This window comes from Phyllobates terribilis, unplaced genomic scaffold (genome assembly GCF_046119375.1).
Source record: "Phyllobates terribilis strain yellow unplaced genomic scaffold, ASM4611937v1 Scaffold_4__5_contigs__length_816908805, whole genome shotgun sequence".
Taxonomy (NCBI): Eukaryota; Metazoa; Chordata; class Amphibia; order Anura; family Dendrobatidae; genus Phyllobates; species Phyllobates terribilis.
Window position 1 is genome coordinate 605,740,307 of NW_027362764.1, and position 576,716 is coordinate 606,317,022.

Sequence of the window (576,716 nt, forward strand, 5' to 3'; positions counted from 1 at the left end):
AGAGTCGGTTTTATTGGGTTGGAATGCGGAGTTCCATAGAGAGGTGGTGCCGGGATTGTGGACCCTGTAGCCTCAGAAGAAAAGACTACAGCAGCCAGAAAGCACCCTTGCAGTCCATCAAGACCACCCAGCCCCTGGAGATCGTTTCCCTGGATCACGTCAAGCTGTCACCCAGCAGGTCAGGATACTCCTATGCCCTGACCATGGTGGATCACTACTCCCGGTTCCTGGTGGTAGCCCCCGTCAAGGATCTGACGGTAGAAACTGCAGCAAGGACGTTTCAAGCATACTTCCGCAGGCCCCATGGATACCCGGATAAGGTGCTGACGGATCAAGGCCCTGCCTTTGAAGCCGAGCTGTTCAAAGAGTTTTGCCATCTGGACGGGTGTAAGAAGATTCGGACTACACCGTACCACCCTCAAACCAATGGTTTATGTGAAAAGATGAACAATATCGTCATAGACCTACTGAAGACCTTACCTCTCGAAGAAAGGAATCAGTGGCCAGACAAACTACCTGACCTGGTAGATCGGTACAATCACATACCTGTGAGTGCCACCAATTGTCCAGCGTACCTCATGAGAGCAAGACCCAGAAAGTTGCCCATGGACCTGGAGCTTGGAGTGGTAGAGCCAGAAGCAGATATGTCCACTGAAGACTGGGATGCGACTCGACAGGAGCAGTACAAGAGAGTACAGGCCTGTGTCGAAGACAGTCTAAATAGGATGAGAGATAAGCAGGAAGCACAGTACAACAAGAGTGCACCAGCAGAACCCTTAGCACCTGGAGAAGTTGTGCTGAAGCGAAAGAGAAGAAGCCACAAGCTTGATGACCAGTGGGAAAGAGAGCCTTATACTGTGTAGGTTTCCAGGTTCGACAATAGAAAAACCTGTCTAATCAGTAAATATGGAGGTAAGACAGTAGCAACAGTCTCAAGAGACCATTTGAAGTTGTGCCCAGGTCTGTTGAAGCCACAGGAAGAAGTACCTCTTATAGTGACTGAAGAACCCAAAGAAGATGTACTCCATACTGTCTTAGGAGATTTCCCGGCAGATTGGCCTCAACTGGATGGAGCTGTAATAATACCTGTGATGCACTTCTACCAACAGCCAGAAGACTCTCCACTGCAAGTAGGACCTGTAAGTGCCCCAGAAGAGCCTGCTCAGGAAGAATCCCCGGAAGAAGGATCACCAGTAGAAGCAGAGCCAGTAACCAGTGGACTTGCCAGTCCCATAGAGAGGTTAAGACAGTTCTACAATTTACCCACACGTAGATCTGATAGGGTAGCAGACAGTGCAAACACGGACATCAACAACACCTCAGTACTACGTAGGTCAACACGCAGTACAAAAGGCCATGTCCCTGCCAGATATAAGGAATGAGTTAGAAATACCTGCAGTGTAAATAGTTACCCAGTTGTGCATTGCTTACTGTCATTGTTTATTATATAAACTGAAATTTATATGTGCATTTAGTTACCCGTAAGGGTATAAAGACTTGTAGGCTGAGGACTGTGAGCAGCCCAAAAACTGTCCTGTAAATAGTTGCACTCCCTGGAGTGCCCCTTAAGTGACCACTGAACAAAAACCCATTTGGCGTGGCCGAAGACGTGGTCCAGCAACTGGATCACCTATGCCCTGCAGCCACGCCCTGGGCCTACGTTGAGGGTTTTCGGACGGGTCCCTCATGCTGCTCATCTTCACCAGTGAGATGGACACCAGTTAATGGATCTCACTGAGACTTTAAGGAAATGTATTAATGTTATTATACTTGTTATAGTTGTTACCTGTTTTGAAAAAAAATGCTTCAGTCCAGGAGTACTGACTTGTACTAGGGGGGGAATGTGGCGCCCTGCTACGCCTAGGTGCCAGAGAACCCAGTAGGGTGCATGGATGGACTTCTCCACAAGAGGCCCTCACACATTCACACACCTCTACCCTACCACCTCAGACCACCAGAGGGAGCCCGTTAGGGATATATATAGGGAGGGTGGAGCCAGGCAGCTCATTTAGTAGACAGACTGAGAGAGAGTCTGAGAGTGTGCTGGCACTTAGACCAGTGAAGAGGCAGCACGCTGGCTGCTGTGCTTAGGCGAGCCAAGGCCTACAGCACGAGTGAGGAGTGAGGGCCCCGAGTGTGGCCGATGGCAAAGAGGAAAAGAGAGAGGAGTTGAGGGGGGGCAGAGGAGAGTACCAGGCTCACCCCGAAATATACACCGGACACCGGGTCCGCGCCTACCGGGTCCCTTCATACCCAGTAGGGATCACCGGACACCTGGAGGACTAAAAGTCCCAGGTCGACCAACGCTGACTACAGTACCAGGGCTAGGAGTCACGGAGGCCCCAGCGTCCAAGGAGAGTGATCTCCAAGAGAAAGCCCTACCACCAGGTCAGCAGGTGCAAGAGAGAGAGACAGTAATTAAGCCAGGCCTAGCTCCAGGCAGGTCAGAAGCTTAGCAAGTGGAAGCAACGGATCAGGAGGCCCTATACCCGCTCACTGGGGAGAGTCCAGAAGTGCACCCTGCCTACCGAGTACCCTGAACCATACCTGCACCTACACCAGTAAAGGTACCGAAGTGAACCCCCGTGTGAGTGTCCTTCATTTCTTCCTGAACCGTCCTGGCCGTCTCTCCCCTGCACCACCATCCATTACCCCCACGCGGCCCTGAGGCACGCTCCACCTGTGGGGAGCCATTCCATCATAAGCTGCCCTACCATCTGCCTCAGAGGACTGCTCCGCAGCGGCGGCTCCCTTTAGCCGCATTCCACAGGTGGCGTCACGAATACTTCACAAATCCTCTGTAAATAACCCCCCCTTTTTGGTGACCGCCCTGGGCCACGGACCGTGCCAGCCACCGTGATATCCCCCACTGGCATCCATAGGCCCGGCTGCCGAGTACCCCATGGCCTTGGGGGCGCGTCAACCTTCTGGCATCACGAACAGGATTCCGTGCCCTTTGCCACCGGGTACTGTGCGCCTTAAAAGAACACTCACTGTGGTGAAGGTTTCCCGCCATTCCCATAGTTTCCCGCCATTATCCGCCATTTTCCTGTCACCGCGCGGGAAGAAGAGGGGCGTAACCGCGGGAACCCGAGAGGCGTAACCGCTGGAAGCGCGCGTAGCCTAGGACACGCCCCGCCCCTGACGTCGAACCAGGAAGCGTCAGGTCCTGGAAGGAGTCCAGAGGACGCTCTGACGTCAGACACAAGCGACGCAAGCCTGAAAGAAGACCGTCGCCCGCGGAGCTGTGGCCGACCTGATAAGAAGTGAAGAAGGTAGGCTGCGGTTTACTAGGGGGGTGCAACCATGGCCGACGACAAGCAAGCCGCCGGAGCACCGGTTAATGCTCCTGATGCCCAACCTACGCCTGGCGCTGCACAGGCCGGAGAGGCCGCTCCACAAGCAGGGGTCGTGACCCCGTTGATACCCATGGCCCTGCCGTATATCCCTGGAGCGAAATGGCTTCCCCAGTATAATGGCAAACCAGACACCCTGTCTGGATTCAAGAGAAAAATATGCGGTGTACTGGACATGTATTCTATGACTGGCAAGCAGAGAGCCGCTGTTGTGTTAGGACAATTGACTGGTGCCGCAGAGCGGGAAGTTGAAACCTGGCCAGCCGCAGACCAGGAATCAGTATCCATCATCTTTAAAAGACTGCAAACTGTGTTTGAAAACCGCACTGAGACGGATCTCCGGATGAGGTTCTACCACTGTGTCCAGAAACCTGAGGACAGTATACGGGACTACGCCTGGCGCTTACAGGAGGCCCTGAAACAGGTTAGCCAGCCAGCATACAAGAAGAAAATAAAATGCTGACGGAACAGTTCATCCGGGGGTTGAGGTCCCAGGAGGGGAACAGAACTGTACGGTGGTGGGCCTTAGATCATCCAGATGCCACCTTTGACACCCTTAAGAACATGGCTATAAAGGGTCTGCAGCCCTTGGAAACAACAGATACTGCTATCCAGCGTTACCAGGGTGGGGCCACCCCAATGCCCGCAGCACCCACTGCTCCTTCATTAACGGCTGAAACAAAAATGCAAACAGTGCCTCCTAGCAAGCTGGACAGCCTACGTTCTGAAGTGCGCCAGTTAAGTAAAACCCTGGCCACTGTCCCGAGCACCCTGCAGCTACAGACGGAGCCTAAGCCAGAAGGAAGGATCCTACTGGCCGACAGCCCTGAGGATGTCCCCTGGATAAGGAGAAGAAGGAGGACAACGCCACCCCGTAGGAGGACAATGCCACCAAGGAGGAGGACAACGCCACCCCGTGGGAGGACCAACGACCAACGTCGCCCTCCAGGAGACTTCATCTGCTACCACTGCCACAAGGCAGGCCACACAGTGCGGAACTGTCCTTTAAACGAGCAAACCCTGGGGCCGAGGGCCGACACCCAGGAGTAAATCAACCAGGCCCATCAAGCTGGTACCACCGGTTCGTAGGAGGAAGGCCTTTCCTGTCCATCGTGCTGGATGGCATAGCTACACCTGCGTTACTGGACACTGGCTCACAGGTAACCATCATACCTGATGTCCTCTACAAAAGGTACTGGTCCGTAGATGAACTCCAGCTGCCAGCCCCGAACCTCTCTGTGTACGCCTCTAACGGCCTTCCTCTTAACCTAGTAGGGGTTAAGGACGTGAAGGTGGGGAGAGCGGAACTAAAGGACCAAGGACTGATTGTAGTGGAGTCTAACCCTGGTGATACAGACTAGTATATGATACTTGGTACAAATATTGTTGGTAACTGTTTGGGAGAAGTGTTGTTTTTGCTCCAACAGATTGCTGACACTGCCAAACCAGGGCAGAGGAAGGTGCCCCAGAGAGAAATACGAGCCCTCCTGTACCAGCAACAGGTAAAGCTAACAGGTGGTGAGATCGGTAATGTACGGGTGACAGACCCGATACCCATTGTGATTCCCCCGATGAGTGAAATGCTGATTTGATGTAGGGCAGCAATAGGTCTCAAGGGACAGAACTACCAGGCGGTAGTGGAGCCCATTAGCTCAGAGCACAGACATACACTCTTAACTGCCAGAGGGTTGGTTGATGTACGCAGTGGGAGGGTACCCGTACGACTCCTAAATTGTGGGGAGGACGAAGTTAAATTACCAAGATAAGCCACTGTTGCCAGGTTGTATACTGTGAATGATGATGCTATACACACAGTAGAGTCCTTAACCTCATGAGACACAGTGGAGGGTAATGACTCAGAAACCCAGGTGGGGGATTGGTGTTAACAGCTCCATGTTGGGACTGATGCCACTCCTGTCCATCAAAAACAAGGTGTACACAGGGTGGTCCAGGAATACGAACAGGTATTCAGCAAACACCCACTTGATTTTGGGAGGATTAAAGGGGTACAACACCATATACCCACAGGTGACCATCCACCCATCAAAGAACGTTGCAGGCCCATACCACCAGCACACTACCAGAAAGCCAAGGAAATGTTGCATGATATGAAGAGAGCAGGGGTAATAAGAGATAGCTGTAGCCCCTGGGCAGCTCCCCTGGTCCTGGTCAGGAAAAAGGATGGAAGCATGAGGATGTGTGTAGATTACAGACAGGTAAATCGCATAACACATAAAGATGAATACCCTTTGCCCCGTATAGAGGAATCCCTGGCAGCACTAAAGTCTGCAAATTACTTCTCTACCCCTGACCTCACTAGTGGGTACTGGCAAGTAGCAGTTGCTGAGGAGGATCGGGAGAAGACAGCCTTCACTACCCCGATGGGACTCTGCGAGTTCAACAGTATGCCGTTCGGACTCAGCAATGCCCCTGGAACGTTCCAGAGATTGATGGAGTGCTGTTTGGGACACCGTAACTTCGAGACCGTGCTGCTATACCTGGATGACGTGATAGTGTACTCCAAGACGTATGAGGACCATTTGAAGCACCTGGCGGAGGTATTTGAAGCATTGTCCCGGTATGGGATGAAATTGAAACCTTCCAAGTGCCACCTGCTCAAACAGAAGGTTCAGTACCTGGGGCACACCGTCAGTCCAGAAGGAGTAGCACCAGACCCGGAGAAGGTCACAGCCATCCAGAAATGGCCAGAACCGAAGAATCTCAAAGAGGTACGTCAGTTCCTGGGGCTGGTTGGGTACTACCGGAGATTTGTAAAGGACTACACCAAGAAGGCAGCGCCTTTGCAGGATCTCCTGGTAGGACAGTCCAACAAAGGCAAACCCCCCTCTCCCCTCCAGTGGGGTAAAGAACAGGCTGAGTCCTTTGCAGTGATGAAAGAGATCCTGACTGGCGAAGAGATCCTGGCCTACCCTGCCTACAGCCAACCTTTCCTGCTGTACACTGATGCCAGCAACGAGGGACTAGGAGCTGTGTTGAGTCAGAAGCAGTATGGCAAAGAGAAGGTGATCGCCTATGCCAGCAGGAAGCTTCGTCCTACCGAGAGGAATCCAGAAAACTATAGCTCCTTCAAGTTGGAGTTCCTGGCCTTGGTCTGGGCCATCACTAAACAATTCAAGCACTACCTGTCCTCCACTAAGTTCACGGCCTATACTGACAACAACCCCTTGACGCTTCTAGAGACAGCCAAGTTGGGAGCCATGGAACAGTGTTGGATGGCCCGACTGTCAAACTACCAGTTCACCATCAAATACCGGGCAGTCCACAAGAATGCCAATGCCGATGCTCTATCCAGAATGCCTCACCAGTCGGACACTGAAGAAGAAGTGGATGACCTGGAGGAGATTGAGCTACCTGTCTTCCACAGAAATGGGATGGTACACAAGCAGCGCACCTCCAGGAGGTATCGTGGTAAGACACTAAACCCTTTACCTCATCACAGTTGGAAGGAGACCCAGGACAGTGACTCGGTTGTCAGCCGTATCAAAGAACTGATAACCCAGGAAGGTTCCTCCCTGGAGAAGGACGCTCCTCCACAAGCCAAGCAACTGTGGAATGAGAGAAGCCGGCTGTTCATCTATAGAGAGAAGCTGTGCCGGAGGTTTGTTAACCCTAGGACCCATGAGATGGTATGGCAGATCGTAGTGCCCAGGGCAGACATCCAGATGGTGTTGGAGGCCTACCAAGATCAAGCAGGGCACTTTGGCTGGAAGAAGCTGGAAACCCTCCTGAAGAGTCGGTTTTATTGGGTTGGAATGCGGAGTTCCATAGAGAGGTGGTGCCGGGATTGTGGACCCTGTAGCCTCAGAAGAAAAGACTACAGCAGCCAGAAAGCACCCTTGCAGTCCATCAAGACCACCCAGCCCCTGGAGATCGTTTCCCTGGATCACGTCAAGCTGTCACCCAGCAGGTCAGGATACTCCTATGCCCTGACCATGGTGGATCACTACTCCCGGTTCCTGGTGGTAGCCCCCGTCAAGGATCTGACGGTAGAAACTGCAGCAAGGACATTTCAAGCATACTTCCGCAGGCCCCATGGATACCCGGATAAGGTGCTGACGGATCAAGGCCCTGCCTTTGAAGCCGAGCTGTTCAAAGAGTTTTGCCATCTGGACGGGTGTAAGAAGATTCGGACTACACCGTACCACCCTCAAACCAATGGTTTATGTGAAAAGATGAACAATATCGTCATAGACCTGCTGAAGACCTTACCTCTCGAAGAAAGGAATCAGTGGCCAGACAAACTACCTGACCTGGTAGATCGGTACAATCACATACCTGTGAGTGCCACCAATTGTCCAGCGTACCTCATGAGAGCAAGACCCAGAAAGTTGCCCATGGACCTAGAGCTTGGAGTGGTAGAGCCAGAAGCAGATATGTCCACTGAAGACTGGGATGCGACTCGACAGGAGCAGTACAAGAGAGTACAGGCCTGTGTCGAAGACAGTCTAAATAGGATGAGAGATAAGCAGGAAGCACAGTACAACAAGAGTGCACCAGCAGAACCCTTAGCACCTGGAGAAGTTGTGCTGAAGCGAAAGAGAAGAAGCCACAAGCTTGATGACCAGTGGGAAAGAGAGCCTTATACTGTGTAGGTTTCCAGGTTCGACAATAGAAAAACCTGTCTAATCAGTAAATATGGAGGTAAGACAGTAGCAACAGTCTCAAGAGACCATTTGAAGTTGTGCCCAGGTCTGTTGAAGCCACAGGAAGAAGTACCTCTTATAGTGACTGAAGAACCCAAAGAAGATGTACTCCATACTGTCTTAGGAGATTTCCCGGCAGATTGGCCTCAACTGGATGGAGCTGTAATAATACCTGTGATGCACTTCTACCAACAGCCAGAAGACTCTCCACTGCAAGTAGGACCTGTAAGTGCCCCAGAAGAGCCTGCTCAGGAAGAATCCCCGGAAGAAGGATCACCAGTAGAAGCAGAGCCAGTAACCAGTGGACTTGCCAGTCCCATAGAGAGGTTAAGACAGTTCTACAATTTACCCACACGTAGATCTGATAGGGTAGCAGACAGTGCAAACACGGACATCAACAACACCTCAGTACTACGTAGGTCAACACGCAGTACAAAAGGCCATGTCCCTGCCAGATATAAGGAATGAGTTAGAAATACCTGCAGTGTAAATAGTTACCCAGTTGTGCATTGCTTACTGTCATTGTTTATTATATAAACTGAAATTTATATGTGCATTTAGTTACCCGTAAGGGTATAAAGACTTGTAGGCTGAGGACTGTGAGCAGCCCAAAAACTGTCCTGTAAATAGTTGCACTCCCTGGAGTGCCCCTTAAGTGACCACTGAACAAAAACCCATTTGGCGTGGCCGAAGACGTGGTCCAGCAACTGGATCACCTATGCCCTGCAGCCACGCCCTGGGCCTACGTTGAGGGTTTTCGGACGGGTCCCTCATGCTGCTCATCTTCACCAGTGAGATGGACACCAGTTAATGGATCTCACTGAGACTTTAAGGAAATGTATTAATGTTATTATACTTGTTATAGTTGTTACCTGTTTTGAAAAAAAATGCTTCAGTCCAGGAGTACTGACTTGTACTAGGGGGGGAATGTGGCGCCCTGCTACGCCTAGGTGCCAGAGAACCCAGTAGGGTGCATGGATGGACTTCTCCACAAGAGGCCCTCACACATTCACACACCTCTACCCTACCACCTCAGACCACCAGAGGGAGCCCGTTAGGGATATATATAGGGAGGGTGGAGCCAGGCAGCTCATTTAGTAGACAGGCAGCTCCCTTCATACCCAGTAGGGATCACCGGACACCTGGAGGACTAAAAGTCCCAGGTCGACCAACGCTGACTACAGTACCAGGGCTAGGAGTCACGGAGGCCCCAGCGTCCAAGGAGAGTGATCTCCAAGAGAAAGCCCTACCACCAGGTCAGCAGGTGCAAGAGAGAGAGACAGTAATTAAGCCAGGCCTAGCTCCAGGCAGGTCAGAAGCTTAGCAAGTGGAAGCAACGGATCAGGAGGCCCTATACCCGCTCACTGGGGAGAGTCCAGAAGTGCACCCTGCCTACCGAGTACCCTGAACCATACCTGCACCTACACCAGTAAAGGTACCGAAGTGAACCCCCGTGTGAGTGTCCTTCATTTCTTCCTGAACCGTCCTGGCCGTCTCTCCCCTGCACCACCATCCATTACCCCCACGCGGCCCTGAGGCCCGCTCCACCTGTGGGGAGCCATTCCATCATAAGCTGCCCTACCATCTGCCTCAGAGGACTGCTCCGCAGCGGCGGCTCCCTTTAGCCGCATTCCACAGGTGGCGTCACGATCAGAGGACTGCTCCGCAGCGGCGGCTCCCTTTAGCCGCATTCCACAGGTGGCGTCACGAATACTTCACAAATCCTCTGTAAATAACCCCCCCTTTTTGGTGACCGCCCTGGGCCACGGACCGTGCCAGCCACCGTGATATCCCCCACTGGCATCCATAGGCCCGGCTGCCGAGTACCCCATGGCCCTGGGGGCGCGTCATGTGCATCCCCCCTACTCTGGAACTCTCTACCCCAACATATCAGACTCTCGCCTACCGTGGAAACCTTCAAAAGGAACCTGAAGACCAACCTCTTCCGACAAGCATACAACCTACAGTAACCATCGCTCCACCATACCGCTGCACGACCAGCCCTACCCTCCCCCATCCCTGTAGATTGTGAGCCCTCGCGGGCAGGGTCCTCGCTCCTCCTGTACCAGTCACTAACTCGTTTTTTGTTCCAAGATTATTGTAATTATTTGTGCTGTGTATACCCCTTTCACATGTAAAGCGCCATGGAATAAATGGCGCTATAATAATAACGAATAATAATAATAATAATAATAATAATAATAGTGTACCTGCAGCATCAGCACCAAAACTCCACCCGAAGGTAAAATACAAAGTCAGTGACTGGGGCCATAACATACAGCTGTGAAACCTGCAGTGGCTCCGTGGCACGCCACATATTTTCAGATTACCCACTGTGGCAGAATAATGTGGACTTCATCAGTGTAATGAGGAGTCAAATCTGCTACTAATTCCAGAACCAAACCCATTATCTGCATATCCTGAGGGTGGATCCTGGTGCAGATCTGCAGAACACAATGGCAGCGTCTGCTCATCCTAAGGTGGCTGAAAATATTATTTCACACTAATTATGTACATTAAAATAACTTTTCAGTAACAGGTATTAAAATAAATAGACTTTACCAACTGCACAAATCAGGTAAAAGTACTTGGAGAATGCGGGCATCGATCCCGCTACCTCTCGCATGCTAAGCGAGCGCTCTACCATTTGAGCTAATTCCCCGCTCTGCTGTCTCAGTCCCCGCAATGCCTTATAGTCCGCCCCCTGCCAGTACTGTCAGCACAGAGAAGCCCCACCGCACATATAGCATCACTCTGCATCACCGGACACCGCTCACAGTGGGGCAGCCCCGCCCGTCACCGCTCTGCTGCCCGCACTGGAGCGCTCTGCACAGAATCCTGAGGACGGAAATGACGCCGCCCGGTAGAGGGCGTAGAGCGTGCTGACATCAGCAGCGTGGGCTCCGGTGCTCGGCGGCACAGAAGATGGCGGTGAGCGCAGGTAGGTGGAGGATACAGGCTGGGGACGGGGAAAATGCTGAAGAACTTTTCATGCTTGTCTGTCGTGTCCATTGTGGTTCCAGCTGGAGCGGCGCCGCTCTCCCGCTGCGTGTCCGCGGCTGCTGCTCCCGGGGGCTTCATCATTCATTGCGGAGCTCCGCCATGTCCGCCTCCCCTCCACCCGAGACCCGTGCCCTGCCCGCAGATCTCTATACAGCACTACATACATCTATATACACAGATCTATATACTGCTATATATACACAGATCTATATACTGCTATATATACACAGATCTGTATACTGCTGTATATCCACACACAGATCTGTATACTGCTGTATATCCACACACAGATCTGTATACTGCTGTATATCCACACACAGATCTGTATACTGCTGTATATCCACACACAGATCTGTATACTGCTGTATATCCACACACAGATCTGTATACTGCTATATATACACAGATCTATATACTGCTATATATACACAGATCTGTATACTGCTGTATATCCACACACAGATCTGTATGCTGCTGTATATCCACACACAGATCTGTATATCCACACACAGATCTGTATACCGCTGTGTATATCCACACACAGATCTGTATACCGCTGTGTATATCCACACACAGATCTGTATACCGCTGTGTATATCCACACACAGATCTGTATCCCGCTGTGTATATCCACACACAGATCTGTATCCCGCTGTGTATACCCACACACAGATCTGTATCCCGCTGTGTATACCCGCACACAGATCTGTATCCCGCTGTGTATACCCGCACACAGATCTGTATCCCGCTGTGTATACCCACACACAGATCTGTATCCCGCTGTGTATACCCACACACAGATCTGTATCCCGCTGTGTATACCCACACACAGATCTGTATCCCGCTGTGTATACCCACACACAGATCTGTATCCCGCTGTGTATACCCACACACAGATCTGTGTACCGCTGTGTATACCCACACACAGATCTGTGTACCGCTGTGTATACCCACACACAGATCTGTGTACCGCTGTGTATACCCACACACAGATCTGTGTACCGCTGTGTATACCCACACACAGATCTGTGTACCGCTGTGTATACCCACACACAGATCTGTGTACCGCTGTGTATACCCACACACAGATCTGTGTACCGCTGTGTATACCCACACACAGATCTGTGTACCGCTGTGTATACCCACACACAGATCTGTGTATACCCACACACAGATCTGTGTACCGCTGTGTATACCCACACACAGATCTGTGTATACCCACACACAGATCTGTGTATACCCACACACAGATCTGTGTATACCCACACACAGATCTGTGTATACCCACACACAGATCTGTGTATACCCACACACAGATCTGTGTATACCCACACACAGATCTGTGTATACCCACACACAGATCTGTGTATACCCACACACAGATCTGTGTATACCCACACACAGATCTGTGTATACCCACACACAGATCTGTGTATACCCACACACAGATCTGTGTATACCCACACACAGATCTGTGTATACCCACACACAGATCTGTGTATACCCACACACAGATCTGTGTATACCCACACACAGATCTGTGTATACCCACACACAGATCTGTGTATACCCACACACAGATCTGTGTATACCCACACACAGATCTGTGTATACCCACACACAGATCTGTGTATACCCACACACAGATCTGTGTACCGCTGTGTATACCCACACACAGAGCTGTGTGTACCCACACACAGAGCTGTGTGTGTACCGCTATATACAGTACAGACCAAAAGTTTGGACACACCTCATTTAAAGATTTTTCTGTATTTTTATGACGATGAAAATTGTACATTCACACTGAAGGCATCAAAACTATGAATTAACACATGTGGAATTATATACTTAACAAAAAAGTGTGAAACAACTGAAAATGTGTCTTATATTCTAGGTTCTTCAAAGTAGCCACCTTTTGCTTTGATGACTGCTTTGCCAGGTTTAATAAGTGGGATTTCTTGCCTTATAAATGGGGTTGGGACCATCAGTTGTGTTGTGCAGAAGTCTGGTGGATACACAGCTGATAGTCCTACTGCATAGACTGTTAGAATTTGTATTATGGCAAGAAAAAAGCAGCTAAGTAAAGAAAAACGAGTGGCCATCATTACTTTAAGAAATGAAGGTCAGTCAGTCCGAAAAATTGGGCAAACTTTGAAAGTGTCCCCAAGTGCAGTTGCAAAAACCATCAAGCGCTACAAAGAAACTGGCTCACATGAGGACCGCCCAAGAAAAGGAAGACCAAGAGTCACCTCTGCTTCTGAGGATAAGTTTATCCGAGTCACCAGCCTCAGAAATCGCAGGTTAACAGCAGCTCAGATTAGAGGCCAGGTCAATGCCACACAGAGTTCTAGCAGCAGACACATCTCTTCAACAACTGTTAAGAGGAGACTTTGTGCAGCAGGCCTTCATGGTAAAATAGCTGCTAGGAAACCACTGCTAAGGACAGGCAACAAGCAGAAGAGACTTGTTTGGGCTAAAGAACACAAGGAATGGACATTAGACCAGTGGAAATCTGTGCTTTGGTCTGAAGAGTCCAAATTTGAGATCTTTGGTTCCAACCACCGTGTCTTTGTGCGACGCAGAAAAGGTGAACGGATGGAGTCTACATGCCTGGTTCCCACCATGAAGCATGGAGGAGGAGGTGTGATGGTGTGGGGGTGCTTTGCTTGTGACACTGGTGGGGATTTATAATAATAAATAATAATTTATTCCAAATTGAAGGCATACTGAACCAGCATGGCTACCAGAGCATCTTGCAGCGGCATGCTATTCCATCTGGTTTTGCGTTTAGTTGGACCATCATTTATTTTTCAACAGGACAATGACCCCAAACACACCTCCAGGCTGTGTAAAGGCTATTTGACCAAGAAGAGTGATGGGGTGCTAAGCCAGATGACCTGGCCTCCAGAGTCACCAGACCTGAACCCAATCGAGATAGTTTTTGGTGAGCTGGACCGCAGAGTGAATGCAAAAGGGCCAACAAGTTCTAAGCATCTCTGGGAACTCTTTCAAGATTGTTGGAAGACCATTTCCGGTGACTACCTCTTGAAGCTCATCAAGAGAATGCCAAGAGTGTGCAAAGCAGTCATCAAAGCAAAAGGTGGCTACTTTGAAGAACCTAGAATATAAGACATATTTTCAGTTGTTTCACACTTTTTTGTTAAGTATATAATTCCACATGTGTTAATTCATAGTTTTGATGCCTTCAGTGTGAATGTACAATTTTCATAGTCATGAAAATACAGAAAAATCTTTAAATGAGAAGGTGTCCAAACCTTTGGTCTGTACTGTAGCTAATACTTCTAGATATTTTAGGCCATTGATATTGCCTTCCACCTTGAAAATGTTTTGCACACCCCCATACTGAATGTAACCCCAGACCATGATCTTTCCACCACCAAATTTAACTGTTTTCTGGGTGTATTTTGGATCCATATGGGCTCCAGTAGGTTTCCTGCAGTATTTGTGGCGGCTGTGGAGTAATTTTACTGAAGATTCATTAGAGAAATCCACCTTCTGCCACTTTTCCAGCGTCCATCTGTTTATCAGGCTGTGGGACTTTGCAAATGCCACACGTTTTTTTATTTGCCTTTTGTTTAGTGCTGGCTTCTGGGCACTGATTCGACCATGGAGGCCATTTCGAGACCGAATCCTACAAACTGTTCTAGTTGACACAGGGACTTGAGGTTACCAGGCCTGTTGGAGCTCTGCTGCAGTGGAAGAGGGGCTTGCTTTGGATTTTCTAACCAACAAACGTTCCTCCTGAGCAGTTGTCTTGCGGGGTCTGCTGGACCTGGGCATGTCAAACACATCTCCAGTCTCTTCAAATCTTTTTTTAATTGTTTATACTTGACGCTGAGACACCATTAAAGGTGCCAGCCCCCTCTGCAGTGGATCTGGTCTTCAGTCTCTTGATAATCAAGGCTTTGGTCGCAGGGTGGATTTTTGGCATGTTTTCAGAGCTCAAGTTGCAGTTCAAGTGAAGGTCTTGGGTGCTGGGTTTCGTTTTATACACTCCCACTAATTAACCGATCATTTACTGAGCACTGAGGATGTAAACTAGGATTGGGTGCTTTATATGACCAGGTGACAAAACTTTTGTCTTGCCAAAATCTGACTATTCTGTGTTCATTAAATAATCAATATTTCAGCATTGATGCCAATTTATTTTCTTAACCTAAACCAAAATTGGGAGGGTTTCAGCTTTCAAAAGAGTAATTTATAAAACCAATGTATGTATTTATCGTCAGGTTATAAGCTTTTATTTACATAACATGGATAAGCGACATAACTTCTGTCAGTGAGTGTAGTGCATGAGCATTACCAGCATAGGAGACCCACTCCTAATAATGGGAACAATTTTTTTAATGAGGACCTCCTCTACGTCTCTTTAAAGGGGAATTGGAGTGCGTCCACATTTTTGAAAGCCCTTACAGTCACTGCATATGCAATAACAGTATAGGAGACCCACTCCTTTATTATGGAAACATCTTTTTTCGGAGGCCCTCTACGTCTCTTCAAAGGGGTATTGGAGTGTGTCCTAATTTTTGGCAGCCCTTGCAGTCACTAATAACAGTATTGGAGACCCACTCCTTAATAATGGGAAAAACAAAGCATAGCCGACTAATGGCCCTCTTACAATAGTGAGGGTCAGCTGCTGACCCTCTAACAATAGTAGGGCTGCCTGATGGCCTTGTAAAAATAGGCTTTGTGACTTTCAGAGTCCCTCCTTCGTAAATGAAACAGGATGTGTCTGTTCATGTCTCACACACCACATGGCCAGTTAAGGTTGTAAAATGTTAAAATGACATTTCCCAGTGAATGCATTTGTCTTGGTTGAAAGCAGTGCAAAAGTGCAAAAACGCTATGTGTGAAGGACCATTTTTTTTTGGGTCATTTATTTTGCCTTATATACAAACCATTACCCTGGAAAGAATGTTCCTTAACATTTTTTTCCAGGAAAATCCATTTTGGCTTCGTTTTTGTATGTTTTATTGTGAGTCCGTAAAAGTGTTGTAATACTCTGACAGCATTGTTCACAGCAGTGACCTGGGAGTCAGAGTTGCTTCCAGGGGTCTTCCCCATGCTGTACCCATATCATTTGAGCACTGTTCTCATCGATTTGGCCAATTTTTAGGCCCCCTCCAGACCTCCGGGTGGGGCCTGCCGGAAAAATGCTCGAGTTTCCCATTGACTTATATTGGGCTCGTTGCTCAGGTCGAGCACGCGAGCATGACAATTTGCTTGACCCGAGCAACGAGCACCTGAGCATTTTAATGCTCGCTCATCACTAGTCAGGACTGAAAAGAATCAGATTCCAGATTTCATTTGTTTCAGGAATGAAGAGAAAGTTCCTGCTCTGATTTTCTTATTAGACTTTGTAGACATTTAGCTATTAGGGCTAAACCTTATTTTACAAATTGCACAATTTTGAACCCATTTGCATTTGGTCTGTGATGGCTTTCATGTTGCCGCTGCATCCTGCAGTTACTGCTGGACCATAATAATCATGTTTTTACATCATGTGTTCGTCCTGTTCTTCCTTTATATTTTGTGCTCTTCATTAGTTCCCATTGAATAATCCAGTAGCGCAGTTCAGTCTCAGCATCCAGTTCATGAATAAAATTGCGTATCTGCAAGAAGCTAGTCATACTCTGAGGCTGAGGCCATGTTGGTGCTGTCACTGTGACCTGCTCTGGTGAGACTCGGGTGTTTTTGACTCTTGCCATTAAGGTTTAAAAGGGTTGTCTACTACTCAGACCACCCCTTCTCAATCACCATTTCCCCCCGCCATTGGTAAATAATAATAGCCATACTCGCATCCGGTGTAGGGGCCATTCCAGCCGTATCGGCACTACCTCTCCCGGGGATCACGTGACAATTTTGTCACACAATCCCTGCACCCAATCAGCGTTTGCTTCATTTTTCCTACCAGCGTTTTACAGTTCCAGCAAAATACCATACGTATACCAACCAATATACCAGGATGAGGGACATATATACCAGTATACAGGGCGTATAGTTTTCATATATATATTTTTTTATTCAGGGTGGGTCCAAATCTTGCATTGGGGCCCATCAGACTCTAGTTACGCCACTGATGGTAAGGTCTTGTTCACATACAGCGTTTTTGATGCATTTTTTTCCTCTGCACATTATTCCATGCAGAAAAACTCAGTTTTTTACAGTAATAGCAAAATAAATGAGTAATAAAACCTCACTGATAAAGTACAATATTTATTTCTTTTTTTGACCGGTGGTTAATTTTTTAAAAATAGCGAATCATGTCAATTCTTTCAGTGTTTTTAGTGCATTTTTTCTATTGAGCTAACATGCACCAAAAACCGCGTGTAATTTCCATGGTGTTTTTTTTTTACCATAGCTTCGTTTTTTTGTGCAGAAAAACATGCATCAAAACAGCTGTATGTGAACATGCCCTTTTAGTTTTGTGTTCTATCAAAAGAGCAGAAAGCTGAAAATTGTGGAGTGGCGGATCCGTCACATGGTAGAAAGCAAAGACCCATGCCGGACATCATTGACATATATGGGTATCTTGTTGTGTTTGTCATTTTGTCGTGAAGGATATTGCGGCATACAGTATGTTCTCATTCCACTACTACCCACCACCACAGCTTTTCGCAGGCTTTACCTGCAAACAGTGCACACCTCAGTGACTTTTTGTCCCTGTAAATAAGGCCTCCCCATCCTGTAGCTTACGAGCCACACGTGGCTCGGGGGTCCATGATGTGTGGCTCACGTCTGTCTGTCAGCTTCTTCTATTAGCACTAAGGAACGGCTATGAAGAGCAGGTCTCCAGATGGTGACTTTTGTGAGAAGCTCCACACAGAAAAGCAGATCTGGATGCTCATATACTGGCGGTGGGGGATAAATATGGTAATCTTGAGATAGGATGACACCGCCAGTTGGTGGGGTGCATGAAGCTGGGTGCGCCAGTGTGGGCTGAGTACTTGACGTAAGAATATGGAATGGATGTGAAAGCATAAGCCCTAGATGTCTGTATACTGCCTGTGACTGAGGAGGACACAAGATCTGAGTGCTTTCTGATGGAAGCTTTGGCTTTCATTATTCCAGTAATGGCTCGCAACTTCTCTGAGAGCTGAATGTGGCTCGCGAGGTAAGAAAGGTTGGGGAACAATGAGCAGTGCGTGTCAGCAGGGAAGTGGAATTATTCAGGTACATCCCAAGGTTTTTCACGCATTTTGGCAACAAAATGAACCACTGCGTATAGAAAATGCTTATGATGCCTGACCTCATAGTCTTTTTTGTATTACAGTGACAGTTCCTCGTAATTTCCGACTACTGGAAGAACTTGAAGAAGGGCAAAAAGGTGTTGGAGATGGAACAGTTAGTTGGGGCCTTGAAAATGATGACGATATGACTCTTGCTAGATGGACTGGGATGATAATCGGGCCTCCGCGGGTGAGTTGCTTGCCGATTTCTGTAGCAGTATATACATCACAAAATGTGTCAAGGATGGGTATGACATTTTACTGCATATTAACCTTACTTTCAAAAAACCTATTATTTACCACACTCAATAAACATGACATACGCAGATTTGGTTGGAAAAATTTATGGCCACGGCCTTTATTTAAAATTCTTATACTTAAAAAAACATAACTTTAATAAAATTATTATAATACCGCAGCTTAGCCATAAGCTCGAGCCCGTTTACCTTACCAACCTGGTGTCCATTCAGTCTCCTGAACGACTAACCCCAAACGGCCATCGTGACTAAAAAGACACGCATGGCCCCGCCCCACCAAGGGCCAACTCAACCATTGCTTGTAAATTTAGGTTGAATATGTCAAGACCTACGTCAGATAGGTGAACACAATCAACCTGAAAAAGGCCTGGCAAACCTCCTTCCAAATCCACGTGTCTAAATGAAATCCCACCAATTAGTGGCATGAATTTACTCAAAGACCTGTTTAACCTTTTACGTATTTTCTCACAAAACTTCAGCTCCGCTGACCTTACCCACAAAAGCCTGGAAATAACCTCAGAAAATATAATCTTAACATTATAAAATGACTTTTTTAACTCTAACATACTCTTCTTCATCTGGAATAACAGGTCAATAGTGCCCGACTTTCCAATGTCGTTTCCTCCTAGGTGTACGATAATGATGTCAGGGGCCGGAGCTCGAATACCCATTAGGGTCACTTGATCCAAAAGACCGTCCCATCTTTGTCCACTAATTCCAAACCAAAAAATTCTCACTTTATCCGAAGACCATGATAAATTTGGCCAGTAGCAGCGCTGTTGTGCCCTCCATTCAGCCCATCGGATAAATGAATGGCCCAAACTCCACACTGTGACACCTAGAAAACTACAACAGAAAAAACAATAGTGTTAATTATCTCCTAATGTACAATTTATAACATTTCGAATCCCACCTTCCCAATCTCTTAATGACTTCCTCACTCAATCCCAATCTGGCGGCCTCTGTCGCAGCACCAATCCTAAAGGAATGAGTAGAAAAATATCTATCTCCCAACTGCATCACCGACAAACACTTTTTAAGAATACTCCTAAACTGGAATTGCGTCAGAGGCTCACCAGACCGATGAAGCAGGAACTTCTCTCCATTTGCCGGGCGAATATCCATGTAGCTCTTCACCCTGCAGACGGGACAGATGGCTGCATCAGAAAAACATTTTAAATGAATACCACAACCTTTACCGGACTGATCTGTCTTTGACCTAGCTATAAAAAGCATTAATGATTTTCTTTCCAACTTCACGTGCTGCCATGACAATCCTTCTGTGCCCGTCTTACTTCTGGGTAACAGCTTACCTATACGAAGAGCTCCAAAAAACATTAAAACTGCTGCTGTGGAAAATAAAATAGCCTCAAATTCATTATAACAACAAGTAAATGCCACTTCACACAGATTTCTTAGCATAGTTGGGGAAATCGGGCACCTTCCATCACGAACAAAACGCTTCCTCTTGTACCCCTTCAATACCTGCTTAATTAAAAAATAATAATTAATTGGACCCTGACCCAGAATTGAAAGAAAGAAAGAAAGAAAGAAAGAAATACCGGATACATTTTTCCCTATTGTTGAATATGCAAGCCCTTTATCAATACATGTCAACACAAAAGTTACAGCAGCCTGCTCCAAACACCTGTCAGCTCTTAACCTGCCACTCGCACAGAATTCTGACCACAGCTCCCAAGCCACCAGGTAACCCTTCCAGGTTGAACCCGCTAGTGACCTTTGCAACAATTCCATTATTAGGCCCAGACTATTCCCCACAAATATCCTGGACAATCCTCTCCTATCCGTTGAGCGCGGGGTGCGAGCCTGAAGAAATCTGAGAACTGTAAATGAGAAAGTGATTCAGCAACTGCACTATATTTATTATCAACTTCTACCGCCTTCAGCCAAATGTTCCTTTTGAGACACAACAGAACTAAATGCCTGAGCAGTCTAACTACTAATTTACATTTACTTGACAAGCAATTCACAGCAAGAACTACTCCTTTCCTACTGGAATGAATGAGAATATTCCTATTAGCCAACTGCTCTACCCAAATCGCTATTGACACCAAAATGGGAAAAACTTCTAACAAAATTATATTATTTAAAGCGCCATTTTTTAACCAGGCAGGGTGCCATTTCTCTGCACACCACTTACCACCCAGATAGACACCAAAAACTAAGGAAGAATTTACATCCATATACCACTCCAATTCAACCTCAGCAACAAAGGCAGACCGCCAGATTGATAGGCCATTAAAATACTGCAAAAAATCTAACCAGACTTCTAAATCTTCCTTGACCTCCTTGGTTATGCGCACATGAAACTGCGGGTTCCCAACTCTTGCAATGTGCGCGGACAAGCGTCTACTGAAAACTCTACCCATAGGCATAACTCTAGACGCAAAGGCTAGCAAACCCAACACAGACTCCACTTCTTTGACCATTGCTTTCTTCTTACTGAATAATGCTAGCAATGCATTCCTACATTTGTCAATCTTAACTAAAGGTAATCGACACTCGCCCTTAACTGTATCTACTACAATACCTAAATATTCAATACAACTAACCGGATGAATAGTTTTCCCTCTAGCTAGCGGGATACCAAACTCCACACAAATTGATTGAAAGATAGCTAACAGCTCACTACAAACATCAGAATCAGCTGGGCCTACAAAAAGAAAATCGTCCAAGTAGTGCGCTATACCGCCCTTCATGGACTTGACTGCTGTCACCCACTCCATAAATGAAGCAAACGCCTCAAAATAAAAATCACGATACTGAACCCATAGGCAGGCATTTATCTACATAGAAAGAACCATTAACTGAAAACCAAGAGAATTAAACCCACTAGTTTGTATAGGCAGCAGCTTAAAGGCAGATTCTATGTCGGCCTTTGCCATTAAAGCCCCAGGCCCAAAACTTTTAACTATCTCCACTGCCGTATCAAATGATGTACAGCTAACAGAAATAACGCTATTGTCAATGCTGTCATTTAAAGAAGACTCGTATGGATATAAGTGGTGAATAAGCCTAAACAAATTTGGCTCCTTAGGGACTACACCCAGAGGTGATAAATGAAAATTCTTAAACGGACGCACCCTAAAGGGGCCCGCTACTCTCCTTCCACTATTTCTTTACTTAATTTCTTCTCTACCACCTCTGGGTGTAGATCCACAGATTTTAACCCTTTCGCAACCTTGGGTTTTGTCGTTTTTGCATTTTCGTTTTTTGCTCCCCTTGTTCCCAGAGCCATAGCGTTTTTATTTTTTGGTCAATATGGCCATGTGAGGGCTTATTGTTTGCGGGACGAGTTGTACTTTTCAACGCCATTACTAGTTTTACCATATGGTGTACGGGAAAAAAATTCCAAGTGCGGTGAAATTGCAAAAAAAGTGCAATACCACAGTTGTTTGGTTTTGTTTTTTTTTTTTACCACGTTCACTGAATGCTAAAACTGACCTGCCATTCTTATTCTCCAGGTCATTACGAGTTCGTAAACACCAAACATGTATAGGTTCTTTTATATTTAAGTGGTAAAAAAAAAATTCCAAAATTTGGTAATAAAAAAAAAAAAAAAAAAAAAAAAAGAGCCATTTTCTAAGATCTGTAGCGTCTCCATTTTTCGGGATCTGGGGCCGGGTGAGGGCTTATTTTTTGCACGCCGGGCTGACGTTTTTATTGATAACATTTTGGGGTAGATCCGATGTTTTGATCGCCCATTATTTCATTTTATTGCAATTTTGCCGCGACCAAAAAACGTAATTCTGACGTTTAGAATTTTTTTCTCATTACGCCGTTTACCGTTCGGATTAATTATTTTTTTATATTGATCGGGCAATTCTGAACGCGGCGATACCAAATATGTCTATGTAGGTTTTTTTTTTATATTTTATTTTGAATGGGGCGAAAGGGGGGTGATTTAAAGTTTTATATTTTTTTAATTTTTTTTTATATTTTTAAAAATGTTTTTTTTCACTTGTTGCATGCTTCTATAGTCTCCATAGAAGCAGCAACTATCCGATCGCCTCTGCTACATACAGGGGATCAGCAGATCCCCCTGCATATAGCAGAATTGGTCCTGTGCTATGAGCGCCGACCACTAGGTGGCGCTCATAGCGACCAGATCATGACAACCACAGGCGTCTGCTGCAGACCCTGGGTTGTCATGCCCACCCATCGGTGACTCGCGATCACGTGACCAGGTCGCTGGTGGGCGGGGCTTAGGACGCGCTTCCCGGAAGCGAGCGTTAAATGCCGCTGTCGGAGATTGACATGTGCCCCCGGCTGTTGCGGGCACATGTCAGCTGTAAGAATCAACTGACATGTGCTCGGTTCAGTGTGGGCTCACCGCCGGAGCCCTCACTGAACCGGGGGAGAAGTCCTATGACGTACTAAGACGTCATGGGTTGCAAGGGGGTTAAATTATTCACCCATATGCAGCCTTCCCCCAGGAATTGGGGAATATAGAAACCCTCCGTAAAACCATTAGTTAGTAAGCTGGCTCTCTTGCGGTCTGGGTAGCGCTCTAACCAGGGGTGCATTTTCTCCAGATTTACTGGAGTCAATGCCCTTGTTAAGGTGCTCCTTTGTGGAGGGCTGTCCTGACAGGCTCGCTTTTTTAAAACACCTGGACATAGGATGTGACCCTCCACAAAAGGAGCACTCGTGTTTGTATTTGCTGGTGTTGGGCCATTTACACTGTGTTTCATTGAAAGCAAAGCAAGTACCTTTCCTCATTGTAGTTTGAGCTGGTATTTGGCGCTGAACATTAGCAGGTTTGGAGGGCAGCATAAGGTTCAGCCACAAACCCACATCATTAACCCCCCATCTATACCGATAGTTTCTGTCTAAAATTCTCATCATAGAAATACCAACTCAGATTACCAAAATGTTTGTATGCTTCCAATACTATTTCCACATGCTGGGAAACCTCTCACCCATAACACTGGCGTAAATACAAAAGGCTTGCAGCCAATTACTAAAAGACCATGGAATCGGTCTGCGTCTACTATCATCGTCTTTCTCCAGCCGGGACAAAAAGTCCTTAGAAGCTGGCAGCTAAGACAAGATATCCAAATATTCATTACGCCAAATTTTTTCTTTCACTGTTATGGGTAAGTGATAACCCAGAGGGGAGACAGTGCATACTAACGCTTCCTTATAACAATCCTCCCCTACCCCTTTAACACCTGAGGCTGCAGGAGTTAACATGGATTCCTGCCCCCCCCCCCCCCCCCCTCACCCCCCAGGCCCTGGTCTAAGTGCTTCCATACCTCAGCTACACCCGGGGCCCTGAAGGACAGACTAGCTGGCCTAGAAGGCACAACAGGGGGCTGTAATAAGTCCCTCGATGAGTACAATACATGTGACAACTGTTCCAGAGTGTATCAAGATGGCTATACTCACCGCCCTCAGGCGACCCGTCCTGACTGTCCTCACACCTGAAGACCTCTTTCTCTGCGGGCTCTCCAGCTTGCGGACCGTCAGCCTCAGGACCAGCAACGGCTTCCTCCAGCCGGTGGTCAACTAAGGCCAGCTTGGTCCTTGTGTGTGGGGTGACATCAGCGGCACCCCTGCGTCCTCGCCTCCTCCCTGGTGTCCCGTGCGCCCTCACTGGGGATGGAGAGTATACTGCTCTCCTCCTCCTGCGCGCTGGACCGCGCCGCCGGGTGATGTCATCAGGGCTTCCGGCTCAGCGGTGGTGATGCGCTCCTCCAGTGCTTCCTGTTCTCCATTCAGTCTGCGGGCAGCACTCGGTCCGGGCACATCTCCCTCGTCCTGGTTCAGGCATCGACGGATCCACGACAGGGCACCTTCCTCCCCCATCTTGCGGCGCAGCTCCTCCATCAGGGCGTCCATGGTGACACAGGCACGGCGGCGGCAGCAGCACTAGATGAGCAGCGTCTGAGGACTGACACTCTCCTCAGGCGCTGCCATCTTTAATACCCTGCACCACCAATGTTTAATAAATATTAGGACCCTATCAGCAGCTGTCGCATAGGGAAGAAGTAGTCTCCCCCCTGCGACACCTCACTGGCAGGCTGGCTACCTGAAGCAATCCCCAGCATGGCGGGAAACCATTCCAGCCACATTAACCCTTTCAGGAGAGGAAAACAATGCATAATAATGCCATGCATTCCCCTCCTGAAGGTCCGGGTCTTAACAATCTTGGAAACCTAATGAACTACTGGCTTAAAGGGAACCTGTCTTGTCCCCAAACACTATTAACCTGGAGATATAGCGTTAATCTGCCTGTTAATAGTGTTGTAAAGCTGCCCGGCCACTGCACTTAGAGCATGGATATTGAGAGAAAATGAACTTTATTCCTTCCAGTAACCTCTGGCTTTTAGTCATGCAGTTGTGTCTGTGCGGCTTCAGTCATCGCTCAGTGCACAGTGAGTGGCGGCTGTAAGCATGCCCCAGTACTGAGCCGGGTGTGCGCTGACTGGCAGCCGGGTGTGCGCTGACTGGCAGCCGGGTCTGCCCTGTAGAGTCAGCTGTCAGTCAGTGCCGGGGCATGGTTACAGCTGCTGCTCACTGTATACTAAGCGATAACTGAAGCTGCGCCGGCCGATCATCTGACTCAAAACCAGAGGCTGCCAGGAGGAATAAATGTAATTTCCACCTGGAATTCAGGCTTTCAATGCGGTGGCCTCACAGCTTTAGAATGATATTAACCCTATAGCTCCAGGTTAATAGCATTTGGGGACATGACTTAACCCCTTCACGACCTTTTTTTGTGTTCGTTTGTAAGAGAAAAAAAATATCGCATGTGGCACCATTTTCCGAGACCTGTAACGTTTTAATTTTTTGGCATCTGGGGATATTTGAGGGCTTATTTTGTGCCTCCTGAGCTGACATTTTTACTGATACAATTTTAGGGTAGATACAGTGTTTTGTTCACCTTTTATTGCAATGTTGCGTCGGCCAAAAAAACGTAATTCTGGTGTTTTCGATTTTTTTTTTTCTGATTACGCTGTTTACTGATCGGATTCATTTATTTTATATTTTGATGGATTGGAATTTTACCAATGCAGCAAAACCAAACGTGAATTTTTTTAATTTGTTTTATCTTTTAATGGGGCAAAAGGGGGTGGCTTAAATGTTTGTGTGTTTTTTCATATTTTTAAAAACTTTTTATTCTTTACTTTTTCCTGCATTTAATAGTCCCCTCAGGACTTGACACTACGATTGTCCGATAGCTCGTGCAATATATAATAGTGCATCAGCACTGTTATGTATAGCTAAAATCGCGATCTCCTATGAACGCTGGCCACGGGCTGGCTTTCACAGGAGGATCGTAATGACTGGCTCGGGGGTCATCAGCAGACCCCGGCTGTCATGACAACCAATCGGCACTTTGCGATCACGTCACAGGCGCACCGATGGGAGCGTGGAATGACACGCACCCCTGCCGATAAGCATTAAATGCTGCTGTCAGAGATTGACAGCGTGAACTAGCAGGTTAACTGCTGCGGGCAGAGCTCCGATCTATCCGCGGCTGTTAAAGGCCCATAATGACTGATTTGATTAAATCAGCCGTCATGTGCAGGTAAAGATGTGGGCTTGGTGTGCAAGCCTGCGTTAAAGGCAGGGCATGACTTTTTTGACATACAGGTATGTCAGAGGTCGTGAAAGGGTTAATGTGGATCCTTCTGGTGATCAACTCCATATAGCAAACTGCTAAGAGAATGCTCATACTTGTGGCTGTAGCAGCTGAGTCTTCAGGAATATAGTTTAGTATGTAGAGGTGATCTCCTGGGAACACAGGTTATCCCCTATCCACAGTATAGGTGACATCGTATTGATCGGTGGGGGTCCGACCAATGGGATCTGCACTGATTGACAGAATTGGGAACTCCTATCCTCTTTAGAATGGAGGAGCAGTGCAGGGTAAAAAGCTGAGCGCATTCTAATGGGGATAAAAGGTCCCCATTCTGTCTATCAGTGCGGTTCCAGCAGGCGGACCCCACCAATCAACAAGTTATCACCTATCCAGTGGATAGGTAATAACTTATCTTCACTGTGGAACCCCTTTAACCTTTTCATTTATCCATTTTAAAGACATTCTGTCAGGACAGAATGACTGTCCAAACCAAGCATAATAACTCGGTACATCCTTGGCCTGGCCAGAGAATACAGTGCACTTTTTCTGCCTACATGTTTTCCGCCTATCTCCTTCAGAGCTGTCAATCAAGGAAGTCGGTGGTAGATAAAAATCTGCAAATAAAGTAGGTGGGAAGGTGCCCTGTACTGTTTGACCAATGCCAAGGATGCACTGCTCGCCTCTGCTTGGTTTGACCAGTCATTTTGTGCTGACAGACTCCTCTAATCTTGTTAGTAAAAGTTATGCATTAGGAGAAGCACTATTATATTGAATTGCACTTTGGTATAGAGCTGGAATAGCCGAACTAAGACGTAGTAAAGCCTTATATTAGCCAACACTGCTGACCTTCCGACTGGCCACAGAAGAGCGTCGCTCGCTATCTATCCTGGACCACCCACCATCACCGTAATGCAGACATGGGTGGTAGATAACGACAGGTCTCTTGTCGCTCCTGTCATACAGCAGTGTCTTATTTTTATCAGGTTACTGTTTCCCAAGGTTATTATGCCGATATTATTGTCATATAGTGTTTATTAATTTTTTTGTTTTGTTTTTTTCTAGACAAATTATGAAAATAGAATATACAGCTTGAAAATAGAATGTGGACCCAAATATCCCGAAGCCCCTCCGACAGTTAGATTTGAAACAAAAATAAACATGAATGGTGTAAATAGCTCCAATGGTATGGTAAGTGTGCAAGTCCTGGCTTAGGAAGAGGATGGATCTTTTAGATGTAGGAGTTTTCCCGGATATTTGTCATATCCACAGGATAGTCAATAAATATCTGAAATATACAGGTCGCACCTCTGGTCCGCACCCTTCTCTAGAATATAGTTCTGCCTCATGCACCTGTAAATGGAAAGCACATCACTCTCTCCATTCACTTGTATGGGGATGACATAAATATCCTAGATGACTTGCCTGACTATTTTTAGGACTCCCATAGAGCTATGTATGCACGACTGCCGCCCCATAGACAGCCGCGTGAGACGGCTCTGTTCTCGGAAAAGGTGCAGGCCTTAGAAGTGAGCCCGCACCTGTCATACATTTAGGTTCTGTAGATACGCCTTCAGTGACTTAGATGGAAGACCCCTTTACGTTTTAAAGCTAGAATCCACAATTAATATTAGTAAATTGCGAGCTTTTACAGATTATGAATTTACATCTAAGGGCGCAGTCAGATGGTTGTATAACATGGACGCCGATAATATCGAATGCTTGGACTGGACATGCTGTCACACTTGGGTCAGGAGAGCCGCCGGCCTGTACGGGTATTGCTATGCAATTGTCGTCCATATTATACGGTCGTATGACTGCCCCCTAAAGCTAATTTCAGTGCTCTACCGGTTTCTTCTTGTGAGAACTCAGGTGACATTTGACTGAAAGAGGAATGAACAAATGTCCAGTTTGTAAGGTCATACAGCTGTATATGTCCTGGCAAAGCTCAAAATTGGTACAAATACAGTTAGATGTTAGTATTGACTCTCCTGGGGATCACGTGACATTATGTCACGCAATCCCTGCAGCCAACCAGAGCTGGTTTCACTCTCCCTGCCTGTGGATGAATGACCATAGGTGGTGGAAAAACTCCAAATTTACAAGGGGGAAACAAAGGTATTGAGAAGGGGTTGTGTTGGAGTAGCAGACACCCCCTTTAAACTATTTGCAAAGTTAATTACTCTGTTAATGGATGAAACTACGGAAATGTTAAAATCATAAATATACAGAGAATTTATAAGTATTGGTAACTTACCAGAAACTTCTACATCCTCAAACCATTTGTATGACTGTGAAGCTCTTTGATCCCTTCCCAATTTTTCCTTTTTTGCTCTTTCGTCGTAGTCCCCCCCCCCCTTCCAAGTGCCATAACGTTTTATATTTTTTCGTCGACGTAGCCTTGTGAGGGCATGTTTTTTTGCGGGACGAGTTGTAGTTTTGAATGACCTCATCTCAGTGATATACTGGAAAGCAGGATAAAAATTCCAAGTGTGGCAAAATAGTGAAAAAAATGCACAATTCCACAATTTTATTTTTTTTCTGCGTTTGTTATACAGTAAAAATGACCTAGAAATAATGATTCTTCACATCAGTATGATTATGGCAATTTTTTTTTTTTTTTTTTTTTTAAAGTGGTGACATTTTTTTGAGAAATTTATAACACACAAAAAAATGTTTTTTTTGCTAGTGTTGCCATTTTCCGATACACAAAACGTTTTTAATTTCTGGTTGATGGGGCTGTGTGAGGGCTGATATTTTTTTTGCACCCTGATCTGACACTTTTATTGATGCCATTTTGGTGTAGATACAATGTTTTGATCACCTCATATTGCATTTTCTTCATGTGTTGCAATGGCTGAAAAAAAACCCAATTCTGGTGTCCCCCCCCACCCCCCCATATTTACAGCGTGTATCGATTGGGTTAATTAAGTTTATATTTTGATTGATCACACCTTTACGGGCGTAGTGATTCCACATATGTGTATATTTTTTTTTTATTTTAGTGGGGGAATAGGGTGGGGATTCAACATTTTTTGTGTTATTTTTTTTTTTTTTCATATTTATAAAAACATTCTCTTAGGGTATGTGCACACGATGCAGAAATGAAGCAGAAAATTTCTGCATCATTTCTGCATCTCCCTGGCAGAAAAAACGCATGCAGATTGTGCATGCGTTTTTCCTGCAGAATACATGCGGATCCACATGCAGATTCACATGCGTTTCCGCATGCAGATTGACAAGCGCTTTCCAGGCGATGTTAGCATCACCTGGAAAGTGCTTGATAACTAGGTCACACTATATAAATCCATGCAAACAGCATGGATTTATACAGTGTGAACCGAGAGCGTGTATATACTTACCTCCGATGGCCCGCGCTGTCCTGCTCAATCTGTTCTCCCGGCTGCCGGCAACTTTGAATTGAAAGACCTGCCGACGTCAGCGTCACGTGACCCGTCACATGACTCTGACGTCACCGCAGGTCCTACAACTCACTGCAAAGTGCCGGGAACCAAGCGGGAGCGCTGCGCGGGCCGACAGAAGGTAAGAATACATTATTTTTTATTTTATTCTTCTTTTTACAGCTTTTTTAATGGTACCTGGGTGTGGATGAGACTCTCCTCTCCTCCACACCCGGGTACCATCCGCACATTAGAACGCACCAATTACGCAAGTACAGATGCTGTCTTGCGGAATTGGCGCGTTCTAATGCAAGTCAATGGCGGCGAAATCGCCGCGTTTCCGCAAAATTAATTGACATGCTGCGGATTTTTGACCGCAGCGTTAACGCTGCGGAAAAATCCGCATCATGGGCACAGCACATGCGGATTTCCATTGGGGAACATTGCTTCCATGCGTTTTTCATGCGTTTCCGCGGCGTTTACGCAACTGCAAAAACGCCGCGGAAACGCATGAAATACGCATCGTGTGAACACAGCCTTACTCTATTTCGTAGTTCCCTTAGGAGACTTGAACCAGCGATCGTCTGATTGCTTGTACTGTATATAGCAATACCACAGCTGGCTTTCTTAGGACTACTGTTGTGACAGGCACGAAGGTGCTAGGCAGGGACCACAGCGTGAGACTGAGGAGCTGTAAGTGCATCGTCACTCCCCAGTGCACTCCCAGACACCGATATTCAGATTTTCAAAACTTGATTTCTCACTGCTGCAGCATTGCTTTGGGGTCAGAGAGATCGACTTGATTATCTTTTAAAGGGCTACACAGTCAAATAAATGGCATGAGATGTAGAAGTTTCTGACAGATTCCTTTGATATGTATTGGCTGATGTCCATTTCACGTAGCCAAAAAATAGACCTAATTTTTCGCTTTGCAACGCCCTCCGCACAGCTTATTCCCTCCAATCATATGGAACCAAAGGCTGTTTCCTCCTTGTTTTTTTCCCATCCATCACAGATATGCATTTGGAGTTTTGCCCTGTGCTGTAAGGCCAGCATGTCTGCACCGCATCGCTATACGTGGCCTATTGTTTAAAAAAAAAAAAAACATATCAGACCAGATTATTCAAAACTAATACTATTTGGGCATACAGTATACATAGGGCCCTTTTGGGTACATTTGGCATATATGCCTCTAGGGCATACATCTAATATATGAAGCTGTGATCAGAACCATTCACCCAAAACCCTCATAATCCTATATTGCTACCGCCATGTTCTGCAATGATTACGTGTAATTAAGTGAAGCCGGCCCCATGTACACTACAGACACAAGGTCCACGCTTAACGTCTCCATGTCTTCTTTCCCTTAGGTGGATCCCCGAAACACATCTGTTTTAGCTAAATGGCTACACTCCTATAGCATTAAAGTTGTTCTTCAAGAACTTAGACGCATGATGATGTCCAAAGAAAATATGAAGCTCCCACAGCCTCCAGAAGGACAGACCTACAATAATTAATTGATGTGGGGATGCTTCCATACTTCCTCCCAGCCCCCGCCACGAATTTCTAAAAGGCTTGCAATATGTATTGTTGCATGCCTCGTCTGCCTCTCCAGCTCAGAGAGGGAAAGCCCTTTTCTGCCCTTCCAACTATAAACTGGGCACAATTTGCACATGACTCCTCATTGTTGGCTTGGATGTCTCCTAGTGTTGACTCCCATTGGTCTTGGACATATGATGTAACCCCCATACACCTTCACAAGCGAAAAGATACACAGGAGTCTAGGGGTTCCAAATAAGTATTTTTTTTCCTGACATCGTGTTGCTTGATCATTGGGACGTTCACATTCATGATCTTTTTGTTTCCTTAAAGAGCAGCAGTAATTATTTTTTTACATCTTTGTTATAGAGTTTCTTTCTCCGACATTTGCTGTGTAAAATTTTCGTTTGTCAGAAGTTCCTTAGCAACAGACTTTACTATGTCAGCGGGTTCTGTTATTAAAGGGGACCAGTCACTAGGTCAAAAGTTACCAGTATCGGATCTTATTTTATTCCTGGTGCTCCCCTGAATAATCAGTTCTTGTTTGTTTTTTTTAAACCGCCAAATGCTTCCAGAGATATAGGGCTTTTTATTTAGCGCTATTTTTTTGGGGGTCTTTTTTTCAAGGGGCGTGGCTTGCAGAAATCCTTGGGGGCGTGTCTTCATTATTTCTTGGTGAGCCACGCCTTCTTGTAAAGACCAGAAAAATCAGGTCTTAATAAAGAGGCCCATATTTCTAGAACCGTAAGGCGGATTTAAAAAGAAATAAAAACGGAATACTCAGGAAAGCAATGGAGATAAAAGTGGAGCACACACTGGCCACTTTTGACCTGGTTGACAGAGCCTCTTTAAGCTGTATGACGTCAGTAGCTACAGACCATCTTAAGGCCGTGTTCCCCCGTAGCGTAAACACTGGTCTTATTTCTGCTCGTTTTTTTTTTTTTCAGAAAATTTGCTGCATTTAACAACTCAAACAAAGTGGATGTGATTTCATGAAAACTCCTGTCCATTAAGTGGTTAAACACACAGACTGGGCAATTTTTAGTTTTTGCACTTTTTTCTCCTCCCCTTCTTTCAAGATCCATAAATTATTTTTAATTCTTTTGCTGACACAGCGATAAAAAATGCACAGCAGCCTGATTTTTTTTTTTAAATTGATATCACTTTGGGGTAGATACAACGTTCCGATTGTTTCTTATTTTCTTTTTGTTTGTGAAGTTGTGGCAACCAAAATCAATACGCAATTCTGGTGTTGATGGGCGCCACCTGGGCCACGTGCTGTAATTGCCACAGTCAGAGAATAATGGTGGCATTTAACAGGTTAAGCTCAGCTCCACCCACGGCTGCCGGGAGTGGGGCAGGCTCAGCTCCTGAGTCCGCTCCTTACACCTGCCGCTGACATACGTCGTACATATACAACGCTTGTTGGCAAGGGGTTAAACATGCTGTTGAACTGTGCGGATTTTGGGTGTTTTTACACCCATCAGTTTCCATTAAGAGATTGATAACATGCAGGTAAAAATCTCCGTTGCGTTAAGTGCAGAATCTCAGCGTTTCTGCACTAAAAAAAACATGAAAAAATGACATAAAAAAGGGGGGAATATGCATGAAGTGCAATAGTTAGAGCAGATTGCATATTTTGGTGCTGTCATCTGCAGAAAAAAAAATGCAGCAGAAAAAAACGCAGTGTTTACTCTATGTGGGAACATGGCCCACATGGTATTTCCATTTATGAACACAATTTTGCAGGGTTACATAAAGATACAATCTACATAGAGAGATAAATACAGTTATCTAGACCAGAGTTACAATCTGCTGACTGTTACTGGAAACAGTCAGAATTACCGCTTAGTTGCGTTCCTATGACGCAAATTATTTTATGTTTCTTGCATCTGATGGGCGTTGCCTGGTGTAAATGTAAAACTTCCCAGAATGTAAATCACCAAGGCAAATCCTGACATGAAGCCTGAGAAAGATACTCAATAAAAAAAACAAAAATGCGCAAATTCAAAATAGTTTAGAGATTATTTTTTTCATTAGCACCAGAAAGAGTAATGATATTTGATTAGATGTAAACTTAATTTCAGGAGGCCGCCCACCGGGAGGGAGGTGGTGTCTGTTCACACCACATAATATTGCCAGTAGGCAGTTAGTGAAAACTCTGAAGAGCAGTCACAACACCAGGAAAGTCCAGTCGTACCGTACTTCTCACTGTCCTCAACCAGGCTGTCGAAAATCCTGTTGGGATAAGGTCACCTTTGTGCATGTCTGGCCTGAGTTTTCTTTGAGGCTGTAGATAGTAGCATAAAAACTGCAAAAAAGGCCCTCAAATTATATGGACAAGACAAAAAATTAGGCCTTGTACTCATAGGGCATGAGGGGAAAGCTGGTGTGCACCAAATTCATCTCCTCAATCCATGGTGACTTCTCACAATATCGAATAGAGGTTCGGAGAGACAGCCTGTGACCAGGGTACAGGGGCTTCATCAAGATGTATTAAAGGGGTTGTTGTCAATTGGAGAAATATTTTCCACCATTTGCCTTCATTAGCTTCTGTGTTAAACCAACTATTGCTGGCTGCAGAGTGAGTTAACTGAAATCCTTCAGTAAGCTCGTTCTGATGCGCCAATGAAGAGTTTAACACTTTTATCTTTCTCTGAGCTCTTATTAACTGATTTATGATCAATTGCAGAAAATTAATTTTAGCCTGAATTATATGCATTTAATTATATTAAAAAAAAAGTCCCCAAAGCTGGCCAATCTATTTAACTACTTGCAGACCGCCCATAGACTTTAAACCAGGCAATCCGTGTACTACTATGCATTGATGTTTTTAGACATCACTGCATAGTAGAACAGCTGTACACGATCTTGCAGCTGCTTGACTAGGGAGCATGCTGTCAGACAAAGCAGGGGTCATCATAGATAAGGCAAAGTCCGCTTATTACCGTCTCTGCCTTTTGTATCACTCTATACACAGCACTAACGAAGCAGTGTGTATATAGTAATGGGAAGAGCTAACTGTGCTTCCCTCCTGACACAGCAGTCATGTGATTGCTGGTAAGAGACTCAGCCAGCTTTGCTATGCAGCCAACCTACTTAAAAAACTGATTTCCCCTGTAACTGGTATATCAGCCCAGTTACAGGGGAAACCTCAGTCACAGGGTCATCTGCTGTCTTTTGGAACCTCTATTCACCACCCTAGATTGAGGACATGAGTTTGGTGCATGCTACCCCTCACCTTGTGAGTTTTATGCTGTAATATTTGCTTGGCCATATAATTCAATTGTCAGTTCTTTTTGTCTGAGCTCTCTTGTGTATTTTTTTTTCTTTGAACCTATTCTGAAAAGGGTGTTAGAAGATTCCTGCTCCAAAGTCTGCATAATGGTGAATGCAGCCTTCTTATAATACAAGATGTAGAATCATTTTTATATATAAACTTTAAAATGGTGTTCAAGGGTGGGATTCACATTAAATAGGTTGTCCATCTCTGGTGACATTTTGTTTCCTTAACTGCATGTATTTTGGGCTAAAAATTATTTTTTTTTTCAAATTGAATTGTATTAAAAAGGTACCATTTGCCTTTTATAGGCTCTTTGTTTCCCTGCACATTCAACTTTGATGTTATCTGTGTTCATAAATCATCCGAGAGCAGTTCAGAAAAAGACAGATGAGTTAGAAACTCTCCCATGAGAATGAGCTCGCTGACAGATTCTCAGTTAACCTATTCTGCAGCCAGCGGCAGACAGTGCAACACAGAGACAATAAAAAGCAAATGCTGTAAAAGTTTTAATGAAACCCAATTATAAAATTTTTAGCCAAAAATACATGAATTTAAATTAAAAAAAATTGTCACCAAACATAGACAATCCTATTGAATGTTATGCTGGAAATGTCAACATAAGGAAAGTTCTCTTATCACAGCAAACATAGGCTCATAATAATCATGCCTTTATGACCTGAATGTACTTATGAAATAAAATCCTCCTTGCTAGCGCCTGATCTTCACCCATCTGTCAGAGGAATGTTTCATTCAAAGTTAGTTTTATCAATCCTGTATCTCAGATCTTCAGCCATGAAGAAATGTGATTGTGGAAAGTGAGTCCGTAGCCAACTGTAGGCAGATGAGACCTCTCTTTATTCCCTATGAGTCTGCCTATTAGAAACGGGAGGCTTATCTGAATAGTTTAGAGACTGGATTGAGCACATGAATTGTGCTGTTTATGACCAGCCTTAGTCTTGTAGCAACTTTTACAATCATGCGAGATCATCATTTATAGAAAGAATTATTGAGATGAATGTGGAACATGAAAACGCAGAAAATAGTTATTTTTTATTTTTCTAAATTCAGATTCTTCCTCTATACATGTTATATATAGAGCCAAGTATAGAATATCATTTAAAGGAGCACTCTGGTGTTTTCTAATCGTCCGGTAATGAGTGTGTAATAAGTGCATTCTTCCGTCTCCTGCCGTTTCCAGCGCTGCTCCGCTCCTGCATCGTGTGACCACAGCTCTTTCTTGATGGCTCACACTGCAGACATTTAATTCCTTTCTTAATCCAAGTCTGAGCGCCTCGTGCTGAGTCTTCTAGACTTAAGCTATGTGAGCTGGCTGGTCACAATTGCAGTCACGTGATCTAAAAGAACACCGGAGCAGCGCTGGAAACGGCAGGCGACCGCGTCCGGTAAGTATTTTAATGCGCAAACTCACACGCATTACTGACTGGTAACGGGGGGGCAATGAATAAAATACCGGAGTGCACCTTTAAATGTTATTGAGTTGAGCAGCAGCATACTAGTGTATGGTTGATGTTTATTAAGATTGGATCATTAGCTATAAAGTGCAAATTATTAAAACCCACATGGGGCATTGCTGGTTAATACTATGGGTAATTGCACTTTTAGCTATTGCACTTCTGCACACTGTCAATAAATAAACCCTGTAATGTAGTATTAATTTACAGGGGCTTAGAGCTGAGCACGGCATGAATTACTTCTCAACCTCCATACATGTAAGGGACACATGCAGGGCCGATGCGGAGCTGCACATGTCTACGTCCCGGGTCTTAGGGCAATGGTAGCTTCCATTTGCCTCATACTGTCATGCATATGTCACAAGAGAAAAGCATGAGGATAGATTAGTCACGTGGAGGTGAATATATATCGCACTTAGTCAAAGATGACAACAAATGCTATGTACATCCTGTTCGGCCAGGGGAGTGCTGTCGTAACGTGCGCTGCAGCGGGGACTTATTTTCTTTTGCGAGAGGCTTAGAATCAGAAAGGAGACTATGATGTGTCATTGTGTTCTGATCTGATGGGTAACTCGGTAAAGCAGCTCCTGTTTGTTTCCCCTAACAGACAGCAAACATTTGTTTACAGCCTTTATTCCACTAAACTGCATTCTTGTACAGCAGGGTATGTGAAAAAGGAGACGGATAATGTGACCGGAGGCTGCAGCCAGTCTTACAATGTAAATAAAATGTTGAAAGTGATCAAAGACTTTTGTGTTTGTTTTTTTTTTAAAGGGGCAAATCCTTAAAGGGTGTTGTCTCATCACAACATTGGAATTTCATATGCTCTATCAGGACTTTTGGACATCAAAGAGGGGGGACATCTCCTACTCAGGACCACCCCTTTATGAACCAGAGGAAAGAGTTGCTAATTAAGTAGAGTTTTTCTCCCTGGCACACCCTGTCTGTGCATGTATTACATAATGGCCACTGAATGCAGCTCAAGGGCTTGTCTAAGATGAGACAATCCCTTTATATAGGTTGTTTGTGTTTATATGCTTGATTAAATGATGTAGAGATTAGCTGGCCATATACAGGAGATGTTGCCCGAACTTTCATTCGGCAGAGAGCTATTCCTCCCGACTCCTCCATACATGTGAGTACAGGTCCCTTCCAATGGGGAGAGAGGAGAAAGCTGCTGACAGAGGCCTGCCTGCCTTGAAAACAAAAGGATTGCCACATGAAACTTCATCGACCCTACACATCCATTGGGGAGAGATTGGATTCATATCAGATTGGCGATGGTTCCCACAGTGATCGGTGGGTTTGACCGTCTTCCATCTCTTCAGTGCATGGGGGCTTTTACCTTACATGAGCTTCCTCAAGTAAAACTTGGATTAAAGTACTGTTAATGCCATAAATGGATTCCAAAATGGTGGACTAAGATGGCAGGTATCTGCAGGCTCCAATTCACATGGTCAAATGCGTTCCATGTATTGTTAGAAATCAATAGAGTTATCGGGGAGTTGGGCCTGTTCTAAGAATGACAACTTTGATCATGGCTTAGCTTCATTACGTAACAGAAGGGGAAAGAATTCCATAAGGAAAGTTATTAAACTGTTTAACACCAGATGCTTTCCAGCCGCACATTACACTGGGTTAACATCAGAATAGAGTGCAGCAGGATATCTGGGTGCTAAAAAACAGTGTGAACATTAGCCAAGGGAAGCAGAAAGATGCGTAGAAAATAATTTTACACTACTCTGGATGGTGAAAGGAGTGTGGAGCTGCCAAAACTGCTGTAAAATGTAAGTAATTGATCTCTGATTCCTGTAGATTAAAGTGCAGTTGTCTGAAGGGCTGCAGACACAGGTCTCAGGTACACAGCATACCCATAGCACAGAGCCAGTACAGCACTGCTTCTCTTTAAAGGGGTATTCACATCTCCAACATCCTATCCCAATGTGTAGTAGGTGTAATAATAATAACATACCTGCAATTGGAAATGTAGTATAGTTCTTCTGATTCTCAGGGTATTGCAGTGGCTTAGGCATCCATGGTTACAGCCAGTGACCGCTAACTGACTGTCAATGTATAAGTATGGCATGACAAAAAGGAGGGCACCATCAAATACAAGGGATCAGCCGGTAGCATGTCAAAACACAACTGAATAATGAAAAAGGAGAAACATGCAAAATTACAGGGATCACCGTAAGACAATATAAATACTTTATTGAAATACACAGAATCATAAAATATTTTGAAAACATTTAAAAGTCAAAACAGACATAAAGATACATAAACCCACAATATGGCTATAACTTGCCTTTCCCTGTACCACAAGAAATAAAGATGGAAAATAATACTAAAGAGCCTACTAACTACAAAATTAGTGAAAGTAGCAATATGATCACCCAATAAAAAGACTGCATGTAATAAATTCATTTGGCAAAATAGTATACCATCTGATAGGTATTGAAACTACATAGGTATGAATACATAGATACAGATGCATCTCACTAAATTAGAATATCATAAAGTTAATTTATTTCAGTTCTTCAATACAAAAAAGTGAAATCAGACCAAAAGTTTGGACACACCTCATTTAAAGGTTTTTCTGTATTTTCATGACTATGAAAATTGTACATTCACACTGAAGGCATCAAAACTATGAATTAACACATGTGGAATTATATACTTAACAAAAAAGTGTGAAACAACTGAAAATATGTCTTATATTCTAGGTTCTTCAAAGTAGCCACCTTTTGCTTTGATGACTGCTTTGCACACTCTTGGCATTCTCTTGATGAGCTTCAAGAGGCAGTCACCGGAAATGGTTTTCACTTCACAGGTGTGCCCTGTCAGGTTTAATAAGTGGGATTTCTTGCCTTATAAATGGGGTTGGGACCATCAGTTGTGTTGTGCTGAAGGCTGGTGGATACACAGCTGATAGTCCTACTGAATAGACTGTTAGCTGCTTTTTTCTTGCCATAATACAAATTCTAAGTAAAGAAAAATGAGTGGCCATCATTACTTTAAGAAATGAAGGTCAGTCAGTCTGAAAAATTGGGAAAACTTTGAAAGTGTCCCCAAGTGCAGTTGCAAAAACCATCAAGTGCTACAAAGAAACTGGCTCACATGAGGACCGCCCCAGGAAAGGAAGACCAAGAGTCACCTCTGCTTCTGAGGATAAGTTTATCCGAGTCACCAGCCTCAGAAATCACAGGTTAACAGCAGCTCAGATTATAGACCAGGTCAATGCCACACAGAGTTCTAGCAGCAGACACATCTCTACAACAACTGTTAAGAGGAGACTTTGTGCTGCTGGCCTTCATGGTAAAATAGCTGCTAGGAAACCACTGCTAAGAACAGGCAACAAGCAGAAGAGACTTGTTTGGGCTAAAGAACACAAGGAATGGACGTTAGACCAGTGGAAATCTGTGCTTTGGTCTGATGTCCAAATTTGAGATCTTTGGTTCCAACCACTGTGGCTTTGTGCGACGCAGAAAAGGTGAACGGATGGACTCTACATGCCTGGTTCCCACTGTGAAGCATGGAGGAGGAGGTGTGATGGTGTGGGGGTGCTTTGCTGTTGACACTGTTGGGGATTTATTCAAAATTGAAGGCATACTGAACCAGCATGGCTACCACAGCATCTTGCAGCGGCATGCTATTCCATTCCATATAATTCCACATGTGTTAATTCATAGTTTTGATGCCTTCAGTGTGAATGTACAATTTTCATAGTCATGAAAATACAGAAAAATCTTTAAATGAGAAGGTGTGTCCAAACTTTTGGTCTGTACTGTATATTATATAGAGTCATTACAAACGGAGTGATCTATTTCAAGTGTTTATTTCTGTTAATGTTGATGATTATGGCTTACAGCCAATGAAAGCACAAAAGTCATTATCTCAGTAAATTAGAATACTTCATAACAACAGCTTGAAAAATGTTTTTAAAATCTGAAATGTTGGCCTACTGAAATGTATGTTCAGTAAATGCACTCAATACTTGGTCGGGGATCCTTTTGCATCAATTATTGCATCAATGTGGCGTGGCATGGAGGCGATCAGCCTGTGGCACTGCTGAGGTGTTATGGAAGCCCAGGTTGCTTTGATAGCAGCCTTCAGCTCGTCTGCATTGATGGGTCTGGTGTCTCTCATTTTCCTCTTGACAATATCCCATAGATTCTCTATGGGGCTCAGGTCAGGTGAGTTTGCTGGCCAATCAAGCACAGTGATACTGTTGTTTTTAAACCAGGTATTGGTACTTTTGGCAGTGTGGACAGGTGCCAAGTCCTGCTGGAGAATGAAATTTCCATCTCCAAAAAGCTTGTCGGCAGAGGGAAGCATGAAGTGCTCTAAAATTTGGTGGTAGATGGCTGCGCTGACTTTGGTCTTGATAAAACACAGTGGACCTACACCAGCAGATGACATGGCTCCCCAAAGCATCACTGATTGTGGAAACTTCACACTAGACCTCAAGCAGCTTGGATTGTGGCCTCTCCACTCTTCCTCCAGACTCTGGGACCTTGATTTCCAAATGAAAATTGGAACTCTGGGACCTTGTGGAGTGTGTCAATGACTGCCTTCTGGACATCTGTCAAGTCAGCAGTCTTCCCCATGATTGTGGAGCCTACTGAAACAGACTAAGGGACCTTTTTAAACACGTAGGAAGCCTTTGAAGGTGTTTTTTGTTAATTATTTTAATTTAATGAGATAATGACTTTTGTGTTTTCATTGGCTGTAATCCATAATCATCAACATTAATGGAAATAAACACTTCAAATAGATCACTCTGTAATGACTCTATATAATATGAGTTTCACTTTTTGGATTGAAGAACTGAAATAAATTAACTTTTTGATGATATTCTAATTTTGTGAGATGCACCTGTATACAAATTCTCAAATAAGTTCAATCCTAGAGAGGCAAAGGGTTCAACAAACCCCTGTATGCTTAAAGTGCACTCAAAATTGGCATTGGCAATCCATTCAAGTAATATAAAAACAGCTTGCGAACAAACAGGTAGGATATTTCACCCTAATCAATACTTATATGGCGACCTGTAGCCATAAGCTACAAACGTAACCATACCCACATAGTAAATCCAAGCTGAGGGCAAAAGGATCTGCAAGAACCCGGTTACCAATACTGCTGAATAATAAAGGCAATGGTGCTGGATGATGGCCAAAGGCTTAATAAGTGGGAGAAAAAGGCAAGAATCGCCCAACGTGTGGCCGCCTCAGGGGCCTGTAGTGAGGTTCTGATACTCGGAGTGTCATATATATATATATATATATATATATATATATATATATATATATATATATATATATACATATATACATATACACACAATAATCAAAGTAGATAATTAGCAGCTGGGAGACTCTACCAAGGGTTTGGGACTCTTAGGAGGAAGTGATCGTATTCAAACCGGAAATGAATAGATGCTGATAGAGCGCGTGCGCAAAGCGACCACATATTCAATGTCACGTTGAGGAAAGTCTAACCACTCATATTCAATGTATGACTGGTCACAGAAGAAAAAGAAAAACTGATCAAGAAGTAGTGAAACAGCGCCAATCGAAGGAGGCACTCAGTTTAAATTAACAAAAATAAATGAAAAATCCAGTATAAAAATAGGCAATTTTCTAACAAAACATTCCCTTTAATACACCATGGTATGAAGCATACATCATTTTTTTTCTTTTTGGTTTAGATTTCTTTCACCCTTCCGGGTTCTATTTTTACATCAGGGTAAAATGGATTTTTTTTTTTCCTGTGTGTCATCCATTTTTTATCACCCTTTTTTTTCATTGAAGCAGGTAGACTCTAAACTTTTATTTAGCTTTTGACTCTTACAAAATGGATCAGTGAAAAATGGAACATTGAAGTACAAAGTATGTCTGCAGTGAGTCATCCATTTTTACACGGACCCAAAAGACTTTATTTGCCGGGTTTGATCTCCAAAACGGATGAGAATGGGACAAGCCTGTATGCCAGCACCAACCAACTCCACCATATCTGTTCACTAAAGCCAAACAATGGATATATAATGACTAGTGTTGAGCGAACATGCTCGACACTGCTCGGTACTCGCCCGAGCATCACGCTACTCGGGATGTTCGGCGAGCACCGAGCATTTCCGGGTTACTCGAGCGGTAGCTCGGGTCTCCGCCCTGCATGTTTGGCGCTCTTTACAGAGCCAATGAACATGCAGGGATTGCCAGCCAGTCACTGTAATGCTGCAGCTATGTTGGTTGTGGGCATTACAGTGATTGGCTGGCCGCACAGCGTCACCTCGAGTATTTAAAACCGGGCGCCGCCATCTTGGACACAGTCGCTCCGGATTAGACAGTGTAGGGACAGCGCTGCTGATTTAGGGAGAGATATAAACTGCGAAATAGTTAGTGTAGGGTCTGTAAAGGCTGCCAGAACAAACAGTCCTTTACAGGACTAATATCCATCCCAGATACCAGGCAGTCAGGCTGTATAGGAGACACAGTGGTTATACCAGCAAACGCTGCATTACAGTCCTGTGTGCTCCTGTTGCTGAAATTGCTGGACTTAGCACCAGGTGTCGGGGGCCAGGAAAAATCCTTTTTTTTCATCTAAATCCTCCTTTTTTTTTCCTCCTTCACACTGTACAAATACCCGTCTTATTAACCTTTTGGTGTGTCCCCCCCCCCCCCCTGCCAAAAAAAGCGTGTCTCTGGTTTTTCAGGCACAAATATAACTGTTGAAAATAGTCTGGTGTAGGCTAGAGAAACAGAAGTGTTGTTTTGCACTTCCACGGTTCAAACCTCTGTATTATTCATTTTGGGCCATTTGTATCTAAAAAAAAAAAACAGTTTGAGTGTGTCACTCACTGTTCAGCCGCAAATCTATATATTTAAAAAAGTCTGGTATACCCCAGTAAACAATAACTGCGGTTTTGCCATCCCACGGTAAAAAATCTCTATTATTCAGCTTTTGGTAGTTTTTTCCGTCAAGAAAAACAGTAGTGTCTCCTGACTGTTGTGACACAAAAATATATCTGTTGAAAATAGTCTTGTGTAGGCCCGACATCCCAGTGTGGTTTCGCAGTTCCATGGGTCAAATCGCTGTACTATCCAGTTTTGAGCCTTTGGTATCTAAAAAAAAAAGCAGTTTGAGTGTGTCGCTCACTGTTCAGCCGCAAATATCTCTATTTAAAAAAGTGTGGTATACCCCAGTAAACAATAACTGTGGTTTTGCCATCCCACGGTAAAAAATCTCTATTATTCAGCTTTTGGTAGTTTTTTCCGTAAAGAAAAACAGTAGTGTCTCCTGACTGTTGTGACACAAAAATATATCTGTTGAAAATAGTCTTGTGTAGGCCCGACATCCCAGTGTGGTTTCGCAGTTCCACTGGTCAAATCGCTGTACTATCCAGTTTTGGGCCTTTGGTATCTAAAAAAAAAGCAGTTTGAGTGTGTCGCTCACTGTTCAGCCGCAAATATCTCTATTTAAAAAAGTGTGGTATACCCCAGTAAACAATAACTGTGGTTTTGCCATCCCACGGTAAAAAATCTCTATTATTCAGCTTTTGGTAGTTTTTTCCGTCAAGAAAAACAGTAGTGTCTCCTGACTGTTGTGACACAAAAATATATCTGTTGAAAATAGTCTTGTGTAGGCCCGACATCCCAGTGTGGTTTCGCAGTTCCATGGGTCAAATCGCTGTACTATCCAGTTTTGAGCCTTTGGTATCTAAAAAAAAAAGCAGTTTGAGTGTGTCGCTCACTGTTCAGCCGCAAATATCTCTATTTAAAAAAGTGTGGTATACCCCAGTAAACAATAACTGTGGTTTTGCCATCCCACGGTAAAAAATCTCTATTATTCAGCTTTTGGTAGTTTTTTCCGTAAAGAAAAACAGTAGTGTCTCCTGACTGTTGTGACACAAAAATATATCTGTTGAAAATAGTCTTGTGTAGGCCCGACATCCCAGTGTGGTTTCGCAGTTCCACGGGTCAAATCGCTGTACTATCCAGTTTTGGGCCTTTGGTATCTAAAAAAAAGCAGTTTGAGTGTGTCGCTCACTGTTCAGCCGCAAATATCTCTATTTAAAAAAGTGTGGTATACCCCAGTAAACAATAACTGTGGTTTTCCTCTTCCACGGTTCTAATCTACTCTTTATTACCCTTTTTCCATTGATAGTGCAAGTGTAAGCTATTTTACTTCATTTACAATGGGCAAGGCGCGTGGCAAGGGACGTGGAAGTGGACGTTCTGGTGATGGTTCGTGCATTTCACGGGGCCGTGGCCAAGGTGAAAATGTGCCACAACCAACAGTCACATCTTCTCGCTCCCACTTCTTGACCGAATTACTAGGGAAGCACAGAACAACACCAGTATTGAGAACTGATCAGTGTGAACAGGTTATTAATTGGATAGCAGATAATACTTCCAGTTACCTGGGCACCACCACCTCCGGTCTGTCTTCCACACGGTCAACTCTTAGTAGCCGTGAGTCTCGACCGCATACTCCTCCTCACCCTGATGCTCCTTCCTCCCACCATGCCGAGTGTCTTCAGACAGCAAGTGATCCCACATTGGACACTCTGAAGAGCTGTTCACTGGTCCATTTCCATATTTGGGCCCCTCGCCTGATACGCTTGAAGTGGTGGAAGAGGAGATCCCATGCTGCGATGCCCAAATATTTGAACAGCCACGGCCACAGGAAGTCGACGTTGGCAATCTGTCACAAGAGGTGGACGATGACGAGACACAATTGCCAGGAAGTGAGAAGGAGGATCGTGGTGCGCAAGTGGAAGAGGAGGAGGTGGTGGATGATCAAGTAACTGACCCAACGTGGAAGGAGGACATGCAGAGTGAGGCCAGCAGCACACAGGGGGAGGGAGGCAGAGTACCCCAACAGGCAGGAAGAAGCAGTGTGGTGGCCGCAGACAGAAGGCAGGCAACCGTTCCCCGTAACACCAACACGAGGGACGTTGCCAGTACAAGCGGTAGGTCTTCCAGAGTCTGGAATTTTTTTAAAGACTCTGCTGATAACCCCAAAAAGGCCATATGTTCCACCTGCCATGCCAGCATCAGCAGGGGTGACAAAACTACCAGCCTGACCACCACCAGCATGATCAGGCACATGGCAGCAAAGCACCTGACTTTGTGGGGCGAAACCCAGGGTCCACGACCAGTGTCAGCGGGTGTCACCACTGCTTCTTCCACTGTTGTGCGTGCAATAGAACCCCCTGTTGTGTGTGCAAGGCAATCCCCTGTCCATACTGCATGTAAAGATGCCCCCTCCTCTCAGTCTTCACTTGTTATGGCAGTTTCTCAAGAAACAGCATCAACGTCCATGTCCACGTCCCACCGCAGCGTTCAATTGTCCATATCCCAGACCTTTGAACGAAAGCGGAAATTCGCAGCTAACGCCCCACAGGCCACAGTCCTAAATTCGCACATTTCACGACTGCTTGCGTTGGAAATGCTGCCTTTTAGGCTGGTGGAGACGGAATCCCTCCGCAATCTTATGGCGGTGGCCGTCCCTCGGTACTCGGTCCCCAGCCGACACTATTTTGCCCGTTGTGCCATCCCCGCACTACACAAGCACGTGTCCCAAAGCATCGGCCGTGCCCTCAACAACGCAGTTACTGGGAGAGTCCACCTGACAACGGACACGTGGACAAGTGCTTGTGGCCAGGGACGGTACATCTCTCTGACGGCACACTGGCTAAACATAGTGGAAGCCGGGACCCAGTCGGACCTTGGGACGGAACACATCCTGCCCACACCGAGGATTGCGGGCCCTATGTCAGTCAGAGTTGCCCCCACAGTGTACAGCTCCTGCGCATCCTCCTCCTCCTCCTCCTCCTCCTCCTCATGTTCAGCCTCCATCTCAGATATCACCACATCAGTTACAAGCTGAAAGCATTGCAGTACTGCCTCCGCCAAGCGGCAACAGGCTGTGCTGAAACTCATAAGCTTAGGTGATAAGCCTCACACTGCTTGTGAGTTGTGGACAGCTGTGAAAGAGCAGGCAGATCTGTGGCTGAGACCGCTGAACCTACATCCCGGCATGGTCGTGTGTGACAATGGCCGTAACCTGGTGGCGGCTCTGAGGCGTGGTGAGATCACACACGTACCATGCCTGGCTCATGTGCTTAACCTCGTGGTTCAGCGGTTTCTTAAATCGTACCCCGAGTTGCCAGATCTGCTCGTGAAAGTCCGCCGTCTGTCAGCTCATTTTCGCAAGTCGGCTACAGCTTCCGCCGCCTTTGCTGTGTTGCAGCAGCGTTTGCAGCTTCCGACACACCGACTGGTGTGTGATGTCCCCACACGTTGGAACTCTACCCTCCACATGTTGCAAAGGATTTGTGAGCAGAAGAGAGCAGTTGTGGAGTACCAGCTGCAACAAGGCCGTCGATATTCAGGTCAGACTCCACACATAAGACCTCAGGAGTGGACCTGGATGTCTGACATATGTACCATCCTGACAAACTTTGAGGAGGCCACCAAGGTGGTGAGTGGCGATGACGCCATCATTAGTGTCAGCATCCCACTTGTCTGTCTTTTGCAACGCTCTCTGCAGAGAATTAAAGAGGAGGCATTGCAGCCAGAGTATGATGAGATGGATCAAGAAGTCATAGCGGGCGATTACACACAGCCCAGCCTCATCTCATCCCAACGTGCATTGGGGGACAATGAGGGAGAGGAGGAGGAGGAGGAGGAGGAAGAACAGGAGCTGCTATCATGCGTTGTAGACGGTAGTACCTGTACAAGTGTCATACCATCGGTTCAGCGTGGGTGGCCTGAGGACAGGGGGGAGGAGGAAGAGGAGGAGGATGAGAGCATGGTCAGTCATCATCTTGGTGAGGACACGGAAATCTTGCCCGTTACCAGTCTGGCACGCATGGCTGACTTTATGTTACGCTGCCTTAACCGTGACCCTCGCGTTGTCAAAATGTTGGGTGACAGTCATTACTGGTTGGTGACACTTGTAGACCCCCGCTACAAGGAAAACTTTCACTCTCTTATTCCTGAGGTGGAGAGGTCTACAAAAATGGGGCAGTACCAGAAGGCCCTTGCTGCAGAACTCTTAAAAAAATTCCCATCTGAACACGCTAGCGGCAGAGGTCACAGTTCGTTGCCCAACCAAGGCGTACAGGCGAGAGAGATGCAACTCCAATCCAGCAGAGGCAGGGGAACACTGTCAACGTTCTGGGACAGTTTTCTGACACCCGCCCAGCTTACAGGCCCTGAGGTGCGGGGTACTCTCACAAGGAGTGGAAAGTTTCAAAAGATGGTGAGGGAGTACCTTGCTGACCGTACCAGCGTCCTCCGTGATTCTTCTGTGCCTTTTAATTATTGGGTATCCAAGCTGGACACTTGGAATGAACTCGCTCTGTACGCCTTGGAGGTCCTGGCCTGCCCTGCCGCTAGCGTGTTATCGGAGCGTGTTTTTAGTGCCGCTGGGGGAATTATAACTGATAAGCACACTCGCCTGTCAACTGACAATGCTGACAAGCTGACCCTTATCAAAATGAACAAGGGCTGGATTGGGCCAGACTTCTCATCACCACCAAATGACAGCAGAGTAACATAAAGTCAAATCCACTGTGTTATTTCGGGAGGTGTATTCACATGCACCGCTTCACACCCACACATGGGTATACGCTTCCTCGTTTCGGCTGTTTTATCTTCTTCTCCTTATCCTCAGCCTCCACCACCACTATACCACCAGGGTGCCAGTATTGCAAGTTCCTCCGTCCTTATTTTTGGCAGCTTTTGCTTGCAAGGCATAAGCAAATACTATGGGACACCCACTCCCCAATAATGGGACTTATGTTTGTAATATGCTGTACTGCATGGCTCTTGTAAGGGGCATTGCAAGTTGCTCCGTCCTAATTTTTGGCAGCTTTTGCTTGGAAAGCATAAGCAAATACTATGGGAGACCTACTCCCCAATAATAGGACTTATGTTTGTAATATGCTGTACTGCATGGCTCTTGTAAGGGGCATTGCAAGTTGCTCCGTCCTAATTTTTGGCAGCTTTTGCTTGCAAGGCATAAGCAAATACTATGGGAGACCCACTCCCCAATAATGGGACTTATGTTTGTAATATGCTGTACTGCATGGCTCTTGTAAGGGGCATTGCAAGTTGCTCCGTCCTAATTTTTGGCAGCTTTTGCTTGCAAGGCATAAGCAAATACTATGGGAGACCCACTCCCCAATAATGGAACTTATGTTTGTAATATGCTGTACTGCATGTGACGCGCCCCCTGGGCCGTGTGTACATGTGTGTGGGATACCCGGTGCCGGGTCTCTGGGGTCTGTAGTCTCCGTGGCGGTGACCCGGTCCCGTGGCTCAGGCTGGTCAAACCAGTGGCAGTCTTTCTTAGGTTTTGAGGTTAATCGTCCGACTGCGCCACCCGTGGATTGCGGTCAGGGAGTACCACCGCTGCGAGGCAGACCGCTGAGGCTGGTGTTGTGTGCGCAGCAGAGAATGGGATAACTCCCCAGGAGTATAGCCTCAGGGCAGTGAGTGTGGATGATGGGGGTGATGGTGCACGAGCGCAGCAGGAACGACTCAGAGTCTTTGCAGTGCAGTTCAGGGTCTTTACTGATGATTATAAGGTAGACCCTCCCAGGAGTACTGGCTAGCATAAGAGGTCTGGTCAGTCTGTGAGCAAGCAGGAGTTCCCCTGGCCAGGTGGAGTTGTAGGCCTCCCCGTCTGTCTGCACTCTTCCTGGCTACCTTGCTGTAAGCGGGTAGAAGTAGCCCACGTTCCTGAGTGTACCGTGTAGTGCTCACCCGTATGGCTGGTGACTTGGGGCCTTCGGTTAGCCTCCGCTCCACGACGGCGGTGCTGGTCCCTTGCTTGTGACTGAGCCTCCGGGCTTCTATGGCCAGAGGACCTGAAATCCCCTGCCGGCTGGTTTCTGCTGCTGGATATATAAGTCCTCACAGCCTCAGACTCCTGTGTCCGGTTACTATTGTCTTCTGCCAGGGCGAGCTCTGCTCAGCTTCCAGCCCCTGGTCTTTAGCTCCTAGCTCCTACAGATCTCCTTGCTGTTACTTTCTCTTGCTCTCACTCTGACTCTGACTGTTCTCTGACTCACTCAACCCCGCCCAGATCCAGTTTATAAGGGCAGAATTCTCCCCTCCCAGGACTGGGGCAGGAGTATGTTGCATGTTTAAGGAATCCTGACCAGGAAACCTCCCACTTGCTCTCCGACGTAATATCTCTATTACTATGGTGACCAGACCCCTGGGGTGCCACACATGGCTCTTGTAAGGGGCATTGCAGTTCCTCATAATTTTTGGAAAGCCTTCCATTCACTGCTTAGGCCAACAGTGCACAGGAGACCCAGTTGCTATAAATGGAAAAAAAGGTTTAGTTAATGCCCTCTGACCTCCATGTCATTTCCAAGGGGCATTGGAGTGCCTCGAAATTTTTGGTAGGCATTGCACTCACTGTATGCCCGAACCGCTCCTTTTGTTACAGAAACATATCCTACAAGACATATCTGGTTGACTAGCCTGATATTGATGTGAATGGTCCCTGTTCCTCCTGCTCTTTCTCCTTTGCCACTACCTCATCCATCATTTATCACCTGAAGCTTTGTTTTAACGGGAGTCATAGAACTTGGATAGTAGCAGGAAAAAATCCAGCAATCCTCGGAGGAGGTAGGATATGCGCCAAAACGCTGACCACCTCAGGCCTAGCTGCTACTACATACATGCTCTTCCATTACAACAAAACAAAGCAGATGCTAACTTCTATCATCCTCATTATGCTCCTCACCTTGGCACTCTCAACTCCCCTGATGGAGAAGCCAGGGCCCACCGGAGGAGTCTGATAGTCCGGTGGGCTCGGCCAATGCTGCCCTAAAGCAGGCCAGGCTAAGAAAAGTGTGGGAAAGGTTACCGGGACAAATAGGGGTGGCTGGGGACCGAGTATGGACACCCGGCCACCCCCTGGAGGCTGGGGAGCAAGCGGGGACACCCGGCCACCAGGCGGCTGGGGACTGAGTATGGATACCAGGCCGCCGACACAGCCATGGCGTGGTGGCCAGATTCCGCCTCCACATGCCTAAAAGGCCCAATTTAAAGTGCAAGCAAGCAAGCAGTATGATATTGCAGCCTGGGGGTGGGTGGGTGGCAGGCTGCATACTTGCGCTTGCATTGCAAGGAATGGGAGAGGTACAATTGAACACTGCCCTGGGACAAGGACTTGAATGGGGATAGTTGCAAGTCTGCAACGACAGGTGCAAGGTGGGAGGCATCTTCGCATGTACCATGAACAGGGGTTTGGCATGCACACACTACAGCAGAATAGGCTCTCCTTCCCACTAAATGCACTGGGGAGGGCACAGGTAATGTTTTGGTATACGCGCTTAATCTTATGTATAAGGCACACCAGGACAAATAAGGGCGGCTGGGGACTGAGTATGGATACCTCGCTGCCGAAGCAGCCATGAGGTAGTGGCCAGCTTCGGCCTCCTCCAAACTAAAAGGCCCCATTTCAAGTGCAAGCTAGCAGTATGGAATTGCAGTCTGGGGGTGGGTGGGTGGCAGGCTGCACACTTACACTTGCATTAAAAGAAAACATAGCAGATGCTAACTTCTGTCATCATCATCATGCTCCTCACCTTGGCACTCTCAACTCCACCGATGGAGAAGTCAGGGCCCACCGGAGGAGTCTGGTTCTCTGGTGGGCTCGTCCAATGCTGCCTAAAGCAGGCCGGGCTCAGAAAAGTGTGTGGGGGGATGTTCCAAGGAGAAATAGGGGCGACTGGGGACCGTTTATGGACACCCGGCTGCCCCCAGGCGGCTGGGGACCGTGTGTGGACACCCGGCCGCGGGGCGGCTGGGGACCGAGTATGGACACCCGGCCGCCGGGCGGCTGGGGACTGAGTATGGATTCCAGGCCGCCAACACAGCCATGACGTGGTGGCCAGATTCCGCTTCCACATGCCTAAAAGGCCCAATTTCAAGTTCAAGCAAGCAAGCAGTATGGTATTGCAGCCTGGGGGTGGGTGGGTGGCAGGCTGCATACTTGCGCTTGTATTGCAAGGAATGGGGGAGGTACAATTGAACACTGCCCAGGGACTAGAACTTGCATGGGGATAGTTGCAAGTCTGCATCTTCTGATGCGGCAAGGATCACTTATGATGGGCACACTTTTAGACAGTGACCTGGGAGTCAGAGATGCTTCCAGGGGTCTTCCCCATGCTGTTCCCATGTCTTTTCAGCACTTTATGCATGTGTCACACAGCACATGGCCAGATAAGGTTGTAAAATGTTAAAATGACATTTCCCGGTGAATGCATTTGTCATAGTTGAAAGCAATACAAAAGTGCAAAAATGCATAAAAAATGCTACTTGTGAACATAGCCGAAGGTGTGGAGGAGTATTTTTGTTTTTGGTCATTTATTTTAACTTATACACAAGTCTTTTCCCTGGAAAGGATGTTCCTTAACATATTTCACAGGAAAAAGTTTCACTTTCGTTTTTGAACGTTTTATTGTGAGCCCGTAAAAGTGGCTTAATACCTCTGACCACGTTATTGACAGCAGTGACCTGGGGGTCAGAAATGCTTCCTGGGGCGATCCCCATGCTGTCCCCATGTCATTTGAGCACTGTCACTATCGTTTTGGGCACTTGTTAGGCTTTTAAAAGACTGCCGGGGGTGCCACCGCAAAAATGCTCGAGTCTCCCATAGACTAACATTGGGCTCGTTGCTCGGGTCGAGCACCCAAGTATCACGGCGAGCTCGGCCCGAGCTTCGAGCACCCGAGCATTTTAGCGCTCGCTCAACACTAATAATGACCTTTCTGAAGCAGGGAACACACCCAGAAACTATACCTGTAGTGCTGTGTCCAGGAGCTGCCTGCTGCTTCCGTCTTTTAAGGCTATGTGCGCACGATGCGTATTTAAAGCAGAAATTTCCTGAGCGTTCCTGATTCTCCTTGACAAGAAAAACGCATGCAGATTTTCCACGCTTTTTTGACGTTTTTTTTTGTATGCGTTTTTGATGTGTTTTTTAAAGCATTTTTGTACATCAATTAATGCTTTTTTGGAGCTAATAAAGTTATTTGGTGGGGCATTGCTTAAACCTTGGATTACCATCAGACTTGGGGTGAGTATATTGGTTAATTTGAATGATTAAAAATGTGTTGATTGTAATTCAAATAAAGTGTTTACTCTGTGTCTGTGTGTTTATTTAACTCTTTACTTTACTTTAATTAAGTTTGGTCATGAAAAGGTCTGATTGACACATTGACATCACTAAACAAAAGAGCTAGGTGTCAGCTAGTGCCATTCACCCAATCTTCATTAGCATTTCCATTCATGTAATTTATGCGGCTGCTGTGAGCTGGTATTTTTAGCCTGGGAAGGTGCCATTTGCAAACATTTTCCCTGGCCATAATTAACATCTCACAGCTGGTTCGTTAGTCACTACGTCCCCACGAACAGCAACAAGCAGCACTTTGGACGCAGAATATTTTTGTTGCGTCCAAAAAGCTGTGTTCTAATGCCGCACTTTGTGTGGTCGGTAATTGTGAATCCACCGCATATAATGACCCTTTAATTGGTAAAAATCTGCAGTGGAAACTAGCGTGTCCGCTACAGAAATTGACATGCTGTGGGTAAGTTTGGGTACGTGGCCATGATCCGGAGCCGCTGCGTGTTTATACAGCGTCAAACCCGCAGCGTCCAGATGTTACAGCATAGTGGATAGGATTTCTAGAAATCCCATGTCCACTATGGATGCATCAGAGGCTGCGAATCACCCGTGGATACTGACATGCGGCGCGTCTTTCAGCACTGCAGCATGTCAAATTCTCTTGTGGAGTTGCTTGTCTCCGCAACAGAAATTTGACCACTAGAAAGTATTGAATGCGATAAATACGCATGGTTCAGTGAACACATGTGGATTTACCTGCGTTCAATAGAATGCAACATTTTGGACGCAGCAAAAAATATGCGTCCAAAGCGCTGCTATGTCCAGATCGTGGGCACAGAACCTAAAATTTAAAAAAAAATGGCGTGAGCTCCCGCGTCATTTTTATAACCAGCAGAGGGAAAGCCGACCGCTGGGGGCTGATATTAGTAGCCGAGAAAGGGGCCATTAGCCAACAATGTTCCTCGGCTATTAATATCAGCTCACAGCTGTTTGTTTAGTCTTTACTCGCTAGATTACAAGGGGACCCTAGAAATTTTTTTACGTGGGGTCCCCCTATAAAATCTAACCAGAAAAGGCTAAACAGACAGCTGCGGGCTGATATTAATAGCCAGGGAAGGGGCCATGGATACTAGCCCCCTCCGCGGCTATTAATATCACCCCCAGCAGTCCCAGAAATGGCGCATCCACAAGATGCACCAAATCTGGTGCTTAGTCTCCGCTCTTCCCACTGCCCTGTAGCGGTGGCAAGTGGGGTAATGGGGTTGGGGTTCACGTCAGTCTTGCATTGGCGGCTGACGTGAAGCCCAGGTTAGTAATGGGCTTAGTAACCGCATAGTAAAATGGTCGCCGCTTTTTCAAGAAAAGACACGGTCAGAATAAAGTATTTTAATGAAATAAAAAACACATGGTTCTACAATTTTTTAATTACCCTCCATCCGCGAAGCCATCGATCTTCTGAAAAAAACCCGTAAAATAACAAACAACCATATCCCTCACCTGTCCACCGTCAACGACGCAGTCCGCGGCAATCTGAGTGTCATACGGCAATCTGGGTCACTTCTACAGCAGTGACATCAGAAATCACTGATGTCTCTACTGTAGAAGACCGCAGTGTACACTGATAGGGGTGTAAAATCACTCCTGTCAGTGTACATTGCTGTGCAGGAGGTCACTGGGGTTGATCAGCTGAAGATCATCTGATCAGCCCTGTGAGCTTACCACCCTTGGAACATTCTTGCGAATGTTCCCAGGGTCAGGTCACGTGACCATCAACTGATCGATGACATCAGCGCAGGTCCTGGCAGCTCGGTACCGAACATTCTTGCGAATGTTCCCAGGGTCAGGTCACGTGACCATCAGCAGATCGATGACATCAGAACAGTTGCTGGCAGCTCGGTACCGCTGGGGAGAGAGCAACGCCGGGGATCAGGAGGACACCGGGGCAGCCAGACAGGTGAGTATAAGGTTTATTTTTTTATTTTTCCTTTTTTTTTTTTTGGACTGCGGGCTAGGCAGAGCAGACTACTGCTCCTCCCATCCACGCCGCTCTCGCTGTCATCAGTGGGGGCGGTGGTCGGATGAGAGGAGTTGTAGTCCTCCTCTCCCGACCCGGGTACCACACGCAGCGCGTTTCCGACACGAATTCGCACCCATTGACTTTCATTGAAACCCAGATATTATACCTACGGGTTTGCTGCGGTTCAATACAAGTCAATGGGCACGAATTTGGAAATGCCCAAACAATGGTCATGCTGCGGTTTTTAACGCAATGCGAATCCGGAGCGGAAATTTCCGCATCATGTGCACAGCACATCCGGATTCCCATTGCAATACCTGACAGACCTATTGACAAGCGTTTTCGCAGCGTTTCTACGGTGGAAAAAACGCCACAAAAACGCATTGTTTGAACTTAACCTAAAAGGAATTGTCCGGTCTAAAATGAAAAGTCTTGTGAATCTTCCCAGCGCGCACAATGTGCACTGCAAGGATTCACCACTGTCTGCCCCGGGAACAGCGATCAAGTATGCGTTATGCATAATCCCGGGCAGATCCCATCTAGTGGGCACATACTCTCTCAGTACTGAGTGTACAAGTGTACTGAGCGAGGCCGTGCCCCATAGACTGATTCTGCCCGGAAATATGCATATCACATACTTGACCGCCGTTCCTGAGGCAAACAACGGCGAATCCTCACAGAACACAGTGCGTGCGCTGGGAAAATTCACAAGTCTGCAGTTACACAAAGTGACTGCACACATTTCATTTTAGACCAGACAACCCCTTTAACACCATGTAGATTCCCAGTCTCCTCTCCTAATAATATGATTAGTCAGGTCTTTCCCCATAGTCCCAGTGGTGTTTCACAGTGAAATATGCATGTCTGTAATCATGCATCCCAGGTCTGATCATGCTGCCCGTGGTTTGTGCAACATGAATCTAGTGACAGGTTCCCTTACATATAGTTACATGACAGCGGACAGAAATTCTGAATTAAGCTTTAGGAAAATGGACATTGGCTGCTCATTTCCCCTGTGAATAATATCTTATTTTTGGAAAACTTAATAAAAATATAAATTGCAAAGATTTTAGAACACCAATTACACATGGCTGTGTTTACACGGTTGGCAACATACTATGCTCATCAAATTTAAAAGTGTTATCTAGTACTTGATGGGAGTCACCCTGCAAGTGGCCAAAGAAATAGAAGAGGTCACTGTTCCAATACCAAAGAAAGGAAACGAAGGACTGCGTCAACCACCGCCCTGAAATCCCGTGCAAGTAAAGATGTCTTGTAGATCATTCAATAGCATTGAGAGGGAGCTACCTGATGTGCAAGCTGAGATCAGGAAGGGAAGAGGCACCTGTGACCACATTGCCAATATCCGATGGATTATGGAAAAAGCAAGAGAAGAGCAGAAGAAGCTACATGCGTTTCATCGACTTCTCCAAAGCTTTTGACCGTATTGAAAATGACAAATTGTGGAAGCACCTGAAAGAATTGTACTTGTCTGTCTTATAAGATCACTTTACCGAAATCAAGAAGCCACTTTAAGGACGGCATATGGAGACACGGACTGGTTCGAGATAGGTAAACATCAATATCAAGGTCAACAGCTAGGAGATCAAAGTAGTTGACGATTACATATTCCTTGGTTCCAAGGATGGCGATTGCACACCTAAAGTAAAACAAGTCATGCACTTGGATGGGATGCAATGATCGGCATGAAAAAGGTCTGGAAGTGCAGAGACATCAGCCTCGCTACAAAATGCAGATTGGTCAACACAATAGTCTCCCCAGTGGCAACATACAGATGCGAGACCTGGACACTCAAGATGGCTGACAGGAAGAAAATTGACGCATTTGAACTTTGCTGCTGGAGGAGACTTCTATGGATTCCATGGACAACGAGGATCATTATTGGAGACATCTTGAGCCAAGTCAAGCCAAAACTGTCGCTGGAAGCTAAGATAACCAAACAAAAATTAGCTTATTTAGGCCACATTTTGCGTAGTCTGTCGTTGGAGAAAGACGTCATTCTTGGAACAGTCAGTGGAAGAAGAAAAAGAGGACGGCCAAGAACCTGCTGGATTGAAACCATCAAGAGCAACATGGGAATGACCACTGGAGAACTTATAGGCGGTATAGAACTGCCTGGCGAGAGATGATCCATAGATTGACCGAGAGTCGTACTCGACTAAGCAGAAAGAGAGCTGGCATTCAATCCCACACTGATTTCATATTAAATACATATAATTAACAAATGCCAAAAATATCAAAGTCCAGGAAAACCCTTTTAAATGTGTTTTACTGACATCTAATTTGTGCTAGGGAGCAATATAAAAACAAGCATTAACAATATTAATAATGAAAATTTGGTGCTTATCTTTTAGCATTGTCAACCTGAACTTTTTTTGTGTCAAATCATGTTCGGATTATCCCAAATCATATGAGGACTTTCACAGCCATCAATGCACCAGAGATTAGTGGAGACAAATGCTTGTAGATAGTGACATCTGGTGGACAAACTTAATGTTGCACTTTTTCTCAGGTAGGCCAAGTCTTGATGTAGGGTAATGTATATAAGCTTATAGGTATATTCAGTCCTACCTGCAGTTATATAACATGAAATTTGGGTATTGGCTCTGCTATTCAGCAATTTTACCTCTAAGACTGCGCTCACTCTGAGGCCACAGTGTTTTTTTTTTCAGTCATTGCAAAAAAAAACCCATTGTGGTTGCAACGTTATCGCAGTCTAAAAACGCTTAGTAATGTGGGATCGGAAGAGTTAAAACGTGTTAATAAGGTCAACTAGCCCAATCACAGATTCAACTGTCTGTGGTTTTTATACTTACCTGGTATTTCAGGTAACTTCAGATGAAGGTCTCCTGTGTACATAGAGATTAAAACTATTTCTGGCCATTATATGACTTGTATTCAGCGTTTTTCAACAGTTTTCCCTTCTGCAAACGTTATTTCTAATTTTTAGTTCCCTCTGAGCTAGTGTGTCAGCGCTAATGACCATGATGTCTTCCATACACAGCGCACACAGAAAGAGATTCCTGGTCTTCTTTCTCTGTGTATCGCAAAACCAGAAGCAGCAACAGCATGGAAAATATTATACAGCAGCAGGGAAGACACTATACAGCGGTACTGAGCTGTGTGACTGTAAATCCAGCACTCAGGTGAGGCATAGCAGTTGTTTGATGCTTCAGCACAAGTTCCTGTGTCTCTCACTGTGCTGAGTGCTCCTCACTCCTCCTCCCTATACCCTATATCCATCGAGTTTAAAGGGGTTGTCCCGTCTTCAACATCAAGTCTGTAGTCACTTTATGTGACTGCAGACTTGTGAATCCTCACATTGTGCACACTGCGCGCTGTGAGGATTCTCCGGTGTCGGCATCAGGAGATCATGTGACCACAATTATGTGATATACATACTCCCGACCACAATCTGACTAGATGGGGCGACCTCGGTCAATGCAAGTGCATTGAGCGTGGCCAGAAGCAGTCTAGTTGGAATGTGGCTGGGGGTATGCATATCGCATACTTGCGGTCAGATGACCTCCTGGCGCCAACACCGGAGAATCCTCACAGGGTACAGTGCTTTTACTATTGATTTATGCATCGTTTGCTGAAACATAATTGTTCAATTCAATTAATATCAGAGCACATAGCCATGGGGTTGTTTTGATTAGACAATTATATATAATGTGTAGCAAAGTTACATCTGCATGTTGCAGTTCCATTGGGGTATCCATAGCATTACATGCAATACAGAACCCAAGTGGACCCCATTGTAAGGCAGTGGAGTCTATTTATGCACCATTTTGTTCTATCCGAATTAGGCAAATTCATATAGTTTCCATTATAACAAAAACCATAGTGCAAATGTGAACAGAGTCTTATTTGAACAACTTTTATATTACAGAAATACGGAAAACATTGCATGATGAATTCCCTCCTTAGGCTTGGTTCAGACAGGCGTATGAAAAGTCATCTGATTGTCATCCAGAAAACTGAAAAAAAGAAGATAATTTTCATTCATATTGTCAACGATATTCCATCCGTGTGTCATCCATGTGTCTTCTTTGTGTTCATTTTTTAACATCACCACCATTCATTTTACCATTACATATACTGAAAAATTGGAAAAAAATTTCAAGTGTGGTAAAATTGAAAAAAAAGAACCCCACAATTCTGCAATTGTTTTTTGGGGTTTTGTTTTTATGGTACTCACTGCTCAGGAAAGATAACACGTGAACTAGATTCTCCAGGTCAGTATGATTGTGGCGATACCAAACTTGTATAGTGTTTTTTTTTTTACGTAGTGATAAAATTTTGAGAATTGGAAAGAAAAAAAACCTTTGCATGTGTTGTCATTTTCCGAGACCCGTATTATTGTAATTTTTCAGTTGATGGAGACTGTTTTTTACATGACAAGCTCACATTTTTATTGATATAATTTTGGGGTAGATACAATATTTTGATTGCTTCTTACTTCTTTTTGCAGATTTGACCATAGAAACACAATTCTGTTATTTTGATTTTTTTTTTCAATTACTGCATTTACCGCTTGGGATAATTAATTTTATATTTTGATAGATCTGACTTTTGTGGACATAACACACCACATTTATTTATTTATTTTATTAACTTTTTTACTTTTATTGGGGTCAAAATAGGGTAATTTGAATGTTTTTATATATACTGTACGTATATATGTATATATATATATATATATATATATATATATATATATATTTATATATATATATTTTTTTACTTTATTTTATAGTCTCATTAGGAGTACTTGAACCTGTGATTGTCCAATCCCTTATACTATATACTGCCACACCACAGTTGACTTATGAATCCTTTCTTTGTCTACTTCCGACCACATTCCGACTAGACGTGCTCGACCTTGCTCAAATCACTTGTAATTAACGAGGCAAAGCTTGTCGAGTTGGCACATTATTGCATGTGTGCAAATTGCATACTTGTGGTCTCATGACCGCCGGTGACAGTGGAGAATCCTGTCAAAACCTGTCACTTTTACCATAGGGAAGGCGACGTAATTTTATTTTGCTCAAAGATGTTGTGTACACATGCTCGATCTCCACTCCATTAACTTTTTATGGCTAAAATAGTTGACTTTCTCCAGCACTCCTGTAATGTGGTGCAGGGCAGTAGACGTGGGTGAGGTACTCATCTTTCACTCTCCGGCACGTTACATGACAGTGGGGGTCCTGGCTCGGTGTGTGGATTTGTGCTATGGGGGTGCTGCGCCCCTGCAGGCCACATGTTACCGATGACTTTGGTTGGCCAAGACCATATGTTGAGAACTTCAATGAGGGAGATCACCATTCGAAAATAAACTTTTTGCTTAACGATAACTTTGTGAGGATTATGTACAGTAGGTAGCGGGTACACAACTTTATGGACGTTCCCTTCACAATGCGGAGTATTTTTACACTCGTTTGTTCTATATCTCCACTGTTTCACTTTCCTTCACCAAAGCCCAGCTCAGTACTACAGTCCAGTTAGCAAGCGTCCTATTGTCAACCCGTGTTTCCGTGTCTTCTTTTCCCTCAAGGGAACTATGTTGCCAGTATGGCCGGTCCTTAGCTTCTCTGCTACTGACGCCTTGGGACTCCCACCCAGGGCACTCTCTTCATCTCACTTTCTCTGTCCCGTCTGGGCCCATTACCTCTCTGAGTTATAAACTCTGGGCTGTACCGCAAGGTGTCCTGTCCAAGGACCTGTCTCCGGTTGATCACTCTGTCCTTCTGTCAGTTTTCCTTTACTCCGGTTCATGCTAACCACCATCTCAGTCTCTCCTCACTTCGGGACACCCACGTCATGCGACACTACTTACTGTCCAGACTTTAGGTCTAAAGCCCCCGTCTCACATAGCGAGATCGCTAGCGAGATCGCTGCTGTGTCACGGTTTTGGTGACGCAACAGCGACCTCACCAGCGATGTCGCTATGTGTGACACTTTGCAATGATCAGGCCCCTGCTGTGAGGTCGCTGATCGCTGCAAAGTGTCCTGGACCATATTTTGGTCGTTGCTCTCCTGCTGGTCAGCACACATCGCTGTGTGTGACCAGCGGGAGCAGCGATCAGGCTGGTAACCATGATAAACAACGGGTTACTAGGAGTGCGTGTGCCCCTAGTAACCCGATGTTTTCCATAGTTACCAGCCTGCTCCTGCTTCAGCAGGCTCGTAACCAGGAGCAGGACATCGTGGAAAGATTCTTTCCACGATGTCGCTGCTCCCCTGATCGTTGGTGAGCCTGCCTGTTTGACATCTCACCAGCAACCACATAGCGACGCAGCAACGATCCCTGACAGGTCGTATCGTTGTCGGGATCGCTGCAGCGTCGCTAAGTGTGACGGGGTCTTAAAGTCCCAAGGAAACTGTCCCTCTGTCCCAATTATTAACTTTATCTCTCCCTACTGTTGAGAAGAACACAATACCAACACTATTAACGTATGTCACAGTTCACATTACACAATACAACAATACACGTGTTCTTCAAGGGGAAACGTGGGCAGTATGTCCATCTCCTTACACTCCCATTGACAATGAATGGAGCACGTGGATCTTCAGTGATCAGTAAAATTATCCCCTATCCCTGGTTAGATGATGATTTTCAACTATGGGAATATATCTGAATGCACAAAGCCGAGAGAACTTTAGCCCGAGGCACCACCTTCGGAGCATTTGTGGGAGAAGCCGGCGCCAAGAATAAACCTTCATTTTCACATTTGGGCTGCTACTAAAATAGCACAGAAAGTTATCATTAATCACCTCTTCATTTCTCCTATACCGATTCTATATAGCTTGTGACAGACTCTCCTCAAGGGCTTAAAATACACGTAGCTTTTTTATGACAGTGAATAAATAGTGTATGTGCAATTTATTAACACATAGTAATAGTTAATATATTCAGATTTTTCCACAGTAGGTGAATACACAAGTGAGACGGTGCAGGTTGCCAGCACAGACCAGTTTAGTAGGATACAATAAGCATTATATAGTTATTGGTAGTGACAACATCAGTCATCCAGGGACCTGGACCTACTTTCAGAAACATGCCATTTACAGTAAACACTGGTTGATTTTCCTGTTCTGCCAGATAAAGAGCGTTATGTGATAGCTCCAAGAATGGGGTATGTTATTCACTATACAACATGTGGCTAAATGAACTTAGGGTCAATGTTGGTCGAGAGCTCACGATGTCATGTGAAATTCTTGTGTGTGTCCTCTGTCACATGCAAGGACGCAGCTGTAAGACGTCTTGTCACTTGCTAATAATCTAGAATATACTTGCACATTGGATAGATGATAAGTGGCTGATTTGTAGGGACCCGACCACAGGGACCACCTTTGGTCCTGAGAACGGGGCTCTAAAATGTTCCATCTGAATGGAGTGGCTGCTGGACATGCGCACCATCTCTCCGTTCAATTTCTATGGGACTGCGGGAGACAGCTGTGTGCAGCTCTCAGCTTTTTCCAGTGGTTCCATAGATAATGGGAGTGGTGTGTGTACCATGCCAATGATCCATTCAGATGGGGCAGTTCAGAACCATGTTCTCAGGATCAATAGGGGGCCCCAGCAGTCGGGCCACTACTTATTAGCAATTTAATACCTAGCATATCGATAGTAGATAACTTATGGGAATAACCCTTTAACAAGTGATTTCCTAAGATTTCCAAATTATTTTTTATATTACTCTATGGAGAAAGGAAAAAAGTGGCTCAGAGATCCAAGCTAGTAATGAGCGAGCACTAAAATGCACGAGTGCTTGGTACTCAAATCGAGCCGGTCTGACGGGCTCGACTCAAATAATGAGTATAATGGAAGTTAATGGGAAACTCAAGCATTTTTCTGAAAGACCCTAACAGGAGGGCTGGGGACGCAGGAAAAAAATCGCTGAAATGGATGGAAGCAGTGCTCAAATGGAATAAGAACAGCATTGGGAAGATGCCCGGATGCATCTCTGATTGCCAAGTTGCTGCTGGAAACTAAATAAATAGATAATTTTAAAAAATGACGTGAGGTCCCCCCATTTTTGATAACCAGCCAAGGTAAAGCAGAAAGCTGGGGGCTAATATTATCAGTTTGGGAAGGTCCATGGTTATTTTGCCCTTCCCAACCTAAAAATACCAGCCCACAGCTATCGCAGAATTGGTGCATCACATTAGATGTGCCAATTCTGGTACTTTGCCCGGCTCTTCCGATTGCCTTGATGCACTGGGAATCGGGGTAATATTTTTTGGAGTTGATGTCAGCTGTATAATGTCAGCTGGCATCAAACTCAGGGGTCAGTAATGGAGAGGTGTCTATTAGACACCCCCATTACTAACCCAGTAATTAAAAAAAAAAACACACACAGAAAAAAATACTTTATTTGAATAAAGACTCCCACACTATTCCTCATTCACCAATTTATTAAAAAAAGTTCCCACAAAGCTCCTCCGATGTAGTCATTGTTTCTTGCATCCGGCTTCGGTGCAGTAAAGTACAGCTGTTCACAGAAGGACTCTGAGAGCAGTAATGTCAGTAACTGACGTCATCACTGCTCTCCCCAGGTTTCGCGAGTGTTAATGGGGGTGTCTGATAGATGCCTCTCCATTACTAACCCCTGGGCTTGATGCCAACTGACACTACTCAGCTAACATTAACCCCCAAAAATATTACCCCGATTGCCAATACACCAGGGCAGTCGGGAAGAGTTGAGGCAAAGCGCCAGAATTGTAACATCTAATGTGATGCGCCAATTTCAGGGCTACTGCGGGCTTGTATTTTTAGGCTAGGATGGGGCCAATATCCATGGTCCTTCACAGCCTGATAATATCAGCCCTCAGCTCCCTGCTTTCCCTTGGCTATTTATTAAAAATAGGGGAGACGCCATGTCATTTTTTAAAATTCATTATTTATTTAATAGTTTTAAAAAAAGGATAAAAACACCCTTTAGTGCCACATGAAAGGCAATGAAGGGTGCAGCTTTATAATATTTAGGTGGGGGCGGACATTAATCTAAACTCTCCCTCATATAACAACTCTCCCTGAACGGCTTCCAGAGGACAGTGTGCTGAGCATCGCGTCACTGGGTATTCTATAACAGGGTTCCCCAACTCCAGTCCTCAAGGCCCACCAACAGGTCATGTTTTCAGGATTTCCTTAGTATTACACAGGTGATAATTGCATCACCTGCACAGGCAATAATTCCATCACCTGTGCAATACTAAGGAAATCCTGAAAACATGACCTGTTGGTGGGCCTTGAGGACTGGAGTTGGGGAACCCTGTTCTATAAGACCCGGTGACGAGATGTGGCTGGCTAATCACAGTAATATCAGTAGCTAACATGGCTACAGCAATACTGTGTATGGCGGGCAATCCCAGCATGTTTATTGGCTGTCCAACAGCCGTGAAACATGTGGGCCAGTGCCTCGAGCATGGCGCCCGGGCACCCTGATGCTCGATGTAGCAATTAAAAAAATAAATCACCAACTACAAGCCAGACTGGAGCAATTTTGAAAACTTTTTCAAGGCACTTAAAGGTACTTTCAAGGTTTTTACTATGTAATCTGACAGCAGCATGATATAGGGGCTGAGACACTGATTCCAGTGATGTCTTACTTACTAGGCTGTGTGCTTTTGTTTCAATATAACCAGTGTTTTATCAGCAGGAGATCCCTGGGCTCTGTGCTTAGGGTGCGCGGTCCCTCCCTCTTAAAGGGACAGCGCGTGCCATCCTAAAGTGTCCCTAGTCCCCAGCCAATGGCTGAGAGACACTTATTATTTATGGTACCTCCACCTGATGGGAGCTTCCTGAGCAACGTGGTTAGTTAGTCCTTAGCACGCTTGCTAGTTTTCAGGTCCCCAGTACCCTCCAGTCAGAAGTTGTCTTGTACCTGTCTGTCTGTACTTACCTTTTTTTAACTGTATTCCAGTCTGCCTGTAAATTGGCCATGTCTGCCAGCATCAGCTTGCCTGTATATCAGCAATGCCCACCAGCATCAACCTGCCTGTGTATCAGCCGTACCCGCCAGTATCAGCCTGCCTATGTATCAGCCGTGCCAGTCAGTATATCTGCCGTACCAGCCTGCCCCTGCCTGTGCCTATCTGTACACCAGTCGTGCCAGCCTGCACGTGCTTGTACCAGCTGTACTCTCCTTCTGGGCCTTTCCAGCTACCTGTTCCTTGGGGGTCAGCTGCCTTGTGTCCGAGGTCTGCCCTGGAGTACCAACTGGTGTTCATCAGGAGCCAAGTCTAACCCCACCATCAGGGGCTCTAGTGAAGAGTCAGGTGCTCACCTAGTCATGCCCCTCCAGGGTCTCCTCGGACCACGGCACAGTGGTTGCATCACTCCCGTTACAACTAGGTGTCTAGTGGCTCCTAGTCAACAGCTCTATGTAACTCCACCCCCACCACTGAATAATAACTTTCTGTCAATGTAAAGAGTACACAGAAAGTTGCCAATCAGTGGAGTGGGTGGGGCTATACAGGGCTCAGCATTCCAAGCTCTGCTAGATCTGCAGCAGAGAAAACTGTGATTTTATCAAAACTGCTGCACCCAGTAAACCAAGTGATACATCTCTGAAATCAGTGTCTCTGGCCCTACATTATGCTGCTGTCAGATGAGGTAGCAAAAACCTGGTGACGGGTTCCCTTTAATATATTACATTGGAGAGCAATACTACAATGATTTTTTTAGTAAGCAATAAAATGTCTAGGTGTACCCTCAGCTTTAGTAAATGGACTGTGTCTTTATGTGTGAAACATGATAAAAAAAACCTATAAAAATGTGAAAATAGAAATCAAAGCTCACACACGTTCTTCATCCTTTTACATCCTATAGATTAGCATTGTGCAAAGAATTATGGGATGTGCTGGGATCCTGTCAGGACAGAAAAATAAGACAAACTCTAATTGACTGTCCGAAGGGATAAAACATCCTGACAGAAACTCCTCAAGCTGAGAGAAATGGACATTTTTAACCAAGATGAAAGCACCTTTGAAAACCTACAGATGTATGAACAAATTGGTTTGAGAGAAAAAAAAGCATAAAATAGGTTTTTCAAAAGGAAAGCCTACAGTGATGTGAACATGTCCTTATTCATAGTCAACATTATAAGTATTTTGACGTGGAAGGGATAATATATATATATATATATATATATATATATATATATATATATATATATATAATCTTTTGAAACAAAGCTTATATGACATAGAATATAATTTGTGGTAATGTCCATCATTGCAGTTTTAATTTCATTCTTTCTAGCTGGCTACAGACATAAAATGACTCTCACTACTTTCTCTTACTGCCCAATAAATACGCCTATCAAATTTGCCAATTGTAACTTGGACCAGAAGGTATGGGTTGATTTACCTTTAACAAAAAAAAAGAATTCAATTGCAAACCAAATCAAGTCAGTCACTATACGAACACAGCACTGCAGCAGTATACAATATGTTATGGTGCTGTCACTTTATAGGCACCAGATGCCTATTGGTTACTGTGTTGTGATATTATATTATACAATATCAGAAAACTCTGTTATAAGCGGCGATAGTTATAAAAATGAAGCTGAGAATTATTTATACCCCCCACCCTACAGGTCCAGCACTGTGTCTCCGCCGCTGCCCTGTTCTCTATTGTTTTTATGCAGCATTGATATCACATCGAAACCGCTGCAGCCTATGAATGGGCTGCGTGGCTTGTGGTGTCTCAACTGGCAGAGCTGCTGAGCTCACTGATTGGCTGCAGCTGTGTTAATGTAATGCCAGCATTGCAAGCAAACAACGTGCACGAACTGTTGAGCTCACTGATTGGCTGCAGTGCTGACAGCACGTCAACAATAAACAACAAAGATCGGGACAGCGTCTGAATGCCGGCGCTGGACTTGGGGAGGGTATGTAATGTTCTGTTTGTTTTTTTCTTAATGCTTAAAGTAGCTTAAGGCAGAAAGTTTTCTGAAAGTGGGAAACCCCTTTAAATGTGGCAATAAAACAGAATTTAATAAATACAACAGATTAGGAACAAGCCACATGAACAAGTCTGTTACTTTTGCAGCAACCGCACAACCATTGTGTCACCTCACAGTCCCACATTCTCACTTTCCTGCTACTTTACTTGCTTCTATCTCATTCAGTCACGATTAGGACATTGTCTCCTCATTACCAGTCCCTGGTCATTAGGACTCTTACCATTCTCTTTGAGGCTGTCTCGGTGTCTCAGAAGATTCAGTATACAAGAATCTCTGTGCCACAATACTTTAAATGTCATTAGTCCTGTTTTAGGCACTGTGCACCTCTGCCACTGCTCCCTGGGGTAAGTCTTAAAGGGCACTACCTCACAAATCTTTCTTATCCATGTCTTACAGGTGCCCAGACCAGTGTTCAGTTCTGTCTAGAGCTCTTAATAGGCCACCCCTCCCACAGTCCACACCAGACAGCCCAATCCATCTTCAAGCTCTGTTTCTAGGCCACATCTCAGACCTACATGGCAAACAGACTCCTGCTATAGTCCATTTTGACCCAAAGGGATTCTCTCTACACGGCCTTACTACAGTGTCCCTAGGTTTAAGCTGCCCCTCTGACCCACACTGGTACCTCTCAGGGGGCAATCATTCCCACAGCCCCAGCAGACTCACAGAAATAACCCCAAGAGCTGCCATGGACTTTTACAGGCCCATCTCTTACACAACACACTTTTATCAGCCACACACAGGCAGTCCGTTTTGTGACTCTCCCAGTTGGTAAAACTGTCAAACTCCCACTCTGAGATTGGTCTAACAGGTAACGTCACCCCACAGGCCACGTGGTCACCACACTCCATGTCCACAACCTTTCAGTCTCTCTTCACTTCACCGCAGAAGGACAAGTAGTCGCTTGCAGTTAGTAGTGTGGCGACCCTGAGGGTTCAGTCGCCACAGAGATACTGCACCTCACCCCGAGGTGTGGTGTCTCCCTTCTCTCAGGTAAGATGGGAGTGCTGCACGGAACCCCAACACCTGCATCCTACACTACACTACCCCAGGCTGGCTGGAGGGGCAACATGCAGAGCGCAGCTGCTGAGCCCTGACCCTGGCTGGGGTGGGGGAGAACCCAAAGTTAGGGGGAACCTGTAGTGGGTGTGGGTGGAGGAAGCAGATACAGGAAGCACTTATACAGTAGATATAAAAGGGAAGCCATTAGAGTGGTGGTCAATGGAGTTTAGTGAGGACTGTTGAGAGGAACAGTCCAGGAGCAGAGGCTCATCAGGAGCTCTGCTCCACTAGTTAGGGCCCAGGATAGAGGCCCCGGAGGGGAGCAGGGAGTAGACTCCAGTCTAAGGAAGGGATCCCAGGGGGTACGGCGCGTGCAGGATGGCACCCGTATGCCCCGCTCCTGCCAGGTGTCAGGAGGAATCGGTTGCTTCATTCTAATCTCCAGGGGGTCAGGTTGGTCCCGGATCCGACGTACAGGAAGGACTTCAGCATACCCGAGCGGGATTGAGAGTGGGCAGTGTAGAGCAGAGGAGAAAAGGACCAGGTGTAAAGACGGTCAAAGTAGGAACACGAGAAAGTGGGGTTCCGCCAGACATTCCTAAGCTGCTTGAGGAGGGATTTAACCCCTGTCCGGTGAACGCAGTGTGACGAGGGAGGCCTTCACCTGTAAAGTGCACTTGTGAATTGCCTAAGAACTGTAAGTAAAATCTTGGACGACTGCATCGAACGGCCTCTGACTGTTTCTTCACCTGCGCCATTCTTCCTCCCCCGCACTACAACGCCCAGCGCACCATTCATCTATTTTATACTGCCCTGAGGCCCGCTCCGCCTGTGGGGAGCCGCACCATCTTTAGCTGACATCTGCCTCAGAGGACTGTTGCAGCGCTTGTGATCCTCACCAGACACCACAGGTGGCGTCACCAACTCTCGGAACTTTTCACTAATAAGTGGTACCCCTTTGTGCACTGACCGCCCTGGGCCAGCCACCGTGATTACTCCCAAAGAGTGCCCCGCGGCCCTGGGGGTGCGTCATCCAATTGGCGTCACGAACCAGGATGCGTGACCAACCCGCCATCTGCGGGTATTGTGCGCCTAAAGAAGTGTTTTCTGCTCTGAATGTGGCGCCGGCCGCAGAAGAATGGGCGCCATTATGTGCGTGATCAAAGACAGCAATATGGAACCTCCCATCGTGGGCCGGGTCCCAGAGTGGCGCCAAAAGCGAACCCTGCCCCTTGCAACTGTGACTGTCCGCATAGATGTGTCCGTCAAGGCAGGAAGGCTGTCACAGGGAGTGACCAACAGCAAATCGCCATGGGACCACTCCCAAAAGAGGAGAGGAAGAGGAGAAAAGGAATGGAGACAGGGAGTCGCCTCGACCCGTCTAGCCAGACCTCACCCGGCAGCAGTGATGGAAGGGAGCAAAAACCAAGCCTCTGCCTCCGGCCTGTCGCTGCACCAAGCCACCCCCTCCACCATGGAGGAAGATATAGAAGCTGTCCCCAGAGGATGTGGAGTTCCTCGAGAGTGAGGTCCTCAAGCTGAGCCAGCAGGTGGAGCGAGCCCAGCAGGCAGCGGTCGCCCGGTGGAAAAGTGAGCTGCTGGAGAAACTAGCTGCCCGCCGGAAAGTGAGACCAGATGCCAACAGCCGCACACCAGCCCCGGCGGAGTTCGCAGGAAACCAGGAGGTTGAGTGGAACCCAGGAGCAGGTAAGAGAGAATCCTTAGCCCCGGGCGCTGCCAGCGCCGACCTGCTCCTGAGCCTCCTGCCCCAGCCTCCACCATATGCTGCTGCACTCTGGTCGGAACCATTATGTAGCCCGGAACCTCCACCCCCGGGCGCGGAACCCGAAAGCCCCGCACCAAGGGCCTTCCCGGAACCCCCGCCTTTGAGCCCTGCACCGGAGGGTCTCTCGTACGGCGCCCTTCCGGAACCTCAAATCCCGGGCGCTGAAGCAGCGGGCCTGTTACTGGGAGCCCACCAGCCACCTCCGCCTCCGACGCTGGAATGAATTTACGGCGCGCCGGTCTTCGACTGGTCCGCCCGCTTTGAAGACCAGCAGCCGTGCCCACTCCTCCCAATACCAGCACCCCGGTTGCCTGCCCCAGTGGAGAGGAGTTATGCTGGGACAACCGGGGGGGAGATCTGATGGGGTTCTCCTATGAAACAGAGTCCGCCGCCCAGCAGAGGAAGGAATTCTTCCGGTGGGAGCTCCGGCAATTAGAGAGGGAGCGACGCACGCGGGAGACGCGCACTGAGCGCCTGGAGGCCCGTGACAAGGCCGCCAAGGCACAAATCCACGAGGCGGAGACAGCCAACCCCAGCCCCCGTGAGGAAGGCCTTATCGTCAAGTTTAACCTCAAGGCTGGGTGGGGCTTCATCCAGAGTCCCGAGTTTAACAGGGACATTTTTGTCAACCGGCGGGATGTGGAGCCTGAGCTGGAGGAAGGCCATCCCGACCGGAACCTGTATCCGGGAGATCATGTCACGTTCATCCGGCATCATGGTGAGCGTGGCTGGTATGCCCTGCAAGTGTACCATGTCAACAAGAAAACACCGCTGCAGGAAGTCCCTCGTGACTCGGCTGGGTCAGGGAAAAATGAAGAATACCCCAGGAGGGGTCCCCAGTACTAGGCTTAGTACTGGGACAGCATCATCTAACTGTGTATATTCACCCGCCCGGGTGCTGTGTTAGCTGAGTTTATTATGTCGTTTTATAATCTGTTTCCTTAGGTACCTGTAAGGGTATAGAAACAATAGGGAAGAGGACAGTGATCTCCCTACAAACTTTCCATTGTAAAAAGTTTAGCACTTCTTAAAGTGCACCCTATTGGTTTTATAAGTGCAATCGTTACCTCAGAACAAAAACCCGTTTGGTGTTGCGGAAGATGAGGTCCAGTATCTGGATCATCTATGCCCTGCAGCCACGCCCAGAGGCTACGTTGGGGATTGCGGACGGGTCCCTCATGCTGCTACTGTTGCACCCTGGTGCAGGAACTGTCTTGAAAATGTTTAATTTGAAAAGTGCTCTTATAATCTTTTATAATGCAACGTAACCAGTAACGTTTAAAGAAAATGTGCCTCCCATAAAGGGAAGAAATGTTATCTGTTTGTGATCTTATATGCGGATGCATCTTAAAATTTTTGCATGTCATTTATTCTTTGTTTTGCTTTGTTCCAGCCCGCGGACGTGCTGTGTTTCACCGGATGAGGGAATGTGGCACCCCTAAGGGTTCAGTCACCACAGAGATACTGCACCTCACCCCGAGGTGTGGTGTCCCCCTTCTCTCAGGTAAGATGGGAGTGCTGCACGGAACCCCAACACCTGCATCCTACACTACACTACCCCAGGCCGGCTTTAGGGGCAACATGCAGACCGCATCTGCTGAGCCCTGACCCTGGCTGGGGTGGGGGAGAACCCAAAGTTAGGGGGAACCAGTAGTGGGTGTGGGTGGAGGAAGCAGATACAGGAAGCACTTATACAGTAGATATAAAAGGGAAGCCATTAGAGTGGTGGTCAGTGGAGTTTAGTGAGGGCCGTTGAGAGGAACAGTCCGGGAGCAGAGGCTCATCAGGAGCTCTGCTCCACAAGTTAGGGCCCAGGATAGAGGCTCCGGAGGGGAGCAGGGAGTAGGCTCCGTTCTAAGGAAGGGATCCCAGGGGGTGCGGCGCGTGCAGGACGGCACCCGTACGCCCCGCTCCTGCCAGGTGTCAGGAGGGATCGGTTGCTTCATTCTAATCTCCAGGGGGTCAGGTTGGTCCCGGATCCGACGTACAGGAAGGACTTCAGCATACCCGAGCGGGATTGAGAGTGGGCAGCGTAGAGCAGAGGAGAGAAAGACCAGGTGTAAAGACGGTCAAAGTAGGAATACGAGAAAGTGGGGTTCCGCCAGGCATTCTTAAGCTGCTTGAGGAGGGATTGAACCCCTGTCCGCTGAATGCTGCTTGACGAGGGAGGCCTTCACCTGTAAAGTGCACTTGTGAATTGCCTAAGAACTGTAAGTAAAATCTTGGACGACTGCATCGAATGGCCCCTGACTGTTTCTTCACCGGCGCCATTCTTCCTCCCCCGCACTACAACGCCCAGCGCACCATTCATCTATTTTATACTGCCCTGAGGCCCGCTCCGCCTGTGGGGAGCCGCACCATCTTTAGCTGACATCTGCCTCAGAGGACTGTTGCAGCGCTGGTGATCCTCACCAGACACCACAGGTGGCGTCACAAATTCTCGGAACTTTTCACTAATAAGTGGTACCCCTTTGTGCACTGACCGCCCTGGGCCAGCCACCGTGATTACTCCCAAAGAGTGCCCCGCGGCCCTGGGGGCACGTCAGTAGCATCTCTGTGTTATAGAATGGATATTCAGGTCCTGATCCACATGTGGCACACTGTGCTCTCTGGTCACTGGCACCGAACCTCAATATCCGAACTCCCTCAAGTCCCATTAATGTGGTGGCATTTCTGGACCCAGCCAGGACAACAGGCTTCTTCTGTGATTTTCTCCCCAAAGCCTGTAATTCCTTCAGCCAGTCACACATCGGCACTATAGGGCACCATCACAATAATTTCTCCTGTGGGTCCTGCAACAAGAGCATATATACAGCGCAGCAAAACATATACAGTGAAGTACATAGTACACATAAAATCTGGGCAGTCTCTAAGCAAACCTTAGTCCTTAGGGGACATGCAACAAAAAGAACAGAAAGCAGTCCATCATCTACAGTAGATGGAGGTTTCACTTTCCAGCCTCGATACTAGCATGTGTTAGACACCAACAATGTCATTAAAGGGCTTTTCCCACAAACAAAAGTTGATTTTAATCAATAGGTCTTGGAATAATAATAATTTCCACAATTGGATGTGTTAAAAAAATATTCCTGGGCAGGGGAGGACGCAAAAGAGAGTATACAGACAGGACAGCATGGTATCGTAAATTAATTTTTTTGTGAGACAAAACATTTCACTGCCTGTTTTATACAATGTTTTACCTGAAAGAAATAAAATCATTTACAATCCTGTGCTGTCCTGTCTGTCTAATCTGTTTTGTTTCCCCCCCACCCTGCCCAGGAGATGTGGTATGATCAGACCATGTTCCTGCACGGTCAGACACAGCCATTACACAGTACACAGCAGGGGCACATTTATAAGATTATCTCAGCACAGGAACATGTTTTTTTTAATTCATCCAATTGTGGAAATTATTATTATTTCAAGATCTGTTAATTAAAATGAAACTTTGTTCATGGGAAAAGCCCCTTTAATCTCTGGGGAATAAAAGATTAGACAGACCAAGCTATTAAATACATGTTACATGGGCATAGTTGAGGGGGATGTCAGGGCTTGTGGTCAGGGCACAGCACACCAATAACCTACAGGGTTTTTAGATACAGAACTAGGATAGATAATATGTATTTGCTCTGTGTTAAGGAAGCCTGGCTACCCCTCTTCTTGTTTTCCACAAGGAATTTCAAGGGTGGTCAATATTTTGGAATCTAATATTAAAATCTAATGTCTATCGTCAACTGTTCAGCAGATTTCAAGGGCCACAGCTTCACAACTATGCTCACAGAACTGATATAAATTATACATGATGCATCTATGCATTAAAAACAACTAGCAATGATGCATATCCTACGGGCACTTTAAGATAGTAGTGCCCTGTAGTGTGGATTAGGGTGCTGGAGAAGGGGGATTTTAGACAAGTGCCAGGCTTCTGTCTGTCTCCTGTTATGACTATAAACAAGACAAAAGGAAACAGATTTTTTTACCCAGTAAAGCTGTTGATGGAATAACAGAGTGGGCTACACAACGTTACTTTCAGACTGGACAAGCCTCTCCTCCTTCACAAGAAACTTCTAAAAAATATTATTACACAGGGAAAAGGGTCATCGTAATTTATCCAATGCACCATGATTTCAGGTAACAATCTATTACTATAATATATGATGTGATATATGGTCAAGGTTTACCACCCTTTACTACAGAGGCAGTCATTTCAGAGATATTGCCCCTTGCATTACTACTTATGGGGAATGGGCTTGGTGTGTGTCACTATGTCTACATTTGTTTGCAATTCATGTAAAGTATCTGTTATCATGTTAAGTATCGTTCTGACATGTATTATGTATATTTCTCTAGTTTTGGTTAGAAAATTAAATTATTTAATGTAGGAATTCTAAAATTACGACAGTGTACAGAAATAAGGCTACTGTAGGTTCACATGAATACTGTGTGCTCTTCTCCGAGAACTATGTCAGGGTTTATGTCAGAATCCCCATAAAGCTGAAGATGAAGGACGGAGGCCAGATGGTGTCCATCGTGAATCTCTCGGCTTCTTTCAAGATTAATTCCTGCGTCAAGGTTCCCATCCAAATACAGTTCATTTTTGAGATTTCAACAGAAACCATGATGTAGCGCTTGGCGGAGTCCAATGTATTAATGTAAATGTAGACTCAGAGATAAATCTTTTTGGGGTAGCTATTTTTTGAATCATGATAAGTAAGAGTTGATGTCAATGACGAGCTCAGTCTCCTACATCCGTATATGTGTCTTTCCTACATGTAACTTGTACAATACATTTAGAATTTCTAGTCTCTGAGAGACAGACATATACGTTTTCTTTCTTTTTTTTAATTTAAACTTATAAAGAGACTAGTTGTGACCCGAGTGTGAAACTTTAATGAAAACCGGATCCCGAAACACATACATTGTTATTAAAGGGTCTTGAATTGAGTTGGGCTGCAATACCACATGCAGCTCATAGTGAAGACTGGTGCTGCTTCTGGCCTTTCTTTCTAAATGTATGTGCACACGGTGTCTTTTAGATGCTAGCATATATGTTGAGTTTTTCCTGCAAAAGAGGCTTCAAGAAAATGCTGTTGCTGCGCTTACTGAAGAATCTTTTTTTTTAAAGCACCACTCCAGCTTTATTTTTTTAGTTTCACTGGAGTGTTGCTACTAAACTAAGTTCCCTGCCCATTGTCTCATACTTACTAGTCGCTGTCTTCAGCTCTTCCCGGCACCACTCTGATCGCGTGCTGCCATATTATGACCACAACCTATGACTGACCAGAAATCAGAAGCAACTATCACAAGTTCTCAACGTAAGTCAATGTAGACTTACATTGAGTTGTGACTTCCGGATCGCCAAGCAAACACTGGAGCCATCCGGCAGGTCACAAACTGCTGGAGACCAACAGTAGTGGTACCGATAAAAGATGAAGATGGCAGCTGGTAAGTATAAGACTAGGGGCATGAATTAAAAAGAAGTTACAAAACACTGAACATATGCACAGCAAGTCGTTTTTACATTGCTGTGCATATGTGCATTCTTTTTGCCATTTTTTTAGCACTTTTTCAGGTGAGTTCCAGGCGGAATCCACCTGTAAAAGGCGCCATGTGCACATATATCCTAATTCTGGACAACATATTTAAGAAAAGGGCCATTACCTTATTGGTATTGTAATCTGTGGATGCAAAGTTGGATGCAATGAGTATTTGTCACTAGTTGCTGTGTTATATGTAATCATAGGTGTGTCAGTTCATAGGAATCGATTATACTAAATTGTTTTGTTTGAATACTATACCAAGGGATAATACTAAGAAACATGATTAATATAAAGAGACATTGAATAACAGAGAAACAAGGAAACATAAGAACTAAACAAATACACATCAGTATGAAAATAACATTCACTGTGGGGAGTTATAACCGGTGTTTCTTTGTAAACTCTTGGTAATTGTGTGCCAGTGTATAGTTGTGTAATGTGAGTCAAACTCCTTGCTTAAAGAGGTTGTGCCATGAACAAAAGTACATTTTAATCAACAGATCTTGGAATAAAAATAAACTCCACAATTTAATGTGTTTACATTTTTTTTTCCTGTCCCGAGATAATCTTATAAATGTGCCCCTGCTGTGTACTGTGTAATGGCTGTGTCTGACCTTATAGGACATGGTCTGATCATACCACATCTCCTGGGCAGGAGAGGAAGGAAAAGAGAGTATACAGACAGGACAGCAGGGGATCACAGCCGATTCTTTCTATGAGATAAAATATTGTTTAAAAACAGGCAATGACATGTTTCACTCACAAAAAGAATCAGCTGCGATCAATGCTATTCTGTCTGTATAATCTCTGTACGGTGAGACACAGCCATTAGACAGTACACAGCCGGGACACATTTATAAGATTATCTCAGCACAGAAAAATTTTGGAGCTTATTTTTATACCAAGATCTGTTGATTAAAATATACAGTATATACTCGAGTATAAGCCGACCCGAGTATAAGCCAAGGCACCTAATTTTACCACAAAAAACTGTGAAAACGTATTGACTCTGTGTGACGCTGGAAGCCCTACCCTGGGAGATGGGGGACTCGGAGCCGGGTCGTATGTTGTTGATGGGGTGCAGCCGTGGCCCGGATCCGCTCCGTGCCCAGGGCCGTCACATTAAAAAGAGATGGTACGGGCTTTTTCCGGGTTGAGTGGCTGATCTCTACTACGAGTGGCTGATCTCTACTAAGGCCACCAGCGCTGCTGCAGTCCGCTGAGGCAGGATGTTATAGCAGCCATCGTTGTTACTACTCCCCACAAGCGGAGCAGGGCCTCAGGGCAGAGAGACAGGATGGAATGGGTTGTAGTATAGGAGGTCTGGTGCTGTGTAGTGCGGTGTAATGCAGAATAAAGAGTCCGGAGGCCATAGGGGTTAACTTCCAGGGTTTTTACTCACGGTGGAGATTGCAGTGGAAAGGCTTCTCCCTGCTCCTTGCGGAGTTCTGCGGTCACCAGAGACGGGGGGGGGGGGGGGGACGGGACGGTCCGGCAACCTCCGAGTAAGTCCAGTGTTCAATCAGGACCCCGCACCAGAGTGTTCCTAGACTTCAGACCTGGTCCTTTCCTGTCTGTGTGTGCGTAGATAGGCCGGGTCTCCCTCTGAACTTCACTCAGAAAAAGGGTACGGGTGGCAGCTCCGCTCCTTCCATTACCCAGTGGGATGCTCAGGGCCTTCCGGGCTTTCCTGACCAGGACGTAGAGGAGCAAGGTCAGGTGTCGGGGGCCGGTACCCCTCTTGCAGCCGGAATCCCTCTGAATAGATCAGATAGAAAGGACAGGTGGCGTATACCGCTCCGTCTGCATCCCCCCGGGATCTATTTGCGGCGGAGCTACACTCCTAAGCTCCGGGCCTTCTTGGTCATGGTCCTTGACCGGGCTGAGACATACATTATCTGCAACCTGCCCCTCGACCCAAGGCCAGGGTACAAGGGCCGTGTCTCCATCCTCTGCAGGTCCACACAGGATCCAGCTCAGGGAGGGAGATCACGATCAAAAGACCCAGAACCAAGATGGCTGTGTATTAAATATCAAATTTAAAGTGTCACTAAAATGTGAGTCCTCCACCCTCACTCACTAGTTGGTTCCCCTATATCTTGGTTCCTCAGTCTCCCAACTTCCAGTAGGGGCAGCACCTAGTGCCTACTAGCCCCCTCTGGTGGGAGAAGTGTGGTGTTGGATGTGGAGGTAGGGTCCTCACCATCGCACTGTTCTTACCTCAAAGGAGGAACACTACACTTCATTAAAGAGGTGCAGCATCCCTGTGGCGGTCGAACCCTCAGGGGCGCCACATTCCCCCCTGGTGAAACACAGCACGTCCGTGGGCTGCAAAAGAGCAATACCTGGTACAGTTTTTTTTTAATGCATAACAGTAAACAATCTTCCCATTATGGGAGGCACTTCTTCTTTAACGTTTCCAACAGTATAGAATATAAAAGTACAAAGATATAAAAAATATAAAAGTACAATAATCATCCAGAGACATTTATGCACAGACAGACGGGTTAAAGTGCAAGGACTAAAAGGCAGTTCAGAAGCACGAGGGACCTGTCCCAAACCCCCAACGTAGGCCCTGGAGTGGCTGCAGGGCATGAAGATCCCGAGTTGGACCTCCAGGAGAGCCACTCCAGACAGGTTTTTCTTCTGAGGTCTGAGGTAGAAATAACCGCGGTTTTACATAAAACCAATAAGGAGCACCTAAAGAGATGCCAACTATTTACAGGGTAGGAGTCTGTCTGCTGCAACGTCCGCAGGGACAAATGTCTCTAGAAACCGGGGAGAGCAAATTAAAACATAAACATCAACATGATAACTTTTGAACAAGTTTCAGCCGCCGGGGCTGCTTAATTCTCGGGTCCCCTCCGGGGAAAAGGATCATTCCTCCCAACGGAGGCTGACCGGTCCTCTAAGGCCGAACGCGAGGGGGCGTCGCTCCCGGACACCTTGTGGACATCCAGGGCATACCACCCCCGCACCCCATGGTGGCGGGTGTACGTGACTATGTCACCCAGGACGAGGTTCCGGCCAGGTTGTCCCTTTTTCAGCCGCGGCTCGACGTCCTGCCGGCTGACGAAGACGTCGTGCTCATGCTGGGAACTCCGAATGAATCCCCACCCCGCCTCATGGTGGAAGCGGACAACTTGCCCTTCCACACGGGGGCTTGGATGGGTCGTCTCCTCCTGGCAGGCCCGGGACTTTGCAGCCTTGGCGCGCACCTCGAGGCGCTCGCAGCGGATCTCCCTCTGGCGTTGCTCCCGGCCGAGTTGGAGGATCTGCTGATGGCACAGCTCGCTCCTCCTGCGTGCTTCAGCCCGGGTCTCCCGGGGGAAGCCCATCAGGTCCCCCCCCTGCTTGTCCCAGGCCCACTCCTCAGCCGCGGGCCAGGTGACTGTCGGTGCGGGTAGCGGTGTCAGCAGGGGTTGCTGCGGGTCCTCTGCAAGTGCGGACCAGTCCGGGTTGGGGTCGGTGGATACCCCAGCAGACTCGGGTCCTTCCGAGTCAGGAGTTGGGCGGCAGTGCAGGTCCCCGCCAATAGCAGAAGCTTGAAGCTCCGGGGCAAAGACCTGCTCCCAGGTGACCGCCCCGGGCAGGAGATACTCGGCCATGAGGTCCAGTACGGGCACGGTAGGCTCAGCAGCCGGGGCAGGGGTAGCACACTCACCCGCCTCTGGGCCACTCACGACCTCTGTCACCGCTTCTCCCTGAGCTTCGGCTCCTTGGCGGCGGGTCCGGATGCACAGCAGCATTTCTTCCTGCCACGCAGCAGACGCCGCCTTCTGGGCCTCATCCAGTCTCCGTGCAAGACCCGGGGCTTCCTGGTGGAGAAATTCAATATCTCCCGCTGTAAGGATTGTGCCACTTCGCTCCCTGCCGGGAGAAGGACCTGGGCCGGGTTCGGAAGGTTCCGTTTGTTGCGCTCCAGTAGCGTCCATATCCGCTCCTGAAGGTCGCCAAACTCCAGCTGCTATGGCCGCACCTTGTTGTTTTTCTTTTTCCTCCTCTTTCGGGGCGGCTCCAGGGCGGTATGCTGACAGGCACGCCTTCGTCCAGCCCATCCATTTTGACGGGCATTACCCCGCGGACAGTTTCTGATGGAAGGGGCGGTCCACACTTTTGGCGCCATGTGGGAGCCTGGCCCACGATAGGAGGTGTTAGGAGACCGTCTTTCTGATACACTATGGCGCCTGTTCTTCTTGGGCGGGCGCCATTTTAAGTGGAAACGACAGTCTAAGGTGTAAGGCACACAGTACCCGGTAGCAATGGGTAATTCCTTCCTTTGCTGCGGGCACGCGATCCTGCCGACTACGCCAGTTGTGTGACGCTGGAAGCCCTACCCTGGGAGATAGGGGACTCGGAGCCGGGTCCTATGTTGTCGATGGGGTGCAGCCATGGCCCGGACCCGCTCTGTGCCCAGGGCCGTCACATTAAAAAGAGATGGTACGGGCTTTTTCCGGGTTGAGTGGCTGATCTCAACTATGCCACCTGTGGCACCTGGTGAAGGCCAACAGCGCTGCTGCATTCCGCTGAGGCAGGATGTTATAGCAGCCGTTGTTGTTACTACTCCCCACAGGCGGAGCAGGGCCTCAGGGCGGAGAGACAGGATGGAGGGGGTTGTAGTATAGGAGGTCTGGTGCTGCGTAGTGCGGTGTAATGCAGAATAAAGAGTCCGGAGGCCATAGGGGTTGACTTCCAGGGTTTTTACTCACAGTGGAGATTGCAGTGGAAAGGCTTCTCCCTGCTCCTCGTGGAGTTCTGCGGTCACCAGAGACAGGGGGGGGGGGGGTTCCGACAACCTCCGAGTAAGTCCAGTGTTCAATCAGGACCCCGCACCAGAGTGTTCCTAGGCTTCACACCGGGTCCTTTCCTGTCTGTGTGTGTGTAGATAGGCCGGGTCTCCCTCTGAACTTCACTCAGAAAAAGGGTACGGGTGGCAGCTCCGCTCCTTCCGTTACCCGGTGGGATCCTCAGGGCCTACCGGGCTTTCCTGACCAGGACGTAGAGGAGCAAGGTCAGGTGTCGGGGGCCGGTACCCCTCTTGCAGCCGGAATCCCTCTGAATAGATCAGATAGCGAGGACAGGTGGCGTATACCGCTCCGTCTGCATCCCCCCGGGATCCATTTGCGGTGGAGCTACTCTCCTAAGCTCCGGGCCTTCTTGGTCATGGTCCTTGACCGGGCTGAGACATACATTATCTGCAACCTACCCCTCGACCCAAGGCCAGGGTACAAGGGCCGTGTCTCCATCCTCTGCAGGTCCACACAGGATCCACGCTCAGGGAGGGAGATCACGATCAAAAGACCCAGAACCAAGATGGCTGTGTATTAAATATCAAATTTAAAGTGTCACTAAAATGTGAGTCCTCCACCCTCACCCACTAGTTGGTTCCCCTATCTCTTGGTTCCCCAGTCTCCCAACTTCCAGTAGGGGCAGCACCTAGTGCCTACTAGCCCCCTCTGGTGGGAGAAGTGTGGTGTTGGATGTGGAGGTAGGGTCCTGACCATCGCACTGTTCTTACCTCAAAGGAGGAACACTACACTTCATTAAAGAGGTGCAGCATTCCTGTGGCGGTTGAACCCTCAGGGGCGCCACAACTCGAGTATAAGCCTAGGGTGGGAAATGCAGCAGCTACTGGTAAATTTCCCCATCCTGGTATGTATTGACCACTCATCACCAATCCTGGTATGCATGGCCCCTTCATCCCCAATCCTGGTATGCATAGCCCCATCATCCCCAATCCTGGAATGCATGGCACCCCTGATCCCCTCCTAGTATGCATGGCCCCATCATCCCCAATCCTGGTATGCATGGCTCCCCTCAACCCAATCCTGGTATGTATGACCTCATCATCCCCAATCCTGGTATGCATGGCCCCCTCATCCCCAATCATGATATGCATGGACCCCTCATCCTCAATCCTGATATGCATGGCCCCCCATCACCAATCCTGATATGCATGGCCCCTTCATCCCCAATCCTGGTATGTATGGCACTCCTCATCCCCAATCCTGGTATGCATGGCTCCCCTCAACCCAATCCTGGTATGCATGACCTCATCAACCTCAATCCTGGTATGCATGGCCCCCTCATCCCCAATCCTGCTATCCATGGACACCTTATCCTCAATCCTGATATGCATGGCCCCCCATCCCCAATCCTGATATGCATGGCCCCCTCATCCCCAATCCTGGTATGTATGGCACTCCTCATCCCCAATCCTGGAATGCATGGCCCCCTCAGACCCAATCCTGGTATGCATGGCCCCCTCATCCCAATCCTGTTATGTATGCCCCCCTATCCTGGTTTGCATGGCCCCCTATCACTGTACACATTAAAAAAATAAACACTCATACTCACCTTCCTCCCCTCTGCTCCAGCACTGCTCCTGTTCTGCCAGCAACAGCTAGCCTCCGCATCTGAGCAGCGCATGACATCACTGCCATGTGCCCTCAGACACCGAAGTGAGTTGCTGGGATATTCACTCTTCTCCATGCCGGGACTATGTGCGTGGAGAAGAGTGAATATCCTTGTTCTTTAATGGCATGCGCACAGTGTCAGCAGCGCCGCAGCTCCCGCTGTGGCTCAGCTATCTTGTGTGCCCACTACTAAAGTCCACAGTGGGCATGGAGAAGGTTGAATATGCATTCTCTTTAGTAGTGAGCACACTGAGCCGCAGTGGTAGCTGCGGCGCTGCTGACACTGTGCGCACGCTATTAAAAAAATGAATATTCACCCCTCTCCACTCCCATGGGCATGGAGAAGGGTGAATATTTATTTCCCTTTAGCAGCGGGCACACGTGGTAGCTGCAGCAGCCGGCTACTGTGTGTGCCCCGCTCCTCCGCCGCTGCTACCCCCCCACTATCCACCACCGGACTATGTATATATTCGAGAATATACCCGAGTATAAGCCAAGGGGGACTTTTTCAGCCTAAAAAATGGGCTGAAAAAGTCGGCGTATACTCGAGTATATACAGTACTTTTGTTCGTGACACAATCCCTTTAAGAATTGATTGATGTGGTGTCTGAGATTTACAGATTGATGATCTATGGCAGGGGTGGGCAATTAATTTTCCCAGAGGGTCAAATGAGAGACTGTGACTGTTGAGGAGGGCCGAACCAATAGACTTAAATTTCTGCTCAATATTATCATTTTCTCATTAACATATTAATTATAATTAATATTTTATATTAATGTTAACTGTATCACACAATATTGAGCAGAATTAAGTATGCTGACATCCCCCTATATACAGTATGAGCCCCCACATAGCCCCTCTATATACAGTATGAGCCCACAAACAGCCCCCTACATATAATATGAGCCCTCACATAGCCCTTATATACAGTATGAGCCCACATACATCCCCCTATATACCGTATGAACCCACACGGCCCCCTACATACAATATGAGCCCCGCATAGTCCCTCTATATACAGTAAGAGCCCCCACATAGCCCTCTATATACAATGTGAGCACCAACATAGCCTCACTATATACAGTATAAAAATCCTACATAACCAGGGGCGGAACTACCGCCCGTGCAGACGGTTCATTGAACGGGGGCCCCGAGGGAGAGGGGGCCCCTCCAGCCTCCAGCAGGGCCGCCATCAGGGCATGTCTGCCCTGACTCCAGTGTGGGGCCCAGCCGGTAGGGGCCCCCTTGGAGCCCTGTTGGGGGCCCCCTCTTGTGAGTCTCTCTCCTCATGGGGCCCCCGGCCCCATGCTAAGCGCCGGGTCCGGGACATCTCAGCGCTGCGCTGCGCTCCTGCGGCAGCGCCTTCATGATTCCCCTGATTTCCGGTCATGTGACGGCGCCGTCACATGGCCGGAAGGCAGGAGAACCTGGTGTCAGCGATTTGGACGAGCGCCAGGATTCTGCAGGGATCGCATGGGGGTAAGTATAACAAGTTTTGTTTTTTTCAAAATACAATTTACTAGGAGTGGGGGGAATGGGAGGTGTGTGTGTGTGTGTGTGTGTGTGTGTGTGAGATAAGAGATGCACATGGGGGGGGGAGATGATAAAAGATGCACATGGGGTGGGGGGAGATGATAAAAGATGCACATGGGGGGGGAGATGATAAAAGATGCACATGGGGTGGGGGGAGATGATAAAAGATGCACATGGGGTGGGGGGAGATGATAAAAGATGCACATGGGGTGGGGGGGATGAGAGAGGTGCACATGTGGGGGGAGGGGGATGAGAGAGGTGCACGTGGGGGGAGGGGGATGAGAGAGGTGCACGTGGGGGGAGGGGGATGAGAGAGGTGCACGTGGGGGGGGATGATAAAAGATGCACATGGGGTGGGGGGGATGAGAGAGGTGCACATGGGGTGGGGGGGATGAGAGAGGTGCACATGGGGGAGATAAGAGATGCACATGGGGGGGAGATAAAAGATGCACATGGGGGGGAGATAAGAGATGCACATGGGGGAGGGGGATAAGAGATGCACATGGGGGAGGGGGATAAGAGATGCACATGGGGGGAGATAAGAGATGCACATGGGGGGGATGAGAGAGGTGCACATGTGGGGGAGGGGGATGAGAGATGCACATGGGGGGGATGAGAGAGGGGCACATGTGGGGGAGGGGGATGAGAGAGGGGCACATGTGGGGGAGGGGGATGAGAGAGGGGCACATGGGGGGGTGGTGAGAGCTGCACATGGGGGGGATGAGAGAGGGGCACATGTGGGGGAGGGGGGTGAGAGAGGGGCACATGTGGGGGAGGGGGATGAGAGAGGGGCACATGTGGGGGAGGGGGATGAGAGAGGGGCACATGTGGGGGAGGGGGATGAGGGATGTGCACATGGGGGGGTGGTGAGAGCTGCACATGGGGGGGATGAGAGAGGGGCACATGTGGGGGAGGGGGATGAGAGAGGGGCACATGTGGGGGAGGGGGATGAGAGAGGGGCACATGTGGGGGAGGGGGATGAGAGATGTGCACATGGGGGGGTGGTGAGAGCTGCACATGGGGGGGATGAGAGAGGGGCACATGTGGGGGAGGGGGATGAGAGAGGGACTCATGGGGGTGTGGTGAGAGCTGCTCATGGGGGGGTGAGAGCTGCACATGGGGGAATTGGGAGAAAATGAGCTGCACATGGGGGAATTAGGAGTAGGGGGATAATGAGCTGCACATAATGAATGTGGGGTGGGGGAGAGTAAATGATAAATGACGATGGGGTGGGGAGAGCACGGACATGATATAATGAATTGGGGCAGGGGGTGCATGTAAATAATGAATGCGGGGAGCAGGAAGTATAGAGTAGAGGTTCTAATTAAATTATATATTAAGTGCCTATTTACAGTTAATGGGGGCACCGTGGTGGATTACAATTTATATTTGGAATGGTAGGTTGCATAATAACTAACCATATATTGATGGTGGATGCACGTCTGTATTCAGCTGCGTAATGTAGAAGTTGGGGAATGTGCTCTAGATAACTGTGTTATTTTATGCAGAGACGAGTCCTGGCTGGAAGACGTGATGGCGGTCTGTGCTGGATGAAGGAGAAAAGCGTAGCTGAAGGACTTCACCTAGAGACGTCACCAGTGAGTCAGTGCATTACATGTACACTTACACTATATACTATGTACCGGGCTCCTGTGTATAATGTCACTGGTGATCACAGTATTACCTGTACACTATATACAGAGCTCCTGTGTATAATGTCACTGGTGATCACTGTATTACCTGTACACTGACACTATATACAGAGCTCCTGTGTATAATGTCACTGGTGATCACTGTATTACCTGTACACTGACAATATATACAGAGCTCCTGTGTATAATGTCACTGGTGATCCCTGTATTACCTGTACACTATATACAGAGCTCCTGTGTATAATGTCACTGGTGATCACTGTATTACCTGTACACTGACACTATATACAGAGCTCCTGTGTATAATGTCACTGGTGATCACTAGATTACCTGGACACTTACATTATACATACCATGTATAGAGCTCCCGTGTATTATGACACTTATGGTAATATTAGTAATGTGGTGGTAATATTAGTAATGTGGTGGTAATATGTGGTCTGGTCATGGTGTGGCAGTTTTTCTCCCTTCTGTGTGGTATTATTCGGTCACTATGTTGTGGTAATATGTGGTCTGGTCATGGTGTGGGGGTATTCCCTGTATGTGGTATTATTGGTCATTTAAAAAAAAATGTATATGACACATTCCCTTAAAGAAAACTAAATAAAAATATATCTAAAAAGAGTATTGGATATTTTAAGAAAATTTTAATAGGTTAGAGTAGGGCCCGGCCAGAAGAGTCTACCTTATCGTGGTGGCGGCTTTAAAAATCTTTTGGCCAAAACAAAAGCTGTTGGCTATGTATGTGGCACCGTCACATGGCCGAACGTCAGGAGAGCCTGGTGGCAGCGACGTGGACGAGCGCCAGGATTCTGCAGGGATCGCATGGGGGTAAGTATAACAAGTTTTATTTTTCTTAAATACAATTAATTAACTAGGAGTGGGGGGAATGGGAGATGCACATGGGGGGGATGAGAGATGCACGGGGGGGGGGATGAGAGATGCATCGGGGGGTGAGCTGCACATGGGGGGGATGAGAGCTGCACATGGGGGGGTTATGTTTACATAACTTTGTTGCCTTATGAAGCGCAGGGGGGGGGCCCCCAAAAATTTCTTGCACAGGGGCCCACTACAGTCTGTGTCCGCCCCTGTACATAACCATCTATATACAATATGAGCCACCACATAGCCCCCTATATACAGTATGAGACATGCATAGTCTCTCTATATACAGTGTAAGGTCCCACATAACCTCTCTATATACAATATGAGCCCCCATATGGACCTCTATATACAGTGTGAGCCCTCAAATAGCCCCCTATATGCTGGATGAGCCCCCACAGAGACCCCTAGATATACACCGCGTGCAGAATTATTAGGCAAATGCGTATTTGGATCACTTTGATACTTTTTATACATGTTGTCCTACTCCAAGCTGCATAGGCTTGAGAGCCAACTACCAATTAAGTAAATCTGGTGATGTGCATCTCTGTAATGAGGAGGGGTGTTGACTAATGACATCAACACCCTATATAAGGTGTGCTTAATTATTAGGCAACTTCCTTTCCTTTGGCAAAATGGGTCAGAAGAGAGATTTGACGGGCTCTGAAAAGTCCAAAATTGTGAGATGTCTTGCAGAGGGATGCACAGTCTTGAAATTTCCAAACTTTTGAAGCGTGATCACCGAACAATCAAGCGTTTCATGGCAAATAGCCAACAGCGTCACAAGAAGCATGTTGGCCAAAAAAGGCGCAAAATAACTGTCCATGAATTGAGGAAAATCAAGCGTGAAGCTGCCAAGATGTCATTCGCCACCATTTTTGCCATATTTCAGAGCTGCAACGTTACTGGAGTATCAAAAAGCACAAGGTGTGCGATACTCAGGGACATGGCCAAGGTAAGGAAGGCTGAAAAACGACCACCTTTGAACAAGAAACATAAGATAAAACGTCAAGAATGGGTCAAGAAATATCTTAAGACTGATTTTTCAAAGGTTTTATGGACTGATGAAATGAGCGTGACTCTTGATGGGCCAGATGGATGGGCCAGAGCCTGGATCAATAAAGGGCAGAGAGCTCCACTCCGACTCAGACGCCAGCAAGGTGGAGGTGGGGTACTGATATGGGCTGGTATCATCAAAGATGAACTTGTGGGACCTTTTAGGGTTGAGGATGGAGTGAAGCTCAACTCCCAGACCTACTGACAGTTTCTGGAAGACAACTTCTTCAAGCAGTGGTAAGGAAGAAGTCGGTATCGTTCAAGAATAACATGATTTTCATGCAGGACAATGCTCCATCACATGCATCCAACTACTCCACAGCGTGGCTGGCCAGTAAAGGTCTAAAAGAAGAAAAAATAATGACATGGCCCCCTTGTTCACCTGATCTGAATCCCATAGAGAACCTGTGGTCCATCATAAAATGTGAGATCTACAGGGAGGGAAAACAGTACACCTCTCGGAACAGTGTCTGGGAGGCTGTGGTGGCTGCTGCACGCAATGTTGATCGAAAATAGATCAAGCAACTGACATAATCTATGGGTGGAAGGCTGCTGAGTGTCATCATAAAGAAAGGTGGCTATATTGATTACTAATTTTTTTGGTTTTTGTTTTTGCATGTCAGAAATGTTTATTTCTAAATTTTGTGCACTGATATTGGTTTACCTGGTGAAAATAAACAAGTGAGATGGGATTATATTTGGTTTTTATTAAGTTGCCTAATAATTCTGCACAGTAATAGTTACCTGCACAAACAGATATCCTCCTAAGATAGCCAAATCTAAAAAAAACCCACTCCAACTTCCAAAAATATTAAGCTTGGATATTTATGAGTCTTTTGGGTTGATTGAGAACATAGCTGTTGATCAATATTAAAAATAATCCTCTAAAATACATGTGGCACCCCAGGGGTCTGGTTACCACAGTAATAGAAATATTACGTCTGAGAGCAAGTGGGAGGTTTCTCTGGTCAGTAGCCCTAAGCATGCAACACTGCCCGCCCAGACCTGGGAGGGGAGGAATCTGCCCTTATAAACTGGGTCTGGGGCGGGATAAGAGAGTCAGAGTCTGGAAGTCAGAGCCTGGAGACAGTTCCAGACACAGGGAAAGTGTCAGCAAGGAGCTCTGTAGGAGCAGGAGCGAGTGCCAGGGGCTGGAAGCTAGATAGCTCGCCCTGGCTGAAGACATTAGGACCGGACACGGAAGCCGAGGCTGTGTGGTCCAGCAGCAGAATCCAACCGGCAGGGGATTCCATGTCCTCTGGCCAGAGAAGCCCGGAGGCACGGTCACAAGAAAGGGACCAGCACCGCCATCGTGAAGCGGAGGCTAACAGAAGGCCCCAAGTCACCGGCCGTACGGGTGAGCACCACACGGTATACTCAGGGACGTGGGCTACTTCTACCCGCACACAGCAAGGTAGCCAGGAAAGAGTACAGATAGACGGGGAGGCCTACAACTCCACCTGGCCAGGGGAGATCCTGCTAGCTCTCAGACTGACCAGGCCTCTACTGCTAGCCAGTACTCCCAGGAGGGTCTGCTTTATAACATCAGTAAAGACCCTCAACTGCACTGCACGGACTCTGAGTTATTCCTGCTGCGCTCGTGCACCATCACTCCCATCATCCACACTAACTGCTCTGAGGCTATACTCCTCCCGTGGGGAGTCATCCCGTTCTTAGCTGCACACACAACACCGGCCTCAGCGGTCTGCCTTGCAGCGGCGGTCCCCACTGACCGCAATCCATGGGTGGCGTAGTCGGACTATTATCTCACTAATAAGACTGCCACTGAATTGACCACCCTGGGCACGGACCGGGTCAGCGCCACGGAGACTACAACCCCCAGCGATCCGGCTCCGGGTATTCCCTGCACAACACAGGCCCAGGGGGCGCGTCATACAACTTGCCTACTAATTCTGAACACAGTGTAGTAGGAGACCCCCACATAGCCCCTTATATACAGTATGAGCCCTTACATATCTCCCTATATACAGTAAGAGCCCCTAAATACAGTGTGAACACCCACATAGTTTCATATGTACAGTATGAGCCCCCACATAGCCTCTCTATATACAATATGAACCCTTACATAGCCCCCTAATTACAGTATGAGCCCCCACATAGCCTCCTATATACATGCAAACATTACATACACATATGAAAAAAACAACAACACATACTCTCCTCGCTCCTGTTCCCCCGGCGCGCTGCTCTGGTTTCCAGTACATTGAGCCTCCGCACAGCAGATGTGATGTATCATTGCGTCTGCTGTCTCAGTTTCACACGTTGATTGGAGGAAGAAGGAACTGGTGGCTCTGTTCTCCACTAACGTATTCACCACTGTCTACATCCTGAGGATGCAGATAGCGGTGACATCGGGAAGTGGACTATGGAGGACGGGCGAGGATATGGTGCGGCCTGTGGGCCACTGTTTTCAGCTCTTCGCTGTTTCAGTCCATGGACTGGACTGGAACAGCCAAATTGCTGGATGTTGCCCGCGGGCCGCAATTTGCCCAGCTCTAATGTACGAGATAGGTCATCAGTATAAGATTGGAGTGTGACCTGGTCTGTGCTCTGGCAGCGTCTGGATACAAGCAATGTACGGAGTGAAACAAATTAATGGGATATAATCTGCAGTACTTAGCAGTAGCCATGACTCGAAGTACGGAGCTGCGATGCTCAGCTTAATACATTGCTTATATCCGGCTGCTGCCAGAGCAAATATCAGCTGATCCGTTGAATGCAGTGTTGGACCCCTATCGATCTCATATTGATAAGCTATCCGACAGATTTTGACATTCAATATGTTGCCTATTATTAGTATTGTACAAAGTCATGCATGCTTTGTCAGCGACAGGAGAGAGTAGAAAAAATGCATGAGGGCAGTATAGTTTCTGGATAACTTTTTAATATTTACTGAATGGAGCATGTAGAAACAAATGTTTTTTTCCCAAGTGCGCACATAGGTAATATTGATGTCCAAAGTTTTTCATGTGGTAATCCACAAGTGACAAGGATCTGGAGAGTGGATGAAGCATGCAAAACATGCAAATTGGAACATTTTTAGGCCACATAATGTGAGAGAAGCCTTACCTAGACTTACTTCTGTCCCTGCAGAAACTGTAGGATTTTGGATTATTCTCCAGGTGTAGACAGCAGTGCAGTTAAGTAAAGTAGAATTGTGTAATTCTAACCCAAGGTGTCCACAAAGAGTAAGTATGATATACTGCACTAGGCGGATGAGAATAGCAGTATGTATGCTACGCCACTGACATCCTCTGACATACAAGCAATCAGTACTCCACTTGTAACATCTCTCATTGGCTTTCTTTAGGCTATGTGCCCATGTTGCGGAAATGAAGCAGAAAATTTCTGCTTCATTTCCGCATGTCCTCTCCCGGAAAAACGCATGCAGAATTCCGCAAGCGTTTATCGCGCGTTTTTCACGCGTTTTCGACATGCGGAATTGCCTTGCGTTTTTTCATGCATTAAATAAGGCAATTCCGCATGTGGAAAAGCAAAATTAATGAACATGCTGCGGATTTTTGAACGCAGCATAAACGCTGCGGAAAAATCCGCAGCATGGGCATAGAACTTGCGGATTCTCATTGGGGACCATGGGATGCGGATTACCAAGCGTTTTACAAGCGTTTCCGCTGCGGAAAATCCGCAGCAAAAATGCTTGTAATCCGCAACGTGGGCACACAGCCTTATCATATAGAAAAGAAAAATGCTTAAACTAGGATGTTTTATTAGGGTAATTCATTTTATTTAATAGTTCTAACAGTTTGGCTGGGTGCCCACGTAGTGTTTTTCAAGCGTTTATGCTGCGGAATTTCCGCAGCATAAACGCTTGTGAAACGCTAGGTAATCCGCACCCCATGGTCCCCAAGGGGATTCCGCATGTTCTATGCACATACTGCCGATTTTTCTGCAGCGTTTATGCTGCGTACAAAAATCCGCAGCATGTCATTTAATTTTGCGGAAGCGCAGCGGAACTCCCGCCATTGACTTGAATTGAGACGCATAGAAACCGCGACTCTACATTTGTACAAGCGGCTTCTATGCGTCTCTATGCGCGGATGGTACCCAGTTCTGGAGGAGAGGAGACTCTCATCCAGACCTGGGTACCATTGTACCTGTAAAAAAAAGAATAAAATAACAAATAAAGTTTATACTCACCTTTCCGAAGGCTTCTCTCTAAATGCCGGCATCGCTTGAGGACCTGCGGTGACGTCACAGTCATGTGACCGCAGGCCCTTCACTGCTCTGTCTCGCGGTATGCCGGCAGCCGGGAACCAGACAGGAATGAGCGCTGCAGCCACGCCGGGGCCTCGGGGGTGAGTATAGCTTTATTTGTTTTAATTTTTACGGTTCACACTATATAAATCCATGCCGTTTGCATGGATTTATACAGTGTGACCTAGTTGTCAAGCACTTTCCAAGTGATGCTATCGCCTGGAAAGCGCTTGTCAATCTGCATGCGGAAACGCATGTGAATCCGCATGTGGATCCTCATGTATTCTGCAGGAAAAACGCATGCACAATCTGCATGCGTTTTTTTCTGCCAGGGAGATGCAGAAATGCTGCAGAAATTTTCTGCTTCATTTCTGCATCGTGGGCACATGGCCTTAAGGATCAAATGTCCATTGCTAAATCAAATGTAGCAAAATGTGGAATATTAATATTATAGTTTTTCTTGCAGTTTGCTGGAGGTCTGGATATACTCGAATAAAGGACTCCTACACATCCACCCGGTAAGTTCAGTCTGATACTTGAACCTATTAGTCAGTGTAAGGCTAGGGTCATATGACAGTCTACAAAGTCAGTCCAATATTTATCCAGAAAAGTGGTACAATTTTTTTCCTCACTTGTCCACCGTGTACTGTCTGTCTGCTACTGTCCGTGTACAATTCGTTTTTTTACTCAGCAGCTATTAATCAGTTACAGGACCATTTACAGTTTCCTTTTTTACAGAATTGAAATGTATCTGTAAAAATCGGATGACATACTGTGGCTCTATATGACATCCAATTTTTTTTTATGTCAGAAAAAAATCGGTCATCAGAACTGCCCTACTGAATAACATCAGAGTGCTATTAGATAAAAAAAATCTGATAGAACTCATCCAATTTATACGGTGGTGTGAGCGAGCCCTAAAAATTAATGGGCTTTCCCCCCCAAGCTTTCTTTTATGGATGGCGTCTTTTCTACTGTACTGCCAGTGACATTTGTAATAGTTTTGTATAAGACTACCAAGTAAACAGACACCACTGGAATGACAATCCAGTCCATGTGTAATAAAAGAAAAAAAATTAAGGAAAAAATACACACACAGAATTGAGACTGCAGTTACAAATAATAAGCTAATTGTTTATTAATGATTAATGTTAAGCGAATTTGTTCGGCATTTCAAATTCGGGTTCGTGTTCGGGGTTCCGGCTTGTTCGCGCCAAAAAATCGGCTCCGCCCATGAACATCCCTGATTTGCCACGCTGTCACGCAGATGTTATCGGAGGTGATGATGCAGCGGAACTTGGTAATAGAAGCTGGGTGTAGGCTAGCAGTTTGGAGCCGCTGAACAGATAATCAGACACCTAGTTTGAGCAGAAGTAAGTGGGAAGTGTGGTTGAACTCCAGGGAAGCACATGGTAGCAGAGTGTATTACTTGCTGCTGTCTGCCTCCTTAGCCAGCCTTAAAGGAACTTTGATGATAACATCGGAGGTGCTCGCCAGGTCAACATAGTAACCCATATGGCCTAGTCCATAGGGAAACTGGAGCAAAGCCTGGCCCTGGAGCCGGATAGATGTGTAACACTTATCTATAACAAATACAATTGTCAGGTAACCATTAAAAAACATAACAACCACCCTAGTAAGAATTAATAAATTACAAATAGGCTAACCAAACAGATCTTGATGGGTAAAACAACATATGCCGGCTGTTAGAACCCTCCTGTTTGTTTTTTCCATCTTGTGTTTTGCGGTCACGTGACCATCTGCCTTTATATTCCAGCTCCGCCCTTTTGGCTGTGCTGGACTTCAGTGTTTGATTGTTTCTCTAGCCAGGTGCTTCTGTGCCTTTCTCTGTCAGTTCATTTTGTCCTTCTGGGACCTCTAGTTCCTTTTTTGTCTGTTTGTCTTTTTGTGTTCTGGAACAACTTCTCTGTTTAGGAGGTGTCCCATTTTTGTCCCAGTCCTTAGTTCTTTTAGGGACTCCTCCCCTTATGCTATAGGTCTTCGTTCAGACTAGCCGAGGACTAAGGCAGGTCTGTTCGCTAGGAACAGGCAGCCCGCTACATCATAGGGATTCAGCTTAGTTTTACTGCAGGGACAGTTTTTCCTTATCTTTCCTTAGTATATGTTGCAGATCATAACAGTAAGTCCAGCCCAAAAAAAAAAACTAAAAGGAAAGAAATTCGGGGATCAGTATGGTTTCCGTCCAGGATTTGGCTCAACGAGTGCAGGGATTGTCTCTGGAGGTAGCCAAGTTCCAGCAACAGGTGAGTAGTTGTTCTGAAGCGCATTTTGTGGAACCCAAGGTAGGACTGCCTGATGCTTTTTATGGTAAACAGCAAGATTTTTTTTCCTTTAAAAATGCTTGTTTGTTATATTTTCGTTTGAGACCAAGGTCCTCTGGGAATGAATCACAGTGCATTGGTTTTATTATGTCACTTTGCGCAAAGAACCACAGGGGTGGGCCTTTTCTCTCCAACCTAATGATTCATGTTTAAGGTCTGTAGAAGAATTTTTTTCTGTTATGGGGCTATTATATGACGATTCTGATCGAATCTCATCTGCTGAGGCAGAAATCAGGCGTTTGAATCAGGGGTCAGGTGATGTTGAAAATTATTGTACACACTTCAGAAGATGGGCCTCAGAAGTTAAATGGAATGATCCAGCTCTGAAATGTCTATTTCTTGCTGGTCTGAGTGAAAGGGTTAAGGATTTGCTAATTGCATTCCCCGCACCTGAGACTCTGCAGGATGCCATGCAATTAGCTGTTCGTGTGGATAGGAGACTGAGATTTAGACAGAATGAGGTAAAGACTCCTGTAATGAGAGGTCCTAGTCCCCAGAAAATCTGCTCTGATGGCGGAGAACCGATGGAGGTTGGGGCGAAGTCGCTCCGCTCTCAGGAAAGAGACCGGAGGTTCGCCGAGGGATTGTGTCTTTATTGTGGTAAAGCTGACCATTTGATTAAGTATTGTGAGCTTCATTTAACCCTAGAACGCATGACCATAAAAATCTACACTTTCACATACCTGGGGCCTTTTAGGCCCGTGTGCAAATAATAAATAAATGACCAACTGGAAATGACAAACAACTATATACCTGAGGAATACCTAGAGTTTCAAAATTCTAACTAAAGAAATCTTGCAGAAAATAGAAAACAATTAACAGGGCGGGCCTGCGAGGCCCCAGGTATGCGTTCTAGGGTTAAGTAAAGAAAAAAAAAAGGTCAGTTACGCCCATATAGCTTGTTTACACTCTGCAGGAGTGTTTCTTTCTGGGAGTACTACTTTGCAGGAAAATTTGATTGAATTTCAGGTATTTGTGGATTGTGGTTCAACACTTAATGTGATTGATAAAGGGTTTTTGGAAAACCTTAAATTGAAATCCAAACCTTTGTCATCACCTATTTCTGTGATTGCAATTGAAAACACTCCCTTGAAATGTATTACTCACAAGGTTGCTGCATTTCCCCTCACTATCAATGGAGTTCACCAAGAAATTTTGGACTTGGTTGTATTAGATAATTTACCCTCTCCAGTCGTTCTAGGATTACCTTGGTTAAAACTGCACAATCCTTTGCTGAACTGGTCTACTAATGTGATTAAGTCTTGGAGTCCAAAGTGCTATGAAAAATGTTGTAATGGTCGCATTGCGGCTGTGGAAAAAGGGGAATTGCCTGTACCTATTCAAGATTTTTGGATGGTTTTTGCAGAGGAGGAGTCGCAGGTTTTACCTCCTCATAGGGACTATGATTCCGCCATTGAGTTTGTTCCGGGAGCTACTCTTCCCAAGAGTCCCTTGTTTAATCTGACTATCCCTGAAAGAAAGGCCTTGGAGGAGTACATACAGACTAGCCTGGCTGCTGGTCACATTAGACCTTCTAAGTCGCCTCTGGCAGTTAGATTTTTCTTTGTTAAAAAAAAGGATGGGGGTTTACGACCATGTCTGGATTTTCGTGAAATTAATAAGATTACCTTACGCAATTCCTACCCATTGCCGTTAATTCCTGACTTGTTTAACCAGTTGGTGGGGGCCAAGTGGTTCTCTAAAATTGATCTCTGGGAGGCATACAATTTGTTACAAGTGAAGGAGGGTGATGAATGGAAAACTGCTTTTAACACTCCAGTAGGTCATTTTGAGAATCTGGTGATAACTTTTGGTCTTACCAATGCACCTGCATTTTTTCAGAACCTTATTAATGGCATACTGAGACCTTTGATTGGTAAGAATGTGGTTGTGTATTTGGATGACATTTTGATTTATTCACCAGATCTAGAGTCCCATTGGCAGAGTGTACGTGAAGTTTTGCATTTATTGAGTGATAATTCAATCTTTGCTAAGCTGGAGAAATGTGAGTTCGCTGTGCAGAAAATTAGTTTTTTGGGCTACATTGTCTCCAGCGAGGGCTTTGAGATGGACCCGGTGAATGTTCAGGCTGAGCAGGAATGGCCTAGGCCTATTGGTTTGAAATCTATACAGAGATTTTTGGGTTTTGCCAATTATTACAGGAAATTCATTAAGAATTTTTCTGTAATTGTTAAGCCTCTGACCGATCTCACCAGGAAAGGTGCGCATACGGTCCAGTGGACTACTGAAGCCATTGAAGCGTTTCAGTATCTCAAATAGAGGTTCAGTTCTGCCCCTATCCTTATGCAGCCTGATGAGACCAAGCCTTTTTTGGTCGAGGTCGATGCTTCATCGGTGGGGGTCGGAGCAGTTTTGTCTCAGGAGAACAAGGATGGAGTACATCCTTGTGCCTTCTTTTCGAAAAAAATTTCGGAAACCGAACTGAATTATGATGTTGGAAATTGGGAGTTGCTGGCTATTAAACTCGAGTTTGAACATTGGCGTCATTTTTTGGAAGGCGCTAGATTTCCTATTCAGGTTTTCACAGATCATAAGAATTTGATCTATCTGGATGCTGCCTAGCGCTTGAATGCCCGTCAAGCTAGGTGGGCACTTTTTTTTCTCGGTTTCATTCTTCTGTTACCTATATCCCTGGTACTAAGAATGTTAAAGTCGATGCTTTATCTCGCAGCGTCTCTCCTACGGTCGGTGGGGAGGAGGAGGAGAGCATTTTACAGAAAGGAGTTGTGGTGGCGGCATTGGACTCCGTTTTGGAGAATGGGATTTTGAAAGCTCAAGATGATGCTCCATCTAACACTCCCCATGGGAGGTTGTTCGTGCCTAGAACCTTTAGGAGAGATTTGCTTGTGGAGTGTCATGAGTCTCAGTTGGCAGGTCATCCAGGAATTTCTGAGACTAAGAGACTTATCAGTCGCAGTTTTTGGTGACCTGGATGGCAGAAAGAAGTCATCAAGTGGGTACGTCAATGTACGGTGTGTGCTAGGTCAAAGGCTTCACATACTCCTGCTGCGGTGTTGCTTTGCCCTCTGGAGGTTCCTAGTGCACCTTGGACGCATCTCACAATGGATTTTATTACTGATCTGCCTGTGTCCGAGGGTTTTACTGTCATCTGGGTGGTCGTGGACCGTTTTAGTAAGATGTGTCATTTGGTTCCTTTCATTAAGTTGCCCTGCGCCAAGACACTCGCTAAGGCGTTTGTTAAGGAGATTGTCAAGCTTCATGGCGTTCCCACGGATATTGTTTCTGATAAAGGACCTCAGTTTGTGGCTCGCTTTTGGCGTGCTTTTTGTGACAGGTTGGGAGTCCATTTGTCATTTTCGTCTGGGTATCATCCTGAGTCTAATGGACAGACTGAAAGAAAGAACCAGGACGTTGAACAGTTTTTGCGTTGTTTTGTGGCGGACAATCAAGAGGTGTGGTCTGAGTTTCTGCCTCTGACAGAGTTTGCTGTTAACAAACATACATCCTCCTCTGCTGGGTGTTCTCCTTTTTTTTGTTGTACTGGGAGACATACTGTTAGAACCCTCCTGTTAGTTTTTTCTATCTTGTGTTTTGCGGTCACGTGACTATCTGCCTATATATTCCAGCTCCGCCCTTCTGGCTTTGCTGGACTTCAGTGTTGTTTGACTGTCTTGCTAGCCTGGTGCTTCGGTGCCTATTTCTGTCATTTCGCTTGGTCCTCTGGGACCTCTAGTACTTTTTGTCAGTTTGTCTTTTGTGTTCTACAACAACTTCTGTTTAGGAGGTGTCCCATTTTTGTCCCAGTCCTTAGTTCTTTTAGGGACCCCTCCCTTAATTCTATAGGTCTTCGTTCAGACTAGCCGAGGACGAAGGCGGGTCTGTTCACTAGGAACAGGCAGCCCGCTACATCGTAGGGATTCAGCTTAGTCTTACTGTAGGGACAGCTTTCCCCTATCTTTCCTTAGTTCTTGTTGCAGATCATAACACATCCGCCTTTTGGTTCGTTCTCCAAATTGGGGTCGGCGGTGCCGGAGGAGGAGAATTTTTCCTGTGATTTGGAGAGAGTTTGGACTAATGTACGTTGCAACCTACAAGAGGCTAACAAGAAGTCCAAGAAGTATTTTGACAGGAAACGTAAGGAGGTTTTGTTTACTGTGGGTGACATGGTTTGGTTGTCCTCAAAGAACCTGCGGTTGAGTATTCCCTCTAAAAAACTGGGTCCTAAGTTTGTGGGTCCATTTAAACTGCTTCAGGTTGTTAACCCATCTGCTGTTAGGTTGGATGTCCCTACTTCCTGGAAGATTAATCCTGTGTTTCATGTTTCCTTGTTGAAAAAGGCTGATGTATCCGATAGGGATGCCACTGTCTCAGTTCCTCCTGTGGTGGAAGATGGCGAATATGAAATTTCTCATATCTTGAATTCTAGATGGCATAAAGGGAGATTACAGTATCTTGTCTCCTGGAAGGGTTTCGGTCCCGAAGACAACTCCTGGGTAAGGACAGATGATGTCTCTGCTCCTAGGCTTGTTAAAGCTTTCCACAAGAGGTTTCCGGATAGGCCTGGGCCTGGAGGATCCTCATAAAAGAAGGGGTACTGTTAGAACCCTCCTGTTTGTTTTTTCCATCTTGTGTTTTGCGGTCACGTGACCATCTGCCTTTATATTCCAGCTCTGCCCTTTTGGCTGTGCTGGACTTCAGTGTTTGACTGTTTCTCTAGCCAGGTGCTTCTGTGCCTTTCTCTGTCAGTTCGTTTTGTCCTTCTGGGACCTCTAGTTCTTTTTTTGTCTGTTTGTCTTTTTGTGTTCTAGAACAACTTCTCTGTTTAGGAGGTGTCCCATTTTTGTCCCAGTCCTTATTTCTTTTAGGGACCCCTCCCCTTATGCTATAGGTCTTCGTTCAGGCTAGCCGAGGACTAAGGCGGGTCTGTTCGCTAGGAACAGGCAGCCCGCTACATCATAGGGATTCTGCTTAGTTTTACTGTAGGGACAGTTTTCCCTTATCTTTCCTTAGTACATGTTGCAGATCATAACACCGGCGATATCTCTCCAAATCCTGGTCCTCCTCACCACATCCCTACAGTCACTTTCACCTCCCATCCACGATCTATCACAAACTCTCGCAACTTTTCTAACCTTATACCATTAACCCAGCCCCCGCTTCCCCAGTCTCACTAACAGGAGCTCTATGGAACGCTCGCTTTGTCCGCAGCAAACTTTCATACATCCATGATCTTTTCATTACTAACAAATTTTCCTTCCTGGGCATCACCAAAACCTGGCTCACCCCCTCTGACACAACCTCTCTAGCTGCACTTACATACCGTGGATTCCATCTTTTCCAAACCTTCTGCCCCAGCAGCAAACATGGCGGAGGAGTTGGTTTTCTCCTGTCAGATAACTGTGCCTTCACCCAAATCCCACTGCCGCACTCCGTTACTCTCCCCTCTTTTGAGGTGCACTGTGTGTGAATGTACTCCCCCTCCAACTGGCTATCATTTACCGCCCCCCAGGGCCAGCCACCACTTTCTTCGACCACTTCAACATCTGGCTACTTCACTTCCTTTCCGCTGACATCCCCACTATCATCATGGTTGACTTCAACATCCCCATTGACACTTCCCACTCATCTGTCTCTAAGGTTCTATCTCTCATTTCCTCCTTCTACCTTGCTCAATGGTCTTCCACAGCCACTCACAAAGATGGCTACACACTGGACCTCATCTTCACCCACCTCTGTTCCCTATCTAATCTCTCTAACTCTCCTCTCCCTCTTTCTGACCACAACCTACTTACATTCTCTGCCCTGTCCTCTCCAGGTCCACAATCCCCACTTCACAAACTTGCACACCCTCACAGAAATCTCAAACACCTTGACCTACACTCACTCTATGAATCCCTTCTCCCTCTTACAGGCATAAGCTCATTACACGATGCAGATGCTGCTTCTGCTTTATATAACACCACAACAGCTGCAGCTCTCAATTCGGTCACCCCCTCACACATACCACAACTCGCACACTCAACAGGCAACCCTGGCACACCAACCTGAATAAAGAACTGCAAAGGGCCTCCAGGGATGCTGAGCGGAGATGGAAAATGTCCAACTCCAATGAGCACTTCATCACATTCAAACAGTCCCTCACTATTTTCAAGTCCACACTTACTGCAGCAAAACAAACCTACTTCTCATCTCTCATTTCCTCCCTGTCTCAAAACCCTAAACAGATATTCAACACTTTCAACTCTCTCCTCCGTCCCCCAGCGCCTCCTCCCTATCCTGTCATCTCAGATGAAGACTTCACATCATTCTTCAAGCAGAAGATTGACAACATTAGACAAAGATTTTGCCTAAAGTCCCCACAGCCCCTCCTCATATCTACTCAACCCTCCTCCTCCAAACCAGCTTCTCCACCATTATGGAAGATCAAGTTTCCTCTTTACTCTCCAAATCACACCTCACCACCTGTGAACTTCCTGAGGTAGGACCCAATCCCGTCTCACCTCATCCATAACCTTACCTCAGTCTTCATCCCAACCCTAACCCACTTCTTCAACCTGTCGTTAACAACTTGTGTCCTCTCATGCTTCAAACATGCCTCAATTACAGCCATCCTCAAAAAGCCCTCCCTTGAACCATCCTCTCTGACTAGCTATCACTCCATATCACTTCTCTCCAATGCCTCAAAACTACTGGAACAACACGTCCATTTTGAACTGTCCTCCCACCTCTCCTCCTGCTCCCTCTTTGACCACTTACAATCTGGTTTCCGACTGCACCATTCCATTAAAACCGCCCTGACTAAAGTCACCACTGACCTACTAATTGCCAAATCCAAGCGACACTACTCTATCCTCCTCCTCCTGGACCTTTCATCTTCCTTTGACACAGTGGACCATTCCCTCTTACTACAGACAATCTCATCTCTTGACATCACAGACTTGGCCCTATCTTGGATCTCTTCATACCTAATAGACAGGACATTCAGCGTCGCCCAATCACACGCCACCTCCTCATCTTGAGCCCTATCAGTTGGTGTCCGGCAAGGTTCAGTTCTAGGACCCCTGCTCTTCTCCATCTACACCTTCAGCCTGGGACAGCTCATAGAGTCTCACGGCTTTCAGTATCATCTTTATGCTGATGACACACAGATCAACCTCTCTGGATCTGATATCACCTCCTTACTAACCACAATCCCACAATGTCTGTCTGCTATTTCATCTTTCTTCTCTGCTAGATTTACAAAACTTAACATGGATAAAACTGAATTCATCATCTTTCCCCCATCTCACTGAACCCCCCATCTGATCTATCCATCAAAGTCAATGGCTGCCAACTCTCCCCAATCCCGCAAGCTCGCTGCCTCGGGGTAACCCTTGACTCTGATCTCTCTTTCATACCACATATCCAATCCCTTTCCATTTCGTGCTGACTCCAACTCAAGAAGATCTCCCGGATCTGCACATTCCTCAACCAAGAATCTGCAAAAACACTACTGCACGCCCTCATCAGCTCACGCCTCGACTACTGCAACCTGCTGCTTTGTGGCCTCCCCTCTAACGCTCTTGCACCCCTCCAATCTATCCTAAACTCTGCTGCCCAACTAATATCCCTGTCCCCCTGCTTATCCCTGGCCTCTCCTCTCTGTGAATCCCTTCACTGGCTCCCCATTGCCCAGAGACTCCAGTTCAAAACCCTAATTTTGGCATACAAAGCCATCCACAACCTGTCTCCTGCATACATCTGTGACCTAGTCTACCGGTACTTACCTGGATGCACCCTCCGATCCTCACAAGATCTCCTTCTCTACTCCCCTCTTATCTCCTCTTCCCACAATCACAACAAGATTTCCCCCTACTCTGGAACTCTCTACCCCAACATATCAGACTCTCGCCTACTGTGGAAACCTTGAAAAGGAACCTGAAGACCTACCTCTTCCGACAAGCAAACAACTTACAGTAACCACCGTTCCATCATACCGCTGCACGACCAGCTCTATCCTCACCTACTGTATCCTCACCCATTGCTTGTAGATTATGAGCCCTTGCGGGCAGGGTCCTCTCTCCTTCTGTACCAGTCGCTGACTTGTTTTTGCTCAAGATTATTGTAATTGTTTTTGCTTTGTATACCTCTATCACATGTAAAGCGCCATGGAATAAATGGCACTATAATAATGAATAATAATAATACCTCAATTGTGTCATATCGTGAATAAACAGATGTAGTTAGGTTAATCACATGAAATATGGTGAAACATGATTGACCACATCTGTGGATTTGGCATAAAAACTGTTGAGGTACTTGTTCCACCCTTTTTTTAATTGAATCTGGCCATGTCTGGCTTCAGAAAATCCCTGGTGTTGGAATGTTATCACTGGTAGATTCTGCTGGCTGGGAATTTCTCTTGTGGCCATTTATTACATATCAGGTCCACCAGAGTGGAAATCGTTCTTTTATAGTCCATTAACCCCTCACAACGGAACACTTTATGGAGATCAGCCCCTTCACCAAGAGTATGCATAATAAAGGGGGTGGAGTACTTCAAAACATAATGTGGTGAGATGTAGTAGAGCAAGGGTGGGGAATCTTTTTCTGCCAAGGGCCATTTGGATATTTACACCATCCTTCGGGGGCCGTACAAATTGCGTGCTAACTCTGGCCACAAAGTTCGTCCTGACGCTGGCACTGGTGTCGGGATGTAACTTTTCATTGCACGTCCCTCAGCTTTCAGTAGTGAACACTGTGTGCGCGTTCTCACAGAGCAAGAAGAAATGAATGAGCAAAATACAGCTGCTGGCCCAAGCACTGTGGTCCCCGGGAATCTGCCCGGGGGGCGGATAAAAGGTCATCGAGGGCCATAAACGTCCCGTGGACCTGAGGTTTCCCACCCCTGCAGTAGAGGGAGACTGCTGGCTCTCACTATTCTGTAGAAGGACTCTGTCCAAAATGTTACTACCCTCATGTGCAGCAAATATGCATGTGCTTATGAAAAGAAAACCTGTGGGGTGATTCCTTTTTCTCTTGATTTAAATTATGTATATTTCCCTAGACAGTGGGGACTCAAACTAGTATAAAACATCTCATTTTAGGACTTATACTTGGATATAGTGTGACCAATGTGATCTTTAGTTTAAAATCAGTTAACATCCAATGGCAATGTTTTAAATTCATCCATTATTTGCACCAAAATTCTACTAATGTGTGTATATATGTGTGCTATGTACATGTATGTATAAGTGTGTGCTATGTACATGTGTGTGCTATATAAATGTGTGAATAAGTCTGTACCATGTACGTTTGTGTATATCTGTGTGCTATGTACATGTGTGCATTGCTTTGTACATGTGTGTGCTATATACATGTGTGTATAAATGTGTATAAGTATGTGCTAGGTACGTGTGTATAAGTGTGTGCTGTGTACATGTATGGTTAAGTGTGTGCTATGTACATGTATGTATAAGTCTGGGCTATATACATGTATGAATAAGTGTGTGCTATGTACCGCAGCCTTGCAGTGCTGGGGTTCTGGGTTCAAATCCCACCAAGAACAACATCTGCAAGAAGTTTGTAAGTTCTCCCTGTGTATGCGTGGGTTTCCTGCAGGTTCTCCGGTTTCCTCCCACACTCCAAAGACATACTGATAGGGAATTTAGACTGTGAGCCCCAATGGGGACATCAATCATAGAATCATAGAATGTTAAGAGTTGGAAGGGACCTCCAGGGTCATCGTGTCCAACCCCCTGTTCAGTGCAGGATTCACCAAACCATCTCAGACAGATGTCTGTCCAGCCTCTGTTTGAAGACTTCCATTGACGGAGGACTCACCACCTCTCGTGGAAGCCTGTTCCACTCATTGATCACCCTCACTGTTAAAGGGTTTTTCCTAATATCTAATCTGCATCTTCTCCCTTTCAGTTTCATAGCTTCTCATGTTTCCATATGTGCATATGAGAATAAGAATGATCCCTCTATGCTATGACATCCCTTCAGATATTTGTAGACAGCTAGTCTCCTCTTAGCCTTCTTTTTTGCAAGCTAAACATTCCCACATCCTTTCACCGTTCCATGTAGCACATAGTTTGCAGTCTGCTCATCATCCTGGTAGCTCTTCTCTGAACTTGCTCCAGTTTTTCAATGTCTTTTCTAAAATGTGATGCCCAGAACTGGACACAATATTCCTGATGGGGCTTGACCAAGGAGGAGTAGAGGGGGATAATTACTTCACGTGATCTAGACTCTATGCTTCTCTTAATACATCCAAAAGCTGTGTTTACCTTTTTTGCTGCTGCATCACACTGTTGACTCATGTGCAGTCAGTGATCTATTAGTATACCCAAGTCTTTTTCACACATGATGTTGCTTAGTTCTGTTTCTCCCATTCTGTAAATCTAATTTTCATTTTTCTTGCCCAGATGTAGAATCTTGCATTTCTCCCTGCTAAATACCATTCTATTACACTGTGTTCCAAATTATTATGCAAATAATATTTTCTCAGATTTTCCCAAATTACCTATATGAATTGCAGTCATTGTAATTTTCCAGTCAAATAACTATTAGAGTACAATTGAAAGGTTTTTGTACAAACTGCCTATGATAACAGTATATTTTTTAAAAAAATAAAAAACTCAAACTGCACTCAAAATGCATGTTCCAAATTATTATGCACAGCAGAGTTTTCAACCTTTTCATTTTAATAAAGAACAAAAAAATGGTCATTTTTGAAATTATAAGCATTAGCAGATTATTACAAACTGAAATCAAACAGTTTTCAACTCAAAACTGTATTCTAGGTGATGTTACATTTGCACATAGGGCCCCTTGTCCGAAAGGAGCTTCTGAACTCTCTCGTCCATTGAATTTGTCAGGTTTTGGATGGTTTCTGCTTTAATTGTTTTGCATGAGGACAGAATACCCTCCCAGAGCTGTTGCTTAAATGTGAACAGCCTCCCGCCATCATAGACACTCCTTTTGATGATGCTCCAGAGGTTCTCAATGGGGTTGAGGTCAGGGGAGCATGACTGCCACACCATAAGTTTGTCCCCTTTTATGCCCATACCAGCCAGAGATGCAGATGTGTTATGTGCAGCATGAGACGGGGCATTATCATGCATGAAATGATCTCAATGGTCCAGATGGATGGAGTGGAGGATGGCTGGTTGATGGACACCCCATGCAAACACGGTTACGGCGCAAACAAGGAGGAGTTAGAGTAATGTTTTGGGCTGGAATCATGGGGAGAGAGATTGTCGGCCCTTTTAGGATCCCTGAAGGGGTAAAGATGAACTCCATAATGTATGTTGAGTTTCTCAAACAGCACTTCCTTCCATGGTTCAAGAAGAAGTACCGTGCATTCCGCAGCAAGATCATTTTCATACATGATAATGCCCCGTCTCATGCTGCACATAACACATCTGCATCTCTGGCTGCTATGGGCATAAAAGGGGACAAACTTATGGTGTGGCCCCCATGCTCCCCTGATCTCAACCCCATTGAGAACCTCTGGAGCATCATCAAAAGGAGTGTCTATGATGGCGGGAGGCAGTTCACATCTAAGCAACAGCTCTGGGAGGGTATTCTGTCCTCATGCAAAACAATTAAAGCAGAAACCATCCAAAACCTGACAAATTCAATGGACGAGAGAGTTCAGAAGCTCCTTTCGAACAAGCGGTCCTATGTGCAAATGTTACATCACCTATAATAAAGTTTTGAGTTGAAAACTGTTTGATTTCAGTTTGTAATAACCACCTGCTAATGCTTATAATTTAAAAAATGACCATTTTTTTGTTCTTTATTAAAATGAAAAGGTTGAAAACTCTGCTGTGCATAATAATTTGGAACATGCATTTTGAGTGCAGTTTGAGTTTTTTATTTTTTTAAAAATATACTGTTATCATAGGCAGTTTGTACAAAAACCTTTCAATCGTACTCTAATAGTTGTTTGACTGGAAAATTACAATGACTGCAATTCATATAGGTAATTTGGGAAAATCTGAGAAAATATTATTTGCATAATAATTTGGAACACAGTGTAGTTGCTGCCCATTGTTCAAGCTTATCTACATTTGAAACCAGAAGTTTACATACACTATATAAAAATACACATATGCATATTTTTCTCAATATCTTACATGAAATCAGACTTTTACCATTTTAGGTCAATTAGGATTACCCGGTGTCACTTTTAAATTGCATGAGGGCCCCCTCCCCTAGCAGTGGCTAGAGAACTAGTCAGGCATAGATTTTATTTACTCACTTTATCGCACACTGCATCTCTCAATGTCTCATCCATCTCCATCTGCTCCTCTGTACACTGTTCAGGCTATGCTGCTGGGGCAAGTGCTTGACCAATCACAGCATAGCAGTGCCGCCAGTCAGTGTTACGCTATACCACCACTGCCAAGGACCTGGCTGAGATGCAGGGAACAGGTGACGTCAAGTCAGCCGTGTGTGTTCAATCACACAGCTGTGACTGTGCTGGCTGTGCGGTGCACGCGTTATTCTATACCCTGCGCCTGCGGGCCGGCTGCACTGCTCATCAATTGATGTGAAGCGAGTGCCTTCTCATCACCTGCTGCTGCCGGCTACTATTGATCTCATCACGCGCACCACAGCTAAGAGAGCCCGCAGCAGCAGGTGATGAGGAGGAACTCACTTCACTTGATGAGCAGGGCAACCTGCCCGCAGGTGCAGGTTATAGAATAACGCTCGGTGCAAGTGATCGGAATACAAGGCAGAACAGGATAATGTGAAGAAGGCAGGAACTGTAGTGCTGGGCAGCGAATGACTCAACCAGAGGATTCTCCAATTTCACGATTGGCCAGTCCGATCCTGTGTACATGTATGTATAAGTGTGTACTATGTATGTATGTATAAGTGTGTGCTATGTATGTATGTATATATAAGTGTGTGCTATGTACATGTAAGTATAAGGCTGCGTGCCCACTATGCGTTTTTTAAGCATTTCCGCAGCGTAATTTCTGCCATGGAAACGCTTAAAAAACGCTTGGTAATAGGTCTGCAGTGGTCCCCAATGGTAATCCGCATGTGCTGTGCACATGCTGCGTAAATTTCCGCTGCGGAAAAATCCGCAGCACGTCCATTAATTTTGCAGAATCGCTGCATTTTAGCCTCCATTGACTTGCATTGGACCGCATAACATCCACATGACTCCACGTACACATGCGTATATCATGCGATTCAATGCGCGGATGGTACCCGGGTCTGGAGAAGAGGAGATGTGGCGCCCCTAAGGGTTCAGTCGCCACAGAGATACTGCACCTCACCCTGAGGTGTGGTGTCTCCCTTCTCTCAGGTAAGGAGGGAGTGCTGCACGGAACCCCAACCACCTACATCCAACACAACACTGCTCCAGGCCAGCAGGAGTTGGGATGTCACGCCCCCGGGGGCCTTACTGTTTGGGGACAGTATATATATATATATATCACGGTGGCTGGCCCAGGGCGGACAGTGCACAAAAGGGGTAGCAATTATTAATAAAAGTTCAGAGAAATTCATGACGCCACCTGTGGTATCTGGTGAAGGTCACCAGCGCTGCAGCAGTCCTCTGAGGCAGGTGACAAGGCAGCTAAGGATTGTACAGCTCCCCACAGGTGGAGCGGGCCTCAGGGCAGTGTAGATAGATAGATGGTGGGAGCGCTGGGCGCTGTAGTGCAGGGAGGATTAGTGGCGCCGGAGAAGAAACAGACAGAGGCTGTTTAATGCAGTTGTCCAAGGTTTTACTTACAGTTCTTAGGCAATTCACAAGTGCACTTTACAGGTGAAGGCCTCCCTCGTCGTGCTGCGTTCACCGGGCAGGGGTTCAATCCTTTCTCAAGCAATTTAGGAATGCCTGGCGAAGCCCCACTTTCATATGTACCTATTTTGACCGTCTTCACACTTGGTCCTTCTCACCGTTGCCCTACGCTGCCCACTCTCATTCCCGCTCGGGTATGCTGAAGTCCTTCCTGTACGTCGGATCCGGGACCAACCTGACCCCCTGGGGTTTTAAGTGTAGCAACCGATTCTTCCTGATCACCTGGCAGGAGCGGGGTGTACGGGTGCCGTCCTGCACGCGCCGTACCCCCTGGGATCTTCTACGTAGAATGGAGCCTGCTCCCTGCTCCCCTCCGGGGCCTCTCTTCCTGGGCTCTAACTTGTGGAGCAGAGCTCTGACTGAGCCTCTGCTCCCGGACTGTTCCTTTGAACAGCCCTCACTAGGACTGTCCACTGTCCTGGACTGAACTGAACTCAACTCCCTAGACCTAATATGGCTTCCTATTATATACTTACTGTATATGTGCTCCGTGTATCTATTTCCTCCACCCTCACCCACTATTGGTTCCCCCTACCTTTGGGTTCCCCCCTACCCCAGCCAGGGCCAGGGCTCAGCAGAAAACTACATTGCGTCTTGCCCCTCCTGCTGGCCTGGAGCAGTGTTGTGTTGGATGTAGGTGGTTCGGGTTCCGTGCAGCACTCCCTCCTTACCTGAGAGAAGGGAGACACCACACCTCGGGGTGAGGTGCAGTATCTCTGTGGCGACTGAACCCTCAGGGGCGCCACAGAGACTCTCCCCCAGACCTGGGTACCATAGTACCTGTAGTTAAAAAAGAATTAAAATAAATAATAAACATATACTTAGCTTCTGCCATCGGTGGTCGCGTGACCTGTCACATGACTAAATGACGTCATGGAAGGTCCTTTTACACCACCACGAGCCGCCAAACACACCGGACGCACCGTAGTGGAGACCGCGGGCCATCGGAAGGTGAGTATAATGTTTTTTTTTATTTTTCACCATTTTTTATTTTTTTATCTTTTTTACTATTGATGCTGCATTTACAGCATCGTAACTTGGTCACAGTATGTAAATCCATGCCGGTTGCATGGATTTATATAGTGTGACCAAGTTGTCAAGCACTTTTCCAAGTGATGCTAAAATCGCTTGGAAAAGCTCTTGACAACCCGCATGCGAAATCGCATGTGCAAAACGCTTCACAGACGCTTCTACCTGGCAGAAAAAACGCATGTAAAATCCGCATGCATTTTTTCTGCCAGGGAGATGCAGAAACGCTCAGGAAAATTCCGCAGCATTTCTGCCTCGTGGGCACATAGCCTGAGTGTGTACTATGTATGTATAAGTACTTGCAATGTATGTATTTATGTATGTATAAGTGTGTACTATGTATGTATTCATAAGTGTATACTATGTATGTGTGTGCTATGTACATGTATGTATAAATGTGTGCTATGTATGCATAAGTGTGTACTATGTACATATATGTATAAGTGTGTACTATGTATGCATGTACAAGTGTGTATTATGTATGTATAAGTGTGTGCTATGTACATGTACAGTGGGTACGGAAAGTATTCAGACCCCTTTACATTTTTCACTCTTTATTTCATTTGGTAAATTCTAAAAAGTTCATTTTTTTCTCATTAAAGTACACTCTGCACTCCATCTTGACTGAAAAAAACACAGAAATGTAGAAATTTTTGCAAATTTATAAAAAAAAGAAAAACTGAAATATTACATGGTCATAAGTATTCAGACCCTTTGCTCAGACACTCATATTTAAGTCACATGCTGTCCATTTCCCTGTGATCCTCCTTGAGATGGTTCTACTCCTTCATTGGAGTCCAGCTGTGTTTAATTAAACTGATAGGACTTTATTTGGAAAGGCACACACCTGTCTACATAAGATCTCACAGCTCACAGTGCATGTCAGACCAAATGAGAATCATGAGCTCAAAGGAACTGCCCAAGGAGCTTAGAGACAGAATTGTGGCAAGGCACCGATCTGGCCAAGGTTACAAAATAATTTCTGCATTACTCAAGGTTCTTAAGAGCACAGTGGCCTCCATAATCCTTAAATGGAAGAAGTTTGGGATCACCAGAAGTCTTCCTAGACCTGGCCGTCCAGCCAAACTCAGCAATCGTGGGAGAAGAGCCTTGGTGAGAGAGGTAAAGAAGAACCCCAAGATCACTGTAGCTGACCTCCAGAGATGCAGTAGGGAGATGGGAGAAAGTTCCACAAAGTCAACTATCACTGCAGCCCTCCACCAGTCAGGCCTTTATGGCAGAGTGGCCCGACGGAAGCCTCTCCTCATTGCAAGACATATGAAAGCCCGCATAGAATTTGCTCAAAAACGCATGAAGGACTCCCAGACTATGAGAAATAAGATTCTCTGGTCTGATTGTTATGATCTGCAACAAGTACTAAGGAAAGAAAGGGGAAATCTATCCCTACAGTAAGACTAAGCTGAATCCCTACGATGTAGCGGACTGCCTATTCCTTGCAAACAGACCTGCCTTAGTCCTCGGCTAGTCTGAACGAAGACCTATAGCATAAAGGGGAGGGGTCCCTAAAAGAACTAAGGACTGGAACAAAAATGGGACACCTCCTTATCAGAGAAAGTTGTTGCAGAACACAAAAAGATAAACTGACAAAAAGGTACTAGAGGTCCCTGAAGGACCAAGCGAACTGACAGAGATAGGCATAGAAGCACCTGGCTATCAAAACAGCAAACAACACTGAAGTCCAGTACAGCCAAAAGGGCGGAGCTGGAATATAAAGGCAGATGGTCACGTGACCGCAAAACACAAGACAGAAAAAACAAACAGGAGGGTTCTAACACTGATGAGACGAAGATAGAACTTTTTGGTGATAATTCTAAACGTTATGTGTGGAGAAAACCAGGTACTGCTCATCACCTGCCCAATACAATCCCAACAGTGAAACATGGTGGTGGCAGCATCATGCTATGGGGTTATTTTTCAACTGCAGGGACAGGACAACTGGTTACAATTAAAAAAAACATGAATGCGGCCAAGTACAGAGATATCCTGGATGAGACCTCTTCCAGAGTGCTCAGGACCTCAGACTTGGCCGAAAGTTCACCTTCCAACAAGACAATGACCCTAAGCACACAGCTAAAATTAAAAAGGTGTAGCTTCAGAACAACTCTGTGACCATTCTTGATGGGCCCAGCCAGAGCCCTGACCTAAACCCAATTGAGCATCTCTGGAGAAACCTGAAAATGGCTGTGCACCAACGTTCACCATCCAACCTGACGGAACTGGAGAGGATCTGCAAGGAAGAATGGCAGAGGATCCCCAAATCCAGGTGAGAAAAACTTGTTGCATCATTCCCAAGAGGACTCATGCCTGTACTAGCTCAAAATGGTGCTTCTACTCAATACTGAGCAAAGGGTCTAAATACTTATGAACATGTGATATTTCAGTTTTTCTTTTTTAATAAATTTGCAAAAATTTTTACATTTCTGTTTTTTTTAGTCAAGATGGGGTGCAGAGTGTACTTTAATGAGAAAAAAATGAACTATTTAGAATTTACCAAATGGCTGCAATGAAACAAAGAGTGAAAAATTTAAAGGGGTCTGAACACTTTCCGTACCCACTGTATGTATAAGTGTGTGCTATGTATGTACAGTGGGGAAAAAAAGTATTTAGTCAGCCACCAATTGTGCAAGTTTTCCCACTTAAAAAGATGAGAGAGGCCTGTAATTGACATCATAGGTAGACCTCAACTATTATATACAAAATGAGAAAACAAATTCTGAAAATCACATTGTCGTTGGAAAGAGATTTTTTTCAAATTTGCTAAGTGTGTATAAGTGTGTGCTATATATGTATGTACAGTCATGGCCGAATGTGTTGGCACCCTTGAAATTGCTTCAGAAAATGAAATATTTCTCCCAGAAAATTATTGCAATTACACATGTTTTGTTATACACTTTATTTCCTTTGTGTGTATTGGAACAACACAAAAAAATCATAGAAAAAAAGGCAAATTGGACATAATTTCACACAAACCCCAGAAATGGTCCAAACAAAATTGTTGACACCTTCAACTTACTATTTGGTTGCACACCCTTTAGAATACATAACTACAATCAACTGCTTCCTATAACCATCAACAAGCTTCTTACACATCTCAACTGGTATTTCGGACCACTCTTCTTTTGCAAACTGCTCCTGGTCGCTCATATTTGAAGAGTGCATTATCCCAACACCAATTTTAAGATCTCTCCGCAGGTGCTCAATGGGATTTAGATCTGGACTCATTGCTGGCCGCTTCAGAACTTTCCAACTCTTTGTTTCCATGCATTTCTGGGTGCCTCTTCAAGTATGTTTGTGGTCATTGTCCAGTTGGAAGACCCATGACCTAGGACGCAAACCAACTTTTGACACTGGGCACTACATTGTGACCCAAAATCCTTTGGTAAACTTCAGATTTCATGATATCTTGCACAGAGTCAAGGCATCCAGTGCCAGAGGCAGCAAAATGATTACTCTCAGTGGGAAGTTATGATACCTTTTAATGGCTAACAAAAATAAAATAAATGTTACAAAGCAAGCTTTCGAGACTGTTGTGGGTTTTTCTTTCATTAAACGAGGGGTACCAACAATTTTGACCACATGTGTATGTATAAATGTGTATGGTTATACATTTTATTGCACTATTCTAAGTTGTATATACGTTAATAGTATATGTAGATGGCAGATTACAGAGACACACAGTGGCTGCTGTCCGGCCTTCAACTAATTGTGCCCCCAGTGTGTTCAATGAAATTAGAAAAAGCATATACCCTTTAGGACCAATGCCGGTCATCTGCCCCAATCTCTGTGTCCCCAGCAATCTATTACATTGCTGATGTCCCAAGAGCTCTGCAGCCTTTTAGCGTCAGACAGTAAAACGAAGGCTGCAGACCATCAGCAGCCTCTGATAGGATCCAGTGCTCATCTGGCAGAAGTAGTGACAATCCCTTTACCCCTTAAAGACCGGGCAATTTTTTGCTTTAGTTTTTTCCTCCTGTTATTCCAAGAGCCATAACTTTTTTATTTTTCCTTCATCATAGCCGTATGAAGGCATTTTTTTGCTCGATGAATTGTACTTTTGAATGACACCATCCATTTTATCATGTGTTGTACTGGAAAGCGGGAAAAAAATTCCCAAAATTCCAATTGTTTTTTGGGTTTTTCCTTTACAGCGTTCACTTTACCATAAAAATGACTTGGCAGTATGTAGGGCTAATCCAGGAGCGCACATCATAGGGCCGTATCCCTTTGTAACAGAAATAAACGCTTGAAATAGATCACTCTGTTTGTAATGACTCTAGATACACTGCTCAAAAAATAAAGGGAACACTCAAATAACACATCCTAGATCTGAATGAATGAAATATTCTCATTGAATACTTTTTTCTGTACAAAGCTGAATGTGCTGACAACAAAACCACACAAAAATCATCAATGGAAATCAAATTTATTAACCAATGGAGGCCTGGATTTGGAGTCACCCTTAAAATTAAAGTGGAAAAACACACTACAGGCTGATCCAACTTTGATGTAATGTCAAAATGACAAGTCAACAAGTCAAAATGAGGCTCAGTATTGTGTGTGGCCTCCACGTGCCTGTATGACCTCCTTACAACGCCTGGGCATTCTCCTGATGAGGTTGCGGATGGTCTTCTGTGGGATCTCCTCCAAGACCTGGACTAAAGCATCCGCCAACTCCTGGACAGTCTGTGGTGCAACGTGACGTTGGTGGATGGAGCGAGACATGATGTCCCAGATGTGCTCAATCGGATTCAGGTCTGGGGAACGGGCGGGCCAGTCCATAGCTTCAATGCCTTCATCTTGCAGGAACTGCTGACACACTCCAGCCACATGAGATCTGGCATTGTCCTGCATTAGGAGGAACCCAGGGCCAACCGCTGCAGCATATGGTCTCACAAGGGGTCTGAGGATCTCATCTCGGTACCTAATGGCAGTCAGGCTACCTCTGGCGAGCACATGGAGGGCTGTGCAGCCCTCCAAAGAAATGCCACCCCACACCATTACTGACCCACTGCCAAACCGGTCATGCTGAAGGATGTTGCAGGCAGCAGATCGCTCTCCACGGCATCTCCAGACTCTGTCACGTCTGTCACATGTGCTCAGTATGAACCTGCTTTCATCTTTGAAGAGCACAGGGCGCCAGTGGCGACTTTGCCAATCCTGATGTTCTGTAGCAAATGCCAAGTGTCCTGCACGGTGTTGGGCTGTGAGCACAAACCCCATCTATGGACGTCGGGCCCTCATACCACCCTCATGGAGTTGGTTTCTAACCGTTTGTGCAGACACATGCGCATTTGTGGCCTGCTGGAGGTCATTTTGCAGGGCTCTGGCAGTGCTCCTCCTGTTCATCCTTGCACAAAGGAGGAGGTAACGGTCCTGCTGCTGGGTTGTTGCCCTTCTATGGCTCCTCCACATCTCCTGGTATCTGCTGCATACTCTGGACACTGTGCTGACAGACACAGCTACCCTTCTTGCCACAGCTCGCACTGATGTGCCATCCTGGATGAACTGCACTACCTGAGCAACTTCTGTGGGTTGTACTGTAGACACCGCCTCATGCTACTGTACCTCTAGGGGTGAGAGCAAGGGCAAAATGAAAAAGTGACCAAAACAACAGCCAACAGGATGAGAACAGAGAAATAGTCTGTGGTCACTACCTGCAGAACCGCTCCTTTGTAGGGGTATCTTGCTAATTGCCTATCATTTCTACCAGTTGTCTGTACCATTTGCACAACAGCAGGAAAAAATTGATTCACAATCAGTGTTGCTTCATAACTGGACCGGTAGATTTCACAGAAGTGTTATTGACTTGGAGTCACATTGTGTTGTTTAAGTGTTCCCTTTATTTTTTTGAGCAGTGTAATATATGAGTTTCATTTTTTGTATTGAAGAACTGAAATAAATTAACTTTTTGATGATATTATAATTTAGTGAGATGCACCTATACATATGCAGTACAGACCAAAAGTTTGGACACACCTTCTCATTTAAAGATTTTTCTGTATTTTCATGACTTTGAAAATTGTACATTCACACTGAAGGCATCAAAACTATGAATCAACACATGTGGAATTATATACTTAACAAAAAAGTGTGAAACAACTGAAAATATGTCTTATATTCTAGGTTCTTCAAAGTAGCCACCTTTTGCTTTGATGACTGCTTTGCACACTCTTGGCATTCTCTTGATGAGCTTCAAGAGGTAGTCACCGGAAATGGTTTTCACTTCACAGGTGTGCCCTGTCAGGTTTAATAAGTGGGATTTCTTGCCTTATAAATGGGGTTGGGACCACCAGTTGTGTTGTGCAGAAGTCAGGTGGATACACAGCTGATAGTTCTACTGAATAGACTGTTAGAATTTGTATTATGGCAAGAAAAAAGCAGCTAAGTAAAGAAAAACGAGTGGCCATCATTACTTTAAGAAATGAAGGTCAGTCAGTCCGAAAAATTGGGCAAACTTTGAATGTGTCCCCAAGTGCAGTTGCAAAAACCATCAAGTGCTACAAAGAAACTGGCTCACATGAGGACTGCCCCAGGAAAGGAAGACCAAGAGTCACCAGCCTCAGAAATCGAAGGTTAACAGCAACTCAGATTAGAGACCAGGTCAATGCCACACAGAGTTCTAGCAGCAGACACATCTCTACAACAACTGTTAAGAGGAGACTTTGTGCAGCAGGCCTTCATGGTAAAATAGCTACTAGGAAACCATTGCTATGGACAGGCAACAAGCAGAAGAGACTTGTTTGGGCTGAAGAACACAAGGAATGGACATTAGACCAGTGGAAATCTGTGCTTTGGTCTGATGAGTCTGCGACGCAGAAAAGGTGAAAGGATGGACTCTACATGCCAGGTTCCCACCGTGAAGCATGGAGGAGGAGAGGTGATGGTGTGGGGGTGCTTTGCTGGTGACACTGTTGGGGATTTATTCAAAATTGAAGGCATACTGAACCAGCATGGCTACCACAGCATCTGGCAGTGGCATGCTATTCCATGCGGTTTGCGTTTAGTTGGACCATCATTTATTTTTCAACAGGACAATGACCCCAAACACATCTCCAGGCTATTTGACCAAGAAGGAGAGTGATGGGGTGCTACGCCAGATGACCTGGCCTCCACAGTCACCAGACCTGAACCCAATCGAGATGGTTTGGGGTGAGCTGGACCGCAGAGTGAAGGCAAAAAGGCCAACAAGTGCTAAGCATCTCTGGGAACTCCTTCAAGATTGTTGGAAGACCATTTCCGGTGACTTCCTCTAGAAGCTCATCAAGAGAATGCCAAGAGTGTGCAAAGCAGTCATCAAAGCAAAAGGTGGCTACTTTGAAGAACCTAGAATATAAGATATATTTTCAGTTGTTTCACACTTTTTTGTTAAGTATATAATTCCACATGTGTTAATTCATAGTTTTGATGCCTTCAGTGTGAATGTACAACTTTCAAAGTCATGAAAATACAGAAAAATCTTTAAATGAGAAGGTGTGTCCAAACTTTTGGTCTGTATTGTATGTGTGTACATGCAGTGTGTGTGTGTGTGTGTGTGTGTGTGTGTGTGTGTGTGTGTGTGTGTGTGTGTGTGTGTGTGTGTGTGTGTAGCATCCATTTATGAATCCCGGCTGCAGAGACAAGAATTCATAGGTGTAAACATGTTATCAATCGTCCAATGAACAAGCAAAATGCTGCTCATTCATCCGGTGATAGGATTGTTTATGGCGGAGCAGAAATCATTGTTCTCAGTGGCACATCACCTGGTGTAAACTGCAGATGTGCTGTGGATAACTTGATATTGTACAGGGTCAGATTGATCTACTAGTGGTCGTTGTGTGCCCATCATTCTTCGTCAGCCGGTGTAAAGAGGCCGGTAAACAAGCTCCGAACCACTTCAATATTGTAGATCGTGCTCGTTTAACGACCTGAACTCAGTACATATAAATACAACCAAAACGTTTCTGTACAATATGTGAGCATATTCACTTTAAACGTATGCCCAGGGCCCCACTTTGTCTACAACTGGCCCTGCTAACAGCCATCAGAACAATTCCAATAAATAAAGGATGCAGGGATGAATATTGTTGTTTAGCTACAATCTGTTGTGTCTAGCTAGTTCCTAGAATGCATTCATAGGATTGCATACATTGCATACAGTTGTATCCTCTTCTTAACTTAGAGCCGGATTAGCTCCAAAACTATTTTCAACCATTTGCACCCACAGCAAAAATGATATTTTGGGAAAAAAATTGAAGCACAAATTAGAGTAAAAGGATGGTCTCTATTCTCCCTGTTTTCCAGGTTCTTGCCTTACCATGTGCACTGACAGTGCGCCCTCTTGCTGGCTCATCACTTCTCAACAGAGCTGGCGAGAGAGTGCACTGTCACTGTGCATTGAAAAGGATATTGCACAGTGATAAGGGAGCTCGTACTGAGCATATGTTGGAATTGACAACTGATGCATGGTCAGAGCAGTCCAACTAGTCCAACCCCTGAAACGGATGTCACTGATGAACTAGTGTTGAGCGAGTATGTTCTGTTAACCCTTTCGCCGAGTATGCTCGGGCCGAGCTCCGAGTATTTACAGCTGCTCGGTGATATGTTTGAATCGCTCCCATGTGCATGATTTGCGACTGTTTGACAGCTTTATTACATGTGAGGAATGTCTATTTCTTACACATTCCTCACATGTAATAAAGCTGTCAAACAGTCGCAAATCATGCACACGGGAGCGATTTAAACATATCACCGAAGCAGCTGTAAATACTCGGAGCTCGGCCCGAGCATACTCGGAACAGAACATACTCGCTCAACACTACTGATGACGCTTCGTTTCAGGGTGGGGACAGAGGCTGCGGCAGTGACTGCAGCCTCTGCTCCCTGATGGTGTCTCTTTTGAGTATCCTAGCATTCACTGGGGATTCTCAAATGAAAGGTCATCAAAATGGAAGTAGGTAAGAAAAAATGATAAAGACGTTAGGAAGAGTAGAGAGGGAACAATAGGGACTTTTTAATTAAAGCATATTGGAAAAGTGATTTGATTATTACGTTATGTAGACAGACATTAAGGATTAAATCAGTTTCATTTTCGGACTACCCCTTTAAGGACCAGTGATGTAAATACACTGAACAAAAATATAAGCGCAACACTTTTGTTTTTGTTCCAATTTTTCAAAAGCTGTACTCAAAGATCTAAGACTTCTTCTACGTACACAAAAGGACTTTTTCTCTCACATATTGTTCACAAATTTGTCTAAATCTGTGTTAGTGAGCACTTCTGCTTTGCCGAGATAATCCATCCACCTCACAGGTGTGGCATATGAAGATGCTGATTAGACAGCATGATTATTGCACAGTTCACAGTTGTGCCTTAGGCTTGCTACATTAAAAGGCCACTCTAAAATGTGCAGTTTTACAGTATTGGGGGTCAGAAAACCAGTCAGTATCTGCTGTGACCACCATTTGCCTCACGTAGTGCAACACATCTCCTTTGCATAGAGTTGATCAGGTTGTGGATTGAGGCCTGTGGAATGTTGGTCCACTCCTCTTCAATGGCTGTACAAAGTTTCTGGTTATTGGCAGGAACTTGAACACGCTATCGTATACGCCGATCCAGAGCATCCCAAACATGCTCAATGGGTGACATGTCCGGTGAGTATGCCGGCCATGCAAGAATTGGGATGTTTTCACCTTCGAGGAATTGTGTACAGATCCTTACAATATGGGGCTGTACGTTATCATGCTGCAACATGAGGTGATGGTCGTAGATGAATGACACAACAATGGGCCTCATGATCTCGTCACGTTATCTCTGTGCATTTAAAGTGGCATCTATAAAATGCTCCTGTGTTCATTGTCTATAAATACGGCTGCCCATACCATATCCCAGCGCCACCATGGGACACTCGATTCACAACGTTGACATCAGCAAACTGCTCACCCACACGACACCATACATGCAGTGTGCCATCTTCCCTGTACAATGAAAACCGGGATTCATCCATGAAGAGAACACCTCTCCAACGGGCCAGACGCCATCGAATGTCAGTATTTGACCACTCAATTTGGTTACGACAATAAACTACAGTCAGGTTAAGACCCCGATGAGGACAGTGAGCATGCAGATGAGTCTCCCTGAGTCAGTTTCTGACAGTTTTTGGAGAAACTCTTTGGTTATGCAGACCCTTTGGTTAATAGGCCGGCTCACACAGAGCTGACTGTGGGAATGCGGCTGCCTGTGACTGGCGGTAACTTCAATGACGTCACCGCTGGTCACTGAAGCTGCGTTCTCATGCTCAGCTCAGTATATCCTGCATGCAGGGCTGGCGGTTGCATCATGGCACCGCACAGCAATGCTTCTAGATGTAGCTGAGTTGGGACATATGGATTATCGGCGGACAGGTGAGGATGTCTTAGTTTGTTTTCATTTTCATTTGGAAAATAATAAAAGGGTAAAAGAGGAGGAGTTTTTTCTTTCTAATAAAGGACTTTACTCTGTGTGTGTATTTTTTAACGTAACTTATGAGGTTAGTAATGTAGACGACTAATAGAAGCCTCTCCATTACTAACCCCTAGGCTTTATGTCAGCTGACATTACAAAGCTGACATCAACCCCACAAATATTACTCCACTTGCCACGGCACCAGGGCAAGTGGGAAGGGGCGAGGCACTATTTCTGGGGCAGCTTAGGGCTGATATTATTAGTCTGGGAGGGGAGCAATATCCATGGCCCCTTCCCAGGCTATCAATATAAGCCCACAGCTGTCTGTTTAGCCTTTGCTGGTTGGTAATAATAGGAGGACCCTACGTAATTTTTTTGGGGGTACCACTTTTACTAACCAGTAAAGGCTAAGCAAACATCTGTGAGCTGTTATTAATAGCCTGAGAAACTTTATGGCTATTGGCCCCTTTCCCAGAATATTAACATCAGCCCCCTCTCGGCTTTCCCTCAGCTAGTTAGGAAAATGAAGGAGGACTGCACGCCATTTTTTTTTAATATTTATCATTTATACATGATACACTTACACAGCGGGTGCTGACTCCAACTCCCATTAGCGTCGCTCTGATCGCAGGGAGACAAGGCAACAATGATGAAAGCTGGCTTGAGCACCCGGAACCTGGGAACAGCGCTGAATGTACTGCTTTTTCCCAGACGCCGGTAAGTGTGACGCACCCCCTGGGCCGTGTGTGCGAGGGAAATACCCAGAGCCGGGTCTCTGTGTAATGCTGGGGGTTGTAGTCTCCGTGGCGGCGACCCGGTCCCGTGGCTCAGGGTGGTCAAACCAGTGGCGGATCTGTTTACTTGATTTTGTAATGTTTAAGTGTCCAACTACGCCACCCTTGGATTGCGGTCACTGAGAACCGCCGCTGCGGGGCAGACCGCTGAGGCTGATGTTGTGTGCACAGTAAAGGGTAGTATAACTCCCCACGGGAGGAGTATAGCCTCAGGGCAGCGAGTGCAGATGGTGGGGGTGATGGTGCGCGGGAGCAACAGTAATGACTCAGATTCCAGTGATGCAGTCCAGGGTCTTTACTCACAGTTTTACACTCCAAGCCACTTCTGCAGGTAATGGCTGCCCATGTCATGCTGTGCTCACCAGGTGAGGGGCTCGGCCAACTCCCAGGTAACTTTGGAATACTTTTCAGGACCCCCTTCGTGTGTCCTTTCTCTGGTCTGTCGTACCCCACAATTGACCACGTTTCTGTCCAGCTGCCTCGGGCCTTGGCGGGCAAACTTATGTTCCATTTCCCTGGGTCCTATATGGTGCCTTCCTAACGGGCGTAGTGAGGGGCCGTGCACGTACAGTGCCACGGCCTCCGGTTACTAGCTGAGGGTAGTTGCTCTCCTCCACTAGATGAGGGATCCGGTTCCCTTTTCTTGGCCTGACCCCCCTACTCTGGTAGTGGTGGGCGTGCGGTGGCAGCTGGCCGGTCCGCACCCCTGGGGTCCCTTCAGTCTTCTCCTAGAGCTTCCTCCGTTCTTCTCCCTTCCTTCCTTCTCCTCCAGGCCCAGGCCTAAAGACTTGGCCTGCCTGCGGAGCAGAGCCCATGCAGGGCCCCTGCTCCCAGCCTCCTTCTCTCTCTGCTCTCTCTACTTCTTCTCTCTCCCTGACTCTAAGATGGTGCCCACCATATATACTCCTCTATACAGTGCACCCTGGATCTAATCTCCCCACCCACACACTACCGGGTTCCCCCTTTCTAGGTGTTCCTTCCCCCCACTCCAGCCAGGGACAGGGACAATTGTGCTCACACCCTGGAGCATTGTCGCCCTGTCCCCCGGAAATGTGGTGTAGTGCATGTGGGTGTTAGGGTCCTGAGCCATACTCCATCCTTACCTGGAAGTTAGTATCACACCTCTGGGTGAGATGCAATACCTCTGTAGCGACCGAACCCTCGGGGCGCTACAAGTGTCATACTGATATGGCACATGGATGCCCACACGTATGTTGCACATGGACACACAGACACGGATAGCACCAGTACTGTTTTTTCCAGTACCGGTAATATCAGGTTTGAAAAATCCCTTAGACAAATTAGTGAACAATATGTGAGAGAAAAAGGCCCCTTTGTGCATGTAGAAAAAGTCTTAGATCTTTGAGTTATGTTCATGAAAATTGGGACCAAAAAAAAAAGTGTTGGGTTTATATTTTTGTTCAGTGTATATGGCATAATGATGACGTACAAAAGTCTATACTTGCAGGATGACAATGGATAGGGAATAACTTTTGATTAAGGGAATAACCCTGTAAGCTTCATTAGCATAACACCAGAAATGTCCTGTAAAGGAGTAACTTTGTTTTAAGGACACTTTTTACATTTCTTCTTTTGTGCTTTGAATTTGCATTTCTGGTCAAGGTAGTACATCTTACTAAACACAGCATATACTGCTGATCTGGGTGAGAAATACATGCATTTGGACTTGTTACATGCAAAAGCAAAACAATCATTTGCTGGTTTACAGTAAACACTGTGTATCCTTTTATGTTGGCAGCAGTATGATTCTATTACTCAGTGTCATTCTCTGCAGAGTTACATTGTTAGTTACATAGTTATACTTATAAGGAACCTGATAGCGCATACATACTATCCGATCCATGGGCAGCATGTATCAGACACTGGCTGCATCATTTCAGAGAAAAACACCATTTCAAAGCTACTGAGCCACAAGAGAGACTAGTCAGACAGAAGTTTCTTGTGCAACTTCTCACTGCCTACTATCCTAGATTGACAGGTCACTCTCTACAATCACACCCAGGCCGTCACTGGCAGCAAGCGGGGAGAAGCCATCCTTGTTCCCTGGCAGCTTTTAAACTATGTTTTTCTCTGAAGCGCCAGAACGTTTCAGAGTCCAACATACGTTTTTTTATTACATTTAAAGTGCACTTGGAGCCATGGTAAAATAAAACAAGGAGTGGACAACCCCAGAAGCATACATAGAAATCAAAGGGCAGGGCCCCACAGCAAAAATTGAAATTGAGCCCCCCCGCCTCCCTGACAAAAAATATTCGGCAAAGTGGGTGAGGTCATATCTCCCAACTTTTATAAACGAGAAAAGAACAAAAAGGTGCTTCCTATGAAAGCGTACTGGTGAGCAGACCTCAATACATGTAGTGCTGCTTACTTGCGGTGGTTGTGCTGGGCAGGCACACTGGTAGAAGTTGTATTTAGAACAACCAAGGGCTGCACCAACCACCAGCCCCGATAACACGAGACTGAGGATAGAAGCCACAGACGGAGACTGGTATCGTCCGGGCACTGCCGTGGATGCCGTGGCACAGGATGATAGTGAACTTTGGAAATTTAATAGACTACGATCCGTCCCCTTCTTCAGGTGACTGAAGAAGGGGTCAAGAAAAATGCACACCAGGATGCAGCTGGCCCCCTTTTGTTAGAAGGAGGTAACACAGGTGCAGAATGCTGATGAACAATCACTCTCACCCACTCTCACTGGAGGAGCGACTGCCTAGCACTAAAGCTGCACACAGATGAAACTTGCAGTAGGGTGCAATTCACAGACTCACGGCACCGTGCCTGGTCAGCATCCTATTACACGCCCCTACTATTCGATTAGGCGGGATGCCCGGCACCCTATCCGTGCATCGCAGAGGTGCGAAGCCCCAACTCACAAGGTCAACATTAATGGGCCTGGCTGCGCCCTGGCAGATAAAAAAAGTGCAAAAATATCGTATGAGGTATTAGTTAATATTTTGGCCAAAATACGCATTTTTCTTGAAACCTTGGCTGGTGAGTACCATTGCCTTTTGCTATTTTCTAATTTGACTTTGGAATTTTTAAAAAAATTCTGTTTATTGTTCTGGCTATGCTGTCTGTTTTTGACTGAAGAAGGGGGGCGGATCGTTCCTGAAATATGTAGTCTATTAAATCTCCAAAGTTCACTGTGATCCTGAACCAATTCATCCACGGCAGTGCCCGGACGATACCGCAGTTTCTTTCCTTCTCTAGCTATAATAAACAGGGAGAGAGACATATATTGTATCATGTACACAGTAATTATACCCCAATTGAAGCCCTTTAGCATTCTCAACCACAATACCCCTTTCATGACCCTTATAGTGTGCGATGCTCCCAAAAATGCCCCCACACGCACAAACACAAAGTATGATATCCCCAGTAGTACAGTATGATGCCCCACAATGCTGCCAACACAGTCTAATAGTCCCACAACCTGATGCCCCTAAAGTGCCTCCCACCGCAGTATGATCTCCCCATTGTTCCCCCATTCACAGTGTGATGGCTTGTCAGTATGAAGGCCCTCACTCAGTATGAGGCTCTCACAGCCACCACTCAGTATGATACACCAACAGCTTCTGTGGCCTGTGACTGGCTGCAGCCATCATGGGCATGATGGTCATGATGTTATTGCAGCAGAATTGGTGCAGTCCATCAGAATGGCAGCACAGAATAGCTAGTGTATTTAATAAGTAAGTTATAGTTGTTTTATTTCCTGTGCTTAATACATTTTTAAAAAGAAATGACCAACAACCCCTTTAATGTTAAACATTACTGTACAAAAAATGTCCATAAAGTTCCCTGTGTGAGCCCCATCTAATAAAGCACTGCTGCAGCATTTTACTGCCATGTTACAGGAAGTTCTCTGAAAACCCTGTAGCCTATGTCTAGTTATTTTAGGACTTATTATAACCACTCATTTTCTGAAAAAAAAAAGAAAATCTTAGTGTGATTGATGTCACAGGATTGTTAACAAAACCTGTGGACAAAAAAAGTATGTGTCTGTCTGGCTGCAGCTTTAAGTCACAACAGGGGGCAAATACTTTAAGGTAAAGAATATTATTCCAACATCAGACCCTGATACAGAATACTGGTGCTAAGACTCAGCATGAGCATAGTATAGTCTGAACAGTAATGATATATATGGATATGTCTTATTATATCCATCTCTGCCTTGCTCTGACTTTAGCTGTCTCATTTTTCCTAATATATGCAGTGCTGAGTAAAAGCTTTCGGCAAGTGTGGATAAAATGCTGCAAAATAAGAATGCTCTCAAAAATAGAAGTATTAATAGTTTATATTTATCAATTAACAAATGCAAAGTGGATGAACAAAAGAGAAATCTAAAATAAATCAATATTCAAAATTGCATCAAAACATCAATTCCTATAGGTACAGGTTGGGTACAGGTATAGGTATTTGAAGAAACTCAGCATCGAGGTTGTTTTAAACATCTTGGAGAACTAACCACAGATCTTCTGTTGATGTAGGATTGTGCAAATCCTCCTTTCTCTTCGTGTAATCCCACACAAACTAAATGATGTTGAGTTCAGAGCTCTTTGGGACCATATCATCACTTCCAGGACTTCTTGTTGTTCTTTTCGCCATGATAGTTCTTAATGACACTGGCTGTATGTTTGGGATTGTTATCCTGTTGCAGAATACATTTAGAGCCAATCAGACACCTCCCTGATGGTACTGCACGATGGATTAGTATCTGCCTATATTTATCTGCAGTGAATACACCAATAAATGGGCAACGTTGAGGAATGTGCACGCAGTGGTCCACCAAGCAAACTTTACTGCAACAGATGAAAGGCACATTATGATTATTTCCCTTTAAAAATCAGATGTCCAGCAGTGCCATCAGCTCAGAACTGTCAGCAACCAGTAGGACCCATAAGCCCATCTATTGGTCAGAAAAATCTGGCCAGAAGTTGGTTTCATGGAATAACTGAAGCCAAAAGCCATGCTGCCAACAGTGGTTCTTGAAGATTTGCTTGCCCAAGTGCAGTCAATGTAGCACCCCGAGGACTCGGCTGCTACAGGGGTATTGCACCTCAAACCAGAGGTGTGGTATTCCACTCCCGGGTAAGGATGGAGTGTGGGACCAAGCTCAGTTAGTTGCATGCACTACACTCATCCCATTTCCGGGGGACAGAACAACAGTACTCCCACCAGATAGATGTGCAGGTACGACAGCGTCTGTCCCTGGCTGGAGTGGGAGGGGGGGAGGAACATCCCAGTAGTGTAGGAGCAGTCAGGGGAGGGACTCTGGGCATAGGAAGGAGCCCATTGGGTGCTAGTCACCTGGGCTCGGGTGTCAGAGGGAGTATAAGAGGTGGGCACCATCTTTAGACAGGGTCCTGTTCAGAGGAGAGCCTGTGCAGAGAGGAGCTCAGCCAGAGAGGGCTGACAGGGAGCTGTGGCTCCGGCTGGGCCCAGCTCCAGAGCCAGGCCTGAAGCAGAGAGAGGAGGAACAGAAACACCAAGAAAGGCCCAGAGACGCAAGAATAGAGGGAACCCTGAGATCCCACAAGAGAACAAGTTAACGGGTGAAGGGTTGGCAGAAGAGGGTACCGGATCCCAAACTGGTAGAGGCTAAACATCCTTAGCCAGGAACCGGAGGTCGTGGATAAGTTTTGGCGCGACCCCTCACCATATCCACCAAGAAGGCAAACCACGCATAGGGTCAGGGAAGCCGGGAAAGGTTTCGCCACCAAAAGACCCGAGGAAGCCGGACATAGGTGGGTCCCTGGTGAGGACGGCCCGTAGGAAGGAAGAGAGGGGAGCTCGGGACCACGCTCTGGAGCTGCCTGGGAGTTGGCCGAGTCCCGCACCTGGTGGACGCAGCACGGCTCGGGTGGTCACTGCTGGCCGAAGTGACCGGAGCAACACCTGTGAGTAAAAGCCTTGAAACTGCACCACACGTCTCTGAGCTTCCTTGCTGCACCATCACTACCACTATCTTCCACATCTGCTGCCCTGAGGCCATACCCCTCCCGTTGGGGGTTATACCATCCACGCTGCACATCCGTACCACCGGCCTCAGCGGTCTGCCCTGCAGCGGCGGCTTTATAGCCGCATTCAACGGGTGGCGTAGTCGAACATTCTAACATCTACTGCTAAGACTGCCGCTCAGTTTGACTCCCTGGGCACGGACCGGGTCACCGCCACGAGACTACTACCCCCATCTGATCCGGCTCCGGGTAAGCCCCCGTGCGCGCGATGCCGCACGACACAGCAGGCCCAGGGGCGCGTCAACTTTGGCGTAGTCGGCAGGATTACGTGCCCGCAACCACCGGGTACTGCGTGCCTGAAGAAAAGTTCATATTTACCGTAAAAAGGAGTCTCCCCCCAATTCCAGAGGGTTCCCGCCATCGGACGTCGTCCGGAGTCGTTTCCCGCCGTTTGCCCGCCATTTGCAGCCTTTGCCCGCCATCCACGGAGTTTCCCGCCATAAAGAGATGATTCCCGCCATCTGAGACGATTTCCCGCCCTGGCAGAGCAGACTCCATTATGGGCGTGCCAGAGGGTGGCAAGAGGCCACCTCCCATCATGGGCCAGGTCCAGGAATGGCGCCAAAAGCGGAAACCGCCTCCACCAGCAGAGACTGCAATGATAGAAATGTCCATCAGCGTGAGGGGGCTGCCACTGGAACTGACGATCACCAAGTTGCCCCGGGACCACCCTCAATGGGGGCGGATACAGAACAAAACAGAGAAGATGGGTGCGGCCTGGAGGAGTCTGGACAGATCGCACCCGGAAATGGAGGAAGAGTCAATCAGCACCGACCCTGTGGTCCGGAGCATGTTGCAGGCTGCCACCCCGGAAGGCCTGGTGGAGATCCTGGCACAGCTCCCCAGAAATCGGGAGCGTGCACAGACCGCGCTGGAGGCCTTGGCCCGGAAGATGGCCCGGGTACAGCAAGAAGCACTGGCCGAGTGGAGGAGAGAGATGGTCCAGCAGGCTGGAACCCGCCAGCAGAGGATGCCACCCGCAACGTGGAGCGTGTCTGCCCCTGAGGATGGTGCAGGAGGAACGGAGGCCGGAGACGACGCCGCGGAGGGAGCCGCAGAGATGGAAGCAGGTAATGGGGACGTCATCACCCCGTGCCCCGTAGCCGTAAGCCTGCCCCAGCTCCCCGTCGCAGAGCCCGAAGTTCCACTCACCGTGCCCGTTGCCGCACCGCCGCTGCTTCCAACTAGGCCTCAAGCGGCAGGAGCCGCGGTCGCGCCCTCTGTTGCGCCACGCCCCTTGACCCTGAGCGCGGCAAAAGAGGAAGTGCCCCCGGCCTGGTCGCAGGGCCGAGTACCCCCGGGCGCCGCAGTCTCCACAGCGCCCTCTACCTCCACAGCGTCACCGTCCTGGTCGCAAGGCCGAGTACCCCACGGCGCCGCCGTCTCCACAGTACCCTTCACCTTCAGAATGCCACCGGCCTGGTCGCAAGGCCTGGTGAATCCGGGCGCCGCTGCCCCCACCGCGCCCTCAACCTCCACAGTGCTGCCCCTGGGTGAAGACCTATTCGCACAGCACACTTGCCCGGATGGGCAGTCCTTCGTGTGGCCACCGGAGTACGCCAACCCCCGACTCCGGAAGGAATGGCCTCTGTGTGAGCCTCTGATCCCGGCTCCAGCACCCGCCAAAATTGTTCCGCTCCCGCTGGAGGAGGCCCAATTTGCGTGGGACCCCACCGGCGAAGACCTCATGGGGTTCACCCAAGAGACCTGGGCGGCCGCAGCCCAACATGAGGAGTGTTGCCGACAACAACTGGAAGTCTTTCAGAGGGAACGGCGAGAGAGGCGGGTCCGCGAAGAGCGGCTGCAGGTCCAAAGCGCGGAGCAGAAAAGCCGGACCCGACGTAACCGCCGCGCGGCCCACGGTCCCCGCGCCACCGGGACTGTAATAAAGTTTCAAATGGAGCACGGCTGGGGCTTTATCCGGGATCACAGAACCCCCGGCGATGTCTTTGTTACCCGCAGGGATGTTGAGAGCCACCTGCCGGAGGGACACCGAGGACGTGACCTCTACCCGGGTGATGAGGTCACCTTCACCCGGCACCAGTGTGCCAAAGGACCATACGCCCTTCACGTGCACCGGTTGACGGAGGAGGAGTTGCGGTATGAGGAAGATCAAGAGGACCCGGACGGGTCTGAAGACTATCCTCAGGAGGAGACAAGGAGAAGACACCGCTACTGAAGGGAAGTAGCATAAGCCAGGAACTGTATATAGTTACCCGTAGGGGTACCTAAGTTGTTGCTAAGAGAAGTGTGGTCCCCGTTGGGACTAGTGTGGAACTGTTTAAAAGAACTGTTTCCTGTGTGCCTCTATCCCTTACCAGGCTGAGGACTGTGAGCAGCCATTTCCCTATTCCCCACTGGCCGAGGACTGAGAGTGGCCATATCCTGTAAATAGTTGCGCTTCCTAAAGCGCCCCCTTCTGGTTTTATAAAGAACTGTTTTTCTCTAGTGACTGTTGCACTTTATCCGGTCACAAGTTGCACCGTGGCCGGAGGAATAAGAATGCTTTATATGGAAAAGTTTTATATCAAAAGTTTATGATGCTAAGAGAGTTAATGATATTTTTCTGATAATGTTTTCGGAATGTTTTATACCCGTAAGGTTAAAAGAGAAAAGTACCTCCCATAAAGGGATGAGTTTGTAGTTAATGTTTTATATGTTGGTGTATACTTTAAAAATTTTGTATGTTTTGTTTTATTCTTTTACAGCCCGAGGACGTGCTGTGGTTTACCAGGGGGGAATGTAGCACCCCGAGGACTCGGCTGCTACAGGGGTATTGCACCTCAAACCAGAGGTGTGGTATTCCACTCCCGGGTAAGGATGGAGTGTGGGACCAAGCTCAGTTAGTTGCATGCACTACACTCATCCCATTTCCGGGGGACAGAACAACGGTACTCCCACCAGATAGATGTGCAGGTACGACAGCGTCTGTCCCTGGCTGGAGTGGGAGGGGGGGAGGAACATCCCAGTAGTGTAGGAGCAGTCAGGGGAGGGACTCTGGGCATAGGAAGGAGCCCATTGGGTGCTAGTCACCTGGGCTCGGGTGTCAGAGGGAGTATAAGAGGTGGGCACCATCTTTAGACAGGGTCCTGTTCAGAGGAGAGCCTGTGCAGAGAGGAGCTCAGCCAGAGAGGGCTGACAGGGAGCTGTGGCTCCGGCTGGGCCCAGCTCCAGAGCCAGGCCTGAAGCAGAGAGAGGAGGAACAGAAACACCAAGAAAGGCCCAGAGACGCAAGAATAGAGGGAACCCTGAGATCCCACAAGAGAACAAGTTAACGGGTGAAGGGTTGGCAGAAGAGGGTACCGGATCCCAAACTGGTAGAGGCTAAACATCCTTAGCCAGGAACCGGAGGTCGTGGATAAGTTTTGGCGCGACCCCTCACCATATCCACCAAGAAGGCAAACCACGCATAGGGTCAGGGAAGCCGGGAAAGGTTTCGCCACCAAAAGACCCGAGGAAGCCGGACATAGGTGGGTCCCTGGTGAGGACGGCCCGTAGGAAGGAAGAGAGGGGAGCTCAGGACCACGCTCTGGAGCTGCCTGGGAGTTGGCCGAGTCCCGCACCTGGTGGACGCAGCACGGCTCGGGTGGTCACTGCTGGCCGAAGTGACCGGAGCAACACCTGTGAGTAAAAGCCTTGAAACTGCACCACACGTCTTTGAGCTTCCTTGCTGCACCATCACTACCACTATCTTCCACATCTGCTGCCCTGAGGCCATACCCCTCCCGTTGGGGGTTCTACCAGCTATGCTGCACAACCTTACCACCGGCCTCAGCGGTCTGCCCTGCAGCGGCGGCTTCATAGCCGCATTCAACGGGTGGCGTAGTCGAACATTCTAAACATCTACTGCTAAACGCTGCCACTCAGTTTGACTCCCTGGGCACGGATCGGGTCACCGCCACGAGACTACTACCCCCATCTGATCCGGATCCGGGTAAGCTCCCCCGTGCGCGCGATGCCGCGCGACGCAGCAGGCCCAGGGGCGCGTCATCAACATGGCAGAACATTCCTATCAAATCCTCAGCCCAACCTGCTCCAGTGTTGTCTGATTCATTCATCAGGAGCTGGTGTTTTCATTTTGCTGGCGACACTGGGGATGGTGGAGACATCATGTGCCTTTGGGTATCGCAGACATTGTGCAGTCTGAGATACTGGTGTGGCGAAGATCTGTTGTTCTGCCCAGCCAGATGAATGAGTGTGTGAGTTGTCCAGTAGCCCAGCTAGTGTAATCAGCTCCCTGCTGAGTGTGTCCTATGGGCAGCACCACATCCCTCTTTAACTCCCACCAGCATTTTGTTGGGAACTTCCAGATATTGTGCTCAGTTTACCTCAAACATCTCTGACGCTATTCTTGTTGATATGATATTTCTGACCCAGCTTAATCCTTACCTTGACTTAGCCATTATCCCTAACTTGTCTGTCTTCTCTCTTGATTGACTTCTTAGTGTCTGACTTTGGCTTTGTCTACTTTTTCTGTATTTTGTTCTTCTTGGCAAAAAGCCTCCAGTTTCTGTAAATTCCTGGGCTGTCTAGCATGAACTGCGCGCTTGAGATCTCCACAGAGTGGCTCAATGATATTGAGGTCAGGAGACTGAGATGGCCACTCCAGAACCTTCACTTTGTTCTGCTGTAGCCAATGACAGGACAACTTAGCCTTGTGTTTTGGATCATTGTCATGTTGGAATGTCCAAGTACATCCCATGCGCAGCTTCTGGGCTGATGAGTGCAAATTTGCCTCCAGTATTTGCTGATAACTAGCTGCATTCATCTTTTCTTCAACTTTTACCAAGTTTCCTGTGCCTTTATATCTTACACATCCCCAAAACATCAGCAATCCACCTCCGTGCTTTACAGTAGGAATGGTGTTCCTTTCATCATAGGCCTTGTTGACCTCTCTCCAAATGTAATGTTTATGGTTGTGGCCAAAAAGTTCAATTTTGGTTTCATCACTCCAAATTACCTTGTACCAGAAGTTTTGAGGCTTGTCTCTGTGCAGTTTGGCGTATTGTAGGCGAGATACTTTGTGGCATTTGCGAAGAATGGCTTTCTTCTGGCAACTCGACCATGCAGCCCTGTGTGTTTGGGATCATTGTTTTGCTTAAATGTCCATTCTCGTTTCATCTTCATCATCCTGGTAGATGGCAGCAGATTTTTATCAAGAATGTCTGGGTACATTTGTCCATTCATCCTTCCTTCAATTATCTGAAGTTTGCCAGTGCTGTATGCTGAAAAACAGCCCCACACCATAATGTTCCCACCACCAAACTTCCCTGTTGGCATGGTGATTTTGAGGTGATATGCAGTGCCTTTTTGCCTCCAAACATAGTGTGTATTATGGCATCAAGAGAGTTCAATTCTGGTCACATCTGACCAGACTATATTTTCCCAGTATTTCACAGGCATGTCTAAATGTTATTGAGCAAACTTTATACGCTCTTTGACATACTTTTTGTTCAGCAATGGAGCTTTGTGTGGGGAGTGTGCATACAGGCCATGGAGGTTGAGTGCATTACTTATAGTTTTCTTTGAAACAAGAGTACCTGCTGATTGCAGGTCTTTCTGTAGCTCTCCACAGGTGGTCATTGGCTCTTGGTCAACTCTTCTGATAAATATTTTCTCTCCTCTGTCTTAAATCTTGAGGGGAGCACCTAGTGGTGGCCGGTTTATAATGAAATGGTGTTCTTTCCACTTCTGGATTATTTCTCCAACTGTGCTCACTGGAACCTTCTGTAACCAATGCCATTAGTATGTTTGCAACAATAAGGTTGCAAAGGTCTTGAAACAGCTCACTGGTTTTACCCATCATGAGATGTTTCTTGTGTGACATCTTGGTAATGAGACATCTTTTTATAGGGCATCAGTTGAACCAGCTAATATTATGTTTAACTAAGTGGCAGGATTGCTTTCTAATTACTGATAGATTTCAGCTGGTGTCATGACTTTCCATGGCTTTTTGCACCTCTCTTTCTTCATGTGTTCAACACTTTTTCTCTGTGTCATTTCTCATTATTGCACATAACTTAATTTATAGTTAAAATACTTTTATTATAAATACAAGTGGGTACGTGGTGGCAAAAGATAGAGCGCGCATAAAAATGCTGCTATTGGACCAATAACCTTGGGATAAACTCAAACAATGTAATAATCTATGTAACCTTCAGTAGATGTATTCAGGACAGGTAATCCATAAAGTGAAAATGTGCCGAAAATGACATGATATAGGTACATTTCCAAATGAGAATGTGTAATCATTAATGAGTGGAGGTAATTGTACAGTGCAACATAATGCATATTAATTTCTAGCATGATGTGCGATGTTGCACATCCCCACATATATTATTGCACAGACCCTTCATAGACATGTATTATTGATGTAGTTAGTCATATTGCACAAATCGCTTATAGACTTGTACAACTGATGTAGCTAAGCGTATTGTAAAGGGTACTAGAATAAAGTGACATGATATATTGAGCAACAAAGTTGTACCTGTATAGGATAGGAATAGGTCCAGCAGAGAGTGTGGCGCTCACCCCGATGTGCTTATCGGTATTTACCTTCGTCAGGGGTTTATATTTGTGTGTGTCTGTGTGCGCTCTCTCTTTTGCCAACATGAACCCACTTGTATTTACAAGAAAGGTATTTTAACTATATCACTTTAGTTCAGGCCACTCATTCAGTTCTCTCATTGGTTTGGTTCTTTTCCGATTGGTCTATCCAATTGATCCAGCAGACATACATTCTAATATGGTCACGTATCATTTATCACTATGCGGGTGATGTTTCCCAGAAACCACGTATATAGATGTACAGTAGTGTTCAAAATAATAGCAGTGTGTTCAAAAACATGAGTTAAGCACAAAATCTTTATAGTAGTTTTTATTTCCATGCATTGGGAACATTGCACACTGTTTTCTAATTCAAAACATGAAGAGAAATGTATATAATTTTTAACTATTTTACAGAAAATGACAAAAAGTGAACATTGGGCTGTTCAAAAAAATAGCAGTGTCTGCATTTGTCTTTACAAGCTCACAATATGTACTCTTTTTTTTTTAGGATTTAGTATTCCTGTGAACCACTAACCTAATATTTAGTTGTATACCTACAGTTTTTTAAAACTGTTTCACATCTATGTTGCATAGAGTCAACCAACTTCGGGCACCTGTCAACTACTATTCCAGCCCAGGATGCTTTGACTACATCCCACAATTTTTTGGTATTTGTTGGCTTTGCTTCAGAAACTGCATTTTTGACTTCACCCCCACAAGTGTTCTATTGGATTAAGGTCCGAGGATTGGGCTGGCTACCCCATAACCTCAATTTTGTTGGACTAGAACCAAGATTTTGCTAGTTTACTGCTGTGTTTAGGGCTGTTGTCTTGTTGAAACAACCATTTCAAGGGCATATCCTCTTCAGCGTAAGGCAACATGACCTCTTCAAGTATTTTAATATATGCAAACTGGTCCATGATCCCTGGTATGTAGTAAATAGGTCCGGCACCATAGTAAGAGAAATATGCCCATATCATGATGCTTGCACCACCACTGTCTTCAGAGTGTGCTGTGGCTTGAATGCAGAGTTTGGGGATCATCTGACAAACTGTCTGCGGCCCTTGGACCCAAAAACAACAATTTTGCTTTCATCAGTCCACAAAATGTTTCTCCATTTCTTTTTAGGCCAGTTGATGTGATCTTTGGCAAATTGTATCCGCTTCAGTACGTCTTTTTTTTTAACAGTGGGACTTTGCGGGGACTTATTGCTAAGAGATTAGCTTCACATAGGCGTCTTCTAACTGTCACAGTACTCACAGGTAACTTGAGACTGTCTTTGATCATCCTGGAGCTAATCATTGGCTGAGCCTTTGTCATTCTGGCTATTCTTAGATCCGTTCGAAGAGTAGTCTTCCGTTTGCTTCCACGTCTCTCTGGTTTTGCTTTCCATTTTAAAGCATTGGAGATCATTTTAGCTGAACAGCCTATCATTGTCTGCACTTCTTTATAAGTTTTACCCTCCCCAATCAACTTTTTAATCAAAGTAAGCTGTTCTTCTGAACAATGTCTCGAATTACCCATATTTCTCAAGCTTTCAAGGAGAAATGCATGTAAAACATGTGCTGGCTTCACCCTTAAATAAGGGCCACCTGATTCACACCTGTTTCTTCACAGAATGATTGACCTCACTAATTAAACGTCACACTGCTATTATTTTGAACACACCCCCTTTCAATTAATTATTCAAAAAACACAGACACAAAACCTGCAGATCATGAATGCTGAGTCTGTTGGTTTTCTTAGAATCTACTGAACCAACTGGTAAATTGTTTGACATGTGGTAATATAATTTATAACAAAAACATTGATTAATCTGGTTAGTCATATTGGACTGCTAATATTTTGAACACTACTGTATGCCATCTGCTCGTCCTTTACCTCATTTGTTTAATAATAATTTATGGACATTTATGGATTGATTTATTTGCCTGTGTGGATTGGATGGGTTGTTAATAGTGTTGAGCGAACATGCTCGACACTGCTCGGTACTCGCCCGAGCATCACGCTACTCGGGATGTTCGGCGAGCACCGAGCATTTCCGGGTTACTCGGGCGGGAGCTCGGGTCTCCGCCCTGCATGTTTGGCGCTCTTTACAGAGCCAATGAACATGCAGGGATTGCCAGCCAGTCACTGTAATGCTGCAGCCATGTTGGTTGTGGGCATTACAGTGATTGGCTGGCCGCACAGCGTCACCTCGAGTATTTAAAACGGGGCGCCGCCATCTTGGACACAGTCGCTCCGGATTAGACAGTGTAGGGACAGCGCTGCTGATTTAGGGAGAGATATAAACTGCGAAATAGTTAGTGTAGGGTCTGTAAAGGCGGCCAGAACAAACAAACAGTCCTTTTCAGGACTAATATCCATCCCAGATACCAGGCAGGCAGGCTGTATAGGAGACACAGTGGTTATACCAGCAAACGATGCATTACAGTCCTGTGTGCTCCTGTTACTGAAATTGCTGGACTTAGCACCAGGTGTCGGGGGCCAGGAAAAATCCTTTTTTTTTCATCTAAATCCTCCCTTTTTTTTCCTCCTTCACACTGTACAAATACCCATCTTATTAACCTTTTGGTGTGTCCACCCCCCCCCCAAAAAAGGCGTGTCTCTGATTTTTCAGACACAAATAAAACGGTTGAAAATAGTCTGGTGTAGGCTAGAGAAACAGAAGTGTTGTTTTGCACTTCCACGGTTCAAACCTCTGTATTATCCATTTTGGGCCATTTGTATCTAAAAAAAAAAACAGTTTGAGTGTGTCGCTCACTGTTCAGCAGCAAATATCTCTATTTAAAAAATTGTGGGATACCCCAGTAAACAATAACTGTGGTTTTGCCATCCCACGGTAAAAAATCTCTATTATTCAGGCTTTGGTAGTTTTTTCCGTAAAGAAAAACAGTAGTGTCTCCTGACTGTTGTGACTCAAAAATATATCTGTTGAAAATAGTCTTGTGTAGGCCCGACATCCCAGTGTGGTTTCGCAGTTCCACGGGTCAAATCGCTGTACTATCCAGTTTTGGGCCTTTGGTATCTAAAAAAAAAGCAGTTTGAGTGTGTCGCTCACTGTTCAGCCGCAAATATCTCTATTTAAAAAAGTGTGGTATACCCCAGTAAACAATAACTGTGGTTTTGCCATCCCACGGTAAAAAATCTCTATTATTCAGCTTTTGGTAGTTTTTTCCGTAAAGAAAAACAGTAGTGTCTCCTGACTGTTGTGACACAAAAATATATCTGTTGAAAATAGTCTTGTGTAGGCCCGACATCCCAGTGTGGTTTCGCAGTTCCATGGGTCAAATCGCTGTACTATCCAGTTTTGGGCCTTTGGTATCTAAAAAAAAAGCAGTTTGAGTGTGTCGCTCACTGTTCAGCCGCAAATCTATATATTTAAAAAAGTCTGGTATACCCCAGTAAACAATAACTGTGGTTTTGCCATCCCACGGTAAAAAATCTCTATTATTCAGGTTTTGGTAGTTTTTTCCGTAAAGAAAAACAGTAGTGTCTCCTGACTGTTGTGACACAAAAATATATCTGTTGAAAATAGTCTTGTGTAGGCCCGACATCCCAGTGTGGTTTCGCAGTTCCACGGGTCAAATCGCTGTACTATCCAGTTTTGGGCCTTTGGTATCTAAAAAAAAGCAGTTTGAGTGTGTCGCTCACTGTTCAGCCGCAAATATCTCTATTTAAAAAAGTGTGGTATACCCCAGTAAACAATAACTGTGGTTTTGCCATCCCACGGTAAAAAATCTCTATTATTCAGCTTTTGGTAGTTTTTTCCGTAAAGAAAAACAGTAGTGTCTCCTGACTGTTGTGACTCAAAAATATATCTGTTGAAAATAGTCTTGTGTAGGCCCGACATCCCAGTGTGGTTTCGCAGTTCCACGGGTCAAATCGCTGTACTATCCAGTTTTGGGCCTTTGGTATCTAAAAAAAAAAGCAGTTTGAGTGTGTCGCTCACTGTTCAGCCGCAAATATCTCTATTTAAAAAAGTGTGGTATACCCCAGTAAACAATAACTGTGGTTTTGCCATCCCACGGTAAAAAATCTCTATTATTCAGCTTTTGGTAGTTTTTTCCGTAAAGAAAAACAGTAGTGTCTCCTGACTGTTGTGACACAAAAATATATCTGTTGAAAATAGTCTTGTGTAGGCCCGACATCCCAGTGTGGTTTCGCAGTTCCACGGGTCAAATCGGTGTACTATCCAGTTTTGGGCCTTTGGTATCTAAAAAAAAAGCAGTTTGAGTGTGTCGCTCACTGTTCAGCCGCAAATATCTCTATTTAAAAAAGTGTGGTATACCCCAGTAAACAATAACTGTGGTTTTGCCATCCCACGGTAAAAAATCTCTATTATTCAGGTTTTGGTAGTTTTTTCCGTAAAGAAAAACAGTAGTGTCTCCTGACTGTTGTGACTCAAAAATATATCTGTTGAAAATAGTCTTGTGTAGGCCCGACATCCCAGTGTGGTTTCGCAGTTCCACGGGTCAAATCGCTGTACTATCCAGTTTTGGGCCTTTGGTATCTAAAAAAAAAGCAGTTTGAGTGTGTCGCTCACTGTTCAGCCGCAAATATCTCTATTTAAAAAAGTGTGGTATACCCCAGTAAACAATAACTGTGGTTTTGCCATCCCACGGTAAAAAATCTCTATTATTCAGCTTTTGGTAGTTTTTTCCGTAAAGAAAAACAGTAGTGTCTCCTGACTGTTGTGACACAAAAATATATCTGTTGAAAATAGTCTTGTGTAGGCCCGACATCCCAGTGTGGTTTCGCAGTTCCATGGGTCAAATCGCTGTACTATCCAGTTTTGGGCCTTTGGTATCTAAAAAAAAAGCAGTTTGAGTGTGTCGCTCACTGTTCAGCCGCAAATCTATATATTTAAAAAAGTCTGGTATACCCCAGTAAACAATAACTGTGGTTTTGCCATCCCACGGTAAAAAATCTCTATTATTCAGGTTTTGGTAGTTTTTTCCGTAAAGAAAAACAGTAGTGTCTCCTGACTGTTGTGACACAAAAATATATCTGTTGAAAATAGTCTGGTGTAGGCCCGACATCCCAGTGTGGTTTCGCAGATCCACGGGTCAAATCGCTGTACTATCCAGTTTTGGGCCTTTGGTATCTAAAAAAAAAGCAGTTTGAGTGTGTCGCTCACTGTTCAGCCGCAAATATCTCTATTTAAAAAAGTGTGGTATACCCCAGTAAACAATAACTGTGGTTTTGCCATCCCACGGTAAAAAATCTCTATTATTCAGCTTTTGGTAGTTTTTTCCGTAAAGAAAAACAGTAGTGTCTCCTGACTGTTGTGACACAAAAATATATCTGTTGAAAATAGTCTTGTGTAGGCCCGACATCCCAGTGTGGTTTCGCAGTTCCACGGGTCAAATCGCTGTACTATCCAGTTTTGGGCCTTTGGTATCTAAAAAAAAAGCAGTTTGAGTGTGTCGCTCACTGTTCAGCCGCAAATATCTCTATTTAAAAAAGTGTGGTATACCCCAGTAAACAATAACTGTGGTTTTGCCATCCCACGGTAAAAAATCTCTATTATTCAGCTTTTGGTAGTTTTTTCCGTAAAGAAAAACAGTAGTGTCTCCTGACTGTTGTGACACAAAAATATATCTGTTGAAAATAGTCTTGTGTAGGCCCGACATCCCAGTGTGGTTTCGCAGTTCCATGGGTCAAATCGCTGTACTATCCAGTTTTGGGCCTTTGGTATCTAAAAAAAAAGCAGTTTGAGTGTGTCGCTCACTGTTCAGCCGCAAATCTATATATTTAAAAAAGTCTGGTATACCCCAGTAAACAATAACTGTGGTTTTGCCATCCCACGGTAAAAAATCTCTATTATTCAGCTTTTGGTAGTTTTTTCCGTAAAGAAAAACAGTAGTGTCTCCTGACTGTTGTGACACAAAAATATATCTGTTGAAAATAGTCTGGTGTAGGCCCGACATCCCAGTGTGGTTTCGCAGATCCACGGGTCAAATCGCTGTACTATCCAGTTTTGGGCCTTTGGTATCTAAAAAAAAAGCAGTTTGAGTGTGTCGCTCACTGTTCAGCCGCAAATATCTCTATTTAAAAAAGTGTGGTATACCCCAGTAAACAATAACTGTGGTTTTGCCATCCCATGGTAAAAAATCTCTATTATTCAGCTTTTGGTAGTTTTTTCCGTAAAGAAAAACAGTAGTGTCTCCTGACTGTTGTGACACAAAAATATATCTGTTGAAAATAGTCTTGTGTAGGCCCGACATCCCAGTGTGGTTTCGCAGTTCCACGGGTCAAATCGCTGTACTATCCAGTTTTGGGCCTTTGGTATCTAAAAAAAAAGCAGTTTGAGTGTGTCGCTCACTGTTCAGCCGCAAATATCTCTATTTAAAAAAGTGTGGTATACCCCAGTAAACAATAAGTGTGGTTTTGCCATCCCACGGTAAAAAATCTCTATTATTCAGCTTTTGGTAGTTTTTTCCGTAAAGAAAAACAGTAGTGTCTCCTGACTGTTGTGACACAAAAATATATCTGTTGAAAATAGTCTTGTGTAGGCCCGACATCCCAGTGTGGTTTCGCAGTTCCACGGGTCAAATCGCTGTACTATCCAGTTTTGGGCCTTTGGTATCTAAAAAAAAAGCAGTTTGAGTGTGTCGCTCACTGTTCAGCCGCAAATATCTCTATTTAAAAAAGTGTGGTATACCCCAGTAAACAATAACTGTGGTTTTGCCATCCCACGGTAAAAAATCTCTATTATTCAGCTTTTGGTAGTTTTTTCCGTAAAGAAAAACAGTAGTGTCTCCTGACTGTTGTGACACAAAAATATATCTGTTGAAAATAGTCTTGTGTAGGCCCGACATCCCAGTGTGGTTTCGCAGTTCCACGGGTCAAATCGGTGTACTATCCAGTTTTGGGCCTTTGGTATCTAAAAAAAAAGCAGTTTGAGTGTGTCGCTCACTGTTCAGCCGCAAATATCTCTATTTAAAAAAGTGTGGTATACCCCAGTAAACAATAACTGTGGTTTTGCCATCCCACGGTAAAAAATCTCTATTATTCAGGTTTTGGTAGTTTTTTCCGTAAAGAAAAACAGTAGTGTCTCCTGACTGTTGTGACTCAAAAATATATCTGTTGAAAATAGTCTTGTGTAGGCCCGACATCCCAGTGTGGTTTCGCAGTTCCACGGGTCAAATCGCTGTACTATCCAGTTTTGGGCCTTTGGTATCTAAAAAAAAAGCAGTTTGAGTGTGTCGCTCACTGTTCAGCCGCAAATATCTCTATTTAAAAAAGTGTGGTATACCCCAGTAAACAATAACTGTGGTTTTGCCATCCCACGGTAAAAAATCTCTATTATTCAGCTTTTGGTAGTTTTTTCCGTAAAGAAAAACAGTAGTGTCTCCTGACTGTTGTGACACAAAAATATATCTGTTGAAAATAGTCTTGTGTAGGCCCGACATCCCAGTGTGGTTTCGCAGTTCCATGGGTCAAATCGCTGTACTATCCAGTTTTGGGCCTTTGGTATCTAAAAAAAAAGCAGTTTGAGTGTGTCGCTCACTGTTCAGCCGCAAATCTATATATTTAAAAAAGTGTGGTATACCCCAGTAAACAATAACTGTGGTTTTGCCATCCCATGGTAAAAAATCTCTATTATTCAGCTTTTGGTAGTTTTTTCCGTAAAGAAAAACAGTAGTGTCTCCTGACTGTTGTGACACAAAAATATATCTGTTGAAAATAGTCTGGTGTAGGCCCGACATCCCAGTGTGGTTTCACAGATCCACGGGTCAAATCGCTGTACTATCCAGTTTTGGGCCTTTGGTATCTAAAAAAAAAGCAGTTTGAGTGTGTCGCTCACTGTTCAGCCGCAAATATCTCTATTTAAAAAAGTGTGGTATACCCCAGTAAACAATAACTGTGGTTTTGCCATCCCATGGTAAAAAATCTCTATTATTCAGCTTTTGGTAGTTTTTTCCGTAAAGAAAAACAGTAGTGTCTCCTGACTGTTGTGACACAAAAATATATCTGTTGAAAATAGTCTTGTGTAGGCCCGACATCCCAGTGTGGTTTCGCAGTTCCACGGGTCAAATCGCTGTACTATCCAGTTTTGGGCCTTTGGTATCTAAAAAAAAAGCAGTTTGAGTGTGTCGCTCACTGTTCAGCCGCAAATATCTCTATTTAAAAAAGTGTGGTATACCCCAGTAAACAATAACTGTGGTTTTGCCATCCCACGGTAAAAAATCTCTATTATTCAGCTTTTGGTAGTTTTTTCCGTAAAGAAAAACAGTAGTGTCTCCTGACTGTTGTGACACAAAAATATATCTGTTGAAAATAGTCTTGTGTAGGCCCGACATCCCAGTGTGGTTTTGCAGTTCCACGGGTCAAATCGCTGTACTATCCAGTTTTGGGCCTTTGGTATCTAAAAAAAAAGCAGTTTGAGTGTGTCGCTCACTGTTCAGCCGCAAATATCTCTATTTAAAAAAGTGTGGTATACCCCAGTAAACAATAACTGTGGTTTTGCCATCCCACGGTAAAAAATCTCTATTATTCAGCTTTTGGTAGTTTTTTCCGTAAAGAAAAACAGTAGTGTCTCCTGACTGTTGTGACACAAAAATATATCTGTTGAAAATAGTCTTGTGTAGGCCCGACATCCCAGTGTGGTTTCGCAGTTCCACGGGTCAAATCGGTGTACTATCCAGTTTTGGGCCTTTGGTATCTAAAAAAAAAGCAGTTTGAGTGTGTCGCTCACTGTTCAGCCGCAAATATCTCTATTTAAAAAAGTGTGGTATACCCCAGTAAACAATAACTGTGGTTTTGCCATCCCATGGTAAAAAATCTCTATTATTCAGGTTTTGGTAGTTTTTTCCGTAAAGAAAAACAGTAGTGTCTCCTGACTGTTGTGACACAAAAATATATCTTTTGAAAATAGTCTTGTGTAGGCCCGACATCCCAGTGTGGTTTCGCAGTTCCACGGGTCAAATCGCTGTACTATCCAGTTTTGGGCCTTTGGTATCTAAAAAAAAAGCAGTTTGAGTGTGTCGCTCACTGTTCAGCCGCAAATATCTCTATTTAAAAAAGTGTGGTATACCCCAGTAAACAATAAGTGTGGTTTTGCCATCCCACGGTTCTAATCTACTCTTTATTACCCTTTTTCCATTGATAGTGCAAGTGTAAGCCATTTTACTTCATTTACAATGGGCAAGGCGCGTGGCAAGGGACGTGGAAGTGGACGTTCTGGTGATGGTTCGTGCAGAGCACGGGGCTGTGGCCAAGGTGAAAATGTGCCACAACCAACAGCCACATCTTCTCGCTTCCACTTCTTGACCGAATTACTAGGGAAGCACAGAACAACACCAGTATTGTGAACTGATCAGTGTGAACAGGTTATTAATTGGATAGCAGATAATACTTCCAGTTACCTGGGCACCACCACCTCCGGTCTGTCTTCCACACGGTCAACTCTTAGTAGCCGTGAGTCTCGACCGCATACTCCTCCTCACCCTGATGCTCCTTCCTCCCACCATGCCGAGTGTCGTCAGACAGCAAGTGATCCCACACTTGGACACTCTGAAGAGCTGTTCACTGGTCCATTTCCATATTTGGGCCCCTCGCCTGATACCCTTGAAGTGGTGGAAGAGGAGATCTCATGTTGCGATGCCCAAATATTTGAACAGCCACGGCCACAGGAAGTCGACGTTGGCAATCTGTCACAAGAGGTGGACGATGACGAGACACAATTGCCAGGAAGTGAGGAGGAGGATCGTGGTGCGCAAGTGGAAGAGGAGGAGGTGGTGGATGATCTAGTAACTGACCCAACGTGGAAGGAGGACATGCAGAGTGAGGCCAGCAGCACACAGGGGGAGGGAGGCAGAGTACCCCAACAGGCAGGAAGAAGCAGTGTGGTGGCCGCAGACAGAAGGCAGGCAACCGTTCCCCGTAACACCAACACGAGGGACGTTGCCAGTACAAGCGGTAGGTCTTCCAGAGTCTGGAATTTTTTTAAAGACTCTGCTGATAACCCCAAAAAGGCCATATGTTCCACCTGCCATGCCAGCATCAGCAGGGGTGACAAAACTACCAGCCTGACCACCACCAGCATGATCAGACACATGGCAGCAAAGCACCCGACTTTGTGGGGCGAAACCCAGGGTCCACGACCAGTGTCAGCGGGTGTCACCACTGCTTCTTCCACTGTTGTGCGTGTAATAGAACCCCATGTTGTGTGTGCAAGGCAAACCCCTGTCCATACTGCATGTAAAGATGCCCCCTCCTCTCAGTCTTCACTTGTTATGGCAGTTTTTCAAGAAACAGCATCAATGTCCACGTCCACGTCCCATCGCAGCGTTCAATTGTCCATATCCCAGACCTTTGAACGAAAGCGGAAATTCGCAGCTAACGCCCCACAGGCCACAGTCCTAAATTCGCACATTTCACGACTGCTTGCATTGGAAATGCTGCCTTTTAGGCTGGTGGAGACGGAATCCTTCCGCAATCTTATGGCGGTGGCCGTCCCACGGTACTCGGTCCCCAGCCGACACTATTTTGCCCGGTGTGCCATCCCCGCACTACACAAGCACGTGTCCCAAAGCATCTGCCATGCCCTCAACAACGCAGTTACTGGGAGAGTCCACCTGACAACGGACACGTGGACAAGTGCTTGTGGCCAGGGACGGTACATCTCTCTGACGGCACACTGGGTAAACATAGTGGAAGCTGGGACCCAGTCGGACCTTGGGACGGAACACATCTTCCCCACACCGAGGATTGCGGGCCCTATGTCAGTCAGAGTTGCCCCCACAGTGTACAGCTCCTGCGCATCCTCCTCCTCCTCCTCCTCCTCATGTTCAGCCTCCATCTCAGATATCACCACATCAGTTACAAGCTGGAAGCATTGCAGTACTGCCTCCGCCAAGTGGCAACAGGCTGTGCTGAAACTCATAAGCTTAGGTGATAAACCTCACACTGCTTGTGAGTTGTGGACAGCTGTGAAAGAGCAGGCAGATCTGTGGCTGAGACCGCTGAACCTACATCCCGGCATGGTCGTGTGTGACAATGGCCGTAACCTGGTGGCGGCTCTGAGGCGAGGTGAGATCACACACGTACCATGCCTGGCTCATGTGCTTAACCTCATGGTTCAGCGGTTTCTTAAATCGTACCCCGAGTTGCCAGATCTGCTCGTGAAAGTACGCCGCCTGTCAGCTCATTTTCGCAAGTCGGCTACAGCTTCCGCCGCCCTTGCTGTGTTGCAGCAGCGTTTGCAGCTTCCGGCACACCGACTGGTGTGTGATGTCCCCACATGTTGGAACTCTACCCTCCACATGTTGCAAAGGATTTGTGAGCAGAAGAGAGCAGTTGTGGAGTACCAGCTGCAACAAGGCCGTCGATATTCAGGTCAGACTCCACACATAAGACCTCAGGAGTGGACCTGGATGTCTGACATATGTACCATCCTGACAAACTTTGAGGAGGCCACCAAGATGGTGAGTGGCGATGACGCCATTATTAGTGTCAGCATCCCACTTGTCTGTCTTTTGCAACGCTCTCTGCAGAGAATTAAAGAGGAGGCATTGCAGCCAGAGTATGATGAGATGGATCAAGAAGCCGTAGTGAGGCGATTACACACAGCCCAGCCTCATCTCATCCCAACGTGCATTGAGGGACAATGAGGGAGAGGAGCAGGAGGAGGAGGAGGAGGAAGAACAGGAGCTGCTATCATGCGTTGTAGACGGTAGTACCTGTACAAGTGTCATACCGTCGGTTCAGCGTGGGTGGCCTGAGGACAGGGGGGAGGAGGAAGAGGAGGAGGAGGAGGAGGAGAGCATGGTCAGTCGTCATCTTGGTGAGGACACGGAAATCTTGCCCGTTACCAGTCTGGCACGCATGGCTGACTTTATGTTACGCTGCCTTAACCGTGACCCTCGCGTTGTCAAAATGTTGGGTGACAGTCATTACTGGTTGGTGACACTTGTAGACCCCCGCTACAAGGAGAACTTTCACTCTCTTATTCCTGGAGAGGTCTACAAAAATGGGGCAATACCAGAAGGCCCTTGCTGCAGAACTCTTAAAAAAATTCCCATCTGAACACACTAGCGGCAGAGGTCACAGTTCGTTGCCCAACCAAGGCGTACAGGCGAGAGAGATGCAACTCCAATCCAGCAGAGGCAGGGGAACACTGTCAACGTTCTGGGACAGTTTTCTGACACCCGCCCAGCTTACAGGCCCTGAGGCGCGGGGTACTCTCACAAGGAGTGGAAAGTTTCAAAAGATGGTGAGGGAATACCTTGCCGATCGTACCAGCGTCCTCCGTGATTCCTCTGTGCCTTTTAATTATTGGGTATCCAAGCTGGACACTTGGAATGAACTCGCTCTGTACGCCTTGGAGGTCCTGGCCTGCCCTGCCGCTAGCGTGTTATCGGAGCGTGTTTTTAGTGCCGCTGGGGGAATTATAACTGATAAGCGCACTCGCCTGTCAACTGACAATGCTGACAAGCTGACCCTTATCAAAATGAACAAGGGCTGGATTGGGCCAGACTTCTCATCACCACCAAATGACAGCAGAGTAACATAAAGTCAAATCCACTGTGTTATTTCGGGAGGTGTATTCACATGCACCGCTTCACACCCACACATGGGCATATGCTTCCTCGTTTCGGCTGTTTAATCTTCTTCTCCTTATCCTCAGCCTCCACCACCACTATACCACCAGGGTGCCAGCATTGCAAGTTCCTCCGTCCTTATTTTTGGCAGCTTTTGCTTGCAAGGCATAAGCAAATACTATGGGACACCCACTCCCCAATAATGGGACTTATGTTTGTAATATGCTGTACTGCATGGCTCTTGTAAGGGGCATTGCTAGTTGCTCCGTCCTAATTTTTGGCAGCTTTTGCTTGGAAAGCATAAGCAAATACTATGGGACACCCACTCCCCAATAATGGGACTTATGTTTGTAATATGCTATACTGCATGGCTCTTGTAAGGGGCATTGCAAGTTGCTCTGTCCTAATTTTTGGCAGCTTTTGCTGGGAAAGCATAAGCAAATACTATGGGACACCCACTCCCCAATAATGGGACTTATGTTTGTAATATGCTGTACTGCATGACTCTTGTAAGGGGCATTGCAAGTTGCTCCGTTCTAATTTTTGGCAGCTTTTGCTTGGAAAGCATAAGCAAATACTATGGGACACCCACTCCCCAATAATGGGACTTATGTTTGTAATATGCTATACTGCATGGCTCTTGTAAGGGGCATTGCAAGTTGCTCCGTCCTAATTTTTGGCAGCTTTTGCTGGGAAAGCATAAGCAAATACTATGGGACACCCACTCCCCAATAATGGGACTTATGTTTGTAATATGCTGTACTGCATGGCTCTTGTAAGGGGCATTGCAAGTTGCTCCGTCCTAATTTTTGGCAGCTTTTGCTTGGAAAGCATAAGCAAATACTATGGGACACCCACTCCCCAATAATGGGACTTATGTTTGTAATATGCTGTACTGCATGGCTCTTGTAAGGGGCATTGCAAGTTGCTCCGTCCTAATTTTTGGCAGCTTTTGCTGGGAAAGCATAAGCAAATACTATGGGACACCCACTCCCCAATAATGGGACTTATGTTTGTAATATGCTGTACTGCATGGCTCTTGTAAGGGGCATTGCAAGTTGCTCCGTCCTAATTTTTGGCAGCTTTTGCTGGGAAAGCATAAGCAAATACTATGGGACACCCACTCCCCAATAATGGGAGTTATGTTTGTAATATGCTGTACTGCATGGCTCTTGTAAGGGGCATTGCAAGTTGCTCCGTCCTAATTTTTGGCAGCTTTTGCTTGGAAGCATAAACAAATACTATGGGACACCCACTCCCCAATAATGGGACTTATGTTTGTAATATGCTGTACTGCATGGCTCTTGTAAGGGGCATTGCAAGTTCCTCCGTCCTTATTTTTGGCAGCTTTTGCTTGTAAGGCATAAGCAAATACTATGGGACACCCACTCCCCAATAATGGGACTTATGTTTGTAATATGCTGTACTGCATGTGACGCGCCCCCTGGGCCGTGTGTACACGTGTGTGGGATACCCGGTGCCGGGTCTCTGGGGTCTGTAGTCTCCGTGGCGGTGACCCGGTCCCGTGGCTCAGGCTGGTCAAACCAGTGGCAGTCTTTCTTAGGTTTTGAGGTTAATTGTCCGACTGCGCCACCCGTGGATTGCGGTCAGGGAGTACCACCGCTGCGAGGCAGACCGCTGAGGCTGGTGTTGTGTGCGCAGCATAGAATGGGATAACTCCCCTCGGGAGGAGTATAGCCTCAGGGCAGTGAGTGTGGATGATGGGGGTGATGGTGCACGAGCGCAGCAGGAATGACTCAGAGTCTTTGCAGTGCAGTTCAGGGTCTTTACTGATGATTATAAGGTAGACCCTCCCAGGAGTACTGGCTAGCATAAGAGGCCTGGTCAGTCTGTGAGCAAGCAGGAGTTCCCCTGGCCAGGTGGAGTTGTAGGCCTCCCCGTCTGTCTGCACTCTTCCTGGCTACCTTGCTGTAAGCGGGTAGAAGTAGCCCACGTCCCTGAGTGTACCGTGTAGTGCTCACCCGTATGGCTGGTGACTTGGGGCCTTCTGTTAGCCTCCGCTCCACGACGGCGGTGCTGGTCCCTTGCTTGTGACTGAGCCTCCGGGCTTCTATGGCCAGAGGACCTGAAATCCCCTGCCGGCTGGTTTCTGCTGCTGGATATATAAGTCCTCACAGCTTCGGACTCCTGTGTCCGGTTCCTATTGCCTTCTGCGAGGGCGAGCTCTGCTCAGCTTCCAGCCCCTGGTCTTTAGCTCCTAGCTCCTACAGAGCTCCTTGCTGTTACTTTCCCTTGCTCTCACTCTGACTCTGACTGTTCTCTGACTCACTCAACCCCGCCCCAGATCCAGTTTATAAGGGCAGAATTCTCCCCTCCCAGGATTGGGGCAGGAGGATGTTGCATGTTTAAGGGATCCTGACCAGGAAACCTCCCACTTGCTCTCCGACGTAATATCTCTATTACTGTGGTGACCAGACCCCTGGGGTGCCACACATGGCTCTTGTAAGGGGCATTTCAGTTCCTTATAATTTTTGGACAGCCTTCCATTCACTGCTTAGGCCAACAGTGCACGGGAGACCCAGTTGCTACAAATGGAAAAAAAGGTTTAGCTAACGCCCTCTGACCTCCATGTCATTTCCAAGGGGCATTGGAGTGGCTCGAAATTTTTGGTAGGCATTGCACTCACTGTATGCCCTATAACTGTGTAGCCGAACCGCTCCTTTTGTTACAGAAACATATCCTACAAGACATATCTGGTTGACTGGCCTGATATTGATGTGAATGGTCCCTGTTCCTCCTGCTCTTTCTCCTTTGCCACTACCTCATCCATCATTTATCACCTGAAGCTTTGTTTTAACGGGAGTCATAGAACTTGGATAGTAGCAGGAAAAGATCCAGCAATCCTCGGAGGAGGTAGGATATGCGCCAAAACGCTGACCACCTCAGGCCTAGCCGCTACTACATACATGCGCTTGCATTACAACAAAACAAAGCAGATGCTAACTTCTATCATCCTCATCATGCTCCTCACTTTGGCACTCTCAACTCCCCTGATGGAGAAGCCAGGGCCCACCGGAGGAGTCTGATAGTCCGGTGGGCTCGGCCAATGCTGCTCTAAACAGGCCAGGCTAAGAAAAGTGTGGGAAAGGTTACCGGGACAAATAGGGGTGGCTGGGGACCGAGTATGGACACCCGGCCACCCCCTGGAGGCTGGGGAGCAAGCGGGGACACCCGGCCACCAGGCGGCTGGGGACTGAGTATGGATACCAGGCCGCCGACACAGCCATGGCGTGGTGGCCAGATTCCGCCTCCACATGCCTAAAAGGCCCAATTTAAAGTGCAAGCAAGCAAGCAGTATGGTATTGCAGCCTGGGGGTGGGTGGGTGGCAGGCTGCATACTTGCACTTGCATTGCAAGGAATGGGAGAGGTACAATTGAACACTGCCCTGGGACAAGGACTTGAATGGGGATAGTTGCAAGTCTGCAACGACAGGTGCAAGGTGGGAGGCATCTTCGCATGTACCATGAACAGGGGTTTGGCATGCACACACTACAGCGGAATAGGCTCTCCTTCCCACTAAATGCACTGGGGAGGGCACAGGTAATGTTTTGGTATAAGCGCTTAATCTTATGTATAAGGCACACCAGGACAAATATGGGCGGCTGGGGACTGAGTATGGATACCTCGCTGCCGAAGCAGCCATGAGGTAGTGGCCAGCTTCGGCCTCCTCCAAACTAAAAGGCCCCATTTCAAGTGCAAGCTAGCAGTATGGAATTGCAGTCTGGGGGTGGGTGGCAGGCTGCACACTTACACTTGCATTAAAAGAAAACATAGCAGATGCTAACTTCTGTCATCATCATCATACTCCTCACCTTGGCACTCTCAACTCCACCGATGGAGAAGTCAGGGCCCACCGGAGGAGTCTGATTCTCTGGTGGGCTCGTCCAATGCTGCCTAAAGCAGGCCGGGCTAGGAAAAGTGTGTGGGGGGATGTTCCAAGGAGAAATAGGGGCGGCTGGGGACCGTTTATGGACACCCGGCATCCCCCAGGCGGCTGGGGACCGTGTGTGGACACCCGGCCGCCGGGCGGCTGGGGACTGAGTATGGATTCCAGGCCGCCAACACAGCCATGACGTGGTGGCCAGATTCCGCCTCCACATGCCTAAAAGGCCCAATTTCAAGTTCAAGCAAGCAAGCAGTATGGTATTGCAGCCTGGGGGTGGGTGGCAGGCTGCATACTTGAGCTTGTATTGCAAGGAATGGGGGAGGTACAATTGAACACTGCCCTGGGACTAGAACTTGCATGGGGATAGTTGCAAGTCTGCATCTTCTGATGCGGTAAGGATCACTTATGATGGGCACACTTTTAGACAGTGACCTGGGAGTCAGAGATGCTTCCAGGGGTCTTCCCCATGCTGTTCCCTTGTCTTTTCAGCACTTTATGCATGTGTCACACAGCACATGGCCAGATAAGGTTGTAAAATGTTAAAATGACATTTCACGGTGAATGCATTTGTCATAGTTGAAAGCGATACAAAAGTGCAAAAACGCATAAAAAATGCTACTTGTGAACATAGCCGAAGGTGTGGAGGAGTATTTTTGTTTTTGGTCATTTATTTGAACTTATACACAAGTCTTTACCCTGGAAAGGATGTTCCTTAACATATTTCACAGGAAAAAAGTTTCACTTTCGTTTTTGAACGTTTTATTGTGAGCCTGTAAAAGTGGCTTAATACCTCTGACCACGTTGTTGACAGCAGTGACCTGGGGGTCAGAAATGCTTCCTGGGGCGATCCCCATGCTGTCCCCATGTCATTTGAGCACTGTCACTATCGTTTTGGGCACTTGTTAGGCTTTTAAAAGACTGTCGGTGGTGCCACCGCAAAAATGCTCGAGTCTCCCATAGACTAACATTGGGCTCGTTGCTCGGGTCGAGCACCCGAGTATCACGGCGAGCTCGGCCCGAGCTTCGAGCACCCGAGCATTTTAGTGCTCGCTCAACACTAGTTGTTACCGACATATGGTGAGAATCTCACATCCACAGCACCTTTAGAAATTTATTTAGTTAAAAAATTGATGACGTGTTCAATATTATTTCACCCGCTGTATATACAACATCATTCTCCTCATCAGTATGATTGTGGGGATACCCAACTTGTCCAGTTTTTTTATTATTTTAGTGGTAAAAAAATATCAGAAATTTGTAAAAAGAAATTTTGATAGTGTCGCCATTTTCTGAGACATGTAATGTATGTAAGGGCTTGTTTTTGCGGGATGAGCCATCATTTTTATGAATACCATTTTGGGGCATATACGTTATTTTGATTTCTTCTTACTGTACTTTTTCTCAATGTTGCGTCGACGAAAAAAAAATGCAACTTTCATGTTTTCCATCTTTTTCTGTTTACGATGCTCGGGTTATTTAATTTTATATTTCATAGATTGAACTTTTATGGACACAGTGATGCCACATATGTGTATTTTTTTAATGTCTTTATTTTTAATGGAGAAAAGGGGATGATTCAAACTCTTATGTTTTTTCATTTTTTTCATATTTTTTGATTAGTGTATTTGTAGGTCCCCTTAGGACATACCTGGCGGCGTCATTGCATAGTGGTCCATCTCCCACTGTGCAAGAGCGCGCACTTGATTTCCAGTCCAGACTATCACTTTGGCTTCCTTCCATATGGTCTGCTTTGCTCTCCTCTGTCTGCTTAGGGCGACGCCCGCCGAACTTCCTGATTCTTGTAGCAACTGCAGACACACCCCTAATGCGTCATCAGCCTATTGCTGTCTGTCACCTGGTATTTAACCCAGCTCCTCCCTGGAATCCATGCCTAAGCATCTTGTTCTGTCCGTTGGCTTCTAGTCACTGATGTGCCAGGTCCTGTCTATGTTTCCTGCCTTGTGATATCAGTTCCCGTGTCTGAACTGCATCCTGTCTGTGTACTCTAGCCAGCTGCCTTTCCTGGAGGCTGTATTTCCAGGCCCGTGTGAACACGCTCTTTGCCTGTTCCTTCAGCCCTCTAGGGGCCGTATACCTAGATCTGTTGTCTGTGTCTTTTCCCAGTGTCTGTTCCTGCCCTAACTATCTTCCAGCCTGTTTCCCGTTTCTCTCTACGCCCATATCTCCCCTTTTTCTGCAGAGTCTGAACTCGTACCTACTCCTGCTCTTTGTCTCTGTACTTCCGTTTGTGAGTTTGTGGTCCACTCACTATTTCACATAAAGTACCCTGTGGGTATCTGGTTCTGCCTTTCCCTTCCTGTCTGTTCCGTGTGAACAGAGCCCTGTCCCCTCTGCTCTGCCTTGCTCACCGCTCCGGCGGTTCTTGCCTGCTCTGCCTTGCTCACCGCTCCAGCGGTTCTTGCCTGCTCTCCCTTTGCTCACTGCTCCGGCAGTCTCGCTCTGCTCTGACCCTTTGCTCGCTGCTCCGGCAGTCTCGCTCTGCTCTGACCCTTTGCTCGCTGCTCCGGCAGTCTCGCTCTGCTCTGACCCTTTGCTCGCTGCTCCGGCAGTCTCGCTCTGCTCTGACCCTTTGCTCGCTGCTCCGGCAGTCTCGCTCTGCTCTGACCCTTTGCTCGCTGCTCCAGCAGTCTCGCTCTGCTCTGACCCTTTGCTCGCTGCTCCGGCAGTCTCGCTGTGCTCTGACCCTCTGCTCGCTGCTCCGGCAGTCTCGCTCTGCTCTGACCCTCTGCTCGCTGCTCTGGCAGTCTCGCTCTGCTCTGACCCTCTGCTCGCTGCTCCGGCAGTCTCGCTCTGCTCTGACCCTTTGCTCGCTGCTCCGGCAGTCTCGCTCTGCTCTTACCCTGTGCTCGCTGCTCCAGCAGTCTCGCTCCGCTCTGACCCTTTGCTCACCGCTCCAGGCGGCCTCGTCCTGCTCTCCTCTTGCTCACCGCTCCAGGCGGTCTCGTCTTGCTCTGCTCTTGCTCGCCGCTCCGGGCGGCCTCACTCTGCTGTGTTTGTCCACCGCATCTGCATACCTGCCGTGTCTGCCTGTACCCACCAGTCTGTGTGCCAGCCTAACCTGCCTGTTCCCGTATTCCCCGGTGTGGGTCAACAGCCGTGTCTGGGGTCTGACCTGGAGTAGCACCTGGTCCCTCTGCTCGGTCCCTCCTTGGTGCACTGGCGTCGTATGCCGTCGTGCGACCTTGGTCGGATCGGGTGGATACTTAGCTCAGCCCTGTCCACCGCGTCTGCGGTTTCGCTTTGCTCAGCCCTGTCCACCGCGTCTGCGGTTTCGCTTTGCTCAGCCCTGTCCACCGCGTCTGCAGTTTCGCTTTGCTCAGCCCTGTCCACCGCGTCTGCGGTTTCGCTTTGCTCAGCCCTGTCCACCGCGTCTGCGGTTTCGCTTTGCTCAGCCCTGTCCACCGCGTCTGCGGTTTCGCTTTGCTCAGCCCTGTCCACCGCGTCTGCGGTTTCGCTTTGCTCAGCCCTGTCCACCGCGTCTGCGGTTTCGCTTTGCTCAGCCCTGTCCACCGCGTCTGCAGTTTCGCTTTGCTCAGCCCTGTCCACCGCGTCTGCGGTTTCGCTTTGCTCAGCCCTGTCCACCGCGTCTGTGGTTTCGCTTTGCTCAGCCCTGTCCACCGCGTCTGCGGTTTCGCTTTGCTCTGCCCTGTCTACCGCGTCTGCGGTTTCAATTTTGTCTCCCAGTCTGTACTGGACCCTATCCTGCGCTGTAGTCTGCCTGTTCCTGTATTCCCCGGTGTGGGTCAACAGCCGTGTCTGAAGTCTGACCTGGAGTAGACCCTGGTCCCTCTGCTCGGTTCCTCCCTGGTGCACTGGCGTCGTATGCCGTCGTGCGACCTTAGTCGGATCGGGCAGATACTTAGTTACGCCCCTCCTGGCACTCTCCGGTTCATGGCACAGTGGAATCACTACATACACACGCACACGCCACTCAGCCCGGGCGTGTGCATTGCAGCATGCTCAGGCCATGGTTCCCGTTGAGCCACACGGCCTTCGCTCTCTGAGACGTTTTCCAGCGAATACGTGCATTAAAAAAAAATATATATATTTTTATTTATTTATTTTTTTTTCTTTAGCTGAGTTCCAGGCGAATTACGCACCCGTCCAGATGGATCTTTCTGCACTCGTTCCTGCGGATCCGCCACGGTACTATGGGGATCCAAGACAGAGTCGTGCATTTGTGGAGCAATGCATGCTACACTTTAAGGCCTACCCTCTCTATTTTCATTCCGATTGGGCTAAAGTGGCCTTTATGATTGACTACCTAGCGGGTGATGCCTTGAAATGGGTCACCCCCCTATGGGAAGCATGGGATCCTGTCGTCCTTGACCTGCAGGCCTTCCTGGTGGCCTTTCGTATGGTCTTTGAGGACCCTAACCCTGAAGCCCCTGCTGAAGCTTCACTTCCCAATATCCCGGAGCAGCCCCGACTGGTAATATGTGTGGGTAGCGCACTAGTGCTCCTGCCCGAAGAGACTACTGCCCACCCAGAATCCACACAGGATGACTACGCTCTCCGGAATACTTCTCACGACCTCAAGAGGCAGTCCAGACGTGCTAGGCGTAGAGGCAAGCCGTCACGCCAAGGTCTGTTCTCCCAAAGACCTCCTGATTCCAACCTTGAGGTTCCTGCTGAAGCTTCATTTCCCGGTATCCCGGAGCAGCCTCGACGGGTAATGTGCGTGGGTAGCGCACCAGTTCTCCTGCCCGAAGAGACTACTGCCTACCCAGATACCACACTGGAGGACTTCCTGCACCCGGTATCTGATGCTTCACCCACTTTAACCAGTGAGCCTGTCCAAGGGTACTCTGAAGCTGTGATTACCTCCGAGTCTGTGCATCTCTACTACCTGGCGGAGGACCACCTGTTGCCTCCTGAATCCTCCGGGATACCCCCTGATGACAAATGGAGAGAGACTTCCCTACACCCGGTATCCGATACTTCATCTGCTCCGTCCTGTGAGCCTGACAATGGGTACCTCAAAGCGGTAGTTAACCCCGAGTCTCTACTCCCCTCCGACCAGGCGGAGGACCTCCAGTTGTCTCCAGAACCCTTCGGGGTGCTAACTGGTAGCGAATGGACTGAGCCTTCCCTATACTCTGCACCTGATACCTCGCCCGCTTCGTCCAGTAAGTCCGACTTAGTGTTCTCCGAAGCAGAGGTTACCCCCGAGTCTCTACACCCCTCCGATCAGGCGGAGGATCTCCAGTTGTCTCCTGAACCCTTCGGGGTGCTACCTGGTAGCGAATGGACAAAGACTTTCCTATACTCGGTACCTGATACCTCGGCTGCTTCATCCAGTGAGTCCGACCTAGTGTACTCCGAAGCAGAGGTTACCCATGAGTCTCTTCACCCCTCCGACCTGGCGGAGGACCTCCAGTTGTCTCCTGAGCCCTTCGAGGTGCTACCTGGTAGCGAAAGGACAGAGACTCTCCTATACTCTGTACCTGATACCTCGCTCACTTCGTCCAGTGAGTCCAACCTAGAGTACTCCGAAGCAGAGGTTACTCCCGAGTCTCTACACCCCTCCGACCAGGTGGAGTACCTCCAATTGTCTCCAGAACCCTTCGGGGTGCCACCTGGTGGTGAATGGACAGAGACTCTCCTATATCTTGGATCTGATACCTCGCTCGCTTCGCCTAGTGAGTCTAACCTAGTGTACTCCAAAGCAGAGGTTATTCCCGAGTCTCTACACCCCTTCGACCAGGCGGAGGACCTCCAATTGTCTCCAGAACCCTTCGGGGTGCCACCTGGTGGTGAATGGACAGAGACTTTCCTATACTCGGCACCCGATACCTCGCCTGCTTCGTCCAGTGAGTCCGACCTAGTGTTCTCTGAAGCAGAGGTTACCCCCGAGTCTCTGCACTCCTCTGACCCGGCAGAGGACCTCCAGGTGTCTCCTGAACCCTTCGGGGTGCTACTTGATAGCGAATGGACTGAGACTCTCCTATACTCGATACCTGATACCTCGCCTGCTTCATCCAGTGAGTCTGAACAAGTGTACTCCGAAGTGGAGGTTACCCCCGAGTCTCTGCCCCCCACCAACCCGGCGGAGGACTTCCAGTTGTCTTCTGTACCCTCTGGGGTGCCACCTGAAAATATGTGGAGAGAGACTTCCTTGTGTGCTGTTCCTGGTACTCCAACCATTTCGTCTGTTGCTGAGGATGGCTGGATAGGAGGTAGCATCCTAGCTACCCAGATGAGACCAGTTTTTCCTGTGGACAGTGGAAGTGATCTTCTTGAAGTGAAGGATTGGCCCTCGAATTCCCTGCGGAAGATTCTGGCAGGCCTGAAGAAGAGGGGGCGTAAGGGGGGGGGTACTGTAACATACCTGGCGGCGTCCTTGCATAGTAGTCCATCTCCCACTGTGCAAGAGAGCGCACTTGATCTCCAATTCAGAATGTCTCTCTGGCTTCCTTCCATGCTGTTTGTTTGTCTCTGTTTCTGCTGCTTAAGGGCGGCGCCCGATCACTTCCTGCTTTTTGTACCTGCTGCAGGCACACCCCTTGTGAGTCCTCAGCCTATTGCTGTCTGTCACCTGGTATTTAAACCAGCTGCTCCAATTAACCCATGCCTGAGCATCTTGCCCTGTCAGTTGGCTTTTTGTCTCTGACATGCCAGGTCCTGTGTATGTTACCTGTCTTGCAGTATTTGTTCTCGTGTCTGTACTGTGTCCTACCTGTGTACTCTAACCTGCAGTCTGTACACGCTCTCTAGCCTGTTGTCTTCTGCCTATCCTGGAGGCTGTATTTCCAGGCCAGTGTGAACACGCTCCTAGCCTCTTCTTTCCGCCTTCTAGGGGCCGCATACCTAGACCCGTTCCTGTATCTTGCCTGCTCTTGTTTGTATACTCTTCTAGCCTGTTATCTGTTTTTCTCTATGTCCGTACCTTCCCTTTTCTTGCAGAATCTGATCCCGTACCTATCTCCTACTCGTTGTCTTTGTACTCCCGTTTGTGAGTTTGGAGTCCACTCTCTACTAGTGTTGAGCCACCCCCGTAGTGTTCGAGTTCGGTTCGGTTCGTCGAACACCCGTGTGTTCGCCGAACTGTTCGTCGAACTGTTCGTCGAACACCTTCGAACACCGTTAAAACCAATGGCAAGCAAACAAAAACACATAGAAACACATAGAAAACACCTTCAAAGGTGTCCAAAAGCTGACAAACTGCTCAGAAGACACAACTAACACATGGAAAAGTGACAAGTACATATAGTCATGCGAAAAGAAAAGAGGTGGAGGAGTAAAAGGAGGGGGAGACACAGATATAGGCATGTCATGCCCTTCTAAAATCCAAAAAGTGAGAAGCCGACACGTTCAGTCCGCTCCTGCCCGTGCCACCTCCGTGTCACCGGGTTTGTGCCAGAGCCGCGGTGAACCCTGACGGCCAGCCCCCCTCTCCCAATACTGGTGCCTGTCCGCTGGTGGGTCGAGCGAGCCCCCCTGTGGTAGAGGCAGCTCTAAGCTTTTTAATTTAAATTGTCTCTCTAATTTGAATGAATACACTTTAAATCCATTTACAAGGATCTATTGGAGGGCAAGTCTCATGCCAGCAGCCGCGTAATTCCAGCTCCAGTAGCGTCCACTAAAGCTGCTGCAGTTAAAAAGCTTTTATAAGGATCGAGCTCGGCTGTCCACCACAAGGCATCCTACTGCCAGTCCCAGCCCCTATGCCTTGGGGTGCCTCCTGATGCTCTTCACTGAGTATCCCGTGGTCCTGAAGCATTTCCTTTGAAAAAATTAAGTGTCCAAACTACAGGTGGTGTAGCTTGCTTAACAGCCGGGATAATCCGCTGACTAGCAGACACTGCTACTAGGCACAAAGTATTTCCTGGGCTAGATGCAGTTAAAAATTTGTAATTAGATACTCTCGTTGGATGCTGAGAAAGCATTCCATAGAGTCTCCTGGCACGCCATATATGATTCTCTTAAAAAGCTTGGGGTAGGGGTCTAGGGGACCCTTTTATAGCCAAAATCACGGCCCTGTATCACAATACGTCACCTAGGCTGAAGATAAATGGAACTGTAGCACCCTGAGGGCTCGGTTGCTACAGAGGTATTGCACCTCACCCAGAGGTGTGATATCTCACTCTCAGGTAAGGATGGAGTGTGGATCAGGACCCGACACCTGCATGCATTACACCACATTGCCGTGGGGCAGGGCGACCAATATGCCTCTGAGATGGGCACGACAGTCCCTGTCCCTGGCTGGAGTGGGGGGAGGGAACACTGAGGAAGGGGAACCCTGTAGTGCAGGAGCAGGGAGGAAGCAGTTCCTGGGTGCATCAAGAAGGGAGTATAAAAGGTGGGCACCATATTAGTTCAGTGCAGAGAAGTCTGAGCAGAAGTGGCAGGGAGCAGGGGCTCTGCATGAGCTCTGCTCCGGAGGCGGGCCTAGTAACAGAGGCCCACGCCTGGAAGAGGGAGAAGGAAGGAAGAGGAGCGGAGAAGGCTCCAGGAACGAGGAATGAAGGGATCCCAGGGGTGTGGACGGGCGAGTCGCCACCGCACGCCCGAATCCACCTGCGTGGAGGGGTCAGGCCAAAGGGGGAGACCGGTCCCCGAAACTAGTGGAGGCAGGAAACGACCCTCAGCTAGAAACCGGAGGCTGTGACATTTTATGTGGCGCAGCCCCTCGCTACACCCGCTAGGAAGGCACCACATAGGGTCAGGGAAACTGGCGCCAAGTTTACCAAGAGGAGGCCCGAGGCAGCCGGACAGAAGGGTTGGTAAGAAAGGCCAGACAAAGGACACACAAAGGGGGTCCTGTGAAGCGCTCCAAAGTTATCTGGGAGTTGTCTGAGCCCCTCACCTGGTGAGCACAGTACGACGTGGGCAGCCGTTACCTGCAGACGTGGTCTGGATAATAAGAACTGTGAGTAAAGGCCCTGGACTGAATCACTGACTCCGTGTCGTTACTGCTGCTGCCCTGCACCATCACCCCCATCCTCCGCATACACTGCCCTGAGGCTATACTCCTCCCGTGGGGAGTTATGCTACGCTCTGCTGCACCCACAACACCAGCCTCAGCGGTCTGCCCTGCAGCGGCGGTTCACTCTGACCGCAATCCACGGGTGGCGTAGTCGGACATTTAAACATCAAAACCACATAAATAGTTCCGCCACTGGTTTGACCACCCTGAGCCACGGAACCGGGTCGCCGCCACGAAGACTACAACCACCAGCATCCACCAAAAAGGGTCCGGCTCCGGGTGTCCCAAGGCCCAGGGGTTGCATCAGAACATTTTCATCACCTTTCACAATCACCAATGGGACAAGGCAGGGATGTCCTCTGTCCCCTCTCTTATACATCCTAGTGACGGAGCACCTGCTCTCATCAATTCGCCATAACCCCAATATTAGGTGGATTGAGGTGGGAGGCACCGAGTACAAGTGCTCTCTATTTGCTGATGATGCCCTAGTATATATCACTCAATCACATATATCCATCCATGCTGTTATGGCTGAAATAGATCACTTTGTTACATGGTTAAATTTTAAAATCAATGCAGCGAAGTCTGAGGCCCTCGATGTCTCCCTCCCCAAATTCATATAGGATTCCATCCAGTCCAACTTTCCCTTTGCCTGGCCCTCACAGGGTATCAAATACTTAGGAATTCCTATTCATAGAGACCTCTCCCATCTATGTTATCTTAATTTTGGGCCCTTTATTGAACAACTCCACACAGACCACGGTTGGCAAGTTAGAACTGTAAGATTCACTACGTGAACCACTGGTGTTTTGTGGAAAAGCACATGTACACTGTGTTCCAAATTATTATGCAAAAAGTGTTTAGGAGTGATAAGGGAAGAATTTGTTTGTTTGTCAGTTAAACTCATTGATGGTGATGTGTGTCAGGGCTCTTTATATCACTGTAAGCAATTGCAGACACCTGTGCTAATTAGTTTGGCAGGTGTGTCCAATGAAAGGCAAGACTACTTAAGAAGGCTGTCTCACATTATTAAGCAGCCTACATTTTCTGCCAAAATGGGAAAGAAAAAGGATGTGTCGGCTGCTGAGAAGCAATAAATTGTGGAGTGTTTAGGTCAAGGCATGACTACAATCAACATTGTGCGATGATCAGGATGAAGTGTCTTGGCAATCAAGTATGTAGCTGATTCACAGTACACACGTGTGCGTGCTGATAAGGGCAAATTGAGGACTCTTTCCTACAGGCAATTACGTCAGGTTAAAAGAGCAGCGGCAAAAAAGCCTTGTCATATCAGCAGACAAGTTTTTGAAGCTGCTGGTGCCTCCAACGTTCCCCGAACAACAAGATGCAGGGTCCTTCAGAGGTTTGCAGCTGTGCATACGCCATCCTGTCGACCTCCTCTATCCACTTCACACAAGCAGAAACGGCTCCAGTGGGCCAAACATTACATGAAGACTGATTTCAAAACTGTTTTGTTCACGGATGAGTGCCGTGCAGCGCTCGATGGTCCAGATGGATGGAGTGGAGGATGGCTGGTTGATGGACACCCCACGCAAACATGGCTACAGCGCCAACAAGGAGGAGGTGGAGTAATGTTTTGGGCTGGAATCATGGGGAGAGAGATTGTCGGCCCCTTTAGGATCCCTGAAGGCGCTAAAGATGAACTCCATAATGTATGTGGATTTTCTCAAACAGCACTTCCTGCCATGGTTCAAGAAGAAGAACCGTGTATTTCACAGCAAGATCATTTTTTTGCATGATAATGCACCATCTCATGCTGCACATAAAACATCTGCATCTCTGGCTGATATGGGCATAAAAGGGGACAAACTTATGGTGTGACCCCCATGCTCCCCTGACCTCTACCCCATTCAGAACCTCTGGAGCATCATCAAAAGGAGTGTCTATGATGGCGGGAGGCAGTTCACATCTAAGCAACAGCTCTGGGAGGGTATTCTGTCCTCATGCAAAACAATTGAAGCAGAAACCATCCAAAACCTGACAAATTCAATGGACGAGAGAGTTCAGAAGCTCCTTTCGAACAAGGGGTCCTATGTGAAAATGTAACATCACCTAGAATAAAGTTTTGAGTTGAAAACTGTTTGATTTCAGTTTCTAATAACCTGCTAATGCTTATAATTTAAAAAATGACCATTTTTTTGGTCTTTATTAAAATGAAAAGGTTGATCGAAAAGTTTGGGGGATCTAAGAGTGTGGCAACCCAGTAGTCATGATTACTTCGAATTCTGACAATATGAGGGTCATGTTGCAGGTAGTGCAGCAAGAAGGCACTTATGTGTCTTGCGCATCTCGGAGCCCCAAAATTATTTTCCGGGCTAGATGCAGCTAAAAATTATTTTTAATTTTAAATCTGGTGGAGCTTAGTATAGATGGCCTAATAGGATCAGTGCTGCACACTGCTACAAAGCCCAAATTATTTTCCAGTCAAGATACAGATAAACATGATTAGTAATTTTAAATCTGGTGGAGCTTATTATAGATGGCCTAATAGAATCAGTGCTGCACACTGCTACAAAGCCCAAATTATTTTCCAGCCAAGATACAGATAAACATGATTAGTAATTTGAAAGCTTAAAACGGTTGGTAGGGTGATTTTAACCAATCATCAAGCTTTTACTCTCCCCAGGATGACACAGGGGTAGAAAAGTCGTTTCGGATCCATGATTTGTTCATCTTTATGAACGTGAGTCTGTCTACATTATCAGTGGAGAGCCGCGTGCGCTTATCTGTCAGCACACCACCAGCAGCGCTGAACACACGTTCAGACAGAACGCTGGCTGCGGGGCATGACAAGATCTCCAAGGCGTAAGTGGCTAGCTCCGGCCATTTATCCAGATTGGAAGCCCAAAAAGAGCAAGGGTCCAGTGACACAGTCATGGCTTCAATGTTTACTTGGAGATACTCCTGTACCATCGTCTCTAGGCGTTGACTATGTGTCAGACTTCTTGTCTCCTGTGGCCTTGCAAAGGATGGGCTAAAAAAGTGGTGAAATGATTCCGCAAAATTGATGTTACCAGCAGATACTGTGGTTCTGTTACGGTTTGAGTGCTGAACACTTGACGGTCCCACGGTTGGCAAGTTGGAACTGTGAGATTCACTACGTGCACCACTGGTGTTTTGTGGAAAAGCACATGTAAGATTCTGCAACAGTCTCTGCTGATACTCCTGCATGCGTGCATCCCTTTCTATGGCAGGAATAATTTCTGCAAATTTACTTTTGTACCGGGGATCTAACAGTGTGGCAAACCAGTAGTCAGGATTATTTCTAATTCTCACAATTCGAGGGTCATGTTACAGGTAGTGCAGCAAGAAGGCACTCATGTGTGTTGCGCATCCAGGAGCACCAAGTCCCTGTTGTGTTGGTGGCGAGGTAATAATCATGCTTCCTTCCTCTGTCCTCTCCCCCCAACCTCGCACAACAGAAATGTGATCAAGGTCTCCCTCATCTGATGAGTCTTCCATCAGTTCGTCCTCCACTTCTTCCTGGGCTCCTGCACCTTCCTCACTAGTTTGGCTGCTACCATGCGCCCTGGTAAAACCATCTCCCCCACCCTCACATGCCTGCCGCCTTGGTGCTGCCGACCGTCTGGACCTTGCAGGTGTTAGCCCCTCCGCATACAACTCCTCCTCCTCTACTTCCTCCACCTCCTCTTGTGCCACCACCTGACTCCGAATTCTGTTTAACATGTGCTCCAGCATGTAAATCACCGGAATAGTCATGCTGATAATGGCATCGTCAGCACTAAAGATCTTCGTCGCCATTTCAAAACTGTGCAGAAGGGTGCATAGGTCCCTGATCTGAGACCACTCCTCCAGCGTGATTTGCCCCACCTCTGGATCTCGTTGGCCCAGGCTATACGTCAGAACGTATTGCACCAGGGCTTGTCGGTGCTGCCACAGTCGCTGCAACATGTGCAGAGTTGAATTCCACCGGGTAGGCACATCGCATTTTAGCCGGTGAAGTGGCAGGCCCAACGACTTCTGTAGAGATGTAAGTTGCTGAGCTGCGGGATGCGAACGGCGGAAGTGAGCACACAGCGACCGTGCCCTCTGCAGAAGGCCATCTAGTCTGGGATAGTGGGCTAAAAATTGCTGGACAACCAGGTTCAACACGTGAGCCATACAAGGCACGTGTGTGACATTGCCCCGGCGAAGGGCTGCACCCAGGTTTGCAGCATTGTTGCACACGGCCTTCCCTGGTTTCAGGTCCAGTGGAGACAACCATTCATGAAATTGGTTCTCCAGAGTTGACCACAACTCCTCAGCTGTGTGACTCACATTTGCCAGACATTTCAAAGTAAAAACCGCCTGATGACGTTGAGCCCTACTGCCAGCATAGTAAGGAGGTGTGCAGGATCCCTTCTGCGCAGTTAGAAAGCTTGTGGCATGACCAGACAGGCTTTGGGTGCAGGTGGAAGACCGAGAGGAGGTTGAGGAGGCAGAAGCAGTGGAGGAACTTTGACATAAAGAGGATTGACGCACAACTCGTGGGGACGGCAAGACTTGGACAGCAGCCCCTTGTCCTGCTGTCACCATAGTTACCCAGTGCCCAGTCAGCGACATGTAACGCCCCTGTCCATGCCTACTCGTCCAAGTGTCTGTGGTGAAATGCACCCTGTCACACACAGAGTTTCTCAAAGAAGCGGTGATGTTGTGTGCGACATGCTGGTGGAGCGCAGGCACACCTTTCTTTGAGAAGTAGTGCCTACTGGGCATCTGGTACTGGGGCACTGCGACGGACATAAGGTCTCGAAAATCCTCTGTGTCCACCAGGCGGAAAGGCAGCATTTCTGTAGCCAAGAGCTTGCAGATGGTGAAATTCAACCTCTTAGCTTTCTCATGGCTAGGAGGAAATGGTCTTTTACTTGTCCACATCTGAGGGACCGAGGGCTGGCTATTGTGCTTAGACGGGGTTGATAAGGGTGTCCCCGGCAAACTGCCGGTCTGTGAGGAAGATGCAGGCGGACATGTTAGGTTGTCTTGATCCAAAGGTGGTGCTATCGATGTCGGACAGCGCTCAACACCAGCTGGTGTTACCACCTCCAAAGAAAATGATGACCTGCCAATCACGCTGGCTGTTGCGGGTAAAGAGGTGGCAGGTCTGCGCCCCAAAACAGGTGTGACTGCTGTCCCCCCAGTCACAGAGGATGAAGAGGCCGCGGATGCACAAGATATGGCAGACGGTGGTTGGCCCGGCCGGCTAGGCCGCATTGTAGCACACTGAGCTTCCCACTGCAACTTATGCTTCATGTCCATGTGCCGGTTCATGCATGAAGTACTCAAACTATGTATTTTTTGGCCTCTACTTAGCTTTTGCTGACAAATGTTACAGATAACACGAGTTGGGTCATCTTTATCGATCTGAAAAAATGCCCAGGCTATGCAAGGCTTAGCACCCATGCGACCTGAAGAGCCACCACGACTTGTGGTGAGAGGCAGAGTTGTGTTTGAGGATGCAGTTGTTGACGTGCTTCCAGTACTACGTCTCTGTCCAGGAAGGCGCAACCTGACCTCGTCGTCACTAGCATCTTCCTCCACCTCCTCTGCTGACCTCATCTCTTGGCTGACTGTGGGTTGACAGTAAGTGGGATCTCCAACCTCATCATCATCACCCTGTGCGTTATCACACCCGTCGTCCTCAGAGCCAACCTGTTCCTGCCCTGACAAAAAACTAAAGTTGTCGCTCCAATCAGGTATTTGAGTCTCATCATCGTCTTCCTCATTGTCTCCACCAACAGGAGTTACAGTTTGGGAACGAGGGTCTACATTATGGTCAGAACCTTCTGCGTCTGGTCCTGGATCCGACTCATAAAGATTCTGGGCATCAGTGCAGATCATTTCCTCGTCTGGATTCACAGAAGCGCTGGAGTCGACCTCTGATTCCCAGGCTATAGTATGAGTAAACAGCTCTGCAGACTCAACCATCTGTTCTACCTCATACTCAGACGGGCAGCTGGAGATTTGGGAGCTGTGAGGAAGCAAGTGCGATTGGGGTGACACCTTTGAGGACTGGAGTATTTGTGATGTTGAAGTTGATGTGGAGGAGAGCCCACTTAAAGGAGCACTTGATATCCGTTGAAGCACCTGCTGTTTTTGTGCCTCATCTGGAATTTGTAGCGATTGGCGTGGCCGTAAGAAAGGGATCTTATCACATTGTCCGCTAAAAGAAGTAGACATTTTAGTTTGGCTGGAAGATGGTCTTTCTTCTGCAGATGTTACTGTTGCTTTAACACCTACCCCATGGACACAACCTTTTTTCCCCTTCCCAACACGCCTATTCCCCTTTCCACCAGCAGCAGGCCTTTTTCCACTCATTTTGGTGGTTAACTAATTCACAACTCTGGAGTTGTTTGCACAAAAAAACAATGGATGGGAACCGAGCAGAGCTGAGTGGCCAAACTGTGGTATTAGGCCAAAACTATTGGCTGGGTTAGATGCAGAAAAAAATTATATTCAATTTGCAACCTGATGGAGGTCAGTATAGATGGACTAGTAGAACAAGTCCCACACACAGCTAGAAGCCCAAATATTTTTTCAGAGGTAGATGCAGAAAAAAATTGTATTCAGTTTGCAACCTGATGGAGGTCAGTATAGATGGACTAATAGAACAAGTCCTACACACAGCTAGAAGCCCAAATATTTTTTCAGAGGTAGATGCAGAAAAAAAATATATTCAGTTTGCAACCTGATGGAGGTCAGTATAGATGGACTAATAGAGAAAGTCCCACACACTGCTAGAAGGCCAAATATTTTTTCAGAGCTAGATGCAGACAAAAAATTATTTTTAATTTGCAACCTGATGGAGGTCAGTATAGATGGACTAACAGAGAAAGTCCCACACACTGCTAGAAGGCCAAATATTTTTTCAGAGCTAGATGCAGAAATAAATTATTTTTAATTTGCAACCTGATGGAGGTCAGTATAGATGGACTAATAGAGAAAGTCCCACACACTGCTAGAAGGCCAAATATTTTTTCAGAGCTAGATGCAGAAAAAAATTATATTCAGTTTGCAACCTGATGGAGGTCAGTATAGATGGACTAATAGAACAAGTCCCACACACAGCTAGAAGGCCAAATATTTTTTCAGAGGTAGATGCAGATAAAAATTATTTTTAATTTGCAACCTGATGGAGGTCAGTATAGATAGACTAATAGAGAAAGTCCCACACACTGCTAGAAGGCCAAATATTTTTTCAGAGCTAGATGCAGACAAAAAAATATTTTTAATTTGCAACCTGATGGAGGTCAGTATAGATGGACTAATAGAGAAAGTCCCACACACTGCTAGAAGGCCAAATATTTTTTCAGAGCTAGATGCAGATATAAATTATTTTTAATTTGCAACCTGATGGAGGTCAGTATAGATGGACTAATAGAGAAAGTCCCACACACTGCTAGAAGGCCAAATATTTTTTCAGAGCTAGATGCAGAAAAAAATTATATTCAGTTTGCAACCTGATGGAGGTCAGTATAGATGGACTAATAGAACAAGTCCCACACACAGCTAGAAGCCCAAATATTTTTTCAGAGGTAGATGCAGATAAAAATTATTTTTAATTTGCAACCTGATGGAGGTCAGTATAGATGGACTAATAGAGAAAGTCCCACACACTGCTAGAAGGCCAAATATTTTTTCAGAGCTAGATGCAGACAAAAAATTATTTTGAATTTGCAGCGTGATGGAGGTCAGTATAGATGGACTAATAGAACAAGTCCCACACACTGCTAGAAGGCCAAATATTTTTTCAGAGCTAGATGCAGAAAAAAATTATATTCAGTTTGCAACCTGATGGAGGTCAGTATAGATGGACTAATAGAACAAGTCCCACACACTGCTAGAAGCCCAAATATTTTTTCAGAGCTAGATGCAGAAAAAAATTATATTCAATTTGCAACCTGATGGAGGTCAGTATAGATGGACTAATAGAATGATGCTATGCCCAAAAGATTTTACTTCACTAGGTGCAGTAAAAAAATTGGTATTCTATACACAGGTGGTATATCTTGCAACACAGATAGGCTACTCCACTGACTAACACACTCTGCAATAGGCCAAAAAGGATTAGCTTTGCTAGATTCAGCCAAATGCTGTGAAAAAAACTTGCACAGCACTGGCACAGACCTGCCTGGCAAAAACTGATAGGAACTGATGTAACCTAGTCCTGAAAAGGACTGCAATTACAATTAGTCTTTACTCCCACAATCTATCTATTTAAGAGCACAGACCTGCCTGATAAAAGTCATAGGAAATGCTGTAACCTAGTCCTTAAAAGGACTGCAATCACAACTATTCCCTACTCCCAAGCTATCTGTAGATTTGTGCGAAAATTGGCTTGAAATTAACAAGGTATAGCGCACACAGCAACAGCGGTGCCGTCTAACACGCAGCTGCAGCAGTGAGAAAATGGTGGCGACGGGGAAAATGGCTTGGTCTTATAGGGCAAGGACATGTGACATACACTGCCAATGACACATGCCCTTGCTTGTGTGAAAAAAAGCACTTCGCTCCGTGTGTGCGCTGCAGATAGGCTGACAGATTGCACCTCCCCACTGTAAATGCGGGAAAGAGAAAAAAAAATGGAGATCTTCATTATTCCTGCAGAGATCCATCCCCTGCCCCTCCCACCACCCCGCTGTACACTCAAACTGCGTATTAACATTAATTTTCATCATTACTGAGAAAAAATCCAGTTATGATTTTGGTGCACGAACAGTTATCGAACATAACCTCGAACAGCCGAATTTTTCTCAAATCGTTCGTGTTCGCCGAACGGCTCGAACACCGCCCAAAACAGCTCGAATTTGAGATTGGCGAACAGTTCAAGTCGAACAACGCTCATCTCTAGTCTCTACTTCATTGCAAGTATCCTGTGTGTATCTGGTTCTGCCTTTCCCTTCCAGTCTGTTCCGTGTGAACAGAGCCCTGTCCCCTCCGCGTCTGCGATTTCGCTTTGCTCAGCCCTGTCCACCGCGTCTGCGGTTTCGCTTTGCTCAGCCCTGTCCACCGCGTCTGCGGTTTCGCTTTGCTCAGCTCTGTTCACCGCGTCTGCGGTTTCGCTTTGCTCAGCTCTGTCCACCGCGTCTGCGGTTTCGCTTTGCTCAGCCCTGTCCACCGCGTCTGCGGTTTCGCTTTGCTCAGCCCTGTCCACCGCGTCTGCGGTTTCGCTTTGCTCAGCCCTGTCCACCGCGTCTGCGGTTTCGCTTTGCTCAGCCCTGTCCACCGCGTCTGCGGTTTCGCTTTGCTCAGCCCTGTCCACCGCGTCTGCGGTTTCGCTTTGCTCAGCCCTGTCCACCGCGTCTGCGGTTTCGCTTTGCTCAGCCTGTCCACCGCGTCTGCGGTTTCGCTTTGCTCAGCCCTGTCCACCGCGTCTGCGGTTTCGCTTTGCACAGCCCTGTCCACCGCGTCTGCGGTTTCGCTTTGCTCAGCCCTGTCCACCGCGTCTGCGGTTTCGCTTTGCTCAGCCCTGTCCACCGCGTCTGCGGTTTCGCTTTGCTCAGCCCTGTCCACCGCGTCTGCGGTTTCGCTTTGCTCAGCCCTGTCCACCGAATCTGCGGTTTCGCTTTGCTCAGCCCTGTCCACCGCGTCTGTGGTTTCGCTTTGCTTAGCCCTGTCCACCGCGTCTGCGGTTTCGCTTTGCTCAGCTCTGTCCACCGCGTCTGCAGTTTCGCTTTGCTTTGCTCAGCCTTGTCCACCGCGTCTGCGGTTTCGCTTTGCTCAGCCTTGTCCACCGCGTCTGCGGTTTCGCTTTGCTCAGCCTTGTCCACCGCGTCTGCGGTTTCGCTTTGCTCTGCCCTGTCCACCGCGTCTGCGGTTTCGAATTTGTCTCCCAGTCTGTATTGGACCCTACCCAGCCTGCGCTCTAGTCTGCCTGTTCCTGTATTCCCCGGTGTGGGTCAACAGCCGTGTCCGGAGTCTGACCTGGAGTAGACCCTGGTCCCTCTGCTCGGTTCCTCCCTGGTGCACTGGCGTCATATGCCGTCGTGCGACCTTGGTCGGATCGGGCAGATACTTAGTTACGCCCCTCCAGGCACTCTCCAGTTCATGGCACAGTGGAATCACTACATACACACGCACACGCCACTCAGCCCGGGCGTGTGCATTACAGCAGCATATGGCCAGCCAAGGGGTTTATTTCGGCCCTCAGAGAACTGGAGGATGTTAGCTCCCTTCTTCCTATATTCAAATGTATTTGTGTCTTTCAGACCATCTGCATCTCACCAGTGCTGTGGTTACTGTATGTTCCCTGTCTGATGTTGGCTGGTAACAACAACTGCCAGTATCTCCTTATTAAGGACATACTGGGAGTTGTAGGTTCATGCAATACAATTGTATATTGGGCTGATCTGACATTCCAGTTGATTGATGTACTAAGCTTGGTGCTGTATTCATGTACTGATGGTGGTTCTGACGCTGCATTCATGTACTGATGGTGTTTCTGGCCCTGAATTCATGTACTGACAGTGTTTCTGGTGCTGAATTAATGTACTGATGGTGGTTTTGGCGATGCATTCATGTACAGTTGTGCTCAAAAGTTTACATATCCCGGCAGAATTTTTCCTTTCTTAGCCTTGTTTCAGAGAATATGAATGATAATAAAAAAACTTTTTTTCCACTCATGGTTATTGTTGGATGAAGCCATTTATTGTCAAACTCCTGTGTTTTCTCTTTTTAAATCTTAATGAGAATCAAAAACATCCAAATGACCCCGATCAAAAGTTCACATACCCAAGTTCTTAATACCGTGTATTGCCCCCTCTAACATCAATGACAGCTTGAAATCTTTTGTGGTAGTTGGGGATGAGGTTCTTTATTTTCTCAGATGGTAAAGCTGCCCATTCTTCTTGTCAAAAAGCCTCCAGTTCCTGTAAATTCCTGGGCTGTCTAGCATGAACTGCGCGCTTGAGATCTCCCCAGAGTGGCTCAATGATATTGAGGTCAGGAGACTGAGATGGCCACTCCAGAACCTTCACTTTGTTCTGCTGTAGCCAAGGAAAGGTCGTCTTGGCCTTGTGTTTTGGATCGTTGTCATCTTGGAACGTCCAAGTACGTCCCATTCGCAGCCTCCGGGCTGATGGAGTGCAAATTTGCCTCCAGTATTTGCTGATAATGTGCTGCATTCATCTTTTTTTCAACTTGTACCAAGTTTCCTGTGCCTTTGTAGCTCACGCATCCCCGAAACATCAGCGATCCACCTCCGTGCTTTCCTGTAGGAATGGTGTTCCTTTCATCATAGGCCGTGTTGACCTCTCTCCAAATGTAACACTTATGATTGTGGCCAAAAAGTTCAATTTTGGTCTCATCACTTCAAATTACCTTGTTCCAGATCTTTTGAGGCTTGTCTCTGTGCAGTTTGGCGTATTGTAGGCGAGATACTTTGTGGCATTTGCGCAGTAATGGCTTTCTTCTGGTGACTCGACCATGCAGCCTATTTTTCTTCAAGTGCCTCCTTATTATGCATCTTGAAACAGCCATATCGCTAGTTTTCAGAGTGTCCTGAATTTCAGCTGATGTTATTTGTGGGTTTTTCTTTGCATCCCGAACAATTTTCCTGGCGGTTGTGGACGAAATATTTGTTTGTTTACCTGACTGTGGTTTGGTTTTAACAGAGCCTCTGATTTTCTACTTGTTAATCACAGTTTGAATGCTGCTGACTGGCATTATCAATTCCTTGGATATTTTTTGTATCCCTTTCCTGTGTTATACAGTTCAACTACCTTTTCCCATAGATCCGTTGACAATTCTATTGCTTTACCCATGTCTCACAAACATCAGTGGCTGGATAAAAGATGCAAGAGTTTTTCTGGATCCCAGAAACTCACTCAGCTTTTATGCACACACACTGATTACAAGCAAACAGGTCACAGGTGAGGATGTTTAGTAGCCATTAAAACCCATTTGTGTCAAATTCTGTGCATGTTATCAGGCCAAAATCACCAGAAAATGTGAACTTTTGATCAGGATCATTTGGATGTTTTTGGTTGTCATTAAGAATTAAAAAGAGGAAACACAGTAGTTTAAAAAATGGCTTCACCCAACCAATAACCATGAGTGGAGAAAAAGTTTTTTGTTGTCATTCATATTCTCTGAAACAAGGCCTAGAAAGGAAAAATTCTGCCGGGGTATGTAAACTTTTGAGCACAACTGTACTGACGGTGGTTCTGGTGCTGCACTCATGTATTGATGGTGGTTCTGAGGCTGCATTCATGTACTGGCGGTGGTTCTGAGATTGCATTCATGTACTTACATTGGTTCTGGTGCTGCATTCATGTTCTGATGGTGGTTTGGGATGGATATGTGATCCCTTGGCAGAGATGAGATAAAGGGGCTCTTGCATCAAAAACAGAAGAATCAGAAGTTTTTTGGCATTGGTGTATTCAATTAATTCTCCACATCCCTGATATCAATAAAAACCTTACATTTTGAAATTAAACGTAGCTGTAACCATCAACCTTTTTGGAATCCATGGTTTGTTTATATACATCACGTAATGTCACCGGAATGTGGATTCTTTAAGCCACAATCTGTTTGGTGCTGGTGAGACTGGTTCAGAATGTAATGAATCCACTATTTTTGGCCTTTAATCCTTGCAAGGAGGTGTGAACTTTATTACAGGTGGGACTCAAAGGCTGCAGTCTTTTTCTGAATGGTGGATCCTGTGTAATCAGGTGTTTATAGAAGTGTAACCTCACTCTACTCATAAGAAAACTCCTGAAAACTCTTTCTGGAAAGAACAGAATGTAAGAGTTAAAAAGGAGGCCACAGTGGTCAATGTGAAAATTGCAAGATTACTAATTGTATTTTTTTTTTTAAATAAAGATCATGCTATGAAATAAAAAAAACAATTTTTTTAAATACATGTTGCATAACAATCTGATTTAAACAGTTGGTACTTTTCTCAAAATAACTCCTTTTAACTTGGAAAAAAAATAGTGTTAACCCTATGCATGCGGTAGCAGAGCCACTGCACAATTTCTAATACCCTAATTATAAGGCACTCTCTAAAATCAGTCAGATATGGGGTTTTGTGTTTTAAGGCAATCTGTCACAGGTTTTTTGCTACCTACACTGAAGGCAGCATAATGTAGAGACAGCGACCCTGACTCCAGTGATGTGTTACTTACTGGGTTATTTGCTGTAGTTGTTTTTTTAAATGACTGTTTTATAAGCTGGAGATTATCACTGGAGGACTAGTAAACCTGCTGTCATGTAGTCCTTCATATTTATGAGCTCTGTATAGCCCCCACCCCCTACCACTGTTTCAGATGTAGAGTTTTCTGCCTATGCACAGTGTACACAGAACACTGCCAATCAGTGGTGTGGTAGGGATTATACAGGGCTCAGCATTCAGACCTGGTCGACCTGCAGCAGATAAAACAACGATATTATCAAAACTGCAGCAAGCAGCCCAGTAAGCGATACATTGCTGGAATCAGTTGCTCTGCCCATACACCATGCTGCTCTCAGATGGGGTAGCAAAAACCTAGTGACAGACTCCCTCTAAACCACAGCTATCAGGAACATGATAGCAAGTGTTGAATTTATATGCAGCTTCATCACAAACCACTGAAGCATTACACCATATCCATAGAAATCAGTAGACTGTGCATGCTCAATGGTTAGCTAGGTAACCACCTATCCCTTGTCCTGCCACTGTGGGTAATCAATGCCCATTCCCTTCTATGGAGCTTTTTTTATTTTTACAAATGTGATGTACACTTATACTAAGAATATCAAAATGGTTCCTATTTTTAAGTAAAAATGATATGTGACTTTACTAAATAACGCTTACAATTTTGATGAGAGTATGTGAGTTTGGGAGTATGTGAGCTTATACTTAATACATACAAACCAAGGTTACAAATGACAGAAGTTATTAATTATCTTACTAATAATTATTTTATATTAAAAGTATAAACCCCTGAACAAGATAAAACAGAAAATGAGTGGTGCATCCTAGTAACGTGTAATGAAAACAAATGTAGCCAAGCCCTGTGATGGGCAAGACTTAGTTTTTGGTCTAATGCATGACTGATGTTCTCCTGATTGTCAATCTCGGCAGCTGGGACTTCAGAGTATCTCTTTCCTTGGCGGTGACCTTCTTGGAAGAGTAGATTCTTTCTACTCATCATTTTGCTATTTTATTGTTGTCTAAAAGATTAGGAAAAATTATAATTTTTTTAGGCATAGTTCAGTTTTTGGAATTAAGAAAATTATGTCTTTAAAATCCAGTAGAAAACAGAAAGAAAAAACAGAAGATGTGGAAGATGGGACAAACCTCAGACTGTCCTCCAAGGTGAAGAAGGTCGTCTCCGAAGCACATGAAAGTCTAGACTACTTACCATCTCATAGTGACGCCTATAAAACATGGCGGAAACTCAAGCCTCACAGGTAACACCAATACTACTGGAGTCACTCTGATTCAGTATAATTGTAAGCTGTTTTAATGGCAGCTCCTTCCTTTAGAGGCTGATCACACATCAGGTTTTAGATCAGTGTTTCATCAGTATTTGTAAGCGAATATCAGGAGTGTAAGCTATAGGCCATGCCCAACTATCAGCATTTGGTCAGTATTCGGTCAGTATTTTTTCTCAGGAGTGGGAGACAAAGCCAGGAGTGGGTGATAAATGCAGAATTAGTGACTTGTTTCTATTATACCTTTTCCCTGATTGTTCATCACCTGGTTTTGTCTCCCACTCCTGAGAAAAAATACTGACCAAATACTGACCAAATACTGATAGTGGGGCTGTGGCCTAATTCGGAGATTCACACCAGTTCTTTGTTTTTAAGCTAGTCCAGGTTTTGGCTTACAAATACTGATGAAAAACTGATAAAAAACCAAAACATGCGTGAGTAGCCCCAAACTGTGTATTTTCTACTGCCAGTCAATACTTATGTTTTTTTTTTAACTACTATTATCTAAATTTTGAACACAAAAAACATGTTGAAATTAGATCTTTTTGTCTGTAAGGGCTCGTGCACATTACCGTATTATTGGTCCGATTGCAATCTGAGTAAACATTAGATTCTACCTGGACCAATGTTAATCTATGGGGCCATGCACAAGTCAGAAACACTTACTTGATCGAGCCGGTCTGGGGGAAAAAATCGCAGTATGCACAAGTTTCATCTGATATGCGAATATCGCTCTAGGCCATTTGAGTGCATTTGAAACATTGAACTGCACTCGGATGACATCTGAGTGCAGTCTGATTTCTACCGACTGACAAAATTGAGAAGATGGAGAATTTTTTTTCTCCATCTTCTCCTCATCTGAGAGAATCAGAGTTTTATCAGAGTGTAATTGATCCCATTCTCTAGCATAAGAGAAAATATGTTTGTCTGCACATGCCCTAAGTATTCGTAATTGGATGTAAAAAATTGTCGATTTGACATGGCTGCCTTCTCCAGTCTTTCTGTTGTCATCCTCTAAGCTGCACTAGAATTCTGTTCTTGTAACCTAACTGAACAACCCCCGTTCTTATGCCCTGGGCATATGGAGGTTATGGAAGGGGTCCAACGTCTTACATTTTTTTCATTTTTCATTTGGATTAGCACAATTTATTAAGAAAAAAAAATCTGTGCATTTTATGGATTGTATTTCCATTCCAAAGATTTTCTTTGTTGAATACTTTACTCAGTTTATTCTGATACGGTACAAGGAGCTAGTATACAGGGGTCTCTAGTCGTGGACACCCCACAATGTCTGCAAACATAACTTAAAACATCGCATTATGATTAAAAACAAAACTATAAGTGCAAAAAAAGAAGCTAAATGAATGGAAATGGAAAGCGTCATCCGAGAGCTAGAACTCTCTGTACAACAGGAAGAAACAATAGCAATGTGCTGGCTAGAATTTTAGAAAGAAATAGAAGGCACAGAAGGAGGGAAACACGTGGAATGAAGACTATAGGTCAGATTATATGATTGCTACTATATACTACTTGTATTGTGCACTATGATGATTAGGAGATACTGCTCATTTATACAATGGATGATACTGCAGTGCATGGGGCAGAGATGCTTTGGAGTCTTCTGTAACGACCACATGTCTCACTTTCATGTCTGTTCTCTGTAGATCTGTAGATGTCTTATATCCTAGTATTTCTGGAGAACATTTCCACATTGGCTAGTCACTCACATCTGAAATATAAACTTTAGCTTGGCTGCCTATACTAAATAAGCTATTATTAATGGCCTCTCCAATACTACAGGAAAATCTCCCTATGTATACACTAAACGCACGCTGTGACGGATGTCTAACAACGGCATCCACCACCTAGCGACTAGAATGAAAGACATTTATGTATACAGTTATATGAAAAAGTTTGGGCACCCCTATTAATCTTAAGCTTAATGTTTTATAAAAATTGGTGTTTTTGCAACAGCTATTTCAGTTTGATATATGTAATAACTGTTGGACACAGTAATGTTTCAGCCTTGAAATGAGGTTTATTGTACTAACAGAAAATGTGCAATCTGCATTCAAACAAAATTTGACAGGTGCATAAGTATGGGCACCTCACCAGAAAAGTGACATTAATATTTAGTAGATCCTCCTTTTGCAAAAATAACAGCCTCTAGTCGCTTCCTGTAGCTTTTAATGATTTCCTGGATCCTGGATGAAGGTATTTTTGACCATTCCTCTTTACAAAACAATTCCAGTTCAGTAAAGTTTGATGGTCACCGAGCATGGATAGCCCTCTTCAAATGATCCCACAGATGTTCAATGATATTCAGGTCTGGGGACTGGGGTGGCCATTCCAGAACATTGTAATTGTTTCTCTGCATGAATGCCTGAGTAGATTTGGAGCGGTGTTTTGGATCATTGTCTTGCTGAAAGATCCATCCCCTGCGTAACTTCAACTTTATCACTGATTCTTGAACATTATTGTCAAGAATCTGCTGAGTGGAATCCATGCGTCCCTCAACTTTAACAAGATTCCCGGTGCCGGCATTGGCCACACAGCCCCAAAGCATGATGGAACCTCCACCAAATTTTACTGTGGGTAGCAAGTGTTTTTCTTGTAATGCTGTGTTTTTTTGCCGCCATGCATAACGCCTTTTTGTATGACCAAACAACTCAATCTTGGTTTCATCTGTCCACAGGACCTTCTTCCAAAAAAGAAATTGGCTTCTCCAAATGTGCTTTTGCATACCTCAGCCGACTCTGTTTGTGGCGTGCTTGCAGAAACGGCTTCTTTCGCATCACTCTCCCATACAGCTTCTCCTTGTGCAAAGTGCGTTGTATAGTTGACCGATGCACAGTGACACCATCTGCAGCAAGTTGATGCTGCAGCTCTCTGGAGGTGGTCTGAGGATTGTCCTTGACTGATCTCACCATTCTTCTTCTCTGCCTTTCTGATGTTTTTCTTGGCCTGCCACTTCTGGCCTTAACAAGAACTGTCTCTGTGTTCTTCCATTTCCTTACTATGTTCCTCACAGTGGAAACTGACAGGTTAAATCTCTGAGACAGCTTTTTGTATCCTTCCCCTGAACAACTATGTTGAATAATCTTTGTTTTCAGATCATTTGACAGTTGTTTTGAGGAGCCCATGATGCCACTCTTCAGAGGAGATTCAAACAGGAGAACAACTTGCAAGTGGCCACTTTAAGTAGCTTTTCTCATGATTGCATACACCTGGCTATGAAGTTAAAAGCTCAATGAGGTTACAAAACCAAAAAAAGTGCTTTAGTAAGTCTGTAAAAAGTAGGTAGGAGTATTTAAAGCAAGAAAATGATAAGGGTGCCCATTCTTATGCACCTGTCAAATTTTGTTTGAATGCAGATTGCACATTTTCTGTTAGCACAATAAACCTCATTTCAAGGCAGAAACATTACTGTGTCCAACAGTTATTACATATATCAAACTGAAATAGCTGTTGGAAAAACACCAATTTCTATAAAACATTAAGCTTAAGATTAATAGGGGTGCCCAAACTTTTTCATATAACTGTACGTTGTATGATGTATTAATCAAAAAGATGCTGTCATAGCCTATGGCTACGGTCATCTTTCTCTCATCCGATAAAATCAGTCCCATTATGCTCATCACACTCTGATCAGACTCAGAGTGTGATCAGAGGTTGATCATAGTGTGATCCGATTTTCTGAGAGGTGGAGAAAAAAAAGTTTCTTCATCTTCTCCATTCAGTCTGTCCGTGAAAATTGGACTGCACTTAGATGTCATCCGAGTGCGGTCCAATGTTTTGCACGGACCCATAGACTTGAATGGCCAAGTGCGATCCGAATATTGGAGGCAAATCGTGCATTTTGTGATTTTCTCGGTCCGAGAAAGTTATCAGACATATGCATGGCCTCATTGAATAACATGGGGAAGAGTGCTATCTGTCAAAACGACGGATAGTACTCGCCCCGTTTTTACGGTCGTGTGCACAAGCCCTATGAGTGACAAATGCCACTCTAGACACCCCTTTACCATTTAGGCCACCAATAATCTATAATGGCAATTATTTAAATTAAAGGATACATCATGAAAATATATTGAAAAGTTGATGACATGTCCAATAATTGAATGGATGTGACGATTGCCATATAGTGGGATAACTCATCCAGTGACAATTTTAGTATTTATTTAACTGATCTGTTATGTATGAAATACATTCATATTTTATACCTAATTTTTTGTGGTATACTAATGTATAACAGACTGATGGAAGCCAAGGGAACAATTTTTTTGACTTCCATTGGGCTAATCTTATCCTGTGGGTCCTGGCATACATGCTAAATGTAGGTTAAGAACCTAGTGTGAATCCTGCCAAAGGTTTAATAAACTTTTACTTTTGCAATATGTAGACATAGTGAAATTAATGCCTGTGCGTTTGTTCGTAGGTCAGACTGGGATCGTTGGGTGATGATGGCACTTATTGGAATTGTAGTGGGCACAGTGGGATTCTTAATGCACCAGATAATAGATACCTGTTTTGAAATGAAGTGGGAGCTTGTTGAAAAGTTTATCAGTGTAAGTAATTTCTCATTATGTAGGACTAATATTTTCATCAGCTGAGTTCTTACTGACATATTTTACCATTGCATTATGTACCGTATGTCTGCCTGATAGTAGGTTAGAACCATTTTTGCCTTTTTGAACTTTCCAAATGCCATATTTAGATATCTTATGCTGCTCAGAGGTGTTTCTGTTGGCATCAGAAAACTTAAAGAGTAACCGTTATTTTCATTTTTTATTTCATAATCAATGATACATGTGAAAATAAGCAACTTTGTTATATGTCTAGTCAGAGAAATCTGCTTCTTTCTCCTCGTTAATTGATCATTTACTCTCTGAGATAGAAGATGACAGTTGGTACTTTTAGAATTCTATGGAAAGGGGGAGGAGGAGGCAGGAGACTTTTTGTTGCAAGATTTTCTGAAACAGTAGTTACAGTTTTCCATAGAACTTTATGAGCACAAACTGTCATCTCCTACCTCAGTAAGGCTATAGATCCACTATCAGTCTTTGGTCAGTTTTTTACCTCAGTATTTGTAAGCTAAAACCAGGAGTGGGTGATAAATACAGAAGTGGTGACGTGCTTCTATTATACTTTTTCCTCTGATTGTTCCTCTCCTGGTTTTAACTTACAAATACTGAGGGAACAATACTGACCAAATACTGATAGTGGGGCAGTAGCCTAATGGGAAAATCTGTATTCACTGAGTGACAGGTCTTTATCTACATATTTGTATAGGGAGAGAGACCTGTCACTCAAGGGGAGCAGGGTGGGGCGAAACCACCAGGGTCCAGCCTCTTGGACTAGTCACCTGAGCCACATGGTCCCTGGTCAGCTTTTAAATGTATGTTTTCTCTGAAACTCCACAATGTCTCAGAGTAAAACATGTCTAATTGAAACAACATAGCCAGGGTTTGAGTCAGACTGCCCATGGTTCAGACAGCATTAATCAGCTGCCAGTTTCACTTTAAGGCTAGGTGCACAAGAGCGTATTTGTGTCCGAGTGCAATCCGACAAAACCTCAGATCACACTCGGACCAACGATATTCTGTGGGGCCATGCACATGTAACATTTTTTCCTCAGGTAGAGACTAATTTACAAAAGTCCCACAATGCTATCCACTATATATAGTGATATTGATCACACAAAACTCCAACAATATATAACGACTACTTGCATATAGGATATTAATCCAAAAAACAAGGAAATGAGTATATCAGATCATAAAATTGAACTTTTATTAAATAAAGTCACAGCACTATAAAAATTGAATAAAAAACACACCAGTAACTTCATGAGGTAGGTATCGTCAAAAATAACATTAAATCACATATTTCCATATAAATGGATCACAAGGCAATAACAACCAAGTTGTAGTATATAAGGGTATACAGGGGTATGCATCAAATCCAGTGGCTATAACATACCAAACAAGTACATAAAGTTGCACAGCAATCTTATAGGATGAAATTGGTGTTATTAGCTCACATCATGATTTAGAATAAACCCGAGCTGCATATAATCACATGTAGATACACAGAATAGGCCATAATGTCCATTACCTGATGGAATGAAAGAGTGAATAAACAAGACGACCCACCGCTCCGACGCGCGTTTCGTCAACCTTCTTCAGTGCTGTGACTTTATTTAATAAAAGTTAAATTTTATGATCTGATATACTCAGGTAGAGACTGTCTGAGGAAAATGTTGCAGCATGTCCGAGTTTGATCTGATATTCCGATCACACTTGGCCATGCAAGTCAATGAGTGCGTTCAAAACATCGGACTGCACTCGGATGACATCTGATTGCAGTTTGATTTCCACGTACACACAGAATAGAGAAGATGGAGAATTTTTTTTCTCCATCTTCTCTTCCTCTGAGAGATTTGAATTGTATTATTCTGACACTCTAATAAAACTCTGATCAGAGTTTTATCAGAGTGTCATTTTCATAATTGATCCGATATTCTCGGATGACAAAAAGTACGTTTGTCTGCACCTAGCGTAAAAGTAAAAAAATACTTGTGGGTGGGGGGTCCAGTGACATGTGAGCAGATACTCTGACACGGTGTCATGCATAGCCCAAAGGTACCAGGCAAAATATGCAGTGGCCTAGCTGTTCTGAATAAAATATTTTCTCTATATAAGAATAAACAAACTGAAAGAGAAAAGGATGGACCCTCATATGATTTTATATCATTTTTCCAGCATGGTGATTTCTTTACAACATGGCTTTTTATACTTGGAATTGGCTTTGGCATGGTGCTTTGCGCATCTGGACTTGTGTTGGTAAGTAAAGATATCATAATTTACTGCATAATAAATGGATCTTCATCTTCAAAGCTCCAATTTTCCTGCAGATATAAAAGTAATTTGCAGCTTATTAGCATTTAATCATGTCTTGAAGGCTTACTGGAAGTGCGGCTTTAGGGAGAAAATGAAGTTTTATTCTCCCTGCAGCCGCTTGCTTCCAGTTGTCACTGCTCTGCAGGTGATAGGTTTCCTTTAAAGGATTTGTTCTTTCAAAAAATAGTTTTTATTTTAAGGATATTTTTATTAAATTCCAGTCAAAGTTTTTCAAAGGTGTGATAACAATGAAAGATATCTCATTAATGAGACAGATATACGACATTTGCCGACCCCATGTGTCCCAGCGGGTATCAGTAGACATGATGCCATGTTCACCATTCACCTCTTGATGTCTTGCACCTGCACCACTCACATTGTTTAATCTATGTGCCCATGTTGTTTCTTAGATGCCGTCGTATGTGCATCAATTTTCTGGCGACATTTTTTTCAACTACATATATAACATAGTGGCAGCTTCCATTCGCATCTATTTATTTTTTTGCATATGGGGAAAACAGATCGATTTGTTCAGTGTTTTTTTTCTTAAAATTTTTTGACCTTTAACGTTTTTGATCCATGTGTCCTTTTTACCATCAATGTGGCATCAATTTTTCTTATATGCAAAGACAACAAAAAAGTTTCCAAGCTTCTTCTACCTATTAAATAGTAAAAACAGACAGATGCAACAAGGATGGCATCCGACTGCTGGCCGTTTTTTTCACATTTTTATTGACTTGATAGGTGATTTTTATCCACAAATTGTATCAAAACTGGACATATCTCAGTTTTGTTGAGGGGTGGGAGTGGGGAGAAAATTGGATTTGTGAACATCCCCATATACTACAATGGGTATGTGTTCTATCCCCAAAGAACGTGAAATGCATTGATGTTTGACACTGAATTCCCGTTATGCTGGAGGGCCCCTAGTCTATGAAGTGTGTTGCGGTGAGTCTCTGAGGGCTTCCTTTTACCACTGCCTTCTTAGCCTATACATTACCTGTGGAGGGGCACCGGTCACTTTTAATGGGGCTCCACATTGTGCCTCGAGGTCACTACACCACTACCTATTATCAACTCTGACCTCTCATAGTCACAAATATGCTTTTCTGAGCGTAGTAGGTGAGTATTAGTATGACCATTAAAAGAAAAGCCTCTCACCTGCTCAGGTTGAGCAGGTAGGGCACAACTCCATATACCTCATTAATAACTGCAGATAGGTGCAGCCGACCTGGGTGCTGAGGAAAAGTTTACCAGGGAGAGTTTCAGCAGAGAGTAATCAGGAGCAGAGAATCCAGGTGACTGGCGCTCCCAAAGGCAAAAAATGGATCATTCACCGGAATTGATAAAAATGTAATAAAGATAAAATGCGTTTCAGCTGTACCCAGCCTTCCTCAGGTGTATCAAGGTATTAGTCGCATCAATTGATTGAGTCTGCCCTGTTCAACTCTGGTGAATGATCAATGTTTTTGCTTTTGGGAGAGACGGTCAACTGGATTCTCTCCTACTGAACATGTACATTGCATGATTTCTTTGTTGTAACCAAAGAATTGCCCTAAGCTTGATAGGTCAGTAATAATTCCAGTTCAAGTCCATGCAGTTTAGGTTACATCTTTTCAAGTGGGTATTTTCTTAGGTTGAAATAAGATCTTCATGTTCTAGCAGTAATTTATAGATGCAGAACACTTGCAAGGTTACAAACAATAAATCTTTCACACAACTTGGTTCTAATTCAGAGGACATCAGCCTTATAGTCATTCCTCATGACAGAGGAACTCTCTGCCCAACGCTGAAAGTCCAGCAGTCTTTCCTCAACTCTCCAGACAAAAGTCCCATTTATCAGCTGACCTCTTCTGGAGTTTCTCTCTTGTTCTCCAGCCCATCTCACAGGGGCTTGGTCTGGCCTTCTACTTTTCCAGCTTAGTCCCTCTTTTGTGCACATGGTCAGAGCTGAATTCCCTGCACTTCATGCCACCACCACCTGATGTAACCTTTTCCTAATTTCTCACTGTGACAGCTTCATGGTGTATTACTGAACGTTGTAACGCTACCTCTTCGTCAGGCTCTTTTGGGCTCACATTGATGTTAGGCTCCTCTGCCCAATTTAAAGCCAGGAAACTCTCTTTCCTCACAACCAGGAATACTGTAAATGTTTCACAGCGACCTATGCAAACAGACCAAGGAACATACACGAGAAAATGGGAAACACATAGGCATATAGTGTCACACACAATAAGAGCGGTAACAATTACCCACAATCTCTCGTAAACACAGAACTGTGAAGAATATCAAATAAATGTGGAAGTGAAAATGATGCTGAGTATTTTGTGCATGTCTATATAATGTAGATTTAGTTTTTTGAAAGTACTTAATTTTTTTCCAGTTTTTATGTCCATCTGGATCACCAAGTGGCCTTCCTGAAGTCATTGGCTATTTAAATGGTGCCGCAATGAGACACATCTTTAACATAAGGACATTTTTTGGAACTTTTTTCTCGTGTGCCTTAGTTGTGTCATCAGGACTTTTTTGTGGACCTGAAGGACCAATGGTCCATATAGGGTAAGAGTATTCTTAGATATAGTTCTGACATAATGCATAATGACAAATCTCAAGTATCAATGTTATAGAAGTGCATATTGACAATGTATTTGGAATTTATTGCTGAATTGCAGTCATTTTGTTCTTAATGGACTAATGCACCACAACTATAATAACGTCTTCGTCACTTGCCAATATGTAATGAGTATACTTGTCATGAGCTATCGGCATACTGCGCACTGCTACAATGCAAAAAAAAAAAAAATTGTCATTCAGCTCTACACTTATATGTTAGAGAGAAGTATCCCAGGAGACCTCCAGGGCAGACAGTCTGGGGTTGGGATGTAGTGCACGGAGTTTGCACTGTTCTAGCTTCCAGGTCAAATACCTCTCAATGGTCCAAAAGGGGATGTTCTCCAGGACCAAAGGAAAGTAGTTAAAACTTAGCCTTTAATCATATAGGATAAAAAATTGGGAGAATGTGCACATATTAAAAAAAAACCATAATGCTTAGGCATTTTGGGTAGAAAAACCCTTAATCATAGCTATAATTAAGCGTTTTTCTACCTGAAATGCGTAAGCATTGTTTTTTTTAATATGTGCACAGTCTCCCATTTTTTTATCCTATATGATTAAAGGCTAAGTTTTAACTATTTTTCTTTGGTTCTGGAGAACATCCCCTTTTGGCCTACTAAAAGCACTGCTACAATGCTTATAATGGCGGTATAGAGAGAATCCTCTGAGCTGCGTCACTTACACCTACCGGGTTTGTATGCTGCAACATTCATTGTAGTATACTATAAGAGAGACTGAGGAGAGATTGCAGGGATGTCTATTCATTCTGATTCCCTAACCCATCTCCCATTTTTTACATTTTTTTAATCTTTCTTAGCCTGAAACCGGTTGCCCACTACTTTATAATCTCCCCCATTTGTCCTACAAGCTTATTTGCAATTGTACTTCGTAACATTAATGTGTAACCGTCATTTTAATTTTGTGCCCAGAAATCAGTAGTACAAATCACAATAGGAAACTTTGTCATATCTTATCAGATAAATCTGTTCCTCTCTCCACCTAATGATCCTTCATTCTCAAAGTTCTCAATTCATGTGTAAAATCTGTGTTCAGTGAAGACAGATTTTCCCATTACTGAGATAGGAGATGGCAGCTGCTCCTCATAAAATTCTATGGAGAAATATAACTGTGGTTTCAGGAGAATGTACTGTAAAATGTCTGTGTCTGCACCTAGCTCCTCCCTCCATAGAATGTTAAAAGCTCCAACTGTCATCTCCTATCTCAGCAGTGGGAAAATCTGTCTTCACTGAATACAGCTTTTACAGATTTTACCCTTGAAATGAGAGTGAAAGATCAATCCAGGAAGAGGAAGAAGCTAATTTTTCTGAAGAGATATATTACAAAGTTGCTTATTTTCATGTGTACTATTGATTTATGAAATAAAAATTAAAACCATGATTACTCGTTAAATATTTTCTTCCATTAACTTTCCAATCAGTCCTTTTTCTGGGCTCCTGATTTGTACAGGTTGTCACCAACCCATCACATACTCTCCTGCTGAGGTGGCATGCTGACAATTTGTCTGAATCCAAAGCTCGGAAAAGGGGTTGAAAGTCCCAAAGAAAACAGTGTCGAGAGTAGAGACACTTAAAAAGCGACATGATAATATCATAGTGTAAGGAGATGCCAGAAAGTAAGAAGACTCAAACAGTTAAATAAGTTGTCCAGTGCTTTATATTACCCCCCCCAATGTATCCCCCCGGGACCCCTAAGGATTTTTGTAAATACCTTAGATTGCTGTTTCTGCCTGTGAGCGGCGCTATCCTTGGCTGCTCCCAGGCATAACGTGACCCCGCGCTGACGTCACGTGACTCAGCGCTGGGGTCCCCGCGGTGGATGCTGGGTTGTGGGTGGGGGTGGGTTACCCCCCCCCCTCGCGTTACACCCAGCATCCACCGCGCGCTTTCCCAATGAATGAGGAGAGGCAGAGCGCGTGGTGGATGCTGGGTGTAATGCAGGGGGTAACCCCGCCCACAGCCTGGCATCCACCGTGGAACGCAAAAGACAGAGACCCCCGGCTGCTGCCAGCACTTGTCGTGACGTCAGTGAATGTCAGAGCCGGCTGCAGCCGGGGGTCACATGATGCCTGTGAGCGGTCAGTGATAGCGCTGCTCACAGGCAGTATCTGCAATGTAATGTAATTACAAAAATCCTTAGGGGCTCCGGGGGGATACATTGGGGGGGTAATATAAAGTACTGGACAACTCCTTTAATACATAACAGAGTGTCGGAAAGTGAATACCGCCATCTACTGGTCAAGGATGATAGGAAAAGGGAAAGCAGAGAGAATTGCCTTAGCAGGAGATGAAGAGTGAAGTGCATGGTCCCAGGGGGAAGAGATTGGAGGACACCCCAGGTCAGCTAAGGAGGGCAGAGAAGGGGAGGAGTCGATGGCTGAACCTGTATCAGGACAGACATATGGAAGCAGCTGAGATAGCTTATAGCCACAACTATCAGCACGGGCCAGCGAAGCCTCAGCCTGGAATGATGAGCAGGGATCTGAGAGAAAGAGCTGAATACAGAAATTGAGACGATCTGAGAGAGTGAGATAATCAGAGAAATCGAGACGATCCGAAAGAGAGATGACCAAAGAAATCGAGAGGATCAGAGATAGTGGTGACCAGAGAAATTGAGATGACCAGAGAGAGAGACGACCAGAGGAAATCAGTCAACTGTGGTGTAAATTACAGTACAGAGAGGACCAGGGGGGCCGCACTTTAGGAAACGGAGGTGGGCGGAGTAAAGGCATTGCTGTAAGGACCAGTCGATAAGAGACTTGCGGCCTAATGGAGTAGCACCACTGACTCCCTTTAGGGCATGTATTGTGATTGTTACTACCGACATACTGACTAAGTGACGACAGTGATGAGCACGAGACTGACTGCGGCACACTATGGGCGAGGGTATTAGGGTAGAGACACCATTGTGCATCATTATTTTTTATTGCCTTGTATGACAAAGTTTTGTTAGAATTGTTATAGCAATTTCCACACTCAAAAGGGGTATACATTCTTATTGTAAAATACTTTCAATAATTTGTCAAACCTTCCTAATTCTGTATCCTAATCATCTAAACTGTTGCGTTAAATTAATAAATAATTTTTGATTAAGTTACCACTGTGTCCTCATCTTCTGCGCAGTTGCATCCGATCGCCTGTTTATAGTCGCCTCTGCTAATTATTATTGTATTCATTCTGACAAAGCAATTCTTATTCCAGAGCAGTGGTTGGATATGGCTTGAGCCAGTTTAAGTCTGACACCTTGCGGATAAATCTTCCATTCTTTACACGGTTTAGAAATTCAGCAGATAGGTAAGTACAGGTCAATTATTTACTGTCTATGGTAGAGGAAACTGAATCAGACCTTGGCAAAATGTTAATATGAACACTGATGTATTCTGGAACATTTTTGGTTAGGATGCCTTTTTTACAGAAGTGAGTAAACACACTCAATAGTGTCCAGTTCCTTTTCACATTTTAATGTTAGTTTTTGGGGCTTATAAATGATTTTTTTATATTATGACATTAATAACAGTGTTATTGCATTAAAGAGAACCTGTCATTAGGATTTTACGCCCCAAACTAATGTCATGTATCTGAAGGACCTTTAATTATTATTAAATCCTTACCTTGCATGTAGAAATTTGTTTTTGGTTTTCTATTTTAGAGAAATCTAATGTTGAAATTGTATGCTAATGAGCGGCAAGTGCAGTGGGTGGGGCACTGCACCTCCAGCTCTCCTGCCTCTCTTACAGCTCCCCACCTGCCGCCTTTCTCTGACTGACAGTTTACGCCTGTTTCAGTGACCTTGCATGCATCATCTGTGTCTGAGGTGAGCATGCTTTGTAAGGTGCACATGACCTCACAAGACCAGTGTTCCAAATTACGCATGCGCCACCCCAGGTGATGACGGCTCTTGAGAAAGTTCTTGGTAAGGGGAGGTGTAATGCCAGCGTGCCTCCGGCCCTACCTCCCATCAGGGATGCTGACTTACTCACTGCCCAGGCCTCACTGTCGTGTCCCCTTCTCCGGCTCCCGTGTCTCAGTCTCGGAGCGTGCTGCACTGCTCCCCTGGTGGAGCGCATAGGGTGCGTGTGTGCACACTTCCGGTCACCTAAAGAGACACAATCCTATGTGTCTCCAGCCAATAGCTGGGAGGCACTTAGTAGTTAAGGCACCTCCAGTTATAGGAAAGTGCCTGAGCAACAATTAAGTTTTGGCAGTCTGCTAGTTGCAAGCCTGTTGGCAGGTCCCTGAACCTGCATCTGTTATAGTACCTGTTCCAGTCTAATCTGTATCTATACTTCAAACCGGAAACCGCATCTGCGGTACCTGAGCCTGAAACCGCTCTGGCTGTACCTGAACCCGAAACCGCTCTGGCGGTGCCTGAGCCTGAAACTGCTCCGACGGTACGTGAACCGGAATCTGTGCTTACTACCTAGTCCTGTCTGTATTAGCACTACTATCCATTCAACCAGTATCCGGTGACACCTTTACTCCGAGTCTGCGTCTACTGTCCTGACCCTTGGGGTCAGGTGCTACGGTACCGGGATCTGTCGTGGAGTAGCGCCTGGTGTCCACCCAAGTCTAACCCCACCATCAGGGGCTCTAGTGAAAACCCAAGTGGTCACCTAGTTACCTCCCTCCAGGCTTTCCCCGGCCTGCGGCGCAGTGGGTTCACAATCCACGTGTATTACAGAAGGCAGGTTACTGAGACAAGAATGAACTGTCAGCCAGAGACAGGAGGCAGGTGGAGGGCAGGAATAGATTGAGAGGCAAGAGAGCTGTAAGTGCAGTGCCCGCTCATTGCACTTCTGACTCATTAGCATACCATTTCAAAACTGGATTTTTCTAAACCGGAAAAATGGATTGCTACAAGCAGGGTAAGGATTTAATCAGCATTAAAGGTCGCTTACACACACGCTCTTGGTTTGGGATATAAAATCCTAATGACAGGTTCCCTTTAAACCAAGGTCCTCATATCAAATTTCTTGTGCTGAGGCATCTTTATCAACTTCTCAGTGAACAATTGATGATAAAGAGCTTTTATTTGCATATAATTAATGAGAATGTCAAAATGAAAGTTTAAAAATGTCACCACATTGCCACCTGGAAAATCCTGATGTGGACGGAAGAGAATCTTTAAAATAATTATTTTGATTAGGATGATTCCACAATATAACAATGTAATAAGTCATGTGTCCCTGTCCTAGAATGGAAAAATAAAATATCAAAATACAATTTTCAGACATATATAAAATAAAACGTACATATGAATTAATTATTTCATCTCCAAATACAAGCAGTATACTATGTTTATGATTCAGTAGTGTTCAAAATAACAGCAGTCCAATATGACTAACCAGATTAATCACTGTTTTTGGTATAAATTATATTACCACATGTCAAACAATTTACCAGTTGGTGCAGCAGATTCTATGAAAACCAACATACTCAGCATTCATGATCTGCAGGTTTTGTGTCTGTGTATTTGATAATTAATTGAAAGGGGTTGTGTTCAAAATAATAGCAGTGTGGAGTTCAATTAGTTAGGTCAATCATTCTGTGAAGAAACAAGTGTGAATCAGGTGGCCCTTATTTAAGGGTGAAGACAGCACATGTTGTACATGCATTTCTCCTTGAAAGCCTGCGACATATGGGTCGTTCGAGACATTGTTCAGAAGAACAGCGTACTTTGATTAAAAAGTTGATTGGAGAGGGTAAAACTTATTAAGTAGTGCAGACAATGATGGACTGTTCAGCTAAAATGATCTCCAATGCTTTAAAATGGAAAGCAAACGTGAGAGAGACGTGGAGGAAAAAAAAGACTACCATTCGAATGGATCAAAGAAAAGGCAGAATGGCAAAGGCTCAGCCAATGATCAGCTCCAGGATGATCAAAGACAGTCTCAAGTTACATGTGAGTACTGGGACAGTTAGAAGGCGCATGAAGCTAATCTCTTAGCAAGAAGTCCCCACAAAGTCCCACTATTAAAAAAAACACATGTACTGAAGTGGATACATAGTAACATAGTAACATAGTTTGTAAAGCCGAATAAAGACTTGCGTCCATCAAGTTCGACCTGTTAGTTCTGTAATTGCTAAAGTTGATCCAGAGGAGGGCGAAAACCCCAAATGATTTGGCCAATCTTCACCTGAGGAAAAATTCCCTCCCGACTCTGAAACCAGCAGTCAGAATAAATCCCTGTATCAACCTACTATTTTATTTTATTTTTAAGTATATGCTGAAATCTGCCTGGTATCTAGAAATGCATCCAGTCCCCGCTTGAACTGGTGTAGTGAATCCGACATTACCGTCTCCTCACTCAGTGAATTCCATATTCTCACTGCTCTTACCGTAAAGAACCCCTTCCTATGCTGGTGCTGAAACCTTTTCTCTTCCAGTCTTAGTGAGTGCCCTCTTGTTACCGTAATATCCCTCCTTTTGAACAAATCCCGGGCAAGATCTCTATACTGTCCCCTAACATATTTGTACACATTTATTATGTCCCCCCTCAACCTTCTCTTTTCCAGGCTGAATAGTCCTAGTTTTGCCAACCTATCTGGGTATTGCAGTCCCTCCATTCCCTTTATTAATTTTGTTGCCCTCCTTTGTACCTTTTCAAGCTCATTTATATCCTTTCTATATATTGGGGCCCATAACTGAGCACAGTATTCCAAGTGTGGTCTGACCAGTGCTTTGTACAGTGGAAGAACAATGTTCTCATCCTTTGCAGCTATACCTCTTCTGATACATCCCATTACCCTGTTTGCCCTTACAGCAGCGGCCTGACTTTGGGCACTCCAATTTAGTTTGCTATCAATCAAGATGCCCAAGTCCTTCTCCATCTCTGAATTCCCCAATGATTTCCCATTCAGTGAGTACTGGTGACTTCCATTTTTCCTTCCCATATGTATGACCTTACATTTCTCCTCGTTAAACCTCATTTGCCATTTAATGCTCCACCTACCCAGCTTATCCAAATCCCTCTGTAGGTCTGCACTGTCCTCTTTTGTATTAATTGTTTTACATAACTTTGTGTCATCTGCAAATATTGATATTTTACTATTTATCCCGTTGACTATGTCGTTAATAAAGATATTAAATAACATTGGGCCTAGTACAGACCCCTGTGGTACCCCACTAGTGACGCTTACCCAATCTGAGTATATTCCATTTATAACCACCCTCTGCCTTCTATCCTTTAGCCAGTTAGCTACCCACTTGCAGACATTTTCCCCCAGCCCCATCATTCTCATTTTATATACCAACCTATTATGTGGCACGCTATCGAACGCTTTTGAGAAGTCGAGATACACGACATCCACTGGTTCCCCCTGATCTACTCGAGAGCTAACCTCCTCGTAGAAGTCAATCAGGTTTGTTTGGCAGGAGCGATTCCTCATGAATCCATGTTGGTTCGGGATTAAAAGATTATTAGCATCAAGATGCTCCGTAATTGCCTCTTTAATGAAGCTTTCAAAAATTTTGCCCACAACGGACGTCAGACTCACCGGCCGATAGTTTCCGGCGTCACTTTTTGCTCCCTTTTTGAATATTGGCACTACATTCGCCTGTCGCCAATCAAGTGGCACAGACCCAGTCTCAACAGAGTCCTTAAATATAAGATATAACGGTCTGTCTATCACATTACTTAGTTCCCTTAGTACCCGTGGGTGTATGCCATCAGGTCCTGGTGATTTGTTTATTTTAATGTTACTGAGGCGTTTCTGTACCCCAGCTTGGGTTAGATTTGTCATACTTAGTGGAGGATTAAGTTTGTCACTTCTCATTTCTCCTGTTAGTTCGATTTCCTTTGTGAAAGTTGTCGAAAAAAAATTATTTAATAGATTAGCTTTATCCTCATCTTTCTCTATGATTTTGCCTTCCTCACTTTTTATCGGTCCAATATTATCCGATTTAATCCTTTTACTATTTATATACGTAAAGAACAGTTTGGGATTTGATCTACTTTCCCTAGCAATACGTCTCTCTGTTTCCTCCTTCGCTATTTTTATTTGTTTTTTACAGGTTCTCGTTTTTTCCTTGTAACACATTAGTGCCTCCTTACTGTTTTCCTGTTTTAATCTCTTGAATGCCTCTTTTTTGCTATTTAACGCCCCTTTTACGTTCTTGTTGAACCATATTGGTTTCCTCTTATTTCTGGTCCTTTTATTCCCATACGGTATATATCTCTCGCACTGAGTATTCAGAATTCTTTTGAAGGTTTCCCATTTACTATTCGTATTCCTTTGATTAAGAATTTTGTCCCAGTCAATAAGTTGAAGGCTTTCTTTCAGCTGATCAAACTTCGCCCTCCTAAAGTTTAATGTTTTTGTTGTTCCCTTATTGATAACCCTACTGAAGGGCATTTTGAAGTCGATAATATTATGGTCGCTATTACCTAGGTGCCCCCCTATCTGTACCTCAGTTATTCTATCAGGCCTATTAGTCAATATTAAGTCCAACACGGCCTTCCCTCTCGTTGGTTCCTGCACTAGTTGGGAGAGATAATTATCCTTAATATTTGTCAAGAACCTTTTTCCTTTCTGAGATCTACAGGTTTCTGTTTCCCAGTCAATATCCGGGTAGTTGAAATCCCCCATTACAATCACTTCATTATGTTTTGCTACTTTGTCTATTTGTCCTAATAGCAGATTCTCATTCTCCTCTGTTATATTGGGTGGCTTATAGCAGACCCCCAGTAATATTTTATTATTATTTTTAGTTCCCTCTATCTCTACCCACATGGACTCGACCCCCTCTTCTCCCTCTCCTATATCTTCCCTTAGTCTGGGTTTTAGACATGACTTTACATATAAGCAGACTCCTCCGCCTTTCCCCTGTTTCCGGTCCCTTCTAAATAAACTATAATCTAATAAATTTACCGCCCAGTCGTAGCTATCGTCTAGCCAAGTCTCTGTTATACCTACGATGTCATACCTCTCCTCCGATATAAGCGCCTGCAGCTCATCCGCCTTATTGGTCAGGCTTCTTGCGTTGGTCAGCATGCAAGATAAAACTTTGGGGTTATTTAGCATCCTATTCTTCTCTAACGATCTAACTGTACTATCCCCACCCCCTCTCCACCCTCATTATATTCACTTCTCCCCTTCCCCCTTGCTTGCCTCACATCCCACCTATTTCCTTGGTTCCCCCCCCGTCTCTAGTTTAAAAACTCCTCCAACCTATTAGCCATCTTCTTCCCCAGCACCGCTGCACCCTCCCCATTGAGGTGCAGCCCGTCCCTACGGTAGAGCCTGTAGCCGACCGCGAAGTCGGCCCAGTTCTCCATGAACCCAAACCCTTCTGTCTTGCACCAACTCTTTAGCCACTTATTCACCTCCCTAACTTCCCGTTGGCGCTCCTGTGTGGCTCGCGGGATTGGTAGTATTTCTGAGAAAACTACCTTGGAGGTCCTTGCCCTAAGCTTCCTACCTAGGTCTCTGAAATCATTTTTAAGGACCCTCCATCTACCACTCACTTTGTCATTGGTGCCGATGTGGACCATGACCGCTGGGTCTTCGCCAGCCCCACCCAGTAACCTGTCAACCCGATCCGCGATGTGCCGGACTCGAGCGCCAGGGAGGCAGCACACCGTTCGGCGATCCCGGTCTTTGTGACAGATTGCCCTGTCTGTCCCCCTAATAATAGAGTCACCCACTACCAGAACCTGTCTTGCCTGCCCTACACTTCCCCCCTCCCCCTCATTACTGGAGCATACACTCCCCCGGCGGTCAGAGGATCTGTCGTGCTCCAATAATGCCGGTTCTGAACCAGCCTTCCTATACTTCTTCCCTCTATCCCTCCTAACTGTTATCCAGCTCCCTGCCTGTTCAGCCTGCACTTCCCCTCTATGCTCCACCCCCAGTATTGACCCATTGAGTGTCTGCTCGGTGAGCAGCAAACTCCGTTCCATGTTGTCGATGCTCCTCAGTACCGCTATCTGAGCACTTAGATCCAGAATTTGGGCTTCCAAGTGCACGATATGCTCACATCTCTCGCAGCAGTATGGATCCTCGAGCGGTTGCTCACGGAATGCATACATTGCGCAAGATGTACACTGCACGGCTCCGGCCAAAATGGACGTCATTCTAAATATGGGGATACAGTCAGTATATATATACAAGTACAAAACTCAATTATTTATATATAGGTGTATGGACTGGGATCAATTAGGGATGTGCAAGTGTATCAATTAGATATTGGCGGGGGATCAGTAAAGTACGGACGGGGGATCAATTAAGTATCAAGTATGGATGGGGGATCAGATAAGTAGGTCAGGTGGATTAATTAAGTAAAAAGTAAAGTAAAGAAAGATGAAATACAGTCAGCAATTCAGTCCTAAGTCCTCCCTTCCAAACTCCCTGAATCCAAAGTCACTGAAAAACAAGTCACACACTTACTTTCGTTCGCACTTACGCTCCAGACACACGCAGCTCGTTCACACTCGCAAACTAAGAGATTTAAAGAGTTTTTTTTTTTTTTTTTTCCTTTTCCAGCAATGTACCCTTCACCTCAATGCACTTCCAAAGGACTTGATGTCCAACCAGCTGCCCCTTATAAACCCTTAATTATGACCCCTTCCCCTTAATTAACCCCTTGTGAGTAAATCTACACCTCAGGATTTTAGTGCAATGTAGTTAACCCTTAAATACACAGGTAGTAAACTAAGAAACTAAAACTGTAGTGAGAAAATAGGTTTTAAAAAGCCCAATAAATCTAAACAGGTAGAAAAGCACTCAGCAGGTCACAATGCAGCACTCACCGCAATTCACACAGGTATTTTCTGCAGGATTCCCAAATACCTCTTCACTGAAAAACAAGTCACACACTTACTTTCGTTCGCACTTACGCTCCGGACACACAATTTGCAAAAGAACACATCAACAGACCTAAAGAGAAATGGAGAAACATTTTGTGGATCAATGAAAGTAAAATTGTTCTTTTTTGGTCCAAGGGCCGCAGACAGTTCGTCAGACGACCCTCCAAACTCTGCATTCAAACCAGAGTACACTCTGAAGACAGTGAAGCATGGTGGTGCAAGCATTATGATATGGGCATATGATATGATATGTTTCTCTTACTATGGTGCGAGACCTATTTAACGCATACCAGGGATCATGGACTAGTTTGCATATATTAAAATACTTGAAGAGGTCATGTTGCCTTATGCTGAAGAGGATATGCCCTTGAAATGGGTGTTTCAATAAGACAACGACCCTAAAGACACCAGTAAGTGAGCAAAATCTTGGTTCCAGTCCAACAAATTTGAGGTTATGGAGTGGCCAGCCCAATCCCCTGACCTTAATCCGATAGAACACTTGTGGGGTGACATCAAAAATGGCATTTCTGAGACAAAGCCAACAAATGCCCAAAAATTGTGGGATGTAGTCAAAGCATCCTCGGTTGGAATAACCATTGACAGGTGTCAGAAGTTGGTTGACTCTATGCAACATAGATGTGAAGCAGTTCTAAAAAAACTGTGGGTATACAACTAAATATTAGGTTAGCGCTTCACAGGAATGCTAAATCCTAAAAATAAGAGTGCATATTGTGCGTTTGTAAATGACTTGCCCCTGGGTCTAGTGTGGACGTGTATGGGTTACCCGGAGCCGGGTCTCTGGGGGTTGTAGAATCCGTGGCAGTGACCCGGTCCCGTGGCTCAGGGTGGTCAGGCCGATGGCGGTATTTTGTGGGGGTTTTAGGTTAATTGTCCGACTACGCCACCCGTGGATTGCGGTCAGTGCGGACCGCCGCTGCAAGGCAGACCGCTGGGGCTGCTGGTGTGTGCAGCTGAGGTAGTGTGACTCCCCACGGGAAGAGTGGAGCCCCAGGGCAGTGTAGTTGATGGTGAGGGTGATAGTGCACGGCAGTCCCAGCACTAGTAGTGCTGGTGCGGCGATGAAGCAGGAACGACACACAATCTTTGCAGTGCAGTTCAGGGTCTTTACTGGTGATATTAAGGCAGACCCTCCCGGGAGTACTGGCTAACATAAGGGGCCTGGTCAGTCTGTGAGCAAACAGGAGTTCCCCTGGCCAGGTGGAGTTGTAGGCCTCCCCGTCTATCTGCAATCTTTGTGGCTACCTTGCTGTAAGCGGGTAGAAGTATCCCACATCCCTGAGTATACCGTGTGGTGCTCACCCATATGGCTGGTGACTTGGGGCCTTCTGTTAGCCTCCACTCCTGGATGGCGGTGCTGGTCCCTTCCTTGTGACTGAGCCTCCGGGCTTCTATGGCCAGAGGACCTGGAATCCCCTACCGGCTGGTTTCTGCTGCTGGGTGAATATCAGTCCCCATAGCCTCGGACTCCTGTGTCCGGTTCCTAGATTCTTCTGCCAGGGCGAGCTATATCTCTGCTTAGCTCCAGCCCCTGGTCTTCAGCTACTGCTCCTACAGAGCTCCTGCTATAACTCTCCCTGTGTCTGGAACTGTCTCCAGGCTCTGACTGAACTCACTAATCCCGCCCCAGACCCAGTTTATAAGGGCAGATTCCTCCCCTCCCAGGTCTGGGCAGGAAGTGTTGCATGCTTAAGGGCTCCTGACCAGAGAAACCTCCCACTTGCTCTCAGACGTAATACTTCTATTACTGTGGCAACCAGACCCCTGGGGTGCCACATTCCCCGCTAGTAAATTTTAGTACTCTGGTACTAAACACATTTTTAAGAAAACATACAGGGTATAAACAATAATACAACAACATATATACAAGAAGCTTTAGTCTTTAGAGGTCACGGCGTGTCCGTAACCGGGTGTCCATGTCACCCAAAAGGTGAAGTCTTGGCACAGAGTAGGGGACCTGTCCAAAGCAAACCCCAAGCGTTGGCCCTGGGCGTGGCTGCAAGGCTGAGGCTAGCTACTTTGGGCCACAAGGAGGCCACGCCAGACAGGTTTTCTCTTCCGTGGCCATCTTCACAAGAGGCACCAAGGTGCAACTATCTACAATGTAGTTCCGGTTATTCAGCGTCCATAACCTGTCAGTCCAAATAAACCTGCAGGGTAACTAGAGAAACATAATTAGTAATCAGGTAACAAAAACATAAACCTTTTTCAACATTTGCAATTTACAGATTATATTTTAGATTCTCCAGCGAGCGGACATCTGTCCTCTAGTGCTCCTGGTGGACCTACGTAACCCACTATCTGGTTCTGCACTACAGGGTGTAGAAGGTGTTACGGGCAGGCCTGGCAGCTTTCTGCGTACTCTTTGGCTCACTAGGGGCACGGCAGGCTCACTACTAGCAGAGGGTTGATTCTCCTGGGCTGCTGGTATGGATTCTTCTGCCTCCTGGGCCGGCTGCTCTTCTGACACTACCTGTTCTTCTGTAGGTCCTTGAGGGGCTGGCTGGAGAAAGGTGAGGACGGGTACCACGACTGCGTTGTTGATTTGAGTCCAGGACCGGGGAAAGTCTCTGAGTACAGTACTGATCATTTCTTCCCTTTCCTCTGCGGGTTGAGGGTTTTCTTGATCTTCTTCAGGGCTTTGCAGCTGCTCGGGACACTTCTTCAGGTGGTCTCTGGAGACAATGGCTGTGGTCTCTCCTCCATCCTTACTTATGATACATACTTTTGGGTTCTCATGACTTGAGGGCAGTACGGTGTACGGGTCCTTCTCCCACTGGTCATCCAACTTGTGGAGCCGTCTCTTTCTCTTCAAGACCTGCTCTCCAGGTACCAGGGCAACAGCGGGAGCATACTGGTTATAAGCCTTCTCTTGCCTTTCTCTTGCTTGAGACAGACTTCGCTCGACGCTTTCCTATACTTTCTGATACTGCTGCTGCCGTTCTGTATCCCAGTCTGCCTCTGGCGAGGTGTCCTCAGGTGTCAGGACTCCCATATCCAGGTCAATAGGCAGCTTACCAGGTCTTGCTCTCATTAGGTAAGCCGGGGTACAGTTGGTGGAGCCTATGGGGATGTGATTGTACAAGTCCACCAAATCAGGCAGTTTTTCAGGCCACAGACTGCGTTCCTCCAGGGGCAACGTTTTTGGCAAGTCTATCACCACCTGGTTCATTTTCTCACATAGTCCGTTGGTCTGAGGGTGATAGGGCGTTGTTCTTATCTTCCTGCAGCCATACAGATTGCAGAACTCTTGGAAGACCTCCGGTTCGAAGGCTGGTCCTTGGTCCGTCAGCACTTGCCCCGGATACCCGTGTGGATGGCAGAAGTGCTGCTGGAAGGCTCTAGCTGCTGTTTGAGCCGTTAAGTCCTTGACAGGGACCACCACCAGGAACCGGGAATAGTGATCTACGATTGTGAGGGCGTAGACGTACCCAGATTTGCTTGGAGCCAGTTTCACATGGTTCAGAGCTACCAGCTCCAGTGGCTGCCTGGTGATGATGGGCTGCAGAGGAGTCTTCTGGCTGGCACGGTCCTTCCTTCTTAGGTTGCACGGGCCACAGTCTCTGCACCACCTCTCGATGGCTCCTCTCATGCCTACCCAGTAGAACCGTTCACGCAACAAGAACTCCAGCTTTTTCCATCCGAAGTGTCCTGCTCCGTCGTGGTACGCCTCCAGAACCATAGCCGCGTCTCGTCTTGGGACCACTACCTGCCAGGTCAGCTCATGTGTTCTAGAGTTGACCATTCTCCGGCACAGCTTTTCCTTGTAAAGAAACAGCCTGCTTTTCTCCTTCCACAGTTGCTTGGTCTCCTCCGGAGCGTCTGGGTCAAGACGGGCATCAGCCTGTGTCAGCATTTCCTTCACCAGACGGACTGCGGGATCACTGTCTTGTGTCTCCGCCCAGCTGTAGTGGGGTAAAGGATTGAACGTGGCAGAGCGCCTGTCCCTTACACGGTGGGAATACAGGGTAATCCCATGATGGTGGAACGCAGGGAGTTCGACTTATTCCAGTTCTTCTGGATCTTCCCCTACGTCTGGTAAGTTTGGCATTCTGGACAGGGCATCCGCGTTGGCATTTGAGCGTCCTGCCCGGTATTTGATGGTGAATTCATAGTTGGACAGGCGGGCCATCCATCTCTGCTCCAGGGCACCAAGTCTTGCAGTGTCCAGGTGTGTCAACGGGTTGTTATCCGTGTACACGGTGAACTTGGAAGAGGCAAGGTAATGCTTGAAACGTTCGGTCACTGCCCACACCACTGCCAGGAACTCTAGCTTGAATGAGCTATAATTCTCAGGGTTTCTCTCTGTGGGCCGTAGTTTTTGGCTGGCGTAAGCAATTACCGGTTCTTTCCCCTGCTGGATCTGGGACAGTACGGCTCCTAGCCCGATGTTGCTCGCGTCCGTGTGGAGGATAAAGGGCTGGCTGTAGTCAGGGTACGCCAGGATTTCATCCCCCGTGAGGGCCATCTTCAGCTGGCGGAAGGACTCTTCTTCCAGCTTTTCCCATCTGAAGGGCGGCTTCTGGTTTTTGGCCTTCCTGGATTGGCCTATCAGGAGGTCCTGCATAGGAGCTGCCATTTTGGTGAAACCGGGAATGAATCTTTGGTAGTAGCCTACCAACCCGAGAAACTGCCGCACTTCCTTTGTGCTGGAGGGTCTTGGCCAGTCTTTAATCACGGTGATCTTATCGGGGTCGGGAGCCACTCCGTCAGCACTCACCACGTGTCCTAGGTACTACACCTTTGGTTTCAGCAGGTGACACTTGGAGGGTTTCACCTTGAGGCCGTAGCTTGCCAGGGCGTCAAACACTTCTGCCAGGTGTTTCAGATGGTCCTCGTAGGTTTTGGAATAGATGATGATATCGTCCAGGTATAACAGGACCGTCTCGAAATTCCGGTGTCCCAGACAGCATTCCATCAACCGTTGGAAGGTTCCTGGTGCGTTGCAGAGCCCGAACGGCATACAGTTGAATTCGCTGAGGCCCATCGGGGTGGTGAATGCAGTCTTCTCCTTGTCTGCCTCTGCTACAGGAACCTGCCAGTACCCGCTAGTTAGATCCAAATTGGAGAAGAAGTTAGCAGATTTTAATGCAGCTAAAGATTCTTCTATCCTAGGTAACGGGTACGCATCTTTGTGTGTGATACGGTTGACCTTTCTGTAGTCTACACACATTCTCATGGTGTTGTCCTTCTTTTTCACTAGAACTAGTGGAGCTGCCCAGGGGCTACAGCTGTCCCTGATTACCCCAGCCTCCTTCATGTCCCGCAACATCCCTTTTGCATGCTGATAGTGTGCAGGGGGTACAGGTTCGGTATCTTTCCTTTATGGGCGGATGGTCTCCTGTGGGGATGTGATGTTCTACCCCCTTTACTCGCCCGAAGTCTAGCGGGTGTTTACTAAAGACTCTTTCGTACTCCTGAATCACCCGGTAGACTCCCTGTTTTTGTTGTGAGGGAGTGGAGTCAGTACCCAAATGCAGTTGCTGACACCAGTCCTCCATTTGTTTCTTAGAGCCGTTACCTTCCTCTCGGTTGAGATGGAGGCAAGGGTTCCACGGCCCTTACAGAATTTTGGTTTATGGTGAACAATTTGGCTAGCGTGGCATACCAGGGTAGGTATACTTCTCTCTCCCCGATATTTATGATGCGGACGGGCACCCTCCCATGGCGTACATCGACCACCCCCCGTGCTGTCAAAATGATGGGCCTACTCTCTAAGTAGACGGGTTCTACCATTGCTTGGTAGTCTCTACCTCTTAGACCAATAGCTGCCCTGCACCAGATCATCATCTCACTTTTCGGGGGCATGGCAATAGGGAATGGGTCACACATTCTCACGCTACCTATCTCACCACCAGATAGTTCCACTTGTTGTCGCTTCATCAGTGCCCGGATCTCTTTTTGGAGCACACGCTGCTGGCTGGAACTGGCGTTCTTGGCAACCTGCTGTAAAATGAGAATCACCTCTGCAAGACAATTTTCAATCACATTAGTTCCCAAGGTTATTCTAGGGTGGCTCTCATGACGGTCTATGTCCACAATAATCAGTCCTTGTGCCGCCAGTTCGACTTTACCGACCTAAATGGTCACCTCCTTGAATCCCACCTGCGGCACGGGCTGACCATTGCTGGCGATGATACTCAGGTCGTCATCTGGGTAGCGGGTTATGTCCGAGTCATTCCAGTACCGCTTAAAGAGCACATACGGGATGGTAGTCACCTGTGACCCAGTGTCCAGTAGGGCACTCATAGGAATGCCATCCAGTACCACAGGCAAGACCGGACGTCCCCCTACGTATTTATTACGCCAGTTCGATGGGCCTGATGATCTTATGCCTGGGGGTTGGCCCTCTGCCCCAGGTTGTGCCCGTTTAAATGAGAGTACCTTGCCATATGTCCGGGTTGATTGCAGCGGCGGCAGATGGGTTGTCCGTCCTCGTTGTATCTGTCGCTGGGTCTTCCTCTGGACGTTGGGATCCTCCTCTGTCGGTGCCACGGGACGTCCTCCGGTCCGGATGCCAGCTGGATCTTCCCTGGAGGGGAAACCTGTAAAGATTGCACAGTTCTGGTTAGCGCGGCTACGCTTTTGGTTAACTCTTGGACCTGATGGTGCAGGTCTGTAGCCGGGTTGTTATCCAAAGCCTGCGCACCAGCTCCTACAAACTCTGTAGACAAGGGCGCCGCCTCCTGGTGATAGGTAATAGCAGGACGCCGGTGGGTTACAGCGCTACCCGGTGCCGGTTCTCGGAGCACCCGGATGGCCCTGTCTTTGAACTTTGCAAAGTCTAAACCAGGGTTCTGCAAGGCCATTGCACGTAACTGGGTTCGGTGGGCGTTGGACAGCAGACCCTCAATGAATTGCTCAGTTAACAGTTCATCTGCATTCCGCACACTGTCAGGGTCTGCCTGTTTAATGGCTCCCAGGGCCTCTTGCAAATTCAAAGCATAGTCTCTTATACTGTCTTGGGCCCGCTGCTTAAACCCATAGAATTTCATTTTGATCTCTGCTGAGGTACGGGTATCAAAAGTGTCTCTCAGACGGGTTAAGATTTCTTTTACAGTCTCCTTGTCCCGGACTGACCAGGACTTTACTTCACGTTGGGCTGCCCCGGTTAGCTGGCCTACCAATATGCTCACTTTTTGTCCCTTTGTCAGGGGGTACACCTTAAACAGGCTGTACAGTCTCTCTTTAAAGTCGCTTAGGGTATGCGACTCCCCTGAGTACTGGGGCAGCCAGGCCGCTCCGGGGATATAGGGCATTGTAAATGGCATTACTGCGGCAGCGGCCGCGCTGGTGGTAGAGGGTCCCTCCGTATCCATCATCTTCCTCCCCCCTAGTTAAGTGTGGCCTACCTTCTGTTGCTTCTTCTCTGTAGGCCGCGGCTCCACAGACGATCGTCAGGGTGGAGGACCTTGCGTCGCGCTCTGGTGACATCAGCGTCGCTCTCTCTCCCTTCCAGGACCTTGCGCAGTGTTGATGCGTGAGGCGGAGCTTCGGGTCTCGCACGCTTTCGGCGTCCACGCCCCTCTTCTTCCCGCGCGGCGTCACGAAGATGGCGTCCGATGGCGGGAAAACGACTGCGGATGGCAGGAAACTTTTGAAGATTGTGGGAAACTTTTGAAGATGGCGGGGACCTTCACCACGGCAGGTATAACAGTCTTTTGAAGGCGCGCAGTACTCGGTGGTTGCGAGCACGAAATCCTGCCGACTACGCCAAAGCTGACTCGCCCCCTGGGCCGAGGGGCACCCGGAACCGGGCTTCTGGGGGTTGTAGAATCCGTGGCGGTGACCCGGTCCCGTGGCTCAGGGTGGTCAGGCCGATGGCGGTATTTTGTGGGGGTTTTAGGTTAATTGTCCGACTACGCCACCCGTGGATTGCGGTCAGCGCGGACCGCCGCTGCAAGGCAGACCGCTGGGGCTGCTGGTATGTGCAGCTGAGGTAGTGTGACTCCCCACGGGAAGAGTGGAGCCCCAGGGCAGTGTAGTTGATGGTGAGGGTGATAGTGCACGGGAGTCCCAGCACTAGTAGTGCTGGTGCGGCGATGAAGCAGGAACGACACACAATCTTTGCAGTGCAGTTCAGGGTCTTTACTGGTGATATTAAGGCAGACCCTCCCGGGAGTACTGGCTAACATAAGGGGCCTGGTCAGTCTGTGAGCAAACAGGAGTTCCCCTGGCCAGGTGGAGTTGTAGGCCTCCCCGTCTATCTGCACTCTTTGTGGCTACCTTGCTGTAAGCGGGTAGAAGTATCCCACGTCCCTGAGTATACCGTGTGGTGCTCACCCATATGGCTGGTGACTTGGGGCCTTCTGTTAGCCTCCGCTCCTGGATGGCGGTGCTGGTCCCTTCCTTGTGACTGAGCCTCCGGGCTTCTATGGCCAGAGGACCTGGAATCCCCTGCCGGCTGGTTTCTGCTGCTGGGTGAATATCATTCCCCATAGCCTCGGACTCCTGTGTCCGGTTCCTAGATTCTTCTGCCAGGGCGAGCTATATCTCTGCTTAGCTCCAGCCCCTGGTCTTCAGCTACTGCTCCTACAGAGCTCCTGCTGTAACTCTCCCTGTGTCTGGAACTGTCTCCAGGCTCTGACTGAACTCACTAATCCCACCCCAGACCCAGTTTATAAGGGCAGATTCCTCCCCTCCCAGGTCTGGGCAGGAAGTGTTGCATGCTTAAGGGCTCCTGACCAGGAAACCTCCCACTTGCTCTCAGACGTAATACTTCTATTACTGTGACAACCAGACCCCTGGGGTGCCAAATAAAGACAAATACAGACACTGCTATTTTTTACAACAGCCAATGTTCATTTTTTGTTATTTTCTGTAAAGTAATTAAAAATTATATACATTTCTCTTCATGTTTTGAATTAGAAAATAGTGTTCCCAATGCATGGAAATAAAAACTAGTATAAAGATTTTGTGCTTAACTCATGTTTTTGAATACACTGCTTTTATTTTGAACACTACTGTATATTGTATATTCTGCGGTTTTAGCTTACTAAGGAACCAGTTTCATTCCGCAGGCGGCAGTTTATTACAGCTGGTGCAGCAGCCGGTATCGCTTCTGTGTTTCGGGCTCCAGTTGGCGGGCTCCTCTTTGCTCTAGAAGAAGTGGCATCTTTTTGGGACATTAAGCTGGCCTGGCAAACATTCTTTTGCTGTCTAATTGCAACCTTCACTACAGAGGTTTTCTCATCTTCATTTGGCGGATTTGTATATAACGGTTATTTTGGATTTTTCAAAGCGGAGCAGAGAATCTTATTCTGGGTATGTATCAACTATACAATCAAAGTGAATGAAAGATTATTAGAATTACATGGCTTTCAAGGCATTATAATTTTGGCAACATTCCTTTTGCTATATGTCACTTCCTATTCTTTTTTCTACATATTAAATGGAATCTGTCATCAGATTTTTGCTATTTAATCTGAGAGCAGCATGATATAGGGGCGGAGACCCGGATTCCAGTGATATGTCACTGACTGGGCTTTGTGTTGTTGTTTCAATATAATCAGCGTTTTATCAACAGGATATTATCACTAGAGGACTAGTTGACTTGTGCCAAATAGTCCTACTGCTCTGTGTAACTCTGCCCCCACCAGTGTACAGTGTACTGAAAAAGCTGCCAATCAGTGATGTAGACGGGGTTATACAGAGCTCAGCAGTCAGAGAACTGCTAGATCTGCTGCAGAGAAAACATAGATTTGATCAAAACTGCACCAAGCAGACCAGAACGTGACACATCACTAGAATCAAGGTATCTGCCCCTTCATCATGCTGATCTCAGATTACATAGCAAAAAGCTGGTGACAGATTCACAGGATTTCTTCAGGACTTAATAAATGAGGTTTACTGAAGAGGGCACTGCATGCACTTACACTTTGTAAATTATTATCTCTTAATCTATGGGTACTAGTGTATTTGTTACAAACATACTGCATATTGAGAAGGAACATATGCATGCCATTGTCTGCAGCTTTAGACTATATTTATATTATGTTTTTTTCTATATGTCACTGAGATTTGGGCAGAACCTGTGATGGGGCCACTGACTTTTTAATAAACAGGCGGAGTCACTTCTTTTTGACTTTTTTGAGGCAGGCAGAAAATGCGATTGACCACACCTTTGTGTCCGCCTCTAAAAAAAGGCGAATATTGATGAAAAAGATGTTAGACAGAGCACAAAGAAACTATGCAATGTGAACCCTGCCTTAGAAGCCTGTATGTTCACATAGGAAGGATTTGCATCAGAAAAAACTGCTGCTGACTTTTTAGAAACTCTATAGCACAGATCTAAGGCTGCGTTCACACATTGCGTATTTTTGCGCGCTTTTTTGTGCGCGCTTTTTGAAAATACGCAATGTGCTTTGTGTCTGCCAGCAAAGTGAATGGGAAATTCACTTTGAAGGTTCAGACACTGTGTAATTTTACGCAGTGGGAAAGCGCAGCTGCGTAAAGAATTGGCATGTCAATTCTTTACGCAACTGCGTCCCGCGCTTTCTCTCTATTGTGCCCATTATAAGCGATGAAATTACGCAGCGGTGTTCACACACTGCATAATTCCATCGCTTTTAAAGGAGGCGCAGGATGGATACTCACCTACCCGATGTCAGGGGAGAGGCGCCCGGTCCGGTCCGCTCCAATCCCGCGCTTCCAGCATCTGCCGGTGAGCCGATCAGCTGTTAGCTTACCGGCTTGTAAACCGGCTTCCAGTTAGCTGATTACAAGCCGGTCACGTGACAGTCTGCTGATCGCTTCACGGCAGATGCTGCAAGCGCGGGACGGAGCAGACGCGTCTCTCATCCATCGGGTAGGTGAGTATCCATAGTCTGTACATACACTGCTAGGGACACACACACGACACATAGACACACAGGACACATAGACACAGACAGTACACACACGACACACAGACACAGACATTACACATGTCACCCTTCATTTTTCACACTGCGTTTTTTGCTGCGCTTTTTTACGCAGTGTGTGAATGGAGGTGCTTTTTTTACCTGCGTAAAAAAACGCAGGTAAAAAAAGCAGGAAAATACGCAGCGTTAAAAAACGCAGGAAAATACGCAATGTGTGAACGCAGCCTAAAGCTGAAACTTGAATTTCTGCTGATTTGCACCTAGATAAGACCTTTTGTACTGTAGTTTATTTATTCCGTACTTTTCCACACAGAATTCCTTGCAATAATGGACGCGCTGTAGATTTCCTCACAATAATGGACGCGCTGTAGATTTTAAAATGTGCAGTTAATTTATTAATCTGTGTTGATTTTTTTGTGGTGCATATGAATGAAGAATGAACCCCTTTACCCCCGAGGGTGGTTTGCACATTAATGACCAGGCCAATTTTTACAATTCTGACCACTGTCACTTTATGAGATAATAACTCTGGAACACTTCAATTCATCCCCCTGATTCTCAGATTTTTTTTCATGACATATTGTACTTCATGATAGTGGTAAAATTTATTTGATATGACTGGCGTTTATTTGTGAAAAAAATCGGAAATTTTGAAAATTTTGCAATTTTCAAACTTTGAATTTTCATGCCCTTAAATCAGAGAGATATGTCACACAAAATAGTTAACATTGAGTGGTAAAAATAAAATTTTCACATTTTTCCCACAAAATTATTTTCAGCCCCAAATTTTGCATTTTCATAAGGGTAACAGGAGAAACTGCACCATACCACTTGTTGTGCAATTTCTCCTGAGTAAGCCGATACCCCATATGTGGGGGAAAACCTCTGTTTGGGTGCACAGCAGGGCTCGGAAGGGAAGGAGCGCCATTTGACCTTTTGAATGTAAAATTTGCTTGAATAATTAGCGGATGCCATGTCATGTTTGGGAAGCCCCTGATGTGCCTAAATAGTGGAAACCGCCCACAAGTGACACTATTTTGGAAACTAGACCCATCAGGGAACTTATTTGGATGTGTGGTGAGCACCTTGAACCCCCAGGTGCTTCACAGAAGTTTATAACATTGAGCCGTAAAAATAAAATTTTAACATTTTTCCCACAAAAATGTTTTTCAGCCCCAAATTTAGCATTTTCATAGGGGTAACAGGAGAAATTGCACCACACTATTTGTTGTGCAATTTCTCCTGAGCACGCCGATACCCCATATGTGAGGGAAAACTATTGTTTGGGCACACGGCAGGGTTTAGAAAGGAAGGAGTGACATTTTGGAATGCAGACTTTGATGGAATGGTCTGCGGGTGTCATATTGCATTTGGAGAGCCCCTGATGTGACCCTATTTTGGAAACTAGACCCTTCAAGGAATTTATTTAGATGTGTGGTGAGCACCTTGAACCCACAGGTGCTTCATAGAATTTTACAATGTGGATCTGTAAAAATGAAAAAATATATATTTTTCCCACAAAAATGTTGTTTTAGCCCAATTTTTTTTTATTTTCACAAGAATAGCAGGAGAAAATGGACCACAACATTTGTTGTGCAATTTTTCCTATGTAGCGCAAATATCAGAAGGGATGAAGCACCATATTGGAGTTCAGATTTTGCTGGACTGGTTTGAGGGTGCCATGTCACATTGGCAGAGCCCCTGAGGTGCTAAAACAGCAGATCCCCCATAAGAGACCCCATTTTACAAACTACACCTCTCAATGAATTAATCTAGGGGTGCAGTGAGCATATTGAGAATTTTATACCATTGGGCAGCAAAGAAAAAATAATTACATTTTTACCACCAAAATTTTGTTTTAGCCCCAAATTTTACATTTTCACGATGGGAAATGGGTAAAAATGGCACTGAAATTTGTCCCACAATTTCTGCTGAATGTAGAAATACCCCATATGTGGCTGTAAGAAAAATCCAAATAAATTTTGTATTCTAGCTCACCAGTCCTTTTGTGTCAAGGTATTTCCGGCTGTGCACGGACCGAAAAGCTTGTGTCAGCAGCAAGAGAGAAATCCAAAGGGAAAAGTGGGATCCGTCACCTCTGATCTGGAAAATCGATATTAGATTAAAATAACAACATTTATTAAAAAAGATTAGAAATAAATCATGATAAAAGCGCTATATCAGGAGCATGCAACTGATGCGTTTCGAACACAGGGTTCTTAATTTTAGTTATGCATAATGTTGGCACCATATGTGTTGTATAAATAGTATTGAGCAAACGAAATGACGCAGGGGAATGAATCAATTTAAAAAATGACAAGTATGCATAATAATGAATCAAAGTCTAATAAATATTTATTATATGAGTCTTAATATTCATAGCATCTGGTCTTCGGCTGTTTAATTTTAAAATCCATGCCGCTGCCCTATGTCGCAATTTCCTAAGTCTATCTCCTCCTCTTTTAGAAGAAAAAACCCGTTCTATTCCATTTACTCTCAGAGAACTAACATCCTCGCTGTGGCAATTAGCAAAGTGCTGAGAAGCACCTGATAGACTTCGCGTGGTGTGGTTCTGTGAGTCATATATTTGCTCTGAGATGCGCTTTCTGAGAGTTCTTGTAGTGCACCCTACATATTGAAAAAATTATACATTGATTATTTAAATCATCTTTGGCACTATTAATTTTATTATTTTGAACCAGATATTTCTGTCTGGTTTTATTTTTGGCTGAATTTAATATTTTGTTAGAGGCAAAATATGGCGCCAACATCATGCATAACTAAGATTAAGAACCCTGTGTTTGAAATGCGTCAGTTGCATGCTCCTGATATAGCACTTCTATCATGATTTATTTTTAATCTTTTTCAATAAATGTTGTTATTTTCATCCCATATGTGGCTGTACAGTACTGCTTAGCCATACGTCGAGACTTGGGAGGGACGTAGTGCTATTTGCCTCCTGGAGCGCAGATTTTTCTAGAATAGTTTGCAGACTCCATATACAGAGCCCCCAAATGCTAGAATAGCAGAATCCCCCTTCAAGTGACCCCATTTTGGAAATTATACCCCTTTGGGAATTTATCTACAGGTATAGTTACAATTTTGACTCCATGGGTCTTTTCCAGAAACAAGCAGCAGTGAATGTTGCAGAGTGAAAATTGTTAACTGCCATTGTAGTGACCAGTACGTTGTAGTGACCAGTATGTTGTGCCCAGCTTGTGCTTATGGAGGCACGCACCTGTAAATTAGGCGAGCTGTCATAGCTACCGAAATGCCAAACATGTGGACGCTAACTGCGGTTTAGGCACACTGTAGCTCAGAAGGGATGTCAGGGCACTTTTCCAGAGCCTTTGTGCTACCAGTAATGTGGAAGCCCCTATATTTCCAAAGACAGATGATGGACCCTAGTGAGGAGTTGCTTTTTTTGTGGATTGAGTTGAAGCTTTTGTTGGGAACATTTTACATAACATTTTGGATCACATTTATCCTGCTTTTTATGCTGAGCACTTACATCAGAGTTTCCATCTAAATCTCCAAGTGACGTGATTCAGATGAACCCCCGAGGGATCCATTCACTATAATGAGGCAACAGAGTTACTCTGGACTCCATCTGGCCTCTGTTCAGCATTGTCCTTTTCAGAAGTGCACAAAACTGTGGGCGACGGCACTTTTATGCACGCCTAATAAAAAGACGGACACCGACAGATCATAGGCCAGATGGCGTCCACAGTGCCTCCATCTGCCTCATTATAGGGAATCTTCTGCCGGGGGTTCCGTCTGAATCACGAATTTCAGAAATTTACACGGAAACCCCGGTGTAAGCACTCAGTGCAGAGTGCAGAATAAATGTGAGCCGAGCCTTACTCTTTGGGAGGCTGAAAGAACAAATCAATAGCAGGTGAAGAATTGGTTTTATTTATTTTTTACGCCGTTCCTCGTGCGGTATAAGTGATTAGACTTTATTTTTCAGGTCGTGCGATTACAGCGATACCAGATTTATATTGGGTTTTTATGCTTGGCAGCTGTCACACACTAAAAGACGCTTTTTATTGCAAAAACTAGTTTTTGCATCTCCATATTTTGAAAGCTATAATTTTTTCATATTTCGGCCGACAGAGTCATGTGACAGCTTGTTTTTTGCAGGACTACTTGATGTTTTTATTGGTACCATTTTCAAGCACGTGACATTTTTTGATCGCTTTCTATTGTGATTTTTGGGAGGCAGAATGAACAAAAACCAGCAATTCAGGAATTTTTTTTTTATGTCATTTCGCGTGTGGTAAAATTGATGAGGCAGCTTTATTCTTCGGGTCAGTATGATTACAGCGGTACCACGTTTATAGCTTTTTTTATGTTTTGGCGCTTTTACATATTAAAAACTATTTTATAGAAAAAATAATTATTTTTGTATTGCTTTATTCTGAGAGCTATAACTTTTTTATTGTTCCTTTGATGGAGCTGTATGGTAGCTTGTTTTTTGCGGGACAAGATGACATTTTCAGCTGTACCATTTTTATTTACATTCGTCTTTTTGATTGCGTTTTATTCCACATTTGTTCGGAGGTATGATGATAAAGCATTGTTATTTACTTGTTTTTTTTATGGTGTTCACTGAAGGGGTTAACTAGTGGAATAGTTTTATAAGTCAGGTCGTTCCGGACGTGCCAATACCAAATATGTGTACTTTTTTTCTTTATTTATTTTTTCAGAAAAATATTTATTCATGGGTACAATATATTTTTATTATTTTGTGATTTTTTTTAAAAATATTTTTACAATTTTTTTCCACTTTTTCTTACTTTTACACTTTGTCCCACTATGGGACTTTCACTAATTGCAGGCTGATCGCTCGTATAGTATAGGGATGCAGCAGCATTCCTATACTATATAGTCAGTGCTGCACTGACAAGCAAACTAGTTAGATCATGCTCTGCGCATGATCTACCAAGTTTCCTAGCTCTGGTGACCCGATGTCGTCATGACTCATGATGTCAACATGACAATCGGGACCCCCCCAATGATGTCACGGGGTCCCTGATTCAAAGGCAATGGGACTTTCTTTGCTCTGCCTGCATGCTAAATCCTGTGATCGCAATGATTGCAGCATTTAGTGGGTTAAAGTGCCGGGAGCGGTGCAGCCACCACTCCTGGCACTGAGTGCTGGGTGTCAGCTGTCAGAATCAGTTGACACCTGGCTGCGATCGCGTGTCCTCTGTGCACGCATAATCGCCGAGACGTATCCATATGTCCCTGGTCAATAAATACCAGGCCACAGGGACGTATAGATATGTCTCACGTCAGAAAGGGGTTAAATATTTCAATCTGTTGCATTAACAGTGCGATGTTATGTCTTAGGGCTCGCTAACACTTTCGAAAAAAATCAGACCAACGCAATCCGATAAAAAAATCGGATTGCATTTAGTTCAATGTTATTCTATGATGGTGTGCTCATCTGCATTTCTTTTTCAGCTCCAATCGGATAGAAATCGGACTGAAAAAAAAATGCAGCATGCTACAATTGCATGCCAGTTTCGGATTTCACGCACACATACAAGTCTATGGGTGCATGTAAAACTGCACTGCACTTGGATGTCACCCGAGTGCAGTGAGATTCCCGCGGATGCCGGCAACAGAGTAGATGAAGAAATTACTTTCTCCGTCTCCTCCGCAGCTGTGCTGCGAATCTCTAATGCGATAGGATCGGAGCACAGAGCACTGACTCTTGGTTCACGCTCGCAGCAGAGCAAGAGCCAAGTGTCATTAGAATATCGCATCCGATGCTCTCGCATTGGATGCAATACGCTAGTGTGACTCGGGCATTAGACAGAATACTCTCATATATGGCCTCGTCAGTACAGAAGTTGTATTGACAATCTTGTACTTTGCAGCTAATACTCTCATTTGCATCAGTTTGATGCTCCTCCTTGTTCACACCATAACAAACCCTTCAACGGGAATCTGTCAGAATGATTGAATTCTCCAAACTGTTTACATGATCAAAAAATAATGTCATCCAAACCTTTATTTCTGTAATCTGCTGCTGCACACTGACTGAAAAATTGCTGTTTTAATTCATATTCAGATGAGGCTTAAAAGGAGCCTATAAGTAGGATCAACCCTCCTAAGTCGTCTATATGGGCATGTAGGTCATAGAAAAGTTGAATAAAATAATACTTTGATATCTGCTATACAATGTCTTAATCCAGAAAAATCCACATTTTTCCAAATATGTAAATAAGCTGATAAGATCTACGGGCAGGGCATAAATCTCCCTGAGAATCTGCCTGCAGAGATTATTTAAATGAAAGGAGAGTTTCCAGTGTGATGTGTAATGGCCGTTCTCTGCTCTCCTGATCTTACTGCAGAGCTGTGTGTGATTATAACTAACATAGTACAGCAGAGCTGAGCTTTGTCTCATTACAAACACATCTGCAGTCCTAGCTTTCCTCTCACAATGTAGTCCCCTCTGATATAGAGCTGTTCCTGATTACAACTAACACTTCTTCAGCTTCTATCTCACAGGCTGCATGTGTGAGCGTGTTTGTGTAGGGGAGTGGAGGGTTTAGGTGGTGGGGAGAACTGAGTTTAGGAGGTTGTAAAAGTAATTTCACCTGGTAGTAGTACACAATAGCAATGCCGGCAAGTGATTTATGTGCAGTTAACCTAACAATCAATCACATCATAATAATTGTATATACTTATTGCCCTTGCAGTAAAATATATCCTTTTCCATTTCTATTCTTTATGGCATGAGGGTGATGCCCTCATGTCATGGCATGGTAACCAGCCTTTTTAGGAAAATATCAATAAATGGATCTTTGCACTAACTATTGAGATTGCTCATTAATTACGACTGTTAAAGGGGTTATCCAAGACTATTTAATTTATTTTACTATGGTGCTAAGAATTAACAGGGAGATAGTTGCTAACTACCTGCCTATTGTGCCCAGCACAGATCTCTGCTGGCACAGGGCAGTCACAGACTGGTCCTGCAGGTGCTTCAGTGGCTTCCGCTGACGTCACGTTGTCAATGCAGCTGCTTCTTTTCTGCTCTGCATTGTTGACTTGGTGTGACTGCTGACGTCATGCTGATTGAGCCGGCTCCCCGCTGCCTAACTGCTGGGAGTCAGCTGTCAATCAGCATGACGTTGGCAGTCACACCCCGTCGATAGAGCAGCCCAGAAGAAGAGGAGGTGCTCTGTTGACGTTGAGCAGCTAAATTGCCGGCAGGAGTGGTCAGTGAGCGCTCTGAATTGTAGCTGGGTAGAACATACAGGTAGTTGCCTCTGTTAGCCACTAGCTGATTGTTAGTTTTTAGGCCCATTTTAAAAAAATAAAATATCCCTGGATAACCCCTTAAAGTATTATGATAGAAAGCGAATTATTTTGCCTTCATAAAGAATACTGATACTTTTATACCCCGGCAGCATTTCATGTGGTTTTAAAAAAAGGTATAATCTGTTTTGCGGAAAAAAAGAACTACATGGAAAGAAGCATATCTAGAGTTAAGAAGGTTGCAGATCTAGAACACTGTAATTAACATTACACAGAACTATTGTCATCAGATAAACAACTTTTCTTCTTTTTCCTGAAGGTGAAAGACCTACTGGATATGAGTGTTTTGGCTTTTATCCCCAGTATTATTATTGGCATTATTGGAGGTTTACTGGGTGCCCTGTTTGTGTTTCTGAATGTGAAGATCAATACATTACGTATGAAGCTTTTCAACTCAATTTCTCACAAGCTTGTAAGAAAGCTGAGCAAGCTTCTTGAGACTTTGTTTCTGATGGTAAGTAAAATAAGATCCGTCAAAAGAGATTATGTGTATTATCAAAGTTAAAGGGAACCTGCCAGGTCCCCATCGGTTTTAAACCATTATATTATAGCAGAGTAAAGGCTCAATAACTTAATGGGGGTGCTATAAAATTGTTGGGAGGACTTGACAAATTCTCTTTACAAGTAAGAAAAATTCCCACAATGAGTGTTTGATGAGATTTTGATGTTGCAGATTTTGTGCTGTATTTCTGCACTTATTAGGTCAATTATTTTACTTGTGTTCTTTTTTATTGAGTTTCTGAGTGCAGGTTTTTTTTATATGCATTTTTATCATGTTACTGATGCCGCGGTTTTTGTCTCTTTTTAGTACATTATGTTTTAAATAAAGCTGCATATTTTTTAATACTTACTGTTATTTGGCTTTGACAAAACGTTATGGATAGTTATGAGTGGATTACCTGCATTTATAGTGCGTTTCTGCAGCGTATTTTCCACATCTAATTCAATTCCATGGGGCGAATTTTCACATAAAACTCACCGTACCTGCAAGAAAAATTGACATGTTGCAAATTTCTAACACGCACCGCAGGTCAGTTTATGCAGATTTCTATAAATCTCATCCATTTTGCTGGGACTGTAAGACATTGTGTCTTTTTGCACAGTGAAAATATGCAGCGTCAATAACTCACAAAAAATCCATCTTTGGAACCTTAGAAATCCTTTTATGTCCTGTTAGTGAATTAAAGGAGAATTCATGGGTGTTTCCAATCAGGACCTCCATGTATCAGCCAAAGTGTAACTTTGTGGCCACATTCACACGTTCAGTATTTGGTCAGTATTTTACATCTGTATTTGTAAGCCAAAACCTGGTTTTGGCTTACAAATACTGATGTAAAATCCTGACCAAATACTGAATGTGTGAACGTGGCCCAAGAAGCACCTCTGGATGGAGGATCTGGCCAGTCCAGGAATTACACGGACACCTTGTTGATTTCAGTGGGCACATGTAATACTTTCTTGCCTCTGTGGTGGTTACAGCCGAATTAGGCACTTGCGACTCTCAAATGGTGCATCTGTGTTTCTCCCTATTGTGGGCACCAGATTCAATGCGCTTCTGCTCAGGGCCGGCGTCAGCACCCGGCGCACCCGGGCAAGTGCCGGGGAACCCCGCCTGCCAAGGGCCCCGGCACTTGCCCGGGTGCGCCAGGTGCTGACACCGGCCCTGAGCAGGCGGGGGGCCCACTTGCGGTCGGGCACCCTGCCGGGCTATGGGCGGAGGAGATCGGTGCCAGCGCCTGCCCTTCTCCCCCGCTTGCTCAGGGCCCCGGCAGCTGGATACTTACCTCTCCCCGTGCCTCCGCAGATCCGCTGTCTTCCTACCGTGCGCTCCCTGTGACGTCTCAGGTCAGAGGGTGTGGTGATGTCTTTCCACCGCTCCCTCCCCTGAGCCGTCACAGGCAGCGCAGAGCGGAAAGATGCCGGCGACGCTGGAGTCTGGACCTGAGTAGCGGCAGCAGGTGAGGAGGAGTGAGGTGAGTATTTGATTTTTTATTTTTTAAATGTATGGAGGCGTGAGGCATTATATGGGGGGTGACATCCTGCATGGGGCATTATATGGGGGGGTGACATCCTGCATGGGGCACTATATGGGGGAAAGGGACATCCTGCATGGGGCATTATATGGGGGGAGGGACACCCTGCATGGGGCATTATATGGGAGGAAAGGGACATCCTGCATGGGGCATTATATGGGGGGTGACATCCTGCATGGGGCATTATATGGGGGGGAGAGGTGACATCCTGCATGGGGCATTATATGGGGGGGAGAGGTGACATCCTGCATGGGGCATTATATGGGGGGTGACATCCTGCATGGGGCACTATATGGGGGAAAGGGACATCCTGCATGGGGCATTATATGGGGGGAGGGACATCCTGCATGGGGCATTATATGGGAGGAAAGGGACATCCTGCATGGGGCATTATATGGGGGAAAGGAGTGACATCCTGCATGGGGCATTATATGGGGGGGGGAGGGACATCCTGCATTTGGCATTATATGGGGGGGGGAGAAGTGATATTATGCATGGGGCATTATATGGGGGTGACATCCTGCATGGGGCATTATATGGGGGGGAAGGGACATCCTGCATGGGGCATTATATGGGGGGTGGAAGGAACATCCTGCATAGGGCATTATATGGGGAATGACATCTTGCATGGGGCATTATATAGGGGGGTGACATCCTGCATGGGGCATTATATGGGGGGCAGGGTGACATCCTGCATGGGGCACTACATGGGGAGAAAGGGACATCCTGCATGGGGCATTATATGGGGGGGGGGGGGAAGTGACATCCTGCATGGGGCATTATATGAGGGATGAGATCCTGCATGGGGCATTATATGGGGGGAAAGGGACATCCTGCATGGGGCATTATATGGGGGAAAGGGACATCCTACATAGGGCATTATATGGGGGATGACATCCTGCATGGGGCATTATATGGGGAGGTGACATCCTGCATGGGGCATTATATGGGGGTGACATCCAGCATGGGGGATTATATGGGGGGAGAAGTGATATCCTGCATGGGGCATTATATGGGGGGAGGGGGGAGTGACATCCTGCATGGGGCATTATATGGGGGTGACATCCTGAATGGGGCATTATATGGGGGGGTGACATCCTGCATGGGGCATTATAAGGGGGGAACAGCCTGCAAAGGCAATTATGTTGGGGGGAACAGCCTGCATGGAGTATTTTATGGGGGCCAGTATCCTGTATGGAGCGTTATAAGGGGACCAATATCCTGTATGGAGTGTTTTATGGGGGCCAGTATTCTGTATGGAGCATTATATGGGGGCCAGTATTCTGTATGGAGCGTTTTATGGGGGCCAGTATTCCGTATGAAGCGTTATATGGGGGCCAGTATTCCGTATGGAGCATTTTATGGGGGCCAGTATTCTGTATGGAGTATTTTATGAGTACCAGTATCCTGTATGGAGTATTGTATGGGGGCCAGTATCCTGTATGGAGCATTTTATGGCGGCCAGTATACTGTTTGGAGCGATTCGCCGGTTTCTGAGCTATTGTAGAATTTACAATAGATATCACTCATGTAATGTAAGAAGTGAAATCTTTGCATTGGACTATATATATCTATATTTCTCTGCGGTATCTGTGCATCATGAATCATGATATGTGTTAAAGGGGCCCACTGAGACTCTTTCGCCCAGGGCAAACAAAAACCTGGAGCCGGCCCTGCTTCTGCTGATGCGATACCTCTCCTCACAGTGAAACAGGTAGAGATGCCTCAGAGGACAGACAAACATTACAAGCACAGCGCAGACAGGCCACATGAGCATGTGGGAGATTTGGATTCCTGCTGCTTGACGTGACAGTAAGGATGCTGTCAGTCCAGCAGGATAAGCCAGCGCTGTGCTCGGAATAGAGCTGAGGAGGCTGAGGGTAAAATCAGCACATGCAGAATAAAATAACCCTAAACTGCTCTGCATTCAGGACTGATGGTGGTTTCACTTTTTGAGAACATGATAATATGGAAATTGTATAAGTACATCAATACAATCAAACAGTATTGGTGATAATTACTATTGTTTTGGTATTTTTTAAACATATTTTGTTATGTAATTTGAGAGCAGCATGATGCAGGGACAGAGACCCTGATTCCAGCAATGTGTCACTTATTGGGCTGATTGCTCAGTTCTGATAAAATTACTGTCTGAATGCTGAGCTTCCTATAACCCCACCCACACCACTGATTGGTAGCTTACTGTGTACACTGTTCATAGGCAGCAAGCTGGCAATCAGTGGTGGGGGCGGAGTTATACAGAGCTCATTAATATGGAGGATAACATGGCACGAGACATCTAGTCCCATAGTGATAATCTTCTGCTGATAAAACACTGATTTACTGAAACAATAACAAGCAAGCCGACTAATGATATGTCACTGGAATCAGTGTCTCTGCCCCTACATCATACATCAAGCTGATTAAATAGTGAAATTCTGATGAAAGATTCCCTTTAACATCAGCTAAAAAAAATAATTAAGACACTTATTTGTCACTGCGAGCCACTATTTATTAATAACCAAATCTTTGCCATATCATTATAGTGTAGTGTACATGATACTATACAATGGGCTTTAATTCTTCTATCATTGTAGGCAGTAACACTGACTATAACAGTCTATGTGCCGTATTTCTTCGCATGTACTCCAGACCCTACCAAGTCTCTTCTCACAAACTCATCTCATGGGTAAGTATATACCATTAATTGCCTATAAATATTTTATTAAGACAGTGCACTAGAAATCTATAAAGGAACAGTTCAGATGATTATTGATTATACTTCAAAATGCATTTAGACTAGTCAGTTTGAGCCACAGATTGGTTAAACTGTTGGTGGATCCTAATTTATTTCCAGTACACTCAACACTGAAAGGCTTTTATTTTGTCTCATAATTAAAATATGAAAACATATTTTGGTTTAGCTTTATTGAATGCAAATGTTAAGTGAAAAAGAAGATATGTAATGTCCTTGGAATAGACGCCTTTTTACAGTAACACTAAAATAAACCTGTCGCTGTCATCTTATTCTGAGCAGCGGCTGTATATATGCAATACCAAAGCTAGCCACAAGTGGGCATCATTTGACAGCTTTTGACGCTGATGTGCACATTTGCTCTTAGGTAAACGTCACATTCTGGATTTTAGAGGAATACATTTACAGAAATTAGTGTTTGAGTATAAGATTTGTGATTAAACATTTTTAATGAATCCAAAAGAACCACCATTACTGACCACTGTAGGAAGAGATTTATTGTGTATATTTCATAATTTTGTGTCCTATTTAAATAATTAATTTTAAGTTTCTCTCCGAAATATTTTAACGGCTGGTAGATACATTTACTATAATTAAAACTGATAACAATAGCCCCTTGGGGATTTGGCTATTTTGGGACCTTTGGGAAATAAGTTTTTTTTATTGGTGTTTTCTGAAACCCATATGATGTAGAAATATTGGAGCTTGTTTTTTTTGCTGGCCATTGTATTTTTTTTTAAAGTCGTCTTTTTTTTTAGTACAAACAACTTTATAACATTGTATTAAGTCTTTCTTGAGAGAAATGAAACAAGCCATTTACCATTTGTTTTTACATTTAAAATTATGCAATGTTCACTGTGCAAATAAAAAAATCCATTACTTTTAGCACTCATTCAGAAATCAGATTTTCATGCACCAGTGCTATCCCTGTAAAATCGTGGAGACATGTCCGATTTTGATCTGAGCATTGGATCAATCAAAATCGGCAATATGAGTTAATGAGTCCGTGAAAAAATTGGACTTCACTCAGGTGACATCGGAGTGCAGTCTGATTTTCACGGGCTGTCAGAAAGGAAAAGTTGGAGAAACTTTTTTTTTAAATTTCTCCATGTATGAGAAAAACGGATGACACTCAAACTCTGATCAAAGTCTGACGAAAATAACCAGTCAGTTTTTATAGTACGTGAGTAAAACCTATGTCTGAATGAGGTCTTAAAATAAGGGTCAGTTTTTATGGTATATCACTTTTGCACACACTGTAAATACACTTCATAAATAATCTGTGTTTGTGTTTTTGTGCTGTCATATTCCAGGAGCCATAGCATTTTCAAAAGGGGGCTCTACTAGGTACTAACCATGCAGGGTGCAAAAACTTTTGCATCTGCCTATTTTACTTTTTGTAATTTTTAAAATGTAAAAAATGACAATATTTTTTTTTGCCTAAAATACAAAGGAAATGTGTCATCTTTAACTTTAGGCCTTTTTAGAGATCATTTCATCTTCAACTTGCTTAACTGTTCACAATAAGGGTATGTGCACACGATGCAGAAATGAAGCAGAAAATTTCTGCATCTCCCTGGCAAAAAAAACGCATGCAGATTGTGCATGCGTTTTTCCTGCGGAATACATGCGGATTCACATGCATTTCCGCATGTGGATTGACAAGCGCTTTCCAGGCGATTTTAGCATCACTTGGAAAGTGCTTGACAACTAGGTCACACTATATAAATCCATGCAAACAGCATGGATTTATATAGTGTGACCCGAGAAAGTGGTAAAAAATAAAAAATACATGTATACTTTACCCTCTGATGGTCCGCGCTGTCCTGCTCACTCCGTTCTCCCGGCTGCCGGCAACTTTGAATTGAAAGACCTGCCGATGTCAGCGTCATGTGACCCGTCACATGACTCTGACATCAGCGCAGGTCCTTCAACTCACTGCAAGTGCCGGGAACCAAGCAGGAGCGGTGCGTGGGCCGACAGATGGTAAGTATATATATATTTTTTATTTTATTCTTGTTTTACAGATTTTTTAATGGTACCTGGGTGTGGATGAGACTCTCCTCTCCTCCACACCCGGGTACCATCCGCACATTAGAACGCACCAATAGCGCAAGTACAAATGCTGTCTTGCGGAATTGGCGCGTTCTAATGCAAGTCAATGGTGGCGAAAACGCCGCGTTTACGCAAAATTAATTGACATGCTGCGGATTTTTGAGCGCAGCGTTTACATGCGGATTTCAATTGGGGAACATTGCTGCCCTTCTACCATGCGTTTTTAATGCGTTTCCGCAACTGCAAAAACGCCGCGGAAGCGCATTAAATACGCATCGTGTGAACTCAGCCTTACAGTAATTTTGACCAGGGGTGCAAAAACTTTTATCCTATAAGGAACTAAACTACCTGCTGACCTACTTTTTTTTGTACTTTACCTAAACTGGTTCTTTGAACCTTGTTCAGACCTCCCAGTTTGTCTCACATCCCCCCATGTTTTTTAGATCCAATGCTATTATTATTCGATTAGAATATTATAATATTTAGATCTCAACTAGTTCACTTTAAGCCATGATGAAAAAGTAGGGGATATTTATTAAGCAAACTGTATCAGTATTCTGTTTAAAATTATAACATTAAAAATAGAAGTAGAGTCCATAAGTCTAAATTAGTATGTGTTTTAGAGATGTTCAGTATATATCTTACATAATTATATGTTTGTATACCTCAATAGTTTTAAAAGTGGCGAGACAAAATGAGGATTTTTTTTATTCTGACAAAATATGTGCGAGACCTAAATTAGGGTCTTAAAACTTAGAACAAAGTACCAGGTGTTTGTACCATGTCTGCTACTTTAGTAACCAAATGTTTTATAAATGGGACATGATAAGTGAAGGGGGCCAGTTGCAGATTTTACTTCGGATTAAAGCCATACCTTTGTCCCTATATATGTATTTCCTTATATGTGTAGTCAGAATGAGCAGGTTAGATACTGAGAATGAAAAATCAATATGTATGTTCTCTTCTATGTAGTTCTCATGAAGTGTGGGATGTCTCAGAATATAATTGTCCAGAAGGTTCCATGGTTCCTGGATCAGATGAGTTTCTAAATTCAAGTCACACAATTAACCAAGGTAATTACATTTTTTTACAGAAAATATTATGTTGAGAGGAAGTGTCTCTCTAGTGTTTTTGATATTGTTCAGTTTAAGAAAACGTACTTTGATATAATGCATTGAAAATTAGATCCCTAAAGTGATTCTCAGAGGAGTTTATTATGCAAATTTGCACCTCTCCTAGGTGGTGCGTGCACGTTTATTTTATTCTGGAAGTTAGCTAATTTGCATAGTTTTGTTACATCTGTGTCTGAACCTTCTCATACAAATTCTGCTTCCATTGTTACGCGGCACCGCTCTTACAATGTGGACAGCGCTGGGGACACAAGCGGGTTCCAGGCAAGAGCATTTGCATAGCTGGAATTTGCGCGGCCACCTGGCCAGAGTGTCAGTATGTATTTGCAGAGTAGCTAATTAACAGTTTTAATTAGCTCTTTGCTGTGAGCTCTGGGCAGAGCCACATCCTATTTAAACTTCCAGAACTTTACTGGGAGTTGCCAGTTATCCATGTATTCTGACCCTTGTAATGTGTCTGGTAATACTCTACTGCCTGACTTTGATTTTGAGGCCCTTTGAAGACTTTGGACCAGCTTAACCTTATGTTTGCTTACCAACTCTGTCTCTGATTTTAACCTAGCTAGGAAATTCATCTTGGCCAGCTCATTCCACACTCTGGTCTCTACTTTGTGGCTTTAACCCACTGAACCTCGTATAAGTGTAACGTGGTGCAGGGCAGTAGCCATGAGTGACATACTCATCTTTCACGCCATACTATGCTACATGAAAATGGTGGTCCTCGCTAGGTGTGTGTGTGCTTTTGTTACCTGAGCGATACGCCTCTGCAGACCATATGCTGCCATTGTACTTGGCAGGCCAGGACCAGATGTTTCGGAGAAGAATGAGGGAGACCAAAGTCCAACAATAAACTTCTTTTTACTGAACAGTAACTAAGAACTATGTACATCAGATAATAAGTACAATGCTTCATGCATGCTTCACTTACATTAATCCCTTTACAGCCCATGGCATACTAATACGTACCTGCGTCCTGGGCTTTAAGAGCCAGGTACATATTAGTACGCCCTGTTGATTTCGCCCGCACACAGGCTGTGTGAGCGCGATCACCGCCGGGTATCAGCTGATTGTCACAGCTGACACACGGTGCTATGTGCAGGAAGTGGTCCTGCACCACTCCCGGCACATTAACCCCCGCAATGCTGCGATCGAAGCCGATCGCAGCATTGCAGAGGTAAGCGCTGCATACTCACCTCTTCCCTGCCATCCCGCGCTGTCTGCCCGCGCGGGTTCCGTGGTTGTCATGGTGACTCGGATGTCGTCATGACAACATCAGGGTCACCAGACAGCAGGGAGATACTTTGATCATGAACATGGTAAAAAATAAAAACAAAAAACGATGCTTTATCATCATACCACCAAACAAAAAATGGAATAAACGCGATCAAAAAGACGAATATAAATAAAAATGGTACAGCTGAAAACGTCATCTTGTCCTGCAAAAAGCAAGCCGCCATACGGCTCCATCAGCCGAAAAATAAAAAAGTTATAGCTCTCAGAATAAAGGGATGCAAAAAAATAATTTTTTCTGTAAAATAGCTTTTATTGTGTAAAAGCACCAAAACATAGAAAAACAATATAAATGTAATACCGTTATAAACGTACTGACCCGAAGAATAAAGCTGCCTTATCAATTTTACCACACGCGGAACAGCATAAAAAAAAAATTAAAAAAAACAATTCCTGAATTGTAGGTTTTTGTTTATTCTGCCTCCCAAAAATCGGAATAGAAAGCGATCAAAAAATGTCACGTGCCTGAAAATGGTGCCAATAACAACGTCAACTCATCCCTCAAAAAACAAGCTGTCAAATAACTCTGTCGGCCAAAATATGGAAAAATTATAGCTCTCAAAATATGGCGATGCAAAAACTAGATTTTGCAGAAAAATGCGTCTTTTAGTGTGTGACAGCTGTCAATCATAAAAACCCGATATGATTCTGGTATCGCTGTAATCGCACCAACCCGAAGAATAAAGTCGTCTAATCACTTATACCGCACTAGGAACGGCGTAAAAAATAAACTCTAGGGTTAGGGTTAGGGTTGTTCTAGGGTTAAAGTTAGGGTTGTGCTAGGGTTGGGATTTTTTTCAAAAGTAAAAAAAAAAAAGATGACAATATGGCGACTAGTGTTGAGCGCAAGTGCTCGCTACTTGAGTTTGCATTGGGTGCTCGGGTATGCACTGAGTATCGCGGGTGCTCGAGTGACATGCTTGAGTCTCAACCCCTTATGCTTCACGGCCAAAAAAACCTTGAGGGGATTGCCTGCCATTCACGAACGATCTCCGCATGTTTTTTTTTGGGTATCTAATAACCGTGAAACATGCGGGGCAGGGACTCGATAACTGAGTACCCGATGCAAACTCAAGTAGCGAGCACTTGCACTCAAGACTAATGACAACTTATTCAATACGATTACCTAATCTTATCAAATTCTGTGTCGTACCTCTGGGTTCAAAATATTCACTATATCCCTTGATAAAATCCTTGAGGGGTGTAGTTTCCAAAATGGGGTCACTTGTGGGGGGTTTCCACTATTTAGGCACATCAGGGGCTCTCCAAACGTGACATGGCACCCGTTCTCAATTCCAGCCAATTTTGCGTTCAAAAAGTCACACAGTGTTCCTTCCCTTCTGAACTCTGCCGTGACCCCAAACACATATGGGGTATTGGCGTGCACAGTAGAAATTTCACAAAAGATTTTGGAGTCCATTTTCTCCTCTTACCCTTGTGAAAATAAAAAAATTGGGGCTAAAAAATCATTTTTGTGGAAATAGTTAGATTTTTTTATTTTCACGGCTCCAGGTTATAAACTTCTGTAAAACACTTGGGGGTTCAGGGTGCTCGCCACACATCTAGATAAGTTCCCCGAGGGGTTTAGTTTCCAAAATGGTGTCACTTGTGGGGGGTTTCACTGTTTAGGCACATCAGGGGCTCCCCAAACGCAACATGGCGTCCGCTAATTATTCAAGCAAATTTTACATTCAAAAAGTCAAATGGCGCATCTTCCCTTCCGAACCCTGCTGTGCGCCCAAACAGTAGTTTTTCCCCACATATGGGGTATCTGCGTGCTCAGGGGAAATTGCAGCACAAATTTTCGGGTCAATTTTTTCCTTTTACCCCTGCGAAAATAAAAAAAAATTGAGTCTAAAGTAACATTTTTGTGAAAAAAGTTAAATGTTAATTTTTTTCTTCCACATTCCAAAACTTCCTGTGAAGCACCTGAAGGGTTAATAAACTTCTTGAATGTGGTTTTGAGCACCTTGAGGGGTGCGGTTTTTAGAATGGTGTCACTTTTGGGTATTTTCTGTCATAAAGACCCCTCAAAGTGACTTCAAATGTGATGTGGTCCCTATAAAAATGGTTTTGTAAATTTTGTTGTAAAAATGAGAAATCGCTGGTCAACTTTTAACCCTTATAGCGCACTAATAAGAAAAAAATTTGCTGATGTAAAGGAGACCTGTGAGACAAGTTATTTATTAACTATTTTGTGTGACATATCTCTCTGATTTAAGGGCATAAAAATTCAAATTTTGAAAATTGCTAAATTTTCGCCAAATTTCCGTTTTTTTCACAAATTATCGCAAGTGATATTGAAGAAATTTTACCACAATCATGAAGTTCAATATGTCACGAAAAAGCAATCTCAGAATCAGGGGGATCCGTTGAAGCGTTCCAGAGTAATTACCTCATAAAGTGACTGTGGTCAGAATTGTAAAAATTGGCCTGGTCATTAACGTGCAAACCACTTTCGGTAGTAAAGGGGTTAAACAGGTATAGGCACTTCTCGGTTACATTCATTGACACTTCTCTGTCCTTGTACCTTCACAATCCTGCATCTCACGACAAGTGCAGCAAACTCTTATAGGAAGCCTTCCCCTTTCAGGGTCGCGTGGGTCAAGGTATAATGCTAAAGCCCCTCACAGCTACTCTCAGTTTCCAACTGGCTAATGAGGACCCCACTGCTGGATGTACGTTGGTATGACTCCTCAATAGTACCTTGAAAGTCCACTTCTCTATATGTGCCAATATGGCGACCACAGCTTCCTTTCAATGTAGACAATTGTTCACTAGCTTCTGATTCAGTTCCCTCTGTGTTCAATCCCCTTTAAGTGGCCCCTCTGCTCCCCCCTGGACAAAATTTTGTACCATTTAAATGGCCTTCCTGGCCTGGGTTCCAATCTGTCAAATGCCTCTTCACGTTTCCTTGGTCCTTAGGACATATTATCTGATGTCTTCCCTATTCGGACACAACACCCTTTAGCATGTAAGTCTAAGTCTGCAAGCTATCAGACTTTAGGTCTTACACTTATGGGCTAGTCCCAACTATTAACTCTATCTATACCTAACTAAGTGTATGACAATTACTAAACACACAAAGTTTTTAACGCCTGCATCCCTGCATGGTTTTTCCCTCTTTCCCCGACAGGGACGTCGACATTCTCACTGCCATGACTGCTCAGGTTTTCCACCTTCTCCAGATTCCGCCACAGCTCTCAGGTCCCGGAGCCTGCAGGTCTCCCGGCAATGAGCTTAATGTGCACGTGAGCTTCCCACTTCTTAAAGGGGTAGTGCGCACTCCATAAGTGTCACCAGCCTACAGCAGGGAGGCATCATGTATTTAAGGCATCCTCCCCTGTAGGGATGTGTCTGAGCAACTTTAGTGTCTAGTTAGTCTTGCACTTGCTACTTAGTTGTTAGGTCCCTGTTCCTGAATTCGACCTTTCTGTACCTGAACCTGAAACCATCTTGTCTGTGCCTAAACCTGAATCTGCTTGAACCTGAACCCGCTCTGTCTAACCCAGCTGTCCTGTCTGAATCAGTACCTGTGATCCTGATAGTGAGGGAATGGTAGGGACTTTTTAATTAAAGTATATTAGAAAAAAAATTACATTATGACATTAAATAGACTGAGATTTAGGATTAAAGTAAATTTTAGTTTTGGACCCCCCCTTTAATATGTTTTGTGTAGAATGTAGATGACATACATTGCTAGCTATTCAATTTCTCTCCCTTACTATTTTTCACATGAATACATTTCGCCCCAATTTTTCTGCTCTTTTCTTGTTTTACAGCTGCTGCTCTTTTGGCTAAAAATGGGAAACAAGGGATCATGATTCTCTTTGAGCGCGGAAGTCATGAAAAGTTTGGATTTCCTGCACTGTTTATCGCTCTCGTATTCTACTTTACTATTTCCTGCTGGACTGCTGGAACTGCTGCTGCAACTGGGCTTGTTGTACCCATGCTGTAAGCATGTATATAATGTTATCTATGCTATTAACCTTTTAAAGTTGTATTTGTCAGTGTTAAAGGGAATCTGTCAACTGGTTTTTGCTATGTAATGTGAGGGCCGAGACACAGATTTCAATGTGAGTGTCACTTATTATGCTGTGTACTGTTGTTTCTATACAATGAATGTTTTATCAGCAGGACATTATCACAGCCAGATTAGCTCCCTCGTGCATCCTGGCCCAATCAGGCCCACACCACTGATTACAGCTTGTTGCCAATATACAATGTACACAGAAAGCTGTGGTGTGTATGGGGTCACCTTTATTTCAGAGCTCTGCTACATCTACTGTAAGAACTCTGATTGTATCACAATTGCTGCACCCAGTAATCTAAGTGATACACCGTTGGATTCAGCTTCTCTTTCCCTACATTATGCTGCTCTCAGATGAGGTAGTAAAAACCTGCTGACAGATTCCCTTTAATAGCAAAGTAAATCAGTGATACACATAGGCAGCACATCTGAGTATTAAGTAGATTACTGAAAACGAACATCAGCTTCAACTGAGCTTGTTGTACCCACGCCGTAAGCCTTCATATAATGTTATCTAGGCTATTAACCTTTTAAATTTATATTTGTTGGTGTTAATAACTGATGAAGCAGCGATAAACATATGCAACACATCTGAGTATTAATTAGATTACTGAAAACAAAACACAAAAGAAAATAAAACATTTGATATCTGTTATTTACTGCAGCTAATTGCAAATTAAAATATCTGATCTGTTTCAGCTTTGATAATTTTTAAACAAACTTCAGGCAATTTTCTGTTAAATGAAATGCTAAAACAACTAACTAAACAGCACATTCATATTTTTCATAACTAATGGTTTGTAAACTCTACAGCTGATTTACATGTACATCATTAGCTACAGGCCCAATGAAAAGCTGGCAAAACTAAATGAGATGTATGAAAGCCTTAGCAATTTTGCAAGATACATTAATGAGGACAACAATGACCGGGGCGGTGTGAGAAAATGCCATGTTGTATAATATAGGCACAGTGCTACAAAAAATATATGGACTCGGCTTGTTCTGTAGCTGTATTCTTAGTTTATGAAAACTGCAGCAAGAAGCCCAGTAAGGGCTTGTGCACATGACCGATTTTCTCATCCATGATTTTCACAGGTAGCACTCTTACCTTTGATATTCTATGGGGCTGTGCACATGTCTAATTTTGTATTCCCGAATCGATTGGTCCACGGAAAAAATCAGTGACATGTTCGATTTTGATCCGAGTGCCAGATCAAGGGAATGCAAGTCTATGGGTCAGTGAAAAAAAAAAAGACCACATTCGGATGACACCGAGTGCGGTCCAATTTTCACGGACTGACAGAATAGAGAAGGTGGAGAACTTTTTTTTCCTCCTCTCCATGTCCGAGAAAAACTGATGTCACTCATATCAAACTTTAATCAAAGTCTGATCAGAATAATTGGACCGTTTTTCTTGGATAAGGAGAAAACTGTTGTGCGATCTTACCCAAGGTTTTCTTAGGTAAAGTCGCTTTAGGAAAAAGCCGGTTGTCTTTTTTTCTGAAGCAGCTTCACTGACTGTTTTGTTGTCGTTTTTTGTGGTAGCTCCACCGCCAGCATCTTTTCTATGTGCTTTCAACTATAAAAAGAGGGCAGCTTCCAAACGAAGCCACCTGAAGAATGAGCATGTTACTTCTTTTAACCACTTGACAGTTTGAGAACTTTGAAGTGATTAAAAGAAGTAACAAAAGACTAAATGTGCACAGCAATGTCTTTTTACAATGCTAAGCACTATGTTTATTTTTTGCCATAGTTTAACAGCAGTTTTTCACGCGGCTTCTAGACGGAATCAGCCTTAAAAAGGTATTGTGTTCGCATACCCCAAGGTATGCACAGAACATCTTTTAAACTTGGGTGAAACCGCTGACTTTTGAAGCTGAATCCACGTCAGGAAGCGCTAGCATTTTTTTCGGCGTTCTTTATTTAGTTTGAAGCAGAAGAATGATTAGGTCACTTCTTTTAACAGCTTTGCTACTTTTGAAACCTGAAGCGGAAAGATGATCGAAAGGCTGAACGTATGAACAGCAAGTGGTTTTGACATAGAAATGCATATATTCAATTTTTGAGCATTTTTTTGGATGCTTTTCAGGCAGGTTTCAGAGTGGACCAGCCTGAAAAAAAACATTGTGTGCACATACCCAAAGTGATACGTCACTGGAAACAAGATCTGCTGCTCTCTGATTGGGCAGTGTAAACCTGGTGACATATTCACTTTGTGTTATTTTATTATTTTATGTATGTAATTAAGGTCTATGAGTGAAAATTACCCCAGAAGCTTTAGCTACGATTAGAGTATAGAATTGGTTTGTTAATAAGTAATAACCCTTCCTTTAAGATTAAGAAATTAAATGGTTAGGAACACAGTTGCCAACTTTATTTTTTGTTTTTTTCTGGACAGCTTCTCAAAAAAACCATGGACAGCCAACTTTTTATATTGATATATTAGAGAGCCATAATAAATCATTTAGATTTTAAATGATACATATTTATATCCTAGACATCCATACGCTCTCTGACTATACACTACCACTATCCTCCATATCTTCAGTCCACGATACAGACAATGCCACAGTTTTCTACAACTCCACACTCGCATCAGCTATTGACTCGGTCACCTCTCATGCATAGGAGACGGTGACGAATCAATAGACCACCCTTGTAACTACTTTATCCCACAAGCCCAAACAGCTATTTGACATCTTTAACTCCCTCCTCCACCCTCCACTACCCCCTCCAACCCTCCTAATTTCTGCAGAAGACTTTGCTGCACATTTCAAAAATAAGATTGATCAAACAAGTCAAATTTTTATTGCCCATCCACCACAACCCCCATGTATAACGGGCCACTGCGCCTCACCCATAACTTTCCTCCCCACCATCATTGAAGGAGAGCTTACTCATATCCTCTCAAAAGTGCACCTCACCACATGTGAACTCAACCCCATCCCATCTCCTCGCCAACCTCACCACCATGCTTATCGCCGGCCCTAGTCCACCTCTTCAACCTATTGCTAACTTCTGGTACCTTCCCTACTGCTTTCAAGCATGCCACGGTCACACCTATCCTAAAGAGGCCATCCCTCGACCCGACCTCTGTGTACATCTATCGCCCCATATCGCTGCTCCCATTCGCCTACAAACTCCTCGAACAGCATGTCCATACTGAACTTTCCTCCCATCTCTCATCTAACTCACTCTTTGATGACCTACAGTCTGACTTCCATCTCCACCATTCCACCGAAACTGCCAGGATCAAAAAAAGACTTACCACCAAATCTAACAGACATATTCTATACTCCTCCTTCTAGACCTGTCCTCTGCCTTTGACACAGTCAACCAGTCCCTCCTAATACAAATCCTCTCTTCTCTTGGCATCAAAGACCTTGCCCTCACCTGGACCTCCTCATACCTCTCCAACCGCACATTTAGCATCTCCCACCAACATACTACCTCCTCATCCCGCCCTCACTTTCTTGGTGTCCCTCAAGGCTCTGTCCTAGAACCCCTACTCTTCTTAATCTAAACCTTTGGCCTGGGCCAACTCATAAAATCCCATGGCTTCTAGTATCACCTATACGCTGATGATACTCAGATGTATCCCTCCCGTCCAGATGTCACCTCTCTGCTGTCCAGAATCCCAGAGTATCTATCAGCCATATCCTCCTTCTTCTCATCACACCTCCTAAAGCTCAATGTGGACAAAACTGAACTCCTCATCTCACCTAACCCCCCTACCTGATCTATCTATCACAATAAATGACATCACGCTTTCCCCTGTACTAGAAATCCGCTGCCTTGGAGTAACCCTCGACTCTGCCATGTCCTTCAAACAGCACATCCAAGCTCTCATCACCTCATGCTCAAAAATATTTCCAGAATCCAGAATCTGTCCTTTCCACAACCTTGAATCTACTACCATGTTCTGTGGCCTCCCAGCTAACACTCTCGCACTTCTCCAGTCCATCCTTAACTCTGCTGCCCGACTAATCCACCTCTCTCCACGCTACTCCTTCGCTTCTCCCCTCTGCAAATTCTTCATAGGCTCGCAATTCCCCAACGTATCCAGTTAAAAATACTAGCATTGACCTAGAAAGTCGTCCTTAATCCGTCTCCTCTGTATATCTCCGAATTAATATCTTCCAACACGTAGCCTCCGATCTTCTAAAGAATTCCTTCTCTTCTCGCCACATATACGCTTCTCACTAAATCGCCTCAAAGACTTCACCCAAGTATCCCCCATCCTCTTGAATTCTGTGCCCCAACACGTCCGATTATCCGTCACATTCGGAACTTTTAGATGGAAGTTGAAAACCCATCTCTTCAATGCAGCTTACAACCTGCAATGACAGTGCTGCCACCTCACCACCACCGGAACTGCTGCAAGCCCTCCCCAACCTACTGTTTCCTTCCCCATTATCCTGTAGAATGTAAGCCCGCAATGGCAGGGCTCTCTTTTCTGTACCAGTCTGTCATTGTAATTTATATGTGTATTATTTTTACATAACCCCTTCTCATGTACAGCACCATGAAAGCAATTGTGCTCTAAAAATAAATAATAATAATAATATTGACCCATAATTCTGATATAAAGTGTTACGGATCCGGGTGGTGGAACCTCTGTGCTGCGGTGCATGGAGGGACCAGAGGGGCGTGACTAAGTACCTACTCTGCCTGACCAAGGTCGCACGGCGGCTCAATCGACTCCGTGAACCAGGGAGGGACCGAGCAGGGGGACCAAGTGCCACTCTGGGACCGACTTTGTATGAGAGCAGGTGACTTCCACGGATCAGATGGCAGGAACTGACCGGTACAGGGGATGAGCATGGCAGGCAGGCTGATGGGTGGTCCGGGTAGACAAGCAGGCTGATTCGGCTGATAGCCAGATGGGTGTTCCGGCTAGGCAGGCTGGCGAGCACAACGGGTAACTGGCAGGTGCTTCCAGGTAAGCAGGCTGGCGGGCATGGCAGGTAACAGGCAGGTGCTTCCATGTAAGCAGGCGGGCAGAGTCCATAGACAGACTGGCGGACTGGACTGTAGACAGACTGTCGGGCTGGATAGTAGTCAGACTTGTGGGCTGGACTGAAGAACAGACTGGCAGACAGGACTGACTTGCAGAGGGACCTGAGGGCTGAAGCAACAGTAAGAATCACAGAGCAACAACCTTGCACGAGCACCTCCATATGGGAGGAGGTGCTTTAAATAGGGAAAGTCCTCTGGCCATTGGCCGGGGACTTTTTAGGACGGCGCGCGCGACCCCTTTCAGAGGGAGGGAGAGCGCGCGCGCGCCCTAAGCACAGGGCCTGGGAAGCTGCGTGCACTAGCAGCAGCAGCAGGGGCCTGCAAGAAATTCTCTAAGAAGAAGAGGGGCCTGGATGTTCTCCCTGGGTTCCCAAGACCTTTCCTCTGGGTCAAATCCCTTCCAATCCAGAAAAAAGGTTTTTGCTCTTACCCTTTTGGAGGCCAAAATGTTCTCTACCTCATAGACATCCTCAGCAGAGATTGGAGCTGGGGTGGTACCTGGATCGTCAGAAAAAGAATTAAGAACAACTGGTTTGAGGAGAGATACGTGGAAGGAGTTGGGAATCCATAAGGTGGCCGGGAGTTTTAGCTTGTAAGCCATGGAATTGATTTGGTTGAGAACCTCAAACGGACCGATGAACCGCGGACCCAACTTATACGATGGTATTTTGAGATGAACATGTTTGGAGGAGAGCCAGACCCTGTCTCCCGGACGGAATTGAGACGGATCCAGACGTCTCTTATCATCATGTTTCTTCATTCGCTAGGAGGACTGAAGAAATGCGGATCTAGTGTCTTTCCAAATAGTAGAAAATTCGCTGACCAGAGACTCCGCGGCAGGATTGTCCACTGAAGCGGAGACGGGAAACGCAATCTGGGGGTGTTGACCGTAGACCACAAAGAACAGGGATTTGGAAGAAGACTCGCTCTCATGGTTGATATAGGAGAACTCGGCCCATGGTAGGAGCTCAACCCAATTGTTATGGTGAGCGTGGACGAAGTGCCGGAGAAAGCTGGTAAGGACCTGGTTGATACGTTCCACTTGAACATTGGACTGAGGATGATAAGCAGAGGAGAAATCCAAGGAGACATCCAACAGCTTTCATGTAGCTCTCCAGAAGCGCGAAGTGAACTTGACCCTGCGATCTGACACAATGTGGAGGGGTAGGCCGTGGAGATGAAAGATGTGATGGATGAAGTCCTTAGCCAGCACAGATGCAGACAGGAGACTGGGCGGAGGGATGAAGTGGGCCATTTTAGAAAAGTGGTCAGCGACCACCCAAATGACAGTACAACCGGCAGAAACAGAGAGATCCATAATAAAGTCCATAGCAATGTGTTGCCACAGAGCGGAAGGTACGGGAAGAGGAAGGAGACGGCTGGCTGGAAGATGCCTGGGAACCTTGTTACGGGCACAGGAGGAACAAGCTGTGACGAAATCCGCAACATCGTTGCGTAGGGAAGGCCACCAGTAATGCCGGGCGATGAGTAGGAAGGTCTTCCTCTGGCCAGCATGGCCGGCTAGTTTGGATGAATGGCCACAGAGGAGAACCTTCTTACGATCCGGAACCGCTACAAAGGTCTTACCGGGTGCAACACAAGATAGGTCAAACGGAGCCACAGTCATTACTTTGGAGGGGTCGATGATATGCAGAGGCTCCTCCTCTTGGTCGGAAGACAGGAATGAGTGGGATAGAGCATCGGCTTTAATGTTCTTGTCCGCAGGGCGGTAATGTAGAGTAAAGCAGAATCGGGCAAAGAACAGAGACCACCGGGCCTGACGCGGATTGAGTCTCTGGGCGTTTTGTAAATAGGCCAGATTTTTGTGGTCAGTGTAGAAGACCACCGGGTGCAGAGCCCCTTCCAGCAAGTAGCGCCACTCCTCTGATGGCAAGCAGCTCACGATCTCCTATGGAGTAGTTGCGCTTGGACGAGGAGAAGAGCTTGGAGAAGAAGCCGCAGGTTACCATTCTCCCGGACTGGGATTTCTGGGTGAGCACCGCTCTGGCTCCGGAGGAGGAAGCATCAACCTCCAGGAAGAACTGCTTGTTACAATCCGGACGGTGCAGCACAGGGGCGGAGGAGAAGGCTTGTTTTAGGGAGACGAAGGCCTCCTCTGCTTCAGAAGTCCATTCCTTGGGATTTGCCCCCTTACGGGTGAGCGCGGAGATGGGAGCGGTCTGGGAGGAGAAATGAGGGATGAAGAGGCGGTAATAATTTGCGATGACCAGGAATCGCTGAATCGCCTTTAACCCCTCCGGTCGGGGCCACTTTAAGACGGCAGAAACCTTCTCGGGATCCATTCAAAGACCAGTCTCGGAGATTATATATCCCAGGAATGGTAGGGAAGTCTGCTTGAAGAGACATTTCTCAAATTTTGCGTAGAGGCGATTCTGCCGGAGCCTTAGCAGAACCTGACGAACATCCCTCCGGTGCGTGAGCAGATCCGGAGAGAAGACCAAGATATCGTCCAGGTACACCACCACGCAAGAATACAGGAGATCACGGAAGATGTCGTTAACTAGCTCCTGGAAGACGGCTGGGGCATTACAGAGACCAAAGGGTATCACGCGATATTCATAGTGGCCGTCCCGGGTGTTGAATGCCGTCTTCCACTCGTCTCCCTGGCGGATCCGGACCAAATTGTACGCCCCATGAAGATCAAGCTTGGTGAAGATCTAAGCGCCTTTAAGGCGGTCGAATAGCTCCGAGATGAGAGGCAGGGGGTACTTATTCTTGATGGTGATCTGGTTAAGACCCCTGTAGTTGATACATGGATGAAGCGAGCCGTATTTTTTCTTAACGTAACGAAGAAGAATCCTGCTCCAGCCGGGGAGGTAGATTTTTGGATGAATCCCCTAGCAAGATTCTTTTCTATGTACTCAGACATGGCCCGGGTCTCAGCCGGGCAATCATACGGACTATGAGGTGGTAGTGTCTCAGCTTCCTTTTTGTCGAAGACATCCGCATAGGACCAGTAGGGTGCTGGAAGACCTGGTAGATTAGCCGGAGTAGACTGGGGTCGAGCTAGACGAACCGGAACCAGACAGGACTCATGGCAATCCTACCCCCAACGGAGCACCTCACCAGATCGCCAATTCAGGACGGGTTCTTGTCTCTGTAACCAGGGTAGACCAAGCAAGAGGGAGTGAGAGAGACCGGACAGCACATGAAAGGAGATCCTCTCCGAGTGCAGCATTCCCACCGGAAGGGTTAAAGGCTCTGTGATGAGCAAGATGGTCTCCGGAAGAAGTCTCCCATCCATGGAAGCGACTGCCAATGGTTCAGCCAGACGTATGGTAGGAATCTGATGCCGCTCCATAAGGGCCTGAGAAATGAGATTCCCAGCGGCTCCGGAATCCAGGTGGGCGGTCTCAAAGAAGCGGGTCTCACCACTGGAAATAGAAACAGATAGAGTCAAGGACGGAGAGGATTTACTCTTGCCTAGGACGACCTCTCCGAGCGGTCCTAGACACTGGAGTTTCCCGGCTTCACAAGGCAGGAACGGATCAGATGCTCCTTACTGCCACTGCTCCTTCGGCTCGGCGCATCTCCTCGTGAGACTTCACCATCTTGGTTTGGTCAATTTGCATGGATTCAGGCGAGCGTGCCCGGGGAATTGCTGGTTGGGAGGCAGACTTTTGGAATACCGGAGCGAGACTCGGAAATATTCTCTCCCGGGTAGTCTCCTTAGCTCTTTCCAAAAAACGGATGTCAATCCGGGTAGCTAGTGACACCAGGTCATCCAGGGTGGAAGGGATGTCACGACCGGCTAGCTCATCCTTGATCCGTCCGGAAAGACTCTCCCAGAAGGTGGACACCAGGGCCTCATTGTTCCAGGCAAGCTCAGATGCGAGGGTATGAAACTGTATGGCATACTGGCCCACGGTGACACTCCCTTGGTGGAGACGGAGCAGTGAGGAGGCAGTAGAAGACTTTTGTCCGGGCTCATCAAAGACCCTCTGGAAGGCAGTGAGGAAAGCTGGAAGATTGGACACCATGGGATCCCCTCGCTCCCACAGAGGGTTTAGCCATGCCAATGCCTCCCCGGTGAGGTGAGACATGATGAACGCCACCTTGGCCCGGTCGGAGGGAAACTGATGTGCCAGAAGTTCAAAGTGCAGCGTGCACTGATTTAGAAAACCCCGACATAAGACGGGGTCACCACCAAAACATGGAGGCGCAGAGAGCCAGGGACCAGAGCAGGATGCCATGGCACTAGTAGGCTGAGGCGCCGCCGGAGCGGGTGCCGCTCGGCTCGAGATGGACACAGATGAGATGGGCAGCGTGTCCAGGCAGGAGTTGACAGACCGCAGGTTGGTCAGGATAGTTTCCTGTTGGGATCTCTGACGAGAAACCTCCTGGTACAGGTCAGAGAGCAAAGGAGCCTGGGGGCCACCGGGTTCCATGGCCCGTTCAAACTGTTATGGATCCGGGTGGTGGAACTTCTGTGCTGCGGTGCAAGGAGGGACCAGAGGGGCGTGACTAAGTACCTACTTGGCCTGACCAAGGTCACACGGCGGCTCAATCGACTCCGTGAACCAGGGAGGGACCGAGCAGGGGGACCAGGTGCCACTCTGGGACCGACCTTGTATGAGAGCAGGTGACTCCCATGCGTCAGATGGCAGGAACTGACCGGTACAGCGGATGACCACGGCAGGCAGGCTGATGGGTGGTCCGGGTAGACAAGCAGGCTGATTCGGCTGATAGCCAAACGGGTGTTCCGGGTAGGCAGGCTGGCGAGCACAACGGGTAACTGGCAGGTGCTTCCAGGTAAGCAGGCTGGCGGGCACGGCAGGTTACAGGCAGGTGCTTCCAGGTGAGCAGGCTGGCGGGCACGGCAGGTAACAGGCAGGTGCTTCCAGGTAAGCAGGCGGGCAGAGCCCATAGACAGACTGGAGGACTGGACTGTAGACAGACTGTCGGGCTGGATAGTAGTCAGACTGGCGGGCTGGACTGACTTGAAGAGTGACCTGAGGGCTGAAGTAACAGTAAGAATCACAGAGCAACAACCTTGCACGGGCACCTCCATATGGGAGGAGGTGCTTTAAATAGAGAAGTCCTCCGGCCATTGGCCGGGGACTTTTTAGGATGGCGCGTGTGGCCCCTTTAAGAGGGAGGGAGCACGCGCATGCCCTAAGCACAGTGCCTGGGAACCTGCGTGCACCAGCAGCAGCAGCAGTAGAGGGGCCTGAAGACGCCGGACCAGGAGCGCGGCGGTAAGGAGGACGGCGTCTCTGCCTGGCAGGGGGCAGAGACGCCGATGCTACAGTACCCCCCCCTTTACGCCCCCTCTTTTTTAGGCCTGCAAGAAATTCTTTAAGAAGAAGAGGGGCCTTGATGTTCTCCCTGGGTTCCCAAGACCTCTCCTCCGGGCCAAACCCCTTCCAATCCACCAGAGAAAAGGTTTTTCCTCTTACCCTTTGGTGGCCAAAATGTTCTCTACCTCATAGACGTCCTCAGCGGAGACTGGAGCTGGGGTGGTACCTGGATCGTCAGAAATAGAATTAAGAACAACTGGTTTGAGGAGAGATACGTGGAAGGAGTTGGGAATCCGTAAGGTGGCCGGGAGTTTTAGCTTGTAAGCCACGGGATTGATTTGGTTGAGAACCTCAAATGGACCGATGAACTGCGGACCCAACTTATACGATGGTATTTTGAGACGAACATGTTTGGAGGAGAGCCAGACCCTGTCTCCCGGATGGAATTGAGGCGGATCCAGACGTCTCTTATCAGCATGTTTCTTCATCCCCTCGGAGGACTGAAGAAATGCGGATCTAGTGTCTTTCGAAATAGTAAAAAATTCGCTGACCAGAGACTCCGTGGCAGGATTGTCCACTGAAGCAGAGACGGGAAACGGAATCCGGGGATGTTGACCGTAGACCACAAAGAACGGGGATTTGGAAGAAGACTCGCTCTCATGGTTGTTATAGGAGAACTCGACCCATGGTAGGAGCTCAACCCAATCGTTATGGTGAGCATCGACGAAGTGCCGGAGAAAGCTGGTAAGGACCTGGTTAATATGTTCCACTTGACCTTTGGACTGAGGATGATAAGCAGAGGAGAAATCCAAGGAGACATCCAGCAGCTTGTACGTAGCTCTCCAGAAGCGCGAAGTGAACTGGACCCCGCTATCAGACACAATGTGGAGGGGTAGGCCGCGGATATGAAAGATGTGATGGATGAATTCCTTAGCCAGCACAGATGCAGACGGGAGACCGGACAGAGGGATGAAGTGGGTCATTTTAGAAAAGCGGTCAGCGACCACCCAAATGACAGTACAACCGGCAGAAACAGAGAGATCCATAATAAAGTCCATAGCAATGTGTTGCCACAGAGCGGAAGGTACGGGAAGAGGAAGGAGACGGCCGGCTGGAAGATGCCTGGGAACCTTGTTACGGGCACAGGAGGAACAAGCTGTGATGAAATCCGCAACATCGTTGCGTAGGGAAGGCCACCAGTAATGCCGGGCGATGAGCAGGAAGGTCTTCCTCTGGCCGGCGAGTTTGGATGAATGACCCCAGAGAAGAACCTTCTGACGATCCGGAACCGCTACAAAGGTCTTACCTGGTGGAAGACGAGATAGGTCAAACGGAGCCACAGTCATTACTTTGGAGGGGTCGATGATATGCAGAGGCTCCTCCTCTTGGTCGGAAGACAGGAATGAGCGGGATAGAGCGTTGGCTTTAACGTTCGTGTCCGCAGGGCGGTAATGTAGAGTAAAGCAGAATCGGGCAAAGAACAGAGACCACAAAGACGCCGATGCTACATAAAGACATTAGCTGCATTCACTGTGAAGTGTAAAATGATGGTAAAATCATGGATGCATCAAATATTTTTTTATGAACAGGGGAAAAAAGTGCCCTATTTTTGTGGACTGTCCAGAAAATTCTGGTCAGTTAGAAATGAGACGAGAGAGAATGTTTCTCTTAGAAGGAATGCAGCCTTTGTATTGGTTTTGCCTAATTTGGGGCATGCAATTTACCCTCCTGCTTTAGTGGTCTTTGACAAAATTAGGTACTAATAGAATCTCTCACTGCTAAAAACTAGAGGCGACAACATCTGTAATTGCTGCTATGGGAACGTCTCTACTTTTCAGAGAACATTTCATATAATTACCACTCGGGCACAGTAATTAAATTACTTTAGTAAAATAAATAATTTATTTGTTAAACTATTGTTTATATCATTCACTATAAATGTTCTAAATAAGTTGCAATCCAACTTATATAGCCCCCTATTAGCAAAACCTACAAAAGTTCTGCTGTTTGCAATAAACAAATGAAACAAGAACAATTTAAGTAGCTCCACACAACTAATATAACACAAAATGCCACTTTTAATAGGGCAACATCAGTATTAGTCAACCCCTTCTCAACAAGCATCTTTAGTATTTAGTAGCATGCACTTTGGCTCTCATGACCAGCTGCAAGTGTGATACATAGCCAGACACCAGCTTCTGGCAGTGTTCCTGGGGAATCTGGGAATGTTCTTCATGGTCAATGGCCTTCAGATCACTAATATGCTACGGTTTGTGTGCTGCAATCTCCTTTTTTTTAAATCTCACCGATGTTTATTTATTCCTGTCAGACGGCCATTACAAAGTCTTCCAGGACATTTTCTGAAACTGAGGCATGCTTAGGATCATTGTCGTGTGGGGAAGTCCAATAACGCCAAAGCTTCAGTGAGCTTCCTCACAGAAGGCATGATGTTTTCTCCTGGGATTTCCTAATACTTGATTGAATCCATCTTGCCCTCCACCTGCTGCAAGTTTCCAGAGCAAGAGAAACTTCTAACACAAAAAAACCTTTTTTCCATAAAAGATAATCTTTAATAATCACAACTTGACACATACACCATAAATAAAGTGCCCATAAAAAACTGACTTAGTGCAGGTAATTATATAGATATTAACCCATCATGGTCATTACCCCCACACCTCCCCCCATCAGAGGCGATAGAAGGAATTTTTTTGCCACTGAATGTGTAGTATACAGGTGTGAGGTTAAACAAAGAAAAACCTTTTATGCAGCAAATCACTTGTCTTAACAGCAGGAAGATGTAGACGGGGCACATACACTCATGTCTAAAGCTCCCCAAACTACATCAATAAATAAATAAATGACACAAAACACATGTCAAGCGTGCAACCTGCAAGAGAAGCCTAAAATCATGACAACATGTCCTATTTTCGATAGTGTCCCTGTGGTTCTCAATACTGATAAATCCACAGTAAGATAACATGACATATACAGTTATATGAAAAAGTTTGGGCACCCCTATTAATATTAAGCTTAATGTTTTATAAAAATTGGTGTTTTTGCAACAGCTATTTCAGTTTGATATATGTAATAACTGTTGGACACAGTAATGTTTCTGCCTTGAAATTAGGTTTATTGTACTAACAGAAAATGTGCAATCTGCATTCAAACAAAATTTGACAGGTGCATAAGTATGGGCACCTCACCAGAAAAGTGACTAATATTTAGTAGATCCTCATTTTGCAAAAATAACAGCCTCTAGTCGCTTCCTGTAGCTTTTAATGAGTTCCTGGATCCTGGATGAAGGTATTTTTGACCATTCCTCTTTATAAAACAATTCCAGCTCAGTAAAGTTTGATGGTCGCCGAGCATGGACAACCCTCTTCAAATGATCCCACAGATGTTCAATGATATTCAGGTCTGGGGACTGGGATGGCCATTCCAGAACATTGTAATTGTTCCTCTGCATGAATGCTTGAGTAGATTTGGAGCGGTGTTTTGGATCATTGTCTTGCTGAAAGATCCATCCCCTGCGTAACTTCAACTTTATCACTGATTCTTGAACATTATTGTCAAGAATCTGCTGATACTGAGTGGAATCCATGCGTCCCTCAACTTTAACAAGATTCCCAGTGCCGGCTTTGGCCACACAGCCCCAAAGCAGGATGGAACCTCCACCAAATTTTACTGTGGGTAGCAAGTGTTTTTCTTGTAATGCTGTGTTTTTTTGCCACCATGCATAACGCCTTTTTGTATGACCAAACAACTCAATTTTGGTTTCATCTGTCCACAGGACCTTCTTCCAAAAAGAAATTGGCTTCTCCAAATGTGCTTTTGCATACCTCAGCCGACTCTGTTTGTGGCGTGCTTGCAGAAACGGCTTCTTTTGCATCACTCTCCCATACAGCTTCTCCTTGTGCAAAGTGCGTTGTATAGTTGACCGATGCACAGTGACACCATCTGCAGCAAGTTGATGCTGCAGCTCTCTGGAGGTTGTCTGAGGATTGTCCTTGACTGATCTCACCATTCTTCTTCTCTGCCTTTCTGATGTTTTTCTTGGCCTGCCACTTCTGGCCTTAACAAGAACTGTCCCTGTGTTCTTCCATTTCCTTACTATGTTCCTCACAGTGGAAACTGACAGGTTAAATCTCTGAGACAGCTTTTTGTATCCTTCCCCTGAACAACTATGTTGAATAATCTTTGTTTTCAGATCATTTGACAGTTGTTTTGAGGAGCCCATGATGCCACTCTTCAGAGGAGATTCAAACAGGAGAACAACTTGCAAGTGGCCACTTTAAGTAGCTTTTCTCATGATTGCATACACCTGGTTATGAAGTTCAAAGCTCAATGAGGTTACAAAACCAAAAAAAAGTGCTTTAGTAAGTCAGTAAAAAGTAGGTAGGAGTATTTAAAACAAGAAAATGGTAAGGGTGCCCATACTTATGCACCTGACAAATTTTGTTTGAATGCAGATTGCACATTTTATGTTAGTACAATAAACCTCATTTCAAGGCAGAAACATTACTGTGTCCAACAGTTATTACATATATCAAACTGAAATAGCTGTTGCAAAAACACCAATTTTTATATAACATTAAGCTTAAGATTAATAGGGGTGCCCAAACTTTTTCATATAACTGTAAAAGACCAAAGTAGGACTTATCTTGCAAAAGTATTAGGTTGCCCCAAATACTCCTCAACACGTTTCCCCGTTGATAAGTGGTTCATCAGGAGAAGAGCCAGTCATCCTGCAAAGAGCTGTATTACTTCATCATATCCTCTTCAATATAAAGGCTCACCATGCCATATCAAGATAGTATTACTTCCCTAAGAAAGGGTCAAATCTTATTTCTTAGCCAGTGTAGTCTTCTGTCTCTTATTCCCACTGCGCCTGTGTTAATCAGAACTCAGTCACTAGAGGTATCCCAGTGCCTACTGCGCATGTTTGCTCCTCCTGCCGGAGCCGGAGGTGGGAGATAACAGTCGGGTATCCATTAAGACTCTCTTCAAGGACCTATATATTGGATATAAGGAGAATTTCAAATCTTGGTGGGAAATTAAAGCCCTGGAGAACAATATTAAGAACAACATAGTACCGAATGGACTGAGGATTAATATTTTTCCCTCACCGAGGCTTGAAAACGCCCAGCTACTTGAGGTTTGGCAAAAGGAATCTATAGCCTCCTCGGGGAGATTTATGCATATTCTCCTTGAAGAGGAGAAAAGGAACTTTGAACACACGAGAGTCCACCAGAATGAACTTATAGATAGAACTTTAAAGGTAAAAGGGGACCCCGACTTTGGTAAAAGGAAAACGCTACTCCAGTCATCTGTAGAGAGCTTTCAAGCCATCATAAAGGAGAGGAAACATAATCAATTCCTCAGAGACTTGAATGAATTTAAGGATAACAGGGCGTATAATTTTGTATCAATCTCCTCTGTGAATAACACTGACATTTCATCTTCTGAGGCAGAGAGCTCAGATCGTGAGGGTACGGACCCTAGAAATAGGTGGAGATATAGAGGTGGAGAAAGAGGTTGACCCACAAGGAATAGATGGCGGGGATGAGGAGGAGGAAACATGCGACAGGGTCAGTACAGGGATATGGGGAAACAAATGAGTGTGACACCATTGGCATCTTTGAGACAGGCCATCCCAACAATGGATGCCACAGTAAACCCAGACCCGGCACCATCATCCTCCTCCACATCGGGGTCTTTTTTGGAACAAAGAACCCCGGGAGGATATCAATTGAGAAACAGGACCAACTAAATAGGAGTCAGATCATTAACCTGACTACCTATAGTTTGTCAAATGAGGAAACTAGGGTCCTACAGAAGGGCCTTAACTTTGTCCCCACCACCCCCTTCAATTCCTTGTATGGGTAAAAGATATGCATCTATTCAGATGCAAATTAAAGTGGCATAAGTACTTTGTGCAACAAAAAAGGGAACAATGTCATAAGTTGGGGATTTCAGAGAATGAGCTAGGAGCGGTGGAGACGTTGGCAGGTCTCTTGAAAGAAAATGAGCAAATACGGGGTATAGGACTGTTTACTGAGCTCAAGAATAAGAGCACTAGAAGACCACCTAAGGGGGATCTCGATACTGTTGATATCTTTTTAAGAGTGATAGAGGAGGAACTCTCTAAATTAAAAAAACCTCTGGACTATAAAGCCAACCCTGGACTATAAAGCTCTAAATAGATTGGAGACGAATGAGTATTTAATTATAAAGCCGTCTGATAAAGGGGGGAATCTAGTCATTCTTGACCACCTCCTTTATTTATCTATGTGCCAATCTATTTTAAAAGATATAGAGACCTATGAGATATTGGAATTCGATCCAACTACACGATATCTAGATACATTTAAATCCCTATTGATAGAGAATCTTGAAAATAGGATAATATCAAAAGATGAATTCGAATTTTTGTTGCCAAATCACCCTGTGGTATCTACCTTTTATGCCCTACCCAATGTACATAAGGGGTTGACCCCCTTCAAGGATCGACCCATTGTATCGGGGGTGGGATCTATAGGACAGAATCTAGGGATTTATATAGATAAGATTTTAAATCCGTTTGTGACCTCTCTCCCCTCACATATAAAGGACACCTCTGACCTCTTGAAAAAACTTGAGGGCATAAATATTGATGACAGTGTTCTATTGGCGTCCATAGACATTGAGTCGCGCTACAGTAACATCCCCCATTGGGCAGGAATAAAAGGGGTGCAACACTCCCTGAGTGCAAGATCCACTCAGATGAAAACCCACAATGAATTTGTCTTTGATCTCCTGTCTTTCATTCTCACCCACAAATATTTTGTATTTAATGGGAGGACCTACCACCAGCTCAGGGGGACAGCGATGGGAAATCCCTGTGACCCATCATATGCTAACCTCTTCCTGGGCTGGTGGGAGGAAACTGTTGTGCTGCAGGAGGACAATTGGTGGTTTCCGTATATCCTCTTGTGGACACGTTTTATTGATGACGTGCTGATTTTTTGGTCTGGATCCATGGAGGAATTTGATGGTTTTATGAAATGCCTTAATGTTAACGAAATAGGCATGAAATTCACATCAGAGACATGAGATCACTGTTTTGGATATAACCATTGGTAGGAATCAGGAGGGGTTCATCACCACTCAGACCTTTAGGAAACCAACTGCTGCCAACAGTCTCCTCAGATGGGAAAGCCATCATCCAGACCCCCTTAAGCGAGGTATCCCCAAGGGGCAATTTCTACACATAAGACGCAATAGCTCAGATAACAAAGACTTTGTGATGCAGGCCCGGGACCTAAGAGCCAGATTTAAAGAGAGGGGCTACCCAGAGAAGGTACTGGATAGTGCCTTCTCATATGCAGAAAGTCAGAACAGACATGTTCTGTTAAACCCGAAGAATAGGGAGGATGAAAATGGGCCAATGAGAATTATAGGCGCATTTGACAACAAATCAAATGAAGTATATAACATCATAAAAAGACACTGGGGAATTCTAATGGCAGACCCAGATCTTAAGGGATATGTGCCCCCATACCCAAGAATTACATATAGAAAGGGACGTTCAATCAGTGACAGGCTCGTCCACAGTATGTACAAGCAACCAACCCATCAAGGAACATGGTTGGATCGAAAAATATGCGGTACCTACAAATGTGGCAATTGCAAGTTCTGTCTATGGATTAGAACTTGTAAAAGCTTTGTGGGAGCTTTGAGAAATAAAGTTTTCTATATGAGAGACTTTGCGAATTGCAAGTCTGAGGGGGGTAGTGTATATGGCCACCTGTTCGTGTCCCTGCAGCTACATTGGTAAGACCAAGAGAGAGTTGCGGAGATGAATAGGGGAACATCTGGGGGACATAAGACACAAGAGAGATACACCCCTAGCCTGACACACTAGGGAATATCATCTCAATGACCCTAAATCTCTGTCATTCTGTGTAGTAGAAGTGATAAGGAAAAATCCACGTGGGGGAGATTGGGATAGGCTACTCCTTCAGAAGGAGTGCCAATGGATATTCAGATTGGATACTCTTGCACCTATTGGAGTCAACGAGCAGCAGAATTTTTGCTGCTTTATCTGATTCTTTAACCCATAAATATCGACCTGTACTGGTTTAATGATTAATTTATGTTTATCAAATATCAGAAATTGGATATCAGACTATCTTTATACATAGGACACATAGGACATTCCCCAATAATTTGAGGCCATATTTTTTGTTCCCCTGACTAGGGACAAAATGATTCATGCATTAAAGGGTAACACTCCATTTAAACTGTCTCGTTATCAAATATACCAATAGATATTGGAAAAAGGTAGGCAGCAATATATTAAGAAGGTATTTTTATGTTACCGAGCTTCCCTATATATAAAAAGAAGGGAATATGCCGGATGTGGATAATAGAATCTCCCCCCTCTTGTTACTGTATGCGTTGTTGCTGGGGATATTGATATGTATTCTTTTATATCCTCTGGTATGAGTAGAGGGATGACCAATGGTTACTGTATATCTGAGAGGGTCCCTCTATTCAATAAACAAAATGATACATACATACAAGTGAGTGTTAGGAATGGATCTCAATACCTAGAGCTGCACGTGGGCAGTGATAAGTAAGACCTGCGCTGCTGATCAGGTTGAGCGCTGGATGTATGTGATGTCTGAGGAGTGTTCCGACGCATGCGCTATAGCGACGTGAGCACCACTGCGGGCAGCAGACCCTAGATCCCGGCAGAAGGGGCAGACATGCGTGATATACACCTTCAATGGTGAGAGCACAGACAACGCAGGCGCAGATTGTTTTAGAGGTGGGAGACTACGCCAGCCTTTTGTTTGATGGGAGGCAACAACTTTAGGGCTCCGGCAGGAGGAGCAAACATGCGCAGTAGGCACTGGGATACCTCTAGTGACTGAGTTCTGATTAACACAGGCGCAGTGGGAATAAGAGACAGAAGACTACACTGGCTAACAAATAAGATTTGACCCTAACTTAGGGAAGTAATACTATCTTGATATGGCATGGTGAGCCTTTATATTGAACGGGATATGATGAAGTAATACAGCTCTTTGCAGGATGACTGGCTCTTCTCCTATTGAACCACTTATCAACGGGGAAACGCGTTGAGGAGTACTTGGGGCAACCTAATACTTTTGCAAGATAAGTCCTACTTTGGTCTTTTATATGTTATGTTATCTTACTGTGGATTGATCAGTATTGAGAACCACAGGGACACTATATCGAAAATAGGACATGTTGTCATGATTTTAGGCTTCTCTTGCAGGTTGCACGCTTGACATGTGTTTTGTGTCATTTATTTATTTATTGATGTAGTTTGGGGAGCTTTAGACATGAGTGTATATGCCCTGTCTACATCTTCCTGCTGTTTTTAAGACAAGTGATTTGCTGCATAAAAGGTTTTTCTTTAACCTCACACCTGTATACTATACATTCAGTAGCAAAAAAATTCCTTCTATCGCCTCTGATGGGGGGAGGTGTGGGGGTAATGACCATGATTGGTCAATATCTATATAATTACCTGCGCTAAGTCACTTTTTTATGGGCACTTTATTCATGGTGTATGTGTCCAGTTGTGATTATTAAAGATTATCTTTTATGGAAAAAAGGTTTTTTTTGTGTTAGAAGTTAGATTATTTCCCTTTAATATTCAATCAAGACCGTGTGATCAGAGCAAGAGAAAGCAAAGAAGCCCCACAGCATCACCAAGCCACCGCCATGCTTTACTGTAGACAGGGTGTCCTTTTTAGCATATGGCTCATTCTTCCTGTTTGAGACATATCACTGATCTATGGATCCAAAAACTTCTAGTTTTGTTTCTTCGGTCCACATAACAGAATCTAAAAACTTCTGTGGCTTATTTATTTTATTTTGAGCACATTGGATTCAACTTTCCATGTGCCCCTGGATCAGTACAGGTGTAAATCTTGGAGTTCAGACATTAAGACCTTCATCATTTAGTATGTGCCTTAATGTGCAACCTGAAAGCTCCCATACCTGAAGCCAATGAATTTTGCTTTCTGTCTTGCAGTCACTCAAGGGATTGTACCACTTGTCTTCTCAGGAATCTGGTAGCAGCCGGTGTTATCTTCCTCTTTCTGTCACATTCAGGTGGTGTAGCCAGAGTTCCTGTAACTTTGATCTTGTAAACTCTGCTTCCAAATGTAGTTCTCCATGAACATTCAATGCCTCTGACAGCTTTTGGAACCTTTTCCTTGTTTTTGCAAGATAACAATCTCTTCGCTTAACTTTTTGGACCACTGTCTTAACAACACTGTGAACTTGACAACCCTAGTGAACTGACTTATGAGGAATGGCTCAGATTCCTCAGGAATGCTGCCAGAAGCTGGTGTTTGGCAATTCATTCTATTTGCTGCAGGTCATAACAGCCAAAGATGCTATAATAAGTAATAAGGATGCTTGTAATGAAGGGGTTGAATTATTGTGAGACTGCACTAATCATTAAAAGTGGCATTTTGTGTTCGATGTGAAGAAAGAACTTGTTATATTAGTTGTGCTGAGCTGTTTAAATTCTTTTTGTTTAATTGGTTTATAGAAAACAGCAGAGAGTAAGTAAATTCTGCTAAGAAATGTTATTAGGGGGTGGATAATTTATTTTGTAACTGTTTATTTGTGATGAGTGTATGTGTGTGTGTGATTTTTATCGTAGGTACAGTTCATTTTTACATAATTTTTACATAACCAATTTGCATTTTATTGCATGAAATAAGTATTTGATACAATAGAAAAACAGAACTTAATATTTGGTACATAAACCTTTGTTTGCAATTACTGAGGTCAGACATTTCCTGTAGTTCTTGACCAAGTTTGCACACACTGCAGCAGGGATTTTGCCCCACTCCTCCATACAGATCTTCTCCAGATCTTTCAGCCTTTCGGGGCTGACGCTGGGCGACATTAAGTTTCAGCTTCCTCCAAATATTTTCTATTCGGTTCAGGTCTGGAGACTGGCTAGGCCACTCCAGGACCTTGAAATGCTTCTTATAGAGCCACTCCTTAGTTGCCCTGACTGTGTGTTTTGGGTCATTGTCATGCTCCAAGACCCAGGCACGACCCATCTACAATTTTCTTACTGAGGGAAAGAGGTTGTTGGCCAAAATCTTGTGATACTACATAACCCCACCCATCCTCCCTTCAATACGGTGCAGTCATTCTGTAAAAAGCACCCCAAAGTATGATGCTTCCTCCACCATGCTTCACGGTTGGGATGGTGTTCTTGGGGTTGTACTCATCCTTCTTCTTCCTCCAAACACGGCAAGTGGAGTTGATACCAAAAAGTTATATTTTGGTGTCATCTGACCACATGATCTTCTCCCATGCCTCCTCTGGATCATCCAGATGGTCACTGGTGAACTTAAAACCGGCCTAGACATGTGCTTTTGTGAGCAGTGGGACCTGTTCAGGAATTGTTTTTCTAAGACACTGGCAGTGCATTGAGTTTGTAGGACACTATTTATTTTCACACCATTGTCTGCCATTGAATTGCTCAGGCATTGTTCAATGTCACACCTCCATGGACCACAGGTATTGTTCAATCTCACACCTTGCTCAGCCAATGTTTACACGGTCACACATAACTAATTTAATTAAATTGTCCTAATCCAAACACTGCCATCTCAGGTGACCAAGACAAGATGGTAAAATCACTAAAAAAAATAAGTTTCACATACAGCTGTACTTTTTTTTTTCACTAAAAATGCATGCAAAACCTGATAGCTATGTTCACACTAGGTGTTTTTTTCAGCGTTTTTTCACCACCCATTATTTTCAATGGGTGAAAAACACTGAAAAAATGCATAAAAAATGTTGAAATAAGTGACATGCTCTATTGTGCAAAACAACATGCAAAGCACAAAATAATGATCAAACAAAAGCCAAGGTGTATGCATGAGATTTCTGGATTCTCAGTCTTTACTTGTTCTGTAAAATGCAGCTGAAAATTTGCATAGAAAAGCGCATCAAAAACACGCTGAAAAAAAGCAATGTGTAAACATAGCCTTAAAATTACAGACCTCTCCATTCTTTGTAGATGGGAAAACTTGTAAAATCGGCAGTGTATCAAATACTTATTTTCCCCACTGTATATACAGTTGAAACCAGAAGTTTCTCAAAATAGTTTGTCAGAATTTGGGCCCATTCCTCCTGGCAAAACCGATGTAACTGATCCAGGTTTGTAGGTTGCCTTGCTCGCACCTGCCTTTTCAGCTTTGCCCAGAATTTTTCAATAGGGTTGAGATCAAGGCTTTGTGATGGCCACTCCAAAACGTTGACTTTGTTATCCTTAAGCCACTTAGTTACCATTTTGGCAGTATGCTTCGGGTCATTGTCCATTTGGAAGTCCCATTTCTGCCCAAGCTTTAACTTCCTGGCTGATGTCTTGAGAAGTTTCTTCAGTATTGCCACATAATCTTCTTTTCTCAAGATGCCATCTATTTTGTGAAGTGCATCAGTCCTTACTGCAGCATCACAAACCCACAACATAATGCTGCCACCTCCGTGTTTCACAGTTGGGATGGTGTTTTTAGGCTTCCAAGCTTCTCCCTTTTTCCTCCAAATGTAATGATGGTCATTATGCCCAAAAGTTCAATTTAGTTTCATCAGACCACAGGATATGTCTCCAAAAATTAAGGTCTTTGTTCCTGTGTGAATTTGCAAACATTAATGAGGCTTTTTTATGCTTCGTTTGGAGCAATGGCTTATTCCTGACAGAGTGGTCTTTCAGCACATGTTGATACTGTACTCATTTCACTATGGATATTGACACAATCTTACCAGCTTCCGCCATCATCTTCACAAGGTCTTTCGTTTTTGTCCTTGGGTTGATATGCATATATCGGACCAAAGCACATTCATCTCTGGGACACAGAACCCATCTACTTCCTGAGCGGTATGATGGCTGGACATTCCATCTTGTTTGTACTTGCATATAATTGTTTGTGCAGATGAACGAGGCACCTTCAGGTATCTTGAAATTGTACCCAAGGATGAGCCAGACTTGTGCAACTCCACAATTCTCTTCCTGATATCTTGGCTGATTTCTTTAGACTTTCCCATGATGCTACAAAAAGAAGCAGTGTGTTTCAGATGTGCATTAAAATACATCCACAGATGTGTCTCTAATTAACTCGGATGTTGCCAAAAAAAACTATCAGAAGCTTCCAAACACATGACATCATCATATGGGCAGTCCAGAATTGTTTAAAAGCATAGTAATCTTAGTGTATGTAAACTTTTGACTTTGCACTAAGTAATAAAAATGCATTAAAACATTCTCTCTCTCTCATTATTTTGGCATTTGGCAAATACTAAAAATTATGGTAATCCTAATTGACCTAAAACGGTTTATTCTGATTTCATGTCAGATATTGAGAAAAACATGTATATGTGTCTTTTTATATAGTGTATGTAAGTCTGGTTTCAAGTGTGTGTATGTATATATATATATATATATATATATAAAAATATATATATATATGCATGTATATATATATTTGCATATGTAGTACAAAGGTTTATCTATCCATTGATCCATATATTTAAATATATAATTGATGTGCTCGGTATCTCATGTCACAATTCCTCTTTTGCAGGTACACTGGGGCATTGGTCGGCAGGATTGTTGGGATAATTATGGTGTACTTGTTTGGAGTCCGAACTGATAAGTATGGGAGATGGATTGACCCTGGTTTGTTTGCGGCAATAGGTTCAGCTGCTTATTTCAGCGGTGTTTCCAGACTGACCATATCCCTAACTGTTATTATGGTAAGTGACAAATGGACTTTGCTAAATAAATTTATTATAAACTATATGATACTGTCAGGTAGTTGAAACTAAACACGTAATCTTTGTGAACATAAAATGTATTAATATAAAATATAAAATGAAGCCCTGATTTAAAGCTATATTAAAGAGTTATTCCCATCTTAGCCGTCTGTAGCTGACAGGAATAACCACCTTCAAGCATAGCAGAGTGAACTATGGTATTGCCAATACTCCCATACACTTTTATGGGAGTTACAAAAACCCCATAGCTTTACTACGCTTGGCTGTTTCTGCAGCCTTGCCTTCTGTGGCTGACACCTGGAGGCTGTAATTCCTGCTTCAGTCATAACATCGCATTAGCAGTAAATAATTTCATGCCTCCTATAGAGGCACTCCAATGAGTGGAAGTAGTATTGGATTTAATATTCATATAGCCATGATATACCTAGCACTAAAGTTGGCGGGAGTGTGAGAACTATCTGGCGGCATCCACAGCTCTTCTTTTGATCAGCAGCCTGGCATGACGTCATTGTTGCGGCTTAACACACATGTGATGTGACGCTAAGTTAGCGAATCAAAAGAAGAACCATGGATACAGCCAGAGGTGGTTCTTCCTCTCCCTTCCAGAGGCCATAGATGGTATGGATTATGCGAATAAATTTGCACCAACTCTACCTAGCACCATAATAAAATCAATAGAATCATGCTAAATGAACGCAAAATGATATCCTGAAATAAATGCACAGAATTTAAAGGGCCTGTCTGGGCATATGATTTTGATGACCTACACTTGGGATAGGTCATTAATGTGAGATTGATAGGAATCCATAACTCTTCACCTCCATTGATCAGTTGTTATCATCCCAAGCCGCTGGATGTAAACAATGAAAAGCCACTGCCAAGACCTTCAGACCTATAAAGAAATTGCTCTGTTTATATCTAAGGGTGCTTTCACATTGCGCTTTTCTCTAATTTTGTGGGTCCCATCATAGTTTGCATGTGAACCACCCTCCCCGCAAAACAGGATTCGGACGTATACGCCAGTGGGGTCATAGTTTATAATGGTGCCGGCAGAGTGAATGTGTGCTCTGGCGTGCATCATTTTTGGGCATATACACCTACTAGAGAGGGACACTCAGACACAGTGAAAGCACTCTAATAACAGTGGGGGTGTTGGGTTTCAATAATCTAGTTTAAGGATAGGTCATCAATATTATATGCCTGGACAACCTCTTTAAAGACCACCATACAAAGTCAATAACTGCCTGCCCTACATGGATGAGAACAGTACAGCAAACTATTAGCCTGTCATTGTGTAGCGCCCCGAGGGTTCGGCCGCTACAGGGGTATTGCACCTCTGCCAGAGGTGTGGTATTCCACTCCCAGGTAAGGATGGAGTATGGACCAGGGCTCAGTTAGCTGCATACAGCACACACACCCCATTTCCGAGGGACAGCTCAACGGTGCTCCCACTAGACAGAAGTGCATGCACGACCGACTATGTCCCTGTCTGGAGTGGGGAGGGGGGTGGAACACCCAGTGCTGTAGGGGCAGATAGGGGTTAGTTCCTGAGCGTAGGAAGGAGCCCATTGGTTGCTGGTCACCTGGGCTCATGGTCAGGCGTGACTCAGTGCTGGGGTCCCCGCGTGCTTTCCCAATGAATGGGGAGAGGCAGAGTGCGCAGTGGATGCCGGGAAATAACCCCGCCCACAGCCTGGCATCCACCTGGAACACGGAAGACAAAGACCCCCGGCTGCTGCCAGCACTTGTCGTGACATCAGCGGATGTCAGAGCCGGCTGCAGCCAGGGGTCACATGATTCCTGTGAGCGGCCAGTGATAGTGCCGCTCACGGGCAGTATGTGCAACGTAAGCTAATTGCAAAAATCCTTAGGGGCCCCGGGGGATACATTGGGGGGTAATCTAAAGTACTGGACAACCCCTTTAAGTATGGTAAGCTGATGATACTACCTGTCAGAGGAGGTGCTTGAAGCTGGATGCAACAGTGTGGCAGGAGTGATTGATACGAGAATACTGAATGGAGGTATTGTTGGTGTACTGTCTCAATGTGTTCTCTGTGGAAAAGCTTTGCCTGTCATTATACCAGTAATGGGGGCTCTGTATGTCGCTACTGTGAGTGGGCGGGAGCTGGATGTGGCACGCGACTCTCCCTTACACATAAATGTGGCTAGCGACCCTCACTCAAAGCTGAATGTGGCTCTCAAGGTCAGAAAAGTTGGGGACCTCTGCCTACAGCCAGGGGTGGATTAAGAGTAGCAAGGGCCCTGGGCAGTTTAGAAGGCATGCCCCCCCCCCCACACACACACACCTGATGTATCACATGTCACATGATCCCCTGTGATAGATCATGTGATAGTTCATGTGAAATTAATTTGGCACAATATTAATTATAATATTTTTTTTTTAGGCTGTGTGCCCACTATGCGTTTTTTAAGCATTTCCGCAGCAGCAATTCCGCTGCAGAAACACTTAAAAAACGCTTAGTAGAAGGTCTGCCATGTTCCCCAATGATAATCCGCATGTGCTGTGCACATGCTGCGGAAATTTCCGCTGCAGATTATCATTGCGGAAAAATCCGCAGCATTACCAATTATTTTGTGGAAGCGCGGCGTTTTGGCCGCCATTGACTTGCATTGGAACTCATGGATTACGCATCACTGCATCTGTACATGCAGAATCTATGCGTTTCAATGTGCGAATGGTACCCGGGTGTGGAGAACAGGAGACTCTCCCGGGTACCATAGAACCTGTAAAAAAAGAATAAAATAAAAAATAAATATTATACTTACCTTCTGATGGCCCCCGGTGTCTTTATCCGATGTGTCCTGGCTTGCCGGCAGCTCGCGATGGTCTGAAAAGGACCTGCCGTGACGTCATTTAGTCATGTGACGGGTCACGCGACAGCCGACGTCGGCAGGCCATCAGAAGGTAAGTATATATTTTTTTATTTTTTACCATTCTTTTACGGTCACACTATATAAATCCATGCTGTTTGCATGGATTTATATAGTGTGACCAAGTCGTCAAGCACTTTCCAAGTGATGCTAAAATAGCTTGGTAAGCGCTTGTCAACCCGCATGCAGAAATGCAAGTGAAGAACACTTCACATCCGCATGTCCCTGGCAGGAAAAACACATGTACAATCCGCATGTACAATCCGCATGCGTTTTTTCTGCCAGGGAGATGCAGAAACGCTCAAAAAAAAATCCGGAGCATTTCTGCATCATGGGCACATAGCCTTACATTAATTGTATGAATCAATATGGAGCACATGTAGCCATCTATACACAGCAGGAGGCCGCACGTAGCCATCTATACACGGCGGGAGGCCGCACAGCGCCATCTATACACAGTGGGAGGCCGCACGTAGCCATCTATACAGAGCGGGAGGCCGCACGTAGCCATCTATACACAGCGGGAGGCCGCATATAGCCATCTATACACAACAGGAGGCCGCATATAGCCAGCTATACACAGCAGGAGGCCGCATCTAGCCAGCTATACACAGCACTAGGCCGCACGGTGCCATCTATACACAGCAGGAAGCCGCACGTAGCCATCTATGCACAGCAGGAGGCCGCACGGTGCCTTCTATACACAGTGGGAGGCCGCACGTAGCCATCTATATACAGAGGGAGGCCTCCTGTAGCCATCTATACACAGCGGGAGGTCGCACGGCGCGATCTACACACAGCAGGAGGCCACATGTAGCCATCTATACACAGAGGGAGGCCGCACGTAGCCATCTATACACAGCGAGAGGCCGCACGGCGCCATCTATACACAGCAGGAGGCCGCACGGCGCCATCTATACACAGCAGGAGGCCACACGGCGCCATCTATGCACAGCAGGAGGCCGCACGGCGCCATCTATACACAGCGGGAGGCCGCATGGCGCCATCTATACACAGCGGGAGGCCACACGGCGCCATCTATACACAGCGGGAGGCCACACGGCGCCATCTATACACAGCGGGAGGCCGCACGCAGTCACGCACACACAAACATATACAGACATATACATACACGCATAAACACATTTGAAACACAAAAATACATATAAACAGACATCACACAATGATATCTGCCTGCACACACACACACACACACACACACACACACACACACACACACACACACACACACACACTCAATCACACATACACACACTCACTCTCACACATACACACTCTCTCACATACACACTCTCTCACATACACACTCTCTCACACACACTCTCTCACACAGACACACACAGACACACACAGACACACACAGACACACACAGACTCACCATCCCCCGGCTCGGCTCCAGTCTTCCTGCTCCTTTCCAGTGCAGCACTGCAGGCCGGGCGCGCACTGCGTGACGTCACAGTTAGGAGACACGGCCGCGCACAGGGCCGTGTCTCCTAGCAGTGACGCGGCCGGGCCAGCACAGGGAAGTTAACAGCTGCAGTGCTGGCCCAGCCGGAGAAGAAGCAGCGTCCGTGCGCCGCTGCTGGGGGAGCGGTCCGGTGCCCCCCCCGCCACTGTCTGCCAGTATGTGCCGCGGCGCTGCACATATAATGAGGGCAAACTGGCCATAGACACCCCAGAGCCCCCTGGAGACCCGAGGCCCTGGGCGGTAGCCCAGATTGCCCTCATTATAATCCGCCTATGCATACAGCATAGAAATACTGTGTATTACAAGATCAGAACTACAGCACAAATGCCTACTACATGAAATGTGATCCTGCCCTGATCTTGAGAAGCAGGCATCCTTTCCAGCGTTTCTACTGATACATACCATCAGTGGCGTAATTTGAATCTCATGAGCCCCTATCTATCATGGGTTTGTAGTAATATTGGTCTTCTAATATGGGCCAAAGGGACAGTTTGGGTCCCTTGAGCTCCTGGACCCAGGTGTGATTGCAACCCTGCACCTAGTATAGTTATGCCCCTGCACACAAGCTTTAGTGACTATTATCACCCTGAGCTAAAGGCAGATTGCGATTTATGTCATGCCCCGTCAACAGAGCAGAGTGAAAGAGAAGCCGCTAGTTTAGTGTCGTGACGTCAGCGGAAGTCACTAAATCACCAGTAGGAGCAGTCTGTGACCACTTTGTGCTGGCAGAGAATCGGCGCTGGGCATAACAGGCAGATAGTTAGCAACTATCTGGTTTGTACTTAGGCCCATAGTCAACTTATATAGTCCTAGATAGCCCCTTTAATTCGTGTACTTGTTATGTCTATATAAAGATCAGGTTATATGTTTTAAAACATTGATACTTGCAGTAAACTGTTTCAAAGAATCAGGACGTTGTGCAGGCCCAGTCGGGTTGAAAACTAAAAACGCAGCTTCAGGTAGATACATTACTGGATGCATTACCCGGTTTAATTCCTAGTAGTCAGATTATTACTTGCATTTTGCCATTCACGCTATTGCTCAGTTCCAACTCCATAATAAATGACAGCCCCAGAGAAAACATGTGTTACTTTTTGGCTGGAATTTAGAAGATTGTGTTATGGGACATTGGATTTAAATGTGGCAAACATCTCTTAAAAGGATGTCTAGTGCATACATATTATCCATATTTGCTAACTGGGTCCAAAAATGTAGTTATTCTTGGCTTTTAATTTATAATCTTTCATTTGGAAAGAAGCAATGTAAACAATGTGAAAGGCATAGTGTGAAACAAAATAGTAGGCTATTTATTACATTTGATAGATGCAGTTTGTATGTGGTGTTGAAGGACCATTTTCCAAATCATACAGAACTATATCAAAACACAATTATTCATGGTATTTGATTATAGTACAACACGAGTAAGTGCAATGTGAACACAGTACATACACATGTGCAGGAATATAGGAGCTAATTCACAGTCCACTGGAGGTGAGAACAAATAGGTGCAACTCAAAATAAGATCTTTTGACACTGAAAGCTGTTCTGGGCAAATCTATCTACCCTACCATGTCTCCCATAGTTAGTCTCAGTTAACTATACGAATGTAGGCAGCAGAGCCTCCATAATAGTACTAGTTTACGTTGTCCGTTTTAGGACATGATCAGATATTAAAATCAAACATCAGAATGATGTTAGTTTGGGGCTAAATACCCTGTCTGACAAGTGATCCTGACAAGTGATTTTTACAACTGTAATAATAATAAAAAAAAGTCACTGTTTGCTGATGGGACTTGAACCATCAGTGTCCAGAAGCCAGTGTACTAACCACTGAGCTAAACTCAGTTGATGAAACCTAGGAGTTCTATTTGGCTTTTTGCTTTTGAGTGCAAACCTATCTGAAACTTATTGGGACTTATGCACAGACTGCAAGCAAGCCAAATTCAAATGATGTTTGATTATGATGTGTGAGTCTGATGTGTGACTTTCTTCAAACATCAGAACCAGAATCACAATGACTTTTAGTCACCCTGAGTATTTTCATGGTTGATCTCATAAGACAAGAAAAGTTGGCAGTTACTATCACTTGACTGGGTAGCTGAATGGTAAGGCATCAGTCTCTGAAACTACAGTGTCAGGGTTCAAATCCCAATAGGAATATTATTTTCTTTAATTATGCCTATTTAGCACACAAACTACAGTGGTGTTTTACTTTTAATATCCGACATTCTGATTGTGACCCTGACATGTTAAGAGTTTCAGACACGCTGTCTATTTGCATGGTAAATTACATAGCCAAAGTAAATTGGGAGCCACTAATTTACTACATATATATTTCCAAGTGACTGTACATTTGCATAATTTCTTAAAGGGGTCTAATGATAAAATTTCTTTATTGTAAATTTTTCTTTCCATCCACCCAATAACTGGCTGCAAACTCACAATTTACTTTTGCTATGTAATTATTATTATATATCACTACGTAAATGATCAAATAATGAACCTATAGTTTAATGGTAAGGCATCTGTGTCACATAGTTTTGGTTTGAAAGGATAATAATAATAGTAATAATAATAATAAGACATTATTAGTAATAATAATAATAAAAAGTGGATGGATTACACAGCACAGGGTGCAGCAGATGGATAGATGGGATCACACAGACCTCTGCAGGGGGAGTCAACAATCTTCCCCCTCCGCCCAAGATGGGACACCCCACATATCATTAACTCCGCATGTGCTACAGTAATGGCTGCAGTTTATACAGTTATACACAGTCTTTGTGGAACAGGACCCTGTTATACCGGGCTTCGAATCCTGTTCATGACGCCAAGTTGACGCGCCCCCTGGGCCGTGGGGTACTCGGTAGCCGGGCCGGTCGGTGCTGGGGATGTCACAGTGGCAGTGACCCGGTCCGTGACCCAGGGCGGTCAATAAAAGGGGAATAAAGTAATGGGGGAATTAAGCTTTTATAGATAATGTTCGTGATGCCACCTGTGGTATGCAGCTATATGGAGCCGCCGCTGCGGTTCAGATCCTCTGGAGCTGATGGTGATGCAGTAGAGTTGGTTCAGCTCTCCACAGGCAGAGCTAAGCTCCAGGGCAGGAAAGAGTGATGTTATGAGGAAGATGTTGCTGGTGCTGAGTAGTGCAGGGCTGGTGATGGCGCAGCAATAATTCTAGGACACAGTGGTGTGCAGTCTTGAAGGTTTACTCACAGTTGTTCAGACTCCAGGTTACCAGCGCCTGTGTAACCTCCCACGTCATCCTGCGTTCACCAAGAAAGGGGTTCAGCAATCTCTCAAGTATCTCAGGAATACTAAAACGGGACCCCGTTCTATGTGCCTTCCTCTGTCGTCTTCCTGCGCTGGCTCTCACCCTCCTGCCCTGCGCCTCACAATCAGTGTCCCAAGCCAGTAGCCTCAGATCTTGTCGGGCGACATGCAGTCCTCTGAATGCTATGCGGCCACCTTTTCGGTGATGTAATTGCGTTAAGTGGGCAGCTGCACCTTGAAAGTACAGTAGCCTCCGGTTATCTAGCTGAGCCCGATTCTTCTCCACTAGTTTAGGGGCCGGTCCCCTCTGCGGCCTGATCCCTCCACGTCTGTGTAGATTTGAGCGCACGGGTGGCTTCCTGCACTCCCCTTGCCCCTGGGATCCCCTCTGTCTCTCTGGAGCCTTCCCTCTTCTCCCATCCTCTCTGTCTTCCTGGGCCTTTCAGACTAGGCCCGACTCCTTTCTCCACTCCTCCTGAGCAGAGCTCCTCCAGAGCTCCTGCTCCCAACTCTCTCTCCTTTGACTGATCACTTCCAGAACCTTCCACCCTTTCTTTTATACTGCTATCCTCTGTGCTCCACTGAACTTTTTCCTCCACCCACCTCATCTACCTAGTTCCAGCTAGGGACCAGGGACTGTACTCTCCCTTAGGAGCAATCTCGCCCTTCCCTACTGAAGTGGAGTGTATTGGATGTGAGTGTTTGGGTCCCGGGTAGTACTCCATCCTTACCTGAGAGTGGGGTACCACACCTCTGAGTGAGATGCAGTACCTCTGTGGCGACTGAACCCACAGGGGTGCCACAATAGCCTATCCTTAGGATAGGCAATCAATGTCTGATCGGTGGGGGTACGACACCCTGCTCCTCCACCGATCAGCTGCTCCCAGTGTCGGCGACGGCCAGAACTGCTCAGTGGCGGGGCTGCACAGCATCGCTCCTTCGAGTGTATAGTGGCCGGGGTCGGGTAATGCAAATCTGACAACCATTCAAATCAATAAGGGGTCAATGTGCAGTACCCAGGCGCGGCAAATATTCTGTTGATGATGCTGTGCTGTACAGCTCTGCAACTAAGCAGATCCAGCTGCCGCCGATACTGGGAACAGCTGAGTGATGGGGGGCACTAAGTATCATGCCCCCACCAATCAGATATTGATTGCCTATCCTAAAGACAGGCAATCATTGTTAACGTCCCTGACAACCCCTTTAATCACAGAATCCATATACCTGTGCCTGTAGCTCACCTTACTCAGAAGAGCCAAGCCAATACCATGCCATTGATTGTGGTACTTAGTGCTGATATTATATATGTTGCTCACATGTAACTTCTTGCCCCTGTACCGGAACCCCTATGGTAAATGCAAGAAAAAGAGCTGAGCTGCCCAAAAGTGATTGCATTGTCTTCTCCCTGTCATCAGGATACTTCTGTCTTTTGGCATCTATTTTGTATGAACTGAAAATGACCATGCTGAAAGGGAATTGGGTTAACTCCTTCCAGGCAGCATAAGCAGCGATTCTCATAGCTGGCTGCTTCTTCTACCTTCCCATTGTTACCTAATGGGGAATGAACCAAAGGGTCATGGAGAAGGGCAAATAATCACCTCTTGTCTTGTATGATTAGTGGTGTAGTTCCGTGTTAGCACTTCAACAATGATTCTTTTTTAAAGTATCAGAGATGAGCAACTCGAGTTGATGCAAATCGAATTTGTGTCTATTTTTTTAGGAATTCGCTGAATCCAGTGAATTCATAGAATCTGGGATTTGCTTCACATGAACTGCCTAAAATGGACATGGCTATTTTACACATTGTGGAAGATTATATCATCCAGAGAATGATCACACAATCAATTGCGCAGCTTGGCGAGTTTCCGCACAATTCTTTGCAGTTATCAGATCACATTAACTAGCACAGGAGGAACTATCATAGACTGTACAGAAGCAGAATCAGGAAATGTAGCAGCCATTTTTGCTGAATCTGGATTGTGAGTGAACATCACAGCTCTCATCTTAGTAAATTTGATAAAGAGAGAAAACACTGAAGAAACTTTACATATAGTGTGTGACAGCACAACAGTGAAGAATATTAGTGCATGGGAAAAAGAGAATAAGACATATTTAGTTGATAGGTCATGATAAATAGTAGAGTCACTATTTCTATGGGGCAGGGCCAGGTATGGACACTGTTGCCTTCTTGAACAGTGTGCTGCTGCAATTTGATCACACATATCTTTCCAGTCCAGTTGGAGGCTGTGGAAAGCTTCATTCAATTTGATTCAGTTCTCTACAAATGAAACTTTCTGCCAAAATTCAGCGCAGCTGGCAAATTTAGATTTGAAAACATTTGCTCATCTCTAGAGGCGACCTAGTCATATTTGGATGCCATTCAAAAATTTACATTTAAATTCTGTAATTTAGCTAAGGCTCACATTCAGACAGAATATGGGGTCAATTCGTCAAAGTGTTTACGACAGATAACTGGGGTAAAACACTTGTAAAAGCAGCTACATTTTTCTGCAATGTGGAGTTGCACTCAAATTTTGTGACTTTTGGCGTTTTCACACCAGTTTAAGGCAGCTCTGACAAAATGGGCTGGAGCTGTGGAGGAGCCATGGTGGAACAGGGCATGGATACACCTGCCTGTCAAAGTCATGAAAAGTTACTGACTGTAGTAACATTTCTGGCGAGGCGCACAGCACTGAGAACATACTCCATATTCATTAAGTGAATTCATCGGTGGGCTCTTCTTTATCAATTCAGATCATTTTATTTCTGCACGCTCTTCATTAAGACTGGAGTACAAAACACCGGTCATAGTAATTTGGGACTTTTGAGTTCAAATAGTTTAGAGTTTTTAATCTATATAGACACTTAAATGAGAGAAACAAAATGATTATGTACGCAGCCTGTACATAAACTCACTGCATGCTGCGATAATGTTCTTTCTAATCAGTTGGGGACATAATTGGTATGAAGTTTGACTTTCAAAGTTGCAGAGCTTCCATTCGGAGACAAATCAATGTGATTTACAGTTTTGGATAACACATTTTTAACAGTGCCATATAATAAAATATGTCAACTATATACACATAAAAAATTGGGTCAATCATTGTTCTGCTGTTCCAGACAAATGGAGGATGTTCACTGTGATTGATCTGTGTCATCGCACATTTCTCATTGGAGTAACACTAATTGCCTCACTGTCTTATAAAACAATAAGACAAAGAGGCCGGGTGGCCAGAATAATTTAGAATTTATTAACCAGTAAATCAAGTGTAAAAGCCAACAAGATCTTTGTGGCGCCTGAAAAGACATTCATGTATTGATATCAACAGCAACTTAAAAATTCTTAGTCACATAGGTAACCTGGCATCTGTCCTTCAATGTCAATATATTTTTTGAGAAAGAATGAGAAACTTTTTATCTGCCATTGTTTAGTTCTACTGTATTAACTCAATGGATATTCTGATGAAAAACATATTCATAGTAATATTTTTTTGGAATGTTAGGCAGGGCCTGAATGAGTTTCAGATGTTCTTCTCTCAGGACTATAACAATAAAGGGTTCAAAGTTTACAGTTGCACCCAAACTCTAATGTGTTATGTTCACCAACCCCTTCTGCCACATCAGAGGACACCATTGCTATAAATACTGTGTAACATATGGAAAACCCTGTGGCATATTTTGTAGTGGGGAGCTATAGGTTATGACTCTGTGCCTAATGATATACAGGAGGGCTCACATTAGATCTGTATGCATGTACACAAAGATTGCTTCTGTTAGGACTGATCATGCTATAAGCACTATCAGGAGAGGTGAACAATTAGGATGATGGGAGAGACAAGGTCTTCCTCTCAAAGAGGTTATTAAACAATGCTAAATGACTATTATGACAATGGATAAATAATTGCTAAAGACAAGCTCCTTGCCTAGTGCCCTGCCTATAGCTCACTGACTTTCACTGCTGTGTCCATGCAGATTAAAAAGGGGCCTTTCTCCACAGTGCAGACCTTGGCATTATGGCTTATCTCAGCTTGTAGAATAGAGCAAAAAGTTTTCTGTTGCCTGGTCTGGAGTCCAGTCTGGTCCTCCATGGCAGCTGTACAGGACATACTTCACTTCTTCAACCGGCATCATACTGGGTGCCTCTGGTGTTTACTAGACCAATCAACATCATGATGTTGCATAAGGCCCTAGTCAATAAGCTCTTGTGATGTCACGACGTGAGTTGCACTACGATATCATGACTTTGCGGGGCCTAATAAACAACAGAGGATGCTGGGGAAGGATGCCAAAAGCAGAAGTGAAAGACTAACTTGATACAACTGCCACAGAGAACTGTCTTACTGACGGATTAGGGCAGCACAAATTTATTTGTTCAACTATTGGTTATTCATTTGTCCTGGCTTGGTTGCTTCCTCTTTGGCTGTCTCTCTTGGTGATAGTCCATGCAAAGTTATTGTGGTAACTAGTGATGAGCGAGCGTGCTCGCCACTACTCGGTACTCGCCGGAGCATCACGGTGCTCAACAAAATCGGCGAGTATTTCCGGATTGCTCGGGCGGGAACTTGGGTCCCCACCCTTCATGTTTGGCGCTCTTTAGAGAGCCAATGAATATGCAGAGATTGCTTGCCATGCACTGTAATGCTGTAGCCATGTTGGTTGTGGGCATTACAGCGATTGGCTGGCCGCACAGCATCATCAGGTCTATTTAAGACCCGGTGACGCTAGGCACGTCACAGTCTACCCCAGAATCAGGCAGAGTAGGGAGAGCTGCTGCTGAGTCAAGGAGAGATTTACTTGTTTATAGGTAGTATAGGTATTCCACAACATATATATATATCCATCTGAACTAACAGTCCTTCTGAGGACTAATCCTGCTGCATATATTCAGTGGTGATAGCAGGAGTTAGGCAGGGAGGCAGGGTATGTGGCCGACTGCATTGCATACAGCACAAGAGGGTCCATAGCATGTTCTGTCTGCTGCTGCTGTGACAGATATTTGTAGACATAGCCCCAGATATCAGGGGTCAGGGCTAATTGTTTTTTTTCAGAGTACACCATTTTTCTGCTCCATTTGCTTGTTAGCACTGCAGAATACAGCCAGATCTTTTCCATATTGCAGTGACAAAAATCCAGAAATTTGAACTGAACGTGGAAAATATTGGCCTCCATTTCCATTTTGTTGCAGTGTGTCGGTGAAGCTATTCCCACAAGGTCGCTTTGAAGAATAGCATTAGTAAACTACAGGCCTCTATTTAAAACTATGGTTCACTGTCAGACGTATCACATATAACTGCATTCCAAAATCAGACTTTTTTTGGCTTCCATTTTGTTGCATTGTGTCGGTGAAGCTATTCACATGATGTCCCTGTGAAGAATAGTATTAGTAAACTACAGGCCAGCTTTTTAATACCATGGTTCTCCATCAGACGTATCACATACAACTGCGGTTCAAATCCAACCATTTGTAGTGAATGTGGAAAATATTGTCCTCCATTTAAAATGGACAAGGTGCATGGCAAGGAACGGGGAAGTGGACGTGATGGTGATGGTGCATGCAGAGGCCGAGGCTGTGGCCATGGGCAAGCTGAAATTGTGCCACAACAAACACCCACATCTTGTCGCTCGACCTTCTGGTCCCAATTACTAGGGCACCGCAGAACACCACTATTGAACATACAGCAGTGTCTAAAGGTTGTTGGTTGGATAGCAGATAATGCTTCTAGTCACTTTGCCACCACCACCACCACACTGTCTTCGACACGGAAGAGTCCCAGTAGCCGTGAGTCTGGACCGCATATTCCTCACCGTGATTCTCCTTCCTCCCACCATGCCGAGTGCCCGGAGACAACTCATCCCACACTTGGACACTCAGAAAAGCTGTTCACTTTTCCATTTATAGATTTGGGCCTCTTGCCGGGCCAGCTTCAAGCGGGTGAAGAGAAGAACACGTGGATCGATGCCTAAATATTTGAGCAGCCACAGTCACATGAAGGCGATGGTCGGAAAGTGCAATTACTGGTGGATGATGATGAGACACAATTGCCAGAAAGTCAGGAGGAGGACCAGGGTGCGGAAGTGGAAGACGAGGTGGTGGATGATATAGTAACTGACCCAACCTGGCAGGGGGGCATGCAGAGCGAGGACAGCAGCACATAGGGGGAGGGAGGCGTAGCACCACAAAGGGCAGAAAGAAGTAGTGTGGTGGCCGCAGACACAAGGCAGGAAAGCGTTCCCTGTAACGCGAACGGAAGTTGCCAATACAACTGTTAGGTCTTCGCGAGCCTGGTTGTTTTTTAAAGACTCTGCAGATAACTCCAAAAAGGCCATTTGGACCACCTGCCAGGCCAGCATCACCAGGGGTAGCAAAACTAGCAGCCTGACCACCACCTGATCAGGCACATGGCAGCAAAGCTCCCGACTTTGTGGGCTGAACTCCAGGGTCCAGAAACAATGTCTGCGGGTGACACCAGTGCTTCTTCCGCTGTTGTGCGTGCACGCTAATCCCCTGTCCATGGTGCATACGAAGATGCCTCCCGCCCTGTACCTGTCGTTGCACACTATCAACTAGCACCATCAGCAAGCACGTCCACGTCCTTGTCCCAGTGCAGCGTTCAGTTGTCACTACCCCAGTCCTTGGAATGCAAGCGCAAATATGCAGCCAATGCCCCACAGGCCACACTACTAAATTCCCACCTTTTGCGAATGTTTGCACTCTATATGTTGCCTTTTAGGCTTGTGGAGATGGAAGCTTTCTGCAACCTGATGGCGGCGGCCATCCCTTGGTACTCGGTCCCCAGCCACCACTATTTCTCCCGATGTGCCATCCCCACAATACACAAGCACATGTCCCACAACATTAGCCGTGCCCTCAACAACGCAGTTACCGGGAAGGTCCACCTAACCACGGACACGTGGACAAGTGCTTGTGGGCAGAGATGGTACATCTCGCTGATGGCACACTGGGTTAATATAGTGGAAGCCGGGACCCAGTCGGACCTTGGGACGGAACACGTCCTCCCAATGCCAAGGATTGCGGGCCCTAGGTCAATCAGGGTTGCCCCCACGGTCTACAGCTCCTGCTCCTCCTCCTCCGCCTCTTCAGCCTGCATATCCGAAATGACCACATCAGTCACGAGCTGGAAGCACTGCAGCACTGCCTCGCCCAAGCGGCAACAGGCTGTGCTGAAGCTAATATGCTTAGTTGACAAACCGCACAATGCTGGAGAGTTGTGGACAGGTCTGAAAGAGCAGGCAGATCTGTGTCTGACACCGCTGACCCTACAGCCAGGCATGGTTGTGTGTGACAATGGCCGGAACCTGGTGGTGGCTCTGAAGCGAGGCGAGCTCACACACATACCATGCCTGGCCCATGTGCTTAACCTCGTGGTTCAGCGGTTTCTCAACTCCTACCCAGATCTGCTGGATCTGCTTGTCAAAGTATGCCGTGTATGTGCCCATTTTAGATAGTCAGTTACAGCTTCCGCCGCCCTTGCCATGCTTTAGCAGCGTTTGCAGCTTCCAGCTCACCGACTTGTGCACGATGTCCCCATGCGTTGGAACTCTACATTGCAGATGTTTGTAAGGATATGTGAGCAGAAGAGGGCAGTAGTTGACTACCAGCATCCACAAGGCCATCGGTATTCAGGTCAGACTCCACACATAAGACCTCAGGAGTGGGCATGGATGTCAGACATCTGTACCATACTCCAAAACTTTGTGGACTCCACCAAGATGGTGAGCGGCGATGACGCCATAATTAATGTCACCATCCCACCTCTCTGTCTTCTGAAATGCTGTCTGCTCACAATTAAAGAGGATGCATTACAGGCATAGCATGATGAGATGAAGCAAGGAACCATAAAGGGTGATTCCACACAGCCCAGCCTCATCTCATCCCAATGTGGATTGGGTGACAATGAGGAAGAGGAGGAGGAAGAACAGGAGCTAGTTTCCTGCGCTATAGACCATATTACCTACACAACTGTCATACCGTCTGTTCAGTGTGGATGGCCTGAGGACAGGGAGGAGGAGGATGAGGAGGAGCATGGTCAGTTGTCCTCTTGATGAGGACACGGAAGTCTTGCCTGTTACCAGTCTGGCCCACATGGCTGAGTTTATGTTACACTGCCTTTCCAGTGACCCTCGCGTTGTCCAAATTTTGGGTGACAGTCATTACTGGTTGGTAACACTTCTAGACCCACGCTACAAGGAGAACTTTCTGTCTCTTATTCTGGTGCTGGATAGGCGTAATAAAATGGGGCAGTACCAGAACGCCCTTGTTGCAAAATTATTAAAAAAATTCCCATCTGAAAATGCTGGTGGCAGATGTCACAGTTCGTTGGACAACCAAGGAGTACAAGCAAAAGAGACAAAAATGCAATCCAGCAGAGGCAGGGGAACACTGTCAAAGTTCTGGGACAGTTTTCTCAGACCCTCCCATCGCACAGGCCTTGAGGTGCGGGGTACTGTCACAAGGAGATAAAAGTTTGGGAAGATGCTGAGGGAGTACCTTGCCGACCATACCAACGTCCTCTGTGATTCCTATGTGCCTTATAATTATTGGGTATCCAAGCTGGACACTTGGCATGAAGCAGATTTTTATAGTGGAATTATAACCGATAGGCGCATCCGCTGTCAACTGAAAATGCTGACAGACTGACTCTTATAAAAATGAACAAGAGCTGGATTGGGCCAGACTTCTCAATACCACCGAATGATAGCAGTGTAACATAAACTCAAATACAGTGTCTCTTTTTTGGGAGGTCTAACTCTATTCCCATGCACCTCTGTCTCCACACCCAGACATGGGTATATGCTTCCTGATTTTGTCTATTTGCTCTTGTCCTCCTTCTCCTCATCCTCCTCCATCATTTCACCACTATATCTACCATTTCACCATATCTGCGTCTCTTGCAAGGGGAATTGGCATTCCTCCAAATTTTTGGCAGCCGTTGCATTCTCTGCATAGGCAAACAGTATAGGAGACCCACTTCCTAATAATGGGAACATTGTTTTCAGGAGGCCCTCCGACCTCTATGTCACTTGCAAGGGGCATTGGAGTTGCTCCAAATTTTGGCAGCCGTTGCATTCACCGCATAGGCAAACAATATGGGAGACCCACTTCCTAATAATGAGAACATTGTTTTCAGGAGGCCCTCCAACCACTACGTCTCTTGCAAGGGGCATTGGAGTTCCTCCACATTTTTGGCAGCCGTTGTACTCACTGCATACCCTATAACCAGATAGCAGAACCGCTCTTTTCTAGGAACATGTCGTTACTGAGGCCCACCTCTATGTGTCTTTAAATTGTTATTGGGGTTTTTCCTACATTTTGGCAGCCCTTGTACTCACTGCATACCCTATAACTGGATAGCAGACCTCTCCTTTCTAATGGGAACATGTCGTTACTATGGCCCACCTCTATGTGTCTTTGAATTGTTATTGGAGATTTCCTAAATTTTGGCAGCTCTTGTCCTCACTGCATATCCTATAACTGGATAGCAGACCCGCTCCTTTCTAATGGGAACATGTCATTACTGTGGCCCACCTCTATGTGTCTTTAAATTGTTATTGGGTTTTTTCCAAAATTTTGGCAGCCCTTGCAGTCACTGAATGGACATTACCACTATAGGAGACCCACTCCTTTATAATGGGAGAATTTTTTTTTACTGAGGCCCTCCTCTATGTCTCTTCAAAGGGGTATTGGGGTGTGTCAAAATTTTTGCCAGCCGTAGCAGTCACTGCATACACAATAACAGTATAGGAGACCCACTCTTTAGTAATGGGAACAACAAAGCATAGCCGGCCGATGGCCCTCTAACAACAGTGAGGGCCAACTGCTGGCCCTTTCAGAATAGTAAGGGCTGCCTGATAGCCATATAAAAATAGTCTTTGTGACTCTCAGAGTCCCTCCTTCATAAATGAAACAGGATGTGTCTGATGTCTCACACACCACATGGCCAGATAAGATTGTAAAATGTTAAAATTACATTTACCAGTGAATGTATTTTTCACCGTTGAAAGCAATGCAAAAGTGCAAAAATGCATCAAAAATGCTACGTCTGGACATAGCCCAAGGTGTGGAGGAGCATTTTTGTTTTTGCATATTTGCCTTATATACAAGACATTACCCTGGAAAGGATGCTCCTTAACATTTTTTCCCAGGAAAATCCATTTTGGTTTAGTTATTGTATGTTTTACTGTGAGTCCGTAAAGTGGTGTAAAACTCTGACAACATTGTTGACAGTAGTGACCTGGGAGTCAGAGATGCTTCCATGGTTCTTCCCAATGCTGTTCCCTTGTCATTTGAGCACTGTTCCCATCGATTTGGGCAATTTTTAGGCCCTCTGCAGACCGCCGGGGGGGGGGGGGGGTGCCGCCGGAAAAATGCTTGAGTTTCCCATAGACTTACATTGGACTCGTTACTTGGACCGAGCACTCGAGCATTCCAATTTGCTCGACCCGAGCAATGAGTACCCGAGCATTTTAGTGCTCGCTCATCACTAGTGGTAACCTGGCAAACACATCGGACATCATCATTGAAAGCTTTCTCAGGCAGCATTGCTGTCTGAGTATTGAGAGAGCACATGAGTGATTTATTCACCTTCCACTTAGTTGATTCCCTAGCTAGGTGCCTAATTATCTCCTGATACTCCTGACTTTCATTCAACTATCAGCATTTATTTCCAAACTTAGTCCAGTTTACCTAGTTGTAGTATACATCCATCTAGATTACCAACTTCTTATAATTGTTCTTGGCACTGTTCACACCTCTGTCTCTGCATTCAAGGTAACGCATCACTGAAAGCTAGTTTCCAGTTTGCCAATATATGCAAGCAAGTTTGCCCATACTTCACTGCTATCATATGATTAACCATTTCCTTGCTACAAGTTCCTATCTGCATACATTTGAGCTATACACTATAGCTCTGCAAGTCAGTAACCAAATTGGCTATTCATCTATTACTATTTTGTCTACCCACATCTCTACAAGCAAGAGTCAGTTGCCATTACATCATTGCTATCCTGCGAAACACCTACTGTTCCTGTGTGTATCCTCATATCTGACTTTGCTTTATTTGATGCAATCTGGTAAGGCCTGCTCTACTTCTCTATCACCTTTGGTCCGAGCTGCTCACACTACTCCAAAAATCTAACTCTACCATTGTTTCTGATGACACCCATAGTATTTTTCTTAATAATAGATTTCCCATGCTGTCAGATGGTATGGTTGATCATCATCAACCCCAAGTGCTACATGACTTTGGTTTGATCAAAACATATGTAAATGTTTTAAACATCATAGATGGTGACAATTCCCTTTAGATTATGTATACTGTATACTATCATATCTGATTTAGCAAATCTAAATTAATTCACCTAATCAAGCTCTAATGTGCATAGCCTGAAGACCAGTAGATGCAAATCTTCCTCCATCCAACTCCTATGCAGGATTATTAGAAAATGTTAATGAATCCCATCACTTCGTCCTTTTCAGTTATGCTTAAGGCAGCTACCGGTCGCATAGTTGATGTGAGGTATGTATCATAGAGATGGTTGTTATCCGTAATGTAATCCTGAAGTTTTACTCTAGTGTGTATAACACTGAGAGGATTCTTTGGTGCATCTGAGCCAGGTTTTACAGGCAGCCTGAGAGAAGGGCAGGTCTGGCTGCTAACATACCTCACCTCTGGGTGTGGTTAACCTGTTAAAATGGAGTCCCTTGTTTGACACAAGGTCTGTGTATGGAGGGAGAAGGCCTCCGGTGTGGTTTATCCAGACTAAGCCAGGGTACTGGATGCTATCCTGCCTGTGTGACCAGGACTGGCTAAACAGAGACTTTGTCCAAAGGACAGTTTTCTTTGTTTTGCCTGCACTGAAGGCTGTTTATTTTCCTTTTGGTTATGGATGGTTTATGAAGCAGCAATAAACCGACATAGACGTTTAAATGGAAACGCTTCCTGCTTTGCCTCCCAACGCACCCAAGTGAGTAGCATTCCCTACAATTGGTGTTAGAAGTGCGTGCAGCATTCCCAACGAACACGTGTGGCTGCTACAAGAGGTACTGCATGTCCTGCTTGAAGGTGGCCACAAGCCAACAAGTGACATCAGGTAAAATGGAGGACCTGATTAAACATCTGGTACAATCACAGCAGCAACAGCAACAGCAACTGTTACAGCAGCAACAGCTGGTGCAACAGGAAACAAATAAGCAGCTTATGTGGTAGCTCCAGCAACAGCAGCAGCGGCAACAGGACCAGCACTGACAACAGCAGAAGATCGATTTGCTCACTAAGGCGGTTCATGGTACAACGATAGCTCCAACTCCAAGATGGAAAGGAGAGTCCTGCAGAAAATGACCCCAGGGGACGACATAGAGGCCATTTTGGCAGTGTTTGGAAGAGTCGCTGAGAGAGAGAAACTTCCGCCAGAGCAATGGGCAGAGGTGCTGGCGCCAAACTTAACGGGGGAGCCCAAGAAGGCCTATTATGACTTGGCCTTGCAAGACGTCAAGGAATATAGCAAGCTAAAAACTGAAATTTTGCCGCGCTCGGTGTGCCCTAACGATGACTGTCAGGGCACACCCGGTCCACTGCTGGGCGTATCACCATGACAAACCCCTTTACTCCCAAATGTTTGACTTACTTCACCTGGTCCAAAAATGGTTGCACCCAGAGTCCTTTACCCCTGCGCAGATGGTAGAGCGAGTGGTGATGGACCGGTTTGTGCATGCTGGAAATGTCACGACCCAGGCCATATAACCACCCATTGCCCTCTGACATCAGAGCAAATTGACTGTAGACTGGGATGCCGCTGTTCATGCTATCATATCCAGTCTGCAGTGTGAGCGGTCTACCCAGGGAGGGGCCGCAAGCTTGTTCCATAAAAGTAAATTGTAATGCACACGCCCGGGCTGAGCGGCGTGTGCGTGTGATTGTAGTGATTCCACTGGACCGTGCCGGAGAGTGAATGCCTGGAGGGGCGTAACTAGGTATTCACCCGATCCGACCAGGGTCGCACGACGGCATACGACGCCAGTGCACCAAGGAGGAACCGAGCAGAGGGACCAGGTGCTACTCCAGGACAGACCCCGGACACGGCTGTTGACCCACACAGGGGAATACAGGAACAGACTGGTAGGCTGGCACACAGACTGGTGGGTATAGGCAGGCATGACTGGTATGCAGGCAGGCGGGTAAGCAGGCAGGGGGGTACAGGCAAGCACAGCTAGAGTGCAGACAGGGAAGCACTAGCAGGTAGGAACACTGGCGGGATAGGACCCAGTACACACTGGGACTCAGGAACAGAACCACAGATGTGGCGGACAAACACAGCAGAGTGAGGCCGCCCAGAGAGGTGAGCGAGAACAGGGCAGGACAAGGCCGCCTGGAGCGGTGAGCAAGAGTAGAGCAGGACAAGGCCGCCAGGAGCGGTGAACAAAGGGTCAGAGCTGAGCGAGACTGCCGGAGCAGTGAGCAAGAGTAAAGCAGGACGAGGCCGCCTGGAGCGGTGAGCAAGAGTGGAGCAAGACTGCCGGAGCAGTGAGCAAAAGGATAAGAGCGGAGCGAGACTGCCGGAGCAGCGAGCAAAAGGTTTCCGAGCGGAGCAAGGCTGCCGGAGCAGCGAGCAAAGGAGTCAGAGCAGGCTAGAACCGCCGGAGCGGTGAACAAAGGAGAAGGAGCAGGCTAGAACCGCCGGAGCGGTGAGCAAAGGAGAAGGAGCAGGCTAGAACCGCCGGAGCGGTGAGCAAAGGAGTCAGAGCAGGGGGGACATGGCTCTGTTCACACGGAACAGACAGGAAGAGAAAGGCAGAGCCAGATACCCACAGGATACTTGCAGTGAAGTAGCGAGTGGACCACAAACTCACAAACGGGAGTACAGAGACAACAAGCAGGAGTTAGGTACGAGTTCAGACTCTGCAGAAAAAGGAAGGGAACGGACATAGAGGCAAAACAGGTAAAGGATAGGAAAGAGTTCAGACTGGAACGGAGTGTACGGAGGAGACCGACACTGCAGCGGGAGACAGGAGCGGGTCTGGGAATACGGCCCCCAGAGAGGCGGGACAAACAGGCAAGGAGCGTGTTCAGACAGGACAGACAAGATACAGGAACAGGTCTAGGTAATCGGCCCCTAGAAGGCGGGAGGAACAGGCTAGGAGCGTGTTCAGACAGGACAGACAAGATACAGGAACGGGTCTAGGTAATCGGCCCCTAGAAGGCGGGAGGAACAGGCTAGGAGCGTGTTCAGACAGGCCTGGAAATACAGCCTCCAGGATAGGCAGACAAGAGAACACAGACAGGACTCAGTTCAGACACGGGAACTGATACCGTAAGGCAGGAGATATAGACAGGACTCAGTTCAGACACGGGAACTGATACCGCAAGGCAGGAGACATAGACAGGACTCAGTTCAGACACGGGAACTGATACCGCAAGGCAGGAGACAAAGACAGGACTCAGCTCAGACACGGGAACTGATACCGCAAGGCAGGAGACATAGACAGGACTCAGTTCAGACGCGGGAACTGATACCGCAAGGCAGGAGACAAAGAACGGGACCTGGCACCTTCAGAGTGCAAGCACACACTGAATGAAACACTATGCTCAGGCAGGGATAGATGGGAGCAGCTGAGCTATATACCAGGTGACAGACAGCAATAGGCTGAGGACGCACAAGGGGTGTGACCCACAGCAGGTACAAAAAGCAGGAAGTGATCGGGCGCCGCCCTTAAGCAGCAGAAACAGACACAAACAGACAGCATGGAGGGAGGGAAGCCAGAGAGACATTCTGGACTGGAGATCAAGTGCGCGCTCTTGCACAGTGGGAGATGGACCACCATGCAAGGACGCCGCCAGGTATGTTACAGTACCCCCCCCTTACGCCCCCTCTTCTTCAGGCCTGCCAGAATCTTCCGCAGGGAATTTGAGGACCAGTCGTTCACTTCAAGGAGATCACTTCCACTGTCCACAGGAAAAACTGATCTCATCTGGTTAGCTAGGATGCTACCTCCTATCCAGCCATCCTCAGCAACAGACGAAACGGGTGGAGTACCAGGAACAGCACACAAGGAAGTCTCTCTCCACATATTTTCAGGTGGCACCCCAGAGGGTACAGGAGACAACTGGAAGTCCTTCACCGGGTTGGAGGGGGACAGAGACTTGAGGGTAATCTCTGCTTCGAGGTACATCTTGTCAAGCTGACAGGAAGAAATAGACGGGTTATCAGGTACATAATGAGGAAAAGTCACTGTCTCTTTGTTATCTGGTGGTACCCCGGAGGATTCAGGAAACAACTGGAGGTCCCCCGCCGGGTCAGAAGAGTGCAGAGGCTCAGAGAAAACATCTGCTTCAGAGTACACTAGGTCGGACTCACTGGACGAAGCAGGCGAGGTATCGGGTACCGAGTATAGGAAAGTCTCTGTCCATTCACCACCAGGTGGCACCCCGAAGGGTTCTGGAGACAACTGGCGGTCCTCCGCCTGGTCAGAGGGGTGTAGAGACTCACGAGTAACCTCTGCTTCAGAGTACACTAGGTCGGACTCACTGGACGAAGCAAGCGAGGTATCAGATCCAGGATATAAGAAAGTCTCTGTCCATTCACCACCAGGTGGCACCCAGAAGGGTTCTGGAGACAACTGGAGGTCCTCCGCCTGGTCGGAGGGGTGTAGAGACTCGGGAGTAACCACTGCTTCGGAGTACACTAGGTTGGACTCAGTGGACGAAGCGAGCGAGGTATCAGGTACAGAGTATAGGAGAGTCTCTGTCCTTTCGCTACCAGGTAGCACCCCGAAGGGTTCTGGAGACAACTGGAGGTCCTCCTCCTGGTCGGAGGGGTGTAGAGACTCGGGAGTAACCTCTGCTTCGGAGTACACTCTGTTGGACTCACTGGACGAAGCGAGCGAGGTATCAGGTACAGAGTATAGGAGAGTCTCTGTCCTTTCGCTACCAGGTAGCACCCCGAAGGGTTCAGGAGATAACAGGGGGTCCTCCACCAGGTAGTAGAGGTGCACAGACTCTGAGGTAACCACAGCTTTGGAGCATCCTTGGACATGCACACCGGTAAAAGTGGGTGAAGCATCTGATGCCGGGTGCAGGAAGTTCTCCTGTGTGGAGTCTGGATGGGCAGAAGTCTCTTCGGGCAGGAGAACTGGTGCACTACCCACGCACATTACCCGTTGGGGCTTCTCCAGGATACAGGGAGATGAAGCTTCAGTAGGGACTTCAAGGTTGGGGTCAGGAGGTCTCAGGGAAGACAGACCCTGGCGTGACGGCTTGCCTCTACGTCTAGCACGTCTGGACTGCCTCGTGAGGTTGGGAGAAGTATTCCAGAAAGCGTAGTCACCCTGTGAGGATTCTGGGTGGGCAGTAGTCTCATTGGGCTGGAGGACTATTGCGCTACCCACACACATTACCCGTCGGGGCTGCTCCGGGATATTGGGAAGCGAAGCTTCAGCAGGGGCTTCAGGGTTAGGGTCCTCGAAGACCATACGAAAGGCCACCAGGAAGGCCTGCAGGTCAAGGACGACAGGATCCCATGCTTCCCATAGGGGGGTGACCCATTTCAAGGCATCACCCGCTAGGTAGTCAATCATAAAGGCCACTTTAGCCCAATCGGAAGGAAAATAGAGAGGGTAGGCCTTAAAGTGTAGCATGCATTGCTCAACAAATGCACGACACTGTCTTGGATCCCCATAGTAACGTGGCGGATCCGCAGGAACGAGAGCTGATAGATCCATCTGGACAGTGCGTAATTCGCCTGGAACTCAGCTAAGGAAAAAAATTTTTATTTATTTATTTTAATGCATGTATTCGCTGGAAAACTTCTCAGAGAGCGAAGGCCGTGGGGCTCAACGGGAACCATGGCCTGAGCATGCTGTAATGCACACGCCCGGGCTGAGCGGCGTGTGCGTGTGATTGTAGTGATTCCACTGGACCGTGCCGGAGAGTGAATGCCTGGAGGGGCGTAACTAGGTATTCACCCGATCCAACCAGGGTCGCACGACGGCATACGACGCCAGTGCACCAAGGAGGAACCGAGCAGAGGGACCAGGTGCTACTCCAGGACAGACCCCGGACACGGCTGTTGACCCACACAGGGGAATACAGGAACAGACTGGTAGGCTGGCACACAGACTGGTGGGTATAGGCAGGCACGACTGGTATGCAGGCAGGCGGGTAAGCAGGCAGGGGGGTACAGGCAAGCACAGCTAGAATGCAGACAGGGAAGCACTAGCAGGTAGGAACACTGGCGGGATAGGACCCAGTACACACTGGGACTCAGGAACAGAACCACAGATGTGGCGGACAAACACAGCAGAGTGAGGCCGCCCAGAGAGGTGAGCGAGAACAGGGCAGGACAAGGCCGCCTGGAGCGGTGAGCAAGAGTAGAGCAGGACAAGGCCGCCAGGAGCGGTGAACAAAGGGTCAGAGCTGAGCGAGACTGCCGGAGCAGTGAGCAAGAGTAAAGCAGGACGAGGCCGCCTGGAGCGGTGAGCAAGAGTGGAGCAAGACTGCCGGAGCAGTGAGCAAAAGGATAAGAGCGGAGCGAGACTGCCGGAGCAGCGAGCAAAAGGTTTCCGAGCGGAGCAAGGCTGCCGGAGCAGCGAGCAAAGGAGTCAGAGCAGGCTAGAACCGCCGGAGCGGTGAACAAAGGAGAAGGAGCAGGCTAGAACCGCCGGAGCGGTGAGCAAAGGAGAAGGAGCAGGCTAGAACCGCCGGAGCGGTGAGCAAAGGAGTCAGAGCAGGGGGGACAGGGCTCTGTTCACACGGAACAGACAGGAAGAGAAAAGCAGAGCCAGAAACCCACAGGATACTTGCAGTGAAGTAGCGAGTGGACCACAAACTCACAAACGGGAGTACAGAGACAACAAGCAGGAGTTAGGTACGAGTTCAGACTCTGCAGAAAAAGGAAGGGAACGGACATAGAGGCAAAACAGGTAAAGGATAGGAAAGAGTTCAGACTGGAACGGAGTGTACGGAGGAGACCGACACTGCAGCGGGAGACAGGAGTGGGTCTGGGAATACGGCCCCCAGAGAGGCGGGACAAACAGGCAAGGAGCGTGTTCAGACAGGACAGACAAGATACAGGAACAGGTCTAGGTAATCGGCCCCTAGAAGGCGGGAGGAACAGGCTAGGAGCGTGTTCAGACAGGACAGACAAGATACAGGAACGGGTCTAGGTAATCGGCCCCTAGAAGGCGGGAGGAACAGGCTAGGAGCGTGTTCAGACAGGCCTGGAAATACAGCCTCCAGGATAGGCAGACAAGAGAACACAGACAGGACTCAGTTCAGACACGGGAACTGATACCGTAAGGCAGGAGATATAGACAGGACTCAGTTCAGACACGGGAACTGATACCGCAAGGCAGGAGACATAGACAGGACTCAGCTCAGACACGGGAACTGATACCGCAAGGCAGGAGACAAAGAACGGGACCTGGCACCTTCAGAGTGCAAGCACACACTGAATGAAACACTATGCTCAGGCAGGGATAGATGGGAGCAGCTGAGCTATATACCAGGTGACAGACAGCAATAGGCTGAGGACGCACAAGGGGTGTGACCCACAGCAGGTACAAAAAGCAGGAAGTGATCGGGCGCCGCCCTTAAGCAGCAGAAACAGACACAAACAGACAGCATGGAGGGAAGCCAGAGAGACATTCTGGACTGGAGATCAAGTGCGCGCTCTTGCACAGTGGGAGATGGACCACCATGCAAGGACGCCGCCAGGTATGTTACATAAATGATTGGCAAGTAACTGGACTGCTAGACTCAGGGAGTTTGGTGGCCCTTGTGATGGCCACTCTTCCTCTCCAACTGATCCCTGGGAAGAAGGCTGGCATCCGCTGCATTCATGGCAATGCTAAAGACTATCCAGTGGCTAGAGTGGACATTGAAACGGACCAAGGAATGCAGTCCCATGAGGTTTGCGTTGTCCAGGACTTATTGTACCCCATCATCATAGCTCATGACTGTTGTTTGTTTTGGGACCTGTGGGGGAAGGGGACAGGACTCAGTTGCTCGGATATGAAACTGGGTAGCCCTAAAAAGTATCAGCACACCCAGAGCCGGATGGGTTTCCCTTCTGTGTTCTTGTGCAGGATGAGGAGGTAGTGTCCCCTGAGGCTGATTCCTGAGCTAGGTGTGACCAGCAAAAATTTTGGGTCTGCCTAACATAGGGATCTAACTCTAAGGAAAGCATTTAACAATGTAACCATCATAACTTGTATAGCACAGGAGCCAGGAGCTGACACCAGGTTTCCCTATTTTATGTTGAGTGGGGAGTTATTATACCGGGTTTACGAAAGAGAGGGAGGAGCTAGCAGAACAGTTATTGGTACCAAGACCCTATAGACGGAGGGTGTAGGACATGGCCCATTCATCTGTCTTTTGTGGCCATCTAAGGGTGGAGAAAACTCAGGAACGGATCATGCTGAGGTTCTATTGGCTCGGATGTCACCAGGAAATCTTAATGTATTGCAGGTTCTGTCCCACATGCCAGCTAACTGTACCCACCTCCCACTTTCGAAGTCCCTTAGAACCATTACCCATCATAGAAGTACCGTTTGAGAGAATTGTCATGGACTTGGTCGGTCCCCTGGTTAAGTATGCTCGAGGGCATCAATATATATTGGTCATCCTGGACTGTTCTATGCAGTACCCTGAAGCAGTTCCCCTGAGGAACTCCTCAGCGAAAAGTATAGCCTTTGAGTTGGTTCATGTTTTTTTCGGACAGGATTACTGAGGGAGATCCTGACAGACCAAGGAACGCCCTTTATAAGTAAGGTGATGAGGGAAATGTGTAAGGCCCTGCAAATTACACAACTGAAGACATCAGTATACCTGACATTTGGCCCTGTGGAAAAGTTCAATAAAACCCTCAAGAGTATGCTTAGGAAGGCCATAGATAAGGATGGTAGAGACTGGGACTGTCTGCTACCGTATCTGCTGTTCTCTATCCAGGAGGTTCCACAAGCCTCTACTGGGTTCTCTCGATTCGAGCTTCTGTATGGTCAATATCCGTGGGGTCTCCTCGATATAGCGAAGGAAACCTGGGAAGCTGAAGTCACGCCCCACCGGAGCGTCATTGAGCATGTTGTTCAGATGCAGTAGAGGATTGCAAAGGTGATGCCCATTGTAAAAGAACATCTCTAGGCACAAGAAGCTCAAGCTAAGGTCTACAATCAGTCTGCCAGAGTGAGGCAATTTAACCCTTGGGACCAAGTTCCTGTACTAATTCTCACCATGGAGAGTAAATTTCTGGCCAAGTGGCAGGGGTTTATGAGGTGGTGGAAAAGCTTGGTGAAGTGAATTACAAGATTCATCCGCCGGGAAGACGTAAGCCCTACCAGGTCTACCACGTCAATCTCATCAAACCGTGGCAAGATAGAGTCAGTTGAAACTCTGTGTTTGCTGGTCAGCGATGATGCTGTCGAAGTCCCAAAAACAGCAGTGTCAGGAATTGCTGCAGCAGAACAAGGACCTGTTCTCAAAATTACCGAGGTGTACAAAGATCAAAGACCACAAGGTTCTGACGGAACCCAAGGTGCGGGTGAACTTGAAGCCCTATCGAATTCCTGAGGCCTGACGAGAGCTGATCTCCAAGAAAATAAGACATATGTTGAAACTTGTAGTCCAAGAGCGGATGGTCTAACCTGATTCTCCTGGTTTCAAAACCTGATGGCGAGTGGAGATTCTGCAATGACTACAGGAAGCTCAATGAGGTCTCGAAGTTCAACATCTACTCAATGCCCAGGGTATATGAATTGATTGATAGACTAGGGCCAGCCAGGTACATTACCACCCTCGACCTCAAGAAAGTGTATTGGCAAATCCCCATGTCCCAAGATGCTAAGGAAAAAATGGCCTTCTCGACGCCAGATGGATGTTATCTGTACGTCAGGATGCCATTTGGATTGCAGGGCGTTTTGGCCCCTTTCCAGAGGGCCATGGACCGGATCTTAGAACCCCATAAAATGTATGCAGTGGCCTACTTAGATGACATTGTTATATTCAGCCAGGACTGGGGAAGTCATCTTAGCAAAGTTCAGGCAATACTTTATGCCCTAAGGGAGGCAGACTTTACCATCAACCCTAAGAATTGTGCAATGGGGATGGAGGAAGCCAAGTATCTGGGCTATGTAGTGGGAAGAGATTAAATAAAACCTTAAATAAATAAGGTGGAGGCAATACAGAGCTAGCCGAAGCCCCTTTAGAAGAAGCCAGTTAAGGTATTTCTAGGCATCGTGGGCTACTACCAAAGATTTGTACCTAACTTTGACCCGATAGCAGCCCCGCTGATGGATCTTCTGAAAGGGATGAAGTCGACTATAGCCAAGTGGTCCCCGAAAGATGATGCGGTTTTCCAGGAACTGAAACTGGCCCTCTGTAAACATCCAGTGTTGGTGCCGCCCAACTTCTCCAAAGACTTTGTGGTCCAGACAGACCCATCGGATGTCAGGCTGGGAGTTGTCTTGTTTCGGGAGGTTAACTGAGAGGAACATCCTGTGATGTACCTCAGTCGGACTCTATCCACGTGTGAGAAGAACTACTCCATAGTGGAAAAAGAATGCTTGGCCATGAAGTGGGCGGTGGACACATTATGTTTCTATCTGTTAGGGCGGAAATTTAAATTGGCATCGGACCATGCCCACTCAGGTGGATGAGAGAGAAAAAGAGGAAAAATGCTAGGGTCACCCGCTGGTTTCTAGACCTACAGGATTTCAGCTTCAATGTGTAACAGAGAGCTGGGAAGTTACATGGTAATGCCGATGCCCTCTCGAAACTTCCCTGTCTCATAGTAGAAGGTGCCAAGCCCCACGGCTTTAGGCAGAGGGTGGAGGTATGTAAGGCAGCTACTGGTCGCATAGTTGATGGGAGGTATGTATCATAGAGATGGTTGATTTACGTAATGTAATCCTAAATTTTTGCAATAGTGCGTATAGCACTAAGAGGATTGTTTGGTGCATCTGGGCCAGGTTTTATGGGCAACCAGATAGATGGGTGGGTCTGGCTGCCCACATACCTCACCTCTGAGTGTGGTTAACCTGTTAAAATGGAGTCCGTTGTTTGACACATGGTCTGTGTATGGAGGGAGAAGGCGTCCGGTGTGGTTTATCCAGATTAAGCCAGGGTACTGGATGTTATTCAGCCTGTGTAACCAGGACAGGCTAACAAGAGATTTTGTCCAAAGGACTGTATATATGTATACACACGTGGTCAAAATTGTTGATACCCCTCGTTTAATGGTTTAATGAAAGAAAAACCCACAATGGTCACAGAAATAACTTGAATCTGACAAAAGTAATAATAAATTAAAAATCTATGAAAATGAACAAATGAAAGTCAGACATTATTTTTTTTTTAAATTCTGTGAAAGCAGGGTTGAAAAGCAAACTCATGAAATAGGGCTGGACAGAAATGATGGTACCCCTGAAAATAATGTGACAAAAGGGACATGTTTAATCAAGTTGTGTCCACTAATTAACATCACAGGTGTCTACAATCTTGTAATCAGTCAGTGGGCCTGTACAGTGGTGGCCAAAAGTATTGGCACCCCTGCAATTCTGTCAGATAATACTCAGTTTCTTCCTGAAAATGATTGCAATCACAACTTCTTTGGTCTTATTATCTTCATTTAATTAGCTTGCAAGGAAAAAACACAAAAGAGAATGAAGCAAAAATCAAATCATTGATCATTTCACACAAAACTCCAAAGATGGGCCAGACAAAAGTATTGGCACCCTCAGCCTAATACTTGGTTGCACAACCTTTAGCCAAAATAACTGCGAACAACCGCTTCCGGTAACCATCAATGAGTTTCTTACAATGCTCTGCTGGAATTGTAGACCATTCTTCTTTGGCAAACTACTCCAGGTCTCTGATATTTGAAGGGTGCCTTCTCCAAGCTGCCACTTTGAGATCTCTCCACAGGTGTTCTATGGGATTCAGGTCTGGACTCATTGCTGGCCACCTTAGAAGTCTCCAGTGCTTTCTCTCAAACCATTTTATAGTGCTTTTGGAAGTGTGTTTTGGGTCATTGTCCTGCTGGAAGACCCATGACCTCTGAGGGAGACCCAGCTTTCTCACACTGGGCCCTACATTATGCTGCAAAATTTGTTGGTAGTCTTCAGACTTCATAATGCCATGCACACGGTCAAGCAGTCCAGTGCCAGAGGCAGCAAAGCAACCCCAAAACATCAGGGAACCTCTGCCATGTTTGACTGTAGGGACCGTGTTCTTTTCTTTGAATGCCTCTTTTTTTTTCCTGTACACTCTATGTTGATTCTTTTTCCCAAAAGCTCTACTTTTGTCTCATCTGACCAGAGAACATTCTTCCAAAATGTTTTAGGCTTTCTCAGGTAAGTTTTGGCAAACTCCAGCCAGGCTTTTTTATGTCTCGGGGTAAGAAGTGGGGTCTTCCTGGGTATCCTACCATACAGTCCCTTTTCATTCAGACGCCGACGGATAGTACGGGTTGACACTGTTGTACCCTCGGACTGCAGGGCAGCTTGAACTTGTTTGGATGTTAGTCGAGGTTCTTTATCCACCATCCGCACAATCTTGCATTGAAATCTCTCATCAATTTTTCTTTTCCGTCCACATCTAGGGAGGTTAGCCACAGTGCCATGGGCTTTAAACTTCTTGATGACACTGCGCACGGAAGACACAGGAACATTCAGGTCTTTGGAGATGGACTTGTAGCCTTGAGATTGCTCATGCTTTCTCACAATTTGGTTTCTCAAGTCCTCAGACAGTTCTTTGGTCTTCTTTCTTTTCTCCATGCTCAATGTGGTACACAGGACAGAGTTTGAGTTAACTGTAATCCATGTTAACTGGCTGCAAGTGTGATTTAGTTATTGCCAACACCTGTTTGGTGCCACAGGTAAGTTACAGGTGCTGTTAATTACTCGAATTAGAGAAGCATCACATGATTTTTCAAACAGTGCCAATACTTTTGTCCACCCCCTTTTTTAGGTTTGGTGTGGAATTATATCCAATTTGGCTTTAGGACAATTATTTTTGTGTTTTTTCATTGAAGACAAATTAAATGAAGATAATAATACCAAAGAATTTGTGTTTGCAATCATTTTCAGGAAGAAACTGAGTATTTTCTGACAGAATTGCAGGGGTGCCAATACTTTTGGCCACCACTGTATATAGGGATACAGATACTCACTGTGCTGTTTGGTGACATGGTGTGTACCACACTTGACATGGACCAGAGGAAGCAAAGGAAAGACTTGTCTCAGGAGATTAGAAAGAAAATTATAGACAAGAATGTTAAAGGTAAAGGTTATAAGACCATCTCCAATCAGCTTGATGTTCCTGTGACTACAGTTGCACATATTATTCAGAAATGTAAAATCCATGGGACTGTAGCCAACCTCCCTGGACGTGGCCGCAGGAGGAAAATTGATGACAAATGAAAGAGTCGGATAATACGAATGGTAACAAAAGAGCCCAGGATAACTTCTAAAGAGATTAAAGGTGAACTTCTAGCTTAAGGAACATCAGTGTCAGATCGCACCATCTGTTGTTGTTTGATCGAAAGTGGACTTCATGGGAGACGACCAAGGAGAACACCATTGTTGAAAAAAAAATCATAAAAAGCCAGACTGGAATTTGCCAAACTACATGTTGACAAGCCACAAAGCTTCTGGGAGAATGTCCTATGCACAGATGAGACAAGAATGGAAGTTTTTGGCAAGGCACATCAGCTCTATGTTCACAGATGGAAAAATGAAGCATATTAAGAAAAGAACACTGTCCCTACTGTGAAACATGGAGGAGGCTCTGTTATGTTCTGGGGCTGCTTTGCTGCATCTGGCACAGGGTGTCTTGAATATATGCAGGGTACAATGAAATCTCAAGACTATCAAAGGATTCTAGAGAGAAATGTGCTGCCCAGTGTCAGAAAGCTTGGTCTCAGTCGCAGGTCATGGGTCTTGCAACAGGATAATGACTCAAAACACACAGCTAAAAACACGCAAGAATGGCTAAGAGGAAAACATTGGACTATTCTGAAGTGGCCTTCTATGAGCCCTGACTTAAATCCTATTGAGCATCTTTGGAAAGAGCTTAAACATGCCTTCTGGAAAAGGCAACCTTCAAACACAAGACAACTTGAGCAGTTTGCTCATGAGGAGTGGGCCAAAATACCTGTCGAGAGGTGCAGAAGTCTCATTGACAGTTACAGGAATCGTTTGATTGCAGTGATTGCCTCAAAAGGTTGTTCAACAAAATATTAAGTTAAGAGTACCATCATTTCTGTCTGGGCCTATTTCATGAGTTATATTTTTTTTAAAAATCTGTGGAAGCAGGGTTGAAAAGCAATGCCTGACTTTTATTTGCTCATTTTCATAGATTTTTAATTTATTATTACTTTTGTCAGATTCAAGTTATTTCTGTGACCATTGTGGGTTTTTCTTTCATTAAACAAGGGGTACCAACAATTTTGATCACGTGTGTGTTTGTATATCTATCTATCTATCTATCTATCTATCTATCTATCTATCTATCTATCTATCTATCTATCTATCTATATATATCTATCTATATCTCTCTCTATATATATATGTTTTGTTTTTTGTTAAAATTAACATACCAATGGCAGCAGGTGCAATATGGACTACTCTTGTGGGGCATATGCCCTTCATTACTAAGTAAAATGCAAATTGATGCTTACAGAACTATGAGCTAGAAATGTTACAAATATTAAAGTTCCTATATGTATGAAAACAAATCCTAGTACTGAATACAATGTTTCATTCATTTGTTTTTTTATGTGTTACATATTGGAACAGTGTTGAAGTTTTAAATGTAGTTTTTAATCATTTGAGTTTATGTTAATCTATTTTATAATTGGTTCAATCATTTCATGAAGTGGCTTGAAGACACATTTTGGAGGATGGGAGCAGATGGCACTGTGAAAATACCCATAATCTGTAAAAGGGCAATAAACAAGTTCCCCAAGTGCCCAATTGAAATGGAAACTATTTAATTCTCAAATGAAAAGAGCAAAGTATGAATTGGATTTTTCTTATAAACGTAACTGCGCCCATAGATCTGTTCTTAATTAAATGGACCCATCAAGCATATAAACAATTCTAATAAGACAGCAACGACAAATAAATATAAAGTTAATGGTATACTGGTGCTTAAAAAGATCTCAAAGCAATCTTAGTCACTAAAGGAACCTGCAAAGGCAGCAGTGGAAGCAAACATACTGGTTAAATTAAACAGAATATGTAATTGCTCTATCTTACGGCATGCTAAGAATTCTACGCTCTTGGAGGAAAGAAATCTTTGCATTCTGATGGAAGGTGAATGCTTGTCTACTTAAGTTGTGTTTAGATCTGAGAATTCCCTATAAACAAGATACAAGTAAACAAGTGAAGCTTTCCTCATATCCGCAGACATAAAAAATAGTTCCAAGAAATCATATATTTTACAGAGTGTTACAAAATAAGTATGCAAATATCCTCCTCAGAGAAAAAAAAGGCAGGAAATCTAGTGCCTGGTAGCAATTCTAAAAGTCAATATTGACCCTCTAACAAGTTTTGCCACATGATTTAGGATAAAAAGCCAAACCAGACACTCCAATGGCAGACATGTATTTTGGGCTGTATTCCCCATAATAGTGCAAAGAAGAAGGTCTGATGTGGTTAAGTGAGAGGCCTCTGACAGGTGGTCTAAAGAGGGAACATTTCAAGTGAGCATAAGGAGACTTATAGGCTATGCAATGCTTCTCTTGGAAATTAAAGGGAATCTCTCAGCAGGTTTTTTCTATGTAATCTGAAGACTGCAGGAGATAGAGGCTGAAACACAGAATTCAGGGATGTGTCACTTATCAAAGTGCGTTCTGTTGTTTACTAACTATGAAGGATTAATCACTAAGAGATTGACATTGCCAGACTAGTCTGCCAACGCCCCCTCCTGTGATAAGCAGCTCGCTGTTTATGGACTTTGTATATTGAGAGTCTGGTGTTGGCGAGGTTAGCTTTCACTGTTTTGCTTCATTCTAAATCTAAAATATCTGTGTCACTCAGAATGGCTGCACCCAGTAAACTAAGTGATACATCGTCGGATTCAGCTTCCCTATATCTACATTACGCTGATCTCAGATGAGGTAGAAAAAATGTGACAGATTCCCTTTAAATATGCCATTGCATGGCCTAGAAGTCTCCTTATGCTGGATTGGCACTCTCCAGTATGTCAGACAGTGTTTATGCCTTTTAAATCTACAGCCATTAATTTACGTAGACTATTCCTAAATATACCAGTGTCTCAGGAGGATCCGAGAAATAAGGCTATTTTTTCTCAGTGCTAAAACACATGGAGGGAAGTGAAAATTTGCTAGCTCTTCTGAAATCCCATAAATTTAAGGGTTGCTCAACACGACTCCCTATTTTATTTCCTATAGATAAAATTTGGTGGACTTGTAAAAATCTGTCAGGAATGAAGACCTGCTCTAAATACACCGCTATTTGGGACAATCCCTGTCTAAAGTAGCTTCAACATTTGGAGAGATTTGGGAATTGGGGAAGGCAGAGGCTAAAATATCTGTTCCAATTATGTGTAATGGACATTTCTGTTCATTTGATCATTTGAAACAAGAGTTCAATCTGAGCAAGTCAGAGTTTTTTAAATACCTACAATTAAGACACGCTATTAAAACTCAGGAAAATATCTCAGACCTTACCATCTCATATAATGGGGTAGTAGACATTGAGGCATGTGCTAAAGCAACTAGGAAAATTCTGGGAGACGCCATGGCCTTGGTTAAAGCTAGATGGGAGAGAGATGTGGGAAACATTTCTATGGAGGCATGGGAGGACATCCTTGAATTGACAAGAAAGATCTCGATTAATACAGCTCAGAGAAGATCTGTTATCTACCAAGTCAGGAAGTCTATAGCTAAGGATTGGTTGGCAAAGGATCCCCCATCAATGTGCTAAATAACCCGATGTTTGAATCTCACAATAGTAATGGAAAAAAATTATATTTTGAAAGGGGGTCATCAGCTATCTTTTAACCCTTTCGCAACCTTGGGTTTTGTCGTTTTTGCATTTTCGTTTTTTGCTCCCCTTGTGTCCAGAGCCATAGCGTTTTTATTTTTTGGTCAATATGGCCATCTGAGGGCTTATTTTTTGCAGGATGAGTTATACTTTTCAACGCCATTACTAGTTTTACTATATCATGTACGAGAAAACGGGAAAAAAATTCCAAGTGCGGTGAAATTGCAAAAAAAGTGCAATACCACAGTTGTTTTTTATTTATTTTTTTTACCACGTTCACTGAATGCTAAAACTGACCTGCCATTCTTATTCTCCAGGTCATTACGAGTTCATAGACATGAAACATGTATAGGTTCTTTTTTGTTTAAGTGGTGAAAAAATTCCAAAATTTGGTAAAAAAAAATAAATAAAAAAAATAGCACCATTTTCTAAGACCTGTAGCGTCTCCATTTTTCAGGATCTGGGGCTGGGTGGGGGCTTATTTTTTGTGTGCCAGGTTGAAATTTTTATTAATACCATTTTGGGGTAGATCCGATGTTTTGATCGCCCGTTATTGCATTTTATTGCAATTTTGCGGCGACCAAAAAACATAATTCTGGCGTTTACAATTTTTTTCTTGTTACGCCGTTTGCCGTTCGGATTAATTATTTTTTTATATTGATAGATCGGGCAATTCTGAACGCGGCAATACCAAATATGTCTATGTAGGTTTTTTAAAAATATATTTTATTTTGACTGGGGCGAAAGGGGGGTGATTTAAACTTTTATATTTTTTATTTTTTTTTAATATTTTTAAAAACTTTTTTTTTCACTTTTTGCATGCTTCTATAGTCTCCATAGGAGACTAGAAGCAGCAACTGTCCGATCGCCTCTGCTACATACAGGGGAATGCAGCAGAAATGGTCCTGTGCTATGAGCGCCGACCACTAGGTGGCGCTCATAGCGACCAGCTCATGACAACCGCAGGCGTCTGCTGCAGACCCTGGGTTGTCATGCCCACTCATCGGTGACCCGTGATCACGTGACGGGGGTTGCCTATGGGCGGAGCTTAGGACGCGCTTCCCGGAAGCGCGTGTTAAATGCCGCTGTCGGAGATTGACAGCGGCATTTAACATGTTAACAGCCACGGGTGGATCGCGATTCCACCCGCGGCTGTTGCGGGCACATGTCACCTGTAATAATCAGCTGACATGTGCTCGGTTCAGTGTGGGCTCACCGCCGGAGCCCTCACTGAACCGGGGGATTACAGCCTGTGTGTACTAATACGTCACAGGCTGTAAAGGGGTTTTTAAGCAATGGGGCAACTGGATTAGATGCCCTGTGGTGTTACTTGAGGAGTTAGCGAGGGATCTAATTTTCAATTTACTAATACTTTAATATTAATCGATTACATGTTTCGATGTTTACCAGAAAGGGAGGAAAAGTTTGTTGGATCTGTGGGAGGGGTGGAGGAAGGCGGGTGAATGGGTTAAACTTGTGCTTTATGAGAAAATGCAAATGCATGTGCGAATTATACACTGCTCAAAAAAATAAAGGGAACACTTAAACAACAGAATATGACTCCAAGTAAATCAAACTTCAGTGAAATCAAACTGTCCACTTAGTAAGCAACATTGATTGACAATCAATTTCACATGCTGTTGTGCAAATGGAATAGACAATAGGTGGAAATTATTGGCAATTATCAAGACACCCTCAATAAAGGAGTGGTTCTGCAGGTGGGGACCACAGACCACATCTCAGTACCAATGCTTTCTGGCTGATGTTTTGGTCACTTTTGAATGTTGGTTGTGCTTTCACACTTGTGGTAGCATGAGATGGACTCTACAACCCACAGAAGTTGCTCAGGTATTGCAGCTCATCCAGGATGGTACATCAATGCGAGCTGTGGCAAGAAGGTTTGCTGTGTCTGACAGTGTAGTGTCCAGAGGCTGGAGGCGCGGCCAGGAGACAGGCCAGTACACCAGGAGATGTGGAGAGGGCGGTAGAAGGGCAACCACCCAGCAGCAGGACCGCTATCTCCGCCTTTGTGCAAGGAGGAACAGGAAGAGCACTGCCAGAGCCCTGCAAAATGATCTCCAGCAGGCCACAAATGTGCATATGTCTGAACAAACGGTTAGAAATTGACTCCATGAGGGTGGTATGAGGGCCTGTCGTCCACAGATGGGGTTTGTGCTCACAGCCCAACACCGTGCAGGACGCTTGGCATTTGCCACAGAACACCAGGATTGGCAAAGTCGCCACTGGCGCCCTGTGCTCTTCACAGATGAAAGCAGGTACACACTGAGCACAAGTGACAGACTTGACAGAGTCTTGGTACGCCGTGGAGAGCGATCTGCTGCCTGAAACATCCTTCAGCATGACCGGTTTGGCAGTGGGTCAGTAATGGTGTGGGGTGGCATTTCTTTGGAGGGCTGCACAGCCCTCCATGTGCTCGCCAGTGGTAGCCTGACTGCCATTAGGTACCGAGATGAGATCCTCAGACCCCTTGTGAGACCATATGCTGGTGCGATTGGCCCTGGGTTCCTCCTAATGCAGGACAATGCCAGACCTCATGTGGCTGGAGTGTGTCAGCAGTTCCTGCAAGATGAAGGCATTGAAGCTATGGACTGGCCCGCCCGTTCCCCAGACCTGAATCCGATTAAGCACATCTGGGACATCATGTCTCGCTCTATCCACCAACGTCACGTTGCACCACAGACTGTCCAGGAGTTGGCGGATGCTTTAGTCCAGGTCTGGGAGGAGATCCCACAGGAGACCATCCGCAACCTCATCAGGAGCATGCCCAGATGTTGTAGGGAGGTCATGCAGGCACGTGGAGGCCACACACAATGCTGAGCCTCATTTTGACTTGTTTTAAGGACATTACTTCAAAGTTGGATCAGCCTGTAGTGTGTTTTTCCACTTTAATTTTGGGGGTGACTCCCAATCCAGGCCTCCATTGGTTAATAAATTTGATTTCCATTGATGATTTTTGTGTGATTTTGTTGTCTGCACATTCAGCTTTGTACAGAAAAAAGTATTCAATGAGAATATTTCATTCATTCAGATCTAGGATGTGTTATTTGAGTGTTCCCTTTATTTTTTTGAGCAGTGTATATACAGTATATGAGATGTGTAATGGTCATATTTTCTCCAAGTGCTTGTTGTTACTCTTAATGAATGTTTAAGGCTATGTGCCCACGATGCAGAAATGAAGCAGAAAATTTCTGCAGCATTTCTGCATCTCCCTGGCAGAAAAAACGCATGCAGATTGTGTATGCATTTTTCCTGCAGAATACATGCGGAATACATGCGGATTCACATGCGTACCCACATGCGTTAACGCATGTGTTTCCGCATGCGGACTGACAAGCACTTTCCAAGCGATAGCATCACTTGGAAAGTGCTTGACAACTAGGTCACACTATATAAATTCATGCAAAAGGCATGGATTTATATAGTGTGACCGTAAAAATAAAAAAATAAAGCTATACTTACCCCCGATCCCCCGCCGCGTGTGCTGTCGCGCTCTTCCTGGCTTCTTCCGGGTTGCCGGCATCCCGCGAGAAAGCCTGCGGTCACATGACCGCGACGTCATCTCAGGTCCTGGAAGGTAAGCGCTGCAGGGGCCACCGTCCAGGTGAATATAAACTTTATTTATTATTTTATTCTTTTTTTTACAGGTACAATGGTACCCAGGTCTGGATGAGAGTCTTCTCTCCTCCAGAACTGGGTACCATCCGCACATAGAGACGAATAAAATCCGCTTGTACAAATGTACAGACACGGATTCTATGCGTCTCAATGCAAGTCAATGGCGGCGCTTCCGCTGCGCTTCCGCAAAATTAATGACCATGCTGCGGATTTATTTGCGCTGCAGAAACGCTGCGGAAAAATCCGCAGCATGTGCATTGACATTGCGGAATGCCATTGGGGACCATGGGGTGCGGATTACCATGCGTTTTTGATGCGTTTTCGCTGCGGAAATTCCGCAGCATAAACGCATGAAAAATGCATCGTGTGCACGCAGCCTAAATAAATGTTTCTTGATTAAAAAAAACAATTAATTTGGAGCGAACAACTTTTTTAAACTCAGAAGTTTTAGCGTCTACCCAGGTTTGCCTGGTACTTGTACCAGTCATGACTTTGAATGTATTTTGTCAGCTTGTTACATCAGTCCTTAAACTCTCACCATTTCAAGAATACAGACATATATTTTGACACCTAGGGGGGGACTCTAAGAAGGACCCTAAAAAATGCCTATTAATATCAGACCGCAGCTGTCTGCTTAGCCTTTGCTGGTTATTAAAAATAGGGATGGCCCCACATCAGTTTTTTGGGGTTTCCCCGTTTTAATAACCAGTAAAAGCTAAGCATACAGCTGTGAGCTGATATTAATATATATATATATATATATATATATATATATATATACAGACCAAAAGTTTGGACACACCTCATTTAAAGATTTTTCTGTATTTTCATGACATTGAAAATTGTACATTCACACTGAAGGCATCAAAACTATGGATTAACACATGTGGAATTATATACTTTACAAAAAAGTGTGAAACAACTGAAAATATGTCTTATATTCTAGGTTCTTCAAAGTAGCCACCTTTTGCTTTGATGACTGCTTTGCACACTCTTGGCATTCTCTTGATGAGCTTCAAGAGGTTGTCACCGGACATGGTTTTCACTTCACAGGTGTGCCCTGTCAGGTTTAATAAGTGGAATTTCTTGCCTTATAAATGGGGTTGGGACCATCAGTTGTGTTGTGCAGAAGTCTGGTAGATACACAGCTGATAGTCCTTCTGAATAGACTGTTAGAATTTGTATTATGGCAATAAAAAAGCAGCTAAGTAAAGAAAAATGAGTGGCCATCATTACTTTAAGTAATGAAGGTCAGTCAGTCCAAAAAATTGGGCAAACTTTGAAAGTGTCCCCAAGTGCAGTTGCAAAAACCATCAAGCGCTACAAAGAAACTGGTTCACATGAGGACCGCCCCAGGAAAGGAAGACCAAGAGTCACCTCTGCTTCTAAGGATAAGTATATCTGAGTCACCAGCCTCAGAAATCACAGGTTAACAGCAGCTCAGATTAGAGACCAGGTCAATGCCACACAGAGTTCTAGCAGCAGACACATCTCTACAACAACTGTTAAGAGGAGACTTTGTGCAGCATGCCTTCATGGTAAAATAGCTGCTAGGAAACCACTGCTAAGGACAGGCAACAAGCAGAAGAGACTTGTTTGGGCTAAAGAACACAAGGAATGGACATTAGACCAGTGGAAATCTGTGCTTTGGTCTGATGAGTCCAAATTTGAGATCTTTGGTTCCAACCACCGTGTCTTTGTGCGATGCAGAAAAGGTGAACGGATGGACTCTAAATGCCGGGTTCCCACCGTGAAGCATGGAGGAGGAGGTGTGATGTGTGGGGGTGCTTTGCTGGTGACACTGTTGGGAATTTTTCAAAATTAAAGTCATACTGAACCAGCATGGCTACCACAGCATCTTGCAGCGGGATGCTATTCCATCCGGTTTGCGTTTAGTCAGACCATCATTTATTTTTCAACAGGACAATGTCCCCAAACACACCTCCAGGCTGTGTAAGGGCTATTTGACCAAGAGTAAGAGTGATGGGGTGCTACGCCAGATGACTTGGCCTTCACAGTGACCAGACCTGAACCCAATCGAGATGGTTTGGGATGAGCTGGACCGCAGAGTGAAGGCAAAAGGGCCAAGTGCTAAGCATCTCTGGGAACTCCTTCAAGATTGTTGGAAGACCATTTCCGGTGACTACCTCTTGAAGCTCATCAAGAGAATGCCAAGAGTGTGCAAAGCAGTCATCAAAGCAAAAGGTGGCTACTTTGAAGAACCTAGAATATAAGACATATTTTCAGTTGTTTCACACTTTTTTGTTAAGTATATAATTCCACATGTGTTAATTCATAGTTTTGATGCCTTCAGTGTGAATGTACAATTTTCATAGTCATGAAAATACAGAAAAATCTTTAAATGAGAAGGTGTGTCCAAACTTTTGGTCTGTACTGTATATATATTCTATCTATTCTATTCTGACGGTTTGGGCTGATGAAATGTCAGGTTTCCTTTGAGATGTGTACGTAAAAATCGGACAGCACACGCATGATCCATGTGCCATGCGATTTTTTTCTCGCAACCACTGATTTGCATTGGCAAGTGGATCCGATTCTTGCAATCGCAGCATGCTGAGATTTTTTTCTGTCTGATCCGAGCTGAGAAGAAACTCGCAGATGAGCACTGACTCATTTACTAAAATTGGTCAGAGTGCAATATGATGTTTTCCCGCATTGCAATCGTTCAATTTTTACGGCAGTGTGAGTGAGCCCTAACTGTAAGGCTATGTGCACACTGTGCGTTTTTGGTGCATTTTCGCAACGTTTTTTCCCTTGGAAATGTGCCATAAACGCTATGGAATCATTGTGCCAGCTAATGCAATGCAATCCTGAAGTGCTGTGCACATGATCAGGATTTTTCCTGTCAGGATTGTCATTGGGTTTAAATCTGCAGCGTTTCAATTCTTTGTGCTTTTTTTGCAGTGTTTTTCACCCATTGACTTCAATTGATGGTCAGCTGAGAGCTCCGGTGACCTAACTTACGGCACCGGTGCTACGTGAGAGTTTCCTCATGCAACACTGGTGTAGTAAGTGAGGTCACTGGAGCTCTCAGCTGATCAAACTCCAGTGACTTCCTTCCTGGCAGCTCAGCGCTATACACTAACAGGAGTGATTACACTCCTGTCAGTGTATAGAGTGCTGTCCTCTAGAACAGTCACACCAGTGATTGCTGTTGTGAATTCACTAGAAGTGACCCAGATTGTCGTGGGTTATGTCAGTTATTGTACACTGGATTTTGTCATCACGGTGGACAGGTGAGGGATATGGTTGTTTTATATTTTTGTTTTTTAAGAAGTGACAATGGTTTCAGCGGAATGGGTGTTAGGTGAGTATACAGGCTTTTTTATTTTTAAATAAATGATTAAAACCATGTGGAATTGTATTTAAAATAAACAACTTTATTCTGTTCGTGTCTTTATTTTAAAAAATTTACTACGGCGTTAGTAATGGGGGCGTCTTATAGATGCCTATCCATTACTAACATGGGCTTCATGTCAGCTGCCAATAAAAGGCTGACATGAACCGTAACCCAATTACCCTACTTGCCACCACATCAGGGCAAGTGGGAAAGAGTGGAGCCTATGTGCCAGATTTGGCTCATCTTATGGATGCGCCATTTCTGGGGCAGCTGAAAGCTGATATTATTAGCCTTGGAGGGGGCTAGTATCCATGGCCCCTTCCCTGGCTATTAATATAAGCCCACAGCTGTCTGCCTAGCCTTTGCTAGTTAAATTTTAAAGGGGGACCTTACATAAATTTTTTTCTGGGGTCCCCCTGTAATCTAGTCAGTAAAGGCTAAGCGAACAGCTAATGTCCCCTTCCCCGTCTAGTAATATCAGCCCCCAGGGGTTGGCTTTCCCTCTGCTGGTTATGAAAATGACGCTGGAGCCAACAATATTTTTTTAATTTAAGGGTATGTGCCCACGATCCGGACGTAGCAGCGCTTTGGACACAGCATATTTTTGCTGTGCCCAAAATGCTGCGTTCTATTGAATGAAGGTTAATCTGCATGTGTTCACTGAACCATGTGGATTTACCACATTCAATACATTCTAGTGGTCAAATTTCTGTTGTGGAGACTAGCGACTCCGTAAGAGAAATTGACATGTTGTGGTCCTGAAAACCGTGCCGCATGTCAGTGTCCGCGGGTGATCCACAGCCTCAGATGCATGTATAGTGGACATGGGATTTGTAGAAATCGCATACACTATGCTGTAACATCTGGCCGTTGCAGGTTTGACGCTGCATAAATATGCAGCATCAAACCCGCAGCATTTCCTGATCATGGGCACATACCCAAACTCACCCACAGCATGTCAATTTCTGTAGCGAAGACGCTAGTCTCCCCTGCAGATTTTGACTGATTGAAATGTCATTACATGCAGTGGATTTGCATGTTCTGACAACACAAGTGTGACATTAGGATTAATGGGATTAGGTGTCGCTAACACCTAACCCTAGCTTTAGTAATGAAGAGGTGTCAGACAGACATTCTAATTACTAAGTAAAGAGTTAAATAAACACACGCTGAGAATAAAACACTTTATTTGAAACAAAATGGACACATTCTTTAATAATTTAAATTAACCAACATACTCACCACTGGTCCGACGGTAATCCAAGGGTTAAAGCAATGTCCAACGTTTCTTTTTTCAAATATCATTATTTAGCTCCAAAAAGCATTTATTGCTGTACAAAAACACATAAAAAACGCAGCAAAATTGCGGCAAAACATGCGTTTTTGCTGCAACGTTTTTGCTGCCAAGAGATTCAGAAACCTTGCAGTAATTTCTGTAATGAAATATTGAACGTGCACACATAGCCTAAGACTGCGCCTTGTTTCCTGAGCAGGATTATATTAGGAGATCAAAAAAAAAAGCTGGGTCCATATTAGAGTTCTTTGAGTTTTGAAATTTACCATTTCTGGAAAAAATCATACAGTAATGGAAACGTTGATGAATCCAGGGTCGGACTGAGGCACCGGGACACCGGAGACTTTTCCGGTGGGCCCGGGTCCTCGGCGGGACCCCAAGCAGGATGCACGAGGGCCCGCTGGTTAACATGGCCACCAGTGCACATGCACCGGAGCCCGGAGGTGGATGCGGGCCCTTGAAGTGAAGCTGATAATGAGGGCAATCTAACCTGCTTCTCGTGCCCCGTTTTCCAGGAAGCCCATTGCCAGATTGCCCTCATCGTGTGCGGTGGGCAGTGAGCGATCCCTCCAGCTGCACTGCTGACAGGAGTAAAATGTCAGCGGAGCTGAGGGATCCGTCCTCTGCTTCCTGCCCTGCGCTTTTTCCCTGACACAGGCTCACGTGGCTTCATGACATCATCATGAAGCGAGGGCCTGTGTCAGGGAGAACGTTGCCGGCAACTAGGATGCCGCGAGGGAATGAGCAGAGAGGTAAGTGTTTTTTGTTTTTTTCTAACTAATACACTGGGGATGAGGGAGAGCAATAATGATGGAGGTGGTCGGGGGAGATATGGCAATGATGATGGAGGAGGTGAGGGGAGATATGACAATGATGATGGAGGAGGTGGGGGGAGATATGACAATGATGATGGAGGAGGTGGGGGGAGATATGACAATGATGATGGAGGAGGTGGGGAGATATGGCAATGATGAAGGAGGTGGGGGATATATGGCAATGATGATGGAGGAGGTGGGGGGAGATATGACAATGATGATGGAGGAGGTGGGGGGAGATATGACAATGATGATGGAGGAGGTGGGGAGATATGGCAATGATGAAGGAGGTGGGGGATATATGGCAATGATGATGGAGGAGGTGGGGGGCGATATGACAATGATGATGGAGGAGGTGGGGGGAGATATGACAATGATGATGGAGGAGGTGGGGGGAGATATGACAATGATGATGGAGGAGGTGGGGAGATATGGCAATGATGAAGGAGGTGGGGGATATATGGCAATGATGATGGAGGAGGTGGGGGGCGATATGACAATGATGATGGAGGAGGTGGGGGGAGATATGACAATGATGATGGAGGAGGTGGGGAGATATGGCAATGATGAAGGAGGTGGGGGATATATGGCAATGATGATGGAGGAGGTGGGGGGAGATATGGCAATGATGGAGGAGGTGGGGGAGATATGGCAATGATGATGGAGGAAGTGGGGGAGATATGGCAATGATGATGGAGGAGATGGGGGAGATATGGCAATGATGATGGAGGAGATGAGGGAGATATGGCAATGATGGAGGAGGTGAAGGGAGATATGGCAATGATGGAGGAGGTGGGGGAGATATGGCTATGATGGAGGAGGTGGGGGAGATATGGCAATGATGATGGAGGAGGTGGGGGGAGATATGTCAATGATGATGGAGGAGGTGGGGGGAGATATGGCAATGATGATGGAGGAGGTGGGGGGAGATATGGCAATGATGATGGAGGAGGTGGGGGGAGATATGGCAATGATGATGAATGAGGTGGGGGAGATATGGCAATGATGGAGGAGGTGGGGGGAGATATGGCAATGATGATGGAGGAGGTGGGGGGAGATATGGCAATGATGATGGAGGAGGTGGGGGGAGATATGGCAATGATGATGGAGGAGGTGGGGGAGATATGGCAATGATGATGGAGGAGGTGGGGGGAGATATGGCAATGATGATGGAGGAGGTGGGGGGAGATATCGCAATGATGATGGAGGAGGTGGGGGAGATATGGAAATGATGATGAATGAGGTGGGGGAGATATGGCAATGATGATGGAGGAGGTGGGGAGAGATATGGAACGATGATGGAGGAGGTGGGGGGAGATATGGCAATGATGATGGAGGAGGTAGGGGGAGATATGGCAATGATGATGGAGGAGGTGGGAGAGATATGGCAATGATGATGGAGGAAGTGGGAGAGATATGGCAATGATGATGGAGGAGGTGGGAGAGATATAACAAGGATGATGGATTAGGTGGGGGAGATATGGCATTGATGATGGAGGAGGTGGAGGGAGATATGGCAATGATGGAGAAGTTGGGGTAGATATGGCAATGATGGAGGAGGTGGGGTGAGATATGGCAATGATGGAGAAGGCAGGGAAATATGGCAATGATGAAAGAGGTGAGTGGAGATATGGCAATGATGATGGAGGAGGTGGGTGGAGATATGGCAATGATGATGGAGGAGGTGAGGGTAGATATGGCAATGATGATGAGGGGGTGGGGGAGATATGGCAATGATGATGGAGGAGGTGGGGAGATATGACAATAATGGAGGAGGTGGGGGGAGATATGGGAATGATGGAGGAGGTGGGGAGATATGGCAATGATGGAGGAGGTGGGGGAGATATGGCAATGATAGAGGAGGTGGGGGAGATATGGTAATGATGATTGAGGAGGTGGGGGAGATATGGCAATGATGGAGGAGGTGGGGGAGATATTGCAATGATGGAGGAGGTGGGGGAGATATAGCAATGATGGAGGATGTGTGGGAGATATGGCAATGATGATGGAGGAGGTGGAGGGAGATATGGCAATGATGATGAAGGAGGTGGGAGAGATATGGCAATGATGATGGAGGAGGTGGGAGAGATATGGCAATGATGATGGAGGAGGTGGGAGAGATATAACAATGATGATGGATTAGGTGGGGGAGATATGGCAATGATGATGGAGGAGGTGGAGGGAGATATGGCAATGATGGAGAAGTTGGGGTAGATATGGCAATGATGGAGGAGGTGGGGTGAGATATGGCAATGATGGAGAAGGTAGGGAAATATGGCAATGATGAAGGAGGTGAGTGGAGATATGGCAATGATGATGGAGGAGGTGGGTGGAGATATGGCAATGATGATGGAGGAGGTGAGGGTAGATATGGCAATGATGATGAGCAGGTGGGGGAGATATGGCAATGATGATGGAGGAGGTGGGGAGATATGACAATGATGGAGGAGGTGGGGGGAGATATGGCAATGATGGAGGAGGTGGGGAGATATGGCAATGATGGAGGAGGTGGGGGAGATATGGCAATGATAGAGGAGGTGGGGGAGATATGGTAATGATGATTGAGGAGGTGGGGGAAATAGGGCAATGATGGAGGAGGTGGGGGGAGATATTGCAATGATGGAGGAGGTGGGGGAGATATAGCAATGATGGAGGAGGTGTGGGAGATATGGCAATGATGATGGAGGAGGTGGAGGGAGATATGGCAATGATGATGAAGGAGGTGGGGGAGATATGGCAATGATGATGGAGGAGGTGGGGGGAGATATGACAATGATGATGGAGGAGGTGGGGAGATATGACAATGATGATGGAGGAGGTAGGGAGATATAGCAATGATGAAGGAGGTGGGGGATATATGGCAATGATGATGGAGGAGGTGGGTGAGATATGGCAAGGATGATGGAGGAGGTGAGGGGAGATATGGCAATGATGGAGGAGGTGGGGGAGATATGGCAATGATGATGGAGGAGGTGGGGAGATATGGCAATGATGATGGAGGAGGTAGGGGGAGATATGGCAATGATGATGGAGGAGGTGGGTGAGATATGGCAATGATGATGGAGGAGGTGGGGGAGATATGGCAATGATGGAGATGGGGGAGAGCAATGATGGATGTGGGGGAGAGCAATGATGGGGAATTATTTGAACGCTATATGCTGTTAATATCTGGTCTGGTCACGGTGTGGTGGTATTTCTCCCTTGTATGTAGTATTATTCATTCACTACGTGGTGGTAATATGTGGTCTGGTCATAGTGTGGTGGTATTTCTCTCTTGTATGTGGTATTATTCGGTCACTATGTGATGGTAATATGTGGTCTGGACACGGGTGTCACCGTATATCTCCCTTGTATGTTGTATTATTCGGTCACTATGTGGTGGTAATATGTGGTTTGGTCATGGTGTGGCAGTATTTCTCCCCTGTATGTGGTACTATTGGTGTTGGTATAGTGGATTGTGTTGTGTATGGTGGTCATTTGTTCTCTCTGATATTAATTAGGAGAAGATTATTTATTTCCATTGGTGATTAAATACTTGGAACATGATGCACTTACATGAGTTCTCCCTCAAAAACAAGTAATCACCTCTCCACAGGATAAGTGCTAAATTATTGATTAGTGGGGGTCTGACTGCTGGAACCTGCACCTATTGGTAGTATGTGGAGCTTTTATCCCCATTAAACTGGAGCTCTTGTGCGACTTGACCACTGATCCATACATTCCCTCAGTGGTTGTTCATTTTTTCTGGAAGCTCCAAAGAGAATGAATGAGGCTGCGGTCAGACGTCCCACTTGCCGCTGCATTTTAAAATGGGAATAAGTCTCCTAACAGGGATAAAACTTCACCATTCTTCCGATAGATGCGTTTTCCAATGTTCGGACCCAAACAATCAATACGTTATCACCTATTTTGTGGAGCGCATGGATCGGTGATAACTTGTTTTAACCAAAGAACCCCTTTAATGCAAACTACCGTAATTGAACATCCCAGTTATATTATATGCACAGTAGAAGTGCAGGAGCCGCCTGTGATTTACAGCCGACGCTCCACTTTAACAGGGATAACCGCTAACAGGTATTTGCATATAGCTGTTGGGTGGACCCCTAGGATTAATTCCTCCTGTGGGCCCCAGACATCCCAGTCCGACACTGAATGAATCCATTTTATACACAAATGTTAAAAATGTCTTTGGGTTCTGGAAATACAACGGTGTAAGATTGCAGATTGCTATCAATGTGTGTGTTTTGTGTATATAGTTTAAACCATTTAAAACCATATAAAAAGCAAAATACTTACAGTATGTGAACCCTAATGTATTTTGCAAAGAAGGTCTCCAATGGGGAGCTTTACCTTCACCATTAAGTAATGATAATACTTATTTGTGTGCTAATAGCTGTTGTCTGAAGACTTGGCCCTTGCTGTAGTTCTGTACCTTCCTCCCCACCTGGCTGTGCTACAGCACACAGCATAGCAGCATTTCATGCATCTTAACAAGGCAGTGTTAGCTGGAGAAGAACAAAGACAACAAACGGCAGCCATCCTACAGTAAAAGGAACTTCAATCATTGAAGGTTCAGTGATTGAACTGATACAAATGTGTTTTCTTTTCCTTGACATCTAGTGAAATGTAATGGAGTATATGACCCACTGAGCTTCTTTTTTAACACATACTGCAGTGAGAGTCTCATGAATAGATGCCTTGATTTACTGCATAACCAGCACTGTGTCATTGACAGCAAAGGGGAATGTGAGAAATGGCTGAACAGAATAGCGCAGCGGTGCTGAATGCACTTTATGAAAATCAAGTCATTTAAACAATGTAACCAATAACAGGAGAGCCGATACAGCTGAACCGTGCAGTCACAATGCTTTGCCTGAATACTTTACAGAGCTTCATGTTGGTAAGGAAGTATAGGGCCTATCAATATTCCTTTAAGTTATCAGCTACAAATGTCAGGCATAGAGATAGGCACTTTTATACTTTCAAAATGCTTTGTGCCTTGTCACATTAATGTGCAGATGAACTGAAGGTGTCAAAAAAGTCTGATCGGTGTTAGAAAATGGAGAGAAGTCATAAACATATATAATATGTAATCTAAACCACAAATGTGCAAAACTGCTGACAAAAATACAATCAAAACTTTGTCCCATATATAAGCATATTCTTATAGCAAGAATCAAAAGTTTCTAGGCATAGTTAATGTTACAGATAGTAGTATGCAGCTACTGTATGTGATGTGACAAATAAATAATCTAATAAATTACAATGTAAAAAAAAACTACAGATACATACTTTGCTGTGTATTCCCGTGCATCCCTCCGTGCCAACATGCATTTCGCACTTCATTAGGAGAATGAAGGACTATGATAGATCAGAAGCCTCTGTCACTCCAGCTCTATATATCGCCCAGCACCGCCTCCCTTGCTATTTTGCCTGACGTCACACAGCATAGAGGCTGTCAGTCAAGCAGAAGGCGGCAACTCTAGGCAGGGGATAGAGCTGGAGTGACAGAGGCTTCGGATCCTCAGCCTCATTTGTATATAAATTCCAATGCTGATTTCTCAGTAATAGAGAAATGGACTGGGCATGTAATGGTATTGTTGAACTTGTCCTTGAAAAAGCCACATGAACATATATATAGTTTGGGAAGTAAAATCCTGCTGACAGATTCCCTTTATTGTATCTATTGTATGTTTGTGTCCTCCCATCCTAAATAATAACGTACATTCAATTATCAGGGTGGCTCTGTGATTTCATAGGGAGATCCTATTTGGCAGTATGATTTCAGTAGCAGGTGACAAGCTGGTTGGAAAAGTGATCTTTTTATCATATTTCTGGACCTTGCTTGTCACAGTGATATGTATTTCTAAAGTTAGACTTTCTGTATCAGACTCACCTTCGTGGGACATCAATGAGCTAAATATGTTTAAAAGTTTTTCTCATCACAGACAATAATATAAATCAATTTGTTGCACAATATAAGTCCAATTGGTGGGAGTCTGACCACTGGGAGATATTGAGTTGTTCCCTCATCATCCATTAACTTTTGTTAGGACTGATTTGTGTGTGTATACTTACAGTGCCTTGAAAAATTATTCATACCCTGTGAACTTTTCCACATTTTTACTCATTAGACCTACAAACTTAAATGTTTTTTATTTGGATTTTATGTGATGCCAACACAAATTAGCAAGTATTTGTGAATTGTTAAGGAAACGATACATGGTTTTCTATATATTTTTAAATATATATATATAAAAATGTTGCATTTGTATTCAGCCCCTACTAGTCAATACTTTTGTAGCACCAGCTTTCACTGCAATTACTGCTGCAAGTCTTTTTTATGTACATTATGTGACTACCAGCTTTGCACATCTAAAGGCTGAAATGTATGCCTATTCTTCTTTGCAAACTAGCTCTAGCTTAGTCAGATTGGTTGGAGAGCGTCTGTTAACAGCAATTTTCAAGTCTTGCCACAGATTCTCAATGGGATTTAGGTCTGGACTGTGACTGGACCAAACACATGAATATGATTTGATCTAAACCATTCCATTGTAGCTCTGGCAGTATGTTTGAAGCCTCTAATAGATTTTCCTCCTTGATTGCCCTGTATCTAGCTCCATCCCTCTTCCCATCAACTCTAACCAGCTGTCCCTGCTGAAGAAAAGCATCCCCACAGCATGATGCTGCCACCACCATGTTTGACGGTGGGGATGGTGTTTTCAGGGTGATGTTCAGTGTTAGTTTTCTGCCAAATATTGTCTTTTGTATTTAGCTCAAAAAGTTCTACTGTGGTCTCATCTGACCAGACCACATTCTTCCACATGCTGGCAGTGTCCCCTACATGCCTTTTTGCAAACTGAAAACTGGAATTTTTATGGCTTGCTTTCAAAAATGGCTTTCTTCTTGCTACTCTTCCAGATTTGTGGACTAATAGTTGTCCTGTGGACAGGTTCTCCCACCTGAGCCGTGAATCTCCAGCATGTCCATGGGCCTCTTGGCTGCTTCTTTAATTAGTGCTCTCCTTGCTTGGATTGTCAGTTTAGGTGGTTGACATGTCTTGGTAGGTTTACAGTTGTGCCATACTCCTTCCATTTTTGGATGATGAATTAAACAGTGCTCCATGAGATGTTCAGCTCTTGGGTTATTTTTTTTAGAACCTAATTTTTCTCTACTCTTCTCCACAACTTTATCCCTGACCTAAACGGGTTGAAAGGTACCAATATGCACAAAAACATAGGAGGGTAGGTATAGAGAGAGATGAGAGATAGTACTATAAATATGGGCATATGCCTGAATCATTATAGCCAAGAGAATAATCGGTGAGTGTAAATACAAACAAAACAAACAAAAAAAAGATATAAAGTCAGTGAGGCATTGTGTAAGTATAAAATTAAATATTTTTATTAATATACAAATATGAAAACTGTGGGGGGACACAAAAACAAAAAGAAAAAAGGAGGCATGCTGCATAGGTAATCACAAAAATACATGTACATAATGACATCAGAATGAAGTATGTCAATGTAGCAGACTGAAGGTAATACAGATATAATCCACAGAGGGAAAAAATGTAATAAATAATAATAAAAAATAATATATAGATATCTATATCTATATATAGCTAGCCAGCTCTGAAAGTGAGGCATAGATAGGCATAGAAGTTACAGGTAAGTACATAGTAATGTATATTGGGTACGTTTACATATATAAGTCTGTATATAAATCTAGTTATATATGTGTATATATACAGTCATGGCCGAAAGTGTTGGCACCCTTGAAATTGTTCCAGAAAACAAAGTATTTCTCCCAAAAAATTATTGCAAATACACGTTTTGTTATACACATGTTTATTTTGTTTGTGTGTTTTGGAACAACACAAAAAACAGGAAAAAAAGCAAATTGGACATAATTTCACACAAAGCTCCAAAAATGGACTGGACAAAATTGTTGGCAGTGCGCCGTTCCAAAATTGTGGGTAAAGTGCTTGACAACTTGGTCATACTATATAAATCCATGCCGTTTGCATGGATTTATATAGTGTGACCAAGTTGTCAAGCACTTTCCAAGTGATGCTAAAATCGCTTGGAAAGCGCTTGACAACCCGCATGGGGAAATGCATGCAAAAACGCTTGACAAACGCTTCTACCTGGCAGGAAAAACGCATGTAAAATCCGCATACGTTTTTCCTGCCAGGGAGAAGCGGAAAAAATATGCAGCATTTCTGCTTCGTGGGCACTTAGCCTAAATTGGATGGGACTCGGCCATTCAAGTATATGGATGCGTAAAAAAAAATCGGATGCCACAGTCTAGCAACTGATTTTTATAGATACATTGCAATTCTGTAACATAGGAAATTGTAAATGCTGCTGTAACTGATTAATAGCCGCTGCTGTAAAAAAACGGTTTGTATACGGTTGACAAGTAAGAAAAGAATCGTCCCACTTTTCTGGATGAAACTTGAACAATTTTTTTATTTATGTTTTTTTATTTATTTTTATTTTTTATTCCGCTTATTCCTGGCAGGAAAAACGCATGTACAATCCGCATGTGTTTTTTCTGCCAGGGAGATGCAGAAACGCTCAGGAAAAATCCGGAGCATTTCTGCATCATGGACACATAGCCCAACAGTGCTATTTTTGTGACTTTTTTCACACTTTTGGCTTTTTTATTTAGCTTAGGTTTCTCAAAAACAAAGCATAAAAAATGTATGGGGGTATAAAATAAAGCAGTGCACTAATGCTTTTAAAATGCATAAATATTAAGTTATTTACAAAGCAAAAAAAATCCACAGGAAAACCTGTGTGTGAAGAAAACCTTAGGCGTTATTCAGACCTCCATTTTCCTTGTACATGTTTTTTTCACGACTAGAACATGTACCCATTATAGTCTATGGGCCTGTTGTATCTGCAAATAAAAGTAAAAATGGAGACAAACTGTTTTTGATGAGAATGATGAGTTAAACTTATTACTGCAAGTTAAATGGGTCCTTGAAAAAAAACAAACAGCACACAGATACCATTTGTATTTTACCCATGTGCGCTTCCTTTTTTACTGTTTAATGGGTAGGGGAAGCGTGACTTTTTACTTTTGAGTACAATAAAAATAATGCCACACTGATGGTAGAAATGGACAAATGGACAAAAAATGGATGAAAATCTTATACAGCACACCAATGGAAAAAACTATTTTTTTTTTCAAAACCAATCGGCATGAGTCCTTATACTCTTGGTATAATATTTCAACAGTTTTATCTGCAGCATCTAACCTCCTACTCAGTGCTTCCTTGATGGGGAAGCACTAAAGAACAGTTCTTGGAGAGATCTAGAGAGGTGCATGTGTAGAACGATTCCAATGAAGTTTGAGAATCCCGCCAACAGTAACTCTGGGATCTTTGGAGATGTAAGATTTCCTTGGTGTAAAAGGCACTATACATACAGTACAGACCAAAAGTTTGGACACACCTTCTCATTTAAAGATTTTTCTGTATTTTCATGACTATGAAAATTGTACATTCACACTGAAGGCATCAAAACTATGAATTACCACATGTGGAATTATATAGTTAACAAAAAAATGTGAAACAACTGAAAATATGACTTATAATCTAGGCTCTTCAAAGTAGCCACCTTTTGCTTTGATGACTGCTTTGCACACTCTTGGCATTCTCTTGATGAGCTTCAAGAGGTAGTCACCGGAAATGGTCTTCCAACAATCTTGAAGGAGTTCCCAGAGATGCTTAGCACTTGTTGGCCCTTTTGCCTTCACTCTGAGGTCCAGCTCACCCCAAACCATCTCAATTGGGTTCAGGTCTGGTGACTGTGGAGGCCAGGTCATCTGGCGTAGCACCCCATCACTCTCCCTCTTGGTCAAATAGCCCTTACACAGCCTGGAGGTGTGTTTGGGGTCATTGTCCTGTTTAAAAATAAATGATGGTCCAACTAAATGCAAACCGGATGGAATAGCATGCCGCTGCAAGATGCTGTGGTAGCCATGCTGGTTCAGTATGCCTTCAATTTTGAATAAATCCCCAACAGTGTCACCAGCAAAGCACCCCCACACCATCACACCTGCTCCTCCATGCTTCACGGTGGAAACCAGGCATGTAGAGTCCATCCATTCACCTTTTCTGCGTCGCACAAAGTCATGGTGGTTGAAACCAAAGATCTCAAATTTGGACTCATCAGACCAAAGCACAGATTTCCACTGGTCTAATGTCCATTCCTTGTGTTCTTTAGCCCAAACAAGTCTCTTCTGCTTGTTGCCTGTCCTTAGCAGTGGTTTCCTAGCTGCTATTTTACCATGAAGGCCTGCTGCACAAAGTCTCCTCTTAACAGTTGTTGAAGAGATGTGTCTGCTGCTAGAACTCTGTGTGACATTGACCTGGTCTCTAATCTGAGCTGCTGTTAACATGCGATTTCTGAGGCTGGTGACATGGATAAACTTATCCTCAGAAGCAGAGGTGACTCTTGGTCTTCCTTTCCTGGGGCTGTCCTCATGTGAGCCAGTTTCTTTGTAGCTCTTGATGGTTTTTGCAACTGCACTTGGGGACACTTTCAAAGTTTGCCCAATTTTTCGGACTGACTGACCTTCATTTCTTAAAGTAATGATGGCCACTCGTTTTTCTTTACTTAGCTGCTTTTTTCTTGCCATAATACAAATTCTAACAGTCTATTCAGTAGGACTATCAGCTGTGCATCCACCAGACTTCTGCACAACACAACTGATGGTCCCAACCCCATTTATAAGGCAAGAAATCCCACTTATTAAACCTGACAAGGCACACCTGTGAAGTGAAAACCATTTCCGGTGACTACCTCTTGAAGCTCATCAAGAAAATGCCAAGAGTGTGCAAAGCAGTCATCAAAGCAAAAGGTGGCTACTTTGAAGAACCAAGAATATAACACATATTTTCAGTTGTTTCACACTTTTTTGTTAAGTATATAATTCCACATGTGTTAATTCATAGTTTTGATGCCTTCAGTGTGAATGTACAATTTTCAAAGTCATGAAAATACAGAAAAATCTTTAAATGAGAAGGTGTGTCCAAACTTTTGGTCTGTACTGTATATGAATGGCACTGCCTCTTCATTCTGCTGACCAGTGGAGTTTCTCACAGACCATTGACCTGGATTCCTTGGTACAACATGTGGGGTTGGGTCTGAAAAAGTGGAGGGGGTTTCAGTTTTGCTGCATATATCGTTCAACAACATCTCTCTTGGTTGATACTATGACAATACAAGTTCTCAATATTTTTTACATGCTTTTTCTATATCTTTAGAATTCTTGTCCTATCTTGATTTGTCAGTTATATCTGATGGACCTCACCGCACGTTCTCATTGATCCAGCAAGGGGTATTTTCTGGAGAACTTTTAAACAAAGGGTCTTCTTGATTGCTTAAGCTTTCATATTGAAACAACCCTCACACAAAGCCATAATTTATTTTCCCACTTTCCAATTTAGTCCTGAAATATTGCCTCTCCATGTACTGATCCCAGCCTGCTTGATCCAAGAGAAAAGTTGAGAACTTTCTTTCTTTCAGGGTTCTAAATGAAACTGTACAAAACACCATCGAGGGAGATTTACTGAAGCAACGACTTTTTGGCATTTTGAAAACCCACAATATTACTTTTTTATGGAGCTGATTTTGCACTGGCATTTACCCAGCTGAATGTAAAAGAATATTTATGTTGTTAAATCAAGCTGTCTTTAGCTAAGAAGTAAAGCTGGAGAACGTCTTTGATTAATTCCCCTAAACCTCCCCCAAAAGAAGAAGCCGTTAATTTAATTCATCTAACAGATGCTATAGAGCTTTTTTCATTCATACGGCAGTTTATATGACTTTCAGCCTCTTAGATGGTAGTTTTTACATTTATAGTGGCCACAAATATGTGGTTAATGTATATCTGCATAGTAAATTGTCACTATAAAATTCAGATACTGTTCAACTCTTGCATGTATAAGTACCAAGCTTTCGCATCTCTGACTTTCAAACTCTTGTCGGAGTTGTCAATGCCTTTCTATTTCTGGCACTATTGATAAACTATGTAATCCAGACATATTTCTCATACCTCCCTGCATCACTGAAATGTAATATAGTAAGTGAAATATATACAAGGTGAATAAAAATCAGTAGCCACCCCTATATCTAAAAGAAACATCAATTCAGGATTGATATAATCATTTCCATTTTTGTTAGAACTTGAAATGTAGGGAAACATGATCATGTACATTTGATATGCTGAGGACACTGCTAAAAGTTGTTTTTTTGGGAGGATACTCCAGTTTCATAATATTACCTGGCAAAAGGTTGTGATTGTGTGTACCACATCAGCTAATAGTACTGATTGCTATATGCAAACGCTCTGTATGATTTGGCAATCAGCATTTTGTTAAAAGAAGGATGTAGCTTTCGTACATATGAGTAGAAGCTTGGAGGAGAACAGCCATGTGGCCAACCAATGGAATCTAGTAGCCACCTACTGTGAGGTCTACTGGCCCCGACTGTATGAGACAAGTAGCTGTAGTTCTCCCATCAAGTAGTTGCTACTTTTATTATTGAATTTCAATTTTATTCTGAAAGGGGTTTTTCCAAAGTCGAAAGTTATCCCCTATCTATAGATGGAGGATACCTTGCTGATCACTGTACGTCCAACTGCTGGGACCCAGTCAGAGTTGCCAATTAACCATACATTTCTGGAGAGTTTGTAAAAGTAAATAGTTTTATCTTGTCAATAATAAAAAATGGACATGTTCGTTATATTTCTTGAAGCTGGAGAAAGTTATACAGATTATTATGACTGTAAGTGTGCAGATAGATGGCCATAATACTCCTGCGAGGATCGCATTGCAATCCTTGGACTGGCCATCAGCTCTCCTGACCTGAGTGTGACCGTTCCATCGAAATACATGCTGTCACACTCAGGTCAGGTAAAACGACGGCCAGTCCTAGGATTGCGATGTGATCCTCGCACAAGTAATACGGCTGTCTGACTGCAACATAATTGTTCGAATTTTATAGTTCACTGTTAATACAGCTAAGGTCTTCATCTCAGAATTCTGGACTGTAGGCAGAAAGTGTTGGCACCCTTGAAATTGTTCCAGAAAATGAAGTATTTCTCCCAGAAAATTATTGCAATTACACATGTTTTGTTTCCTTTGTGTGAATTGGAACAACAGAAAAAAACAAAAAAAAACAGGCAAATTGGACATCATTTCACATAAAACCCCCAAAATGGGCCTGGCAAAATTGTTGGCACCTTTCCAATATTGTGGGCAAACAACTTTGTTTCAAGCATGCAATGCTCGTTCAAACTCACCCGTGGCAAGTAACAGGTGTGGGCAATATGAAAATCACACCTGAAACCAGATAAAATGGTGAGAAGTTGGCTGAATCTTTGCATTGTGTGTCTGTGTGTGCCACACTAAGCATGGAGAACATAAAGAGAAGAGAACTGTCTGAAGATTTGAGGACCAAAATTGTTGAAAACTATCAACAATCTCAAGATTACAAGTGCATCTTCAGAGATCTTGTTCCTTTCTCAACGGTGCACAACATAATAAAGAAGTTTACAACGCATGGCCCTGTAGCTACTCTCCCTGGACGTGAACGGCAGAGAAAAATTGATGAAAGGTTGCAATGCAGGATAGTCCGGATGGTAGATAAGCAGCCCTAATCAAGTTACAAATAAATTCAAGTTGTCCTGCAGGCTCAGGGTGTATCAGTGTCAGCGTGGACTATCCGTCGACTATCCGTCGACATTTGAATGAAATTAAATGCTATAGCAGGAGACCCAAGAGGACCCCACTGCTGACACAGAGGCGTAAAACAGCTAGACTGCAGTTTGCCAAAATGTACGTGAGTAAGCCAAAATCCTTCTGGGAAAGTGTATTGTGGACAGAGAAGACCAAGATAGAGCTTTTTGGTAAATCACATAATTTTACTGTTTACTGAAAACGGAATGAAGCATACAAAGAAAAGAACACAGTACCTGCAGTAAAATATAGTGGAGGTTCATGTTTAGGTGTTGTTTTGAGCAATGAGTCTGGATCTAAATCCCATTGAACACCTGTGGAGAGATCTTAAAATTGCTGTTGGGAGAAGACACCCTTCAAATATACGAGACCTGGAACAGTTTGCAAAAGAAGAGTGGTCCAAAATTCCAGATGAGAAGTGAAAGAAGCTTGCTGATGGTTATAGGAAATGATTGATTGCAGTTATTTATTCCAAAGGGCGTGCAACCAAATATTAAATTGAGGGTGCCAACAATTTTGTCCATCCCATTTTTGGGGTTTTGTGTGAAATTCTGTCCAATTTTCCTTTTTTCCCTCAGTTTTTTTGTGCTGTTTCAATACACACAAAGGAAATAAACATGTATAACAAAACATGTAATTGCAATACTTTTCTGGGAGAAATACTTCATTTTCTAGAACAATTTCAAGGATGCCAACACTTTCTGCCTTGACTGTATATGACTTAAAATCATCATCATTTATTATGGTTTTACAATGTATCCATAAAAAATGTTTGCTGGCCTTAATTTTATTTTTATAAATTATCTGGAAACAAATAAATAATCAGGTTGGCAACCTTGCCTCCAGGGAATCCAAAAATGGGGCTCCAGAACCCTGAGAACGAGTCTCTATTGAGCCCTGATTAGAATAGAGTGTTGGTGCACATGCTCGGTCTCTGCTCCATTAATTCTCCGTGGAACTGCTGAAAACAGAAGATTGTTGTACTCCGCTTTCTCTGGCAGCACAATAAACAATGAATGGACCAGAGGCTGAGCATGCGCACCTTCAGATAATTTTTTTTAACAGGGCAAGCTTAGATATCCTTTTTATTATCGTAACATATGGAAATCAAATCAAACATACAAGTGAACACTTATTTATTTTTGCCTTTAGTTTTATATCCCTGTTTGAAACGAGTCACAAGAATATTGTCAGTGTGTACTTTATGTATGCTCATAGGACAGGCGGCTGTGCATGTGCAGATTTTATATTTCAGGCCATAAGTAGCTGCCATGCTCATTTTATTTCTGAAATAAAGATCAGAAAAATGCCATAAACATCATAGAAAAGATAGAGGAGCTTTACTTGTCTGTATAAAAAATTCATAGACCAAGAGAAGCTGTGCACTGTGTGTGGCAGCAGCTAATACTATTTACCCCAATGAGATGAATGCTTTCACACTTCATCCAAAGCCACGCTTAGGTTAAATGTTAACTACAACTCTTTACGTGTGCGTCTGGTCAGTGCAAAGCTGATTCACATCAGTTTTTTCCTCGGCAAAGCAAAGCCAAAAAAGCACTTACTGTGAAAGAGGGCAGATGTTTCTGTTTCATAAAATTTGCAGTAAATGTTTGGATCAAATCCCCATTTCGCTTTCCCAACAGAAAATGGCAAAAAAATACATTCTTCACCATTGTAGTTTACAAAAGTATTATTGAAGTAAATGAGCCGAACCTTTAAGAAACATAAATAGAAATCGAAGCTTTAGGGTTTTCCTGAATTTCTTGCTGGGCTGTATCTCAAGACAGTGACGTGGAAGAAAATAAAAATTTGAAAAATTGACCTTTTTTTTAAACTATGGTGAAGCACCCAAAAAAGATATCCTAGGGGTTTATAGTTCAAGATGGCATGGTGTAGTGGAGCAAATAGCACTTATATGACACGTGTCATGTCCAAAAGTGCTATTTATAGGGTTAATCAGCAGGTAAATAACGGTAACATCCTGCCTGCATTACTGGAAATGGTACAGGGAACTTACTGTGTATCCTCCCTGTAGCTGCTTGCTTCTAGTCACTGGGGTGGTGCAAGGAGCTGTTACAATCACGGCTGTAATTATTCCCTGGCACTTTAACAACCAGTTTTGCAGAACTTGTGTGCAGAGCAGGCTCTCAATCAAAGTTTTGAGGAGTGATTACAGCCGCTCTCACAGTATTAAGTGCAGTGACTTTAACCGCTTTTTGCACTGTCCCTATGATTGGAAGCGAGTGGTTACTGGGAGGATATCGATTCATTTTCTCCCTGTAGCCATGCTTCACTTATGGTCAATCCTAATAATAAACTTCCATTGTTATTTATCTGTATATTTATTATGATACAATTTTTAGACCTTCCTAAACTTAAAAAAACAACCTGTTAACCACAGATGTACCTGTCAGGGTGGAAGGCAAAACACTTATGCCGGAGCTTTAAGGTGCAGTCAGTGAATTTTGTTATTAAAAGCTAAAGAGGATTGTGGAACAATGAATGTAGATCAGAGCTGGGCAAACTGCAGCATGTGTGCTGAGGCTATGTGGGGGCTCATACTGCATATAAGAGGCTATATGGGGGCTCACACTGAATAAAGAGAAGCTTTATGGGGGTTCACACTGTATTTAGGGGGATGTGTGGGGCTCATTCTGTATTTCGGAGGCTGTGGAGGCTCACAATATATATAGGGGCTACGTAGGGGCTCAAACTGTACATAGGGGGTTATGTGGGGGTGCATACTGTATTTCAGAGGCTATGCAGGGGCTCATATTGTATATAGCGGTCTATGTGGGTGCTGATAATGTATATAGGAGGGTTTGTGGGAACTCATACTGTAGTTAAGGAGCTATGTGAGGATTTATATTGTATATAGATTATTACCTATCTAATACATCAAAATACTTGCAGCAACACTGCATTAAAACACATAGATGATGGCTTACCAACTATGCTTAGAGCAGGCTGTTTGCAAGGAACACAAGACACAACAACAAGGGATGTCGTTTCTCTTTAGGAAAACACAGGAAATGGCTGCTGCTTCTTTCACAGTGTCATAACAAGACCTTAATGCAACAGGAACCTCCCACAATACATTGCAAACTGAAACTAGAATGCATACATTAAATCACCAGCAGATGGTGCTGTTACCAAACAATATAATAATAGACAGGATTCAAATTACATAGAAAGTATGACTATTGAACTTGTAATAAACACAAAATATGACTTTCAGAAAACCAATTTACTGTCAGGACAGAACACATACTGCATATAGGTGGGTGCTCATACTGTACATAGGGGGCTGTGTGCGGGCTCATACTCTGTATAGGAGACTATGTGGGGGTTCATACTGTATATAGGAGGCTATGTGGGGGTTCATATTGTATATAGGGGGCTATGTGGGGGCTCATACTGTATATAGGAGGCTATGTGGGGGTTCATACTGTATATAGGAGGCTATGTGGGGCTCATACTGTATATAGGAGGCTATGTGGGGGTTCATACTGTATGTAGGGGGCTATGTGGGGGCTCATACTGTATATAGAGGGACTATGTGGGAGCTCATACTGTATCTCAGGGGCTGTGTGTGGATTATTACGATATAGTGGCTGTGTGTTGGCTTAAACAGCATATAGGGGGCTGTATGCAAGCTCATGCGGTATATAGGGGGATGTCAGCATACTTAATTCTGCTCAATATTAAATATTACATTTAATATTAATATAAAATAATTATAATTAATATGTCAATATTAATATTGAGCAGAATTTATTTCAACCTAATGGTTCAGCCCTCCACAACAGTTACAGTCTCTAATATGGCCCCTCGTAAAAATTAATTTCCCACCCCTGATGTAGACCATTGGGAGATTTAGTGGTCAATGTACTTTCAGGCGACTTGATCTGATTTGATAGGTAATGTGATAAGTAGACAATCTGGAAATTACTTTATTTAAAAATTATGTTGTCTTACCCCTAGAATATCCCTCCAAAATGTCGACCAACAGGTATCTCCCTTCTAACTTGCTGTTCCTGCCTGTTGTCAAATGTAATCTGCTTCTAGCAGCAGAGATACCAAGATGGATTACAGGAAGCTGGCATGAGTCTCCATCTTTCTGTACCTGCTCTCTTATCTGTCAAATGCTTTTCCAATACTGAGAAATGATAGATTGTTATTATCTATGACTTCTTGTAAAATTACATTTTATCAGCTCATTTTAGCAAAATTTGTAACAAAAAAAGGAAGATGCATTTTTTTTTAGGTAGATATTCTACTCTAACCTTCAATCGTTTTCTTACATCTTTGATCAGATTCCAAACATACTGTTGAACATCTCAATATAGTTAAATGTGTATTTTTTAACACAGAGGAATTCCTCGATTGAAGGATTAAAGAATTTCAGGCTCAAAAAGCCAAAACTTGCACATGGATGTACATTTTTTCTAAATTTGATGAAAGATAAAAGGAGAATATCTAAAACTATGGACCTGAATGAAAACCATGCAGTTGGACTAATCTAGAGATAAGATTTATTTAAAGTGGGAAACCAGTGCTAATAAAAAAAAACATAGGATCTATCTTATTCAGTGTATATTTAAAGTGGTATGGGTATCTGACCTATATCTTAGGTGCTTTTTCCCCAGTTTGTAATGTCTGCTGTTTTTTACAGACATTGTAATATTAAATATCTGGGTACTACCCTGCAAGGCCCTTCTTCCTAACTGAAATCACAGTACTACATTTAAAAAGGAACTGTTCTTTTAACACATTTTGCATACATCAATAGTATGGGCAATTATAAGATACTTTGTAATGTATCTTTCTAGAAAAATAAGCTTCTTTTCCCACTTATCAAACACTTCATCCCCTTCTCCTTGCTTGATGAACTTGTCATCCACTGTAAAAATAAACCAACTTAAGCCCGTCTTGCTCTGAGGAGATGGACTGCAGGTGTCTTGTGATATGGTCCATTATCCTCTATGGAGAGGGGAGGAGGAAAGAGGAGGGAGGAGCAAGGAAGGATACAGGGAGAGAGAGAGACATAAAAACATTGTACAGAGCTCTGCAACAAGTGTTTTACCTCACATTAGAGCTTGATTCGGATCAAGACAGCTCAGCTCTGCTTGATAATGTCCTCTTTGCATCTGCATCTTGACTCTGAGCTAAAAAGTGGGTGAAGAGCAGGAATTCCCCTCTCTGTACTGTGCTATCTATGGGATAAATCACTGCAGCTTACCACCCCCTAGCAAACAGCAGATTTCAAGTTACATATAGAGCATGGAGAGGGGAAAAAGTTGAAAATACAGGATATAAGCCACATATTGGCCAGAAATGGTGTTATTCTGCATGTATCCATACAGGACATCTTATTCTGAAAAGTTGCTTGAAAGCACAGTTACCCTTTAACTTGTTGGTTTTGGGTGCAACTATTCCTGCTTTTGGATATGTCTTTTCTTTTTGACATTCTGTGCAAATGTCTCACTACCCAACAGGAAGCAGATGGGACTTGACAATGGTGGGCACTTGTGCAAATTGACACAAACATGAAAAGAAAGTGGAGGATGTAATCATGCATACTTGTAATTTGAGAATGAAAGACCAAAAGTCCACAATCCAGTCCCACTAACTTCTTGATTTTGGACAATTAGACATTGACAGGTGTCTCACATACTTATTACATTAGTGGATTCTAGAGTGATGTAAAAATGTTCCTGCAGACTCTTGCAAGCAGCATATGTAGCGCCCCGAGGGCTTGGTTGCTACAGAGGTATTGCACCTCTGCCAGAGGTGTGATATTCCACTCCCGGGTAAGGATGGAGTATGGGCCAGGGCTCAGGTAGCTGCATGCATCACACACACCCCATTTCCGGGGGACAGCTCAGCGGTGCTCCCATTAGACAGTAATGCAGGCACGACAGAACCTGTCCCTGGCTGGAGTGGGGAGGGGGGAGGAAAACCCGGTGATGTAGGAGCAGGAGGGGACGGTTCCTGAGCATAGGTAGGAGCCCATTGGTTGCTGGTCACCTGGGCTCATGTTCTAGAGGGAGGTATATAAGGTGGGCACCATCTTAGTTCTGGGTGAGTTCAGTTAGCAAAGTACAGAGAGAAGAGAAGACAGGGAGCAGAGGCTCTGTAGGAGCTCTGCTCAGAGGCAGGCCTAGAGAAAAGGCCGGGGCCTGAGAGGAGAAGGAACAGAGGAGAAGAGAAGGAACAGGAAAGGGAAAGAAGTGGCCAAGAAACAGAAGGGCTCAGGAACAAGAAGGTGGAAGGGACCCTAAGGACCAACGTGAATCGGGTGACGGGTCAGGCAAGAAGAGGGTACCGGATCCCAATTTGGTGGAAGCTAATAATCTTCAGCCAAGAACCGGAGGTCGCGACCATCACTTGGTGCGACCCCTTGCTAAACCTTGCTAGGAAGGCATACCATATAGGGTAGCGGGAAACGGGGCCCACGTTTGCCCGCATAGACCCACGGGAGCTGGACAAAAGCTTGGTCACTGGCGGGGCATGAGCCGAAGGAAGGATAGGAAGGAGCTCTGAACCATACTCCTGAAGTGCCTGGGGGTTGACCGAGTCCCTCACCTGGTGGACACGGCACGGCTTGGGTGGTCACTGCTGGCGCTGAAGTGACCCCGAGCATATGAACTGTGAGTAAAAGACAATGGACTGCAGTACGTTGTCTGTGTACTCCTTGCTCCTCCAGCACTAACGGCTCTGGGACTCTCTGCACCATCACCCCCACCATCCTCTACACTGCCCTGGGGCTGCACTCTTCCCATGGGGAGTAACATTACCTCAGCTGCGAACACCATCAGCCTCAGCGGTCTGCACTGCAGCAGCGGTTAGCCCTGACCGCAATCCACGGGTGGCGTAGTCGGACATTACCTAAAACACATCATAGCAGACTACCACTGGTCTGACCACCCTGAGCCACGGAACCGGGTCGCCACTACTACTCCCAGCATTGCCCTGAAGTCCGGTTCCGAGTGCCCCATGGCCCAGGGGGCGAGTCACATATAATATATAAGAAAAGATAATTCACAAGCAAAAATTAATACATCCTGTACGATTGCTTTTTTAATGTTATGCTGCTTTATGTTTCCTTCCATCTAGGTAGAACTAACAAATGATGTGCAGTCTATCCTGTTGATAATGGTGGCTGTGTTGACTGGAAAAACAGTAGGAGATTACTTCAACCATTCTCTCTTCAGCTCTTTATTACATCTTAAGTGTATCCCACATTTAGAGGCTGAGCCCTATGTTGTCCATGGAAAAAAGAAGTAAGTGTTTGCTGTGGTTCTTATTCATAGTATTTGTGGAGAACGATCAAAGCTGTATTAGTTCTATTAAATCTGGTGATCTGATTAATCAAGGAAGAAAAGGAGAAAAGTATTATAAACAGTTTATATGCATATCACAATGGACCTCAATTTACCATACAGGTCTTGCACAAGGTAAATAGCCAAGTGTGGTACTTCAAAATGTTCCCTCCCAACTTGATTGACAGAAGCTCCCCTTGCAGCCTTGCTTCTTGTCTTTTATTGTTTACATCCTGTACTTCCTGCCAGCTCGCCCTTTATGCTATACTTTTCAAGAGGCAGAGCTATACTTGTAAATAAGCCTCTCAATATCACCCTCAGTGTCTGCCTATTCCTCCAGCAAAAACCTTCTTGAGACTTGTATACAGTCTCAAGTTGGATAAATGACTGTACACAGTTTCCTATCTCACATTCCTCCACGTCAACCATTATGTGCTATTTTGAGACTCTCCTGCAGTCAAAAAATAGTTACAAGATCTGACACAAGCACCGCACAGGCTCAATATACTGCAGAGGAGCAGTGAGTCATATAATGTATTCATGATTCTTGTCCACTATTAAAGCCGAACACAGGAATAATGTTCTCAATTGTGGCCCCCATACAGTAATTATCTCCCCCATTGTGGATCCCATACAGTAATAATAATGTCTTCCATTCTGGTGCTACAAAAGATGCTGGTAGGAAAAATGGCTATGGAACCTCATTCTGACACTGCATAGACTTACATTCTAAAACCGACTTGTGGCTCACACACAAATCCCAGTGTGATTTCAGTCACATGAGTCAGAAGGGGACCGGAGCAGCGCTGGAAAAGATGGAGATCAATGAGTATATTGACACACTTACACTAAATTACAGACAGATTTAGGGAATAAAAAATTGCGTGCTTCTTTAATGACTGGATGATTTTTCGCTTTTTCCTCTCCTCTTTTTAGCAGCCATAACTTTATTATTTTTTTCACTGAAGTGGCTGTATGAGCCTTTGTCTTATGGGGGAAATTTGAATTTATATTTTTTTACTGTTCACTTTTTACCTAAATAATCTGTTGCATTAATTCTCTAGGATATGGTCATGTGGATAGCTAATACTATATGTATAGTCTTTATGTATTTTATATGTACATTTTATTCTTTTTTGTGATGGGGACTTTTTACTTTTTATAACTTTTTTGTTGTACATTTTTTGCAAATGTTTTATATGTGTATATATTTTTAGGCCCACGATGCAGAAATGAAGCAGAAAATTTCTGCAGCGTTTCTGCATGGTCTTGGCAGTCAAAAACGCTTGCGTATTTTACATGCGTTTTTGACGTGTTTTTACATGCGGATTTGACTTGCGTTTTTCAAGTCCATTGGGATCTCAAATCCGCATGCAGAAACGCACAAATAATGGACATGCTGCGGATTTTTCCGCAAGGAAAATCGACTGCGGAAAAATCCACAGCATGGGCACAGAAGATGCAGATTTTCATTGGGGATCATGGGGCACGGATTACCAAGCGTTTTTAAAGCGTTTCTGCTGCGGAAATTCCGTATCAAAAACGCTTGAAAAACGCATAGTGGGCACACAGCCTTATAGGATTTGTCTCCAAAATGAGCATCAAAGATCTTTGAGGAATGTTTTTTTATATTTAGTTTTCAACTATAACTAGAGCATCCAAAGGATCACTAGTTACAGGGGAAACAGCCCAGAACCAAACATGTTAAATTTATATCACTTGGTGATTTTGGAGTTAAAATGTTAATTTTTGTGCTTATAAAGAAGCACTCCCACCAAAGTTTTTATCCTCTTAATATAGTGTAATCATCACATTATATAGCACTGTGTACTTACAACTGATCATTTTGCCCTTCTACTCAGCTAATTCTTCTCTTTTCCATTAGGGCTATGACATCACATGATTAAAAACTGACTAGCCGCATCCTTCTAAGCTTTATGTAGAAACAGGAGGTCAATTTTTCCTGTGTGAGTCATAAGTCACTGGAAAAGTCTCTGGTATGGGGGGAGAAGTGGAGCAGCTGGATCAAGAGTTGAAGAGGGGAATGATTTCTGCAGGGACAAGAGACTTCCTGTTTATACATAGAGCAGAGAAAATAGAAGAATTAGCTGGGCAGAAGGGCAAAATGAGCAATTGTAAGTATTGCAAGTACACAGTGCTAGATAATATGATGCAATATATGAAGAGGATAAAAACTTTGAAGGGAGTGCTTCTTTAACTGGTAAAAGAAATATTTGCTGTTCATAGTTAGCTATTTATTGTTATAACAATGACCTTTTTGGTTTATACTTTTAGAGTAGACCTGGAACTCTTCACAGCTAAAGATGCCATGCAGCCTTGTACCATTGTCCACTTACGAGAAAGTATCTCTGTGTTGGCCGAGTTGCTTAATACCACCAGTCACAATGGCTTCCCAGTAGTCTACACCCCTGCTGCAGGACAGGATGAGGTATTTTTAGGAACAATTGCAAGGTATGCTGAAAGTGATTTCTTCAATGCATGATAAAAGTGTTATTCTTAAATATGTATTAAAATGAGAAAACAAATATTGGGTCTCCTGTATAATATAGTGTGAGTAAAAGCAAAGCATAACTTTGCTTACAATTTTATTTTATAATATTTGATATGCATACACAGTGGTGTGAAAAAGTGTTTGTCCCCTTCCTGATTTCTTATTCTTTTGCATGTTTGTCACACTTAAATGTTTCAGAACACAAAACAAATTTAAATATTAGACAAAGATAATACAAGTAAACACAAAATGCAATTTTTAAATGAAAGTCTTTGGATTTATATTGTGTGACCAACTTATAGGAAATTTCTACTTCAAATGCTGCATCTGAAGTAAAAAAAAGAATTAAAAAGTAAACAAAAAATAAAATACCTTATATTCACCTCTACGTTGGCCCCCGGCCTCCTCCCGGCAGCGTCCTCTCTCCTCGGCGTCCCGCGGTGTACTGGAAGGACCTGTGGTGACGTCATTTAGTCAGCTGATGGTCACGCGACCATCACCTGACCTCTGACGTCAGCGGTCGGCTCACCATCAGCTGACTAAATGATGTCACCGCAGGTCCTGCAAGTACACTGCAGGACGCCGAGGAAAGAGGACGCGGCCGGAAGGAGACTGGGGGCCGCCGAAGATGTGAGTATGAATAATTTTTTTTAATTTTTTTACTTTATAATTCTTTTTTAACTTGCAGCTACCATGGTACCCGGGTTGGGGGAGAGTCTCCTCTTCTCCAGACCTGGGTACCATTCGCGCATTGAACCGCATAACATCCGCATGTATACATGCGGATGTTATGCGGTTCAATGCAAGTCAATGGGCGCGATGGTTGTGCTGCGGATTTTTCCACAATGATAATCCGCAGCGGAAATTTCCTCAGTATGTGCACAGCAAATGTGCATTATCATTGGGATACATCCCAGACCTCTTACCAAGTGATTTAATGCGTTTCCGTGGTGGATATGCCACCGCGGAAACGGATTAAATCCGCATCGTGGGCACGCAGCCTTACAGTCCACCCCTGTGCTTTCCCAACTTTGTTTTGGTTAAGGGGTGACATTGTTATTTCACATTCAACCTCAGGCAGCAAAAAGGCAAAAAACAAAGGTGTTGATTACCACCATGAAAAGTCTTGCTTGCATTGTACAGACGAAAGTTTTAAAAATAATACTTATGTAGTGTTAATGTCTTCTTGATGGATCATTGCTTTAAGGTTTCCTGAAATGCTAAAATGTCTGTTGCATATGTAATGACATACAGAAAAAAGCAGTAGTCACCGTCTACTCCGCCACTGCTCCAGTGCCACCATTCTTTACCTTGCTAAAATGCTAAAGAACTAGCTGTTTGCTTTAACTATATATTTGGCTGTAACTTGTCTGAATGGGCCACTGCACTGAAAGAGGACTTGTCTCTTTCTATAAATGCGTATTTCTTTTGCCCAATGTAAATTCAACTGTCCTCCTAAATCTGCAATTGTTTTTCTTTCATTTCTGTGCCCCTATTCTATTCCTGAGATATGGCCCTCTTTTACCTGAATATAAATCTAGTCTTTTTAGGCATGGTCCTCAACCCTTCCTTATGGGAGTCTTCTTGAAGACCATGCCCAGTTGGCTAAAAAAGACTAGATGTACATACAGGAATAGAGAGGCGCAGTGTGTCATCAGTGTGTCAGTTTTTATCATCAGTGTTTCATCCATGTATCTGTTTTTACCATCAGTGCGTCATCAATGTGTCATCCGTGTGTTTGTTTTTACCATCAGTGTGTCATCCATGTGTCCGTTTTTACCGTCAGTGTGTCATCAGTGTGTCATCAGTGTGTCATCAGTGTGTCATCAGTGTGTCATCCGTGTGTCCGTTTTTATCATCAGTGTGTTTCCGGGATGGATAAAGAAATAATTAAATTTCAAAGCTTCTCCTATACTTTGCAATGTTAAACACATACAGCACATGAATTATACACTGATGCCATCCGTGTGCTGTACGTGTTTTCCACGGACCCATAGTCTTGTATTGGCCCTTGTCACCCACGCTGCCGGAAAAAACGGACATGTCTCTGTGTGGTTTACACAGACACATGGTCCATGTAAAAACACCAACATGTGAGCAGCCCCACAGGTTATAATGGCTATGTGTGGTATCTGTGAAAAAAAAACAGATACCACACATACTGGACACAAGGACATGTGAAGGAGGCCTAACTGAAATTCAATGGGATTAATCCATGGCTTTTCAGTTCAGGTTCTGTCCAAATAATTTATATGCCTTGAATTTTAAAATCGACAGCATGTTCATCATTCTGCACAGATTTTGTCGAACTTCACTTATATTAGCTGCAGAATGTCAGACGATTGTCAGGATTTACGCGCGGATTATTTTTGTGCATGAACATGTCCTAAATTAAGGCCTGCAGGTTAGATGATAGTTGTCCAAACCCGCCAATTTAGATACAACCGGCTGACCCTCTAGTGTGTATGGAGGTTTCCTGATTTTCCACTGACATGATGTGCAGATGGAATTTCAACCCCCGATCCCTTTGTTTTCAGGGGGATAAGACGCTGCCAGCGATTTCCAACCCTTTGGCTATTGAAAACACATGAATGCTTGGCCGTGCAAAACGCTCATGGTATGGAGAAGGTAATAGAGATAGCTGTCTACCAAATTAATAACTGGCCAAGAAAATCTTGGTGTATGGTCATATCAACATATCTCTTATAGGGATCAGTAGGAAAATACATTAATAATATCAGCTAAATGCTTCATCTTTTCCTAGAAGGTGAGACATGTAGATAAAGTATATTTGCAACATAAAGCTATACATTTCCAATAGAAATCATTCGAAAATTACCTTCCCAAACAATGTGATGTAGACACTTTGAGGGAATGTATCATCCCCTTGAATTAACTATAATGATCTCTAATGTACAAAATAACTATAACGTACATTGTAGATGAAATTTACAGCAGTTTATGCCTGGTGTAGATTTCACTTTCTGGTGCCATGGCTAGCCCAAAAGATGTTCCTAATAAAATAATTTACCGTATATACTGTAAATTCAGCAAGCTTTTAGGGTCAAGGCTGTCAAATAAAATGCCATTCTTGATAAAAATTCCCCCCTTTATCTTTTCCTAGAGCCTGCATTGCCATGTGCTGATGTGGCTCTGCTCCATCATTGTTCCCTGTGGATATTTGGAGCACTACATATCCTTTAAAAATCAATGAGAAATAGTTTTCAGAAAATGCGAGCTAGAAGGTTCATGTTTTCCTAGAATATAGAGTTGAGACCTCCCCATTATTATTGCTGTCCACCACCTTGTTATTACAGGTACCTGTTCCCAGTATATGATCTATGCTGTTGCTGGTTCTGCTCTTCATATCCCGCTGTAGAATTACTTGCCAGTGAGACTGCTGTGGTGTAAACCCAAAACAAATGATTATGAGACAACTATATACATTTGGTATTGCTGTAGTCATGCTGACATATTCACCCATACGGCGAAGACTGTCCAAATGATTCACAAAAAGAAAATACTTTTTTTTCAATTCACCCTCCATCCCCCAAAAGCCAAAAAATAATGACTTATTTGTGCATTGTACCTTTAAATGGTGCCATTAAAGAGGTTGTCCACTACTGTAACATTGATGACCCATCCTTCGGATATGTCCTCAATGCCTGATCGATGGGGGTACGACACCCTGTACCCACGCCGATCAACTGTTCTCTATGTCGGCAGCGGCCAGAACTGACCAGTTATGGAGCTGCACAGCTCCGTCTACTATATAGTGGCTGTTGCCTGGTATTGCACATCTGCCCTCTGTTGATTTGAATAGGAGGTGAATGTGCAGTACCAGCCGCGGCCACTATAAAGTAGACGGAGCTGAGCTGTGCAGCTCCGTAACTGAGCAGTTCCAGCCGCTACTGACACAGAGAACAGCTGATCGGCGGGGTTACTGGGTGTTGCACCCCCCACAGATCAGACATTGATCACCTATCCTAAGGATAGCCTATCAATGTTAAAGTAGTGGACAACCTCTTTAAAAAATACATCTTGTCCCGCAAGAAAAAGAAAAGCCCCATATGGTTGTTATACCAGTTATTGTTAGAGGAACATAGATGAAAAAAAAATAAAATCAACGCTGTGTCCTCAGAGCCAAAAATAGCCCCTTTTTGCAGAGGTTAATTGACGTCAATAGCATTATGTTGACACTTGAATACATGAACTATTGGAAATATCTTATCCTCTATTTAACTAGATCATGACTGGTGGAATGTAAAGTAATAATAACATGACCCCTCTTCTGTGCGCATGGATCATCATGTGGATTTACTAGGAAATGTTAAACATGGGCCGTAGTTAAATATTAGTATAAAGAAGCTATTCACTTGTGTAGTATGTTGTCTGTTTGCAGCTGCTGTCACTGTCATTTTCTGGCTATATTCCCTTACAGATAATTCTGCTGCCACAACACATATATGATGGATTCTCCCCGTACACAGTGCAGTAATAAACCCCATGTGTGAATCCATCTGTCATCCCACGATGGGAAAGTTATGTGATTTAGATTGTCACATATGATTCTGGGTGGTAGACTTCAAGACATTTGGCTGATGTTGCTATTATATTAGTTACTTAGTATATTAAAAGAAAGAAAAGTTGACTAATTTATTGTTCATTATTTCAATATACTCATATAATCCAGTGTATATGGTGGATCTGTCTAAGGTCAACACTTTATCAATCTAAAGTGACAACATCATTTATAGATCTTAGCTGGCATATTAAATTAATTTTGCGGAAATGTGGCGTAATTGCCGCCATTGACTTGCATTGAATCGAATAATATCCGCATGACTACATGGTCACATGCGGATATTAAGCCATTCAATTTAACTACAGGTACTATGGTACCCGGGTCTGGAGGAGAGTCTCCTCTTCTCCAGACCTGGGTACCATAGTACCTGTAGTTAAAAAAGAATAAAAATAAAAAAAAACATTATACTTACCTTCTGATGGCCCCCGGTCTCCTGTACGGTGCGTCTGACGCGCCCCCTGGACCGTGGGGTACTCGGTGCCGGGCCGGTTGTTGCGGTCAATCGAAAGGGGGATATTTACAGGGGATTTATAGTTTTATATACAGTTCGTGACACCACCTGTGGTATGCGGCTAAAGGGAGCCGCCCCTGCGGAGCAGGACCTCTGGAGCTGGTGTGAATGCAGCAGAGTTGGTTTAGCTCTCCACAGGTAGAGCTTAGCTCCAGGGCAGTGTAGTGGTTGCTGTTATGAAGTAGCACTCGTGGTGCAGTGTAGTGCAGGGATTGATGGCGCAGCAGCAATAACTGACAGAGACGGTGGGGTGCAGTCTTCAGGGTTTTACTCACGATTTTCAGACTCCAAGTTACCAGGGCCAGGGTAACGTCCCACGTCGTCCTGTGCTTACTCAGGGAGGGGTTCAGCCAACCCCCAGGTACCTCCGGAGTACATAGCGGAACCCCCTTCTGTGTGTTCCTTCTGGCCGTCTCCCTGCACCTCACACCTAGTGTCCCAATCGAGTGACCGCGGACCCTGTCGGGCGACGTCTTCTCTGTCCCCTGGGTCCTCTATGGCTACCTTCTTGGTGAGACAGATGTGGATTGTGGCTGCAGTACCTGAAATACTACAGCCTCCCGTTTCCTAGTTGAGACTTGAAGAACTCTGCTAGTTTAGGGACCGGTCCCCTCTGTGCGACCTGACCCCTCCACTGCCTGGCAGATTCGGGTGTACGGGTGGCCTCCAGCAATGCCCGTACCCCTGGGGTCCCTTCCACATTCCTGGAGCCTTTCTCCTGCACCTCTCCTCCTCTTCAGTCTGTCCTGGGCCTTTCTCTAGGCCCTCCTCCTGAGCAGAGCTCCTGCCGAGCTCCTGCTCCCTCTACTTCTCCTCTCAGACTGCTCTGTCCTTTCAAGATGGCTTCACGATTTATATCACTTCTTTCAATGCTCTCCTGATTTACTTCCTCCACCCACACCCACTACATGGTTCACCCTACTTTGGTTCCCCCCACTCCAGCAAGGGACAGGGCTCAGCATGAAGCGACGCATCTTGCCCCTCCTGCTGGTCTGGAGTAGTGTAGTGTTGGATGCAGGTGTTAGGGTTCCGGGCAGCACTCTATCCTTACCTGAGAGTGAGATACCACACCTCTGGGTGAGATGCAGTACCTCTATGGCGACTGAACACGCAGGGGCGCCACACGTCCGCTGACGTCGGCGGTCGCGTGACCTGTCACACGACTAAATGATGTCATGGAAGTTCCTTTTACACCACTGCGAGCCGCCGAAGACCCCGGATAAGGAGACTGGGGGCCATCGGAAGGTGCTATAATTTTTTTTTTCTTTTTCACCATTTTATTCTTTTTTTTTTTTTACTATTGATGCTGCATTTGCAGCATCGTAACTTGGTCACATTATATAAATCCATGCCGATTGCATGGATTTATATAGTGTGACCAAGTTGTCAAGCACTTTTCCAAGTGATGCAAAAATCACTTGGAAAAGCGCTTGATAACCCGCATGCGGAAATGCATGCAAAAACGCTTGACAAACGCTTCTACCTGGCAGGAAAAACGCATGTAAAATCCGCATGCGTATTCCTGCCAGGGAGATGCAGAAAAAAATCCGGAGCATTTCTGCTTTGTGGACATTTAGCCTAAAACGAATGGGACTCGGCCATTCAAGTATATGGATGCGTAAAAAAAATCGGATGCCACAGTCTACCAACTGATTTAAATGCTGTGTGCCCACGATGCTTTTTTTAAGCGTTTCCGCAGTGGCAAAAACGCTGCAGAAACGCTCAAAAAACGCATGGTAGAATGCCTGCAATGTCCCCCAATGATAATCCGCATGTGCTGTGCACATGCTGCGGAAATTTCCACTGCGGATTATCATTGTGGAAAAAAACGCAGCACTACCAATTATTTTGCGGAAGTGCTGCGTTTTCGCCGCCATTGACTTGCATTAGATCGCATGGATTCTGCATCACTTTATATGTAGTTGCGCATTCCATGCGTTCTAATGTGCGGATGGTACACGGGTCTAGAGGAGAGGAGACTCTCCTCCGGACCCGGGTACCATAGAAAACTGTAAAAAAAAAAAAGAATAAAATAAAAAATAAATATATACTTACCTTCTGGCGGCCCGCAGTGTGCTCCTCCTTTCATGCCGGCAGCTAGCGATGGACTGAAGGACCTGCGCTGACGTCATAGTCATGTGACGGGTCACGCGATGCTGATGTCGACAGGTCCTTCAGTGTACCGCTGCCGGCAAGGGAGAACGGATGAAGCAGGACACCGGGGGCCATCAGAAGGTAAGTATATATTTATTTTTTTATTTTTTGACATTCTCTCGGTCACACTATATAAATCCATGCCGTTTGCATGGATTTATATAGTGTGATCAAGTTGACAAGCACTTTCCAAGTGATGCTAAAATCGCTTGGAAAGCGCTTGACACCCGCATGCAGAAATGCATGTGAAGAACGCTTCACTTCCGCTTGTTCCTGGCAGGAAAAACGCATGTACAATCCGCATGTACAATCCGCATGCGTTTTTTTCTGCCTGGGAGATGCAGAAACGCTCAGGAAATAATCCTGAGCATTTCTGCATTGTGGGCACATAGCCTTATAGATACATTGCAATTCTGTAACATAGGAAATTGTAAATGCTGCTGTAACTGATTAATAGCTGCTGCAGTAAAAAACGGTTTGTATACGGTTGACAAGTAAGAAAAGAATCGTCCCACCTTTCTGGATGAAACTTGAACAATTTTTTATTTATGTTTGTGTGAACCTACCCTAATCTTGGAAAAGTAATTTATATTATTAGCATATATCACATTTCTTGTCTCGCTGCTGATTTGTATATTTGCATATCCAGTCTTCACAGGTGATTTGATTAAAAAGGAAATGTATTTAGATTCTAAGTTAGAATTAAAAACAATTAAAAAGGGATAGATAAAAATGAGAGGTAGCAGAAATACGTACACGGAGACCATATGGATAAAGGTCTGCCTTGCTGCACAAAGAGTACAGAATTAGGCTATGTTCACATGTTGCGTTTCAGCAGCCAAAACCTACTCTCTTGGCAGAAAAAACACTGCGTTCAAAACTCTGGTCTTTCAGCATTTTTGCAGTGTTGTTGCAGCAGTTTTTCTCACTTTTGTTGGTGTGGATTACTCGTGTGTTTCGTCTATAGTACAAGATTAATAAAGTTAGTTTTATTCTCCGAAAAACTATGTAAAAACGCACCCAAGTGTTTTTGCAGCGTTTTTGCACTCATTACTTTTCTCATTACTTTCTATGGATGAAAAAAAGCAGGAAAAACGCTAAAAGAATTGACATTCGGCAGATTTAAAAAATGCTGCAGTTCTCAAATTCAGTCAGGGGATAAAAAACAAGCGTGTGTATGGGATTTCTTAAATCTCACAGCTTTTGCTGGTACTGTAAAAAGCAGCTTTTAATTTGCATGAAAAAAAGCATTTAAGAAGAAAAAAAACGCAGCAACATGTGAACACAGCCTTAAGGTAAAAATTCAGGCATCAAAGAAGCTTTGCACATGCCAAACCAATATAATATTGCGAAGAGTCAGGTTTGTATTTTCAGGATTTCAAGGATTATTTCTTTGTCCAAAAGATCAACATACTGTTCTCATACTGATAACAAAATCAGTCTTGTCCTTCAGTTATAGACTAGACGTCTGAGCTCTATCATTGCTTTTCAAAACATTCCGCACAGTTAAACAGAGGAATGTGCTATGCAGCATAATAAATACTAATAAAAACATAATTATTAATTAAGCCAAACAATATTGGCAACTAATAGATTATATTAGCTATATTGATTATTTTCTTCATCAATTCACACACTTATTTAGCATGTGAATGGGTCAATGCTGCAATACCCAGAACAGACGCTTCTATAAGTCCACTCATACTGTGTGATGTGCAGCATTAAATGATCGACGGCCGGTAAATTGTTACTGATTGGCATTTGTTTAATAGCCTGTTTACACAGACCAAATCTGCTTCAGATGTGCACTGAACAATCAGTAATAGATTGTTAAGTGCACATAGACGGCCATTTGTTCTTGGCAGCGCAAGTCCTGTTCATACAGAATTATGCACTGCTGAGAATGCTAATTTAATTGAAAACAAGCTGTAAACTAGATAAGATTAAAGCTCTCATTGCAATTTGTCTTGTGGTATTAGTTGATGTTTTTTCGCCAAACTCTTCGAAATAATACACGTGGTTCATGAATTTTGTGCGAACTAAAAAATTGTCTTTATTTTTGTCTTGAATCTTTTTTTTGCGACGTTTTAAGTGCAGAAAGTCGCATGTTTTGCAAAATAAGGACAATATTGTGCCAACATTCTAGGCATACATAAAGTCACTTTAGGGAGGATTGGTGTACATTTACTTTAAGTTTACGAAAAGTCTCAAAAGGTGAATCCGGAGAAACCATCTGGAAATCCTAAACCCCGTCTCCACACTTGCAAACTAAAAAAGAAAACAAGTGAACACATATAAGATAAACTATGCACACATGGAAGGATGAATATGAGAAAAAAAGGCGCATAACTCTAAAAACGCTATAAAAACCAGGTGAAATGCAATAATGAATTGGTCCCTTATTCTTTATATATGCCAGACCAAAGTAGTGATCAGAAGCTGTCCATCATTAGCCGTATCAAGAAGGAATGTTTTAAAAAATATTTTGTTGACTTTTTTGCTGTTGACAAGTTGTTACAGTGCCTTGAAAAAGTATTCAATCCCCGTGAACTTTTCCACATTTTATCATGTTACAAACCTAAATGTATTTGACTGGGATTTTATGTGATATTCCAACACAAAGTAGCAAGTATTTGTGAAGTATAAAGGAAATGATGCATGGTTTTAGAATTATTTTAAAAATAAATCTGAAAATTGTGACATGCATTTATATACAGCTCCCTGTAGTCTGATACTCCTAAATAAACTATTGAGTGACTAATTGCCCCAAAATAACCAAGCTCTGAACATCTCACGGAGCACTGACATCCCAAGCAAGGAAAGCACTAATTAAGAAGCAGCCAAGAGGCCCATGGTCACTCTGGAGGAGCTGCAGAGATCCACAGCTCAGGTGGGAGAATCTATCCTCAGGACAACTATTGGTCATATACTCACCAAATATGACATTTATGGAAGAGTGGCAAGAAAAAAATCACATTTTTGAAAGCTTGCAATAAGAAGTCTTATTAGTTTGCAAAAAGCCATGTAGGGGACACAGCCAGCATGTTGAAGAAGGTGCTCTAGTCAGATTAGACCAAAGTAGAACTTTTGAGCTAAATACAAAATGCAATGTGTAGAAATATGTAGCAGAAAACTAACACTGAACATTTCTCTGAAAACACCATCCCCACCGTAAAACATAGTGGTGGCAGAATCATGCTGTGGGGATGCTTTTCTTCAGCAGGGAAAAGGAAGCTGGTCAGAGTTGCTGGGAAAATGGATGGCGCTAAATACAGCGCAATCCTGGAGGAAAACTTGTCAGAGGCTGCAAAGGTCTTGAGACTAGGGCGTAGGTTTACCTTCCAGCAGGACAACGTTCCTAAACATACTGCCAGAGCTACAATGGAATGGTTTACATCAAAACATATTCACACAAATTCGCACAAAGTCCAGACCTAAATCTCATTGAGAATCTGTGGCAAGACTTGAAAATTGTTGAGCTAGAGCAAATTTACAAAGAAGAATGGGCCTCTAGATGCACAAAGCTGGTAGAGACAGAGCCCAAAAAACTTGCATCAATAATTGCAGCAAAAGATGGTCCTACAAAGTATTGACTTAGGGGGGCTGAATACTAATGCACATCACAATTTTCAGATTTATATTTTTAAAATAATTAGAAAATCATGTATCATTTACTTTTGCACTTCACAAATACTTGCTACTTTGTGTTGGTTTATCACATAAAATCCCAATAAAATACATTTAAATTTGTGGGTGTAATGTAAATAAATGTGGAAAAGTTCATGGAGTATGAATAATTTTTCAAGGCAGTGTATATTATAATTTCTCTACATTGCTGTTGTGTGATAAATAATCTTTACATAGTGTACGTAAAATATTGGAAATAACGGCATAAATTTAGTAGAATTTTCTAGTGATAAGGATCAAACATCATTCATTTAGCAGTGATATACTTTATAGCTGGTAGAATAATAGCACATTCTTCTGATAGTAGTGACTTGCTGCTCTGAAGTTATAGAAAGACCAGTCAAGTGTAATTCTATAGAGTGTGACAGACCAGCCCAGCAAACAAAGGGTAAAGCTTTCAGGAACACCAGCCAGCTTTGAAATTGTCTGTTTCTTCTTCATTCGCTTGTGACCTTCTTCTTATTTCTGAAAACTCAAATTATATTGCTCCAGGGCTAGGCTACAAGTCACTGAGGCAATGTAAAGATGAATAAATCTTTCATCTTGATATATTTGTGAAAATATATATAGCGGAACAGCAATGAGTAAGGTGAGAGTTTGATATATCCAGTAGAGTGAGTCCTGAGAACCTCACCATTGCTTTCTGCTATGTTTAATATTCTGTATTCTATAACTACATGTTCCCCAATATTCTGCATGTTGAGCCTATTTATTTTCTGTTATTTAGTCTTATTTTTTTGTATTATGCTCACCTGGAAAGGAGCATCATGTGGACGGAGTTTATAAAATGTGTGGGAATTCTATATTAGGGTTAACATGATGTAAAGGCATAGTAAGTAGTTTCTTTTTGAAGAACCTAACTGACTAGGACTAGATCAATGGAATACCAGAAGTGCAATAATGGGCCTTAAAGGGGTGGTCTTATCTCATGTTATTAAATAGTTAAAATGACAAACTGTTATATCAGCTCAGTTTTGTCTGTGGCGCGTGGGGGGCAGAACTACAACATAACTTCACAGTAGAACAGTGGACCAGATGTTTCCAGCTAACCTACAATCATGGCAACTAGTGTTGAGCGAGTATGTTGTATTAACCTTTCGGCGAGTATGCTCGGGCGAGCACCGAGTAGTTACAGCTGCTCGGTGATATGGTTGAATCGCTCCCGTGTGCATGATTTGCAACTGTTTGACAGTTTTATTACATGTGAGGAATGTCTATTTCTTACACATTCCTCCCATGTAATAAAACTGTCAAACAGTTGCAAATCATGCACACGGGAGTGATTCAAACACATCACCGAGCAGCTGTAAATACTCGGTGGTCGGCCCGAGCATACTCGGACAGAACATACTCGCTCAACCCTAATGGCAACCAAAGCTCAGGAAACTAAATACAAAATCTTAACCAGGTGCAACTGACGCGCCCCCTGGGCCTGTGCTGCTGCTGCTGTGCAGGGGGAATACCCGGAGCCGGATCGCTGGGGGTTGTAGTTCTCCGTGGCGGTGACCCGGTCCGTGCCCAGGGTGGTCAAACCAGTGGCAGTCTAAATGTTGTAATAAGTGTCCGACTACGCCACCCGTGGATTGCGGTCAGTGGGGACCGCCGCTGCGCTGCCGACCGCTGAGGCTGATGTTGGTTGCGCAGCCGAGTATGGGATAACTCCCCAAGGGAGGAGTAATTGCCTCAGGGCAGCTAATGTGAGAGAGTATGGGAGTGATGGTGTGAGGGTCCCAGTGCTAATGGTGCAGGAGCGGCAAGGAATCACAGAGACGGGAGGTGCAGTTTAGGGTCTTTACTGATGGTACAAGGCAGACCCTCCCGGGAGTACTGGCTAGTATAAGGGGCCTGGTCAGTCTGCGAGCAAGCAGGAGTTCCCCTGGCCAGGTGGAGTTGTAGGCCTCCCCGTTTATCTGCACTCTTCCTGGCTACCTTGCTGTCAGCGGTTACAAGTAGCCCACGACCCTGAGTATACCGTGTGGTGCTCACCCGTATGGCTGGTGACTTGGGGCCTTCTGTTAGCCTCCGCTCCTGGATGGCGGTGCTGGTCCCTTCTTTGCGACTGAGCCTCCGGGCTTCTATGGCCAGAGGACCTGGAATCCCCTGCCGGCTGGTTTCTGCTGCTGGGTGTATATCAGTCCCCACAGCCTCGGACTCCTGTGTCCGGCTTTAGTATCTTCGTCCAGGGCGAACTCTGCTCAGCTCCAGCCCCTGGACTTCTGCTACTGCTCCTCCAGAGCTCCTGATCTTGCTTTCCCTGTGTCTGGAACTGAACTCCAGGCTCTGACTGCTCTAATCCCGCCCAGACCCAGTTTAAAAGGGCAGATTCCTCCCCTCCCAGGTCTGGGCGGACCGTGTTGCATGTTTAGGGATCCTGACCAGAGAAACCTCCCACTTGCTCTCAGACATAATATCTCTATTACTGCGGCAACCAGACCCCTGGGGTGTCGCATTCCCCCCTAGTAAATTTTAGTACTCCGGGACTAAACACATTTTTGAAGAAACATAAATACAAGGTATAACAATAACAAGACAACATATTTACAAGAAGCTTTAGTCTGTAGAGGTCACTGTTTAAAGCCTGCGCATCAGCTCCCACAGGCCCTGCAGACAAGGGCGCCGTCTCCTGGTGGTAAGTGATAGCAGGGTGCCTGTGGGTCACAGCGCTACCTGGTGCCGGTTCTCGGAGCACCCGGATGGCTCTGTCCTTGAACTGTGCAAAGTCCAGGTCAGGGTCCTGTAAGGCCATTGCCCGCAACTGGGTTCGGTGGGCATTGCACAGTAGACCCTCAATAAATTGTTCAGTCAACAGCTTATCTTCATTTCCCACGCTGTCAGGGTCTGCCTGCTTAATGGCTCTCAGGGCCTCTTGTAGGTTTAGAGCATAGTCTCTTATACTCTCATGTGCCCGCTGTTTACACCCGTAAAATCTGAGCTTTATTTCGGCTGAGGTGCGGGTATCAAATGTGTCTTTCAGCCGGGCTAGTATTTCTCTGACAGTCCTCTTCCTCCCAGGTGGCCAGGACTTTACCTCCCTTTGGGCTGCCCCGATTAATTGGGCCACCAGGATGCTCACTTTTTGCTCTTCTGTGAGGGGGTACACCTGGAAGAGGCTATCCAGTCTTTCTCTAAAGTCATTTAGGGTATGTGACTCCCCTGAGTACTGGGGTAGCCAGGCTGCCCCCGGGATATAGGGCATGGTGAATGGCATGACTGCTGCAGCGGTTGCGCTGGCGGTGGCTGTGGCAGTGGAGCTCCCCTCGGTATCCGGCATCCTCCTCCCCCCTAGTGGACCGTGGCCTACCTTGCGATGCTCTTCTTCCGTAGGCCGCGGCTCCGCAGTCGATCGCCGGGGTTGAGGACCTGGCGTCGCGCTCCGATGACGTCAGCGTCGCTCTTCCTCCCTTCCAGGACCTTGCGCAGCGTCAGAGCGTGGGGCGGAGCTTCGGATCTCGCGCGCTTTCGGCGTCCACGCCCCTCTTCTTCCCGTGCGGTGTCCCGAAGATGGCGTCCGAAGGCGGGAAGCAGCTGCGGATGGCGGGAAGAAGGCAGAAGACGGTGGGCAACGGTCCAAGATGGCGTCTGATGGCGGGAATCGGCTCCGGATGGCGGGAAACGACTCCGGACGGCGGGAAACTTCACCACAGGTAAGTATAAAAGTCTCTTTTTCAGGCACGCAGTACCCGGTGGTTGCGGGCACGAAATCCTGCCGACTACGCCAAAGTTGACGCGCCCCCTGGGCCTGTGCTGCTGCTGCTGTGCAGGGGGAATACCCGGAGCCGGATCGCTGGGGGTTGTAGTTCTCCGTGGCGGTGACCCGGTCCGTGCCCAGGGTGGTCAAACCAGTGGCAGTCTAAATGTTGTAATAAGTGTCCGACTACGCCACCCGTGGATTGCGGTCAGTGGGGACCGCCGCTGCGCTGCCGACCGCTGAGGCTGATGTTGGTTGCGCAGCCGAGTATGGGATAACTCCCCACGGGAGGAGTAATTGCCTCAGGGCAGCTAATGTGAGAGAGTATGGGAGTGATGGTGTGAGGGTCCCAGTGCTAATGGTGCAGGAGCGGCAAGGAATCACAGAGACGGGAGGTGCAGTTTAGGGTCTTTACTGATGGTACAAGGCAGACCCTCCCGGGAGTACTGGCTAGTATAAGGGGCCTGGTCAGTCTGCGAGCAAGCAGGAGTTCCCCTGGCCAGGTGGAGTTGTAGGCCTCCCCGTTTATCTGCACTCTTCCTGGCTACCTTGCTGTCAGCGGTTACAAGTAGCCCACGTCCCTGAGTATACCATGTGGTGCTCACCCGTATGGCTGGTGACTTGGGGCCTTCTGTTAGCCTCCGCTCCTGGATGGCGGTGCTGGTCCCTTCTTTGTGACTGAGCCTCCGGGCTTCTATGGCCAGAGGACCTGGAATCCCCTGCCGGCTGGTTTCTGCTGCTGGGTGTATATCAGTCCCCACAGCCTCGGACTCCTGTGTCCGGCTTTAGTATCTTCGTCCAGGGCGAACTCTGCTCAGCTCCAGCCCCTGGACTTCTGCTACTGCTCCTCCAGAGCTCCTGATCTTGCTTTCCCTGTGTCTGGAACTGAACTCCAGGCTCTGACTGCTCTAATCCCGCCCAGACCCAGTTTAAAAGGGCAGATTCCTCCCCTCCCAGGTCTGGGCGGACCGTGTTGCATGTTTAGGGATCCTGACCAGAGAAATCTCCCACTTGCTCTCAGACATAATATCTCTATTACTGCGGCAACCAGACCCCTGGGGTGTCGCACTACCAAGTTCCTGTTGCCGTACATAAATGGTACCCAGGTGTCTCGGACATATGCTGGCGGTGCGGGGAAGCAGAGAAGATGATGGCATATATATGCCCACACTTGTTGATTTTCTTGGTGATAGCGTCTTCCACTTCCGGTTCCTTATGCGTTTTAATGACAACGCAATCCCTCTGCTTTAGAGCCTGCAAGTGCTGCTCTGAAACTGTCTAGATCCTGCTAGTTTTCCTGAAAAAAAGATGAGAACACCCCTTTAAAAGGAATCTGTTGCCATGAACAATAGCCCTGCACCATTACATATCGATAGCTGAAGAGACACGGATTGCAATGAAGTCACTATAATCCCTGAATTAACTTTTACTGTAACACAGTAAGCCCACAAACGGTCTACGCTCTGAACACTAATAATGCCTCTAGCAGTCTGCTGTACTAGTTCCTTGGGAATCTGGAGTATGCATTACAATGTGAAGCATAGGCTGTATGCAGATTTACTACAGGAGAGTGAAAGTGAGTTAAGCGATAAACGTTATATAGTTTGAGTCGGTATTTTTTCAATTATCCACACAATATAGTAGTTTAGTTGTTTTTTTAAGAGAATTTATCAGCAGATTCTTTCCATGTAATCTGAGAGCATCATGATGTAGTGGTTGATGGCCTGATTCCAACAATATGTCACTTACTAGGCTGTGTGCTGTTGTTTCAATACAATCACTGTTTTATCAGCAGATTATCACTAGTGGACTAGTTATCTCGTGCCACATAGTCCACCTGTTTTATATTATCCCGTCCCAACCACTGATCAGCAATGTTCTGTCTATGCTTAGTGTACACAAAAAGCTGACAATCAGTGGCACGGCTGGGGTATACACAGCTCAAACTTCAGAGCATCACTACATCTGCAGCAGAAAAAGCTGTGATACATCACTGGAATCAGGGTCTCTGCCCCTATATCATGCTGCTCTCAGATGAGACAGCAAAAATCTGCTGACGGATTCCCTTTCATGGACACAGATTCCCATAAAAGACAATTTTATTTAAAGCAGCGTTTTAAGACAATCTCTAGCCGCTTGGGTCTTTTTATATAGATTTACATACTATAGTCCATTAGACTTTATTGATGATGTGTTCAGTATGAGGAAGGCAAACGGTGAAGAGTACAATAAAATAAAATCAAACTTGTGCATGTTCTGTAATGATAGAGGGAATCATTTGCTCTTGTGAACCCATGGATCTCCATTACTACACCAATGCTAGACATGAGTGGCCTCCTGTTTAGCAAATCAGTGGAGATTATGGAGGCCTAAAAGTAAAGGCCCCCATATACATTAGATAAGAGTTGGCAGAAATGGCCAATTTAGAATCTAACGACAAATGTTCGACTGTTTCAGTGAAACAAAATGATTATCTTTGTTTCAACCAATGCCCGACTGACAAGAACGTTTGTTATCAATCAAAACTCCCATTGGGCATGTTGTTTTTTTTTTCAGCCGATGGAAAGCACTGCCTGCATTATTGGCCTAAAAAATCCAACAAGACCAATGTGGTTTGAGATGTTTTTTTTTCCAACAAACAACGTTCATTCAACCACCAAGAGACAGTTTGTCAGACAGTTGTATATATGTGTATGTGCAATAAGAGTAGCTGTTGGTTTTCAGAACTTTTGTTTCCAATGTGAATGTGTACATAATTCTGTATTCTGTCAGCCTTGTTTTGCATGAATTTGTAAGAAAATGTTGTCACAAATTTGTGATCTTTTTTGAAACTGGCAATTTTGTCCATTTTAATTATTACACATTTCCTTAGGGCAGCTATTTGTGGACAGTTTTTTTTTTGCCCAAAGAAATGAGCCTCTGGCAGTATACAGTTTCCATATACTGTACATTTTTAGTAGGTTATCACTGTATAAATTTAATTCTTGTACAGTACCATATAAATACCTGTTCATGCAATGGTTCTCCTTGTTCTTATGGGAATGTGCATATTGTAGATTCAGACAAAAGAGAGAAAAAAACACCAGAGACATGCATGGAAACAAGGAGTAAAGAAACATGTGAAACAAACAAGAATATCTATGAAAACTTAGATTCCTCAATATACTTCCCTTCTACACTGATAACAACTTTACAACTTCTTGGCATTCTCTCAAGCAGCTGTAAAGTCATCATCCTTCAGAAAGTGTTTGTGACCTTCAGGTGTGTTTTGCAGGGGCAATGTTAGTTCACAGTTCCATACATTGCTGAGCCCCACGCCACAACTGTCCTAAACAAGAATATTGCAAGAATCACTCAACTAAGTTAAGAGAAATGACAGTCCATCATTACTTTAAAACATAAAGGTCAGACAGTCCACAAAATTGCTAGAAGTTTGAAGGTATCCTCCAGTACAGCCATGAAAACCATGCATTATTATGATTAAACTGGCTCTTATTGGGACAACCTTAGGAGATGAAGACCAAGAATTGTCTCTACTGCAGAGGATAAGTTTATCAGAGTTACCAGCCTCAGAAAACACAAATTGACACCTCAAATAACAGTCTACATAAATGATGCACAGCCATCAAATAGCAGACACTTATCAGCATCAACTGTCCAGAGGAGACTGCAAGACACAGGCTTTTATGGTCGAACTGCCAGTACTGAGGACTGTAAACAAGAACAGACTTGTTTGGACCAAAAAACACAAGGACTGGACATTAGATCAGAGGATATCTATACTGTGATCTGATAAGTCAAAATATGAGCTTTTTGGTAGCAACCGCCATGTCTTTGTGAGACACAAGATAAGGTGAGCGTATGGTTTCTACATGTGTGGTGGCCGCTGTGAAGCATGGAGGAGAAGCAAGGTGGTGTGAGGGTGCTTAGCTTTTGAAACGGTGTATGATTTATAAAAAAATCAAACCACACATGGCAACCCCAGCATGGCTACCACAGCATTCTGCCATGACATGTTATCCTATCTAGTTTGCACTTAGTGGGATAATCATTTGCACTGCAACAGGACAATGACCCAAAACACATCTACAGGCTATATACGAGCCTGTGACCAAGAAGGAGAGGAATAGAGTGCTGCACCAGATGACATGGCCTCCACAATCACCTGACCTTAACGTAATTAAGATGGATGAAGGATGAGCCACAGAGTGAAGACAACACAGCCAACAAGTGCTCAGCACCCCTGGTAACTCTTTCGAGACTGTTGGAAAGTCATTCCAGATGACTACCTGATGGAGCTCTTTGAGAGAATGCCAAGGGAACATAAAGTTGTCATTAAAGTAAAAGGGGGGGCTTTAAGAAAACTAACTCATACCGTGGTTTATTTCATACGTGTTTCTTTACTCCTTATTTCCATATATGTACCTTCATAGTTTTGCTTTCTTCAATCTGAATCTACAATGTGCAAATTTCAATAACAAGGGAAACCATTGCATGAACAGACTGTGTTGACTGGTATTGAATATTATTACAATATTCTCTTGAAATATTTGTTTACTTCCCATGGATGACGTTTTATTAAGTGGATAGCAGGTAGCTACTTACGCATGCACTTTTCATGCCTCCATTTCAGCACGATTTTTTTTTAATCTGTTGTAATATTTTATGGCATCATTACATGTTCTTATCTGTACAAAGCGTTAGTGAGAACCACAGGAAAATACTACAATAAATCATTATAATGAGTTTAATTGAGTCCAACTAAAATGATTTGGTTTCTCATTTAAGTTAAAAGAAATTTGAATAAGATGTCAAATGCACTATTAAATATTGAAATATGAACAAATGCAATCTTACAAAGTCATTAAAATAATCCTAAAAGTCTTTTCATATTTTAATGAAACCAGATACAATTGTTTATGATGTAGTTAATTAAAAAAAACATTTAAGTTACTTCAAATCACTGATAATTGTGTAAAGCGTTTCTTACAGTGTATTTACTGAATTGAATTAGTAAGCATGGCATTGGTGTTCTGGGAAAGATCTCTGAAGTTTATAAACAGTATGGTGGTATGTTATTGTTAAAGGGAATCTGTCACCCCTGTGAGATATCAGACCTCTACTATGGGCATACAGGGTATAGAAAAGTAAATCTATACTTACCTGTATGGCCCATAGTAGAGGTCTGATTGCAGAGAAATGTGTTTTTATCAACTCGGTTTTGCAGAGGCTTGGCTTTCCCCCGGACGCCAAGAAATCCCTGCCTGTCTGTTTATTATTCCCCGAAATCCCCGCCTATATGCTTGGTTACCATAGTCCCCCCTCCCCTACAATGCATGACTACACATATTAAGCAGAACATGCTCTGTACAGCCACTGAACAAACATGGGTTGCTGAGTTTATACAGATGCATAACTGGGGGGGGGGGCAGGGGGACGCCATCACTGTCTCCCCGGCGGCTGCATTTTGCCGCCCTCTCTAGAGGAACTGACAGCCAGCTCAGAGAAGGTGCAGTGCGCCTGCTCCCAGTGATCAGATCTTTCAGGCGCGAGAACAATTGAAGCCCTGACCGCTGGCACTTGAGGGTCAGGGCGACGTCAGCAGCATGGTCAGGTCATGTGATCACATTGCTTACGTCACTCCTCGGTGCCGCATAGGCTGCAGAAGTTTGGTGTGGTAAGAGCTTCAATGGAGCTGAATACACCGAAGATGTATTGTAATTAGGGGAAGGGGTGAAGGAATTTGTGTACACAGTATGGGGAGAGAGGGTGAGGGAATGTATGCGGACACAGTATGGAAAGCGAGGGGGGAGAAATTTGAGGACACATTATGTGGAATGGGTGGGGGAGCGAAGCATCATATTCGTTTTCAGTACTATAAAATTTGTTAAGTTCAACTGTTTTCATCTCTGAACCAATTTGACTGTAGAACAGTGTTATGAAATGAAGCCCTGCAGCATGCCAATCATAACAGTGTGTAATATCCTCACAGTCAGGATTCAGCTCTGCTTGCTGGTTCCAGCAGTCTTCATATGACCACTTTACAACTAGCTTCTCTCAGTTTTTCACTGAATATTGAGAGAATAAGGAAGAGCAGCTAGTCGGCTTGTGACTGTAAGTGTGCAAATCGTATATGAATGATTGGTCATATGATGACTACTCAAACGCTTGAGGAGGGTGCCAAACTGAATTCTTGCCCCGGGTGCCAGAAAACCTAGATACACCTCTGGTTTATTAGAACAATGTGCTGTTATATATAGTATAGTACTGTATGTCATCTTCTAAGGGCTCATTCACATATCTGTGATTTTCTCGAGAAAATTGGTCTGAGTTTCATCAGTGATCTTGATCAGAGTTTCACCAGATTTTACTTAGAGTGTAATCAGAGGTTCATCAGGGTTATTAATATTGTTATTTATTATTATAGCACTATTTATTCCATGGCGCTTTACATGTGAGAGGGGTATACATAATAAAAAACAAGTACAATAGTCACGTACAATACAAGTACCGTATATTCCGGCGTATAAGACGACCTGGTGTATAAGACGACCCCCTACTTTCCTGTTAAAATATAGAGTTTAGGATATATTCACCGTATAAGACTACCCCTTTTCCAACGCATACCAAACACCGGTAAAAATTGAAAAAAAACAGATTTGAATTTAACATGGTCCTTTTTTAATTTAAATTCTTATGACATGCAGGTATATAGCAGGAAAACTGTCACTCATAAACATATTAAAATAGGGGGGACCCCACGTCATTTTTTGGGGGGGTCCCCCATTCTAATAGCTAGTAAAGGCTAGGTATTCAGCTGGGGGCTGATATTAGTAGCCTGGGAAGCTCCGTGGGTATTACCCCCTTCCCAGACTTCAAACATCTGCCCCAGCTGTCTGCTTAACCTCCGCTAGAGACTATAATGATGGTGGATCCCACGCCAATTTTCTTTTTAAAAAATCCTTTATTTTAACACTAAATGACAATTGAGGGGTTAATAAAGATGCAGTCCCTAAATTATTATTAATTTTGTAATTAATTTTTCCCAAAAATGTTGACGTGGGCTTCGCCATATTTTTGTGTCCAGCCAGGTACAGCAGGCAGGAACGGGCTGCCCCCAACCACCAGCTGCCTATTTGTACCTGGCCGGACACAACAATATAGGGAAGCCCTTTTTTTTAAATTATTTCATGAAATAATTAAAAAAAAAAGACGTGGGGCTTCGCCCTATTTTTGTGTCCAGCCAGGTACAACTAGGCAGCTGGGGGCTGGAATCTGCAGCGCAGGGAGACCCAAGCTTTCTGGGCCCCCCCCGCTGCAAATTGCAGTCCGCAGCCACCCCGGAAAATGGCGCGTTCATAGAAGCGCCATCTTCTGGCGCTGTACCCAACTCATCCAGGGCCCTGGTGCGGTGGCTCACTGGGTAATAAAGGGGTTAGGGCTAGCTTGGCATTATCAGCTGGCCCTAAGCCCGAAATTCATGGGGTCACGCCAATATTAGACATGACCACCATGAATTTCTAGTAAAGTAATTAAAAAAAACACAACACCCAGAATAAAGTCCTTTAATTGAAATAAAGACACAATTTTTTAATGTTCTAAATTAAACCATACTTACCATCACACCCATTCCAGCTGAAGCCAACGATCTCCTGCAATAAAAGTAAAATAATAAAGCAACCTCATCCTTACCTTCCCATGGATCCCAGGACCGGTCCAGCTCTGCTACATTCACATGACAGGCTGCACCGCAGCAGAACGCTGCCGTTCAGCTTGCCATGCGGCAGACACTGAGAAGCGCAGGCATGCTTGTGCTCCTCAGTGTCTGACTGTGACGGCATCCAGATGAGCCGAGATCATGTCCAATGAACTCGGCTCACCTCATGCACGTCACTGACAGCGTGGGAAAATTCTCCTGCTCCCCGCATGCGCAGTAGAAGTTTCCCACGCTGTCAGTGACGGACGTCCAGGAGGTGAGCTGAGTTCATTGTCGGCTCATCTGGATGCCGTCACAGCCAGACACTGCAGAGCGCAAGCATGCCTGCGCTTCTCAGTGTCTGCGGGATGACAGGCTGGATGGCGGCGTTCTGCTGCGGTCCAGCCTGTCATCTCGATGTAGCAGAGCTGAAGCTGTCGTGGGAACCATGGAAAGGTAAGGATGAGGTTGGTTTATTATTTTTCTTTTATTGCAGGAGATCGTTGGCTTCAGCTGGAATGGGCGTGATGGTAAGTATGGTTTAATTTAGAACAATAAAGAATTGTGTCTTTATTTCAATTAAAGGACTTTATTCTGGGTGTTTGTGTTTTTTTTAACTTTTACTATGGGGTTAGTAATGGGGGTGTCTTATAGACGCCTCTCCATTACTAACCTGGGCTTGATGTCAGCTGGCATTATAAGCTGACATCAACCCCAACCCTATTACCCCCTGCCACCGCACCAGGGCAGCGTGGAAGAGCGAGGCCAAGTGCCAGAATTGGCGCATCCTATGGATGCGCCATTTCTGGGGCGGCTGACGGCTGGTGTTTCTAGCCTGGGAGGGGGCCAATATTCATGGCTCCCTTCCTGGGCTATTAATATCAGCCCCCAGCTGTCTGCCTAGCCTTTGCTAGCTATTAAATTAGGGGGGACCCCACGTCATTTTTTTTGGGGGGTCCCCCATTTTAATAGCTAGTAAAGGCTAGGTATTCAGCTGGGGGCTGATATTAGTAGCCTGGGAAGCTCCGTGGGTATTACCCCCTTCCCAGGCTTCAAACATCTGCCCCAGCTGTCTGCTTAACCTCCGCTAGAGCCTAAAATTAAGGGGAACCCCACGCCAATTTTTTTTTAAATAAATCCTTTATTTTAACACTAGATGACAAGTACAGTAACCAACACTATCACTGTACTTCATATATATTTGACTGACATGTTTCTATCTATCTAATCTATGTGTGAAGCCCTATTCTGTCTGTTATAAATTGTCGGGTACCGCTGCTGAATTGCCGGCCGGCTTTTTTAAAGAGACGGTGCATGAAAACACTATTATTTGTTTTAATAAATCCTTTACACTAAATGACAAGTACAGTAAGCAACACTGTCACTGTACTTCATATATATGTGACTGACATGTTTCTATCTATCTAATCTATGTGTGAAGCTCTATTCTTTCTATTCTAAATTGTCGGGTGCCGGCTTATGCCGCTGCTGAATTGCCGGCTTTTCATATATTGTCACAGAAGCGATGCGAACTTCCCAGCTCCGGACACAGCGCAGCGCTTCTGTGACAAGTGAAAGCTGTCGGCACAGAAGCCCTGCGCTGTGTCCGGAGCTGGGAATAGGCAGCGATGTGTCAGTTTCAGCACAGAAGCGCTGACTGTCTGGACCTACCGCCGCCGTATTTTAACTCCCTCCACCTTATATTAACTCCGACATGGCAGGGATACGGCCACGGCAGCTTATTAACACCCCCAGAGTATCCCCGCATGTCAATTTCTGAAAGTTCAAAAGCATTACCGGCGTATAAGACGACCCCAGACTAGACAGAAGATTTTTCAGTCTTCAAAAGTCGTCTTATACGCCGGAATATACGGTATATGTAGCTTTGTACAATACAAGTCACCGACTGGTACAGGAGGAGAGAGGACCCTGCCTGCGAGGGCTCACAATCTACAAGGGATAGGTGAGGATACAGTAGGTGAGGGTACAGCTAGTCGTGCAGCGGTATACTGGAATGAGGGTTACTGCAGGTTGTAGGCTTGTCGGAAGAGGGGGGTCTTCAGGTTCCTTTTGAAGGTTTTCACCATAGGCGAGAGTCTGATATGTTGGTGTAGAGCGTTACAGAGTAGGGGGGATGCATGGGAAAAATCTTGTATGCGATTGTGGGAAGAGGAGATAAGAGGGGAGTAGAGCAGGAGATCTTGTGAGGATCGAAGGTTGCGTGCAGGTATGTACTGGGAGACTAGGTCACAGATGTATGGAGAAGACAGGTTGTGAATGGCTTTGTATGTCATCATTAGGGTTTTGAACTGGAGTCTCTGGGCAATGGAGAGCCAGTGAAGGGAATCAGGGCCGGGTCGAAGTTTTCGTGGGCCCTGGGTGACAGAGTCTCAGTGGGCCCCTTTAACAAATACCACGATTCATGATGCACAGACACCGCAGAGAAATATATATATAGTACAATGCCAAAGATCTAACATTACATGAGCAATATCTATAGTAAATCTATGGTAAATTCTACAATAGCTCAGAAACCGGCGAATCCTCGCAGCACACAGTGCAGACCGAACAGTATAGTCCGCCATACAGTATTATGGGCACCACATAGTCCTCCATACAAAATACTGGTCCCCATATAATGCTTCATACAGGATACTGGCCCTCATATAACGCTCCATACAGGATACTGGCCCCCACATAACGCTCCATACAGGATACTGGCCCCCTTATAACGCTCCATAAAGGATGCTGGCCCCCTTATAATGCTCCATACAGGATACTGGCCCCCTTATAATGCCCCATGCAGGCTGTGCCCCCCCACATAATACCCCATGCAGGCTGTCCCCCCCCACATAATGCCCCATGCAGGCTGTCCCCCCCCCACATAATGCCCCATGCAGGATGTCACTTCCCCGCATATAATGCCCCATGCATGATGTCACTTCACCCCGCATATAATGCCCCATGCAGGATGTCACTTCCCCCCATGCAGGATGTCACCCCCCCATATAATGCCCCATGCAGGATGTCACTTCCCCCCGATATAATGCCCCATGCAGGATGTCACTTCCCTCCCATATAATGCCCCATGCAGGATATCACCCCCCCATATAATGCCCCATGCAGGATGTCACTTCCCCACACACATAATGCCCTATGCAGGTTGTTTCTTCCTCCCCCTCATATAATGCCCCATGCAGGCTGTTACCCCCACATAATGCGCCATGCAGGATGTCACTTCCCCCCATATAATGCCCCATGCAGAATGTCACTTCCCCCCCATATAATGCCCCATGCAGGATGTCACTCCCCCCATATAATGCCCCATGCAGGATGTCACTCCCCCCCATATAGTGCCCCCTGCAGGATGTCACTCCCCCCCATATAATGCCCCATACAGGATGTCACTCCCCCCATATAATGCCCCATGCAGGATGTCACTCCCCCCCATATAATGCCCCATGCAGGATGTCACCTCTCCCCCCGTATAATGCCCCATGCAGGATGTCACTCCTCCCCCAATATAATGCCCCATGCAGGATTTCATTTCCCCCCCATATAATGCCCCATGCAAGATGTCACCTCTCCCCCTCATATAATGCCCCATGCAGGATGTCACTTCCACCCCGATATAATGCCCCATGCAGGATGTCACTTCCCCTCCATATAATGCCCCATGCCGGCTGTCCCCCCCACACACACATAATGCCCCATGCAGGATGTCACTCCCCCCCATATAATTCCCAGTGCAGGATGTCATTCCCCCCCATATAATGCCCCATGCAGGATGTCATTCCCCCCCCATATAATGTCCCATGCAGGATGTCATCACCCCCCCATATAATGCCCCATGCAGGATGTCATTTCTCCCCCCTATAATGCCCCATGCAGGATGTCATTACCTTCCCCCATATAATGCCCCATGCAGGATGTCATACCCCCCCATATAATGCCCTATGCAGGATGTCATTCCCCCCCTATAATGCCCCATGCAGGATGTCACTCCCCCCCCATATAATGCCCCATGCAGGATGTCATCACCCCCCTATATAATGCATCATGCAGGATGTCATTCTTCCCCCCCTATATAATTCCCCATGCGTCCATACATAAAGAAAAAAAAATCAAATACTCACCTCACTTCTCACCTGCTGCTGCTGCTCCGACAGGACTCCTCAGCGTCGCTGGCGTCTTCCCGCTCTGCGCTGCCTGTGATGGCTCAGCAGAGGACGCGGTGAAAAGACGTCACCGCGCCCTCTGACCGGAGACGTCAGTCAGAGGACGCGAAAGACACCGGAGCTGCTACGGAGGCACAGGGAGAGGTAAGTATTGTGCCGGCTGCCGGGTCCTGAGCAAGCAGGAAGGGGGGGGTGGCGGGCGCCTGGCACCGGCACCGCACTCCTCCGCTGACGGGTCCCATAGCGCGCAGGGGTGCCCGACAGCGAGTGGGCTCCCCCACCTGCTCAGGGCCCCGGCACTTTCACGGGTGCTGACGCCGGGCCTGAAGGGAATGGCAGAGAAGAGAGGCCATAGAATAGCAGGAGAACAGGTGGATCAGTCAGCCAGTGGAGTTTAGGATAGATTGGAGGGGTGTGACAGTGTTAGAAGGGAGGCCACAGAGTAGGAGGTTGCAGTAGTCAAGGTGAGAGATGATGAGGGCGTGCACTAGTGTTTTTGCAGATTCTTAGTTAAGGAATGTACGGATTCGGCAAATATTTTTGAGTTGGAGTCGGCAGGAGGTGGAAATGGCTTGGATATGTGGTTTGGTGGTTTGAAGAAGAGAGCAGAGTCAAGAGTTTGTTCAGTGTTTCATGGAGGAAGAAAATGCTTCTCCACCTTCTCCTATCAGTCCATGAAAAACGGACAGCAAACGGATGGCATCTGAGTGCTGTCTGTTTTTTTTCACAGACCAATAAACACTTCATAGACACTTGATGGTCCGACACTTGGATCAATATTGGACATGTCTCCGTGATTTTGAAGGGACCACTCAGTCCGCAAAATCAGACTCATATGAACAGCTCAATAAACTATCCTAAGTACAAGTGCTATCAGTGAAAAACACTGACGTGTGAATGAGCCGTGAACCTTATATAAAAAAGTGTATAGCTGTAGAAGCATTAATTATATTGTCACTGTCCAGCGGTTCTGATGACGTTCTACTTTACAAGAGTTTTCTGGTTACTTGGATGTTGCTTATATTTTATTTATTTTGTTGACCTGTTGACAAAACAAAACTTTTGCTGAAGCCACAATTTGAGGTATTACAGAGCATAAAACGTAATGCTTGTCACTAAACACAAGCGTGCAAGATGGTCCAGCAGCTGTTACTAGTAAAAGTAATGACATTGTTGCTGAAGCAAACATTTCCATAATGATCCATGAGAACTCTGGATCCAAACCACATTGTTTAAGTAATACATGCTTTCACTGCAGTAAAGAGGGATGTCACAAAGCAATAAGTAAATCTAAGTGCTCACAGTTTAGAAAATATGACACAGCTCGAGACCTTAAAGCTGGTTAATAATGTAACATAACACAATTTTAGCAACAATTGATATCCAGCATTGTATATATTATACGTTATGACAGCTTATTAGGTTGGTGCTTCTTCTGGTCATTGACACAAATACCATTCTTAAGGAGACGGAAAAACATTGTCTGGACTAAAATTTTACACAATTTTTTTTAAATTTTACACTATTAGGCCCCCTTTACACGTCCTGATTTTCCGGCACTGGAAAAAACAGTACTGGTGAGATCCGTCTCTATGTGCCATCCGTGTGTCATTGTGACACGATCCCTAGGGCATACGTATGTACGTGTGTCTGTGTGTACCATCCATGTGCCGTCCGTGTGCACCATCAGTGTGACAAGTACTGGAACAGAATGAAGAATTCAAATGACAGATGTTTATGTGATAGATGTGCAAAGATAGAGATAGATAAGTAGATAGATATAAATATGTCAGTGATATATATATTATCAGTGCTTTGCGTTTGTACTTTTCTGTACTGGTATTTATCTAATATTTAAATAAATGAAAAAAATGGCATGGAGTCACCTTTATTTTTAACAACCAGCTGAGGAAAAGCAGACAGCTGTAAGCTGGTGTTATTAGTTTGGGAAGAGGCCAATATCCATGCATCTTCCCAGCCTATTAATATAATCTCACAGCTCTCTGTTTAGCCTTAATTGGTTATTAAAAAGGAGGGACCCAAAAAATAATGATGTGGGGTCCCCCTATTTTTATTAACCAGCAAAGGCTGAACAGACAGCTGCGGGCTGATTTTAATAGGCTTGTATGGGGCCATGGATATTGGACCCCTCCCAGACTAATAACACCAGGCCACAGCCGCCACAGAAATGGCACGTCCATTAGATGAGCCAATTCTGGCATTTAGCCTTGGATCTTCGAGATTGCCCTGGTGCATTAGCAATCAGGGTAATGGTTTTAGGGTTGATATCAGCTGAGTAATGTCCGCTGACATCAAGCCCAGGAGAGGCGTCTGTCAGACACCCCCATTACTAACCCCGTAGTGAAAAGTAACAGCGAAAAGTCCTTTAATTGCAAAAATCACACCCGACAGTTTCCCTCACTTGCCCATTTATTACCATAAAAATAAAAGTAATCCACAGGGGTCTGCTGTAAATCCATAATAAGGAGGGACCAAGATGATCCCCGACTCTCCTACATCCAGATGCTGTGGTGAGCGGTAATATCAGTAACGTGACCACTCACCACGGCAGCCGGAACAAACTGAGAGTAGCGTTAGAATCTGGTTGTAGTGATGAGCGGTGACAGAATTAAGCTTACCGCAGTTTCACAGACCGGCTCACAGAAGTTACCGTGAGAAGCGCGCGCCTGTGACCTGCAGTAACAGGCTCTTCACTGCAGCCGGGTTCTCAGTTTGCTCCATCTGCAGTGGTGAGCGGTCATGTTACTGATGTCACCGCTCACCAGAGCATCCGGATGTAGCCGAGTCGGGGCTCGTTGTGGGACTTTCTTATTATGGATTTATGGCAGACAGGTGAGGATAACTTTTATTTTTATGGTAATAAATGGGTAAATGAGGGTAATTGTCAGGGAATGATTTTTACAATTAAAATACTTTTTTCTGTGTATTTATTTGTTTTCACTCTGTGGTTAGTAATGGAGGTGTCTGACTGACACCTCTCCATTACTAATCCCAGGGCTTGATGACAGCTGTGATTTTTTACAAATCACAGCTATCATCAAACCCATATATTACCCCAGTTGCCAAAGAACCAGAGCATCAGAATGAGCCGGATTAAGCGCCAGAATTGGCGCATCTAATGTGATGTGCCAATTCTGGGGCCGCTGCGGGCTTCTATTTTTTTGGCTCAGGATGGGCCACTAACCATGGACCGTTCCAGCCTGACAATAGAAGCCTGCAGCAGTCTGCTTTATCTGTGCTGATTTTAAAATATAGGGGGGACCCCACACCATTTTTTTCTTACTTTTGTCTGTGCAAAAACTAAAATCCTCAATCATCCGAACCTCCCATTCCCGTCTCCAAGGCTTCTCGCGTGCTGCGCCAATTCTTTGGAATGCATTAACGAGGACAATTCAATTAATTCCGGATACTCACAGTTTTAAGTATGGTCTAAAAACGCATTTCTTTAGACTGGCCTATCTCCTCCCCTCACTTACCTAACTATCCCCGTTTGGCCCGTACAAAATTTTTCCTCTAAATAATGATCCTCGTAGTATCTGTTCACACACCCTCACACATACTGCAGCATTATGTGCATACTCTCTTTAGTATATTATGGTTGTATCTTACATTATAATCACATTTTACCATTTATCTTTTGTGTCTCCCCTATTTCCTCACAGATTGTAAGCTTGTGAGCAGGACCCTCACTCCTTTTAGTATCTGAGTTATGCTTATTCTGTAATGTCTTTTTGTCTGTACAATTCCACCTAAAATTGTAAAGTGCTGGGGAATATGTTGGCGCTATAAAGATAAAAATTATTATTATTTATTTAGTTAATGTGCTGACTACAACTATCATCAGTGCCGCTTGGTCTTGCTGATCGCAGGGAGACCAGGCGAGGATGATGACAGTTGTAGTTAGCGCTATTCCCATGCGGCAGGTGCTGACTACAAGTGTTATTAGCGTTGCCTGGTCTTGCTGATCGTAGGGAGACCAGGTGAGGATAATGAGGGTTGTAGTCAGCATCTGGCGCCAGGAAAAAGCCCTAACTGTACTGCTTTTCCCAGCTTCATTCTGGTATGTGTCACACAGATGTTACACAGATGTCATCCGTGTGTCATCAGTGTGCACGTGTGCGTCACGCATTTCCTCCGTGTTGCCGGAAAAAAAAGGACATGTCTGCGGGCTTTTCGCATGGGCACACGATCTGTGTGAAAAACCTGACATGTGAGCACCACCATTGAATACAATGGGTGTGTGTGTGTCCGTATTTGCAGTCCTTAAAAAATGGACTGCATAAGGACAAAAAAAACGGATGTGTGAAGGAAGCCTTAGGAATTTTTTTAAAAGGATCCTGCCGCAGGAAAATGTTGAACAATGTCTAGACTTCTTTACTTTTAGTAACCTCCTTTAAAATACTTATTTTTCCTCCTTGCTTTACTAAACACAGATATCTTATAGGGCATATATATCATCAGTATTTTACTTCCTCATCTCAGAGCAGCATGATGGCAGAGACTCCAATTCCCGCGATGTTTCACTTACTGAGCTACTTGCTGTCATTTTGCTAAAATCACAGTTTTCTCAGCTGCAGATCTAGCAGTTCTCTAAATACTGAGCTCTGTATAACCCCGCCCACACGACTGATTGGAAGCTTTCTGCGTATACTGTGCATAGGCAGAAAGCTGCCAAACAGTGGTGGGGGAGGGTTTATACAGAGCTCATAAATATGGAGGATTACATGGTAGCAGTTTTATTAAACCTCTAATGATAATCTCCTGCTGATAATACAGTCATTTTTGTCAAAACTACAGTAAGCAGCCCAGTATGTGAACATTGCCGGAGTCAGGGTCTTTGTCTTTATACTATGCTGATCTTCGATTAGGTGGCAAAACCCCAGTAACAGATTCCCTTTAAGTGCTGCAATTAGGATTGTTTTACAGATTTGTGAGTCTCATATCTTTACAATCTAAGTTGATTGGAAGTCTGTAATACATTCCTAATAGAAATGTTTTTGAAATTCAGCCCCAATTTCCGTGGCCCCTATTGGGGGTCCCAGCTGCTCAACACCCACCAATCAAGATGAAACAAAAAGAGGCAAATTGACAACTCAATGTTGCAGCCAAACAAGATGTTATATAGATGGGAGGTTTGTTCTCAAAGCAGTCTTGGAAAGTATCAAATTCTGGAATGGTAATATATAAAGTTGGGCAGTCTCTTGAAAATTTTGTTTGGGTACAGGGGTTGGCCACTACTTTTTTATTGATGGTCTATCCTTAGGATAGGCCAACAATATCTGATCAGTGTGACACCTGGTACCTCCTACTGATCAGCGGTTATCAGCGCCGGCGGTTGCTAGAATTTCTCAGACGCTACTGAAACACAGAAGCTTCGTCATTTCTATAGTGACCGTGGCCGGGTACTGCAAATCCATGCACTATTTAAATGAATAGGAGGTGGATCGATCCGTAGTATCCGGCCATAGCCACTATAGTTTTGACAAAGCTGTTGTGTTCTGGCAGCATCTGAGATGTCCTATCCTAACGAGAAGCCATCAATAGAAAAGTAGTGGCTAAAAATCTTTAAGGTGCAGGGCTTCTAAACATAGGAACTAGTTATTGTAAAACACTGAGTCAATTTCTGGCTCCTAAGTAAACAGTCATCACAACTACTGTCTTCATTGCCTTACCATGTGGTGAAATCACTGCACAGAGGTTATATGATGGTGCAGATGTCCCATGTGGCTCAGCACTATTGTACTTCTGTCTCACAATGCTATGGTATTTTCCATATATATGGAACTGTAAATAGCTGTAAATAGTAAATATTTTTTTTTAGGGACAAAAATCTAAGTACATATCGCATGTGATGGAGAATATTATGATTTTTTTTGTCAGACTTGTATGGAATGGAACAGAGAAATACAGAATTGCTTGGAATAAATTCAGAGAAATACAGAGATACAGATAGTTGGTGATAATGATAACTTCTAGGAGTCTGACAGCTGACGCTAGAATAGGGGTCCAGTGTTCTGTTTAGATGAGAACGGCAGTCTTGCATACTGTATGTGTGTCCATTCCATTTAAAGGGGATGTCCGGGACTTTAAAAAAAAAAAAAAAAATCTTCCTAAGCACTAACAGGCAGGTAGTTGTTACCTACCTGCCTGTTGTGCCCAGCACCGTTCTCCGCCGGCACAGAGTGGTCACACACTTCCGCTGTTAGCAACTACCTGCCTGTCAGTGCTTAGGCACATTTTCTTTTTTAAAGTCCCGGATATATCATTTAACATTTATGTAATAGATGGAGATAGCCAAACACTGTACTTAGTTATTTCTCATGGACATGGCATATGGATGGCATAGAAGGCTGGCGATTAGAAGTCATGGCTTTAATAAATTGCAATGTACCCGGACCATCACAACAGAGCACATTTGTAAGTAACATATATTTAGTCATATTACACAATTTGTAATATTAGTTCTAAAGTGGCAGAGCCCTGTAATATTGGAGGTCTGTTCTCACTTTTTAAAGGACATATTTACCCAGGTGTGTAAGTTTGTTTGGTAGACAGGCTAAACAACATGAAACGTTTTACAAAAGGGCCCTGAAGGCTCATAGAGTTACATAGTGCTGCATATTATATGAATATAAGATTTTTAATAAGGAACGCACTGTAAAAGCAAATCTTTTAAATGCAATTTTATTCACTAAAGTTCTAACAGGGATAATTATTAAGTTATTCTCAGCAAAGAGACAAACTTATTAAATCTGCAAACAAAGGGTAGCAATGGCTGCATCTCTCGGATGTGAAGGATGTAGCACTATTTATTTTTATGACTTTACTTTCTTTCATTAACACAGGGAAATAGATTTGGAAATGGAGCTCTCGAAAGGTTGTGCTGTTTGAATTTCCTTGTAATGATCCTGGGGACGTCACATTGTCACTAATTGGGTTATTGCTCAATGCGACTATTATTTATAGCTAAATTTGTTTCTTCTACAAAGCATTAAATTGCTCTCTGTGGTGGTTTTGAATAAACTGTATATCTGTGATTCAATGTCATTGCAATGGTGACATTACCATGATGTAATTGATCATTTGCACTAAACCAATTTTAGCTGGAAATCAGAGAGCCATTGTGTCATCCAGGGACTATAAGTAGATTTGCTTTGTTTTTCTTTGCACTTCTGAAAAAAACTGATTGTACGGGGTAAAAGAAATGACTGAAACCCAGTTAGGGTTCATTCACTTTATAACTGTCTGTCTGGGTTTATATGGCCTATTTTATTTATGATGATTCTTATTGCCCTAATAGTTCCGGCTTGTATGATCTTGTTTGTGGCCATATACAAAGCGAATATGATCTTATCAGGTCAGTAGATGACAACAGCCGCCCACCCAGATCAAATTTATGGAATAGAAATAGGTAAGAATACAAAAATCAGAGCCAAAGTTAAAATGCTATAGTTTTCCACATTTCACCGGATCATACAGACCAGTCAGCTGGATGGAGATTGCTTTTCCAGCTAGTCTGTCAGCAGTATAATCCTCATATCATGATCGCTCATACTTGACTTAATTTTTTATGTGGCAGGTCTGATATTGGGCATAGTTGTGTATAAGAAGGTTGAAAATAACTGTTATGATCTGCAACATGTACTAAGGAAAGATAAGGGAAAACTGTCCCTACAGTAAAACTAAGCTGAATCCCTACAATGTAGCGGGCTGCCTGTTCCTAGCGAACAGACCCGCCTTAGTCCTCGGCTAAACTGAACGAAGACCTATAGAATAAGGGGAGGGGTCCCTAAAAGAACTAAGGACTGGGACAAAAATGGGACACCTCCTAAACAGAGAAGTTGTTGCAGAACACAAAAAGACAAAAAAAGTACTAGAGGTCCCAGAAGGACCAAACAAACTGACAGAGAAAGGCACAGATGCACCTGGCTAGAGAAACAGTCAAACACTGAAGTCCAGCACAGCCAAAAGGGTGGAGCTGGAATAGAAAGGCAGATGGTCACGTGACCGCAAAACACAAGATGGAAAAAACAAACAGGAGGGTTCTAACAAACTATCCTTATTAATATTAACTTTTACTAGTAGAGATTGCCCCTCCACCTTTGGGTAGTTGATCAGCACTTACATAGTTACATAGTTTACAAAAAAAACGACGGTCCATCAAGTTCAACCTTTCTCCACCAATTATACATTCTTTGTCACTAAATTATCTATAACCTGCAATACCATTTCTGCTGAGGAAATCATCCAGCCCTTATATAAAAGTGTCTGCCACCACTACCTCTTGTGGTAGAGCACTCCACAGTCTGACTACGCTAACTGTAAAGAATCCTTTCCTATTTAGCTGCCGGAATCACCTTTCATACGCCCGTAATGAGTGCCCCTTTGTCCTTTGTATGGTCTTTGGAAGGAATAAGTCATGTGCCAGTCCTTTGTATTAACCATTTGGTTTACATATGCTTAGATATCTGATTTACACTGTTCATGTGAGATTTATTGGATGGAATGCTCGATTGTCATATGTTTCTTTGTAATAACATCTTATTTTGCACTTTGTGATATGTAAATCGGTTTTTGGTGTGACTATGGTGCTGACAGAGAGCATGTGAGTTGGGAAAATGTAGAGAAATATCTACACTGCAGCAGCCCAGTTGGTAAGAAGTTACATTACGTAATGTAGGTTATCCAGAGCTCTGGTTTCCCTCGCTTGTGGTTAGTTACAGAGGACATGATAGTAGATAAAGTGGTTTTCCATTTCCAACCAACTGTTGTCCCCAGGAGCAGTTTAGTGTTAAGAAACAGACTTTCCTTAACTTACCCTTTTCGGGTCCAGAGCTGTGTCCCCTCCACTGCCTTGGACTTTTCTGTTTGTCTGCAGCAATGAAGTCACGTCAGCAGCACTGCAGCAATCAATAAGCTCAGCTACTCTGCCAAACTGCACCTGAGACAATAGTTTACTAAAATTGCAAAACCCTTGAACAGTTGTACAAGTGCCTGTGACCTCATGGAGAACTGGCGTACTTGCCATTGGTGCATTACCTTCGGTGTACAGGGAGAACTATTAGACTACGGCCCACTATCAGTATGTGGTCAGTTTTCTCAGGAGTGGGAGCCAAAACCAGGAGGGGAACAATCAGAGAAAAGGTATAATAGAAACAAGTCACCAATTCTGCATTTATCACCCACTCCTGGCTTTGGCTCCCACTCCTAAGAAAAAATACTGACCGAATACTGACCAAATACTGATAGTGGGGCCGTGGCCTTAGAATTAGAAACTGCCCCCGAAATGAGACAAGAGCTGGAGATGGTGAGAGGCTTGTCACAGAGTCAATGATATGGATATTGTTATTGAACCTGTGTTGCTTATTTCTCTGAATCACTCTTAGGGCAGGTGCAGATGACCATATTTTCAGTCCGAGTGCGATCCGACAAAACATCGTATCGCCCTTGGACCAATGTTAGTCTATGGAGCCATGCAGATATCTGATTTTTCCCTCAGAGTCTGTCCGAGGAAAAAAAATCACTGCATGCCCGAGTTTAATCCGATATTCAGTTTGCACTCGGCAATGCAAGTTAATGACTCTGCAGAAAACATTAGACTGCACTCGAATTACATCTGAATGCAGTCCGATTTCCACGGACTGACAGAATGGAAAAAAATTTTTCTTAATCTTCTCCTCGTCTGAGAGAATCGGATCACACTATGATCACACTCTGATGGAACGCTGATCAGAGTTGCATCAGAGTGTCATTTGCATAATCGGACTGATTCTCTCGGTTGTCTTCACCTGCCCTTAGAGGGAATCCCAAGCCATAACCCATTCTGTTAGACACATGAGGTTATAACCTGGCCCCATCCTTGGCGCACCTCTTACATGTTGTTATTTTTAAATTTTTATCCACTACATCAGAACATTGACTTATGATGGCCTGGCTTTGACAGTTCTGTTCTAATGAATTTATGTAATGTAATAAATTGATATTTAGGCTTTTCTGAAAAATGGTAACCTAGGATTACTGACAGTAACCCTATCTGTGAAGAAGCTATAACCTGAATACCATATAAATTACAAGTATATAATGAGAAGATCATTTCCCACAGCAGAACAAAGTGAAGGTTCTGCAGTGGCCATCTTAGTCTCCTGACCTCAATATCATTGAGCCACTCTGGGGAGATCTCAAGCACGCAGTTCATGCTAGACAGCCCAGGAATTTACAGGAACTGGAGGCTTTTTGCCAAGAAGAATGGGCAGCTTTACCATCTGAGAAAATAAAGAACCTCATCCACAACTACCACAAAAGACTTCAAGCTGTCATTGATGTTAGAGGGGGCAATACACGATATTAAGAACTGAGGTATGTGAACTTTTGATCAGGGTCATTTGGATGTTTTTGGTTGTCATTAAGATATAAAAAGAGAAAACACAGTAGTTTGACAATAAATGGCTTCACCCAACCAATAACCATGAGTGGAGAAAAAGTTTTTTTGTAATCATTCATATTCTCTGAAACAAGGCCAAGAAAGGAAATATTCTGCTGGGGTATGTAAACTTTTGACCACAACTGTACATGCTCACACACTGGTCAGCCACAGGCAGCAGCAGCCCTTAAGCAACAGGAAAAAGCTGCAAAATGGTTGGTGAGGAAGGGGCCCCTGCAGAGATGTTGAGAAAATGGGGCCCAGTGATGGAGGATACTATGTAATCTGTTACTGCTCTTTTATGTCACCTCAGCCAACATAGTATATAACCTGGGTAGTTAAAAGAATTAAGAGATGCTGCCTCTGATGATAGTACATCAAGTGTACTGTGCCCAGCACTTCTCATGTTAAGGAGTTAGGGGCCCACTCTTTCTTGGTGACCCATGGGGTATTTACCTGTTCCTCTGTCAGCCAGTTTGAGCCTAAGTTTTATGATTCTATAGGAAAACTGAATTGTGAGTGGTGGTGGTAGTGTTGAATTAAACGATTTGATTAATTGCCAGTTATTTTCTCGTCTGGTAGGATATACCATGACCTTGTGACCAGTGAGGTCTGATCGCTAGGACCACAATCACTCCCTAAAACAAGTGAATGGGGCTGTGCTTTCTGTAGAGCAGGTGGCTGGGAGAGCTGCAGCCCTTCATTCTGAGGATTGATTCATTCTGAGATCGGACCCATATTGATTATGAAGTGATGGTAATTTCTAGTGATACAATGACATTAGAGGGAAATGCTTTTAAGTATTCTATTCTTGTTTAAATCAAGGAAAAACACCATTTGTCCTTCCTACCTCTCCAAACCGTCTTAGAATATATAGAAAAATCCCTTAATGATTTGCTGATTACAGACTTTCCTGAGGCTGCGATCACCTCCTGTCTGTAACTATTACAGTGTCAGTGATTCATCTCTGAAATGATAAAAAATGGTTCCTTGGATTGTCAGGATGAGTGTTTGATCTAGGGGTTGAGGATCTATGGCAAGACGTGTATTCCTATTCTCTTCCTTGTTTACCTGGCACAATGATATACACATGGCAGCAGCTATATCTGGTATTGCAGCCTAGTCCCATTCACTTGGTGGGACTCAGCTGCAGTACCAATCACAGCCACCATCTACCTTTTAAACAATTAGGGGGCCTATTGCTCATCAGTGCACTGTGGCCTTTACAGTCATTTGATTAGTGATGGTGCCTAGCGAGTGATGTGCACCAATCTGATATTGATGAGCCATTATAAATATAATAAGCCATCAATATCAAAGTCCAGGAAAGCTCATTAGGACCGCAAGCAGCGCTTGTGCACATTCACCTCACGGCGGGCTTCAGTAAAAAAGCGCTGTAGCCAGCGCATGCGCAGATTGAGATCTTGACTCGTCACTGAGCTGAGATCTAAATTTGCACATGTACCAACACAGGTTCCATTTTCTTGAAGCGCAGCGCAAGGTCAGTATGCGCATGCGCCTCCCGCAGCACTGGCATGAAGTTTAAAACAGTAACAAGATACTGACACCAGAGGCAGCTGAGGTGCCGGAGCTGAGCCGAAGGCCCTACCCACAGTATCACCCCGATGCACGAACAACTTATTGCACACAAACTTCTAAAGATAATTAAATAATAACCAGGCTGTGGATTTGTACAGTGAAGGTACCTACCTACTAAACCAGTAGGACAGCACTTTTATGCCCATACATTTACTTTAACATGCCTGATCCTGATGACAGGTTCTCTTTAATAATGCCAGAACTGAAAAACATATAGATTTGGCAATATTCTCAGATGATCTTGTCACCTGTCACTAATGCAGAATACAAACTACACTGCAATATTACCTGAATTGCTCCCTCTTGTAGAAAATCTGGTAATAAATATATAATAGGGATAAAATGGTTCCAAAGTGGAGCTTTAATCAATTTTAAAGGAATGACACTCCATGTCTTTTTGTACTATTTGAGGCTTATGGGTGTCAATGAGTGGTCCAATGCTCAAAACTCCTTTCTGTCAGACAAAGAGAACTCGTCATGGCACATTCAATTTTTTATATATTCTAAATGGCCACTCCAATCAACTACATAGCCTCCATGTTATCATGCCGGTGACTAGCATAATTTGTAAGCGCCGGCTTCTTATTTTGAATATTTGCTGCCACCTCAACCTCAGGCTTTTTGACCACGTCTCTGTCTTTGCCCTTGGTGCCTTGTGTTCTGCCTTTGACCCATTGGTCAGCTGCTGCAGGTCCGGAGAGTGCCCTCAAGTGGCACCTGGTGACTACCCTAACGGTCCAAGCCCATCCTCACCATCAGAGGCTCTAGTGAAGACCACGTGGTCAATTAGTTACGCCCCTCCAGGGTAAGCCCTGCCAATGCTGCAGTCACACATGTAATACTACCAGCTGACTGCGGCTACCAGCTGACTGCGGCTACCAGCTGACTGCGGCTACCTGCTGACTGCGGCTACCAGCTGACTGCGGCTTCAACTGGAAAAACTAGCTGTGATTGAACAACCATGTAATGTTCTCAGAATAAAATAGATAGCATCTAAGCGATTTCAGACAACACATCAAAATTATTTGGAGCCTCCACAGATCTACACACAAGTCAGAACTTACTGTAATAATGGTTTATCTGTTGGTCATATGTAACTATAGACTAGATAATAGGTTATGTAATGGCGCTTATTACATTCAACTGAAATTCAGCTTATTATTTCTGTTCCATTACGTTTAATATTACTACTCCAAGTGTCATAAAACAGCAAATAGATGATTGTTGTAACAGTAAACCACAAGCCAGTGGTTATGTGAGTGAAATAGGACCTTGATTAAAAATATGCGGCCACACAGTACGGTTTCCTGCTAAGCTAACAATCATGAATGGAGCTTTAAGACATGCATTTCAAATTTGTTACAATTTCATAAAAAACAAGGATCAGGCTGATATTTGCTTGCTGTAAAAACTAACTAGGTGGCCCAGAACATTAGCATCTTGGTCAGTTAATATTACTGTAATTTCTGGAGCTGTTTATTGAGGCTCATACACAGGAAGAGCAGAGGCGCAAGACAGGTGCAGCAGCTAAATCTACTCACAGCTTACCATAACAAACGAGGGACATTAGTACGGTCAGTCATTATTAATAATTTTTGAGCATTAGCATAGCTATCGGGAGGGCAGAGGGTGCGGTCGTCCCGGGCCCCGGACTCACAGGGGCCCTCCTGGAGTTACCGCTACCCTTAATTACATTGGCGTGCACAGCACACCGATATAGTTAATCTGTGCAATATAGTTAATGTATGCGGTAGTGCACGGAAACACGATCCCCCTGCACCACTGCTCGCGGTTGTTGATACAGTGGAAGAGGCACGATGCACACGCAATACTACAGAGTCCTGGCGCAGTAACATCATCGAGCCGCACCAGGACTCTGACGTTCTGTGTATGCATTGACGCTATGACATCAGCGCATTGTTCTGCCTGAGCCTCGTCTATGGACTCATCAGGATCCTTGATTAGGTGAGTATATGATGTTTTTAATTTTTATTAAAATGTGTGGTAATACTGTATCATAAACAATGAGGGACCCTCATACAGTGTGGGGGACCCTGAAACAGTGCGTGTGGGGGCCATTACATAGCAAGGGAGTCAATGTGGGGGCGATTATATAGTTTGGAGGCTAATGCAGGGGCCATTATACAGTTTGGAGGCTAATGTGGGAGCCATTATACAGTTTGGAGCCTACTGTAGGAGCAATCATACAGTGTGGGGGCCCTCATACAAGGTGGGAGGCTCTCATATTGTGGGTGGGCCCCTCATACATTGTAGGTATGTAAAGTGCTGAAGAGTGGTAGTCATGACTGAACTGTTGTCCGGTTTCGCTCTGGCACTTTACAGACAAGGGTTGTCCCAGTGAGCTGTAGGGTGTGGGGTGGAACACACTCACTTTAGGTCGCAGGTCTCTGCTGCCTCCAGTCTTCCATCCTCAGGAGCCGCTGCACATGTGGCGCCCCTGTGGGTTCAGTCGCCACAGAGGTACTGCATCTCACCCAGAGGTGTGGTACCCCACTCTCAGGTAAGGAGGGAGTACTACCACACACCCGCATCCAACACACTCCACCCCAGTAGGGAAGGGTGAGATTGCTCCTAAGGGAGATCACAGTCCCTGGTCCCTAACTGGAGGGTGGAACCATGTAGTGGGTGCGGGTGGAGGAAGCAGTTCCGGGGAGCACCGTCAGGAAGAGTATAAGAGGGGGAACCATCTAGAAGCAGTGAGACAGTTGAGAGTGAGTACAGAGGAGAGACAGTAGGGAGTGGGAGCTCAGAAGGAGCTCCGCTCAGGAGAGAGGAGAGCGGGCCTGGTACGAGAGGCCCAGGAGTGAGAGGACGGGAGCAGAGGGAAGGCTCCGGAATTAGAGGGGATCCCAGGGGCACAGCGAGTGCGGAAGCCACCCGTGCACCCGAATCTACACAGACGTGGAGGGATCAGGCCGCAGAGGGGACTGGCCCCTAAGCTAGTGGAGAATAATCAGGCTCAGCTAGATAACCAGAGGCTGCTGTATTTGCAAGGTGCAGTAGCCAACCACCACGATTATATCGCCGAAAAGGTGGCCGCATAGGGTACAGGGGACTGCACGTCGCCCGACAAGACCTGAGCCTACCGGCTTGGGACACTGATCGTGAGGCGCAGGGCAGGAGGGCGAGAGCCAGCGCAGGGAAGACGACCGTGAAAGGAACATAGAACGGGGTCCCGTTTAAGTACTCCTGAGAGACTTGAGAGTTGCTGAACCCCTTCCCTGGTGAACACAGGACGACGTGGGAGGTTACATACTGGCCCTGGTAACCTGGAGTCTTGAACAACTGTGAGTAAACCTTGAAGACTGCACCCCACTGTGTCCTGGAATTATTGCTGCGCCATCACCAGCCCTGCACTACACAGCCCCAACAACATCTACCTCATAATACACCTATATCCTGCCCTGGAGCTAAGCTCTGCCTGTGGAGGGCTCAACCAACTCTGCTGCGTCACCATCAGCTCCAGAGGATCTGCACCGCAGCGGCGGCCCCATATAGCCGCATACCGCAGGTGGCGTCACGAACATTATCTATAAAAGCTTTATTCCCCTTTTAACTTTCCCTTTAATTGATCGCCCTGGGTCACGGACCGGGTCACTGCCGCCATGACATCCCCCAGCATCTACCGGCCCGGCTACTGAGTACTCTACGGCCCAGGGGGCGCGTCACACACAATGCATGGGACATAAAGTTCTTTGTAACAATCCAACTTTTACTGAGCAGTCCAAGTTCATCACGTGGGCACAGGTGGGATACGGCACAGAAATTCGCACTTCCTTCCTCAGTACAACTCCTCTTCCGTCCTGCCACTCATTCGTCCTGGACTACCCCCAAGCCCGCTGACTCCTTTAGCCTTAGAGATTCGCTGTCCACTACGGCAGTGTACCCGGGACCGGCCTTCTGCCCCCCACGTAATTCTGTGTTCACCAACCTCATGATGTTAGAAGACGAGGCCTGCTCCTTGGTACCTGGCCTGAGCCCTAGGTTCCGGACGCTGCAGGAACATTCATCAGGGAACTTTATTCGGCCTCCCACTACCTCGAATGGTTGGCCCATGCTGCCCCTAGCAATCCACCACACCTGAACTTGGCCTTCACTATGCACTTCACTAGCTGGCTCTGAACTCCCTCTAACCACGAAGTCCCCCCCTTTTATCATCACTAGTGCCCACCCACTGGGAGAGTTCTATCCTCAACCATTTCCTATCCTACATGCTAAACCTATTATTCTTATTCTATATCCTAAGCTTATCCTATGCTATACTCACACTTTGCATTAACACTAAACATACTGTACATAACCATAATACTTTACATTGAACAGATTACTTTTACAGATAAAACCGCATGACAGTATTGACATGGCACCTTTATTTTCTTCAGGGGCAGGAACAGGGTAAGACAGTCCACATCCCTACAGGTACATCTGTGGGGGGGTTCTCATAAAGTGTGGGGGGGCCATTATATATCGTGGGAGGCAATTTGAGTGTCATTATATAGTTTGGGGCTCACCGTGGGGGCAATAATACAATATGGGGACTACTGTGGGGGCTATTATGCAGTGTGGGAGCTAATGCAGGGACCATTATACAGTTTGAGGGCTATTGTGGTGACCATCATAAAGTGCGGGGACTATTGTGGGGGGCATTATGCGGTGTGAGGGCTACTGTGGGGGTCATTATACTGTTTTGGAGAGCAGTGCCGACATCATACTGTATTTAGGGAGCTGTGGGGCCATTACACTGTGTATAGCGGAACTGTAGGCCATAATACTGTGTATAGGGGAGCTGTGTGCCCATCATACTATGTATAAGGGACATGTGGGCCCATCATACTGTGTATAGTGGAGCTGTAGGGGCATTATATTGTGTATAAGGGAGCTGTTGGCCCATTATACTGTGTGTGTGAGAGAGCTGTGGGCCCATCATACTGTGTATAGGAGAGCTGTGGGCCCATCATACTGTATATAGGGGAGCTGTGGGCTCATCATACTGTGTATAGATGCTGAACATTTAGGATCTCTTAAGAAGCATTATTGTTATAGGGCCACTCAGAGTATTGTGACTGGCAAAGGTGATCACGGAGCATTATTACTTTCTAGGGGCAAAATGTGGACACTATTTTCTAGGGGTCAATGGCAATTTAACAAAAGAGGACACATAAGAGGCATTATTGCTATGTAAGGGGCACGGGTTGTGGATATTACTATGTGGGGCAGTAAGACGAGCACGGTTATTATGCTAAACAGCAGGTGCAGTAATAGGGACACGTATGGCAGCAGTAGCTCAGCATTGAGTTGAGTAGTTTGTTCAGGTTGGATATAGATGAAGACAGTGCAAGAAATGTGAGAAGTCAAAGGTATCTGTTGAAATCTCTGCAGATGAGTCATGGCTGAAAGAAGTCGTTATGTTATTCTGAGCCAGATGGAAAAGACGGGAAAAGTGAACGACCCCATCAGAACGAACATCAGCTGTAAGTCACCATCTATAACTGTACTCAGATGTATTGCCCCTCCCTGAGCTGAACCCCTTGTTCTCCTCTGTGAGTATTTTGGTCACCATCTCTTTATTATTCTTACTAGCACTTACCTTTAATGGCATGCCATGTTCTCAGCTAATATACAAGTGCTTACATTACAGGAACGACATCCTCATAGATATAGTGGTTGTCATGTATTTATTTATGAGATCTAACAAAACAAAACTCTTCTGGGGAGACATATTGACCTCTGACCAGCTCTAGCAGGGAGATATATGAGCCACTCACCCGCTTTTGCAGTGAGACATGTATCAATGAGGTTATATCAGTAATGGAAGCGGGCACCTTGAATTAACGTACAGTAGGTGACTTCCTGATAACCATAGGGTTGAAGAAGTCCAAAATGACTTACCGTATTCACTGCAGGTAGGATTTTGATGTCCAAGCACAACTTATGTCCAAGGACTGTGTCTACTAGTGCAGCTCAGTGAAGTAAAACCTAACAAATTAGAGAAGACTATTTGATGAAATAAAAAAGATGAGATGTTCAATAGGTGTATTATGTATTGGACAACCCCTTCTCAAAAGTACAATAGGCATATAATGTACTGGACAACCCCTTCTCAATAGCTCCCGGCTAATGCAAAAAAACACACCAAAAAACTTCACTTACTTCCTAGTATTAATTCTAGAAAATTGACAAAATATATACATTATAATAGCTCCAGATGAAAACAATATAAACCTCAAAAAAATGATATATCTTAAAATATAATATAATTTTTATATATTCCAAAAATAACATAATTAAAAACATAAAAAAATTAGAGAAGTGAAGCAGAAAAATAAGAAAGTCCTGTAAGGCTATGTGCCCATGATGCAGAAATGCTTCGGATTTTTTCCTGCGCGTTTCTGCATCTCCCTGGCAGAAAAAACGCATGCGGATTGTACATGCGGATTGTACATGTGTTTTCCTGCCAGAGAAATGCGGATGTGAAGTGTTCTTCACATGCATTTCCGCATGCGGGTTGACAAGCTCTTTCCAAGCGATTTTAGCATCACTTGGAAAGTGCTTGACAACTTGGTCACACTATATAAATCCATGTAAACGGCATGGATTTATATAGTGTGATCCCAAAGAATGGTAAAAAATGAAAAAATAAATCTATACTTAACTTCTGATGGCCCCCGGAGTTTTGATTCCATGCATCTCGACTTGCTGGCAGCTCGCGGTGCACTGAAGGACCTGCCATCACATGACTAAATGACGTCAGCGCAGGTCCTTACAGGTTCTATGGTACCTGGGTCCGGAGGAAAGTCTCCTGTCCTCTAGACCAGGGTACCATCCGCACATTGAAACGCATGGAATTCGCATGTACAGATGCAGTGATGCGGAATCCATGCGTTCCAATGCAAGTCAAAGGCGGCGAAAACGCAGCGCTTTTGCAAAATAATTCGTAGTGTTGCGTTTTTTTCCGCAATGATAATCCGCAGCGGAAATTTCTGCAGCATGTGCACAGCACATGCGGATTATCATTGGGGTTCATGGCAGGCCTTCTACCCAGTGTTTTTTAAGCATTTCTGCAGCGGAATTGCCACTGCGGAAATGCTTAAAAAGCGCATAGTGGGCACACAGCCAAACACAACTGAATAATTACATGCAGCAGTAATGAAACATGGCAAGTGTAACCTTGCAAGTGCTTAGGGGATCTATTGCTGGGGATCATGAACAAACATACTTTTCAAGTTAAAGTATCCATATAGTATATAATATAATGTAAGTAACAAATTGGGAGCTAATGTACAAAAAAATACAGCCCGTGGAACTATATTGGTCAGTTTTGATGCTTATTATGGAAGACAAATACTCATTAAGTAGTAAAACATACAATGAAACAAAAGTGTCGAAAAAAGTTACCCTGAAATGGTAGCACAGGTTTGAAGAGGACACCCCTAATGCGTGTTTCGCGTCAGCTTCATTGGATACTTGCTTCCTGGCACAAGGTCACTCCACTAATATCCCCGCTTTGTTCCCTGGTGGTCATGTAACTTTGGTTCCTGCACCTATATGACATAACCATTAGTAGTCCTTGATCAGCTGCAGAGGTCACATGAAGATGTCACATGACATAACAACATGGAATCTGATAGATTTAAGAAGGCTGCCACCAATAGATAGCATATGATTGGCTGCAGTGGTCACATGACAATTTCACATGACCTCCAGTAGACACAGCTGGGAGATCGGACGAGTACACATATTCAGGAGATAAATATGCATTTTTTTTTATTTTGTGGAGCAGACTGGAGCTATTAAGAAGGGGTTGTTCAGTACTGGACAAATACTTTAAAGCAGTGGAAAATGGAGAGTGTTTCTAAGTTGGGATCTGAAAGCCAAATAGGAAGTACAGAGTCAAGGTATTAACATAGGAAACATTACTTAGGGCTTGTTCACATGTACTTTTTTCTGTGGCAAAACGCAGCATTTTACAGTACCAGCGAAGTAAATTAGACTTCTAAAATCTCTTGTACACGTTGCTTATTTTGTACTTGTGAATTTGAAACACCAAAGTTTTTTTTCACATCTACAGTAAATTCTTTCTGCATTTTTGCAACGTTTTTGACCTATTCAAATGAATTAGAAAAAAATGCATGTTTACATGCATAAAAAATGCATGCAAAAGTGCATCCAAAAACGTGTATTTTATGCAGTGTTTTTCCTGCCAAAGCTCTGTTTTTCTGCAGAAAAATCTGTTGCAAAGACTGTGTGCACACATTGCAGATTTGGTGCTAGCAAAACCTGAAGCAATCCTGATGCCAGCCAAGTGAATGAGAAACCTGAAGTGTCATGCACACATTGCCTATTTTTGTCTTGCAGATTTGGTGCAGGAAATAATTTGCAACATGTCAATTTTCTGTGCGTTTTTGCCAGCATTTTTCCCCATTGACTTCACTAAAATCAGTCAAAAATGCAGGGCGAAAACACGTGTTTTTACAGCTGCGTTTTTCCTGCCAATAGATGCGGAAATGGTGCAGAAATGGTACCCAAATGCTCAACGTGGGTGGGTACCCTTAGACATAATGCCTGGCTGTGTGAGAATCAGTTCTTCGTACGGCTGTCTTCTAGACTTTTTCAGCAGAATACATGGATATTTTTTAAGCCTTGTCACCATAGTGATTTAATTATTCTTTGTCTTATATCTTATAGCAGTGACATTTCATCTGCAAGTGATGATATCATTACACATCATGGAAATACATTAAAAGTAAAATTAGGCTATCCTTGAAAAATTGAAATATCAAAAAAGTCATTGCTGTATAGGGGCCTGTCTTATTCTTTAGCTCATTGCTGCAGACACTTCAGTCAGCAGTGTTGAGAAATGTTGGTGAGAAATCTGTGTGTAAACTCAGTATGAACCCCTTAGTGACCAGACCAATTTCAAATCTGACATGTGTCACTTTAGGTGGTAATAACTTTGGAAAGTTTCAATATATCCCAATGATTTTGAGACTGATTTTCGTGACACATTATATTTTCTAATGGTAAATTTAGGTCTGTATGTTTTTGTGTTTATTTATAAAAATATCAGAAGAAAAATTACAAAAAATTAGCAATTTCAAACTTTGAATGAAAATTCCTTTAATCCAGAGAATCACACCACACAAAATATTTAATAAATAACATTTACCCCAAGTTTGCTTTACATTTTGTTAGGATGTTAGAAGGTTTGTGACTCAACCGATTTGCTTGGATCAAGTGAGTGGTGCAGGCAATCAGTGGCCGTTGAGGTTGATCCCAGTAAACCAGTGGATGACGCGGTGCGGAGTAAGGAGCTTAAGTATCTATTTTTTTGCACCTCCCTGGACACTATAAAGATGTTTAAATTAGTAGACAACACCTTTAAAGGGTTTTCGCTCATAGATTTCTGACCAATCATGCTGGACTTATAGATGATTATGTTGGTCTGATCTGGCTGTTTATACCCAGATATTCTGCTACAAACTGAACCAATTCCTATCTTCAGCATGTGTTATGACTGTCCTAAGTAAAACCTATAAAACTGGAATGCGTGGCAAACCATGGTCACCACAGTGGCCGATCACTTCATGGTTTTGTCCGTGAATTATGGTTGGTGTGACTTGCAGCTGCAACATCTGCTTTCACCCTAGTGAAGTTTTCTTTCAGATGCTTTTTATACACTTTGATCATTGTGATTGATGTACGTCAGATCAGTTTTTTGACAGATGAGACAGATTTTAGGCCAACTGGACATTTACACATAACTATTTAGCTTGACATTGGTCTAACAAATTGGTCAGATATCTCTATGTGTTAGGCTGTGTGCCCACGATGCGTTTTTAAGCGTTTCCGCAGCGGCAAAAACCCTGCAGAAACACTTAAAAAACGCATGATAGAAGGCCTGCCATGTTCCCCAATGATAATCCGGATTATCATTGCGGAAAAAACGCAGCACTACCAATTATTTTGCGGAAGTGCTGCATTTTCGCCGCCATTGACTTGAATTAGAACGCGCCAATTCCGCAAGACTGCACCCGTACTTGAGTAATGGCACTTTCTAATGTGCGGATGGTACCCGGGTGTAGAGGAGAGGAGACTCTCATCCACATCCAGGTACCATTAAAAAAGCTGTAAAAAAAGAATAAAATAAAAAATAAATGTATGCTTACCTTCCGGCGGCCCGCGCTGCGCTCCTCCTTGCTTCCCGGCACTTCGCGATGGAATGAAGGACCTGCGCTGATGTCAGAGTCATGTGACGGGTCACGCGACGCTGACGTCGGCAGGTCCTTCAATCCACCGCTGCCGGTAGCCGGGACGGTGAAGCAAGACAGCGCTGGCCATCGGAGGGTAAGTATACATTTATTTTTTTATTTTTTGACATTCTCTCAGGTCACACTATATAAATCCATGCTGTTTGCATGGATTTATATAGTGTGACCAAGTTGTCAAGCACTTTCCAAGTGATGCTAAAATCGCTTGAAAAGCACTTGTCAACCCGCATGCGGAAATGCATGTGAAGAACGCTTCACATCCGCATGTCCCTGGCAGGAAAACGCATGTACAATCCGCATGCGTTCTTTCTGCCAGGGAGATGCAGAAACGCTCAGGAAAAAATCCTGAGCATTTCTGCATCGTGGGCACATAGCCTAAGACTTGCACAAATGTCAATGCTCATGGTAAAATAGCGCCTCCTAAAGTGAGAGCAGTCTCCAACCTACACTGCCCACTTTCCCAGATCACATTGTGTCTAAGTTGTTGTTTGGGAGTTAATCTGGTTTGTACAGTGGAGCACTCTGATGGCAACTGTATTTGTACTGTTAATGGGGTATTCCCATCTCCAAGATCTTATCCCAATATGTAGCAGGTGTCATAATAATAATATTAGCAAATACCTCCAATTAGAAATGTAGTATAGTTCTTCTGATTTGCTATGTCTTTTGTCATGTGCAGGCATTGCAGGACCTTAGGTATCCATGGTTACGACCACTGATATAGTTAGTTGGTTGATAGTTGTCGTAACCATGGATAACTAAGGTCCTGCAGTGACTGCACATGAGGAAAGAGACATAGTGAATCAGAAGAACTATACTACATTTCTAATTGGAGGTATTTGCTAATATTATTATTATTAATACACCTACTACATATTGGGGTAGGATCTTGGAGATGGGAATACCCCTTTAAGGGGGCACTCTAATGATATTGTGGTTAGGGCTGCCAGTTTTTTGTAATAGTGAATATCTATATTATTGCAGTAGATCTTCACATAGCCGATATAATCAAGCTCTGAGATGGGTCTCTTTAATCCTCAGATTTATTTTGGCATTGTATGTCCATGTAGATATTGAGTGATAGATGGCGCTATAGTAGCTAGGTTTGCTGTATATTCCTTTATTTTCACACCTGCATACAGTCTGATCATGCCGCTCATTATGAGGTTTTCTATTCAAGCAAAATCTTGATTTCAGATATAAATATATATTTTCTGTAGAAGTAGAAACATCCGACTTCCTCAATTAGTGTCTTAGGATAGAGCGAAATACATGTGCTAGTTAATTACTGTGTCACATGATAGATGGGCTCAGGAATAGTAATTATGTCATTATGTGCATTTTTGTGAATCTGGAACTACAGTGAACTTGTTTCCAAATCATCAGAGTAATGGAGCTCATGAGCGAAATGCCTTTCATCTTTACTAGACCAAAACAGAGGAAGCAAATGTCACCAGGGAGACCGTAATCCTAATCAATGACCCAGCATGAATATATCACAATCAAGTGTCACTCATAGATTATATGCCGGCTCGTGATGGGGTGAGCAGTGTTTTGATGATGTGAGAACACTACATGTGATTGTCAATGTAACAAAAGAAAGATATGAAATTCCTTGACATTGACCCAAATGGAACAGATCCTTCTTACTGTGGTGCTGCGTGACATTCTTATGTTTCTATCATAAATATTCAGTTTCCTTTTTATGTTTGCATATGCTTTTATGAGTAGCCAAAATGTGCTTGCGTTTCCTAAAACACTTTAGGTAATTCTCAGTGGAAGCCGCTTAGAGCACTGCACTTCATTACCAACCTGCAGAACTGCTGAAGCAAGGAACTGCTGTTTTCTACTATTTTCCAATAAGAAACGTTACATCTTTATAATGTGCTCAGGCTTCATAGGAGAAAAGTTTGTGAGGGCACAGAATACAAACTTTCCTTTTCTCAAGTCTTCCCATAAAAGGTGTCATATCCCATAAATGTCCCAAGTTTACGAGATGTTCTTGCATTTTCACTATATTACAGAGGGTTGAAATATCTGTCGCTCAAACTATAAAGGGCTTTAAGCCTGTGATACACTGCGCTGAAAAATGAGCATAGCGGTTTAATGTAAAGGAAATGTCAGTATTCGTTAATGTGTATTGTGCACAAAATGGGAGTTTATTGATAAATATCTCATTGGGAGATGTTAGTCTTATGCTTATATACATGATTCCCTGATTATATCTATGTATGAGAGGTCTCAGATCCAAGAGGATTACATGCAAATATATTAACTCAAACTTGAGATAAACTTGAAATGTGGAAGTTTATTTTTTATAATTATGTGAATGGCTTTGTAACGGGGGGCAGGGTGTTAGTCGGTGGCGAGTGGCATGTCAGTTTCAGTGTTCGGATCTTCACCCCGGCCCGTTACAGACAATGGGAACTCTGAGAATCCCTGGGTGTGTGTGTGCTGTGGTGACACTGTGGAGGGAGCCTCCATACTCACTTGTGACCCGCCGTCCCGGGTGTCGACTCTTTCAGCCTTCACAAGGAGGAGACCGGACAGTTTGATAAAAACCAAGTCCATTTTACTTGTCAATCAGCATACAAAGGACTGCAGGAATTACACTTATTCACTTCTGCACCAAACAGAGGCACGTTCTTGGCAGTTACTGGCGACGGCACAATACTTGTGTCAAACGTTACAATTCACAGTTTAGGCAGAGGACCTCCATCTTACTAATGCAGCGCCACCCAGGTCAATGTGTTTCGCCGTGGAACTGCATTCAGACCAATCTTTCCTCGGGAACAGAAGTAAGGGAGCTTCTCCCACTATCTTCTTCCTATTCGTGCCCAGACTATCTGACTGCGGCTTTCGGGCCTATCCAGCACTAGGGCCGTTCCCACCACCTCTCTTAGAAAGGTTCCCCAAACGTCTCTTCCTCACTGCAGGTCCCCCAACTTGCCTGTGTCCGGGAGAACACTATCGCACTGTAGTTTTGCTGAGAACACTTGCTTCCTTTTACACTGACTCTCACACACACCCTTCTGTTGTACTGGTTCCTGTGTCCTCTTGACACATCTCCACTCTTCACTGTCCCTGAACAACTAACAAAGATGGCCTAAACTAACCTCCCAGAGATCCCTCATTTCCCCCTTGTCACCGAGGCGGCCCATCCTAGGTTAACCCTCTATGTGCCCCTAACTACCATGAGGGTAAGATAATACAAGTATAAACCTCTGCTACTATCTAATGGCCATACCTGAAAACAATAGTTTTTTTCAGATGACTAAAACATACACAGTTATTAAAACAGTACAGTTCTATAGGGGAGTGGAGTAGACAATCTCCCCACACCCCTCACAGCTTCATACCTGTAACATGGGCAACCCCATAATGTACATTACAATGCTGAATTTTTGGGATGACCTGTCAAAAATTGGCATTCATAAAAAGAAACAGGTGACAATAGTTTTCTTCAATGCTTATAAGACATTTTAGATGTCCTATCTATTTGAACATATCCAAATGCAAAAATCTTTTTGAAAAACACTTCAACCATATTCACCCACAGTGCATTGGTCAGGAACACAGATATAGGTTGGATTTCCATATTGTAAATCTTCACATGCTGAGAAACCCTTCATGCAATTTATGGCCGGTGGTTGAAGGTTACATGTTATTGAAGCCATTTTGCTGCCAAAATGTAGGTCATACTAATATACTGTACTATTGTAAGTTAGACAATGTTGGATGATGTCTTGTTTATCTAGTAGGTCTTTGAATTGTTGGGATTGTTTGCCAAGAATTTCGTATTGAACCTTTTATATTATGTGTTGGGTTTTTACATACTTATCCGAGTGTAAGAATTGTAGAAGCCCCAAGTACATGAGACATTAGGGCATCCTTTCAATTCAGTTTGCAGTCTAGTTACAGAACTTTGGTACTTAGAATTGTGTTACATCCTAAGGCCAGCGAATATTCACCATTACTAATATCTCTAAAGGGTTAACTAATTTACTCATATATATAGGTCCTTTACTCACAATGTACAACTAATAAGCAGAATCTATTTCTTAGTGAACCCATTAGTGGTTATTAATGGGATGTTAATTACATAACCTAAAATATTTCATTTATTTATCATATAGTATATAGGTTTACTGTCACTTTAATTGGGCCCTGAGATGGTGGCCACCAGATCGGTGGTTTGCATGTGACACATCTAGTAATGCTCATTGTAAAACATTATACTCTATAGGAGGAGCATAGTATGTGCAAATGTAGCACCCTGAGGATTCGGCTGCTACAGGGGTATTGCACCTCAACCCAGAGGTGTGATATTCCACTCCCGGGTAAGGATGGAGTGTGGAACTGAGCTCGGTAGGCTGCATGCACTACATACATCCCATTTCCGAGGAGCAGGCCGACGGTACTCCCACTTAGAAATGTGCAGGTACGACCGAGTCTGTTCCTGGCTGGAGTGGGAGGGGGGTGGTACATCCCAAGTAGTGTAGGGGCAGATAGGGGGAGCAGCCTGGGTAAAGATAGGAGCTCATTGGGTGCTGGTCACCTGAGCTCACACATAGAGGGTGTATATAAGGTGGGCACCATCAAAGAACAGGGTCAGTCTGCTGTAGAGGAGGAGTGAGTCAGCCTTTTGCAAAGAGTCTGTTGGAGAGCAGAAGAGCAGAGCAGAGAAGCCCCAGAGAGAGAGAGAGGAGAAAGCAAGAAAGACCCAGAGGGGGAAACAGAAAAGGAACTCTGAGAACCCAAAGTCCATCAGCGGGTGAAGAGTTGGCATCAGGGTACCGGAACCCAAGCTGGTGGGGGCAAAAACACACCCCAGCCAGAGACCGGAGGCCGTGGGCAGCGTTTGCCACGGCCACCCACCACATCCACCACGAAGGCATACCACGTGGAGGGTCAGGGAACCCAAGGCCAAGGGTCTCCCAACAGAAGGCCCGAGGGAGCTGGACCTGGGTGGATCACTAGTGGGGACGGCCAGAGAAAGGACAGAAGGAGAGCTCAGGGTCACGCTCCGGACTTGCTTGGGGGTTGGCTGGATCCAGGACCTGGTGGATGCAGCACGGCTCGGGAGGTCACTCGAAGCTGGAGTGACCGGAACATCAGCAGTGAGTAAATACCCTTAACTGCATAACCCGACTCTGTCTTCATTACCATCTATGCTGCACCACCACAACCCCCATCCTCTGCACCTGACCCCCTGAGGCTATACCCCACCCGTTGGGGGTTATACCATAAAAAGCTGCACCTACACCATCAGCCTCAGCGGACCCTGCTGCAGCGGCGGCCATAGTGACCGCAATACAACGGGTGGCGTAGTCGACATTAAGAACTTATTAACATCTGTAGGACTGCCACATACAACTGAGTTTGACACCCTGGGCACGGACCGGGTCACAGCCACTCGGAAGACTACAACTCCCATCTGATCCGGCTCCGGATATTCCCCCTAAAGAATATGGCCCAGGGGGCGCGTCACATACAGTACAGACCAAAAGTTTGGACACACCTGCTCATTTTCTCTGTATTTTCATGACTTTGAAAATTGTACATTCACACTGAAGGCATCAAAACTATGAATTAACACATGTAGAATTATATACTTAACAAAAAAGTGTGAAACAACTGAAAATATGTCTAATATTCTAGGTTCTTCAAAGTAGCCACCCTTTGCTTTGATGACTGCTTTGCACACTCTTGGCATTCTCTTGATGAGCTTCAAGAGGTAGTCACTGGAAATGGTTTTCACTTCACAGGTGTGCCCTGTCAGGTTTAATAAGTGGGATTTCTTGCCTTATAAATGGGGTTGGGACCATCAGTTGTGTTGTGCAGAAGTCAGATGGATACACAGCTGATAGTCCTACTGAATAGACTGTTAGAACTTGTATTATGGCAAGAAAAAAGCAGCTAAGTAAAGAAAAACCAGTGGCCATCATACTTTAAGAAATGAAGGTCAGTCAGTGCAAAAAATTGGGCAAATTTTGAAAGTGTCCCCAAGTGCAGTTGCTAAAACCATCAAGCACTACAAAGAAACTGGCTCACATGAGGACAGCCCCAGGAAAGGAAGACAAAGAGTCACCTCTGCTTCTGAGGATAAGTTTCTCCGAGTCACCAGCCTCAGAAATCGCAGGTTAACAGCAGCTCAGATTAGAGACCAGGTCAATGCCACACAGAGTTCTAGCAGCAGACACATCTCTACAACAACTGTTAAGAGGAGCCTTTGTGCAGCAGGCCTTCATGGTAAAATAGCTGCTAGGAAACCACTGCTAAGGACAGGCAACAAGCAGAAGAGACTTGTTTGGGCTAAAGAACACAAGGAATGGACATTAGACCAGTGAAAATCTGTGCTTTGGTCTGATGAGTCCAAATTTGAGATCTTTGGATCCAACCACCGTGTCTTTGTGCGACACAGAAAAGGTGAACGGATGGACTCTACATGCCTGGTTCCCACCTTGAAGCATGGAGGAAGAGGTGTAATGGTGAGGGGGTGCTTTGCTGGTGACACTGTTGGGGATTTATTCAAAATTGAAGGCATACTGAACCAGCATGGCTACCACAGCATCTTGCAGCGGCATGCTATTCCATCCGGTTTGCGTTTAGTTGGACCATCATTTATTTTTCAACAGGACAATGACCCCAAACACACCTCCAGGCTGTGTAAGGGCTATTTGACCAAGAAGGAGAGTGATGGGGTGCTACGCCAGATGACCTGGCCTCCGCAGTCACCAGACCTGAACCCAATTGAGATGGTTTGGGATGAGCTGGACCGCAGAGTGAAGGCAAAAGGGCCAACAAGTGCTAAGCATCTCTGGGAACTCCTTCAAGATTGTTGGAAAACCATTTCCGGTGACTACCTCTTGAAGCTCATCAAGAGAATGCCAAGAGTGTGCAAAGCAGTCATCAAAGCAAAAGGTGGCTACTTTGAAGAACCTAGAATATAAGACATATTTTCAGTTGTTTCACACTTTTTTGTTAAGTATATAATTCCACATGTGTTAATTCATAGTTTTGATGCCTTCAGTGTGAATGTACAATTTTCATAGTCATGAAAATACAAAAAAATCTATAAATGAGCAGGCGTGTCCAAACTTTTGGTCTGTACTGTAGATACAAGACGTGGCAGCAAAAGGTGAGAGCTGTCAGAGTGATACATTTTGATGGAAGAATAAAGGGTTACTTTAAACAATATAGACATCTTTTGTGTGCAATTTGTTTTACTTAAGTGCATGAATTTTAGGCTAAAATGTATTTTTGCCATGGGTTTTTATTAGTGTTAACTAAGAATCTGTCAAACAGCACCAAAGATGAGCAAGGTAAATAAAACACAATAACTGGCAATTTCCAGCAGTATAAGTTTAAGTAGGGCGTGGTTCTGCCCCATTGGCCACAACAGGGATCTGATTACACCTGCTGAGCTTCTGAAAAGCACGCACAACTATTTCTGTTGGCTGGATGTCACCACAAGTCCCAGCCACATCATTATCTTTGCCTGGACAACGCCTGCAGTGTCCAGTAATAATGGCCATGACATCTCATCCATCACCAGTGCTGCCCTCAGAGTCAATAGGGTGGTGCGTGTTGAAAGAAGCTAATGACAATGGCGCACGTCCAGGCAGGGGGTAACATGCTCCTTGTAGTCACTTTTTGCTCTGACTACATACATATAGGTCTTTCTTTTTCTTAAAGTACACCTCCACTTTCAAAAGAAGAATTATAGTTCAGGACTTTGCAGTAGAATCGCCTTTCTAAATCATTCTATTAGAGATTTTGCTCTTGACTATTATGCGGTCCGTGCTAGAAAATTAGACAGTATAATGCTCATCCCTGTTAGCTACTGTCTTCAGTTTGGGAGCCAACACTGTAAGATGACATTCACTCACGCCTTAAAGATGATAGTCAAGCAGGAGAAGCAGGATGCAGCCTAGTTTAAAGCGGTCCGTACTGAGTGAATTAGAAAATAATAACACTGCTGAATTCAGCACTGTTATAGTTTTTATTTTGAAAGAGGAGTTATGCTTTAATAGATGGTATTAAAAAAATGGCTATCTCATCAGATAACTCTTTTATTTCCGGTGAATGTTCTGAGAAATTTACTCTTTCGTGATAAGGATTATATACGATTTAAATACACCAGGTTTAGTACTTTTGCATTTTCAGTTTTAAGCACAGTTTTATTTGGCTTTCTTTGGGCAGGATATTGAAATAATTGCTTGATTTATTTTTCCCGCTCGTTTACAATTGCCTTCAATTTAGTGGAATTACCATAACATAAGTTATTCATCAGTTCATTCCCGCCGGCTTATTCACTTGGGATTTTAGTAGAAAAGTAGAGCAATAAGTGTGCCCCCATTGAAAGCAGGTATGTTATCATTGCATTAAGATTCTACAGAACTCTCATGAACTGTTCAAAACTGAAGTGAAAGACAAAGAGAAATGTGGGTAATTCTTTTCCTCCAAATGTTTGGGGTTTAGGTAATAATTTAATGCAATTATATAAAACTGTTTGTTTTTGCTACACATTATCTTGCTTTCTGAGCAATCATATGGATCATAATGTATAATATGAAAAATATGGTTTATGTTCCATAACAGATGTACATATATCGAGGACATACACTAATTAGCCAATAATTGGTCTTCGTAATTTACAATGATCATGATAAATGAATATAATTTTTATAGAATGTGTGAAATTGGGATTTGTTGATGAAGGATTAGATGTGCATTGCTATAATTCATTCTCTGTGTCATTTTGATGTTAGCTAATGTTAGAAAATTACTTGTTGTACTTTGTGGGTCTATTGAAAATAAACACATAAAGAACTTGCTTACACCAAGAACAATAGTTAGCTCAACATTATGTGACTATTTAATTGTATTGTCAGAATGGTTCATGTAGTTTCATAAATTCCTGTATCTTTTCCTCTGTTCACAGGTTGGAATTGTACATGCTTCTTTCCAACAGTCAAGTATTCCAAAAACCAGAGGATAATAATCCGTGCACAGCTGTACTCCAGTATCAGGAGGTGAGTGAGGGAATTCTACCAAGCAAAGAAGCTTAGAAAGTTTTACTGCTCGCTGGCCTGTATTCCCACTACTAAGTGGCCATGCTCTTGTAAGATGCAGAATGATTGGCGACAATGACACTGAAGTTGGATTATAATTCAACAACCCTTTAGTTTGTTGAAATCAGGAAAATTGCAGTGTAATAGGCAATAAGGAAAATAGCAAGTGTAAGGTTAAAGTCTCTTAAACTGGATGGGTTCCGCATTGAGACAACAGGCCACAATGGCAATAATCAATCAGTCTCTGAATACTTGCAGTCACAGGTGAGGGATCCCGGGCTTCTGGATCTTGCTACTATGGCCTCTGGGGGTGCTGTCCTCTTGTCATGCTCTGCAGCTTGCACATGTGCTCTTTATGGGGCAGGCACTGGAGCCGGATTCCTCCTGTGCTGTACACAGTCTCTTTCTGTACCTGGTCACTCTGCCTGGCTGTCATCTTCTAGGAGCTATAAGTCTGTCCCCAGCTCTCTGACACTGCTGGGGTGGCCTGCTGTCTCCACCAGTTGCTGTGATTCCTCCAGCTCCTCTGTTTCTCTCTCTCTCTTCTCCAGGACAGACACTTTGACCTGCACACCTTACAAAAACTTCCCTGACAAAAAACAGAAAGAAAGTTCCTGTCTTCTTTACTGGGTACTACAGGGAGGTATTGGTTCCATCTACTGGTCACTGCAGGTACATCTATCTTGCCTGTTTTCCAGTAATCTCCAGATAGCGCCTTTACCATGTGTTACACATTCTTCACCCCCATTTTTGGGTTGCCGATGTAGTCGTCAAATCTGGAAAGTAATCTGCCAAAGTTGGAATGTTGGTAGTGACATATCTGGGAGGACTTCTCCATGCTTGGATGGGTGGTCTCTACTTCCCCTGTTGGAACAGCAACCTTATCTCTTCTTTCCAATGGTTCAACCATTGGACCATGTGATACCCACCATTCGTCGTCTTCCACCATCCTCTCTGTTTGTCGGAGGGTCAACTATTGCTGCTGGTGGAAGTCTGCTCACAAATGCATACTTCTGTGGACCATCCTCAGGGGCCCTGAAGAACCCTTGGGTTTGACCTCAAATACTGGTACTGCTGGATTAGGCTGTCTCACCACTTTATAGGGACTGGACTACCATCTATACTGTAACTTCCCGGCTCTTCGAGCTGTCTTGTTGTGCACAATGACAAGTTTTCCTACTTGTCGCTTGCACAGTTTCTTATTAATTGCTAGTGAGCATGGCCTGAGTCTCAGGGCCACCAAATTATACATTGCCTGTACCTTTCTGTGATGGCCTTCATTCTCCTGTAACGTCATGTTGAGAGGACGTCTCCTGTTCCTTTCAAACATCAATAGAAAAAGCGAGTAGCCAGTGGTGGAGTGTACTGTGTTGTTATATAACCATACGAGTTCAGCAACTTATTCAGGTCATCTGTCTTTTCTTTCTTCTTCAAGAGTTCTTAAAAGTTGCAATACAGTCCGATTCACTTGTTCACATGAGCCGTTACCCTAAGGATGGTAGGGAGTGGTCCGTATCTTGCGAATGTAAGGTGCCCCAGCGAGGTAGTCGTGGGCGAGCTGTAGCCCCCTCTCACTATGGCACCCTACAGACAATACGTGTCCTCCCTCTGAAGTGTGGCTGTGTATGTAGTGCTCTTCACTTACTTCAAGCCATCCGATCGCGGCTGTCTCCAGGCAATTTTCTTCTGGGACCAGGGCAGCAATAATTTCAGAGGACATGAGGTTCTTAACCAGAACTTGGACTTTACTTGGGGAAGAGGAATATATACAATATTTACAGTCAGATATAATGGATAAGGCCCGACAGGCAATCATCTCTCTCACAGGTGCTGTTAACTGCTTCAGCCCTGGTTCCCTCTTTAAGCGGAGCATCTCTGTGGCTATAATCCCTGGCCTAAGAGACTCCTCTGTATTGACAGTGACCTGGATCCGATATCTCTCCCCCACGTCTTAGCCTGGAGTCCTATTTAGCTTCCTCTGCTTCCTGCAGACTAGAAGTGCCCCATGTCCTACGCTTTGATGAGTTTCTCCGGCGGGCTGACAGGACTCGTGCTCTTGTGTGGGGAGACTTGCACACTGGGATCCCACTGTCTGAGGGTACGGAGCTCCCGTCTACCCTAGCAGCCACTATAATCAGGCTGTCTGAACAACTTGCAGTCACAACTCGTACTGAAGAATCACTTCCTGATCCTGGAAACTAAACAGAGACTTTCCTAATATGCCCACCCTCTGTGAGCTGTCATCACAGAACTTTAACCCATCACTGTCTATAACTTTGCTGGCAGACTCAACCTGACATCTGCACCCAGAACAGTGGCATCTTGTGGCTGTTTTCAGGTACTACAGCCCAGAAGGAATTATACCAGGAACAAGCTTTCTATCTCTCTAGGCTTGATAAGGGCACTAAGTTCCCCCTCTACTCTACTAACTGGACCACTACAGCTAACCCCCTTAGATTGGTCTACCACAGAGATGGAGGTCTGACCTCAGGGACACTTCCTTTAACTATCTCAGTACCAAGGGAAGGCTACGCCCTTCCCCACTATTACACGTATTCTGTATAACCGGCACAATTCTTCAATAAACTTACCTTTGAAGCAGGCCCCTTGATCTGAGTTTAGTTGAATAGGGCATCCGTAAGGAAGGATGAAGCTCTTCCATAGGGCTTGTGACACAGATTCTGCTGTGTGATCTCTCGTGGGAACTGCTACAGTAAACTTAGTGAAGTGATCCACCATGACCAGCAGGTACTTGAGGCCTTGTAAAGACTCTTTAACTGTAAGGTAATCCATTGACCCTATCTGTAGTGGGTATATATTTTGCACCGTCCCCACTGGGGCCTGTTGCTCCCCAGCTTTTGACAGATTACAGCTTCAACAGCTTTTGCAAACGTCCAAGGCCATGCCTTGTAGTAAAGGATTATAGTAAAACCTCTATAACCATGCAAATGTCTTTGCTGGATTGAAATGTCCTTTCTTTCTGTGCACCGATTCGAATACTCTTCTTACTTCACTGTTTGGGAGCACAATCTGCCAGGTGAGACCTAACTAGCTATCCTGGAGAACACACACTCTCCCTAACCACAGAGGCCTTATCAACAGGTGTCCCAACATTGGACTAGCTAAGTATAAAGCTTCTTTTTGCTCAAATTGAATTACTGACATCATCACTCCTAATGAACCTTGCTTAAAAGGGGAACCGCGTTGAGTCTTTGTTAATGAGCACTTTTCTATTACTGTCAACTTTACAATCTAGTTTATGGGGCTTGAAACTCTTTATATAAATTATGTTTTTTGGTAATGAGCATCTTATTTATGGCTAGATAAGTTATAACTAGTGATGAGTGAGCATGCTCGCCACTGCTCGGTACTCGCCCGAGCATCTCAGTACTCGAGATGCTCGGAGCTCGCCGAGTACTTTCAAGATGCTCGGGCGGGAGATCGGGTCCCCGTCCTGCATGTTTGGCGCTATTTAGAGCACCAATCATGCAGGGATTGTCTGCCACTCACTGTAATGTCACAGCCATGGTGGTTGTGCCACTACATTGATTGCCCAAATTGATGGGAACAGTGCTCACAGTGAAACATGAAAAGCCGGCAATTCAGCAGCGGCATACACCAGTACCCGACAATTTAGAACAGAAAGAATAGAGCATCACACATAGATTAGATAGATAGAAACATGTCAGTCACATATATAATAAGTACAGTGACAGTGTTGGTTACTGTACTTGTTATTTAGTGTTAAAATAAAGGATTTATTTAAAAAAAAAGACAGTGTTTTCATGCACCCGTCTCTTTAAAAAAGCCGGCCGGCAATTCATCAGCGGCATACATCGGTACCCGACAATTTAGAACAGAAAGAATAGAGCATCACACATAGATTAGATAGAAACATGTCAGTCACATATATAATAAGTACAGTGATAGTGTTGGTTACTGTACTTGTCATTTAGTGTTAAAATAAAGGATTTATTAAAAAAAAAATTGGCGTAGGGTTCTCCGTAATTTTAGTCCCTATCGGAGGTTAAGCAGACGGCTGGGGCAGATGTTTGAAGCCTGGGAAGGGGGTAATACCCACGGAGCTTCCCAGGTTACTAATATCAGCCCCCAGCTGAATACCTAGCCTTTACCAGCTATTAAAATGGGGGACCCCCCAAAAAATGACGTGGGGTCCCCCCTATTTTAATAGCTAGCAAAGGCTAGGCAGACAGCTGGGGGCTGATATTAATAGCCCAGAAAGGGTGCCATGAATATTGGCCCCCTCCCAGGCTAGAAACACCAGCCATCAGCCGCCCAAGAAATGGCGCATCAATAGGATGCGCCAATTCTGGCACTTCGCCTCGCTCTTCCCACTGCCCTGTAGTGGTGGCAGTGGGGTAATAGAACTGGGGTTGATGCGATTCAGCCTGTCATGTGAATGTAGCAGAGCTGGAGCCGTCCTGGGAACCATGGAAAGGTAAGGATGAGATTGGTTTATTATTTTATTTTTATTTCAGGAGATCGTTGGCTTCAGCTGGAATGGGCGTGATGGTAAGTATGGTTTAATTTAGAACATTAAAGAATTGTGTGTTTATTTCAATTAAAGGACTTTATTCTGGGTGTTTGTGTTTTTTTTTAACTTTGACTATGGGGTTAGTAATTGTGGTGTCTTATAGACGCCTCTCCATTACTAACCTGGGCTTGATATCAGCTGGCATTATAAGCTGACATCAACCCCAGCCCTATTACCCCACTGCCACCGCTACAGGGCAGTGGGAAGAGCGAGGCTAAGTGCCAGAATTGGCGCATCCTATGGATGCGCCATTTCTGGGGCGGCTGACGGCTTTTGTTTCTAGCCTGGAAGGGGGCCAATATTCATGGCACCCTTCCTGGGCTATTAATATCAGCCCCCAGCTGTCTGCCTAGCCTTTGCTAGCTATTAAAATAGGGGGAACCCCACATCATTTTTTTTGGGGTCACCCATTTTAATAGCTAGTAAAGGCTAGGTATTCAGCTGGGGGCTGATATTAGTAGCCTGGGAAGCTCCGTGGGTATTACCCCCTTCCCAGGCTTCAAACATCTGCCCCAGCCGTCTGCTTAACCTCCGCTAGAGACTAAAATTATGGGGAACCCCACGCCAATTTATTTTTAATAAATCCTTTATTTTAACGCTAAATGACAAGTACAGCAATCAACACTATCACTGTACTTCTTATATATGTGACTGACATGTTTCTATGTATCTAATCTATGTGTGATGCTCTATTCTTTCTGTTCTAAATTGTCTGGTACCGGTGTATGCCGCTGATGAATTGCCGGCCGGCTTTTTTAAAGAGACAAAAACACTATTATTTTTTTTTTTAAATCCTTTATTTTAACACTAAATGACAAGTACAGTAACCAACACTGTCACTCTACTTATTATATATGTGACTGACATGTTTCTATCTATCTAATCTATGTGTGATGCTCTATTCTTTCTGTTCTAAATTGTCGGGTACCGATGTATGCCGCTGATGAATTGCCGGCTTTTTTAAAGAGACGGGTGCATGAAAATCGGAGGGCACTAGTGTGTTCCAAGTGCCCTGCCATGTTTTTCATGCACCCTCCTATATACCCTGCCTGCCTGTCTGCCTATATATATTCTGCCTGCCTGACGTTTAATTGAAGACCGTTCCCATAGATTTGGTCAATTTTTGACCTTCTGCAGACCGCCGGGGGGGGGGGGGGGGGGACCGCCAGAAAAATGCTTGAGTTTCCCATAGACTTACATTGGGCTCGTTGCTTGGGTCGAGCACCCGAGTATTCCAATGTGCTCGACCCGAGCTTCGAGCACCCGAGCATTTTTGTGCTCGCTCATCACTAGTTATAACATGATTTGTGGGGAGGGAAACTCCTTATGTATATGCTATATCTTCATTTATTGATGGGAGTTCTAACTGTAAATGGCACTCAGCACTAGTGTTGAGCCACCCCCGTAGTATTCGAGTTCGGTTCGGTTCGTCGAACACCCGTGTGTTCGCCGAACTGTTCGTCGAACTGTTCGTCGAACACCTTCGAACACTGTTAAAACCAATGGCAGGCAAACAAAAACACATAGAAACACATAGAAAACACCTTCAAAGGTGTCCAAAAGCTGACAAACTGCTCAGAAGACATAACTAACACATGGAAAAGTGACAAGTACATATAGTCATGCGAAAATAAAAGAGGTGGAGGAGTAAAAGGAGGGGGAGACACAGATATAGGCATGTCATGCCCTTCTAAAATCCAAAAAGTGAGAAGCCGACACGGCCAGTCCGCTCCTGCCCGTGCCACCTCCGTGTCGCCGGGTTTGTGCCAGAGCCGCGGTGAACCCTGACGGCCAGCCCCCCTCTCCCAATACTGGTGCCTGTCCGCTGGTGGGTCGAGCGAGCCCCCCTGTGGTGGAGGCAGCTCTAAGCTTTTTAATTTAAATTGTCTCTCTAATTTGAATGAATACACTTTAAATCCATTTACAAGGATCTATTGGAGGGCAAGTCTCATGCCAGCAGCCGCGGTAATTCCAGCTCCAGTAGCGTCCACTAAAGCTGCTGCAGTTAAAAAGCTTTTATAAGGATCGAGCTCGGCTGTCCACCGCAAGGCATCCTACTGCCAGTCCCAGCCCCTATGCCTTGGGGTGCCTCCTGATGCTCTTCACTAAGTATCCCATGGTCCCGAAGCATTTCCTTTGAAAAAATTAAGTGTCTAAACTACAGGTGGTGCAGCTTGCTTAACAGCCGGGATAATCCGCTCACTAGCAGACACTGCTACTAGGCACAAAGTATTTCCTGGGCTAGATGCAGTTAAAAATTTGTAATTAGATACTCTCGTTGGATGCTGAGAAAGCATTCCATAGAGTCTCCTGGCACGCCATATATGATTCTCTTAAAAAGCTTGGGGTAGGGGTCTAGGGGACCCTTTTATAGCCAAAATCACGGCCCTGTATCGCAATACGTCACCTAGGCTGAAGATAAATGGAACTGTAGCACCCTGAGGGCTCGGTTGCTACAGACGTATTGCACCTCACCCAGAGGTGTGATATCTCACTCTCAGGTAAGGATGGAGTGTGGATCAGGACCCGACACCTGCATGCATTACACCACATTGCCGTGGGGCAGGGCGACCAATATGCCCCTGAGATGGGCACGACAGTCCCTGTCCCTGGCTGGAGTGGGGGGAGGGAACACTGAGGAAGGGGAACCCTGTAGTGCAGGAGCAGGGAGGAAGCAGTTCCTGGGTGCATTGAGAAGGGAGTATAAAAGGTGGGCACCATCTTAGTTCAGTGCAGAGAAGTCTGAGCAGAAGTGGCAGGGAGCAGGGGCTCTGCATGAGCTCTGCTCCGGAGGCGGGCCTAGTAACAGAGGCCCAGGCCTGGAAGAGGGAGAAGGAAGGAAGAGGAGCGGAGAAGGCTCCAGGAACGAGGAATGAAGGGATCCCAGGGGTGCGGACGGGCGAGTCGCCACCGCACGCCCGAATCCACCTGCGTGGAGGGGTCAGGCCAAAGGGGGAGACCGGTCCCCGAACTAGTGGAGGCAGGAAACGACCCTCAGCTAGAAACCGGAGGCTCTGACATTTTATGTGGCGCAGCCCCTCGCTACACCCGCTAGGAAGGCACCACATAGGGTCAGGGAAACTGGCGCCAAGTTTACCAAGAGGAGGCCCGAGGCAGCCGGACAGAAGTGTTGGTAAGAAAGGCCAGACAAAGGACACACAAAGGGGGTCCTGTGAAGTGCTCCAAAGTTATCTGGGAGTTGTCTGAGCCCCTCACCTGGTGAGCACAGTACGACGTGGGCAGCCGTTACCTGCAGACGTGGTCTGGATAATAAGAACTGTGAGTAAAGGCCCTGAACTGCATCACTGACTCCGTGTCGTTACTGCTGCTGCCCTGCACCATCACCCCCATCCTCCGCATACACTGCCCTGAGGCTATACTCCTCCCGTGGGGAGTTATGCTACGCTCTGCTGCACCCACAACACCAGCCTCAGTGGTCTGCCCTGTAGCGGCGGTTCACTCTGACCGCAATCCACGGGTGGCGTAGTCGGACATTTAAACATGAAAACCACATAAATAGTTCCGCCACTGGTTTGACCGCCCTGAGCCACGGAACTGGGTCGCCGCCACGAAGACTACAACCACCAGCATCCACCAAAAAGGGTCCGGCTCCGGGTGTCCCAAGGCCCAGGGGGTGCGTCAGAACATTTTCATCACCTTTCACAATCACCAATGGGACAAGGCAGTGATGTCCTCTGTCCCCTCTCTTATACATCCTAGTGACGGAGCACCTGCTCTCATCAATTCGCCATAACCCCAATATTAGGTGGATTGAGGTGGGAGGCACCGAGTACAAGTGCTCTCTATTTGCTGATGATGTCCTAGTATATATCACTCAATCACATATATCCATCCATGCTGTTATGGCTGAAATAGATCACTTTGTTACATGGTAAAATTTTAAAATCAATGCAGCGAAGTCTGAGGCCCTCGATGTCTCCCTCCCCAAATCCATATAGGATTCCATCCAGTCCAACTTTCCCTTTGCCTGGCCCTCACAGGGTATCAAATACTTAGGAATTCCTATTCATAGAGACCTCTCCCATCTATGTTATCTTAATTTTGGGCCCTTTATTGAACAACTCCATACAGACCACGGTTGGCAAGTTAGAACTGTAAGATTCACTACGTGAACCACTGGTGTTTTGTGGAAAAGCACATGTACACTGCGTTCCAAATTATTATACAAAAAGTGTTTAGGAGTGATAAGGGAAGAATTTGTTTGTTTGTCAGTTAAACTCATTGATGGTGATGTGTGTCAGGGCTCTTTATATCACTGTAAGCAATTGCAGACACCTGTGCTAATTAGTTTGGCAGGTGTGTCCAATGAAAGGCAAGACTACTTAAGAAGGCTGTCTCACATTATTAAGCAGCCTACATTTTCTGCCAAAATGGGAAAGAAAAAGGATGTGTCGGCTGCTGAGAAGCAACAAATTGTGGAGTGTTTAGGTCAAGGCATGACTACAATCAACATTGTGCGATGATCAGGATGAAGTGTCTTGGCAATCAAGAAGTATGTAGCTGATTCACAGTACACACGTGTGCGTGCTGATAAGGGCAAATTGAGGACTCTTTCCTACAGGCAATTACGTCAGGTTGAAAGAGCAGCGGCAAAAAAGCCTTGTCATAGCAGCAGACAAGTTTTTGAAGCTGCTTGTGCCTCCAACGTCCCCCGAACAACAAGATGCAGGGTCCTTCAGAGGTTTGCAGCTGTGCATGCGCCATCCTGTCGACCTCCTCTATCCACTTCACACAAGCAGAAACGGCTCCAGTGGGCCAAACATTACATGAAGACTGATTTCAAAACTGTTTTGTTCACGGATGAGTGCCGTGCAGCGCTCGATGGTCCAGATGGATGGAGTGGAGGATGGCTGGTTGATGGACACCCCACGCAAACACGGCTACAGCGCCAACAAGGAGGAGGTGGAGTAATGTTTTGGGCTGGAATCATGAGGAGAGAGATTGTCGGCCCCTTTAGGATCCCTGAAGGCGCTAAAGATGAACTCCATAATGTATGTGGATTTTCTCAAACAGCACTTCCTGCCATGGTTCAAGAAGAAGAACCGTGTATTTCACAGCAAGATCATTTTTCTGCATGATAATGCACCATCTCATGCTGCACATAAAACATCTGCATCTCTGGCTGATATGGGCATAAAAGGGGACAAACTTATGGTGTGACCCCCATGCTCCCCTGACCTCTACCCCATTCAGAACCTTTGGAGCATCATTAAAAGGAGTGTCTATGATGGCGGGAGGCAGTTCACATCTAAGCAACAGCTCTGGGAGGGTATTCTGTCCTCATGCAAAACAATTGAAGCAGAAACCATCCAAAACCTGACAAATTCAATGGACGAGAGAGTTCAGAAGCTCCTTTCGAACAAGGGGTCCTATGTGAAAATGTAACATCACCTAGAATAAAGTTTTGAGTTGAAAACTGTTTGATTTCAGTTTCTAACAACCTGCTAATGCTTATAATTTCAAAAATGACCATTTTTTTGGTCTTTATTAAAATGAAAAGGTTGATCGAAAAGTTTGGGGGATCTAAGAGTGTGGCAACCCAGTAGTCATGATTACTTCGAATTCTGACAATATGAGGGTCATGCTGCAGGTAGTGCAGCAAGAAGGCACTTATGGGCCTTGCGCATCTCGGAGCCCCAAAATTATTTTCCGGGCTAGATGCAGCTAAAAATTATTTTTAATTTTAAATCTGGTGAAGCTTTAGTATAGATGGCCTAATAGGATCAGTGCTGCACACTGCTACAAAGCCCAAATTATTTTCCAGTCAAGATACAGATAAACATGATTAGTAATTTGAAAGCTTAAAACGGTTGGTAGGGTGATTTTAACCAATCATCAAGCTTTTACTCTCCCCAGGATGACACAGGGGTAGAAAAGTCGTTTCGGATCCATGATTTGTTCATCTTTATGAACGTGAGTCTGTCTACATTATCAGTGGAGAGCCGCGTGCGCTTATCTGTCAGCACACCACCAGCAGCGCTGAACACACGTTCAGACAGAACGCTGGCTGCGGGGCATGACAAGATCTCCAAGGCGTAAGTGGCTAGCTCCGGCCATTTATCCAGATTGGAAGCCCAAAAACAGCAAGGGTCCAGTGACACAGTCGTGGCTTCAATGTTTACTTGGAGATACTCCTGTACCATCGTCTCTAGGCGTTGACTATGTGTCAGACTTCTTGTCTCCTGTGGCCTTGCAAAGGATGGGCTAAAAAAGTGGTGAAATGATTCCGCAAAATTGATGTTACCAGCAGATACTGTGGTTCTGTTACGGTTTGAGTGCTGAACACTTGACGGTCCCACGGTTGGCAAGTTGGAACTGTGAGATTCACTACGTGCACCACTGGTATTTTGTGGAAAAGCACATGTAAGATTCTGCAACAGTCTCTGCTGATACTCCTGCATGCGTGCATCCCTTTCTATGGCAGGAATAATTTCTGCAAATTTACTTTTGTACCAGGGATCTAACAGTGTGGCAACCCAGTAGTCAGGATTATTTCTAATTCTCACAATTCGAGGGTCATGTTGCAGGTAGTGCAGCAAGAAGGCACTCGTGTGTTGCGCATCCAGGAGCACCAAGTCCCTGTTGTGTTGGTGGCGAGGTAACAATCATGCTTCCTTCCTCTGTCCTCTCCCCCCAACCTCGCACAACAGAAATGTGATCAAGGTCTCCCTCATCTGATGAGTCTTCCATCAGTTCGTCCTCCACTTCTTCCTGGGCTCCTGCACCTTCCTCACTAGTTTGGCTGCTACCATGCGCCCTGGTAAAACCATCTCCCCCACCCTCACATGCCTGCCGCCTTGGTGCTGCCGACCGTCTGGACCTTGCAGATGTTAGCCCTTCCGCATACAACTCCTCCTCCTCTACTTCCTCCACCTCCTCTTGTGCCACCACCTGACTCCGAATTCTGTTTAACATGTGCTCCAGCATGTAAATCACCGGAATAGTCATGCTGATAATGGCATTGTCAGCACTAAACATCTTCGTCGCCATTTCAAAACTGTGCAGAAGGGTGCATAGGTCCCTGATCTGAGACCACTCCTCCAGCGTGATTTGCCCCACCTCTGAATCTCGTTGGCCCAGGCTATACGTCAGAACGTATTGCACCAGGGCTTGTCGGTGCTGCCACAGTCGCTGCAACATGTGCAGAGTTGAATTCCACCGGGTAGGCACATCGCATTTTAGCCGGTGAAGTGGCAGGCCCAACGACTTCTGTAGAGATGTAAGTCGCTGAGCTGCGGGATGCGAACGGCGGAAGTGAGCACACAGCGACCGTGCCCTCTGCAGAAGGCCATCTAGTCTGGGATAGTGGGCTAAAAATTGCTGGACAACCAGGTTCAACACGTGAGCCATACAAGGCACGTGTGTGACATTGCCCCGGCGAAGGGCCGCACCCAGGTTTGCAGCATTGTCGCACACGGCCTTCCCTGGTTTCAGGTCCAGTGGAGACAACCATTCATGAAATTGGTTCTCCAGAGCTGACCACAACTCCTCAGCTGTGTGACTCACATTTCCCAGACATTTCAATGTAAAAACCGCCTGATGACGTTGAGCCCTACTGCCAGCATAGTAAGGAGGTGTGCAGGATCCCTTCTGCGCAGTTAGAAAGCTTGTGGCATGACCAGACAGGCTTTGGGTGCAGGTGGAAGACCGAGAGGAGGTTGAGGAGGCAGAAGCAGTGGAGGAACTTTGACATAAAGAGGATTGACGCACAACTCGTGGGGACGGCAAGACTTGGACAGCAGCCCCTTGTCCTGCTGTCACCATAGTTACCCAGTGCCCAGTCAGTGACATGTAACGCCCCTGTCCATGCCTACTCGTCCAAGTGTCTGTGGTGAAATGCACCCTGTCACACACAGAGTTTCTCAAAGAAGCGGTGATGTTGTGTGCGACATGCTGGTGTAGCGCAGGCACACCTTTCTTTGAGAAGTAGTGCCTACTGGGCATCTGGTACTGGGGCACTGCGACGGACATAAGGTCTCGAAAATCCTCTGTGTCCACCAGGCGGAAAGGCAGCATTTCTGTAGCCAAGAGCTTGCAGATGGTGAAATTCAACCTCTTAGCTTTCTCATGGCTAGGAGGAAATGGTCTTTTACTTGTCCACATCTGAGGGACCGAGGGCTGGCTATTGTGCTTAGACGGGGTTGATAAGGGTGTCCCTGGCAAACTGCCGGTCTGTGAGGAAGATGCAGGCGGACATGTTAGGTTGCCTTGATCCAAAGGTGGTGCTATCGATGTCGGACAGCGCTCAACACCAGCTGGTGTTACCACCTCCAAAGAAAATGATGACCTGCCAATCACGCTGGCTGTTGCGGGTAAAGAGGTGGCAGGTCTGCGCCCCAAAACAGGTGTGACTGCTGTCCCCCCAGTCACAGAGGATGAAGAGGCCGCGGATGCACAAGATATGGCAGACGGTGATTGGCCCGGCCGGCTAGGCCGCATTGTAGCACACTGAGCTTCCCACTGCAACTTATGCTTCATGTCCATGTGCCGGTTCATGCATGAAGTACTCAAACTATGTATTTTTTGGCCTCTACTTAGCTTTTGCTGACAAATGTTACAGATAACACGAGTTGGGTCATCTTTATCGATCTGAAAAAATGCCCAGGCTATGCAAGGCTTAGCACCCATGCGACCTGAAGAGCCACCACGACTTGTGGTGAGAGGCAGAGTTGTGTTTGAGGATGCAGTTGTTGACGTGCTTCCAGTACTACGTCTCTGTCCAGGAAGGCGCAACCTGACCTCGTCGTCACTAGCATCTTCCTCCACCTCCTCTGCTGACCTCATCTCTTGGCTGACTGTGGGTTGACAGTAAGTGGGATCTCCGACCTCATCATCATCACCCTATGCGTTATCACACCCGTCGTCCTCAGAGCCAACCTGTTCCTGCCCTGACAAAAAACTAAAGTTGTCGCTCCAATCAGGTATTTGAGTCTTATCATCGTCTTCCTCATTGTCTCCACCAACAGGAGTTACAGTTTGGGAATGAGGGTCTACATTATGGTCAGAACCTTCTGCGTCTGGTCCTGGATCCGACTCATAAAGGTTCTGGGCATCAGTGCAGATCATTTCCTCGTCTGGATTCACAGAAGCGCTGGAGTCGACCTCTGATTCCCAGGCTATAGTATGAGTAAACAGCTCTGCAGACTCAACCATCTGTTCTACCTCATACTCAGACGGGCAGCTGGAGATTTGGGAGCTGTGAGGAAGCAAGTGCGATTTGGGTGACACCTTTGAGGACTGGAGTATTTGTGATGTTGAAGTTGATGTGGAGGAGAGCCCACTTAAAGGAGCACTTGATATCCATTGAAGCACCTGCTGTTTTTGTGCCTCATCTGGAATTTGTAGCGATTGGCGTGGCCGTAAGAAAGGGATCTTATCACATTGTCCGCTAAAAGAAGTAGACATTTTAGTTTGGCTGGAAGATGGTCTTTCTTCTGCAGATGTTACTGTTGCTTTAACACCTACCCCACGGACACAACCTTTTTTCCCCTTCCCAACACGCCTATTCCCCTTTCCACCAGCAGCAGGCCTTTTTCCACTCATTTTGGTGGTTAACTAATTCACAACTCTGGAGTTGTTTGCACAAAAAAACAATGGATGGTAACCGAGCAGAGCTGAGTGGCCAAACTGTGGTATTAGGCCAAAACTACTGGCTGGGTTAGATGCAGAAAAAAATTATTTTGAATTTGCAACCTGATGGAGGTCAGTATAGATGGACTAATACAAATAGTCCCACACACTGCTAGAAGCCCAAATATTTTTTCAGAGGTACTGTAGATGCAGATAAAAATTATTTTTAATTTGCAACCTGATGGAGGTCAGTATAGATGGACTAATAGACCAAGTCCCACACACTGCTAGAAGCCCAAATATTTTTTCAGAGCTAGATGCAGAAAAAAATTATTTTTAATTTGCAACCTGATGGAGGTCAGTTTAGATGGACTAATAGACCAAGTCCCACACACCGCTAGAAGCCCAACTATTTTTTCAGAGCTAGATGCAGAAAAAAATTATATTCAATTTGCAACCTGCTGGAGGTCAGTATAGAAGGACTAATAGAACAAGTCCCACACACTGCTAGAAGCCCAAATATTTTTTCAGAGCTAAATGAAGAAAAAAATTATTTTTAATTTGCAACCTGATGGAGGTCAGTATAGATGGACTAATAGACCAAGTCCCACACACCGCTAGAAGCCCAACTATTTTTTCAGAGCTAGATGCAGAAAAAAATTATATTCAATTTGCAACCTGCTGGAGGTCAGTATAGAAGGACTAATAGAACAAGTCCCACACACTGCTAGAAGCCCAAATATTTTTTCAGAGCTAAATGAAGAAAAAAATTATTTTTAATTTGCAACCTGATGGAGGTCAGTATAGATGGACTAATAGACCAAGTCCCACACACTGCTAGAAGCCCAAATATTTTTTCAGAGCTAGATGCAGAAAAAAATTATTTTTAATTTGCAACCTGATGGAGGTCAGTAAAGATGGACTAATAGACCAAGTCCCACACACTGCTAGAAGCCCAACTATTTTTTCAGAGCTAGATGCAGAAAAAAATTATATTCAATTTGCAACCTGCTGGAGGTCAGTATAGAAGGACTAATAGAACAAGTCCCACACACTGCTAGATGCCCAAATATTTTTTCAGAGCTAAATGAAGAAAAAAATTATTTTTAATTTGCAACCTGATGGAGGTCAGTATAGATGGACTAATAGACCAAGTCCCACACACTGCTAGAAGCCCAAATATTTTTTCAGAGCTAGATGCAGAAAAACATTATATTCAGTTTGCAACCTGATGGAGGTCAGTATAGATGGACTAATAGAATGATGCTATGCCCAAAAGATTTTACTTCACTAGGTGCAGTAAAAAAATTGGTATTCTATACACAGGTGTTATATCTTGCAACACAGATAGGCTACTCCACTGACTAACACACTCTGCAATAGGCCAAAAAGGATTAGCTTTGCTAGATTCAGCCAAATGCTGTGAAAAAAACTTGCACAGCACTGGCACAGACCTGCCTGGCAAAAACTGATAGGAACTGATGTAACCTAGTCCTGAAAAGGACTCCAATTACAATTAGTCTTTACTCCCACAACCTATCTATTTAAGAGCACAGACCTCCCTGATAAAAGTCGTAGGAAATGCTGTAACCTAGTCCTTAAAAGGACTGCAATCACAACTATTCCCTACTCCCAAGCTATCTGTATATTTGTGCGAAAATTGGCTTGAAATTAACAAGGTATAGCGCACACAGCAACAGCGGTGCCGTCTAACACGCAGCTGCAGCAGTGAGAAAATGGTGGCGACGGGGAAAATGGCTTGGTCTTATAGGGCAAGGACATGTGACATACACTGCCAATGACACATGCCCTTGCTTGTGTGAAAAAAAAGCACTTCGCTCCGTGTGTGCGCTGCTGATAGGCTGACAGATTGCACCTCCCCACTGCAAATGCGGGAAAGAGAAAAAAAAATGGAGATCTTCATTGTTCCTGCAGAGATCCATCCCCTGCCCCTCCCCCCACCCCGCTGTACACTCAAACTGCGTATTAACATTAATTTTCATCATTACTGAGAAAAAATCCAGTTATGATTTTGGTGCACGAACAGTTATCGAACATAACCTCGAACAGCCGAATTTTTCTCAAATTGTTCGTGTTCGCCGAACGGCTCGAACACCGCCCAAAACAGCTCGAATTTGAGATTGGCGAACAGTTCGAGTCGAACAACGCTCATCTCTACTCAGCACTTTATCCAAGATAACAATATATACATATGGTGATGTGTTATACATATGCATTGAACATTGTGTCGATAATATGTCTGTTGAACTCTGATTGACAATTCATATGGTGTCTTCTCTTATAGAATGTTAATTTGAATTGCCATTCCTTCTAGCTAGTGGTTGCAAGTCTTTCTAATATGTGACCTCTACTCTAGATAGTGAATCAAATATTAAGACCCTTATTAGACTTGTGGTAGACATATATTTATTTTTGCTTTTCTCCTCTGAAATAATCTGACAGAGGAAAAACTTTTTCTCTTATTTTGATTTCTTGTGTACCGTATTCTTTGCCTTCTTCCCTCCCCTTTGCACCAATTTTATAATAACAAGTTAAATCTATTGAATTTTGGCAGATGGTTTAGCAGAGCTCCCACTGGTATTGGGTGGGTAGACATGGAGGGAGTCGCTGCTCCTTCTGTCGCCATACTTGAATCCATCCTGCTGACTACTACAAGCGTAAGATGTAGGTTGATTGGCGACAGTGACGCTGAGGCTGGATTATATTTCATTTTGTTAATATATGTTCAGTTTGTTAATTTTTGCCAAGAGGCATTAGATCAATGTATGATTTTTTGAAGGTGCAGTCAATGCTCTTTTTTGTGCATGGATTATATTTCAGCAACACTTTACTTTGTTGAAATCAGAAAAATTGCAATGTAAGGGTATGTGCACACAATCCGTACAGGCAGCGCTTTGAACGCAGCATACTTTATGCTGTGTCCAAAGCGCTGTGTTATATGAACGTAGGTGAATCTGTATGTGTTAATTGAACAATGCGGATTCACCGCATTTAATACATTGTAGTGATCTAATTTCTCTTGCATAGACTAGCGACTCCGCAAGAGAAATTGACATGCTGCGGGCTGGAAAGAAACGCCGCATGTCCGTGTCAGCGGGTTATCCACAGAGACGCATACTGGACATGGGATTTCTAGAAATCCCATCCACTATGCTGTAACAGCTGGCCGCTGCGGCTCCTGAATATGGGAACATACAGGTACACCTCACAAAGTTAGAATATCATCAAAAATTTAATTTATTTCAGTTCTTCAATACCAAAAGTGAAACTCATATATTATATAGAGTCATTACAAACAGAGTGATCTATTTCAAGTGTTTATTTCTGTTAATGTTGATGATTATGACTTACAGCCAATGAAAACACAAAAGTCATTATCTCAGTAAATTAGAATAGTTCATAACAACAGCTTGAAAAATGTTTTTAAAATCTGAAATGTTGGCCTACTGAAATGTATGTTCAGTAAATGCACTCAGTACTTGGTCGGGGATCCTTTTGCATCAATTACTGCATCAATGCAGCGTGGCATGGAGGCGATCAGCCTGTGGCACTACTGAGGTGTTATGGAAGCCCAGGTTGCTTTGATAGCAGCCTTCAGCTCGTCTGCATTGTTGGGTCTGGTGTCTCTCATGTTCCTCTTCACAATACCCCATAGATTCTCTGTGGAGTTAAGGTCAGGCGAGTTTGCTGGCTAATCAAGCACAGTGATACTGTTATATTTAAACCAGGTATTGGTATTTTTGGCAGTGTGGACAGGTGCCAAGTCCTGCTGGAGAATGAAATTTCCATCTCCAAAAAAGCTTGTTGGCAGAGGGAAGCATGAAGTGCTCTAAAATTTGATAGATGGCTGCGCTGACTTTGGTCTTGATAAAACACAGTGGACCTACAACAGCAGATGACATGGCTCCCCAAACCATCACTGATTGTGGAAACTTCACACTAGACCTCAAGCAGCTTGGATTGTGGCCTCTCCACTCTTCCTCCAGACTCTGGGACCTTGATTTCCAAATGAAAATTGGAACTCTGGGAACCTTGTGGAGTGTGTCAATGACTGCCTTCTGGACATCAGTCAAGTCAGCAGTCTTCCCTATGATTGTGGAGCCTACTGAAGGGACCTTTTTAAATGCTTAGGAAGCCTTTGTAGGTGTTTTTTGTTAATTATCCTAATTTACTGAGATAATGACTTTTGTGTTTTCATTGGATGTAAGCCACAATCATCAACATTAACAGAAATAAACACGTGAAATAGATCACTCTGTTTGTAATGACTCTATATAAGTTATGAGTTTCACTTTTTGTATTTAAGAACTGAAATAAATTAACTTTTTGATATTCTAATTTAGTGAGATGCACCTGTACTCTAATAGGCAATAAGGAAAATAGCAAGTCTAAGGTTAAAGTCTCTTAAACTGGATGAGTTCCACATAGGGGCAGATCAGAAACAATGTTCAATTTGACAGATCTCCTTTATAACGGTATATTATTTTTTGTTTCTGCCTGCAGTTTCCGCTGTGCGGAGCTCAGTGTTTATGGGTCTATACAAGTACTACTGTATTGAACTTAATGATTTCTCAATGCTGTATCTTCCCCTATAGGAAAAAGCTATGACTGTGTTGGAAATGAGGAAAAACTGTTTTTTACCCTGACCCCTGTATGTAGCAGTTGTTTGTAGTGGGTCATATGGTTGCAAATTTTGGAATTGCAGGTACTCCGCGTGCTGCGGCATGATGCCTCCACACTGCACTCTATTTTGGGAATGTTCTCCATAATAGAAAAACCTTTGTATTGTATGATTCCATGTAAAAGGCATATGGAGGCATAGTTTGGCCTTAACCATAGTTTTCTATAGAAATATAGACTGGAGTGCCGTATTATTGCAGCTTGGAGTTTGCATACAGCTTTTCCTTGGCCATGTGCATGTGGATGTAGGAGATATAAATGTGCCGTACATCTTTTTTTTGTGTCCTAGCACAGGCAAATCCCCTTAGAATGCTACACAATACTAAGTTGGATTACAAGGGAAACTAAAACAGGGAAAAGGCAGATACTCAGAAGGGTTTTTCCTTTGTCAGACCACAAAATGTAATTCTGCAGATGTCTGAGCTTTGAAATGGCACAGTCTATTTCATGCAATACACAGAAGATCGCAGTGTAAATGGTCATTCATCTTTTGTAGTTAATGCTTTGCTTTGAATGCATTGGCAAGAAGATCCTTCTTTTCTTTTTCTCAAACATATCTTATCTGGACTTTTCCAGGTAACGGTGGAAAAGCTGCCTGACGAGGCTTGGATGAACACATTGCTCAACAAATACTCTACAGACCCTCAGTATCAGCAGCTCTTCATCAATCTGGTAAGGACAGAGCCAAATACAAAAACAAACATTTCCTCTGTGAACAATGTGTTTGCTAGATTGAAATCATTTGTTTATAATGAGTGTGTCAGCAGCGCTGATTTACATAAACATCGCCAATCCTGAGACTTTACATTTTCAACAAAAGTAGCTGAGTACAAACAGCATTCCTGGGTTTTAATTCATACTGTATAAACATAACAGATGCTGATAAAATGAGCCAGCGAGAAAATACAACAGAGAAGGTTAGGAGAGGTCCGTGTCCATTAAATGCATTCCAGATTGACATTAGTGATACAAGATTTGTAGATCATTATATAATTTACATGTCATTTCTGTCTGTTTTGGTAACGCTCAGAAAATATGCAATGTACAGTCCTTTTTTTTTTCTTTTTGGCAAGTGGATGCTTGGTGGTGACCTTTTGAATCTCATCAATATCCAATACAGTATAGGTTAAAAATGTCTTGTCCCTAACATTGCACCATAATTCAGCTATCTTTATCTGTATAGCTCATAACAAATGGTCTCAATAAATCCAATAATTTCCGCTCAGCACAACATTATGAATGATGTTCTACATGGCGATATACTTTGATTTTAAAACGTAAATTGTTAGATGCACTGGCTCACATCTTCCTAGAAGCATACATTTTCTTAAAGGGGAGCATACCAAATGTGCTACCTTCATAGCTCCTGCCATTCAAAAAAATAAGGGTGGAGATACCAGGTGAAGGGCGCTCCCACGATAGCAGATGTAACCAAATGGAAGAATTATCAAAAAAAGTACCAGAAGAGTAAAATAAAAGAAAAAATTATTTAAAAAAAATGTATTTTCTTTTCTTCTTTGGGTACTTTTTTGGGTAATTTTTCCATTTCAATACATCTGCTATTGTGGAAACGCCCTTCACCTGGTATCTTCACCATCATTACACACTACCGGAACTCCCTTGGAAGAATTTCCATAAGCACAGCAGGTGTAACGCTAATTCCGGTATCCCCCCTCTCCCTCCTCCAGGCAGGGACGACGACATACTCACTGCCCTGGCCGCGCGGCGGTGTCCCCATTCCCTGCTGTGCTTCCTGCTGCTCTCCCGGCCACTGCGCCTAGTGCACACGTTCTCCCCAATTCTTAAAGGGGCATCGCACGCACTTAGGAAATGCCTCCAGTCAATAGCTGGGAGGCATCAAGTATTTAAGGCACGATCCCCTGTTCGGAGTGCATGAGCAACCCCTGTAGTTTCCCTACCTTGTGTGTGTGCAACTAGTATGTTGCCAGGTCCCTGTCCTTGAATTAGTTGGTGTATGAATCTCACATATTTACTGAGACCCGTTTTGTACCTCTACCTGAAATTGCATTGGCAGTACTTGAGCCTAAAATCACATCGGCAGTACATGAACCTGAAGCTACATTGGCAGTACCTGAACCTGAAGCTGTATCGGCGGTAACTGAACTTGAAGCTACTCCGGTGGTACCTGAACCTGAAGCCGCTCCGGCGGTACCTGAACCTGAAGCCACACTGGCGGTACCTGAGTCTGAAGCTTCTGCGGTGGTGCCTGAAGCCCCAACGGCGATACCTGAGCCTGCAGCTGCTCCGATGGTACCTGAGCCTGAAACCGCACTGGTGGTACCTGAACCTGAAGCTGTTCCGGCGGTACTTGAACCAGCACCAGTGTCTGTCCTGGTTAGCGTTCCAGAGTCTGTAGTGTCGGTGCCTATTCCAGTATCTGAATCCTGTCCTGCCAGTGAATCCGAGTCAGCATCCTTTCTGCCCGATGATTCATTACCCGTGTTGTCTGAACAGTGTCCGAATCCTGTCCTGCCAGTGACTGTGAGTCTGTGTCTGCGATCCTGACCACTGAGGTCAGCAGCTACAGTACTGGGGACTGCCTAGGAGTGGTACCTGGCGGCTACCTGCAGCTCAAGCCTAACTCCACCATCAGGAGCTCTAGCAAAAACCGGGTAGCCACTTAGCCATGCCCCTCCAAGGTAAGCCCGGCTCGTGGCACAGTGGGTCCATGATCCACTTATATTACACCAGTTTGGCTGCACCTATTGCATTCATCTCATGCTCTTTTGGGAGTTGTGTCCAAATATGCACAACTGAATCAGCAAATTCCCTGTTTTTGATTTTAATCTTTCCTTTTTAAACTTACTATGCTCAGAGAACGCCATCTTCTCTCCTTTTTCCCTTTAGGGAATTCCACTATTGGTATATAGCCATTCAAAAAAAGTCCACTGCTACATGAGATTGCATTAAAGAGACTAATGATTGCAATTCACAATTACTAGAGGAAAATTATGAGGCTGGGACCAACATGCTGCTTCCACTTCATAAAAGGTGCAGTGACTTCCCACATTACTAGAAGTTAGCCGCTTGCCAAATGTTATGTGGGACCAGCCTGAGAGTGAGACTCAGATTAGATTACCAATTGAAAACACAGGAGCTCAAATGCTGTTCTTTGCAGGAGCTCGGTGTTATCTGTGTCGTCCCCTTAATTTCTGGAAATAAAAGGGATAAGGTAACCTTGCATTAAAATATTTACCTGTATCCAGTATGAGTTTTTACAGCAATATTCACATGCACTATATTAGAATTACATAAAAAAAAATTGTGAGGCTATCAGGACGTGCTGGCAAGGAAATATCCTAATCTGTTGCAGATTACTGCCTTATTTTCACACCTACTACATATGCTGCCTCTTGTTCTTTCCAGCGTAACTAGGTTTGTAAGTCTACAAATGGATCTACTCCCTGGAGATCTGTGGAGTTTTCTAGATCCAGTTTATTAGGTCTTAGTACTCCATGCTCCATCTACGCAGTACTGCAGCAGATGCTACACTAGAGAAGAAGCTTTACCCTAGTGTGGAATCGAGTTTTACCATGCAAAGTAATACATACCCAGGCTTGGACTGGCACACAAGAACAAGTGAATTTAACGGTGAGTCCCTGTTCACACGTTAACCACACTCCACCCTACATGATCAAGTGCCCCCACTATACACTTGATCCACTATATACAGACAAAGGCAGCATTTCATCATGACCGTGTACGGCCAACCCGGGTTCCATAGTTCCGTAAGACCCCTCCCCATCTTACCGACCTCAAGTACCTTAACAAATAAAAACACTGCACCTGTAATTTCTTTGGATAAATTTGGCCACAGCGGCCACTTTATTAACAAACAACATTAACATATAAACATTATTATTCAAATAAATAAGAAGGGAGGGTTCTTGGAGTTAAAAATTAGATCTGGCATAACTAAACCGAAATCGAACCACCGTATTACCCTCAGCCGTCCATCACCAGCTCGAGGGCACCAAAAGCTCCCAGGGTAGAACCCCGTCAAGAGCCCCAAAAAACCAAATGCCAGATCACCCCGCTTAATCAAGCCACTGCCTGTAAATTTCCAATAACTTTCCCACCGACACTTCTGTGCCAACTCCAAGAACCCCACCCCCCGCCAAGCCACTGCGACATACCTTCTTACACGACTTTACATAACAATTTTAATATAACCCAGTAAAATGCACAACATCAAATACCCCATTAATTCTTTTACGATAAACAACCACCCTTTTACCATTAATCACAAAATATACCAATGGAAAACAAAAAAGAGGGTGGGTGGGTGGGAACTTCTCTCAATGACTTCTTCCCTGGACTGCCCGTTTTCCCGCACTTTTCCCTATTATACCTCCCCCCCCCCCTTTATCCTACCCCCATCCAAATGCCAGCCCCTCCAAGCCTATACCCCATCCCGACCATTGGGATTTAAAAATTGCACCCTCCTGGCCAATCCCGGTCATGTGGGGCTTCCATCTAGGTTCCCATGCCTCCAGCCCCCTTCTTGACCGTGTACGGCCAACCCGGGTTCCATAGTTCCGTAAGACCCCTCCCCATCTTACCGACCTCAAGTACCTTAACAAATAAAAACACTGCACCTGTAATTTCTTTGGATAAATTTGGCCACAGCGGCCACTTTATTAACAAACAACATTAACATATAAACATTATTATTCAAATAAATAAGAAGGGAGGGTTCTTGGAGTTAAAAATTAGATCTGGCATAACTAAACCGAAATCGAACCACCGTATTACCCTCAGCCGTCCATCACCAGCTCGAGGGCACCAAAAGCTCCCAGGGTAAAACCCCGTCCAGAGCCCCAAAAAAACAAATGCCAGATCACCCCACTTAATCAAGCCACTGCCTGTAAATTTCCAATAACTTTCCCACCGACACTTCTGTGCCAACTCCAAGAACCCCACCCCCCGCCACAAACGAACAGCCCTGACCACCTCAGGCTCGTGAGCGCCCCAACACTGCCAAAGCCCTCTCAATCCCCTCCTGTATAGATAATGCCCATAAATCAATCCCAATATCGTTCAGGTGCACACCATCCTTCGCCCAAAAATCACCAACCCCTGCCTCAAGATCAAGATGCCGAACACTTACACCCCCATTTCTACCAACAAAAGCTGCTATGGCTCTATTCAACTTTACTCGTGCCCTATTAATGCCCTTCACTGATCTGACCTCCCTCCAATTTTTTCTCGGCACAATGTCAGACCACACCGTCAACACCCCAGGAAAAGATGTCCATAACCTTAAAAAATCAATTCGAATATCCCTCATCAATTCCCTAACCGGCCGAACCCCCAAATCACCCCCCCCCATATGCACCACCAAAATGTCCGGCGCCCGGTCCAAACGAGCCGCCTTATGGAATTCAGGCAGCACCCTTCTCCATACCATCCCTCTAAAACCCAGCCACCGGACCACCACTTGCTCTCTGCTAAAACCCAATTGCCTACCGTTTGGCCTTACATCCGCCCGCAGCGCCCCCCAATGAACGAAAGAGTGTCCAAGAATCCAGACTAATAACGGGACGTCACCTGCAATAAGACAACCAAAAAGGGGGGTATTCACTTCTGGACAAAATAAAAACCACCATTCCGCATACCTAATGCCGTACATAGGACAGATAACGATCTGAACTCCACCTCCCGATGCGTTTTATCACATCCTTTCCTAAACCCAAACCGTCCGCTTCTGACGCCGCACCGATTCTGAAAGAATGCGACCCGTACACCTCAGGACTAAGGCCCAACTCCCGGATCCCTTTTTTAAATACTGCAATAAATTAAAAACTGGACAAAAACTCTCCGTTTTTATGACACAATAATGGGCTCTTACGTCCCGACCAAACCTGCCAGTAAGCCATTAAACATCTCCTAGGACAAATAAAAGATCCATTAACCTCCCCCAATACCACTCGCTTGCCTCTGCCCAATTGATCCGTCTTCCCCCTCCTAATCCAAAATTCGATGCCCCCTTTCCGACCGCTCACATCCTCAGCAAACAAACCCCCAACCTTATTCCTACTTGGTGCCACCAACTCACCTAATCTTAGTGCGCCAAAGAACGCCAATGAAAAAGCCAATCTAAACAGTGTGGCTTCAAAAACCGAACAACAGATCTTATCCAACACTAAACCCAACCGCTCTAAAATACTAAAAGTCACTGGTCTTCGTCTATCCAACACCTTACTGCCTCTCCTAAAGCCCCTAAGTGCTTGCTTAACTAAAAAGGACTTTGTAACATCTTTTATCCCCTGCAATTTAAAAGCGAATGCCAATCCTGCTACAAATTTACTAACTTTTGACACAGACCATCCAATCTCTGCTGCCCTTCCCACAAGAAACAACACCGCCATCTCTCTATCTCCTTCACTTTCCACCACACCCCACTCCAGAATCCAACTTTGCCATACTCGCCACGATGCCTCGTATGATGTCCAGGTCTGCCTCGTAATGGACTCCCTTATTAACCGTCCGGCTCCTCCATAACCAGTTGCCACAAATGCGAAGGGCATTCTTGACCCACGTCCCCTGCCTCTGGTGCTAGCGCCCGAAAACAGTCCCACTGAAAACGAGATAAGGCATCTGCTATGGAATTTTGTACACCTGGAACATGGACCGCTGTAATCCAAGCGTTCAAATTGAGACAACAAAGAACTAGTTCCCTGAGCAGCCTAATCACAGGCAGGGACGAGGCCGACAAGCTGTTGATGACAGACACCACTCCCATGTTATCACAATGAAACCGAATTCTCCTGTTGGCAAAACACTCCCCCCAAATAGTAACAGAAACAACAATAGGGAACAATTCCAAAAACGCCAGGTTCCTCGTAAGTCCCCTCTCCGTCCACCCAATCGGCCATGCCCCAACACTCCACCGCCCTTTCCAGTAGGCCCCATAACCAGCACTTCCTGCAGCATCTGTAAATATCTCACAATCAAAACTGCTTACAAACTCCTGCTGGATTAACGACCTGCCATTATAGCTTTCCAAAAACAACTTCCAAACCTTCAGGTCCTCCTTGTGTTCCTTATTTAGGCGGATAAAATGATGAGCCGCACGCACTCCTGCTGTGGCGCCTGACAACCTGCGACAAAAAATTCTGCCCATTGGCATAATCCTGCATGCAAAATTTAAGCGCCCCAACAGCGATTGTAGCTCCCTCAGGGTCACCTTGTGCAACCTCCCGACTCTATCGACCTCCTGCTTGAGCAGACACAATTTATCTTCAGGTAATCGACACTCCATCCTTTCCGTATCAATAACAATGCCCAAAAAACTTAGGATTGTGCAAGGGCCTTCCGTCTTTTCTTTTGCCAATGGTACGCCAAAATGCTCCGCTACCCACCCCATAGTACCTAACAAATTCCTACACAATAACGATTGCGGAGGGCCTATAAACAAAAAATCATCCAAATAATGAATGACTGAATTAACTGATGCCAGGTCCTTCACCACCCATTCCAAAAAGGTACTAAACGTTTCAAACAAAGAACACGAAATTGCACAACCCATTGGCAAACACCTATCCATGTAATATGCCCCATTCCAAAAACAACCTAACAACGGGATACTATCCGGATGAACTGGCAGCAACCGAAAAGCAGACTCGATATCCGTCTTGGCTAGCAACGATCCTGACCCATATCGCTGTACCCATCGCACCGCCGCATCAAATGATGTATATTCAACTGAACATAATTCCTGTGCAATGCCATCATTCACCGAGAGCCCCTTCGGGTACGACAAATGCTGAATCAAACGAAACTTATTCAGCTCTTTTTTGGGCACAACCCCCAATGGCGAAATAATCACCCTTCTGCTAGGTAATACCCGAAACGGTCCCGCCATCCTGCCCAATTCCACCTCCTTAGCCAACTTCACGCTAACCACATCCGGATGAAGGGAAGCCGACGTAAAATTTTTTACTGAAAAGGGGACCTCGTGCTCAGGAGGAGGGATTCTAAAACCTTCCAAAAACCCATCCGAAATGACCTTAGCCTTCAACTGATCCGGATACCTACTTAGAAAGGGGGCCATCGCGTGCACCCTCACCGGAGTCAGCCCTTTGACCGGTACCCACTGTCGGCTTTCCCTTACCCTTCTTAAAGCATTTTGATGCTCCGTGTGAGCTTCCATTACAATGGGAGCACACATGTTTAAATTTACAGGAGCTCCCGTACTTGCATTGGCCGTCATTAAATTGCCAGCAAGTTCCCACTTCCTTCTTAGTGCTTTGTGCCCCCTGGCAACTTCCCCCGTGTCCTGCTGATTGGTTACCACTACTGCTGCTCCCGTGAAAGGACTGCCCATACCTCACTGGGGCCATAACCTTCAGCCACAAACCAATGTCCTTTTGATCCCATCTGATCTCAGGGCGGACTGACTTCCTCTGCCGAAATTGCTCGTCATATCGTAACCACGGCTGACCCCCGTAAGTCCTATGAGCCTCCCCAATAGCATCAAGGTAGTAAAACAAACCCAAACAATTATCAGGAGCTTTTTCTCCAATAACGCTAGCCATTATTGCAAAAGCCTGTAACCAATTGACAAACGTCTGTGGAATCAACCTCCACCTACGCTTCTCCTCCTCCTCTTTTTTACTGTCTTCCTTTTTTCCCTTATCCAGGTTAAACTTTTCCAACGGAAGAAGGGAAAAAATTTCGACATACTCGTCCCGCCAAATTTTTTCTTTAACCTCTTTTTTTAAATACGCCCCCAACGGCCCCTCAAAGCACACATATATCTCCCCTTTCGCCCTATCATCCAGTTTTATAGTATCCGCATTTTCCTTTTCTGTCTGCACACAAACCGATACCCCAGAAGGTGTCCCAGCTGTACACCCCGCCGACCTGGCCGACTCGCTCCCCACCTGCAACAACGCCGGTTGACTAGGTAGCCAAGCCCCCGCCGGTGACAACCCCCTTTGAATGGCTCCCCCGCCGTCTATTCTCGCCAAAATGCGCGACATGCTAACCAACAAATCCCTAAACCTGCTTACATCTGACCCACTACCTCCCCTAACATTTTCCCTGCTGGGCCCAGACACCTGCCTATCGCCTACCCCATCCGCTACAGACCCCGCGGGCGACAAACCATACATAGACGCATACTCACGAAGCTGCGCAGGTGCTGTGTCCCCGCCAGCCGTACTCCCCGAGTCCTGATGAGTCCTTGGTTCGTCTTGTTCTTCTCCATAATCCAGTCCAACCAACCCCTGCCGCTCAAGGCCCGCGCCCCTGGCCTCCTCGTCACCAGGGGGGACCCGAGCCCGTGCCGACCTCCTCGCCGTTCGTCCTCCGCTCATCCCTGCTCCAGTCCTCACCGCCGACCGTGCACATCCGCGATTTTTAGACCCGGACTCACCAGCCCGATCCGTGTTGGTCCGTGGATAACTGCCAGGCAACTCCGTGCTGCTGCCCGCCGCTCCATCCCTCTGCCTGGAGAAACTTGAGCCAGGCAGCAGGTCCTGGAATTGTTGCTGCCTGCCCGTGTAGCTCCGCTGCTGTCTGCGCCCTCTGGTCTGTCTGGCAGGCACCCCGACAGGAACGTCACCAGGTGTGCCTGCCGCGCTGGTGGTCCCTCCGTTCCCCGCTGCAGGATTGCCGCCCTTTTTTCTTTTGAATAACCGGCGTCTTGAATCGCCGCTGGATCTTGGAGCAGGGGGCGTGTCCCTGCGCCCGCCGCTCATTGGCTGTGCGTCCCTTTCATCTGACTCCGGGGCCGGAAGTGACGTAGTCCCCATTTCCGGTGAGGCCCCGCCCCCCGGATGACGCGTCTGCGGCCCGGGCCTTGCTTCCGGCGCGGCCTGGGCTCTAGTACTGCGGCGCGCCGACGGGGGAGGCCGCACCACAACGGACCGGGGAACTTCAGTCGCGGACCGCGACCCGATGCAGGGGGAGCCCGCAGACCGGCTGGGCGGATTCCTGCCGCGGCGGGCACGCCGGCAGGGGATTCCGCTGGCATGCTCCCCGGACACAGGGTCCCCTGAGGGGCTCCGCAGCCTGCGCCTGCTGCCCGTACCGACCATCTCCAGGGAAAGCCTCTCGGGGGGCCGCGTCCTCCTGGCAATTCTTCCCAAACCCGACGGGGATTCTTCCTCTCCGGCATTCCCCAGAAGTCCGGCCAGCTGGGCCTCAAGCCACCCTCCTTGCCTGGATCTGGCAGTCTCCCTCAGCCTGGCGATAAGGGACTCCACGGACTCCATAATAGCGAGAAGAGTGTCCAAGCAATTAGAAAGGTAAAAATAATTTTTTTTTTTTTTTGATCAGTGCTCCAGAACTTCTCTCAATGACTTCTTCCCTGGACTGCCCGTTTTCCCGCACTTTTCCCTATTATACCTCCCCCCCCCCCTTTATCCCACCCCCTTCCAAATGCCAGCCCCTCCAAGCCTATACCCAATCCCGACCATTGGGATTTAAAAATTGCACCCTCCTGGCCAATCCCGGTCATGTGGGGCTTCCATCTAGGTTCCCATGCCTCCAGCCCCCTTCTTTCATTTAAAGGGAACCTGTAATGTGAAAAAAGCTAATAACCAGCAGATATGGGGTTAATCTGCAGGTAAATAGTTTTCTGAACCTATCTGGCGTTGGCACTTAAACCCCCGCTGCCGGAAAGAAATTAATTTTATTCTCTGGGCAGCATTCGAGTTTCAGTCATGGTATGGTGCCGGCACAGGTTCAGTTATCGCTGAAATACCCAACCCAAAATGGGGGAGCCATGCCACTTTTTTCAAAGTAGAAAAAACTAAAGTGAAACCAAAGAAATGAGTCGGAATATATTTTGGTATAAGTATAATGTAGGTGCACATTCACACTGTGGCTATTTAACAGACAAAACCTTTTTGGGCTGGGCACTTTGTTATAGCTTTCCATGGGCATGTGTGAAACAGTCAGGTCTGGGTCCTGATCTGCCCTCTTCTATTTTGACGCCTGCTGTCACATAGTGAGGTGAGCTACAAGAGTTAGGGACTGTCCTGTTGGGTGCACATTGTCGTGGTAGAATGGTTTTTATGCTTTTTTGATTAAAATAGTGTTAACTAAGTACCCTATTTAATTTATTACATGTACTTTTACTATCCATTCATTTATTACAGATTATTTGCTCGTTTTGTTCTTATCTTAGGTTTTGTCTGTTAAATGGCCACAGACAGTGTGAATGTGCACCTATCTTGCACTTATACCGATATATATTCCAGCTCATTTCTTTGGTTTCGCTGAATACAGCTCACTTCATCTGCAGCTTAAATGATGGAATTTTTGTCTGGGAAAAACTTTGTATTATTTACATGAATATATCAGTTCTGGCTGCTTACTAACACTAGGAATGTTTCTGTCTGGATATACTGTACATTGAACAGGTTCCTTAATTCTCACAGCCACCCACGTCCTTCAGCACAGTATACTTTACTATCAAGGAAATTAAATAGACTGTAAAGTGGCTTTAAATATATAATATAATATACTACTGCCATAGGGGAAAAAAAATCACATTGCTTGATTTAATTCTCAATTTTAATACTTGGATTCCTTCCAGTCACAATAGCTGACGGTAATCCTGTGGTAGAAGGTTTAACAAACCTTGCTTTCAGCACTTCATTTCACAGTTTGATTCACTGTGTAGAAGGTAAGGTTTCATCTATTCTCATGGGCAAATTTCACTTGGTCAAGTTGCAATGTGCATGGTGCAATGTATAAAACCATTTCATATTACTACTGACAAAGAGTTTACAGAATTACAGCGCAGCAACTTATAACATCGGGATCTTTATGATTTACACAATTTTACGATATTCAGGGTAATATAAGCAAGCATAATAATAAATAGTAGAAATATTTTATTAACCTCTACAAAGTTGACCACATTAATCCCCTTTATGAAAGTCTTACTGACAAAGAGTTCGGGTAGAATTTATAAAAGCTGGTGTTTCATATGCCAGTTTTAAAACTAAGGTGCGCAAAATTAATTAAGAGGCACACACTTATTAATAAATTTGACACATCTTTGGCATGTCCCTGCACCAATTTTGTTGTATAATTGATAATAAATTTGTTAAAATGGTAGACCATGGCCATTTTTTTAGGTCACACTTGCCATCCACTTACTACAACGGTTATGACTTTTTGACGCCAGTTTTCTGCCGTAGATGGGTTGATAAATTCCCTTATTAGGGCCTATGTATATAGGATAAATCATTACTCAGGTTTTCTTTTATTTTACTGATCTTTTGCATTGAATTTATAACTATATTTCAGGGACTCCTGCCTATAAAGGAGATTTTTTGTACCTTATTTAATGTAATGAACTTTCTTAGCTACTTTGGCTAAAACATTAATAAAATACATTTAGTCCTATTATGTACATAATGAACAATTTGAATTCAAAGCAAAATCCTCATTCTAGGTGTGGGTTTATGTAGCTTATGTTCAAAAGCTATTTTTTGCCTAAAATATATACAGGATCACCCCAACTTTCATTAATAAATGACTGTTGTTTTAATAAACGTAAGTTCATGTGATAGACACTGCAATGAATAATAAAACTGCAAAGTACTCTACGCAAAATTAAGTTTTCCATCGAAAATCACTCCAGTGCAAGCCACTAGGTGCCTCCCTCCTTTCTAACTTGATGTGCACTTACTGTTGCCATGTGCAATCCAGATTACAAGAAATGAGTGCAGGTTTTATCTGTTATATTGTATACAGGCAGTTTTTCCAATCAGGGGAAGGCTAATGCTAGTTGAGAAGTGGAGGAAAGGAAGTTCCAGCACCTATTGTGCTGGCATAATGTTGATTAAGAGGAACTATCAACTCAAATAATGCATGGCCAGTTACAGATAATGAGAAGTGGGGCAGTTCCTAGATATATTAACCCCTTTACAGCCCATGCCGTATTAGTACGCACATTTGCGTACCACCCGTTCAGTGAGGGCTGCTGCGCTGAGCCCTCACTGAACCGAGCACATGTCAGCTGATTCTTACAGCTGACATGTGCCCGCAACAGCCGCGGGTGGACTCGCGATCCACCCGCTGCTGTTAACATGTTAAATGCCGCTGTCAATCTCCGACAGCGGTATTTACCGCGCGCTTCCGGGTTGCGTGTCATAAGCCCCGCCCATCGGCGACCCCGTCACGTGATCGCGGGTCACCTATGGGTGGGCATGACAACCCAGGGTCTGCAGCAGACGCCTGTGGTTGTCATGATCTCGTCGCTATGAGCGCCACCTAGTGGACGGCGCTCATAGCACATGACCATTTCTGCTGCATGCAGGGGATCTGCTGGTCCCCTGTATGTAGCAGAGCCGATCAGAAAACTGCTGCTTCTAGTCTCCTATGGAGACTATAGAAGCATGCAGTAAGTGAAAAAAAAAAGTTTTTTAAAAAATAAAAAAAATATAAAAGTTTAAATCACCCCCCTTTCGTCCCATTCAAAATAAAATATATATAAAAAACCCTACATACACATATTTGGTATCGCCGCGTTCAGAATCGCCCAATCTATCAATATAAAAAAAGAATTAATCCGATCGGTAAATGGTGTAATGAGAAAAAAATTCTAAACGCCAGAATTACGTTTTTTGGTCGCTGCCAAATTGCAATAAAATGCAATAACGGGCGATGAAAACATCGGATCTACCCCAATATGTCATCAATAAAAACGTCAGCCCGGCGCGCAAAAAATAAGCCCTCACCCAGCCCCAGATCACGAAAAATGGAGACGCTACAGGTCTCAGAAAATGGCGCTATTGTTTTTTAGTTTTTTTTACCAAATTTAAGAATTTTGTTTCACCACTTAAATATAAAATAACCTATACATGTTTGGTGTCTACGAACTTGTAATGACCTGGAGAATAAGAATGGCAGGTCAGTTTTAGCATTCAGTGAACGTGGTAAAAAAATAAAATAAAAAACAGCTGTGGTATTGCACTTTTTTTGCAATTTTACCGCACTTGGAATTTTTTTCCCGTTTTCCCGTACATGATATGGTAAAACTAGTAATGGCGTTAAAAAGTACAACTTGTCCCGCAAAAAATAAGCCCTCACACGGCCATATTGTCCAAAAAATAAAAACGCTATGGCTCTGGGAACAAGGGGAGCAAAAAACGAAAAAGCAAAAATGACAAAACCCATGGTTGCGAAAGGGTTAAACCAGTATGTGCACTAAAAGCTGTTTTGACTTGTGAGGGTGAGGGCAACAAGACCATGCTATTTATTTTAGCTTTCAAATTATAGGCACTCTTGAAATCACAACTAACGTAATGCCTTATATTTCATACATGGCCATCTCCATAGCACCTAGCAGTAGTACATGGGGATAAGCGACTTGAAGATACTAGTGGATGTGAATAAGCTAGAAAATAATAATATAGATATGCAGAAACAATAAGCAAATGAAGGATTATGTGAAGTTGGGGGTAAATACGGTACACTGCAAAAGTTTTAGGCAGGTGTGGAAAAAGTGCTGCAAAATAAGAATGGCTTTAAAAATAGAAGTATTAATAGGTCATTTTTATGATTTAACAAGATGCAAAGTGAATGAAAGAGAAATCTTAGTCAAAGCTGTACTTTTTTGTGACCTCCCCTAACCTTCAAAACATCATCGATTCTACTTAGTACACTTTCACACAGAATTTGAAGTAACTCAGCAGGAAATTTGTTCCAAACATCTTGGAGAACTAACCACAGGTCTTCTATGAATGTAAGGCTTGTGCAAATCCATCCATCTCTTCTTGATGATGTTCAGATCAGGGCTCTATGGGGCCAGATTATCACTTCCAGGATTTCTTGTTCTTTATACTGAAGATAGTTCTTCATGAAATTGACTGTATGTGTAGCATCGGCGTCTCTGCCTTCTTCCAAGCAGAGACGCCGTCCCTCTCACCTCCTTGCTCCCCGCTCTCCTTCCCAGCCTGCTGTCGGCGCGCGCAGCCCTGTAGCTTCGGCGTCTCTGCCTCCTGCCGGGCAGAGACGCCGTCCCTCTCACCACGCTCCCCGCTCTCCTTTTCAGCCTGCTGTCTGCGCACGCAGTCCCCCGGGCACTGTGCTTAGGGCTCGCGCGCTCCCCCCCTCTTAAAGGGGCCGTGCGCGCCGTCCTAAGGAGTCCCCGGCCAATAGCCGAGGGTCCTCCCATATATAGGGCACCTCCTCCAAAATGGAGGTGCCCGAGCAAAGTTGTTGCACAGTTTCTGATCTCTGCTTCAGCCCTCAGGTCCCGCTGCTAGCCTGACTCCTCGTCCTGCCTGCCAGCCTGTTATCTGCCCGTTACCTGCCGAGCCTGCCAGCCTGCTCACCTGGAGCGCTCACCTGTTACCTGTCTGTTACGTGCCCTGTCTGCCAGTCCGCTCACCTGTGAGCATCCGCCTGTTACCTGCCCTGTCTGCTCACCTGGCAGCATCCGTCTGTTACCTGCAGAGTCCATCAGCCCGCTCACCTGGGAGCGCTCACCTGTTACCTGCTGTGTCTGTCATACCGCTCACCTGGGAGCGCCCACCTGTTACCTGCCTGTTACCTGCCTTGTCGGTCTGCCCGCTCACCTGGGAGCGCCCGCCTGTTTCCTGCCAGCCTGCCTGGAGGCTCTGCCGTCACTTGCTGTGACCACCTGCCTGGTAAACCTAGAGACTACTACCTTCTCTGCTGTCACATACCGTGACCACCTGTCAGCTACCAGAGACTTCTGCCTGCTTGCCGTGTCCATCCGTCATACCGGTCAGTCCCAGCCATCTGACCCGTGGGAGCCACTGGCTCTCCTACAAGGTCGTCCCCAGAGTAGCACCTGGTCCCTCAGCCCGGATCCTCCCTGGTCACGGTGTCGTTTGCTGCCGTCCGGCCGGGGTCGGTTCGGGTTGATACTCAGTCACGCCCCTCTGGGTCCCTCCTTGCACCTCGGCACAGAGGTTCCACCACCCGGACCCGTAACAGTATGTCAAAGGTATGTTTTTTTGGCCACATTTCTTCCATGAAGACATCTTCTTAAAGGTATTTTACGAATAGTAAATAGGTGTAGCTGGGTCCCATTAATTGCTAACAAATTTGCTTCCAAATTTGAATTAAGCACGATGTGTCTTTTCTCTGCTTTACTAAGTTTCCTTGGCTGACCACAGCGTCTATAATCCTCAACATTGCCTATTTCCTGGTGTCCTTAACACTGAGAAATAGAAGCAGATATTTATCCATCATGCAATACCAAAAGGGAGGCGTCTAATTGGCTCCATATTTATTCTGCATCAGGGCAATAACAGCAAACAAACAGCCAATACCATAAGAACTGTCTCCAGCGTACAAAAGAACAAGGAGTCCTGGGAGTGATGATATGGCCCCCACAGAGTCCTGATCCCAACATCATCAAGTCTGTCTCGGATTACATGAACAGACATAAGGGTTTGAACAAACCTACATCCACAGAAATCGATGGTTAGTTCTCCAAAATGTTTTGAACCTCCTCCCTGCCGAGTTCCTTCAAAAACTGTGTTCAAGTGTACCTCGAAGAATTGATGCTTTGATGCTGTTTTGAAGGCGAAAATGTGTCTCTTATTTATTCACTTTGTATTTTGTTAATTGGTAAAAATAAACTATTCTATTTTTAAAGCATTCTTGCTATGTAGCATTTTCTTTCTTTTTTTCTGCCCAAAACTTTTGCACATTAAAACAACTTCTTCTGTTTTGTTCAGTATAGCTCTTTAACCCCTTTACCACCTTGGGTTTTTCCATTTTTGCATTTCCTTTTTTGCTCCCCTTCTTCCCAGAGCCATACCTTTTTCTGTCAATATGGCCGTGTGAGGTCTTGTTTTTTGCGGGACGAGTTGTACTTTCGATCGACATCACTGGTTTTACCATATTTTGTACTGGAAAATGGGAAAAAATTCAAAGTGCGCTGAAATTGCAAAAAAAATGCAATTTCACAATTTTTTTTTTTTTACCATATTCACTAAATGCTAAAACTGACCTGCCATTATGATTCTCCTGGTCATTATGAGTTCATAGATAGCAAACATGTATAGATTCTTTTTTATTTAAGTAGTAAAAAAAAATCCAAAGTTTGCAAAACAAAATTGCCATTTTCCGAGATCCGTAGCCTCTACATTTTTCAGGATCTGGGGCCGGGTCAGGTCTTATTTTTTGTGCGCTTTTGCTGATATTTTTATTGATACCGTTTTGGGGTAGATATGATCTTTTGATCGTCTGTCATTGCATTTTATTGCAATGTTGCGGCGACCAAAAAAATGTAATACTGGCATTTTTATTTTTTTTTCTCGCTACGCAGTTTACAGATCGGATTAATTCTTTTTATATATTGATAGATCGGGCGATTAATTCTTTTTATATATTGATAGATGGGGAGATTCTGAACGCGGCGATAACAAATATGGGTATATGTGATTTTTCTTATTGTTTTATTTTTAATGGGGCAAAAGGCGGGTGATTTTAAATTTTATATTTTTTAAATTTTTTAACCCCTTTACCCCCAAGGGTGGTTTGCACGTTAATGACTGGGCCAATTTTTACAAATCTGACCACTGTCACTTTATGAGGTAATTACTCTGGAACGCTTCAACTGATCCCACTGATTCTGAGACTGTTTTTTGTGACATATTGTACTTCATGACAGTGGTAAAATTTCTTTGATATCACTTGCATTTATTTGTGAAAAAAATCGGAAATTTGGCGAAAAGTTTGCAATTTTCAAAATTTGAATTTTTATGCCCTTAAATCAGAGAGATCCGTCACACAAAATAGCTAATAAATAACATTTCCCACATGTTTACTTTACATTAGCACAATTTTGGAAACAACATTTTTTTTTATTAGGGGGCTATAAGGGTTAAAAATTGATCAGCGATTTCTCATTTTTACAACAAAATTTGCAAAACCATTTTTTTAGGGACCACATCACATTTGAAGTGACTTTGAGGGGCCTTTTTAACAGAAAATACCCAAAACCATTCTAAAAACTGCACCCTTCAAGGTGCTCAAAACAGCATTCAAGTTTATTAACCTTTCACGTGCTTCACAGGAATTTTTGGAATGGGGAAGAAAAAAATGAACATTTAACTTTTTTCACAAAAATGTTACTTTAGACCCCAATTTTTTTTATTTTTGCAGGGGTAACAGGAACCCCAAAATTTCTTGTGCAAATTCTCCTGAGCATGCAGATACCCCATACGTGGAGAGAAAACACTGTTTGGGCGCACGGCAGGGCTCAGAAGGGAAGGAGCGCCATTTGACTTTTTGAATGTAAAATTTGCTTCAATAATTAGCTGATGCCATGTTGCGTTTAGAGAGCCCCTGATGTGCCTAAACAGTGGAAACCCCCCATAAGTGACACCATTTTGGAAACTAGACCCCTCAGTGAACTTAGCTAGATGTGTGGTGAGCACCTTGACCCTCCAGATGCTTCACAGAAGTTTATAACATGAAGACGTGAAAATAAAATTTTCACATTTTTCCCACAAAAATGTTTTTCAGCCCCCAGTTTTGCATTTTCATAAGGGTAACAGGAGAAATTGCACCATGAAACTTGTGCATTCTCTCCTGAGTAAGCCGATACCCCATATGTGGGGGAAAACCACTGCTTGGGCACACAGCAGGGTTCGGAAGGGAAGGAGCGCCATTTGACTTTTTGAATGTAAAATTTGCTTGAATAATTAGCGGATGCCATGTTGCGTTTACAGAGCCCCTGATGTGCCTAAACAGTGGAAATCCCCCACAAGTGACACCATTTTGAAAACTCGACCCCTTAGGGAACTTATCTAGATTTGTGGTGATCACCTTGAACCCCCAGGTGCTTCACAGAACTTTAGAAGTGAACATGAAGCCTTGAAAATAAAAAATCTAACTTTTTCCACAAAAATAATCTTTTAGCCTCAAGTTTTTTAGTTTCACAAGGGTAAGAGGAGAAAATGGAACCTAAAACTGTTGTGCAATTTCTCCTGAGTACGCCAATACCTCATATGTGGGGAAAATACACCATTTGGGCGCTTCCTTCAGAAGGGAAGGAGTACTGTGTGACTTTTTGAACGCAAAAATGTCTGGAATCAAGAACGGACGCCATGTCGCATTTCGGGAGCCCCTTATGTGCCTTAATAGTGGAAACCCCCCCACAATTTACTCCATTTTGGAAACTAGACCCCTCAAAGATTTTATCAAGGGGTATAGTGTACATTTTGAACCCAGAGGTACGACAGAATTTGATAACATTAGATCATATTGAATAAGTTGTCATTAGTCTTGAGTGCAAGTGCTCGCTACTTGAGTTTGCATCGAGTACTCGGTATGCACCATGTATCATGGGTGCTCGAGTCACATGCTCGAGTCCCTGCCCCGCATGTTTCATGCGGGGATTGCTCGTGCATGGCAGGTGATCCCAGCAACATTTTTTTGGCCGCAAAGCATTTGCGCTCAACACTGGTCGTAATCATTTTTTTTTCTTTTCTTTTGAAAAAATCCCAACCCTAACCCCAACTCTAACCCTAGCCCAACCCTAACCCTAGCCCAACCCTAACCCCATCCCCAATCCTATCCCCAACCCTAACCCTAGCCCAACCCTAACCCTAGCCCAACCCTAACTCTAGCCCAACCCTAACTCTAGCACAACCCTAACACAACCCTAACCCTAGAACAACCCTAACCCCCACCCTAATCCAACCTAACACAACTCCTCACCCCAACCCTAATACAACCCCAACCCTAATACAACCCTAACCCTAGCCCAACCCTAACCCTAGTCCAACCCTAACCCTAGCCCAACCCAAACCCTAGCCCCACCCTAACCACAACCCTAACCCTAGCCCAACCCTAACCCTAGCCCAACCCTAACCCTAACACAACCCTAACCCTAGCACAACCCTAACCCCAACCCTAACCCTAAAGTTTATTTTTTTACACCGTTCCTCGTGTAGTATAAGTGATTAGACAACTTTATTCTTCAGGTCGGTGTGATTACAGCGATGCCAGATTCATATCAGGTTTTTATGATTGACAGCTGTCACACACTAAAAGGCACTTTTTTTTTGCAAAGACTAGTTTTTGCATCACCATATTTTGAGAGCTATAATTTTTCCATATTTTGGCCGACAGAGTCAGTTGACGTTTTTATTGGTACCATTTTCGGGCATGTGATATTTTTTGATCTCTTTCTATTCTGATTTTTGGGAGTCAGAATAAACAAAAAACAGCAATTCCGGAATTGTTTTTATGTTTTTTTTTTTTTATGCCGCTCCACGTGTTTCGGCGCTTTTACACAATAAAAACTCTTTTCTAGAAAAAAATAATTTTTTTGTATTGCATTATTCTGAGAGCTATAACTTTTTTATTTTTTGGATGATGGAGCTGTATGGCAGCTTGTTTTTTTGTGGGACAAGATGACATTTTCAGCGGTACCATTCTTATTTACATTCGTCTTTTTGACTGCTTGTTATTCCATTTTTTGTTTGGCGGTATGATGATAAAGCATTGTTTTTTGCTTTGTTTTTTATTTCTTTTTTTTTACCGTGTTCACTAAAGGGGTTAACTAGTGGGACAGTTTTATAGGTCAGGTCGTTCCGGATGCGGCGATGCCAAGTATGTGTACTTTTATTGGTTTATTTTTTATTTTTTCATAATAAATAAATATTATGGGTTCAATATATTTTCATTTTTGGGGGATTATTTTTTTCAATTATTTTTATTTTTATTTTATTTTTTTTTCCACTTTTCTACTTTTTTTTACTCTTACACATTGTCCCACTATGGGACTTTTACTTTTTGCAGCCTAATCGGCTGCATAGCATAGAGAGCAGCAGCTTCCTTTGTCATGCAGCCCGTCAGCGCTGCACACAGGGAGACATTACTTTGGTCATGCACTGCGCATGACCAAAGTAACGTCCTGCCTCCTGGTGACCCGGATGTTGTCATGACGACATCGGGTCGTCATGGCAACATCCGGAAAGCCACAGCAGACATCGCTGGAGGCCGGCAGGAGAGGTGAGTATAGCGATCACCTCCCCTTGCCCCCGCAATGCTGCGGGGGTTAATGTGCAGGGAGCTATGCAGGACCGCTCCCTGCACATAGTACCGGGTGTCAGCTGTGACAATCAGCTGACACCCGGCGACGATCATCCCGCATCCCTTGTGTGCGGGCGCGATCGCTACTCGCGTAATAGTACGTAGCTGGTCCATAAGTCCCAGGGCACAGTTAAGTACTATTATTAACGTCGTCGGAAAGGGGTTAAAAACATTTTTTTTACTTTTCACTGGCATTAGTAGTCTTTATGGGTGGACTAAAAGCTGCGATTATTAGATCGCCTGTGCTACACACAGCAGGGCTTCAGCCCTCCTGTGTGTAGCAAAAATGCTCACTTGCTATGAGTGCCGACCGCTGGGCGGCGCTGATAACATCCCAGCAATGACAATCGCAGGGGTCTCCTGCAGACCCCAGGTTGTCATGCCAACCCATCGACGACCCGCGATCATGTGACACGAGCGCTGATGGGCGGGATTAGTGACGCGCTTTCGGTAAGCGTGAGTTAAATGCTGCTGTCAGAGATTCAAAGCAGCATGTAACTAGTTAACAACCGCGAGTGGATCACGATTTCACCTGCAGCTGTTAGGGGCACATGTCAGCTGTACAGATCAGCCCTAAAACATGCGGGTTCAGCGCCGGAGCCCGCATGGAGTGCAGGGATACGACCTTGGACGTACCCATGCGTCGTACAAGGTCTTAAAGGGGTTAAATGAACCCTGTCATCAGTATCAGGCATGATAAGCTAAAGTTATAGACATAAAAGCGCTGTTCTGCTGATTTAATAGGTACCTTCACTGTAGAAATCTGCAACCTGGTTATTCTGTAATCATTAGACGTTTTGGTGCAAAAAGCTGTTTATGCATCGGAGCAGCCCTGTGGGGTGAGACTGTGGGTAGGGTCTTCATCTCTACTTTGGTCCTTCAGCTGCCTCTGGTACAAGTATCTACATACTGTTTAAAATTCCACGCAGGTGCCGTCCTAGCCACGGATGGTGCTTGCGCAAATTGATCTGGTTACATGCTTCAGTAAAATGGTGGTGGTGTCAGCGCATGCGCACATTAACCTCCTGGCAGGCGTCAGGGAAATGGCACCAGTGGCGGCCCATTGCTCAGATTGAGATCTTGGCTAGTCATTGAGCTGAGTTCTAAATCTGTGCATGCGCCGCCAGCGGCGCCATTTTACTGAAGCCTACAACCAGATTGATCTGCACAAGCGCCGCCCGTAGGTAGGATGTTGCCAGCGCAGAATTTTAAACAGTATGTAGATACTTACACCAGAGGCATCCGAGGGGCTATGACAGAGCCGAAGACCCTACCCACAGTCCTGCCCCACAGGCCCGCCCTGATGAACCAACAGCTTATTGCACTAAAACTTCTAATGGTGCTCAAAGAATAACCAGGCTGCAGATTTCTACAGTGAAGGTATCTATTAAATCAGCAGAACAGCACCTTAATGCCCAAACATTTAGTTTATCATACCTGATCCTGATGACAAGTTTTCTTTAAGAATGTGTCCATAGTGCAATTTTTTTATATTTTAGTTTACTACTATTGGATTATATAAGAAAAGCTGATTAATGTGGCACAAATTCTACATTTCAAATATATTTATAAATGTTGTACAATACATTTCTAGATTACTGGACAATTACAGAAATACTGTATATAAAAAGGTATACAGCCTTAAAATGAATGTCCACTTTAACTCCATGTTTGTATGCAAATCATTCTGTGCTGATTAATGTATTGTCATAGTAGCAGAGCTCAGTTATAATTTTGATCTTTAAATCGCAAATGCTAAAATTCTGATTTCAGCTGCTACAGGGGGATATTGTTGCCTACTATTTTAATACGCAGGCTTCCCTTAGTGGTTGCTAGAAGCAGCCACAACTTTAATTGCACGGTTTTGCAGGAAATTTAAAACGGTTTTAGAAAAATGAAGCTCTGATTAGTATAAAAAGTATAGAAGGAAAATAAGTAGCATAGAATACTTTAGGTTAAAAAATAAAATTATATTTAAGATACATTTACCTGAATTATTTATGTACCAGAGTATTGACCCCCCCTATTACAGAATCAAGTTTGGTTGAATTTTTTCCATTCTTGGGTTGTCAAAATCCGAAAATCCTAACTATTTGTCCATCAATATGGTTGTGGTCGAGGGAGACTCCTGAAAAACAACCTCATAGCATTATCCCTCCTCCACAAACTTTACAGTTGGCACACTGCAGTTAGACAGGTAACGTTCATCTGGCATTTGCCAAACTGTGACTTGTCTATTAGATGCCAGATAGAGAAGTATGGGAGATAGAGAAGAACCTCAGCACTTGTCGACTTGTTTTATAACGTTATATGATCTGCATCTTCATGGCTGAATTGCTGGGATTCCTAAATGCTTCCACTTTTCAATAATACGACTCACAGTGGAAGATTTAGGAAGGAAGAAATTTCATAAACTGACTTGTTACAACAGTGACATTCCATTACAGTACCAAGCTCGAATTCTGTTAGTAAAGGCAGACTGCATGGATAGGGGCCGGATATTATACATCTGAGGCAGTGGGACTTCAATGATTAAGAGGTCCTTCTGAATACTTTGGTCCGTATAATGTATCTACTAAAGTTATTTTTACTTTTTTTTGCATGAATTTGAAAACAATTACAACAGCTCAGAAACTTTTGAACTTGTTATAACTTATTACAATATTGTAATGTTCTGAAAGGTTATTGATACAATGTTGATATCAGTGATGAGTTCTTATGGCATGTACAGCCCTTGGGCACTAGGCTTTAGTACGGGAACCTAAGTCACAGAACCCTACAGAAAATATCTGTAAATGATTTAAAGTGGATTACACCTCTAAGCAGACCATCAGTTCTACAACAAAACCTACCATGTATGATATAATGCTATAAAATATTAATAACCTATAATCTCTCTTTTCACAGGAGCCATATATCAATAAATCTGCCGTCGCAGTTCAAGCTCATTTCTCACTTCAACGGGCATACGTTGTGTTTCGAACACTGGGACTTCGCCATCTCACGGTTGTAGATCTTCACAACAGGGCGGTTGGAATGATTACCAGGAAAGATCTTATATCTCTGCGGCTGGAAAAGAAGTTGATTAAAATGGACTCTGGAAAGCTGGATTCAGACGAAGAACTGCTGCAATGAACATGAGTGTGAGGTTTTCTGAGGCCACAGTGAATGAAGCGTAAAGTATAGTGATATTGGCATCATTCGCCTGTAGTCTCAGCCACTGTAATTTCAGAAGAGGAGGTCAATGGAGTGGAAAGTGGCTAAAATATGATATAAGAATGAAATTACTTTTTTGTTACAAAAGCAAGGACACATCCTTAGACTATTTTCCTGATGAAAATCATAAGTGAAAAGTACAATATGAGACACATAAATACTTTGCTATCAATTTGCTTAGGTAAATTCTAACTGCTTTCACCAAATTAAAGGGGGTACACGAGGTTTTAAAAAAAATAAACTTTCAGCTGAAGGTAATAAGACATAAAGATTTTTTATGATATCTGCAAAACATGTTGTTCTTACTAAAATAGAAATACTTTCTGTATTAATGCTTTATGATTCTTAAGAATTCTGCTTGCTGTGATTTCATAGGAACCTATTTGTATACTTCTAGTGGAAAAAAAATTGTAATGGTCATATGATCAAAAGAATGTTGTATTGTGCAATTATTATACATTTTATAACTTTTTTATGCAAAAATTATCTTATTGTCAGAAACCGGAATACCGATTTAATACAAAAAGCCCATAGTGAACCTTCAAAGCTCCTGTCACTACATGGCCCGGTCAGTATTGGTTTATATTGCTGAAGCTTTGACATGCCATTCTGACTTATGACCAATTTAGTCAATAACTGGCATCAGCCATGCCATGCGATACATATTGACATCACCACCACTAGTGGAGGATTTAAAATGTGGGTATGGACTTTTCCCATTACAAATTGCCATGTGAAGCTGAAAGTTTTTTTTAAAGCTCAGAAACTCCCATTTTCTGATCATTTTAATATGTATTTCATTATATAACGGGAATGTTATCACAATTTATTTTTTATGATAAAAGGTTGCACTCTCTCATGCTTTTATTACAGAGTTTCTAATTACAGATTTCACACAGATAATGTATGCAGACTTACCTATGGACGTAACGTAATAAAGTAAAATACTAGGGCTGAAAAAACACATTTGCTCCAAGTTCAGACAATTCTTCTGCAATGTTGGTCCAGAAAAAGATACAACCCTCCAAAAGGCAAAAACATTTTTTTCTTGTGTTAGGAGAATAAATCAATATATAAAAAACCCATCTCTAGTAATCCTAGTACATTGAACTTGTTATATTATTACTTTAAAAAAGAAAATCCCAACAACTGTTAAAGAATGGCAGAGAATCAATGCAGAGATCTAATCTAGGTTTTCCTGCACGCGGGGCAAAAATTCAGTTTAGCGTCCTCTCCTATACACAGATTTAACGGTTTGAGTAGTCATCATGTGACCGCTCATATGTGATTTTCACACTTACAGTCGCATGCCGACAGTGGCGTAACTAAAGTCCCATGGGCCCTGGTGCAAAATTTAGACTTGTTCCCCCTCCTCCTGCATGTTGGTGAGATGTATGGGCCCTTGTAATGTTCTAAATCCTGTAAGGACATACATATTTCCGCCCCCCCCCCCCAAATTATGTAGTAATGTACCACTACCTTCCAGGTACATATGGCCCCTTGGCCCCTTCTAGATATATATGTCCCCCATATTGGACCCCTTTCAGGTATATATATCTCCCATCTGGGACCCCTTCCAGATATACAGTGCAGACCAAAAGTTTGGACACACCTTCTCATTTAAAGATTTTTCTGTATTTTCATGACTATGAAAATTGTACATTCACACTGAAGGCTTCAAAACTATGAATTAACACATGTGGAATTATATAGTTAACAAAAAAGTGTGAAACAACTGAAAATATGTCTTATATTCTAGGTTCTTCAAAGTAGCCACCTTTTGCTTTGATGACTGCTTTGCACACTCTTGGCATTCTCTTGATAAGCTTCAAGAGGTAGTCACCGGAAATGGTTTTCACTTCACAGGTGTGCCCCGTCAGGTTTAATAAGTGGGATTTCTTGCCTTATAAATGTTATAAATGGGGTTGGGACCATCAGTTGTGTTGTGCAGAAGTCTGGTGGATACAAAGCTGATAGTCCTACTGAATAGACTGTTAGAATTTGTATTATGGCAAGAAAAAAGCAGCTAAGTAAAGAAAAATGAGTGGCCATCATTACTTTAAGAAATGAAGGTCAGTCAGTGTGAAAAATTGGGAAAACTTTGAAAGTGTCCCCAAGTGCAGTTGCAAAAACCATCAAGCTCTACAAAGAAACTGGCTCACATGAGGACCGCCCCAGGAAAGGAAGACCAAGAGTCATCTCTGCTTCTGAGGATAAGTTTATCCGAGTCACCAGCCTCAGAAATCGCAGGTTAACAGCAGCTCAGATTAGAGACCAGGTCAATGCCACACAGAGTTCTAGCAGCAGACACATCTCTTCAACAACTGTTAAGAGGAGCCTTTGTGCAGCAGGCCTTCATGGTAAAATAACTGCTAGGAAACCACTGCTAAGGACAGGCAACAAGCAGAAGAGACTTGTTTGGGCTAAAGAACACAAGGAATGGACATTAGACCAGTCGAAATCTGTGCTTTGGTCTGATGAGTCCAAATTTGAGATCTTTGGTTCCAACCACCGTGTCTTTGTGTGATGCAGAAAAGGTGAACGGATGGACTCTACATGCCTGGTTCCCACCGTGAAGCATGGAGGAGGAGGTGTGATGGTGTGGGGGTGCTTTGCTGGTGACACATGGCTACCACAGCATCTTGCAGCGGCATGCTATTGCATCCGGTTTGCGTTTAGTTGGACCATCATCTATTTTTCAACAGGACAATGACCCCAAACACACCTCCAAGCTGTGTAAGGGCTATATGCCCAAGAAGGAGAGTGATGGGGTGCTACGCCAGATGACCTGGCCTCCACAGTCACCTGACCTGAACCCAATCGAGATGGTTTGGGGTGAGCTGGACCACAGAGTGAAGGCAAAAGGGCCAACAAGTGCTAAGCATCTCTGGGAACTCCTTCAAGATTGTTGGAAGACCATTTCCGGTGAATACCTCTTGAAGCTCATCAAGAGAATGCCAAGAGTGTGCAAAGCAGTCATCAAAGCAGAAGGTGGCTACTTTGAAGAACCTAGAATATAAGACATATTTTCAGTTATTTCACACTTTTTTGTTAACTATATAATTCCACATGTGTTAATTCATAGTTTTGAAGCCTTCAGTGCGAATGTACAATTTTCATAGTCATGAAAATACAGAAAAATCTTTAAATGAGAAGGTGTGTCCAAACCTTTGGCCTGTACTGTATATGCCTCCCATCCTGGGTTCCTTCCTATTTTATATGCCCCCCATCCTGGGTTCCTTCCTGGTATATATATATGTCCACCATCCTTGCATATATGCCCCCATCATGGGCTCCTTCCTGTTATATATGTTCCCTATTCAGGGTTCCTTTTTGGTATACACAGTGGTGTGAAAAAGTGTTTGCCCCCTTCCTGATTTCTTATTTTTTTGCATGTTGGTCACACTTAAATGTTTCAGATCACATAACAAATTTAAATATTAGACAAAGATAAAACAAGTAAACACAAAATGCATTTTTTAAATGAAGGTCTTTATTATTAAGGTAAAAAAAAATCCAAACCTACAGGGCCCGGTGTGAAAAAGTGATTGCCCCCTACCCCCTTAAAACATAAATTAACTGTGGTTTATCACATCTTTGGTAAGCTGAGTTCCATTTCCCTAGCCACACACAGGCCTGATTACTGCCACACATGTTCTCAATCAAGAAATCAATTAAATAGGACCTGCATGACAAAGTGAAGTAGACCAAATGATCCTCCAAAGCTAGACATCATTCCGCGATCCAAAGAAATTCAGGATCAAATGAGAAACAAAGTAATTGAGATCTAACAGTCTACAAAATATTATAAAGCCATTTCTAAAGCTTTGGGTCTCCAGCGAACCACAGTGAGACCCATTATCCACAAATAGAGAAAACATGGAACAGTTGTGAACCTTCCCAGAAGTGGCTAGCCGACCAAAATTACCCCAAGAGCGCAGTGGCGACTCGTCCAAGAGGTCTCAAAAGACCCCACAACAACATCCAAACAGTTGCAGGCCTCACTTGCCTCAATTAAGGTCAATGTTCATGACTCCACCATAAGAAAGAGATTGGGCAAAAATGGCATGCATGGCAGAGTTCCAAGATGAAAACCACTACAGAGCAAAAAGAACATAAAGGCTCATCTCAGTTTCGCCAAAAAACATCTTGATGATCACCAAGATTTCTGGGAGAATACTCTGTGAACTAACGAGACAAAAGTTGAACTTTTTGGAAAGTGTATGTCCCATTACATCTGGTGGAGAAGTAACACAGCATTTCAGAAAAAGAACATCCTACCAACAGTAAAATATGGAGGTGGTAGTGTGATGGTCTGGGGCTGTTTTGCTGCTTCAGGACTTGGAAGACTTTCTGTGGTAAATGGAACCATGAATTCTGCTGTCTACCAAAAAATCCTGAACGAGAATGTCCGGCCATCTGTTCATGACCTCAAGCTGAAGCACCCTTGGGTTATGCAGCAGGACAATGATCCAAAACACACCAGCAAGTCCACTTCTGAATGGCTTAAGAAAAACAAAATTAAGACTTTGGAGTGGCCTAGTCAAAGTCCTGACCTTAATCCGATTGGGATGCTAAGGCATGACCTTAAAAAGGCGGTTCATGCTCGGAAACCCTCCAATGTGGCTTAATTACAACAATTTTGCATAGATAAGTGGGCTGACATTCCTCTAGAGCTTTGTGAAAGACTCATTGCCAGTTATTGCAACACTTGATTGCAGTTGTTGCTGCTAAGGGTGGCCCAACCAGTTATTAGGTTTAAGGGGCAATCACTTTTTCACACAGGGTCCTGTAGGTTTGGATTTTTTTTCCCTTAATAATAAAGACCTTCATTTAAAAACTGCATTTTGTGTTTACTTGTGTTATCTTTGTCTAATATTTAAATTTGTTTTGTGATCTGAAACATTTAAGTGTGACAAACATGCAAAAGAATATGAAATCAGGAAGGGGGCAAACACCTTTTCACATCACTTTATGTCCACGTTTTGCTGTTGTTCTCTAATGCATAAAACCCCCAAAATATTCTACTCACCTTCCCCTGCTCCCGCGTCGCATGATGTCTTCAACTGTAGCAGGTGCAGAGGACGGCAGCTTACATCAGCGACCTCAACTACCGGCCTCTGATTGGCCGGCGGTGTGTATTGCAGTGCAGGGACCTGGCAAGTCTCTGCACCCCAATACATTTCAGCTGAATGTGCGTCCTTGGCATTGATGTATGGTATGTTGTCACCCCAAGAAAATAAGAAAAATCAAAAACTAGCTGATAGAGGTGAGTTGCTTAAATTCACCAACTTTGCCAAATTTTCCTAAGAAATTCAATTTGCGGCAACTAAATTTGTAGAAACGGGAATTTCCGGGGATTCAACTCAAGCTTAACTCTCTGCGGATCGATCTCCTCATCTCTACTAGGGTAATATTTATTGTAAATGAATTCATTTCTATGTTGTTGTAGAACATAGAAACCTTCACTCCTCTAGATGGACAGTAATTGATGTCTTCATGGGTATGAATCGCTTCCCTCATTATTAGTATTGTGGACAGGTGAACTATTCTGAAGTAAAAATGCAAAATGCAAAAATGACATAACACATAAACCCAGTGCAGAATCAGCATATTCATAGAATAATTTTGAGCACATGTACCTGCATGAATTGAGTCAGTCATAAGAAATTCTATGTCCTACGTCAGTAGTTCAGAACTTCTTTTTATGATGCGAGTACCAGTGGCAGAATATTTCCCTCAATAAAAATGGGGAAACTCTGCAATTACTCCATTCCTGCTGCGTCATCTCTTTCTTCTGTGTGTGAAACACCCAATCTGATTTCGAAAATCCTCAGAGGAATCACTGATATTTGGTAATGCTGACCTGGTACATATGATTAATGGACCTTCATTGTAAATAAACTAAAAGTATTTTGTGTATTATCTGAATAAAGGGTTTAATTTAAAACTATATAGACAAATTCTGTATCATAGCTTTCATTTTGCTTCTGAATAAAATGTTCTGCTGTTACTTCTAATCATAGTATTGGATTAAATATATTTAATATCTATAACAATAGGCCATAATGGACACTTCATATATTTTTCAATGATCCATAAAATATGTGTGCTGTATTCTGTGCTAGTAAAAGCATTGCAATGTTAGATATTGTTTTTGCAAATAATCATCTTTAAAGGGATATTCCCATCTTCAAGATCCTATCCCAATATGTAGTAGGTATAATAATAATAATATTAGCAAATACCAGCCAATTAGAAATGTAGTATAGTTCTTCTGATTTGGTATGTTGCTTACCCCATGTGCTGGGCATTGCAGTAGCTTAGGTATCCATGGTTATGACGACTAACAACTAACTAACTGTCATCATATGAGTGGTCGTAACCTTGGATACCTAAGCTACTGCAATGCCCTGCACATGGAGTAAGCAACATAGCGAATCAGATGAACTATACTACATTTCTAATTGGAGGTATTTGCTAACAGTTTTAATATTACACCTACTGCATTTTGGGATAGGACCTTGGAGATGGGAATACCCCTTTAAGCTCTTAAAACAAAATTGCGTACATGCATGTGATTGTGGGGGTGATCGTGTGTGGAGAGGGCTCAGGAGCTTAGCTCGCCCCACACATGGTACATGCCGGCTATATTACACAACCGCTGCCAAAGCTGTGCTCCTATCACTGCTGTTAAACATTTCAATTCCCTTGTCAATTTCTGACATTGGCTGTTTAAATGGAGTGTGCACCGGTGCTCACAAACACAAGCTCCCATCGTCCCCCGTGATGCGATCGTGAGACACTGACTGATTACCATGGCAGCCAGGGGCCTGCTGGAGCCCCCCATACTGCAATACTGTGACATTGCAGTATGTGTTATAAGTGATTAGATGATTGCAGAATACCTAAAGGCACTAAAAAATAAAGCATTTTTTTTAAAAAAAAGATAAAACCTAAAATGAAAATAAAGAAATTTAAAAAATACAAAAAATAAACACATTTGTCATCGCCACATCTATAAAAATCCAATCTAACAAAATATAAAATTAACCCATATGGTTAAAGCTATGCTGAGAAAAATAAATCAAATGGGCAGAATTGCGTTTTTTTGGTCACTCCTCTTCCCTAAAAAAAGCAATAAAATTTGATCAAAATGTCTTATGTACCCGAAATTGAAATCCAGTCCAATCATTTGCATGATCTGCGCTCAAAATGCCTCTGTCATGTGCAGAGAGCTTGGGGAGGCAGAGGTGTCGGCTCACTGCACATGACAGAATCCTTTGGAGTCTAGCTGGTAAGACCTGGCTGGAGCGATCTATCAAAGAGAGAGTGGATGTTTCTTCAAACCATGTCTTGGTGACCGGGCCAGTGTACCGTAACACCCTGATGACTCCAGGTAATGTTTTTTTATTCTTTGAGGAAAGTTTTTATTTGATAATTATTAGTGATGAGCGTGTGTGCTCACCACTGCTCGATACTCGATTGAGCATTGGGGTGCTCAGGTAAGCTCATTACTCCATCGAGTATTGCGGGTGCTCGAGCACCATGCTTGAGTCCCTGCCCCACGTGTTTTGTGGCTGTTAGACAGGCAATAAACATACAGGGATTGTCTGTCATGCACAGTAATGCCGTAGCCATGTTGGCTACTGGCATTATTGTGACTGGCCGTCCGCATCACGTCATTGGGTCTTATATAAGACCCGGAGACGCGATGCTATGCACACTCTCCTCTGGAAGCAGTTCAGGGTGAGATGATCTGGGAGGGAGAGCTTAGATTAGAGCAGGCATATAGGCAGTGTTTTCAGGGCTACATATTGTACTTTCTCTAAAACCGCTGCTACCTGCATTCAGTGTAGGGATAGCTGGTGGAGGAGGGATAGTTTTGGATTAAAGGCATATAGACAGGTTTTATTTCCCCTTTTACTATGTCATCTACTGTAGTCATAGGCGACGGGGAAATATGGTGAGAGATGGCCTGGCTATTAAGAGGTGGAGGAGAGGGTTTTTTTTAAACTCTTTTTAATTTTGCCTTATATATAAGTTATTATACGGGAAAGAATGTTTTCTAGCATTTTTTCCTGTAAAATCCATTTTATCTTCGGTTTTGTATGTTTCATTTATGTTGTTTATGATTACACAATCAATAAGAATTAGACAAGCTCATTATTATTTTTCTGACTACTATTTCAAGAAGAATGTAAGTAACGTTTAATAATGTTACATTTAAAATATACGTTAATCTGTAATATTTCCTATTTAACATTTATTTTAGTATTCATTTACACATTATTTGTGCTAAATAATGTACAATTGTACTTTATCAATCGTGTCACTACCAGTAGATTACTCTGGCAGATCCATTTCACTCTCATGATGCACAGATGACAAGTCATAACATTTGTCTTTTTAGTGCCTCTAAAACATACTTTGTAACTTTCTGCTTAAAGCTTCATTACCACTCAAATCTACATTATATTTTTCCCTCCGGCAAGAATGACGTTTTGCTGTAGTCGATGCTTTTAGATGCACATCATGTTATTATATCTTAGATTTTTACTGCCTGCTGTTTCTTTAGTGACAATTGTCTTTAATATAAATAGATAGAGCTCATCATCTGCTGTCCTGCTGTTGAAGTATCTCACATTTGATCTCGGAATCCATTTTTTGCTTGTCTTGCTGCTCTGTCACTTCCTTCGGATGTATGTGATTTGTCTGAAGATGAGAAGAGTGAAGCCAGCGCTGATTGGCCTCAGAGATTGCATAACATTACAATGTCACGTGATCCCTTGGAGAGCCAGTGCCGTCACTTCTGGAATGGCAATGGCACAGTATAAGTGTTATGTTCAACTCTGTCCTCCTCCCCTTGGACCTGTCATCTGCCTTCGACATAGTGGACCATTCCTTCTTACTACAGATTCTCTCCTCTCTTGGCATCACAGACTTGGCCCTATCTTGGATCTCTTCATACCTAACAGACTGGACATTCAGCATTTCCCACTCACATACAACCCCCTCATCTCGCCCTCTATCTGTGTCCCCCAAGGTTCAGTTCTAGGATCCCTGATCTTCTCCATCTACACCTTTGGCCAGCTCATAAAGTCCCACAGATTTCAGTATCATCCCTATACTGATGACAGACAGATCTTCATCTCTGAAACTGATATCACCTCCTTACTAACCAGAATTCCACAATGTCTGTCTGCTATTTCAGTCTTCTTCTCTGCTAGATTTGTAAAACTTAACATGGACAAAACAGAATTGGTCATCTTTCCCCATCTCATTCAACCTCCCCCCAACAGACCTATCCATCAAAGTCAATGGCTGCTTACTCTCCCCAGTCACTCAAGCTCCCTGCCTCGGGGTTAACCCTTGAACCTGATCTCTCCTTCAAGCCACATATCCAAACCTGTTCCACTTTCTGCCGACTCCAACTCAAAAAAATTTCCCGAATCCGTACATTCCTTAATCCAGAATCTACAAAAACACTAGTGCATGCCCTCATCATCTCCCACCTTGACTACTGCAACCTCCTGCTCTGTGGCCTCCCTTCTAACACTTTTGCACCACTCCAATCTATCCTAAACTCTGCTGCCTGACTAATTCACCTGTCCCCCCACAATTTCCCCACCTCCCCTCTCTGTCAATCCATTCACTGGCTCCCCATTGCCCAGAGACTACAGTTGAAAACCCTAACCATGGCATATAAAGCCATCCACAAGCTGTCTCCTCCAAACTTCTGTCTCCCGGTACTTACCTGCACGCAACATCCGATCCTCACAACATCTCCTTCTCTACTCTCCTCTTATCTCCTCTTCCACAATCGCATTCAAAGATTTTTCTCGTGAATCCACCCTACTTTGGAACTCTCTACCCCAACATATCAGTCTCTACCGTGGAAACCTTCAAAAGGAACCCGAAGACCTTCCTCTTCTGACAAGCCTACAACCTGCAGTAACCCTCGTTCTACCATACCGCTGCATGACCACCTCTACCCTCATCTACTGTATCCTCACCTATCCCTTGTAGACTGTGAGTCCTCGTGGGCAGGGACCTCTCTCCTCCTGTACCAGTCGGTGACTTGTCTTGTTCAATATTATTGTACTTCTTTTTATGTATACCTCTTTTTATATGTAAAGCTTCATGGAATAAATGGTGGTATAATAATAAATAATAATACTATTTTACAAGGGGAAAACATAGGGATTGAGAAAGGTTATCTGAGTTAGTGTACAATCCCTTAGTTGGCTGACTATGGAAATAGCGTTAGTGTTTGTGAAAGTGTGTCTAAGTAAAGATATTACTGTCTAGCACAGGTGGGTCTCAAACATTCTGAACCTCAATGTAAATTATGTAATAGAGTCCCACCTTCCATATATCCAAATACTAGTTTTACTTATGTAGCTGACAGGCGTACCTTCTCAGCCTCTAAGGCATGGAAGTGACTGCTACCTCTACAAAAAAAATCTGACCTATCGAGACATTGATTCAACAAGACCTTTGGAGGTGTCGTATGGTGTCTGGCATTAAGATATTAGCAGCAGATCATTTTTGTACTATAAGTTGAAGAGTAAAGCCACCATTAATCAGACATGTTTTTCCAGCTCATCACACAGATTGAGATCTAAAGAGTTTGGAGGCTCAGTCAATATCTTGAATTCTTTGCCATATTCCTCTAACCATTCCTAAATAAATTCTACAGTGGTTGATAGAATATTCTCCTGCGTCATATATTAATTTCTTTGGCCAAATACAGGCTACATTTCAAACATATTATTTTTTATGTTAGTTTCACCTTGTCATAACCTGATTCTAGATGTGATTGAAGCATTGCTGTCATTATCAAGACTAGTTCATGCAGAGCTTTGCAATCAATGTATTGAACTTCCCTTGAGTATGAAGACGTAAGAATTTTAGCTGTTATATAATATAGAAAAATAGAAAAGAAAAATAGAAAAATGAAACTTGACAGTTTAGATATTGTATATAATTGGTCTATTAATTTTTTAATATGTACCTACATTATAATGACACTCATCACTAGCATGCTACTTCCTCTGCAATCATTTCAGCTGTAAGCATAGGATCCCTATTCACAGCATGAGTTACTGATTTAGGGCAAATTTTTAGTTCTTTAAAGCCACTTAAAGGTGAAGTGAATGACATCTGTTATCTAGTTAGAAGGGCACCTGTCAATGGGGTGAGACAACAAGTTAACAGTTAGTTCTTAAAGTTGTTGTATTTAAAGCTGGAAAAATGGGCAAATATATGAATGTGACTCTAACATTACCAAATTGTGATGGATAAACTAGGTGAGAGCATCTCCCAAACAACAGTTCTAGTGGGTGTTTCTGGTATGTAATGGTTAGAGATGAGTGGATCAGCAGAAATTCGATTTGCAGAGAAGTTATTCTTCATGAGTTTATTGAATTTTTCCCATATTACCATATTTTTTTGCAAGTGATGCAGCACTCTGCACACCAAACAGGGCAAAAATGTCACTACATATCCCTGACGTGCGCCCTTCTGTTCTATACCTGTTAATATCTTTATTAAGTTTTTCTCCCCTTACAAGTACACTTCCCTGATGATTCCTCAACATTGAGGTAGAAAGTCGTCGGGAGGGATTTTTTCTTCTGGGACTACAAGGGCAAGTACCACATTTGAGTACTGTCCTTGTAAAGGCAGAAGCTACTGCATTGGGGACGACAGGATTAGTGAGAATTCCCTATTTATCTCATCTGCTGCTCACAGAGTTCCACGGACTACAAGGTCTTCTCATCTGAATTGGGTGATATAATAATATTTAGTTCTGGAACAGTTTATATATGGCACTTTATGTTCCAGTAGCTATGTGATATTGGTGCATATTCATACCATACTCTGTGTTTTGGTTTTAGGTTGTTGGTACCTGGTTCTTCTTAGGGTGTGTTGGGGATTATCCCTATGGTTTTAGAATTGCTCATTAAAAGTTATATTTTATTTATATTACAGTCTCTATGTAATGGTAAGCTCTAGAGATGAGCGGATCAGAAGACATTCGATTTGCAGAGAAATTATTCTCCATGAATTTAATGAATATAAGTTTGTTTTTTTTAACTTTTTTTGATGAATGCAGATTTTTGTAATATTTAAGTACAATTCAGTTCCACTCAAAACTATAAATTCTTGCCTAGTTATCAGTACCTTCCAAAAACAACTAATGAACTGAATTAATGGTCATGGACATTCTAAACTCTTTAATGCATGGGACGAGTAAAAGCTAGTCCATCGGATCTAATTCCGCAGAAAACATGGTGTAGCACAAATTACTGAAAAAGTTAATGCTGGATATGATATAAACCTGTCAGTACACGCTTTGACCAGTTTATAGCTATGCAGACCTATACAGAGTGCCCATGATGCTGTCCACTGTCAAAGCACCAACTCGGCAGTTTTGCTAAAATATTGTGAATTTTTGGTATATACTCCAGTCACAGCCAGCTATCCTAATATACAGTGGCATGTAAAAGTTTGGGCACCACTGATCAAAATTATTAAAGTTAAAGATGACACATTTCTTTTGTATTTTAGGCAAAAAATATATACATTTTCATCTTTCACATTTTAAAAATTACAAAAAGGAAAATAGGCCAATGCAAAGGTTTGGGCACCCGACATGGTTTTTACCTAGTAGCACCCCCTTTTGAAAGTATCACAGCTTGTAAATGCTTTTTATAGCCAGACAAGAGTCTTTCAATTCTTGTTTGAAGGATTTTCATCCATTTTTCCTTGGAAAATTCTCCAATTTTTGTGAGATTCCAGGGTCGTCTTGCATGCACTGCTATTCTGAGGTCTGGCCACAGATTTTCATTGATGTTCAGATCAGGGGACTGTGAGGGTCATTGTAAAACCTTCAGCTTGCGCCTTTTGATGTAGTCTGTTGTGGATTTTGATGTGCGTTTAGAATCATTATCCATTTGTAGAAGCCATCCTCTTTTCAATCTCAGCTGTTAAACAGATTGTGTTATGTTTGTGACGCGCCCCCAGGGTCGTGGGGTACTCGGCAGCCGGGCCTCCAGTTGCCGGGGGATATCACGGTGGCTGGCCCGGTCCGTGGCCCAGGGCGGTCACTCAAAAGGTGAAATATATATATATGGGAAATTGGGAAAGTTCGTGACGCCACCTGTGGTACCTGGTGAGGATCACCAGCGCTGCTACAGTCCTCTGAGGCAGATGTTAGGGCAGCTTGTGATGGGACGGCTCCCCACAGGTGGAGCAGGCCTCAGGGCAGTGTAGTAGAAGAGAGTGGGTCGCGCTGGGCGTTGTAGTGCAGGGGGGAACGATAGCGCCGATGAAGAATGGATAGAGGCAGTGCAGTGCAGTCATCCAAGATTTTACTCGCAGTTCTTTAGACACTTCACAGGTGCACTATACAGGTAAAGGCCTCCCGCGTCATGCTGCGTTCACCCGGCAGAGGTTCAATCCTTCCTCAGGCAACTTGGGAATACCTGGCAGAACCTCACGTCTAGAGATGAGCGTTGTTCTACTCGAACTGTTCGCCAATCTCAAATTCGAGCTGTTTTGGGCGGTGTTCGAGCCGTTCGGCGAACACGAACAATTTGAGAAAAATTCGGCTGTTCGAGGTTATGTTCGATAACTGTTCGTGCACCAAAATCATAACTGGATTTTTTCTCAGTAATGATGAAAATTAATGTTAATACGCAGTTTGAGTGTACAGCGGGGTGGGGGGAGGGGCAGGGGATGGATCTCTGCAGGAACAATGAAGATCTCCATTTTTTTTCCTCTTTCCCGCATTTACAGTGGGGAGGTGCAATCTGTCAGCCTATCAGCAGCGCACACACGGAGCGAAGTGCTTTTTTTCACACAAGCAAGGGCATGTGTCATTGGCAGTGTATGTCACATGTCCTTGCCCTATAAGACCAAGCCATTTTCCCCATCGCCACCATTTTCTCACTGCTGCAGCTGCGTGTTAGACGGCACCGCTGTTGCTGTGTGCGCTATACCTTGTTAATTTCAAGCCAATTTTCGCACAAATCTACAGATAGCTTGGGAGTAGGGAATAGTTGTGATTGCAGTCCTTTTAAGGACTAGGTTACAGCATTTCCTACGACTTTTATCAGGCAGGTCTGTGCTCTTAAATAGATAGATTGTGGGAGTAAAGACTAATTGTAATTGGAGTCCTTTTCAGGACTAGGTTACATCAGTTCCTATCAGTTTTTGCCAGGCAGGTCTGTGCCAGTGCTGTGCAAGTTTTTTTCACAGCATTTGGCTGAATCTAGCAAAGCTAATCCTTTTTGGCCTATTGCAGAGTGTGTTAGTCAGTGGAGTAGCCTATCTGTGTTGCAAGATATACCACCTGTGTATAGAATACCAATTTTTTTACTGCACCTAGTGAAGTAAAATCTTTTGGGCATAGCATCATTCTATTAGTCCATATATACTGACCTCCATCAGGTTGAATATAATTTTTTTCTGCATCTAGCTCTGAAAAAATATTGGGCTTCTAGCTGTGTGTGGGACTTGTTCTATTAATCCATCTATACAGACCTCCATCAGGTTGCAAACTGAATATATTTTTTTCTGCATCTACCTCTGAAAAAATATTGGGCTTCTAGCTGTGTGTGGGACTTGTTGTATTAGTCCATCTATACTGACCTCCATCAGGTTGCAAACTGAATATATTTTTTTCTGCATCTACCTCTGAAAAAATATTGGGCTTTTAGCTGTGTATGGGACTTGTTCTATTAATCCATCTATACAGACCTCCATCAGGTTGCAAACTGAATATATTTTTTTCTGCATCTAGCTCTGAAAAAATATTTGGCCTTCTAGCAGTGTGTGGGACTTTCTCTATTAGTCCATCTATACTGACCTCCATCAGGTTGCAAATTGAATATAATTTTTTTCTGCATCTAACCCAGCCAATAGTTTTGGCCTAATACCACAGTTTGGCCACTCAGCTCTGCTCGGTTCCCATCCATTGTTTTTTTGTGCAAACAACTCCAGAGTTGTTAATTAGTTAACCACCAAAATGAGTGGAAAAAGGCCTGCTGCTGGTGGAAAGGGGAATAGGCGTGTTGGGAAGGGGAAAAAAGGTTGTGTCCGTGGGGTAGGTGTTAAAGCAACAGTAACATCTGCAGAAGAAAGACCATCTTCCAGCCAAACTAAAATGTCTACTTCTTTTAGCGGACAATGTGATAAGATCCCTTTCTTACGGCCACGCCAATTGCTACAAATTCCAGATGAGGCACAAAAACAGCAGGTGCTTCAACGGATATCAAGTGCTCCTTTAAGTGGGCTCTCCTCCACATCAACTTCAACATCACAAATACTCCAGTCCTCAAAGGTGTCACCCCAATCGCACTTGCTTCCTCACAGCTCCCAAATCTCCAGCTGCCCGTCTGAGTATGAGGTAGAACAGATGGTTGAGTCTGCAGAGCTGTTTACTCATACTATAGCCTGGGAATCAGAGGTCGACTCCAGCGCTTCTGTGAATCCAGACGAGGAAATGATCTGCACTGATGCCCAGAATCTTTATGAGTCGGATCCAGGACCAGACGCAGAAGGTTCTGACCATAATGTAGACCCTCATTCCCAAACTGTAACTCCTGTTGGTGGAGACAATGAGGAAGACGATGATAAGACTCAAATACCTGATTGGAGCGACAACTTTAGTTTTTTGTCAGGGCAGGAACAGGTTGGCTCTGAGGACGACGGGTGTGATAACGCACAGGGTGATGATGATGAGGTTGGAGATCCCACTTACTGTCAACCCACAGTCAGCCAAGAGATGAGGTCAGCAGAGGAGGTGGAGGAAGATGCTAGTGACGACGAGGTCAGGTTGCGCCTTCCTGGACAGAGACGTAGTACTGGAAGCACGTCAACAACTGCATCCTCAAACACAACTCTGCCTCTCACCACAAGTCGTGGTGGCTCTTCAGGTCGCATGGGTGCTAAGCCTTGCATAGCCTGGGCATTTTTTCAGATCGATAAAGATGACCCAACTCGTGTTATCTGTAACATTTGTCAGCAAAAGCTAAGTAGAGGCCAAAAAATACATAGTTTGAGTACTTCATGCATGAACCGGCACATGGACATGAAGCATAAGTTGCAGTGGGAAGCTCAGTGTGCTACAATGCGGCCTAGCCGGCCGGGCCAACCACCGTCTGCCATATCTTGTGCATCCGCGGCCTCTTCATCCTCTGTGACTGGGGGGACAGCAGTCACACCTGTTTTGGGGCGCAGACCTGCCACCTCTTTACCCGCAACAGCCCGCGTGATTGGCAGGTCATCATTTTCTTTGGAGGTGGTAACACCAGCTGGTGTTGAGCGCTGTCCGACATCGATAGCACCACCTTTGGATCAAGGCAACTTAACATGTCCGCCTGCATCTTCCTCACAGACCGGCAGTTTGCCGGGGACACCCTTATCAACCCCGTCTAAGCACAATAGCCAGCCCTCGGTCCCTCAGATGTGGACAAGTAAAAGACCATTTCCTCCTAGCCATGAGAAAGCTAAGAGGTTGAATTTCACCATCTGCAAGTTCTTGGCTACAGAAATGCTGCCTTTCCGCTTGGTGGACACAGAGGATTTTCGAGACCTTATGTCCGTCGCAGTGCCCCAGTACCAGATGCCCAGTCGGCACTACTTCTCAAAGAAAGGTGTGCCTGCGCTCCACCAGCATGTCGCACACAACATCACCGCTTCTTTGAGAAACTCTGTGTGTGACAGGGTGCATTTCACCACAGACACTTGGACGAGTAGGCATGGACAGGGGCGTTACATGTCGCTGACTGGGCACTGGGTAACTATGGTGACAGCAGGACAAGGGGCTGCTGTCCAAGTCTTGCCGTCCCCACGAGTTGTGCGTCAATCCTCTTTATGTCAAAGTTCCTCCACTGCTTCTGCCTCCTCAACCTCCTCTCGGTCTTCCACCTGCACCCAAAGCCTGTCTGGTCATGCCACAAGCTTTCTAACTGCGCAGAAGGGATCCTGCACACCTCCTTACTATGCTGGCAGTAGGGCTCAACGTCATCAGGCGGTTTTTACATTGAAATGTCTGGGAAATGTGAGTCACACAGCTGAGGAGTTGTGGTCAGCTCTGGAGAACCAATTTCATGAATGGTTGTCTCCACTGGACCTGAAACCAGGGAAGGCCGTGTGCGACAATGCTGCAAACCTGGGTGCGGCCCTTCGCCGGGGCAATGTCACACACGTGCCTTGTATGGCTCACGTGTTGAACCTGGTTGTCCAGCAATTTTTAGCCCACTATCCCAGACTAGATGGCCTTCTGCAGAGGGCACGGTCGCTGTGTGCTCACTTTCGCCGTTCGCATCCCGCAGCTCAGCGACTTACATCTCTACAGAAGTCGTTGGGCCTGCCACTTCACCGGCTAAAATGCGATGTGCCTACCCGGTGGAATTCAACTCTGCACATGTTGCAGCGACTGTGGCAGCACCGACAAGCCCTGGTGCAATACATTCTGACGTATAGCCTGGGCCAACGAGATCCAGAGGTGGGGCAAATCACGCTGGAGGAGTGGTCTCAGATCAGGGACCTATGCACCCTTCTGCACAGTTTTGAAATGGCGACGAAGATGTTTAGTGCTGACGATGCCATTATCAGCATGACTATTCCGGTGATTTACATGCTGGAGCACATGTTAAACAGAATTCGGAGTCAGGTGGTGGCACAAGAGGAGGTGGAGGAAGTAGAGGAGGAGGAGTTGTATGCGGAAGGGCTAACATCTGCAAGGTCCAGACGGTCGGCAGCACCAAGGCGGCAGGCATGTGAGGGTGGGGGAGATGGTTTTACCAGGGCGCATGGTAGCAGCCAAACTAGTGAGGAAGGTGCAGGAGCCCAGGAAGAAGTGGAGGACGAACTGATGGAAGACTCATCAGATGAGGGAGACCTTGATCACATTTCTGTTGTGCGAGGTTGGGGGGAGAGGACAGAGGAAGGAAGCATGATTGTTACCTCGCCACCAACACAACAGGGACTTGGTGCTCCTGGATGCGCAACACACATGAGTGCCTTCTTGCTGCACTACCTGCAACATGACCCTCGAATTGTGAGAATTAGAAATAATCCTGACTACTGGGTTGCCACACTGTTAGATCCCCGGTACAAAAGTAAATTTGCAGAAATTATTCCTGCCATAGAAAGGGATGCACGCATGCAGGAGTATCAGCAGAGACTGTTGCAGAATCTTACATGTGCTTTTCCACAAAATACCAGTGGTGCACGTAGTGAATCTCACAGTTCCAACTTGCCAACCGTGGGACCGTCAAGTGCTCAGCACTCAAACCGTAACAGAACCACAGTATCTGCTGGTAACATCAATTTTGCGGAATCATTTCACCACTTTTTTAGCCCATCCTTTGCAAGGCCACAGGAGACAAGAAGTCTGACACATAGTCAACGCCTAGAGACGATGGTACAGGAGTATCTCCAAGTAAACATTGAAGCCACGATTGTGTCACTGGACCCTTGCTCTTTTTGGGCTTCCAATCTGGATAAATGGCCGGAGCTAGCCACTTACGCCCTGGAGATCTTGTCATGCCCCGCAGCCAGCGTTCTGTCTGAACGTGTGTTCAGCGCTGCTGGTGGTGTGCTGACAGATAAGCGCACGCGGCTCTCCACTGATAATGTAGACAGACTCACGTTCATAAAGATGAACAAATCATGGATCCGAAACGACTTTTCTACCCCTGTGTCATCCTGGGGAGAGTAAAAGCTTGATGATTGGTTAAAATCACCCTACCAACCGTTTTAAGCTTTCAAATTACTAATCATGTTTATCTGTATCTTGGCTGGAAAATAATTTGGGCTTTGTAGCAGTGTGCAGCACTGATTCTATTAGGCCATCTATAATAAGCTCCACCAGATTTAAAATTACTAATCATGTTTATCTGTATCTTGACTGGAAAATAATTTGGGCTTTGTAGCAGTGTGCAGCACTGATCCTATTAGGCCATCTATACTAAAGCTTCACCAGATTTAAAATTAATAATAATTTTTAGCTGCATCTAGCCCGGAAAATAATTTTGGGGCTCCGAGATGCGCAAGACACATAAGTGCCTTCTTGCTGCACTACCTGCAGCATGACCCTCATATTGTCAGAATTCGAAGTAATCATGACTACTAGGTTGCCACACTCTTAGATCCCCCAAACTTTTCGATCAACCTTTTCATTTTAATAAAGACCAAAAAAATGGTCATTTTTGAAATTATAAGCATTAGCAGGTTGTTAGAAACTGAAATCAAACAGTTTTCAACTCAAAACTTTATTCTAGGTGATGTTACATTTTCACATAGGACCCCTTGTTCGAAAGGAGCTTCTGAACTCTCTCGTCCATTGAATTTGTCAGGTTTTGGATGGTTTCTGCTTCAATTGTTTTGCATGAGGACAGAATACCCTCCCAGAGCTTTTGCTTAGATGTGAACTGCCTCCCGCCATCATAGACACTCCTTTTAATGATGCTCCAAAGGTTCTGAATGGGGTAGAGGTCAGGGGAGCATGGGGGTCACACCATAAGTTTGTCCCCTTTTATGCCCATATCAGCCAGAGATGCAGATGTTTTATGTGCAGCATGAGATGGTGCATTATCATGCAGAAAAATGATCTTGCTGTGAAATACACGGTTCTTCTTCTTGAACCATGGCAGGAAGTGCTGTTTGAGAAAATCCACATACATTATGGAGTTCATCTTTAGCGCCTTCAGGGATCCTAAAGGGGCCGACAATCTCTCTCCCCATGATTCCAGCCCAAAACATTACTCCACCTCCTCCTTGTTGGCGCTGTAGCCGTGTTTGCGTGGGGTGTCCATCAACCAGCCATCCTCCACTCCATCCATCTGGACCATCGAGCGCTGCACGGCACTCATCCGTGAACAAAACAGTTTTGAAATCAGTCTTCATGTAATGTTTGGCCCACTGGAGCCGTTTCTGCTTGTGTGAAGTGGATAGAGGAGGTCGACAGGATGGCGTATGCACAGCTGCAAACCTCTGAAGGACCCTGCATCTTGTTGTTCGGGGGACGTTGGAGGCACAAGCAGCTTCAAAAACTTGTCTGCTGCTATGACAAGGCTTTTTTGCCGCTGCTCTTTCAACCTGACGTAATTGCCTGTAGGAAAGAGTCCTCAATTTGCCCTTATCAGCACGCACACGTGTGTACTGTGAATCAGCTACATACTTCTTGATTGCCAAGACACTTCATCCTGATCATCGCACAATGTTGATTGTAGTCATGCCTTGACCTAAACACTCCACAATTTGTTGCTTCTCAGCAGCCGACACATCCTTTTCTTTCCCATTTTGGCAGAAAATGTAGGCTGCTTAATAATGTGAGAGAGCCTTCTTAAGTAGTCTTGCCTTTCATTGGACACACCTGCCAAACTAATTAGCACAGGTGTCTGCAATTGCTTACAGTGATATAAAGAGCCCTGACACACATCACCATCAATGAGTTTAACTGACAAACAAACAAATTCTTCCCTTATCACTCCTAAACACTTTTTGCATAATAATTTGGAACACAGTGTACATGTGCTTTTCCACAAAACACCAGTGGTTCACGTAGTGAATCTTACAGTTCTAACTTGCCAACCATGGTCTGTATGGAGTTGTTCAATAAAGGGCCCAAAATTAAGATAACATAGATGGGAGAGGTCTCTATGAATAGGAATTCCTAAGTATTTGATACCCTGTGAGGGCCAGGCAAAGGGAAAGTTGGACTGGATGGAATCCTATATGGATTTGGGGAGGGAGACATCGAGGGCCTCAGACTTCGCTGCATTGATTTTAAAATTTGACCATGTAACAAAGTGATCTATTTCAGCCATAACAGCATGGATGGATATATGTGATTGAGTGATATATACTAGGACATCATCAGCAAATAGAGAGCACTTGTACTCGGTGCCTCCCACCTCAATCCACCTAATATTGGGGTTATGGCGAATTGATGAGAGCAGGTGCTCCGTCACTAGGATGTATAAGAGAGGGGACAGAGAACATCCCTGCCTTGTCCCATTGGTGATTGTGAAAGGTGATGAAAATGTTCTGACGCGCCCCCTGGGCCTTGGGACACCCGGAGCCGGACCCTTTTTGGTGGATGCTGGTGGTTGTAGTCTCCGTGGCGGCGACCCGGTTCCGTGGCTCAGGGCGGTCAAACCAGTGGCGGAACTATTTATGTGGTTTTGATGTTTAAATGCCCGACTACGCCACCCGTGGATTGCGGTCAGAGTGAACCGCCGCTCCAGGGCAGACCGCTGAGGCTGGTGTTGTGGGTGCAGCAGAGCGTAGCATAACTCCCCACGGGAGGAGTATAGCCTCAGGGCAGTGTATGCGGAGGATGGGGGTGATGGTGCAGGGCAGCAGCAGTAATGACACGGAGTCAGTGATGCAGTCCAGGGCCTTTACTCACAGTTCTTATTATCCAGACCACGTCTGCAGGTAACGGCTGCCCACGTCGTACTGTGCTCACCAGGTGAGGGGCTCAGACAACTCCCAGATAACTTTGGAGTGCTTCACAGGACCCCCTTTGTGTGTCCTTTGTCTGGCCTTTCTTACCAACCCTTCTGTCCGGCTGCCTCGGGCCTCCTCTTGGTAAACTTGGCGCCAGTTTCCCTGACCCTATGTGGTGCCTTCCTAGCGGGTGTAGCGAGGGGCTGCGCCACATAAAATGTCACAGCCTCCTGTTTCTAGCTGAGGGTCGTTTCCTGCCTCCACTAGTTTCGGGGACCGGTCTCCCCCTTTGGCCTGACCCCTCCACGCAGGTGGATTCGGGCGTGCGGTGGCGACTCGCCCGTCCGCACCCCTGAGATCCCTTCGTTCCTCGTTCCTGGAGCCTTCTCCGCTCCTCTTCCTTCCTTCTCCCTCTTCCAGGCCTGGGCCTCTGTTACTAGGCCCGCCTCCGGAGCAGAGCTCATGCAGAGCCCCTGCTCCCTGCCACTTCTGCTCAGACTTCTCTGCACTGAACTAAGATGGTGCCCACCTTTTATGCTCCCTTCTCAATGCACCCAGGAACTGCTTCCTCCCTGTTCCTGCACTACATGGTTCCCCTTCCTCAGTGTTCCCTCCCCCCACTCCAGCCAGGGACAGGGACTGTCGTGCCCATCTCAGGGGCATATTGGTCGCCCTGCCCCACGCAATGTGGTGTAATGCATGCAGGTGTCGGGTCCTGATCCACACTACATCCTTACCTGAGAGTGATATATCACACCTCTGGGTGAGGTGCAATACCTCTGTAGCAACCGAGCCCTCAGGGTGCTACAGTTCCATTTATCTTCAGCCTAGGTAACGTATTGTGATACAGGGCCGTGATTTTGGCTATAAAAGGGTCCCCTAGACCCCTACCCCAAGCTTTTTAAGAGAATCATATATGGCGTGCCAGGAGACTCTATGGAATGCTTTCTCAGCATCCAACGAGAGTATCTAATTACAAATTTTTAACTGCATCTAGCCCAGGAAATACTTTGTGCCTAGTAGCAGTGTCTGCTAGTCAGCGGATTATCCCGGCTGTTAAGCAAGCTACACCACCTGTAGTTTGGACACTTCATTTTTTCAAAGGAAATGCTTCGGGACCACGGGATACTCAGTGAAGAGCATCAGGAGGCACCCCAAGGCATAGGGGCTCGGACTGGCAGTAGGATGCCTTGCGGTGGACAGCCGAGCTCGATCCTTATAAAAGCTTTTTAACTGCAGTAGCTTTAGTGGACGCTACTGGAGCTGGAATTACGCGGCTGCTGGCATGAGACTTGCCCTCCAATAGATCCTTGTAAATGGATTTAAAGTGTATTTATTCAAATTAGAGAGACAATTTAAATTAAAAAGCTTAGAGCTGCCTCCACCACAGGGGGGCTCGCTCGACCCACCAGCGGACAGGCACCAGTATTGGGAGAGGGGGGCTGGCCGTCAGGGTTCACCGCGGCTCTGGCACAAACCCGGCGACACGGAGGTGGCACGGGCAGGAGCGGACTGAACGTGTCGGCTTCTCACTTTTTGGATTTTAGAAGGGCATGACATGCCTATATCTGTGTCTCCCCTCCTTTTACTCCTCCACCTCTTTTCTTTTCGCATGACTATATGTACTTGTCACTTTTCCATGTGTTAGTTGTGTCTTCTGAGCAGTTTGTCAGCTTTTGGACACCTTTGAAGGTGTTTTCTATGTGTTTCTATGTGTTTTTGTTTGCCTGCCATTGGTTTTAACGGTGTTCGAAGGTGTTCGACGAACAGTTCGACGAACAGTTCGGCGAACACACGGGTGTTCGACGAACCGAACCGAACTCGAACACTACGGGGGTGGCTCAACACTACTCACGTCCTCGTGTTCCTATTTTGACCGTCTTTACTCTGGTCCTTCTCCCTCCTGCTCTGCACTGCCCACTCTCAGTCCTGTTCGGGTACTCTGAAGTCCCTCCTGTCCGTCGGAGTTACACAGACTTGCTTGACCCTCAGGGGACTAGAATGCGGCTGTGATCCCTCTGTCTTCTGACAGATGCGGAGCGTACGGGTGCTGTCCTGCACGCGCCGTACCCCCTAGGATGCTTTCTTAGAACGGAGCCTACTCCCTGCTCCCCTCCTGGGCCTCCTGACCTGGCCCTAATTGTGGAGCAGATCTCCTAATGAGACTCTGGCCCCGGACTGTTCTTCTGAACTGTCCCGAGCTGTTCTTCTGAACTGCTCCCTAGAACTCACTCAACTACTGACCTCTTCTCTTCAGACTTGGGCCTCACTGGCTAGGCCCGCCTCTGGAGCCGAGCTCCTGCAGAGCCTCTGCTCCTCTCACTCTCCCTCTCTGACTGATCTGTGTTACTAAGATGGCTTCCCTATTTTATACTCCTACCAAAGTGCTCCCTCTAACTACCTCCCCCACCCACACACACTACTGGTTCCCCCTACCTCTGGGTTCCCCCTATTGCAGCCAGGGTCAGCGCTCAGCAGCTGCGCTCTGCATGTTGCCCCTCCAGCCGGCCTGGAGCTGTGTAGTGTTGGATGCAGGTGTTTGGGGTTCCGTGCAGCACTCCCTCCTTACCTGAGAGAAGGGAGACACCACACCTCTAGATGAGGTGCAGTACCTCTGTGGCGACTAAACCCTCATTGAATCCAATCTTCCCTCTACCCATGAAATGTTCCCCATGCCATTGGCAGCAACACAACCCCAAAGCATGATTGATCCACCCCCTTGCTTAGGCTATGTGCACACTGTGAGTTTTTGATGCGTTTTCGTAGCGTTTCTTCCTCGCGGAAATGCACCAAAACGCTATGTAATCTGTTTATCAGCTGATGCAATGACAATCCTGATGTGCTGTACACATGATGCGGAATGTTCCGCTCACGATTGTCATTGCGGTAAAATACGCAGCATGTCCATTCTTTCTAGGGTTTCTGCAGCGTTTCCTGCCCAGTGACTTCAATTGAACCGCAGTAAATTCGCAGGTATAAATATATTTGAAAATACGCTGCAAAAACACACAAAGAATGGTACCTGGGCCGACTGGGGAAGATGACTACTCCCATCATCCGACCGCCGCTCCCGCTGATAACAGCGAAAGCGGCGCGGCTGAGGGGAGAAGTAGTCTCCTCAGCTAAGCCGGCGTCTGTGCTATGCACGGGGAGTGTAAAAAAAAAGTAAAAAATCTCTATTAAAATAAAAAAAAACACCTATTCTCACCAGTCTGGCGTCCCCCGGTGTCCTCCTGATGTCCCCCGGCATCCTGATCACCCAGCGGCCAGCGTACACTGAAGGGAGCGCACTTGCTCTCGGCAGTGTACATCTCTGCTGCCAGGACTGAGTTCACGTGAGGTCATCAGCTGAAAATCAGCTGACGAGCTCCGGGACCTCACCTTACGGCATCGGTGCTGCGTGAGAATATACCCAGGCCAGAACTCAGAATCTGTCCCTGTGGCCATCGTGTCAGCAAAGCCTGAACCTGTCCCAGTGGCCATCCTGTCTGCACAGTGTGAACCTGTCCCAGTAGCTGTCCTGTCCTATTGAGAATCTTAAGTAATGTTTCTGCCCTTTAGAGTCAACAGCTACTACTGGACGTCACCCTGAGGGGCACCTGGCAGCTACCTGCCGCACATGCCTGACCTCACCACTCCAGTGAACATCAAGGTAGCAGCTTAGTCACCTAGGAGCATAACAAAAGCCAAAGTGGCACAGCGCTTATATTCTGCCCCTTTGTTTTCATGGCCAATCAGACTCTCAGGGATCAGAACTTCTGATCATCAGAACTTCTAGTCATTATTAAGTCTTTTTCGAAGCCCTACTTTACCTTTATTTGATTTGCACATGTGTCAGTGGTTAGTTTACTGTAGTTAACACAGTTGTATAAGTTTTAGCATGCAAACTCCATTTGCTTTTTCATTTTCAGCCCCATGATATGAAATTTGCAGGTTGCTCTGAGTTTCTGGTTTTTCCCTTGTGGGAGCGTCTCTGCCTGTAATATAAACTGGATGTGAGGTCAGTGTGTATCTAGAGTTCGACTGTCTTCATTAATTCATACAGTAGCCCAACTTCTGTCCTGAACTTTTTTCCTCTTTATGTGCTTTCCTTAGCCTTCTTTCTTTGCCCTCCCTGAGATTCTTTCTTCCCTCTCCATGTTGAGGAGATCTGTGTACAACTAGTAACCTAAGAACCAGTAACAGAAGCTCTGATGGATTTGTATATTTTATTTGCAATAGAAATTAGCTATCTAAAAGACTTAGGCTATGTGCCCACGATGCAGAAATGCAGCATATTTTTTCCGCTTCTCCCTGGCAGGAAAAACGCATGCTGTTTTTACATGCATTTTTCCCGCCAGGTAGAAGCGTTTGTCAAGCGTTTTTGCATGCATTTCTGCATGCGGGTTATCAAGCGCTTTTCCAAGCGATTTTAGCATCACTTGGAAAAGTGCTTGACAACTTGGTCACACTATATAAATCCATGCAACCGGCATGGATTTATAGTAGTATGACCAAGTTAGTTAAAAAAAAAGAATAAGAATGGTAAAAAAAAAAAAAAAAAGATTATACTCACCTTCTGATGTCCTCCCGGTGTTTTCCCTGCTGTGTCCGGTGTCTTGGGCGGCTCGTGGTGGTGTGAAGGACCTGCGGTGACGACATTGAGTCATGTGACATGTCACATGACTCAATGACGTAATGGCAGGTCCTTCACAACACCGCGACCCATACAGCAGACCAGATGGAGGGGAGAAAACACCGGGAGGACATCGGAAGATAAGTATAATCTTTATTTTTTATTTTAAATTCTTTTTTTTTACAGTTTCTATGGTACCCAGGTCTGGATGAGAGTCACCTCTCCTCCAGACCCGGGTACCATCCGCACATTGAACTTTGTGATATCCGCTTGTGCAGATGCAGTGATGTGAATGTCATGCGGTACAATGCAAGTCAATGGCGGCGATTACGCTGCGTGTCCGCAAAATTAATGGACATGCTGCGGATTTTTGAGCGCAGCACAAATGCTGCAGAAAAATCCGCAGCATGGGCATTGATATTGCGGCTTGTCATTGTGGACCATGGGGGATGGATTACCAAGCGTTTCCCAAGCTTTTACGCTGCGTAAATTCCGCAGGTTAAACGCTTGGAAAATGCTTCGTGGGCACGCAGCCTTACAGATACTCTACAGAAGTAAAATGGTAGAACATTTGTTTTTATGAAGAATATTTAAAAAGTTGCTTAGGTTCACATTTAGGGAGCAAATGAACAATAAAAAAAATTATGTGAAGGTGTATATAGTCATTACATATCCCTTTCACTTAGTCCTTGACAGAACTAAGTGTGTACTCTTCTCTTGCTGTTTACCTTGCACTCTAAACATCTGACCATGGTTACTCTATGACCTCCTGCTGTGAACAGTTAATTGAAGTGGGTTATCTGCTGGAGAGCACACGCAAAGTCAGTACTCAGTGTATACAAGAGGCTGGGAGGTAACAAATTTATCGCCTGCGGAGATAATTAATTCTATGTTCAAAAACCACTACAAGCAGACTCTTTTGAGCCGGATTCCAGTTATGAATATTGTTTTTTTGTGACAAGAGTAGGTCCTATAGTTATGGGAGACATATTTTCGGCGTTGTGACGAAGTGGTAAACGTTAACACATTTACTTACATCGCTGTGTGGCCTGCTGATCTGCCCAGAATTAATATCAGCCAGATGGACAAAGTTGGATTTGCCATGTCGCCTGTCTATTGAAAGCTAAAATCATGATAGGAAATATGGCATTAATATCTTTCTCTTGAGACCTCCAAGTGGGCAGATATCCTGAAGATCAAGGATCCCATAAATTTTGGGACCTAGCCACATCCCATTTATCAGCTCCTATCTGAGTTCACCAAGGGGAAGTATGTGGGAATGACTTTTATGTATTAAAAGCAGATTCTGAATTATAATCATTGTATTGTTTTGTTCCCTTTTGTAATATTTTTTGTACATTTTGTACATTTTTATAAACACTGCCTTTTGGATTAAATATTTAAAATGTAATAGCTTCGTTCCTCTTGCTCTATAAACTGCATCCCTAAAGCCTCGTGAGGTCATGTTACCGGAAACGGGTGTCCAATCAGCCTGTATGAATGATTAGTGGTGGCAGTAAGCTTGTTTTGGGTTATTGCAGAGTTTGACAGTGACCCTACCAGAGTATATACAAATATTCCATCCATTGGAACCAGAAGTTTATATACTATATAGTTCATTTTTTTCTCATTAAAGTACACTCTGCACCCCATATTGACTGAAAAAAACAGAAATGTAGAAATTTTTGCAAATTTATTAAAAAAGAAAAACTGAAATATCACATGATCATAAGTATTCAGACCCTTTGCTCAGACACTCATATTTAAGTCACATGCTGTCCATTTCCTTGTGATCCTCCTTGAGATGGTTCTACTCCTTCATTGGAGTCCAGCTGTGTTTAATTAAACTGATAGGACTTGATTTGGAAAGGCACACACCTGTCTATTTAAAACCTCACAGCTCACAGTGCATGTCAGACCAAATGAGAATCATGAGCTCAAAGGAACTGCCCAAGGAGCTCAGAGACAGAATTGTGGCAAGGCACAGATCTGGCCAAGGTTACAAAAGAATTTCTGCATTACTCAAGGTTCCTAACTAAGAGCACAGTGGCCTCCATAATCCTTAAATGGAAGAAGTTTGGGACCACCAGAAGTCTTCCTAGACCTTGCTGTCCAGCCAAACTGAGCAATCGTGGGAGAAGAGCCTTGGTGAGAGAGGTAAAGATGAACCCCAAGATCACTGTGGTTGAGCTCCAGAGATGCATTAGGGAGATGGGAGAAAGTTCCACAAAGTCAACTATCACTTCAACCCTCCACCAGTCGGGTCTTTATGGCAGAGTGGCCCAACGGAAGCCTCTCCTCAGTGCAAGACATATGAAAGCCCGCATAGAGTTTGCTCAAAAACACATGAAGGACTCCCAGATTATGAGAAATAAGATTATCTGGTCTGATGAGATGAAGATAGAACTTTTTGGTGATAATTCTAAGTGGTATGTGTGGAGAAAACCAGGCACTGCTCATCACCAGCCCAATACAATCCCAACAGTGAAACATGGTGGTGGCAGCATCATGCTATGGGGGTGTTTTTCAGCTGCAGGGACAGGACGACTGGTTGCAATTGAAGGAAATATTAATGTGGCCAAGTACAGAGATATCCTGGATGAAAACCACTTCCAGAGTGCTCTGGACCTCAGACTTGGCTGAAGGTTAACCTTCCAACAAGACAATGACCCTAAGCACACAGCTAAAATAACAAAGGAGTGGCTTCAGAACAACTCTGTGACCATTCTTGACTGGCCCAGCCAGAGCCCTGACCTAAACCCAATTGAGCATCTCTGGAGAGGCCTGAAAATGGCTATCCACCAACATTCACCATCCAAATTGACGGAACTGGAGAGGATCTGCAAGGAAGAATGGCAGAGGATCCCGAAAACCAGGTGTGAAAAACTTGTTGCATCATTACCAAGAAGACTCATGGCTGTACTACCTCAAAAGGGTGCTTCTACTCAATACTGAGCAAAGGGTCTGAATACTTATGATCATGTGATATTTCACTGTTTCAGTTCTCATACTTTGCACTGACTAGGGCCAACAGCCCGAAACACCGTGTCTGCAAATTGAGATTCTGATTTGGCTTTTATCCTAAGTCATATTGCACGACTCGTTAAAGGGTTGATTGTGACTTGTAGGATTGCTACTTCCAATAGGTGGTGCTATAGAGTACAAGTCCTCTTTTTCTCTGAAGAGGCAATTTGCATAATAAATTTGCAAAAATTTCTACATTTCTGTTTTTTCAGTCAAGATGGGGTGCAGAGTGTACTTTAATGAAAAAAAAATGAACCTTTTAGAATTTACCAAATGGCTGCAATGAAACAAATAGTGAAAAATTTAAAGGGGTCTGAATACTTTCCGTACCCACTGTATATTCACTGGGAAGCGCACAATAACCTGCCTAGTACCGAAAGCACCCATGGCCTTGTTCATCAATCATCAGTCAATTGCGTAATTGTTCTGATGATTGGAGGCAGCGGAGTGCTGGTTTCTGACAAATTGGTGGCAGCGGTGGAATATATTTGAGATCCCCTGGTTGCTCCCTGATAACGTGGTAGCAGCAGTAGGATCTCTGCAAGATTTCCTGGCTGTTCCCTGGCTTGCTTTACACCTACATTTGACTTTAGTCTAAAATAACCTTTCTTTTGACTGCTGTTTTGGATTCTGGTTCTGCTCCCTGGTTTTTACCCAGGCTATCGATTTGACTACATTCCAGACTTCTAAGTTTATAATTTTTTCCATCCTTCTGGTTTTAACCTGGATTGGTATTATTCCCACTGCCAACTCGCTTCCTTGCCCAGCAACTACTCTGTGGATGCAACCCAGGGACCTTGGCAGGAAAGGCCAGATCCGCGTATAGAGGTGAAAGGTTGAATACCGAAGCGCTCCATGAGATCTGCTAAGTGTAGTGGCTAGTGGAAAGACTGTCCGTGGAAGGCTTGTTAAGAGTTCTTACAACTTACTGTACAGTACTAATTATAAATTGTTACTTTTTAAGTACGTCACTACTTAACAACTGAATTTTTAGACCAATTAAGTAGAACGTTTTTCCCACTTACATTCTTTATTTCCTTGTAAACTTTGGTACATGATGTGATGCGAACACAATATTGTTGCTTTTGGCAAGAACAATTATACTACATTAAAAGTTGCAGTGCTTTCTCCTTGCAGTCATTGTACATGTAATCCTATACTAACTAGATAGCAAATTCAATTTCATGTACAGATGTAGCAGAACTGAGTTTGTTATCTGAGCTTGCATTATCTGTGGTTTTATATTGAACTGCAAATAAACCTGCTACAAAACCAATGCAGGTGCGGGCCGAGATAAATTAAAATATAAAGGATTTTCCATTAAATATTAGTGAAAAACTAACATTTTTAAGTTGGATTTATTTTTATAAAATATATGTGGTTTCATTCTGATCATGATGCTTCCAGGTGTTATATTGATATGAGCCTATCTTAAATGCTTGGTCCCAGTGGACGCACATTAACCAGTCGCTCAGACCCATTGCTTTGTTCCTCTCATACACGAATGCTGCACAAAAATAACATCTCCACAAAGTGGCTTCTCATAAGCATTAAACACAGCTACATCTAAAGAATGGGGGCGCTATACTAAGTATGTAACTGCAATATCCAGACACATGAATATGCTGTAAAACTGATTGCATTTGAAAAAAAAGTTGTTCTGTGTGAACCAACAGAGCAAGTTAATATTTATAAAAGTACTCCCCCTCCCATCAAAGTTTTTATCCTCTTAATCTATTGCAATCATCATATTATATAATACTGTGTAGTTACAATTGCTCATTTTGCCCTTCCCCTCTTCTCTTTTCTCTGCTCTATGTAGAAACAGGAAGTCTCTTGTCCATGCATATATCATTTCCCTCTTCAACACCTGACCCACCTGCTGTCTGCTCCGCCCTGCCAGGGATTCTGCAGTGACTTATGACTCATACAGGAAAAATTGACCTCCCGTTTCTACACAGAGCTTAGAAGGATTCAGCCAGTCAGTTTTTAATCACGTGATGTCATAGACCCAATGGAAAAGAGAAGAATTAGCTGGGGAGAAGGGCAAAATGAGTAATTGTAAGTACACAGTGCTGTATAATATGATGATTTCAATATAGTAAAGGGAATCTGTCAGCAGGTTTTCGCTACCTCATCTGAGAGCAGCCTGATGCAGGCAAAGAGAAGCTGAATCCAGCTATGTATCACTTAGATTACTGGGTGCAGCCGTTCTGACACAATCAGAGTTTTAGATTTAGCAATGCAGCAGAGCTGAGAAAGCTAACCCCGCCCACACCAGGTTCTGTATGCGCAATGTCTATAGACAGTGAGCGGCTTATCACAGAAGGGGGAGGAGTCAGATTTGCACTCACAAGCTATTGAGTCCCAGTAATGATAAGTTCCTGATGCTAAAACAATCATTGCAAGTAAACAACAGGACAAAGCTTTGATGAGAGTGCTTCTTTAATAGTGGTACATCCCCATTAAGCTCTACTATATGCATGAATATATTTTGCAACTTTTGTGCTTTTGCTTTGACTTAGGATATATAAGACTACATTCACACATACGTTTTTTTAGCTCTATCTTAAACAAACTGTCTTCCATGTGTCATTTGTTTTTCATCTGTTTTGCATCCAGTTTTTCCTTATTTGTTTTTAAAAACTGAAAGAGTGAAATTGAACTTTTTTTTCTATTGACACTTAGCAAATGACTTGTTAAAAAACAAATGTAAAACTGATGTAAATTGGATGGCTTTCATTATTTTAAGCAATTTTTGATGGATCCCAATTGACTTGATTGACCAAGCCTTATCCAAAAAAATTTATGAGACTAGAACATAAACTCTGTTTAACCAAATGAACATAAGGATCCGTTACAAAATTAAGTGGGTGAGTGAATGGTTCCATTAAAGTGTGTTGTCCGGATGACAGCATTCGTCTGGGAAAAACAGATGTGTGAATGTAGCCCAGTAGTGTTATGATTTTTTTTTAGATTTTTTTAGATTTTTCTGTTATATTTAGATGCTTATTTGGCTGAAAAAAAACTAGATTTATATCCAGTGAAGAGTGAGCCATATTGCAGAAATCGGGAGGCACAGGAACAATAAGAAAAGCACCAACTACAGAAGAACAGCGGCATTTACATCAGATAAAACAAATAATAATACATATTCATGGCAGGTGACAGGTTCTCTTTAAAAGATTCCTCTGCCAAATAAGAAGACACCAGTACTATAAGTAGCACAATTAGGGGGCGCTGTTGCAGATTTATTTTACAGGTTTTCATTGAAGTTTTCTTTAAAGAAAACTTGTCACCATGTCAAAAGTGGTCAGTTTATGTTTTTATTTTATTTCTTCTGCTCCCTTGAGTTTTCAGATTTTATTTTTTTTTAAAAATTCACTATATGTTCCAGAGATATGGGCCTTTTTTATTTTTTGCTATTTTTTATGGTCTTTAACAAGGTTTTTTTTCGCTTACAGGGTAATAATGTAGAGCAGCCCAAAGACACACGTCCACAGAGAATCCTGTGAGCCACTTCCCTGATAAAGATGATAGAAAGTATCACAAAATAAATCTCTAGCATATATCTATGTATGGCGGATTTAAAGAAAACAAAAAATGTAAAACTCAAGGGAGCAGTGGGAATAAAATAGCAAAAGCTACCCACTTTTGACCTGGTCCTCTAAGTAATAAAGTTTATATAGATGTGTTAGGTAGAATCTATACCTCTGATATGGCAGATATGGATAACCTTGACTTTAGTTGAATGTAAACCTTGAGAAATGAGATCAATATGTTGAAGCAGTTTTGTATATTATTGCGGCAGGATTCTTACAAGAACACCAATCCGTTGCGCCACGCTGAGTTTCTGTGGTGCTGATTCCCTCTGCTGTCGGCTCCCATGTGTTTGATTCTCATTTTTCTTGCATTAGTGGCATTGTGTTATCTGGCGCTGGATGCCGGCGCTCACTTTCTCTCAGTACACTAGATGTCACTATTGTTTTGTGTTCTTGATAAGTCTGACAGAGAAAAAAACACAGAGCCTAGAACTAGGCAGTGAGCATGTCTCTTATGAACACACTCCATGGTGTTAAAGCTGTGTTGTGGTGTCATTTATCCACGTCAGTGATATCATACCTGTGAGTCCATGGATATGTGAGCCTAGACTACATTTCCTGATATGGTGCAAAAGCAGGCAAGGTCTTTTTTGGGGAGAATTTAGGCACAATTAGGCATTTATTTACCAAACACTTATTGGACAAGGCATGGAATCTATACTGCCCCCAATAAATTGTGACTTACCTATCCCTATTCCAACTAGGAGGTTAGTGTTGCCTCTATTCGCCCCCCATGCAGCAGTCAGGAGCCGCACTCTCACTTCCATGATGATCGCCCCAATAGGCTAAACCCTTAATTAATTCAGATGCTAGAATAAGCCCCAATACAGACCCAAGACAAGACTTCTAAATTTATTTATACCCCATATCAGACCCCTGAATAAATTCATATCCAAGATCAGACTCTAAAATAAATTCAGATTTCAGACATGACTCCTAAATTAACAATTCATTCCCTTCCATAAAGTCATGGCCGTAGCTCCCATGCATCAAACTAGGACATTTGAGAACGTGGCAATGCCTTCTCCTCTGCGGTGAGAAGTGACTTGTGTTTGGTGACACAGCAGTGAGCAGAGGCTTTAGATTGCTGCTCCATTTATCTGCACAGACATTAGCATAGTGGCGCTGCTCTGACTGCTGTGACAGTCTGAAGCCACAGTGTGTGATTGTCTACACCTAAGGGGACTTTTAATAACAGCAGCTGGGGCTCCTCACCCTGAAGTGCCTAGTGCTAAACGCTGCCCCGGTGGAGCTGCAGAATGCATATCCTTTTTCTCCTTAAATAAAAAAAAACAACCCTGTAAATATGGATGATGGTATTGTCCATTCTTGTAGCATTTTTAATTTTTGTATTCGATCAGTTATCTTGGGTAACAGATTCAGTCCATCGAGTTTTGAGAAGACGGACTCTTGAAGTGAGAGTTTTGTGCTCATGTTAAATCCACTACTACACAATCTGGTTGTCATGTATGGAACCATTGTTACGTTTTTTATTTTTAAAAACGAAAGTAGAAATAAAAACCTTGCCGATGACTCAAAAATGTGTGATAACAGGCCAGGAATGGGCAGTCTTGAGCTCAGGAACTTGCAGAAAAGCATTAAAAGGTGATTTAGGATTTAACAATTGATGATCAATATGAGATCAGTGGACATCTGACACCTGGCACCACCATCGAACAGCTGAAATCTGCTCCAGGAGCAGCGGGTTGTACGGTGTTAACACAATAGCCCCGTACATTGCTTAGTAGTCACTGCCAAGTAGTGCACTTTAGTTGGATACAACATGCAGTACTCGGCGCAGCATCAGCCACTAAACAATGCACAAGGCCACTATTTACCGCCTTGTATATCGCTGCTTTCTGGGTGTCAGACCTCTACCTGTCTCACCTATGACCTATCTCACCTATGACCTATCTTATGGACAAATCATCAAGTTTTAAATCCCAGACAACCCCTTTGAAGACTCAAGTTTGAAGACCACTGATGACCTTTAAAGATGATAATATTGGACATGAATGCCATATCATGTTAGAAGCTTAGGGTGCTTTGACATTGCTTTGGGTGTCCCCGTTGGTGCATGCATCCAAAATCCCTTACAAAACAGGGTCCAGGCGGATGCGCTGACGGGGCCTTAGACTGTAATGATGCAGACAGAGCGAACGTGTGCTCTGATGTGCATCATTTTCGGAAGTGTCTGCCTACTGGAGGTGGACACTCAGACATAGTAGACTGCATCTGGGTGTTTGCCTCCCGTAGGCGTACACTTCCTAAAATGAAGCACGTCAAAGCACAAGTTCGCTCTGTCTGCATCATTACAGTCTATGGCCCCTTCTGCACATATGTCCGAATCCCATTTTGCGGGGGATTTCGTACATATGCCCCGACGGGGACACAGAACACAATGTGAAATTACTGAAATTGAGTTAAATAACATGGAGTTTACTTTCATCATACATATTTAACTTTCTTTTCTGCCCACTGAATGTATCTTCTATTCTCTGGATACATCTGGTATCCTAATATTCATGTTGATAAGGTCAGTCACTTTTATGGAAAAATAAACTTAAATATTGTATTGCACAGCAATTTCCAGAGGGAAACTCTGGTGCGTCCCTGAGAACTTATTACACGTAGTAATATGACTCACACTATGCTTTTAATTCACCCACACATCCCAATGGTTTTGTCCTTGATAGAATTGTTATTTCCCTGACATTTTCAGAGGGGGTGGTTTCCTTGAACACTGGTTGCTAAGATGCTTTTGTTCTGGTTTATGTGGACCATTTGGAAGTGTTTAGATGCACAGAGATGAAAACTGATAAATGATCAAAAGAATGATCTACAGACTTTACAGCAAGTGCTTAGTTTCTGCCACAATCTAATGACTATTGTATGGTCTGTAGAAATGATCATATACACTGAACCCACGTCACATTCAAAGCTCAATTTACATAGAAGGTAAATTGTGTAATCTGCACTTACCATGCCTATCAGAGTATTCCCATTAGTTGCAAGAGGTTTTCTGTTCATTTTATTCATCTCAACACCTGCTCTCAACTAATAAGTGCACGTTCTCTTCATTTTATACATATATTCATCCAGACTGATGATGCTGGGAATTACAGTGTAAGTGTACCTGTTTCAGGTGAATAACGCATTTCAGGCCATTACCGTATATGACTTTCTATCCTACATTTTTCTCCGCTTTCTCCCTCTGCAGGCTCTATCTCTAGTTTTCAGTTGTCTCTTAGCTAGTGATATACACTAGCTTTTATCATGTCACCTATACACTGCACAAATAGTCATTAGGTATTTCTGCTAACCTGTCTCTATTCACTTATGTCTCTATGTATTTTCAGAAGCAACAGCAGCATAGGATGCCATTATAAAGCAGTACTGAACAGTATTGCTGTGAATCCAGCTCCTGAATAACAGAAAATGCTTACTAGTAAACAGCATCATCAGTCTGCATGCCTCTCTGCCTCCTAATGTAGCACCCTGAGGATTCGGCTGCTACAGGGGTATTGCACCTCAACCCAGAGGTGTGATATTCCACTCCCGGGTAAGGAAGGAGTGTGGAACTGAGCTCGGTAGGCTGCATGCACTACACACATCCCATTTCCGAGGAGCAGGCCGACGGTACTCCCACTTAGAAATGTGCAGGTACGACCGAGTCTGTTCCTGGCTGGAGTGGGAGGGGGGTGGTACATCCCAAGTAGTGTAGGGGCAGATAGGGGGAGCAGCCTGGGTAAAGTTAGGAGCTCATTGGGTGCTGGTCACCTGAGCTCACACATAGAGGGTGTATATAAGGTGGGCACCAACTAAGAACAGGGTCAGTTGTAGAGAGAAAGTCAGCGAGCGGAGGAGAAGAGAGACCCAGAGTGAGAGAGGAGAAAGAGAGACCCAGAGGGGGAAACAGAAGAAAAGGACTCCAAGAACCCAACTTAAATCCCCGGGTGAAGAGTCGGCACAGGGTACCGGAACCCAAGCTGGTGGGGGCAAAAACACACCCCAGCCAGAGACCGGGGACCGTGGGCAGCGTTTGCCACGGTCACCCACCACATCCACCACGAAGGCATACCACGTGGAGGGTCAGGGAACCCGAGGCCAAGGGTCTCCCAACAGAAGGCCCGAGGGAGCTGGACCTGGGTGGATCAATAGTGGGGACGGCCAGAGAAAGGACAGAAGGAGAGCTCAGGGTCACGCTCCGGACTTATTTGGGGGTTGGCTGGATCCAGAACCTGGTGGACGCAGCACGGCTCGGGAGGTCACTCGAAGCTGGAGTGACCAGAACATCAGCAGTGAGTAAACATCCTAAACTGCATAACCCGACTCTGTCTCTAATTGCCGTCTACACTGCATCACCACAACTCCCATCCTCTGCACCTGATCCCCCTGAGGCTATACCCCTCCCGTTGGGGGTTATCCTATCAAGCTGCACCAACACCACCAGCCTCAGCGGACCCTGCTGCAGCGGCGGCCACAGTGACCGCAACACAACGGGTGGCGTAGTCGACATTAAGAACTTGATAACATCTATAGGACTGCCACATACAACTGAGTTTGACACCCTGGGCACGGACCGGGTCACAGCCACTCGGAAGACTACAACTCCCATCTGATCCGGCTCCGGATATTCCCCCTAAAGAATATGGCCCAGGGGGTGCGTCAACTTTGGCGTAGTCGGCAGGATTACGTGCCCGCAACACCCGGGTACTGCGTGCCTGAAGAAAAGAACAAGTTTACCTCAAAAAGAAGTCTCCTGCCGGTTCCGGAGGGTCCCCGCCATCGGACCCCATCACCAGTCAATTCCAGCCGGTTGTCCGCCATTAACAACTTTTTCCCGCCATCTGCAGAGTTTCCCGCCACTGGGAAGCGATTCCCGCCATTACCAAAGGTTTCCCGCCTTGCCAGAGCGGACGCCATTATGGGCGTGCCAGAGGGTGGCGAGAGGCCACCTCCCATCGTGGGCCAGGACCGAAAATGGCGCCAAAAGTGGAAACCGCCCCCACCAACAGAGACTGTGATGCTAGAGGTGTCTGTCAGCGTGAAAGAACCGCCCCTGGAGCTGACAGTCACCAAGTGGCCCCGGGACCGCCCTCAAAGTGGAAGGAGACGAAAGAAAAGAACGAAGATGGGTGCCGCCTGGAGCAGTCTGGAGCGAGCGCACCCGGAGGCAAGAAGCCTGGAGAAGAGTAGCAGAGAAGCTCACCCGGAGATGGCGAGAGAGCAGAGCAGCACCGGCCCGCTGGCCAGGAGCCTGCTGGAAGAAGAGCAGAGCAGCACCGACCCGTTGGTCAGGAGCCTGCTGGAAACCACGACCCCACTAGGCCTAGTGGAGGTCCTCGCACAGCTCCCCCGAGACCGGGAGTGTGCACAGACTGCCCTGGAGGGCCTCGCACGGAGGATGGCCCGGGTACAGCGAGAGACATTGGCGGAGTGGAGCCGAGAGATGGCCCAGCAAACCAAGACCCGGAGCACGCCAGCCAAGATGAGGAGACAGACAGCCTCTGAGGATGGCGCGGGAGGACCCAAGGCCGGAGACGGCGCCGAGAAGGGAGCCGAATGCATGGAGGCAGGTAAAGGGGACGTCTATACCCCAAACCAGGACACCGCTTACCTGCCCCAGCTCCCCGTCGCAGAGCCCGAAAGTCCCCCTGCTGTGCCCGAAAACGCCATGTCACCGACGCAGACTAGGCCCCAACCGGAAGCCGCCGCCGCGACCCCTGTGACGCCATGCGCACCGACCCCGAGCGTGGCAAAACAGGAAGTAACACCAGCCTGGTCGCAGGGCCTAGAATTCCCGGGCGTCGCATCACCAACAGCGCCCCCTACCTCCGCGGAGCCTCCGGCCTGGCCGCAAGGCCAGGTAGCCCAGGGCGCCGCCGTCCTTACGGTGCCCTTTACCTTCCAGATACATGTTTAATGCTGCTAATTTATATAATGGTTTTATATGTTTTATATGTTTATGTTTATATAAAAATTTTTGTATGTTTTGTGATGTTTTTGTCTTACAGCCCGAGGACGTGCTGTGATTTACCAGGGGGGAATGTAGCACCCTGAGGATTCGGCTGCTACAGGGGTATTGCACCTCAACCCAGAGGTGTGATATTCCACTCCCGGGTAAGGAAGGAGTGTGGAACTGAGCTCGGTAGGCTGCATGCACTACACACATCCCATTTCCGAGGAGCAGGCCGACGGTACTCCCACTTAGAAATGTGCAGGTACGACCGAGTCTGTTCCTGGCTGGAGTGGGAGGGGGGTGGTACATCCCAAGTAGTGTAGGGGCAGATAGGGGGAGCAGCCTGGGTAAAGTTAGGAGCTCATTGGGTGCTGGTCACCTGAGCTCACACATAGAGGGTGTATATAAGGTGGGCACCAACTAAGAACAGGGTCAGTTGTAGAGAGAAAGTCAGCGAGCGGAGGAGAAGAGAGACCCAGAGTGAGAGAGGAGAAAGAGAGACCCAGAGGGGGAAACAGAAGAAAAGGACTCCAAGAACCCAACTTAAATCCCCGGGTGAAGAGTCGGCACAGGGTACCGGAACCCAAGCTGGTGGGGGCAAAAACACACCCCAGCCAGAGACCGGAGACCGTGGGCAGCGTTTGCCATGGTCACCCACCACATCCACCACGAAGGCATACCACGTGGAGGGTCAGGGAACCCGAGGCCAAGGGTCTCCCAACAGAAGGCCCGAGGGAGCTGGACCTGGGTGGATCAATAGTGGGGACGGCCAGAGAAAGGACAGAAGGAGAGCTCAGGGTCACGCTCCGGACTTATTTGGGGGTTGGCTGGATCCAGAACCTGGTGGACGCAGCACGGCTCGGGAGGTCACTCGAAGCTGGAGTGACCAGAACATCAGCAGTGAGTAAACATCCTAAACTGCATAACCCGACTCTGTCTCTAATTGCCGTCTACACTGCATCACCACAACTCCCATCCTCTGCACCTGATCCCCCTGAGGCTATACCCCTCCCGTTGGGGGTTATCCTATCAAGCTGCACCAACACCACCAGCCTCAGCGGACCCTGCTGCAGCGGCGGCCACAGTGACCGCAACACAACGGGTGGCGTAGTCGACATTAAGAACTTGATAACATCTATAGGACTGCCACATACAACTGAGTTTGACACCCTGGGCACGGACCGGGTCACAGCCACTCGGAAGACTACAACTCCCATCTGATCCGGCTCCGGATATTCCCCCTAAAGAATATGGCCCAGGGGGTGCGTCACTAACACTACTCCTTCCACGCCCTTTCCTCTTCATAAATGTCAAAAGGTAGTTGTAATCTGATCCATCAGGCTGTCCGTTTTAATGTGACATTTTAGCTGAATGCAGAATAAGTGATGATTACAGAAAGCAGGAAGGGGGAGAGAAGATGTGTCTCATTAGTGGAGAAAGAAACATATTTCTCTAATAAGATATATTACCAAGTTTCTTATATTCTCTTGTAATAATGATTTACAGTATGCAAAGTATATTGAAACAACAAGCTGATGTTATAAATCTACCCATTGTTGGAGGAAGAAGATAGGTTAGTCACCACTAACAGTTGGAGCACAAAGGTACTGGAAACAGGTAATGGGGCACTAAACATCTTGGTACTGTGAGGAACTGGCCTTGTTCTAAGACTATTGCACCAATTCACGTAGAGTGGAGTTCACAGCTCTAAGGGATGCAGACTTTTTCCAGCACGGAGCACCGGTTCCATCAATCTTATTATTGTGTTTTATTAGAGATTTGCTTGCTGTGTTTTATTAATGTTCTGCTTGTCCATCAGCTTATGTGCACTAATTTCACTTGTAAAGTGTTCAGCTTCAAGAATCAATGTTTCCATTCAGTGACAGTAAAGAGAGGAAGATATGCTGATTGGAACTTATGTATACATAAGGCCTGACAAGAGATTGGTAAAGGTAAATGTAAATTCCATTAATCTCATTAGTATCTCAGAAGCCTCAGGCCATTGTTCTAACAGCCACTAGTCCCAATGTGTGGAAGGGGATAGTAGACCCACTGGAGTCATACCAACAGGTGGTCTCACATGCAGTCACCAGTGATGGGCTTCTGAAAGACTTTTCATTCTTGCAGCTAAAAGTAAATGTCTAAGGGTGAGGATGTGAACACTTCTGTCCATCCAGGGGACTGATCCCAGGGAGGGAGGAAAAGAAGCAAGCTAGTCAGCGAGTTTGTGGAATGACATTGAAGGGATAGGATCTAGGCTGAGATCCTGGAGCCATGGATGGATGGAGGGCCTATGGAGTTTTGGAGATTAGTTACCGACTGAGCTGAATAAACGTACTACAGTTGTGGGATCTGTCATTTGGATTTAAACTTTCTTTAGGATTGTTGCTACTGGATACCTGTGCTTCTATTGTTTTATCTGTCGTCTGGAGGATCGTGGAAGGTGAATACAGACTATACTGGTTGGATATACGAAATCTGTGGGCCAACCAAAAGTTGGGAGACAGTGAGTATCACCTGGCACAAAGGCAGTTGAACTACCATCCCGGGGAGGGGATCTTGTTGACTGAGACAATTGTACTTTGGCCACTTACCTGGAGTTGTTGTAAAACCTTGATGTAAGCAATAAAATATTGTTGCATCGTTAACGTGCCTTACTTTTGAATTACATCATTCATTCTGTCACATAATGTACTGGAAAATGGGAAAAAAAATCCAACTGTGGTGAAATTGCAAAAAAAGTACAATTCCACAATGTTTTTTTTATTAACCATGTTATTTACCATATTCAATACATGGTAGACAGTTGCAGTTAAATGTCTAGATTTTGCAAAATTTTCTTTTGTTTTGTTTTTAGTACTTTTTTCAAACAATCATTTCCCTGTTTGCAAAAAGGCATACTCAATGTCTCCAACTGATTTTTTTTCTTCTGTAAAAATAATGTGCTGTCTTGCTGTTGCTTTCTAGCACATTAAGAATGAAGAAGCAACACATTATTGTGAATCAAATTCAGCATGATAGATGTCAGGTATACCATATCACTGATCAATCACACTGAGCCTTTCGCTGCAGCTCGCATCTGTGATATCACTCTCCTCCTATCAATTGAATCTCTGTATTATTTACAAACGACTAAACTTCATTTTCTTCACTGCTACAGTAGTTCAACACATTATTGACTGGAGTATTTGTCCAATGCTTTAAGGCTTTCTCTTCCCATCTCTATTGCTAAGTTGTGAGCTCTGGCATCCTCTCACTATTCTTAATCACCCAGATATAGCTGCTGCATTCCATGATTATGCTTTTATATAGGCTTTGAAAGTCCCTCATTTTTTACTGTGCTATACCATTTGATGTGATAGCTGCAAGGCATTATAAGGAAATGCTTGATCGTGCTTGAGGTCATGTCAGCCTACTATAATGTTTAAATGGTATGTGGGCAGTATTTTGGTGATTCACATGAATCAAATTGCAAATTGCTTGAATTCACTGGGACCTGCAAATCTCAGAAAATTCGAATAAATTTGCATCAAATTGATTTGAACACAAAACACATAAAGCAAAGGCACACTAAGAATTAAAATTCCCCCAAAAATTCAAGAAAAAACACAGCAAAAAAGGGCAGTGTTTACCTGCCCAAATCTTCAGAACTAAATGCCCTGCCAGGGTGCAGCACACCCACATAAAGATGGCGGCTACACAGGTGCAAAATACTGATGAGACAATCACTCACAACCTACCATTTCATGGAGGGGATGATTGCTTAGTATTTGAATTGCACACAAAAAGGCTTTTATAGGGTGCTATTCACACTCGGGTAGTGCACAGTATCCGGCTTACAGCCTATTAGTTGCGCCCATACTATTAGATAAGGCGGGCTGCCCGGTACTATCCAAGTGCACCCCATGGGAACAGACATCCCAGTTTACAATGACAGCCCTGATGGGCCCGACTGCACCCTGGAATAAAAAAAGTGCAAAAATACATATATATAATATATGAGGTATTAGTTGATATTTTGGCCAAAATACGTAAGCTCGTAACCCGCGACAAGGGTCCTCATGCTTACGAGCCCTACTCTAAATACAAAAAGCAAAGCCACAATAAGAAGAATTAAAATTCCCCAAAAAATTAAAGAAAAGTGGTAGGTTGGGAGTGATTGTCTCATTAGTATTTTGCACCTGTGTAGCCGCCATCTTTATGTGGGTTTGCTGCACCCTGGTAGTGCATTTAGTTCTGAAGATGTGGGCAGGTAAACACTGCTGCCCTTTTTTGCTGTGTTTTTTTTTTATCAAATTGATCTGCTCATCTCTAACAATTTACAATAGTATTGTCTTCTTGTGTTAGAGAGGACGTTTGGCACTTGGCCAAGGTGTGACTGCCACCATTGCACCACCTTTTTCTATAATCTTTGTTCCAAGTAGTAATGTAATACAGATAAGTATAACATAACATAATCGCAGTGAATTTATTGGATTATTATTACAGCTACTTCATAACGACTGACTCCATGAAAACATACTTTTTATTGAATTGATCAACAGGGAGAAGAAATCTGTGGAGAAGTGTGCTGCACGTGTTTTTTGCTGATTATATTCTTGAATCAGTAGTTAGTACCCAAGCAAATTTTCATTTCCACTTATGGATGAAGATCTACACAGGTTATTGGCAATGCTAGCTGCTAAATATCATGCTCTGAATGTCTGTACTGTGAAAAGGGAAAAGGTACAAAATGCTGTAATTATAAATATTTTTCAATTACCTTTCCTAAATCTTGATCAGCAGTATAGGAGAAAAAGTGTTTTCCTTCAACTTCATATAGAGATATGTCATGAAACCACAGGATGTCACTGTTTCCAACACATTCATAACAGGTTGTATTATGTTGCTGAGTCATATACTAGGCTGACGCCTTCAGAAACAGCTCAATATATGGGAAGCCTACACATTACACATACAGAAGCTTTTATGACATCCCATTCTAAATCCATAGGCATTAATGTGTAGTTTGGCCACTTGATAGTTAAAACAGCTGCTACATGGAAGAATATTGAAGGGTGTCTAGGAACTTTTACTCATTCATCCTGAAGAGCATTTGTGAGGTCAGACACAGATGTCCATCCTAGTTAATTTCAAAGATGTTTGTTGGGGTTTCAGTCAGGTCTCTGTGTGGGCCAGTCAAGTTCTTCCACACCAAACTTACCCAACCATGCCTTTATGGACCTTGCTTCATGCACTGTGGCACTGTTATACAGAACAGGACCTAATTGTTCCCACAAAGTTGGGAACATACAACTGTTCAAAATGTTTTGCTATGCTCAGTATCCAAGGGGTAACATTTCTCCTTGCGGAGAGTGACATGTTAAGCATGTCATGGTGAGAAGATTTTTAAAGCCGCAATGCTCCTCTGGGAAATATCTCTGAAGAGACAATTTGCTATGCTCAAGCATTAAGATATCCCTTCAGTGGAACTAAGGAGCCTAGATCAACTACTGAAAAACCACCCTACAGTATTTCTCCTGCTTCACCAAATTTTACAGGTAGCACAATAAAGTCGGGCAGCTAATGTTTTCCAGGTATTCACCAAACCCAGACTCATCCATCTGATTGCCTGATAGAAGAGTAGCGGGGATTATAGAGGCTACAATGTACAGCTGTAACTGGACACTTTTGCAGCTAAACAAGAAGGGAGGGGGCTGAGGGACAGTGAGTGACAAAACCCCCACCTTCTGCTGTCGAGCTGCCACATGAGGACCCCCCTGTGGACCCCAGCCATGCGGCATGTCCCTTTGTGTCAGACATGTATAATTCAACACAGTTATGGGAATACAATACATCCCAGTGATACACCAAATAGATTTTTGGAATCATACGAACATGAGGAATGTCACCCTGGCTTCCAGCACAGTCTAGGGATAGGTAAATGTACTGCACAGCCTTTGGAAAGCCCCTAGGGCCCCTGTGTTTGGTCTCCATTCATATCAGGGGCCCGGCTGGATCCGATGACACCAGAACCCGCTCCCTAGGACCGCCCAGTAAGGAAGTATGGCCCAATTTAGTTTTTGGAGTTTTTAGCTGAGAGAGGCCAGGGGTGGAGATTTAGGTCCAGCCAGGGGTTAGGAGGGAGGGTGACCCAGAGGGGTTAAGAGTTCCTGCAGCCCTAGCTCAGTGTCTCTGTCCTGGGGAAGTCGCGATGACACATCGTGTGGGAGAAGACCTGCAACAAAGGGGACCACAAGCCTCCCATGTGGCAGCCCCTCCCTTGCAAGCCAGGCCTTCCATCTGGTTGGAAACTTAATAACTTAATTCTTAATAACTGCTTATATATTTTGTGCCACTACTATTGTGTTTGCATCTCTGACCATTATGTATGTATAACCATTATTTATATAGTGTATTGTCTAGTGTGCCTTTAGGGCGATTAAATATATAATTTAACCTTGGGCTGCACTTTTATCTCGATCCACGAACTCTCATGTCCATTGTTCGGTCCAACGAACATGCTACCGGGCTGGTTTGTGGCCCGATATAATCCCCCAGTCCTAGCAGGAATTATATCTAATAGAAACTGGTGGCAGTTCTACCAGGCCGACAAGGTTGTGCTTCACTGGGGCCAGTGAAGGGGCCTCTCAGCCTATCAGGGAGCGAGTGTGGTGCCACGTCAGTGACTGTGTGGGCCACCTCTTCTCACTCCCGGTGCCTTCCTGTACCTGTGTGGACAGGGAGTGGCTATGTAGAACCGTACCAATCTGACCTTACGCATCCCTGAGGGGATGTGGAACATCACGTTGCTGCAAAGAGAAGATATGTATCACGTGATTCCGTCTGACGTAAATTGTGATGTCAGGCTGGTGGCGAGGTATGGATCCTTCACAAGTGGTGGCGGCGGTGGGATTCTGCGGGGTCTCTCTGGTGCCATTCATCACAAGTGGTGGCAGTGGTGGAATTGAGATAATAGTGTGTGGGAGTTTGGAACGCATACTCACAGACACTAAAGACGGCCAGTAGTAGCTTTTGCTGCTGGAGTCTTAAAATCAGCTCAGCACTAGACAGTCCGAGTGCAAATACTGTAAGGTGTGTGGGTGCATTAGGTTGCAGTTTGGTGTCAGTGACCATAGAGTGCAAGGATGGCCAGTGGCACCAGGGGCAGGACCAAGGAGATGGACAATGCTCTGGGTGGTGGGGCGGAGGTGGAAGAAGAAGGGGAGTCCTGCCTAGGCTCCCCAGGGAGAGAGTGGCCGGTGGTCGATTCCCCAGGTGGGCCACCCACCACCTGACCATCCCCCCAGCCGGGCAGGCTTGGATGCCCTTATGCAAGTTGCCCTGACGAGTCTCCATGCTGGGGCAAGACCACCTTCGAGACCCTTATGGCGGAACGACAGAGGGAGCGTGAGCACCAGGAAAATATGCTTCAGCTCCAGCTCTGGCTGCAGGCCCCAGCCAATCGCGAGTTCCCTGAGATGAGTCTCGAAGCTAGGAGGACTTCCCCCTGCTGGACAAAGGAGGGGACTTGGACACTTTTTTGTTGGCATTTGAAAAAATCTGCCATCAGTTCCATCTGCCTGAGGACCAGTGGGTCCAGTTCTTAACCCCTCGCCTTAGGGGTAAGGCCCTGGAAATCTTTGGGTACCTGCCCAGTGAGATCACCCTGAGCTGTGAGGACATCAAGCAGGCTCTGGTCCAGCAGTGCAACTTGACTCCTGAGTCATACTAGAAGAAGCTTTGGAGTTTGCAGCGGGGTCCTTCAGACAGCTGGGTCGATCACATGCGGGCCCTACTGAGAGCAGTTGATCAATGGACCACGGGACTGGAGCTCACCACCTTCCAGCAGCTGAAGGAGCTCATCGCGACTGAGCAGTTTCTGTGAAACTGCCCAGTGGACCTCCAACAGTACCTCCGTGACTGGAAGCCAAAGGGGGCCGCTGCAACAGCGACACTTGCTGACGAGTACTCCAACAACAGGGCTCCAGAGGCTAAGAAACTTGCCAGCTGGAGAGGGAGTAAGACGAACATGGTGCCTGCTGTCTCTGCCCCCAGGCCCAAGGGGGCACCTACCCATGCTTTCCTCTCCACGCCAGTAGGGGAACCACGACTGTGTCACCTTTGCAGACAGCCGACCACTTCAAAGGCTTGTGTCCCCAGCACCAGAAGGGCCCGTCCCCATACCAAAAGCTGTCCACTGTTTTGTGTGTGAGTGGGGGTGGTGGGAGTTCCCTTGACAACCTTCAGACCGTCGCCATAGGCCACGCCAGGGCCATGGGACTGTGAGACAATGGCGCTGAAATGACTCTTGTGCGGCCTGAACTTGTCTCGTCCCAGGATTTGATACCTGGGAAAACTCTCGTCGTCTCTGGGACTGGAGGCGTAGAGCCACCGCTGCCTGTTGCCAAGGTGTATTTGGACTAAGGCACCGGGAGGGGAGAGCGGGAGGTGGGGTTAACTCCGAAACATTCCCGCTAGTGTTTTGCTTGGGAGAGACTTGGGGTGGCTAGTGTCCCACTATGTGGCCACTGAACCCCCAAGGCCTGACCCTCCAGACAACATGATGTCCACCCCTGTTGATGCCAATGTTACTGACATGTCTACTGATGGGGATGTGAGGGTGGGTGATGTACTGTGTCCCTCTCCCCTCGGGGGGAGGAGATCAATCAAGTCAGCTGTGATAAGGCCCTAGAGCATGGCCAGCCTGCAGGCTGGAACAGCTTGTCACAGAGGGGACAGACGGGGGGCAGACAGCTGCGGAAGGGGAGCATGCCATGGAGGGCGGGGCAGTTCCAGGAGAGGTAGGGCTCCCAGGTAAGGCCGCATGACAGGGTTCCTCCACAATCGGGATGTCAGAGGGCCAGGGTAGTCCGTTTAGATCGGCGAGTTGGTCAGAAGCAGAGCATAAGCGGGTGCTACCCGTGGTCACAGTGGCCATGGCCGCTGTAACGCGCAGTGGTGGCACCCGGGCCCCAGGGGCCCCTTTGGAGTCCGATGGCTTCTCCCCTTCCGACTAAGTGGCTGCCGGGGCAGACGGAGGCCAGGAGACAGGTCCCGAGGAATTGACAAAAGACGTGGCAGTCTCAACTATTCTGGCCACGTCCATTCATGGGTTTCAGGCAGCGTTGGATACTGACGACATCCTGAAAGCTCTCAAGGAGCAGGCGGCACAGCCTCCCTTGGACTCAGATCTCAAGCGGGTGGTCTGGGACCAAGGACGGCTGTAGCGGGTAATGGTCCAGCGAGGTGCACTGAAGGTGTGGCCCAGGGCCCGACAGTTAGTGGTACCCTATCCGTTCAGGGCGGAGTTGTTGCAGATGGCACACAAGATTCCAATGGCTGGACATCTAGGGATCACTAAGACCAAGGCCAGGCTAGCCCAGGATTTCTACTGGCCAAGGATGGGGGCCGAGGTGACTGCCTACTGCCTGTCGTGTGACACCTGTCAGAGGGTGGGGAAGGTGGGGCGGTGCCCCAAAACCCTACTGGTATCTCTGCCCATCATTGAAGAGCCTTTTGGGAGGGTGGCTGTGGATTTGGTTGGCCCGATGGCCACTCCCAGCAGCTCCGGGAAAAGCTTCATACTAACGGTAGTAGACTATGCCACCTGGTACCCGGAAGCAGTAGCCTTGTCGTCCATTCGGGCTGACAAGGCGGCCACTGCCTTACTGGAGATTTTCTCCCAAGTGGGTTTCCCCCAGGTAATGCTCACAGACCAGGGGACCCAGTTCATGTCTCAGCTGATGGAGTCCCTCTGTAAGCAAACACAGGTGCAACATCTGGTGACCAGACCGTATCACCCTCAGACCAACGGCCTATGCAAACAATTCAATGGCACCCTGAAGCAGATGCTTAAGATGTTGGTCGACTCCCACGGGTGCGACTGGGAGCAGTAGCTCCCACACCGGAAATTTGCCTATCGGAAGGTTCCACAGGCCTCAACAGGGTTCTCCCCCTTCGAGCTCCTGTACGGCTGGCGTGCGCGGGGCCCTCCGGCTCTAGTGAAGGAGGTCTGGGCAGGGGACTTAGCCACCCCTGGAGTGTCAGTCATTGAATATGTCATGCGCTTCTGTGACAAAATGCAGACCTTGGCGCAGTTGGTGCATGATAATTGTTATGTTCTGCTACCAAAGCTAAGGAAAGAGAGGAGATCTGTCCCTACTATGAGACTCAGCTGAATCCCTACGATGTAACAGGGAACCTGATCCTGCGACCAGACCTGCTAAAGTCCTAATCTAGTCTGTACGAAGACCTATAGATGTGGGGAGGGAATCCCTACAAGTACTAAGGACTGGGAGGAATATGGGACACCTCCTAACAGAAATAGTAGCAGACAGACGAACAAACAAAATAGATAGAACATAGAGGTCCGTAGACCAAGCAAACTAACAGAGTTAGATACAGAGCACAGGCTAGCTAGAAAGTAGATATACAATGAAGTCCAGCAAAGCCAGAAGGGCGGAGCAGGACTAAATAGGCCAACAAGGTCATGTGACCAGCAAAGGAAAAAAAAACCTAACAGCAAGGTTCTAACAATAATATGACGCGAGCCCAGTCCAGCCAGAAGTGATGGAACGACCAGAATGCTTGTGAAAGGACCTACCAGGTGGGTGATAAGGTGTGGGTACTTTTCCACATACCACAGGACAAGTTTCAGATGGCCTGGGAAGGCCCATACTTCATGCACCAGCAGCTCAAAGCCATGACATACCTGGTCACCCTGGACCATGCCCGTGGAAGGCGGAAGGCCTTCCACATAAACATGATGAAGGCCCATCATGAGCAGGAGGCCTGCGCCCTCCCTGTATGCAACCAGAGGAGGGAGAGGCAGAGACCCTCCCGGACATGCTCGCCCAGGCTAGGGCGGGTGGGACCATCGAGGAGGTTTGCCACCAGCTGTTGTCGGACCAACGATCCCAGCTGTGGGCAACCCTACACCCCTTCCGGAATTTGTTCAGCGACAAGACCGGAAGGACAGAGTTGGCCGTCCATCACGTGAACACCAGGGATCACCCCCAAAACCGGCGTTCAGCATATCGGGTCTGCCTGGAGATACAGCAGCACATGCGCCAGGAGATTGATGAGATTCTGAAGCTGGGGGTCATCCAACCATCCAGAAGCTCTTGGGCCTCATCTGTGGTCCTCGTCCCAAAGAAGGACCAGACAACCCGATTCTGTGTGGACTATAGGGTGCTCAATGCTGTCACGGTCACCGATGCGTACCCAATACCGCGCATTGATGACCTGCTCGATTAGTTGGCCGGAGCCAAGTACCTGACCATCATGGATCTGAGTCGGGCATATTGGCAGATTGCCCTGACACGTAAGACATGGGAACGCTCTGCCTTTATCACCCCATTTGGACTGTACGAGTCCACGGTGATCTCATTCAGCATGAAGAATGTCCCTGCCACTTTTCAGTGGATGGTCAACGCACTGCTCAAGGGACTCAAAGGGTACACGGGCGTGTACATGGATGACACAGCCATCTGCAGTCCCACCTGGTAGGATCACCTGAAGCATCTGGCGCAGGTGCTCGGGCGGATCCAATGGGCAGACTTGAGCATTAAGCTGGAAAAGTGCCAGCTGGGTATGAGTAAGGTCCACTTCCTGGGACACCAGGTAGGTGGGGGAACTCTAAAGCCAGAGCCCAGGAAAGCCCACCCCCAGAACAAAGAAACAGGTGATGTCTTTCCTGGGCACAGCCGAGTACTATAGGAGGTTCGTCTTTCACTATAGTAGCCTGGCGAAGCCCTTGATGGACCTCACCAAGAAGAAGCTGCCCTCTGCAGTCGATTGGACAAACAAGTGTGAGATGGTTTTCACTAAGAAGAAGCTGCTCTCTGCAGTCGATTGGACAAACGAGTGTGAGATGGCTTTCCGGGAGCTGAACACCGCCCTTTCTAGCTCCTCAGTACTACAGGCAGCCGACTTTACACAGCCGTTTGTAGTGCAGACCTACGCCAGTGACTTTGGCCTCGGTGCTGTGCTCAGCCAGGTCGAAACTATGGGCCATGAACACCCTGTTTTATACCCGAGTCGGAAGCTCCTGCTAAGGGAGATGGCCTACTCCATGATGGGGAAGAGTGTCTGGCAATTGTGTGGGCCCTGCAGCATCTACAGCCATACTTGTACGGGTGCCATTTCACCATGGAGACAGACCACAACCCCCTCAGCTGGTTACACACCGTATCCTGGATGAATGGGAGGATGCTATGCTCCAGCAGTACCACTTTGCTATTTGCCACAAAAAGGGCCACGACCAGGGCAATGCCAACGACTTATCCCGACAAGGGGAAGTTGCGGACGGGTGCGTGGGGGAACACCGGGTGGTGCTGCCCAATAGCACCCTCTAAAGGGGGGAGGTGTGAAGAATATTCAAGAAATAATCCCACGTCAATCATTGTACCCTGTTTGGTGGGGGATTATAGAGGCTACAATGTACGGCTGTAACCAGACACTTTTGCAGCTAAACAAGAAGGGAGGGGGCTGAGGGACTGTGAGTGGCAAAACCCCCACCTTCTGCTGTGGAGCTGCCACAGGAAGACCCCCTATATTCCCATAGCACCGAGTTATGGGAATATAATACATCCCAGTGATACGCCAAATATATTTTTGGAATCATACGAACATGAGGAAAGTCACCCTGGCTTCCAGCACAGTCTAGCGCGTAGGGATAGGGAGATACATGGCACAGCCTTTTGGAAGCCCCTAGGTCCACTGTGTTTGGTCTCCATGCATAGCAGGGGCTCGGCTGAATCCGATGACACCAAAACTAGCTCCCTAGGACCATCCAGTAAGGAAGTATAGCCCATTTTAGTTTTTGGAGTTTTTAGCTGAGAAAGGCCAGGTAGAGATTTAGGTTCAGCCAGGGAGCAAGAGGGGGAGTGACCCAGAGGGGCTAAGAGCTCCAACGGCCTTAGCTCAGTGTCTCTGTCCTAGGGAGGTCGCAATGACACATCATGTGGGAGAAGTCCTGCAACAAAGGGGACCACAAGCCTCCCATGTGGCAGCTCCTCCCATGCAAGCCAGGCCTTCCATCTGACTGGTAACTGACTCTTAATAACTGCTTATATCTTTGTACCACTAATATTGTGTTTGCATCTCTGACCATTATGTATGTATAGCCCTTATGTATATGGTGTATTGTCTAGTGTGCCCTTAAGGAGATTAAATATATAATTTAACGTTGAGCTGCTCTTTTATCTTGATCCACCAACTCTCATGTACGTTGTTCGGTCCAACAAACACGCTACCAGGCAGGTTTGTGACCCGATATAATCCCTCGGTCTTAGCGGGAATTATATCTAATAAAAACTGGTGGCAGTTCTACCAGGCTGCAAAGGTTCCGCTTCATTGGGGCCAGTGAAAGGGCTTCTCAGCTTGTCAGGGGTGTGAGCAAGTGTGGTGCCACATCAGTGACTGAGTTGGCTACCTCTTCTCAATCCCGTGCCTTCCTGTACCTGTGTGGACAGGGGGTGCCTGTGTAGAACCGTACCAATCTGACCTTACGCGTCCCCGAGGGTAACGCAGTCACGTTGGTGCAAAGAGCAGATTCGTATCACGTGATCCATCTGACGTAATTGTGACGTCAGGCGGGTGGCGAGGTGTGGATCCTTCACAAGTGGTGGCAGCAGTGGGATTCTGCGGGGTCTCTCTGGCGCCATTCATCACAGAAGGGAAAGATGAAATTAAAAATAAACAAAACCACTTTATTTCACTCTGCAGCCATGTGTGGTGCAAGGTCCTCTTTAAAAACTTTCTTAAGGAAAATGTAATAACATACTTAACTCTTCTTAAAACTTTTCGGAATAATGAATATATATGTTTGCAGTAAAATGACCCATAATTACACAATATCATTTCAACATAATGTGTGAATGGTGTAAAAGCTGCTGATCTGAATTTTGGCAATATTCAATAAACTATGAATGCTTTTTATGGCAGTAAGTTTTTGTAACTTTATAATGAAAGCCTTAAGTAATGTCTGCCAAAACACCTACGTATTAAACCGAAAAAACTAAGTGTTTCCTTGAGATTGGCAATTATGCTGGTAAGATATAATCATGTTAGTGAAATATTCTTTGTAATTGGAAATTGCTAGAAAATACAGAAGAATAAATGGACAATTAAAATTTTATAAAGTATTCCATTGTTTCTTATAGGTCCGATTCTCGTTTTCCTGCCACCTAAGGTGAAAATTAAAGTGGCAACCCTCCCTGCCCTAGGAGGCAGCGATCATGCTATTATAGAATTTTGGATAACTAGAGGAGGAAGACATGTGAAGACTCAAACTTCAAGGTTAGATTTTAGAAAGGCAGATTTTAAGAGACTCAGAAAGAGAATAGGAGGGATCCAATGGCTGGATGTCCTTAAGGACAAAAATGTCCAGGAAGGATGGGAAATTTTTAAAAATGAGATTCTCAAAGCACAATCGTTAACAATCCCGAAAAGTAGGAAGAATGGGAAGCATTTAAGGAAACCAGGATGGATGAACACAGAACTTAAACACATGCTAAAAAGAAAGAAAGAAATGTTTATTAAATGGAAAGAGGGAGGCATATCTAAAGAAGATTATAATGCAGTCTGCAGATCCTGTAGGGCACGTATCAGGTTAGCTAAAGCTGACAATGAATTAAGGCTTGCAAGAGATGTCAAAAGCAATAAAAAAGGATTTTGGGGGTATGTCAAAAGTAAAAGAAAAGTCAAAGATGCTATAGGATTTTTACAGGATGAAAATGGAGAAATGGTAAGAGAGGATGTTGAGAAGGCCAAACTTTTTAATTCCTATTTTGCATCTGTTTTCTCTCAGAAAGAAAATGTAACATCAACTGATCTTCACTGTCCTTTTAAAGGAATAGAGGAATCCAAGTTATCTGTAAACAGAAAGATTGTGAGGGAATATTTAGCTAACATAAATGAGTTCAAGTCTCCAGGTCCAGATGAATTACACCCCAGAGTACTGAAGGAGATCGTAGAAGAAATTTTAGAACCACTCTCCATAATCTTTGAAAATTCTTGGAGAACAGGAGAAGTCCCAGAAGACTGGAGAAGAGCAAATGTTGTTCCTATCTTCAAAAAGGGGAAGAAGGTGGACCCAGAGAACTATAGGCCGGTGAGTCTGACTTCTATACCAGGAAAGATCTTTGAACAAATTATTAAACAACATGTATGTAAGTACATGGATAAGAATGAAGTGATTAACCAGAGTCAGCATGGGTTTGTAACTAACAAGTCATGTCAGACAAACTTAATTTCCTTCTATGACAGAATCACTGACTGGGTGGATCAGGGAAATGCTGTAGATATAGTATATCTTGACTTCAGCAAAGCATTTGACAAAGTATCTCACACCATCCTTATTGAAAAAATGACCAAGTATGCAATGGACCAGGCAACTGTTAGGTGGATTCATAACTGGCTTAGTGATCGGACTCAAAGGGTGGTTGTAAATGGCTTCACATCCAGCTGGATGAATGTCTCAAGTGGGGTACCACAGGGCTCCGTCCTGGGACCTGTATTGTTCACCATCTTTATCAATGATTTAGATGAAGGAATTGAGGGTAAACTGATTAAATTTGCTGATGACACAAAGCTAGGAGGGATAGCTAATACTAGAGAAGAGAGAGAGAGGATTCAAAAAGACCTAAATAAACTGGAGCAGTGGGCAGCAACCAACAGAATGATTTTTAACAGGGAAAAATGCAAAGTACTACATCTGGGCAATAAAAATGAAAAAAGCATATACAGAATGGGAGGAATAGAGCTAAGCAACAGTACATGTGAAAAAGACTTAGGTATACTAATAGATCATAGACTGAACATGAGTCAACAGTGTGATGCAGCAGCAAAAAAGGCAAATACAATTCTGGGATGTATTAACAGAAGCATACAGTCTAGATCACGTGAAGTCATTATCGGTCTTTACTCCTCTTTGGTCAGACCTCATCTGGAATACTGTGTACAGTTTTGGGCACCACATTTTAAAAAAGACATAGACAAACTGGAGCAAGTTCAGAGAAGAGCGACCAGAATGGTGACTGGTCTGCAAACCATGTCCTATGAGGAACTGTTGCAGGATTTGGGAATGTTTAGCTTGCAAAAAAGAAGACTGAGAGGAGACTTAATAGCTGTCTACAAATATGTCAAGGGCTGTCACATTGTAGAAGGATCATCTTTATTCTCATTTGCACAAGGAAAGACTAGAAGCAATGGGATGAAACTAAATGGCAGGAGACACAGATTAGATATTAGAAAAAACTTTTTGACAGTTAGGGTGATCAATGAGTGGAACAGGCTGCCACGAGAGGTGGTGAGTTCTCCTTCAATGGACGTCTTCAAACAGAGGCTGGACAGACATCTGTCTGAGATGATCTAGTGAATCCTGCTTTGAGCAGGGGGTTGGACCAGATGACCCAGGAGGTCCCTTCCAACTCTACCATTCTATGATTCTATGATTCAATTGAAACCTGTAGTGAACAAGCACATTTATTTTTCGGTATTCATTCATTATTATTTAGTCATCTTAGGGGACTTAAACCTGCGATTGCCTGATTGCTTATACTATATAGTGCAGTACCACAGATTTGCAGTATATAGAACAAATCAATATTTTCTATGAAGGAATACAGCACAAGAATCACTATCAGCACATGAATACAACACCAGAGCCACCATCAGTACATGAATACAGCACTAAGCCCAACATAAGTGCATGAACACAGCATCAAGCTTAGTACAGTGATCAATTGCAATGTCAGGTCAGTGGCCACAATATACAGTACATCAGTATCACATGAACCTTTAAATCCTAGTATGTTCATACATATAGTAAGGGGATACTAGGAGTTGTTGTTACCAGTTATCATCAGACTGTGGACAATACAGAAACTACAATACTGAAAAGACACAGGTAGTATCACAAATAAGAATTTACACTTAGGTACCTCATAGGTGATGTGAAATCATATCCATTTTACCTCCATCTGACCCATATGCCTTGAGGAATTTGGACACCCACAGCTAGTCTCTGCAAAGTCCTTAAAATAAGTTATGATAATGCTCTTCAAGAAAAATATCTGTCCAAGCTGTGACTCTGAATAATAATTTCCCCTTACTGTGCTCCTTGCACAAAATATTACTCCCACCCCATCCATCTTATGAGCTATAAGATACTATAGTTCCTTATGATCAACCGCCACACACTGCACCCTTATGATCTATAACTGTTGCACGAACATGCTCGGATAAGGGGTTATACGAACATACTCGAGTCCTAACCGAGTATCCTCAGCATGCTCAGCTCACCGCGGCTGCATGTCTCGCGGCTGTTAGACAGCTGCAACACATGCAGGGAGTGCTTGCTTGTCAGGCAATCCCAGCATGTCTCATGGCTGTCAAACAGCCGCGAATTATGCAGCCACGGCGACGCAAACATATTTTGCAAGCACGTCAAAGATACACGGTTAGGATTCGAGCGTGCTCGGATAAACCTCTATCTGAGCACATTCGCACAACACTAATAACCACCACACTTCCGTTATTATGAACTATAACCTCCACACCATTCGCCCTTATGAACAATAACCTACATGCTTTTTTTACAATAATACCCCTGTGCCTCCATCATAAAGATAATGATTCCTCATCACCCCTTATGATTTATAACCGCCACACCATCCACCTTTATGATCTATAACCACCACACTTCTGCTCTTATGAACTATAACCTCCACACTTTTGCCCTTATGAACTATAACCTCCATGCTTTTTTTACAATAATACCCCTGTGCTTCCATTATACCGATAATGATCCCCCATTGTGCCTCCTTATAATGATGTCCCACATCCTCCATATGCAGTATGATAAGCCCCACAGACCCATATACGGCATGATGGCCCCACAGCCTGACCATACACATTATCATGGTGACCATAGCCCCCTATACACAGTATGTTGGCTCCCATATATGAAATATTATGGTGACTATGCCCACCTTATTCACAGTATGATGTCCCATAGCCCCTTATACACAATAAAAGGTCACCACATCTCCTTATTTACATTGTGATGGCCTCCACAGCTCTCTATACACTGTATATTGGCCCATATCCCCCTATATGCAGTATGATGCCCCACAGCCTGATAGACACACTGTGATTCCCCATAGTCCCTTATATACACTATGATGGTGATCATATTGCTCCTATACACAGTATAATGACCCACAGCCATCCCAATAAAGAGCAGGAGACACCTACAGCTTCCCTATATACAGTATAATTCCCTAAAAGCTACTTATATACAGTATGATGGCCTCCACAGCTCCATATATAGTATAATGGCCCCATAGTTCCTTATATACATTATGATGGCCTACATAGCTCCTTCATATGTAGTGTGATGGCCACACAGCTCCCTGTATACATTTTGATGACCATCGCAGCTACCTTATATTCAGCATGATGGTCTCCACAGCTCTGCAATATACACTATTATGGCCCCCACAGCTCCCTATATGCAGATGATGGCATGCACAGCTACCTATATACAGTATGATGGAATGCACAACTCCCTTTATACTGTATGATGGCCCTCACAGCTCCCCTAAAAACATTATAACGACAATAATAGCTCAATATATACAGTATGTTAGCCCCTGCAGCACCACTCTATACAGTATGATGCCTCTACATCTTCCTGAATACAGTATGTTGCCCCTACAGGTCCCCTATGTATAGTATGATGGCCCTAAAAGCTCCCTATATTCAGTATAATGGCCCCACAGCTCCCCAATATACAGTATGATGGCACCCGCAGCTCCCCAATATACAGTATAATGGAAACCACAGCTCACTATATACAGTATGAGGTCCCTCACAGCTCTACCTTTTGCAGTATGATGGCCCCACAACTCCTTATAAACAGTATAATGGCACTCATAGAGCCCTATACACAGTATGATACCACCACAGCTCCCTATATACAGTATAATGGCCTCCACAGCTCCATATTTATAGTATGATGTCCCCCACACCTCCCCTATATATACAGTTAGGTCCATATATATTTGGACAGAGACAACATTTTTCTAATTTTGGTTCTAGACATTACCACAATGAATTTTAAACAAAACAATTCAGATGCAGTTGAAGTTCACACTTTCAGCTTTCATTTGAAGATATCCACATTAAAATTGGATGAAGGGTTTAGGAGTTTCAGCTCCTTAACATGTGCCACCCTGTTTTTAAAGGGACCAAAAGTAATTGGACAGATTAAATAAGTGTAAATAAAATGTTCATTTCTAGTACTTGGTTGAAAACCCTTTGTGGGCAATGACTGCCTGAAGTCTTGAACTCATGGACATCACCAGACGCTGTGTTTCCTCCTTTTTGATGCTCTGCCAGGCCTTCACTGCGGTGGTTTTCAGTTGCTGTTTGTTTGTGGGCCTTTCTGTTTGAAGTTTAGTCTTTAACAAGTGAAATGCATGCTCAATTGGGTTGAGATCAGGTGACTGACTTGGCCATTCAAGAATATTCCACTTCTTTGCTTTAATAAACTCCTGGGTTGCTTTGGCTTTATGTTTTGGGTCACTCATTGTCCATCTGTAGTATGAAACGACGATCAATCAGTTTGGCTGCATTTGGCTGGATCTGAGCACACAGTATGGCTCTGAATACATCAGAATTCATTCGGCTGCTTCTGTCCTGTGACACATCATCAATAAACACTAGTGACCCAGTGCCACTGGCAGCCATGCATGCCCAAGCCATCACACTGCCTCCGCCGTGTTTAACAGATGATGTGGTATGCTTTGGATCATGAGCTGTATCATGCCTTCGCCATACTTTTCTCTTTCCATCATTCTGGTAGAGGTTGATCTTGGTTTCATCTGTCCAAAGAATGTTCTTCCAGAATTGTGCTGGCTTTTTTAGATGTTTTTTTAAGCAAAGTCCAGTCTAGCCTTTTTATTCTTGATGCTTATGAGTGGCTTGCACCGTGCAGTGAACCCTCTGTATTTACTTTCATGAAGTCTTCTATTTATGGTAGATTTGGATATTGATACGCCTACCTCCTGGAGAGTGTTGTTCACTTGGTTGGCTGTTGTGAAGGGGTTTCTCTTCACCATGGAGATTATTCTGCGATCATCCACCACTGTTGTCTTCCGTGGGCGCTCAGGTCTTTTTGCATTGATGAGTTCACCAGTGCTTTCTTTCTTTCCCAGGATGCACCAAACTGTAGATTTTGCCACTCCTAATATTGTAGCAATTTCTCGGGTGGTTTTTTTCTGTTTTTGCAGCTTAAGGATGGCTTGTTTCACCTGCATGGAGAGCTCCTTTGACCGAATGTTTACTTCACAGCAAAACCTTCCAAATGCAAGCACCACACCTCAAATCAACTCCAGGCCTTTTATCTGCTTAATTGAGAATGACATAACGAAGGGATTGCCCACACCTGTCCATGAAATAGCCTCAGAGTCAATTGTCCAATTACTTTTGGTTCCTTTAAAAACAGGGTGGCACATGTTAAGGAGCTGAAACTTCTAAACCCTTCATCCAATTATAATGTGGATACCCTCAAATGAAAGCTGAAAGTGTGAACTTCAACTGCATCTGAATTGTTTTGTTTAAAATTCAATGTGGTAATGTCTAGAACCAAAATTAGAAAAATGTTGTCTCTGTCCAAATATATATGGACATATATATGGACCTAACTGTAGTATAATGGGTGAGTGAAAAAGCAAATATACAGCAGTTGGATTTTTTTACATGTTTCACTGGGTGGTATGAGACAACTTTATTCTTCGGGTCAGTGCAATTACAGCTATGGAAGATTGATTCAGCTTTTTAAGGTTTTGCTACTTTTGCAAGCTAATCATATTTTTTTTATAAAAATAAAAATGTTTTTGCATCACCATATTTTGAAAGCAAAGCTCTAACTTTTTTAATTGTCTGCCAATAGAACTGTATAAGGGCTTGTTTTTACCAGATGGGTTGAAATTTTTATAGGAATCAACTTATGGCTGCTAAAAATGAGTTTGCAAGACGGAAGAGTTCAGCTCTACTGTTCTGTGTTAGTTATTCCCCATTCATGTAAAATAATCTATGGAGGCTGATTTTCATTCAGATCTGTGTCCAGCCCATAGCCTGGAACAGCTCATTTACATATAAGAAAAATGTGGATATCTGTGGAGTAAGACATCGGATCGCAGATATCAAAGTATAATTTTATTCAGCTTTCTATGACCTACATGACCATATAGATGGCTTAGAAACATAGAAACATAGAATATTAGAGTTGGAAGGGACCTCTAGGGTCATCTGTCCAACCCCCTGCTCAAAGCAGGATTCACTAAACCATCTCAGACAGACATCTCTCCAGCCTCTGTTTGAAGACGTCCATTGAAGGAGAACTCACCACCTCTACTGGCAGCCTGTTCCACTCATTGATCACTCTCACTGTCAATTTTTTTTTCTAATATCTAATCTGTATGTATGGCTTAGGAGGGTTGATCCTACTGACAGATTCCCCTTAAGACTACTTGATACTTAATATAATACAATATGTTTACAGCCATAACAGATTTATATTTTTTATGTTTTGCTACTTATGCAAACTAAAAGCAATTTTTTACAAATATTATTTGCATTTGCATTGTCATATACGTAGAGATATAATTTTTTTTCTACTGACAGAGGCATATGAGGGCATGATTTTTGGGTGAGAGATGATGTTTTCAGTGATTCCATTTTTCTTTACTTATGACTTTTTGATTGCTTTTTATTTTATTTGTTTGTGTAGCAATATTGTCAGAAAGCAGCATTTTTTAACTGTTTTTCATAAATTTTTCTTGTGGTGGTCCTCATGCAGGGTATATAATGTGACAGTTTTATAGCTCACTAAATATATAAACATACTAGAAAATACATACTAATAATAATCAAGCTAAATTAATGGTTTCGGCTGTACCCTTTGGGTTTCTTCACGTATTAGGTGAGTGCATAGCTGCCCAAAATATTTGACACCTTGGATTTGCATTAAGAAGATGGTTGCTGTACTGCTGACATACCTCAGAGCAGTAAGTGCGAAGAGAGAGCACGTGCCCTTGCCATGAAGATTTGGTTCCGCCAAAAAAATAACATTATCACCACAAAAGTTATAAAATGTTTATTTCATCATAAAACACATTTAAATACTGAATGTACCCTTTTTCATGTCTCAGTAAACCCCTTTAACCTTGCTATATTAAAGCCTTTTTTTTTGCTGATTTAACTATGTATCTCCAAATATATTATATTTCTCAAAAATAAATATTATCTTATGTTGCAATTCTCTTGCAGATGGCAGCTGTTTTTCTTCATTGTTATATATAAATTGTTTTGGTTTTCTTTTTGTCTTGGTTTTGCCAAAGAACAAGGAGGAGAATGAAGCACAAGACACACAATATCGGTATCAATATTGCATATTCCCCTGATGATTAAACATTTTGGCTCCTATTCATAAAGACTGGTGTTGTTCACGCCAGTCTTGATCAGGGGGTGTGTTTGTGGCGCCCCTGAGGGTTCAGTCGCCACAGAGGTACTGCATCTCACCCAGAGATGTGGTGTCTCCTTCTCTCAGGTAAGGAGGGAGTGCAGCCCGGAACCCCAACACCTGCATCCAACACTACACTACTCCAGGCCGGCTGGAGGGGCAAGAAGTATGCACAGTGCTGAGCCCTGTCCCTGGCTGGAGTGGGGGGAATCCAAAGGTAGAGGGAACCAGTAGTGGGTGTGGGTGAAGGAAGCAGTTTAGGGGAGCACCATTGAAGGAGGTATATAAAGGGAAGCCATCTTAGGGTGGCAGAACAGAATGAGCAGTCAGTGAGAGGAGAGAGTGAAGACAGTCAAGGAGCAGAGTCTCTTTAGGAGCTCTGCTCCATAAGTAGGGCCCAGTCCTAGAGGCCCAGGAGGGAAGCAGAGAAGTAGGCTCCATTCTAGTAAAGGGATCCCAGTGGGTACGGTGAGTGCAGGACGGCACCCGTACGCCCCGAATCTGTCAGAAGACAGAGGGATCGTAGGCCGCAAGAAGGGGACCGGCCCCTGGACCAGCCGTGTTACTCTTGGTCTCGGCTGGAAAAACCGGAGGCTTCTGGCTTTTATAGCTCAGCTGCCAAAGCCTCATTCTAATCTCCGTGAGGGTCAAGCAAGTCCGGGAACTCCAGAAAGACAAGAGGGACTTCAGAGCACCCGAGCAGGACTGAGAGTGGGGAAGCGCAGGGCAGGAGGGAGAAGACCCAGCGTGAAGACGGTCTAGAGAGGAACATAAGAAAGCGGGGTTCCGTCAGGTGCTCCTAAATTACCTGAGGAAGAGCTGAACCCCCGTACTGGCGAATGCAGCGTGACGTGGGAGGCTGTAAGCTGGACAGTACAACCTGTGGAACTTTACAACTGTGAGTAAAGACTCGGATGACTGCTCCGCACTGCCTCCGTCCATTATTTCAGCTACGCCATCTTCCCCCTACATTGCAACGCCCAGCATTAACACCATCAAACTCCACACTGCCCCGGGGGCCCGCTCCACCTGTGGGGAGCAGAAACATCTCAGCTGCCATCCCATCACCCCCGGAGGTCTGCAGCAGCGCTGGTAATCCTTACCAGGTACCACAGGTGGCGTCACAAACTATTTATTTTACTTTTCCTATCCAAGTTACAAATCCCCCTTTTTGGTTGACCACCCTGGGCCACGGGCCGGGCCAGCCACCGTGATATCCCCCACCAGCATCCATAGGCCCGGCTGCCGAGTACCCCATTGCCCCGGGGGCGCGTCATGTTGGAGTCAGACTCGCCTGATTCATTAAGAGATGTATGCCTCTTAATGAATCATGAGCGTCTTAAAAATGGCAATGTAGCGGCAATGACTAATAAATGTGTCTGAAATGTGTCTTCTTTTTCATAGGTGTTCGATTTGGATTTTTGTCTTTTATACATTTTCGAATAAACATCTCTATTTTAAGTACTCATTTGCTGGATTTTTTGTTTCTTTCATTTGGGAATTGCAGTATTATAAGCATTTCATGTAATTGGTATCCTTATCCCTCAGGTGAGCTGACCTTCCTCTTCTCTTCTATGTGCGGTCTTAAAAGTGGCGTGCTCCTCTGTGCACCTCACAATTCTTTCTAAATTTGTCATAAAATTAAGATAATCCAGCTCAACGAACCGTAAATAAGCTTTTATTCACACAAAGTGCAATATCAACGCGTTTCGGGTGACAGCCAACCCTTGTCATGATGGGTCATGACTAATGGTAGGCTGTCACCTGAAACGTGTTGATATCGCATTTTACCTAGCTGTACTGCTGATCTTGTCTTTTGCTATGCACTTTGTGTGAATAAAAGCTTATTCACAGTTCGTTGAGCTGGATTATCTTCATTTTATGACTGCTCCAAGCCTTGACGTGGCATTTCCGGTCTTTGAACATCTCCAAGATTTTTCGTACGGTGAGCAGGAACTAACTTTGCAGTAAAATTTGTGGCATAAGGTACTCCACACGTCATGATGAATTAAAAAAGTGGGTGTTGCCTCTCCGTCCCACTTCGGATTTGGCTGAAACTGGCGTTAAAACACCAAATGTTGCAAAACTTTTCAATTTGTCTCATTCCAGATTTCTTACAAACTATAATGAATTGGGACCTCTGTGTGTATAAGCTCTGATCAAATTACTTCTCAAAAATTTTTACACTAACATCATAGCATTGTAAAGATATTATTCAGAAAAAAAGGGGATATGTTAGTGAAGCATACACTTTATTACAGGGATCAGGGGGGGTGCAGACCCTGACCCAACTCAATATTAATGGTATAGTACCCATATTCCAACAATATCTGTTAGACTATCCAGTAACAGAGATTTATATTAACATGATACATTGTTTGTTTAGAAATGATAACAAATACAAATCATTATACTGAGAATCCACAAATTTACAATGTTGAGCTTTTTTTTGCACCATTACTATTATTCTCTCATTTTGGTTGTTTTGTTATCAAATGATTCTTCCTTTTTTAATAGATAACCTTTAAATTACTTTATTTTTTGTATCTGTAAAGATAAGAAACACACCTACAATAATCTGTTCGGATGTTATGTTGTTATCAGTTGCTCCAAAGTCTTGAGCTGAATAACAAAGAAATATTTTTTATACACATTCTCGTAAGGCATTCCCTCTCTGATTTCAGATACAGGAAATCACTCAGAACAAATACATTAATGCACAGGGGAAGAATTAAAATGAACTTCTTATTAACAGGCTAAAGGCAATTACAAGTCCCTAAGGACCAGTAGTATATATGTCCAGGAATATTTCTCAGCACTCCTGCTTGGAGAACAAATTGTAAAAATTGTAAAACATTTACAATTGTTTAGTGCCAGCGTAAGTGTTCTGTATAGAACTTTGTGCTCTGACTTTGGCAACTTAACAATTTTTAATACTTGCACCTATTTTACTGTTTAAGCTTGATTTTTACTGGCAATTAGCATAAGTGTATTTTCAATATTTCAACAGCTAGGTAGACCAATGAAAATTGTTACACTGCCAAAAAGAGTGTCACATTAAACACCATTAACCCCTTTACCCAAAATGACATACATGTACATTGAGAGGATATAGTGTATTACCGCATTCCACTGTACATGTATGTGATTGAGTTAAACTGTCACAAAAAATCGCACAATGGCAGTTTAAGACAAACTGCTGTCTCCTAAACAGAAGACATGCAGCAAACAGGTCCTAATTTTTTATTTGCTGCTCTGTCATCTCAGGGGCTCTGCTACTGTGTCATGGCATCAGCAATATATTCCAGCCAATATTACTCTCCAAAAGTCAAATAGCGCTCCTTTCCATCCAAGATCTGTCGTAAAACCAAAAAGTGGTATCCAGCCACTTATGTGGGTATCACTGTGTTCAGGAGAAATTGCATAGCAAACTGTTTAGTCCATTTTCTCGTATTACCAATAGTGAGAATGAAAAATGTGAGGCTAAAGCAACATTTTAGTGGAAAAAACTAGTGATGAGCAAGCATGCTCGCTACTGCTCGGTGCTAGCCCAAGCATCTCACTACTTGAGATGCTCGACGCTCGCCGTGTATTTCTGGGTTGCTCTGGCGGGAACTCGGGTCCCCTCCCTGCATGTTTGGCGCTCTTTAGAGAGCCAATGAACCTGCAGGGATTGCCTGCCATGCACTGTAATGCCGTAGCCATGTTGGTTGTGGGCATTACAGTAATTGGCTGGTCGCACAGCGTCATCAGGTCTATATCAGACCTGGCGCCGCCATGCTCATCACAGTCACTCCGGATCAGACAGTGTAGGGAGAGCTGCTGCTGTGTCAGGGAGAGATTTTATCGTGTATTAGATAGTGTAGGGAGAAAAACCGTACATTACACATAGCCATCTTAACAAACAGTCCTTCTGAGGACTAATCCATCTGCAGAGATATCAGGCAGGGTGTATAGGCAGGCAGTGTATATAGTAGACTGCAGTGCATATAGCACAAGAGGCTTCATTCCAATTCTGCCTTCTGCAGCTATTAGATATTTCTATACAAAGGCCCAGGTCTCAGGGGCCAGGAATACTTTTCTTTGGATCTTAATCATCATTATTTGCTTAAAAAGCAATCCGGAGAACATAGTTTTTCTGCGCCATTTGCTTGTTTTGGGAGAGGTGCTGCTGCGTCAGGGACAAATTTGCTTGTGTATTAGGTAGTGTAGGGAGAAAAACCGTACATTACACATATCCATCTTAACAAGCAGTCCTTCTGAGGACTAATCCATCTGCAGAGATATCAGGCAGGCAGGGTGGATAGGCAGGCATTGTATATAGCAGACTGCAGTGCATATAGCACGAGAGGCTCCATTCCATTTCTACATTCTGCAGCTGTTAGATATTTCTATACAAAGGCCCATGTCTCAGGGGCCAGGAATACTTTTCTTTAGTTCTTAATCCTCATTATTTGCTTAAAAAGCAATCCAGAGAACACCATTTTTTCAGCATCATTTGCTTGTTGGCACTGCAGAATACAGACAGGTCCTTTCCATAATAGAGCGCTAGAAATCCAGCTATTTAAAATTGCGTTTTCCTCGTCAAACGGATCACATATACGTTGTCAGAAAATACTGCCATTTCTGGCCACCATTAAAAATTTCCTTTAGCGTGTCATTGAAGCAATTCACCACAGTTTGCTGTTCAAACTACTTAACTACAGGCCAGGTATTTAAAACTCTGTTTTCTCTATCACACGGATCACATATAAGTTCGCTCCAAACTCAGTCATTTGTAGTGAGCGTGGGAGATATTGTCCTCCATTTAAAATGGACAAGGCACGTGGCAAGGGACGAGGAACTGGACGTGATGGTAATGGTGCATGCAGAGGCCGAGAACATGGCCGCGGGAAAGCCGAAATTGTGCCACAACAAACACCCACATCTTCTCGCCTGACCTTCCTGTCCCAATTTCTAGGGGACCCACTATTGAACCCAAAGCAGTGTCAAAAGGTTGTTGGTTGGATAGCGGATAATGCTTCCAGTCACTTAGCCACCACCACCACCCTGTCTTCCACACGGTCAAGTCTCAGTAGCCGTGAGTCTGGACCGCATATTCCTCACCCTGATCCTCCTTCCTCCAACCATGCCGAGTACCCAGAGACAACTGATCCCACACTTGGACACTCTGAAGAGCTGTTCACTTTTCCATTTATAGATTCGGGCCTCTCGCCCGGTCCACTTGAAGCGGGTGAAGAGGAGATCGCGTGTAGCGATGCCCAAATATTTGAGCAGCCACGGTCACACGAAGGCGATGGTGGGAAAGTGTCACAAGAGGTGGACAATGATGAGACACAATTGCCAGAAAGTCAGGAGGAGGACCAGAGTGCGAAAGTGGAAGACGAGGTGGTGGATGATACAGTAACTGACCCAACCTGGCAGGAGGACATGCAGAGCGAGGACATCAGCACACAGGGGGAGGGAGGCAGAGCACTTCAACAGGCAGGAAGAAGCAGTGTGGTGGCCGCAGACAGAAGGCAGGAAACCGTTCCCCGTAACATCAACACGAAGGAAGTTGCCAGTACAACTGTTAGGTCTTCCCGAGTCTGGTTGTTTTTTAAAGACTCTGCCGATAACCCCAATAAGGCCATTTGCACCATCTGCCAGGCCAGCATCAGCAGGGGTGGCAAAATGACCAGCCTCACCACCACCACCATCCCTCGTTACTCGGTCCCCAGCCGCCACTATTTCTCCTGGTGTGACGTACACAAGCACGTGTCCCAAAACATTAGCCGTGCTCTCAACAACGCAGATACCAGTAAAGTCCACCTAACCATGGACACGTGGACAAGATCCTGTGGGCAGGGACCCAGTCGGACCTTGGGACGGAACACGTCCTCCCAACGCCAAGGATTGCGGGCCCTAGGTCAATCAGGGTTGCCCCCACGGTCTATAGCTCCAGCACCTCATCCTCCTCAGCCTCCTCCTCCTCTTCAGCCTCCATCTCCGAAATGACCACATCAGTCACAAGCTGGAAGCACTGCAGCACTGCCTCGGCCAAGCGGCAACAGACTGTGCTGAAGCTAATATGCTTAGGTGAAAAACTGCACAGTGCTGAAGAGTTGTGGACAGCTCTGAAAGAGCAGGCAGATCTGTGGCTCAAACCGCTGAACCTACAGCCAGGCATGGTCGTGTGTAACAATGGCCGGAACCTGGTGGCGGCTCTGAGGCGAGGCAAGCTCACACACATACCATGCCTGGCCCATGTGCTTAACCTCGTGGTTCAGCGGTTTCTCAAATCCTACCCAGAGCTGCCGGATCTGATTGTCAAAGTACGCCGCCTGTGTGCCCATTTTAGAAAGTCAGCTACAGCTTCCGCCGCCCTTGCACTGTTTCAGCAGCGTTTGCAGCTTCCAGCTCACAGACTGGTGTGTGATGTCCCCACGCGTTGGAACTCTACACAGCAGATGTTGGGAAGGATTTGTGAGCAGAAGAGGGCAGTTGTTGAGTACCAGCATCAACAAGGCCGTCGGTATTCAGTTCAGACTCCACACATAAGACTTCAGTAGTGGACATGGATGTCAGACATATGTACCATCCTCCAAAACTTTGAGGACTCCACCAAGATGGTGAGCGGTGATGACGCCATAATTAGCGCACCATCCCGCTTCTCTGTCTTCTGAAACACTCTCTGCTCACAATCAAAGAGGATGCATTGCAGGCGGCGCACGATGAGATGGAGCAAGGAACCATACAGGGTGATTACACACAGCCAAGCATCATCTCATCCCAACGTGGATTGGGTGACAATGAGGAAGAGGAGGAGAAGGAGGAAGGACAGGAGCTAGTTTCAAGCACTATAGTGGGTACTACCTGCACAGCTGTCATACCGTCTGTTCAGCGTGGATGGCCAGAGGACAGAGAGGAGGAGGAGGAGAGCATGGTCAGTCATCCTCTTGGTGAGGACACGGAAGTCTTGCCTGTTAGTAGTCTGGCACGCATGGCTGAGTTTATGTTACGCTGCCTTTCCCATGACACTCACGTTCTCAAAATTTTGGGTGACAGTCATTACTGGTTGGTGACACTTCTAGACCCTCGCTACAAGGAGAACTTTATATCTCTTATTCCTGAGGTGGACAGGTCTACAAAAATGGGGCAGTACCAGAAGGCCCTTGTTGCGGAACTATTAAAAAAATTCCCATCTGAAAACGCTGTCGACAGAGGGCTCACTTCGATGGACAACCAAGGAGTACAGGCAAGAGAGACACAACTTCAATTCAGCAGAGGCAGGGGAACACTGTCAAAGTTCTGGGAGAGATTTCTCAGACGCTCCCATCGCACAGGCCCTGAGGCGCGGGGTACTCTCGCAAGGAGTGCAAAGTTTGGGAAGATGCTGAGGTAGTACCTTGCCGACCGTAACAACGTCTTCCGTGATTCCTCTGTGCCTTATAATTATTGGGTATCCAAGCTGGATACGTGGAATGAACTGGCTCTCTATGCCTTGGAGGTCCTGGCCTGCCCTGCTGCCAGCGTTTTATCATAGCGGGTTTTTAGTGCCGCTGGTGGAATTATAACTGATAAGCGCATCCGCATGTCAACTGAAAATGCTGACAGGCTGACTCTTATAAAAATGAACAAGGGCTGGATTGGGCCAGACTTCTCAATACCACCGAATGATAGCAGCGTAACATAAACTCAAATCCAGTGTCTTTTCTTGGGAGGTGTATTCCCATGCACCTTTTCACACCCACACATGGGTATGCGCTTCCTGATTTTGTCTATTTGCTCTTGTCTTCCTCCTTCTCCTCATCCTCCACCACCATATCACCAGGGTGACCGTGGTCCGTGATGCAACACCCACATAATTTTTTTAAAGGGTGTTTATGATGGCCGTAAAAATTTTTTTTTTATACAGTATGTTCATGTATACCCCCCAGGGGTAAATGTTTGTCAGCCCATACACTTAGTGCATGGGTATTACAATTATAGGAGGCCCGCTCCATTCTAATGGGAATTTTTTTTTAAGAGGCCCTCCTCTATGTCTCTTCCAAGGGGCATTGAAGTGCCTCCAAATTTTCGGAAGCCCTTGCATTCACTGCATACGCCAACACTATGGGAGACTCTCTCCTTTCTAATGGGAATTTGTCGCTACTGTGGCCCTGCTCTGTGTGTCTTTAAATTCTTAGTGGTGTTTTTCCTAAAATTGGTCAGCCGTTGGACTCACTGAATACCCTATAACTGTATAGCAGACCCTCTCCTTTCTAATGGGAACATGTCGTACCTTGTTACTGTGGCCCTGCTCCATGTGTCTTTAAATTCTTAATGGGGTTTTTCCTAAAATTGGTCAGCCGTTGGACTCACTGCATACCCTATAACTGTATAGCAGACCCTCTCCTTTCTAATGGGAACATGTCGTACCTTGTTTCTGTGGCCCTGCTCTATGTGTCTTTAAATTCTTAGTGGGGTTTTTCCTAAAATTGGTCAGCCGTTGGACTCACTGCATACCCTATAACTGTATAGCAGACCCTCTCCTTTCTAATGGGAACATGTCGTACCTTGTTACTGTGGCCCTGCTCCGTGTGTATTTAAATTCTTAGTGGGGTTTTTCCTAAAATTGGTCAGCCGTTGGACTCACTGAATACCCTATAACTGTATAGCAGACCCTCTCCTTTCTAATGGGAACATGTCGTACCTTGTTACTGTGGCCCTGCTCCATGTGTCTTTAAATTCTTAATGGGGTTTTTCCTAAAATTGGTCAGCCGTTGGACTCACTGCATACCCTATAACTGTATAGCAGACCCTCTCCTTTCTAATGGGAACATGTCGTACCTTGTTTCTGTGGCCCTGCTCTATGTGTCTTTAAATTCTTAGTGGGGTTTTTCCTAAAATTGGTCAGCCGTTGGACTCACTGCATACCCTATAACTGTATAGCAGACCCTCTCCTTTCTAATGGGAACATGTCGTACCTTGTTACTGTGGCCCTGCTCCGTGTGTATTTAAATTCTTAGTGGGGTTTTTCCTAAAATTGGTCAGTCGTTGGACTCTCTGCATACCCTATAACTGTATAGCAGACCCTCTCCTTTCTAATGGGAACATGTTGTACCTTGTTACTGTGGCCCTGCTCTATGTGTCTTTAAATTCTTAGTGGGGTTTTTCCGAAATTTTGGCAGCCCTTGCAGTCACAGCATAGGCATTACCACTATAGGAGACCCGCTCCTTTATAATGGGAACATTTTTTTACTGATACCCTCCTCTTTGTCTCTTCAAAGGGGCAATGGGTTGTGTCTAAATTTTTGGCAGCCCTTGCAGTCACTGGATACGCAATACAGTATAGGAGACCCACTTGTTAATAATGGGAACAACAAAGCATAGCCGGCTGATGGCTCTCTAACAATAGCAAGGGCCAAATGCTGGCCTTTTAAGAATACTAAGGGCCGTCTAATGTCCCTATAAAAATAGGCTTTATGACTTTCAGAATCCCTCCATCATAAATAAAACAGGATGTGTCTGATGATGTGTCACATACCACAGATAAGGTTGTAAAATGTTAAAATGACATTTCCCGGTGAATGCATTTATCTTAAAAAATAACATAAAAAAACAAAACAATATGATCTTTCTTTAGTATAAAAAACAGCGTCACCAATTTAACCTCAATTTAATCACATTGTTCAGCTCCTGCACCTCCTCCTCCATCTCCAAAATGACCACATCAGTCACAAGCTGACAGCACTGCAGCACTGCCTTGGCCAAGCAGCAACAGGCTGTGCTGAAGATAACATGCTTGATGCTTAATTGACAAACCGCCCAGCGCTGCAGTGTTGTTGAAAGCTGTAACACAGCAGCCTGATCTGTGGCTCTCACCGCTGAACATACAGCCAGGCAGGGTCATATGTGACAATGTGCGGAACCTGATGACGGAGAAATGACAGCCAGAGTAGATACGGTTTCCCTCTATGCCAGTCCTTTCACCGAGCTAAATACAACTCTCAGCAAAAAAAGGTGTGGACTGGCTCCGTACGTCCCTGGCCACATTAACCTGTCCACGTGTTTGTGGGTAGGCGGTCCTTCCCAGTAAGTGCACTGGGGAGGGCACGGGTAATGTTGTGGGACCTGTGCTTGTGGAAGGCGGAGACGATACCGGGAAAAATAATGGCGGCTGGGGACCGAGTATGGATACACAGTCGCCGCCGCCATAAGATTGTTGAGAGCTTCCGCCTCAACGAGCCTAAAAGGACATATTTCAAGTGCAAGCAGCTGCCCAGAAATCTGGCAGTTTAGTGTTGCGGCCTGTGGGTGGGTGACTGGCTGCATACTTGCACTTGCATTTCAAGTAACAGAAAACTAAGCAGATGGTGGCCTCTATCATCATCATGGCCTCACCTCGGCACTATGAACTCTCCTGAAGGAGAAGCCAGGGCCCACCGTAGGAGTCTGCGGTTCTCTGGTGGGCCCGTCCAACCCTGCCGTGAAGCAGCCCTGGCTAAGAAAAGTGTGGGGGAAGGTTCCCGGACACTCTATGGCTGCTTTTTTAATGTGGATCGGACATGCTTATGCATGTTATTTCTTAAGTCGTATTGCAGATCAGGCCATGGTCCAACTCTGTATTCATGAAATTAAATGCACAAAGAAAGATGTGTGTGTGTCAAAGCACCACCGACAAGTGCGAGTTGATGTTGGACGGGTGGCCATTGCTTCTGCAACAAGCTGCATTAGAGGACTTCCTGGTAGAAATGACACCCAGGGTAGATACGGTTTTCCTCTATGTCAGTCCTTTCACCGAGTTAAATACAACTCTCAGCAAAAAAAGCTGTGGACTGGCTCCATACATACCGTCCCTGGCCACATTCACCTGTCCACGTGTTTGTGGTTAGGCGGTCCTTCCCAGTAAGTGCACTGGGGAGGCACGGGTAATGTTGTGGGATCCACTTGTTAATAATGGGAACAACAAAGCATAGCCGACGGATGGCTCTCTAACAATAGCTAGGGCCAACTGCTGGCCTTTTAAGAATAGTAAGGGCCGTCTGATGTCCCTGTAAAAATAGGCTTTATGACTTTCAGAGTCCCTCCATCATAAATAAAAAAGGATGTGTCTGATGATGTGTCACACACCACATTGCCAGATAATGTTTTAAAATGTTAAAATGACATTTCCCGTTGAATGCATTTGTCTTAAAAAATAGCGTAAAAAACCCAAAACAATAGGATCTTTCTTTAGTATAAAAAACAACGTCACCAATTTAACCTCAATGTAATCATTGTTCAGCTCATGCACCTCCTCCTCCATCTCCGAAATGACCACATCAGTCACAAGCTGACAGCACTGCAGCACTGCCTTGGCCAAGTGGCAACAGGCTGTGCTGAAGAAAACATGCTTAATGCTTAATTGACAAACCGCCCAGCGCTGCAGAGTTGTTGAAAGCTGTAACACAGCAGCCTGATCTGTGGCTCTCACCGCTGAACATAAAGCCGGGCATGGTCGTGTGTGACAATAGGCAGAACCTAGTGATGGAGAAATGACAGCCAGAGTAGATATGGTTTCCCTCTATGCCAGTCCTTTCACCGAGCTAAAGAATATTGCTGTGGTGAAATACAACGCACACTGAGAAGCTGTTTCAGATTGAAAAACATTGTGCCCACCAGAGGATTTGATTCTGAGGGCTAACCTTTCTCACCCGCTCAAGAGCCCCATAGCTGCTGCAAAGTTAGCGCTATCATGAACTCTCCTGAGGTAGAAGCCAAGGCACACCAGAGGATTCTCTGGTGGGACCGTCCAACCCTGCCGAGAAGCAGTCCTGGCTAAAAAAAAAGTGTGTGGGAAGGTTCCCGGACACTTTATGGCTGCTTTTTTACTGAGGAGGAAACACACCCAAACACGGGGAGAAAATACAAAGTCCTTGCAGATGTTGTACTTGCTGGGATTTGAACCAAGGATCCCACTGCTGCAAGGCTTCAGTGCTAACCACTGATCCAATGTGCTGCCGTTCACCCTCTAATATCTAACAGGCTGGAGAAACTTGCACCTACTGCCACTCTATCTTCAGCTCCTTTGTGAGAAAATATATTTGGGCAGCCACTCAGTCTACCAATTAAAATTCCTGAGAAGGAAATTGGGGATGGCTTCGTTACTGGTACTGGGGGCAGTGCTAATACCATGGCGTCGTACCATAGTTTGCTGTCAATATTCCAGGCTGGTAGGAGGCAAGCAAATTCAAACAGAAAAGTAACAGCAGTAATGTTCAGGCCACATTTCAAGTGCAAGCAGCTTTAGAGGACTTCCTGGGAGAAATGACAGGCAGGGTAGATACGTTTCCCTCTAAGCCAGTCCTTTCACCGATCTAAATACAACTCTTAGCAAAAAAAGTTGTGTACTGGCTCCGTACCATCCCTGGCCACATTCACCTGTCCACATGTTTGTGGTTAGGCGGTCCATCCCAGTAAGTGCACTGGGGAGGGTACGGGTAATGTTGTGGGACCCGTGCTTATGGAAGGCGGAGGCAATACAGGGAAATATAGTGGCGGCTGGGGACCGAGTATGGACACCCGGCCGCCCCCGGCATAAGGTTGTGAAAAGCTTCCGCCTCCACGAGCTTAAAAGGCCATATTTCAAGTGCAAAGAGCTGCCCAGAAATCTGTCAGTTTAGTATTGCGGCCTGTGGGTGGGTGGGTGGCTGGCTGCATACTTGCACTTGCATTCCAAGTAACAGAAAACTAAGCAGATGGTGGCCTCTATCATCATCATGGCCTCACCTCAGCACTATGATTTCTCCTGAATGAGAAGCCAGGGCCCGCCGGAGGAGTCTCCGGTTCTCTGGTGAGCCCGTCCAACCCTGCCAAAAAGCAGCCCTGGCTAAGAAAAGTGTGGGGGACGATTCCTGGACACTCTATGGCTGCTTTTTTAATGTGGATCGGCCATGCTTATGCATGTTATTTCTCAAAACGCATTACAGATCAGGTCATTGTCCAACTCTGTATTCAAGAAATTAAATGCGCAAAGAAAGATGTATGTGTGTCAAAGCACCACCGACAAGTGCGAGTTGATGTTGGACGGGCTGCCATTGCTTCTGCAACAAGCTCAATTACAGGACTTCCTGGGAGAAATGACACGCAGGGTAGATGCGGTTTCCCTCTATGCCAGTCCTTTCACCGAGCTAAATACAACTCTTAGGAAAAAAAGTTGTGGACTGGCTCCGTACCGTCCCTGGCCACATTTACCTGTCCACGTGTTTGTGGTTAGGTGGTCCTTCCCAGTAAGTGCACTGGGGAGGGCACGGGTAATGTTGTGGGACCCGTGCTTGTGGAAGGCGGAGGTGATACCGGGAAATATAGTGGTTGCTGGGAACCGAGTATGGACAACAGGCTGCCCCCGGCATGAGGTTGTGAAAAGCTTCTGCCTCCCTGAGCCTAAAAAGCCACATTTCAAGTGCAAGCAGCTGTCAAAAGTTTGGCAGTATAGTATTGCAGCCTGTGGGTGGGTGGGTGGGTGGCTGGCTGCATACTTGCACTTGCAATCCAAGGAATGTGGTAGGACGGTGATTGTTGCAAGTCTGCAACGACAGGTGCATGGCGGGAGGCATCTTTGCATGCGCCAAGGATCACTTATGATGGACACACTTTTAGGCAGTGACCTGGGAGTCAGAGATGCTTCCAGAGGCCTTCCCCATGCTGTTCCCATGTCTTTTCAGCAGTGTATGCATGTGTCTGATGATGTGTCACACACCACATGGCCAGATAAGGTTGTAAAATGTTAAAATGACATTTCCTGGTGAATGCATTTGTCTTGGTTGAAAGCAATTCAAAAGTGCGAAAACGCATCAAAAACGCTACGTGTGAACATAGCCCAAGTTGTGGAGGAGTATTTTTGTTTTTGGTTATTTATTTTGCCTTATATACAAGGTATTACTCTGGAAAGGATGTTCCTTAACATATTTCCCAGGAAAATCCATTTTGGTTTCGTTTTTGTATGTTTTATTGTGAGTCCGTAAAAGTGGCGTAATACTCTGACCACGTTGCTGACAGCAGTGATCTGGGAGTCAGAGATGCTTCCAGGGGTCTTCCCCATGCTGTTCCCATGTCATTTGAGCACTGTTCCCATCGATTTGGGCAATTTTTAGGCCATCTGAGTTTCCCATAGACTTACATTGGGCTCGTTGCTTGGGTCGAGCACCCGAGTATTCCAATTTGTTTGACCCGGGCAACGAGTACCCGAGCATTTTAGTGCTTGCTCATCACTAAAAAAAACACAATTTTTCATTTTCATGGCCCAATCTTATAAAATTCTGTGAAACACCAGTGGGTTAAAAATGCTCACCACACCCACATATGAATTTCTTTTAGGGTTTAATTTTCAAAATGGGGTCACTTGTCGGTGGGTTCTGCTGTTTTCACACCTCAGGGCCTCAGCAAATGTGAAATGGCATCCACAATCTGTTTCAGCCAAGTTTGCACTTCTTTCCTTCCAAGCCTTGCTGTGTGCCTAAACAGCAATTTTTCACCACATATGAGACATTTACCCATTTGGGAAAAATTGCTTCGCAAATTATGCTGACCATCTTCTCCTGCTAACTTTGTGAAACTGAAAAAAATTTGACTGAAGCAACATTTTTGTGGAAAAAAAGTCACTTCTTTTTTGCGTCCCAATGTTTTAAACTTTTGTGAAACACCTGTAGATGCGAAATGTCCATTACACCCCTAGATGAATTCCTTGAGGGGTATAGATTGCAAAATGGGGTCATTTGTGGATGGTTCATACTATTTTGGCACCTCGGGGGTCTCTGTAAATGCGATGCAGCATCCGCATTTTATTGCAGCCAAAATATCTCTCTAAAAATCAAATAGTCATGTCGTGTGCCAAAACGGTAGTTTTTCAATTTCCACCACATATGGGTTGTTGTTGCATTTAGGAGAAATTAAGTAATTAATTGTGTTTGTTTGTTTTCTCTTATTGCCCCTAGTGAAAATGAAAAATTTAGAGCTAAAGCAATATTTTAGTGGAAAAAATATAATTTTTAATTTTTTTTATTCCACTTTGCAATCATTTGTGTGAAGCACCTGAAGGTTTAACAAACTTCCTGACAGTAGGTTTAAATAGATTAAGGGTTTCAGTTTTTAAAATAGTACCAATTATTATTTTTTTTTTTACAATAAGTAGGCCCCTTAGGCTGCGTGCCCACGATGCGTTTTTCATGCAGCGGAAACGCATCAAAAATGCTTGGTAATCCGCACCACATGGTCCTCAATGGCATTCCGCAATGTCAATGCACATGCTGCGGATTTTTCCGCAGCGTTTCTGCGGCGCTCAAAAATCCGCAGCATGTTCATGAATTTTGCCACCATTGACTTGCATTGAGACGCATAGAATCCGTGTCTGTACATTTGTACAGGCGGATTATTTGAGTTTCAATGTGCGGATGGTACCCAGTTCTGGAGGAGAGAAGACTCTCATCCAGACCTGGGTACCATTGTACCTGTGAAAAAAAGAATAAAATAACAAATAAAGTTTATATTCACCTTTCCGACGGCTCTCTCTGCATGCCGGCAGCGCTGAAGGACCTTCAGTGACGTCACAGTCATGTGACCGCAGGCCATTCACCGCTGTGTCTCGCGATATGCCGGCAGACAGGAACCAGACAGGAACGAGCGCCGCAGCACATGCCGGGGCATCGGGGGTGAGTATAGCTTTATTTTAAGCATTGTTTTACGGTCACACTATATAAATCCATGCTGTTTGCATGGATTTATATAGTGTGACCTAGTTGTCACAAGCACTTTCCAAGTGATGCTAATCGCCTGGAAAGCGCTTGTCAATCTGCATGCGGAAATGCATGGGAATCCGCATGTGAATCCGCATGTATTCCGCATGTATTCTGCAGGAAAAACGCATGCACAATCTGCATGCGTTTTTTCTGCCAGGGAGATGCAGAAATGCTGCAGAAATTTAAGGCACATAGCCTTAAAGTAATTTCAAACCTGAATAGGTCTGTGAAAAAAAAAGATTTACAAGTTTTCTTGAAAAAAGTATGTTTGCTCATAAGTTTTTAACTCTTCTAACATCAACAAAGTGAAAGATCACTAGTAAAATGATGGTGACGTAAAGTACACATGAGGGAAATGTTATTTGTTAACCATTTTCATTGGTATGACTATGTGCTATGATGATAACATAATATGTCAAAGTTTGAAAATTGCAAATTTTTCTAAATTGTCCCCAAATTTGCAATAGTTTCATAAATATACTCACGTTCTATTATTAAAAATGTATTTAGACTAGATTTGTTAAAATACTGCATTATTAATAAAGGTGGGCCATTGTTTCTATGTTTAAAAGATTAAAAAAGAACAGAACTGAGTTACATTTACAGATTATTTTTTTAGCACCTTTGTAAATAATTAGCCAGTATAAATTTCCGCAATATTTGTAGTTAATGCTTTTGCAGAACACTACCGTTACTTGCCAGTTTAGGTGGTTTGAGAGCACCCACTCAGTGGCATTCCTGTGGTCAAAACCAACTTGTAAACGCAAAAGGTCAAAGGAAGATGACAAGAAATGTACAGAGAGAAAACCACAAGTAGTTAAATAACAGGACATTGCAGAAATTTTACACATACAAATAGTCATCCAAGCTGACATGGCTGGTCCTATTCTGTCCACTATTAAAGTGGAAAAAAAAACAAACAAAAACTAAAACAAAATAAAAAAACTAAGACAAATGGAAGATGAGGTCAACAATGCATGAGCGAAATTATAAAAATAAGGAAGATATTTCACAAGAACAATTTCTTCCACTTGATTTATGAGCAGTCAACATTTGTCCACAGAAGACATGGTGCCTAAGAAAATGCAGGACACGATTCAAATGCCTAGCTATATTGCTGGCTCTGTAATGACCATGTTGATGACAATGCTGATGGTGATAATAATTGTGTGGTGGACAACACCTGGGAACCACATTGGGGTGGTGAGAAAGAGATGTTATCAGAGAAAGGTGTTGCCCTTGGTGATAAGAGCCCACATGCAGCAGAGAAATCCATGAAGGAAATATCTGCTTCTTCTGAGGTCAGCTTGAGAGCAGTTGGAGGAGACTCAGCAGCGCCTGAAAGCTCTGGCCGTGATCGTGGTGGTGATGAGTCTTAGGTGCAGGCATCTGGGGTGCAGGAGACCTTTTCTACGTTGGAGTAAGACAAATCTTTGCCAGTCTGCTGGATCTGCAGCAGAAAAATAAGCTGTGGACATTCAGAGTCTTATATACTCAGAACTATGACTCTCCATCAGCATCCCCAACATCTTCTGCTCAGTTGGAAAAAGCAGGCTGGCCAGAAAACAGAGCAAGGTTCAAGTTGTCCTCTTACACCTTCTCCTCTCGTTGATCTTTCTGGTAGCTAAGCCACATCCTCAAGAAGTACTTGGTTGGTATCATCATCCCCATCATCCACAACTACTGCTAGTTATACTCCGACTACTGCTGCTCCTCCTTCTCCATTGCCAGGCATCCTTCACTGATTATCTGTAAAGGAAACAGGCATAATCTGACAGTCATCTGCTTGTGTGCTAACTAAATTCCCATCTGGTCAAGTTGCTGGTGTTTTAGTGACTGCCATACTATCTTGTAGAGATGGCTGCCTTCTGAGAAATTATGGCCTGAGCCTAGCCTCCCTGGAAGACACCTAGCCATTATAATTTCTCATAGAAGGGGTGTCTGCTGTGTGCCCTCACATGCAGAAGAACATGGACGGCTTTATTGACTTATCTTTGAGCTCCAAAGTTCACTCATTATAGACACTAGGAGCAACTATGAGCAAGGACAATACATGAGTTTCACAGCCCACTGGGTGGATGTTTTGAGTGGCAGCGGTCCACCATCGTAATCCACAGCTGAGAACTACGTCTGCTTCTACCGCCATGTGGTTATTTGTCTTTTCTTTCACCTCCTCTACATACACCTCAATAGACATGACTTTACCCCCAAGAGCAACAGGGCATCTACCCACTGCACTTATTCTTATAATTTCTGCAAGGCAAAGAGCTCTCAAACAGTTTTACAACTTGAGAGCCTGAGCAATGTAAACCAAACAGCAGATGAGTAGCTGTTGTGCATCAAACAGCAAATCTCATACAGAATGTCTCTTTGTCAACTTTAATGGGCAATATTCTGGATGCCTAATATTTGGTCAAAGTAACAATCACTCCCTGCAAGGCACACTCCTTGAATTTAATAGTATACAATTTCGTACTGAAATATACCCACTTAAAGAAGGTGCTAATCAGGACCATGAAAGTGTCAGATCATTTCAACTGTTCTTACGTGGTGAAACATGTCCTCTAGGATTTGCAAAAACAGATCAGAATGCCTGATCACTGCCCTAATTTTCAATGTCGCAACCCACTCAAATATGACGTGACATACACTTTGTGCACAATTATTAGGCAATTTGTATTTTTGATGATTCATTTTATCATCGATTAACTACGTTGATGTTGGTCATTTCAAAAGGTTAATAAGCCTGATTACTTAAGAAAGTGAAAGTAAGGTTTTGTCTTTCTTAAGAGAATTTATTGCTCTCTCCCAGTACCCCCATTATCGCTCTCTCCCAGCACCTCACCCCCATCATTGCTCTCTCCCAGCATCCACATCATTGCTCTCTCCCAGCACCTCGATCATTGCTCTCTCCCAGCATCGCACCCCCATCATTGCTCTTTCCCAGCAACCCCGGTCATTGGTCTCCCCAGCCCCATCATTGCTCTCCCCATCCCCACGATCCTCATCATTGCTCTCCCCATAGCCATCATTGCTCTCCCCATCCCCATGATCCTCATCATTGCTCTCCCCATCTCCACCTTCCTCATCATTGCTCTGCCCATCATTGCTCTTCCCATCATTATTCTGACCATCATTGCTCTGCCCATCATTGCTCTGCCCATCACTGCTCTGCCCATTTCTGATCTGCCCATCACTGATCTCCCCATCACTGCTCTGCTCATCACTGCTCTTCCCCATAACTGCTCTGCCCATCACTGATCTCCCCATCACTGCTCTGCCCATCACTGTTCTGCCCATCATTGCTCTGCCCATCACAGCTCTGCCCATAGTGACTCTGCCCATCATTGCTCTCCCCCACCTTCCCTCATTCTCCTGTTCCTCTCCCCAGTGTATCAGTAGAAAAAAAAAAAAACACAACTTACCTCTCAGCACGCTCCCGCAGCATCCTCATCATTGTTGGTAACTTTCTCCCTGACACAGGCCCATCATCAATCATCAAGCAGCGCGAGCCTGTGTCAGGGAGGAAGCGCCGGGCAGGAAGCAGAGGATGGATTTTCCTTCTGTCAGCAGTGGAGCTGCAGGGATCGCTCCCTGCCGGCCGCACATGAGAGGGCAATCTGGCCATGGAGTCCCCGAGCCTGGGGGTCCGAGAAGCAGGCAAGATTGCCCTCAATATTAGCAGCCCGGCAAGGGCCCCCCTGCGCGGCCAGGCCCTGGTGCAGCTGCACCAGCTGCACTGGCGATATGTCCGCCCCTGTGTACGACCTCATAGAGTTCTGACTCTGGATCAGTGGCAAGAACTGGCCCAGTCTTTCATGGGCATGCTGTCATGTCCAGCTTCCAATGTAATGTCAAAGAGTGTATTCAACGCGGCAGGTGGCTTTGAAGGTCCAAATGGACCATGTTGTCTTCCACAAGAGTGGAAAACTTTACATTTGTCAAAATGAATTAGGTACAAATCACTTCTGACTTCAATTCACTTACAGTTGATGCCAATAATTAGGTCAGACATAACATCAGCCTGCCTGTCCATTGTGTTCTGCACCATTCTGCTACAAACGGTGACAATGCCCCATGCCCAGCCAGGCATCTATGCACTGTTCATCATATTATCTATATTGTGTTCCTGCTGGGGTTGCCATTGCTGGCCCTACACTTCCAGTCACCCCCTTGCCTACTACATCATATTTCATACTGTGCAGTATCTGGCGCTACCACCTCTGATACCACTGCCGATAGACATCCACACACAGCTACTGCTTTTCCAGTGTGTTGTATAGCTATACTGTACAGCTGCTGGGAAGCATTCCCTGTTCTGGGTACACACACATATTTTCGTTCTAAAGAGATTAATTTTTCCATAGCTTGTGTAGAAGCCATTTCTTCATCACTTTCAAAGCAACAAAACTGTTCCCAATCCCAAAATTAAGGGATGATTTTTGGATGGGTTGGTAAACAGCCATTATTTCTTCATTTTACAAACAGCAAACTTATTGTTGTTCCTAAAAGTATAAGGATAATTTTTGCACAGCTTGTTTACAAGCCAATCATTTTCAAAACAGCAATCCTTTTCTAGCTCCCTAAACATGGGAACTGTTTTTGAACAGCTTTTGTTTCCATATTTGGCAAACAGCAAGCCTCTTGCTACTCCTCAAACAAGGATCATTTTTTTTACATCACTCTTTATGAAAAAGTTATCATTTTGCATCTTTTTTACATTTTGAAAAGTCTCAAAAGATAGTATGTACAGTATATTGTTAAAAAGACTGTTTGTTACTACCATTTACGATCTGCTTACCCATGGTCCACTTTGACATTTCTAAGGCTATGTTTTGTTAAAAAGCTTGAGAAGGGCTCATTCTTGTTCTAGAAGACCTTAGACTGTTATACATTATTTCTGAGAAATTAAAAGCTTAGCAATGCTTTTTACTCACTGCAACCAGATTTGCTGTGAATTGAATTTTTGCGAAAAATTTGTTAAAGCTGGAGAATTCGAACTTCAAAAGATTTGATCATCTCTACTAGTGAAATTTTACCCTTAGTCTCCTTTAATATTAATTGAACACAGGTCCTGAATAAAGGGTTGAAATATTTCAATGGTACCATTTATACCACAAAATATAAATATGGTGGCAAACACTTGAATAGTCTGCATGATCCATCACATGCCAAGTTGTTACTGAAAAGCAATGAATTGTGTTCTTCTACAAAAAGAAACCCCTTAATTTATGAAACGGGGCCTTACATGGGAGTAAGTGCCATTATTTATTTCAAGTCAAAGAGCATGAAACTTTGGCAAATAGTACAGCATTGCCAAAATTATTCATGTACAACATTTCTAAAATACTTGCTCACCTGTTGGCAAGATGGCAGATCATTTCCTCAATAAATTGAAAAGCAAATACCACTCAAAAATGAAACAGGATTACTTGGGTATATAGGTAATATATAAAAATGGCCAACATTATTAAACCTATAAAATTGCAATACATCAGTGAAGTAGACATGATATAAAAATAAGTTGTTTCTGTGTAACGGTACCTAATAATGTCATATATATAACCAGGTGTAATTGTATCTGACAGGTTACACTGTGTGTAGTCAGCTGAGGACAGATTGATATATTGTAACTCTTTAAATATGATCCCATTCTTGCTCATAATTTTAAATAAATTTTCATAAGGAACTAATTCCCCATAAAAATCCTAAAAAGATGGAGCTGCCTGTATTTTGTGAGAAGTTAAACCTTACAGAGGGAACATTTCTAGACTTTGTGTCTCTGCACTACGGGATTCGATGAATTACTGATGGATGTTTTTAATTATGCCACACGTATATGACTGAATACAAAAACGTGTTTAATTCAAGCGTGAGGCTGGTTTATATGAGCCCTGTGTTCAGTTTGAGAAATAGACTGGCTGGCACTTGTTTTGCTGTGGTCTTTCTATGGCACCATAACATTATCGGAGACTTTCCCACCCCCACCTCCATGTTAAGGATGGAAGGCATTGCTGACGGCTGGGAAAGGAAATAGCTAATAAAACCAAAATCTCTGCGGCTCTCTGGAGCCAGAGATGCTGAGATCTGGTTAATTGCACAGAAATCAAAGATTTGGGGTGCACTTGCCAAACCTTAAGTATAATATTGTGTTTCACCTTGTAAGCCTCCGTCTTCCCAATACTCTATTTTTTCTGCTGTATATTTTTACATAGCTGTAGCACAGGCTTTGAATTAAAAGAGAAGCTGATCGGTGCTTGATTGCTGCAAAGTGTCCATTTCTCACCCTGCCTGGACTATAAAACACAGCACATATTTTTTTTGATGTTTGATGTGCTTGCTTTGACATAGCTAAAATTAGACTCGACAAAATCCGCCACAATAAACTAAACAACCTGTAATGGTTTTGTTTTACACATTCCTTCCCATTTAAGATGGAAAAGATGATAAAGTCAGATCAGGTTAAGAAAAACCTTATATGGGGTAATCTCCATAAGCAGTTTTTCAGGAGACAGACTCAGTTTCTGAAAGCTGGTGACAGACCTGAGCCACATATATGGTGTAATAATAATACTAGTCTTGATTTATACAGCATTAACATATTCTATAGTGCTTTCAAATTGGGTAAGTAACAAACAAGTATTATAGCAACTAATATTATTTACACGAATATAATATTATTTACAAAAATTATAGCAAAGAAACAAGTATTATAGCAAATAAATACTCTCTCATCCTCTCCTGTACTCTATATATATATATACATATATGTGTACACATACACACACTCAATATCTAAAAAAAAATGCTTCATTTCGTAAACTGACATGTTGCACATGGATAAACTAACAACAGTTTTTCACTTTGATTCATTTGAGTGCTGCTTCTATTCTTACATTATCTATGTCTTGGAAATTATTTTGCAAAGTATCTGGGGAGGAATTACACCCTCCACTGTGGATTGTACTGCTACTCTTTGCTTTTATGCTTGTTTTCATATGATACCCTTTATATGATATCACATTTTTACCCAGGAAGCCAATGCTGCAAATTGTATAACCATGGATACCTAAGGTTCTGCAATGCCCTGTACATGAGGAAAGAGACATAGCGAATCAAAAAAACTATGCTACATTTCTAATTGGAAGTATTTGCTAATATTATTACACCTACTACATATTGGGAAAGGATCTTGGAGATGGGAATACCTCTTTAAGGTCTAGTGGCTAGGTCTGTCATGATATTGTGGACCTCGCAAACACCAGAATTGTCTTTGATAGCAGGCAAGAATGTTGGACATAAAAGAAGAATGCCCTGATCTATTTTTATTTATTTATTTTACTCACTTATATAGCACCATTAATTCCACAGTGCTTTACAGACATTATTGACACTGTCCCCATTGGGGCTCACAATCTAATTTCCCTATCAGTATGTCTTTGGGGTGTGGGAGGAAACTGGAGAACCTGGAGGAAACCCACACAAACACAGAGAGAACATACAAACTCCTTGCAGATGTTGTCCTTGGTGGGATTTGAACCCAGCATCTCAGTGCTGCAAAGCATCAGTGCTAACCACTGAGCCACCGTGCTGCTGGTCTATTTGTCAAGAAGGACGTGAATCAACTCTATCCAAAATCCAAAAAACTGATTTTTCATGTGAAAATAAAAGGGAAACTGTACTATATTTCTATTTAACTTTTTTTTTAACTAAAATGTCTTTAGTAACACATTTTGTTTAAATAAAGTTTTTTTTTATAAATGTATACCTCTATTATTGAGAAAAACAGCACTGAACAATTAGGCTCTGTATTAGGATTAGAGCCCCTCATAGTGCTGCTCCTGCTTGAGGAAATAATATTGCAGTGATGTCAATAGTCAATGCTGCAGATTGGGAACTTGCCCTTTCCACCTTCAAATGAAAACCGATAAAGGTATTTTTTTTGGTTGCTGATAATGTTGACCCATATATTTTTGAATAACATGAAATAAAACATGAAAAGTGAAAATCCCTTTTCATTTTCAAGAGATGGTGTGCCAAGAAAACAAGGCAAAATGTGTTGAAAGAAAAAGAAATGCCCCCTTAAAGGGAACCTGCCTTTTAAAAAAATGCTACTAACCTGCAGATCTGACGTTAATATGCACGTTAATAACGTTCTGAAGCTGTGCGGTGTCGCACTGAAGGCACTGCTGAAGGGAAGAAATTAACTTTAATCATCCCTGCAGCCTCAGGTTTTCAGTCATAGTGGCACGACCGATGCGACTTTAGTTACTGCTCAGTGCATAGTGAGTGGCGGCTGTAACCATGCCCTCGGCACTGACTGACAGCAGGCTCTACAGTGCATCAGTGCTAAGATGGCTGTCAGTCAGTACTGAGTGGTGACTGAAAACGAGCTAGCCATGCCTCTATGACTGAAAGCTCAAGGTTCTGGGAGGAATAAAGTTAATTTTCTCCCAGCAACCTAGCTTTCAGTGTGGCAGCCGCACTGCTACAAAACATTATTAACCTGCAGATTAACCCCATGTTTACAGGTTAATAGTCATTTTTCACATGACAGTTTCCCTTTAATATTTTTTACTTTATTGTACTGAATTACACACCAAGAGTTATTAATATTCAGCTGGTAAATGGAGAGCCCTTTTAGTCATTAGAAAGTTCACTAGTAATTGACTTGAATTAATGTGATTTGGCACCTTGGAGACTGTTTACCAGAAACTAAGCAAATGCTAAGCAAACAAAACCATCAGTCGGTTTGGAGAACCTTTCAACTTACATTAGCATTTTCATTTTATCCCACAGACAGATGTCAACACATGTGACCTTTCATTGAGTTATACAGGGTTGCTGCTTCCACTTGGTCAGGTTGGTCTTTTAGATGTCAATATCTTCTTTGTTTCCTCTCTACGGGATCTGTCTTTAAACATAAATCTATATTTCTCTTAAAAGTTTAAGGTCCAAGTAGGATATGACTGAGTGTAATAATTAGAGGAAATAAAGACTAGCTACTAAATAAATCAGATGTATAATTTAGTCCTATTAAATATTTGTATCAGGTATATCAAGTTTTATAACATGTTGCACATCCCACATATTCTTGGACAAATCCCACAGTTTAGGCTGAATGAATTAAAGAACTGAAACTATGAATTAATAATCGCTGATGATATTTCTAATCAACTGATTATGTTGGAGTTTATTATATATCCTAGTGTCCATTTCACATTTACTTTATTTTTTTGTTAAGTTCTAAATTCTATATTTTACCTAGCTGAGCTAAACCACAGGTATTCTGTCTCCATTGTTTCCTGTTGTCAAAGAGCCAACTGACATTATGTTATTCAGGCAACATGTTGATTCAGTTTTTTATGCACCTGATTGCTAACACATCTGAATCATTAAAGCAGAATGAATAGGATAGTAAAAAAAATAATGATGTCATTGTTAGAGGAACTCCTGTTGATAAAGGACTAAGATAGGAAATGTATTATTTCTCATATATTGACTTAGTAGCCTTTACAGTGTTCAAGAAAAACTGTGAGAAAAAAAGAAATGGAGATGAAGAAATGTATTGTATTTATATTTAACATGATAAAAAAGATGGTCATGTCTACCAAAATCACATGGCTGACTTGGTATCCTGATTGTATGTTCTTAGCACCATGGTTGTCACCTCTTGCTACTTCTAGTCTTTTGATATTAAAGTTGCAGAAGGATTGGAAGAAATGCTATTGATAGAAATATATAATATGAATAAAGTATGTCACTGCAAAGCAAGAAATACTTACAAGTGCCTATTAGTTAGCCAATCATGTCTGAGAATATTTAAGGAACAATATTATGGAATTTATAATGATGCAACTGGTTGACACTGACTAGGTGCAGAGTTTCATAAATCTTCTCATTCTTTCCCCTTCACATCTAGAAAGCATGTATTTGCAGGTTGCAACCTAGGAAAATTTACTGACAGAACGTGTAGGCAGGTAAGGATAGTCAAGGATCAATAGCAGTAAAGTGGGCATAGTTGGGCAGAAGTGCAGAGGAAGATGCAATGGTGTGTTCATTAAAAGGAACCTGCCACATGAAAAAAAAATGTTATTAACCTACAGATATGGGGCTATTCTGCAGGTTAATGGCTTTCTGAACCTGCCCGGCTCAGGCACTTAGTCCCCCACTTAACTTTATTCTTCCTCTCAGCGTTTGGCTTTCAGTCATGAAGGCGGCTTTAGGGCCGGCTGTCAGTCAGCACCGGGGGCATGGTTACAGCCACCACTCACTATTCACTGAGGGGTGGCTGAACCTGCACCGGCGCCGCCCCCCGTGACTGAAACCCGAAGGCTTCCAGAAGGAATAAAGTTAATTTCCTCCTGGCAGCGTGGGTCTAAGTGCTGGCACCAGCAAGGTTCAGAAAGATATTAACCTGCAGAATAACCCCATATCTGCAAGTTAATAGCGTTTTTTCACGTAACAAGATGCCTTTAAGGAGGGTAGTGAGTGTAAATGTGTGGCAGGATTAGAGAAGCACTCCCATGAAGAATATTTTTTTAGAAATCTGTGTATATGTCATTCGGTGTGAGTGTATTAATAAACTCACCTACTGCCGCTTTCTTGGGGATCCATCACCCTTCTTCTCATCTACTCAGTCATGTCACGGATCTTCAGCGTCTCTGGGTCACGCTGAGCTCCACATGAGCTAGAAGTCTCTTTTACAATATAAGTCTATTCTGACACTCCATAGGTTTTACATTGTAAAAGCCACTTCTGAATCACTCAGAGCTCATCGTGACCCAGAGAGTTTGAAGAGCGGTGACATGACTGAGAAGCGGAACTAAACAAGGGGAACAATGGGCACCACAGATAATCAAAATATATAAGAAGAGGTTCTTCAAACAATGTAGCAAAAGAATTATATACAGAAGAAAAGAGCCACATTAAATAGTCTGCGCACACCTAGAATGATCACAAATAATATTATTTTATTGACATGTATAGCGATAGAAATACATTTAAAAACACACCAGGAACTTACCCTCATAACATGATAATTATGGGGGAACCCCCTGCAGCCCACCCATATAATAATGAGAGCTATATTCCTCCTAGCCTGTATAGCATTATCACTATGCACTAAAGTAAATGTAAAAAGTGTATGCAAGAGTTGTAAATTAAAGTTTTTAAAAAAGCAAACATTATCACATGATAAATGGAAGATACTTAACCCCTTAGTGACCACCAATACGTCTTTTTACTGACCTGCCTTATAAGAGACTAGCATCCCCTGACGGGTGACAATTCTGTAGCTAGCTGTCAGCTGTACACTATAGCTGACAAATTGCTGCACCAGCCACGATCATGGCTGGTTAACTTCTTAAATGCTGCCGTCAATGGTAACTACGGCATCAAGATGGTTAACAAAGTGCTGGGGCTCCCTCTTTAACTCCATCAGCACCCTGAGATCTTGATTCTGTGGTCCTGATTAGTGATGAGCGAGTATGTTTTGCTAACCCTTTCGCCGAGTATACTCGGGCGAGCACCAAGTATTTATAGCGTGTTCGGTGATATGTTTGAATCACTCCCATGTAGTGATGAGCGAGCATGCTCGCTACTGCTCGGTGCTCGCCCGAGCATCTCACTACTCGAGATGCTCGGCGCTCGCCGTGTATTTCCGGGGTTGCTCGGCGGGAGCTTGGGTCCCATCCCTGCATGTTTGGCACTCTTTAGAGTGCCAATCAACATGCAGGGATTGCCTGCGCACTTATTGTAATGCCGCAGCCATGGTGGTTGTGGCATTACAATGATTGGCTGGCCGCACAGCATCATCAGGTCTATATTAGACCTGGCACCGCTGTGCTCGTCACAGTCACTCCGGAATCAGGCAGAGTAGGGAGAGGTGCTGCTGTGTCAGGGAGAGATTTGCTTGTGTATTAAGTAGTATAGGGAGGAAAACCATACATTACACATATCCATCTTAACAAACAGTCCTTTTGAGGACTAACTAATCCATCTGCAGAGATATCAGGCAGACAGTGTATATAGGCAGGTAGGCAGGGTATATAGCATACTGCAGTGCACATAGGACAAGAGGCTCCATTCCAATTCTGCCTTCTGCTGCTGTTAGATATTTCTATACAAAGGCCCAGGTCTCAGGGGCCAGGAATACTTTTTTGGATCTTAATCCTCATTATTTGCTTAAAAAGCAATCCAGAGAACACCGTTTTTCTGCGCCATTTGCTTGTTGGCACTGCAGAATTCAGCCAGGTCATTTCCATATTACAGCTCTAGAAATCCAGCTATTTAAAACTGTCAAACGGATCACATATATGTTTTCAGAAAATACTGCCATTTCTGGCCTCCACTAAAAATTTCCTTTAGTGTGTCAGTGAAGCAATTCACACCAGATTGCTGTTCAAACTACTTACCTACAGGCCAGGTATTTAAAACTCTGTTTTCTCCATCACACGGATCACATATACGTTGTCAGAAAATACTGCCATTTCTGGCCTCCATTAAAAATTTCTTTCAGCGTGTCAGGGAAGCAATTCACAGCAGTTTGCTGTTCAAACTACTTACCTACAGGCCAGGTATTGAAAACTCTGTTTTCTCCGTCACACGGATCACATATATGTTTTCAGAAAATACTGCCATTTCTGGCCTCCATTAAAAATTTCCTTTAGTGTGTCAGTGAAGCAATTCACAGCAGTTTGCTGTTCAAACTACTTACCTGCAGGCCAGGTATTTAAAACTCTGTTTTCTCCATCACATGGATCACATATACGTTGTCAGAAAATACTGCCATTTCTGGACTCCATTAAAAATTTCTTTCAGCGTGTCAGGGAAGCAATTCACAGCAGTCTGCTGTTCAAACTAGTTACCTACAGGCCAGGTATTTAAAATGCTGTTTTCTCAGTCACACAGATCACATATAAGTTCGCTCCAAACTCAGTCATTTGTAGTGAGCGTGGAAGATACTGTCCTCCATTTAAAATGGACAAGGAACGTGGCAAGGGACGGGGAACTGGACGTGATGGTGATGGTGCATGCAGAGGCCAAGGACAAGGCCGTGGGCAAGCTGAAATTGTGCCACAACAAACACCCACATCTTCTCGCCTAACCTTCCTGTCCCAATTCCTAGGGGACCGCAGCACACCACTATTGAACCCAGAGCAGTGTCAAAAGGTTGTTGGTTGGATAGCAGATAATGCTTCCAGTTACTTAGCCACCACCACCACCACCCTGTCTTCCACACGGTCAAGTCTCAGTAGCCGTGAGTCTGGACCGCATATTCCTCACCCTGATCCTCCTTCCTCCCACCATGCCGAGTGCCCGGAGACAAATGATCCCACACTTGGACACTCTGAGGAGCTGTTCACTTTTCCATTTATAGATTCGGGCCTCTCGCCTGGTCCACTTGAAGCGGGGCAAGAGGAGATCGCGTGTAGCGATGCCCAAATATTTAAGAAGCCACGGTCACACGAAGGCAACGGTGGGAAAGTGTCACAAGAGGTGGACGATGATGAGACACAATTGCCAGAAAGTCAGGAGGAGGACCACGGTGCGGAAGTGGAAGACGAGGTGGTGGATGATATAGTAACTGACCCAACCTGGCAGGAGGACATGCAGAGCGAGGACAGCAGCACACGGGGAGAGGGAGGCAGAGCACCCCAACAGGCAGGAAGAAGCAGTGCGGTGGCCGCAGACAGAAGGCAGGCAACCGTTCCCCGTAATACCAACACAAAGGAAGCTGCCAGTACAACCGTTAGGTCTTCCCGAGTCGGCTTGTTTTTTAAAGACTCTGCCGATAACCCCAAAAAGGCCATTTGCACCACCTGCCAGGCCAGCATCAGCAGGGGTGGCAAAATGACCAGCCTGACCACCACCAGCATGATCAGGCACATGACAGCAAAGCACCCGACTTTGTGGGCCGAACCCCAGGGTCCAGGAACAGTGTCTGCAGGTGGCACCATTGCTTCTTCTGCTGTTGTGCATGCAAGCCAATCCCCTGTCCATGGTGCATGCGAAGATGCCTCCTGCCCTGCACCTGTCATTGCGCACTCTCAAGTAACAGCATCAGGAAGCACGTCCATGTCCTTTTCCCAGCGCAGCGTTCAGTTGTCCATACCCCAGTCCTTGGAACGCAAGCGCAAATATGCAGCCAATGCATCACAGGCCACACTACTAAATTCACACATTTCACGACTGCTTGGGCTCGAAATGTTGCCTTTTAGGCTCGTGGAGATGGAAGCAACCTGATGGCGGCGGCCGTCCCTCGATACTCGGTACCGAGCCGCCACTATTTCTCCCGGTGTGCCGTCCCCGCATTACACAAGCACGTGTCTCAAAACATTAGCTGTGCCGTCAACAACACAGTTACTGGGAAAGTCCACCTAACCACGGACACGTGTACAAGTGCTTGTGGGCAGGGACGGTACATCTCGCTGACGGTACACTGGGTTTCTCCCAGTCGGACCTTGGGATGGACACGTCCTCCCGACGCCAAGGATTGCGGGCCCTAGGTCTACAGCTCCTGCACTTCCTCCTCCTCAGCCTCCTCCTCCTCTTCAGCCTCCATCTCCGAAATGACCACATCAGTCACAAGCTGGAAGCACTGCAGCACGGCCTCGGCCATATGGCAACAGGCTGTGCTGAAGCTAATATGCTTAGGTGACAAACCACACAATGCTGAAGAGCTGTGGACAGCTCTGAAAGAGCAGGCAGATCTGTGGCTCACACCGCTGAACCTACAGCCAGGCATGGTCATGTGTGACAATGGCCGGAACCTGGTGGCGGCTCTGAGGCGAGGCGAGCTCACACACGTACCATGCCTGGCCCATGTGCTTAACCTCATGGTTCAGCATTTTCTCAAATCCTACCTGGAGCTGCCAGATCTGCTTGTTAATGTACGCCGCCTGTGTGCCCATTTTAGAAAGTTAGCTACAGCTTCCGCTGCCCTTGCCGTGTTTCAACAGCGTTTGCAGCATCCGGCTCACAGACTGGTGTGTGATATCCCCACGTGTTGTAACTCTACATTGCAGATGTTGGGAAGGATTTGTGAGCAGAAGAGGGCAGTTGTTGAGAACCAGCATCAACAAGGCAGTCGGTATTCAGTTCAGACTCCACACATAAGACCTCAGGAGTGGATATGGATGTCAGACATATGTACAATCCTCCAAAACTTTGAGGACTCCACCAAGATGGTGAGCGGCGATGACGCCATAATTAGCGTCACCATCCCGCTTCTCTGTCTTCTGAAACACTCTCTGCTCACAATCAAAGAGAATGCATTGCAGGCGGAGCACGATGAGATGGAGCAAGGAACCCTACAGGGTGATTACACACAGCCAAGCCTCATCTCATCCCAACGTGGATTGGGTGACAATGAGGAAGAGGAGGAGGAGTAAGGACAGGAGCTAGTTTCATGCACTATAGACGGTACTGCACAGCTGTCATACCGTCTGTTCAGCGTGGATAGCCAGAGGACAGAGAGGAGGAGGAGGAGAGCATGGTCAGTCATCCTCTTGGTGAGGACACGGAAGTCTTGCCTGTTAGTAGTCTGGCACGCATGGCTGAGTTTATGTTATTTTGGGTGACAGTCATTACTGGTTGGTGACACTTCTAGACCCACGCTACAAGGAGAACTTTATATCTCTTATTCCTGAGGCGGGCAGGTCTACAAAAATGGGGCAGTACCAGAAGACCCTTGTTGTGGAACTATTAAAAAAATTCCCATCTGAAAATGCTGGGGCAGAGGGCACACTTTGTTGGACAACCAAGGAGTACAGTCGAGAGAGACACAACTTCAAACCAGCAGAAGCAGGGGAACACTGTCAAAGTTCTGGGAGAGTTTTCTCAGACCCTCCCATCCCACAGGCCCTGAGGCGTGGGGTACTCTCACAAGGAGTGCAAAGTTTGGGAAGATGCTGAGGGAGTACCTTGCCGACCGTACCAACGTCATCTGTGATTCCGCTGTGCCTTATAATTATTGGGTATCCAAGCTGGATACGTGGAATGAACTGGCTCTCTATGCCTTGGAGGTCCTGGCCTGTCCTGCCGCCAGCGTTTTATCAGAGCGGGTTTTTAGTGCCGCTGGTGGAATTATAACTGATAAGCGCATCCGCCTGTCAACTGAAAATGCTGACAGGCTGACTCTTATAAAAATGAACAAGTACTGGATTGGGCCAGACTTCTCAACACCACCGAATGATAGCAGCGTAACATAAACTCAAATCCAGTGTCTTTTCTTGGGAGGTGTATTCCCATGCACCTTTTCACACCCACACATGGGTAGACGCTTCCTGATTTTGTCTATTTATGTGTGTTTATGATGCCCGTAAAATTTTTTTTTATATAGTATGTTCATGTATACCCCCCAGGGGTAAATGTTTGTCAGACCATACATTTAGTGCATGGGCATTACAAGTATAGGAGGCCCACTCCTTTCTAATGGGAACATTTTTTTAAGAGGCCCTCCTCCACGTCTCTTCCAAGGGGCATTGAAGAGCCTCCAAATTTTTGGCAGCCCTTGCATTCACTGCATAGGCCAACACTATGGGAGACTCTCTCCTTTGTAAATGGAATTTGTCATTACTGTGGCCCTGCTCTATGTGTCTTTAAATTCTTAGTGGAATTTTTCCTAAAATTGGTCAGCCGTTGGACTCACTGCATACCCTATAACTGTATAGCAGACCCTCTCCTTTCTAATGGGAACATGTCGTACCTTGTTACTGTGGCCCAGATCTATGTGTCTTTAAATTTTTAGTGTTTTTTTTTCTAAAATTGGTCAGCCATTGGGCTCACTGCATACCCTATAACTGTATAGCAGACTCTCTCCTTTCTAATGGGAATATGTCGTACTTGTTACTGTGGCCCTGCTCTGTGTGTCTTTAATTTCTTAGTGGGGTTTTTCCTAAAATTGGTCAGCCGTTGGACTCACTGCATACCCTATAACTGTATCGCAGACCCTCTCCTTTCTAATGGGAACATGTCGTACTTGTTACTGTGGCCCTGCTCTGTGTGTCTTAAAATTCTTAGTGGTTTTTTTTCTAAAATTGGTCAGCCGTTGGACTCACTGCATACCCTATAAGTGTATAGCAGACTCTCTCCTTTCTAAATGGAATTTGTCGTTACTGTGGCCCTGCTCTATGTGTCTTTAAATTCTTAGTGGGGTTTTTCCTAAAATTGGTCTGCCATTGGACTCACAGCATACCCTATAACTGTATAGCAGACCCTCTCCTTTCTAATAGGAACATGTCGTACTTGTTACTGTGGCCCTGCTCTGTGTGTCTTTAAATTCTTAGTGGGATTTTTCCTAAAATTGGTCAGCCGTTGGACTCACTGCATACCCTATAACTGTGTTTCAGACTCTCTCCTTTCTAAATGGAATTTGTAGTTACTCTGGCCCTGCTCTATGTGTCTTTAAATTCTCAGTAGGGTTTTTTCCAAATTTTGGCAGCCCTTGCAGTCACAGCATGGGCATTACCACTATAGGAGACCCGCTCCTTTATAATGGGAACATTTTTTTACTGATACCCTCCTCTTTGTCTCTTCAAAGGGGTCATGGGTTGTGTTCAAATTTTTGGCAGCCGTTGCAGTCACTGGATACACAATAACAGTATAGGAGACCCACTTGTTAATAATGGGAACAACAAAGCATAGCCGGCTGATAGCTCTCTAACAGTAGCGACGGCCGAATGCTGGCCTTTTAACAATAGTAAGGGCCGTCTGATGTCCTAGGCTTTATGACCTTCAGAATCCCTCCATCATAAATAAAACAGGATGTGTCTGATGATGTGTCACACACCACAGATAAGGTTGTAAAATGTTAAATTGACATTTCCCGGTGAATGCATTTGTCTTAAAAAATAACGTAAAAAAAACAAAACAATAGGATCTTTCTTTAGTATAAAAACAGCGTCACCAATTTAACCTCAATGTAATCACATTGTTCAGCTCCTGCACCTCCTCCATCTCCGAAATGACCACATCAGTCACAAGCTGACAGCACTGCAGCACTGCATTGGCCAAGCGGCAACAGGCTGTGCTGAAGATAACATGTTTAATGCTTAATTGACAAACCGCCCAGTGCTGCAGTGTTGTTGAAAGTTGTAACACAGCAGCCTGATCTGTGGCTCTCACCGCTGAACATACAGCTAGGCATGGTCATGTGTGACAATGGGCGGAACCTGGTGACGGAGAAATGACAGCCAGAGTAGATACGGTTTCCCTCTATGCCAGTCCTTTCACCGAGCTAAATACAACTCTCAGCAAAAAAAGCTGTGGACTGGCTCTGTACGTCCCTGGCCACATTCACCTGTCCATGTGTTTGTGGGTAGGTGGTCCTTCCCCGTAATTGCACTGGGGAGGGCACGGGTAATGTTGTGGGACCCGTTCTTGTGGAAGGCGGAGACAATACCGGGAGGAATAATGGCGGCTGGGGACCGAGTATGGATACACGGTCGCCGCCGCCATAAGATTGTGGACAGCTTCCGCCTCCACGAGCCTAAAAGGACATATTTCAAATGCAAGCAGCTGCCCAGAAATCTGGCAGTTTAGTGTTGCGGCCTGTGGGTGGGTGGCTGGCAGCATACTTGCACTTGCATTTCAAGTAACAGAAAACTAAGCAGATGGTGGCCTCTATCATCATCATGGCCTCACCTCGACACTGTGAACTCTCCTGAAGGAGAAGCCAGGGCCCACCGGAGGAGTCTACGGTTCTCTGGGGGGCCCGTCCAACCCTGCCGTGAAGCAGCCCTGGCTAAGTAAAGTGTGGAGGAAGGTTCCCAGACACTCTATGGCTGCTTTTTTAATGTGGATTGGACATGCTTATGCATGTTATTTCTTAAGTCGTACTGAAGATCAGGCCATTGTCCAACTCTGTATTCATGAAATTAAATGCGCAAAGAAAGATGTGTGTGTCAAAGCACCACCGACAAGTGCGAGTTGATGTTGGACGGGCTGCCATTGCTTCTGCAACAAGCTGCATTAGAGGACTTCCTGGGAGAAATGACAGCCAGGGTAGATACGGTTTCCCTCTATGTCAGTTCTTTCACCGAGCTAAATACTGCTCTCGGCAAAAAAAGCTGTGGACTGGCTCCATACCGTCCCCGGCCACATTCACCTGTCTACGTGTTTGTGGTTAGGCGGTCCTTCCCAGTAAGTGCACTGGGGAGGGCATGGGTAATGTTGTGGGACCCGTGCTTGTGGAAGGCGGAGATGATACTGGGAGAAATAGTGGCGGCTGGGGACCGAGTATGGACACCCGGCTACCGCTGGCATGAGGTTGTGAAAAGCTTCCGCCTCCACAAGCTTAAAAGGCCATATTTCAAGTTCAAGCAGCTGCCCAGAAATCTGGCAGTTTAGTGTTGCGGCCTGTGGGTGGGTGGCTGGCTGGCTGCATACTTGTGCTGGCATTTCAAGTAACAGAAAAGTAAGCAGATGGTGGCCTCTATCATCATCATCATGGTCTCACCTCGGCACTATGAACTCTCCTGAAGGAGAAGCCAGGGCCCATCGGAGGAGTCTCCTGTTTTCTGGTGGGTCCGTCCAACCCTGCCGAGAAGCAGTCCTGGCTAAGAAAAGTGTGGGGGAAGGATCCCGGACACTCTATAGCTGTTTTCTAAATGTGGATCGGACATGCTTATGCATGTTACTTCTCAAACCGGATTGCATATCAGGCCATTGCCCAACTCTGTAGTCATGAAATTAAATGCGCAAAGAAAGATATTTGTGTGTTAAAGCACCACCGAGAAGTGCGAGTTGATGTTGGACGGGCTTGCCATTGCTTCTGCAAAAGCAGCTTTAGAGGACTTACTGGGAGAAATGACACCCAGAGTACATATGGTTTCCCTCTATGCCAGTCCTTTCACCGAGCTAAAGAATATGGCTGTGATGAAATACAACTCTCAGCAAAAAAAGCTGTGGACTGGCTCCATACCGTCCCTGGCCACATTTACCTGTCCACGTGTTTGTGGTTAGGCGGTCCTTCCCAGTAAGTGCCCTGGGAAGAGCACGGATAATGTTGTGGGACCCGTGCTTGTGGAAGTCGGAGACGACACCGGGAGAAACAGTGGCGGCTGGGGACTGAGTATGGACAACCGGCCGCCGCCAGAATGAGGTTATGAAAAGCTTCCGCCTCCACGAGCCTAAAAGGCCACATTTCAAGTGAAAGCAGCTTTAGAGGACTTCCTGGGAGAAATGACAGCTGAGTAGATATGGCTTCCCAAGTCCTTTCACCGAGCTAAAGAATATGGCTGTGGTGAAATACAACTCAGCAAAAAAAAGCTGTGGACTGGCTCCGTACTGTCCCTGGGCACATTCATTTGTCCACGTGTTTGTGGTTAGGCGGTCCTTCCCAGTAAGTGCACTGGGGAAGGCACAGGTAATGTTGTGGGACCCGTGCTTGTGGAAGGCGGAGACGACACCGGGAGAAACAGTGGCTGCTGGGGACTCAGTATGGACACCCGGCCGTTGCCTGCATGAGGTTATGAAAAGCTTCCGCCTCCACGAGCCTAAAAGGCCACATTTCAAGTGCAAACAGCTGTCAAAAATTTGGCAGTATAGTATTGCAGCCTGTGGGAGGGTGGGTGGCTGGCTGCATACTTGCGCTTGCATTCCAAGGAATGGGGTAGGGACAACTGAACGCTGCACTGGGACAAGGACGTGGACGGTGATTGTTGCAAGTCTGCAAAGACAGGTGCATGGCGGGAGGCATCTTCGCATGCGCCAAGGATCACTTATGATGGACACACTTTTAGGCAGTGACTTGGGAGTCAATGATGCTTCCAGAGGTCTTCCCCTTGCTGTTCCCATGTCTTTTCAGCACTGTATGCATGTGTCTGATGATGTGTCACACACCACATGGCCAGATAAGGTTGTAAAATGTTAAAATTCCTGTGAATGCATTTGTCTTGGTTGAAAGCAATGCAAAAACGCATCAAAAACGCTACGTGTGAACATAGCCCAAGGTGTGGAGGGGTATTTTTGTTTTGGTTTTTTATTTTGCCTTATATACTAGTCATTACCCTGGAAAGGATGTTCCGTAACATATTTCCCAGGAAAATCCATTTTGGTTTCATTTTTGTATGTTTCATTGTGAGTCCTTAAAAGTGGCGTAATACTCTGTCAATGTTGTTGACAGCAGTGATCTGGGAGGCAGAGATGCTTCCAGCGGTGTTCCCCATGCTGTTCCCATGTCATTTGAGCACTGTTCCCATTGATTTGGGCTATTTTTAGGCCCTCTGCAGACCGCTGGGGGGAGTCGCCTGAAAAATGCTCGAGTTTCCCATAGACTTACATTGGGCTCGATACTCAGGTCGAGCACCCGAGTATTCCAATGTGCTCGACCCGAGCAACGAGTACCCGAGCATTTTAGTGCTCGCTCATCACTAATATTGACCTGAAATTACCATTTTCATAAAGTATAATGTGTCACAAAAAAACAATCTCAAAATGAATGGTATATATTGAATCATTCCAGAGTTGGCCTGGTCACTAAGGGTTTAAGAGCAAGTGGAGGCAATCAGAGGGCTGCTGAGGAGGGAAGATCGAATATGTTATGCTTCCACTGAGTGCAACTTCATCAGGGCTATCTCTAAATGTAAAGGTTATACCTCTATATAATCCTTACTGTTAGAAAAAGAACCAATGACAAAAGAGATTTTATAAGAGAACCTGGGCAAAGCTCTGCCCACATGTGAAGACTCTCAGTAACCAGGAAATTATGCCATTAACAGGAAATAGTCATGTGGGAGCTCCTGATATCTAGGAAATAAAGTCAATGACAGGAAGTGGGCCTGTAGGAACACCTGGTAACCTGGAAATGATGTCAATGATATGAGGTAGGCATATGAGAGCTCCTGGCACCCATAAAGTGATGACAATGACAGCATCAGATCAGAAATGTCCACACTACGGAACATCCAAATCAAAGATGTCACCCGCACATGGGCAATTCAAACAATGAGCGAAAAATAGTGCTCCCCTGAGTAATCTGTTTCTTATCTTGAATCAGCTATAGGTTTCAGAGATAAGGACTTTTTCATGTAGTGCTCATTTTTATCATCTTTACCAAAGGGGCGGTGCTCACCAGGCAATAATACAGAACAGTCTAAGGACACGCCCCCAAATAATTTGGTGAGCCACACCCCCTTGTTAAAACCATAAAAACTAACACTCAATAAAGAGGCCCATGGCTCCAGAACCATATGGCAGATTTTAGAAAAACAAAAAACAAAATACAATAGAAGTTGCAAAAATAAAAGAATACCAACAACTGGCCTCTTTTCACCTGCTTGCATGTCTTCTTTCAACAGTGTGCTACATCTAAACATCGGGTCCTACAGTTAAAGGCCTCATGGTTTTCAGAAGGTAGAAGCAAATAATAATGTCACTGTTTAGATAAAATGCACATGATGATGTCACATTATAGGGATAATGCTTAAATGGCTGGGGTATAAAAAGTCAACCTAAAATAGAGCTCCATTCAATTTTGCAAGATGGTTTACATCAGGGATGTCAAACACAAATACACAGTGGACCAAAATTAAAAACTTGGACAAATTCACGGGCCATCCTTGATATTTATTAAAAACATGTCTACAATTGAGGACATTTTTCCTTATCATTCCTTACAGAATAATGGCCCCACCTAGTCCTCCATATAGAATAATGGATTCCACATAGTCCTCCATACAGAATAATGGCCCAACATATTGCTGCATACAGTATAATGGCCCCACATAGCTTTCCATACAGAATAATGGGCCCCACAAAGTCCTCCATACAGTATAATGGGCCCCAGATAGTGCTCCATACAGTATAATGGCCCCACATAGCTTTCCACACAGTATAATGGGTTCACATAGTCCTCCATACAGTATAATGGGTCCACATAGTCCTACATACAGAATAATAAGCCCCACATAGTCCTCCATACAGAATAATGGCCCCACATAGTGCTCCATACAAAATAATGGCCCCACATAGTCCTCCATACAGTATAATGGGCCTTACATAGTGCTCCATACAGTATAATGGCCCCACATTAAAAAAATAAAATAAAATACATCTACCCTGGTCCCCCGCTGCTCCAGTCAGGATGCCGATACAGTTGAAGGTTGCAATGCTGTGGAGGGCTGTGCCAGCGTTGCGGGCCAAATATTAACACCCTGCGGGCCAAATTTGGGCCGTGGGTCATAGTTTGACATGTGTGGTTTACATAATTTAAAGTCATTATTAGCAGTAACTTACATCTTAGTAATGTCGGTGTCAAAAGCAACAACGTGGATTAACAGTTAAACCTGGAATGGCACTCCATTCAATTTTGCAATACCCAGTACATTGTGGCTCATAGAGACTTGTAGTAGATGCTATGCTTCTTACCCTGATAGTTATGCCTGTATATAGTATTAAAAACAGGTACGTGTCCATAAAATGTCTTATGTATCTAATAATGGATCCAACACTTTGCAAAGTACAACGATAACTCATTATGCTAGCATGCCTCTATAGTCAGTACTAAATATAACAAAAAGAAATCCAAAATTTACACAAGGAGATCTGCAAAAAAAATAATCTCAGTTTGTAAAACTTGGAAACTCCTATGAATTTGTCTTAAAGTGCTTCTAAGTTTAGCTTCTCTCATGGAGTCAGTTACATTAATTGTATCTGGCAGCATTATGTGCTATGTAATTTATATATTTTAAAAGGGGGGAAAATCTACACATAAAAATGCACTTTTCTCATACAGCTAACAGCACAGATGCATGTGCAATTAGAGGATAAATGTAAGCCACAGTTGCATAAATTGTAAAAGGTTATTCGCACCTTAGATACTTTTGCCATATCTTTGTCTGTTTTCCCAGGGCCTGTGACCATACCATCCTGTTTTAGCTTGTATTGGTTAAAACGGTTGTCCACTACTGGGCAAGACAGAATAGAGAAGACTGCAGCCAATCAACAGTTGATGATTGGCTGCAGCCTTCTCTATTCCGTCAGAGTGGAATTCTGTTCTGAAGGAATACTGAAAGAATGCAGCTGATCTGTGGCCACTGATTGGCTGTAGTGGTCACATGACACAACAATGTCATGCTACTGCCAAGAGACCCAGCGCCGACATTGGAGGAGTGGCACCGGTCCGGGAGGTTACTATACTTCCTTTTATTTTGTTGTTCAGGCTGGGGCTATTAAGTAGGGTTTTTCCCGTAGTGAAAAACCCCTTTTTATGGGCCATGTTCAGTCTTTGCAGACATATTTACCACTGGCTGCTTCTATGATGAAGTAATCAATGATTGCCAGGTTAATTATTAGGTGCTTGAGTGTCACGTTTGTTCGGTCTTTTCCTTTAGCCATTAATATTACTGTTTTATTGTCTGTGTATGACCTGAATTTTGGATTTGTCTGCTATAATCTATGAGATCCATATCCAGATTTAGACCTTGGCCTAGTCTTGACCTCATTCCTGCCTTGCCGTTCAGATACTATGCAAGGAACTAGTAGTTCTACTGTACTGGCTCTGTCCCCTGGCTCTCCCTTTCCTGACTCAACTCCTGTTGTTGCTGAAGCAACTGGATGCCAACTGGGGGATTATTTAGGGGACTGCAACCTGTGACTGCAACATCTAGAGGAAAACCAGTTGCATCAAAACGGGCCATCAAGCAGCTGCAGCGAAGAGAAAGAGTATTTTTCGTCCATCATTTTCCCTGCCAAGGTTTCTTTAAAAAAAGAATTTGCTTCCCACGGGAGCTCATATACTCCCAGCCATTGACTGCCAGTTGTGGCCGCCCCTTAGTACAATTATGTAGTCAGCCTGTATATTTGACTATATTATACAGTAAGTGTATCTATCAATCAGCAGAATAACTAGAAACCTCATTATTATTAGTCACCTGGCACATACTCAGCCTGTTTCTCATTGTTGTACCCATTGGTGTGCCAAGTGACTTATAATACAAATGTGGCACCCCAGGGGTCAGGTTGCCACAGTGGCATTGCCTCCCTCACAAGGGGTGATGCCATGCCTGGAAGCAGGAGGGGTCCCCTAATCAGGTTTACCAGCATACAACACTTTCCTGGCTCCAGACCAAAAACAGGAGCTCCTCTTCTTAGCAACTGGAATCTGGAGGCGGGGTTAGTAAGGGTAGTTGAAAGGAGTTGGAGACAGGACAGCGACAAGGAAGGACCTTGGGAAGGGAGCTGTGTACAAGCTCGCCCCAGAGGAGAGAAGCGCAGAAGAACCGGACACTGGAGTCCGAGGTTGTGGGGCACTGAAGGCCCAGCAGCAGAATCCGGAGGGTAGGACACTGCAGGTCTCCTGGCCCCATCCGACGCCCGGCGACACAGCAGCACCATAGGGCCCAGCATCGCCACGTGGGAGTGACACTTGAGAAAGGCCCGAGCTGCCTGCCATATGGGTGAGGAAAAAGACGTTTTACTCAGTGACGAGGGCCGCAGCATAGCTTCAAGCAGCAGCGCCAAAGAGATTAGCGCAGAGGGAAGGCCTATAACTTCACCTGGCGAGGTGGATTCCCAACTTGCTTCCAGGCTGCCCGGACCTCCACTACCAGCTAGTACCCGTGCCCCAGTCTGCTTAACAACAGCAAGTAAAGATTAGAGGAAACCGCCATTAAGCTGTGGACTGGTCATTATCTGCGCCATCACCTGAACTACACCGAACCAACAACATCTACCTCATAGCATCACTATATCCTGCCCTGGAGCTAAGCTCTGCCTGTGGAGAGCTGAACCAACTCTGCTGCGTCACCATCAGCTCCAGAGGATCTGCACCGCAGAGGCGGCCCAATATAGCTGTGACGCGCCCCCTGGGCCAGTGCTGTAGGGGATACCCGGAGCCGGATCTCGATGGGGGTAGTAGTCCTTGTGGCGGTGACCCGGTCCGTGCCCAGGGTGTCAAACTAAGTGGCAGTCTATGGCAGTAGATGTTAACTTGATTGTCGACTACGCCACCCGTTGAGTGCGGCTTTGAAGCCGCCGCTGCAGAGCAGTCCACTGAGGCCGGTGGTATATGTGCAGCAGTGATGGTATAACCCCCAACGGGAGGGGTATGGCCTCAGGGCAGAAGGTGTAGATGATGGGGGTTGTGAAGATGCAGAAGGAAGACTCAGAGTCAGGAGATGCAGTTCAGGGCTTTTACTTACTGGTGTTCTTTCGGTCACTCTGGCCTTGAGTGACCACCCGAGCCGTGCTGCGTCCACCAGGTCCTGGACTCGGCCAACCCCCAGGCAATTCCGGAGCGTGGTCCTGAGCTCCTTTCTGACTCTCCCTTCCTCTGGCCGTTCCCACCAGGGATCCACTTTTGGCCGGCTCCCTCGGGTCTCTTGGTGGTCAAGCCTCCTTTGGGCTCCCTGGCCCTATGCTCGGTGTGCCTTTCTAGTGGATTTGGTGAGGGTCGTGGCAGATCCTGCCCACAACCTCCGGTTCCTGGTTAAGGTTCGTTTTGGCCTCTGCCAGCTTGGGTTCCGGTACCCTTGTTCGCCAACCCCTCACCCTTCTGTCCTTATTCTGGGATCTTGGGGTTCCTTCTTGTGTCCTCTCTGGGTCCTTCTCACTCCTCTCTCTCTCTCTCTGCAGGCCTTGCTCTGGAGCTGGGCCCAGCCGGAGCCACAGCTCCCTGTCAGCCCTCCTGGCTGAGCTCCTCTGCTCTGCTCCTCAGGCTAAAAAGACCCTGTCCTAAGATGGTGCCCACCATATATACTCCCTCTATGTGTGAGCCCAGGTGACTAGCACCCAATGAGCTCCTAGCTTTACCCAGACTACTCCCCCTATCTGCCCCTACACTACTGGGATGTTCCACCCCCCTCCCACTCCAGCCAGGGACAGACGCAGTCGTACCTGCACATATACTGGTGGGAGTACCGTCGTTCTGTCCCCCGGAAATGGGATGTATGTAGTGCATGCAGCCTACTAGCTCAGTTCCACACTCCATCCTTACCCGGGAGTGGAATACCACACCTCTGGCTTGAGGTGTAATACCCCTGTAGCAGCCGAGTCCTCAGGGTGCTACATTCCCCCCTGGTAAATCACAGCACGTCCTCGGGCTGTAAAAGAATAAAAACATCCACAAACATACAATTTTTTTTCAAAAACATCATAAACATATAAAACAATATATATATTATCAGCATAAAACTTTTTCATATAAACATTCTGGTTCCTCCGGCCACGGTGCAACTTGTGACCGGGTAAAGTGCAACAGTCTCTTGTAGTAAAAACAACAGTTTCCTATAAAACCGGTAGGGGGCGCCTTAGGAAGCGCAACTATATACAAGGGGAAGTATGGCCGCTCTCAGTCCTCGGCCAGTGGGGAAAAGGGATGGCTGCTCACAGTCCTCAGCCTGTGGGGAGATGGGACACACTGGAACAGTTCACTGGTCCCAACGGGGACTATATTTTAACTTAGCAGCATGGCATATACCCTACGGGTAACTATATACAGTTTCAGTTCACCTCTTAATGGTGACGATGCCCTCCTGCTCCTTCCTGAGGGTAGGCTTCAGACCCGTCCGGGTCCTCTTGACCTTCCTCACACCGCAACTCCTCTTCCGTCAGGCGATGTACATGAAGTGCATAGGGTCCTTTGGCACACTGGTGCCGGGTAAAGGTGACCTCATCACCTAGGTAAAGGTCACGACCTCTGTGTCCCTCCGGTAGGTGGGACTCGACATCTCTTCTGGTCACGAAGACGTCGCCGGGGGTGTGATGATCTCGAATGAAGCCCCAACCGTGCTGCAACTGGAATTTAATTACAGTCCCGGTGGCACGGGGACCGTGGGCTGCACGGGGGTTCCTCCTGGTCCGGCTCTTCTGTTCTGCACTTTTTATTTGCAGCCGCTGCTCGCGGACCCGCCTCTCTCTTCTTTCTCGGTCAAAGGCTTCCAATTGCTGGCGGCAGCACTCTGCACGCTCCGCTGCAGCCGCCCGGGTTTCTTGAGTGAACCCGATGAGGTCTCCTCCTGCGGGGTCCCACTCAAACTGCGCCTCCTCTAACGAGAGCGGGGTCATCTTGACGGGCGCCGGAGCCGGGATCAGGGGCTCATCCAGAGGTCTTTCTTTCCGGAGTCGGGGATGGTGGAACTCCGGTGGCCACACAAAGGGCTGCCCATCCGGGCATGTGTGCTGGGCAAATAGGTCTTCACCCAGGTGCGGCGCTGTGAACGTTGAGGGCGCGGTGGTGGTAGTGGCGCCCAGGTTTACCAGGCCTTGCGACCAGGCTTGGGGCACCCTGAATGTAAAGGGCACCGTGAAGACGACGGCGCCCGGGGGTACTCGGCCTTGCGACCAGGCCGGTGGCGTCTCCTGTTTGGTCGCACTCTGATTTGAGGCGCGTGACGTCACGGGGAGCGCGGTCGCGGCTCCTGCTTGGGGCCTAGTCTGGAGCGGTAGCGGTGCGGCAACGGGCACGATCAGTGGGACTTCGGGCTCTGCGACGGGGAGCGGGGGTAGGCTTACGGTGGCTGGGCTTGGGGTAGTGACGTCCCCTTTACTTGCCTCCGTCTCTTCAGCTCCCTCTGCGGCGTCGTCTCCGGCCTCCGTCCCTTCTGCATCCTCTTCAGGGGCAGGCGTGCTCCTCGTTGCAGGTGGTGTGCTCCGCTGGCGGGTTCCAGCCCGCCAGGCCATCCCCCCGCTCCATGCGGCCAGTACGTCCCGCTGCACTCGGGCCATCCTCTGAGCCAAGCCCTCCAGTGCGGTCTGTGCACGCTCCCGGTCTCTGGGGAGCTGCGCCAGGATCTCCACCAGGCCTTCTGGGGTTGTCGCTTGCAACAGGCTCCTGACCACTGGGTCGGTGCTGCCTGCCTCTCCCTCCATCTCCGGGTACGGCTCCTCCAGACTTCTCCAGGCTGCTCCCATCTTCTCTCTTTTGTTCTGTCTACGCCCATACTGAGGGCGGTCCTGGGGCAACTTGGTGATTGTCAGCTCCAGGGGCAGACCTCCCACGCTGATGGATATCCCAAGCATCACAGTCTCTGCTGGTGGGGGTGGTCTTCGTTTTTGGCGCCATTTTTGGTCCTGGCCCACGATGGGAGGTGGCCTCTTGCCACCCTCTGGCACGCCCATAATGGCGTCCGCTCTGCCAAGGCGGGAAATCTTCTGAAATGGCGGGAATCTTCTCCCAGTGGCGGGAAACTCTGTGGATGGCGGGAAAAGACTGCAGATGACGGGCAAATGGCGGGAACCGATCCGAGATGGCGTCTGATTGCGGGGACCCTCCGGAACCGGCGGGAGACTTCTTTTTGAGGTAAATGCGAACTTTTCTTCAGGCACACAGTACCCGATGGTTGCGGGCACGTGATCCTGCCGACTACGCCAAAAGTTGACGCGCCCCCTGGGCCAGTGCTGTAGGGGATACCCGGAGCCGGATCTCGATGGGGGTAGTAGTCCTTGTGGCGGTGACCCGGTCCGTGCCCAGGTTGTCAAACTAAGTGGCAGTCTATGGCAGTAGATGTTAACTTGATTGTCGACTACGCCACCCGTTGAGTGCGGCTTTGAAGCCGCCGCTGCAGAGCAGTCCACTGAGGCCGGTGGTATATGTGCAGCAGTGATGGTATAACCCCCAACGGGAGGGGTATGGCCTCAGGGCAGAAGGTGTAGATGATGGGGGTTGTGAAGATGCAGAAGGAAGACTCAGAGTCAGGAGATGCAGTTCAGGGCTTTTACTTACTGGTGTTCTTTCGGTCACTCTGGCCTTGAGTGACCACCCGAGCCGTGCTGCGTCCACCAGGTCCTGGACTCGGTCAACCCCCAGGCAATTCCGGAGCGTGGTCCTGAGCTCCTTTCTGACTCTCCCTTCCTCTGGCCGTTCCCACCAGGGATCCACTTTTGGCCGGCTCCCTCGGGTCTCTTGGTGGTCAAGCCTCCTTTGGGCTCCCTGACCCTATGCTTGGTGTGCCTTTCTAGTGGATTTAGTGAGGGTCGTGGCAGATCCTGCCCACAACCTCCGGTTCCTGGTTAAGGTTCGTTTTGGCCTCTGCCAGCTTGGGTTCCGGTACCCTTGTTCGCCAACCCCTCACCCTTCTGTCCTTATTCTGGGATCTTGGGGTTCCTTCTTGTGTCCTCTCTGGGTCCTTCTCACTCCTCTCTCTCTCTCTCTGCAGGCCTTGCTCTGGAGCTGGGCCCAGCCGGAGCCACAGCTCCCTGTCAGCCCTCCTGGCTGAGCTCCTCTGCTCTGCTCCTCAGGCTAAAAAGACCCTGTCCTAAGATGGTGCCCACCATATATACTCCCTCTATGTGTGAGCCCAGGTGACTAGCACCCAATGAGCTCCTAGCTTTACCCAGACTACTCCCCCTATCTGCCCCTACACTACTGGGATGTTCCACCCCCCTCCCACTCCAGCCAGGGACAGACGCAGTCGTACCTGCACATATACTGGTGGGAGTACCGTCGTTCTGTCCCCCGGAAATGGGATGTATGTAGTGCATGCAGCCTACTAGCTCAGTTCCACACTCCATCCTTACCCGGGAGTGGAATACCACACCTCTGGCTTGAGGTGTAATACCCCTGTAGCAGCCGAGTCCTCAGGGTGCTACAGCTGCATACCACAGGTGGTGTCAATAACATTATCTCTATAAAAACTTTATTCCCCTTTTACTTTTCAACTTTTATTGACTGCCCTGGGTCACGGACCGGGTCACTGCCACTGTGACATCCCCCAGCATCGACTGGCCCGGCTACCGAGTACCCCACGCCCGGGGGGCGCGTCAAAATTGGTGTCACGAACAGGATAAATGAAGCCTGGTATAACCGGTACTGTGTGCCATAGACTTTACTGAACTGTGTCATCACGTCATTTGCCATCAGCTGAGGGGAAGCAGGAGGCCCCGATCCGGAACCGCAGGCTAAGCGATCCCTCTCGCCGGCAAAGCAGCATACTGGTACGTCAGCAGAAACCCAGGACCTGGATGAGGTTCACTAGGAGGGGGGAAGATGCCCAACCTGGGAGAGGATTTAGCCGTCGGCGCGGCCGCCGCCGCAGTAATGCCGTTATCCATGCCGTATATACCGGGGCAGTGTGTTTGCCTCAGTACTCAAGGGAGTCGCACACCCTGAGCGACTTTGGGGAGAGACTGCGCAGTTTGTTCCAAGTGTTCCCCCAGTCTGAGGAGCAGAAAGTCAGCATCCTCATAGGCCAGCTAATCGGTGCAGCCCAGAGAGAGGTAAAGTCCTGGCCAGGCAGGGACAAAAGCACTGTTAAGGAAATACTGGCCTGGTTAAGGGATACCTTTGACACCCGCACAGCAGCAGAGATTAAAATGAAGTTCTACGGGTGCAAACAATAATAGTAATATGGTGTCGAGCAGCAATAGGTCTCAGGGGTCAAGATTATCAGGCCCTGGTAGAGCCCATGTACTCTGATAGTAGGCCCACCATCTTGACAGCCAGGGGTGTAGTCGATGTCTGCAAGGGGAGAGTACCGATGCACATCCTGAATTGTGGGGAGAAAGAGGTCCATTTACCCTGGTATGCCACCCTTGCTAAGCTGTTCACTGTCAGTAACAATGCAATAAAGGCAGTGGAACCCTTGCCTCCGTCCAAACCGGCGGAGGATAATAGCTCCAAGGTGCAGATGGAGGATTGGTGTCAGAAGCTACAAGTAGGCACTGACTCCACCCCTTTGCACCAAAAGCATGGGGTGTATCGGGTGGTCCAAGAATATGAGCGAGTCTTTAGCAAACACCCACTAGACTTTGGGCAGGTAAAAGGGGTCCAGCATCATATCCCCATAGGAGATCATCCGCCCATTAAAGAGAGGTAGCGGCCTGTACCCCCAGCTCACTATCAATGTGCCAAAGGAATGTTACGGGAGATGAAGGAGGCTGGGTTGATCAGAGATAGTTGTAGCCCCTGGGCAGCTCCATTAGTCCTTGTTAGAAAGAAAGATGGTACAATGAGGATGTGTGTTGATTACAGGCAGTTTAACCACATTACACATAAGGATGCCTACCCATTACCCAGAATTGAGGAATCATTAGCAGCACTGAGATCCACTAACTATTTCTCCACTTTGGATCTCACCAGTGGGTACTGGCAGGTTCCCGTGGCGGAGGCAGACAGAGAGAAGACAGTGTTTATAACACCCATGGGCCTCTGCGAGTTCAACTGCATGCCATTCGGGCTCTGCAACGCCCCAGGAACTTTCCAGCGGTTAATGGAGTGCTGCCTGGGACACAAAAACTTTGAAACCGTTCTGCTGTACCTAGACGACGTAATCGTCTCCTCAAAGACATACGAAGACCACCTGGAGCACCTGGCCGAGGTGTTCGAAGCCCTATCTGGTTATGGCCTGAAGGTAAAGCCGTCCAAGTGGCACCTGTTGAAGCCCAAGGTGCAGTACCTAGGTCATGTGGTAAGCGCGAAGGTGTAGCACCAGACCATGAGAAAGTCACCGTGATCAAGGACTGGCCAAGACCCTCCATTGTTAAGGAAGTGTGGCAGTTCCTCGGACTGGTAGGCTACTACAGGAGATTCATCAAGGGTTTCACCAAGATAGCGGCACCCATGCAGGACCTCATAGTGGGCCAGTCCAAGAGGGCCAAGAACGCGAATCCTCTGTTCAAATGGGGTAAACCAGAAGACGAATCCTTCACTCGACTGAGAGTAGCTCTTACGGGAGACGAAGTCCTGGCCTACCCCGACTATAGCCAACCCTTTATACTCCATACGGATGCCAGCAACGTAGGATTGGGAGCGGTGCTGTCCCAGGTACAGCAGGGCAGAGAGAGAGTGATTGCCTATGCCAGCAGGAAGCTCCATCCCACGGAAAGGAGCCCGACAACTATAGTTCCTTTAAGTTGGAGTTTTTAGCCATAGTCTGGACTGTAACAGAGCGCTTCAAACACTACCTCACCTCCTCCAGATTTACAGTCTTCACGAACAACAGCCCGCTGACACACCTGGAGACTGCGAGGCCTGGTGCCCTAGAACAACGATGTATGGCCCGGCTGTCCAACTACGAGTTTACAATCAAGTTATCGGGCGGGGCATAATAACGCTAATGCTGATGCGCTGTCCAGGATGCCCAACTTGCCAGATGGGGGAGAAGACCCGGAAGAGCTGGAGGAGATAGAGATACCCGCTTTCCATCGTCATTGGGTGACCCAGTGCTCCCACTGTGTGAGGAACAAGCGCTCCGCCATGGATGGGCAGAGACGCAGGATGGTGACCTGGCTGTCCACCTAGTCAAGGAGTTGCTGACACAAGCTGACTCACACCCTGATCCAGATGCTCCATCGGAGACCCAACAGTTGTGGAAGGAGAAGGGCAAGCTGTTCATCTACGAGGGAAAGCTGTGTCGGAGAAGCATCAACTCCCGGACACACAAACTGGTCTGGCAGGTGGTAGTCCCGAGGCAGGATGCGCCAATGGTCTTAGAAGCGTACCACGATGGAGCAGGACACTTCCGGTGGAAGAAGTTGGAAGCCCTGCTACGTGAGCGACTCTACTGGGCTGGCATGAGGAAAGCAATCGAGAGATGGTGTCGAGAATGTGGTCCATGCTACCTGAGACGGAAGGACCGTGACAGCTAGAGAGCTCCCCTGCAGCCCATAATCACCAAACAACCACTTGAACTGGTAGCCTTGGACCACGTGAAGCTAGCTCTAAGCCGGTCAGGCTATGTCTACGCTCTCACCATAGTAGACCACTACTCCCGATTCCTGGTAGCAGTACCAGTGAAAGATCAGACGGCTCAGACGGCAGCCAAAACGTTTCAACAACACTTTTGTCACCCGCACGGTTACCCTGAATGAGTGCTTAACGACCAAGGTCCAGCTTTTGAAGCAGAAGTGTTTCAAGGATTCTGTAACTTGTACGGCTGCAAGAAAATAAGGACGACGCCGTATCATCCCCAGACCAACGGGTTGTGTGAGAAAATGAACCAGGTAGTAATAGACCTGTTGAAGACGTTGCCCCTTGAAGAACGTAGCCTGTGGCCAGAGAAGTTACCAGATTTGGTGGACCCATATAACCACATCCCGGTGAACTCCACCAACTGTACACCCGCCTACCTGATGAGAGCAAGACCTGGCAAGTTACCCATTGACTTAGACATGGGAGTTTTAACACCTGAGACTACAGCACCAGACGCAGACTGGGATAAGGAACGGCAGCAACAATAATGCAAGGTGCAAGAATGTGTAGAGAGAAGTTTGTCCCAGGCGAGACAGAGGCAGGAGCGAACTTATAATCAGCAAGCACCTGCAGTTCCCTTATCACTAGGAGAACAGGTACTCAAAAGGAAGAGACGAGTTCCCAAATTAGATGATCATTTGAGACACAAAGAGGAAGACCAAAACAGCCCCCAGCATACAGAAAAGGTGGAAGAAACGGTTCAAACCATCCTTGGAGAATTTCCCCGGTCTTGGACGCAGGTGAACCAAGCAATCGTGGTACCTGTCCTGACCTTTCCCCAAGTAGCCTCACCGGAAGCCTCAGAGACTCTAGAACAGCAGAGAGACCAATCGGGCCCAGAAACAGATGCTTCATCAACAGCGGATCAGGAGAATCTACCCTCTGCTAGCGGTGAATCTGTCATACCCATGGTGAGTCAAAGAAGTCATAGAAGACTACCAAGCCTACCGGTATTACCTCAGACTAACCGTAGTGTAGTCCACACTGAGCCCACCACACCAGTGGTAGACACTAGAGACCAGGGTAGGTCATTGGCAACAAATGTAGTGCGTAGATCAACCCGTAGTACCACAGGTCAGCTCCCTGCCCGTTATAGGGACTAAAAAGTAGTAAAATATTAGTATGTGTTATATAGTTGCAACCGTTAAATATGAGAGCCTACAGAGACCTCCTGTAAGAACTTTTAATTAATCGTGAATGTATATAGTTATTATATTGATGGAAAAATGGACCATAGGACTAGGTGTGGTCAGGACAATGTTGAATAACGTTAATGGTTGGCCTTGAAAATAAACCGCAGGCGTGGCCGAAAACCAGGCCCACCAACAGAGTACCCTAAATGCACGCCCAGGGACAATACACAAAGTGGGTTGAGGTGGTTCCCACCAACCAAACTTCAGGTATCTGGAAAAAGACAATTCCCGGATTGGGCGTAAAGACGAAGCGCCGCAATGACTGCTCTCAATTCAAGTTTGGTTTTTGTGATTTTTGCTTTTTGAGACTTTGTATTGTTGGTAATGTGAATTGTTATTGTTGTTAATTGTTTAATTCTAAAAGGTATCCTCAGTCCGGGAGTACTGAATTTAACTAGGGGGGGAATGTGGCACCCCAGGGGTCCCGTTGCCACAGTGCCATTGCCTCCCTCACAAGGGGTGAAGCCATGCCTGGAAGCATGAGGGGTCCCCTAATCAGGTTTACCAGCATACAACTCTTTCCTGGCTCAAGACCAGAAAGGGGAGCTCTTCCCCTTAGCAACTGGAATCTGGAGGCGGGGTTAGTAAGGGTAGTTGAGAGGTGTTGGAGACAGGACAGCGACAAGGAAGGACCTGGGGAAGGGAGCTGTGTAAAGGTCGCCCAGAGGAAAGAAGCACAGAAGAACCGGACACCGGAGTCCGAGGTTGTGGGGCACTGAAGGCCCAGCAGCAGAATCCGGAGGGCAGGAGACTGCAGGTCTCCTGGCCCCATCCAACGCCCGGCGACACAGCAGCACCATAGGGCCCAGCATCAGCACGTGGGAGCGACACTTGAGGAAGGCCCGAGCTGCCTGTCATACGAGTGAGGAAAAAGTCTGTGTCCCTCAGCTTAAGTGTCCATGAGCTGAAGTGTCTGAAATTTGAATTAATCCTGAATTGAACCTGAAGTGAACTGAAGGTACCTGGATACTAAGTCACAGTAAACAATGTTTGTTTTTGTTTTCACTCTCACCCCCTTAATCCTTCACTTCTTTCAACCACCCCTAATCCCTACACCTGGAAAGGAACTCTTCATCTCTCCCTCCATTCTCCCCACCCATCTCACCTCTTCCTCAGAGCTATTCCACAACATACAATCCTTTGTCTCCAAACACAGACAGCCACCTCATGCCCTCTCCTGCTCCCACCTAATAACGCTTTCTCTGCTCCTCCTTACTGCCGACGACATCTCTCCAAATCCTGGCCCTCCTCACCACATCCCTACATTCACTTTCACCTCCTACCCCCGATCTATCCCAAACTCTCGTAACCCTTCTAACCTTACACCCATCCGCCCAGCCCCCGCTTCCCCAGTTCCACTAACAGGAGCTCTATGGAACGCTCGCTCTGTCTGCAATAAACTTTCCTACATTCACGATCTCTTCATCACTAACAAGCTTTCCTTCCTCGGAATCACTGAAACCTGGCTCACCCCCTCCGACACAACCTCTCCTGCTGCACTTTCGTATGGCGGATTCCACCTCTCCCATACCCCCTGCCCCAACGGCAAGCACGGTGGAGGAATAGGTTTCCTCCTCTCAGAAAACTGCTTCTTCACCCAGATCCCACTGCCGCCCGCAATTACTCTCCCGTCTTTTGAAGTGCACTGTGTGCGCATCTACTCCCCCTCCAACCTCCAACTGGCTGTCATCTACCGCCCCCCAGGATCAGCCACCACTTTCTTTGACCACTTCACCACCTGGCTACTTCATTTCCTCTCTGTTGACATCCCCACTATCCTCATGGGTGACTTTAACATCCCCATTGATACTTCCCTCTCAGCTGCCTCTAAGCTTCTATCCCTCACTTCCTCCTTTGGTCTTACCCAGTGGTCTTCCACACCCACCCACAAAGACGGCCACACGCTGGACCTCATCTTCACCCGCCTCTGTTCCCTATCTAACCTCTCTAACTCACCTCTCCCTCTCTCTGACCACAACCTACTCACATTCTCTTCTCTCTCCTCCCCGGGGCAACAATCCCCACTCCACAAACTTGAATACCCTCGTAGAAATCTCAAACACCTTGACCTACACTCTCTCTCTGAATCCCTCCTCCCTCTTACAGACATTAGTTCCTTACATGATGCAGATGCTGCTGCCACTTTATACAACACCACAACAGCTGCAGCTCTCGATTCGGTCGCCCCCCTCATGCATACCAAGACTCGCACAATCAACAGACAACCCTGGCACACCAGCCTAACTAAAGAACTGCGACGGGCCTCCAGGGCTGCTGAACGTAGATGGAAAAGGTCCCACTCCCATGAGCACTTCATCGCATTCAAACAGTCCCTCACTACCTTCAAGTCCACACTCACTGCAGCAAAACAAACATACTTCACATCTCTCATATCCTCCCTGTCCCACAACCCCAAACAACTATTCAACACCTTCAATTCTCTCCTCCGTCCCCCAGTGCCTCCTCCCTCTCCTCTTATTTCAGCCGAAGACTTTGCCTCATTCTTCAAGCAGAAGATTGACACCATCAGACAAAGCTTTTGCCTAAAGCCCCCACAGCCCCTCCCCACACCTACTCAACCCTCCTCCTCCAAAACTACATTCTCCACCATTTCTGAAGATCAACTTTCCTCCTTACTCTCCAAATCACACCTCACCACCTGTAAACTTGACCCAATCCCGTCCCACCTCATCCCAAACCTTACCACTATCTTCATCCCAGCCCTAGCCCACCTCTTCAACCTGTCACTAACAACTGGTGTCTTCCCCTCATGTTTCAAACATGCCTCAATCACACCCATCCTCAAAAAGCCCTCCCTTGACCCATCCTCTGTGTCTAGCTATCGCCCCATATCACTTCTCCCCTATGCCTCAAAACTACTGGAACAACATGTCCATTCTGAACTGTCCTCCCACCTCTCCTCCTGCTCCCTCTTTGACCGCCTACAATCTGGTTTCCGACCGCACCATTCTACTGAAACTGCACTGACTAAAGTCACAAACGACCTACTAACCGCCAAATCTAAGCGACACTACTCTGTCCTCCTCCTCCTAGACCTGTCATCTGCCTTTGACACAGTGGACCATTCCCTCTTACTACAGACTCTCTCATCTCTCGGCATCACAGACTTGGCCCTATCCTGGATCTCCTCATACCTAACAGACCGGACATTCAGTGTCTCCCACTCACACACCACCTCTTCATCTCACCCCCTATCTGTCGGTGTCCCCCAAGGTTCAGTTCTAGGACCCCTGCTCTTCTCCATCTACACCTTAGGCCTGGGACAGCTCATAGAGTCTCATGGCTTTCATTATCACCTCTATGCTGATGACACACAGATCTACCTCTCTGGACCCGATATCACCTCCGTATTAACCAAAATCCCACAATGTCTGTCTGCTATTTCATCCTTCTTCTCTGCTAGATTTCTAAAACTTAACATGGACAAAACAGAATTCATCATCTTTCCGCCATCTCATTCAACCCTCCCAACTGACCTATCCATCATAGTCAATGGCTGCCCACTCTCCCCAGTCCCTCAAGCTCGCTGCCTCGGGGTAACCCTGGACTCGGAACTCTCCTTCAAACCACATATCCAAGCCCTTTCCACTTCCTGCCGACTCCAACTTAAAAATATCTCCCAGATCCGCACATTCCTAAACCATGAATCTGCAAAAACACTAGTGCACGCCCTCATCATCTCCCGCCTTGACTACTGCAACCTCCTGCTCTGTGGCCTCCCCTCTAACACTCTCGCACCCCTCCAATCTATCATAAACTCTGCTGCTCGACTAATCAACCTGTCCCCCCGCTATTCCCCAGCCTCTCCTCTCTGTCAATCTCTTCACTGGCTCCCCATTGCTCAGAGACTCCAGTTCAAAACCCTAACCATGACATACAAAGCCATTCACAACCTGTCTCCTCCATATATCTCCGACCTAGTCTCCCGTTACATACCTGCACGCAACCTCCGATCCTCACAAGATCTCCTGCTCTACTCCCCTCTTATCTCCTCCTCCCACAACCGTATACAAGATTTCTCCCGTGCTTCCGCCCTACTCTGGAACTCTCTACCCCAACGTATCAGACTCTCGCCTACCGTGGAAACCTTCAAAAGGAACCTGAAGACCCACCTCTTCCGACAAGCCTACAACCTGCAGTAACCACCGCTCCACCATACCGCTGCACGACAAGCTCTACCCTCACCTACTGTATCCTCACCCATCCCTCGTAGATTGTGAGCCCTCGCGGGCAGGGTCCTCGCTCCGCCTGTACCAGTCGCTGTCACATTGTGTTCAAGGTTATTGAAATTGTTCTTGTATTATACCCCCTTTTTCACATGTAAAGCGCCATGGAATAAATGGCGCTATAATAATAAATAATAATAATAATAATAACTCAGGGACGAGGGCCGCAGCATAGCTTCAAGCAGCAGCGCCAAAGAGATTAGCGCAGAGGGAAGGCCTACAACTTCACCTGGCGAGGTGGATCCCCAACTTGCTTCCAGGCCGCCCGGACCTCCACTACCAGCTAGTACCTGTGCCCCGGTCTTCTTAACAATCACAAGTAAAGATAAGAGGAAACCGCCATTAAGCTGTGGACTGGTCATTATCTGCGCCATCACCTGCACTACACCGCACCAACAACATCTACCTCATAGCATCACTATATCCTGCCCTGGAGCTAAGCTCTGCCTGTGGAGAGCTGAACCAACTCTGCTGCGTCACCATCAACTCCAGAGGATCTGCACCACAGCGGCGGCCCCTTATAGCCGCATACCACAGGTGGCATCACGAACATTATCTCTATGAAAACTTTATTCCCCTTTTACTTTTCCCCTTTTATTGATCGCCCTGGGTCACAAACCGGGTCACTGCCACTAGTGACATCCCCCAGCATCGACCGGCCCGGCTGCCAAGTACCCCACGGCCCAGGGGGCGCGTCAAACTAATACTCTTCAAACACACAGATTGACTACACGACTATATCCAAATGAACCCTTGTATAATTTCTTCCCTCCAACAGACTGTTGATGTTCTCTTGCTGGACTTCTACAGAAGTGTCTAGCAGTTGTAGTTCATATATTAACTTAGTCATTTTTTAGTATAAAAATAATGCATTTTCAGAGCCAAATGTAAGGTATTGTGCAAACATTTTAGGCATGTGTGGAAAAAAAGGCTGCAAAGTAAGAATTTGTTAAAACATAGAAGCTGCAATAGTTTATTTTTAGCAATTAACAAAATGCAAAGTGAATGAACAAAAGAGAAATGTAAATCACATCAATATTTGGTGTGACAGATGATTTTCCATAATGCAATACCATCAGTGAGGCAACTGATTAGATCCAAATTATTCTGTAGCAGGACAACAATCACCAACATACAACCAATGCCATTAAGAACTATCAGAGTAAAGAAAGGGACTACCATATGACTTCAAAATAGTGTAGGAGGGTGGTGGGCTGAGAAGACGCAGTGTCACAAAGGGGTTAAGCGTGTTGGAATTTTATGTTAAATGTGTGTTACTGATAAAAGCTTTTACTGTTTTTTTATCCCTATGGCCATTATTGTATGCCATCTCTCCTATAGGCTCTGCCTAAGGCTGTCCCTGGGATGCGGGAGGTCTGCCCAGAGGGGAACCATACAATAGGTAGGGATTTAGTTTACACTACACTACTCAGACATTAGATAGTTAAATTCAGGGGTTGCATGAGGTTGCATCATTAGCTAGGAGAGATTAGAACTGTTCTTATAGAAAACAATTTCCGGGTTACAGAGAGTAAGGAGAGAGAGTCAGAGAGAGTCAGGTAGTGAGTCTGCTAGGGTGTAGTCTGTGGCAAGACCACCCAAGTTCTGGATCTGCAGCGGCCGTAAGGGCCTAAGGTACTTGGTAGCCGGGCCAGCAGTCTTCCAGGTAGGTCACAGTGGCAGTGGCCCAGCTCTGTGGCCCTGGCCGAGCAGATGAAGGGAGTATTTACAGGGGATTTGTAGTCTTTATGTGATGCCACCTGTGGTGCCTGGTCAGAGATGACCAGCGCTGCTGTGTGGACCCTGGGGGATAGATGGTATAGCAGCTGGGATGAAACACTTCCAACGGGTGAAGCGGGCCCCCAGGGATTGAGAAAGCTTATATGAAGGATGGCAGCAGGGGAAACAGGGTGCAGAGAGCAGGGCGGCAGCAGTGATGATAGCCGCGGTGGTAGCACAGCTGCGGGGAGGCGCAGAAGAAGAAGACAGACACAAGGAATGCAGTCCGGTTACCTTTACTGCAGAGAAAGCTGTGGAGTCCAGGGCACTGGTCACTAGGTCCAGGAGGGTCCGGTCAGCCTGGATGCAATCAGAGTCCACCCCGTCAGGTGGGTTTGGAGGCCTACCTGCTGCGCTTCTCAATTGTGGGCCCCACTACCTGTGAGCTATCATGCGGTCCCTTTTCTTCACTCCTGCCCTAAGCTCCGTACTAGCAGGTGGTGCGAACCTATAATGGTACTGCCATCTTGGGTGCAGCTCCGGGTTCTAGTTATGCTGCTGTGCTGCCGGGCCTCTACTTGTGGCCAGAATACTTGCAGTCTCCTGTCCCCCAGATTCGGTAGCCAGGACGTGCAGTGCCCGTACAACCCAGGACTCTGACGTCCTCGGCTCCGCTGCCTGGGGTGAGCTCTTCACTTGCTCTGCTCCTCAGAACTTTCTCTTTCTCCCTCTGCTGCTTTCTCCCCCTCTCCCTTCACTCTCACACTCACTGACTAACTCCTCCCCCCAGCCGGAAAAGGCAGTTCCCCAAAATAGGGTGTAGAGCTCCCCCTTCAGGTCAGGGATCAGAACTCGTGTGTAAATGTGGGGTTTACCTGACGTGGGGAGCTCCTCCTGCTTCCAAGCGTAATATAACCTCCGGTGAAGGAGGCAACACTACTTTGTCAACCGGCCCATGGGGCGTCACAGATCCACGACCTCAACAGCACAGGACTGGTGCAGGTCCTGTTCCATACCAAAGAAAGTGGAGTGTTGGAGGAAGACTGAACAGACAGGGAGACAGATTCCAACAGCAGCTACAGCAGTGAAGAAAGTGTTTTAAATGTGCAAGTTGTCAGAACAGAATGAGGACACGTTTGATACTCAATCTGGACACTGGCACAGTCCTGGGCTTACAGCCTACCAGAGGTGCTCAGAAGGAGGCACTTATATCCCTCATGGGGAGATTCTCAGCTGGGTCGCAGAGGAAGTGGAAGATGTTGAATCTCAAGACAAGACTAGGATGAACACTGGAAAGGCACATAACCAAGGGTACTTCACTAACTAAAGACTATGTCTTAATCTGTATGCTGCAGCCATGTGTAGAAGAATTGCACAGTACAAGTGAGTCTGTTAACCCGGATCTAAGATGTCCTGTCTCGTTTGAAGTCGGTTCTGGTCCCATGGACGATGTAACAGTGAGAACAGCAAATCCTTCATCACACAATATACTCCACTCTCAGTCATTTATAGAAGAGAGGACACAGGGCGAAGAGAACTCAGTTCCGGCCCACAGCATGTTCTCAGCGGCCCTGTGCCTTCTCCCTTCAACAGCATCAAAGCATCAATTCTTGTGCACAATTCTGAATGGAACTTAACAGATAGGTTGTTCCAAACATCTCCGAAAACTAAACAAAGATCTTCTGTGGATTCAGGAGTGAGCAGATCCTCTTGTCTCTTCATGTAATCCCAGACAGACTCAATGATCTTGATATACAGTACAGACCAAAAGTTTGGACACACCTTCTCATTTAAAGATTTTTCTGTATTTTCATGACTTTGAAAATTGTACATTCACACTGAAGGCATCAAAAGTATAAATTAACACATGAGGAATTATATACTTAACAAAAAAGTGTGAAACAACTGAAAATATGTCTTATATTCTAGGTTCTTCAAAGTAGCCACCTTTTGCTTTGATGACTGCTTAGCACACTCTTGGCATTCTGTTGATGAGCTTCAAGAGGTAGTCACCGGAAATGGTTTTCACTTCACAGGTGTGCCCTGTCAGGTTTAATAAGTGGGATTTCTTGCCTTATAAATGAGGTTGGGAACATCAGTTGTGTTGTGCAGAAGTCAGGTGGATACACAGCTTATAGTCCTACTGAATAGACTGTTAGAATTTGTATTATGGCAAGAAAAAAGCAACTAAGTAATGAAAAACGAGTGGCCATCATTACTTTAAGAAATGAATGTCAGTCAGTCCGAAAAATTGGGAAAACTTTGAAAGTGTCCCCAAGTGCAGTTGCAAAAACCATCAAGTGCTACAAAGAAACTGGCTCACATGAGGACCGCCCCAGGAAAGGAAGACCAAGAGTCACCTCTACTTCTGAGGATAAGTTTATCCGAGTCACCAGCCTCAGAAATCGCAGGTTAACAGCAGCTCAGATTAGAGACCAGGTCAATGCCACACAGAGATCTAGCAGCAGACACATCTCTACAACAATTGTTAAGAAGAGACTTTTGCAGCAGGCCTTCATGGTAAAATAGCTGCTAGGAAACCACTGCTAAGGACAGGCAACAAGCAGAAGAGACTTGTTTGGGCTAAAGAACACAAGGAATGGACATTAGACCAATGGAAATATGTGCTTTGGTCTGATGAGTCCAAATTTGAGATCTTTGGTTCCAACCACCGTGTCTTTGTGCGACGCAGAAAAGGTGAACGAATGGACTCTACATGCCTGGTTCCCACCGTGAAGCATGCAGGAGGAGGTGTGATGGTGTGGGGGTGCTTTGCTGATGACACTGTTGGGGATTTATTCAAAATTGAAGGCATACTGAACCAGCATGGCTACCACAGCATCTTGCAGCGGCATGCTACTCCATCCGGTTTGCGTTTAGTTGGACCATCATTTATTTTTCAACAGGACAATGACCCCAAACACACCTCCAGGCTGTGTAAGGGCTATTTGACCAAGAACGAGAGTGATGGGGTGGTACGCCAGATGACCTGGCCTCCACAGTCACCAGACCTGAACCCAATCGAGATGGTTTGGGGTGAGCTGGAACGCAGAGTGAAGGCAAAAGGGCCAACAAGTGCTAAGCATCTCTGGGAACTCCTTCAAGATTGTTGGGAGACCATTTCTGGTGACTACCTCTTGAAGCTCATCAAGAGAATGCCAAGAGTGTGCAAAGCAGTCATCAAAGCAAAAGATGGCTACTTTGAATAACCTAGAATATAAGACATATTTTCAGTTGTTTCACACTTTTTTGTTAAGTATATAATTCCACATGTGTTAATTCATAGTTTTGATGCCTTCAGTGTGAATGTACAATTTTCATAGTCATCAAAATACAGAAAAATGTTTAAATGAGAAGGTGTCCAAACTTTTGGTCTGTACTGTATATCATCACTTTCAGGACTCTATCCTAATTTACGCTGGAGAAAGTTCTGACATGACATTGGCTGTATGTTTGGGACCAATCAGATGCCTCTCTGATGGTATTGCATGATGGATAAGTATTAGTGTTGAGCGAGCATGCTTGACACTGCTCGGTACTCGCCCGAGCATCTCACTACTCGGGATGTTCGGAGAACACCGAGCATTTCCGGGTTACTCGGGCGGGAGCTCGGGTCTCCGCTCTGCACGTTTGGCGCTCTTTACAGAGCCAATGAACATGCAGGGATTGCCAGCCAGTCACTGTAATGCTGCAGCCATGTTGTTTGTGGACATTACAGTGATTGGCTGGCCGCACAGCGTCACCTCGAGTATTTAAAACCGGGCGCCGCCATCTTGGACACAGTCGCTCCGGATCAGACAGTGTAGGGTCAGTGCTGCTGAAATAGGGAGAGATTTATCCTGCGAAATAGTTAGTGTAGGGTCTCTAAAGCCTGCCAAATCAAACAAACAGTCCTTCTCAGGACTAATATCCATCCCAGATATCAGGCAGGCAGGCTGTATAGGAGACGCAGTGGTCATACCAGCAAATGCTGCATTACAGTCCTGTGTGCTCCTGCTGGTCAACTTGCTAGACTTATTGCCCGGTCTCAGGGGGGAGGAAAAATCCTTTTTTTTTTCATCTAAATCCTGTATTTTTTTTCCTCAGTCAGACTGTCCAAATACACATCTTATTAACCTTTTGGTATCCCCCCCCCCCAAAAAAAAAAAAAAAATTGAGTATGTCTGTGACTGTTCAGACACCAATATATCTGTTTAAAAGAGTCTGGTGTAGGCCAGAAAAACATAACTGTGGTTTTGCAGTTCCACGGGTCAAATCTCTGTATTATCCTTTTTTTGGCATTTTTTGCTGTAAAAAAACTGTAATAATGTCTCCCTGACTGGTCAGACACAAATATATCTATTTAAAAAATTCTGGTGTAGGCCAGAAAAATATATCTGTGGTTTTGCAGTTCCACGGGTCAAATCTCTGTATTATCCTGTTTATGGCATTTTTTTGCAGTAAAAAAAACAGTAATAGTGTCTCCCTGATTGTTCAGACACAAATAAATCTGTTTAAAAGAGTCTGGTGTAGGCCAAAAAAATATAACTGTGGTTTTGCAGTTCCACGGGTCAAATCTCTGTATTATCCTTTTTTTGGAATTTTTTGCCGCAAAAAAACCTGTAATAGTGTCTCCCTGACTGTTCAGACACAAATAGATCTGTTTAAAAGAGTCTGGTATAGGCAAGAAAAATATAACTGTGGTTTTGCAGTTCCACGGGTCAAATCTCTGTATTATCCTTTTTTTTGCATTTTTTGCGGTAAAAAACTGTAATAGTGTCCCCCTGACTGGTCAGACACAAATATATCTGTTTAAAATAGTCTGGTGTAGGCCAGAAAAATATAACTGTGGTTTTGCAGTTCCACAGGTCAAATCTCTGTATTATTCTTTTTTTGGCATTTTTTGCCGTAAAAAAAACTGTAATAGTGTCTCCCTGACTGGTCAGACACAAATATATCTGCTTAAAAGAGTCTGGTGTAGGCCAGAAAAATATAACTGTGGTTTTGCAGTTCCAAGGGTCAAATCTCTGTATTATCCTGTTTTGGGCATTTTTTGCCGTAAAAAAAACTGTAATAGTGTCTCCCTGACTGGTCAGACACAAATATATCTGTTTAAAAGAGTCTGGTGTAGGCCAGAAAAGTATAACTGTGGTTTTGCAGTTCCACAGGTCAAATCTCTGCATTATCCTGTTTTTGGCATTTTTTGCCGTAAAAAAACAGTAATAGTGTCTCCCTGATTGTTCAGACACAAATATATCTTTTTGAAAGATTCTGGTGTAGGCCAGAAACGTATAACTGTGTTTTGCAGTTCCATGGGTCAAATCTCTGTATTATCCTTTTTTTGCCATAAAAAAAAACTGTAATAGTGTCTCCCTGACTGGTCAGACACAAATATATCTGTTTAAAAGAGTCTGGTGTAGGCCAGAAAAATATTACTGTGGTATTGCAGTCCCACGGGTCGAATATCTGTATTATCCTTTTTTTTGGCATTTTTTGCCGTAAAAAAAAACTGTAATAGTGTCTCCCTAACTGGTCAGACACAAATATATCTGTTTAAAAGAGTCTGGTGTAGGCCAGAAAAATATAACTGTGGTTTGCTGTTCCACGGGTCAAATCTCTGTATTATCCTGTTTTTGGCATTTTTTGCTGTAAAAAAACAGTAATAGTGCCTCCCTGATTGTTCAGACCCAAATATATCTGTTTAAAAGAGTTTGGTGTAGGCCACAAAAATATAACTGTGGTTTTGCAGTTCCACAGGTCAAATCTCTGTATTATCCTGTTTTGGGCATTTTTTGTCATAAAAAAAAACTGTAATAGTACCTCCCTGACTGGTCAAACAACAAATATATCTGTTTAAAAGAGTCTGGTGTAGGCCAGAAAAATATAACTGTGGTTATGCAGTTCCACAGGTCAAATCTCTGTATTATCCTTTTTTTTGGCATTTTTTGCCTTAAAAAAAATCTTTAATAGTGTCTCCCTGACTGGTCAGACACAAATATATCTGTTTAAAAGAGTCTGGTGTAGGCCAGAAAAATATAACTGTGGTTTTGCAGTTCCACGGGTCAAATCTCTGTATTATCCTGTTTTTGGCATTTTTTGCTGTAAAAAAAAACAGTAATAGTGCCTCCCTGATTGTTCAGACACAAATATGTCTGTTTAAAAGAGTCGGTGTAGGCCAGAAAAATATAACTGTGGTTTTTCCGTTCCACGGGTGACAGCTCTGCATTATCCTTTTTTTGGCATTTTTTGCCATTAAAAAAAGCTGTAATAGTGTCTCCCTGACTGGTCAGACACAAATATATCTGTTTAAAAGAGTGTAGTGAAGGCCAGAAAAATATAACTGTGGTTTTGCAGTTCCACGGGTCAAATCTCTGTATTATCCTGTTTTTGGCATTATTTGCTTTAAAAAAAACAATATTAGTGCCTCCCTGATTGTTCAGACACAAATATATCTGTTTAAAAGAGTCTGGTGTAGGCCGGAAAAATATAACTACGGTTTTGCAGTTCCACGGGTCAAATCTCTGTATTATCCTTTTTTTGGCATGTTTTGCCGTAAAAAATACCTTAATAGTGTCTCCCTGACTGGTCAGACACAAATATATCTGTTTAAAAGAGTCTGGTGTAGGCCAGAAAAATATAACTGTGGTTTTGCAGTTCCACGGGTCAAATCTCTGTATTATCCTGTTTTGGGCATTTTTTGCCGTAAAAAAAAACTGTAATAGTGCCTCCCTGATTGTTCAGACACAAATATATCTGTTTAAAAGAGTCTGGTGTAGGCCAGAAAAATATAACTGTGGTTTTGCAGTTCCAAGGGTCAAATCTCTGTATTATCCTTTTTGTGGCATTTTTTGGGATAAAAAAAACATGTAATAGTGTCTCCCTGACTGGTCAGACACAAATATATCTGTTTAAAAGAGTCTGGTGTAGGCCAGAAACATATAACTGTGGTTTTGCAGTTCCACGGGTCAAATCTCTGTATTATCCTTTTTTTGGCATTTTTTGCCGTAAAAAATACCTGTAATAGTGTCTCTCTGACTGGTCAGACACAAATATATCTGTTTAAAAGAGTCTGGTGTAGGCCAGAAAAATATAACTGTGGTTTGCTGTTCCACGGGTCAAATCTCTGTATTATCCTGTTTTTGGAATTTTTTGCTGTAAAAAAAACAGTAATAGTGAATCCATGATTGTTCAGACACAAATATATCTGTTTAAAAGAGTCTGGTGTAGGCCAGAAAAATATAACTGTGGTTTTGCAGTTCCACGGGTCACAGCTCTGTATTATCCTTTTTTTGGAATTTTTTGTCATAAAAAAAAATGTAACAGTGTCTCCCTGACTGGACAGACACAAATATATCTGTTTAAAAGAGTCTGGTGTAGGCCAGAAAAATATAACTGTGGTTTTGCAGTTACACGGGTCAAATCTCTGTATTATCCTTTTTTTTTGGCATTTTTTGCCGTAGAAAAAACCTGTAATAGTGTCTCTCTGACTGGTCAGACACAAATATATCTGTTTAAAAGAGTTTGGTGTAGGCCAGAAAAATATAACTGTGGTTTGCTGTTCCACGGGTCAAATCTCTGTATTATCCTGTTTTTGGCATTTTTTGCTGTAAAAAAAACAGTAATAGTGCCTCCATGATTGTTCAGACACAAATATATCTGTTTAAAAGAGTCTGGTGTAGGCCAGAAAAATATAACTGTGGTTTTGCAGTTCCACGGGTCACAGCTCTGTATTATCCTTTTTTTGGCATTTTTTGCCATAAAAAAACTGTAATAGTGTCTCCCTGACTGGTCAGACACAAATATATCTGTTTAAAAGAGTCTGGTGTAGGCCAGAAAAATATAACTGTGGTTTTGCAGTTCCACAGGTCAAATCTCTGTATTATCCTTTTTTTGGCATGTTTTGCTGTAAAAAAAACTGTAATAGTGTCTCCCTGACTGGTCAGACACAAATATATCTGTTTAAAAGAGTCTGGTGTAGGCCAGAAAAATATAACTGTGGTTTTGCAGTCCCACGGGTCAAATCTCTGTATTATCCTGTTTTGGGCATTTTTTGCCATAAAAAAAAACTGTAATAGTGCCTCCCTGATTGTTCAGACACAAATATATCTGTTTAAAAGAGTCTGGTGTAGGTCAGAAAAATATAACTGTAGTTTTGCAGTTCCACGGGTCAAATCTCTGTATTATCCTGTTTTGGGCATTTTTTGCCGTAAAAAAAACCTGTAATAGTGCCTCCCTGATTGTTCAGACACAAATATATCTGTTTAAAAGAGTCTGGTGTAGGCCAGAAAAATATAACTGTAGTTTTGCAGTTCCACGGGTCAAATCTCTGTATTATCCTTTTCTTGGCATTTTTTGCGATAAAAAAAATATGTAATAGTGTCTCCCTGACTGGCCAGACACAAATATATCTGTTTAAAAGAGTCTGGTGTAGGCCAGAAAAATATAACTGTGGTTTTGCAGTTCCACGGGTCAAATCGCTGTATTATCCTTTTTTTGGCATTTTTTGCCTTAAAAAAAACTTTAATAGTGTCTCCCTGACTGGTCAGACACAAATATATCTGTTTAAAAGAGTCTGGTGTAGGCCAGAAAAATATAACTGTGGTTTTGCAGTTGCACAGGTCAAATCTCTGTATTATCCTGTTTTGGGCATTTTTTGCCGTAAAAAAAAACTGTAATAGTGCCTCCCTGATTGTTCTGACACAAATATATCTGTTTAAAAGAGTCTGGTGTAGGCCAGAAACATATAACTGTGGTTTTGCAGTTCCACAGGTCAAATCTCTGTATTATCCTTTTTTTGGCATTTTTTGCCGTAAAAAAAAACAGTAATAGTGTCTCCCTGATTGTTCAGACACAAATATATCTGTTTGAACGATTCTGGTGTAGGCCAGAAAAGTATAACTGTGGTTTTGCCATTCCCCGGCTCAAATCTCTGTATTATCCTGTTTTGGGTATTTTTTGCCGTAAAAAAATACTGTAATAGTGCCTCCCTGATTGTTCAGGCACAAATATATCTGTTTAAAAGAGTATGGTGTTGGCCAGAAAAATATAACTGTGGTTTTGCAGTTCCATGGGTCAAATCTCTGTATTATCCTGTTTTTGGCATTTTTTGCTGTAAAAAAAACGGTAATAGTGCCTCCCTGATTGTTCACACACAAATATATCTGTTTAAAAGAGTCTGGTGTAGGCCAGAAAAATATAACTGTGGTTTTGCAGTTCCATGGGTCAAATCTCTGTATTATCCTTTTTTTGGCATGTTTTGCCGTAAAAAAACTTTAATAGTGTCTCCCTGACTGGTCAGACACAAATATATCTGTTTAAAACAGTCTGGTATAGGCCAGAAAAATATAGCTGTGGTTTTGCATTTCCAAGGGTCAAATCTCTGTATTATCCTGTTTTGGGCATTTTTTGCCATAAAAAAAACTGCAATAGTGCCTCCCTGATTGTTCTGACACAAATATATCTGTTTAAAAGAGTCTGGTGTAGGCCAGAAAAATATAACTGTGGTTTGCTGTTCAACGGGTCAAATCTATGTATTATCCTGGTTTTTGGCTTTTTTTGCTGTAAAAAAACTGTTATAGTGCCTCCCTGATTGTTCAGACCCAAATATATCTGTTTAAAAGAGTCTGGTGTAGGCCAGAAAAATATAATTGTGGTTTTGCAGTTCCACGGGTCAAGTCGCTGTATTATCCTTTTTTTGGCATATTTTGCCGTAAAAAAAAACTGTAATAGTGTCTCCCTGACTGGTCAGACACAAATATATCTGTTCAAAAGAGTCTGGTGTAGGCTAGAGAAATATAACTGTGGTTATGCAGTTCCACAGGTCAAATCTCTGTATTATCCTTTTTTGGCATTTTTTGCCTTAAAAAAAACTTTAATAGTGTCTCCCTGACTGGTGAGACACAAATATATCTGTTTAAAAGAGTCTGGTGTAGGCCAGAAAAAAATAACTGTGGTTTTGCAGTTCCACGGGTCAAATCTCTGTATTATCCTGTTTTGGGCATTTTTTGCCATTAAAAAAAAACTGTAATAGTACCTCCCTGACTGGTCAAACAACAAATATATCTGTTTAAAAGAGTCTGGTGTAGGCCAGAAAAATATAACTGTGGTTATGCAGTTCCACAGGTCAAATCTCTGTATTATCCTTTTTTTTGGCATTTTTTGCCTTAAAAAAAAACTTTAATAGTGTCTCCCTGACTGGTCAGACACAAATATATCTCTTTAAAAGAGTCTGGTGTAGGCCAGAAAAATATAACTGTGGTTTTGCAGTTCCACGGGTCAAATCTCTGTATTATCCTGTTTTTGGCATTTTTTGCTGTAAAAAAAAACAGTAATAGTGCCTCCCTGATTGTTCAGACACAAATATGTCTGTTTAAAAGAGTCTGGTGTAGGCCAGAAAAATATAACTGTGGTTTTTCCGTTTCACGGGTGACAGCTCTGCATTATCCTTTTTTTGGCATTTTTTGCCATTAAAAAAAACTGTAATAGTGTCTCCCTGACTGGTCAGACACAAATATATCTGTTTAAAAGAGTCTGGTGTAGGCCAGAAAAATATAACTGTGGTTTTGCAGTTCCACAGGTCAAATCTCTGTATTATCCTTTTTTTGGCATGTTTTGCTGTAAAAAAAACTGTAATAGTGTCTCCCTGACTGGTCAGACACAAATATATCTGTTTAAAAGAGTCTGGTGTAGGCCAGAAAAATATAACTGTGGTTTTGCAGTCCCACGGGTCAAATCTCTGTATTATCCTGTTTTGGGCATTTTTTGCCATAAAAAAAAACTGTAATAGTGCCTCCCTGATTGTTCAGACACAAATATATCTGTTTAAAAGAGTCTGGTGTAGGTCAGAAAAATATAACTGTAGTTTTGCAGTTCCACGGGTCAAATCTCTGTATTATCCTGTTTTGGGCATTTTTTGCCGTAAAAAAAACCTGTAATAGTGCCTCCCTGATTGTTCAGACACAAATATATCTGTTTAAAAGAGTCTGGTGTAGGCCAGAAAAATATAACTGTAGTTTTGCAGTTCCACGGGTCAAATCTCTGTATTATCCTTTTCTTGGCATTTTTTGCGATAAAAAAAATATGTAATAGTGTCTCCCTGACTGGCCAGACACAAATATATCTGTTTAAAAGAGTCTGGTGTAGGCCAGAAAAATATAACTGTGGTTTTGCAGTTCCACGGGTCAAATCGCTGTATTATCCTTTTTTTGGCATTTTTTGCCTTAAAAAAAACTTTAATAGTGTCTCCCTGACTGGTCAGACACAAATATATCTGTTTAAAAGAGTCTGGTGTAGGCCAGAAAAATATAACTGTGGTTTTGCAGTTGCACAGGTCAAATCTCTGTATTATCCTGTTTTGGGCATTTTTTGCCGTAAAAAAAAACTGTAATAGTGCCTCCCTGATTGTTCTGACACAAATATATCTGTTTAAAAGAGTCTGGTGTAGGCCAGAAACATATAACTGTGGTTTTGCAGTTCCACAGGTCAAATCTCTGTATTATCCTTTTTTTGGCATTTTTTGCCGTAAAAAAAAACAGTAATAGTGTCTCCCTGATTGTTCAGACACAAATATATCTGTTTGAACGATTCTGGTGTAGGCCAGAAAAGTATAACTGTGGTTTTGCCATTCCCCGGCTCAAATCTCTGTATTATCCTGTTTTGGGTATTTTTTGACGTAAAAAAATACTGTAATAGTGCCTCCCTGATTGTTCAGGCACAAATATATCTGTTTAAAAGAGTCTGGTGTTGGCCAGAAAAATATAACTGTGGTTTTGCAGTTCCATGGGTCAAATCTCTGTATTATCCTGTTTTTGGCATTTTTTGCTGTAAAAAAAACGGTAATAGTGCCTCCCTGATTGTTCACACACAAATATATCTGTTTAAAAGAGTCTGGTGTAGGCCAGAAAAATATAACTGTGGTTTTGCAGTTCCATGGGTCAAATCTCTGTATTATCCTTTTTTTGGCATGTTTTGCCGTAAAAAAACTTTAATAATGTCTCCCTGACTGGTCAGACACAAATATATCTGTTTAAAAGAGTCTGGTATAGGCCAGAAAAATATAGCTGTGGTTTTGCATTTCCAAGGGTCAAATCTCTGTATTATCCTGTTTTGGGCATTTTTTGCCATAAAAAAAACTGCAATAGTGCCTCCCTGATTGTTCTGACACAAATATATCTGTTTAAAAGAGTCTGGTGTAGGCCAGAAAAATATAACTGTGGTTTGCTGTTCAACGGGTCAAATCTATGTATTATCCTGGTTTTTGGCTTTTTTTGCTGTAAAAAAACTGTTATAGTGCCTCCCTGATTGTTCAGACCCAAATATATCTGTTTAAAAGAGTCTGGTGTAGGCCAGAAAAATATAATTGTGGTTTTGCAGTTCCACGGGTCAAGTCGCTGTATTATCCTTTTTTTGGCATATTTTGCTGTAAAAAAAAACTGTAATAGTGTCTCCCTGACTGGTCAGACACAAATATATCTGTTCAAAAGAGTCTGGTGTAGGCTAGAGAAATATAACTGTGGTTATGCAGTTCCACAGGTCAAATCTCTGTATTATCCTTTTTTGGCATTTTTTGCCTTAAAAAAAACTTTAATAGTGTCTCCCTGACTGGTGAGACACAAATATATCTGTTTAAAAGAGTCTGGTGTAGGCCAGAAAAAAATAACTGTGGTTTTGCAGTTCCACGGGTCAAATCTCTGTATTATCCTGTTTTGGGCATTTTTTGCCATAAAAAAAAACTGTAATAGTACCTCCCTGACTGGTCAAACAACAAATATATCTGTTTAAAAGAGTCTGGTGTAGGCCAGAAAAATATAACTGTGGTTATGCAGTTCCACAGGTCAAATCTCTGTATTATCCTTTTTTTTGGCATTTTTTGCCTTAAAAAAAAACTTTAATAGTGTCTCCCTGACTGGTCAGACACAAATATATCTGTTTAAAAGAGTCTGGTGTAGGCCAGAAAAATATAACTGTGGTTTTGCAGTTCCACGGGTCAAATCTCTGTATTATCCTGTTTTTGGCATTTTTTGCTGTAAAAAAAAACAGTAATAGTGCCTCCCTGATTGTTCAGACACAAATATGTCTGTTTAAAAGAGTCTGGTGTAGGCCAGAAAAATATAACTGTGGTTTTTCCGTTTCACGGGTGACAGCTCTGCATTATCCTTTTTTTGGCATTTTTTGCCATTAAAAAAAACTGTAATAGTGTCTCCCTGACTGGTCAGACACAAATATATCTGTTTAAAAGAGTCTAGTGAAGGCCAGAAAAATATAACTGTGGTTTTGCAGTTCCACGGGTCAAATCTCTGTATTATCCTGTTTTTGGCATTATTTGCTGTAAAAAAAACAATATTCATGCCTCCCTGATTGTTCAGACAAACATATATCTGTTTAAAAGAGTCTGGTGTAGGCCAGAGAAATATAACTATGGTTTTGCAGTTCCACGGGTCAAATCTCTGTATTATCCTTTTTTTGGCATGTTTTGCCGTAAAAAATACTTTAATAGTGTCTCCCTGACTGGTCAGACACAAATATATCTGTTTAAAAGAGTCTGGTGTAGGCCAGAAAAATATAACTGTGGTTTTGCAGTTCCACGGGTCACAGCTCTGTATTATCCTTTTTTTGGCATTTTTTGTCATAAAAAAAAATGTAACAGTGTCTCCCTGACTGGACAGACACAAATATCTGTTTAAAAGAGTCTGGTGTAGGCCAGAAAAATATAACTGTGGTTTTGCAGTTACACGGGTCAAATCTCTGTATTATCCTTTTTTTTTGGCATTTTTTGCCGTAAAAAAAACCTGTAATAGTGTCTCTCTGACTGGTCAGACACAAATATATCTGTTTAAAAGAGTTTGGTGTAGGCCAGAAAAATATAACTGTGGTTTGCTGTTCCACGGGTCAAATCTCTGTATTATCCTGTTTTTGGCATTTTTTGCTGTAAAAAAAACAGTAATAGTGCCTCCATGATTGTTCAGACACAAATATATCTGTTTAAAAGAGTCTGGTGTAGGCCAGAAAAATATAACTGTGGTTTTGCAGTTCCACGGGTCACAGCTCTGTATTATCCTTTTTTTGGCATTTTTTGCCATAAAAAAAACTGTAATAGTGTCTCCCTCACTGGTCAGACACAAATATATCTGTTTAAAAGAGTCTGGTGTAGGCCAGAAAAATATAACTGTGGTTTTGCAGTTCCACGGGTCAAATCTCTGTATTATCCTTTTTTTGGCATGTTTTGCTGTAAAAAAAACTGTAATAGTGTCTCCCTGACTGGTCAGACACAAATATATCTGTTTAAAAGAGTCTGGTGTAGGCCAGAAAAATATAACTGTGGTTTTGCAGTCCCACGGGTCAAATCTCTGTATTATCCTGTTTTGGGCATTTTTTGCCATAAAAAAAAACTGTAATAGTGCCTCCCTGATTGTTCAGACACAAATATATCTGTTTAAAAGAGTCTGGTGTAGGCCAGAAAAATATAACTGTAGTTTTGCAGTTCCACGGGTCAAATCTCTGTATTATCCTGTTTTGGGCATTTTTTGCCGTAAAAAAAACCTGTAATAGTGCCTCCCTGATTGTTCAGACACAAATATATCTGTTTAAAAGAGTCTGGTGTAGGCCAGAAAAATATAACTGTAGTTTTGCAGTTCCACGGGTCAAATCTCTGTATTATCCTTTTTTTGGCATTTTTTGCCATAAAAAAAACTGTAATAGTGTCTCCCTGACTGGTCAGACACAAATATATCTGTTCAAAAGAGTCTAGTGTAGGCCAGAAAAATATAACTGTGGTTTTGCAGTTCCACGGGTCAAATCTCTGTATTATCCTGTTTTTGCCATTATTTGCTGTAAAAAAAACAGTATTAGTGCCTCCCTAATTGTTCAGACACAAATATATCTGTTTAAAAGAGTCTGGTGTAGGCCAGAAAAATATAACTGTGGTTTTGCAGTTCCACGGGTCAAATCTCTGTATTATCCTTTTTTTGGCATGTTTTGCCGTAAAAAAAACTTTAATAGTGTCTCCCTGACTGGTCAGATACAAATATATCTGTTTAAAAGAGTCTGGTGTAGGCCAGAAAAATATAACTGTGGTTTTGCAGTTCCACGGGTCAAATCTCTGTATTATCCTTTTCTTGGCATTTTTTGCGATAAAAAAAATATGTAATAGTGTCTCCCTGACTGGTCAGACACAAATATATCTGTTTAAAAGAGTCTGGTGTAGGCCACAAAAATATAACTGTGGTTTTGCAGTTCCACGGGTCAAATCGCTGTATTATCCTTTTTTGGGCATTTTTTGCCTTATAAAAAACTTTAATAGTGTCTCCCTGACTGGTCAGACACAAATATATCTGTTTAAAAGAGTCTTGTGTAGGCCAGAAAAATATAACTGTGGTTTTGCAGTTGCACAGGTCAAATCTCTGTATTATCCTGTTTTGGGCATTTTTTGCCGTAAAAAAAAACTGTAATAGTGCCTCCCTGATTGTTCTGACACAAATATATCTGTTTAAAAGAGTCTGGTGTAGGCCAGAAACATATAACTGTGGTTTTGCAGTTCCACAGGTCAAATCTCTGTATTATCCTTTTTTTGGCACTTTTTGCCGTAAAAAAAAACAGTAATAGTGTCTCCCTGATTGTTCAGACACAAATATATCTGTTTGAACGATTCTGGTGTAGGCCAGAAAAGTATAACTGTGGTTTTGCCATTCCACGGCTCAAATCTCTGTATTATCCTTTTTTTGGCATTTTTTGCAGTAAAAAAAACCTGTAATAGTGCCTCCCTGATTGTTCAGACACAAATATATCTGTTTAAAAGAGTCTGTTGTAGGCCAGAAAAATATAACTGTGGTTTTGCAGTTACACGGGTCAAATCTCTGTATTATCCTGTTTTTGGCATTTTTTGCTGTAAAAAAAACGGTAATAGTGCCTCCGTGATTGTTCAGACACAAATATATCTGTTTAAAAGAGTCTGGTGTAGGCCAGAAAAATATAACTGTGGTATTGCAGTTCCACGGGTCACAGCTCTGTATTGTCCTTTTTTTGGCATTTTTTGCCATAAAAAAAACCTGTAATAGTGCCTCCCTGATTGTTCAGACACAAATATATCTGTTTAAAAGAGTCTGGTGTAGGCCAGAAAAATATAACTGTGGTTTTGCAGTTACACGGGTCAAATCTCTGTATTATCCTTTTTTTTTGGCATTTTTTGCCTTAAAAAAAACCTGTAGTAGTGTCTCCCTGACTGGTCAGACACAAATATATCTGTTTAAAAGAGTCTGGTGTAGGCCAGAAAAATATAACTGTGGATTGCTGTTCCACGGGTCAAATCTCTGTATTATCCTGTTTTGGGCATTTTTTGCTGTAAAAAAAATGTTAATAGTGCCTCCATGATTGTTCAGACACAAATATATCTGTTTAAAAGAGCCTGGTGTAGGCCCGAAAAATATAACTGTGTTATTGCAGTTCCACTGGTCACAGCTCTGTATTATCCTTTTTTTGGCATTTTTTGCCATAAAAAAAACTGTAAAAGTGTCTCCCGGACTGGTCAGACACAAATATATCTGTTTAAAAGAGTCTGGTGTAGGCCAGAAAAATATAACTGTGGTTTTGCAGTTCCACGGGTCAAATCTCTGTATTATCCTTTTTTGGCATGTTTTGCCGTAAAAAAAACTTTAATAGTGTCTCCCTGACTGGTCAGACACAAATATATCTGTTTAAAAGAGTCTGGTGTAGGCCAGAAAAATATAACTGTAGTTTTGCAGTTCCACGGGTCACAGCTCTGTATTATCCTTTTTTTGGCATTTTTTGCCATACAAAAAAACTGTAATAGTGTCTCCCTGACTGGTGAGACACAAATATATCTGTTTAAAAGAGTCTGGTGTAGGCCAGAAAAATATAACTGTGGTTTTGCAGTTCCACGGGTCAAATCTCTGTATTATCCTTTTTTTGGCATGTTTTGCTGTAAAAAAACTGTAATAGTGTCTCCCTGACTGGTCAGACACAAATATATCTGTTTAAAAGAGTCTGGTGTAGGCCAGAAAAATATAACTGTGGTTTTGCAGTCCCACGGGTCAAATCTCTGTATTATCCTGTTTTGGGCATTTTTTGCCGTAAAAAAAAACTGTAATAGTGCCTCCCTGATTCTTCAGACACAAATATATCTGTTTAAAAGAGTCTGGTGTAGGCCAGAAAAATATAACTGTAGTTTTGCAGTTCCACGGGTCAAATGTCTGTATTATCCTTTTTTTGGAATTTTTTGCCATAAAAAAAACTGTAATAGTGTCCCCCTGACTGGTCAGACACAAATATATCTGTTTAAAAGAGTCTGGTGTAGCCAAGAAAAATATAACTGTGATTATGCAGTTCCACAGGTCAAATCATCTCTGTATTATCCTGTTTTTGGCATTTTTTGCCTTAAAAAAAAACTTTAATAGTGTCTCCCTGACTGGTCAGACACAAATATGTCTGTTTAAAAGAGTCTAGTGTAGGCCAGAAAAATATAACTGTGGTTTTGCAGTTCCACAGGTCAAATCTCTGTATTATTCTTTTTTTGGCATTTTTTGCGATAAAAAAAACATGTAATAGTGTCTCCCTGACTGGTCAGACACAAATATATCTGTTTAAAAGAGTCTGGTGTAGGCCAGAAACATATAACTGTGGTTTTGCAGTTCCACGGGTCAAATCTATGTATTATCCTTTTTTTTGGCATTTTTTGCCGTAAAAAAAAACAGTAATAGTGTCTCCCTGATTGTTCAGACACAAATATATCTGTTTGAAAGATTCTGGTGTAGGCCAGAAAAGTATAACTGTGGTTTTGCCATTCCATGGCTCAAATCTCTGTATTATCCTTTTTTTGGCATTTTTTGCAGTAAAAAAAACTATAGTAGTGTCTCCCTGACTAGTCAGACACAAATATATCTGTTTAAAAGAGTCTGGTGTAGGCCAGAAAAATATAACTGTGGTTTTGCAGTTCCACGGGTCAAGTCTCTGTATTATCCTGTTTTGGGCATTTTTTGCCATAAAAAAAAACTGTAATAGTGCCTCCCTGATTGTTCAGACACAAATATATCTGTTTAAAAGAGTCTGGTATAGGCCAGAAAAATATAACTGTGGTTTTGCAGTTACACGGGTCAAATCTCTGTATTATCCTTTTTTTTTGGCATTTTTTGCCGTAAAAAAAACCTGTAGTAGTGTCTCCCTGACTGGTCAGACACAAATATATCTGTTTAAAAGAGTCTGGTGTAGGCCAGAAAAATATAACTGTGGTTTGCTGTTCCACGGGTCAAATCTCTGTATTATCCTGTTTTTGGCATTTTTTGCTGTAAAAAAAACGGTAATAGTGCCTCCATGATTATTCAGACACAAATATATCTGTTTAAAAGAGTCTGGTGTAGGCCAGAAAAATATAACTGTGGTTTTGCAGCTCCACAGGTCACAGCTCTGTATTATCCTTTTTTTGGCATTTTTTGCCATAAAAAAAACCTGTGATAGTGTCTCCCTGACTGGTCAGACACAAATATATCTGTTTAAAAGAGTCTAGTGTAGGCCAGAAAAATATAACTGTGGTTTTGCAGTTCCACGGGTCAAATCTCTGTATTATCCTTTTTTGGCATGTTTTGCCGTAAAAAAAACTTTAATAGTGTCTCCCTGACTGGTCAGACACAAATATATCTGTTTAAAAGAGTCTGGTGTAGGCCAGAAAAATATAACTGTAGTTTTGCAGTTCCACGGGTCAAATCTCTGTATTATCCTTTTTTTGGCATTTTTTGCCATAAAAAAAAGCTGTAATAGTGTCTCCCTGACTGGTCAGACATAAATATATCTGTTTAAAAGAGTCTGGTGTAGGCCAGAAAAATATAACTGTGGTTATGCAATTCCACAGGTCAAATCTCTGTATTATCCTGTTTTTGGCATTTTTTGCCTTAAAAAAAAACTTTAATAGTGTCTCCCTGACTGGTCAGACAAAAATATATCTGTTTAAAAGAGTCTGGTGTAGGCCAGAAAAATATAACTGTAGTTTTGCAGTTCCACGGGTCAAATCTCTGTATTATCCTGTTTTTGGCATTATTTGCTGTAAAAAAAAAGTATTAGTGCCTCCCTGATTGTTCAGACACAAATATATCTGTTTAAAAGAGTCTGGTGTAAGCCAGAAAAATATAACTGTGGTTTTGCAGTTCCACGGGTCAAATCTCTGTATTATCCTTTTTTTGGCATGTTTTGCCGTAAAAAAAACTTTAATAGTGTCTACCTGACTGGTCAGACACAAATATATCTGTTTAAAGGAGTCTGGTGTAGGCCAGAAAAATATAACTGTGGTTTTGCAGTTCCACGGGTCAAATCTCTGTATTATCCTGTTTTGGGCATTTTTTGCTGTAAAAAAAAACTGTAATAGTGCCTCCCTGATTGTTCAGACACAAATATATCTGTTTAAATGAGTCTGGTGTAGGCCAGAAAAATATAACTGTGGTTTTGCAGTTCCACGGGTCAAATCTCTGTATTATTCTTTTTTTGGCATTTTTTGCGATAAAAAAAACATGTAATAGTATCTCCCTGACTGGTCAGACACAAATATATCTGTTTAAAAGAGTCTGGTGTAGGCCAGAAAAATATAACTGTGGTTTTGCAGTTCCACGGGTCAAATCTCTGTATTACCCTTTTTTTGGCATGGTTTGCCGTAAAAAAAACTGTAATAGTGTCTCCCGGACTGGTCAGACACAATTATATCTGTTTAAAAGAGTCTGGTGTAGGCGAGAAAAATATAACGGTGGTTTTGCAGTTCCAAGGGTCAAATCGCTATATTATCCTTTTTTTGGAATTTTTTGCCTTAAAAAAACTTTAATAGTGTCTCCCTGACTGGTCAGACACAAATATATCTGTTTAAAAGAGTCTGGTGTAGGCCAGAAAAATATAACGGTGGTTTTGCAGTTCCACGGGTCAAATCTCTGTATTATCCTGTTTTGGGCATTTTTTGCCGTAAAAAAAAACTGTAATAGTGCCTCCCTGATTGTTCAGACATAAATATATCTGTTTAAAAGAGTCTGGTGTAGGCCAGAAACATATAACTGTGGTTTTGCATTTCCATGGGTCAAATCTCTGTATTATCCTTTTTTTGGCATTTTTTGCCGTAAAAAAACAGTAATAGTGTCTCCCTGATTGTTCAGACACAAATATATCTGTTTGAAAGATTCTGGTGTAGGCCAGAAAAGTATAACTGTGGTTTTGCCATTCCACGGCTCAAATCTCTGTATTATCCTTTTTTTGGCATTTTTTGCAGTAAAAAAACTATAATAGTGTCTCCCTGACTAGTCAGACACAAATATATCTGTTTAAAAGAGTCTGGTGTAGGCCAGAAAAATATAACTGTGGTTTTGCAGTTCCACGGGTCAAATCTCTGTATTATCCTGTTTTGGGCATTTTTTGCCGTAAAAAAACCCTGAAATAGTGCCTCCCTGATTGTTCAGACACAAATATATCTGTTTAAAAGAGTCTGGTGTAGGCCAGAAAAATATAACTGTGGTTTTTCAGTTACACGGGTCAAATCTCTGTATTATCCTTTTTTTTTGGCATTTTTTGCCGTAAAAAAACCTTAATAGTGTCTCCCTGACTGGTCAGACACAAATATATCTGTTTAAAAGAGTCTGGTGTAGGCCAGAAAAATATAACTGTGGTTTGCTGTTCCACGGGTCAAATCTCTGTATTATCCTGTTTTTGGCATTTTCTGCTGTAAAAAAAATGGTAATAGTGCCTACATGATTGTTCAGACACAAATATATCTGTTTAAAAGAGTCTGGTGTAGGCCAGAAAAATATAACTGTGGTTTTGCAGTTCCACGGGTCAAATCTCTGTATTATCCTTTTTTGGCATGTTTTGCCGTAAAAAAAACTTTAACAGTGTCTCCCTGACTGGTCAGACACAAATATATCTGTTTAAAAGAGTCTGGTGTAGGCCAGAAAAATATAACTGTAGTTTTGCAGTTCCACGGGTCAAATCTTTGTATTATCCTTTTTTTGGCATTTTTTGCCATAAAAAAAAATTGTAATAGTGTCTCCCTGACTGGTCAGACACAAATATATCTGTTTAAAAGAGTCTGGTGTAGGCCAGAAAAATATAACTGTGGTTATGCAGTTCCACAGGTCAAATCTCTGTATTATCCTGTTTTTGGCATTTTTTGCCTTAAAAAAAAAACTTTAATAGTGTCTCCCTGACTGGTCAGATACAAATATATCTGTTTAAAACAGTCTAGTGTAGGCCAGTAAAATATAACTGTGGTTTTGCAGTTCCACGGGTCAAATCTCTGTATTATCCTGTTTTTGGCATTTTTTGATGTAAAAAAAACAGTAATAGTGCCTCCCTGATTGTTCAGACACAAATATATCTGTTTAAAAGAGTCTGGTGTAGGCCAGAAAAACATAACTGTGGTTTTGCAGCTCCACGGGTCAAATCTCTGTATTATCCTTTTTTTGGCATTTTTTGCCGTAAAAAAAACTGTAATAATGTCTCCCTGACTGGTGTGACACAAATATATCTATTTAAAAAATTCTGGTGTAGGCCAGAAAAATATATCTGTGGTTTTGCAGTTCCACGTGTCAAATCTCTGTATTATCCTGTTTTGGGCATTTTTTGCCGTAAAAAAAAACTGTAATAGTGCCTCCCTGATTGTTTTGACACAAATACAGTACAGACCAAAAGTTTGGACACACCTTCTCATTTAAAGATTTTTCTGTATTTTCATGACTATGAAAATTGTACATTTACACTGAAGGCATCAAAACTACGAATTAACACATGTGGAATTATATACTTAACAAAAAAGTGTGAAACAACTGAAAATATGTCTTATATTCTAGGTTCTTCAAAGTAGCCACCTTTTGCTTTTATGACTGTTTTGCACATTCTTGGCATTCTCTTGATGAGCTTCAAGAGGTAGTCACCGGAAATGGTTTTCACTTCACTGGTGTGCCCTGTCAGGTTTAATAAGTGGGATTTCTTGCCTTATAAATGGGGTTGGGACCATCAGTTGTGTTGTGCAGAAGTCTGGTGGATACACAGCTGATAGTCCTACTGAATAGAATGTTAGAATTTGTATTATGGCAAGAAAAAAGCAGCTAAGTAAAGAAAAACGAGTGGCCATCATTACTTTAAGAGATGAAGGTCAGTCAGTGCGAAAAATTGGGAAAACTTTGAAAGTGTCACCAAGTGCATTTGCAAAAACCATCAAGCGCTACAAAGAAACTGGCTCACATGAGGACCGCCCCAGGAAAGGAAGACCAAGAGTCACCTCTGCTTCTAAGGATAAGTGTATCCGAGTCACCAGCCTCAGAAATCGCAGGTTAACAGCAGCTCAGATTAGAGACCAGGTCAATGCCACACAGAGTTCTAGCAGCAGACACATCTCTACAACAACTGTTAAGAGGAGACTTTGTGCAGCAGGCCTTCATGGTAAAATAGCTGCTAGGAAACCACTGCTAAGGACAGGCAACAAGCAGAAAAGACTTGTTTGGGCTAAAGAACACAAGGAATGGACATTAGACCAGTGGAAATCTGTGCTTTGGTTTGATGAGTCCGAATTTGAGATCTTTGGTTCCAACCACCGTGTCTTTGTGCGACGCAGAAAAGGTGAACGGATGGACTCTACATGCCTGGTTCCCACCGTGAAGCATGCAGGAGGAGGTGTGATGGTGTGGGGGTGCTTTGCTGATGACACTGTTGGGGATTTATTCAAAATTGAAGGCATACTGAACCAGCATGGCTACCACAGCATCTTGCAGCGGCATGCTACTCCATCCGGTTTGCGTTTAGTTGGACCATCATTTATTTTTCAACAGGACAATGACCCCAAACACACCTCCAGGCTGTGTAAGGGCTATTTGACCAAGTGGAAGAGTGATGGGGTGCTACGCCAGATGACCTGGCCTCCACAGTCACCAGACCTGAACCCAATCGAGATGGTTTGGGGTGAGCTGGACCGCAGAGTGAAAGCAAAAGGGCCAACAAGTGCTAATCATCTCTGGGAACTCCTTCAAGATTGTTGGAAGACCATTTCCGGTGACTACCTCTTGAAGCTCAGCAAGAGAATGCCAAGAGTGTGCAAAGCAGTCATCAAACCAAAAGGTGGCTACTTTGAAGAACCTACAATATAAGACATATTTTCAGTTGTTTAACACTTTTTTGTTAAGTATATAATTCCACATGTGTTAATTCATAGTTTTGATGCCTTTTGTGTGAATGCACAATTTTCATAGTCATGAAAATACAGAAAAATCTTTAAATGAGAAGGTGTGTCCAAACTTTTGGTCTGTACTCTATATCTGTTTAAAAGAGTCTGGTGTAGGCCAGAAACATATAACTGTGGTTTTGCAGTTCCACGGGTCAAATCTCTGTATTATCCTTTTTTTGGCATTTTTTGTCGTAAAAAAAAACAGTAATAGTGTCTCCCTGATTGTTCAGACACAAATACATCTGTTTGAAATATTCTGGTGTAGGCCAGAAAAGTATAACTGTGGTTTTGCCATTCCACGGGTCAAATCTCTGTATTATCCTTTTTTGGCATTTTTTGCAGTAAAAAAAACTATAATAGTGCCTCCCTGACTAGTCAGACACAAATATATCTGTTTAAAAGAGTCTGGTGTAGGCCAGAAAAATATAACTGTGGTTTTGCAGTTCCACGGGTCAAATCTCTGTATTATCCTGTTTTGGGCATTTTTTGCCGTAAAAAAAACCTGTAATAGTGCCTCCCTGATTGTTCAGACACAAATATATCTGTTTAAAAGAGTCTGGTGTAGGCCAGAAAAATATAACCGTGGTTTTGCAGTTATACGGGTCAAATCTCTGTATTATCCTTTTTTTTGGCATTTTTTGCCGTAAAAAAAACCTGTAATAGTGTCTCCCTGACTGGTCAGACACAAATATATCTGTTTAAAAGAGTCTGGTGTAGGCCAGAAAAATATAACTGTGGTTTCCTGTTCCACGGGTCAAATCTCTGTATTATCCTGGTTTTTGGCAATTTTTGCTGTAAAAAAAAAACTGTTATAGAGCCTCCCTGATTGTTCAGACTCAAATATATCTGTTTAAAAGAGTCTGGTGTAGGCGAGAAAAATATAACTGTGGTTTTGCAGTTCCACGGGTTAAATCGCAGTATTATCCTTTTTTTGGCATATTTTGCTGTAAAAAAAATTTGTAATAGTGTCTCCCTGACTGGTCAGATACAAATATATCTGTTCAAAAGAGTCTGGTGTAGGCTAGAAAAATATAACTGTGGTTATGCAGTTCCACAGGTCAAATCTCTGAATTATCCTTTTTTGGCATTTTATGCCTTAAAAAAAAACTTTAATAGTGTCTCCCTGACTGGTCAGACTCAAATATATCTGTTTAAAAGAGTCTGGTGTAGGCCAGAAAAATATAACGGTGGTTCTGCAGTTCCACGGGTCAAATCTCTGTATTATCCTGTTTTGGGCATTTTTTGCCGTAAAAAAAAACTGTAATAGTGCCTCCCTGATTGTTCAGACACAAATATATCTGTTTAAAAGAGTCTGGTGTAGGCCAGAAACATATAACTGTGGTTTTGCATTTCCATGGGTCAAATCTCTGTATTATCCTTTTTTTGGCATTTTTTGCCGTAAAAAAACAGTAATAGTGTCTCCCTGATTGTTCAGACACAAATATATCTGTTTGAAAGATTCTGGTGTAGGCCAGAAAAGTATAACTGTGGTTTTGCCATTCCACGGCTCAAATCTCTGTATTATCCTTTTTTTGGCATTTTTTGCAGTAAAAAAAACTATAATAGTGTCTCCCTGACTAGTCAGACACAAATATATCTGTTTAAAAGAGTCTGGTGTAGGCCAGAAAAATATAACTGTGGTTTTGCAGTTCCACGGGTCAAATCTCTGTATTATCCTGTTTTGGGCATTTTTTGCCGTAAAAAAAACCTGAAATAGTGCCTCCCTGATTGTTCAGACACAAATATATCTGTTTAAAAGAGTCTGGTGTAGGCCAGAAAAATATAACTGTGGTTTTTCAGTTACACGGGTCAAATCTCTGTATTATCCTTTTTTTTTGGCATTTTTTGCCGTAAAAAAACCTTAATAGTGTCTCCCTGACTGGTCAGACACAAATATATCTGTTTAAAAGAGTCTGGTGTAGGCCAGAAAAATATAACTGTGGTTTGCTGTTCCACGGGTCAAATCTCTGTATTATCCTGTTTTTGGCATTTTCTGCTGTAAAAAAAATGGTAATAGTGCCTACATGATTGTTCAGACACAAATATATCTGTTTAAAAGAGTCTGGTGTAGGCCAGAAAAATATAACTGTGGTTTTGCAGTTCCACGGGTCAAATCTCTGTATTATCCTTTTTTGGCATGTTTTGCCGTAAAAAAAACTTTAACAGTGTCTCCCTGACTGGTCAGACACAAATATATCTGTTTAAAAGAGTCTGGTGTAGGCCAGAAAAATATAACTGTAGTTTTGCAGTTCCACGGGTCAAATCTTTGTATTATCCTTTTTTTGGCATTTTTTGCCATAAAAAAAAATTGTAATAGTGTCTCCCTGACTGGTCAGACACAAATATATCTGTTTAAAAGAGTCTGGTGTAGGCCAGAAAAATATAACTGTGGTTATGCAGTTCCACAGGTCAAATCTCTGTATTATCCTGTTTTTGGCATTTTTTGCCTTAAAAAAAAAACTTTAATAGTGTCTCCCTGACTGGTCAGATACAAATATATCTGTTTAAAACAGTCTGGTGTAGGCCAGTAAAATATAACTGTGGTTTTGCAGTTCCACGGGTCAAATCTCTGTATTATCCTGTTTTTGGCATTTTTTGATGTAAAAAAAACAGTAATAGTGCCTCCCTGATTGTTCAGACACAAATATATCTGTTTAAAAGAGTCTGGTGTAGGCCAGAAAAACATAACTGTGGTTTTGCAGCTCCACGGGTCAAATCTCTGTATTATCCTTTTTTTGGCATTTTTTGCCGTAAAAAAAACTGTAATAATGTCTCCCTGACTGGTGTGACACAAATATATCTATTTAAAAAATTCTGGTGTAGGCCAGAAAAATATATCTGTGGTTTTGCAGTTCCACGTGTCAAATCTCTGTATTATCCTGTTTTGGGCATTTTTTGCCGTAAAAAAAAACTGTAATAGTGCCTCCCTGATTGTTTTGACACAAATACAGTACAGACCAAAAGTTTGGACACACCTTCTCATTTAAAGATTTTTCTGTATTTTCATGACTATGAAAATTGTACATTTACACTGAAGGCATCAAAACTACGAATTAACACATGTGGAATTATATACTTAACAAAAAAGTGTGAAACAACTGAAAATATGTCTTATATTCTAGGTTCTTCAAAGTAGCCACCTTTTGCTTTTATGACTGTTTTGCACATTCTTGGCATTCTCTTGATGAGCTTCAAGAGGTAGTCACCGGAAATGGTTTTCACTTCACTGGTGTGCCCTGTCAGGTTTAATAAGTGGGATTTCTTGCCTTATAAATGGGGTTGGGACCATCAGTTGTGTTGTGCAGAAGTCTGGTGGATACACAGCTGATAGTCCTACTGAATAGAATGTTAGAATTTGTATTATGGCAAGAAAAAAGCAGCTAAGTAAAGAAAAACGAGTGGCCATCATTACTTTAAGAGATGAAGGTCAGTCAGTGCGAAAAATTGGGAAAACTTTGAAAGTGTCACCAAGTGCATTTGCAAAAACCATCAAGCGCTACAAAGAAACTGGCTCACATGAGGACCGCCCCAGGAAAGGAAGACCAAGAGTCACCTCTGCTTCTAAGGATAAGTGTATCCGAGTCACCAGCCTCAGAAATCGCAGGTTAACAGCAGCTCAGATTAGAGACCAGGTCAATGCCACACAGAGTTCTAGCAGCAGACACATCTCTACAACAACTGTTAAGAGGAGACTTTGTGCAGCAGGCCTTCATGGTAAAATAGCTGCTAGGAAACCACTGCTAAGGACAGGCAACAAGCAGAAAAGACTTGTTTGGGCTAAAGAACACAAGGAATGGACATTAGACCAGTGGAAATCTGTGCTTTGGTTTGATGAGTCCGAATTTGAGATCTTTGGTTCCAACCACCGTGTCTTTGTGCGACGCAGAAAAGGTGAACGGATGGACTCTACATGCCTGGTTCCCACCGTGAAGCATGCAGGAGGAGGTGTGATGGTGTGGGGGTGCTTTGCTGATGACACTGTTGGGGATTTATTCAAAATTGAAGGCATACTGAACCAGCATGGCTACCACAGCATCTTGCAGCGGCATGCTACTCCATCCGGTTTGCGTTTAGTTGGACCATCATTTATTTTTCAACAGGACAATGACCCCAAACACACCTCCAGGCTGTGTAAGGGCTATTTGACCAAGTGGAAGAGTGATGGGGTGCTACGCCAGATGACCTGGCCTCCACAGTCACCAGACCTGAACCCAATCGAGATGGTTTGGGGTGAGCTGGACCGCAGAGTGAAAGCAAAAGGGCCAACAAGTGCTAATCATCTCTGGGAACTCCTTCAAGATTGTTGGAAGACCATTTCCGGTGACTACCTCTTGAAGCTCAGCAAGAGAATGCCAAGAGTGTGCAAAGCAGTCATCAAACCAAAAGGTGGCTACTTTGAAGAACCTACAATATAAGACATATTTTCAGTTGTTTAACACTTTTTTGTTAAGTATATAATTCCACATGTGTTAATTCATAGTTTTGATGCCTTTTGTGTGAATGCACAATTTTCATAGTCATGAAAATACAGAAAAATCTTTAAATGAGAAGGTGTGTCCAAACTTTTGGTCTGTACTCTATATCTGTTTAAAAGAGTCTGGTGTAGGCCAGAAACATATAACTGTGGTTTTGCAGTTCCACGGGTCAAATCTCTGTATTATCCTTTTTTTGGCATTTTTTGTCGTAAAAAAAAACAGTAATAGTGTCTCCCTGATTGTTCAGACACAAATACATCTGTTTGAAATATTCTGGTGTAGGCCAGAAAAGTATAACTGTGGTTTTGACATTCCACGGGTCAAATCTCTGTATTATCCTTTTTTGGCATTTTTTGCAGTAAAAAAAACTATAATAGTGCCTCCCTGACTAGTCAGACACAAATATATCTGTTTAAAAGAGTCTGGTGTAGGCCAGAAAAATATAACTGTGGTTTTGCAGTTCCACGGGTCAAATCTCTGTATTATCCTGTTTTGGGCATTTTTTGCCGTAAAAAAAACCTGTAATAGTGCCTCCCTGATTGTTCAGACACAAATATATCTGTTTAAAAGAGTCTGGTGTAGGCCAGAAAAATATAACTGTGGTTTTGCAGTTATACGGGTCAAATCTCTGTATTATCCTTTTTTTTGGCATTTTTTGCCGTAAAAAAAACCTGTAATAGTGTCTCCCTGACTGGTCAGACACAAATATATCTGTTTAAAAGAGTCTGGTGTAGGCCAGAAAAATATAACTGTGGTTTCCTGTTCCACGGGTCAAATCTCTGTATTATCCTGGTTTTTGGCAATTTTTGCTGTAAAAAAAAAACTGTTATAGAGCCTCCCTGATTGTTCAGACTCAAATATATCTGTTTAAAAGAGTCTGGTGTAGGCGAGAAAAATATAACTGTGGTTTTGCAGTTCCACGGGTCAAATCGCAGTATTATCCTTTTTTTGGCATATTTTGCTGTAAAAAAAATTTGTAATAGTGTCTCCCTGACTGGTCAGATACAAATATATCTGTTCAAAAGAGTCTGGTGTAGGCTAGAAAAATATAACTGTGGTTATGCAGTTCCACAGGTCAAATCTCTGAATTATCCTTTTTTGGCATTTTATGCCTTAAAAAAAAACTTTAATAGTGTCTCCCTGACTGGTCAGACTCAAATATATCTGTTTAAAAGAGTCTGGTGTAGGCCAGAAAAATATAACAGTGGTTTTGCAGTTCCATGGGTCAAATCTCTGTATTATCCTGTTTTTGGCATTTTTTGCTGTAAAAAAAACGTAATAGTGCCTCCCTGATTGTTCAGACACAAATATATCTGTTTAAAAGAGTCTGGTGTAGGCCAGAAAAATATAACTGTGGTTTTGCAGTTCCACGGGTCACAGCTCTGTATTATCCTTTTTTTGGCATTTTTTGCCATAAAAAAAACCTGTAATAGTGTCTCCCTGACTGGTCAGACACAAATATATCTGTTTAAAAGAGTGTGGTGTAGGCCAGAAAAATATAACTGTGGTTTTGCAGTTTCACGGGTCAAATCTCTGTATTATCCTTTTTTTGGCATGTTTTGCCGTAAAAAAAACTTTAATAGTGTCTCCCTGACTGGTCAGACACAAATATATCTGTTTAAAATAGTCTGGTCTAGGCCAGAAAAATATAACTGTGGTTTTGCAGTCCCACGGGTCAAATCTCTGTATTATCCTGTTTTGGGCATTTTTTCCGTAAAAAAAAACTGTAATAGTGCCTCCCTGATTGTTCAGACACAAATATATCTGTTTAAAAAAGTCTGGTGTAGGCCAGAAAAATATAACTGTAGTTTTGCAGTTCCACGGGTCAAATCTCTGTATTATCCTTTTTTTGACATTTTTTGCCATAAAAAAACATGTAATAGTGTCTCCCTGACTGGTCAGACACAAATATATCTGTTTAAAAGAGTCTGGTGTAGGACAGAAAAATATAACTGTGGTTTTGCAGTTCTACGGGTCAAATCTCTGTATTATCCTGTTTTTGGCATTTTTTGCTGTAAAAAAAACAGTAATAGTGCCTCCCTGATTGTTCAGACACAAATATATCTGTTTAAAAGAGTCTGGTGTAGGCCAGAAAAATATAACTGTGGTTTTGCAGTTCCACGGGTCAAATCGCAGTATTATCCTTTTTTTGGCATATTTTGCTGTAAAAAAAATTTGTAATAGTGTCTCCCTGACTGGTCAGATACAAATATATCTGTTCAAAAGAGTCTGGTGTAGGCTAGAAAAATATAACTGTGGTTATGCAGTTCCACAGGTCAAATCTCTGAATTATCCTTTTTTGGCATTTTATGCCTTAAAAAAAAACTTTAATAGTGTCTCCCTGACTGGTCAGACTCAAATATATCTGTTTAAAAGAGTCTGGTGTAGGCCAGAAAAATATAACAGTGGTTTTGCAGTTCCATGGGTCAAATCTCTGTATTATCCTGTTTTTGGCATTTTTTGCTGTAAAAAAACCGTAATAGTGCCTCCCTGATTGTTCAGACACAAATATATCTGTTTAAAAGAGTCTGGTGTAGGCCAGAAAAATATAACTGTGGTTTTGCAGTTCCACGGGTCACAGCTCTGTATTATCCTTTTTTTGGCATTTTTTGCCATAAAAAAAACCTGTAATAGTGTCTCCCTGACTGGTCAGACACAAATATATCTGTTTAAAAGAGTGTGGTGTAGGCCAGAAAAATATAACTGTGGTTTTGCAGTTCCACGGGTCAAATCTCTGTATTATCCTTTTTTTGGCATGTTTTGCCGTAAAAAAAACTTTAATAGTGTCTCCCTGACTGGTCAGACACAAATATATCTGTTTAAAATAGTCTGGTGTAGGCCAGAAAAATATAACTGTGGTTTTGCAGTCCCACGGGTCGAATCTCTGTATTATCCTGTTTTGGGCATTTTTTCCGTAAAAAAAAACTGTAATAGTGCCTCCCTGATTGTTCAGACACAAATATATCTGTTTAAAAAAGTCTGGTGTAGGCCAGAAAAATATAACTGTAGTTTTGCAGTTCCACGGGTCAAATCTCTGTATTATCCTTTTTTTGACATTTTTTGCCATAAAAAACATGTAATAGTGTCTCCCTGACTGGTCAGACACAAATATATCTGTTTAAAAGAGTCTGGTGTAGGACAGAAAAATATAACTGTGGTTTTGCAGTTCTACGGGTCAAATCTCTGTATTATCCTGTTTTTGGCATTTTTTGCTGTAAAAAAAACAGTAATAGTGCCTCCCTGATTGTTCAGACACAAATATATCTGTTTAAAAGAGTCTGGTGTAGGCCAGAAAAATATAACTGTGGTTTTGTCGTTCCACAGGTCAAATCGCTGTATTATCCTTTTATTGACATGTTTTGCCATAAAAAAAAACTGTAATAGTGTCTCCCTGACTGGTCAGTCACAAATATATCTGTTTAAAAGAGTCTGGTGTAGGCCAGAAAAATATAACTGTGGTTCTGCAGTTCCACAGGTCAAATCTCTGTATTATCCTGTTTTTGGCATTTTTTGACTTAAAAAAAAACTTTAATAGTGTCTCCCTGACTGGTCAGACACAAATATATCTGTTTAAAAGAGTCTGGTGTAGGCCAGAAAAATATAACTGTGGTTTTGCAGTTCCAGGGGTCAAATCTCTGTATTATCCTGTTTTTGGCATTTTTTGCTGTAAAAAAAACAGTAATAGTGCCTCCCTGATTGTTCAGACACAAATATATCTGTTTAAAAGAGTCTGGTGTAGGCCAGAAAAACATAACTGTGGTTTTGCAGTTCCACGGGTCAAATTTCTGTATTATCCTTTTTTTGGCATTTTTTGCCGTAAAAAAACTGTAATAATGTCTCCCTGACTGGTCAGACACAAATATATCTATTTAAAAAATTCTGGTGTAGGCCAGAAAAATATATCTGTGGTTTTGCAGTTCCACGGGTCAAATCTCTGTATTATCCTGTTTTTGGCATTTTTTGCCGTAAAAAAAAACTGTAATAGTGTCTCCCTGATTGTTCAGTCACAAATATATCTGTCTGAAAGATTCTGGTGTAGGCCAGAAAAGTATAACTGTGGTTTTGCAGTTCCATGGGTCAAATCTCTGTATTATCCTGTTTTTGGCATTTTTTTGCAGTAAAAAAAACAGTAATAGCGTCTCCCTGATTGTTCAGACACAAATAAATCTGCTTAAAAGAGTCTGGTGTAGGCCAGAAAAATATAACTGTGGTTATGCAGTTGCACGGGTCAAATCTCTGTATTATACTTTTTTTTGGCATTTTTTGCTGTAAAAAAAACTGTAATAGTGTCTCCCTGACTGTTCAGACACAAATAGATCTGTTTAAAAGAGTCTGGTGTAGGCCAGAAAAATATAACTGTGGTTTTGCAGTTCCACGGGTCAAATCTCTGTATTATCCTGTTTTGGGCATTTTTTGCCATAAAAAAACTGTAATAGTGTCTCCCTGACTGGTCACACACAAATATATCTGTTTAAAAGAGTCTGGTGTAGGCCAGAAAAGTATGACTGTGGTTTTGCAGTTCCACAGGTCAAATCTCTGCATTATCCTGTTTTTGGCATTTTTTGTCGTATAAAAACAGTAATAGTGTCTCCCTGACTGTTCAGACACAAATATATCTGTTTGAAAGATTCTGGTGTAGGCCAGAAACGTATAACTGTGGTTTTGCAGTTCCACGAGTCAAATCTCTGTATTATCCTTTCTTTGCCGTAAAAAAAAACTGTAATAGTGTCTCCCTGACTGGTCAGACACAAATATATCTGTTTAAAAGAGTCTGGTGTAGGCCAGAAAAGTATCACTGTGGTTTTGCTGTTCCAAAGGTCAAATCTCTGTATTATCCTGTTTTTGGCATTTTTTGCAGAAAAAAAAACTGTAATAGTGTCTCCCTGACTGGTCAGACACAAATATATCTGTTTAAAAGAGTGTGGTGTAGGCCAGAAAAATATAACTGTGGTTTTGCAGTTCCACGGGTCAAATCTCTGTATTATCCTTTTTTTGGCATTTTTTTGCCGTAAAAAAACCTGTAATAGTGTCTCCCTGACTGGTCAGACACAAATATATCTGTTTAAAAGAGTCTGGTGTAGGCCAGAAAAATATAACTGTGGTTATGCAGTTCCACGGGTCAAATCTCTGCATTATCCTGTTTTTGGCATTTTTTGCTGTAAAAAAACAGTAATAGTGCCTCCCTGATTGTTCAGACACAAATATATCTGTTTAAAAGAGTCTGGTGTAGGCCAGAAAAATATAACTGTGGTTTTGCAGTTCCATGGGTCAAATCTCTGTATTATCCTTTTTTTGGCATTTTTTGCCATAAAAAAAACTGTAATAGTGTCTCCCTGACTAGTCAGACACAAATATATCTGTTTAAAAGAGTCTGGTGTAGGCCAGAGAAATGTAACTGTGGTTATAAAGTTCCACAGGTCAAATCTCTGTATTATCCTTTTTTTGGCATTGTTTGCCATAAAAAAACTTTAATAGTGTCTCCCTGACTGGTCAGACACAAATATATCTGTTTAAAAGAGTGTGGTGTAGGCCAGAAAAATATAACTGTGGTTTTGCAGTTGCACGGGTCAAATCTCTGTATTATCCTGTTTTGGGCATTTTTTGCTGTAAAAAAATACTGTAATAGTGCCTCCCTGATTGTTAAGACACAAATATATCTGTTTAAAAGAGTCTGGTGTAGGCCAGAAAAATATAACTGTGGTTTTGCAGTTCCACGGGTCAAATCTCTGTATTATCCTGTTTTTGGCATTTTTTGCTGTAAAAAAAACAGTAATAGTGCCTCCCTGATTGTTCAGACACAAATATATCTGTTTAAAAGAGTCTGGTGTAGGCCAGAAAAATATAACTGTGATTTTGCAGTTCCACCAGTCACAGCTCTGTATTATCCCTTTTTTGGCATTTTTTGCCATAAAAAAAAACTGTAATAGTGTCTCCCTGACTGGTCAGACAGAAATATATCTGTTTAAAAGAGTCTGGTGTAGGCCAGAAAAATATAACTGTGGTTTTGCAGTTCCACTGGTCAAATCTCTGTATTATCCTGTTTTGGGCGTTTTTTCACGTAAAAAAAAGCTTTAATAGTGCCTCCCTGATTGTTCAGACACAAATATATCTGTTTAAAAGAGTCTGGTGTAGGCCAGAAAAATATAATTGTGGTTTGCTGTTCCACGGGTCAAATCTCTGTATTATCCTGGTTTTTGGCATTTTTTGCTGTAAAAAAAACAGTTATAGTGCCTCCCTGATTGTTCAGACCCAAATATATCTGTTTAAAAGAGTCTGGTGTAGGCCACAAAAATATAACTGTGGCTTTGCAGTTCCACCGGTCAAATCGCTGTATTATCCTTTTTTTTGCATATTTTGCCTTTAAAAAAAACTGTAATAGTGTCTCCCTGACTGGTCAGACACAAATATATCTGTTCAAAAGAGTCTGGTGTAGGCTAGAAAAATTTAACTGTGGTTATGCAGTTCCACAGGTCAAATCTCTGTATTATCTTTTTTTGGCATGTTTTGCCGTAAAAAAAACTTTAATAGTGTCTCCCTGACTGGTCAGACACAAATATATCTGTTTAAAAGAGTGTGGTGTAGGCCAGAATAATATAACTGTGGTTTTGCAGTTCCACGGGTCAAATCTCTGTATTATCCTTTTTTTGGCATTTTCTTGCCATAAAAAAACGTGTAATAATGTCTCCCTGACTGGTCAGACACAAATATATCTGTTTAAAAGAGTGTGGTGTAGGCCAGAATAATATAACTGTGGTTATGCAGTTCCACGGGTCAAATCTCTGTATTATCCTGTTTTTGGCATTTTTTGCTGTAAAAAACAGTGATAGTGCCTCCCTGATTGTTCAGACACAAATATATCTGTTTAAAAGAGTCTGGTGTAGGCCAGAAAAATATAACTGTGGTTCTGCAGTTCCACGGGTCAAATCTCTGTATTATCCTTTTTTTGGCATGTTTTGCCGTAAAAAAAACTTTAATAGTGTCTCCCTGACAGGTCAGACACAAATATATCTGTTTAAAAGAGTGTGGTGTAGGCCAGAAAAATATAACTGTGGTTTTGCAGTTGCACGGGTCAAATCTCTTTATTATCCTGTTTTGGGCATTTTTTGCTGTAAAAAATACTGTAATAGTGCCTCCCTGATTGTTCAGACACAAATATATCTGTTTATAAGAGTCTGGTGTAGGCCAGAAAAATATAACTGTGGTTTTGCAGTTCCACGGGTCAAATCTCTCTATTATCCTGTTTTTGGCATTTTTTGCTGTAAAAAAAATAGTAATAGTGCCTCCCTGATTGTTCACACACAAATATATCTGTTTAAAAGAGTCTGGTGTAGGCCAGAAAAATATAACTGTGGTTTTGCAGTTCCACGGGTCAAATCTCTGTATTATCCTTTTTTTGGCATTTTTTTGCCGTAAAAAAACCTGTAATAGTGTCTCCCTGACTGGTCAGACACAAATATATCTGTTTAAAAGAGTCTGGTGTAGGCCAGAAAAATATAACTGTGGTTATGCAGTTCCACGGGTCAAATCTCTGTATTATCCTGTTTTTGGCATTTTTTGCTGTAAAAAACAGTAATAGTGCCTCCCTGATTGTTCAGACACAAATATATCTGTTTAAAAGAGTCTGGTGTAGGCCAGAAAAACATAACTGTGGTTTTGCAGTTCCACGGGTCAAATCTCTGTATTATCCTTTTTTTGGCATGTTTTGCTGTAAAAAAAACTTTAATAGTGTCTCCCTGACAGGTCAGACACAAATATATTTGTTTAAAAGAGTGTGGTGTAGGCCAGAAAAATATAACTGTGGTTTTGCAGTTGCATGGGTCAAATCTCTGTATTATCCTGTTTTGGGCATTTTTTGCTGTAAAAAAATACTGTAATAGTGCCTCCCTGATTGTTCAGACACAAATATATCTGTTTAAAAGAATCTGGTGTAGGCCAGAAAAATATAACTGTGGTTTTGCAGTTCCACGGGTCAAATCTCCGTATTATCCTGTTTTTGGCATTTTTTGCTGTAAAAAAAACAGTAATAGTGCCTCCCTGATTGTTCACACACAAATATATCTGTTTAAAAGAGTCTGGTGTAGGCCAGAAAAATATAACTGTGGATTTGCAGTTCCACGGGTCAAATCTCTGTATTATCCTTTTTTTGGCATGTTTTGCCGTAAAAAAAAACTTTAATAGTGTCTCCCTGACTGGTCAGACACAAATATATCTGTTTAAAAGAGTCTGGTATAGGCCAGAAAAATATAACTGTGGTTTTGCAGTTCCACGGGTCAAATCTCTGTATTATCCTGTTTCGGGCATTTTTTGCCATAAAAAAAACTGTAATAGTGCCTCCCTGATTGTTCTGACACAAATATATCTGTTTAAAAGGGTCTGGTGTAGGCCAGAAACATATGACTGTGGTTTTGCAGTTCCACGGGTCAAATCTCTGTATTATTCTGTTTTTGGCATTTTTTACCGTAAAAAAACTTTAATAGTGTCTCCCTGAATGTTCAGACACAAATATATCTGTTTGAAAGATTCTGGTGTAGGCCAGAAAAGTATAACTGTGGTTTTGCCATTGCACATGTCAAATCTCTGTATTATCCTTTTTTTGGCATTTTTTGCAGTAAAAAAAACTATAATAGTGTCTCCCTGACTGGTCAGACACAAATATATCTGTTTAAAAGAGTCTGGTGTAGGCCAGAAAAATATAACTGTGGTTATGCAGTTCCACGGGTCAAATTTCTGTATGATCCTGTTTTGGGCATTTTTTCGCGTAAAAAAAAACTTTAATAGTGCCTCCCTGATTGTTCAGACACAAATATATCTGTTTAAAAGAGTCTGGTGTAGGCCAGAAAAATATAATTGTGGTTTGCTGTTCCACGGGTCAAATCTCTGTATTATCCTGGTTTTTGCATATTTTGCCGTTAAAAAAAACTGTAATAGTGTCTCCCTGACTGGTCAGACACAAATATATCTGTTCAAAAGAGTCTGGTGTAGGCTAGGAAAATTTAACTGTGGTTATGCCGTTCCACAGGTCAAATCTCTGTATTATCTTTTTTTGGCTTGTTTTGCCATAAAAAAAACTTTAATAGTGTCTCCCTGAATGGTCAGACACAAATATATCTGTTTAAAAGAGTGTGGTTTAGGCCAGAATAATATAACTGTGGTTTTGCAGTTCCACGGGTCAAATCTCTGTATTATCCTGTTTTTGGCATTTTTTGCTGTAAAAAACAGTAATAGTGCCTCCCTGATTGTTCAGACACAAATATATCTGTTTAAAAGAGTCTGGTGTAGGCCAGAAAAATATAACTGTGGTTTTGCAGTTCCACGGGTCAAATCTCTGTATTATCCTTTTTTTGGCATGTTTTGCCGTAAAAAAAACTTTAATGGTGTCTCCCTGACAGGTCAGACACAAATATATCTGTTTAAAAGAGTGTGTGTAGGCCAGAAAAATATAACTGTGGTTTTGCTATTGCACGGGTCAAATCTCTTTATTATCCTGTTTTGGGCATTTTTTGCTGTAAAAAAATACTGTAATAGTGCCTCCCTGATTGTTCAGACACAAATATATCTGTTTAAAAGAGTCTGGTGTAGGCCAGAAAAATATAACTGTGGTTTTGCAGTTCCACGGGTCAAATCTCTCTATTATCCTGTTTTTGGCATTTTTTGCTGTAAAAAAAACTGTAATAGTGCCTCCCTGATTGTTCACACACAAATATATCTGTTTAAAAGAGTCTGGTGTAGGCCAGAAACATATAACTGTGGTTTTGCAGTTCCACGGGTCAAATCTCTGTATTATCCTTTTTTTGGCATTTTTTGCCTTAAAAAAAACAGTAATAGTGTCTCCCTGATTGTTCAGACACAAATATATCTGTTTAAAAGGGTCTGGTGTAGGCCAGAAACATATGACTGTGGTTTTGCAGTTCCACGGGTCAAATCTCTGTATTATTCTGTTCTTGGCATTTTTTACCGTAAAAAAACTTTAATAGTGTCTCCCTGAATGTTCAGACACAAATATATCTGTTTGAAAGATTCTGGTGTAGGCCAGAAAAGTATAACTGTGGTTTTGCCATTCCACATGTCAAATCTCTGTATTATCCTTTTTTTGGCATTTTTTGCAGTAAAAAAAACTATAATAGTGTCTCCCTGACTGGTCAGACACAAATATATCTGTTTAAAAGAGTCTGGTGTAGGCCAGAAAAATATAACTGTGGTTTTGCAGTTCCACGGGTCAAATTTCTGTATTATCCTGTTTTGGGCATTTTTTCGCGTAAAAAAAAACTTTAATAGTGCCTCCCTGATTGTTCAGACACAAATATATCTGTTTAAAAGAGTCTGGTGTAGGCCAGAAAAATATAATTGTGGTTTGCTGTTCCACGGGTCAAATCTCTGTATTATCCTGGTTTTTGCATATTTTGCCGTTAAAAAAAACTGTAATAGTGTCTCCCTGACTGGTCAGACACAAATATATCTGTTCAAAAGAGTCTGGTGTAGGCTAGGAAAATTTAACTGTGGTTATGCCGTTCCACAGGTCAAATCTCTGTATTATCTTTTTTTGGCTTGTTTTGCCATAAAAAAAACTTTAATAGTGTCTCCCTGAATGGTCAGACACAAATATATCTGTTTAAAAGAGTGTGGTTTAGGCCAGAATAATATAACTGTGGTTTTGCAGTTCCACGGGTCAAATCTCTGTATTATCCTGTTTTTGTCATTTTTTGCTGTAAAAAACAGTAATAGTGCCTCCCTGATTGTTCAGACACAAATATATCTGTTTAAAAGAGTCTGGTGTAGGCCAGAAAAATATAACTGTGGTTTTGCAGTTCCACGGGTCAAATCTCTGTATTATCCTTTTTTTGGCATGTTTTGCCGTAAAAAAAACTTTAATGGTGTCTCCCTGACAGGTCAGACACAAATATATCTGTTTAAAAGAGTGTGTGTAGGCCAGAAAAATATAACTGTGGTTTTGCTATTGCACGGGTCAAATCTCTTTATTATCCTGTTTTGGGCATTTTTTGCTGTAAAAAAATACTGTAATAGTGCCTCCCTGATTGTTCAGACACAAATATATCTGTTTAAAAGAGTCTGGTGTAGGCCAGAAAAATATAACTGTGGTTTTGCAGTTCCACGGGTCAAATCTCTCTATTATCCTGTTTTTGGCATTTTTTGCTGTAAAAAAAACTGGAATAGTGCCTCCCTGATTGTTCACACACAAATATATCTGTTTAAAAGAGTCTGGTGTAGGCCAGAAACATATAACTGTGGTTTTGCAGTTCCACGGGTCAAATCTCTGTATTTTCCTTTTTTTGGCATTTTTTGCCTTAAAAAAAACAGTAATAGTGTCTCCCTGATTGTTCAGACACAAATATATCTGTTTGAAAGATTCTGGTGTAGGCCAGAAAAGTATAACTGTGGTTTTGCCATTCCACGGCTCAAATCTCTGTATTATCCTTTTTTGGCATTTTTTGCAGTAAAAAAACTATAATAGTGTCTCCCTGACTTGTCAGAAACAAATATATCTGTTAAAAGAGTCTGGTGTAGGCCAGAAAAATATAACTGTGGTTTTGCAGTTCCACGGGTAAAATCTCTGTATTTTCCTGTTTTGGGCATTTTTTGCTGTAAAAAAAACCTGTAATAGTGCCTCCCTGATTGTTCAGACACAAATATATCTGTTTAAAAGAGTCTGGTGTAGGCCAGAAAAATATAACTGTGGTTTTGCAGTTACACGGGTCAAATCTCTGTATTATCCTTTTTTTTTGGCATTTTTTGCCGTAAAAAAAACCTGTAATAGTGTCTCTCTGACTGGTCAGACACAAATATATCTGTTTAAAAGAGTCTGGTGTAGGCCAGAAAAATATAACTGTGGTTTGCAGTTCCACGGGTCAAATCTCTGTATTATCCTGTTTTTGGCATTTTTTGCTGTAAAAAAAACAGTAATAGTGCCTCCATGATTGTTCAGACACAAATATATCTGTTTAAAAGAGTCTGGTGTAGGCCAGAAAAATATAACTGTGGTTTTGCAGTTCCAAGGGTCACAGCTCTGTATTATCCTTTTTTTGGCATGTTTTGCCATAAAAAAAAACTGTAATAGTGTCACCCTGACTGGTCAGACACAAATATATCTGTTTAAAAGAGTCTGGTGTAGGCCAGAAAAATATAACTGTGGTTTTGCAGTTACACGGGTCAAATCTCTGTATTATCCTTTTTTTTTGGCATTTTTTGCCGTAAAAAAACCTGTAATAGTGTCTCTCTGACTGGTCAGACACAAATATATCTGTTTAAAAGAGTCTGGTGTAGGCCAGAAAAATATAACTGTGGTTTGCTGTTCAACGGGTCAAATCTCTGTATTATTCTGTTTTTGGCATTTTTTGCTGTAAAAAAACAGTAATAGTGCCTCCATGATTGTTCAGACACAAATATATCTGTTTAAAAGAGTCTGGTGTAGGCCAGAGAAATATAACTGTGGTTTTGCAGTTCCACGGGTCACAGCTCTGTATTATCCTTTTTTTGGCATTTTTTGCCATAAAAAAAAACTGTAATAGTGTCTCCCTGACTGGTCAGACACAAATATATCTGTTTAAAAGAGTCTGATGTATGCCAGAAAAATATAACTGTGGTTTTGCAGTTCCACGGGTCAAATCTCTGTATTATCCTTTTTTGGCATGTTTTGCTGTAAAAAAAAACTGTAATAGTGTCTCCCTGACTGGTCAGACACAAATATATCTGTTTAAAAGAGTCTGGTGTAGGCCAGAAAAATATAACTGTGGTTTTGCAGTCCCACGGGTCAAATCTCTGTATTATCCTGTTTTGGGCATTTTTTGCCGTAAAAAAAACCTGTAATAGTGCCTCCCTGATTGTTCAGAAACAAATATATCTGTTTAAAAGAGTCTGGTGTAGGCCAGAAAAATATAACTGTAGTTTTGCAGTTCCACGGGTCAAATCTCTGTATTATCCTTTTTTTGGCATTTTTTGCCTTAAAAAAAACAGTAATAGTGTCTCCCTGATTGTTCAGACACAAATATATCTGTTTGAAAGATTCTGGTGTAGGCCAGAAAAGTATAACTGTGGTTTTGCCATTCCACGGCTCAAATCTCTGTATTATCCTTTTTTTGGCATTTTTTGCAGTAAAAAAACTATAATAGTGTCTCCCTGACTTGTCAGAAACAAATATATCTGTTTAAAAGAGTCTGGTGTAGGTCAGAAAAATATAACTGTGGTTTTGCAGTTCCACGGGTAAAATCTCTGTATTTTCCTGTTTTGGGCATTTTTTGCCGTAAAAAAAACCTGTAATAGTGCCTCCCTGATTGTTCAGACACAAATATATCTGTTTAAAAGAGTCTGGTGTAGGCCAGAAAAATATGACTGTGGTTTTGCAGTTACACGGGTCAAATCTCTGTATTATCCTTTTTTTTTGGCCTTTTTTTGCCGTAAAAAAAACCTGTAATAATGTCTCTCTGACTGGTCAGACACAAATATATCTGTTTAAAAGAGTCTGGTGTAGGCCAGAAAAATATAACTGTGGTTTGCTGTTCCACGGGTCAAATCTCTGTATTATCCTGTTTTTGGCATTTTTTGCTGTAAAAAAAACAGTAATAGTGCCTCCATGATTGTTCAGACACAAATATATCTGTTTAAAAGAGTCTGGTGTAGGCCAGAAAAATATAACTGTGGTTTTGCAGTTCCAAGGGTCACAGCTCTGTATTATCCTTTTTTTGGCATGTTTTGCCATAAAAAAAAACTGTAATAGTGTCTCCCTGACTGGTCAGACACAAATATATCTGTTTAAAAGAGTCTGGTGTAGGCCAGAAAAATATAACTGTGGTTTTGCAGTTACACGGGTCAAATCTCTGTATTATCCTTTTTTTTTGGCATTTTTTGCCGTATAAAAACCTGTAATAGTGTCTCTCTGACTGGTCAGACACAAATATATCTGTTTAAAAGAGTCTGGTGTAGGCCAGAAAAATATAACTGTGGTTTGCTGTTCCACGGGTCAAATCTCTGTATTATCCTGTTTTTGGCATTTTTTGCTGTAAAAAAAACAGTAATAGTGCCTCCATGATTGTTCAGACACAAATATATCTGTTTAAAAGAGTCTGGTGTAGGCCAGAGAAATATAACTGTGGTTTTGCAGTTCCACGGGTCACAGCTCTGTATTATCCTTTTTTTGGCATTTTTTGCCATAAAAAAAAACTGTAATAGTGTCTCCCTGACTGGTCAGACACAAATATATCTGTTTAAAAGAGTCTGGTGTATGCCAGAAAAATATAACTGTAGTTTTGCAGTTCCACGGGTCAAATCTCTGTATTATCCTGTTTTGGGCATTTTTTGCCGTAAAAAAAACTGGAATAGTGCCTCCCTGATTGTTCAGACACACATATATCTGTTTAAAAGAGTCTGGTGTAGGCCAGAAAAATATATCTGTGGTTTTGCAGTTCCACGGGTCAAATCTCTGTATTATCCTGTTTTTGGCATTTTTTGCCATAAAAAAAATTGTAATAGTGTCTCCCTGACTGGTCAGACACAAATATATCGGTTTAAAAGAGTCTGGTGTAGGCCAGAAAAATATAACTGTGGTTATGCAGTTCCACAGGTCAAATCTCTGTATTATCCTGTTTTTGGCATTTTTTGCCTTAAAAAAAAACTTTAATAGTGTCTCCCTGACTGGTCAGACACAAATATATCTGTTTAAAAGAGTCTGGTGTAGGCCAGAAAAATATAACTGTGGTTTTGCAGTTCCACGGGTCAAATCTCTGTATTATCCTTTTCTTGGCATTTTTTGCCTTAAAAAAAACTTTAATAGTGTGTCCCTGACTGGTCAGACACAAATATATCTGTTTAAAAGAGTCTGGTGTAGGCCAAAAAAATATAACTGTGGTTTTGCAGTTGCACGGGTCAAATCTCTGTATTATCCTGTTTTGGGTATTTTTTGCTGTAAAAAAAAACTGAAATAGTGCCTCCCTGATTGTTCTGACACAAATATATCTGTTTAAAAGAGTCTGGTGTAGGCCAGAAACATATAACTGTGGTTTTGCAGTTCCACGGGTCAAATCTCTGTAATAT

At 44.6% G+C, this 576,716-nt stretch overlaps 2 protein-coding genes, 1 long non-coding RNA gene and 1 other non-coding gene across 6 annotated transcripts; 2 read left to right on the top strand and 2 right to left on the bottom strand.

The window, feature by feature from the left end:
• Window positions 1-10,609: 10,609 nt before the first annotated feature.
• Window positions 10,610-10,682, bottom strand: TRNAA-AGC (transfer RNA alanine (anticodon AGC)). Its single transcript has one exon. It is a non-coding gene; the product is annotated as a tRNA-Ala (tRNA).
• A 101-nt stretch (window positions 10,683-10,783) lies between these two features.
• On the top strand, window positions 10,784-36,580 carry UBE2V2 (ubiquitin conjugating enzyme E2 V2). The gene is made up of 4 exons (XM_073679278.1): window positions 10,784-10,961; window positions 18,318-18,463; window positions 27,205-27,330; window positions 30,911-36,580. The coding sequence occupies exons 1-4, from the start codon at window positions 10,946-10,948 to the stop codon at window positions 31,055-31,057; spliced, it is 435 nt and encodes a 144-aa protein (XP_073535379.1). The 5' UTR covers window positions 10,784-10,945; the 3' UTR covers window positions 31,058-36,580.
• A 36,203-nt stretch (window positions 36,581-72,783) lies between these two features.
• Window positions 72,784-417,955, top strand: LOC141265765 (chloride channel protein D-like). Its single transcript, XM_073679279.1, has 18 exons — window positions 72,784-72,921; window positions 90,573-90,624; window positions 170,754-170,912; window positions 175,375-175,504; window positions 177,701-177,781; window positions 180,222-180,397; window positions 183,670-183,762; window positions 200,315-200,558; window positions 209,751-209,945; window positions 214,122-214,213; window positions 217,307-217,407; window positions 222,537-222,708; window positions 246,699-246,870; window positions 312,549-312,715; window positions 315,050-315,226; window positions 373,042-373,132; window positions 392,595-392,690; window positions 416,001-417,955. Exons 1-18 carry the CDS (start codon window positions 72,912-72,914, stop codon window positions 416,226-416,228), a joined length of 2,436 nt encoding a protein of 811 aa, XP_073535380.1. The 5' UTR covers window positions 72,784-72,911; the 3' UTR covers window positions 416,229-417,955.
• On the bottom strand, window positions 299,913-308,500 carry LOC141264440 (uncharacterized). Of its 3 annotated transcripts, none has more exons than XR_012319945.1 (3): window positions 308,378-308,500; window positions 306,992-307,142; window positions 299,913-300,580 (listed from the first exon to the last, which is right to left on the bottom strand). It is a non-coding gene; the product is annotated as an uncharacterized lncRNA (long non-coding RNA). The 3 variants fall into 3 exon arrangements; XR_012319946.1 differs by lacking the exon at window positions 299,913-300,580 and adding an exon at window positions 302,737-302,834; XR_012319947.1 differs by lacking the exon at window positions 299,913-300,580 and adding an exon at window positions 306,579-306,715.
• Window positions 417,956-576,716: the final 158,761 nt, after the last annotated feature.

What these genes read in the sequence shown, in the direction of transcription:
- UBE2V2 (XM_073679278.1), top strand. An exon ending in TGATAATCGGGCCTCCGCGG is followed by an intron (nt 18,464 to 27,204) that starts GTGAGTTGCTTG and finishes GTTTTTTTCTAG; the next exon opens with ACAAATTATGAAAATAGAAT. An exon ending in TAAATAGCTCCAATGGTATG is followed by an intron (nt 27,331 to 30,910) that starts GTAAGTGTGCAA and finishes TCTTTCCCTTAG; the next exon opens with GTGGATCCCCGAAACACATC.
- LOC141265765 (XM_073679279.1), top strand. An exon ending in GGGCTTGTTGTACCCATGCT is followed by an intron (nt 222,709 to 246,698) that starts GTAAGCATGTAT and finishes CCTCTTTTGCAG; the next exon opens with GTACACTGGGGCATTGGTCG. An exon ending in GTTGTCCATGGAAAAAAGAA is followed by an intron (nt 312,716 to 315,049) that starts GTAAGTGTTTGC and finishes TTATACTTTTAG; the next exon opens with AGTAGACCTGGAACTCTTCA.